General features: G+C 49.7%; 4 protein-coding genes across 4 annotated transcripts; 1 reads left to right on the top strand and 3 right to left on the bottom strand.

The window, feature by feature from the left end:
- Positions 1-1593: 1593 nt before the first annotated feature.
- Positions 1594-75910, top strand: LOC119962411 (flagellum-associated coiled-coil domain-containing protein 1-like). The gene is made up of 15 exons (XM_038790370.1): positions 1594-1749; positions 4912-4964; positions 10546-10615; positions 13226-13347; positions 15029-15049; positions 17850-17943; positions 30162-30223; positions 30881-30978; positions 34200-34252; positions 52859-52958; positions 60971-61074; positions 66532-66603; positions 68134-68223; positions 70531-70640; positions 75522-75910. The coding sequence occupies exons 2-15, from the start codon at positions 4921-4923 to the stop codon at positions 75727-75729; spliced, it is 1248 nt and encodes a 415-aa protein (XP_038646298.1). The 5' UTR covers positions 1594-1749; positions 4912-4920; the 3' UTR covers positions 75730-75910.
- A 20852-nt stretch (positions 75911-96762) lies between these two features.
- Positions 96763-412858, bottom strand: LOC119959010. Its single transcript, XM_038787558.1, has 40 exons — positions 412439-412858; positions 411462-411545; positions 409326-409377; positions 408190-408341; positions 407987-408109; positions 405494-405538; positions 401413-401481; positions 401082-401173; positions 391637-391801; positions 380226-380355; positions 378070-378172; positions 375624-375667; positions 352985-353080; positions 349489-349599; positions 346427-346594; positions 343903-344004; positions 333844-333981; positions 326911-326997; positions 325305-325415; positions 323456-323596; positions 318296-318418; positions 317318-317470; positions 308754-308987; positions 306155-306394; positions 303445-303684; positions 280806-281000; positions 279115-279345; positions 268369-268482; positions 262529-262648; positions 258032-258157; positions 239990-240118; positions 231935-232063; positions 230607-230795; positions 224202-224306; positions 210551-210634; positions 184500-184610; positions 172256-172387; positions 150327-150434; positions 103970-104071; positions 96763-97759 (listed from the first exon to the last, which is right to left on the bottom strand). Exons 1-40 carry the CDS (start codon positions 412712-412714, stop codon positions 97625-97627), a joined length of 5289 nt encoding a protein of 1762 aa, XP_038643486.1. The 5' UTR covers positions 412715-412858; the 3' UTR covers positions 96763-97624.
- Positions 412859-431264: 18406 nt separating this feature from the next.
- LOC119959018 (putative methyltransferase DDB_G0268948) lies at positions 431265-478614 on the bottom strand. Its single transcript, XM_038787568.1, has 6 exons — positions 478389-478614; positions 461437-461597; positions 450018-450231; positions 440108-440208; positions 433300-433437; positions 431265-432344 (listed from the first exon to the last, which is right to left on the bottom strand). Exons 1-6 carry the CDS (start codon positions 478497-478499, stop codon positions 432257-432259), a joined length of 813 nt encoding a protein of 270 aa, XP_038643496.1. The 5' UTR covers positions 478500-478614; the 3' UTR covers positions 431265-432256.
- Positions 478615-502407: 23793 nt separating this feature from the next.
- LOC119959029 (carboxypeptidase O-like) lies at positions 502408-545992 on the bottom strand. Its single transcript, XM_038787575.1, has 11 exons — positions 545859-545992; positions 544466-544541; positions 532819-532943; positions 531384-531495; positions 531198-531299; positions 529088-529192; positions 522321-522431; positions 522092-522182; positions 515537-515739; positions 514106-514190; positions 502408-502760 (listed from the first exon to the last, which is right to left on the bottom strand). The coding sequence occupies exons 1-11, from the start codon at positions 545945-545947 to the stop codon at positions 502489-502491; spliced, it is 1371 nt and encodes a 456-aa protein (XP_038643503.1). The 5' UTR covers positions 545948-545992; the 3' UTR covers positions 502408-502488.
- Positions 545993-554079: the final 8087 nt, after the last annotated feature.

Genomic DNA, 554079 nt, shown 5'->3' on the forward strand with positions numbered 1-554079 from the left:
TGGAAGCTTTTCTTAACAAGGGATAATCTGTCTACTTGACATCACCTTCAGTCCAAAGTGACCGTGTGTGAAAATGGCATTTCTTGGAGATCCAGCTTCTGAGTTGGTATTGAGTCTGGAAATGATGGACCCAGCTCAAATTGGGAACCCATACCCAAAAACCGATGGCAATCCCTCATAATTGGACAAAGGTTCTTCCAGATAGAGTGGAGGGCAGATGGAAATTGGCAATGCTTTTTCCTCATGGTTCTTGACATCGATAATAAGACCAGCGCTTGTTGGCCATCCATAATTACACTCAGAGATGGGGCTGAGCTGCTTTCTTACACCGCTGCAGTCCAAAGTGGTGTATGTACACCTACTGTGCTGATAGGGAGCGGGTTTCAGGATTTTGACCCACCAACACTGAAGGAATGGCGATATATTTCCAAGTCAGAAGGGTGAGCGACTTGGAGGGGAACTTCCAGTTGGTGGTGTTCCCAGGTATCTGCTGTCCTTGTCTTTCTAGTTGGTAGAAGACGTGGGTTCGAAAAGTGCTGTTGAAGGAACCTTGGTGTGTTCCTGCAGTGCATCTTGCAGGTGGTGTACACTGTTGCACTGTGTGTCGGTGGTGGAGTGAGTGAAAATTTAAGGTGTTGGATGGGGTGTCAATCAAGCGGGCTGCTTTGTCCTGGATGGTCTCAAGCTTCTTGAGTGTTGTTGGAGCTGCACCCATCCAGGCAAGTAGAGAATATTTCATTACATTCCTGACTTGTGCCTGTAGATTGTGGACAGGCTTGGGGAGAAGCCTTTGACTCTTCTATTGTTACTGATTCAGAGTGACCTGAGCCCTAGTAGTTGATTGGGGGAGGGGATTCCAGCAGTGGTGGTGGGATGTGGGTGTTGGGGGGCATCTAAATGACTCAGAACAATATAGCTTGAATAAACCAGGGCAGCATGGTAGCATAGTGGGCAGCAAGGTAGCATAGTGGTTAGCACAGTTGCTTCAAATCCAGGGTCAGAGGTTCGATTCGCGGCTTGAGTCACTGTCTGTGCAGAGTCTGCACATTCTCCCTGTATGCGCCTGGGTTTCCTCCGGGTGCTCCGGTTTCCTCCCACAGTCCAAAGATGTGCAGGTTAGGTGGATTTGCCTTGCTAAATTGCCCTCAGTGTCCAAAATTGCCCTTAGTATTGGGTGGGGTGACTGGGTTATGGGGATAGGGTGGAGGTGTGGGCCTGGGTAGGGTGCTCTTTCCAAGAGCCGGTGCAGATTCAATGGGCCGAATGGCCTCCTTCTATACTATAAATTCTATGATTCTATGTTGAACTGTAAATAATGTCCAGGGATTTGAGCTCTCTCTTGTAATGTGACCTACCTGTCTTTCAATGTCCCTCAATTCTGCTCTCTCTTCCCCGCCCCCCCCCCCCCCCCCCCCCACCCTTCTCTCTCTTGCTCCTTCCCTCTCTCTCTTTTCCTCAGAACAGGTACACTCCATTGTGACTCATGTGAGAACAGTCAACACCTTAATGACCTTCGGTCAAAGTTCTACCTATTTGTTTCACGGTCACTGGTTACGAAGAATGGGGAACATTCTGCCATTGCCATGGTGACCGTTTGCTTTTAAGTTGCTGGCTCCAGTCTGTTTTTTCCTTCTAGCCACAGTCGAGTTGAGAATCAGCCTCTGACTAGATGGGACTATGGTGTTGGGCAGAGAATCCACACATTCCCAGTCCCTGTGAAACCTCAGCAAATCACGAGCATCTGTGAAGGTCAGTATTGTCTTCCATACAAACTTTAATCATAGTTTAAATCCCGAAGATAGAGGATTCACAATAAAACCCTGAGACACAGCTCACAGTGGAATCAAATTGTTTTGAGGCGTTTGGAGTTCATATACGAATAATGACGGACAAGTAAATAAACCCGAGGTCTTTCAATCCTCAAACAGGACCAGTTCATTCTTAAGGAATCTTTTTAGCCATACCAGCATAGACATGATAGATCAAATGGCCTTCTGCGTGGTACATTTACTGTTTCTATGCCACCACCATTAGTGGTGGCTTGTCCCAAAAATAAAAACAAAAAATGCCAGAAGTACTCAGAGGGTCAGGTAGCTTCTGGGGAGGGAGAAACAGAGTTAATGTTTCAGGTAAGTTTTTAAAAGTATCGGTTCTTTCAGTAAGTGGATTGGTGATTGGTGTACAGGTCAGTGAATAGGCAGTCAGGTTGTGGGTATTGTCAAGTGGTCAAGGAGGTAGTTTGGTTGGTTGGAAGTTGTCGGGTGGTCAGGGTGGGTAATTGGCTTGGGTGGGAGTTGAGTTTTGTGTGGGGTTAGTTAGGTTTGGTTGGGAAGTATTGGGATCAGGTCAGAGGGTATTCGACCTAAGTCGGGGGGGGGGGGGGGGGGGGGGGGGGGGGCTGATTAGGGGGATATCTGTTGTGGAGTCCAGTTCAGTTACGTGGCTAGTCTCTGAGTTAGACCCAGTATGAACCAGCGTAGCATATCCGGGGTAGGCACCCAGGTAAGTTCCACATATCTATCTGGCCCAAGATTCTAACATGGATCTCAGTATCAGTGTTGTGTATGTGTGTTCACAAGTGCATGCGTGGGATGGGGCAGAATCCTGATTGGAGGGATTCGAAAATGGAGTTCCAGGAAAAATGAGAATGAATTTGGGAGGTGATAACATCTTTACGTTGGGAGGTTGGAGGCGGGACAGTGTTCTCAAGCACAGAGGAGTCAGAGACTTTTTTTTGAAGAGGGGGCGATGATGCCAACGTGAAGGAGAGAGCGACAGGAGCTGAAGAGAAGGAATTGTTTACAATGTGAACTCAAATGGGAGCTAGGAAGGAGTTGGGGAATTTGGTCAGTCATTTGGTCAAATAGGATTAAGGGAGCTAGAGGTCAGTCTCATGGACAACAGTACCTCAGAGAGGCTTTGAAGAGAGATAAGAGACAAACTAGAGAAAGATGAAAGTGCAGGGCTGAGGATGGGGAGGGGGGGAGGGGGGGGACCTTGGTGGAAATTCAACCGAGTGAATCCACCTGAGGAAGGAGCAGTGCTCCGAAAGCTCGTGTTTGAAACAAACCTGTTGGACTTTAACCTGGTGTTGTAAGACTTCTTACTGTGCTCACCCCAGTCCAACGCCGGCATCTTCGCATCAAGCAATAACTGGTATAGCACTTGGAGGGAGTTGGACAGGTGGCAGGAACGGGGGGTGGGAGGGTGCTGCGGTTGTCGGGAACCAGGATTTTAATGAGAGGTGAGGGAATGGAAATGGTGAGGTTCTCAAAGGAGGAAATGGTACCAGAGGAGTATGGGACAGGCCAAATTTGATTTGCAGAGCCTCACTGCCCGTTCCAGTCAATGTGAACCAGGTCAGTTTTCCTTCAAGGCCATGATGTTGATTAAATTATCAAAACAGGCTCATGATTGGAAAGGTCCTTAAGAAATAGGAACAGAAGTAGGCCATTTGGCCCATTGAGCTTCCTCTGGCATTCAACTGGATCATGGCTAATCCAACTCAACATCCTTTTCCCGCACTATCCCCATATCCCTCAATGTCTCAAGAAATTTAGCATTCTCTGTCTTGAATATACTCATTGACCGAGCTCCTAGAGGACTCTAAATTGGGGAATTCCAGAGATTCACTACCCTCTGAGTGAAGAGATTCCTCCTCATCTCAGTCCTAAATGGCCTACCCCTTATTATGATAATGTGGTCCCTAATTCTGAACCACCGACAGGCAGGGGAAACATCCTTCCTACATCTACCCAGTCAGACCCTGTAAGAATTTCAATAGATCCCCTCTCATTCTTCTGAACTCTGGAGAATACAGACCCTCAATCAGGATCACAAGTGAATGGACATTCTGGAGGAAGATACGGAGAGTGGCCAGGATGGAAGGGTCCACATGACCAGCCATGGAAAGTTTGAGCTGGGACACGGAGGAATCTGGCAGGATCAGGCCTCCCCAAACTGGCTGGGAATGCCAGTGGGAGAGTGGAATTGGGAATTTGGTGCCGCTGCAATGTCGAGTGACTTGATAGGTCATTTGTCAGTTGCCAAGAGAGGCACAGTGGGAAGCTGTAGACCTTTCCAAGTTGGAGTCAAGCGTGAGGTGAAGAGCAGGAAGGTCGAGGAGTACTGAAGGATTGGAGTAGAGATTTGGGAAGATAGAGGATCTGGGAGGGAAAAATGAAAGGAGGCAAATTGACAGGGGGAGGGAGACAAGAAGCATGAAGGGGGAAAAATAATAAAGTCAAAATGAGACTGATGGGCTTAAATCTGAAGTCCCTGCCAAAGTGCGAACATGAATGAACACGGGGAAAATTTAAGTTACGTGGACTAATTGCGTAGCAATGGCAAACATACTAATAAGCAGGAGTAGGCCTTTTAGCCCTTCATGTCCGTTCCACTATTCAATAAGATCAAGGCTGATATGATTGGAGGGTCAGCTCCACATTCCCACCTACCCCCAATAACATCTCACCATCTCCTACGACTGAATGGGGAATAGAGAGAGTCTAATAGGAGAATTAAGAGTTAGTCATACTTGCCATAGTGAGTTCAACCTTCCTGCAATATGCTGTATGCTAAACCAGGGAATGGTGATCCTGCTTCCTGCCTCCCCTCCCTCACCACACATGGACTGTAAAGTAAGTAAAGTAACCATAGTCCCAGACGACCATAGACTGACAGTCCCAGATCATCTCACCTCAGGCAAGAGGCAAGGTTGGATTATCTTAGCTGATATGGGCATTGAACTCACTCTTGTTAGCCATCCTCTGCAGCACAACCAGCTGTCTAGCCAACTATGCTAACCGGCCCCCACACATGGACAACAGAGAAGATAAATACCTTACAAAAGACAGGTGTTCTAATATAAAGGATGTGTTTCTAAATGCTTTATCTTCATTAATTTTTCAGAGTATCTGGATGCAAATTATGAACTTGTCTTATCCTCCATCGTCTCAGGCTGGGTAAGATGGGAAGATCTGGTCGAGAACTGTATGGAAATATTTTTTAATGGTTGTGTTGTATTGTTTGGAGGGTCCTTGTCAAAGGCAAACTCAGAATGGTGTATGACTGGTGAATGGTGATTTAGGACTGAGATGAGGAAGAATTTTCTTCATTCAAAAGCATTTGAATTCTCTATTCCAATGAATAGTGAGTGCTCAGTCATTGAGTATATTCAGTCTGAGATCGATAGGTTTTTGGATACTAAGGATGTTACAACTGAACCCCAGGTGAGGTTCCCTAATTTGTTAACCTTGGACAAGATCCCGCACTTTATAAAATTCTGAATTGGATATCCCCAAATTGTTATGCCATTAGGTGAGGAGGGATGAACTGGCTCCCTTTCTTTATTCAACCCCCACGTTTGATCTCAATAAGATGACTTCAAAAATGATCTTTCCCTTGCAGATACTTTTTCCCAATCCCAATCAATTAGTGTTTAAAAAGGAGCCAATTTTTATTAGCTACTAATCCCACATATATAATAAAACACACGGACATACATTCACACAGGTTAGAAATTAGAACTGATTCCAAAAATAAGTAAAAGAAAGATATTCAAATCAGCCATTTGAGAATCGTGATTCCAGTGGTGCTGACATCTGCAGTTGAGTAGTTGGTTTTGAATTCCAAGATCCTAGAATCATAGAATAGAATTTACAGTGCAGAAGGAGCCCATTCAGCCCGTCAAGTCTACACCAGCCGCTGAAAGAGCACCCTACCTAAGCCTACACATCTGCCCTATCCCTGTAACCCAGCAACCCCACCTAACCTTTGGACACTACGGGGCAATTTAGCATGACCAACCCACCTAACCTGCAGATCTTTGGACTGTGGGATGAAACCGGAGCACCCAGAGGAAACCCACGCAGACATGGGGAGAAAGTGCAGACTCCTCACAGACAGTGACCCAAGCCAGGAATCGGACCCGGGTCCCTGGCTCTGTGAAGCAACAGTGCTAACCACTGTGCTACCATGCCACCCTGCAATTGTGTCTCTCCTATATATGCTGTGATTGTGAACCTGCCTCCACTTCACCTGATGAAGGAGCAGCGCTCCAAAAGCTTATGATTTCACATAAGCCTGTTGGACTTTAACCTGGTGTTGTTAGACTTCTTACTGTGCCCAACCAAGTCCAGCGGCGGCATTTCCACATCAAAGATTCTGGTGTTACTGAACTGTAGGTAATAATTGAGATCAAAAGCTTTTAGTAACTGGCAGAGAGATTTTTAAATGTAGAATCATTGTACTACAATAAAGAAACTTGTAATTTGTCCCTTTTTATTTTAATGCTGTCCTTCCTGTGTGCTTTACAAAAGATTAATTAGATGTAGTAAGCGTATGTTATGGAAAATAACCCCTCAAGTGATTTTCAGAAGATATAATTGGTAAGGATAAATTACATTTCACCGCGTGGTGTTGTGCTTATTCCACTTTTTGTTGTGTGGCTTTTTGCGTTACTATAACTATCATTAATTTTATAGTTTAAGATGTTTTAATACAATTGTGGTTTCTGATTATCTTCAATTAGTGTGTATGTAACGAGCATTTTATTGCCTGAAACATGTTGTAGATGCCATCAATAATTGCTTTCGAGCTCAGTCACAAGACTGAAAAGTTCTGGGCACCATTGATCAATAAGAGGTCTTACAACACCAGGTTAAAGTCCAACAGGTTTGTTACGAATCACTAGCTTTCGGAGCGCAGCTCCTTCCTCAGGTGAATGAAGAGGTGTGTTCCGGAAACATATATATAGACAAAGTCAAAGATGCAAGACAATGCTTTGAATGCGAGCATTTGCAGGTAATTAAGACTTTACAGATCCAGAGATAGGAATATCCCCAGGTTAAAGAGGTGTGAATTGTCTCAAGCCAGGACAGTTGGTAGGATTTCGCAAGCCCAGACCAGATGGTGGGGGGTGAATGTAATGCGACATGAATCCAAGGTCCCGGTTGAGGCCGTACTCATGTGTGCGGAACTTGGCTATCAGTTTCCACTTGGCGATTTTGCGTTGTCGCACGTCCTGAAGGCCGCCTTGGAGAACGCTTACCCGGAGATCAGAGGCTGAATGCCCTTGACTGCTGAAGTGTTCCATGACTGGAAGGGAACATTCCTGCCTGGCGATTGTTGCGCAATGTCCGTTCATCCGTTGTCACAGGGTCTGCAAGGTCTCGCCAAGGTACCACGCTTCGGGACATCCTTTCCTGCAGCGTATGAGGTGGACAACATTGACTGAGTCACGTACCTGGTGGGTGGTATTCTCACGTGTAATGGTGGTACCCATGTCGATGATCTGGCACTTCTTGCAGAGATTGCCATGGTACGGTTGTGCGGTGTCGTGGTCGCTGTGTAGTTTGCTGCAAACAATGGTTTGTTTGAGGTTGTGCAGTAGTTTGAAGGCAAGTAGTAGTGGTGTGGGGATGACCTTGGCAAGATGTTCATTTTCATCAATGACGTGTTGAAGGCTGCGAAGAAGATGTCGTAGTTTCTCCGCTCAGGTAAAGTAGTGGACGACGAAGGGTACTCTGTTGGTTGTGTCCCATGTTTGTCTTCTGAGGAGGTCGGTGCATTTTTTTGCCAGGTCGCGTTGGAACTGTCGATCGATGAGTCGAGCGCCATATCCCGTTCGTACGAGGGCATCTTTCAGCGTCTGTAGATGTCTGTTACGCTCCTCCTCGTCTGAGCAGATCCTGTGTATACGGAGGGCTTGTCCATAGGGGATGGCTTCTTTAATGTGTTTAGGGTGGAAGCTGGAGAAGTGGAGCATTGTAAGGTTATCCGTGGGCTTGCGGTAAAGCAAAGTGCTGAGGTGAATGTCCTTGATGGAGATGAGTGTGTCCAAGAATGCAACCAATTTCGGAGAGTAGTCCATGGTGAGTCTGATGGTGGGATGGAACTTATTGATGTCACCATGTCATCGTTTCAGTTATTCTTTGCCGTGGTTCCAAAGGAAAAAAATGTCATCGATGTATCTGGTGTATAATGTCGGTTGAAGGTCCTGTACAGTGAGGAGGTCTTGTTCAAACTTGTGCATGAAGATGTTGGCATATTGAGGTGCGAACTTGGTCCCCATGGCTGTTCCATGCGTCTGGATGAAGAACTTGTTGTCGAAGGTGAAGACGTTGTGATCCAGAATGAAGCGAATGAATTGCAGTATTGCGACTGGAGATTGGCAGTTGTCGGTGTTGAGTACTGAGGCTGTTGCAGCAATGCTGTCGTCATGGGGGATGCTGGTGTAGAGTGCCGAGACATCCATTGTGACGAGGAATGTTCCTGGTTCAATTGGTCCATGTGTGCTGAGTTTCTGTAGGAAGTACGTCGTGTCGCGACAGAAGCTGGGCGTTCCTTGTACAATGGGGTTCAAGATGCCCTCGATGTAGCCAGAGAGCTTCTCACACAGGGTCACATTGCCTGATATGATAGGACGGCCTGGTGTGTTGGCCTTGTGTATTTTCGGGAGGCAATAGAGATCTCCAACGCAGGGGGTACATGGGATGAGAGCACGTAGGGTGCTCTGAAGGTCTGGATCCAAGGTCTTGATCAGTCTGTTGAGTTGGTGGGTGTGTCCCTTTGTCGGATCTGCGGGTAACTGTCTGTAGTCTTCTGGTTGTTGAGTTGTCGGTACACTTCTTTGCAGTAATCCGTACTGTTCTGTATTACAGTGGCCCCTCGTTTGTCTGCTGGTTTGATGACAATGTTGCGGTTGGTCTTGAGAGTGTGGATGGCGTTGCGTTGTGCTTGGGTGACGTTCGGGGCTGTCTTGTGAATGCGACTGATGAATCTGGCATTGACGCGACTCCTGGTGGGCCTGAGCATACATGTCGAGTCGAGTCTAGGGCAGCGGCCTTCCGAAGGTATCCAATTTGACTCTTTCCTCAGTCCAACACTGGCACCTCCACATCATGGCTACCTGCCGCAAACTGCCGGCTCAAAGTGGAGAGGATCTCCAAGAAGATCGCGCATATAGACACTGACATTAAGTTTCTACAAAGATGACAATTCATACCTCTTTAACCTGGGGTTACCCCTATTTCTGTATCTGTAAAGACTTAATTACCTGCAAAAGCTCGCATTCAAAGCATTGTCTTGCATCTTTGACTTTGTCTATGTATATGTTTCTGGATCTTATCTCTTCATTCACCTGAGGAAGGAGCTGTGCTCCAAAAGCTAGTGATTTGAAACAAACCTGTTGGACTTTAACCTGGTGTTGAAAGACTTCTTACTGTGCCTACCCCAGTCCAACGCCGGCATCTCCACATCATGGTTACCATTGATCAGGAAAGAGGTTCAGGTGATGGAGAGGGTACAGAAGGGATTTTCCCGAGTTGTACCAAGGATGAGGGATTACAGTTATGTGGAGAGAACTGGGGCTGCTCTCCTGAAGCAGACAGAGAAGACCAATAGGAGATTTAACAGAGTTGTTTCAAATTGTTTCGATAGAGTAAATAGACTGTTTGTTTCTAGTGGCAGAAGGGTCACTAACCAGAGGACACAAATTTAACGTGATTGGTAAAAGGAAACAAAGGCAACATAAATAACTTTTTTTTCTCTATTTGTTCATGGGACATGGGAATTGCAGGCTATGCCAGCATTTATTACCCATCCCTAAATGCCCTTGAGGGGGCAGTTAAGAGTCAACCACATTGCTGTGGGTCTGGAGTCACAAATAGGCCAGACCAGGTAAGGATGGCAGATTTCCCTAAAGGACATGAGTGAACCAAATGTTATTTTTTTTAAGGACAATTGACAATGGTATCATGGTCATCATAAGAGTTTTAATCCCTGGTTTTTATTGAACTCATATTTCACCATCTCCTGTAGTGGGATTTGAACCTGGGACCCCGGAGTACTCTGGGTCTCTCGATTACTCATTCAGTGACAATACCACTTTGCCACTGCCTTCCCCTTCTTCCAAAGTGGTTCAGAAATAATTGATTTTTAAAAGTTTTTTACAAAGCATTTTCAGATGCAGTGACATAATAATAATAATCGCTTATTGTCACAAGTAGGCTTCAATGAAGTTACTGTGAAAAGCCCCTAGTCGCCACAATCTGGCGCCTGTTCAGGGAGGCCAGTACGGGAATTGAACCCACGCTGCTGGCCTTGTTCTGCATTACACACCAGCTGTTTAGCCCACTGTGCCGAGAGCTTTGACCTGTTAGATATTGCAAGTTCCACAGATGAGATCCATAAACCAATTGTCAATCTACTTTGTTTAAAAAGCAAATGGTAACCCCTGGTTTACATACCAAATCCTTTGTTTTGGTTTAAAGAGTTTATGAGCTAATGAGTTTGACATGTCTGGATGAATGAAAGTGGAGATTGTGTTCAGATCAAAATATCCGGATGGGGGCTACCTAATGTGGTGCCACAGGGGGTGCGATCTTCTGTACATTGGACTGCAAAACTGCGGAGAGTCCACAAAGCCCTCTCTTCCTGAAATCAGCATTTATTGTTCCTGGTGCTTTACGGTCCCAGTGTTGCTTCGGGTAGAGAAAGGCAATTTTATATCACAGCCTCTCTTCTTTCATGCTTCCCCTCCAGCACAGCCGAAACAGCCTCGGAGATGTGTAGAAAATGTGGGAGAGGGTCGACTTTCCCAGAACTTTACAAGGTAAGAGATTAGTTACACGAGCCAACCTACGATACTGTAATGTGGCCCACGTGTCAATGGTGACAATTAAATCAAGCAACCCTTATAAATTGGTTATAGACAGGGGTGAATCCTTATCATTTGAATCAGAAATGCAAGCCAGGAAATATACAAGGCAATCGGCTTCTGCAAGAGAAATATAGGATAATATTTTGTGTAGGAACTTCCATTTGAACAGTTTCTTTGAACAGAAATGTTGCAATAATGTCACTCCACCGTGACACTGCTGCCTCACAGCGCCAGGGACACGGGTTCAATTCTGGCCTTGGGTGGGTGTCTGGGTGGAGTTTGCACAGAATCTCCCCGTGTCTGCTCCGGTTTCCTCCCACAGTCCAAAGATGTGAAGGTTAGGTGGATTGGCCATGCTAGGTTGCCTCTGAGTGTCCAAAAGGATAGAAGGGGTAACTAGGTTATGGGGATATGGCAGAGGAGTAGGCCTGGATAGGATTTGCTTTCAGGGAGTTGGTGCAGACTCGATGGTCCAAATGGCCTCCTTCTGCACTGCAGGGATTCTATGATCAGTCTGCACATGTGGGCATGAAGACAAACCCATGATCCTCTTTTTTTAATTTTCCAAATTCCATAGTCACCTCTCTATCCCGAGATTCCTTTTATTTAAGTTCTCAGCCTTGTGTTCCTCACATATCAGCCTTGTGTCTCTTTCCCAGGACCTTAAATCTGTTTCCAGGAGGCAAATTTACTTTCTGAATGCTTGCTTCCACAGTAACTCTGATGTTTGTAATGGGGCCAGGAGGATGGGGGGGAGGGGGAAGAGCAGACAGAATGAGAACATGTTTGTCATGATATGCACTCATGCACATCATGATATACAGACAGGCAGTGACAGGCACCCAGTACAGCCAATCAACACACAGGACAGAACACAACCAATCACCAGGCAGAACACCAGAAGGGGGTTTCCCACTATAAAACACACGAGGCATCAATACTCTGCCTCTTTCCACTGGTGACAACTGTAGTGACAGTCAGGGTGTATATATCAGTTAGCACCTTCTACACGTGGCTCAGAGCTAGTCTGGTCTAGTTAGTTATAGTAAGCACGCTTAGATTAGTAGAGTGTCAAACCCACAGCGAACTGTGTGCACTTCTTAACAAGTTCAATAAAACGTATTGAACTAACATCTAAGTTTGGAGTCTACTTTCAAGTACAACTGCATCCGGTTGCAGTCCGTGTTACCCCAGGGTGATTAACACGACAATGTTTTGTTTCAATGCACCCCTTCCCCACAAAAAAATACATCTAAGACATGTTTCAGCGGTCAAAAGTTAAAGTCTTTTGGGTGCATTTGGCGGGTTTCTTGGTGGCTGCAGCGCCGTGATTCACTCTGCTATTCACCAGCACTTTGCCTTTTTTTGGGCCTTGGAGAGTTTCTCCCTGCCAAGGTGACACTTTAGTTGACGGCTCCTTACAGATCAGGGTGCCATTTTGAGCGCCAACCGTGATCTCTACATGCTTCACCCCCCCCCCCCCCCCACCCCCCACCCCCCCCACCGGACATGAGCCCTCCCCGCCATCAACTTTCTAGATGCCCTCCTTCATCTCCCCACCTTCCAATTGGCAAGGCCCTCCGGGCCCAACACCAGCAGTGCCAAATTGTCACTTGGAAACCTTGGCAGTGCCCTGGCACATTGAGAGTGCCATCCTGGCACCTTGGTAGTGCCTGGGTAGCAGTTTCAGGTGCCCAGGTGGAACTGCCAGGGTGCCTGGCTGGAAGTGCAAGGTGCCCAGCTGCCAAGGGTAGTGCCAGCGTATCACCTTGCCCGATCCCCGATCACCCGGGGGGGGGGGGGGGGGGGGGGGGGGGGGGGTTCTAATGACCTGTGAGACCCCCCGAGGTACCATTATGTCTGATCCACATTTGTGGAAACTATGTTAAACAGCGCCCTTCTGAGGTGTTCGAGATACAGCCATTGACTTCCGGATGCTGGATGAATATGGCTTCCGGGTATTTAAATGAATCTAATGGCCCATTTAAATATGCAGATCAGTATCACACCCAGTGAAGGCGAGTTCCAGATCGAGCAGCGCAGAGTGAGTCAGGTGACTTGCGATCGGCCTGGTGCGGAAACAATTTGGGGTTCTAGCACAATTCATCCATTAAGCCCAGGTCTGTGCAGGGCACAATGCGGCCGCTGAATTGCGTCCATAATTATTCAGTCCCAGTTGTTTTGAAAAGTGTTATTGAGACCGGGACTAAATGAAACTTCACTGATACAAGCTCAGGCTCTAGCTTTCTATTTTTAAAAATTCTTTCATGGTATCTGAGCAGCACTGACAAGGCCAGCATTTGTTACCCATGACTAGCAAATTGAAGGGCTGGCTTGGCTATTTCAGAGGGCAGTTAGGAGTCGGCTATATTGCTGTAAGTTAGGTGTCACATATCTGCCAGACCAGGTACGGACTTGAACCCATGTCCCAGGAGCATAAACCTGTGCCTCTGAATTACTATCCCCAGTGACATTACCACCACAATACCATCTCAGGATGATGGAGCAGTTTGAGCTGCTGCTTTAAGAAGGCAGATAAATAATGATATTTGTTTTGAACAGAAAGGGGAATCAGTCGTCATCGCACCAGGATATGAGTTATCAAGGACCAAAAGTAATATTGCAGTCTCCTTATGTGATGAGTTTTTCAATCGAATTCCACCTCCCAAACCATTTGTTTCCAGGTAACTTTACTCTAATAAACATTAGAATTAGGTATTGGGAAAAGGGTAAAAGAGACTGGGTAAGCTACTGGAGTTTGATCTGTAATTTGCACTGAGAAAGTATATGAACTAATGTGGTTGTGATTGGCGTAACCTAACCATTCACCTCCAGAAGCTGCATCTCTACCTATACAGTTCAACTGTGTAGCTTGTGTATATCTGTCACAGCTTTTGTACAGAACATTTTGTGATATCTCTCCCTGTCTCCCTGTACAGTACAGTTTGCTATATATTCTGCTGTCTTCCTGTACTGTACAGTTTGTTACAACATCCCCTGTACCCCTGTATTGTACAGTTTGTTATACCTTCCCCTGTCTCCCGGTACTGTACAGTTTGTTATACCTTCCCCTGTCTCCCGGTACTGTACAGTTTGTTATACCTTCCCCTGTCTCCCGGTACTGTACAGTTTGTTATACCATCCCCTGTCTCCCTGTACTGTACAGTTTGTTATACCTTCCCCTGTCTCTCTGTACTGTACAGTTTGTTATCCCTTCCCCTGTCTCCCTGTACTGTACAGTGTGATACCTTCCCCGTCTCCCAGTACTGTACAGTTTGTTATACCTTCCCCTGTCTCCCTGTATTGTACAGTTTGTTATCCCTTCCCCTGTCTCCCGGTACTGTACAGTTTGTTATACCTTCCCCTGTCTCCCGGTACTGTACAGTTTGTTATACCATCCCCTGTCTCCCTGTACTGTACAGTTTGTTATACCTTCCCCTGTCTCTCTGTACTGTACAGTTTGTTATCCCTTCCCCTGTCTCCCGGTACTGTACAGTTTGTTATACCTTCCCCTGTCTCCCTGTATTGTACAGTTTGTTATACCTTCCCCTGTCTCCCTGTATTATACAGTTTGTTATACCTTCCCCTGTCTCCCTGTACTGTACAGTTTGTTATACCTTCCCCTGTCTCCCTGTATTATACAGTTTGTTATACCTTCCCCTGTCTCCCTGTATTGTACAGTTTGTTATACCTTCCCCTGTCTCCCTGTATTATACAGTTTGTTATACCTTCCCCTGTCTCCCTGTACTGTACAGTTTGCTGTAGCTTCCTCTGTCTCGCTGTACAGTACAGTTTGCTATTCTTCCACTGTATCCCTGTACTGTACGGTTTGCTTTATCTTCCCCTGTCTCCCTGTACTGTACAGTTTGCTGTTGCTTCCTCTGTCTCGCTGTACAGTACAGTTTGCTATTCTTCTACTGTATCCCTGTACTGTACAGTTTACTTTATCTTCCCGTCTCCCTATATTGCACAATTTGCTATATATTTCCCAGTCTCTCTGTACCGTTCAGTTTTATTTTTCTTCCCCTGTCTCCTGTATTGTAAGGGTTGCTTTATCTTCCCCTACCTCCCTGTACTGTACAGTTTGTTACAACTTCCCCTTTCTCCTGGTACAGTGGAGTTTTTATGTTTCCCTGTCTCTCTGTACTGGACATTTTTTATATCTTCCCCAATCTCTCTGTACTGAGCTCGATTTAGAAATTGTACCATTTTGGGAAAAAATAAATTTTAATTAAGAGAACTGAATGTTGGGTAATCTGAGGAATTAGATTGAACTGCGTATGCGTTTGTGTGCAGCTTGTTGCAATTCACGATGATCTGGATTTACCTTCTCTCCTTAATTCAGATTTTATCTATTTTTTTCAGACCAACTTCAGAGAATCAAACGTGAGTTCTTATATCTAAAACAAGTCATAATTCATGAGGCGACAGAATGCCAATGTAAACTCTGAACTAATTATTGGTACAAGTTCAATGAACTCATTTCTTTAATCACTCTTAATACTTGATGTGGAAAATAGTTTAAAAAGACTTTAGCAGTTTGACTATAAAATTGGACACGGGGCAGAGGACTGAGAATAGCGACGAATAGTTATTTCTCTGGTGCGCAGCATACAGCTATCCCCGGGACTGGGTATTCAGATCATTGCTTTCCTTATTTTAAATATATAAATGACCTGGACTTGAATATAGGGAGTAATATTCAAAGACTGCGGTCTTTACAAAAGTTGACAACATAGCAAATAGTGAATGTGACAGTAGCAGAGTTCCGGAGGATACGGACAGACTAATGTGGTGATATGATCTGCATACCTGTCTGCCATTGGGCCAGAACGTCGGCTTACCATTGGCCCTGGTCGGTCATGTGCCTCTCGACCGATTGGCCAAGAGGCTGAGTTAACCACACCTCTATTAACGAGGTATAAATGGTCAGACGCCTGACGATCGTCCTTTCCATTGTAGACGATCGCAGAGCTGTGTTCTAGTCAATTAAAGCCAGACTTTGGTAAATCACTCGCCTCGCGTACAATTGATGGTACATCAATTTAATTGACTACGACTTTGAAGATGGAGTTCCGCATCAAGCCCGAATGCCTCCGCATCAGCCCGCAAACTCCGAATTCTGCAGAACTTTTCCAACTCTGGCTGACTTGCCTTGAAGGGTTCCTAGCATCTACAACCACCCCCCCCCCCCCTCCCCCCACCGGGGCACAGAAGCTGCACGTCCTCCACTCCAGCGTGGGTATCACATCAACTAATAAAGTGGACAGCCAGATGACAGGTGTAATCCTATGTAGAAAAGTGTAATGTAACAGGAGCAGCAACATGGAGGGACGGTATAATGGAACTGTTCCTCTTTTTAGGGAAGTGTAAGATAGAGGGACCCCTGGGGCTGAGTATTCACAAAATCCTTAAAGGTGGAAAGGCAAATTGATAAAGCAAGCGAGTTTAAAATAGGGTCAACAAATATAAGAACAAGCAAGTCATGCTAAACCTGCCTAGGTCCCGGGTTAAAGCTCAGCTCCGTCCAGTTTCTGGTCCCAGCACTTTGGAATTTAACAGGATGACAACACGGATGAAGAAGCTCAGTTATGAAGATGACTGGAGAAGTCGCCATTATTCTGAGGAGGTAGGTGGGGAAATCTAGTCGGGCTATTCAAAATGATGAGAGGTTTCAATGGAACAACGATAGGGAAAATTATTTTCTTTGACAAGCGGATCAGAATGTTCAGATTTAAAATAACTTACAAAATAAACAGAGGGAAAACGGGGAGAAATTCTGTAGAGCATTATTAAGATCTACCTGAAAGGATGGTGGTAGAACTTTTAAAAGCCAATTAGATAACAACCTGAAGAGGACTAATTTTGTCCTGTAGGTTTGGGTGGGGGGGGGGGGGGGGGGGGGGGGGGGGGATAGGGGGTAAGCTGGAGTGTGGAACTTAATTGGACAGCTCTTTCAAAGTTCAGCCTATGATGAGTCGAGACCTCCCTGTGAGCTGAAGGATTCAACGATTCTTTCTCGTTCCAAAAGGGATTGACTATTTCCTCAACTGAAGGCAGCTAGTTATACCTCTGTTGGCCTCTGCCCTGCCTCTGTGTTGTCAGACTCATTGTCTGAAGTCCAGTCCTGGCTGACCATACAGCTGACTGCCCCGTGTCTCCTTCTTTAAGACACTCTTTAAATCCTACCCGTTTGACCTAACTGTCCAACTATCTCCTTTTACTGCTTGGTGTCAATTTTCTGTCCAATTATGCATATCTGAAGCACATCATTGGGATATTTTTATGACATCAAATTAAGTTATATAAATGCAAGTTGTTGTTCCCAATAGATTAAGAATGGGAATTCTGGCCCAACCTTGCTCCCTCCAATGCAACAACTCAAGGCCTATTTTGGCTTTGACTGGAATCAGCTTCCTCAGCATCCATGAGGGATTGAGCCAGTCTCCTTGTTGGATTGTGTGACTTGTCTTGTTATGCTCTTGGCGTAGCATAAGCTGCTTCCTTGATGTTAACTTTGACAAAGGAAGGTTCAGATGTGGAGATAGCTTCAACACGTTTATTGACCTATTAACAATTCCCCTACTTGGATTCGACTCTCCTGTTAATCCTTCTATAGCTACTCAGACTGACGAACCATTCTGCTACAATCCACGTGGTGGGTGTGATGCTCAATCAACCTTGTGTCTGTACTCACTGAGTGTCTCCACTGGAAAGAGGAAGATCATGTGTGCTGTGTCCTTTTTATATGGGTTGGTGTAATGCCCTCCTGTGGTGGTGTTACCTCTGTGTATATCGTGAATGCCCATTGGTCGTGTCCTATCTTACTGACCTATTGGTTGAATGTCTGTGTGTCATGTCTCTGGTGCTCCCTCTAGTGTCTCTCTAGTCTACATGTATTTACATTAACCCCTTGTGTATCTACAGTGATGCATATCACCACATGACTCAACTTCCCATTCACTTAATACTCTGAGCCTCTGGCCTCTACTCTTTAATTATCCCCATATTACCTTGGTGTGGTCAAGGTGAAATCCATCTGCATGGTGGTGCAGCCTGCTGGCACAGTTCGAGGGGCTGATTGGCATCCACTCCATTGTCTTTTGGGCATACAATTTCTGATCCAAACCGTGCACAGCCCTGGTTGAAATGTTCTCAGTAAATGTTTGAATCGTGTGCTTTTCAGAGAGCAGCTGGTGACAGACCTACAAAAGCAGATCACTCAGCTGGTGCAGTTACTGGAGAAGGAGAGCCTCAAGCAAATGAGTATTGAAAATAAGGTGAGTCAAGGAGTCATCTGCCTGTAGGTGAACACCCGGACAACACTCCTATGTGTCCCAGTTTTTGCACGTCAGAGTTGGTGCTGGAGAGTGGAATATTCTATACGTTGTACCTGACGTCCAGTCCCATATGGGGGTTGGAATGACTCATTTAATCTTTTCAAAGTTTTCCATCTGTTGGTAAAAGGAGCAGTCACTGTGCATTATCCACAGGAAGAGATATCAACCAGGCCCATATAAGAACAGGTGAATGAGTGTTTGGCGAATTGAGCCACCTCCCAGTCAAAAAGTGCAGAGATCAAACTCTGAGTCCCAGGCAGTCCTGGCAAGTAGAGAGTGGACCTCCACCTTTGAATGCTTGGTTGACATGCAGTGAGATACTCGCATCTGATGGCTGGAGGTGACCCACCCCTTATTATATGGGTTATGGATTTCAGTCGATGTAGGACAAATTACTCTTTCTGTCTGCTTGGTAATGTTAGCCTCATTACACAAAGGATCATAAATACCTCTCTCCATTAGAAAGAGAGACAGGCAATTAGTTATGTTGTTTGAGGGGCAGCATGGGGCCAAGTGAGGAGGCAAGCCTCCATGAACAACCACAGCTGGTACAGGGATTGGCATCATTTGGCCCCACATATTAGCAATCTAGCCAACTGAGTTAACTGACCCATGAATGGGGCATTCACTTAATTAACCTGTCAGACTGTTAATCAACCCGAGATTTCTTCCATTTCTTCATGCTGCTCTACAAGATTGTGACAATATGCAAACAGAGAAGTACAACGGCATCCCCTCTATCCCAAAGCCTATGGAGAACACACTGAACAAGAATAAAAAGTATTATCTGGTACCCAGTTGCTATTTGGCACCCTGAATAAATTGGCATAAAAATCTGGGGAGAAGTGTAGTGGTTTGAATGTGGAATCTTGAGGTGAATAGCATCAGTACCTTTAAGGGGAAGCTGGATATACACACAAGGGAGAAAGGAAGACACTGTAACCTCTCCAGTCTGGAAACCTATTGCTCAGAAGCACCAGTCACATGGACATTTTCTGAGCAAACATTTTGTTCCACTACCTTTCCAACTACTGGTGACGTCACCTAGTGTATGGAATCATCTGTTTCCTCAACGTCACTGGCATCATTTTAGTCCTGTACATTTGGAGTAGAAACATTGACAACTGTAAAATTGTTTACTACTGTTTTATAAATTTTCATAGAAGTTACAGTGCAGAAGGAGGCCGTTCAGCCCATCGAGTCTGCACCGGCTCCTGGAAAGAGCACCCTACCCAAGCCCACATCTCCACCCTATCCCCATAACCCAGTAACCCCACCCAACACTAAGGGCAATTTTGGACACTAAGGGCAATTTAGCATGGCCAATCCACCTAACCTGCGCATCTTTGGACTGTGGGAGAAAACTGGAGCACCCGGAAGAAACCCACGCAGACACGCGGAGAACGTGCAGACTCCGCACAGACAGTGACCCAGCGGGGAATCGAACCTGGAACCCTGGAGCTGTGAAGCAATTGTGCTAACCATTATGCTATCGTGCTGCCCAAAGTTTTATCATGGTTTTACATTTCTGGTAAATATTTTTATCAACAGTGTTTTCTGGTTCTCAAGTTTGTGGTTAAGCATTCTGAACTGGAGAGGTTACAATGGATCAGGATATTCTGATGGTGTGTGGTGAAGTTGGGTTGGAGGGACATACCTGGATTCTAAATATTGGCATAGATCAGTTGGGCTGAATAGTCTGTTTTTGTCTGGAAGTTAAAGATAATGAAAGACAACAAAGATGTTATGTTGGGTTGGTATTGAGCCACATAAGTTTCTAGTTCATCACAATACAGAGAGCCATGTCATCATTCACAGCACAATGTATATCAAAACCCATCTGTAGGATTAGGTGATTTCAATTGGGTGATTCAATTGGCTTTTACTCTCCAGAGTTAGCGGGCAGTGGATCATAGAATTGTTATGGTACAGAACGAGAACATTTGGCCCATTATGTCTGCACCAGCTCTCCAAATTAGCATTATCACTGAGTGATATCACTTCGGGTGGCATGGTAGCACAGTGGTTAGCCCTGCTGCCTCACAGCACCAGGGACCAGCTGTGGGTAACTGTCTGTGTGGAGTTTGCACTTTCTCCCCCTGTCTGTGTGGGTTTCCTCCGGGTGCTCGGATTTCCTCCCACAGTCCAAAGATATGCAGGTTAGGTGAATTGGCCATGCAAAATTGCCCCTTAATGTCCAAAACATGTGCAGGTTGGATGGGGTTATGTGGATAGGGCAGGGGAGTGGGCACAGGCAAGGTGCTCTTTCGATTGGTGGGTGCAGACTCAATGGGCCGAATGGTCTCTTTCTGCAGTGTAGGGATTCTATGAAGTGACAGATTATTATTCTCCTGCCTTTCCCCTGTAACCCTGCACATTGTTCCTCGGCAACCAATTATCTAATGCCTTCCTGAATGCCTTGATTGAACCTGCCTCCACCATACTTCCAGGCAATGCATTCCAGACCCCAACCACTCGCTATGTGAAGGAATTTATTCTCATATTGCAATAGATTCTTTTGCCAGTCACTTGAAATCTGTGTCCTCTCGTTCTCAATCATTTTACGAGCGGGAACAGTTTCTCCTCCCTGGTTTTGAACATCTCTATCATAACTCCCCTTAGCCTTCTTCTCTCCAAGGATAACAGCCCCAAACTCTCTAATCAGGGATGAGGTTTCTCATCCCTGGGACCATTCTTATAAACCTCCTCTGCACTCTTCAATGCATTCATATTCTTGCTAAAGTGGGGCACCCAGAACTGTACACAATATTTCAGCTGATGTCAAACTCGTGTCTTATATCTGACCCTTATTTACTGGAAGTGAGTGTGTGCAGATTCTTAGTAACGACAAGACTGAACACAGTTGTTTGAAGCCCAGCCATTTGAGAAAGTTAAGGAAGAGCAACCAGGAACTGTGTCACAATTGATGGGTTTTAACTGTCAGGAAAGGAAAACAGCCTTGACTTTACTATCGAAGGTTAACCGAGCAGAGGTCTTCAGGATTAGGGTAGAGCGGGAGATGTTTCCACTCGTGGAATTTAAGACGGTCACAAATAGATCCAATAAATAATTTCAAAGGAAGGAATTTCTCGACCCAGAGGGTGGTTTGAATGTGGAACCCACAAGGAGTAGTTGACATGAATCGCAAATATCTCTTTAAGGGAAAACCCATATAGGAGATACAAATGAAGAATATACTAAAAGGCTGGGATGAAGTAAGTATAAGTTGAAGTTTATGAGAAGCAGGAACATCTGGGCTGAAGGGCTTGCTTCTGTGCTTTAAATTCTACATGATCCTCAATCTGTAGTTGCCCAGAAACTCAATTTGTCCCGAAGCAGATGATCAATCAGATTTATTTTAAAAGGCATCAATCAAAAGCTGATACTAATTCATTCTGAGAGTTAACAACACTACTAAACTTTGCGGCAATAGAAACCACAGGTGGGATTCTCCATTTTAGAGACTAAAGGCGGGTTTCTTAGTCAGCTAATGCTGGAATCGGAAAATGCGATTGGGTGGAGAATCAGTTCCGATGCCAAAATCATGGAGGGCACCGATTTCACGCCAAATCGCAATTCTCTGTCGCTTCGATAGTGGCGTCAATGCGGTCCGGAGCGACAGTAAACACCATTTGCATGTCATTAACGGGCCACACCTGGTATTCTCCGGGGCCACCGTGATTCTCCGCTTCCAATGTGCCAAATTCCTGACGGCGCGGTTTCTTGTGCTTTTAAAAATCGTGAAACGGGCGTCGTGGCTGATGAGGAAGAGAGGGGGGGTATGACACAGAGAGGCACGACCGTGGGCTGCTGGGCTGGACACTCGCCGAGCTGACTGGGGTGGGGGGGCCCTGTCAGGGCCAGGGGGAGGGGGTGACGGAGAACAGGTCGAAGGGCTGGGGTTACCTCCATGGGTCTGGGACGGTGTCCAGGCACGGACTCCCATTGATGGGCCTGCAAGGCAGCCATCTTACTGCGCATCCCACTGATCACTTACGTTGGCCCCTGGTTCTGCAGAGTGACCCTGGCTGCCAACCTACACCCCACTCTCTGCTATACCACCGCCTCCCCCGCTGCCACCTGCCGGCAGGGCATCACGCGCCCACCCAAGGGCAAAGCCCCTATGAGGACACCAGACGGGGGCTGTGGAGTGTGCCGCTGGAAAGAGCAGCACCAGCCGACAGTACCCCTGGCAGTAGTGACTGGTGCTAGCGCCAGAGGCCCCCATAGTGCCGGGCACCAAAGGGGTGCAGGGATTGAGCGAGACGACATAAGGGGGGCAGAACCCACAGTGCCAACCAGGGCCATCGTGTAGCCTGGTAGACCTGGTTGGGCACGGGGGTACGCACCACGCTGACATAATCCCCTGCAGACAATGGGTATTGGAATTCAACCAGCAATGTTTCCTTCCTGCTGGTCACAGCAGCCCTAGGGGATACAGCCCTGCGGCTGTACGAGCAGGAGCTGCTCGAGGAGGAGGAAGCTGCAGAAACGGAGTTTGCAGCAGTGAAGCTTGCCCCGGAGGAAGAGGAGGCAGTCACCTAGGATGGAGAGCCGACCGCCCAACAGGCAGAGGAGGAGGAGGTGCCAAGAAGGGGCCGCATGAGGCCTCATGTGTACCGGCACCGCCTGCCATTTGAGGACCTGCTGGACCGGGCATGCCGTCGATAACTCCAGCTGGATATCTGCCGGATCATGGCACACCTGGCACTGTGAGGGAATGGGGGAGGACATCCTCTCCCGGTGGCCGTCAAGGTGATGGCGGCCGGCTGGGGCAGCACAGTGGCGCAGCGGTTAGCATTGCTGCCTCACGGCGCGAGGTCCCAGGTTCGATCCCGGATCTTGGTTACTGTCGTGTGGAGTTTGCACATTCTACCCGTGTTTACGTGGGTTTCGCCCCCAGAACCCAAAGATGTGCTGGCTAGGTGGATTGGCCATGCTAAATTGCCTCTTAATTGGAATAAATGAATTTCGTAATCTAAATTTATGAAAAAATGATTAAATAAAAAGAAACAAAAAAAAAAGTTGATGCCGGCCAGTATGGTTGCAGCATAATAATAATATAATAATAATCGCTTATTGTCACAAGTAGGCTTCAATGAAGTTACTGTGAAATGCCCCTAGTCGCTACATTCTGGCGCCTGCTCGGGGAGGCTGGTACGGGAATTGAACCTGCGCTGCTGGCCTTGTTCTGCGTTACAAGCCAGCTGTTTAGCTCACTGTGCTAAATGGGTGCAAGGTCGGCGTTCCGACACCCTCTGGGCGGGGGTGGGGGGTGGGGGGAATGGGGTTACGGGTGTGTGGAACAGGGGTTGGTTCGTGCTGGGGCACAGTGCTGCCTACTCACCCTGGCTGTCCTGAGGAGGTTGTGTAGTTTTTTGCAGCACTGTTGGCTGGTCCAGAAAACCCACTGACCATCTCTGCCACCTGCGTCCAGGCACGACGAATGGCGGTGGCTGGCAGCCTCCTTCCCGGGCCGGGGTACAGGGTCATCTGCCTCTCCTCAACTGTGTCCGGGAGGATCTCCAGCTCGGGATCCATGAAGCATGGTGCCGCTCTCCTCACTGTCATCTTGTTGCCTGGGATGGTGTGTATGGGGAGTGAAGTGTGTAAATGTGGCTGCAACTTGTCAGCCTCCTGAGTTTCAATCGTCAATCCGGCAAATCCTGCACCCTTTCTCCTTAGAATCGATTGTGTTCCAGGTGGTGCCTGTGCTAGCTCCTCAACAGTTGCTGAATCGGTCCAGGTTCCACGCCAGTTTTGCCGATGTGGAACTTCATGAATACTGCCTCAGAGTCACCACTAAGTCTCAGGAGTGGAGAATCCAGCTGTAAGTGTTGACGCCAGGACAGAATCGGTGGAATTCCACGACAGCAAAATTGCCACCGCTCCCGGACCAATTCATCAACTTTCAAGGGGCTATCATCAGAGCCATGTGGAACATGATTGATTCCAATGGAAAACTATGTTGAATTTTCCAGGGTCGGGATTGACACTCGAAAGGTTGACAAGCTGCAGCTGCATATCAGCACTCCACTCCCCACACACACTCATCCCAGCCAACAAGATGGCAGCACGGAGAGCGGCATCCCGGATCACGGACACTGAGCTTGAGACCTGCTGAACACTGTGGAGGAGGAGGCTGGCCACCCTGTACCCCAGGGTGGGAAGGAGGTTGCCACCCATTGCCACACACCGGGTCTGTGTGCAGGTTGCAGAGGCCGTGAGGTCTGTGGGCCAGGACCGGCCAGCAGTACCGGAGAAAACTGCATGACCTCCTCAGGGTGGCTAAGGTGAGTAGGCAGCACTGTGACCCTGGTACCAACCCCCGTCCCCCCAACCGGAGGGCAACTGAACTCCCATCCTGCACCACATGCCAGCACCCATACCGGTTGACATGGCCGGGTGCCCTGGCCACAAAGTGCCACCAGCTACCTAAGTGCTGCATGCATCCGACTGTCTAACACTGTGCGTTTCTGTCTCCTCCCCACCCAAGAGAAGGTGACCCACATGCACCAGGAGAGGGAAAAGACTGGAGGAGCACTGCCGGACTTGTGGCTCCTCACCACAGCAGAACAGCCGCCACACCACAGCCCCTCCCCACAGCCCCTCCACCACCACCTGGTCCCCCTCCAATACCACCACCCCCACAACCCCTTTCCACCATCACCCCACCATCATCCCCACACCACCCCTCCATTACCACCACCTCCACACCCCTCTCCACCACCACCTACCCACCCCAATCTGCCATCCAATCATGCGTCACATCTTGTATCTTTCAAGACCTCCTGGTGATGAGGAAGGTCCTTCTGCTGTCCCCCGACCCCAACCCCAAATGGATAGCAGCCAGGATGTGGACACGGACAGCGATGGGAGCTGAGATCCGCAGCCCAAGACATCCCAGAGCATCAATCCTGGGAGGACACTGACGTCCCGACACAGCTGTCTCCAACACCGTCCACCATCCCAGAGACACTCACCTCGGTTAGACATTATAGTGAAGAGGCTTCTGGGAACTATCTGGTGCACCACACATGTGCTCTGGTACAGCAGGTGGCAGCAGGAACCCCAAAGGGGGCAGATGGCCAGAGGGTGAACCTACCCCAGGGAATAGCTGCCATCCAGACAGGTTTCGGGCTTCTGGAAAGAGCGGTCCCATCAATAGTGGGGATGCAGGCACAGATCAGGGACTGCATGAGCGGGTGTCAGCAACCATCCAGCACCTGCAGATGCAGTTGGAGGAGTGCAACTGCCTGCAGCAGCAGGAAATGGTGCCAATTATGTATGCCACCCTGACCAACACCGCCCAAAAACCGTGGCGTCCACGGTGGTGGTCATGGCGGTGAAGGTATCGGCCATGGGTCAAGATGTCCCAGGCCTGGGGCATTCAGTGCGGGTGGTGGCCGAGGCCCAGGACAGGGCTGCCCTGTCACAGCAGCCATGTACCAGGGCCAACTGAACATTGCAGCAGTGCTCCAGAGCATGGCCCAGTCACAGCAGATCATGGCTGAGGGAGTCGCCGGTATTGCCCAGGTACTGGATGACGTGGCATAGACACAGAGGGAGGTGGTCCACTCCTAGTGCTCCATGGCTGCAAATATTGAGAATCTGGTCAGGGCGGATGTGGGCCTCTAGGACTGGCAGAAATCTTTGGATGCTCACTGTCTTCAGGTGATGTCCCGGAGGACTGGAGAATAGCCAATGTTGTTCCTTTGTTTAAGAAGGGTAGCAAGGTTAATCCAGGGAACTACAGGCCGGTGAGCCTTACGTCAGTGGTAGGGAAATTACTGGAGAGAATTCTTCGAGACAGGATCTACTCCCATTTGGAAGCAAATGGACGTATTAGCGAGAGGCAGCATGGTTTTGTGAAGGGGAGGTCGTGTCTCACTAACTTGATAGAGGTTTTTTGAAGAGGTCACAGAGATGATTGATGCAGGTGGGGCAGTGGATGTTGTATATATGGACTTCAGTAAGGCCTTTGACAAGGTCCCTCATGGTAGACTGGTACAAAAGATGAAGTCACACTGGATCAGGGGTGAGCTGGCAAGGTGGATACAGAACTGGCTAGGTCATAGAAGGCAGAGAGTAGCAATTGAAGGGTGCTTTTCTGATTGGAGGGCTGTGACTAATGGTGTTCCACAGGGATCAGTGCTGGAACCTTTGCTGTTCGTAGTATATATAAATGATTTGGAGGAAAATGTAACTGGTCTGATTAATAAGTTTGCAAACGACACAAAGGTTGGTGGAATTGCGGATAGCGATGAGGACTGTCAGAGGATACAGCAGGATTTAGATCATTTGGAGACTTGGGCGGAGAGATGGCAGATGGAGTTTAATCCAGACAAATGTGAGGTAATGTATTTTGGAAGGTCTAATGCAGGTAGGGAATATACAGTGAATGGTAGAACCCTCAAGAGTATTGACAGTCAGAGAGATCTAGGTGTACAGGTCCACAGGTCACTGAAAGGGGCAACACAGGTGGAGAAGGTAGTCAAGAAGGCATACGGCATAAGACCATAAGAGACCATAAGACATAGGAGTGGAAGTAAGGCCATTTGGCCCATCGAGTCCACTCCACCATTCAATCATGGTTGATTTCAACTCCATTTACCCGCTCTCTCCCCATGTCATGCTTGCCTTCATTGGCCGGGGCATTGAATATAAGAATTGGCAAGTCATGTTGCAGCTGTATAGAACCTTCGTTAGGCCACACTTGGAGTATAGTGTTCAATTCTGGTTGCCACACTACCAGAAGGGTGTGGAGACTTTAGAGAGGGTGCAGAAGAGATTTACCAGGATGTTGCCTGGTATGGAGGGCATTAGCTATGAGGAGAGGTTGAATAAACTTGGTTTGTTCTCACTGGAGCGACAGAGGTTGAGGGGCGACCTGATAGAGGTCTACAAAATTATGAAGGGCATAGACAGAGTGGATAGTCAGAGGCTTTTGCCCAGGGTAGAAGGGTAAATTACTAGGGGGCATAGGTTTAAGGTGCGAGGGGCATGATTTAGAGGAGATGTACAAGGCAAGTTTTTTACACAGAGGGTTATGGGTGCCTGGAACTCGCTGCCGGAGGAGGTGGTGGAAGCAGGGACGATAGTGACATTTAAGGGGCATCTTGACATGAATAGGATGGGAATGGAGGGTTATGGACCCAGGAAGTGTAGAAGATTTTAGTGTAGATGGGCAGCATGGTTGGCACAGGCTTGGAGGGCCGAAGGGCCTGTTCCTGTGCTGTACTTTTCTTTGTTCTTTGTGGCAGTGCCAGGTTGTGGTGGAGCCTCAGGGGTCAGCTCCACTCGCACTCCCGGCTCTGAGGAGTAGCCCTGGGGCTTTCGGGCACCCTGAGGGAGGTAGAGGTGATGGGGCCCGTACCGATGACTCCCGCAGGGGAGATGCCTGAAAACCGCAGCACCTCGGACTCCCCCCTCTTGTCCCTGGTCCCCCTGATGGGCAGTGGGCAGAACAGGGTGACTGCATGCCACCTGGGACACCTGAGCAGGAGCCGGACCCATCCAGCCTAGAAGTCGGCTGCCAAGGGGACCCAGTTCACAAGGCAGGATTCACAGAAGGCCTCCTCCACTCCTGCTGTACCGTCTGGGGATCCACCTAGACATAGCGTTAGGGCCCATGAGGCCAGAAAGGTAGACACCAGAGACACAAATCTGTATATAAATGTTCACTGGTGTAAAATAAACACCTGTTCAGAATGTTTAAACCTGCCTCGGTGCTCTGTCAGAAGGTTGTGAAGTATGGGCAGGCTTTTGGGTAGGCATAGCCATGGACTCCAGTTCAGCCAGCATTCACCGCTTTGGTGCCCCAGCCCCCTGACTCCTCCCCCCATCACCGATCCTCCCCGCCAAGCTCCACCATCCCCACCTCCGCCACCCCAAGGGCTCGGTGGGAGTGTGTGGTGGAATGGCCAGCTCACATGCAGGGACCACTCAGTTAGATGGTAGAAAGGGCGACCGTGGGCAGGAGTCAGATTATGTCAAACGGTGCGAAGCACCAGAGCTCATCCCAGAGTGGATCGTCAGCATCGTCCATCCCATGGACCAGACCCACTATTACTGCCAACCTAGAGCATGCACCCTGTAGTGAGGCAGGTAGGAATCACAGAGGGAGTTTCAAAGGGGGGGAGGGTGGTGCAGGATGGTGCTCATGGGAGGGGGTGGCCGGCTGGGTGGAGGGGGTGGGGGGTGGGGGTGGGATGGGATGTCCGTGTCAAAGGCCAACCCTCTATTCGGTAAACCTGGAAGCGATTAGAGTATCCTGTGTGTGCCGGCCCAGGTGCAGACGTGGCCTCCGAATGGGCATCACCGGCCGCAGCTGCAGTGGATAACCCCTGACACCCAGGAGCCAGCCCCTCAGCCTTGAAGAGGTCAGGAACTGTCAAATGTGCCAGTATGAAGGCGTCATGCACACTGCCCGGGTATTGGTCGCAGACATGCATGATGTGCATCTCATGGTCACACACCAACTGCACTTTCATTCGATTGGTTTCTGAAGAGCGCCCTGTCATGGGCGGGTTCTCACAGAGGGACATACAGCCCGTCAATCCCTCCTGGACTGGGGGCATCTCTGAGATTATGGCGTATCCCACTGCCCAGGTATCCTGGTGGGCTTGGTCTACATTGAAGTGGATGCATTGTGCCGACCGGCCATATAAGGCCATCGTGAGGGCACAGATGCACCTCTGCACCAAGCTCTGTGTGATTCCAGACAGATCCCCACTTGGCGCCTGGAAAGACCTCTTGGCATAAAGGTTCAGGGTGACTGTCACCTTGACAGCCACTGGGAGTGAGTGTCTTCCCCCAGTCTCCCACAAATATGCTGCAGTGTCCCCTTGCTCAGCCGGAGTCTTCCGGGGCACGCTCAGCCGGCAGGTCCTCGAATGATAGGCACTGCCGGAATATACAAGGCCTGATGCGGTGTCTCCTTCCCACATCCTCCTCGGTCAGTTGGGCGACCAGCACTCCATCCTCACCGGCTGCCTCCTTTTCCTTTGGGACAGGCTCTGCTGCTGCATGGTCCTCCTCGAACAGCTCCAGCTCGTACAGCCTAAGTGCATCCCCCAGGGCTGCGGCGACTAGGATGAAGGTTATCATTCCTGGTTGGATTCCAAAGTCCATTATCTATTGGGGGTGAAAGACGGACATGTTAGCATGGTGCATACCCCCGTGCCCAACCAGGTCCAACAGGCCACATTGTGGCCTTGGTCTGCACTGCAGACCCTGCCCCCGCATCTTCCCCTCCCTCCCCCAGTCCCACACCTACACCTGGCCATTCCCCCTGGCACCCTGGCCCCATGGGGGCCACTGGCTCTGGTGCCCATCCCTGCTGCTAGGACTACCAGTCAGCTCTCCCCCAGGTGACTTCCGCTATCCATTCCAGGGCAGCACGGTAGCACAGTGGGTAGCACTGTTGCTTCACAGTGCCAGGGTCCCAGGTTCGATTCCCGGCTTGGGTCACTGTCTGTCTGTCTGCATGTTCTCCCTGTGACTGCGTGGGGGTTTCCTCCGGGTGCTCCACAAGGGACCCACAAGTCCTGAAAGACGTGTTGTTAGGTGAATTGGACATTCTGAATTCTCCCTCTGTGTACCCGAACAGACACCAGAATGTGGCGACTAGGGGCTTTTCACAGTAACTTCATTGCAATGTTAATGTAAGCCTACTTGTGACAATAAAGATTATGATTATTATAGTTGGACTGGCAGCTCATGGTCGCGCCTCTGCATGTCCTCTCTCCCTCATTGACTAAAGCACCTGTTAACCGATTTTTAAAATTGCAGTGAAACACGCCATCGGTAATTCCTCCCGGTGGAGGCGGAGCATTGCCAAGTCCACGGAGAATACCGGGTCAGGCCCGTTAATGATATGTGAACAGTGATTACTGTATGTGTGGAGTAGAATGCATTGACGCCTCTGTCGAGGCAGTCCGAGCATGGCATTCTGGTAGGCACCCAGCGCTGGCCACGATTTTGGCTTCTCGACCAATTCTCCACTCAATCGCCTTTCCCAATTTCAGCGTTGGCCAACAGAGAATATGGCCTACTTTGTTGAAATTGTGCTACCAACGCTGCTGGAACATAAAATATTTGGAAATTAACTGCGGATTCAGTGAATAGCATCTCACCCTGAATGTTGTTGGTTCCAGTTTCAGAATGAAGGCAAGGAGACGAGCCTGAAGTTGCAGAGACTACATGAGGAGGAGCTGAGGTAGGACAGTAAATAACTGTGTGAGGTTAGAGCAAAGGTTTCTTGAGCTCAGTTGGCTACGCAGCTGGTTTGTGATGCAGTGTGAAGCCTGCACACGGGTTCAATTATTGTACTGGCTGAGGTTATTCGTGAAGGCCCCGTCTTCTCAACCTTGCCTCTCGCCTGAGGTGTGGTGATCCTCAGCTTAAATCACCACCAGTCAGCTCTCCCCCTCAAAGGGGAAAGCAGCCACTGGTCATCTGGGACTATGGCAACTTTACCTTTACCTAGTTATTCTAATTTCAAACAATACAATAATGATCTATTGTTGGGTGTGTGGATGGTATGTGGGAGGTTATCTGCTATGCCTAACCTGGAAGTAGTGACTGGCAACTGGAATAGGAAGGTGCCTTGCCTTGTCCAGTCTTCAATCTGACCTGCGTCATACCTACCATGGCAATATGCTAGCAAGTCAACTCCAATGCTTTCTTTCTTGAAGACTGGGACTGATTCTCACAGCAGCTGCAATTGCCTTTCAGAGCTGGAGGGTGACTTACCTTGGTGAGTTAGCCATCCTGTCAAGGGAAACATGTCAATGTTGCTGATTGGTGTGATGGCGGAAGGTGGAAAAGGGCTAAAGGGATCAGTTCTTTCTCACCTGAATTTACTTTATTTCAGAAAAATTGCGGAGATGCATTCAATTGAAATCGGGGAACTGCAGAACACCTTTGCAGAGTTAATGGAGGAAGAGAGGGTGAAAGCAGAAAAAATATACTGTAGGTCCAATTCGCGCTGCTCTACAAAACAGAAGTGGGTTCATTCAGCATTGTTTCATTTCTGGTCTTTAAATCTCTTTAAAAAGTAACAACAGACATACTGACCAATTAGCTTTGTATCTTAAAACATAGAAGATAGGAACAGGAGTAGACCATTCGGCCCTTTAATTCTGCTCTGCCATTCAACGTGATCATGGCTGATCTTCTATCTCAACACCATACTCCCGTGCTCTCCCCATATCCCTCAATGCCTTAGAGTCTAGGAATCTAGCGATTTCCTTCTTAAGTATATTCAGTGATTTGCCCTCCACAGCTTTCTGTGGTGGAGAATTCCACAGGTTCACCACCCTCTGAGTGAAGAGGTTTCTCCTCATCTCAGTCCCAAATGGCCGACCCAGTATCCTGAGACTGTGACCCCCCTTGTTCTAGACCCCTCCCTCCAGCCGGAGGAAACAGCATTTCTGCATGCAGTCTGTCCAGCCCTGCCAGGATTTAATGGGCACAATCCAATGGCCACGCTGCACCTGAAAATAAAAGCCTCGAGATGTTGCAATGTAAAGGCTGGGATCACTTTTTGGCAAATCTATATATTAAAGCGAGACAGCTAGTCTCATTATATCTAATGTGCAGATTCTCGAGGTACTTGAGTCTTTGGGATTCATCCCCTTTGCCTTGGAAACCTGGCAAGCACTGTTCAGCACTGGTCCCCACAAACTGGGGATCGGAGGCCCCCAGGTCCATGGTTTTTGGGCAGGGTGGTACCCTGGCACTGCTGGTGCCATCTGGCACCCTGGCAGTGCCCTCTGGGTGCCAGCCTGGCACTGTCAAGGTGCCCAGGTGGCACTGCCAGCTGGCATGGGTACTGCTGGGGTTCCAGGTTGGCACTGCCAAGGTGTCAAGCTGGTATTTGTTTGCACGCAAGCAATCAGGCTGGGGGTACCCTGCATGGGTGTTGGGGGAGGTGTGGCGATGGGGGCCTGGGGGGCCACACTTGGAAAATAGTGACTAAATCTGGTCGCCACACTATCAAAAGGATGGAGGCTTTGGAGAGGGTGCAGAAGAGATTTACCAGGATGGTGCCTGGTATGGAGGGCATTAGCTATGGGAAGAGGTTGGATAAACTCAGTTTGTTCTCATTGGAACAACGAAGGTTGAGGGGCGACCTGATAGAGGTCTACAAAATTATGAGGGTCATGAACAGAGTGTATTGTCAGAAGCTTTCTCCCAGGATGGAAGAGTCAATTACTAGGGGACATAGGTTTAAGGTGCGAGGGGCAAAGTTTAGAGGAGATGTGCGGGAAAGTTTTTTACACAGAGAGTAGTTGGTGCCTGGAACTCACTGCTGGAGGAGGTGGTGGAAGCAGGGACGATAGTGACATTTAAGGGACACCTTGCCAAATACATGAATAGGATGGGAATGGATGGCTATGAACACTGGAAGTGTAGACTGTTTTAGGTTAGATGGGCAGCATGGTTGGTGCAGGCTTGGACTGCCAAAGGGCCTGTTCCTGTGCTGTACTTTTCTTTGTTCTCTGTATACTAATTTCCTTCAATTCCTCCTGTCTTCCTCCATGAAGACAGAACTAAAGTAATTGTTTAATTGCTCTGCCATTTCCTTGTCCTCTGTTATAAATTCCCCTGATTTGGACTTTAGGTGACCTTCATTTGCCTTCACTAATCTTTTTCTTTTATATACTTATAGAAGCTTTTATGTTACTGGCAGGTTTACTCTCAAACTCTATTTTTCCCATCTTAATCAATATCTTGGTCCTCTTTTGCTGAATACTAAATTTCTCCCAATCCTTAGGCTTGTTAATTTTTCTTGTAACTTTATATGACTTCTCTTTGCTTCTAATACTAACTCTTAATTTCATTTGTAAGCCATGTTTGGGCCGCTTTCCTTGTTGTGTTTTGCACCAGAAAAGAATGCCTGTATGCTGTTAATTAAAGGACAAATTGGTTGTTTCAAACAGTAACTTTCGGAGCACTGCCCCTTCCTCAGGTGAATGAAGAGGTATGTTCCAGAAACTTATAAAGCGAAGTGCTGAGGTGACCGTCCTTGATGGAGATGAGTGTGTCCAAGAATGCAACCAATTTCGGAGATTAGTCCATGGTGAGTCTGATGGTGGGATGGAACTTATTGATGTCATCGTGTAGTCGTTCAGTGATTCTTCGCCGTGGGTCCAAAGGAAAAAAATGTCATCGATGTATCTGGTGTATAACGTCGGTTGAAGGTCCTGTGCGGTGAGGAGGTCTTGTTCAAACTTGTGCATGAAGATGTTGGCATATTGAGGTGCGAATTTGGTCCCTGTGGCTGTTCCGTATGTCTGGATGAAGAACTTGTTGTCGAAGGTGAAGACGGTGTGATCCAGAATGAAGTGGATGAGTTGCAGAATTGCGTCTGGAGATTAGCAGTTGTCGGTGTTGAGTACACCTGGGGTTACCCCTATCTCTGAATCTGTAAAGATTCAATTACCTGCAAATTCTTGCATTCGAAGCATTGTCTTGCATCTTTGAATTTGTCTGTATATATGTTTCTGGAACATACCTCTTCATTCACCTGAGGAAGGAGCAGTGCTCCAAAAGCTAGTGTTTGAAACAAACATGTTGGACTTTAACCTGGTGTTGTAAGACTTCTTACTGTGCTCACCCCAGTCCAACGCCGGCATCTCCACATCATGGTTAATTAAAGGAGCAACTGATCGTTATTTGAAGGCACTTCTTCAGCTGTTAGTTTATTTAATTATTGCCGGTGTCCTGAGTTGGTTCAGTGTCCAGTCAGAATGAGATGTGCCCTTACTTGAGTAATTGGGGTTGCCATGACACTTTCTGGGTAAGATTTGAGAACTCTTTGCACCTGTGCGGATCAAGACTCATTGCTGCCTGTTCCACACTGATAATTACTGCCAGTACGTCTGCCTCCCAACTAATATGTTACAGTATATGTTGACGCCAGGAATCGTCTGTACATAACAGCCCTCATGCATTGATTTTCATCCACACTGCTGTGGGATGTTTCCACGGATAAGGTCATGATGTTAAAATAATTAATATTTGCAGTGGAACTAATGGATTGATTCAGTTACTCGCTGCCTCATACTTGTGCTTTCTGTACCCAGACCAGCCTGTTTAAGGTCTTAGATATGCTTCATTTGGCGCCGTGACTGATTTAACTCTGCGATCCTGAGTGAAAATAAATCCTTTCTCCTTTTACACCTTAGCTGATTTGAAGATTCAGTATCAAACTTTACAGGCATCGTTTATATCTTTTAAGGTAAGGCAATCGTTAACTTGGTGGTTTTGAAGATTCATTTCCGGGATGTGGGCGTCGCTGGTTAGGCCAGCATTTATTGCCCACCCTCTAGCTGCCCCTCAGAAGATGGTGGTGAGCTGCCGGCTCAAACCGCTGCAGTCCCTGAGGAGTAGGTACACCCACTGTGCTGTTGGGGAGGGAAAACAGGTTAACAGATTATAACAATAATGAGCAATATTTGAACTTAGTAGCACCTTGCCATATTGAAGTGTCTCGGCTGAAGGCAACAAATTACTTTTGAGGTACAGGAGAAGAACTCAAAGCAGGAGTAGACCATTGGGTCTGTTGGTAAATACGGTATATCTGCCAACGCGTCATTTCTCAGCCAAATTCAGCCTCACTTGCGACCTCTCAAGACGGCTCTTAAATCTCGGAATTTTTCTGCTGTTGCTACTTGGCAGTGGGCAGACGGGAGTCGTGTGCGGTGGGGTGGCTGACTCTACTGATTCGTTCCCTAGTTACGGAGGCAAGGCCCTGAGCTGTGTGTTTTTCATGTTGCCTTCAGTCCCCCCAACAGCTTCCTAAAATACAATGCCCATCACTTTTTAAGAAGGGAAAGGCTGGAGATAGGTCACAGGCAGGAATTCTAGTGCAGACTCTCTCTCTCTCTCTCTCTCCCTTAGCTAAATTTCTACATAAACCCCAGGGAATTGACTTAAATCTTGGCTTCATTTTTAAACTCCTGCATGCTCCCTGACACTCCACCAAGTTTCATCACTTCATTCCACTGTCATCATAGATATCATAGAATTTACAGTGCAGAAGGAGGCCATTCGGCCCATCGAGTCTGCACCAGCTCTTGGAAAGAGCACCCTACCCAAGGTCAACACGTCCCCCTATCCCAATAACCCAGTAACCCCACGCAACACTAAGGGCAATTTTGGACACTAAGGGCAATTTATCATGGCCAATCCACCTAACCTGCACATCTTTGGACTGTGGGAGGAAACCGGAGCACCCGGAGGAAACCCACGCACACACGGGGAGGATGTGCAGACTCCGCACAGACAGTGACCCAAGCTGTCGAATCGAACCTGGGACCCTGGAGCTGTGAAGCCATTGTGCTATCCACAATGCTACCGTGCTGCCCCATGTCATGTGAGAGTACCTTTAAGAAATAGGTATTTATAAATGGGTGTGTATATAAATATCTGTAGTGAGAGTACCTTTAAGAAATGTGTGTTTACTACTGCAGTGGTGTCAGTGTGGGTGGAGCTGGGCTGTCTGTCAGCTTTTTACTTTTGTTTTTGAGCAGGCTGCAGGGTGTGTTTTAGTTTTGTTTTCAGTGTTGGAGCTGAAGCCAGACAGAGCAGGTGTACTGCTGTTCTCTCTGCCATCAAAAGACTATCTCTTGATCATTTGGTGAATTCAGAATTATAAATGGTCTCAGTAGTGAATGTAAACCTAATGTGCTTCCATTAAAAGGTATTTTGTTTTAAGTCTTCTGGATGTTAAAAGGACAGCTTACGGATTACTTAGTGTTGTATTCTTTGGGGGTTGTATTTGAATTAATTGTTGCTAAGATGTTCACTATGTTTTAAAAAGGTTAACTTGAGTTCATAGAATAAACATTGTTTTGCTTTAAAAAATACTTTTCCATTTCTTCTCTACCAGACCTATAGAGTGGGCCGTGTGCTCCCCATACCACAATCTATTAAAAGTTGTGGGTCAGGTGAACTCCATGATACACTTTGGGGTTCTCTAAACCCTGGCTATAACACCACCTTGATGGTCCCTCAGTCCTCTCCATTCAGTTCTCTGCAACCCCTCTGCTTTTAAATACCTTTCCTTTAGTGTGCCTTTAATTTCTCAACTAGCTATTCATCTTCAAATGTTTCCCTCTTACTTGGCCCCTACTCTTTTGCACACTTCAATGTAAAGCACTTAGCGATGAGACACTGCATTAGGAGTGAGATAGAATTGCAAATTGTCCTGTTTGCTATGTATCTGTTATTCTGCACGACCATTTGTTATCTTCAATTATTTCATGATATTATAAATGAAAGTAATGATTGATATTAATGTTTGAGATCTTTTCATTTTATGGGTAGGGAGTATATATATATCTTGAGACGCAAGCGCCACAATTGTCTGGTGTAGGCTGCATGGATCAGAGGCTCTTTATTTTTTTCCACTTGCAGGATGTGGGTGTTGTTGGTTAGGTCAGCATTTATTGCCCATCCCTCGTTGCCCTTCAGAAGGTGGTGATGAGTTGTATTCTTCAACCGCTGCACTCCCTGAGGCGTAGGTACACCCACAGTGCAGTTAGGGAGGGTGTTCTAGGACTTTGACCCAGCAACATTGAAGGAATGGCAATATATTTCCAAGTAAGGATGATGAGTGACTTGGAGGGGAACCAACAAGGTGGCAGTGTTCCCAGGTATCTGGGATATAAAAACATAGAAAGTAAATTGAAAAGTAGGATCTCAAAGGTAATGATCGCAAGATTATTACCAGTGCAATCTGCTAGTCAGAGCAGAAACAGCAGGATATATTGGATGAACAGGTGACTGGAAAGATGGGATAAAGGGGAAGGATTCAGTGTAAGGAAAAGTTAGAATGATTAAAAATAGCAAAAAGGCAAGTCTAAAGGCTTTGTATCTTAATGCATGAAGCATTCAGAATCAGTAGACAAACTGATGCCGCAAATCGAGGTAAATGGATATAATCTCATAGCCATTATGGGAACCTGGTTACAAGGAGATCAAAGCTGGGAACTTCATACTCAGGGATATTTGACCTTTTGGAAGGACAGTTGGGGAAGGAAAAGACAGTGGACTTGCGGTGGCAGCCACGGAGTGAGTGATCGCAGTCTTCGTGGCTCCCCCTCGAGGTGGAGTTTTGCTGGTGAGGTGCATGAGCACTGTAGTGCACTCCATCGGTGGGATGATTTATGGCTTACCAGACGAGGGGTGTAACAAGTAAGAGGCAGCAGCTTGAGCTAAAGTTTATTTGAGGTGCAACACAGGAAAAGCTGGCGGAGGGTGCCGGGCTGGCGTTGCCCACCCAGTGGTCTACTGAACAGCTTGTGGACTTTTTGATGCAAAGTTCCAGCAGCAGAGGCAGGAAATGAAATGAAATGAAAATCGCTTATTGTCACGAGTAGGCTTCAAATGAAGTCACTGTGAAAAGCCCCTAGTCGCCACATTCCGGCACCTGTTTGGGGAGGCTGGTACGGGCCTCAGAAGACCTGTCAAAGGTGGTAGAGCCACTTGGGTGTGGCTATCGAGAGAGTGGAGCAGAGACTGGAGGTGTAAGGTCTGGCACTCCAGAAGGTGGAGCAGTGGGTGGACGAGCATGAGGACCAGCTGGCCTCACTGGAGGTGGAGATGGTGCTCGTGGCGGAGAGCCATAACAGGATGAGGAATAGGTGGAGGACCTCAAGAACCGTTGCAGGAGGCAGAATCTCTAGATCATGGGGCTGCCTGAGGGGATCGAGTAAATGCAGGCTACAAAGTATATAGCGAGCATGTTTGAGCTGGTGGGGGAGGAAGTCATTAACCGTCCCCCCCAAGGTGGATCTGGCGGACAGAGTGATGAGAAGGAGGCCAAAGACGGGGGAACCGCCAAGGGTGATGGTGGTGCAGCTGCATTGTTTTTTCACGAAGGAGAAGATACCGAGGTGGGCGAAGCAAACAAAAAAGGTGCACCTGGGAAGGAAACGTGCTGAGGATTTACCAGGACCTGGATGAGGAGTTGGCCAAGTGGTGGGCTGGTTATAATCGGATCAAAGTTGCGCTTTACAAGGAACGGGTGAAGTTTGGGGTGTTGTATCCTCCTCTTCTGTGGGTCACACACCAGAATCCAGAGTTTTATTTTGATATACCGGAGGAGGCGAGTGAATTTATGAGAGACCATGGACTGGGCGGCACGTGAGGATATTGAACTTTTAAGATGCTAAAGTGGGGAATGTGGGTTTACACAGCGGGCAGATTGTTGTATTAACTGAATATGGATGCTGAGTGGGTGAATGTGTTTATGTTTTTGATTGGTTTGGGGGATTTGCAAGTGAAGGGTGGTTGGGGGGAAGGGGGTGGACGCAGACCTTGTTTGGGGGCAACCATTCTAGCTGGCTGGCCAGTTAACGGGCGTGAAGTGGGGCTTCGACCTGTAGACAGAATGGGAGAGGGGCAAGGATGGTTGGGCTTTCTTTGTCTTTGTTTATAGGGGGAAGCGAGAGTGACAGGAGGGATGCTGATGAGGGTGGAGTTGGTGTGACACAGTTGGTTAAGAGGAGATGGCGATGGACATCTTGGGGAGGGCCCGAGGATGAGTGAGGTGTGGAGCTGGGAGAGCTGGCTAAAGAGGGGTTATGGCTAATTGATGAGTCTCCCCCCACCCCACCCAGTTGATTACATGGAACATTTGGGGTTTAAATGTCCGGTCAAAAGGTGGTTGATTTTTGCATATTTAAGGAGTATGAAGGCACATGTTGTGTGTCTTTAGGAGACACACCTGAAGCTGGGGGACCAAATGAGTCTGAGGAAGGGCTAGGTGGGGCAGGTGTTCCCCGAGGGGTTGGCTATGAAGATGAAGGGGGTGACGTTGCTGATCAATAAGAGGGTGGCCTTACTGCGGTCGACAGTGTGATGTTCTTTGCTTTATGGATGAGGATGGCTTTGAAGTGTAGTGTCGCTCAAAGAATATCAAACTATGCTTTTAACAAAGCTTATTTATTAACACTACGATTAAATAGATTTGAATTGCTAATTAAAATTTATAAGTCTACAGCTAAACTGAACTATAATTCTATCTACAGAGCTTCTGAAAACACAAGTAATCTCTAACCCGCCTAATCACCTACTCCCCAAATAAAGATTATCACGTGATTCATGTGTATGCTCTTGATCACCCTCTGGTGGTTGGATGCATTCGCATTAAATTGTTAACCCTTCATTTACCATACAACATACATATTGTCACAGACAGTATTGTAATTGATCATGTGGTAGGTTTGTGATGGTTAGCTGAGGCTCAAGGGATGCCTGCGGTGCTAGTGAATGTATATGCCCCAAATTGGGATGATATGGATTTTTTGAGGTGGGTTTTAGCAAAGATTCTGACCTGGACCCGCACCGGCTGATTATGGGAGGAGATTTTAATACGGTTCTGGATCTTAGGTTGGACCTATCGTGCCCTAGGTGCCTGAAAGTTTTGGCTGTGGCAAAAGAGTTGATGCAGTTCATGGAACGTATTGGGGAGGGGGAGGGGAGCAGACGTGGCGATTTGAGAGGCCAAGGGCGAAGGAGTTTTCACACTTCTCGCACGTGCACCGGGTGTACTCCCAAATTGATTTCTTTGTTTTAGACGAGGTGTTGGCCGGGTGGTTGGATCGGTGTATTCAGCGATCATGGTTGTCTCTGACCGCGCGCAGCATTGGGTGGTGCAGGGGGAGGCTCAGTGGTCGCAGTGGACGTTGAATCTGGGGTTATTGCAGTCAAGGGGGTTTGCAAGAGGGTGAGGATGGCCAGCTGAGGTTATGTGAAGTTGAATTATACGAGGGAGGTTTCGGCCTCCACACTGTGGGAGGCACTGAAAGGGGTGGTAAGGGGAAGGAGGTTATACACAGTAGCACAGTCGTTAGTGCTGTTACTTCACAGTGCCAGGGTCTGAAGTGTGATTCCTGGCTTGTGTCACTGTCTGTGTGGAGTCTGCACGTTCTCTCTGTGTTAGCGTGGGGTTCCTCTGGGTGCTCCGGTTTCCTCCCACAAGTCCTGAAAGACGTGCTGTTAGGTAATTTGGACATTCTGAGTTCTCCCTCCGTGTACCCGAACAGGCGCCAGAATGCGGCGACTGGGGGATTTTCACAGTAACTTCACTGCAGTGTTAATGTAAGCCTACTTGTGACAATAAAGATTATTATTATTAACTCCTTGCCACAGAGAGCTGTGGGGGGGGGGGGGGGGGGGGGGGGGAGAGAGTCCTTGTGTAAATATAAGGCTGATATCAATAGATTCGTGATCAGTAAGGCAATCAAGGATCAAGGGGAAAGAGCAGGAAAGTGGACGTGAGGAATGTCAGACAGCCATGATCCTATTGAATGGCAGAGCAAGCTCGAGGGGCCGAACAGCCTACTCTTGTTCCTATTTCTTATGAATTTATGGACTTATCTGCTGCTCTTGTCCTTCTAGATGGTAGTGGTCATAGACTTGGAAGATTTTGCTTCAGGAACTTTGACGAGATTCTGCAGTGCATCTTGTAGATGGTACACACGACTGCCACTTCATCGGTGGTGGAGGGATTGTACATTTGAGAAAGGAAAAGCAATCAAGAAGGCTGTTTTGTCCTGGATGGTGTTGAGCTTCTTCAGTGATGCTGGAGCTGTACTCAATCCGGCATGTGGACAGTTTTCCATGACAATCCTGACTTGTGCCTCGTAGATAGTGGACCGGATTTGGGAAGTCAGGGGGTGAGTTACTCGCTGTAGGATTCCTAGCCTCTGACCTGCCCTGGTAGCCACAGTATTTGCATGGCTGGTCCAGTTCAGTTTTGGGGAAATGGTAACCTCCAGGATATTGATAATGGGGGATTCAGTGATGGTAATGACAAGGATGATGTTTAGATCCTCTCTTGTAAATGATGGTCATTGCCTGACACTTGTGTGGGGTGAAAGTCTGGATATTGTCAAGGTCTTGTTGCATTTGGACGTGAACTGCTTCAGTATCTGAGGAGTCATGAATGGTGTTGAACATTATGCAGTCATCTGTGAACATCCCCACTTCTTATGATGGAAGGGAGGTCATTGATGACGCAGCTGAAGATGGTTGGGCCTAGGACACTACCCTGAGGGACTCCTGCAGTCATGTCCTGGTTTGGGGGGGAGGGGGGGGAGTAGATTTTAACAAGATCTGGCCACGGTAGACTGGAAAGAGTTACTTGTGGGGAAACCTACAGAAGAGTAGTGGGGGAGGGGACATTTAAAGGTGAAAGGGGGAGGGTACATGCCCAATATGTTCCCCTACAGTAAATGTGAGGTTATCCATTTTGGTAGGAATAACAGCAAACGGGATTATTATTTAAACAATAAAATATTAAAGCATGCTGCTGTGCAGAGAGACCTGGGTGTGCTAGTGCATGAGTCACAGAAAGTTGGTTTACAGGTGCAACAGGTGATTAAGAAGGCAAATGGAATTTTGTCCTTCATTGCTAGAGGGATGGAGTTTAAGACTAGGGAGGTTATGCTGCAATTGTATAAGGTGTTAGTGAGGCCACACCTGGAGTATTGTGTTCAGTTTTGGTCTCCTTACTTGAGAAAGGACGTACTGGCACTGGAGGGTGTGCAGAGGAGATTCACGAGGTTAATCCCAGAGCTGAAGGGGTTGGATTATGAGGAGAGGTTGAGTAGACTGGGACTGTACTCGTTGGAATTTAGAAGGATGAGGGGGGATCTTATAGAAACATTTAAAATTATGAAGGGAACAGATAGGATAGATGCGGGCAGGTTGTTTCCACTGGCGGGTGAAAGCAGAACTAGGGGGCATAGCCTCAAAATAAGGGGAAGTAGATTTAGGACTGAGTTTAGGAGGAACTTCTTCACCCAAGGGGTTGTGTATCTATGGAATTCCTTGCCCAGTGAAGCAGTTGAGGCTCCTTCATTACATGTTTTTAAGGTAAAGATAGATAGTTTTTTGAAGAATAAAGGGATTAAGGGTTATGGTGTTTGGGCCGGAAAGTGGAGCTGAGTCCACAAAAGATCAGCCATGATCTCATTGAATGGCGGAGCAGGCTCGAGGGGCCAGATCGCCTACTCCTGCTCCTCATTCTTATGTTCTTATGTAACAAACCCAGAGACATTCAGGATACGATGAGGAGGAAAAGAGAGGCTTTTAAGAAGTCTAAGGGGAGTAAGTCTGCAGAGGCATTAATGGAGAAAGTGGAGGATGAAGTTAAGAAACCAATTAGGAGAGCAAAGAGGGGATATGAGAAAGCTCGGGCTGCTAAAAGTAGGGGAAATCCCAAGATATTCTCTAAGTATACCAATGGAAGAGGATAACCAGGGAAAGAGTTGGGCCCATTCAGGACCAAGGGGATAATCTGTGGGTGGAGCCAGAGGACATTGGTAGGGTGTTGAATGAATACTTCATGTCTGTCTTCACCCAAGAGAATGAGGAGGTAGATGTAGAAGTCGGGGAGAGAGAATGAGGTACTTGAGCAAATTGTCACAGGGAGTGACAAGGTATTAGAGGTGTTGGCGGGCTTAAAAGTGGTCAAGTCTCCAGGTCCGGATGAATTGTGTCCCAGGCTGCTGTGGGAGGTGAGGGTGGAGACTGCCGGAGCTCTGACCCAAATCTTTAATTCCCCTCAGGCCACGGGGGAGGTGCCAGAGGACTGGAGAACAGCTAATGTGGTCCCACTATTTAAGAAAGGTTGTGGAGACAAGCCAAGGAACTACAGACCAACGAGTCTCAAGTCAGTGATTGGGAAACCACTGGAGAAGATTCTGAAGGAGAGAATCTATCTCCACTTGGCAAGGCAAGGTTTGATCAGGGATATTCAGCATGGCTTTGTCAGAGGGAGGTCATGCCTAACAAATTGGATTAATTTTTTGAGCATGTAACCAAGGGCGAAATTCTCCGACCCCACGCAGGGTCGGAGAATAGGCGGGAAGCGGCGTTATTTCCGCTCCCGCAGGTTTTTGAATTCTCCCGCCGGTCATAAACCGGCGTTGTGCAAATCCCGCCGGCAGCCTGTGAAAACAGCTGGCGCCGGCGGGATTTCATTTTTTAAAAACTTACCTCAAATCTCCGGCCCGGATGGGCCGAAGTCCCGCCACTGGGAGGCCTTCTCCCGCCGCCGAGGTTTAAACCACCTCTGGAACGGCGGGCTCAGCGGCGCGAGCAGGCCCCCGGGGTCCTGGGGGGCGGGGGGCAATCGGACCCGGGGGGGTGCCCCCACGGAGGCCTGGCCCGCGATCGGGGCCCCCGCTCACTTCGCGGGGCAGTGCCGTGGGGGCACTCTTTCTCCTTCCGCGCCGCCATGGCGGATGCGGAGGAGAACCCCGCATCGCGCATGCGCCGGCAGTGACGTCAGCGGCCAGCTGCCGCTGACGTCACTGCCGGCGCATGCGCCGACCGCAGAAAGCCTTTCGGCCAGCCCCGCTTCCGACTGCGCCGGGTGTTTGCGCCAGTCTTCTGGTGCAAACTGCTCCTGCGCGGGGCTGGCCCCCAAAGGTGGGGAGAATTCCCCACCTTTGGGGAGGCGCGACCCCTGAGTGGTTGGCGCCACTCCCCTACGCCGGCACCCTCCGTCACGCCGGGTAGGGGAGAATCCAGCCCCAAGTGTGTGAATGAGGGTACAGCAGTTGATGTAGTTTACATGGATTTCAGCAAAGCCTTTGACAAGGTCCCACATGGGAGACTTATTAAGAACACAAATGCACATAGGATACAGGGTGATCTGATAAGGTGGATTCAAAATTGGCTTAGTGGGAGGAGTCAGAAGGTGATGATTGATGGCTGCTTTAGTGTCTGGAAGCCAATGACCAGTGGCTTACCACAGGGATCCATGATGGGCCCCCTATTGTTTGTCATTTATATAAATAACAGAAATGGCTATGTGAGGGATAGGATCAGTAAGTTTGCAGATGACACAAAGATTGGCCGGGTGATTAACAGTGATGTTGAGTGTCTTGAGTTACAAGAAGATATAGATGGGGTGGTCAAATAGGCGGATAAGCAGCAGGTGGAATTTAACCCTGAAAAGTGTGAGGTGATAGAATACTTCCTTGTCAAGTTACTCTATGAAAAGTCTGACACTGGAAAATTCTGAAGAACAAAGGGACCTTGGCATGTCTGTCCATAGATCTCTGATGGCAGAAGGGCAGGTTAATAGGGTGGTGAAATAGGCATATGGGCGATCGGTTTTATCTATCGGCGCATAGATTACAAAAGCAGGGAGCTAATGATGGAGCTGTAGATAACATTGGTGAGGCCACAGCTGGAGCACTGTACAATTCTGGTCACCACATTATGGGAAGGATGTAATTGCAGTGGAGGAGGTGCAGAGGAGATTCACCAGAATGTTGCCTGGGATGGAACATTTAAGTTATAAAGATAGGTTGGATAGGCTTGAGTTGTTTTCTCTGGAGCAGAGAAGACTGAGGGGTGACCTGATTGAGGGGCATGGACAGGGTGGATAGGAAGCAACTAACGCAACCCCCACAACTCAAAAGATGTGCAGGGTAGGTGGATTGGCCATGCTAAATTGCCCCTTAAATGGAAAATGAATAATTGGGTACACTAAATAATAAAAAAAGATATATTCTGTATGAATATAATTGAAAGTGTAGATGATGGTACACAGGAAATTTCAGAAGCTGAAAAAACAAACCCAATCACAATTGTTCCTAATCTAGCCGAATGGACAATTCCAGTGATGCTGCATGCCACATTAATCAAATGCAAGCTTGTCACTGGAACAAGTAAAAATTTCCTTAGCGTCTCTGATTTGAACCGCTTGAGTGTTCAACCGACAGTTTCTGACTGACCGAAACGGCTGATCGACTACAGTGGGAATGCGATTGAAACTTTAGGGGCATGTGACCTAGAAGCATGGGTGCAAAATCAAAGTCATATCGTGCAATTCACCGTTATGCACACAAAATGAGAGTCCATATTGGGAGCGAAAGCGTGCATTGCCCTGAACCTTGTTAAATGACTACATGTTCCAGACAACAGGACAGAGGATCATGGAAACTGCCCACAAGAAATGGTACTGCAACCATCCAATGAGGACAGTACTCTGATGAATGAACAACGAGAAGAAGAAGATAATGAAGGTCTATCTAGTTTATTTGTGAATAGTGACAAAGTGATCACAAGTAACATACAAGCTGTGCAGGACCAAAGCAAAACTGACAGATCTTAGCTGGACTGTACACAGGCTGAAAATGAAAGTGCAACAATGAACAGATCAATTGACGGCACTGCAAGAAAATGACATCTTGCAGAAGTTGACTCCAGATGAGAAGCACCCAGAGATCACAGATACATCAGATCATCCAACAGGAACTAATATATCACAAAGCCTGACGAGACATCAGATAATCCTAAAGACACGGATGATAAACAAGTTAAAATTGAATCAACCAAGCAACAAGGAACTGATCCTGAGCGCACCAAGAATAGTTCTGAATACTACAGAATTTACACAAAGGTATGGCTGTGAAACCAATGGACAACTAAACAGCACAGCCCAATGCAATGAGAAGAAAGTGTTTGTGTTTGCAGTCACGCTTGACAGACCACACAGTATGGAAAGCAATCCAGATGGCAAGAGAGCAAGGGACTGCAGGGCAGTGTGTGAAACACAACCACAGGTCCAGGTAACAAGGACAAATGCCTGTGTAGACAATACAAAATTTACACATAATGACACCAATATCAGGAAGAACAGGACATTGTTTATACAAAAGAAGTCATGCCATCGAATTTAATGAGTTGGTATTTGCTCAACGGCCAGAAACCAAACAGGCTTTGAAGGCAAAGGAAACACGAAAGCAACATCACAAACACAGGAAGAGACCACGTCAGATAACGAACATGGTTCAACCATTCGAACATTTGATGGCTTGGACTGATGGCTATATTGGTACTGTAACACACTACCACACTGCAGACTGTGTGCATTCTCAAATTTGTGGACTGTAAAAAGAAAGTTTGAACAGTTGAAACAATTATTAACTAGTACTCAATTGCTTGTGATTAACAGACAATGATTTTGATGTTTGTAGCAATCTCCAATTATCTTTCACACAAGAAACAGGAACAAGGGGATAGTATGAAATGTATAGTCATTCGTAATGAAGCAGTATTTATGATTAATACTACATGACATAAGAGTGAAAGAAAAATGTCTTGAACAAAGTGTGATAATTTTTCTTTAGAAAGGGGGATGTGGTATTATCATAAATAAAGGTACTGACAGTACTCAGGAGGCCTCATGCAATACCTATACTGCCTGTCGGGCATCCAGCTCTCCATCCTCACCACGTGCCTTCTGTTCATCTGGGGCAGGCACCACTACTGCAGGGTCTTGCCCGGGCAGCTCCAGCTCCTACAGCCTCAGTGCATTCCCCAGGGCTGCGGTGACCAGAATGTAGGCCACCATTCCTGGTTGACTTCCGAAGTCGATTGTCTGCAGGGGGTGCAAGTCAGACATGTTAGCATGGTGCATACCCCCGTGCCTAACCAGGTCTAAAGGCTGCACGGTGGCCCCGGTCTGCACAGTAGCTCCTGTCCCCACATGTTCCCCTTCACCCATCCCCGGTCGTAACCCCTGGCAATCTTCCCTCCACACCCCTGGCCCCGGCACTGCTGGGACCTTGGGCCCTGGCTCCCAACCCTGCTGCCAGGGGTACTGGTGGCTGGCCCTACCTATGCCAGAGGTAAACTCCGTGGCACACATCTCGTGCGCACCTATAGGGGCTACTATGAACGTTGCCCTTGGATTGGCCACATAATGTCCCGCCGGCGGTTGGTGGCCGGTTGGGGGGCGTGGAGAGTTGGGGTGGAGGGTGGGGGCTGGGGTGTGTGGGTGGTGGGGTGGGGGCACCCATACGGCCATTGTCACTCTGCATAACCAAGTGGCCATAGTGGACTGTCAGTGAGGTGTGCAGTAAGATGGCTGCCTTGCAGGCCGCGGCAATGGCGGTACATGTTTGGATGCCCCGGGTCCGGGGTGTGTGTCACCCCAACCTCGCGGCCCATCTCCTGGTCACATGGAACCCCTCGCCCCCTCCCGCTGTCACCCCCTGGTCTGGTCACGCCTCTGCATGTCTTTCTCTCTCTCTCTTTCGCTCTCTGTTTCTCTCCTTTCTCCTTATCTCCTTTCTCTCCGTTCTGTTTCTCTCCTTCCTCTTTCTTTCTCTCTTTTGCTCTCTCTTTCTCTCTCTCTTTTGTTCTCTCTCTCTTTATTTCTTTCTCTCTCTTTCTCTCGCTCTCTTTCTGTTTCTCTCTCTTTTTCTCTTTCTTTTTCTTTCTTTTTCTCTTTTTCTCTTTTCCCTCTCTCTTTCTCTTTTTCTCTCTTTTCTTTTTCTCTCTCTCACACAGCAACCACAACACCTGTTACACAATTTTTAAAACCACAAGTGAAACACGCCATCGGTAATTCCACCCGGCGAAGGCGGAAACCCCGGAGAATAACGGGTCAGGTGCGCTAATGATATGCCAACGAGGTTGATTGTACGTATGGACCAGAATGCATTGACACGCCGTTGAGGCACCAGAGCATGGCATTCTGACGTGCGCTATGTGTCCGCCACAATTTTGGCATCATGACCTATTCTCCACTCAATCCCGTTTCATGATTCTGGTGTTGGCGACAGAGAATCCCGCCCCTTATCTCCCTGTAAAATAAGATCAGAAATGGAGATGTCTGCTGATGATCACATGCTGTCCCATTCTATTCACAATTCATCAGATACTAAAGCAAACCGTGCCCCCATGTCGCCCCCATGCAGCAAGACCTGGACAATATCCAGGGCGGCACAGTGGTTAGCACTGTTGCCTCACAGCACCAGGGACCCGGGTTCAATTCCGGCCTTGGGTGACACTGTGCGGAGTCTGCATGTTCTCCCCATGTCCGTGTGGGTTTCCTCCAGGTGCTCCGGTTTCCTCCCACAGTCCAAAGATATGCAGGTTAGGTGGATTGGCCATGCTAAATTGCCCCTGGTTTGATTTGATTTATTGTCAATGTACAGAAGTACAGTGAAAAGTATATTTCTGTGGCCAAGGGAACGTACACAGTACGTACATAGTAGACAAAAAAAAGAATAATCAACAGAATACATTGACAAATGGTACATCGGCAAACAGTGATTGGTTACAGTGCGGAACAAGGAACCAAAGCAAATACATGAGCAAGAGCAGCATAGGGCGTTGTGAATAGTGTTCCTACAGGGAAAAGATCAGCCCGAGGAAGAGTTGTTGAGTCATGGGATGAATAGAGGATTGGCTGACTGGCAGAAGACAGAGAGTGGGGATAAGGAGTCTTTTTCAGGATGGCAGCCGGTGACTAATGATGTGCCTCAGTGGTCTGTGCTGGGACCACGGCTTTTCACAATATACATTAATGATCTGGAAGAAGGAACTGAAGGCACTGTTGCTAAGTTTGCAGATGATACAAAGATCTGTAGAGGGATAGGTAGTATTGAGGAAGCAAGGGGGCTGCAGAAGGATTTGGACAGGCTAGAAGAGTGGGCAATGAAGTGACAGATGAAATACAGTGTGAAAATGTGTGAGGTTATGCACTTTGGAAGGAGGAATTTAGGTGTAGACTATTTTCTAAATAGGGAAATGCTTAGGAAATAAGAAGCACAAAGGGGCTTGGGAGTCCTTGTTCACGATTCTCTTAAGGTTAACATGCAGATTCAGTCAGCAGTTAGGAAGGCAAATGCAATGTTAGCATTCATGTCAAGTGCGCTAGATTTCAAGACCAGGGATGTACTTCTAAGGCTGTATAAGGCTGTGGTCAGACTCCATGAGCAGAGCAGTTTTGGACCCTGTATCTAAGGAAAGATGTGCTGGCCTTGGAAAGGGTTCAGAGGAGGTTCCCAAAATTATCCCTGGAATGAACAGCTTGTCATATGAGGAATGGTTGAGGACTCTGGTTCTGTACTCGTTGGAGTTTAGAAGGATGAGGGGTTGTCGTGATCTCTGTATGTGTTAATACAGATTTAGTTAATGTGAAGTAAGTACAGGCAGATGATCACTAGATGGCAACACTAACAGGAGTTATATAAGGAGTTCCCCCATCTTTCTTTAGTTAGTGCGTGTGTGGAAGATAGCCACAGTGAAGATGTGAGAAGATCAGAGTGTTATTATGATTGTTAGTTTAATCTAATCTTACTTATTTGTTTTACGAGTCAAAGTATTAAAATGAAAGAATTCAAAGTATATTATTATATTACTTCATAAATAATTTGTCATCATCTGGAAGACTTCGACAATTTATTATCAGAACTCAATACAACTCAGCAAGACAAAAGAGTAATATTTATATTACAATTCAGTAATATAACTGGGGGATCTTATTGAAACTTACAGGATACTGCGAGGCCTGGATAGAGTGGACGTGGAGAAGATGTTTCCACTTGTAGGAATAACTAGAAGCAGAGGACACAATCTTAGACTAAAGGGACGATCTTTTAAAACAGAGATGAGGAGGAATTTCTTCAGCCAGAGGGTGGGGAATCTGTGGAACTCTTTGCCGCAGAAGGCTGTGGAGGCCAAATCACTTGAGCCTCTTTAAGACAGAGATAGATAGGTTCTTGATTAATAAGGGGATCAGGGGTTATGGGGAGAAGGCAGGAGAATGGGGATGAGAAAAATATCAGCCATGATTGAGCAGACTTGATGGGCTGAGTGGCCTAATTCTGCTTCTATGTCTTATGGTCTTATATTCTAGTAGCTGTGGGGAAGAAGCTGTTCCTATGTCTGGATGTGCGGGCCTTCAGACTTCTGTATCTTCTGCCTGATGGAAGGGTCTGGAAGAAGGCAAAGCCTGGGAGGGACGGGTCTCTCATAATGCTGTCTGCCTTTCTGAGGGCAGCGGGGGGTATATACAGAATCAATGTGAGGGTGCCAATCTTGTGTGATGCGTTGTGCTGAGTTCACCACACTGCAGTTTCTTGCGATCTTAGGCCGAGTAGTTGCCATACCAAACTGTGATGCAGCCAGAAAGGATGCTCTCTATGGCACATCTGTAGTTTGTGAGCGTTGATGCAGACATACTAAATTTGTTTAGCTTCTGTAGGAAGTAGAGACGTTGTTGGGCCTTCTTGACTGTGAGTGGACCAGGACAGACTGTTGGTGATGGTGACTCCCAGGAACTTAAAGCTATCGACCATCTCCACTTCGGAGCTATTGATACAGATGGGAGTGTGTGTCATGCAACACTTCCTGAAGTTGATGATCAGTTGTTTTGTCTTTCCGACATTTAGAGAGAGGTTGTTTTCGGTACACCATGTAACCAAGTGATCTATTTCCCTTCTGTAGTCTGACTCGTAGTTGTTTGAGATATGACCCACCACAGTCATATCATCTGCAAACTCATAGATTAAATTGGAGTTGAATCTTGCCACACAGTCGTGTGAGTATAGTACAGTGGAGGACTGAGCACACATCCTTGCGGGGCCCCGGTGTTGAGGACTATCGTGGAGGAGGGGCTGTTCCCTATCCTGACAGATTGCGGTCTGTTGGTGAGGAAGTCAAGGATCCAGCTGCACAGGGAGGGGTCAAGTCCAACATTGCAGAGTTTGGTTATAAGTCATGTTAGGATAATGGTGTTGAAGGCGGAGCTGTAGTCTATGAACAGCAGTCTCATGTAGGTGGCCTTGTTGTCGAGGTGTTCGAGTGTTGATTGTAGAGCCAGGGAGATGGCATCTGCTGTGGACCGGTTGCGGCGATAGGCGAACTGCAGTGGTTCAAAACTATCTGGGAGGCTGGCATTGATCCATCTCATGACTAGCCGCTCGAAGCATCTCATAACAGATGTCAGGGCTACCGGTCGGTAGTCGTTGAGGCAGGCTACCTTTTTCTTCTTTGGTACTATATTATGGTGGCCTTCTTGAAGGAGGTGGGGACCTCAGAGCGGAGGAGTGAGGCGTTGAAGATGGCTGCGAATACACTCGCCAGCTGGTCTGCGCAGGCGCTGAGTGCTCGCCCAGGGACTCTGTCGCTTTCTGCCGGTTCACTTTCAAGAAGGCAACTCTTACCTCTGAGGCTGGACTAGTGGGTATGGGTGTATCCAGGGCTGTTGAGACGGGTGGCACTGATGTATTGGCTGACTGCTTAAAGCGGGCATAGAGTTGTTCAGTTCATCGGGGAGGGATGCTCCGGCCCCAGATATTCTGCCTGGTCTTAGCCTGTGATCTTGTGTAAACCCTGCCATAGATGTCATGGGTTTGTGTGGTAGGTCTGGGACTCTAGTTAGATGCGGTATTGTCTTTTAGCGTCCCTGATGGCTTTCTGTACATCGTACCCGGTGTCCAAAAGATGTACAGTTTATGTGAGGTTGTGGAGATAGGGGAGTGGGCCCAGGTAGAATGTCGGTGCAGACTCGAGGGTGTGAATGGCCTCCTGTGCTGTAGGGATTCTATGTATTCTTAGGGTGATAATTAGCAGGAAATGGTCATCTGCCACAAGACAATCAGTGGCATAAACATCATGGAATTTCTGCACTATCAACATCCTTGAGGTACATAAATACTATGGCTATATGAGCAGGTCAAAGGTTGGCTATTCTATGGCGAGTATCCCACCTGACTCCCCAAAGCCTGTCCACATTTCCAAGGAACAAGTCACAAGTGCAAGTCACATTTACCTGGATGAGTGCAGTTCCAACAACAGCAAAGAAACAACATCTTCCAGGACAGAGAAATCCAAATGATTGGCACTCCCTTCACCCTTGGTGCACCATGGCTAGAGGGTGTGCCATCTACAAAATACTCTGAACCAATCTTTGTTAAATAGAAACTTCTGAACCCATGACCTCTACCAATTAGAAGGATAAGGGAAGAAGGTGAATGGGAGCCCCATCATCTGCAATTTTTCCTTCCAAGTCACACAACTTCCAGATTCAGACAAATATAATCTTTCCTTCATTATCAACCATGTCAAGCTCTTGGAGCTCCCTATTTACCTGCAGTGTGGGTGTACCTTTGCATTGTGGATTCCAGTAGTTCGAAATCACAACTTTACATCATCTCTTAGGGTGGCACACTAGTTAGCACTGCTGCCTCACAATGCTAGGGACCTGGGTTCAATGAAGTTCTGCGCATTCTCCCCGTGTCTGCGTGGGTTTCCTCCGGGTGCTCCGGTTTCCTCCCACAGTCCAAAGATGTGCAGGTAGGTGGATTGGCCATGCTAAATTGCCCCTTAGTGTAAAGGGAGCTGCGGGTTAGGTGGAGTTATGGGATTGCACTGTAGAGATTCTATGATTTCTTTGGTTTCTGAGGGCAATGAAAGCCAAACTTCCCCATGTCTTTGTCATGATATGCAAACAAGCAGCTAATGAACACATAGAATAGGACATGACCAATGAGCAGTCAGGACACTCAGGGGTGGTATCTCACTATAAAAGGGATGAGGCACTCACACCCCACCTCTTTCCACAGACCAACATCTACAGAGTGAGACATGGTGTATCCTCAGCATCACACCCCAGTACGTGGCTTAGAGCAAGGCTGGTTCAGTTAGACTGAGTTACTACATTTAGATTAGCAGACAGTCAAACTCATTGAGAACTGTGCTAATAGTTCAATAAAACACATTGAACTCACTTCAAAGTCTGGAGCATCTTTTACTCAAAACTGCATCAAGTGGCAGCTTGTGTTATTCCAAATTACACAACACAACACTCCTGGGAATGAAAACCTTTTTGGAAAGCCCGTTATGCTCCTCAAGCCTGTTCCACTATTCGGTAAGATTAGATGGTCCTGAATCATTTGTTTTACAAATGGAAACTAATTAAACGATACTCGGTGCCATTTCACATTTGGTGACTTGCAAATTTCTCGTAACAGTATTGATGTTTAAGTAACTAACATTTGTTTTTAATTAAACTCAGGAATCCATCACTGAGGAACTGAATGCAAGGTGGAGGCAGAAAGAAATTGAACTCATAGAAAAGCATGAAAGTGAAATGAGAAGGGAACTGACTTTACAGAGTAAGTGATGGCTTCAGGAGAGAATTGTTGAGATTTGAACTCTAGAATGGGGGATGATTGTGCCTGTACAGAACGGAGAAAGATATTCAAATAAACACAGAAAATGCTGGAAACAGTCTGTGGAGCAGGAAACATCATAATGCTGTCATTTACGGCCCCTCGGATTCATCTTACATTGTTTTTCCCAATCCCATTCCCTTTGGCTCTGTACCACCAACTCCTTTGTCGTTTAATGTCTCCCAGATTTCCGCCCTATCTTAGACCTTCACTTTTGTCCTTTTTCCAATATCTTCCCCCATTTCACCAATCTAATAATTGCTGTTTTTCGAACATTTCCCGTTCTAATGAAAGGTCATGGCCTGAAACATTGGGCAGGATTCCCAGTCCCGCCCACGACCGGACTGTAAAGTTCCTCCCCAAGTCAATGGACCTTTTGCCACTCTATCAAATTTGCCTGTCCCGCCCACGATGATTTCTGCTGCGACGGGACTGAAAAATCACACACATCGACTCTCTTCCTCTCGCCACAGATGCTGCCTGGCCTACTGCGCCTTTCCAGAATGTTCTGCGTTTACCTCAGGTTTTCAGCGTCTGCAACATTTTCCTTTTGTAGATGAAGTTTACTTTGTCCTGAGATTCATAATCCTGAAAGTTGGATATCCAGAACAAAAGATTCTTCCGTTGTTCACAAAACCGTCCTGAAGAATGAATGGTGACTTTGTAAAAGCGCAGTCTTGTTGTGTGATGTTGTAGGGTCATTGGATTACAAGATGCTGTGCGCGGGGTTGAACAGAGGTTCATCTTCAAGATTTGTTAAGCTGAGGCCCTGCCTGCTCTTCCGGGTGGATGTTTGAAGCAGGGCAGGAAAGGAGAGGTCTCCCCAGTGTCCTGGCAATAGTTACCCCTCAACCAACACCAGTAAGACCATAAGACCATAAGACATAGGAGCGGAAGTAAGGCCATTCGGCCCATCGAGTCCACTCCACCATTCAATCATGGTTGATTTCAACTCCATTTACCCGCTCTCTCCCCGTAGCCCTTAATTCCTCGAGAAATCAAGAATTTATCAATTTCTGTCTTAAAGACACTCAACGTCCCGGCCTCCACCGCCCTCTGTGGCAATGAATTCCACAGACCTACCACTCTCTGGCTGAAGAAATTTCTCCTCATCTCTGTTCTAAAGTGACTCCCTTTTATTCTAAGGCTGTGCCCCCGCGTCCTAGTCTCCCCTGCTAATGGAAACAACTTCCCTACGTCCATCCTATCCAAGCCATTCATTATCTTGTAAGTTTCTATTAGATCTCCCCTCAACCTCCTAAACTCCAATGAATATAATCCCACGATCCTCAGACGTTCATCGTATGTTAGGCCTACCATTCCTGGGATCATCCGTGTGGACCCGCTCCAGTGCCAGTATGTCCTTCCTGAGGTGTGGGGCCCAAAATTGCTCACAGTATTCTAAATGGGGCCTAACTAGTGCTTTATAAAGCCTCAGAAGTACATCCCTGCTTTTATATTCCAAGCCTCTTGAGATAAATGACAACATTACATTTGCTTTCTTAATTACGGACTCAACCTGCAAGTTTACCTTTAGAGAATCCTGGACTAGGACTCCCAAGTCCCTTTGCACTTTAGCATTATGAATTTTGTCACCGTTTAGAAAATAGTCCATGCCTCTATTCTTTTTTCCAAAGTGCAAGACCTCGCACTTGCCCACGTTGAATTTCATCAGCCACTTCTTGGACCATTCTCCTAAACTGTCTAAATCTTTCTGCAGCCTCCCCACCTCCTCAATACTACCTGCCCCTCCACCTATCTTTGTATCATCGGCAAACTTGGCCAGAATGCCCCCAGTTCCGTCATCTAGATCGTTAATATATAAAGAGAACAGCTGTGGCCCCAACACTGAACCCTGCGGGACACCACTTGTCACCGGTTGCCATTCCGAAAAAGAACCTTTTATCCCAACTCTCTGCCTTCTGTCTGACAGCCAATCGTCAATCCATGTTAGTACCTTGCCTCGAATACCATGGGCCCTTATTTTACTCAGCAGTCTCCCGTGAGGCACCTTGTCAAAGGCCTTTTGGAAGTCAAGATAGATAACATCCATTGGCTCTCCTTGGTCTAACCTATTTGTTATCTCTTCAAAGAACTCTAACAGGTTTGTCAGGCACGACCTCCCCTTACTAAATCCATGCTGACTTGTCCTAATCCGACCCTGCACTTCCAAGAATTTAGAAATCTCATCCTTAACGATGGATTCTAGAATTTTGCCAACAACCGAGGTTAGGCTAATTGGCCTATAATTTTCCATCTTTTTTCTTGTTCCCTTCTTGAACAGGGGGGTTACAACAGCGATTTTCCAATCCTCTGGGACTTTGCCTGATTCCAGTGAATTTTGAAAGATCATAACTAACGCCTCCACTATTTCTTCAGCTATCTCCTTTAGAACTCTAGGATGTAGCCCATCTGGGCCCGGAGATTTATCAATTTTCAGACCTTTTAGTTTCTCTAGCACCTTCTCCTTTGTGATGGCAACCATATTCAACTCTGCCCCCTGACTTTCCTGAATTGTTGGGATATTACTCATGTCTTCTACTGTGAAGACGGACGCAAAGTACTTATTAAGTTCCTCAGCTATTTCCTTGTCTCCCATCACTAGATTACCAGCGTCATTTTGGAGCGGCCCAATGTCTACTTTTGCCTCCCGTTTGTTTTTAATGTATTTAAAGAAACTTTTACTATCATTCCTAATGTTACTGGCTAGCCTACCTTCATATTTGATCCTCTCCTTCCTTATTTCTCTCTTTGTTATCCTCTGTTTGTTTTTGTAGCCTTCCCAATCTTCTGACTTCCCACTACTCTTTGCCACATTATAGGCTCTCTCTTTTGCCTTGATGCATTCCCTGACTTCCTTTGTCAGCCATGGCTGCCTAATCCTCCCTCTGATAACCTTTCTTTTCTTTGGGATGAACCTCTGCACTGTGTCCTCAATTACCCTCAGAAACTCCTGCCATTGCTGTTCTACTGTCTTTCCCACTAGGCTCTGCTTCCAGTCGATTTTCGTCAGTTCCTCCCTCATGCGCCTGTAATTACCTTTATTTAACTGTAAAACCTTTACATCTGATTCTACCTTCCTTCTTTCAAATTGCAGACTGAATTCTACCATATTATGATCACTGCTTCCTAAGTGTTCCCTTACTTTAAGATCTTTTATCAATTCTGGCTCATTACATAACACTAAGTCCAGAATAGCCTGTTCCCTCGTGGGCTCCATCACAAGCTGTTCCAAAAAGCCATCCTGTAAACATTCAATGAATTCCCTTTCTTTGGGTCCACTGGCAACATTATTTACCCAGTCCACCTGCATATTGAAGTCCCCCATGATCACTGTGACCTTGCCTTTCTGACATGCCCTTTCTATTTCGTGGTGCATTTTGTGCCCCTGGTCCTGACCACTGTCAGGAGGCCTGTACATAACTCCCATTATGGTTTTTTTGCCTTTGTGGTTCCTCAACTCTACCCACACAGACTCCACATCGTCTGACCCTATGTCGTTTAGTGCTATTGATTTAATTTCATTTCTAATTAACAAGGCAACCCCGCCCCCTCTACCCACCTCTCTGTCTTTTCGATAGGTTGTAAATCCCTGGATGTTTAACTGCCAGTCCTGAACCCCCTGCAACCATGTCTCTGTGATGCCTACCACATCATACCTGCCAGTCACAATCTGGGCCACAAGCTCATCTACCTTGTTCCGTACACTGCGGGCATTTAAATATAGCACCTTTAATTCCCTATTGACTGTCCCTTTTTGTTTTCTTAGTGTGGTGGACCTTGGTTTACTGAGCCTTTCCATACACTGTGTCATATTTTGTGAGATGGGGACTATCGTAACCTCTCCTGAGCTCTGTCTTTTTGTGATTTTTTGTAATCCTAAGCAGCTACGCTTCCCACTGATTCCTTCACCTCTTGGTTCCCTGACTTTCCCTTCCCCCCCCAATCTCTAGTTTAAAGTCCTATTGACCACCCTATTTACTCTTTTCGCCAGAACACTGGTCCCAGCTCGGTTCAGGTGGAGACCATCCCAACGGTATAGGTCCCCCCTGTCCCAAAACTGATGCCAGTGTCCCATGAAAAGGAACCCCTCTTTCCCACACCACTCTTTCAGCCACGTGTTAACTTCCCTTATTCTTGCCTCCCTATGCCAATTTGCACGTGGCTCGGGCAGTAATCCGGAGATTATGACCCTTGAGGACCTGTTTTTTAATTTGAATCCTAACTCTTCATAATCTCTAAACAGGTCCTCTTTCCTAGACTTGCCTAAGTTGTTGGTACCGACATGGACCACAACAACTGGATCCTCCCCCTCCCTCTCCAATATCCTTTCAAGCCGGTCAGAGATGTCCCGCACCCTAGCACCGGGCAGGCAACATACCATGCGGGACCCTCTATCCTGCTCACAAAGGATACTATCTATCCCTCTGATAATAGAATCCCCTACAACTACAACCAGCCTATTTACTTCCTCCCCTTGAATGGCCTGCTGAACCATGGTGCCTTGGTCAGCTGACTCATCCTTCCTGCAGTCCTGTTCGCCATCCACACAGGGAGCAAGTGCCTCGTACCTGTTGGACAGGGTCAAGGGCTGAGGCTCCTGAGTTCCTGACTGCTGGTTCCCTTTACCTGCCTGACTTGCAGTCACACCCTGCTGTCCCTGGCCACTGGCAGGATTTAAACTATTTACTCTGACAGGTGTGACTGCCTCCTGAAACAAAGTGTCCAGGTAAGCCTCCCCCTCCCGGATGTGCCTCAGTGTGTGAAGCTCAGACTCCAGCTCATCAACTCTGAGCCGGAGTTCTTCGAGCAGCCAACACTTACTGCAGATGTGGTCGCTGCAGCTCGCAATGGGATCTGCCAGCTCCCACATCAAGCAGCTTAAGCACGTCACCTGACCAGCCATCTCTAATTAATTAATTTGTTTAATTTAAGTTTACGAGTTTTAAATTTGGGGCAGATTGGTTATCAACCAATCAGATCACAGCTTCCCTCTGATGTCACTTTTGAAAAAAAAGTGGAAAACAGGAAGTTACCGGTAGGTCTGAAAACTCACCCAGAGATTGCTCCTCCTCCTCTGAACGGCTCCCGAAACTAGGCCTCGATCCCCGGGTTAAAGTGAGTTTTTATACTCACCCAGAGACTGCTCCTCCTCCTCTGAACGGCTCCCGAAACTAGGCCTCGATCCCCGGGTTAAAGTGAGTTTTTATACTCACTCAGAGACTGCTCCTCCTCCTCTGAACGGCTCCCGAAACTAGGCCTCGATCTCCGGGTTAAAGTGAGTTTTTATACTCACCCAGAGATTGCTCCTCCTCCTCTGAACGGCTGAAACTAGGCCAACGGACAGAACTTTTTTTTTGGTTAGAGGAGGAGGATGGGTGGGAGACACTACGTAAGTAGTGTTTCGGGTAAAGCTGTCACTCGAGAACAGCCCCTTCACAAACCATCTTCAACTTACGCTGACCGCACTGCACGTATGGAAATGTCCCCGGAACAGCCAATCAGAAGCTCTGCTCTGCTGCCCTCTGCTGGATGCTTGACTTCCGTCGAACTCCTCGGGTCACTGATGCAGGTGCTCCTTCAACTTACGCTGACCGCACTGCACGTATGCAAATGTCCCCGGAACAGCCAATCAGAAGCTCTGCTCTGCTGCCCTCTGCTGGATGCTTGACTTCCGTCGAACTCCTCGGGTCACTGATGCAGGTGCTCCTTCAACTTACGCTGACCGCACTGCACGTATGCAAATGTCCCCGGAACAGCCAATCAGAAGCTCTGCTCTGCTGCCCTCTGCTGGATCACAGGTTTTCTAGCCATTGCATTTTGTGGGAGTTTTCTCTGCACAAATTGGCTGCCACATTCCTTACATTACAACAGTGACTACATTGCAAAACCACTTCACTGAGTTTCCTGAAGTGCTAGGCCAGGTTATTGAAGCTTTTCTTCCCGTTTATACATTGTGCTGCACCCCTGCTAACAATATATGGATGAAACTGTACTTGCTGCTGAGTTTGTCAATGTTTTTTATTCACCCTTGGGATGTCGGCCTTGCTGGCAAGGCCAGCAATTTATTCCCCACTCCAATTGCTCTTGTGAATTATGCTAATACCAGCTAGTATTATGGCCAGAAACTAGTGAGAGCTTGAACATCAATGTGGATTCATATTGAAGTTGTTTTGCTGCCAAATGAGACAATGATATGATAATGCTCCAATCTATCCTGCTGAGATGGCAAAGCTATGGGGCCAGTTCTTGCTGCGACAGGACACCTCATGGGCTCTACAATTACTTAAACTTACCCTTGCATAGTTCATTTAATAAACTATTGGCATGATAAACTGCCAAAAGTGCAATCTGATATAAAGTCGCAGCGAGGGTAGCTGGCATCTGTGACCCTGAGTGTACAGGCCACGTCTCCCAGGGGATCAGAGGCTCAGTGGCTACTTTCTGGCAGGGTAGCACTGCTGGTGCTAGCCTGGTACTGCCAAGGTGCCCAGTGGCACTGCCAAGGTGCCCAGTGGCACTGCCAGCTGGCAGTATCACTGCCATGCTGGAATTTTTCCCATGCTGGGGATTGGGCCCAGGATGCCCTGCCCATGTAATGTGAGGTGTGAGTGTGTGTGTGTGTGTGTGTGGGGAGGGGGGGGGGGGGGGCTGAGTACCCCCATATGGGTGAGTTGGGGCTCTGGGAGGTTCAGCAGTTGTGTCTGGGGGTTGAGAAAGCAATTTTAAAATGGCACTCAACCTCGTGGCGGCAAGTAGAGCTCCTCAGTGCAGGAAACAGGACTAAGTCCGGCCTCAGCAGGGCATTGCCTGCTTGGGCCCCAGATTGCAACAAAGTCCCGATAGATAGCGTGGTGTTTCTCGACGCTATGACTACCGGTAAACACCTGGCTAAACGCGCTTGTCAAGGGACTTTGTTACAATTTGGTTAGATCGCACCCAAGATAACGCATCAGGAATACAAGTAGGAAGGTTAGGAATGCAGTTATACAACATCTTCCATGTTTCGGGATGTCTCCAGGTACTCCATGACAGTTAAGCATTTTTGACTCGTAGTCATTGGGAATACTTGACACATGGACAGTTTCACAAATAGAATCTATTAGCAGTTAGTGTTAGTGTTGGTTAAAGGATGAATGTTGGCCAAGACACCAAGAGGAAAGGGCAGCACGGTGATGCAGTGGTTAGCACTTCTGCCTCACGGCGCCATGGACACGGGTTCGATCCCGACCCCGGGTCACTGTCCATGCGGAGTTTGCACATTCTGCCCATATCAGTGTGGGTCTCACCCCTACAACCCAAAGATGTGCAGGTTAGCTGGATTGGCCACACTAAAGTGCCCCTTAATTGGAAAAAAAATAAATGGGTACTCTGAGATACTTGTCTGGATTGTATATTCAATTCTCCCCAGTAGGTTTTGGACCAATGCTCCCTGTAAGCTATGTCTGTAAGTGCTCCGTAAGTCCTCCTGTAGGTCCTGCATAAGTTGGCCCATTTAAGTTAATGCATCAGTGTAACTGGACAAAAAACTGCCATGTGTCAACATGGCAAGCTGGGCACCACACCCACCCGCTGCTCTGCCCACTGTCTGCCCACCTATGAAGCAAACTGCAGGACGCGCGCTGGATTCCTCAGTCAGCTGAGAACTCATTTTTATTGAGGAGGCAAGACATCCTCGACTCAGAGGGATTGCCGAAGAAGAAGAAAAAACTGTAACGGGGCCCTCTGTTTTTAAAATAAATCACCCACACACTCCAGAGCAAAGTACAAATTAGGAGGTGTGTTGATTTGGACTCACAATCTTCTGATCCAGCGGAAGGTAGACCACCATAGGCTGACAGTGTCAGCATCTCAAAGCACAACAGTGGGAAAAGTCCTCAGACACAGAGCTGTCATTAAGCACTGTAGTATTCAGCATGACAGTCTTGGAATGAATGATCTATTGTGTCTAACAGAGAACTCGCTGCAACGTAAATGTGATGAAGAAAAACAGTTGATAATAGACAATTATGAGGAACAGGTGTCTTCCATTATCAATAAACACAATGAAGAGATGGAAGTGAGTAAAATCTTTTTAATATTGTACCAGCCAGGGTCAGTGAAGTGTCACATTTCATGACATTTTGGTCATTTCTTCATAGAAAAGATATGAAAACATTAATTACGTTATATGACATATAGGAATATGATGTACCTATATGGGACTGACTGGATGGACCATTGGGCCCTTTCCTAACTATCGGTACAACATTCACATGTTGCATTTCTATAGCGTCGTTAATATTATATATTCCAAGGTAATTCACTGTAAATGCTATCAAACAAATTTGGACCAAAACACATAAGGAAATATTGGGAGAAGCGGCCAAAAGTTTGGTCAAATAACGAAGCTGTAAGGGGCTTAAACAAGTAGAGATAGAGAGAACGAGACGTTTCGGGACTAAACTCCTGAGTTTGAAGCCGAGTTAGCTGAAGGCACAACCGCCAATTGTGGTTTGACAAACCAGGGATGCTGAAGAATTGCAGGAGGCGCACAGATATCCCAGAGAGCTGTGAGGTTGGAGGAGGTTACAAAGATAGGGAGGTGTGGTCTATGAAGAACTCGAAGATAAGGATGGGAAGTTTTAAATCCAGGTTTGGCCAGATTGGGATACCAGTGTATGCCAGTGAGCAGGGGGGAAGGGAGGGGGGCTGCGATGGGTGAACATGATCACATGTCAGTCAGTTTATGGGCAGAACACATTTGGTCAAGCTCAATTTTACACACAGTAGGAAATGGAGAGCCTGGTCAGGTTTGTGTTGTCTTATGGGCCAGGGTTTAAAAACTCCAAAGTATGTTATGGCGTTCACCTGACCTATAATTTTTAGTTGTATTTGTCTAGGATTAGCACAAGAGCCTTCACTTGAGGTATGATTCAACAGTCTTCCCAGACACTTTAAACAAACAAGCTTTATTCTCAGAACATTTATATATTAACAGCAAGATGTTTTATCAATTACAAACAGAAAGACACACCACAGCTACAGTAATCTATGTACAATACTTAATGAATTCCCCTTAACTGTTCCAATTCGAAAGCAAAATCCCGCAAATCAAAAAATCCTTTTCAAGGGCGTGGCCCAGCACTCTGCATTCTCACTTGAATAAGACTGGCTTTTCCTGAGATTCTGACACCGTCTCACCAGCAGGTTTCAATCCTTCCGGAAAGCAAACTATATCTTTGAAGTTACCAAAGTAGGTAGCTATAATCATGTTTTTTTTAACTGGAACAGATATTTAAAATGAAAATAGAAAGAGACAGGCCAAAACACTTCTCTTCTCTGTCCACAGCAGCCAAATGTGAAAGCGAAGCCAAAAACAACTCACAGAGCCACAGCCCAGCTCCACCCACACAATGACATCACTGAAGCCATGTGATAAGACAAAAACATTTCTTAAAGGGATACTCACATGACAGCTGGAAAACTTGAGTCTGAAATCCCACCAAAGTGAGAGCTCATCTTATTGCTGTTTATTGGATTTTTCTGAGGGCAAACTGACCTCACCTCAAAAATAATCCATTGGTTTCCAAGCCCCGTAGAGCAACCTGAGGCTCTCTATAAATGCAAACTCAACATTAATTCTGCAGGAATGCAGCCCACCCACTCAGCATGAACTATTTTTGTGTGGGAAAGCCCAGGAGGCAAAACAGAACTTGGTTCATATGTAAGTTGCGGGTGGAGGAGAGATTGGAGGGAGAAACTCTTTTGGTGGGGGAGGAAAGGAAGGGATTGACTCCAATGTGCTGACCTCTTTCCCTGGTACTCAAGGGAAGCCCAATAAGGTCACACAACTAGGGCCATCTTTGAGCCAGGGGTTTTAACTGAAAAATATTAGAAACAGTAGTGGTTACTCTCCCAGTTACTATTTACTTTGTATGTTAACTGAAGTAAACTTTATGTCAGGCCACACTTAGTAGCTTTATTTCCATTGTGCATTCACTTAACGCCCGACTAATATACTTGCCTTAAATTCTTGTCTGCATTATTTTATTGTAGTATTAATCTATTTATTTTAAATATGTTAATATACCTAACAGAAATCAAGCACCTTAACCAGTGCACTAAAGATATTGCACAGAGAAAATTAAAACCCTTGGAGTTCAATTCTGATCATCAACTTCAACAGGGACACTGATATGTTGGAGGGGTTCAGAGAAGATAGATGAGAATGTAAAGGGGTTGGGCAGGACTTGCTACTTGATCAGAGGTGTTTATGTTTTGCGGTCCAGGGAGATGGGGAATTTCACTGAGGGACATGAAGTATTGGGCATGTTGAATCGTGAGTATTTAGGATAAAGCAGATCGGAAGGACAAGGGGCGTGAATTTAAATTGGTCAGAAGTACATTTTAAACATTTACAATACAAGTCAACTTACCTATTATAGATTCCCACGCCCACGTTTAGAATTTTGTCAGACTGTAATTACAGCTCTGCCCAATGGAGGAGTTGGAAGATATGTGGAAATGTAAAATGGGATTAGGCTGAACAGCTCTTTCTTGGGTGACACAGGCATGATGGGTTGAATGGCTTTTTGTGCATCATAAATGTCCATGATTCAATGAAGCTGGGTCAGATTCTATTATCCCCTGCCTCTGAACCCTCCAAATAAAGGCTACACTTTGGTTTTGATTCCCCCAGGAGCAACACCAAGGGAGAATGACAAAGCATTAGCAAGCATCCCCTTACAGGAAAGCAGTGTCATGCATCATCTAATGTGATAGGGATCTTACAGCCTTTAGAGTTGTTCAACACACTGTTGTATATTCAATGGGTGGCTGCACTCCTATAGCATTATTGTCATGTTAATACTGAAGCTTCGGGCCCATCAAGAGTTTCATTAAAATTATTTATCTTAAAATAATTTTTCCCTGATGCAAATTGCCTCTACCTTTAATCTTTTACAAATTAGAGACGCCTATGACTTTAATGTTACTTTTCCTGAACGGATTACATTATCCCTTAAACATACCCTCAATTGCCATCTTTATTCCCACTTAAAAAACAGGAAAAGAAACATCTCAGCTCTTAATCCAACCTAAATACCAATGGCACAGAAGAATACTTGCTTGACAGAGATACTCTTTGAGAAAGAGAGATCACTTGACACTGCTTTACAGGAAAGATCTGGGGCTGGATTCTCCCCTACCTGGCGGGATGGAATGGTGTGAACCACTCCGGCGTCGGGCCACCCCAAAGTTGCGGAAGTCTCCGCACGCTTAGGGGCCAAGCCTTAACATTTAGGGGCTAGGCCCGCGCCAGAGTGGTTGGCGCCCCGCCGGCCAGCGGGAAAGGCCTTTGGCGCCACGCCAGCCGGGGCCGAAGGGACTTCGCCGGCCGGCAGAAGTCCGCGCATGCGCCGGAGCGTCAGCGGCTGCTGACGTCATCCTCGCGCATGCGCAGGGGAGGGGGTCACTTCCGCCTCCGCCATCGTGAAGACTATGGCGAAGGCGGAACAAAAGGAGTGCCCCCACAGCACAGGCCCGCCCGCCTGTGGGCCCCGATCGCGGGCCATGGGGACACCCCCTAGGGCCAAATCGGCACACGCCCCCCCAGGACCCCGGAGCCCGCCCGCGCCGCCTGGTCCCGCCGGTAAGGTAGGTGGTTTGATTCATGCCGGCGGTACCAGCATGACAGCGGCGGGACTTCGTCCCATTGCGGACCGGAGAATTGCCGGGGGGGGGGGGGGGGGGGGGGGGGGGGCGCCGACAGGCGAGGCGCAATCCCCGCCCCCACCGAATCTCTGGTGCCGAGACTTTGGGAGAAGGTGGGGGTGGGATTTGCGCCGGCCCCCGGCAATTCTCCGACCGAGCGGGGGGATCGGAGAATCCCGCCGCTGATTCCTGTCAGACCCATGCAGAAACTCTGGCTGTATGTTTTCAAAAGCTGTTCTAGTTGGCTTGTTTCAGCTCCCATTGAACCATGGAATTCCTAATCACAGAAAGAGACCATTTGGTCCATCGATTCTGCACTGACCGTCTGAAAGAGCACCCTGCACAGGCCCACTCCTCTACCCTATCCCTGTAACCCCACTTAATCGACATATCATTGGACGCCAAGGGGCAATTTAGCATGGCCAATCCACCTAACCTGCACGTTTTTGGCTGTAAGAGGAAACCGGGACACTCGGAGGAAACCCACACAGACATGGGAAAAAAATACAATCTTCACACAGACAGTCACTCAAGGCCAGAATTGAACCTGGGTCCCTGGCGTGGGTCTGTGCTGCCTCTTGTTCTTAGTCAAGTCTGCACTGCTTTGAATACAGTTAATCTCTTTTAACTAACCTACAGTGAGCGCAGATCTGCCTCACCTGCACACACAATGTCATTCAGCTCAGAACTGTGCTGAAAATGCCTCCTCAAAAATTGTCTGATGCCTTAGCTCCACCCAACAATGACATCAACTCACCTAGCTGTAAACTAATTAACTTCCTAGGGAGGTTAATAGGGGCGTTCCTCAGGTCCCAGGTTCGATTCCCGGCTTGGGTCACTGTCTGTATGGAGTCTGCACATTCTCCCCGTGGGTGCATGGGTTTCCTCCGGGTGCTCCGGTTTCCTCCCACAGTCCAAAGATGCGCAGGTAAGGCGGATTGGCCATTCTAAATACCCTTAGTGTCCAAAAAGGTTAGGTGGGGTTACAGGGTTATGGAGATAGGGTGGAGGCGGGGGGCTTAAGTGCAAGGGTCAGTGCAGACTCGATGGGTTGAATGGCCTCCTTCTGCACTGTAAATTCTATGAACTCTATGAGTCCCCGTAATCAAACAAAACTGCATTAACCCAAGCTTTTACGATGCTTGATTGCAACCCTGGGTCCTAAAACCTTCATTGTCTTGCAAACTAAGATTCTTTTAAAAATGACTGCAGCAGTCATGCACTATCCCAGGCTTTTAACCCGTACGTCATCAAATACTTATAATACAATACATCTGAAATTCCCACATGCATCACAACATGCACTTTCTACCAGGGATCATTTGCTGGACAATCAAAAGCAGGAGCTCGAGTGAGTCTCTCCCAGTTACATCCCACCAACACCACCTTCAATTCCCTAACACAGGGGTGCTGAGGCCAATTATATGGCCTCATTCCTGTCTTTGCCACCCCAACCCAGGTCACCTGACTCAGCACAGATTAGTGGTTTTCCTGTTTTAGACGAAGCAATAATGTGCCATAAATTATATTCACACTTATTGACATTTATTTGATTGTAACCAAAGGTTTTAGAAAAAGCAATTGCAACTGAATGTGAACTTTTAATTTAATCCCTGCCTCCAATAACCCCAACCAGTTCTTTGTGTTCTTCAAATAAAGATATTGACAGCAATATATAAAATAACAGATGTTTTTGACATCTTCCCATAAAGTTAGCTGAAGTCTGGACTCGGATTTGCCAGTTTGCAAGATACAGAAACAACAGCTTTAGTATTTAGCAGATGGCCTGCAATTGAATCTAACACCGTCTCTGTTTTCTCAGGAGGCTGCTAAGCAATATAATTCCACTATGGATACAATTTTGGAGTTGAAGAATGCAAAGCAAGAGATCAAGGTAGAAATATGTTCTCCAACACGAGACGGTCTAATTATCTGTTCTAATCTCCAACAGCATCACAATCTCTGGATCTTGTGGGGTTGGGGTGGGATGGGGTGGGGAGCAAGAAACCTGACATTCCACAAATATAAAATAGATTTGCAGGGCCAGAGATGGTGCTCTGCAGTAATTATGACTTAGTTTGCAGTTAAAACCCCAATTCTACCTTATTCGATAAGGTATAACTTTCTCAGAAGTTTTTGCAGAAAGATTAATAGCATAATAAATGCCTCAATTCAATAATATCTGCGTTTTCCATCTGTGATGCTTTCAATAGTGCCCTCCAATGGACGAGTGGGGAATCTCTGTCAGCAACTTTTGGATTTCTGCATTAAACTGCACATGTGGGAGCCAGAAGCTGCTGTCAGTCTCACTGGCTAATAACAGTGAGCACTGACAGGTTCATTGTCATGACAACTTCAAAATCCTGGCCGATGTTGCTCGAGATTTATAAAAGACTCTCTTGGTTTCAGTGTACTGAAGGTTTTATATTATAAATGATAATATAACTGAGTTAGGTGGTTAAAAGACAATTGGCACCCTATTCTCTATCCATTCCCAGCTGAAACTAATAAACATACCATTCTCAACCTTCTCATTCCATCTGAGCATTATACTTCACAGGTAGCCATGTACAAGTGCAAGAACCTCAATGGCTCATAATTAGAGGAATCCTAATTCTCAACGGCTGCTAATACATTTTTATGTATGCGATCAATCGCTGCTATCTCAAATACATTTAAGAGGAGACAGTAATTTAAGAAATAAGTTGTGTGTTAGTATGTGATTGATTCTTCACTGCCGTCAAGTGAAGTTAGGGATGGGTACAAATGCTGGTCTTGCTCGTGACATTCATTTCCCATGAACAATTTTTTCAAAAGCTAGCAAATTCGAACAAGGTGAATTTAGGAATATGTCCCTAAACCACCAATGAACAGCGACAGCCGTGTGTACCATCTATCAGATGCATTGCAATAACTCACCAAGGTTCCTTAGGCAGCAACTTCCAAACCCACGACCACAACCATCTAGAAGGACAAGAGCAGCAGATACCCGGGAACCCCATCACCTGGAGGTTCCCCTCCAAGTCACCCACCACCGTGACGTGGAAATTTATCGCCATTCCTTCACAGTCGCTGGGGCAACATCTTGGAACTCCCTCCCTAACAGCACAGTGGGTGCATCTACACCTGAAGGACGTCAGCGGTCCAAGAAGGCAACTCACCACCACCTTCTGGAGGGCAACTAGGGATGGGCAATAAATGCTGGCCTAACCAGCCATGCCCACATCCCATAAATTAATTTTTAAAAAACTGTATTCTTCACAATTTAATAACATTTTAAGAGCAGTATTCTTGTGGGGCTGTGAGTTACAAATCCTCAGACAGCAAGCAGCATATAGCAGGGGAAAATTAAATAATTGGGGGATAATTTGCACTGCTAAACATAGTAGCTGGAAGTAACATTAATCCTGTTATTGTTTTATAGCATCTGCAGGAACAGCTGGAACAGAAGATTGGAGAATTAAAGAATCAGGCTCAATATTTAAGCTTTATTGAATCACAGCTAACATCTGATGTAATTTGACATTCTATCACCTTCTGGTAACAGATTCTAGCTCTGGGCTTATGACAAAAGAATTTCCAAAATATGTTTGTTAAAAGCTGGTCAGGAAAACAATAGTAGGTTCCAATTTAAGAGTAAACACGCCAGCTTAGTTCACTTGTTAACATGCTGAACTCTGAATCAAAATGGCATTTGTGCGAGTGCTGTACAGACAAACTAACTGATCCCCTTTTGCAATACTGAGAGCTGGCTGCATTATTAGATGTTCCTTCTTCAAGACGAGGCTCTGTGTCTGCTTGATCACGGGTGTTGAAGACCATATTTGAAAAGCAGCGGGTTCGCCGGTGTCCTGGTCAATATTCCTTGTTCAACCAACTACTGGGGAAAATGAACTGATCATTTGTGGGATCTTGCAGTGAGCACACAATTTGCCACGTTTGCCAGCATAACTGTCATTGTCCTATAAGTACTCAGAAATGTGATTGAAAAAACACTTCTTGGTAACTTGATGGGCAGCACGGTAGCATTGTGGTTAGCACAATTGCTTCACAGCTCCAGGGTCCCAGGTTCGATTCCAGCTTGGGTCACTGTCTGTGCCGAGTCTGCACATCCTCCCCGTGTGTGTGTGGTTTTCCTCTGGGTGCTCCGGTTTCCTCCCACAGTCCAAAGATGTGCAGGTTAGGTGAATTGGCTATGCTAAATTGCCCCTTAGTGTCCAAAATTGCCCTTAGTGTTGGATGGGGTTACTGGGTTATGGGGATAGGGTGGAGGTGTTGACCTTGGGCAGGGTGCTCTTTCCAGGAGCCGGTGCAGACTCGATGGGCCTAATAGCCTCCTTCTGCCCTGTAAATTCTATGATAACTCTGTGCTGCTGGCCAACAGATAAACGTTTTGACAGTCTCTGAAGGCTCATCACTGTAGTCAAATCCATTACCTTCTGAAATAGGGAAGGATGAATCAGATAACTATTGGTGGCCTGATCCTCCTCTTCCAATGCCCAAAAGGGTGTTGGTAACCATGGACCTGTCCATGAGCACACTTGGTGTGGTTTGCCATTGCCTTTTGCAGCATGGCTAATCAGGAAACTCTCCCTCTTACCGCCTACAATCAGATGGATTGGAAAGTTTAGCCACATTGTGAACGCACCTCCCATAGCCATCAAGTCCTGGAGTAGGAATTGAACCCAGAGCCTCTGGTGCAGAGGTTGGGAAGCTACCCACTGTGCCACAAGACCTCTGCCATAGGTGGTTTAGCTTCTGAAGAGTTCAAGTTCCCACTTTGCCGTACATGTAGGAATGTATGAGTTCATCAAGAGCAGGCGGCATGAATTTGTTGACAGCTAGTCATGTTTGACAAGCTAGTAAAATCATGGGAAAAAGTAACCAATTAAACAGGTAGAGAGAATGAAGTTTGTGTGGTACTTATAGATTTTGCAGGGTGTCTTTAATATGGCCTCTAATAGAAGACTTATAGCAAAAATTCAGATATATGGTGCATGCGGAAAGGTGGTTTTAAACTTGGTTGAACAGAGAAAACAGTGTAAATTTTTCCTGGGATTGGAGAAAGGCCAGAGAAAATGTGGTGGAAAATTAAAAGATTGGGGGGATGAGATGGAAGGGAGGAGAGAAGGACAGGAAACATGATTATCCTGCTCGGGATACAGTTCCACACACACCACATGCTTCACAGAACAAATAATAATAATCTTTATTATTGTCACAAATAGACTTGCGTTAACCCTGCAATGAAGTTACTGCGAAAATACCCTAGTTGCCACATTCCGGCGCCTGTTCGGGTACACTCTGGGAGAATTCAGAATGTTCAATTTACTTAACAGCACATCTTTCAGGACTTGTGGGAGGAAACTGGAGCACCCGGAGGAAAACCACGCAGACACGGTGAGAACGTGGAAACTCCGCACAGACAGTGACCCAAGCGGGATTGGATCCTGGGACCCTGCGCTGTGAAGCAACAGTGCTAACCGCTGTGTGCTACCGTGCTGCCTACCAGAAAAGGACATAATTTTGTTGGCTACAGCTGATCAAGCCGACATTTCCACATCAGCTTCAGTATGGCCCCCAATTCTTCCTCTGCACTGCTGCCAGGGTACACTGGAAGACAATGGTGGTTCTACTCAGCACCTCTCCGTTAGGTACAGCTTCAGTACGGAACTGGATAGAATAAGACAGACCTACATCCACCCTATCCCTTTGGCCAATCATCAAATCCACGACCTATTTTAAATATGATCTCTGCATTATGTTGATGAAACATGTCTCACGATTGGTTTATTTTCAAATCACATGATTTTTATTTCAGAGAGCTAAGCTGGCTGAAATCGAAGGAACTTATAAGACAAATGTAGGTGTGATGAAGAGGCAATTTGTGGTCTCCATAAAAGCTTTAGAGGATCAAAACCTCGATCTAAAGTAAGATTCAACCCCATGTTCTGCATCTCTGCTTAGAAAACACTAACAACTGATTTCAACAAAAGAATTCAATAATCTTAACATTCACTCTGAATATTGTACTTTTTTGCAAGTTTGTTTTGCCTGTTATATTTTTTTGTTAGTGTGGGGAGTATGAGTATGCTCGAGGGGGACCCTGCAGCGGTGGAGCCTGCCCCAGAGGAACGGGAGGCAGCCGGTGAGGATGGAGAGCCGGCCACCCAACAGGAAGTGGAGGAGGTGGGAAGGAGGCATCACATGAGGCCTTTTGTGTACCGTCAGCACCTGTCATTCGAAGACCTGCCAGCAGAGATGCGATGTGCTAGAGGAGGACAATGAACGGCAGGCCTCATTCGAGGAGGAGGATACGGGGGATAGCGAAAGGGGCCATGTGGGTGGAGGGAATGGCCACAGAGAGGACGTGGGGGGGGGGGGGGGGAGATTAGCAGACTTTGAGCGTGGGCTTGGGCCAGGGTCCTCAGCACAGCCACTGCTCACCACCCCAGAACCCTGCCCCACCCCATCCCTCTCCCCCTCTCAACCGCCACTCCGTGGGATCAGTGGGACCGTGTAATGCAATGGCCAGCTCCCCTGCAGGATCACCCAAGTGGACAGTGGAAAATGCTACTGTTGGCAGGGGTCAGATGTCAAACCAGGCGGAGCACCAGAGCTCATCACAGAACGGGTTGTAATCATCCTCCATCCCATGTACCTCACCCGCTGTTAATGCCAACCCTTGACCCGCACCGCGTAGTGAGGCATGTAGGAAACACTGAGGAAGTTGCAAGTGGGGGGGAGGTGAGTTGGGGGGGAGGCGGTAATGGGAGGGGATGGTCGGCTGGGGCGCTGTGGGGGTGGGCCAGTGTCCGTGCTGCTGGCCAGGCCCCCTTATGAATCTGAACGTGATTAGAGCGCCCTATGTCCTGCTCACTTTCGCTATCCCCCGTATCCTCCTCCTCGGATGAGGCCTGCCGTTCATTGTCCTCCTCTAGCACATCGCATCTCTGCTGGCAGGTCTTCGAATGACAGGTGCTGACGGTACACAAAAGGCCTCATGCGATGCCTCCTTCCCACCTCCTCCACTTCCTGTTGGGTGGCCGGCTCTCCATCCTCACCGGCTGCCTCCCGTTCCTCTGGGGCAGGCTCCACCGCTGCAGGGTCCCCCTCGAGCAGCTCCCACTTGTACAGCCTCACTGCATCTCCCAGGGCTTCAGCAGCCAGGATGAAGACCACCATTCCTGTTTGGATTCCGATAGCCATTGTATGCAAGGGGTGAATGACAGACATGTTAGCATGGTGCGTATCCCCGTGCCTGACCAGGCCAATGGGCTACATGGTGGCCTGGACCTGCACTGCAGCCCCTGTCCCCGCATGTCCCCCTCCCTCATCTCCCATCCCGACAGCCACAACCGGCAGCTCCCCCGACACTCTGCCCTCCGCACTGCACCCCTGGCCCTGTGGAGGCCTCTGTCCTTGGCATCCGGTCCTGCTGACAGAGAGCTGACGGAGGTTGGAGCTACAATGCCAGCTCTGCGGCCTCCGTCCGGCGTGCTCCTGCAGGAGCTGCTGTGGCTGTTATCCTTATGTGGGCCGTGTGCTGCACCACCAGCAGGTGGCGCCCGATTGGGGAGTGGGTTAGTGGAGGAGGGAGTGCGGAGATGGTGGAGTGGAATGTGGGGGGGTGGAGGGTGGGGTTGTGTGTGGGGTTCAGGGAGGGGATGTGTCGGTTGTAGGGTGGGGCAGCGATATGGCTGGTGTCACTCTGCGCAACCACGGGCAAAGATGGGCAGTGAGCAACAAGATGGCTGCCTTACAGGCCATGGCAATGGTAGCCGTGCCTTGCCACCCCAGTCCTGGTGGGGTCACCTGCCCCCGCCCCCCACCTGGCAATGACAGACGCCCTCACCCCATGCCACCCCAGCCAGTGGCAGGACCGGCAGCCCATGCTCGTGCCTCTGGGAATATGTCCTACCTCCTCCCTCTCTCTCTCACCTCGTTCCCAATTTTTAAAACAATGTGAAACTCGCCGTCGGTAATTCCTCCTGGCGGAGGTGGAACATAGCGGTCAGGCCCGCTAATGATATGCCAACGCCGTTTACTGTGCCTGCGGAGTAGAATGCATCGACAGTGCAGTAGAAGCACTGAACATGGTATTCTGTTGGAGTCCGGCACCAGCCTCACGTACGATTCTCTGCCCAATCGCATTTCGCGATTCCCGTGACTACACTTGGGTACGCGCACCATGCCAGACAATGATTATTGCATCGCATTTCAATCAAACTTTGAAGCCTGAACACTTCACTCAGAATCACCTCCCTTCAAGGTTACGTGACTTTGAAGTGGTCATCTAGAAATTGACGCCACTTAACTGTTTGAAGTGGTCCAGGAACTGTCAATCAAAGCTTGATGTTTATAAACATTGTGCTTAGACCACTTCAAAGTTACTCAACCATGAAGGAAGATGAATGGAACAATGCTGACAGCCTGGGGTGTATGGAGGCTGTCAATCACAGCATAGTAAAGTCAATATCAAAGAGAAAAGAATGAATTACTTGCAGATCAAAGATCTGGGGGGGTTTTAAACCCAGCTAACTTGTTTTCTCTATTCTTGAATTGACAGGTGCTGCATGCTCTCTCTGAGCCAGCAGGTTTATCACACAGATGACTGTTAAAGCAGTGATGTGTTTTCACTACCCCCTGTCTGGACTGCTTTCAAGCTTCCCGACAGGAGTCTCTCTCCTGCGGGTTTCCTGATGGGGGGTCTGTCTCCTGGGAGGGGGTTTCCTGATGGGGTCGCTCTTCTGCAGAGTCTGTTGGGGGGGGGGGGGGGGGGTCTTATTTAGGGGTCCCTGTAGGGATCTCTTTATTCAGGGGATCTCTGAGGATCTCTTTATTTGGAGGGCATCTATGGGTAGTGTCTCTTTAATTAGGGGAATGCTGTTAGGGAGGCGGGTCAGGTCTCCCCCATGCTGAGGGGAGGGGGGGGGGGGAACCCAGCAAATCGGGGTGGGGGGGGCGCTGAATTGCGCTGCTGGTGTGTGGGGGCTGAATTGTGCAGCCGGGGAGGGGGTGGGGGAGGTGCTGAATTGTGCTGCTGGGGCGGGAGGGGGAGGTGCTGAATTGCATTGCTGGTGGGGGTGGGGGAGGTGCTGAATTGCATTGCTGGTGGGGATGGGGGAGGTGCTGAATTGCATTGCTGGTGGGGATGGGGGAGGTGCTGAATTGCATCGCTGGTGGGGATGGGGGAGGTGCTGAATTGCATCGCTGGTGGGGATGGGGGAGGTGCTGAATTGCATCGCTGGTGGGGATGGGGGAGGTGCTGAATTGCATCGCTGGTGGGGATGGGGGAAGTGCTGAATTGCATCGCTGGTGGGGTGGGGGAGGTGCTGAATTGCATTGCTGGTGGGGATGGGGGAGGTGCTGAATTGCATTGCTGGTGGGGATGGGGGAGGTGCTGAATTGCATCGCTGGTGGGGATGGGGGAGGTGCTGAATTGCATTGCTGGTGGGATAGGGGAGGTGCTGAATTGCATCGCTGGTGGGGATGGGGGAGGTGCTGAATTGCATCGCTGGTGGGGATGGGGGAGGTGCTGAATTGCATTGCTGGTGGGATGGGGAGGTGCTGAATTGCATCGCTGGTGGGGATGGGGGAGGTACTGAATTGCATCGCTGGTGGGATGGGGAGGTGCTGAATTGCATCGCTGGTGTGAGGGGCTGTATTGCGCTGCTGGGGGGTGGGGGGAGGGATTGCTGAATTGCGCTGTGGCTGGGAGGGTGGCTAGCCATGAGACCTCACTATTGGGCCACCTGCTCTAAAGGGCAGCCTGATAGCAGGATTGCCTCGCGAATCCTTAGTAATCCTCGCCATGTAAAAACCTGCATGGCGAAGGGTTAAGAACCGCTTCCTGATTGGGGAGTGCAAAATCAGGTGCAATTCAGCTCCTGGCAGAGAACATAGGGCTGGATTCCCCAGTCACCGACACCAAAATGGCGTTCGGTGAACTGCCGGAGAATCCAAGATCACTATAGAATCGGGGACGGCACCGCTTTCGAGATGTGCTGCCCCCTCCAAAGCGGCCTACTCCTCGCGCCACGTATCCACGGCCTCAGGACATAGCCTGAGGCCTGCCCCACCGGTGCTCCGCCCCCAACCGGCCAAGTTCCCGATGGCGTGGGTCTCTCATGGTCTCATCCATCGGGAACTCAGCATGGCGGCTGCAGACTCGGTCCAGCGCCTCCACAGTCAGAGGAGGGTTGATCCGCGGGCAGGGGGAACATTATTCGGGGTTGGGGGCATTGTGGGGAGTGGGTGTGGTTCGGGATGTGTGAGCCGGCTAAAGGGGGGGGCACTATTTTGTGGGCTGGGTCCGTGGGTTGCGTCCGCTATGCAGCACGACGTGGCTGCTGCAGGTTGCCGCCATTTGCATGCGCGGCCATGGACCCGGCTATTCTCTGGAGCATATCGACAGCTAGAGCCAGGTGCTCTATGCTGCCCTCATGCTAGTCCCCAGCAAAATAGGGAATCCGTGGCCGTCTAAAACAGCGCCGTTCCCACAATAGAGTGGGGACATAGCTCCAGAATCGGAGAATCCAGCCCATAGTCTGCGAAATGCAGGATCCTGCCCAATGTTTTCTTTTGATTCTAGAGCTAAGTGGAATGATGAAAAAGCTTTGATGTCAGTTTCGTGGTTTTGATGTGAAGATGAAGAATTTCTGTACAAATGACATAAAAATCCCTCGCACTGAGATACTATAGGGCAAAGTCAACCTGAATTACTAATCTGGATGTTGAAATTCCACAGAAAGTGCAGACATAGTACTTAGTTAAAAAATAACCATGATTTATTGCCCCCTCTTTCTTCAGGCAACTGTTTGCAATAAAGGCGGAAGAGCTTTGTGCCCTGAAGGCAGCAATCGAACAGAGAGAGAGACAGGACAAAATCGAAATGAGGATGAGTCTCAATCAAGAACATGGCAGGGCCTTTGAAATGATTAGTCCAGGCATATCTGACATATTGCAAACACAAACCCCTACACCTTCTCAAGAAGAGGTTAACAATCCAGATGACTAGAACGTGTTCATGTGTATCCTGCAGAGAGGAGCTGGGGTTGGGTACAAAACCACAGCTGTGGAGCAGGAAGCAGTAAGGATCCTCTTTGACATTTAAAAAAAAACAATAAATGGGCTCAAATGTACAAATGCTCGTTGGCATTCTGTTTGGCCAACGGAATAAATTTGGACTTTGAAGCTTGTCACTCGTAATGTGTCCATTTGCAAAACATCTGCTGGTCTCTAGATGTGTCCATTCTTCAGAATCAAATGTTGACAGAGTCTATTGTTCTGACAATAGGGGATATAATATACTGGTAAACAATGTTACGGACAGGAGGGTGGGGGGGGGGGGGGGGGAGAGGAGGGGAAGGGGAGGTGGTTAATCTAATGTGCACTAATTTTTTCTTTCAGCATTCCACTTAGGGGGCAGCACAGTAGCACAGTGGTTAGCACAATTGCTTCACAGCTCCAGGGTCCCAGGTTCGATTCCCGGCTTGGGTCACTGTCTGTGTGGAGTCTGCACGTCCTCCCTGCGTGTGTGTGGGTTTCCTCCGGGTGCTCCGGTTTCTCCCACAGTCCAAAGATGTGCAGGTTAGGTGGATTGGCCATGCTAACTTGCCCTTAGTGTCCAAAATTGCTCTTAGTGTTGGGTGGGGTTGCTGGGTTATGGGGATGGTGTGGAGGTGTGGGCTTGGGTAGGGTGCTCGTTCCAGGGGCCGGTGCAAACTCGATGGGCTGAATGGCCTCCTTCTGCACTGTAAATTCTATGATTCTAAGCAGAAATGTGTTTTGATTTGCTTCCCCCTTTATTAGCAGTAGTACATTTCCCAACTCCTTTAGCTCTACCCCACCTCAACCCATTTGTTTTCATCCTATTTCATTTTAACTGTCTTTTACCATTTCTCTCTCTCTTGTCTTTCTTTATATTTACCCCCCCCCCCACATCTTATCCACTTTTCCTTACTTTTTCTCCCCTTTGCTTCCCCCTTCCCCCCCTCCCCTATTTTTACATCTGATGTTAGTTTCTCAGCAGTTTGGCCTTTCACACCTTTTGTTCTCTCGGGGGACTGCCATTAGCACTCTTTCCCCTTGCTCTCTGTGGCTATTAGCACCCCGTTTACCTGGGTTTCTGCAGCTATGACTCTTCTTTCATTCTCACTCCACAGTATAAATATTTCCCACTTTCTCTGTCTTTAGCTTTGGCAAAGAGTCATCGAACTCGAAACGTTCGCTCCTTTCTCTCCCTACAGACGCTGCCAGACCTGCTGAGATTTTCCAGCATTTTCTTTTTTGTCCCAACTACTTTGTTTTCATTTGATTCAATTTCTATTAATAACCTAGTAAGAAGTCTTACAACACCAACCTCAGGTGAGGAAGGAGCAGTGCTCTGAAAGCTAGTGTTTGAAACAAACATGTTGGACTTTAACCTGGTGTTGTAAGACTTCTTACTGTGCTCACCCCAGTCCAACACCGGCATCTCCACATCATTATTAATAACCTCACAGCAAACTCTCAAAGGGTTAATTTATTTGCACCCACACAAAGCATGGGAATGGGGTCAGACCCTTCGCATTCATACAGTAAAAGAGGGATAAAGAAAAAAAAGATGTCGAGTGCAGATACCACAGAGAAAAGAACTATTGTTTCACCTGAGTTTCAAAGTCCAATGAGGTATTCCTTTATGAGGATGGCAGGTTGAAAACGGATGCTGTATATTCCCCTTTTCCGGTGGAGTTAACTTCACATAATGTGATAGGTATGGAGAGGTGAATCAGTCTTGTAGGAAATGGCACAGAAGTTCCAGCAGAAACAGTGTAGATGTGGCCATGTATTCAATCAGGGCAGAGATCCTTTTCAGTTAGATGATAGAATGGCAGGCTGAGACTTTGCAACAGCAAGGTAACATTACTGCTCACACAAGCTAAAGGTCCATGTCAAATGATGCCTACCTTCTTTACAGTGTCTTCGATGCAGGATTTTTATCTCTCATCTAGTTCCCCGAGATGGTTAAATCCCTCAACCATTGGGAATTGAAAGAAAGGGAGTGGGGCCCTTTGTCCCAGCAGATGTTGAGACTCCATTTGGCGAAAGTGTCATTCGTGTCTATTCAGAGACAACAAGGATTAAGATTCCTCAAAACTGCCAGGTAGCCCCTTTAATTCAGTCTTCACAAACAGACATAAATTCAGCCATTTTGAAAGGCATTTTTCCAGTTTTTAAAACTTTAGATAAATCCATGAGGATATCTTTATATTCTTTATTTGCAAAGGACTTCCGGGTGTAACCATGGAGTGAGTGGTCACACACAGGGCAGCTCCGGCTTAAAGTCACAGAAAAGAGCTCTTTTTACCCAATGCTGGGTGGAATTTTGAAGAAAAGGCGCAGGTGGATGCTGGAGGAGTACTTTCCCCCGGGAGTGGTATGTCTGCTGGTTACCTGACCTGGCAGAAAACAGTGAGAGATTAGGCTGAAAAGTTGGAACAAGCTTGTACTGCAGCAGTCTCAGTAAACATGCAGGTGGGGGAATGGCAGATGCAAGCTGGAAGGCCCCAGATGGACGAGCTGATGGCTTTTATCAAGGCGGAATTAAGGAGCATAAACTGGGGGAGAACTGAGTGGACAATGCTTGGGAACCGGGGTGCTAGCACTATGTAATGGTCGGGAGCATGTTTGAAGTGGGTGTACAGATTAGGGGATTTACGCCTTTTTTGTGGGGGGGTGGTTTCTGTTCAATGTTAAGGTTGTAAGGAGTTGTAGGGGTGAAATGTTTATGTGGGGATGGATGTTCCCATCCCCCCTCCTGTTTTATGGGACTGTTTGTGTTTGGCATTTGTTTGTTTGCTCTTGGAGAAGACTGCCTGGAGATCAGAAGTCCTTGTTTGGGTGGGGGAGGGTAAGAGCAGCAGGAGGCCTTCTTCTTTGAGCTGAGGACTCGGGGCGAGGGAGGGCAAAATCATTGGGAGGTGCCTTTGGGCTGCATTAGCAGGTTTTCCTGGTGAACGGAACTGAGGCGGTAGGGGAGGAGATCAAGAGGGGGGGGACGGGGGGATGGGGGAAAGGGGAAGTGGGCGGGGGGGGTGAGGAGGGGAAGGGGGAAAGGGGGTGTTTGCTGCGACATGGCAGGGGGTGAGAAATGACATGGTCAGGGACGGAGAAAGGGGCCATTTGGGATGGGCTAGGTATAGGGGGAAATTAAATGGGTAGGAGTTAAGTGGGGAAGATGATGGATGGTAGAGGGGATTGGAGGCATAAACCTCCTGTAAGGTTGGTAACGTGGAACGTCCAGGGACTGAATGGGCCGGTTAAAAGTTCACGGGTGTTCGTGCACCTCAGCAGCCTGAAAGCGGGGGTGGTCTTTCTGCAGGAGACGCATCTCCATGTGAAGGACCAGGTTAGGTTAAGGAAGGGGTGGGTTGGGCAGATTTTTCACTCGGGGTTTGATTCGAAATTGAGGAGAGTGGTGATTTAATGAGCACAAAAATGAGATTTGTGAGTGCGAAGGAGGTGAGGGATCCGAGTGGGAGATATGTGATTGTGAGTGGGGTATTGGAAGGGGCACCGGTAGTGTTGGTAAATGTGTATGCCCCAAATTGGGATGATGTGGGTTTTATGAAGGGGTTGTTGGCGGCAATCCCGGATTTGGCCACGCACCAGTTGATCACGAGGCGATTTTAACTATGTCCTGGAACCGAGGGTGGATAGGTTGAGGCCCAGGTCGATGAATAGGGTACGAATGGCAAGGGAGCTGTGGGGGTCGATGGAGGAGGGGTATGGTGGATCCATGGCATTTTCAGAACCCAGGAGGGAGTATTCCTTCTTTTCACACGTCCATAAGGTGTATTCGAGGATTGACAACTTTGTAGTGAGTCGGGAGATTTTGGTTGGGGTGGAGGGGGCAGAGTATGCGGGGATACTCGGACCATGCACCCCACTGGCTGGATATTCGGTTCAGTATGGGATGAGAGCAGAGGCCGGGGTGGAGGTTTGACTCGGGGTTGTTGGCGACTGGAGGTTTATGTGATTAGGTGCGGGCGGCGATTAAGGAGTATGTGGAGTTGAATCAGAATGTGGAGGTGTTGGCGACCTTTATTTGGGAAGCACTGAAGGCAGTAGTCCGGGGGAAATTATTTTGTTTACGGCTTGTAAAGGAGGGTGGAACATGACTGTTTAGTGAGCGAGATAGTGGAGGTGGACAGAGAATATTCGAGGGTGCCACCGTGGAGGGAATGGCGAGGAGGAAAAAGTTGCTGGGGCAGTTTGACAGGCTGAAAATGGGGAGGGCGGTAGGGCAACTGCGTCGGGCAAGAGGGGTGCAATGCGAGTATGGGGAGAAGGTGAGCCACATGCTGACGCACCAGCTGCAGAGGCAGGCTGCGTCCAGGGAAATATTGAAGGTACGGACTGCGGCTGGGGATGTGGTGTCAGAGCCAGGGAAGATAAACGAGGCATTTAGGGAATACTGCCAGGGACTTTACAAGGCGGACCTGGGGGGAGAGAAGGGTCGATGGGGCGGTTTCTGGATGAACTGAAATTTCCCGAGGTGGAGGAAGCAAAGAGGCAGGCGGAGCAGCTCCTAGGGCTGAGGGAGGTGCTGGATAGTATCAGGGGTATGAAGTCGGGGAAAGCCCCTGGGCCGGATGGGTACCAGGTGGAATTGTATAAGGAATGCACGACAGACCTGGTACCACATCTGTTGGGGGCGTTTAATGAAGCACTGGAGAGGGGGGAGTTGCCGAAGACGATGGCGCAGGCAGTAATCACACCAATCCCCAAAAAATGGGAAGGATCTGGTGGAATGTAGGTCGTATAGGCCCATATCACCATTGAACACAGATGTGAAAGTATTGGCTAAGTTGTTGGCGGGAAGGATGGAGGACTGTGTCCCGGGGTGGTTGCAGAAGATCAGACAGGCTTCCTGAAGGGCAGGCAGCATCCGTTGGGGACTCTGGTACCAGAGGTAGTGGTGTCCATGGACGCGGAGAAGGCATTTGACCGGGTTGAGTGGCAGTACTTGTTCGAGGTTTTCGGAAGGTTTGGGTTTGGCCTGAGATTTGTGGCATTGGTGCGGTTGCTGTATGTGGCACCAAGGGCGAGGGTGAGGATGAATGATATGAGCTCACAAAGCTTTGGCTTAGACACGGGTACGAGACAGGGGTGTCCACTGTCGCCATTGCTGTTTGTGCTGGTCATAGAGCCATTGGCGATGGCCCTCAGGGGGTCGGCGGAGTGGCGGGGGATTATGAGGGACAGAGGGAATATCGGGTGTCGCTCTATGCTGTGACCTCTTGCCGTATGTTTCGGATCCGTTGGAGAGTATGGGAAGAATTATGGGCTGCTGGGGAGGTTTGGACGGTTCTCGGGATACAAGCTGAATGTAGGGAAAAGCAAGGTATTCCCGGTGAATGAGCTGGCACAGCGGGCTCATTTATGGGCGATGCCATTTACGGTAGCGAGGGATTGGTTTAGGTACTTGGGGATTCAGGTTGCGAGGGAATGGAAGGGGCTCTAGAAGTGGAACTTAACGAAGCTGGTGGAGGAGGCCAGGGAGGATCTTAAGAGGTGGGATAAACTGCACTTAACGTTGGCTAGGTTGGTACAAATGGTGAGAATGAATATTCTGCCAAGGTTCTTGTTTATCTTTCAGGCTCTCCCGATCTTTATACCAAAGGTCTTTTTTAAGAAAGTGGACACAATCATCTCTGACTTTGTATGGGAAGGTGCCGAGGGTGGGGAGGACCCTGCTACAGAGGCAAAGGCAGCAGGGGGGGTTGGCATTGCCAAACTTGCTTCATTATTAATGGGCGAATATGGACAAGGTGCGGCGATGGTGGGAAGGAGAAGAGGTAGAGTGGGTTAGGATGGAGGAGGAATCTTGTAAGGGGTCAGGTTTGAGGGCTATGTTGACAGCAGCATTGCCAATGGCTCCGAGTAGGTATTCAGGGAGCCCAATGGTGCAGTCCACGGTGAAGATATGGAATCAGCTGAGGAGGCATTTTAGGGTGAAAGAGATGTCGGTGCTAACGCCGCTGTGCAAGAATCATGGGTTTGAGCCGGGGGGATGGATCGTGTATACAGGAGGTGAAGAGAAGTGGGGCTGGTCAAGGTGAGGGATTTGTATTTGGAGGAAGGGTTCGCCAGTCTGGAGGAGCTAAGGGAGAGGGTAGATCTATAGAGGGGGAGTGTGTTCTGGTATCTTGCAGTTTAGGGACTTTGCACAAAAGGTCTGGCGGAGGTTCCCAAGGTTGCCGGGATACACCCTGCTGGAGCGACTGCTGTTTCCAGATGTGGAAGGGGAGGGAAGAATTGGGGATATATATAAGTGACTGGGGGAGCAGGGAGGCGAGCGGGTGGTGAAGATCAAGGAGAAATGGGAAGCGGAGTTGGGAGGGGAGATCAATTGGGAACTATGGAGTGAGGCACTGCAAAGGATAAACTGGACTTCCTCTTGTGCAAGGATGAGCCTGATACAGTTTAAGGTGGTGCACAGGGTGCATATGACTCGAGCGAGAATGAGAGGTTCTTTCAGGGGGTAGCAGATGAGTGTGAGAGGTATGGGCGGGGGCCAGCGAATCACATGAACATGTTTTGGAGTTGCAAAAAATTGGGAAGATTCTGGGCTGGAGTGTTCGCGGTCTTAGCCAGGATAGTGGAGGAGGAGGTGGACCCGGACCCTTTGGTGGTGATATTTGGGGTTTCAGAGAAGCCAGAGCTCATGGGGAGGAGGAAGGCCGATGTCATAGTCTTCGCCTCTCTGATTGCACGGCGACAAATTTGCTGGAGTGGCGGTCGGCATCGCCACCGGGGGTAGCAGCATGGTTGGGTGACCTGCACAACTTCCTGCGGTTAGAGAAGATAAAGTATGAGTTAAGGGGCTCAGCGGGGGGGGGGTTGAGAAAAGGTGGGGGATGTTTGTGACCGTGTTTGAGGAGCTGTTTGTCGCAGGGCGAGGAGGGGGGAAGGAGGATGAAAAAGGGGAAAGAACTGTGCAGACTGTATAGTTGATTGTTGGGAAGTATATTTCCCAGGGTGTTTATTTGCTGTAACCTGCTTTGATACATGTTTGTAATAAAATACATTTAAAAAATAAAAAATATTTTATTTGAAAAAATATACAGGGTAAAGTTTTCTCCTCACAATAATCTGAGATATGCAGTTGGCAGATACAGAGGAAAATATACAAAGACTCCTAGACAGTTTTAACAGAAATGGGTTTACATTAAATTACAGCAAATCAATATGTATGATAACATCAAAGAAAAGGACTACACCTAGATGTAAAGTAAATGTCAGTCAGCCCTTGATTATCAGTGATAAAATTCACATGTTGAAGCTTTTCACCTTGGACTCATCAGGACATTCGCAAGAATACCAAATGTAAAAGGAACAACCATTTATATTTCATCAGACCGAAGACAGTGTTGATTGCTTGAAAATGGACTCCGATTTCTCGAGGTGTTGCCATGGAGAATGCATCAATTAACTGATGAATGGCAGATAGCTGCCAAACCTTACACATTCACACACACACACACACACACACATTCACATCCACATATTCGAGTTCTGTACCATAAAACAATTAAATATCAGACCTCTTTAGATATAAGAACATCTCAATGGAAGTTGGGATGAGATTTCTAAAATGCTACATCTGGTCAATGTTGCCAAATGGATACAAATGGTGGACTAAAAGCAAGACAATGAAGTTCAATTAGAACATAGAACAGTACAGCACAGAACAGGCCCTTCGGCCCTCGATGTTGTGCCGAGCAATGATCATCCTACTCAACCCCACGTATCCACCCTATACCCGTAACCCAACAACCCCCCCCCCCCCTTAACCTTGCTTTTAAGGACACGACGGGCAATTTAGCGTGGCCAATCCACCTAACCCTCACATCTTTGGACTGTGGGAGGAAACCGGAGCACCCGGAGGAAACCCATGCACACACGGGGAGGACGTGCAGACTCCGCACAGACAGTGACCCAGCCGGGAACCGAGCCTGGGACCCTGGAGCTGTGAAGCATTTATGCTAACCACCATGCTACCGTGCTGCCCCAAATTAAAGGGAACACAGATTGCAAACAGGATTTTCTGTACCCATCCCCGCCGCATATTTTTCCAGTCCAGCTGCTGTCAATGGAATTTCTTGCTGTTCACTCCCTTTGCGGCCAGGGAACCCGCTGCAGGGAGCCGCTGGCGGGAATGGGCAGAAAAATCCTGCTTCGCACTTTTTAGATAATACGTGGGAGGGATTTGGACATTGGAGAAGTGTGTGTGAGAGAGAACGGACGTTCAGGTCTGGGAGAGGCATGTGTTAGAGGGTGAGGGAAGGTGAGTGTCTGCTTGAGAGAGAGGAGGTTGTGTGTGTGAGAGGGGGTGAGTATATGGAGTATATGTGTGGGAGGGGGGGTCCGTGTGCGTGCGAGAGGGGTGAGTGCGTAGAATTGTCATGTGAGTGTCCCTTTAAGAAAGGTTTTTGGCTTATCACATGGCTTCAGTGATGTCATTTTGTGGGTGGAGCTGGGCTGTGGCTGTGAGGTGTTTGAGTTTCAGTTTCATTTTGGACTGTTTTGAACTGCAGAAGATGAAATAACTGTTTTTTTCCCTGTCTTTCTCTATTTTCATTTTAAAAGCTAAGAAAGAAGTAAGAAGTAAGAAGCCCATTGGTTGTGGCTAACTGCTTTGGTAACTTAAAAGATATAGGGCGGGATTCTCCGACCCCCCCCCCCCCCCCCCACCGGGCCGGGTTGGAGAATCACCGGGGGGTGGTGTGAAACCCGCTCCTGCCGGCTGCCGAATTCGCCGGCGCCGGAGATTTGCCGGGGGCGGGAATCACACCACGCCGGTCGGCATGCTCCCCCCGGCGATTTTCCGGCCCACAATGGGCCGAAGTCATCGCCACACAAACATTAGAAAAGGATAGTCGACGCACCGAACACTAACAGCTACAAATGCCCTTCATGTCACATGTTACCCTTATTGCTGGGTCAAAATCCTGGAACTCCCTTCCTAACAGCACTTTTGGTGTTCCTGCACCACATGGACTGTAGCGTTTCAGAGACAGATAATAAATGCTGATTTTGGCAGCAACACATAGATCCATTCAACAAATTAAACAACAATCATATCTTTTTATTTCCCAATACAGAAATATTGAGCAAGTCAACCAAGTATGGCAGCATTTGAGTCCCCAGGGTGCAGAGCAAGATGAAAGTACAGGAACCTGTTCAATCAAGAATTCTGTGGCTGTGGAGACCAAGTCACTGTATATATTCAAGAAAGAGACAGAATTGTTTTTAGATTGTATTGACATTGGCGAGGGGGGGGGGGGGGGATGGGAATATGGCATTGAGGTAGAGGGTCCTTTTGATTGATGGAACATACTCGAAGGGCCGAATGGGGGACTCCTGCTTCTGGTTTCTATGTTTCTATCACAAACTTTGGATCAAAGTATGTTGGGGATGGGTGTCATAAATAGCAAAAGAAGCATTTGAATTAAAATATCATAAATACTCTCATGTTTCACAATGGCTGCAGACTTAATTGCAAAGGTACAGTTTGATCTGATGACCATGTGTTTTAATGAGTATACATGACATGTTAACACATTAAAAATAGGTTTCCGCTGCTTGCCAGAATCATGATTGGCATTTAATCCACCGGCAATTTATTCCCCAACTTCATCCCACTTGACACTTTGCCTCCCACACAATTAATTGCTGTCACCCACCTAGTTTCTCACTCACAAGGAGCTTCACTAGGTTCCACCCAATAGTTTCAAATGCAGCCAGATTTCCGAATAACTTAGCAATTTTTACTTCATCCTTTACTTCACTACCTCTGTTTTCACTGAGAATTTGATCTTGTTCCTTATTAAAGATAGATGCAAACAGTAATTTCGAATCTCAGTCATGAAGCCTGCATCCATGCATAAATCCCCTTTTTGGTCCCGATTCAGCTACCCTTTTACTATTTGTATGCTTATGGAAGACTTCAGATTCCCTTTAATGTCAGCTGCCAGTCTCTTCTCATACTCTCTTTGCTTCTCTTATTTTCTTCCCACTTCCTTTCTGAACTTTCTACATTTAGCTTGGTTCTCACTTACATTGTCAACGTTACATCTGTCAGAGGCAATGTTCTTTCAGCTTCACTTATATTACATTAGTTTGAACCAATCTGCTTCACTTATACTCTGTTGAATTTTGATTCCAATTTAGCCCGGGCCAAATTTGTTCTCATCCACTGGAATTGCCCGCCCTACCCAAAAGGGTCTGGTTTAGCTCACTGGGCTAAATCACTGGCTTTTAAAGCAAACCAAGCAGGCCAGCAGTACGGTTCGATTCCCGTACCAGCCTCCCTGGACAGGCGCCGGAATGTGGCGACTAGGGGCTTTTCACAGTAAATTCATTGAAGCCTACTCGTGACAATAAGCGATTTTCATTTTTTTTCATTTCATTTTCAATTATTTTTATTCCAGATTGTCCTTTTCCATAACTAACCTAATAGTTATAATACGATGATCACTGTCCCCCAATTGTTTCCCTTTTGACACTTGATTCAATTGTTCAACCTCATTTCCTAGAACCATATCCAGCAATACATCCTCCTTGTTTTGACTGGAAACATACTGGTAGAGAACATTTTCCTGAACATACTTTAGAAACTCTTCCCCCTCTATCCTTGACACTGTTACTATCCCCGCCTACATTAGAGCAATAAAAGCCCTTTATAACTACTGGTTTTCAACCTCACTGTAATGTCCTTTCACGTTTGTTCCTCTACACCTTTCTCACGAGTTGGTCACCTGCAGCGTACATCTAGTGGTGTGAAGGTACCTCTACTGTTTAATCCCAACCAAATAGATTCTGTCCTTTACCAGTATAGGACATTCTCTTTCCCCAGTTTTGTAATATTAACCTTAATCAACATTTCACCCCTTCTACTTTCTTTCCAGAACACCATTGTATCCAGGCATATTTCATACACAGTTCTGTTCTTTTTTGAGCCAGGTCCCTGTTATTGCCCAAACATCCTATCCCCCATGAGGTTACATATGTCTGCAGTATGTCTAAACCCCACCAACCTATTGCCACATGCTTTGTATTCAGACATGCACTGAAAACCTATTTTTCATCATATTTCAATCCTTCTTACTCTGACCTCACCTAAAACCTGACACTTTCTTCCTTTAATGCTCTGTCACTCCCAATTTTTGGGCACTTTGTTTTTTCACCCTAATGTTCCCTCTTAATTCCCATGACCTTGCTCAATGAGTTAATCCAAAGGAAATCGCCACACAAACAAAGTTTGTGATAGAAACATAGAAACCAGAAGCAGGAGTCCCCCATTCGGCCCTTCGAGTATGTTCCATCAATCAAAAGGACCCTCTACCTCAATGCCATATTCCCATTCCCCCCCCCCTCGCCAATGTCAATACAATCTAAAAACAATTCTGTCTCTTTCTTGAATATATACAGTGACTTGGTCTCCACAGCCACAGAATTCTTGATTGAACAGGTTCCTGTACTTTCATCTTGCTCTGCACCCTGGGGACTCAAATGCTGCCATACTTGGTTGACTTGCTCAATATTTCTGTATTGGGAAATAAAAAGATATGATTGTTGTTTAATTTGTTGAGTGGATCTATGTGTTGCTGCCAAAATCAGCATTTATTATCTGTCTCTGAAACGCTACAGTCCATGTGGTGCAGGAACACCAAAAGTGCTGTTAGGAAGGGAGTTCCAGGATTTTGACCCAGCAATAAGGGTAACATGTGACATGAAGGGCATTTGTAGCTGTTAGTGTTCGGTGCGTCGACTATCCTTTTCTAGCTGTTAGAGGTCATGAGTTTGGAAGGTGCTGTCAAAGGCACCTTGATGAGCTGCAGTGGACCATCTAGATGGTACACACTGCTGTCACTCAACTCCAGTGGTGGAGCGAGTGAATGCAAATCAAGCAGTGTCGAGTTTCATGAGTGTTGTTGGATCTTCACTGGTCCAGGTAAGTGGGGAGTACTCCAACACACTCATAACTTGTGCCTTGTAGATGGGGAGCAAGCTTTGGACAGTCAGGAGGTGAGTGACTCGCCACAGAATTCTCAAACTTCAACCTGCATTTGTAGCCACATTTTTTATATGGCTGATGTTTGTAGTAACTCTTGGGATATCGAAGTTGAGGGATTTAGCGATGGAAATGTAGTTGAATGTCAAAGGGAAATGGTTAGATTTTCTCTTGGTGAAGATGGTCTGGTGTTTGTGTGGGTGCAAATGCTACCAGCCGCTTAGCAGCCTCAACCTGTATGTTGTCCAGATCTATCTACGTATAGACGTAGACTGCTTCCATACTTGGGAAATTGCAAATAGAATCGAACAGTGGTCAGGGAACATCTCTACTTCAACCTTCTTCTACAAGGATGTCCTTCCATGAAGCAGCTGAAGATGGTTCCATCAAAGGAACTGTCCTGAGGAACTCTTGAAGTGATTCGCTGTGGCAGGAGTACTGATCTGTTGATTATGATATCGTTAAAATCCGTCAGTAGCATGCTGCTACTGTTGTTTATCCGGCATTGTAGCTTCATCAGTTTGGCACCTCATTTTTGGGTACACATGATGCTGCTCCTCTCCCTGAGCTTGATGTTAATGCTAAACTGAGGGATATGCTGGGCCATGAGGTTACAGATTGTAGTGGAATATAATTCGGCTGCAGCTAATATCCCACAGCATCCCATGGATGCACAGTTTTGAGCTGTTTGATCTGTTCTGAACCTATCACATTCAGCACATTGGTAGTGCCACACAACATGATGGAGGATATCGTCAGTGTACAGTGAGAACTTTTTCTTCAGGAGGGCTGGCAAATGGTAACTCCCCCCAATACTATCATGAACATATAAATCTGAGAATATGAATGGGTGTTGTTTCTTTTGTCACCTGATATACGCTACTTCAGCAATCAGGCAGCTCAGTCAGTAGAGGTGTGACTGAGTATTCTTGGTGATGGACATTGTCCCTCATCCAGAGTACATGATGTGTCATCAATACCTCAGTACCCCCTCCAAGTGCTGTTCAACATGGGGGAATATGGATTTAGCATTTGAGAGATAAGTGATAATCTGCAGGAGAATTCTGTGCCCATGTTTAACCTGATGTCCAGAGCTCCTTGGGAACTGGAGTCAATGCTGAGTCCTCCCAGGGTCAGTACCTCCCAACCGTGTACTACTGTGTGGATTTATGCTGCTGGTGGGACAGAGTTGGGTATGGAGGAGTCTGGGACATAATAATTGTAATAATCTTTATTGTTACAAGAAGGCTTACATTAATACTGTAATGAAGTTACTGTGAAAAGCCCCTAGTCGCCACATTCCGGCGCCTGTTCAGGTACACAGAGGGAAAATTCAGAATGTCCAATCCCCCAACAGCACATCTTTCGGGACTCCTGGGAGGAAACTGGAGCACCTGGAGGAAACTCACGCAGACACAGGGAGAACGTGCAGACTCCACACAGACAGTGACCCAAGCATGGAATTGAACCCGGGACCCTGGCGCAGCGAAGCAACAATGCTAACAATTGTGTTGCCGTGCCATCTACATTGGCTGTTCGATGGGATCCTGGGAGTGACTATGTCAAGTCTTGCTGGACTAGAATGCTGGAAGACCAAACTTTGCAGTCTGCTGTCTCTAATCATTGTTGACAATGTCAGGTCAATAATGTTTGATGAACCAAGATTGAAACATCCTGAATGAATCAACCTTGACAAAATGAGATAAAACTCCATTTTTAATGTGTATGTACAAAATCACCAAACATCAGGCCTGACCCTTCAACATTTAACATACATGGGTCACTGACCTCTTCCTGTGAATCACTCTCTTCATGGTTGACTGCATCAGCTGTCAGGCCAGCTTAGGGAAGGTTAGGAATTACCTGAGAGGCTGCGCCCAACTTGGAATATTTAGTGTACTGATGCATTGCAAAATAGGAATCCGAGATTACTACTGAACCAGGTGAATTTCATGACTGTCAGCATTTGGGATTCTGGGCTATTTACTGGGCATTGTTCAGAAGTACAGCAGAGGAACAGGCCCTTCGGCCCTCCAAGCCTGCACCAACTGTGCTGTCTATCTAACCTAAAAGCTTCTACACTTCCAGGTCCGTATCCCTCTATTCCCATCGTATTCATATATTTGTCATGATGCCCCTTAAACATCATTGTAGATGTTTAAATGTTTAAAAATGCCTGTGGACAATATTGTATATGGTTGGTGGTGCGACCTCCAACCAGCACCTGATGGGCCACGGGCTGCGCTGGACCACGCCAATCCCACAGGATGGGATGGCTGGGGTCTGTGGGCTCCTAGGGGGTGTGGCCTGAGGGACCTTTTGGGGGGGGGGGTGGGGGGGGGGGGGGGCACCATGCGCTGGTGATGCACTGCACATCTACGGGCCGCAGTGGGCAGTCTGTGGGTGTGTAGCCAGATGGTTGCCATGGATGTCACAGCAATGACGGTCCGTGCCCCGACCGCCTAGTTCCAGGAGTACACCCCTACCCCACTGCCCATCTCCTGGTCGGCCCCGCTGCTACCATGGCCCGGGAAGATGCACCCTCAGCTAGCCCACCGTTGCACTTTTGGGGACATTACCTACTTCCTCTCTCTCCCTCAGCAGCCATGGTGATCGTTTCCCGATTTTAAATACCACATGTGAACCGCAAGTTTGTCACTTCCACCTGGTGCACGCTGGGCATCGCAGAAGGCCGGAGAATACTGGATCATGTCCGTTAATGAGATGTTAATGCATGCTATTGTACATTTTGCATGCCCACGCCAGTGTACGACGTGGACCGCATTCATGCCATTATAGAGGTGTTGGAGCATGGCGTTCCGTTGGGTGCCTGGCACCGGCCTTGATTTCCAACGGAGAATCCCACCCCTGACGTTTCTGCAAGTGAATTACTTGCAGGTCAGAGACCAGACAAGGTTGAGTAAGGGTGGGTGGGACAAGGTTTCCATTTGGGCTTTGATGGTAGGGCCTGGGCTGTGGTAATTCTAATCAATAAAAGGGTTCAATTTACTGCCACTAAATTCGTGGCTGACCCCAATGGTAGGCACGTTATTGTCTGTGGCTCTTTGGCAGATACCTCGTTGGTCCTAGTTAATGTCTATGCTCCTAACTGGGAAGCTACGGATTTTACTAAAGTTGCTGCCTCCATGGATTCGCACCAGCTTATTATGGGTATGGACTTAAATTGTGTCCTGGATCCCAGTCTGGATCGGTCTAAGCTGAAATCTCTGACACCATCAGGGTTGGCCAGAGTTTTGATGTTTTTCATGGAACTGATTGTGGGGGCAGATCCATGGCACTTTTTCTCCCATCTCCTCCAGGTATAATCACGTATTGACTTTTATGTGTGTTATACCTCAATTCACTGTGAGACCGTGAGAACGAGTGAACATTAGGATTTATTATCCATGAACCCGCCTGCCAGTGTCTGCTGCACAAATGAGTGCCATCCACAGGTGGCCGGTCTATATATGGCTCTGGTGAGGGCGGAGCCAGAGGCAGAACCCACCGGGTTCCAGTACAGTATCTGGAAGCACCCCGTATCATCACTTCCAGGTCATGGGTCACATCATTATACAGACAGACATGCATTAGGTGAAATACATTCACCACAATGTGGTGGCGAGGTCTCTCCTCCCTTTGGTGGCAGTGGCAATCAGTGATTGTGATTTTGGACCATTCTCCACACTTTGTTGATTTGGCACGAGAGTCAGGTCCCTCCCAGTGTCCGCCATGGAGGTTGGATTACGGCATTATTAGCAGATAATTGACTTTGGGCGTGATTCTCTTGTTGCGAGAGCGAGAGCACAACGCGGTCGGAGAATCAAGGGAGAGCCCTCCACACATCGCAAGTTCACCCAAGTCCTGTGAGACGTCAGACTTGGAACTCCGCCCAAAAGCAGCGGGACGAAATGACGCTTGCTGAAGTAGGTCTTAAACCTACTTAAGACCTACTCACCCGGGATCCATGGGAATCCCTCGATTCTCTGGCCTCCCAGGGAGGTTGTAGCCGGGCGATGTTCAGTTCTGGTCCACGCAAAAGTGGACCAAGCGGAACAGCACTCAGGGGGTCTCCCGGGCCATCGGAGACCCCTGGGTGGTCAGTGTCAGTGGAGGGTGGCACCCTGGCCCTCCCCCTGGAATGTCGGCACCTTGGCACTGCCCAGCTGGCACATTAGCACTGCCACCCTCTACTACCAAGCAGACAGGAGCACTGCTTGGTTGCCAGGGTGGCAGTGCAAGGGTGCCTGAGTGTCAGGGTGATACTGGCAAGGGTCAGGAGGCAAGGTGGGCCATGCCCATGAGAGGGGGTGGGTTTGAAGGGTGGGGATGTGCAGGGTAGGTAGGTAGGGGCCTCCAGGAGGTTTGGGAGGGTGACATGTGGAGATCCTGGAAGAGAGGGGGTGCTGTAAGGTGGCTTGGGGGGACCTGAAGTGGGGAGGCCCCAGACTCCCCATAGTGGGGTGTCCTCACTTGGGGGGTGTGAGGTAGTGCACATGGGTGGAGGGTATGGGGGACCCACAAGTTCACTTCGAGATCGGGACACCCTTTCAAAATAACGGCCCGGCCTCGGAGTTCCGTTCCTCAAATTCTAAGGGCGTGATTCTCCGAAAACATTTCCAAGCGTGGTAGTGAGTGGGAATTGCCGCGAGCTTCCCGGCACATGACCCAGCGAAATCAATAATGCAATTCAACGTTAATTGGCTCACTTAATGTGGCCTCATGGCTTCCCGCGCGCCTTGCCAGCTGATTCGCCGGGACTGTGCTCGCCAGCCCCCTGCTAACAAGGTCGAGCAGCACTTAAACAGCACTTTCTCAGCCAACCCCAGCCAGCTCACAACAATCGCACCGAGGAGACCGGCCCCAAGACTCGGGGACACTGACCTGGGAAAGCTCCTGGACGCTGTGGAGACCAGGAGGGATGTCCTGTTTCCCGGGCGTCCTGGAGGGTGAGGCACAGGGCAGCCAGTGAGGTGGCAGCAGCCATTAGTTCCAACAGTATGATCAAGTGGACTGGCCAGCAGTGCAGGAAGGTCAATGACCTACACCAGGCAGCACGAGGAGTAGACACAAACAGGTGAGGAACCACTGGGCTCCACCCAGGGGACCTATTAATGTGAGTAGTGATTGCCTTACTGACTGACCCATCCCTCCCACTGACCACATGCCCATTCTCCCACAGGCCCTCCAGCTAACGGAGCAGGCCCATCCTCTCCTGACTCCGAGTGACAGGTATCATCATGATTGTGAAAAAAGTTATTTAATGTGCTGTACAGTACCCCACTCCCCCTGCCCTCAACCCACCTCTCCTCACCCCCTATCTATCGCACACCCCTTCTCCCCTAACTCAATGCCCTCAGTGATCGACAACGTGCCTGGCCTTCCTAGCTCTACCACTACGTATTGGTGTTTCGCCAAGATGCACATCAGAGGTGGAGGCAGGCAGCTGCTACTGTGGCCTTCGATGCCCCTGGCAGGCATCCTCTGGGGGCTCTGGATGCCTCACTCCGAGGAGAACACCCCGGAGGAGAGCTCCGAGGATGCCACCTTGACTGTGGCACAGCTGTCATCCCCACCCTCCACCAGTGCAGATACACACACCTCGGTGGGACATGTTAGTGGACAGGGTTCTGGAGCACAATCTGGTGAGCACCACACAGCTGCTGATGTACATCAGGTGGAGGCAGGAACCCCCAGGCGAGACAGCAGTCGGAGGAATGCTGGATCCCAGGACCCAGCTGGGTCTCAGCCTGATGCTGAGCCCCTGGAACAGAGGTACCCAGATCTGACGGAGACGATAGGGAGCAGCGGGACATTCGGAGGAAGATGTCAGCTTCACTCCATCATATCCTTAGCCACTTTGAGGAGTCCCAGAGGCAACGGGCGTAGGAGATGGCACCGGCAATGAGTGTCACCGAGGCCAACATTGCTGGGTGGCGACCGCAGTGGAGAGCCTGGTGCACGAGCCTGGTCGGCATCATGAGTGAAGGTGTCCAAGACATCGCGCAGTCGGTGACGGCCATGGCCGAGGGCCTTGGCAGAATGTCCGACTCACTGGAGAATGTCACCCAGTACCAGGCTGACTTTGATGAGGCTCTGCGAGACATGTCCCACTCTCAAATGGGAATGGTAAAGGTTCTGCAGAGCATATTCCAGTCACTGAGGAGCATCGCCGAGGGCATCAACACCATGGTGCAGATCATGGGGAACTGCCAGGGCTGGCAGAGCCAGATGATGGAGGGGCAGCCAGGGTTTGAACCAGCTGTCCCTCCATGCCAAATTGAACCCCAGAGCCCTGTGGGCACCCATCGGAAGGAGGGGGCACTGGGTGCCAGGCCGGGCCCATCCCATGGTGTGGCGACGGTGGCCGGCAGCTCCCCCGAGCTCCACCCCTCTGATGAGGCCGCGTCTCGCAGTCAGCACACGGGACAGGGCGGCACGGCTGTGCATGTGTCGCCAACAAGTGAGCCAGGGCCCTCTGGTCCCAGAGCCCCCAGAGAACGCCTGCCAGGGGCATTGAAGGCCACAGTACATGGGAAGCAGCTGGCTGCCTCCACCTCTGATGTGCATCTTGGCGAAACACCAACACATAGCAGTAGAGCTAGGAGGGCCAGGCACGTTGTCGATCACTGAGGGCATCGGGGTAGGGGAGAGGAGGTGGGCGGTAGGGAGGGGTGAGGAGAAGGGGTTTGAGGGCAGGGGGGGTTGCACCATCGGGAGTGGGGTACTGTACAGCACGTTAAATAACTTTTTTCACAACCATGATGATGCCTGTCACTTTCTTCCACAATGCGGACCATTTGCCCATCTCTCCAGGCACACCCGCCCCATTCCTCTGTGGCGCTCACCAAGCCTCCGGCCATGGATATGTCCCCGGAGCTGTGTCCCATCTCCTGGGTGTTCGAATGTTGGCTGCTGCGTATGTGATGTTGCCTCCCGCAGTGTTTGGGCACAGTGTCCAGGCATCAAGGTGTGATTGGGAAGGTAGGCAATGACTCCCACATGCTACATGGCCCACCCACCCACGGGGATCCACTTGGCATGTGTCAAGTGCTCACTTAACCATTATTGCCAATTCCCTATTATCAATAGCCTTCAGCCAGACGGCCAGAGGCCTCAACAGTCGGTGGGGTTATGTGTGATTGATGGGGCAGGTGGGCAGGGACATGGGGTTGTCCCCGGAATGGGGTTGGGATCCAGGGGTTGGCATGGTGGTGCTATGAGCGATTGCCCTCCTGCTGCCCTCTAGCACCACCCCCTCCACCGCCCCCCCCCCCCCCCCCCCCACCCCCCATGGCAGCCCACCCCTGCGGAGGATTTCCACACACCTGTCAAGCACTGGGGTGGAAATCCCAACACTCCTGGGCTCTTTGCCTGTGAGCAAAGATGGCTATTCTACTCCTCGGTTCCCACAGAAGCCTTTCCTTCGGGCTCACATTTCCAAAAGGAGTACTAATCGGCGTCAGGGTGAATACTTGCTGGGGAGGCCGATGGATGACAGGCGGCCGTTGAATATGGGATGGCTCTCGTTAATTGTATGGAAATTGGGCTTAAGTACTAATTGCCTCGTTTGTAAAATATTTGGCTCAAACGTAAACTCCAGAGTGAAGCTCATCAGCTATCTATGCTCTGAACATTTGACGTTCACATCCTGTAGATTCTTCAATATGGGCTCATCATGCTCCTGTATCCTACCACTGAGCCTTCTTGAAGACTGTTGGCCAGAATCCTGGAATTCCCTTTGGCTCTTCCAGCATCTCATTGGATTTGTCGTTTTATGCCAGGACTTTTGCTTGTTTCAGATCCAGTGAGTGTATAAGTATATCTCGTTTAGAGTCGCAGTAACCGTGTGGCCACTCGCTGTCTGGACCAAACAGCCGCTCACGACTATTCAGAAGGATTTCTTCACTGGTTTTGGTCGGACTACTCTGGTCCTTGTCTGAAATAAGATCAATGAAGAACTGCTCTTCTAGGGGCATCTCCTCCACTGCATTACTCTGATTTGGTCCACTGAAGGACGCAAAAAATATTGTTTCAAAAAGTGATTTGTTCGACCACACCTGGAGCATACTTTGCCATATGCTGGACATTGCCGTGGGTCATGTCGGTTGCCACATTTCTGGCAGAAGATGGTGGACCCTGTCGGTCGCTTAAAATGGCCGCCAGCACTGAGACCACGTTTCTTATTGACCTGTGTCACAGTGCTAATGGCGCTGCCGTCTTCTTCCATGTTGGTGCCAAAATGCTTCGAGCTGAGTGTACTGATTTGCTATGCAGCGACTCACTCGCATGGCAAATCTTAATTGCTTTTTCCAATACTAAATCTTCCCCCGCAGCAATCTCTCGCGGAGCTTGTCATTTGATATGCCAAATACTATTTGGTCGTGGATCGTTTAGATTACTGAAGGTGCAGGACTGAACCTTCAGCCTCAAGTCAGTGACAAAACTGTCCAAAGGTTTGCCTGGTTTCTGGGTAGGCGTACAAAAAATATATCTTCCACATGTCTTATTCTTTTTGGGAGAGCAATGCTAAACAAAATACTTTATCACTTGATCGTAATTCTTGCTTTCCTCTTTGCTACCAAAAGTGAAGGTAATGTAGATTTTGACAGAGGAGTGGGCCAGTTACAATGCGCAATTAATACCGGTGCCTCGGTCATGACTGAGTTTCGGATAGATTATCCATCCCAGCTGTGGAGGGGGCGAGGCGTGAGGAGTTGGAATCCCCATTGGGCCAGAGAATCGTATGAAATTTATTGGATTGGTGCAGACTGGTAAAGCTCCTGGCCCTGAAGACTTCCCTATTGATTTTTATAAGAAATTTGTGGCACAATTGGTAGCTCTGATATGTTTAATGATTCATTATCCTGGGTTTCGTTGCCCTCTACCCTTGTGCTGGCCTCCATTTCCTTGATCGAGGAAGAAAATGAATGTTCAATATATACAGTACTAAAGCACAATTTTTGGAAGAAAAAAGCTCACAAGAAATTCATTGCTAATATATTTATTAGCATGTAGAAGACTAGGCACAAATTACATGTGTGCATTAAAAGAACCTAAACACAGCTAATGGTCAAGCATAGGAGAATTCTTTAAATTTGGTACAGGTGTTAATGGATCTGTGCCAGGCCATTCAGTCCATGCTCCAATCTCCTACACCTCACAAGTTTACGCACAGGACAGAGAAACTTGCAACTGTAACTATTGCAGTTAATAAGTTAAATTACCACTCAAAATCTCACTCGAAAGACAATTCTGGGAAGCCTGCTTCCATCAACTTAGAAGTAAGAAAAGAACGGGTGCAATGGATCTTACATGAATGCTGAGGGTTGATTTTGAGATTACAATATGCTAAGTCTTAAATATCCTAATAGCATCATAAAGGAAGTGCCAGACTGATATTTTGAAGGAAAGCCTGCTTGTTTCTGAACTTGGCAGACATCCTACATTCCCCCACACACCTTGCGACATTTAATGATCAATAGTTCGGGACAATTTCACCTTGACCTTTGCTCGCGAGAGTTCTGCTCAAAATGTGATAAAGTTTTGCACTGGATACTCTCAATGGAGGGTGCCTCTGGAGTCAAGGAGTAGGTTTAGATTTAGGGATTGAGGGTAATGCGTTGAATTGGGGATGGCCCGAGAAGAGGCACTTGCAAACTCTGTTTCCAGGATGGCCATTCAAAAACGGAAGACGAACATTGCTGCCGTGAAGCAGTCAAATCTGAGAAGAGTTGTTTGCAATGGACCCCTCAGTCATTCCAGTCTAGTATTCGAAAAATCGATGCAGAGTAAAAATCAAGTGGGGGGGTATAGGTGCGGAACAGAGCTTGGGTTGTATCTGGCAGCACTAAACCCCCGCATGTTCATCCATGGAGGTTCCTGCAGTTTTATCTTTCTCTACGTCATTCTGAGGATTCATAAATGCTTCTATTGATGGGCTAACCTTTAGCAATTCGGAACTTGGCTGTCTTGATATATATTTCTGTATTGATAAATAGAAAGATAAGAATTATTTCAAATTACTCATGGGATTATCATAGATAGAGTTTACAGTGCAGAAGGAGGCCATTCGGCCCATCGAGTCTGCACCGGCTCTTGGAAAGAGCACCCTACCCAAGGTCAACTATCCCCATAACCCAGTAACCCCACCCAACACTAAGGACAATTTTGGAAACTAAGGGCAATTTATCATGGCCAATCCACCTAACCTGCATATCTTTGGACTGTGGGAGGAAACCGGAGCACCCGGAGGAAACCCACGCACACACGGGGAGGACGTGCAGACTCCGCACAGACAGTGACCCAAGTCGGAATCGAACCCGGGACCCTGGAGCTGTGAAGCAATTGTGCTATCCACAATGCTACCGTGCTGCCCTTTATCTGAGTGCTTTTCCCAAAAGTCAAGATTAATTGCCCAACATTGATTACCCTTGGGAAGGTGGTGGTAAACTGCCTTCCTGAAATACTGCAGTCCATGTGGTGTGGGGCAGCTGCAGTACTATAACAAAGAGAACTCCAGAACTTTGAACCAGCAACAGTGAAGCAACAAGTGATATGGTTGTTGTGTGGCTTGGAGGAGTTTGGGGTGTTTCCATTTAGCTGTAACCCTGGGTGGGGTTCTCTTATCCTGAGGCTAAGTGTTGACACCATCGTAAACGCCATCACGTTTCATGACGGCGTCAATATGCCCTCATGAGCAGCGATTCTGACCCCTACAGGGGGCCAGCACGGCACTGGAGCAACGTCCGCTGCTCCAGTTGCCGATACCGGCGTCAAATGGGCGCTGCGGGTCTGCGCATCTGCACTGCGACAGGTGCCAATGCATGCATGCGCAGTGACTCACTTCTCCGTGCCGGCCCCGATGCAACATGGCGCAGGGCTACAGGGGCCGGCGCGGAACAAAAGAGGCCCCCAGCCCGAGAGTCCGACCCGCCGATCGGTAGGTCCCAATCGAGGGCCAGGCAACAGCGGAAGCTCCCTCGGTGTTGGACCCCCCTCCTCCCCCACCAGGCCACCCGAGGTCCCACCGGGTAAGACCACATGTGGACGGTGTGGGCAAGACTCGGATTCCCATCCCGGGCAGAGAATCGCCGGGGGCAGGCCACGTAGAGTGGCTCCCGACCGGCGTCGTGTCGACTGCGCCGATGCCAATGGCACTGATTCTCCGCTCTCCAAAGAATCAGCGGACCGGTGTCAAGGCAGCGTCGCGCAATTCGTGCCTGGCCCGGCGATTCTCCAGCCTGGCCTGGGCTGAGAGAACCCCGCCCCCTATCTTTCTCGGTAGTAGAAGTTGTGGCTTTACAAGGTGCTGTTGAAGAAGCCTTGGCGAGTTGCTGCTATGCAGTTTGTACATGGTACACAGTGCTGCCTCAATGGTAGAGGGAGTAATTGTTTAGAATGGCTTGTCAATCAAGTGGGCTGTTTTGTTCTTGTTGGCGATGAGCTTCAAGAGTCTTGTTGGATTTGCCCTCATCCAGGCAAGGGGGGGCATTTCGTCACAACCCTGATTTGTGCCTTGTATATGGTGGACAGGCTTTGGGCAGTCAGGAGATGAGTTACTCAACAAAGAATTCCCAAACGTTCACCTGCTCTTGTAGGGAGTCTTTTTATATGTCTGGTGTCGGTAAGTTTTTGGTCAATAGTAACCCCTGGTATGTTGGGGCATTTAACAATGGAAATGTAATTAAATGTCAAAGGGACAGGGTCTCTCTTGTTGGGAATGCCATGAGCTCAGTCTGGCAGTTATGTATTCAGGAATCAACCAGTTCAGTCAGTTGTGGTGTGACCAAGGACACTTGGTGATAAACACTTGCCTCATCCAGGGACATTCTGTGCCCGTGCTACCCTCAGTACCTCCTCCAAGTGCTGGTCAACATGGAGAACGGATTTGTAGTATAAAGGGTTAATGTTGAATATGTAAATATATTGTTTACATCAGTGATGTAAAATAACATAAGAGAGCATGAAGTAAGATGGTTCTATCTGGATCAATGTGTGAGACTAACTTGTAATTAGTTAGCTTGTTACATAGAACATAGAACATAGAACATTACAGCGCAGTACAGGCCCTTCGGCCCACGATGTTGCGCCGTCCTGTGAAACCCCTCTAAAGTCCCTCTACACTATTCCCTTATCGTCCATATGCCTATCCAATGACCATTTGAATGCGTTTAGTGTTGGCGAGTCCACTACTGTTGCAGGCAGGGCATTCCATGTCCTTACTACTCTCTGAGTAAAGAACCTACCTCTGACATCTGTCCTATATCTATCTCCCCTCCATTTAAAGCTATGTCCACTCGTGCTGGACATCACCATCCAAGGAAAAAGGCTCTCACTGTCCACCCTATCTAATCCTCTGATCATCTTGTATGCCTCAATTAAGTCACCTCTTAACCTTCTTCTCTCTAACGAAAACAGCCTCAAGTCCTTCAGCCTTTCCTCATTTGATCTTCCCTCCATACCAGGCAACATTCTTGTAAATCTCCTCTGTACCCTTTCCAATGCTTCCACATCCTTCCTATAATGTGGTGACCAGAACTGCACACAATACTCCAAATGCGGCCGCACCAGAGTTTTGTACAACTGCAACATGACCTCATGGCTCCGAAACTCAATTCCTCTACCAATAAAAGCTAACACACCGTACGCCTTCTTAACAACCCTCTCAACCTGGGTGGCAACTTTCAGGGATCTATGGACATGGACATCGAGATCTCTCTGCTCGTCCACACTACCAAGAATCTTACCATTAGCCCAGTACTCTGCCTTTCTGTTATTCCTTCCAAAATGAATCACCTCACACTTTTCTGCTTTTAAAGCTGACCAAGGCAGGCCAGCAGCACGGTTCAATTCCCGTACCAACCTCTCCAAACAGGCGCCAGAATGTGGCGACTAGGGGCTTTTCACAGTAACTTCATTTCAAGCCTACTTGTGACAATAAGCAATTTTCATTTCATGCCGGAAGGAGTAGATGTGCCTGACGAGGGCATCTTTCAGGCCGAGTGGGAGCAATGCCATCTCGGAATGCACATCCCTTAGTAAAAGCACCAGTAATGGTGGCCTTCCTCCTAGTCACAGCAGCCCTGGGGTATGCACTGCAGCTGTACGAGCTGGAGCTGCTCGAGGAGGTGGAAGCTGTAGCAGTGGAGTGTCCAGCAGTGGAGCCTGCCCCAGAGGAACAGGAGGCAGCCACTGAGGATGGAAAGCCAGCTGCCCAACAAGCCGAGGAGGAGGAGGTGCAAAGGAGATGCCGCATGAGGCCTTGCATGTACTAGCAGCACATGTAATTCGAGGACCTGCAGGACCGGGCATGCTGTCAAAGACTCTGACTGAACAGAGGTACACTGTGACATATCTGCCAGATCTTGGCACACTTGCACCTTGGGGTATGAGGGAGGACACCCGCTATGGTGTCCATGGGTGGTCCCAGACTCCTTTTTCTTTTTCTCCTTTGTTTTTTGTTTCCACCGTGGGAGGGTTTGTTTAATTGGATGCATATATTGACAGGTGGGCCTTTGTTTGGGGTGGTGGGAGGATGGGATCGTTGTTATTGTTAAGGGGATTGATTTTGTCTCTGTTACCGTTTACTGTTTGTGGGTGGGGTGTAAATTTTGAAGGAAAATGTGAAAATGGAGAATAAAAACATTTATCAAAAAAAAAGTGTCCCAGGTGGCATGGTGCCACCCTGCTCTGCCCGCTGATGATGCGCCAGGGACAGGGGGGATGGGCGAAGTCCGAGGTGCTCCGCTGTTCCGGCACCTCCCCTGCGGGAGTCACCAGCATGGGTCCCATCACCTTCTCCTCACTCGGGGTGCCCGATGGGTCCCGGGGTATTCCTTGGGTGTGCAAGTGGAGCCATCACCGGAGGCCCCCCCGCTACCTGGCACTGCCAGTCCTGGAGGTCCGCTCTGGTCTTAATCAGGGTCTGCACGCTCGTGGCCTTGGAGCACAGGGACTGGACCATCTCCATCTGCGACTGTGCCACCACCTTCTGGGTCTGCTGCACATCAGCCAGTGACTGTGCCATCTCCCTCTGGGACTGGGCCACCTGTCTCTGTATCTGTGCCACGTCGGCCAGCACCCGGGCAATGCTGCTGGCGCTCTCAGCCATAGCCCGCTGTGTATGGGCCACGCTCTGCAGCACCACTGCAATGTCCAGGTGGCCTGCCACATGTCTGCCTGTGAGGCGGCAGCGCTGTCCTGGGCCTCAGCTACCACCTGTACAGTTTACCCCAGGCCTAAGACATGTTGATCCTTGCACAAAACCATCGCCCCCAAAGCCTCCACTGTGGATGCCACCCGTGCGGAGTTGGCCTGGGTGGCATGCATGGCCGGTACCACCTCCGGCTCCTGCACCCGGTTGGACTCCTCCACCTGTAGGTGCTGGATGCTCACCGACAACCTCTCATGTAGTTACCTGACTCTGCGACTGCATCTCCACAGTCAATGGGACCGTCTGTTCCAGAAGCCCAAAACCCAACTGGACAGCACCTAGTCCTCTCGGGTCAATCGATCCGTCCTCTAACCGTGGTGCACACCAGATAGTGCCTCAGTAGCCTCTACACTAACATTCCCAAACGGGGTGCGTGTCTCTGGGATGGTGGAGTGTGTTGGAGGCAGCTGTGATGGGAATCGTGTATCACCCTCGGACTCGAGCTCTGGGGTGGACTGGAATTTGGGTCAATGAGTCCCACCCGTGTCAGTATCGTCCTCATTGCTGGTCAGCACCTGGGTTCTGGCTGTGGCTGTGGTAGGGGACGGGGGCACCAGAGGGACCTGCAAGACACAAGACAAGATGCATGATTAGACCGTGTCCAGGGGGTTTGGGGATGGCGTGGGTGTGTTGGGAGAGGGGTGTGTGTTTCTGATGGGGGAGTAGGGGTGGGGGTGGAGTGGGGATGGGGGAGTGGTATGGATGTGGGGGTGGTGTTGGGGGGTGACATTCATGTCATGCGGACTCACAACTTAGCGGGGTCTCATTTCCTCATCCGAAGACGACCTCCACACCGACAACTGCTCTTTGCTCGAGCCTGCCAACCATGTCAGCTCTGGTGTGGTGAGGGGCTGCAAGTCCGGCGGTCCCCCTCCAGTTTTCTCCTGCTCCTGACGGTTATGGGCGGCCTTTTCCGGGGAGGGGGGGGAACAGAAAACATACAGTGTTAGACAGTTCGATGCATGTAGCCCAGCAGTGTGTAGCTGGTGATTTCAGTGGCCAGGGCACCCGGCCATGGCGGCCGGTATGGGTGCTGGCATATGGTGCAGGGTGGGGGTTCGGCCCCCCTTTTGGGTAGGGGGTGAGAGGGGATTGGTGAAAGGGGCACAGTGCTGCCTACTCACCCTGGCCACCCTGAGGAGGTTGTGCAGTTTCTTCCTGCACTGCAGGCCGGTCCGGATAGTGTTGCACATGGCACTGACCACCTCTGTCACCTGCATCGAGGAAGGGTGAACGGCTGGCAGCCTCCTTCCCAGCCCGGGGTACAGAGTTGCCCGCCTCTCCTCCATGGGAGGCCTCTAGCATGGTCTCAAGCTCAGTGTCTGTGAAACATGGGGCCACTCTCCTCGCTGCCACCTTGTTGGCTGGGATGGTGTGTGTGGGGAGTGGAGTGTGCGTATGCGGCTGCAGCTTGTCAGCCTCCTGAGTGTCAATCACGAACCCAATTAATCCGGCACCGTTGCTCATGGGAATCGATTGTGACCACGTGGTGCCGGTGCTAACCCTTTGACAGCCGGTTAATCGGTCCAGGTGCGGCACCAGTTTTGCTGTCGTGGAACTCCACAAATCCTGCCCCGGCGTCATCTCAGGAATGGAGAATCTGGCTTGAGACCTTTCTGTCTGCTGTCTCTAATCATTGTTAACAATGTCAAGCCAATAATGTTTGATGAACCAAGATTGAAACATCCTGAATGAATCAACCTTGACAAAATGAGATAAAACTCTGAAATTACACCTGTGGAAAAATAAACTCCATTTTTAATGTGTATGTACAAAATCGCCACACATCTGGCCTGACCCTTTTTTACACCTGTGGAAAAATAAACTCCATTTTTTATGTGTATGTACAAAATCACCAAACATCAGGCCTGACCCTTCAACATTTAACATACATGGGTCACTGACCTCTTCCTGTCAATCACTCTCTTCATGGTTGACTGCATCAGCTGTCAGGACAGCTTAGGGAAGGTTAGGAATTACCTGAGAGGCTGCGCCCAGCTTGGAATATTTAGAAGTTGCATCTCGTTCTCCACCATCCTCTGAACTTGATGATCCTGAAGGTTGTTTCAGTTTTGATGATCTCTGAACAGAAAGATATTATTTTTTTTTACAATTCTGCAAATAGTTTCCTTTTACTATGCACTGCCTCGTACACTGACCATGGGATGTAGGGTGTACTGATGCATTGAAAAATAGGAATCCAAGAGCCAGGTGAATTTCATGACTGTCAGCATTTGGTATTCTGGGCTATTTACTGGGCAAGGAATGTTCATCATAAACATATGAACCTTTTATAAATCCCTTCATTAAATTTCTTGTGAACACTGAGAGGGGGTTTGTCTAACTGATAAAATGACCTGCCTATTGACGCTGGATTCCATCCGTCATACAGGGGTTTGGATAACTATAAAATCATCAACTTTATGATTATCTGTATATTCTTACTGGTGAAAACCATAAAAATATGATTCAAGTAGCTGGGGAAATGAATTCACATAATAAGCTGGTAATACTAACCAGCAGAATATATAAACTCAAGTTAGTTTAACTCATTTTACAGACTAAACATTTTGTTGGAGAACATGTAAAAAGAACAGAATGAACTCCAGCGTGGTTTCTGTTCCACACCCTTAGGTTCTACCAACCGCCTTTCATCTTCCATGTTCCTGGGCCACTGCCTGATCCCCACTTTGCCAGATTTCCCTGCTGTGTTGTTACGGGAGCTAATTGCTTGGTGCGTATTAGACAGATTGGCCTTCAAGCTCCGACTGAAGTACTGGGACAAGATGGAGCTGGGCTCTTTCATGTTTTCGACATAGGATAGAATGCCTACAGTCAGTGGCGGACTGGGTCTAAAAATATTGGTTGCCAGGAGACAAAGGGGGCCCACCCACAACTACAATGCTATCATTTAATTTTCATAACGAATAAATAAAATTTTCAAAAAATACATATGGAAAAAAGGGTACAATTAAAACTTTTGTGGAAAAAATGTGTATTTCTTAGTAATTACAGTGTACATGTACTGTACATATTACTGGCAGTAGATACCAAATGTAAATACAGAATGTTATAATTGAATTTTTTATTTATTTTTTTAATTTTAAGTAATTGGTTGATATTTTTAAATAGTTTACTGCACAATTTACACATTAACAGATAGTTCAAAAGCACAATAGAGCATTGCATGCAGTCCACTATATTAAGAGCAATCGTTTGTGTTCGCCAGATGATTGTGCGAATCTGCCAATAATTGCTTCTGCATCCAATTCATCTAACAATTCCTTTTCAATGGATAGCAACATGTATGATTCCAAATTCTCCTCAGACAGCGAATTTCTTAACCTTGTCTTTATGATCTTTAGCTTTGAAAATGTCCTCTCACATTGGACTTGAGTAACTGATAGTGTGCAGATGACTTTATAAAGTTCATAAAGGTTATCATATGCCTTGTCATGAAGTCTGTTGGATGCCAGAATTTTTAGTACACACGATGGGCAAGTGCTGCAAATTTTACAATTGTTGCAACTGGAATCCATATTCTCACCATCATTAAGCAATAGCTTTAATACATCAAAGTTTGAAGCAAAAGAAAACAATTCCAATATTACTTGATCTTTGCTGATTTGTGGAAACAGCTTAATATAACCTTCCAATGCTTCATCTTCAAGGCCCTTCTCTGCAATAGTTTTAAACTTTGCTGGGTCCAAGCAGGACAAACCTTTATACAACTGTTTGTGTTGTACAAAGCGTGATTCTAGTGACTGGACAATGCGATCCATTATTAGGTTAAACACATTTACTCGAAAATCAGCTAGAGAATCTGAGGAATTTATTTCATCATCAATAAGCTCATCTGCCATTCTTTTCTTCTTCCTCTGCCTCTTAACTGGCAATGCTGTTTCCAACACATCAATTTCCAATGTTTGATTTTCATCCACATTCATCTGTGAAATCCTGTCATTATATTTATTTACAAATTCCAAAGCCTTGCTGTGAACGTTATCAAATGTTCTTGTCTGTTCCTTCAACTTTGTTGTAGCTGAATCTACCAAACTCCATGCAGTAAACATATCTAAACCACTTGTCTGTAGATAACTTGATAACGGGGTTGTAGTTTCAAATATATACAAGTAAGTAAATGCTGTCAATATGGTTTCAAACTTTAGAAGACTTTGAAGTAAAACATTTGCTTCATGTTTTGTTTTTGCATCAAACTTTTCTGAATCTTGTATCATTGATAAGCATGTCAATAGATTTACGAAAGTACTGCCAGCGGCATCATCAAAACGTCCAAATATAGTTGTTGCTGCATTGGATTTTCCTGACCATCTGGTCTCACCAATTAGCTTTAATCGTTTCATTTTTTCTTGTCCTAGATGTTTTCCAACAACTTCTATACATACAGCCATTCTCTTGTATGATGCTTTCACAAAAGTTGCTATATTCTGGAGCAAATTGAAAAAAGAAACTGCAGGCACAACATTTTGTTGTTTCAGTTATCAGCAAATTCAAGACATGGGCATAGCACCATATATGAACATGTTGATCAGCCACATCAGCAATTTTACTTTGTAAACCATTATATTGGCCATGGTAGCTTGCAGCGCCATCTGTGCTATCAGATAAACATTTTTGGGGGTCAATTTTAAGATGCTGTAATGTTTCAATCAATAGATCAAAAAGTCCCTGTCCTGTACCATCATTACTTGGCACAACTGAAAGTAGTCGCTCACAGATAATACCTTTAAGCACATACTGAATAATAATGCTAAACTGATCGATGGATGAATTATCTTGTGTTGAATCAACCTGAATAGAATAAAATTTTGTTTGAGAAACTTCATGACTAATTCTTTCTTGTATCATATTCTTCATAATTTTGATTAACATGTTTATAGTTGTTTTATGTAACAGGCCCACCACGGCCTTTACTTTGAGCCTTTCCTTGTTGCTCTAATCATTTGATTCTTTGTTTAGACTTGTTTTGCACTGCAGAAACATGAGCTGCCATAATGGGGTCATATTTTGCCATCAACTGCACTGTAGCTAAAAAATTGCCATGATTCAGAAGCTCATTATCTAGAGTGTAGGCCGATTTATTTCTGTGACCTCGAAAAGGAAGTGCTTGCTTGCCTAACATCTTTATGATGTCTATAATCCTCATGACAATACTTCTCTGCTTCAATACTTCTTCTTTCCTTTTAATTAGTGATGCTGCAAAAAAATTATCTAAGGTGCCATCATTAACCACACTGATATATTGCTGAGCAGTTCTGACATGTGTTGTTGTCGATTCATGTAAAGTCAAGCTCTGGCTAATACGCCTGTAGTCACTAAAGCCACTTACAAAGGGTGATGGATTACAAGTGTTGGGAAACTCAAAGCAATATGAACAATATAAGCATCTATTTTCTTTGTTATATGTTAGCCATTTTCTTGGGACTGAGTCATTCATAATTTTCCTCTCATACAAATGGCAGATCATCAAGTGGCTGAAGTGGATGTTCAGCAAAAAACTGTTTTAGCTTTGCTCGTGATGGATATTGGAAGATTCCAGTAATTGATCTTTCATTTTCTTGTGTAGGTTCATTTACAGGATGTGCTTCAGAAACCAAGTCATTTATGCTTGAAGGAATATCTGATTCCCTGTCACTAGTTGAAGCTATGTGTTCAGATGTTGCAACTACAGGCAGTACAGATACCGGAACAAGGAAGCCAGAAGAAATATTGGGCCTGGGTTGATTAGTAAGGGATGCACTTGTATTTGTCTCTACATTCAAAGTAGCTCTTCTCTGTTCTTGTAACTCGCATGTCATTGCATCATCATCATGAGCATTGTTTCTTGCTTCTTGATTATTTGTTGCAGAACTGGATATTGATGTGGATTGTGCTTGTGTTATTATAAACTCTGTATGTAATAGGCCTGCATCGCTTGGCTGATTCCTTCCTTTCTGCTTCTTTTTGTTCTTTGCATTTTAGTGACCCAGATTTATGCTTTTTCTTTTCCATGCTGGTAGGGGTAATATTCCTGAAATAAAAACTTAATTAAAAATAGCCCACATTGGGAAAAATGAATATTGATGATGCAAGAATAACTTGAAGGAACGCCAGATAAACCCCTACTTGATAAAAAATATAAAATAACTTACTTACACTTCAATAGGCTATGTTCATTAGTCAATACTACTGTGGCCTATGCAGCTTCAGAAGAGGAGACAATTCACTGTCCAGTGTTCACACCAGCAAGCAACTGAGACAGCTGTTGAAACTTAGAAGTTTGGTCCGACTATAGTAAGAATGGTCCCACAACCAAGGTTAATATGTCCAGTTTGATACCAGTGTAGTTTTACAAATCGCAACCCTTTGAGTTTACCGATCATGGCTTATCACTTCAATATCTTTGACCTCATGATTCAAGGTCAAAGGTACCGCTTCTCATTTTCGGTGACCTCATGACCCTATGTACTGCTTGATATCCTTTCAAGTTGCCGACCATCTCAAATCACGAACTGTAACTTTATCTTTAAATTCACACAAGTCCTGAACAGACTCCCGCATGTGGCGACCAGGGGATTTTCAGAGTAACTTCATTGCAGTGTTAATGTAAACCTTCTTGTGACAATAATAAACATTATTTATTTATTTATTTATAAGCTCACTGACAGGTGCACCTAGCATTTCCTGGTTGATCAGCCTTCTTTGGAATCCTCAGCCCCCAAGTTCAGTCGCCTGCAGCAGAAGTTGCATGAGGGAAGGAGGTGGCAGAGCATTACTGTCACTGGACGAGTCATCCAGAGACTCAGGATAATGCTCTGGGGACCCAGGTTCAAATCCCAGCACAGCAAATAGTGGAATTTGAGTTCAATAAAAATCTGGAATTAAAAGTTTAATGATTCCCATGAATTCATTGTTGATTGTTGCAAAAAGCCACCGGATAATGTTCTTTACGGGAGGAGTCTGCCGTCCTTACCTGGTGTGGCCTACATGTGTCTCCAGACGCACAGCAATGTGGTTGACTCTTAACTGCCCCTCTGAAATGGTACTCAGGTCAAGGGCATTTAGGGACGGGCAATAACCCAGCCAGCAACACCCACATCCCATGAATGAATTTTTAAAAATTAACTGCGCCCTCTGGTGAATCTGGCAGGGATGTCAAGGGATATACAGCATTGGATAAGGAAAAAAAGGGAGGCTTCTGGCAGGGAATCCAACTTGGTGCTGCGAAGCAACAGTGCTAACCACTATGCTACCATCTCCAACAAAACAATGGATGCCCGAGAGGAGTATAGAAACCGCAAGGTGGTACTTAAAAAAAATTAGGAGAGCAAAGAGGGGGCATGAGAAAACACTGGCAGACAAAATAAAGGAAAATCCAAAGGTGTTTTATAACTATATTAAGAGCAACAGGGGAACCAGGGAAGAGTAGGTCCCAATAGGGACCAAAGTGACAACCTGTGTGTGGAGTTGAAAGATGGAGGTGAGGTGTTCACTGTGGAGAAGGATAACATAGATATAAAAAGAACGGAGGGGAACGGTCATAAAACTGAACAGATTACCATTGAGAGAGGAGGTTAGTGATTTTAGAGAGTTTGCAAGTGAATAAATTCCCAGGCCCAGATGTGATACATAGTAGGCTGCAATGTGATACAAGGGAGGAGACTGCAGGGGAGACTCTTACGCTAATTTTCAAATCCTCTCTGACCATAGAAGAGGTGTCAGACTGGAGAATACTGTGGTACCATTATTCAAGAAGGGAAGCAGGGAAAAAAACAAATAATTATGCGCCAGTGAGTCCAACATAAGTGGTAGGGAAACAACTGAAAAAAAATGAAGGGCACAATTAATCTCCATTTGGAGAGGCAAGTTTTAATCAAGGGTATTTAGGATGACTTTGTCAGGAAGAGATCATGTCCAATAAATTTAATTGAATTTTTGAGAAGGTGACTAGTTGTGTAAATGAGGGAGTGCAGTTGATGAAGTCTACATGGACTTCAGTAAGGCTTTTGACAAGGTTCTGCACAGGAAACTGTTCAAGAAGGTAAGAGCCCATGGGTTCCAGGGCAACTTGGCAAATTAGATCCAAAATTGTTTTTGTGGTAGGAGGCAGTGGGTGATTTGACCAGAAGAGTCTGTCAAGTGGTGTACCATAGGGATTAGTGCTGTGTCCCTTGCTAGTTAATAATAATAATAATAATAATCTTTATTGTCACAAGTCGGCTTACATTAACACTACAATGAAGTTACTGTGAAAAGCCCCTAGTCGCCACATTCCAGTGCCTGTTCGAGTACACAGAGGGAGAATTCAGAATATCCAAAATATCTAACAGCACGTCTTTTGGGACTTGTGGGAGGAAATCGTAGCACCGGGAGGAAACCCACGCAGACATGGGGAGATTGTGCTGACTCCGCACAGACAGACAGTGACCCAAGCCGGGAATCCAACTTGGGACCTTGGCGCTGTGAAGCAACAGTGCTAACCACTATGCTACCATCTCCAACAAAAGAGAATTTAAGCATCACTGAATCCCCCACTATCAACATTCTGGGGGTTACTATTGACCAGAAACTGAACTGGACTAGTGATGCACTATCAATTGACCACATAAGTGAAGTTGTAGTCCGAAACTGAAGGCTTTAATAGACAAGATGTTTCCCCAGCAGCTCAGGTACAGAAAGGAAGCTGTGGGGAACACACAGGCTCTTATACCCCGCCTTACACGGCGGAGCTACATTACAGCTCTAACCAATGGGTGACTAGTGTTACATACCATTGGGCCAATGAGCAGCGAGCCTTCTCCACCAATGGTGTCTTGGCATTGCTAGTTACCGTAATACCTCTAGTCATACTACCACATTCACTCCCTGTTGAAAAAGAATCCGGTGGGGGGGGGGGGGGGGGGGGGGGGGGGGTGGGGGAGGGGTGGGGAAGGGTGGCGACTTGGTGGCCCGGCCATAACTGGTGGTCCGCCCGGGTTGAATAGCATACTGGTAGTATGACTATTGAGGTACTGTGCTACTTTCGTACTGCGTCTGACCACTGGCCAATAACTATTTACAAAGCCGTAATACAGTTTTGCATTTACACAATTGGCCATGTACACGTCACATTAAAAGGTCTATATACAGTTCATAGCGACACAATCAGACGGTCGGGGGCCTTGGTTGTCCTTTGCGATCGGCGGAGCATCGGCGGAGACATCGGTGGAGGTGCAGGCGTCTGTGACTCTGGGAGCGTGGATCCAATCCCCGTAGCGGCTTCAACACCCCTAGGTGGCGCTGGTGAGGGTGGCTGACCCGGGGAGGGGGCATCCAGATCTCTAGATGGAGCTGGTGGGGAGGTTGACTGGCCAGTGAAGGGAGCGTCTGTTGAGTGCTGCGGTGGGCGGGGGGGGGGGGGGGTCCAGGCAGGGCCAGTGGGAAAAACGGTTGTCCAGGGCAGGGGGCGGCAATGAGGTGCGCCGGTGGGGGGTGGGTGGGGCTGATTGCGAGGGCGAGGGTGGGGATCCGGCGGGTGCCAGGTCCTGTAGAGAGACCATGTCTTGTCGGCCGACAGGGTACTCCACGTACACGTACTGCGGGTTAGCGTGGAGTAAATGGACCCTCTCGACCAACGGGTCCGACTTGTGGGCCCGCACATGTTTCCGGAGCAGGATGGGCCCGGGGGCTGCCAGCCAGGTCGGGAGAAAGGTCCCTGAGGAGGACTTCCTAGGGAAGACAAGGAGACATTCATCAGCGTTTGGTTAGTTGCAGGGCAGAGCGATGGAGTGGAGGGCTTCTGGGAGGACCTTCTGCCAGCGGGGGACTGGGAGATTCCTGGACCATAGGGTCAGCAGGACGGTCTTCCAGACCGTTCCGTTCTCTCTCTCGTTACCCCGGGGGTTGTAACTGGTCGTCCTGCTCGAGGCAATGCCCTTGCTAAGCAGGAATTGACGCAGTTCGTCACTCATAAAGTGGATCCCCCTATCACTGTGTACGTAGGCGGGGAATCCGAACAGGGACAAAATGCTGTGGAGTACTTTGATGATGGTGGTTGTGGTCATGTCGGGGCAGGGGATGGTAAACGGGAAGCGGGAGTACTCGTCAATCACATTGAGGAAGTACGTGTTGTGGTTGGTAGAGGGGAGGGGAAGTCCATGCTGAGGCGTTCAAAGGGATGGGAAGCCTTTATCAGATGCGGTTTCTCCGGACGGTAGAAGTGCGGCTTGCACTCAGCGCAGATGTGGCAGTTCCTAGTGACTGTCCTGATCTCCTCGATGGAGTAGGGCAGGTTGCGGGTCTTTACGAAATGGAAGAAATGAGTGACCCCCAGGTGGCAGAGGTCCTCGTGAAGGGCTAGCTTCCGAAATCCGCCACTCCTCGGTCGAGAAGGAAGCACAGGCCATAGTAGAAGCTGTGCGACATTGGAGGCATTACCTGGCCAGCAGGAGGTTTAGCCTCCTCACGGACCAACGGTCGGTAGCCTTCATGTTCGACAATGCCCAGCGGGACAAGATAAAGAACGATAAGATCTTGCGGTGGAGGACCGCATCGTGGCCTTTGCAATGTCTGCTTTGATGCGGCTGAAGGCCTGGCGGGCCTCCGTCGACAGGGGGAAAGTAGTTGTTTGGATGAGAGGACGGGCTTTGTCGGCGTAGTTGGGGACCCACTGAGCGTAATAAGAGAAGAACCTGAGGCAGCGTTTCAGGGCCTTGGAGCAGTGAGGGAGGGGGAACTCCATAAGGGGGCGCATGTTCCGGGTGGGGGCCTATCACTCCATTTCGCACTACGTAGCCGAGGATGGCTAGGCGATTGGTGCGAAACACGCATTTATCCTTGTTATACGTAAGATTAAGGATTTTCGCGGTCTGGAGGAATTTTTGGAGGTTGGTGTCGTGGTCCTACTGGTCATGGCCACAGATGGTGACATTATCAAGATATGGCAATGTTGCCTGTAAACCGTAGTGGTCAACCATTCGGTCCATCTCTCGATGGAAGACCGAGACCCCATTAGTGACACCGAAAGGAACCCTTAAAAAGTGGTAGAGCCACCCATCTGCCTCGAAGGCTTGCGGTCACTCGTGCGGATGGGGAGCTGGTGGTAGGCGGACTTAAGGTCCACCGTGGAGAAGACCTTGTACTGCGCGATACTGTTTACTAGGTTGGATATGCGGGGGAGAGGGTACGCGTCCAGCTACGTAAATCTGTTGATGGTCTGACTGTAGTCCATGACCATCCTATTCTTCTCCCTGGTCTTTACCACCACTACTTGAGCTCTCCAGGGACTTTTGCTAGCCTCGATGACCCCTTCCCTCAGGAGCCGCTGGACCTCGGACCTGATGAACGTCTGATCCTGGGCACTGTACTGTCTGCCCCTAGTGGCGATGGTTTGCAATCCGGGATGAGGTTTGCAAACAGGGAAGGGGGGATTGGCCTTGAGGGTCGCGAGGCTGCAGACAGTGAGGGGGGTATAGGGCCACCGAATTTGAAAGTTAGACTTTGGAGGTTACACTGGAAGTCTAACCCAAGGAGAATGGCTGCGCAGAGGTGGGGGAGGACGTAGAACCTGTAATTCCTGAACTCCCTCCCTTGGACTGTGAGGTTCGCTACACTATACCCTTTTATTGCAACAGAATGGGAGCCAGAGGCCGGGCGATTTTTTGATTGACGGGGTGGACAGGAAGAGAACAGCGCCTTACCGTTTCAGGATGTATAAACTCTCCGTGCTCCCAGAGTCGAGCAGACAGGACGTCTAGTGCCCGTTGATCAATACCGTCATCGTTGCTATGGAAAGGGTGCGGGATCGAGACTGGTCCAAGGTCACCAATGCCAATCGTGGCAGGAGTTCAGAATTTCGGGAGGCCACGTCCAGTGAATCAGCGAGGGCCCGTGCCTCCTTGAGGCCCAGAGTGTCTTTCTCAAGCAGTCTCTGGCGGATTTGCGGGGACTGCATACCCGCAACAAAAGCATCCGGATCAAAAGTTCAGTAGGTTCGTTAGCCGAAACTTGTGGGCAGCTGCAGTTTCTCCCTAGCACGAGGAGCGCACAATAGAACTCGTCTAGTGACTCACCAGGGCTCTGCCGTCTCGTTACCAGTAGGTGCCGGGCGTAGACTTGGTTTACTGGGTGGATATAATGTCCTTTGAGTAGTTCCATTGCGGAATCGTAGTCCATAGCATCCTCGATGAGCGTGTAGATGTCCGGGCCCACTCTCGAGTGCAAGATCTGTAGTTTCTGCTCCCTCGTAGGTGTGCTTTCTGCCGTGCCGAGGTAGCCGTTGAAACATGCTAACCAGTGCTTAAAGGTTGCTGCTGCGTTAGCCGCGTGGGGGCTGAACTGTAGACACTCTGGCTTGATGCAGAGCTCCATCCTTTAAAACTTGTCTATTAAATTGACGCACTATCAATTGACCACGGAAGCGAAGTTGTAGTCCGAAACTGAAGGCTTTAATAGACAAGATGTTTCTCCAGCAGCTCAGGTACAGAAAGGAAGTTGTGGGGAACACACGGGCTCATATACCCCGCCTTACAGGGCGGAGCTACATTACAGCTCTAACCAATGGGTGACTAGTGTTACATACCATTGGGCCAATGAGCAGCGAGTCTTCTCCACCAATGGTGTCTCGGCATTGCTAGTTACCGTAATACCTCTAGTCATACTACCACAACTAGCCATATTAATACTGTGGCTAAGAAAGCAAGTGAGAGGCTATGAATCCTGTGGCGAGTAACTCATCTCACGTCTTGACTCCCCAAAGCCTGTCCACCATCTATAATGGACAAGTGAGGAGTGCGATGGAATATTCTCCACTTGCCTGGATGAGGGCATGCGATAATTCCAGGAGGCACGGAGTGAAACACTGAACTGGTTTATTTTAAACTGAAAATAAAGCCGCGGCACACAAAACAAACGTCATAGTGCAGGACTATCGGGAATCGCCGGTCCGGATCTGGGAGCTACATAGGACCCACTACCAAGCACCAGCTCCCCCACTCACCTCAGGGACTTGTATTCTATGAAGTCCACGGGGAAATCAATCCATGGCCCCCCATGGTCCTCATGATGGTTATCACATCCCTCCTGTCTCAAGTCCGAATCATCCCCTCACTCTACTGGTAATGTGGCCTCTTTTGCCGCATGACAAGTCCTCGAGTCGCCGATAGGTGGAGCCAAAAGCGGACATGGGATCATTGCTTCCTTGTTGAAACATGAAGGGCCACAGACCGAGGCTCGTCTTTGGTGCTGACCTCTGTTGGAGGATCAATATCTTCAGTCTCCATTACAAACTCCAAATCTTCACTGGCGAAGTGAACAACTCTCAGGTCCCTCATAGGCTGATTCCCCTAGCCGGTGGTAGTCACAACGGGTGTCTAGGATGTCATATCTGCTAAAATCATCTCCGCTGGAGTGGGTTCCCTGATTCTCAGGTCTTTTTTCACAGCCTTCTCTTGGACTTTGGCTTGGTAAGAAACTGAGCCAGTCTTTTCCTGCACAACCCCTGGGATCCATTGGGAGAAGTCTCCAATGTACTGCACATCGAGGCATCTCCTATTCTAAAGGTCCCTTTGGCTCTTCTGGTGTTGCAGTTTCTTTTTTGGGTCTCTTGCCTTGACTCCACCCCCCCCCCCCCCCCCCCCCCAGTTGGGAAACAGCAGGTTGAGCCTGGTGCGCAGCAATCGTCCCATTAACAATTCTGCTGGTGTGATTCCTGTCGTCCTGTGTGGCATGGTTACATAATCAAAGAGGAACTGGGAAAATTCTGGTTTTGAATGTTTGAACTGCCCATTCGACAATGGATGATACAGTGCCGTTCGGCTGTGTTTAATGCCATTCGACTTCATGAATGCCTGAAATTTTCCAGTAAAAGGGGTACAATTGGTGGATGCGAAGACCCCCGGTTTGCCTTGGGTACAGAAACTTTACCAGAGTTTTCTATTGTTGCATGAGAAGTCATGGAGGACAAATGTACTTTTGACCATTTAGAGTTGTCGTCGACCACAATAAAGAACATTGATCTCCCAAACTGGCCAGCAAAGTTTACCTGCACCCGTACCCATGATCTTCCTGGCCATTCCCATGAGGGGGAGCTTCTGGTTCTCCTAGGGAGCGCTGCTTCACCAGATTCTCACTGTCTGTATCGAGCTCGGGCCACCAGACATAGCTCAATACAAGCATTTTCTCTTGGATTCCCAGGGGTGTCCATTGTGATTGAGCGCTGACCTAGATGGGAGGGATGGTTACTCTGGTTCCCTACAGGATGATGCCATCTTTTACACTCAGCTCTTGGCATTTAGTAAGGAAGGACTCCAGCCATCCATGGGACATCCTCGGATTCCGCCACTGATGATCTTGGGCGCAATTCTCCGCACTCACGACGGTGCGGAGAATAGCGTGGCTTGTAAAATTTTACGGCCACGCTAGTCCGACGCCCTCCCGCTATTCTCCCCCCCCCCCCCCCCCACGCCCGACTCCCGATACGAATCGCTGCCGCTGTTTTTTTACGGCCAGCAGCGATTCTCAGCTGTCCGATGGGCCGCGTTCCCAGCCCTTTACGGCTGTTTTTATGAACGGCAAATACACCTGGTCTGGCCGTTTGTAAAAACGGCCGTAAAGTCCCGATTTTTAAAACCATGGCACCGATTGGCACGGCAGTACCACGGCCATGCCAAGGGTGCCATGGGCCCGCGATCGGTGCCCACCGATCGCGGGCAGCGGGTCCGATACCCGCGCACTCTTTGTCCTTCCGCCGCCCCGCTGTATCACTTCGTGGGGTGGCTGAGGGGCATCCCGGCCCGCGCATGCGCGGGTTTCGCGCAAATGCGCGATGACGTCATCCGCGCATGCGCGGGTTGGAGTCTTCCAATCCGCGCATACGCGGCTGACATCATATGACGCGTCAGCCGGCGCAAACTCTGGCAAGTGGGCTTAACGAAATTCGTTAAGCCCGCGATGCCGGAGTTTACGGCGGCGGCATGCTAGCCCCGACCAGGGACCAGAATCGGTTCCCGGTCGGGGAGGGGGGGGCTGCCGTCAAACCGGCCCGGATTTGACGCCAGCCTTACGATTTCTCCCCCTCTGGGAGAATCGCGCCCCATATGGTGCTAATGGCAAGGTGGCGTAGAAGTTAGCACTGCTGCCTCACGGCGCCGAGGACCCAGGTTCGATCCCAGCCCTGGGTCACTGTCTGTGTGGAGTTTGCACATTCTCCCCATGTCTGCCAGGGTCTCAACCCCACAACTCAAAGATGTGCAGGGTAGGTGCATTGGCCACACTAAATTGCCCCTTAATTGGAAAAAAAAAGAATTGGGTACTTGGATTTTTTTGTAAAAAGAGGATCATATGGTGCAGTTTTGCCCGTGTGGAATTCTTCTTGGTCCACGCTCATTTGCTTCGCGGATATCCATGACATTCAAGGTCATGATGACTTCCTCCAATGCTAGCAGAGAGGCCAAGCTTGCAGGCAGTGGGAGTGACTCTGAGCATCCACGTTGGCAATGTGTGTTCCTGCGCACCTCTTGAGAGAGTATTCATAGGCCGCTAAACAGCAATGCCCAACATTGTATCCGCGACGATGTGGAATTTGCTTTGTCCTTTTTGAAAAGGCAGGTCTGTTTATGGTCTGTTACAATTGTGAAATATCGGCTGTAGACATATGGGAGGAATTTCTTCACCCCAATAATAACAGCCAATCCTTCTTTTTGATCTGAGGATAGTGTCGTTCCACGTCTGCCAAGGTTCTGGATGCATAGCTATAGGTCTCTGAGCCATTGTCGCTTTGATGGGAAAGGACTGTCACTGCTCCATATGGAGAGGCATCACATGTTAATTCCAGTTCTCTCTCATAGATTCATAATTAGCCAAGATGTTTGATGATAGTAACCGCTATTTCATCTTTGCAAAGGCTTCCACCTATGGCACCTGTCACAAACACTTCTGTTGTTCGTTTAACAGTGTGTGCAGGGGTGACAATAAAGTGGCCAAGTTTGGGATAAATTTCCCAGTAGTTTACGAGGCCAGGGAAAGATTTTAATTCTGTCATGTTTCACAAAGTTGGTGCCTCTTTGATGGCCTTAATTTTATTCTCAACGGTGTGTAGACATTTAAAAAATATATATTTTTAAATACATTTAGAGTGCCTAATTTTATGTCCAATTAAGGGGCAATTTATCATGGCCAATCCACCTACTCTGCACATCTTTGGGTTGTGGGGGTGAAACCCACGCAAACACGAGGAGAACGTGCAAACTCCACACGGACAGTGACCCGGAGCCGGGATCGAACCTGGGACCTCAGCGCCATGAGGCAGCAGTGCTAACCCCTGCGCCACCGTGCTGCCCTTAAAAAAATACTTTTATTGGAATTTTGCATTTAATATCGCAACTTTGCACTTCTGGTGATGTGGATATGCTGAGAAATCGCAGATCAAGTGGCTCTCCTCCTACAAACCTGTAGAATTGGCACTTTTTGCTTGAAAAACGGCCGCGAGAAACACGTATCATCCCCACACCACTAACACAGCACAGAAGGAGGAAAAGATGCCAAACAACAGCCAGTCCAGAAGATGAGTGGAGACCAAGAGTATAAAAAGCCTGGACAAAGAGCAAATGACTGAACTGGCAACACACGAGGCAGTGAAACTCGGACTTTGCCAGAGCGAGAGGAATCGACCCGCCATACAAGAAGCTCCCCCTGATCAGGGGATGGATGGAGGATGTTCCTTTCAAGAGAGTTGAGGGAACACAGAGATTAAACAAAATCGACATAGAAGCTGCGGTGAAAGGTGCGGTGGCCGAAGCTCTGGCAACCATGCAGGTGGCCCTGGACAAAGCTGAAAAACAACTGGAGGCCCAGGAGGCAACGATTAAGGATCTGGAAAGGTCTGCAATGGACCAGAGTGACCGGATCATCGCCCGAGAAAAGAAGGTGACAAGGCACAAGAGAACCTGAGGACAAAAGTCGAGGACCAGCAGAACCGGTCAAGACGGCAAAACCTATGAATTGTGGGCCTACCGGAGGGGACCAAAGGTAGGGACCCCACAGACTATGTGGCCCAAATGCTGAGTAACCTGGTGGGAAAGGACAGCTTCCCCAAGCCACCAAAAATTGACAGTTGCTCCAACCAAATCCCAAAACCAAAGAACAGCCGAGAGCGATAATTGCAAAATGCATCGGTACCAGGATCGGGAAAGAATCCTGGGCCAGGCAGTTCAAAACCTGCATCTGGGAACATCACTAGATCCGGATTTATCAGGACATTGGGGCTGACCCTAGCCAAGCGCTGGGCCGAATTTAACAAAACAAAGGCCCCGCTGTGCAGAAACGGCGTGAGAATCGGAATGCTGTACCCAGCCAAGCTCTGGGTCACATATCAAGACAGGAACACTTTTTCACGGTCCCTGCGGATGCTGACACGTTCTTCGCAGAGAACGGCTGGAGAAGCGGCAGCAGGGGCAGCGATGAAGAGCCTGCAGAATGAGACTCTTATAGTAGTGTTAAAAATAGGTTTTCCCCTTTAAATTCTGTACAGTCAACAGTAAACCATCGCCACAGTGACCACTTTATGCGGGAGAACATTGCCTCATTCTGGGGACGGGAGCGGTGAGAGAAGGAAGGAAGAGCGAGTTCAGCAAAGCACAGGGACAGCTGAGGGGAATGGTGGACAGGGAGCCCAGAGATCGGGTAACAGGAGGATCCGCACCAAGGCCTGTGAGGGGCCACCACACCAGCGAGGTAGCCAGCACCGGGATTCACGCAGGAGAGAGAGGCCGCAAGGGGTGGGGGGCAGACATTGGATATGGAGAGGAGCAACTAGGGGACACAGCAGAAGGAAAGGGGAAGTGGGTGGAGAGAAGATATCACAAGGGAGAAATAGGTGAAGAAGGATGGAAGGCATTAGGCTGGCTACAACAGGCCACATGTGGTGATTTGGAACAAAAATGGCACTGCAAGCAACCACTTTGGTGGATAAAGGGAAACCCCAGAGTGCAGGGCCTCACCCACATGGTGTACTCACAGTTGGCGGCTATGTTGGGCACCCCTTGGACAAAGGGAAACCCTGGAGTGCAGGGGCCTGACAGCACGGGGAGAACAGTGACCGCGGCCAACTTGGACAGCCCCCTAACAAAGGGAAACTCCGGAGTGCGGGGTTACATCCAACAGGTAAGTATGGTAGACCCCGCAGGTCGGGGTGACAAAACCCCCCCCCCATCAGGATAGTCACCTGGAATGTCAAGAGACTTAACGGCCAGGTGACAAAATCCAGAGTCTTCGCCCAACTGAAAAGTATGAAAGCTGACATAGTCTTCCTCCAAGAGGTGCACCTGAGGGAGAAGGACCGACTGGGGTAAGGAAGGGCTGGGTGAGACAAACCTACCATTCCTGCTATGGGATTAGGGCCAGGGATAAATAAGAGGACAATGTTCATGGTGACAAAGACGATTACGGACCCAGGGGAACGGTATGTCATGGTCAGTGGTGTCCTAGACGGGACACCGGTAGTCCTTGTTAATTTGGATGATACAAAATTCTTAAGAAGACCATGGCAGAAATCCCCGACATAGATACACACCGACTGGTAATCTAGAACACAATGTCTATTCATGGATCGACTTCGTTGAGTGGGAAACTTGGTGCTTCCAGGGCTGGTAAGAATGGAACATTCTGCGGTTGTAATCTCTGATCATGCTCCACATGATAAGGATGTGAGATTGGAGATGGGCCATGCCCAACCCCCCACATGGAGGTTGGACATGGCCCTCCTGGTCAATATGGCTTTCTGCGAGAAAATATCATAAGGCCACTAAAGCCACTGACGAGTATATTACGACTAACCAGAACAGGGAGGACTTACCCTCCACGTTCTGGGAAGCACTGAAGGCTGCCAGCAGAGGTGAAATTATAACCTACAAAGCATGGAGAGAGAGGGAAGAGAGAGTGACTAGGCAAGAGCTAGTCAACTCCATACTGGAGGTAGACCAGAGATATTCTGAGGACCCGACCATTGCGCTCCTGGTGGAGAGGAAAAAGCTACAGATTGAGTTTAACCTGCTCTCCACAAGGGAAGCAGAGCATCAGCTCCGCCAGGCACGGGGGACCCTGTACGAACACGGAGACAAGGCTACTGGCTCGCCAGCTGAAAAGCAGGCAGCCACGAGGGAAATAGCCCAGATTAGAAATAGCAAATGGTAGCACAAGTGGATACCACAGCGCCAGGGTCCCAGGTTCGATTCCCCGCTGGGTCACTGTCTGTGCAGAGTCTGCACGGTGCTCTTGTTTCCTCCCACAGTCCAAAGATTTGCAGGTTAGGTGGATTGGCCATGATAAATTGCCCTTAATGACCAAAAAAAATGGTTAGGAGTGGTTATTGGGTTACGGGGATAGGGTGGAAGTGAGGGGTTGAGTGGGTCTTTGCAGACTCGATGAGCCGAATGGCCTCCTTCTGCACTGTATGTTCTATGTTCAAACGCAAATTAGTAGCAGAACCGGAGAAGGTGAACAAGGCATTTAAGACCTTCTACCAGGGGCTGTACACCTCGGAGTCCCCAGCAGGGGACTCAGGAATGAACCAGTTCCTTGATGGACTGGACAAGCAAGTTGTGGGAGAGGGCAGGAGTCGTAGCCTAGAAACACCACCAGAACTGGTAGAGGGCATGAAGAGTATTAGCTCCAAGCAGGAGGGAAGGGTTTGGGACCGGACGGTTTCCCAGCGGACTTCTACAAAAGATTTGCAACTGTACTGTACTGTCCCCACATCTGCGGGAATGCCGGTCCTACAGACCCATCTCTCTGATAAATGTAGACGCAAAAATACTGGCCAAGATCCTAGCTAAAAGGCTGGAGGACTGCGAACCAGAGGTTTTAGGCAGCTGACATCAAACATCAGGCACCTCATGAACGTGATCATGACCCCATCAGAGTTGCATGGAAGTATCTCACAGATTTAATTTAATTTAATCATCTTTATTGTCACAAGTATGCTTACATTAACACTGCAATAAAGTTACTGTGCAAAGCTCCTAGTCTCCACATTCCTCCATTCGGGTTCACAGAGTGAGAATTCAGAATGTCCAAATTACCTAACAGCATGTCTTTTGGGACTTGTGGGAGGAAACCGGAGCACCCGGAGGAAACTCACGCAGACACGGGGAGAACGTGCAGATTCTGCACAGACTGTGACCCAAACCAGGAATCGAACCTGGGACCCTGGCGCTGTGAAGCAACAGTGCTAACCACTGTGCTACCGTGCTGCCCGGTACTGAAGCTCCTGGAAGCATCATTTTCCCTTCGACTAAGAGGTCTATACGTGAGTAGACCTAGTACACTTGGGAGAAGAAGCAGAATTATTTTTCTCTTGGGTGATTGAACCTCCACGGGTCTACCCCCCATCATCTGCTCCTTAAAGGCCTTCAATTCTAGTGCCATACCTGGCATGGTTCCTGTTCTGGGGTTGGATCTGTCCATTGTCGGGTCCTGTACGCAGTTAAAGTCCTCCCCCATGATAAGTCGGCTGCTGTATAAGTCTGGTATTTCGGCCATCGTTTGTTTGACGAATTCAGCGTCATCCCAGTTTACCAAGATTATCGGGGCTCTTTCCAGGGTCCCACTGACCATCACATATCGCCCACCCCCCACAATCCATCACTGTGCTTGTCACCATAAATGAAACAGTCCCATTGATTAGTATGGTCACAACCCCCCTTGTCCTGGTGTCAAAACATGAAATCTTTGTCCCACTCAGACCTTCCTTACGCGCAGTTAGTCCTTCTCTCTCAGGTGTGTCTCCTGTACGAAGGCTACATCCATCCTCAGACTCTTGAGGTGGATGAGGATTCCGGGTCTCTTCACCAGCCTGCTAATGCCCCACATGTTCCATGTTACTGTCTGAAAGGGAGTGGGTTGCCCACCCCCGCCCTGTGAGGCCAACCTTGCCCTTGCTCACGGGCCATTCAAGATGTCCGCTAACTACTTCCTCATTTTTGCCACCTCCACGTGTTGTCTGCTGCAGTCAGCGCTCTACCCTCCCCCTACATCCCCTCTGTTTCTCTCTCCCTCTACCCTTGTGCGCCCCACTTCTAGTCCCTCCCTCTCCCCTTGGCTTAATCCCGTTCTCTATGTCCTGCGACCCTCCCCTTTTCACCCTCTGTTTCTCCTGAAGTTCTGTATTTCCCTTTCCATCTGCCAGGGACTCCCTCCTTCACAGGAGGCGCGGCCTCTTCCTTCGATATACATCCGTACACCAGCCTGCTTGTGGGGTAGTGGCTGCCCTAACAGTCAGATTCTGATATTTAACCCTTGCCAACTCTCTCCCCTCTTACCCCCCTCTCTCAGCATCTCTGCCTGTGGTCGCCCCTGCCCCTCGCGAATTCCTGCAGTCCACGTTCTGGCAATTACCCTCTATCTGGACCAACTTGTTGGCCTCCTCCAGGTCATTGAAGTAGTGTTCTTCACCCTGGTACGTGACCCATAGCTTGGTATGGTAGAGCATGCTAGATTACACCCCACCTTTGTACAGCGCAGATTTAGCACTGTTAAAATCTGCCCGGCATATGGCCAGGTCCTGCGCTAATGTCCTGGTGCAAACGGATGGAATGTTCTTCTCACTTGCACTCTCTCACTCTCTTTGCCCACCTCAGAATCTGCTCTTTGTCTTGGTACCTGTGGAGCTTCACGATAATCGTCCGCAGTGGTTCCTCAGCCCTGGACGCTTCCGAAGCAACTTGTGGACGCAATCTAACTCCAGGGACTTGGCGAAGCCCCTTGCCGACTAGCTTCCCAAGCATTGCTGCTCCCTATTCCATGGGGTTTCTCCCTCCGCTCCTTCCGACAGCCCCATGATTCTCAGATTCTGCCAGTGAGATCGTTCTCTGGTCGTTGGCTTTATCTTTCAACCCCTTCTGGGTCATGACCAGCTCGCTATCTCGGCCTTGAGTGCCGTGCTCTGGTTCCCTTGGTCCATGGCGGCTTTTTCAAGGTTCCTTGTCGTCATCTCCTGGGCCTCTAGCCTCTGCTCCATATTGTCCATTGCTTCCCTCATGGGGGCCAGTGCGGCCGACTTCCGGTCCAGGCGGCAAGCGTTGCATTGAATCTGGCAGTCTTATCTGGATTGTGTCCTTTGGCCACATTTGCAGCAGCCTTACGGCTGATTGTGTATCAGTGTAGATGCAATACAACTGAGCAAGCACTTGAGGGAGCACGGGAGAGCCATAAATACACAGGGACAGGAAGTGAGGACACACTTCACGGAAGGGAGACCTGGTAGCAAGACACGGACACACAGTTAAGCTCTGAAGACAGAACAAATTCACAATAAAGCATCTTCTCCACCTTTGAGACTACGAGCTTTATTAAAACAAAAGGAACAACACATGGTACCAGCAGTGGCTTCAGACGCTTACTACAAGACAACTCAGCTGCAGACACAGAAAGACCAAAATGGCAAGAAGAACTCCTACTGGACATTCGACTTGGGAAGACCTCGCTCATTCGAGGATGTGGGTTGGACGCCCACCCCAGCTGAACATGACCGGCAATGTAAGAAATGTCTGGAAAACATTTAAACAAATGTTCGATTTTTATATCATAGCTAATGATTTAGCAGCAGCCTCAGACGAAATGAAAATAGTACCGCTCATCGCAGGACATGAAAAGTATATACTGGATTTAAATACTCAAAAGCTGAAGACAGCAACAACTTACAAATAATACTAAAAAAATTTGAAGAGTACTGTATGGAATTTGAACAGCACTGTATGCTCAGAGGCCAAACTGCACAGAGACTGAGTGATGCAAAACTCAAACAATCACCATCAGAACAGAAAGGGTTCAGTCAAGAAATCGCGAGCGAAAAGTACAGATCAAAAGGAAGAATTAATTTTTCACAGAGACAAAACGCTGAGGTCCAGTTCACATCAAAAGGAAAAAGTAACATGAACTTTTCACATAGACAAAACGCTGAAATCCAGTTGAGATCAAAAGAAAAAAGTAACCAGAATTCTTCACAAAACCAAAACGCTGAAATCCAGTACATAGCGAAAGGAAAAGGTAACACAAAGAACAAAAGTCTGCGTCTGCGCACGCGCAGGAAACAGAAGCCCCGCATGCGCAGTTACAATCACCCGTTTTGCGTTCTTCGCATGCGCAAGCCGTGCATGCGCAGTTTAAAAAAGTTCTTGTTGCTGATCGTTATGCGCATGCGCTAGCCGCACATCCGATGTCTCAAAACGTTTTGGTCGCGGATCGTTATGCGCATGCGCAAACCCGCATGCGCAGTGGAGACAAAACTGCACAGTACAGAAAGGCCAATTTGCGCATGCACGATTGATTCCTACGCATGACGTCACGAGCGTCATGACGTCTGAGGATCCGGACCACGCCCACTTAAAAGGGAAATGCCCGAATATTGAAAACAAGATATTTAAAGCTGTAAAACCAAATTTTCTTGCCTCACAAGACAGAGTTCTTGCTGCTGATCGTTATGAGCATGCCCAAGCCGCGCAGTCTCAAAACATTTTGGTCGTGGATCGTTATGCGCAAGCCGCGCATGCGCAGTGGACACAAAACCGCACAGTAAAGGAAGGCCGATTTGCGCATGCGCAATTGAGTCCTACGCATGACGTCACGAGAGTCATGATGTCTGAGCATCCGGACCACGCCTACTTAAAAGGGAAATGCCCGAAAATTGAAAACAAGATACTTAAAGCTGTAAAACCAAATTTTCTTGCCTCAGAACACAGAAAAACGCCTGAACTTAAACCAGCAGTTGAAAATAACTCTCACAACACCCTGGAAAAAGCAGTCTGCACCACCCAAAGTGAAGAGAACAAAAAAAAAATCCGAAACAAAAAAAGATAATTTGTTTTTCGAACAATACTACTCAGATATGGCTGAGTTATTCGGATATGCAAATAATGATGAAGACAATGATACCAAATCCAAAGTAAAAAAAGATGATTTGGTTTTCGAACAATACTACTCAGACATGGCTGAGTTATTCGGATATGCTGAGACAGCATCAGCGACATGGTCGCAAAGCTCAACACGAATCTACTCGTGGTAGATGAATCCAACACAATGGTGCCATGGCAGATCGTCGATACATTGGATGATGGCAATACCCAAGACGAAGACGACGCCACACAGAGAGCACAGAAAGACTCCACAGAGAGAGCGATGAAAGACTCCAAAAGTGAAGCAAGCAAACACTCCCTGGCGAACACCATGCATGAACAAAACCATGAAGGTCAACCCGCCTTATCTGAGCAACCACAAGCAGACTATGAAAATCTACCAAGCTCACATAATCAAGAAGAAGACAATGTACATCTACCCACTGCATGCAAAAACAGTGACAAGGTGATCACACTCGACATACAGGAGGTACAGGATCACAGCGAGACTGACAGTTCTCAGCTTGTCTTTACAGAAGCACAGAGTCGGGCCACCCAAGAGTCCAGAGAGACCACGCCAATAGAAACCATGAAGATTTTGACTCCGGAAGAGGAGCACCAAGAGTCCAGTGAGACCACGCCAATAGAAACCATGAAGATTTTGACTCCGGAAGAGGAGCACCAAGAGTCCAGAGAGACCGCGTCAAATGAAATCGTGAAGAATTTGACTCCAGAAGAGGAGCACCAAGAAAGGAAAGACGACAAATCAAATCCACCACAAATGACTGATGTCACCAGCATCAATGCAACATCAGATCATTCTCACCATTCTTGAGACGAAACGTTCAATGTAACAGATTCCACAAAGGACACTTGCACCAATAACTGTGACAATGACTCAAATTAGCCACACGGGACACTCATTGAGCATAACAAGAAAAACAAAAGCCACAAGAAGCACAGCAGAAACGAGAACAACAACAGCAATGAAACAACGACTTGTACAAAATGGTACAACTCTGCACATAAAGGACAATGCCACAGCACACTGCAAAGCAATGACAAGACTACAAACATGCCATGGGATGACAACAAATCGCACAAACTCACATCTGCTCCAGAACAAGCAAGCACACCAGCTTTCAAAGCAGGTGACATACTAAATCGATACCACAAGCACAGAAAAAAGTCCATGTCAGTCAATATCAGTGGTTTGACCATGCAAACACCATGGGATGACCTATTGGTTACTTAAAATAACAAGAACACCGACAACATTCACAACGGAGTTGCAATATCAATATCACCATGTCAACAACAAAAAAAGAAAAAACTCAGTGAACAAATTCATCAAGTTTGGACTCATAAATGTTTTTATTAAGATTGGACTCATAAATATAAATTGGCTTTGTAAAATATGCAATAGCACCATCAGTTGTATAGATACACATATCATAAGTAACTGTTTTGTACAATTTTTTTTAACGATGTACAGAATATATGTAAAGAAAAAGGGGGATGTGGTGATTGTGTATCAGTGTAGATGCAATACAACTGAGCAAGCACTAGAGGGAGTGCGGGATAGCTATAAATACACAGGGACAGGAAGTGAGGTCACACTTCACAGAAGGGAGAACTGGTAGCAAGACAAAGACACACAGGCAGGCAGCATTTGAGGTAGCTGTAAGTTAAGCTCTGAAGACAGAACAAATTCACAATAAAGCATCTTCTCCACCTTTGAGACTACGAGCTTTATTAATACACAAAGAACAACACACTTGAAGTCTTCTGGGAAGGCTTCCCTGGTACTTCCAGGGCTATTTGGCCATTTTTTGAGGTGACAGAATGTTCTGGCTGAATGGTGTTGGTGAGGCACGAGACAGCCGTCGCTGAGAATCATGTATTTTCTGTACGAGGATCTTCACCCACCCCCTCCCCACCAGCCTGAGAACATTACTGTCCATCATCCCTTGGACTTCTTGGGCCCCTTACTCAGCATTTCCCAAGGATAGTGCTAATTCTATAGCCCTTTTGAGATTTAGGGTGGGCCCTACCAACAATATTTTTTGTATCGCGACATTATTGATCCCACACTCCAGGTGGTTCCATCGCATCTCGGTCAATGATGGATCAAATTTCCAGTTTACAGCCAGCTTCGTTAACCTGGCTAGGAATTCTGTCATGGTTCCCTCGGGGTTCTCCCAGCTGTGTTGAGTTGGTAACGCTGTAATGATTACGGAAGGCTTTGAGTCATCACGGTTCTTTACTAGATCCACAAACTCGAACATTTTAGTGTCTGCGCGGCAGGATACATTAAACTCTTAATAATGCTGAACGTCAGATTACTTGATGTCTGTCATCCCCTTCTATACCGTTGGCGTGGAAGTAGCAGCACACGTGTTTGGCATACTGGGGCATTCCCATCCCCACCCAAAAAACACTCCAGCAGCCCGATGGTGACAGCCACTCTCCAGTCCTGGAACCAACTACGGCAGCAATTTGGCCTGACCAAAATGTCGGACAAAGCTCCCATCTGCAACAACCATAGGTTCACACCAGCACTGACTGGCGCCACCTTTAAAAAGTGGGGATAGGACGGAGCGACACTGATAGTCAGGAACCTATACACCGACGTCAGGGTCACAACAATGGACGAATTGACAGAGAAACTCCAGTTAGCCGGGGGAACGAGCTAAGGTACCTGCAACTCAAAAACGTCCTACGAAAGGAGACAAGGACGTATCCACAACCTACATGACAGACATTACTGGAAGAGTTACTGGACGCAAGCATCCTAGAGAAAGGGAACTGTAGCGACATGTATGACCGACTGGTAGAAAGGGCCGACACCTTACCGGACGCAACAAGAAAGAAATAGGAGGAGGACTTGGGGACTGAAATAGGGTGGGGACTCTGGAGCGAAGCACTGCATAGGGTCAACTCCACCTCCACTTGTGCAAGGCTCAGCCTGACGCAACTAAAAGTGGTACATAGAACCCACTTAACAAGAACTCGTATGAGTAGGTTCTTCCCGGAGGTGGAGGATAGATGTGAACGGTGCCAAGGAGGCCCGGCCAACCACGCCCACATGTTCTGGTCTTGCCCCAGACTTGCGGGGTACTGGACTGCATTCTTCTGGGCAATGTCCAAAGTGGTGGGGATGAGGGTGGAGCCATGCCCAAAAGTGGTGGTCTTTGGGGTATCAGACGAGCCAGATCTATTCCTGGGGAGGAGGGCGGACGCCCTTGCCTTTGCCTCCCTGATCGCCCGCCGTAGAATCCTGTTCGGCTGGCGGTCAGCAGCACCACCCAAAGCTGCAGACTGGCTGTCCGACCTCTCAGAATCTCTCCAAATGGGGAAAATCAAATTCGCCATCCAAGGGTCAGACGACTTCTACCACAGAACGTGGGAGCCATTTACCCAATTGTTCCGGGACCTGTTTGTGGCCAACGAACAAGCAGAAGAATAGCCAGGTAGCCAAGAATCAGGGGAAGTAGCCGAGGCGGGGGAGGGAGGGATAGGCTAGGGGGGGATAGCAGCTAAACATAAGAGAAAAGAAAGGCGAACCACAGGAGAAGGTGGGAGGAGGGGGTGGAAGAGGGAGGAGACAGGGAAAAATAGGGGGGAACCAGTGAGGTCGGGGGGTAGGCAAGGGAATGACAGCCGGAAGGAGGGCACGGGAAATGATAACAAACTTGGCATCTACAGGAGCAGAGAACAAGGAAAAAGACGGGACGAACGGCTGAAGCGGAGGTGATCGCGAGACGACAAGGGCAGCGAAAACCATCCGGGAGAAGCAAGCGATAACACCAACACCAGATCCATTCGCGTATTGCCCTCTGTAATTGTTCTGTATTTGTTTCCCCAGTGCTCAAATGTATATGTACCCACACCCAGTTTCGCTCCCCCCCACAACCAGAAGCCTACTTATGTGCTCAAAACAACACTGTCAATTGTACAGAGCTGCTGTTGTTGAGCTAGCACATAATACCCTACCAGTTATTTTATTCTAATGTTTTATGTTGTTGTTGTTTGTTTTATTTTTTGTGCGTGTTCCCTTCTCTTCTATGTATGTCTATATGTATTCTATTTTGTGTAAATATACTTTATTCAAAAACCCAATAAAAAACATTTATTTAAAAAAAAGTCCGGCTAACGAGCCCCAGCTGGGCGGGCATCTGCCCACTCACCACAGGAACTCGTATTCTACACAGCCCATGGGGAGATCAATCAGTGATTTCCCCCATGGTCCTTGTGAGGGTTATCACAGTGCAGCTCCAAAACATCACTCAAAAAGCTCAACACGATCCAGGGCAAAGCAACTTGCTTGATTGGTATCCCTTCCACATTTATTCACTCTTTCCCACCACCAATGCAGTGTCAGCAACGTGTACCATCAACAAACATACCACAGGAACTCACCAAGGCACCTTAAATAATACATTCTGTGGTGATATGCATCACTGTAAATACACAAGGGATTAAAGTAAATACACATAGACTAGATAGACACTAGAGGGAGCACCAGAGACATGACACACAGACATTCAACCAATAGGTCCGTAAGATAGGACACGACAAATGGGCATTCACGATACACACAGAGGTGACACTACCACAGGAGGGCATTACACCAACCCATATAAAAGGACACAGCGCACATGATCTTCCTCTTTCCAGTGGAGACTCTTAGTGAGTGCATACAGGGTTGATTGAAATACATCACACCCACCACCTGGATTGTAGCAGACTGGTACGTCAGTCTGAGTAGCTATAGAAGGATTAACAGGAGAGTCGAATCCAAGTAGGAGAGTTGTTAACAGTTTAATAAATGTGTTAAAGCTATCTCCAAGTCTGAACCTTCCTTTGTCAGAGTGCACATAAAGGAAGCAGCTTATGCTATGTCAAGAGCATAACAAAATACGTTTCAATCGAACACCGCTACCATCTAGAAGGACAAGCATAGCAAACACACGGCAACAACATTACCTGAATTTTCCCCTCCAAATCACTCAACATTCTGACTCTATAAATATATATATATACATCCTGGAACTCAGCCCCCTAACAGCACAGTGTATCTACACCACATGGACTGCAGCGGTTCAAAAAGGCAGCTCATCACCACCTTCTCAACGGCAATTTGGGGTGGGAGTAAGTGCTGGCCTAGCCAGCAATGCCCTCATGCCATGAATGATTTAAACAAATGCATATATGAAGTAGCTTGATATGGACATAAGGGAGACAGGAATATGCTGACAGGGTTAAATGTAAATGGAAGTGGCAGCATAAACACCGGAATGCACCAATTAGGACAAAAGTGCTGAGTCATAATTAGTGAGGCGTCAACTGGTAATTATGAGCAGAATTTGAGAAACTGGTGTTTTTACTATAACGTTTCCTGTCAGATCATTGAACTTCTCAATGCATTGCAACCAGGCCTGGGAACTCGGTTCCTACCATTCACATATCCTGAAGTTTCTGATTACTGATAGTGTTGTGGAGATCTTCTACTCAGCCCCAGACAGGAGAAGGGGATCTCCCCCACTGTCATCCACTGTCTGCCTCACTGGCACCAAAAGAACATATCAGCGCTATCTCGGTGTATCCATCAGTCATATTTCTGCGCTTGGAAGTGCTTTTTAGCAGCATTTAACCGGAATGCACCTCCGCTTTTAGAGGTGATTGCTGATCTTAAGCGGCCTCATAAGTACACAAAGCCACATCACCTGACTAACGTACATGTAGATACTGAACAGTGCTGAGCATTCAAGCCTCATGCGCCATTCGTTGTATGATTACTTCCTGTCTGAGTGAAATACAGCAGCTGTGTACAGACCACACTTCACCCCTGTCTGTCCTTTTCAAGGTGAGATCAGATATCCACACCATTCAGTCTACTGTCTTTAATTATATTCAACAATAATAAAGCTGCTTAATGGTCTGGACAAGTAGATCAAGACACCGTCAAGAGTACTGACAGCATTGTGCTGTAGCGCTTTTCAAGGAGACACATACTGAGTGAGACACATCGAGAGTGGGATTGCAACTTGGTAATTTGGTGCAGTGAGGTAATTCGGTGCAGAGTGAGAGAAGGTGCTTTTTTGGAGGTGCTTTTTAACCCTGGTGAGTGACTGGTAAGTAATTTTTCTTTTCATTGTCTAATTTATTTATTTTTATTTTGAAATTGTTGTTGTATAAGTTTACCTAAGGTTTAAGACATGGCAGGAGATCCCAGACCCGTGTCATGCTCCTCGTGTGCGATGTGGGAGCTCAGGGACACGTCCACTGTCCCTGGCTCCTTCACGTGCAAGAAGTGTGTTCAGTTGCAGCTCCTGTTAGACCGCTTGACAGCTCTGGAGCTGCGGATGGACTCACTTTGGAGCATCCGCGATGCTGAGGAGGTCGTGGATAGCACGTTTAGTGAGTTTGTAACACCGCAGGTGAAAATTAATGAGGGAGATAGAAAATGGGTGACCAAAAGAAAGAGCAAGAGTAGGAAGGCAGTGCAGGTGTCCCCTGCGGTCATCTCCCTGCAAAACAGATATACCGCTTTGGATACTGTTGAGGGAGATGGCTCACCAGGGGAAGGCAGCAGCAGCAAGGTTCATGGCACCGTGGCTGGCTCTGCTGCGCAGCACGGCAGGAAGAAAAATGGCAGGGCTATAGTGATAGGGGACTCGATCGTAAGGGGAATAGACAGGCGGTTCTGTGGACGCAATCGAGACTCCAGGATGGTCAATTGCCTCCCTGGTGCAAGGGTCAAGGATGTCTCGGAGCGGCTGCAGGACATTCTGGGGGGGGAGGGTGAACAGCCGGCTGTCGTGGTGCACATAGGCACCAACGATATAGGTAAAAAACGGGATGAGGTCCTACAAGCGGAATTCAGGGAGTTAGGAGTTAAACTAAAAAGTAGGACCTCAAACGTAGTAATCTCAGGATTGCTACCAGTGCCACGAGCTCGTCAGAGTAGGAATGTCAGGATAGATAGGATGAATGTGTGGCTCGAGAGATGGTGCAAGAGGGAGGGATTCAAATTCCTGGGGCATTTGGACCGATGCTGGGGGAGGTGGGACCAGTACAAACCGGATGGTCTGCACCTGGGCAGGACTGGAACCGATGTCCTGGGGGGGGGGTTTTCTAGAGCTGTTGGGGAGGGTTTAAACTAATGTGGCAGGGGGATGGGAACCGATGCAGGAAGTTGGAAGGTAGTAAAACAGGGACAGAAGCAAAAGGAAGTAAGGGGAAAAGTGCAAGGCAGATAAGACATAGTCAAAAATCTAAAAGGGCGACAGTACAAGGTACAGTGACTGAAGGGAGCTCAGTGAATAGGCCCAGTAATAACAAAAGGAATAAAACTGGAGATGTTAAGATTCAAAACAGAGGTAAAAAAACCAACATAAGTGTACTTTACCTGAATGCTTGTAGTATTCGGAATAAAGTAAATGAGTTGATGGCGCAAATCATCGTGAATGACTATGATTTAGTGGCCATTACTGAAACATGGTTAAAGAATGGTCACGACTGGGAGTTAAATATCCGAGGGTATCAAACAATTCGGAAGGACAGAGTGGATGGTAAGGAAGGTGGTGTAGCTCTGTTATTTAAGGATGACATCCGGGCAATAGTAAGGGATGACATCGGTGCTATGGAGGGTAAGGTTGAATCCATTTGGGTGGAAATCAGGAATAGTAAGGCGAAAAAGTCACTGATAGGAGTAGTCTATTGGCCACCAAATAGTAACGTTATGGTGGGACAGGCAATAAACAAAGAAATAACTGATGCATGTAGAAATGGTACAGCAGTTATCATGGGGGATTTTAATCTACATGTCGATTGGTTTAACCAGGTCAGTCAAGGCAACCTTGAGGAGGAGTTTATAGAATGTATCCGCGATAGTTTCCTAGAACAGTATGTAATGGACCCTATGAGGGAACAAGCGGTCTAGATCTTGTCCTGTGTAATGAGACAGGATTGATTCATGATCTCATAGTTAGGGATCCTCTCGGAAGGAGTGATCACAATATGGTGGAATTTAAAATACAGATGGAGGGTGAGAAAGTAAAATCAAATACTAGTGTTTTGTGTTTAAACAAAGGAGATTACAAGGGGATGAGAGAAAAACTAGCTAAGGTAGACTGGGAGCAAAGACTTTATGGTGGAACAGTTGAGTAACAGTGGAGAACCTTCCAAGCGATTTTTCACAGTGCTTAGCAAAGGTTTATACCAACAAAAAGGAAGGATGGTAGAAAGAGGGAAAATCGACCGTGGATATCTAAGGAAATAAGGGAGAGTATCAAATTGAAGGAAAAAGCATATAAAGTGGCAAAGATTGCTGGGAGATTAGAGGACTGGGAAATCTTTAGGGGGCAACAGAAAGCTACTAAAAAAGCTATAAAGAAGAGTAAGATAGAGTATGGGAGTAAACTTGCTCAGAATATAAAAACAGACAGTAAAAGTTTTTACAAATATATAAAAAAAAGAGTGGCTAAGGTAAATATTGGTCCTTTAGAGGATGAGAAGGGAGTTTTAATAATGGGAAATGAGGAAATGGCTGAGGAACTGAACAGGTTTTTTGGGTCGGTCTTCACAGTGGAAGACACAAATAACATGCCAGCGACTGATAGAAATGAGGCTATGACAGGTGAGGACCTTGAGAGGATTGTTATCACTAAGGAGGTAGTGATGGGCAAGCTAATGGGGCTAAAGGTAGACAAGTCTCCTGGCCCTGATGGAATGCATCCCAGAGTGCTAAAAGAGATGGCTAGGGAAATTGCAGATGCACTAGTGATAATTTACCAAAATTCACTAGACTCTGGGGTGGTCCCGGTGGGTTGGAAATTAGCAAACGTGACACCACTGTTTAAAAAAGGAGGTAGGCAGAAAGCAGGAAATTATAGGCCAGTGAGCTTAACTTCGGAGTAGGGAAGATGCTGGAATCTATCATCAAGGAAGAAATAGCGAGGCATCTGGATAGAAATTGTCCCATTGGGCAGACGTAGCATGGGTTCATAAAGGGCAGGTCATGCCTAACTAATTTCGTGGAATTTTTTGAGGACATTACCAGTGCAGTAGATAACGGGGAGCCGATGGTTGTGGTATATCTGGATTTCCAGAAAGCCTTTGACAAGGTGCCACACAAAAGGTTGCTGCATAAGATAAAGATGCATGGCATTAAGGGTAAAGTAGTAGCATGAATAGAGGATTGGTTAATTAATAGAAAGCAAAGAGTGGGGATTAATGGGTGTTTCTCTGGTTGGCAATCAGTAGCTAGTGGTGTCCCTCAGGGATCCGTGTTGGGCCCACAATTGTTCACAATTTACATAGATGATTTGGAGTTGGGGACCAAGGGCAATGTGTCCAATAATGACACTAAGATGAGTGGTAAAGCGAAAAGTGCAGAGGATACTGGAAGTCTGCAGAGGGATTTGGATAGGTTAAGTGAATGGGCTAGGGTCTGGCAGATGGAATACAATGTTGACAAATGTGAGGTTATCCATTTTGGTAGGAATAACAGCAAACGGGATTATTATTTAAACGATAAAATATTAAAGCATGCCGCTGTGCAGAGAGACTTGGGTGTGCTAGTGCATGAGTCACAGAAGGTTGGTTTACAGGTGCAACAGGTGATTAAGAAGGCAAATGGAATTTTGTCCTTCATTGCTAGAGGGATGGAGTTTAAGACTAGGGAGGTTATGTTGCAATTGTATAAGGTGTTAGTGAGGCCACACCTGGAGTATTGTGTTCAGTTTTGGTCTCCTTACTTGAGAAAGGATGTACTGGCACTGGAGGGTTTGCAGAGGAGATTCACTAGGTTAATCCCAGAGCTGAAGGGGTTGGATTATGAGGAGAGGTTGAGTAGACTGGGACTGTACTCGTTGGAATTTAGAAGGATGAGGGGGGATCTTATAGAAACATTTAAAATTATGAAGGGAATATATAGGATAGATGCGGGCAGGTTGTTTCCACTGGCGGGTGACAGCAGAACTAGGGGACATAGCCTCAAAATAAGGGGAAGTAGATTTAGGACTGAGTTTAGGAGGAACTTCTTCACCCAAAGGGTTGTGAATCTATGGAATTCCTTGCCCAGTGAAGCAGTTGAGGCTCCTTCATTACATGTTTTTAAGGTAAAGATAGATAGTTTTTTGAAGAATAAAGGGATTAAGGGTTATGGTGTTCGGGCCGGAAAGTGGAGCTGAGTCCACAAAAGATCAGCAATGATCTCATTGAATGGCGGAGCAGGCTCGAGGGGCCAGATGGCCTACTCCTGCTCCTAGTTCTTATGTTCTAATGTTCTTATGTAAAAAATCACTAGACACCTATCCTGATCCTTTCAAGTTTGAACACCATCACTGACCCCTTCCCGCTGGTCTCTTTCTTCCCTATTGGTTTATTAAAGTCAGATCCCAGTTTAAGATCGTTGATAATGACTTGCTCAGCTGTAGTTTTATTCTCCTCTGCTTCACCCTGTAAACTGACAAATGTCGGGTCATCGTTTGACGAATCAGTACTATGCCGTCTTGCTAACGATCTCTGTATTGTTAATTTGAAAGATATGATTGTTTCAACTTGGTCATGGGTCCAATCGTGGGTCTTGATTCAGGCTAAGGGAGACACGGAGGAAAGAGGAGAGCCAAAAATTGATAGAGGAGCTGCTGCAGGTGGATAGGAGGTACGCGGGGGACCCAGGTCCAGTCCTTTTGACCAGGTGGAAGGAGCTTCAGGCAAAGTTTGACCGGTTGTCCACAGGGAAAGTTGAGAAGGGTGAGGGGGCAGTCTATGAACATGGGGAGACGTTAGTTGGCTGGCCAGCTCCAGAGGGAGGCGGCAGCGAAGACGATAGTCCTGGTGCGGCATAAGATGGGGATGATAGGAGAGGAGCGAGAGATGAGGGCGTTCCTGCACAGGTTGGAGTACCTGAGGTTTGAGAAAGAGGACAGGGCAGGGCTGGAGGGGCCGGTGGAGGAGCAGGTGACAAAGGAGGCAATTGAGAGGATGCAGTCAGGGAAGGCGGTGGGACTGGATGGGTTCCCAGTGGAATATTATACGAAGGACAGGTTGGCGCTGCTGATGATGGGAATGTTTGAGGAGGCAATAGGCTTGCCACAGACGTTGGGGCAGGCTTCGATTTCCCTGCTGTTAAAGAAGAATAAGGACCCGGTGGAGTGTGGGTTGAATAGATAGATAGAGATAGAGAAAGATAGAGAAATGCAACACAGAACAGGCCCTTCGGCCCACGATGTTGCACCAAACTTTTGTCCTAGGTTAATCAAAGAACTTTGGACAATTTTTCATGGCCAATCCACCCAACCTGCACATCTTTGGACTGTGGGAGGAAACCGGAGTACCCGGAGGAAACCCATGCAGTCACGGGGAGGATGTGCAGACTCTACACAGACAGTGACCCAAGTCGAAATTGAACTTGGGACCCTGGAGCTGTGAAGCAATTGTGCTATCCACAATGCTACCGTGCTGCCCTTAAGAAGTTAACCTACACTCCATTATTCTACCCTAATCCATGTACCTATCCAATAGCCGCTTGAAGGTCCCTAACGTTTCCGACTCAACTACTTCCACAGGCAGTGCATTCCATGTCCCCACTACTCTCTGGGTAAAGAACCTACCTCTGACATCCCCTCTATATCTTCCACCATTTATCTTAAATTTATGTCCCCTTGTAATGGTGTGTTCCACCCGGAGGAAAATCTCTGACTGTCTACTCTATCTATTCCCCTAATCATCTTATAAACCTCTATCAAGTCGCCCCTCATCCTTCTCCGTTCTAATGAGTAAAGTCCTAGTACCCTCAACCTTTCCTTGTATGACCTACTCTTCATTCCAGGCAACATCCTGGTAAATCTCCTTTGCACCTTTTCCAAAGCTTCCACATCCTTCCTAAAATGAGGCGACCAGAACTGCACACAGTACTCCAAATGTGGCCTGACTAAAGTTTTGTACAGCTGCATATCACCTCACGGCTCTTAAATTCAATCCCTCTGCTAATGAACGCTAGCACACCATAGGCCTTCTTCACAGCTCTATCCACTTGAGTGGCAACTTTCAAAGATCTATGAACATAGACCCCAAGATCTCTTTGCTCCTCCACATTGCCAAGAACCCTACCGTTAACCCTGTATTCCGCATTCATATTTGTCCTTCCAAAATGGACAACCTCACACTTGTCAGGGTTAAACTCCATCTGCCACTTCTCAGCCCAGCTCTGCATTCTATCTATGTCTCTTTGAAGCCGACAACAGCCCTCCTCACTATCCACAACTCCACCAATCTTTGTATCATCTGCAAATTTACTGACCCACCCTTCAACTCCCTCATCCAAGTCGTTAATGAAAATCACAAACAGCAGAGGACCCAGAACTGATCCCTGCGGTACACCACTGATAACTGGGCTCCAGGCTGAATATTTGCCATCCACCACCACTCTCTGTCTTCTATCGGTTAGCCAGTTTGTTATCCAACTGGCCAAATTTCCCACTATCCCATGCCTCCTTACTTTCTGCACAAGCCTACAATGGGGAACCTTATCAAATGCCTTACTAAAATCCATGTGCACTACATCCACTGCTTTACCTTCATCCACATGCTTGGTCACCTCCTCAAAGAAGTCAATAAGACTTGTAAGGCAAGACCTACCCCTCACAAATCCGTGCTGACTATCCCTAATCAAGCAGTTCCTTTCCAGATGCTCAGAAATCCTATCCCTCAGTACCCTTTCCTACCACCGAAGTAAGACTAACTGGCCTGTAATTCCCAGGGTTATCCCTATTCCCTTTTTTGAACAGGGGCACGACATTCGCCACTCTCCAATCCTCTGGTACCACCCCTGTTGACAGCGAGGATGAAAAGATCATTGCCAACGGCTCTGCAATTTCATTTCTTGCTTCCCATAGAATGCTTGGATATATCCCGTCAGGCCCGGGGGACTTGTCTATCCTCAAGTTTTTCAAAATGCGCAACACATCTTCCTTCCTGGCAAGTATCTCCTCGAGCTTATCAGTCTGTTTCACACTGTCCTCTCCAACAATATGGCCCCTCTCGTTTGTAAATACTGAAGAAAAATACTTGTTCAAGACCTCTCCTATCTCTTCAGACTCAATACACAATCTCCCGCTACTGTCCTTGATCGGAACTACCCTCGCTCTAGTCGTTCTCATATTTCTCACATATGTGTAAAAGGCCTTGGGGTTTTCCTTGATCCTACCTGCCAAAGATTTTTCATGCCCTCTCTTAGCTCTCCTAATCCCTTTCTTCAGTTCCCTCCTGGCTATCTTGTATCCCTCCAGCGCCCTGTCTGAACCTTGTTTCTTCAGCCTCACATAAGCCTCCTTCTTCCTCTTAACAAGACATTCAACCTCTCTTGTCACCCATGGTTCCCTCACTCGACCATCTCTTCCCTGCCTGACAGGGACATACATATCAAAGACACGCAGTACCTGTTCCTTGAACAAGTTCCACATTTCACTTGTGTCCTTCCCTGACAGCCTATGTTCCCAACTTCTACACTTCAATTCTTGTCTGACAGCATTGTATTTACCCTTCCCCCAATTATAAACCTTGCCCTGTTGCACGCACCTATCCCTCTCCATAACTAAAGTGAAAGTCACAGAATTGTGGTCACTACCTCCAAAATGCTTCCCCACTAACAAATCTATCACCTGCCCTGGTTCATTACCAAGTACTAAATCCAATATGGCCTCCCCTCTGGTCGGACAATCTACAAACTGTGTTAGAAAAGCTTCCTGGACACACTGCACAAACACTACCCCATCCAAACTATTTGATCTAAAGAGTTTCCACTCAATGTTTGGGAAGTTGAAGTCACCCATGACTACTACCCTGTGACTTCTGCACCTTTCCAAAATCTGTTTCCCAATCTGTTCCTCCACATCTCTGCTGCTATTGGGGGGCCTATAGAAAACTCCCAACAAGGTGTCTGCTCCTTTCCTATTTCTGACTTCAACCCATATTACCTCAGTAGGCAGATCCCCTTCGAACTGCCTTTCTGCAGCTGTTATACTATCTCTAATTAACAATGCCCCCCCCCCCCCCACCTCTTTTACCATCCTCCCTAATCTTGTTGAAACATCTATAACCAGGGACCTCCAACAACCATTTCTTCCCCTCTTCTATCCAAGTTTCCGTGATGGCCACCACATGGTAGTCCCAAGTACCGATCCATGCCTTAAGTTCACCCACCTTATTCCTGATGCTTCTTGCATTAAAGTATACACACTTCAACCCATCTCCTTGCCTGCAAGTACTCTCCTTTGTCAGTGTTATCTTCCCCACTGCATCACTACGTGCTTTGGCGTCCTGAATATCGGCTTCCTTAGTTGCTGGACTACAGATCCGGTTCCCATTCCCCTGCCAAATTAGTTTAAACCCTCCCGAAGAGTACTAGAAAACCTCCCCCCCAGGATATTGGTGCCCCTCTGGTTCAGATGCAACCCGTCCTGCTTGTACAGGTCCCACCTTCCCCAGAATGCGCTCCAATTATCCAAATACCTGAAGCCCTCCCTCCTACACCATTCCTGCAGCCACGTGTTCAACTGAACTCTCTCCCTATTCCTAGCCTCGCTATCACGTGGCACCGGCAACAAACCAGAGATGACAACTCTGTCTGTCCTGGCCTTTAACTTCCAGCCTAACTCCCTAAACTTGTTTATTGCCTCCACACCCTTTTTCCTCCCTACGTCGTTGGTACCAATGTGCACCACGACTTCTGGCTGCTCACCCTCCCCCTTCAGGATCCTGAAGACACAATCCGAGACATCCCTGGCCCTGGCACCCGGGAGGCAACATACCTTTCGGGAGTCTCGCTCGCGACCACAGAATCTCCTATCTATTCCCCTAACCATTGAATCTCCTATTACTATTGCTTTTCTATACTCCCCCCTTCCCTTCTGAGCCCCAGAGCCAGACTCAGTGCCAGAGACCTGGCCGCTGGGGCCTTCCCCCGGTAGGTCATCCCCCCCAACAGCATCCAAAACCATATACTTGTTTTGAAGGGGAACGGCCACGAGGGATCCCTGCACTGTCTGCCTGTTAGTTTTCTTTCCCCTGACTGTAACCCAGCTACTCTTGTCCAGTACCTTTGGTGTGGCTACCTCCCTGTAACTCTTCTCAATAACCCCCTCTGCCTCCCGGATGATCCGAAGTTCATCCAGCTCCAGCTCCAGTACCTTAACACGGTCTCTGAGGAGCTGGAGTTGGGTGCACTTCCCACAGGTATAGTCAGCGGGGACACCAGTGGTTTCCCTCACCACCCACATCCTACAGGAGGAGCATGCAACTGCCCTAGCCTCCATCCCCTCTTACTTTACAGAATTAGCTGCCCTGTAGACCAACTGGACCTCTGCCCTCTGACTCTGCTTCCAGTCAGCTGTACTCTAAACTCCTGGCTCCCTTCACGCTCTTTGATAAATATAGGAAATGAAATGTAAGGAGCACCTTACTCCCTCCTCACCTAACTCCCTCAGTCACCAAACTCTCACTGTAGCACTCAAATGCCACAAGCTCAGCATTCCCTCAGTCACCAAACTCTCACTGTAGCACTCAAATGCCACAAGTTCAGCACTCTAGTGCAAACAAAGGCCCATATCCCTACCGAATGTAGATGCCACGATATTGGCAAGGTTGGAAGGGTGTCTCACAAAGGCAACAGGAGAGGATCAGACGGGGGTCATGAAGGGAACGCAGCTGTTCCCTAAAGTGAGATCATGTTGACGGCAGAGGGAAAGGAGAAAACGGTGCTGGTGGCACTGGATGCAGAAAAGGTGCTTGATCGGGTAGAGTGGGGTTATTTGAAGGCGGTCTTAGATTTGAAATTGGACCGAGGTTTGCAGCGTAGGTAGGGCTGCTGCTTCGGGAGCTGATGGCGAGTGTTCGCACTAATAATATGAATTTGGGGTATTTTGCTCTGCGCCGGGCTACAAGGCAGTGTTGTCCTATCACCCCCCCTTGTTGTTTGCATTGGCTACAGAGCCTTTGGTCATCATGCATGCTAAGAAGTTCGGGGTTGTGGAAGGGAATAGTGAGGGGGTGGAGCATAGAGTAGCCTTATATGCTGATGATCTGCTACTGCATGTTTCGGAGCTGAGCATGTCGCTGGGGAATATAATGGGTCTGTTCCAAAGATTTGGGTCATTTGCGGGGTATCAAACTGAACATACGCAAGAGCCAGTACTTTATGGTCTCCAGCCAGGACTAGTGGTGGGGGGGCGCTGCCATTTTGTCTGGCAGCAACCCACTTTAAGTACTTGGGGGTGCAGGTAGCGCGGGATTGGGGTGAGCGCCAAAATATAATTTTACTAGTTTGGTGGGGAGGGTGAAGGCCGATTTGTCAAAGTAGGACAACCTCCCTCTGTGTTTGATGGACTGGGTGCAGGCAGTTAAAACAATTGTGTTACCATGATTTCTGTTCCTATTTCAGTGCCTGCTGGTCTTCCTACTGAAATCATTCTTTAAGGAGGGGGACAAATTGATCACCTCATTTATTTGGGTGGGGGGGGGAAGGGGAGGGGGTGTGGCCAGGGTTAGGAGGGTGATTTTGCAGAGAGGGCGACAGGCGGGGGGGGGGGGGGGGGGGGGGGGGGGGGAGGGGGGGCTGTGCCTGCAAACTTACTGTACTGGGAGGCGAATGTGGAGAAGGTGCGGGGCTGGGTTAAGGAGGGGGAAGGTCTGATGGGTTAAGATGGAGGAGGGTTCGTGTCGGGTGTGGGGGTTGTGAGCGCTGGCAATGGCGCCGCTCACAATGACAACGGGTAAGGAGTCGGTGAGTCTGGCAGTGGTGGCTAGTTTAAAGATCTGGAGGCAGATTTTGCAAGGAAGGTCTTCCCAACCTTCCCAATAGCGCCAGCTTTCTTGCTGTTGGTGGCGGTACTGTCAGTAGGGAGGGGTGTGGCAGCGATCTACGAGAGGATCCTGGGTGGGGGGTGATAGGGTAGCCACAGAGGGGGTTAAGCTGAAGTGGGAAGAAGAGCTGGGGGGGGGGGGGCGATGAAAGAGGGGACTGTGATGTGAGGTGCTGTGAAGGGTGAACACCTCAACCTCGTGTGCGAGGCTGGGGCTGATACAATTGAAGGGTGTACAGGCCGTACCTCACAAAATCAAAGATGGGTCGGTTGTTTGATGCGGTGGATGATGTTTGTGAGCGATGTGGCGGAGCCCCAAAAACCATGTTCAAATGTTTTGGTCCTGCCCGGAGCTGGAAAGGTATTGGCGGGTGATATTTAGCACTATCTTGGGGGGTTTACATATGGATGTGGAACTTGGACCCCTAGAAGCCATTTTCGGGGTATCGGACCGACACGAACTGCAGGCGGGTGCGGGGCAGACGTTTTAGCCTTCGCCTCGCTGATCGCTCGTGGGCAGGTCTTGTTGGGGTGGAGGTCACCCTGTGCCTCGGCTTGGCGGGGGGACCTGCTGGAGTTTATGACCCCTGAGAAGGTGAAGTTTGCGTTGAAGGGGGTGAAGGAGGGGTTTGTTTATTATGCTCTTTCAGAGTTGGTTGTCGTTGAATTCTAAGGGTGGGGCAGCGGGGGCGATTTGGTTGTTTGTTTATGTTTCTAATTTATGAGCCTAGGTCTTAGATTTTATATTGTTGGGGGTTGTTCTGTTGTTTTCTATTATTTGTATGGTGAAAATGATGGAAATATGGCGAATAAAAATACTTTAAAAGAAAGTAGAGTGGAAGCTTTGCCGCACGTTCGGCAGCTCCCGCTAAAAACGGACTTTGGGGCTCTTTTCAGGGCCCCCAACGGAACTTCGTCGGCAAATCCCGACGTGGGAAGAGGACTGGAGTTGACCCCTACGGTCCTATGGTCCGGACCAGGAGTGGGGTAAGAAGAAAAACGGTGGAAGCACCCCTGGAAAAGCGGGAGAAGAAAAACAAAATGGCGGCCGGCGGAGGCCCGGAGGAGTGGAGGCAGTGGGCGCAGGAGCAGCAGGAGACTCTGCTGCGCTGCTTCCAGGAGCTTAAGTTGGAGCTGCTGGAGTCGCTGAAGGTAACCAACAGGGAGCTGATGGAGACCCAGACAGCCCAGGGGGCTGCGATCCGGGAACTGCAGCAGCAGGCCTCCGAAAGGGAGGATGAGGCCGTGGCTGTCGCGGGGAAGGTGGAGATGGACGAGGCGCTCCATAAAAGATGGCAGGAGCGGTTCGAGGAGCTGGACAACTGGTCGAGGAGGAAGAATTTGCGGATCCTGGGCCTCACTGAGGGGCTGCAGGGGTCGGACCTGGCGGCCTATGTGGTCGTTATGTTGAACTCACTGATGGGGGCTGGGTCCTTCCAGGGGCCCCTGGAGTTACAGAGGGCCCACAGAATTCTGGCTAGGAGGCCCAAGCCGAATGAGCCGCCGCGGGTGGTGTTGGTGCGGTTTCACCGGTTTGTTGATCGAGAGTGCGTGCTCCGGTGGGCCAAGAAGGGGCGGAGCAGCAAGTGGGAGAACACGGAGGTGCGGATCTTCCAGGACTGGAGTGCGGAGGTGGCGCGGCGGAGGGCCGGGTTTAACCGGACGACGGCGGTGCTCCACAGACGGAGCGTGAAGTTTGGCATGTTGCAGCCGGCGCGTCGGTGGGTCACCTATAAGGATCGGCACCATTATTTGCGAGGCCAAGGGCCAGGGAGTACTCGTTTTTCTCCCACGTGCATAAGGCCTATTCGAGGATTGATTTTTTTGTCCTGAGCAGGGGGCTGGTTTCGAGGGTGGAGGATGTTGAATACTCTGCCATTGCCATTTCAGATCATGCCCTGCACTGGGTGGACCTCGGGCTGGGGTAGGAGAGGGACCAGCGTCCGCTCTGGCGCTTGGAGGTGGGGCTGCTGGCAGATGAGGAGGTGGCCGAGAGGGTTCGGGGGTGTATCAAGAGATACCTTGAGGCCAACGACAACGGGGAGGTCCGAGTGGGAATGGTCTGGGAGGCATTGAAGGCGGTGACTAGAGGGGAGTTGATTTCCATCCGAACCCATAGGGAGAGGGGGGAGCAGAGGGAGAGGGAGAGACTGATAGGGGAGATGGTGAGGGTGGATAGGAGATATGCGGAGGCTCCGGAGGAGGGATTGCTGGGGGAGAGGCGTAGCCTTCAGGCCAGGTTCGACCTATTGACTACCAGAAAGGCGGAAGCTCAATGGAGGAAAGCACAGGGGGCGGTGTATGAATATGGGGAGAAGGCGAGCAGGATGCTGGCACACCAGCTCCGGAAGCGGGATGCGGCCAGGGAGATTGGGGGAGTGACGGATAGAGCTGGGAAGGTGGTGTGGAGGGAGTAGATGTTAATGGGGTCTTCAGGGACTTCTATGGGGAACTGTACCGGTCTGAACCCCCGGTGGAGGGGGGTGGAATGGGGCGCTTCTTGGACAAGCTGCGATTTCCGCGGGTGGAGGAGAGGCAGGTGGAAGGACTGGGGGCGCCGATCGAGCTGGAGGAATTGGTTAAAGGGATAGGGAGCATGCAGTCGGGGAAGGAGCCGGGGCCGGACGGGTTTCCGGCCGAATTTTATAAAAGGTATGCGGACCTGTTGGGCCCTCTGTTGGTCCGGGCCTTTAGCGAGGCAAGGGAGGGGGGGGCTTTGCACCCAACTATGTCACGGGCGCTGATTTCCTTGATCCTGAAGTGGGACAAGGACCCTCTGCAGTGTGGATCATATAGGCCGATCTCGCTGCTAAATGCAGACGCCAAGCTGCTGGCAAAGATCCTGGCCACAAGAATAGAGGACTGAGTGCCGGGGGTTATTCATGAGGACCAGACGGGGTTTGTGAAGGGTAGGCAGTTGAATACAAACGTACGAAGGCTCCTCAACATTATTATTATGCCGGCTATGGAAGGGGAGTCGGAGATAGTGGTGGCATTAGATGCGGAGAAGGCCTTTGATCGGGTTGAGTGGGAGTATCTGTGGGAGGTGTTGGAAAGGTTTGGGTTTGGGGAGGGGTTTATCCGTTGGGTGAGGTTGCTCTATGAGGCCTCGATGCCGAGTGTAGCCACGAATAGGAGGAGGTCGGAGTACTTTCGGCTGTACCGGGGGACGAGACAGGGGTGCCCCCTGTCCCCTTTGCTCTTTGCGTTGGCGATTGAGCCCCTGGCCATGGCATTGAGGGAGTCAGGGAACTGAAGGGGCCTGGTGCGGGGTGGGGAGGAGCATCGAGTGTCGCTTTATGCGGACGACCTGTTGCTGTATGTGGCGGACCCGGTGGGGGGGATGCTGGAGGTGATGAGGATTCTTAGTGATTTTGGGGGCTTCTCTGGGTATAAGCTGAACCTGGGCAAGAGCGAGTTGTTCGTGGTGCACCCAGGGGATCAGGAGGAGGGGATTGGTAGGCTCCCACTGAAGTAGGCAGGGAAGAGTTTCAGGTACCTAGGAGTCCAGGTGGCTGGGAGCTGGGGGGCCCTGCACAAGCTCAACCTCACAAGGTTGGTGGAGCAGATGGAGGAGGAGTTCAAAAGGTGGGATATGTTACCGCTGTCACTGGCGGGGAGGGTGCAGTCCGTTAAGATGACGGTGCTCCCAAGGTTTTTGTTCCTGTTCCAGTGCCTCCCCATCCTTATACCGAAGGCCTTTTTTAGGAGGGTCAACAGGAGTATTACGGGATTTGTGTGGGCGCATGGGACTCCGAGGGTGAGAAGCGTGTTCCTGGAACGGGGCAGGGATAGGGGGGGCTGGCGTTGCCCAACCTCTGTGGGTACAATTGGGCTGCCAACGCAGCGATGGTGTGGAAGTGGGTAATGGACGAGGAAGGGGCAGCATGGAAGAGGATGGAGGTGGCATCCTGTGTGGGCACGAGCCTGGCGGCGCTGGTAACGGTGCCGTTGCTGCTCCCTCCAACGAGGTATACCACGAGCCCGGTGGTGGAGCTACCCTCAAAATTTGGGGGCAATGGAGACGGCATAGGGGAGAAGTGGTAGAGGGAGGTAGACGAGGCCTCGGTGGAGGAACTGAAGGGGAAATGGGAAGAGGAGCTGGGTGAGGGGATTGAGGAGGGGACGTGGGCGGATGCCCTGGAGAGAGTGAATTCCTCCTCTTCCTGTGCGGTTTGGTTCGGTGGGAGGGAGAACTGTGTACATGGGTTTGTGGGATGTGGTGGGTGTTATCTCTTTCCCTTTTGTTGTTTGGGTGTTTTTTTTATTTTTCTTTTGTTTGCAGTTGCTTTTGAAGTTGGGTGGGTATTGTTCTTGGGTTTTTACCGCGGTTGTTCTGTTAATATTGTTGTGATGTTTATATTTTGTAAAAATCTTAATAAAAATTACTTTTTAAAAAAAGTTTCATGAGTGTTGTTCAAGTTGCCCTCATCCAGGGAAGTGGAGAGTATTGCATCACAATCCTAACTTATGTCTTGCAGATGGTGGACAAGCTTTGTACAGTCAGGAGGTGAGTTACTCACCACAGAATTCTCGGTCTCTGACCTGCTCTCGTTGGGACTCTTTTTATATGTCTGGTGTCGGTAAGTTTTTGGCCAATAGTAATCCCTGAGATGTAGATGCTGGGGGATTCTCTGATGGAAATGCAGTCGAATGTTAAGGGGAGAGTTAGATTCTCTCATATGGGCAGCACGGTAGCACAGTAGGTAGTACTGTTGCTTCACAGCGCCAGGGTCCCAGGTTCGATTCCCAGCTTGGGTCTCCGGTTTCCTACCAAAAGTCCCGATAGACGTGTTTGCTCGGTGAATTGGACATTCTGAATTCTCCCTTTGTACCCGAACAGGCACCGGAATGTGGCGACTAGGGAATTTTCACAGTAACTTCATTGCAGTGTTCATGTAAGCCTACTTGTGACAATAATAAAGATTATTATTATTGTTGGGAATGCATGAGCTCAGTCTGGCAATTCTGTATTCAGGAATCAGCCAGCTAGGTCAGTTGGGGTGGGATTCTCCAGTCTCCACCGCCAAAATCGGGGGGGGGGGGGGGAGGCGCCGCTTTTGCAATACTCTACCCCCGATAGGCCGGGTTCCCGACATTGTGGGTCTCTCATGGTATTTTCTGTCCAGAATTCGGCGTGGCGGTTGCGGCTGCCTCAGTCAGGTAAGAGCTGATCCTCGGGCAGCGGGGTTTTGGCAGTGGCTGCAGGCATTGGTGGGGGGTGGTCCGGGGGTGGCGAGACTGACCAAAAGGGGGGCACTATTTGGCAGGCTGGGACCGCCTGCGGCCAGCGCCTTGTTGCACGGCGTGGCCGCTGCAGGCCGCCGTCGTGCTTATGCTTGGACCTGGCTAGCCCCCCCCATTAGACGGGGGATCGGTGGCCGTTTTGCGCCGATTTTTTGGTGGTAAAAGGCCACCGTTCCCACGCCGGAGTCAGGACATAGTCTCCAGTCCGGAGAATGCAGCCCACTGTCCCTCATCAAGGTACATCCTGTGCCTGTGCTACCCTCAGTATCTCCTCCAAGTGCTGGTCAACATGGAGGAGAACGGATTTGTAGTACAAAGGGTTAATGTTGAATATGTTAATATATTGTTTACATCATCAGTGATGTAAAATAACGTAAGAGAGCATGAAGTACGATGGTTCTATATTGGGCATCATGTTGATTACTCTGTGATTAGTCAGCATAATGTTAAATAAAAGATAGATTTTTCTGAGTGTCACCTCTAACCTTATGAGTAATTCCAGGACCACGATTACCATATACCAGGCCACAATCAAAAATGACAGATGATTCAGCAGTTGAGGGAAGATGTAAGTGATAATCAGCAGAAGGTGTCTTTGCTTATGGTTGACCCGGTGCCGAGAGGCTTTCTGGAGTCTGGTGTCAATGCTGAGCCCTCCCAGGGCCACTTCCTCCCAACCGTATACAGTACCACCATGTCACACCTCTGGGGGATATATGCAGCAGTGGAACAGGGGTGTTGATGGAGGAATCTGGCATATTAGCTGTGAGACAGAATTCTGGGAGTAACCATGGGCAAAATGTTACGCTCCCCACCAATGTGGGTTCGGAGGCAGGCGATTGCAGGCTTGGGTGGCCAGGGCCTTGGGTTGGGATAACCACCCTTTTACTTATTAAGGCCCTTGAGTAGCTGCTTAATGGCTACATCAGGGACGTCTCCTCAATTTTTAGGTTGGTGGAAGCAGGTATGGATATGGTGGGAAACTGATAAAAAAAGCTTTTTTCTATCTTGGGTGAGACCCCGTTCCCTTCCCCCAATTTACACCCCAATTCCATGATTGCATGTCTCCCAAAGCCCCAGGGTATCCCCTACCCTCCTGTCCCTGGGACCTACCTTTCCAACGGTCTGCAGACTTAGTCGCAGGCAGAGCATTGTTGTACTGCTTCTGTACCTGTGCCTGGCTGAAATGACTGTTAAATGGCGGTGGGATTTCGAACGAGCGTTAGCGATAGCGTTGATGCGACCATCAATTCACTCGAGACAAGAGTAGAAGTAAACCGTGGCTTTAATCAACTTAGAACAGTGCCTGCCTGCGACTGATCCAATACTGGGAACTGCCTACAGGTCGACTGCTCTTTATACCTCCCTTCAAGGGGAGGAGCCCATACAGGCCTCAACATGTTCCCCTATGGATAATGTCGTACAATGGCCCATAGGAGAAGCCCACAAGGGCAACAGCATAGCACAGATACAAATACAAGGGTAACAGCACAGATACAAATACAATGGTGGATTATTGGCATAATACATTCACCACAAGCCTGTTCCGAGTTGACTCTCGAGATAACGAGCGCTGATCACTCACCATCTTTAAAATCTTACCCTATGTTAAGTCTTACTGGAAGAGCAGACCATTTTGTCTGCTGTCTCTGATCATTGAGAACAATGTCAGACCAATGTTATTTGGTGACCCATGTCGGTAGATTGAGACATCCCGAATAAATTAACCTTGACCAAAAGAGGAAAATCTCTGAAATCACACCCAGAGGGAAATAAATTCCATTGCACTGTTTAAGTTAAGGGGTGGCATGGTAGTACAGTGGTTAGCACTGTTGCTTCACCGTGCCAGGGTCCCAGGTTCGATTCCTGGCTGGATCACTGTCCGTGCAGAGTCTGCATATTCTCCCCGTACCTGAGTGGGTTTCCTCCGGGCGCTCCGGTTTCCTCCCACGAGTCCCGAAAGACATGCTTGTTAGGTCATTTGGACATTCTAAATTCTCCCTCTGTGTACCCGAACAGGCCCCAGAATGTGGGGACTAGGGGATTTTCACAGTAACCACATTGCAGTGTTAATGTAAGCCTACTTGTGACAATAAAGATTATTATTATTATTATGCATCAGCCACTTCAGATTAAACACGTCTCAAGTAGAGACAAGGTGAGACAAGTTAAAGTTGGTGCAAGGGAAATTTGTAAACAGCACAAGTCTTCACACACAGGAGTGAACAACACGTGGACAATAATAAAGATTATTATTATTATAAAATCACTACACATCCGGCCTGATCTTCACATGGATCAATGACCTCTTCCTGCCAATCACGCACATAGCTGTCAGGCCAATTGAGAAATTACCTGAGAAACTGGTCCCAGCTTGGAAATCTTCTTCGCTGGATCGTGCTTTGTTTCAGCCTCTGAAGTTGCACCTGATGACAATCGACTTCCTTTCATCTGTGAAAATCTCTGAATAGAAAGATTTTAGCAACGTTACATATGTTTTTCTATTTTCTATTTTTAACGGGCACTGCCTTCTACACTGTCCAGTGTTACAAATAACTTTGACGGTAACGCTGATCAAGCCAGATTTCAGCTTAAAATCTGCCACGGCAGATCCTAATTCTTTTTCTGTATTGTAGAAACAAGGAGGGAAAGGTACTGAACGTCAGGACTCCTGTGAAAACTTTTAAAACTTGAGGAATTAAATCAATTCTTAAAATAAATAATAGAATAGATAAAAATTAAACATGCAAAATGAAAGATACCCAATATAAAGAAATCTTAAAAAAATAACGACCAAAATGCTCTATCAAATGAACACAACAAAACTGTGGGTGCGATTTAACAGAAAAGTTTTGAAGTGTGGCAGCGAGTGGGAACTGCCGGGAGCTTCCCGACGGCCGACCCGGCGAGGCCTTCACCAGAATCAAACATTAATCAGTCCTCTTAATCATAGAATCATAGAATTTACAGTGCAGAAGGAAGCCATTTGGCCCATCGAGTCTTCACCAGCCCTTGGAAAGTGCACCTTACCCAAGCCTATACCATTACTCTATCCCCGTGATGCGCGATCAATAACTACTGAAACGAGGATGTAGTCCGAATTGGAGGCTTTAATCAACAAGATGTTTCCCCAGCAGCTCGAGTACAGAAAGAGGCCGGCTGCTGGGAAACACAGGTTCTTATACCCCTCCTCACTGGGCGGAGCTACCTTACGTTCCGACCAATGAAATGCAAACACTTGGGCCAATGAGCAGCGAGCCTTCTCCACCAATGGTAGCTCACACTCCCAGGTACCGTAGTACCTCTAGTCATACTACCACATTCACCCCTTGTTGGAAAAAGAACCGGTGGGGGGAGGGGGAGGAAGACTGCTCGGGCGTCCAGCCATGACTGGTAGTCCAGTGCGGGTGGGATAATTTACTGGTAGTATGACTAGTGATATGGGACTATACCTCTCTCGAACGGCGGCTGGCCAATGGCCCGTAACTATGTACAGAGTCAGGAATTGTGTTATCAACATGGCGCACTGGCCCGTAACTATTTACAGAGACAGAAAAAAAAATCCATTAAGAGTTCACATCGACTCGATCAGACGATCGGGGGCCTTGGATGTCCTCTGCGACCGACTGAGCTTCGGCGGAGATATTGCTGGAGATGCGGGCGTCCATGACTCCGGGAGCGATGATCCGGTCCTTGTGGAGGTTTCAACACCCCGAGATGGCGCTGGTGAGGGCCGGGTCGGGGGGGGGCGTCTAGTCCTCCAGGCGGTGCAGGTGAGGGGGTTGGCGGGCCGGGGGCAGCGCCTGCAGGGTGCAGTTGCAGTTGGGGGGGTCCCGCCATAGCCTGTGGGGGGGTGGATGGGGCTGGTGACGAAGGGGATGGTGGGGATCCGGCGGGCGCCAGGTCCCGTAGAGAGCATGTGTCTTGTCGGCCGTCGGGGTACTCCACATACGCATATTGCGGGTTAGCGTGGAGCACCTGGACCCTCTCGACCAACGAATCCGATTTGTGCGCCTGCACGTGCATCTGGAGCAGGATGGGCCCGGGGACTGCCAGCCAGGTCGGGAGCGAGGTCCCTGAGGAAGACTTTCTGGGGAAGACAAGAAGGTGTTCGTGGGGAGTTTGATTAGTAGAAGTGCAGAGTAGAGACCAGATGGAGTGGAGGGCGACTGGGAGGACCTCCTGCCAGCAGGAAACTGGGAGATTTCTGGACCGTAGGGCCAGTAGAACGGTTTTCCAGACCGTACCGTTCTCCCTCTCGACCTGTCCGTTACCCCGAGGGTTGCAACTGGTCATCCTGCTTGAAGCAATGCCCCTGCTGAGCAGGAATTGACGCAGTTCATCACTCATAAAGGAGGACCCCCTATCACTGTGTATGTAGGCGGGGAATCCGAACAGGGAGAAAATGGTGTGTAGGGCTTTAATGATGGTGGGTGTGGTCATGTCGGGGCAGGGAAGTGGAAGTACTCGTCAATCACGTTGAGGAAGTACGTATTGCGGTTGGTAGAGGGGAGGGGACCTTTGAAGTCCATGCTGAGGCGTTCAAAGGGACGGAAAACCTTTATCAGATGCGCTTGCTCGGGGCGGTAGAAGTGCGGCTTGCACTCCGCACTTCTACAGTCACTTTCTGGTGACTGTCCTGACCTCCTCGATGGAGTAGGGCAGGTTGTGGGTCTTCACGAAATGGAAGAAGCGGGTGACCCCCGGGTGGCAGAGGTCCTCGTGGAGGGCTTGGAGGCGGTCCACTTGTGCGTTGGCATAGGTGTCGCGGGACAGGGCATTGGGAGGCATGTTTAGCTTCCCAGGACGATACAAGATGTCGTAGTTGTAGGTGGATAACTCGATCCTCCACCGCAAGATCTTGTTTTTTATCTTGCCCCGCTGTGCATTGTCGAACATGAAGGCCACCGACCGTTGGTCTGTGAAGAAGGTAAACCTCCTTCCGGCCAGGTAATGCCTGCAGCTTCTACTATGGCCTGTGCTTCCTTCTCGACCGAGGAGTGGCGGATTTCGGAAGCATGGAGGGTGCGCGAGGGATTTCGGAAGCATGGAGGGCCTGCCCGCTTGGTTGAGGGTGGCTGCCAGAGCTACGTCAGATGCATCGCTCTCGACCTGAAAGGGGAGGGACCCGTCGATGGCGTGCATCATGGCCTTTGCGATATCCGCTTTGATGCGGCTGAAGGCCTGGCGGGCCTCCGTCGACAGGGGGAAAGTAGTTGTTTGGATGAGAGGACGGGCTTTGCCAGCGTAGTTGGGGACCCACTGAGCGTAATAAGAGAAAAACCCGAGGCAGCGCTTCAGGGCCTTGGAGCAGTGAGGGAAGGGGAGCTTCATCAGGGGGCGCATGCGTTCCGGGACGGGGCCTATCACTCCATTTCACACTACGTAGCCGAGGATGGCTAGGTGGTCAGTGCTGAACACGCATTTTTCTTTGTTATAAGTCAAATTGAGGAGTTTTACGGTTTGGAGGAATTTGCAGAGGTTGGTGTCGTGGTCCTGCCGATCGTGGCCGCAGATGGTGACATTATCGAGATACGGGAAAGTTGCCCGTCAACCGTATCGGTCGACCATTCAGTCCATCTCTCATTGGAAGACCGAGACCCCGTTTGTGACACCGAAGGAAACCCTTAAAAAGTGGTAAAGCTGTCCGTCCGCCTCGAACGCAGTGTACTTGCGATAGCTCGCGCAGATGGAGAGCTGGTGGCAGGCCGACTTCAGGTCTACCGTGGAGAAGACCTTGTACTGCGCGATCCTGTTGACCAGTTCGGATATACGGGGAAGAGGGTACGCGTCCAGCTGCGTAAACCTGTTGATGGTCTGACTGGTATGACCATCCTATTCTATTCCCCGGTCTTTACCACCAGAATGTGTGCTCGCTGGGGCCTGTTACTAGCCTCGATGACCCCTTCCTTTAGAAGCCGCTGGACCTCGGACCTCATGAAGACCCGGTCCTGGGCATTGTATCGTCTGCTCCTGGTGGCGACAGGTTTGCAATCCGGGGTGAGGTTTGCAAACAAGGACGGGGGATCGACTTTGAGGGTGGCGAGGCTGCAGACAGTGAGGGGAGGTATAGGGCCGCCGAATTTAAATGTTAGGCTCTGGAGGTTACACTGGAAGTCTAATCCCAGGAGCGCAGCCGCGCAGAGGTGGGGGAGGATGTAGAGCCTGTTATTTTTAAACTCCCTCCCCTGGATCGTGAGGTTCGCTAAACAATACCTCTTGATCTCAACCCAATGGGAGCCAGAGGCCAGGGAGATTTTTTGCTTTACGGGATGGACAGAAAGAGAGCGCAGCGTCTTACTGTGGTAGGTGATGGAATCATCAATTCACTGGACACGTGCTTCAAGATATGAACAGTGGTTTTAATCTACTTACTACAGAGCCAGTCTGTTACCCGTTGAACTCTCGATGAACTGGCAGGCTGGCTCTGGACAAGGGTATTTATACAGCAGTCCAGGGGGAGGATTCGTGGGCGGAACCAAGGGTGGAGCCCTGTACAAACTCCTGAGCATTTCCTGAGGTACTCCCCCTAGTGGTCGGATAACGCTACTGCGCTTACAATGGTATTGGTAAATACAGTGTGAATTACTAAGTTACATTCACCGCATTCATCCCCTGCAAAAAAAATCAAGTCCTGCGGGGGTGGTGGTCTACAAAGTAAGTCTGTCTGGTGGTCGAACTGTCCGCTGTGATCTGCGGAGCACCGGGGTTGCAGCCTCTTGCGGTGGCTGGATGGGTGTTGTGTGCTGGGGTACGATGGCAGACTCCAGGGTGGGGTTGTGTCCGAGCTTCATACTCTTCTGGTTCAACCGGGGACTGGGGGCGCTGGGGGCTGGCCGGCGCGGGTGCACGGAACTGGTGGAGCGAGCTCATGGGCTCGGGAGCGCGAGGGGGCGGCAGCATGGGGTGTAGGGTGAGGGGTCCTTCTGTGGGGGTAGAGGGGGCGCTGGATCTGGCGGGTGCCAGATCCCGGAGGGATACTGTGTCCTGACTGCCGTCAGGGAACTCGGCGAAGGCGTACTGGGGGTTTGAGTGGAGCAGGCGCACCTTCTCAACAAGGGGGTCGGTTTTGTGTGCCCTGACGTGTTCCCTCAGGAGTACCGGGCCCGGTGTCCTCAGCCATGCCGGAAGTAAGACCCCCGTGGTAGTGCCCCTGGAAAAAATGAAGAGCCTCTCGTGAGGGGTCTGATTGGTTGCTGTGCATAAGAGGGACCTAATAGCGTGGAGCGCGTCTGGGAGGATTTCCTGCCACTGGGACACTTGGAGCTTTCTAGACCGGAGGGTCAGTAGGACGGTCTTCCTGACCGTCGCGTTCTCCCTCTCCACCTGCCCGTTCCCCCTGGGGTTGTAGCTGGTAGTCCTGCTCGAAACAATGCCGTTGTCGAGCAGGTACTGACGCAGCTCGTCGCTCATGAAGGACGAACCCCGGTCGCTGTGCACGTAGCTGGGGAAACCAAACAGGGTGAAGATGCTATGCAGGGCCCTAATGACTGTGTGGGAGGTCATGTCGGGGCACGGGATAGCGAATGGGAAACGGGAGAACTCATCTACGACGTTTAGAAAGTAAACGTTCTTGTTAGTTGAGGGGAGTGGCCCTTTGAAATCAATCGCGAGGTGTTCAAAGGGCCTAGAAGCTTTGACCAGGTGGGCCCTGTCTGGTCTATAGAAGTGCGGTTTGCACTCCGCACAGATCGGGCAGTCCCTGGTGACCGCTTTTACCTCCTCGTTGGAGAAAGTCAGGTTTCGGGCTCTGATGTAGTGGGCGAGCCGGGTGACCCCCGGATGGCAGAGGTCGTTGTGGATGACTTTCAGTCGGTCAATCTGCGTGCTGGCGCATGTCCCGCGGGATAGGGCATCCGAAGGCTCATTGAGCTTCCCGGGACGATACTTAATATCGTAGCTATAGGTGGAAAGTTCGATCCTCCACCGAAGAATTTTATCATTTTTTATTTTGTTCCTTTGCGAGTTATCAAACATTAAGGCAACCGATCTTTGGTGGGTGATGAGGGTGAACCTCCTACCTGCGAGGTAGTGCCTCCAGTAACGAATAGCCTCCACAATGGCTTGTGCTTCTTTCTCGACTGAGGAGTGTCGGAGTTATAAAGCGGAGAGGGTACGGGAGAAAAATGCGACTGGTCTCCCTGCCTGATTTAGTGTGGCTGCTAGAGCTACCACTGAGGCGTCGCTCTCAACCTGGAATGGAGTGGATTAATCCACCACCCGCATGGCCGCTTTGGCGATGCCCTCCATGATACAGTTGAAGGCCTGGTGTGCCTCAGCTGACAGGGGAAATCGTGTGGCCTTAAAGAGTGGGCGGGCTTTGTCCGCATATTGAGGGCCCCACTGGGCGTAGTAGGAGAAGAAGCCCAAGCACCATTTGAGGGCCTTGGGGCAATGGGGGAGGGGGAGTTCTAAGAGGGGGCGCATACGGTCCGGGTCTGGGCCCAGGACTCCGTTTTCCACGACGTAGCCGAGGATGGCCAGTCTGTTTGTACGGAAAACGCATTTCTCTTTGTTGTAGGTGAGGTTTAATTTCTGTGCCGTCTGGAGAAAACGGTGGAGGTTGGCGTCGTGGTCCTGCTGGTCCTAGCCGCATATTGTGACATTGTCCAGATACGGAAACGTGGCCCGCAGCCCGTACTGGTCCACCATTCGGTCCATTGCTCGTTGAAACACCGAGACCCCATTAGTGACGCCGAAGGGGACCCGGAGGAAATGGAAGAGGCGGCCATCGGCCTCGAATGCCGTGTAGTGGCGGTCCTCCGGGCGGATTGGGAGCTGGTGGTATGCAGACTTCAGATCCACCGTGGAAAAGAGCCGATACTGGGCGATCTGATTTACCATGTCTGCAATCCTGGGGAGGGGATACGCGTCGAGGAGCGTAAATCTATTTATGGTCTGACTATAGTCAACAACCATGCGGAATTTTTCCCCGGTCTTAACGACCACCACCTGAGCTCTCCAGGGACTATTGCTGGCCTCTATAATCCCCTCACTGAGAAGCCTTCGGACCTCTGATCTGATAAATACCCTATCCTGCAGGCTGTATCGCCTGCTACGAGTGGCTATGGGTTTACAGTCCTTTGTGAGATTGGCGAAGAGAGGAGGGGGGGAGATTCGTAGCGTAGCGAGGCTGCAGATAGTGAGTGGGGGCAGGGGCCCGCCGAAGCTGAGGGTGAGGCTCTTACATTGGGTTACATTGAAAATCTAGGCCTAATAAGAGTGGCGTGCAGAGGTCGGGCAAAACGTAGAGTTGAAATTTTGAGTAGCTAGCGCCTCGGATTGTGAGTGTCGCGGCGGTGCGCCCCTGGATCTGGGCAGAATGGGAGTCTGAAGCGAGCGAGATAGTTTGCCGCACGGGGAAAACGGGGAGCGAACAGCGTCTTACCAGGTCTGGGTGTATGAAGCTCTCAGTGCTCCCGGAGTCGAAAAGGCATGGCATGTTGTACCCGTTGATTTGGACCTCTGCCATCGAATATCGCAGATTGATCCAGGGTGACTGTGCCGAGTTGCGGGCCCGGGGAGGTCGTACTCTTCCGATGAGTTGTCCGAGCGTGGAGATGCAGGTCGGGCCCGTGGATCGCACGTGGCGGACGGCGAGGAAGATGGCATCCAAGATGGCGGCCCCCATGAGTCCCACGTGGCCGGCCGCATGGTGGTGGTTTGCCAAGATGGCGGCCCCCATGGATCGCATGTGGCGGGAGGGGGCGGGGTTGGGGCAAGGCCGCAGCGTTTCGGGCCCCGCGGGCCTGCGGGTGTGGGGAGCGATTACTTCATTCCGCTGGGGAGTTGGAAGCTGGGGCCCTTTTTGCGAGGCACACTCTCGCGTAGTGGCCTTTCCGCCCGCAGCTGCTGCAGGTCGCGTTGCGGGCCGGGCAGTGCTGCCGCTGGTGCTGATTCTGGCCGCAGAAATGGCAGGCTGGAGCAGCATAGTGGCTGGCTGGAGCCGCATAGTGGCTGGCTGGGGCAGCATGGTGGCTGGGCGGCCGCGTGGCACAGGCCTGGGGGAGTTGCTGGTCGGGGGCCCATGATTGGGTCGCGGGGTCCGCGGGGAACAAGGTGAGGCTGCGGAAGGATACCTCCATCGTGGTAGCAATTTCCGCAGTTGTTTCTAAGTCTTAGGCCCCCTTTTCCAGCAGCCGTTGGCGCACATAATTAGACCTGAGGCCCGCTACAAAAACATCGCGTACAGCAAGTTCTCTATGTTCAGCCGCGGTAACCGCTTGATAGTTACAGTCATTTGATAGATTATTGAGCTCTCTTAAAAATTCGGCGAGTGATGCTGTCAGCCACTGGCGGCGAGTCGTGAACACATGGTGTGCTTACACTTCGTTAATGGGCCTTACATACATCTTATCGAGTATCGCTAGCGCTGCAGTATATGAACCGGCCGAGTTTAGTTGTGTAGAGATTCTGGGGCTCACCCTCGCGTGCAGTAGACTTAACTTCTGTTCCTCTGTTGTTTCGGCTGTGCTCGCTTCTGCCAGGTAGGCCGTAAAGCAGCGCAGCCAGTGGGAGAAGATTTATTTTGCCTCTGCATCCTGTGGGTCGAGTTCCAGGCGTCCAGGCTCGAGGTCTGATTCCATGATCGATCCTGACTGTTCTTAAGTAGATTAAATTGATGGAACCATCAATTCACTAGACATGTGCTTTAAGATATGAACAGTGGTTTTAATCTACTTACTACAGAGCCAGCCTGTTACCCGTTGAACTCTCGGTGAAATGGCAGGCTGGCTCTGGACAAAGATATTTATACAGCAGTCCAGGGGGAGGAGTCGTGGGCGGAGCCAAGGGTGGAGCCCTGTACAAACTCCTGAGCATTCCCAGAGCTACTCCCCCTAGTGGTCGGATAACGCTACTGCGCTTACAATGGTATTGCTAAATAGAACAGTACAGCACAGAACAGGCCCTTCGGCCCTCGATGTTGTGCCGAGCAATGATCACCCTACTCAAACCCACATACCACCCTATACCCGTAACCCAACAACCCCCCCTCCTTGACCTTACCTTTTAGGACACTGCGGGCAATTTAGCACGGGCAATTTATCATGGCCAATCCACCTAACCCGCACATCTTTGGACTCTGGGTGGAAACCGGAGCACCCGGAGGAAACCCACGCACACACGGGGAGGACGTGCAGACTCCGCACAGACAGTGACCCAGCCAAGAACTGAACCTGGGACCCTGGAGCTGTGAAGCAATTGTGCTATCCATGTGCTATCCACTGAGTGCTGAGCTTGTGGCATTTGAGTGCTACAGTGAGAGTTTGGTGACTGAGGGAGTATAAGGGTTATTTAAAGTCTAGTATTTCTTTTATTTAGTTAATTAACTTAAAAGTTGCTGTTTGGTCTATAAGAAGGTGAATTTTGAATCAGCTTTAAACAAGGTTCTACTTGGACTTACTTGCAGCTGGAGCTTGTTAATTAGTTAATTGTATTAGGCCAGTTTTTAGAAGCTAGAGTCACAGTATAAATAGGGGCTAGATACAGTGCAGACTTTGTTTGCACTGAGTGCTGAGCTTGTGGCATTTGAGTGCTACAGTGAGAGTTTGGTGACTGAGGGAGTATAAGGGTTATTTAAAGTCTAGTATTTCTTTTATTTAGTTAATTAACTTAAAAGTTGCTGTTTGGTCTATAAGAAGGTGAATTTTGAATCAGCTTTAAACAAGGTTCTACTTGGACTTACTTGCAGCTGGAGCTTGTTAATTAGTTAATTGTATTAGGCCAGTTTTTAGAAGCTAGAGTCACAGTATAAATAGGGGCTAGATACAGTGCAGACTTTGTTTGCACTGAGTGCTGAGCTTGTGGCATTTGAGTGCTACAGTGAGAGTTTGGTGACTGAGGGAGTATAAGGGTTATTTAAAGTCTAGTATTTCTTTTATTTAGTTAATTAACTTAAAAGTTGCTGTTTGGTCTATAAGAAGGTGAATTTTGAATCAGCTTTAAACAAGGTTCTACTTGGACTTACTTGCAGCTGGAGCTTGTTAATTAGTTAATTGTATTAGGCCAGTTTTTAGAAGCTAGAGTCACAGTATAAATAGGGGCTAGATACAGTGCAGACTTTGTTTGCACTGAGTGCTGAGCTTGTGGCATTTGAGTGCTACAGTGAGAGTTTGGTGACTGAGGGAGTATAAGGGTTATTTAAAGTCTAGTATTTCTTTTATTTAGTTAATTAACTTAAAAGTTGCTGTTTGGTCTATAAGAAGGTGAATTTTGAATCAGCTTTAAACAAGGTTCTACGTGGACTTACTTGCAGCTGGAGCTTGTTAATTAGTTAATTGTATTAGGCCAGTTTTTAGAAGCTAGAGTCACAGTATAAATAGGGGCTAGATACAGTGCAGACTTTGTTTGCACTGAGTGCTGAGCTTGTGGCATTTGAGTGCTACAGTGAGAGTTTGGTGCCTGAGGGAGTATAAGGGTTATTTAAAGTCTAGTATTTCTTTTATTTAGTTAATTAACTTAAAAGTTGCTGTTTGGTCTATAAGAAGGTGAATTTTGAATCAGCTTTAAACAAGGTTCTACTTGGACTTACTTGCAGCTGGAGCTTGTTAATTAGTTAATTGTATTAGGCCAGTTTTTAGAAGCTAGAGTCACAGTATAAATAGGGGCTAGATACAGTGCAGACTTTGTTTGCACTGAGTGCTGAGCTTGTGGCATTTGAGTGCTACAGTGAGAGTTTGGTGACTGAGGGAGTTAGGTGAGGAGGGAGTAAGGTACTCCTTTCATTTAATTTCCTATATTTATCAAAGAGCGTGAAGGGAACCAGGAGTTTAGAGTACAGCTGACTGGGAGCAGAGTCGGAGGGCGGAGGTCCAGTTGGTCCACAGGGCAGCTAATTCTGTAAAGTAAGAGGGGATGGAGGCTAGGGCAGTTGCATGCTCCTCCTGTAGGATGTGGGTGGTGAGGGATACCACTGGTGTCCCCGCTGACTATACCTGCGGGAAGTGCACCCAACTCCAGCTCCTCAGAGACCGTGTTAAGGTACTGGAGCTGGAGCTGGATGAACTTCGGATCATCCGGGAGGCAGAGGGGGTCATAGAGAAGAGTTACAGGGAGGTAGCCACACCAAAGGTACTGGACAAGAGTAGCTGGGTTACAGTCAGGGGAAAGAAAACTAACAGGCAGACAGTGCAGGGATCCCTCGTGGCCATTCCCCTTCAAAACAAGTATACCGTTTTGGATGCTGTTGGGGGGGATGACCTACCGGGGGAAGGCCCCAGCGGCCAGGTCTCTGGCACTGAGTCTGGCTCTGGGGCTCAGAAGGGAAGGGGGGAGCATAGAAAAGCAATAGTAATAGGAGATTCAATGGTTAGGGGAATAGATAGGAGATTCTGTGGTCGCGAGCGAGACTCCCGAAAGGTATGTTGCCTCCCGGGTGCCAGGGCCAGGGATGTCTCTGATCGTGTCTTCAGGATCCTGAAGGGGGAGGGTGAGCAGCCAGAAGTCGTGGTGCACATTGGTACCAACGATGTAGGTAGGAAAAAGGGTGTGGAGGTAATAAACAAGTTTAGGGAGTTAGGCTGGAAGTTAAGGGCCAGGACAGACAGAGTTGTCATCTCTGGTTTGTTGCCGGTGCCACGTGATAGCGAGGCTAGGAATAGGGAGAGAGTGCAGTTGAACACGTGGCTGCAGGAATGGTGTAGGAGGGAGGGCTTCAGGTATTTGGATAATTGGAGCGCATTCTGGGGAAGGTGGGACCTGTACAAGCAGGACGGGTTGCATCTGAACCAGAGGGGCACCAATATCCTGGGGGGGAGGTTTTCTAGTACTCTTCGGGAGGGTTTAAACTAATTTGGCAGGGGAATGGGAACCGGATCTGTAGTCCAGCAACTAAGGTAGACGATAGTCAGGATGCCAAAGCACGTAGTGATGCAGTGGGGAAGGTAACAATGACAAAGGAGAGTACTTGCAGGCAAGGAGATGGGTTGAAGTGTGTATACTTTAATGCAAGAAGCATCAGGAATAAGGTGGGTGAACTTAATGCATGGATCGGTACTTGGGACTACGATGTGGTGGCCATCACGGAAACTTGGATAGAAGAGGGGCAGAAATGGTTGTTGGAGGTCCCTGGTTATAGATGTTTCAACAAGATTAGGGAGGATGGTAAAAGAGGTGGGGGGGTGGCATTGTTAATTAGAGATAGTATAACAGCTGCAGAAAGGCAGTTCGAGGGGGATCTGCCTACTGAGGTAATATGGGTTGAAGTTAGAAATAGGAAAGGAGCAGTCACCTTGTTGGGAGTGTTCTATAGGCCCCCCAATAGCAGCAGAGATGTGGAGGAACAGATTGGGAAACAGATTCTGGAAAGGTGCAGAAGTCACAGGGTAGTAGTCATGGGCGACTTCAACTTCCCAAACATTGAGTGGAAACTCTTTAGATCAAATAGTTTGGATGGGGTAGTGTTTGTGCAGTGTGTCCAGGAAGCTTTTCTAACACAGTATGTAGATTGTCCGACCAGAGGGGAGGCCATATTGGATTTAGTACTTGGTAATGAACCAGGGCAGGTGATAGATTTGTTAGTGGGGGAGCATTTTGGAGGTAGTGACCACAATTCTGTGACTTTCACTTTAGTAATGGAGAGGGATAGGTGCGAGCAACAGGGCAAGGTTTATAATTGGGGGAAGGGTAAATACAATGCTGTCAGACAAGAATTGAAGTGCAGAAGTTGGGAACATAGGCTGTCAGGGAAGGACACAAGTGAAATGTGGAACTTGTTCAAGGATCAGGTACTGCGTGTCTTTGATATGTATGTCCCTGTCAGGCAGGGAAGAGATGGTCGAGTGAGGGAACCATGGTTGACAAGAGAGGTTGAATGTCTTGTTAAGAGGAAGAAGGAGACTTGTGTAAGGCTGAAGAAACAAGGTTCAGACAGGGCGCTGGAGGGATACAAGATAGCCAGGAGGGAACTGAAGAAAGGGATTAGGAGAGCTAAGAGAGGGCATGAAAAATCTTTGGCGGGTAGGATCAAGGAAAACCCCAAGGCCTTTTACACATACGTGAGAAATATGAGAATGACTAGAGTGAGAGTAGGTCCGATTAAGGACAGTAGCGGGAGATTGTGTATTGAGTCTGAAGAGATAGGAGAGGTCTTGAACAAGTATTTTTCTTCAGTATTTACAAATGAGAGGGGCCATATTGTTGGAGAGGACAGCGTGAAGCAGACTGATAAGCTTGAGGAGATACTTGTCAGGAAGGAAGATGTGTTGCGCGTTTTGAAAAACTTGAGGATAGACAAGTCCCCCGGGCCTGACGGGATATATCCAAGGATTCTCTGGGAAGCAAGAAATGAAATTGCAGAGCCGTTGGCAATGATCTTTTCGTCCTCGCTGTCAACAGGGGTGGTACCAGAGGATTGGAGAGTGGCGAATGTCGTGCCCCTGTTCAAAAAAGGGAATAGGGATAACCCTGGGAATTACAGGCCAGTTAGTCTTACTTCGGTGGTAGGCAAAGTAATGGAAAGGGTACTGAGGGATAGGATTTCTGAGCATCTGGAAAGGCATTGCTTGATTAGGGATAGTCAGCACGGATTTGTGAGGGGTAGGTCTTGCCTTACAAGTCTTATTGAATTCTTTGAGGAGGTGACCAAGCATGTGGATGAAGGTAAAGCAGTGGATGTAGTGTACATGGATTTTAGTAAGGCATTTGATAAGGTTCCCCATGGTAGGCTTATGCAGAAAGTAAGGAGGCATGGGATAGTGGGAAATTTGGCCAGTTGGATAACAAACTGGCTAACCGATAGAAGACAGAGAGTTGTGGTGGATGGCAAATATTCAGCCTGGAGCCCAGTTATCAGTGGCGTACCGCAGGGATCAGTTCTGGGTCCTCTGCTGTTTGTGATTTTCATTAACGACTTGGATGAGGGAGTTGAAGGGTGGGTCAGTAAATTTGCAGATGATACGAAGATTGGTGGAGTTGTGGATAGTGAGGAGGGCTGTTGTCGGCTTCAAAGAGACATAGATAGAATGCAGAGCTGGGCTGAGAAGTGGCAGATGGAGTTTAACCCTGACAAGTGTGAGGTTGTCCATTTTGGAAGGACAAATCTGAATGCGGAATACAGGGTTAATGGTAGGGTTCTTGGCAATGTGGAGGAGCAGAGAGATCTTGGGGTCTATGTTCATTGTTCTTTGAAAGTTGCCACTCAAGTGGATAGAGCTGTGAAGAAGGCCTATGGTGTGCTAGCGTTCATTAGCAGAGGGATTGAATTTAAGAGCAGTGAGGTGATGATGCAGCTGTACAAAACCTTGGTCAGGCCACATTTGGAGTACTGTGTGCAGTTCTGGTCACCTCATTTTAGGAAGGATGTGGAAGCTTTGGAAAGGTGCAAAGGAGATTTACCAGGATGTTGCCTGGAATGGAGAGTAGGTCATACGAGGAAAGATTGAGGGTGTTAGGCCTTTTCTCATTAGAACGGAGAAGGATGAGGGGCGACTTGATAGAGGTTTATAAGATGATCAGGGGAATAGATAGAGTAGACAGTCAGAGACTTTTTCCCCGGGTGGAACACACCATTACAAGGGGACATAAATTTAAGATAAATGGTGGAAGATATAGAGGGGATGTCAGAGGTAGGTTCTTTACCCAGAGAGTAGTGGGGGCATGGAATGCACTGCCTGTGGTAGTAGTTGAGTCGGAAAATTTATGGACCTTCAAGCGGCTATTGGATAGGTACTTGGATTAGGGTAGAATAAGGGAGTGTAGGTTAACTTCTTAAGGGCAGCACGGTAGCATTGTGGATAGCACAATTGCTTCACAGCTCCAGGGTCCCAAGTTCGATTTCGACTTGGGTCACTGTCTGTGTGGAGTCTGCACATCCTCCCCGTGACTGCGTGGGTTTCCTCCGGGTACTCCGGTTTCCTCCCACAGTCCAAAGATGTGCAGGTTGGGTGGATTGGCCATGACAAATTGTCCAAAATTCTATGATTAACCTAGGACAAAAGTTCGGCGCAACATCGTGGGCCGAAGGGCCTGTTCTGTGCTGTATTTCTCTATCTATAATGCTACCGCACGTGGCGTTGGGGGATGGGGACGGGGAAGTTCGCAGGCCGCACTAGGTTCTCGGAGAGAGATGGGGCGGTGTCCTGCAGTCGCTGCCCGGGGTCGCAGCGACCGCCTTGGCCTGGCAAACCGACAGAAAATGGCCCTTCTTACCGCAGCCCTTTGCCGATCGAACTGGGCAATGCTGTCGGGGGTGTTTTGCCTGTCCACAAAAATGGCAACGGGGCCCAGCGGGGTTTACAGGGCATCTTGCAGAACAGGCCTGAAGCGATTCAGAGTCTGTAGGGGAAGGAGGAAGCTGAATTCCACGCTGCCCAGGGGGCCGCCGCGCGGTCGGGTGCGTATGAACGGGCCTTTCTGTATGCAACATCTAGAGAGTTCGCGAGGGCCCGTGCCTCCGTGAGGCTCAAAGTTTCCTTCTCTAACAGTCTCTGGTGGATTTGTGGGGACTGCATACCCACAACAAAGGCGTCTCGGATTAACAGTTCGGTGTGCTCATTAGCAGAAACTTGCGGGCAGCCGCAGTTCCTCTCCAGTACAAGGAGCGCACGGTAAAAATCGGCTAACGACTCACCAGGGGTCTGCTGCCTCATAGCCAGCAAGTGCTGAGTGTAGACTTGATTCACCGGTCAGATGAAGTGTCCTTTAAGCAGTTCCATGGCGGAGTCGTAGTCGGACGTGTCCTCGATGAGCGTGTAGATGGCGGGTCCAACGCACGAGTGAAGGATGTGCAGCTTCTCCTCCCTCGTAGGTACATTTTCTGCCGTGCTGAGGTAGCTATTGAAAGAAGCTAGCCAGTGCTTGAATGTAGCTGCTGCGTTAGCTGCTTGGGGGCTAAGTCGTAGACACTCCGGCTTGATGTGGAGCTCCATCCTTTAAAATCTTGTCGATTAAATTGATGCGTGATCAATAACTACTGAAACGAGGATGTAGTCTGAATTGAAGGCTTTAATCAACAAGGTGTTTCCCCAGCAGCTCGAGTACAGAAAGAGGCCGGCTGCTGGGAAACACGGGTTCTTATAACCCGCCTCACTGGGCAGAGCTACCTTACGTTCCATCCTGTGCCAATGAGCAGCGAGCCTTCTCCACCAATGGTAGCTCACACTCCCAGGTACCGTAGTACCGCTAGTCATACTATCACACCCCGTAACCCAGTAACCCCACCCAACCTTTCTTGGACACTAAGGGCAATTTAGCATAGCCGATCCACCTAACGTGCACAAGGCCCTTTGAGCTTCACAACACAAATGGTTGTCCTGCCGGCTGACTCACCCAGACTGCGCCCACCAGCACCCTGCTAACAAGAGGGAGCAGCACTTAAACTGATCCCACAGAGCAAAACTCACACGGCACGCATGCCACCGAGTAGACCAGCCCCACGATTTGAGTCTGCCAAACTGGCCAAACATTTGGATGTAGTTGAGTCCAGATGGGATGCCCTGTTCCCCTGAGGGGCTCGGCAGGCCAGCCACAGAGCAGCCAGTATTGCCTGGGAGGAAGTGGCAGGGCATGCCAGATTAGGGAGTGTGACCAGGAGGACCTACACCAAATGCCGCACGAAGATCAACGGCCTCCACTGGGCTGCATGGGTGAGTTGGCACCAGCCCCGTGGTACCAGTCCTGCCTGCCACTGCGGAACCCCCTCCAACGAGCATGTGTCTGGCACAGTCCCGCCCAGCACCGTACAGTGCCCTGGCTTACCCATGCCCAGCAGAGCTGGCCCCCATGCCCAGCAGAGCTACCTACTCATCCACCGCCTCCCCCCAAACCCCCAATCAGCCCATCTCCCCCAACCCCCTGCCCCGCCCATGATGCATGGCGCATGCAGTTTACGATACCCTCTGTGTCCCCGCAGTAAAAGTTACCACACAACAGATGAGAGAGGGCCCAGAGGGGCAGTGGGGTACTGGGCATTGGAGTCCTCAACCCCTACTAGGAATGGGCCCTGTAGGAAGCGGTGGGGGCAGAGAACAGATCGGTCACCAATGTAGAGGTTGGCATACAGCTCAGAGGTGAGGGTCGCAGACCCCCATCCAGATTACCTGTCACACGTGAGTTATTAATGCCAGCATGGTGCTCCTTCCCTTCCACTGACCCATGACCATTTCCCCGCAGGATCTCTGATGGTGCCAGCCCATCGAGGCGTTCCCCCCCACCGCTGCCACCCAAGAGAACTCCATGAAGGGAGCTCCTCGGAGACCATCATAGATGCGTCACAGCTGTCAACCACAGCCTCAAACAGCACAGAGACACACACCGTGGTGGGTCAATGTAGTGGTCAGGTTTCTGGGGCATAATCTGATAAGCACCATACAGTTGCTGATGCACATCAAATGGAGGCAGGAACATCCAGCCGGGGCAGCAGTCAGATGCTGATCCTATGGAACAGGTTTACCCGGAACTGATGCAGTTAGAACATAGAACAGTACGGGGGGGGGGGGGGAAGTGGGGTAGCACCATCGGGGATTCGGGCAGTTGGGATTACAAATGTACATTGTTAAAACACGTTATACCCGAGACATATGACACCTCTGGCACATTATTCCACAATGCGAACTCCTAGCTCCAGCTCAAACCCCCTGGGCGGTCCTGGAATTCTGCCCTCCCCCTCCCGCTGACATACACCACGTGCAGGTGATGGGTGTGAGTGAGCACTCAGCAGACACGGAAAACAACCGACAGAGTACCCTTTGTCGTCCAGTACTCCCCCGGAGTGGAGAAACTACGACATCTTCTTCGCAGCCTTAAACACGTCATCGAAGAAGACCAACGTCTTGCCAAGGCCATCCCCACATCCCCACTACTTGCCTTCAAACAACCACACAACCTCAAACAGACCATTGTTTGCAGCAAACTACCCAGCCTTCAGGAGAACAGCAACCACAACACCACACAACCCTGCCATGGCCTCTGCAAGACGTGCCAGATAATCAACATTGGTACCATGGGTGAGAACACCACCCACCAGGTACACGGTACATACTCGTGCAACTCGGCCAATGGCCATACGCTGCAGGAAAGGTCGTCCCGAGGCGTGGTACATTGACGAGACCATACAGAAGCTGCAACAACAGATGAACAGACATCGCATGACAATCGTCAGGCAGGAACGTTCCCTTCCAGTCGGGGAACACTTCAGCAGTCAAGAGCATTCCGCCTCTGATCTCCTGGTAAGCGTTCTCCAAGGCGGCATTCAGGACGCACGACAACGCAGAATCGCCGAGCAGAAACTTATCGCCAAGTTCCGCACACATGAGTGCGACCTCAACCGGGACCTTGGATTCATGTCGCATTACATTCATCCCCCACCATCTGGCCTGGACTTGCAAAATCCTACCAGCTGTCCAGGCTTGAGATGATTCACACCTCTTTAACCTGTGATTAACCCTCTCTCCAGTTGCACTGTCTGGACCTGTAAAGATTTAATTACCTTCAAAGACTTGCATTCAAAGTATCATATTGCATCTTTGAACTTGTCTATATATGTGGTTGTGGAACCCACCTCTTCATTCACTTGAGAAAGGAGCTGCTCCGAAAGCTAGTAATTTGAAACACTTCCTGTTGGACTTATACCTGGTGTTGTAAGACTTCTTACTGTACTCAGCAGATAGGCAGAAGTCAGATTATTTAGATTGAGGAGCGCTCAGTTTACAGCGTGTTATCATCCATGCCCTCGACTGTGATCTGACACAGTCGCATCACCATGGAGTAATGTACCACAGAACTGGGGACAGTGGAACAAGGTTGTTGAGGGGGAGAAATGGATGGGGGTGGAGGGGGGATTGATGGTGGGGGAATGGATGAAGGGACCTGACATGGGCCAGGTGGGGAATGGGGGAATGGGTGTGGTGGGTAGGAAGGGGTGGGTGGGGGATGGGTTAGATGATGGATGAAGCCATGTCCTATGAGAAACGGGTGAGGATGAGGGCCTCTCTGGCCCTCCTGGCATGCGAGATCCTCGTTGCTGCCGCATATCCTCCATCCTATGGCTGGTCCTGCAAGTCCTCTCCAGGCTATTCCTCCTCGGACTTGGCTGTATGTTCCTCCCCCTCCACCTCCAATGAATCACTCCACAGCTGTGCTAGGTTTTGGGGGACACAGCAGGCAATAAAGCTGGCAACTGCAGTGCACTGCATTTTGAGCAGCCTGTTGCACCACTCAATGTCAGCCCGGGTGGCCGTTTGGGCCTCGTTATATCTGGTCTCCATATCAGTCACCGGCCTCCATACTGGTGTCATTAAGCAGGGCCTAAGCGGACATCCCTTATCTGCGAAGGACCAACCGGCCTTCCTGGGGTGGTCCTCAAAGAAGCCGGGGAATTCCGACTGTCGCAGGATGCAGTTGTCATGCACAATCCCTGTGAAGTGTGCACACACATGCATGATCTGGCATGATCTGGAGGTGAGTTAAACATGAGTTAAACGTTCAGGGAATGGAAACCGTTTCTCTTAATGTCGGGCACTTAATGTCGGTGCGCACACAGCGACAAGCGTGCCAACTATTACCCCCTGGACCTGGGGCTTCCTGGTGATGGCAGAGAATCCTGCTGCCCAGGCACCTTATTGGAAACGGAGTAGACATATCAATTATAGTCAAAAGATATTGATTCCCACTTTTTGTTTTAGGAAGTGGTCCTACGCAATCAATTGGGACCCTTGTAAAAGGTTCCTCAAATTCTGGAATGGGTATTAAGGGTACTGGTTTTATCATTGCTTGAGGTTTCCCTATCACTTGACATGTGTGACATGATTGACAAAATGTAACTACATCTTTATGTAGTCCAGGTCAACTTCAGCTTGAGTTTTCCTTATTCCCAAATGACCTCCCACTGGTACCTCATGTGCAACTAGCAACACCTCCTTTCTATACCCTACCAGCAATACTACTTGATGAACTTCTGCCCACTTTTCATCTGCCTGCATATGTAAAGGTCTCCATTTTCTCATCAAGATATCACTTTTACGGAAATAACACTCTGGCATATACACAGATTCCTCTTCTGTGTAGGCTTTCTGATATATCCGGTTTATTTCTACATCTTTCTGTTGTAACTCCGCCAATTTTCCTGAACTAAAAATATCCGCCTCATCCTCCACCTGTTCTTGTTCTTTTTCAACCATCTGATCAAACATCGTTTCTTCAACTTCATCTTCACTCTTTGATTTCTCCTCTTGTCTTAACCTGTGACTTTGTGACCTTGTTACTACACAATCTGGAAAAATCCCAGGATATTCATCCTTTAGCACTTCAGTTAGGGGCTGTTTAGCACACTGGGCTAAATCGCTGGCTTTGAAAGCAGACCAAGCAGGCCAGCAGCACGGTTTGATTCCCGTAACAGCCTCCCCGAACAGGCGCCGGAATGTGGCGACTAGGGGCTTTTCACAGTAACTTCATTGAAGCCTACTCGTGACAATAAGCGATTTTCATTTCATTTCATTTCAGTTGTCTGATTTTACACTGGCTTAGCAACCACAGTAAGCATCACTCCCACCTGTGATCCAGCTATATCATTATCCAAGATAAACTATTCCTGGACAAGGTAGTTTCTCTATTACTCCTACTACCACTTCATCACTCTTCACTGGACTTTCCAAACTTACCTTATATAATGGAACACTACTCCTCTCACCCGGAATTCCACATATTACCACCTTTTCTGGCAACATTCTACCACATCAGCCTTCCTAGTGCTTTTCTTCAACCACCAACACTGTGACTTTACATGGCCTAGTTTATTACAGTGAAAACATTTTAAACTTTTCATTTCTCTTCCACCCTCTTCGATTTCTTTTTTCATCTGAGGTACACTCTCATTATTATCTCCCATCAGAACTCCTTTACCTCTACCATTTGAGTATCTCTCTTTTCCCCAGTTTCTAGCCCTCACTAGCTGAAACTGATGTAAGAAACTAAGCTTTGATTTACCCACATGTCCTGTGGCCATTTCATTTGTTTATCCACCTTCTCAAATGAAATTAAAAAGGCTTTACCTCCTTCTCATCAAACCTTGGCAATGCTTGGATATATTTAAATAGATCCCCACCAAGCCTTTGACTATGACGCTCTTTCTCATGATCCTCAACACTATCATCCAACTGTATGTTTCCCTTTACATCTGCCAATTTTAACTGACTGTCATGTTTCATGGCCATTTTCTGAAGTTCAAAATCTCTCTCTTTATCTTTTTCCCTGAACTGTATCTCCCTTTCTCTTTCTTTTTGTTCTGCTTGGGCTAGTTTTTCTTTTCTCCTTTCTTTTCTTTTTCCTCTCTATCTCTTTCTCTTTCTTTTTCCGGAAAAGTATTTTTAAAAACAAAACAATGTTTATTCTATGAACTCAAGTTAACCTTTTTAAAACGCAGTGAACATCTTAGCAACCATTAATTCAAACACAAGCTCCAAAGAATACAACACTAAGTAATCCTTAAGCTGTCCTTTTAACATCCATAAGACTTTTAAAAAACCTTTAAACAGAAGCACATCAGGTTAAAGTCACTACTGAAAGCAGTTATTAGTTTTAAATCACCAAAGGATCGATATACAGTTTTTAGATTACATAGAGAGAGAGAGACTCATACCCCTTCTGGCTGTGACTGCAGCTATCCAGCTCTGAAAACGAAACTAAAACACATCCTGCAGCAAACAGCCTAAAACGAAAGTAAAAAGCTGCCAGATAGCCCAGCTCCACCCCCTCTCTGACATCACTGCAATAATAAACACCCATTTCTTAAAGGTACTCTCACATGACCAAGCAAAAACCCATTTTTCACAAATATCTATTCACGTGTTTCATCTTAGTTCCCCACCAGCATGCCGCACTTTGAAAAACCTTGGTGTACAAAGTACACCTACCCCTGTGCTATCTTTTCCAGGTGTGATCAGATGTTCACACCGTTCAATCTGTTGTCTCTAATTATATTAGGTGATAGGTATTAGGGATAGGGTGCAGGTGTGGGCTTAAGTAGGGTGCTCTTTCCAAGAGCCGATGCAGAATCGATGGACCAAATGGCCTCCTTCTGCACTGTAAATGCTATGATTCTGTGATATTTGATAATGAAATGCTGCTTAATGGTCTGAGCCAGGAGATTGAGGCATCCTGGTTAAAACAGATTACACCAGAAGAGAAAAAAAACTCTGAAATCACAACAGGGAACATGTAAAGTGCAATGCACTGTGTATGCACAAAGTCACATCACACCTGTCCCAACCTTTCAACTTTGAACACTCATCACTGACCCCTCCCTGCTGGTCCCTCACTTCCCCATTGGTTTCAGGCCATGGATAAATTACCTTTCGAGCTGACAGGAGTGTGAGGATTCCTGCAAATGTATCTTGCTCTGTATCATTCTGCGGACTCATAAATGATTGCATTGATGGGCTGACTTTTGACAAATTCACTTCATGACGTCTTCCAGAATATTTCTATATTAATAAATAGAAAGATATGAATATTTTCTTATTTTGCATAGGATTTATTCATCATTGAGCATTTGTTACCCATCCCTGGTTGCCCTTGAGATGATAGAAACATAAAAACGTGGAAAATAGGAGCAGGAGGAGGCCATTCGGCCCTTCGAGCCTGCTCCGCCATTCATTTTTTTTTAATTTAATTTTTATTGGAATTTTTTACAGAAAATATAAAACGTAACGACAAACAATGAAATGCAACAAAATAACCCATAATAACTGTATCTCCCCCAGACCGTATCGACGCATGTATCCCATCCCCCACCCCCCCAACCCCAATGAACAACAGAAGAACTTAAAAATAAATTTAAATTAAATAAACAAATATAGTCATTGTCCGCCCCCCCCCCCCCCCCCCACACTTTTCTCTCCCCCTTCCCCCCCACCCCCCCGGGTTGCTGCTGCTACTGTCCCCGTACCCTATCGTTGAGCCAGAAAGTCGAGAAAAGGTTGCCACCGCCTAAAGAACCCTTGTACCGACCCTCTCAGGGCGAATTTGACCTTCTCTAGCTTAATGAAACCCGCCATGTCATTGATCCAGGTCTCCACGCTTGGGGGCCTCGCATCCTTCCATTGCAGCAAAATCCTTCGCCGGGCTACTAGGGACGCAAAGGCCAGCACACCGGCCTCTTTCGCCTCCTGCACTCCCGGCTCCACCCCAACCCCAAAAATCGCGAGTCCCCATCCTGGCTTGACCCTGGATCCCACCACCCTCGACACCGTCCTCGTCACCCCCTTCCAGAACTCCTCCAGTGCCGGGCATGCCCAGAACATATGGGCATGGTTCGCTGGACTCCCCGAGCACCTGACACACCTGTCTTCACCCCCAAAGAACCTACTCATCCTCGTCCCAGTCATGTGGGCCCGGTGCAGCACCTTGAATTGGATGAGGCTAAGCCGCGCACACGAGGAGGAAGAATGAACCCTCTCCAGGGCATCAGCCCATGTCCCGTCTTCGATCTGTTCCCCCAGTTCCCCCTCCCACTTAGCTTTCAGCTTCTCTACTGACGCCTCCTCCGCCTCCTGCATAACCTTGTAGATGTCAGATATCTTCCCCTCTCCGACCCAGACCCCCGAAAGCACCCTGTCGCTCACCCCCCTCGCGGGAAGCGAAGGGAATCCCTCCACCTGCCGCCTAGCAAATGCCTTTACCTGCAGATACCTGAACATGTTCCCCGGGGGGAGCCCAAATTTCTCCTCCAACTCCCCCAGGCTCGCAAACCTCCCATCAATAAACAGGTCCCTCAGCTGTCTGATGCCCGCTCTGTACCATCCCTGAAATCCCCCATCCATGTTCGCCGGGACGAACCTATGGTTCCCCCTTAACGGAGCCTCCATCGAGCCCCCCACTTCTCCCCTATGTCGCCTCCACTGCCCCCAAATCTTGAGGGTAGCCGCCACCACTGGACTCGTGGTATACCTCATAGGAGGGAGCGGCCACGGCGCCGTTACCAGGGCCCCCAGGCTTGTATCTCCACAGGACGCCCTTTCCATCCGTTTCCATGCTGCCCCCTCCCCCTCCATTACCCACTTGCGCACCATCGACACATTGGCCGCCCAATAATACCCCGAGAGATTGGGTAACGCCAGCCCCCCCCCCCCATCTCTACCCCGCTCCAAGAAGACCCTCTTCACCCTCGGGGTCCCGTGCGCCCAAACAAAGCTCATGATGCTGCTAGTCACCCTTCTAAAAAAGGCCCTAGGGATAAAGATGGGCAAACACTGAAAAAGGAAGAAGAACCTCGGGAGAACTGTCATTTTGACGGACTGCACTCTACCCGCCAACGATAGCGGCACCATGTCCCACCTTTTAAATTCCTCCTCCATCTGTTCCACCAGCCTGGTAAAATTAAGCTTATGGAGAGTCCCCCAACTCCTGCTCCGCCTTTCATTATGATCATGTCTGATCATCCAACTCAATAGCCTAATCCCACGTTCCCCCAAATCCTTTGATCCCCTTCACCCAAAGGGCTAATTCTAACTGCTTCTTGAAAATATATGTTTTGGACTCAACGACTTCCTGTGGTAATGAATTCCACAGGCTCATCACCTACTGGGTGAAGAAATTTCTCCTCATTTGTGTCTTAAATGGTCTATCCCGTATCCTCAATGCCCCTGGTTCTGGACACATTGACCTACAGGAACATCCTTCCTGCATCTGCCCTGTCCAGTCCTGATGGAATTTTATGGTTTTCTATAAGAGCCCCCTCATTCTTCTGAACTCCAGCGAATACAATCCTAACCAACTCAATCTCTCAACATACGTCAGTCCCTCCATCCCAGGGATTAGTCTGGCAAACCTTCGCGGCAACTCAAAACTGATGAAGCTTTGGAGGAATATCGGGAAAGTAGGACGAATCTCAAACGCGCAATAAAGAGGGCTAAAAGGGGTCATGAAATATCTTTGGCTAACAGGGTTAAGGAAAATCCCAAAGCCTTTTATTCGTATGTAAGGAGCAAGAGGGTAACTAGAGAAAGGATTGGCTCACTCAAAGACAAAAGAGGGAATTTATGCGTGGACTCAAAGGAAATGGGTGAGATTCTTAATGATTACTTTGCATCGGTATTCACAAAGGAGAGGGACAAGATGGATGTTGAGGCTAGGGATGGATGTTTAAATACTCTAGGTCAAGTTGTCACATGGAAGGGGGAAGTTTTGGGAATTCTAAAAGACATTAAGGTGGACAAGTCCCCAGGACCGGATGGGATCTATCCCAGGTTACTGAGGGAAGCGAGGGTCGAAATAGCTGGGGCTGTAACAGATATCTGCAGCATCCTTGAGCACGGGTGAGGTCCCGGAGGACTGGAGAATTTCTAATGTTGTCCCTTTGTTTAAGAAGGGTAGCAGAGATAATCCAGGGAATTATAGACCTGTGAGCTTGACGTCAGTGGTAGGCAAACTGTTGGAGAAGATACTGAGGGATAGGATCTATTCACATCTGGAAGAAAATAGACTTATCAGTGATAGGCAGCATGGTTTTGTGCAGGGAAGGTCATGTCTTACAAACCTAATAGAATTATTTGAGGAAGTGACAAAGTTAATTGATGAGGGAAGGGCTGTAGATGTCATATACATGGACTTTAGTAAGGCGTTTGATAAGGTTTCCCATGGCAGGTTGATGGAAAAAGTGAAGTCGTATGGGATTCAGGGTGTACTAGCTAGATGGATAAAGAACTGGCTGGGCAACAGGAGACAGAGAGTAGTGGTGGAAGGGAGTGTCTCAAAATGGAGAAGGGTGACTAGTGGTGTTCCACAGGGATCGTGCTCGGACCACTGTTGTTTGTGATCTACATAAATGACCTGGAGGAAGGTATAGATGGTCTGATTAGCAAGTTTGCAGATGATACTAAGATTGGTGGAGTTGCAGATAGCGAGGAGGACTGTCAGAGAATACAACAAAATATGGATAGATTGGAGAGTTGGGCAGAGAAATGTCAGATGGAGTTCAATCCAGGCAAATGCGAGGTGATGCATTTTGGAAGTTCAAATTCAAGAGCGGACTATATGGTCAATGGAAGGTTCGTGGAGAAAATTGATGTACAGAGAGATCTGGGAGTTCAGGTCCATTGTACCCTGAAGGTGGCAACACAGGTGGATAGAGTGGTCAAGAAGGCATACAGCATGCTTACCTTCATCAGACGGGGTAATGAGTACAAGAGTCGGCCGGTCATGTTACAGTTGTATAGGACTTTGGTTAAGCCACATTTGGAATACTGCGTGCAGTTCTGGCCGCCACATTACCAGAAGGATGTGGATGCTTTGGAGAGGGTGCAAAGGAGGTTCACCAGGATGTTGCCTGGTATGGAGGGTGCTAGCTATGAAGAAAGGTTGAGTAGATTAGGATTGTTTTCGTTGGAAAGACGGAGGTTGAGGGGGGACCTGATTGAGGTCTACAAAATTATGAGAGGTATGGACAGGGTGGATAGCAACAAGCATTTCCCAAGAGTGGGGTTGTCAGTTACAAGGGGTCATGATTTCAAGGTGAGAGGGGGAAAGTGTAAGGGAGATGTGCGTGGAAAGGTTTTTACGCAGAGGGTGGTGGGTGCCTGGAACGCTTTACCAGCGGAGGTGGTAGAGGCGGGCACGATAGCATCATTTAAGATGCATCTACACAGGTATATGAATGGGCGGGAACAGAGGGAAGTAGACCTTGGAAAACTGGAGACAGGTTTAGATAAAAGATCTGGATCGGCGCAGGCTGGGAGGGCCGAAGGGCCTGTTCCTATGCTGTAATTTTCGTTGTTCTTTGTTCGCTGCATTTCCTCTACAGTGAATATCCTTCCTTCGATAAGGAGACCAAAACTGCACACAATGTTCGTGGTGAGGTCTCACCAAGGCCTGTATAATTGCAGCAACACATCCCTACTCCTGTACTCGAATCCTCTCGCAATGAAGGCCAGCATACCATTTGCTTTCTTTACCGCCTACTGTACCTGCATGCTTACTGTTAGATCCGAGGTAAGCAGCCATGCATAAGAAGTAGGTTAGAGCACAAAGAGGTTTATTATTACTTACAGTCAAATCACCACCACTCCCCAGAGGGTCCCCTTTCCCCAACCTGCACCCAGGTTGGCGTTTTTATACTAGAGGGGCTACACCTGTTAAGGGGAAACGCCACCCCTTTACTGGGGAAGTTCCTATTCCCCGGAGGGCATGGGAACCTCATGGTTCTGAACCTGTGACCTCTGCTGGGGTTATTTATAATACGCCTCTCTCCCCCCCCCCCCCACACCACTCCCCCTCATCCCACCGAAGTCCGGAGTCATGTCCATGTCTGTCGGAACCAGTCCTGGACTTCTGGTCCATTTAGATCGGGGTTGACGGTCTGGCGTGGTCTGTGTCGGCCCAGGGTGTGTACCAAATTGGAGAATGGCTCTTGCATTACAACCGCTGGGTGGAGGCAGTGTCGTCAGCACGGCTGCTGCTGCAGGTGCCTCGGGCGGGGGCAGTGTGTCCATTTCGGTCTCTGAGTCAGAGCTGAATAGATCCTCGTCTGCATCTCGCCATCCTCAATTCGGGGGCTTTTATCTGCAGCCAGAACCAGGCCCAGTACCGGTGGTGACGGCAGTAGGGGCGGTAGGGCCTGCAGCAAGCCTGATCTTGTAGTGTACCGATCTGGTGACATGAAGATGATACCTGGGACCCAAATAGCCCCATTGCCGAATTTTCAGATGTGCATGGCGTCGCCAGGGGTGAATGTGTGGGCTTGCGGACAGTGGCCAGCATTGATCTCAGACTGGTCATCGTTCTGGCAGACACTCCCAACTAGATCTGGGATGACTGGGCGGGCGCGGAGGTGACGACTCATCAGGAGCCCCACAGGTGCGAAGCTTGTTATGGTATGTGGTGGTGTGCGATAGAGGAAAAGAAAACGCGCTAGGCGAGTGTCCCAGGATCCAGCTGTCACCTTCTTTATGCCCAGCTTAAATGTTTGGACCGCTCTTTCAGCCAATTTGTTCTCAGCCGGGTAGTCAGAAGCAGTCCTCACGCGTTGAATCCCGTTGGCGGAGGCGAACACCGTACTTGTGAAAACCATGCTGCTACCGACACCAGTACCTCGGGGATTCGATGCAAACTGAAAATCTGGTTTAATTTTTCCGCGGTGGCCCGGGCGGTGGTTGTCTGCATCCACACCACTTCCAGCCGCTCAGAGTGAGCATCTACCAAGAGGAGAACATTCCCCCCTGGAATGGGCCCGCAAAGTCGATATGAACCTGGACCCATTGCCTTCTGGGCCATTCCCAAAGGTGGAGCAGGGCTGCGAGGGGTAATCGTTGGTGCCCCTGACAGTGGGGGCATCACTGGGATACTCATTCAAAGTCCACGTTGATGTCTGGCCACCAGACATAGCTCCAGGCGAGCATATTCCTTTTATACACTCCCAGGTGTCCTTTATAGAAGCCTAGTAAGAGTGCCACACGTCCATGCTTGCCGATTATCATGTGGGTGTCCCATAAGAACACACCATCTTCGATGCTCAGTTATTGCATCTTCCTCATGCTGCACCATGTACCTGAGAGCTGTGGGTCAGTTTGGATCCAGCCGTGGATGTGAGATGCATGACCGGTAGTGAGTCCATGAAATGAAGGGCAGCTATTACTTCATCAGCTGTGGTGGGAGTAGGTGGCTTAGTGGGTAGCGATAGGGGGCTCAAAGTATCCGCGTGGGGTATGTGGGCCCTGGGCAGTTTCCAATAAGTAGTCACACTCTGCCCGGAATCGTGCCCAGTGCTGGACATGGACGAAAGCTATGAGACGAATCGCACGGTCCTCCTTGAAGAGCTCCAGAAGGGGCTTGTGGTCTGTCAGGACGGGGAAGTGGTGTATGTAGACGTACAGGTGGAATTATTTTACACCGAATACCATGGCCAGTCCTTCGTTCTCCACTTTCTCCATGTCAGGTAATGTCCTAGGTGCAAATGTGATATGTCACTCAGAACCATGTCCCATTATGTGGGCTAACATGTCCCCGATGCCATAGGGGAATGTGTCACAGGTCAGTAAGAGTGGCCTGGAAGGGTCAAAATGAGTAAGCAGTCTTGTTGCACTGCACCCCATACTGAGAGTTGTCCTTTTTTAGTAGTTTATGAAGGAGAGCCAATGTTGTGGTTAATCCCGGGAGGAACTTTCCATAATAATTGACCAGCCCAAGGAAAGCCTGAAGTTCCGTGGGCCCTGCCCAACACCGAGGCAGATGATCTGGACCTTTCCCCCCCCCCATGGCATCCAGATCCTGGCGGTCCACGTAATACCCGAGGTACACCATCTCGGCTGCGTTGAAAACGCCATTCCCTTGGTGGAGGCGGACACCAGCCACCTCAAAGCATTGTACCACTTCCGCCAAGTTGGGGAGGTGCTCCTGGTCGGACAAACCACTTATCAATACAGCATCTAAATTTTCCTTCAAAAAGGTTAATAGGCCAATCCTGAGTTTTGTGTGCACGGGGAGGGGTCCCCGTATTAAGAAAACTTATTTGGAGAGGGATAGGCTTTCTCTCACATTCAGAATTACTACTGGGCTGCCAATATCATCAAATATTGTCATGATCCAGGAATGGACCAAGGGTTGGTGTGGTGCAGGGTGGAGGAGGCCTCATGTAGAGTGCCCGCCTTAAGGGCACTGGCTTCAGCTCCTCTGGCGTTCTCACTGAACAGGCACTCATCAAATCCAGTGATAATTTCAATCCTAAAGGTGTGGATGCAGCCCCATCTACATTTTGGCTTGGAGGGCATGTATAGAAAGGCCCCGATCTGTGGTAACCATAGATTTGCGAGATTGAATGCCAGGTTTAGGACCATTTGGGGATCAAATGCTTTGAGGGCCACATACTGGGTGGGACATTTGCAGACCTGACTGAGTTGATGGAGGCTTACCAATTGCCCAATGTTAATGGGTTCAGATACCTCTAAATCAGGGCCATTTTGAGAAAGGAGGTGGATTTGTTCCCAATGTTGCCAGCCACAGGTTTACAGGATAGAGTCCTTTCGGAGCATTCGGCAAACCCTCTGCCAGTCTAAGCGGATGTGCTGGAGCCAGTCATGCCCAACAGGCTTGGGCCGCTCCCATGTACAATAAATTTGCTGACTGGCTGTCATATTCAAAGGGGACGGTGGTCGTGCCCGCAATCACGAGAGGCTCCCCTTGTAGGTTCCTAACCTTGCACTGGTATCATGGAGCGTCAGTGACGAGTTCCGGACCATATGCGGTTGAAGGTGCGTCTACTAATTACAGACACGACTGCCTCCGTATCGAGTTCCATACGGGTCGTGTGGCCATTCACCAGGAGTGAGATTTGGATAGGCGCAATTGTTGGTGCCGTCACACAATGTATTTGTTGGTAGTGGTTCTCAATGTCCTATAGAGTGCCCTGTCATGGGTGGGGCTATCACAGCTGGCACCACGGAGGGTGGGGCCTTCTGTGCCATGGATCCCTGCATCCTACTACTACTACTGCTGCAGGTTGGTAATTACATTCTTGGTCATCCTGGTCAGGAGAAAATGTTCGGAGATGCTCCCAGGGTCTATTCCGGCGTCTGCAGCGGCCGCGCCGTGCTTCATGGTGGTCTCAGCCCGTGGACCCGTACCGCAAAAATAGTCCCCCCCCCCTTCGGCCACTTGTGTGCCCCGGACCGCCCCCCCCCCCCCCCCCCCCCCCGCAGTGCCCCAGCCCCGAATGAACCCCCCCGCCCGCAGATCGGCCCTCCCCTGACACGCTATGTTCACGACAGGTGAGACAATGAGAGCCCCATGCCATCGGGAACTTGACCAGTCGGGGACGGAGCATCGCAGGGCGGGCCTCAGGCAATGCCTGACGCTGTGGATACAGCGTGTGGCATCCTCTAGATCGGAAAATCCAGCCCCACGTGTTTGGAAGGTGTGTTGAAGGAGCCTTGATGAGTTCCTGCAGTACATCTCGCCGATGAAGTGCAAGCTGCCCCTGTGTAATGGTGGAAGGTGTCAATGTTGTAGATCATGAATGGGATGTCAACTAAGTGGGAGGGTTTGTCCTGGATGATGTCAAGCTCCTTGAGGGTTGTTGGAATTGTATGCATCCAGGTGTGTTGAGAGTCATACCCCTGACTCATACTTGGAGGATGATAGACAGGCCGTGGGGAGTCAAGAGGTGTGTTATCCACTGCAGAATTCCCAGCCTATGAATCGCTCCCGCAGCCAAGATATTTATAATGCTGGCTTAGTCAGGTTTCTGGTCAATGGTAACCCACAGGCTGCTGCTGGTGAGTTGTTTAGCGATGGTAATGCCATTGAAAGTGCAGGGAAGATGGTTAGGTTCTCCCTTGTTGGAGCTGGCCATTGGCTTTCACCTGGATGATTATCACTTGGAAAGTCTAAGGCAAGCACAGGATGTCGAAAACCATGAAAAGGAATCCGGGGGAAAAGGGGGCGAGCGAAAGTCTGTTGGCGAGTTTGGTGGGGAGTTAGGCAAGAGGAAGGATAGCGGGAGCAGGCTCACCCTGTGGGGCCATACCAATTACGTGGATAAGCTGGCCAAGGTGATGGCAGCGGAGTTTGAGCAGCTGTTTGCTAAGCACTTTGACAAGCATCGCCAGCAGGTGGCGGCACAGGATGCAGAAAAGTCGTTTGACCAAGTGGAGTGGAGCTATTTGTTTGTGGTGTTGGAGAGGTTTGGAATTGGACCCAGATTTGTGGCGTGGGTGAAATTGCTGTTTAAGGAATAGATGGCTTGTGTGCACACAAATGAGATGAATTCAGGGTATTTTCAGTTGCATTGGGGAACAAGGCAGGGACGCCCATGTCCCCTCCCCTGCTGTTTGCGCTGGCAATAGAGCCCTTGGCCATAGCACTGAGTGCTCGGATAAACAGATGGGGACAGTGAGGGGGAGGAGCATAGAGCGTCCTATATGCTGATAGCCTGCTGCATGTACAACTCCAAACCGTGATCTTCAGTGGGGGATGTAATGGGACTGCTTAGGAGATTTGGGGCCTTTTCAGGATACAAGTTAAATTTGGGAAAAAGTGAGTGTTTTGTTGTGTCTTCTCCAGGGATGGGAGTCGGGATGGGGTGGGGGGTTATCTTTTTGAGTGGCAACAACCCACTTTAGGTATCTGGGAGTGCAGGTGGCTCAGTATTGGGCTTGGCTCCGTAAGTCGAACTTCATGAGTCTGGTGGGCAGAGTCAAGGTGGAATTATTGAGGTGGGACAGCCTTCCCCCATCGTTGGCAGGCCAGGTACAGCCGGTTAAGATGAATATCTTGCCGCAGTTTTTATTTTTATTTTAGTGCTTACCGATCTTTTTTCTGCAATCATTTTTTATCGTCATTTCCGTGGGCAGGTGAGGTGGCAAGGATTCGGAAGACGGTGCCTGAGAGGGGGCAGCAATCAGGGGGCTGGCCCTTCCAAAACTGATGTAGTATTATTGAGTGATGAACATGGAAATGGTGCAGGGTTGGAGTAGGGAGCTGGAGATATTGTGGGTGAAGATGGAGGTTGGCTCTTGTAAGGGGTCAGGGTTGCGGGCGCTGGCAATGGTGCCGTTTCAGTTTGCCCAAGAGTCTGATGGTGGTGGCCAATCACTTACAGATGTTTTGGTCCTGCCCAAAGTTGGAGAAATTTTGGAGGTCATTCTTCAGCACCATGTCAGCGATCCTGCACATGGATTTAGAGCCCAGTCCCTGGGATGGTGGGGTGGGTGTATATGTAAATGGGATGACGGACTTGCTGAAGCTGCAGATAGGAATGGGGCAGATGTTTTAGCCTTTGCCTCGTTGATCATTTGCTGATGATTCTTGTTGGGGTGGAGGTCAGTTTCTCCGTCTTGTGCCTCGGTGTGGCTGGGGGATATAATCGAGTTGGAAGAGGTGAAATTTGCTTTGGGTGTGGTGGAGCAGTGAGCGCGGGGTTCCACAAGAGCTGGGGCTTGTTAATGCTACATTTCAAGGAGCTGGTTATGTCGGCTCCCAGGGGGGAGATGAGGGGGTAAGAGGGGGAGGGGGGGGGGGGGGGGGGGGGGGGGGTGGGTTAGGATGTTGAGGGGGGGGGGGTTTGGAGTTTTGCATTGGTTTTATTTTGTAATGTTAGGTGAAAATGTTAAAAACTTGAATAAAAATACTGTCAAAAATTAATGACACTGAATATTGTATAATCGGCAACAAATATCCCCACTTCTAACCTTACAGTGGAGGGAAGCAGCAGGAGATGGTTGGATTTTGGACACCACCTTGAAGAACTCTTGCACTGACTGGCTTCCATTAAGCAGAACTATTTTTCTCAGTATGACTCCAGTTAGTGGAGAATTTGACCCCATTTTCGTAGACTTTCAATTTTGCCAGGGTTCCTTGATGCCACACTCGCTCAATTGTTGTCTTGATGCCAAGGACAGCCACTCTTACCACATCTCTGGAACTCTTTCGCCTGTGTTTGGGCCAAGGCTTTACGGAGTTCTGGAACCTTTACTTAGGTTCCTGATGGAATTTAAACTGAGCATCAGTGAGAAGGTTATTGCTGAGTAAGCGTCGCTTGACACCACTGCTGACAAAACAAGCCATCACTGCTGATGATTGAGAGTAAACTGATGGGATGCTAATTGGATAGATGTGGGTTGGTCATGCTTTTAGTGGACAGAACCTGCCTGGAAAATGTTCCTCATTGTAAGCTGGTTGCCAGAGTTATATAACTGTAATGGAATAACATGGCTGGGAATGTGGCTAGTTCTGGAGTACAAGACTGTTGTCAGGGCTGGTAGCCTTTGCTGCCTTCAGTGCTTTCAGCCATTTCTTGCTATTGAATTAACTGAAGACTGGTATCTGGGACCTCAGGAATAGAGGGAGGATGGGTCATTCACTTGGCACTTCTGGTTGCAGAGATTTCAGCCTTGTCTTTTGCTGCCTGCCTCATATCCTGATTGCTGAGTCTTCCCTCGTACAGGAGCCTCCTGAGTTCTCGAGCTATGTCAAGGAAATTCCACCTCTGGCTGTACACCCTGTGTCACAGGTAGTGTGTTTCTTGCGAGCGGCGCCTTATGTGGTGCTATCCTCCATTCAGTGCAGCTGCAAGTCTCCGACCAGAATCTATTGCTAATGCTGCTGCTCACGTCGCTCCTGTTCTGCGGTAACATCTCCTGATGTGCAGAAACCAACCTCTAAAGTGTCGCTCAAATCTCCAAGGCACTCACTATCCTGACTTGGAACCATATTATCGTTCATTCACTGTATCTGGGTCACAATCCTGGAACATCCCTCCCTAACAAAACTGTGGGGATACCTACACCACCTGGATGGCAGTGATTCAATAAGCAGCTCACCACCACTTTCTAAAGGGCAATTAGAGATGGGAAACAACAACAAAGAAAAAAATGTAAAACCTAAAACAAAATTTCCCCTTTCAGATAACAAGAGTGAACATTCCCGCAAGAAAAATTAAAAGTATGATGCATTAAATTAAATAGGTCTGTGCAACAAGGAAAATTTTGAGATATCATTGTCAGTGCTTCAACATTTAAAACTTAGAGATCATTGACTCCTTCCTGCCTGTTGATCTCTTCATGACTGACTTCATCAGGTGTGACTCCACTTTAGGGAAGTAATTACCTTGTGACCCAAGGTCTGTTTGTTTTCTGCAGCATCCATTTCAGTTTGAAGTGTTGAGCGTGAATCTGATACATATAACGTTTCCACACTGTGACGTCTCACTTCATTTCTCTGTATTGAAACAAGGAAAGATGTTTAGCAATGCTGCATTAATTTTTCTTTTTTTTTAAAAAATATTTGATCCAGACATTTTCATGAAAACAAACTGAAGCATAAGCAAAATTATACAACATTATAACTAACCAGCACCCACTCCCCCCCACCCCTACTCCCCACTCTCACCCCCTCCTCCCGTCATGCCTTCCCCATTTTAACCCCCTTACTCCCCCTCTTCCCCCCCCCTCCCCTTTTGTTGATTCCTCAATCCTCCACAAAGAAATCAATGAACGGTTTCCACCTCGAGTGAACCCATTAACTGACCCCCTCAGGATGAAAATGAAATGAAAATTAAATGAAATGAAAATCGCTTCTTGTCACGAGTAGGCTTCAATGAAGTTACTGTGAAAAGCCCCTAGTCACCACATTCCAGAGCCTGTTTGGGGAGGCTGGTACGGGAATCGAACTGTGCTGCTGGCCTGCTTGGTCTGCTTTAAAAGCCAGCGATTTAGCCCAGTGAGCTAAACCAGCCCCATGGATGAACTTGACCTTCTCCAGCCTCAGGAATTCTGCCAGTCGCTCACCCGCACGCCCTCTTTTGGTGAATCCGAGTCACTCCATCCAAGTAATATCTGTCTCCGGGCTATCGGGGAGGCAATGGCCAAGATGTCGGCCTCTCTAGCCCCCTGGACTCCCTATCTTCCGATACCCCGAATATCGCTACCTCTGGACTCAGGGCCACCTTTACCCCTAACATTTCAGACATTACATCTGCAAACCCCTGCCAGAACTCCTTTAGCTTCGGACATGCCAGAACATGCGGATGTGATTCTGGGCTTCCCCGCACACTGTCCACATCTGTCCTCCACCCCTCCAAAAAACTTGCTCATGCTTCCTGCTTCATATGTGCACTATGAATTACTTTAAACTGAATGAGGCTTAGCCTCACACATGACAACGCATTCACCCTCTGGAGGGCCTCAGCCCATGTCCCAGCCTCCACCGCCCCTCCCAGCTCCTCCTCCCACTTCTGCTTTATATCCCCCACTGGTACCCCCTCCCAATCCATCAGCTCTTAATAGACCTCGGACGCCTTCCCCTCCCCTATCTCCTCCTTTGACAGCACCTTGTCTTGTAGCCGCAAGGGTGGTAACCCAGGAAAGGATGGTACCTCTCTCTTCACAGAATCCCGAATATGAAAGTACTCTTCCTCCAGGTCCTCCAATTTCATAAAACTGCCCCCGACAAACAGGTCACCGAATCGCTCAACCCCCAGAATCTTGCAACCAGCCCCACAGGTGCAAATTTATAATTTTCACAGATTGGAGCCCACACCGAGGCACCCTCCAGTCCCGAATGCTGCCTCCACAGCTCCCGCATCCTCAAGGCCAATGCCACCACTGGGATCACAGAGTGCCTGGTGGCAGGAACGGCAGAGGTGCTGTGAAGAATGCCCTTAAGCTTGTTCCTCTCGAAGAAGCTCCCTCCATCCACCCCCATGCCATTTCCTAACCATGGTGATGTTCGCTGCCCAGTAGTAGTTCATTATATTCGGCAACTCAAGTCTCCCCCTTCCTCGCCCCCGCTTCAAAAAAGCCCTCTTGGCCTGCGGGGGCCCACACAAACCCAGAGATCAGCCGTTAACCTTTTCAAAGAACGACTTCATGACAAAGATTGTGAGGTTCTGAAATAGGAACAGGAACCTTGGCAGCACCGTCATCTTCACTGTCTGCACTCGCCTTGCCAGCATATCCCACCTCTTGAAGTCATCTTCATCTGCTCCACCAGCCGAGTCAAACTTAACTTGTGCAACTGCGTCCAACCCAGCGTCACCTGAATGCCCAAGTATCTAAAACTTGTCCCCACTATCTTGAACAGTAACTCCCCTAAACTCCGCTCCTGCCCTCTGGCCTTGATCGGGAACACCTCGCTCTTTCCAATGTTCAACTTGTACCTGGAGAATCAGCCAAAGTCCTCCAAAATCCCCATAATGCCCCAATGGGTCTGAAATATATAACAACAGGTGGTCCACGTACAGCGACACCCTGTGCTAGACGCCCCACCACACATTCGCTTTCCAACCCCTCGACGCTGTCAGCGCTATTGCCAGTGGCTCTATAGCCAAGGGAAAGAGCAATGAGAGAGTGGGCACCCCTGCCTCAGCCTGCGATGCAAACCGAAATATCCCAAACTCACCCGCTTCGTCCGCACACTTGTGATCGGTGCTTTGTACAACAGCTGAACCCAGTCCACAAACCCCTGCCTAAACCCGAACCACCCCAGTACCTCCCACAAATATTCCCACTCCCAGTTGAAAGCCTTCTCTGCATCCATCGCCACTGCTCCCTCCACTTCCTGCCCCGCCGGAGGCATCATAATTACATTAAAGCAGCCTCGTCACATTTGCTGACAACTGTCTCCCTTTCACAAATCCCGCTTGGTCCTCACCTATCACTCCCAGGATGCAGCCATCAATTCACGGAGCCAACACCTTTGCCAGCAACTTGCCATCAATATTCAATAGCAATATCGGACGGTATGATCAACACAGCTCCGGATCCTTCTCCTTTTTCAGTATCAGGGAGATGGATGCCTGTGATAGTGCAGGGGGAGTTCCCCATCTCCTCAGCGCTAATATATGCCCTCACCAGCAGTGGCCCCAGTTCCCCCCCAAACTTTTATAAAACTCCACTGAAACCCATCTGGGCCGGAGGCCTTCCCTGCCTGCATCATCCCCATACTCTCCATCACCTCTCACGACTCAATCGGGGCTCCCAACCTCCGCACCAACTCCTCGTCCACCCTCATCCATCCAGGAACCGCGGCATTCCCTCCCCCCGCAAGCCAGGGGCTCCGACTCATACAATCTCCTGTAAAAATTCTCAAACACCCAATTCATCCCCACCCTTCCCGGCTCATCCTTTACTCTGCCAGTTTCCCTTGCCGCCTCCTGCTTCCTCAGCTGGTGGGCTAGCATCCTACTCTCCAACCCAGGCAGCGTTTGAGGGATTTGAGGGTATTGGGGAGAGGGAGTTCCATCAGGGGGCGCATGCGTTCGGGATCGGGGCCTATCACTCCGTTACACACTACGTAGCCGAGGATGGCTAGACGGTCGGTGCTAAACACGCACTTATCCTTATTGTAAGTTAGGTTAAGGAGTTTTGCGGTTTGGAGAAATTTCCGGAGGTTGGTGTCATGGTCCTGCTGGTCGTGGCCGCAGACGGTGACATTATCAAGGTACAGGAAGGTAGCCCGTAATCCGTACTGGTCGACCATTCGGTCCATCTCCCGTTGGAAGACCGAGACCCCATTTGTGACACCGAATGGAACCCTAAGGAAGTGGTAGAGGCGACCATCTGCCTCGAACACGGTGTACTTGTGGTCACTCGCGCGGATGGGGAGCTGGTGATAGGTGGACTTGAGGTCCACAGTGGAGAAGACTTTGTACTTCGCGATATCGTTTACCATGGCAGAAATACGGGGAAGAGGATACCCAGTTGCGTAAACCGGTTGATGGTCTGGCTATAGTCGATGACCATCCGGTTTTTCTCCCCCGTCCGGACCACCAGCACATGGGCTTGCCAGGGACTGTTGCTGGCCTCGATGACCCCTTCCTTCAGCAACCTCTGGACCTCGGACCCGATGAAGGTCCGGTCCTGGGCGCTGTACCGTCTGCTCCGTGTTGCGACGGGTTTGCAATCGGGGGTGAGATTAGCAAACAAGGAGGGGGGATCCACTTTGAGGGACACGAGGCTGCAGACAGTGAGGGGGGGTATAGGGCCGCCGAATTGGAAGGTCAATCTCTGCAGGTTGCACTGGAAGTCCAGTCCTAGGAGTGCCGGTGCGCAAAGGTCAGGGAGGACAAGGAATTTATAATTTTTAAAAACCTTCCCTTGGAACGTGAGGTCCGCGATGCAGCACCCGGTGATGCGGACGGAGTGCGAACCTGAGGCTAACCCGATTTTGTGTTTTACAGGATGGACAGGGAGCGCGCAGCGTCTTACCGTGGCAGGGTGAACAAAGCTTTCCGTGCTCCCGGAGTCCAGCAGGCAGCCCGTCTCATGGCCGTTGAGGTGGATCAACGTTGTCGTTTTGGCGAGCGTGCGTGGCCGTGACTGGTCGAGTTGAATGGCCGCGAGCCGTGGAGAAGAAACATCGTCGTAGTCGTCGGCGGCCGAGTAGGTGCTGGCAGAACCTTGCGTGCCAGTCCAGGATGGTGGTGCCCAGGATCCGCACGTGGAGTCGGGGCCCCAAGGTGGCGGCGCCCAGGACCCGCACATGGAGTCGGCGCCCCAAGATGGTGGCGCCCAGGACCCGCACATGGCGTCCGGGGCCCAAGATGGCGGCGCCCGCAGGGCCCTCGTGGTCGCTGGGGGCAGGGTTAGCGGTGCCGGCGGGCCGAACGGAGCGGCTGAGAGCGGGGGCAGAGAGGCGCGCAGGCCGGGCGCAGGGGCCCGGTTGGGTGGGGGGTGGGGTGGGGGGGGGGGGGGGGGGGGGGGGGGGGGGGGGGGGGGGGGGGGGGGGGGGTGGGGGGGAAGAGAGATTGGCGCAGTGTGCTGGAAGGGCCCGGAAGGGCCCGGAGGGGGGGGATCCCCAGTCGCTGCGCGGTACAGCAGCGACCGATTTGGCCTGGCAGACCGTCGAAAAGTGGCCCTTCTTCCGCAGCTCTTACAGAGGGCGGGGCGAGCCGGACAGCGCGGGCGAGGGTGTTTAGCGAACCCACAGAAATAGCAGCGGGGCCCCGCGGACTTGTCGGGGCGTCCCACGGCGCAGGCCTGAGGAGGGTCGGGAGCGGCGGATGGTGGTGGGGAAGCGTGCCAGGAGGCCCAGGGTGCTGCAGCGCGGCTGGGGACATAGGCGCGGGCGTTTAAATCGGCGATCTCCAGGAAGGTGGAGAGAGTCCGTGCCTCAGTTAGGCTGAGGTCGTCTTTCTCCAGCATCCACTGGCGGATAGCGGCAGACTGCATCCTAGCCACGTAAGCATCTCTAATCAGAAGTTCCATGTGCTCCGTGGCTGAAACTTGGAGGCAGGTGCAATTCTTCCCCAGGACAGCGAGGGCCTGGTAAAAATCGTCTAATGACTCACCGGGGAGCTGTTGTCTGGTAGCCAGCAAATGTCGGGCGAATACTCTGTTTATCGGTTTAAGAAACTGTCCTTTCAGCTTATCCATGGCCGCATCGTAATCTTTTTACTCCGCAATCATCGCGTAGGCCGCCATGCCCACGCTGGAGTGGAGGATATGAAGCTTCTGTGCCATGGTGGGGGGGCTGTTTGCGGACGCCAGGTAACCATCGAAACATGCCAGCCAATGTTTAAAGATTTCTGAAGCGTTCTGAGTTTGTGGGCTGATGCGGAGGCATTCAGGCTTGATCCGGAGCTCCATCTTCAAAATTCTAGCTTATTAAATTGATGAACCATCAATCGAACGCGAGACGAGTTGCTGTACAAAAGTTAGGCTTTAATAAGCTAGATGTTAGCCCTGCGGTCGACTACAGTAAATGGACGACCGCCGGGCATGCTGGGTAATTATACTTCGCCCTGGAGGCGGGTCTAACTCAGCTTCTCGACCAATCGGGGAGCCGTCACATGACGGGTCTCAACCAATCGGTCGAGAGGCACACGACCGACCAGGGCCAATGGTAAGCCGGTGTTCTGCACCAATGGTAGGCAGCTATGTTAATCATACCACCACAGCCTTCTCACCATACTCATGTACTACCCGTCTGGCCCTCCGTAGCTGCCCATGGACACTATCCTGAACTCCATCTGGAACCCCTGCCCCTCCTCAACACCCAGTCTTCGAGGCTTCTGAATACCTCCCGTCTACCCTCAGGATCTCCTCTACAACCCTTGCCATCTTTTCCCGTTTCGCCTTCTCCCTTTGCGCTCAAAAATAAACTGCCCCAAAACACTGCCTTGAGTGTGGTGGCCATGACCTCCCATACCCCCCGGATGGCGGCCCTCACCCGCTTGCACACCACCTCATCCACCAACAACCCCATAATACAGCCTCCACTGCAGGCGCTGCCCCCCCCCCCCCCTCCCCTAGTCCACTCGCAAATTCACCCAGAGACCACGATCGCTGAATCGATCACCCCCGCCAACAGTATGTGGGGCGGGGGTAGAGTATGTGGGGCGGGGGTACAGTATGTGGGGCGTGGGTAGAGTGTGTGGGGTGGGGGTAGACTGTGTGGGGCGGGGGTAGAGTATGTGGGGCGGGGGTAGAGTATGTGGGGTGGGGGTAGAGTGTGTGGGGCGGGGGTAGAGTATGTGGGGCGGGGGTAGAGTGTGTGGGGCGGGGGTAGAGTGTGTGGGGCGGGGGTAGTGTGTGGGGCGGGGGTACAGTATGTGGGGCGGGGGTACAGTATGTGGGGCGGGGGTACAGTATGTGGGGCGGGGGTAGAGTATGTGGGGCGGTGTAGAGTGTGTGATGCGGGGTAGAGTATGTGGGGCGGGGGTACAGTATGTGGGGCGGGGGATACAGTATGTGGGGCGGGGGTAGAGTGTGTGGGTCGGGGGTACAGTATGTGGGGCGGGGGTACAGTGTGTGGGGCGGGGGTGGAGTATGTGGGGCGGGTGTAGAGTATGTGGGGCGGGGTAGAGTATGTGGGGCGGGTGTAGAGTATGTGGGGCGGGGGTACAGTGTGTGGGGCGGGGGTACTGGGGCGGGGGGTACAGTGTGTGGGGCGGGTGTAGAGTATGTGGGGCGGGGTAGAGTATGTGGGGCGGGGGTACAGTATGTGGGGCGGGGGTAGAGTATGTGGGGCGGGGGTAGAGTATGTGGGGCGGGGGTACAGTATGTGGGGCGGGGGTAGAGTATGTGGGGCGGGGGTACAGTATGTGGGGCAGGGGTACAGTATGTGGGGCGGGGGTACAGTATGTGGGATGGGGGTAGAGTACATACTCTACCCCCGCCCCACACACTCTTCCCCCACATCACACACTCTACCCCTGCCCCACATACTCTACCCCCGCCCCACATACGTTACCCCCGCCCCACATACTGTACCCCCGCCCCACATACTGTACCCCCGCCCCACACACTACCCCCGCCCCACATACTCTACCCCCCGCCCCACATACTCTACCCCCGCCCCACATACTCTACCCCCGCCCCACATACTGTACCCCCGCCCACACACTACCCCCGCCCCACACACTCCCCCCCTGCCCCACATACTGTACCCCCGCCCCACATACTGGGTGATGGAACTGGGAACGGGTGTTCTCCCCCATTCCCCCGCAGTGTCAGGTGTCCAATGGTCTGGCAGATATGTTGCACTGTCTCCCTGCTCAGCCGGAGTCTTCGGCATGCCCGGCCCATCAGGTCCATGAATGATGGGCGCTGCCGGTAAACGAAGCCTCATGCAGTGCCTTCTTTCCACATCTCCTCCTTCTCTTCCTCCTTGGCCTGATAGGTGTTGGCCCTCCATCCTCAGTGGCTGCATCCTGTCCCTCTGGAGCATGCTCCACTGCTACAGCTTCATCCTCCTCAAGCAACTCCAACTTGTGCAGCCGCCGAGCATCCCACAGAGCTGCGGCAACATCGAGGAAGGCCACCATTGCTGCTTGTATTCCAATATGCATTGTCTGCAGGGGGATGAAAGATCGACACATTTGCATGGTATGTACCACCGTCCGGGAAACATGGTGGCCCTGGTTGGCACTGTGGGTTCTGCCCCTGCATGCCCCCCTCTGCTTCTATGGCTGCAACCATGGTCCCTTTGGTGCCTGGGACCACGGGTGCTTCTGGCACTGGTGCCTGCCCCAGCTGCCCACCCCTGCTACTAGGCGCGCCGTCAGTTGGTGAGGCCCTTGGAATAGGGTGGGGCCCGTGCGTGGGGGGGGGGTCGGCGCCTGGGTGGTGGGGTGGGAACTGGGATGCGGGGGTGGGAACACCCATACTGCCGGTGTCATTCTGGACAACCGGAGGCCAAGGTGGGTGATGAGTGGGGTGCGCAGTGGTAATGGCGGTTCGTGCCTGGGCACCGTCCCAGTCCTAGGGGGTGTTACCCCAGCCCCACGGCCCTTCCCCGGGTGGCTCTGCCAGCTGATGGTGCACTGCCATTGTGCCAGGCTGGCACTGGCAAGGTGGCAAGCTCGAATTTTCTGCATGGTGGTGATCGGGCTGGGGGTGCTCTGTGAGGATATATGGGAGGGGGCATTGTGGGGGGATTGTGGGGCCGAGCAGTTTGATCGTCTGCTTCTCGGTGCTGCGAGCACTGGGAAACATGTTGCTCAATGCGCTCGCTACGGGACTTTGTTCCCATTTAGTTCAACAACGGCCAAGGACTTTTCTTGGTCTCACTGGATTGGTGTTTCAGATTTTGCACCTCCTCTCAGCACAGAACTGGTCTCTTTATCACAGCCACCATAATTCAGCTCAATATCTTTCTTTAATATCTTTTTCCCGTTTCATCTCTGATCCCATTGCCCTCAGCACCACTTTGAATTCAGCATTTCCAAAATATAAAAATCTTTCATGTTTTCCAATTGCCTCCACAAAACGTAACCTTCACTTGTTTACGAGTGTATGTTGTAAAAGCCCCTTAAACTCTCCTTTGATATTTGACAGCTGAAAAAACAGGTCCCTATCTATCTCCCAACATAAATTCTTAAAACCCAACATTTTTACTTGTTAATCTACTTCATCATAGCCTCTGACTATGAAAGCGAGCACCGAAAACCTTTATCCCTTTAATCTGTCACCTCTCACAGACAAACTGGATGCGATTGAACCAAAAAGTGTAGTCGTGAGCGGAAACTGCTGCGAACATCCCGAAGTTCTGCCCGGTGAGGCCGTCGCCGCTATTAAAGCGTTAATTGGTCGGCTTAGCGAGGCCGCATGGGCTTCCCGCCGCAAATGTTGGTCCGCCGTCTGATTCGCTGGGACCGTACTCACCAGGCCCCTGCTAACAAGGGAGACCAGCACTTCAACCGCTCCTGCAGAGCCCAACCCCACTCAGCTCACAGCCATGCTGCCGAGATGATCAGCCTCATGATTCGGCGATGCTGACATGGGCAGACTACTGGAAGCGGTAGAGGCCAGTCGGATGCCCTGTTCCCCTGAGAGTCACGGAGCGGCAGCCACAGAGCAGCCACTGTCGCCTGGAAGGAAGTGGCCGTGTCCATCCGCTCGTCGAGTGTGACCAGGACGACTGGCACCCAGTACCGCAAGGTCAATGACCTCCACCCGGCCACTCGGTTGAGTTTGCACCGGACACCTAAGACTCCCTTCCACATGTGGTGAGATAACCACTGTAGTTATGTGTACTGCAGTAGGGGGATGTATGCCTGTACCTGTAATACAGGTTCCTCCGGTCAGCCCCTGCCGGCTAGCTCCGCCCACAGGGAGCTTATGTATAAATGTATGAGAGCTGCTCAGACCCTTAGTCTACTGTTGCAGATGGAGGGACAACATCGTACAGCAATAAAGCCTCTATTGTACTAGTCTCTCGGTGTGGAGATGCCTCCACACTGCATCTCTCCTTAATCTCACGTACAACAAGGAGAAATGCGTGTTCCGCACAGACCGCTTAGCCATCCTTGGCTACGTAGTGCAAAACGGACTACTGGGGCCCGATCCCGACCGCATGCGCCCCCTCATGGAGCTCCCAATTCCCCACTGTCCCAATGCCCTCAAACGCTGCCTTGGGTTTTTCTCTTATTACGCCCAGTGGGTCCCGCATTACGCAGACAAGGCCCGGCCACTTATCCAGTCCACACATTTTCCCCTCTCGGCCGAGGCACAACAAGCCTTCGCCTGCATTCGATCTGACATAGCCAGGGCGGGGATGTACGCCGTAGACGAGACTCTGCCTTTCCAAGTAGAGAGCGACGCTTCAGATGTCGCCCTTGCCGCCACGCTGAATCAGGCAGGCAGACCCGTGGCATTCTTTTCACGCACCCTCCACGCCTCCGAAATTCGGCATTCCTCTGTCGAAAAGGAAGCCCAGGCAATCGTTGAAGCGGTGCGGCACTGGTGGCATTACCTGGCCGGCAGGAGATTCACTCTCCTCACTGACCAACGGTCGGTAGCCTTCATGTTCAACAACACGCAGCGGGGCAAGATCAAGAATGACAAAATCTTGCGGTGGAGAATCGGGCTCTCCACCTTTAACTACGAGATCTTGTATCGCCCCGGCAAGCTCAACGAGCCCCCAGACGCCCTCTCCCGAGGTACATGTGCCAGTGCACAAGTGAACCAGCTCCGTGGCTTGCACGACAGCCTTTGCCATCCTGGGGTCACTCGCTTGTACCATCTGATCAAAGCCCGCAATCTGGCCTACTCCGTCGAGGAAGTACGGACAGTCACCAGAGACTGCCAGATCTGTGCGGAGTGCAAGCCGCACTTCTACCGGCCAGATCGCGCGCGCCTGGTGAAAGCATCCCGCCCCTTTGAACGCCTCAGCGTGGACTTCAAAGGGCCCCTTCCCTCCACCGACCGCAACACCTACATCCTTAGTGTGGTCGATGAATTTTCTAGGTTCCCCTTTGCCATCCCATGCCCAGATATGACGTCTGCCACCGTCATCAAGGCCCTGGATTCTATTTTTGCCCTGTTCGGTTTCCCCGACTATATCCACAGTGACAGGGGATCCTCATTCATGAGCGATGAGCTGCGTCAGTTCCTGCTCAGCAGGGGTATCGCCTCCAGCAGGACGACCAGCTACAACCCCCGGGGAAACGGGCAGGTAGAGAGGGAGAACGGGACGGTATGGAGGGCCGTCCAGCTGGCCCTACGGTCCAGGAACCTCCCAGCCGCTCGCTGGCAGCAGGTCCTCCCTGACGCGCTCCATTCCATTCGGTCGCTACTGTGCACCGCAACTAACAGTACACCCCATGAACGTGTTTTTGCCTTCCCTAGGAAGTCCACATCCGGAGTGTCGCTCCCGATTTGGCTAACGACTCCGGGCCCAATCCTTCTCCGTAGGCATGTACGGCACCACAAGGCGGAACCCCTGGTGGACAAAGAACGCCTTCTCCACGCCAACCCTCAGTATGCCTACGTGGAGTTCCCCGACGGCCGCCAGGACACAGTCTCGCTCCGGGACCTGGCTCCCTCAGGTGCCGATCCCATGCCCACATCCCTTCCTGCGCCAACCCCAGCGCCCCCCTATTCGTCCCCATCAGGTCCATCCCTCATCCCCCTGCCCACCCTGGAGGACACGGAAGATTTCGGCTTGCTCTCGGAGTCATCCCGCCAGCAGCCAGCACCAACACCGCCAGAACCTGCACCATCGGGGCCATCACCGCCTGTGCCGACGTCACCACCACAGCTACGCCGATCACAGCGGAACGTCCGACCACCGATTCAGCTCAACCTGTAACCTGCTAACCGGATGGACTCTTGATTTTCCTTGTTGGACCCTCTTGTAAATAGCATCCTTTGTATTAGAGTTACATGTCACCCCCGCCGGACTCATTTTTTACAGGGGGTGAATGTGGTGAGATAACCACTGTAGTTATGTGTACTGCAGTAGGGGGATGTATGCCTGTACCTGTAATACAGGTTCCTCCGGTCAGCCCCTGCCGGCTAGCTCCGCCCACAGGGAGCTTATGTATAAATGTATGAGAGCTGCTCAGACCCTTAGTCTACTGTTGCAGATGGAGGGACAACACGTACAGCAATAAAGCCTCTATTGTACTAGTCTCTCGGCTTTGAGTATAATTGTTAGTGCCACACCACAAACTCTGCCCCCCCCGCCCCACATACTGTACCCCCCCACATGCTCTACCCCCCACATGCTCTACCCCCACATGCTCTACCCCCCACATGCTCTACACACCCCCACATACTCTACCCCCCCCCCCACATGCTCTACCCACCCCCACTTACTGTACCCCCCACATACAGTACCACCCACATACTCTACCCCCGCCTCCACACACTCTACCCCGCCTCACATACTCTACCCCGCCCCCACATACTCTACCCCCTCACACTCTACCCCCCCACACACTCTACCTCCACCCCACATACTCTACCACCCCACACACTCTACCCCCGCCCCACATACTCTACCCCCCACACACTCTACCCCTGCCGCACATACTCTACCCCGCCCCCACATACTCTACACCCCACACACTCTACCCTCACCCCACATACTCTACCCCCCGCCCCACATACTGTACCCCCGCCCCACACACTCTACCCCCCGCCCCGCATACTCTAACCCCACCCCACACACTCTACCCCCACCCCGCTTACTCTACCCCCGCCCCGCATACTCTACCCCGCCCCGCATACTCTACCCCCGCCCCACATACTGTACCCCCGCCCCACACACACTACCCCCCGCCCCACATACTGTACCCCCGCCCCACATACTGTACCCCCGCCCCACATACTGTACCCCCGCCCCACATACTCTACCCCGCCCCACACACTCTACCCCCTGCCCCACACACTCTAACCCCGCCCCACATACTGTACCCCCACCCCACACACTCTACCCCCGCCCCACATACTGTACCCCCGCCACACATACTGTACCCCCGCCCACATACTCTACCCCCGCCCCACATACTGTACCCCCGCCCCACATACTGTACCCCCACCCCACATACTCTACCCCCGCCCCACATACTGTACCCCCACCCCACATACTCTACCCCCGCCCCACATACTGTACACCCCGCCCCACACACTCTACCCCCGCCCCACATACTGTACCCCCGCTTCACATACTGTACCCCCACCCCACATACTCTACCCCCCGCCCCACATACTGTACCCCCGCCCCACACACTCTACCCCGCCCCGCATACTCTAACCCCACCCCACACACTCTACCCCACCCCACATACTCTACCCCCGCCCCACATACTGTACCCCCGCCCCACACACTCTACGCCCGCCCCACATACTGTACCCCCGCCCCACATACGGGGGTAGAGTATGTGGGGCGGGGGTAGAGTATGTAGGGCGGAGGTACAGTGTGTAGGGCGGGGGTACAGTATGTCGGGCGGGGTAGAGTATGTGGGGCGGGGGTACAGTATGTGGGGCGGGGGTAGAGTGTGTGGGGCGGGGGTAGAGTGTGTGGGGCGGGGGTAGAGTGTGTGGGACGGGGGTACAGTATGTGGGGTGGGGGTAGAGTATGTGGGGTGGGGGTACAGTATGTGGAGCGGGGGTACAGTATGTGGGGCGGGGGTACAGTATGTGGGGCGGGGTAGAGTGTGTGGGCGGGGGGTACAGTATGTGGGGCGGGGGTACAGTCTGTGGGGCGGGGGTACAGTATGTGGGGCGGGGGTACAGTATGTGGGTTGGGGGTACAGTAAGTGGGGCGGGGGGTAGAGTATGTGGGGCGGGGGTAGAGTGTGTGGGGCGGGGGTTGAGTATGTGGGGCGGGGGTAGAGTGTGTGGGGCGGGGGTTGAGTATGTGGGGTGGGGCTACAGTAAGTGGGGCGGGGGTACAGTATGTGGGGCGGGGGTACAGTATGTGGGGCGGGGGGTAGAGTATGTGGGGCGGGGGTAGAGTGTGTGGGGCGGGGGTACAGCATGTGGGGCGGGGGTAGAGTGTGTGGGGCGGGGGTACAGTATGTGGGGCGGGGGTAGAGTATGTGGGCGGGGGTACAGTATGTGGGGCGGGGGTACAGTATGTGGGTCGGGGGTAGAGTGTGTGGGGTGGGGGTACAGTATGTGGGGCGGGGTTAGAGTGTGTGGGGCAGGGTGTAGAGTGTGTGGGGCGGGGTAGAGTATGTGGGGCGGGGGTACAGTATGTGGGGCGGGCGGTACAGTATGTGGGGTGGGGGTACAGTATGTGGGGCGCGGGTAGTGTGTGTGGGGCGGGGGTACAGTATGTGGGGCGGGGGTAGAGTATGCGGGGCGGGGGGTAGAGTATGCGGGGCGGGGGTAGAGTAAGCGGGGTGGGGGTAGAGTGTGTGGGGCGGGGGTACAGTATGTGGGGCGTGGGTAGATTGTGTGGGGTGGGGGTACAGTATGTGGGGCGGGGTTAGAGTGTGTGGGGCAGGGTGTAGAGTGTGTGGGGCGGGGTAGAGTATGTGGGGCGGGGTTAGAGTGTGTGGGGCAGGGGGTAGAGTGTGTGGGGCGGGGTAGAGTATGTGGGGCGGGGGTACAGTATGTGGGGCGGGGGTACAGTATGTGGGGCGGGGGGTACAGTAGGTGGGGCGGGGGTAGAGTGTGTGGGGCGGGGGGTAGAGTATGCGGGGTGGGGGTAGAGTGTGTGGGGTGGGGGTAGAGTGTGTGGGATGCGGTTAGAGTATGCGGGGCGGGCGGTAGAGTGTGTGGGGCGGGGGTACAGTATGTGGGGCGGGGGGTAGAGTATGTGGGGTGAGGGTAGAGTGTGTGGGGTGTAGAGTATGTGGGGGCGGGGTAGAGTATGTGCGGGGCGGGGGTAGAGTATGTGGGGTGAGGGTAGAGTGTGTGGAGCGGGGGGAGTGTGTGGGGCGGGGGGTAGAGTGTGTGGGCGGGGGTACAGTATGTGGGGCGGGGGGTAGAGTATGTGGGGTGAGGGTAGAGTGTGTGGGGTGTAGAGTATGTGGGGGCGGGGTAGAGTATGTGCGGCGGGGGTAGTGTGTGTGGGGGGTAGAGTATGTGGGGCGGGGGTAGAGTGTGTGGGGTGGTAGAGTATGTGGGGTGGAGGTAGAGTGTGTGGGGGGGTAGAGTGTGTGGGGGTAGAGTATGTGGGGGTGGGGTAGAGTATGTGAGGCGGGGTAGAGTGTGTGGGGGCGGGGGTAGAGTATGTGGGTGGTACTGTATGTGGGGGGTACAGTAAGTGGGGGTGGGTAGAGCATGTGGGGGGGGTAGAGTATGTGGGGGTGTGTAGAGCATGTGGGGGTAGAGCATGTGGGGGGTAGAGCATGTGGGGGTAGAGCATGTGAGGGGGTAGAGCATGTGGGGTGTAGAGCATGTGGGGGGTACAGTATGTGGGGCAGGGGGGGGGGGGGCAGAGTATGTGGAAGGGAGTCTTAGGTGTCCGGTGCAAACTCAACCGAGTGGCCGGGTGGAATTCGTTGACCTTGCGGTACTGGGTGCCAGTCGTCCTGGTCACACTCGACGAGCGGATGGACACGGCCACTTCCTTCCAGGCGACAGTGGCTGCTCTGTGGCTGCCGCTCCGTGACTCTCAGGGGAACAGGGCATCCGACTGGCCTCTACCGCTTCCAGTAGTCTGCCCATGTCAGCATCGCCGAATCATGAGGCTGATCATCTCGGCAGCATGGCTGTGAGCTGAGTGGGGTTGGGCTCTGCAGGAGCGGTTGAAGTGCTGGTCTCCCTTGTTAGCAGGGGCCTGGTGAGTACGGTCCCAGCGAATCAGACGGCGGACCAACATTTGCGGCGGGAAGCCCATGCGGCCTCGCTAAGCCGACCAATTAACGCTTTAATAGCGGCGACGGCCTCACCGGGCAGAACTTCGGGATGTTCGCAGCAGTTTCCGCTCACGACTACACTTTTTGGTTCAATCGCATCCAGTTTGTCTGTGAGAGGTGACAGATTAAAGGGATAAAGGTTTTCGGTGCTCGCTTTCATAGTCAGAGGCTATGATGAAGTAGATTAACAAGTAAAAAATGTTGGGTTTTAAGAATTTATGTTGGGAGATAGATAGGGACCTGTTTTTTCAGCTGTCAAATATCAAAGGAGAGTTTAAGGGGCTTTTACAACATACACTCGTAAACAAGTGAAGGTTACGTTTTGTGGAGGCAATTGGAAAACATGAAAGATTTTTATATTTTGGAAATGCTGAATTCAAAGTGGTGCTGAGGGCAATGGGATCAGAGATGAAACGGGAAAAAGATATTAAAGAAAGATATTGAGCTGAATTATGGTGGCTGTGATAAAGAGACCAGTTCTGTGCTGAGAGGAGGTGCAAAATCTGAAACACCAATCCAGTGAGACCAAGAAAAGTCCTTGGCCGTTGTTTAACTAAATGGGAACAAAGTCCCGTAGCGAGCGCATTGAGCAACATGTTTCCCAGTGCTCGCAGCACCGAGAAGCAGACGATCAAACTGCTCGGCCCCACAATCCCCCCACAATGCCCCCTCCCCTATATCCTCACAGAACACCCCCAGCCCGATCACCACCATGCAGAAAATTCGAGCTTGCCACCTTGCCAGTGCCAGCCTGGCACAATGGCAGTGCACCATCAGCTGGCAGAGCCACCCGGGGAAGGGCCGTGGGGCCGGGGTAACACCCCCTAGGACTGGGACGGTGCCCAGGCACGAACCGCCATTACCACTGCGCACCCCACTCATCACCCACCTTGGCCTCCGGTTGTCCAGAATGACACCGGCAGTATGGGTGTTCCCACCCCCGCATCCCAGTTCCCACCCCACCACCCAGGCGCCGACCCCCCCCCCCCACGCACGGGCCCCACCCTATTCCAAGGGCCTCACCAACTGACGGCACGCCTAGTAGCAGGGGTGGGCAGCTGGGGCAGGCACCAGTGCCAGAAGCACCCGTGGTCCCAGGCACCAAAGGGACCATGGTTGCAGCCATAGAAGCAGAGGGGGGCATGCAGGGGCAGAACCCACAGTGCCAACCAGGGCCACCATGTTTCCCGGACGGTGGTACATACCATGCAAATGTGTCGATCTTTCATTCCCCTGCAGACAATGCATATTGGAATACAAGCAGCAATGGTGGCCTTCCTCGATGTTGCCGCAGTTCTGGGGGATGCTCGGCGGCTGCACAAGTTGGAGTTGCTTGAGGAGGATGAAGCTGTAGCAGTGGAGCATGCTCCAGAGGGACAGGATGCAGCCACTGAGGTTGGAGGGCCAACACCTATCAGGCCAAGGAGGAAGAGAAGGAGGAGATGTGGAAAGAAGGCACTGCATGAGGCTTCGTTTACCGGCAGCGCCCATCATTCATGGACCTGATGGGCCGGGCATGCCGAAGACTCCGGCTGAACAGGGAGGCAGTGCAACATATCTGCCAGACCATTGGACACCTGACACTGCGGGGGAATGGGGGAGAACACCCGTTCCCAGTTCCATCAAGGTGACAGTTGCCCTGAAAGTCTATGTAAGAAGTCTTCCAACACCAGTTTAAAGTTCAACAGGTTTGTTTGGAATGCAAACAAACCGGTTGGACTTTAACCTGATGTTGTATGACTTATTCGATGAAAGGGAAAATGCTGGAAAATTTCAGCAAGTCTGGCAGCATCTGTAGGGAGAGAAAAGAGCTAACGTTTCGAGTCCGATGAGTCAAAGCTTTGACAAAAAGTCATTGGTATATGACCATCAAAAGCGCATAGTGTAATCAAGGGATACACCCCCTACTGAAGGCCAGGTCTGAGGCGTTCAAGGTAGACGACCTTGACCTATACAAGAAATCCAGGTACGACCTCCGCAAAGTCATCAGGCATGCCAAGAGAAAATACCAGACTAAGCTAGATTCACAGACCAACGGACTCTTGTCGGTTATGGCAAGGTGTAAGCACTATGACGGGCTACAAAGTAAAGCTGAGTAGAATTTCCGACAGCAGCATACCCCTCCTCGATGTACTCAGTGCATTCTGTGCTCAGTTCGAGCAGAAAACCATCAAACTGTTGTCAGCTCCCCCAGCAGCCTCGGACACACCCATACCTATCGTCACAGCTTCCAAAGTCAGATCAGCCTTCTTGAAAGTGAACCCTCCGAAAACGAGGGATCCTGACGAGGTCCTTGGGTGTGTTCTCAGATCCTGCACGGACCCAGCTGGCGGATATGTTCGCGGACATCTTTAACCTCTCCCTACTCCGTTCCGAAGTTCCCAGTTGCTGCAAGAAGACCATCATCATACCGGCACCAAAGAAGAACCAAGCAACGTGCTTCAATGACTACCGGTGGCCTTGACATCGATTATTATGAAGTGCTTCGGGAGGATTGGATAGATTGGAGATTGGAGAATAGATTGGAGAGTTGGGCAGAGAAATGGCAGATGGAGTTCAATCCAGGCAAATGAGAGGTGATGCATTTTGGAAGATCAAATTCAAGAGCGGACTATATGGTCAATGGAAGGGTCTTGGGGAAAATTGATGTGCAGAGAGATCTGGGAGTTCAGGTCCATTGTACCCTGAAGGTGGCAACGCAGGTTGATAGAGTGGTCAAGAAGGCATACAGCATGCTTGCCTTCATCGGACGGGGTATTGAGTACAAGAGTTGGCAGGTCATGTTATAGTTGTATAGGATTTTGGTTCGGCCACATTTGGAATACTGCGTGCAGTTCTGGTCGCCACATTACCAGAAGGATGTGGATGCCTTGGAGAGGGTGCAGAGGAGGTTCACCAGGATGTTGCCTGGTATGGAGGGTGCTAGCTATGAAGAAAGGTTGAGTAGATTAGGATTGTTTTCGTTGGAAAGACAGAGGTTGAGGGGGGATCTGATTGAGGTCTACAAAATTATGAGAGGTATGGACAGGGTGGATAGCAACAAGCTTTTCCCAAGAGTTACAAGGGGGTCACGATTTCAAAGTGAGAGGGGGAAAGTTTAAGGGAGATGTGCGAGGAAAGTTTTTTACGCAGAGGGTGGTGGGTGCCTGGAACGCTTTACCAGCGGAGGTGGTAGAGGTGGGCACGATAGCATCATTTAAGAAGCATCTAGACAGGTATATGAATGGGCGGGAACAGAGGGAAGTAGACCTTGGAAAATAGGAGACAGGTTTAGATAAAGGATCTGGATCGGTGCAGGCTGGGAGGGCTGAAGGGCCTGTTCCTGTGCTGTAATTTTCTTTGTTCTTTGTTCTTTGTTGGTCATGGACACTTCAACTCCATACTCCCAGAATGCCTTGATCCACAGCAATTGGCATACCGCCACAACCGGTCCATAGCAGACACCATTCTCTGGCCCTACACTCATCCCTGGATCATCCCAATAAAAAGGACTCCTATTTAAGACTCCTATACATTGACAGCTCTGCCTTCAACACCATAATCCCAGCCAAGATCATATCAAAGTTCCAAAACCTAGGACTTGGCTCTTCCCACCTCAACTGGATCCTCAACTTCCTGACCCATAGGCCACAATCAGTAAGGATAAACAACAACACCTCCTCCATGATAGTCCTCAATACTGGGGCCTCTCAAGGCTGCGTACTTAGCCCCCTACTATATTCCCAATACACACAAACTGTGTGGCAAAATTTGGCTCCAACTCCATCTACAGGTTTGCTGATGACACGACCGTTGTAAGTTGGGTCTCGAACAACGATGAGTCAGAGCACAGGAGGGAGATAAATAACTTAGTGGAGTGGTGTAACGACAACAGTCTCTCCCTCAATATCAGCAAAACTAAAGAGCTGGTCTTTGACTTCAGGAAGCAAAGCACTGTACACACTCCTGTCTGCATCAATGGTGCTGAGGTAGAGATGGTTGACTGCTTTAAATTCAGCGGCGTGCACATCACCAACAATCTGACCTGGTCCACCCATGCCTACGCTACAACCAAGAAAGCACAACTGCGCATATATTTTCTCAGGAAACTAAGGAAGTTCGGCATGTCCACATTGACTTTTACCAACTTTTATAGGTGCACCATAGAAAGCATCCTATCTGGCTGCATCACAGCCTGGTACAGTAGTCCCCCTTTATAACGCGGGTGTTGGGGTCCAAGACAGCCACCCGCGTTGCAACCGAGCCGCGGATATCCACGATGGGGGTTTTAAATTTATTTAAAAATCTATGCTAGCGCTTCCCCTTGTGAGTCTACGGGGGGCGGGGGGAAGAGGTCAGACCCCCGTAGACTCACAATGGGAAGCGCTAGCATAGCTTTTTAAATAAATTTAAAACCCCCATCGTGGATCTAATTAAAACAGTGTCAATTTCAGCGGCCGGCTCACTTTGATCCGGAGAGGGAAGCTGCTCTCTCACTGAAACAATCAGCCGGCCGCTGAAATTGACACTGCCGGCTGCTCTCTCCCTCCAATCAGAAACATTAAAACTTAAAAGTTGGATTGGAGGGAGAGAGCAGCCGGCAGTGTCAATTTCAGCGGCCGGCTGGTCTCACATGGTCTCACATCGCCCCTCCCCTCTGTAGCTGGGGTTCAGGCTGTGGCTGCTGGGGTACAGGCTGTGGCTCCTGGGGTACAGGCCGTGGCTGCTGGGCTTCAGGCTGTGGCTGCTGGGGTACTGTGGCTGCTGGGGTACTGTGGCTGCTGGGGTTCAGGCTGTGGCTGCTGGGGTACAGGCCGTGGCTGCTGGGGTACAGGCCGTGGCTGCTGGGGTACAGGCCGTGGCTGCTGAGGTACAGGCTGTGGCTGCTGGGGTACTGATCGGAGGGAGAGAGCAGCGGGCAGTGTCAATTTCAGCGGCCGGCTGATTGTTTCAGTGAGAGAGCAGCTTCCCTCTCCGGATCAAAGTGAGCCGGCCGCTGAAATTGACACAACTGACAGTTGGGGTCCATAAGCCCCCCCGCGGTATATCGCGAACCGCGGTATTGCGGAGCGCGGTATAACGGGGGACTACTGTATGGCAACTGCTCAACCCAAGACCGGAACAAACTACAGAGAGTCCATCAAACTACCACCGCCCAGTCCATCACACAAACCAGCCTCCCATCCATTGACTCTGTCTACATCTCCCGCTGCCTTGGGAAAGCAGGCAACATAAACAAAGACCAGACCCACCCGGGGTATTCACTCTTCTAACTTCCCCCATCAGGCAGGAGATACAAACGTCTGAGAACATGCACCAACAGGTTCAAAAACAGCTTCTTCCCCACTGTTACCAGGCTCCTGAATGACCCTCTTATGGACTGATCTGATCTCTTCACACATTTTTTCTACTGAGTATATGACACTCCTTTATTCTTCAACCTGTGTCTGTGTATTCACTGTTATTCACTGTGTCTGTGTATTCACTGTTATGGGCCAGGGTTTAAAAAATCCAAAGTGTATTATGGCGTTCACCTGACCTCCAACTTTTTGTTGAATTAGGCTAGGATGAGCACAAGAGCCTTCACTTGAGGTGTGATTCAATTGTCTTCTGAGACATTTTAAATCAAAATAAACTTTATTCTAAGAACTTAGTTAACATTTATATAAATACACAGCAAGAATTTTTATCAATCACAAACATAGAGATACCCCACAGCTACAGTAATCTGTGTACAACACTTAATGAATTCCCCCTTAACTGTTCCAATTCAGAAACAAATCCCATAAACCAAAAAACCCTTTTCAAGGGCTTGGCCCAGTACTCTCCATTCTCACATGAATAAGACTGGCTTTCTGACCCTGTCTCATGAGCAGGTTTAAATCCTTCCAGAAAGCAAAATATGGACTGGATTCTACGTTTCAGGGACTGTATCCCCACGCTGTCGGAAAAACTGTTGTCTTTCACACCAGAAAAACTACAGGGGGCTAGCAGGGACCCCTCGGGAAGCCCGCAGCTTTAGCTGCAGATACGGGCCCCCGCACGTCCGGGTCAGAGGCTGCGCTCCATTGCGGATTCAGACCGCGGAGCTGGACCTCCTGAATAGTGCCCCCGATCTGCTGTGCGCCTGACCAGGTCCGGCGCCCAAAAATAACCCGATCCCAGATGAGGCACCTCCATCCCCGGCCATGGAGGCCACAGACTGAGTCCGCAGCCGCCACACGAGTATCCTGACCGGCAGGACCACATTAGATCCACACCATCGGGACTTCAGCCAGTCGGTGGTGGAGAATAGCGGGGCGGGCCTCCAGCAATGGCCGTATGTAGGGGATACGCAGCGCAGCGTACTTCCAGGATACGCCGCTTTTCGGGGGCCGGAGAATCGTGGAACCGGTGCCAGTCCGGATTCCATGTGAAAAAATAGATTCTCCGGCCTGGTGCTGGATGTGATTTCGGCGTTGGGGTGCGGAAAATTCAGCCCTATCTTTTAAGTTACCAAAACAGCACGTAGCTATGATCAATGGGTTTTTTACCGGAACAGATATTTGAAATGAAAATAGAGAGGCAGGAAAAAATACTTCTGTTCTCTGTCTGAGTCCACAGCAGCCAAATGTGAAAGCGAAGCCAAAAATCAGCTCACAGAGCCACAGCCCAGCTCCACCCACACAATGACATCAATGAAGCCATGTGATAAGACAAAAACCTTTCTTAAAGAGGCACTCACATGACATCACACACCCGGCCATCCCCACACCTGCAACCCATTCCGTGATACATACTTCCCTGCCGCACTACTGGGTACGGGCCCTGGGCTGGCATTGACAGCGGGTCTGGTCCATGGGATGGACGATGATGACAACCCGCTCTGGAATGAGATCTGATGCCCCACATTGTCTGACAACGTCTGACTCCTGTCTTTCTACTGTCCACCTGGGTGATCCCTGCATGCGAGCTGGCTATTCCATCACATGGTCTCATCGATTCCCTGGGGTGCCGGAGGTGGGGGCGGTTGGCGAGGGGGGTTGGGATGGAGTTGGGAGACGCGAGCGGTGAGCACTTTGCTGAACTGCAGTTCCTGAGCCAAGCTCACCCCAAATGTCGGCCCATCCCTTGTCCCAAAGCACCCTCCAGACCAGCACATTACTCACACCCTTCTGACAGAGCACTAAGGCCGGTTGTAACAGTGTGCACAAGCGTTTAATATGGAAATTTATGTATAGATACGTGCCCTAGCCCTCATCACTAAACTGTGCCCTGCACCCGTGCCAACTTAACTGGTGTCTACTTTTCTGGCCTTACGGGCCCTAACACTATGCGTAGGTGGATTCCCAGGCAGTACATGAGCGAGATGGCTGTGGTGAACCACGTATTGCTACTATGTATATATTTACCGTTATTCGTTATTCGTCCTACTGTTATCCACCACTGTATATATGTTCACTGTTGTTCTTATTCACTGTTGCTTACTGTAGTTGTGTTGATGCTTCTGTTGGCTCCGCCTGCGGCTCCGCCCCTCAGGGGAGGTATATAATTGGCAGACCTGTGGCCAGCTCTCAGTGTGGGAGCAACAGCAGGCTGGCATACTTCTTAGCTTATTAAAACCACTGTTCTCTTCTACAACTCGACTTTTGTGAATTGATGGTCCATCTGTGGCCTCGTGTGATTCCTGCCCTGTGACCTTGGTCCCATTTGGCCGCCGTCTTCTGGGGCCACGGGGACTGGATGGGCGCGGCTCCTACTCGGGTGTTCTAGGTGGCGTGGTGCTGCCCCATTTTTCCCGCTGCTCACCAGATGCACCAGGGACAAGGGAGCACGGAGTCCAAGGTCCTGCTATGTTCGGGCACCTCCCCTGTGGGAATCACTTGCATGGGCCCCATTACCTCCTCCTTCATCGAGGTGCACCTGGGCTATGCCACGGGATGGGGGTGTGAGCGGAGTGATCATCTGAGGCTCCCACACTAACTGGCCAGTCTTGGAGGCCGGCTGCTGTCTCGAATAGGTTCCGCAAGCTCGTTGTCATGGAGCGCAGGGAGTGGGCCACTTCCACCTGGGATTGCACCACATGACACTGTAACGGTGCCACCACCTTCAGGTCAGTGCCACACCAGCCAGTGACTGCACCATCTCCCTCAGGGACTGGGCCACCACCCTCAGTGTCTGCACCATTTTGGCCAGCGCCTGGGTAATGCCGCCGACGCTCTCAGCCACGGCCCACTGTGACTGGGCCATGCTCAGGAGCACCACTGCAATGTCTAACTGGCTCTGGCACATGGCTGCCTGTGATTGGGCAGCACTGGCAAGTGCCTTGGCCATTGCCTACACAGAATGCCCCAGGCCTTGGACATGCTGATCCATCGCCGCAGTCCTCGCCTCCCACGTCTCCACTGCGGACGCCACCCATGCGGTGTTGGCCTTGATGGCACACATGTTTGGAACCACCTCCTGCACGCGTTTGGACTCCTCCACCTCCACCTGCTGGATACCTCGGGACACCTTGGGCCTCACGGTAGCATGGCGGTTAGCATCAATGCTTCACAGCTCCAGGGTCCCAGGTTCGATTCCCCGCTGGGTCACTGTCTGTGTGGAGTCTGCACGTCCTCCCCGTGTGTGCGTGGGTTTCCTCCGGGTGCTCCGGTTTCCTCCCACAGTCCAAAGATTTGCGGGTTAGGTGGATTGGCCAGGCTAAATTGCCCGTAGTGTAAGGTTAATGGGGGGGATTGTTGGGTTACGGGTATACGGGTTACGTGGGTTTAAGTAGGGTGATCATTGCTCGGCACAACATCGAGGGCCGAAGGGCCTGTTCTGTGCTGTACTGTTCTATGTTCTATGATACTCGCTGACAATCCCTCATGTAGTCCCTGGCTCTGTGACTTGCACCTCCACAATCGATAGGACTGTCCGCTTTAGAAGCCTGAAGTCCATCTGGATGGCAGCGCGTTCCTGCAGTCGGCCTGCCCTCCTACCGTCTGCTCTCTCGGAAGTTCCTACCTCCGAGTGCTGTACTGAAGCGTGTGGGTAGCGTGCAGCAGACAGTGTCCCATAAGCTAACCAAGGTGAGTGTCTCTGGGATAGTGGAGAGTGTTGGAGATAGCTGTGATGGGATGTCCACGTCATCATCGGACTCGAGCACCAGGGTGTCCTGGGTCTCGGATCTATGGCTCGCGTCCGTGTCGGTGTCCTCATCGCTGCTCGGCACCGGGGTCTCTGGCTGAGGGCGGGGGACACTAGAGATGCCATCCGTTCACCAGCAGCTTCGGCAAGACACAAAACAGGATGCATGATTCGACCGCGGGCCAGGAATGGGGTGTTGAGTTGAACGGCTGTGTGAGTAGTGTGGGGGTGAGGGTGGTGTGGGGGTGAGGGTGGTATGGAGGTAGTGTGGGGCTGAGGGTGGTGTAGAGGTGGTGTGGGTGTAAGGGTGGTGCGGGGGTAAGGGTGGTGTGGGGGTGAGGGTGGTGTGGGGGTGAGGGTGGTGTAGGGGTGAGGGTAGTGTGGAGGTGGTGTGGGGGTGAGGGTGGTGTGGGGGTGAGCATGGTGTGGAGGTGGTGTGGGAGTGAGGGTGGTGTGGGGGTGAGTGGGAGATTGAGGGTGGTGTGAGGGTGCTGTGGGGGTGCTGTGGGGATGAGGGTGCTGTGGAGGTGAGTGGGGATGAGGGTGATGTGGGGGTGAGTGGGAGATTGAGGATGGTGTGAGGGTGCTGTGGGGGTGCTGTGGGGATGAGGGTGCTGTGGGGGTGAGGGTGCCTACTCACCCTGAGGATGTCATGCAGTTTTTTCCGGCAATGCTGGCTGCTCCAGATGGTGTTGGTAACTGTGCCTACAATCTCAGACACTAGCGCCCAGACATGGCGAATGGCAGTGGCTGGCAGCCTCCTTCCCGGGCCGGGATACAGGGTCACCCAACTCTCCTCCACGGCGTCCAGCAGGGTCTCGAGCTCCGTATTTGATAAAACGGGGTGCCAATCTATTAGCTGTTATCTTGTTGGCTGGGATGTGTGTGTGGGGAGTGAAGTGTGTATATGTGGCTGCAGCTTATCAGCCTCCTGAGTGTCAATCGCCAATATGGCAGATCCCACACAGTTTCCCATTGGAATTGATGGTGTTCCACGTGGCACTGGTGCCAGCCCCTTTACTAGTCTTTGAATCGGTCTAGGTACGGTGCCAGTTTTGCTGTCGTAGACTGCCCCGACGACTCAGAAACGGAGAATCCCGCCAACAATTTTTTGAGCCATTTCTTGAATGTTCCCATCCAGTAGTAACACCAACTCGAGAAAGACAGAAAGCTATCAGAGCTGCTAGGCTAAGCAAGATTGCTATCGCTTTCAGAGTCCAGAGCTACTGATGTTGAAGCTGCAAACAGTAAGTACTATACTTCAAGTTCAACTCCTGTGAACACTGTTCACGCATCAGGAAATCACCTGCAAAGCAGCAACAACTACAGTTCTCATGAAGAGAATTGCAACTTGTCCAAACAATGTTTCAGTGCACAGATATCCTGACACCTTCAACTACAAATACCCATAAGGCGCTGACTACTTCCCACTAGTGACTCTCTCCATGGTCGTCTTCATGAGGAATGGCTCCACATTTGGGCTGTTCTATGATTATCTGATAAATTGAGAACGGCGAGGGGTACTTACTTTTTCTTCATCTTGTTTCACCTCTAATGTGTGCAATGAAACACTAATTGGCCAAGCCGTCGTTAGACTTCGTCCTCTCGGTTTCTACATTGAAATACAGAATGATATGATTAATTTTAGCAGATATTCATCTAAAACTTTGCACCACACCACTTGTGTCATTGAAAATGGCAGAAGAGTGAGACTCAGGCCATATTAATGCAAGAAGGAAGGAAAGGCGACTCTGAATCTGAGTTCCACAACCTTCAAAGTGGATTTGCTTTTCATTGGGCAAGAAATGTTAACTGTGAAAAGCCTTTTATACATCCATTCATTCAATGATTATTGGGAGCAGCTTTGTCTAATGGATAGAATTGCCTCACAATTGACACTGGACCCTTCATAATTTTGGAGATTTATCTCGAGTATTAATTGGGATTAATAAGGATTAATTGACTTGGGACATAGGTAACTACCTCCTTCAGGTTCCTGTTACATTATTATAAGTGATTCGGATTCTATCTGTCATTCAGAAATACTGAGGTTCACCAGAATAATATGTTCAGCTTTGAAATGACCTGGTTATTGATGCCAGGGGGAGCAATGGAATACTGCTGATCTCTTTCTAAAATTGCGTCCACCAATTCTTGCTGTTTCGAGTTTCTTTGTTTGATTGCATATGCATTATGGGAGATCATAGATGGGATTCTCCGACCTCCCGCCGGGCCGGAAAATCGCCGGGGGGGGGGGGGGGGGGGGGCGTGAATCTGGCGTCGGGGGCGGAAATCGCGTTGCGCCGGTTGGGGACCGTTGGCAGTGGCCCCAACCGGCGATTCTCCGCTCCGCGATGGGCTGAGTGGCCGCCCGTTTTCAGCCAGTCCCGCCGGCGTAAATCAAACAAGGTTCCTACCGGCGGGACCTGGCTCTGCGGGCGGCCTGCGGAGTCCTCGGCGGGACGCATCTGGCCCTGGGGCGGGGGCACGGTGGCCTGGCCCGCTTCGGGGCCCACCAATCCGCTGGTGGGTCTGTGCTGTGGGGGCACTCTTTCCCTCCGCGCCTGCTGCTGTAACGGTCCGCCATGGCCGGCACGGAGAAGAAACCCAGAACACGCTGGCGCTCCCAGCATGCGGCAACTCGCGCCAGCCGGTGGAGGCCCTTCAGCGCCGGTTGGCGTGGCGCCAACCCCGCCGGCACCGGCCTAGCCCCTGAAGGTGTGGAGGATTCCGCACCTTCTGGGCGGCCCGATGCCGGAGTGGTTCACGCCACTCCTCTGTGCCAGCATGGCCAGTCCCGCCGTTAGGGGAGAATCCCGGCCTATGTTTCCAGGAAGGACCCTCTTAAGGACTCATTTGCTTTAATTAAGTTGTCTGTGCTGATGGACATAGACTTTCAAAATTTCCTGTCAGATAATAGGGCCACATCGAACCTCCACGGAGGTCCGTTAGCCTTGGGCATAAGAGCAAAGCCCAGGGAATGAAGCACATGGTCTGACATACTATGGTCAAATATTCAGAGGCTCTTACTGTGGGGAGAAGAGCTTTGTCTCAGAAAAAATTGATGACGCGTGTGTAAGCATGGAGGACATGAGTAAAATAGGGGAAGTCGTTCGTGCTGGGATGTAGGAAATGTCAAGAGTCCATGCATCCCACTTGAGTCATGAAGGAAGAAAGAGCTTTGGAAATGCCGGGAAAGGGAAGAGTCTTAGGATTTGAGTCATCAAATGTTGGGTCAAGACACAGTTCACGTCCCCTCCAAAGATAAGTTGATGGGTATCTAAGCTGGGCAGGGAGGATAGGAGTGAAGTGACACACATCTTGTCATCCCTGTTGGGGGCATAGAAATTTAGCAAGACTCCCGGAAGTTGAAGAAGCGTGTCTCTAACTATTGTGTACCATCCATCAGGATCTGACATTACATTTGAAGGGGCGGACTGGACCCTCTTGTTTATCAGAATCGCTGTTCCATTGACCTTACCGTTAAAGCTAGAGTGAAAAACATGGCCAACCCACACTTTGTGTAATCTGGTGTGATTTTGAATACAAAGATGTGTTTTGTGAAGGAATGGCATTTCCGTGTTTAGGCTCTTAAAATGTGCAAACCCTGAGCCATTTAACCCCCTAACATTCCATGTAACTACTCTATTCAGGGGTCCCGAACCGCCCTGAGCTAGTCATGACTAAGGGGGATTTTACAAGAGCATCAACAAGTGGAGATGTTAAGGTATCAAAATCATGGCATCGTGAGAATGGTCAAATGTAGAGAAAATACTGATTACTGTCAAAATATCACACTTCAGAACTGCTGGAACAAAACATCAACAGTGCAATTATAAATTTATCACTAAAACAAACCATCATTCAATCCTAAACCCATCAACAAAAAAACAGGACGAGCAGCAGGCCTTATACAACATCTGTTAACTAACCAACCTTGTTATTAGGGTATTCCCCCGACAAAGAAGGAGAAAAGAAAAAACAGCACTGCTTAATATACCATTAGACAGAAGCTTATTCGTAACTGTGTGCCGGGTACAACGTTATAAAACAATCAGCTGAGCAGGCCCTTAATTCGAGTAGATTAAATGGACAATACAGATGTTAAAAAAAAGACACATATGAGAAACAATATGATACCCAGAAACAGACAAACAATTGAACAAGCTTATTAAGAGCCCAGCATGCCACTGTAGAAAAGAGCCTGCCTCGTTTGGTGCATTGAAGAAGTGGTCTTTTCCATTGAAAGTGATTCAAAGATGGACATGGTTGATCACCCCAAGCCAATTCCTTTTTGTACAGCCTGGATTTAATGCTGTTGAATGTAGTTCACCGCTTAGCGCTCATGTCTCAATATATCCTGATAGAGTAGCCCTGGTAGCTGAGGTTGTGGTGTTCTCTTGCCCATCGAAAGACCAGGAGCAGGATCCTCCTTTAGCCAATGATGAAATTGGGAAATGTGGGGCGCAATTCTCCAAACGGGAGACAAAGTGCCGACGCCGGAGTGAAAACCGGAGTGTTTCACTCCGGCGTCGGAGGCCGCTCCTCACCCCCTATTCTCCCACCCCCAGGGGGCTAGGAGCGGCGGCGCATCAATTTTGCATAAATGATGCGGCCGGCGGCACTTAAATGACGTCACCCGCGCCATGCGCGGTTGCCATCCTCCCCGCGGGCGCCCCGCAAAACATGGAGGATTGACCTTGCGGGGCGGCGGAGGAAAAAGAGTGCGGCCTTTAGAGATGCCGGCCCCCCGATCGGCGGGCACCGATCGCGGGCCAGACCGCTCCTGAGCACCCCCCGGTGCTCGATCCTCCCTCCCCCCCTCCCAACAGGCCGCACACGCAGCGTTCGCGCGCTGTTCACGCCATCAGCGACCAGGTGTGGTTGGCGCCGGCGTGAACCAGTCGGATTGGGTAGGCCGCTCGGCCCATCCGGGCCGGAGAATCGCCGCTCGACCGTTAGAAACGGCGAGCGCCGATTCTCCGAGCGGCCTGTCGTAAAACCCGGCACACCGTTTTGGTGGGGTGGGAGAATCGTGTGCGGGTGCCAGGGTGGCGTGGCAGGAATCGCCCGGCACTCCCGCGATTCTCCCACCTGGCGTGGGGTCAGAGAATCGCGCCCGTGATTGGCAGAGAATAGTCTCCGACGCCAGACTTGTGCAGGCGCCGATTTGACTCTAAATCGCGATTCTCCATCACCTGGAAAACGTCATCAATATGTTCTGGAATGCATGTACAGCAGACACCATTTGCATATAAATAGCGGGCCCAAACCTGGTATTCTCCAGGGCCTCCACGATTCTCCCTCTCTGGTGGACTGAGTCCCCGACGGCGTGGTTCATCTGTGCTTCTAAAAATCGTGAAACCAGCATGGCGGTGCTGAGGGAGATAGAGGGGGTACGGAAAGCGTCCAACATCGCCATAGTTTGCTGACAGTTGTGTCGCTGGCCAGGAGGCTTCTGCCAAGTCCGGGGGGGGGGAGATAGTGGTGTGGGCTGTGGCGTAAGGGTGGACGGGCATGGAACACCATTGCCATAGCCGGCAAGGCAGCCATAGAGCTGCCACACCGCTAACAGCCCACTTTAAACCTAGTACCTTGGCTGGAAAGGTGTCCCCCCAGGACATCCCGCTGGCCCCAACTGTATGGGCACGCTCCAGCACAACCAGTGCCACCTTTTTAAGTGTGTGTTGGGAGTTTAATGTATATGTGCAGCTGCAGCTTGTCAGCCTTCCGAAAGTTGTTCATGGACCCAGCGAATCCTGCACCGTTTTTCATTGGAATTGATTGTGTTCCACGCGGCACCGATGCTAGGCCCTCAACAGTAACGGAATCAGTCCAGGTGCGGTGCCGGTTTTTCTGTCGTAAAATTCCACTGCGTTGGCGCCAACACTTAGTCTCAGAAACGGAGAACCCCACCCATTCTCTGTGACTTTGTCGCTGTGGAACCAGGTTATGGTGGCTCGTGGGGAGTCACCAGGGCGAGGCTTCGGCCGAAGGGCACGGTGGGCCTGCTCCAACCCCAGAGCTTCGGGATATGTGCCTTTGGCCATCAAATTATTTTAAAGTTTGGTGTAAACTGAGTAGAGCTGTCGCCTTCAGACCCTCTGGTAACTCTCTGGTCGTCTGGACCGGTTCTCCAACCATCTACTCTACCCCACAGGGCCACGTTCTCTTTGCTCACCGCAGCCAACTCAGACTCTAGTGGACTGATCCTCTTGCAGTTTTCAAAGTGGGCCATCTCCATATCGGTGATTGTGCTGGTGTGGGAGTCCACGGTTAGGCTAGTGGAGTCAGGAGAGGATTGGATAGGGGCCACCACCTTCTGCAGTGAATTTGTCAGCTCCAGAGCCACACTCCATCAAGATTTGTCCAGCTTGGCAAATTGGATTTTGCTAAGAATGCCAAATGTTAGAAGCGTGGGAGAGGCAGCTGCCAACTAGGTTGTGTCTGGACCGGCAGAGGCATCTATTCCAGTTGACCTTTTCTTGCTAAAATACTTAACTTCTTTTGGCATCCTTAGCAGGGGTTTGTTGCTTACTCATTTATGACTGTTTTCGAGGTCTCAATATATGATTCGTGGCTCCATGAAAGAGAGACAAAGCGAGAACGTTGGGCGGAGATACCGCGTGTGCGTGCTTCACCTACATCACACAACTGGAAGTTATCGCACATTAACAGAGAAATTACTGTTTTCATTAAGCATGCAAAGTGCAAAGTATGTCCTCAAGTTTAGCTTAATTTACAGCCAAGTTGCTAAGGGAGCAATTTTCCCCAGATACTTGAGCTATTCAAGGAATTCCGAGGTAGCTAAGATGGGTTATTGGAGCTGAAAGACCAGTTTAGCCCATCAGTAGCTTCCTGTCCCCCCAGAGAGGTAAGAGGATTTCCCTTCCACAACCAATCATTATCCCACTGGTGGGATGAGAGGGAGTTGTAACTTTACAGTTTGATTGACAGCTTCAAGAGGCTATTAGAAGATAAGCTGTCTTTGATGTGACATTGGGCACGATTCAGTGGCCTCGTTGCGCTCGTGTGAGAGCGTGACAAGGCCAGTGAATAGCAGGAGAGGCCAAAAACAAGAGCCGCGCCTGGTGCCAAACCATTCACGATGTAATCCGCTCGTTCCCGTAGGCGAAATCGAGATCCTGCCGCAGCATGGTGAGAAACCAATACTAAGCACTTAAGCACTATTTCCATACAATTAACGGGAGCCACCCCATATCCAATTGTCTCCCCAGCAAGTGGTCATGCGGGCGCCGATTAGTACCCCTTTTTAAAAGCGTGGACCTGGCGGAAGGGCTGCTGCGGGGACCCGAGGAGGTGAGTAGCCATCTTTGTTCTCAGGCAAAGAGACTGGGGGCACTGGGCTTGACAGCCACTGCCACTTCCTCCCAGGCGGCACTGACTGCCGTGGCTGACCCTCCGGGACCCTCATGGGAACAGGACATCCCTCCTGGCCTCAACTGTCTCTCGGAGCCTCCCTGGGTCTGCATCCCCGAATCATGGGGCAGTTTGTCTCAGGGCCATGTCTGCCAGCTGACTGGGTTTGGCTGTGCAAATGCTGTTTGTGCTGCTCTACCTTGTTAGCAGGGGACTGCTGAGCGCGGTCCCGGCAAATCGGTTAGCCAGCCATGATTTGCAGCATGAAGCCCATGGAGCCTCCTTCAGTGTATCAATTAACGTTGGATTGTTGTGACGGTCTGGCCAGGCCAAGTGCCAGAAAGCTCGCTACCACACTTAGGGGGCGGTTCTCCAGCTCTTGCTCAAGAAAAACGAGGCCATTGAATAGCAAGAGAGGCCACAAACGAAAACCGCGCTAGGAGCCAAACAGTTTGCGATGCAACCAGCCCTCTCCCATTAGCAAAACTGCGTTCTCATGTGGCGTGGCAAGAAACCAATTATCACCAAGTACGCCCTATTTCATACAATTAACAGGAGCCACCCCATATCCAGCAACCTCCTGCTATTCATCGGCCTCCCCAGCACGTGCTCACGCTGGCACCAATTAGTCCTCCTTTTTAAAAACATGAACATGGCGGAAGGGCTTCTGTGGGGAGCTGAAGAGGTGAGTAGCCATCTTTGCTCACGGCAAAGAGCCCTGGGGCACTGGGCTTGCCACCCCAGTGCCCACTGAGGGTGCGGGACACTCAGCTGCGGATGGGGGACCTTCCGCAGGGGTGTGTCTGCATGGCAGGGTGGGTGAGTTGGATGAGCAAACAGGGAGCAACCACACGCAGCACCACCATGTCAACCCTTGGACCATGTGTACCTGTTTTGGGGGAATTCTTTGTCCCTGCACGTCTTCCCCACCGACCACCCATAACTCACATTGACTGCCGAAGCATCTGGCCGTGCGGCTGAAGGTTATTGCTAATCGGGAATTGGCAATTATGGTTAAGTGAACATTTCCCACAATCCAATTGGATTCCCATGGGTGGGTGGCCCATGTAGCATGTGGGAGTCATTGTCTAGCATCCCAATCAAACGGTGATGCCTGGACACTGTGCCTGAACACTGCAGGGGGCAACACCACACACGTAGCAGCCAATATCCGATCACCCAGTGGATGGGAAACAGCTCCGTGGTCATTCCCACGGCCGAAGGGTGGGTGAGCTGCCTGGAGAGATGGTTCAATGATTCGGAGGTCGGTCCGCATTGAGGAAGAAAGTGACAGAGAGTGGTTGTGCACAAGGGTGTTTAACATGTGTAACAATTCCACACTCTCCCGATGGTGCTGCTCCCCCTACCCCCCCACCCCACCTCAACCCCTATCTGCCCCCACCACTCTATCCCTCCTCCCCCAGTGCCCTCAGTATCCTCGATTGGCCCTCCTAGCTCTACCACTAAGTCTTGGTGTTTCCCCTGGATGCACATAAGAGATGGAGGCAGCCAGCTGCTTAACTTGTCCCGTGGCCTTCGATGCCCCTGGCAGGCATCCTCTGGGGGCTCTGGGGCCGGAGGGCCCCAGCTCACTTGTCGGCAGCACATGCACAGCCGTACTGCCCTGTCCCATGTGCTGGCTGCAAGATGCAGCCTCATCTCAGGGGTGGAATTTGGGGAACCGGTGGCCACCGTCGCCACTCCATAGGATGGATCTGGGTTGGCACTCAGCGCCCCGTATTCCCGATCGGTGCCAATAGGGCCAAAGGGTTCACCTTGGGATGCAGGGTCAGCTGGTGTTACGAAATTGGTTAAGAGACATTCCAATTAGTTGTCTCATTTATGTTAAGTATCCAATAATTGACACTGTTATGTAAAGGGGCTTCAGGTGGCCTTTGTGTCGGGTGATGTGATGTTAGAGTTTTGTGCAGAGTCTGTTGAAGTAAATTAAAGGTGTTTGTGGAACCTTTGGCTCTTTATACAATAGCAGCTAAACGTCTAACAAATGGTAGCAGAGGATGGTTGCTGTGCAAATGTGAAAGGTTGAAAGATACAACTTTTCAAGACCAAACCAAGGAGTGAGTGAGAAAAAAATCAAAGATATATGGCTGAACCTAGGATAAAGATGGCTGGGTATGACTACCCCCCCTTATTTTCTGAAAGGGGATCATACGACCAATGGAGAAGTGCAGCAGTTATGTGGACTAAGGTAACTGCATTGGGAAAGAGAAAACAAGGTTATGGCATTGGCTCTTTCTCTACCTTATGACAGTAAAATCCAGAGCAAAGTGTTTTCTGAGCTGGAATTGGAAGAGTTAGAATCAGAAGGAGGTCTGCAGACTCATTACGTTATATGGATAAGATTTATCAGAAGGATGGCTTGTTAAGTGCGTATGAAGCATGGTCGGATTTTGATAGGTTCCGGAAAATAGAGGATTTCTCCATGGAATTTGGCAGACTATATAAAAGGCTGCAGAAACACAACCTGGAATTTCCACATGGATAGGCTCCTGGTTTTGACAGGAGTTCAGTTTGCTGATAAGGATACCTTATTCGATCAGATGACAGAAGCTTTAAAAAAGTTTCTGGGGAAACATTCAATTCCGATGGCTCTGATGATCCCAATAGGTCAGTCTGCAATAAAGCAGAATATACACTACTAACAGGATGGCGAAATCGCACGGCTACAAACTGGTTCCAAGACTAGAGAATGAGATCGGGACCCGGAAATTATGAAGACAGAAACCCAGTTAGAACCTACAATAAGAACCTACAATAAGAAGAAGAACCCCATAAATGCCCGGGGTATGATAAATCGACGTTTTCAATGTGACTCTCAATACCATTATGCTTTCAACTACCCAACATGCTGTAATAAGAGTGTTTGAAGCGACACATGACATGGAAGAATCAGAAGAAGGAAGATAGTGACCAGAAAGAAGGCATTGTCCTATTAACAAGCAGTTTTACACTGCTAATTAGGGTGTTGGTTGCAGAATCCTTCAATTGTGCTGTATTGGACAGTGGCTGCACATCAACTGTGTGTGGGATTGCCTGGTTAAAATGTTACCTGGACTCCTTGAATGCTGAAAATTGTAACAAGGTTAAAGAATTTGAAAGTTCCACAAGTTTCAGGTTTGGGGATGATAATACTCTGACGTCGCTGACAAGAGGGGTGATCCCTTGCAATATTGTTGGAGTGAATCATTTCATTAGCACGGATGTTATATCAAGTGAGATACCTTTGCTTCTGAGCAGACCGTCGATGAAGAAAGCACACATGAAACTGGATATGGAACAGGATAAGGCAACTGTTTTTGGAAAGACTGTGGACTTACAATTTACACAGTTGGGAATACTATTGTATTCCATTACTAACAAATAATATTTCAAGTACAGTTGTTAATGATGTGTTAATGGCAGTTGAAAATGGGACTTTAGCTGATAAAAAGCTTGTTGTATTAAAACTGCATAGGCAATTTGTGCATCCGTCTCCTCGGAGGCTGAAAAATTTATTAAAAGATGCAGGGGTAAGGAATGAAGACTATACTAAGCTAATAGAACAGGTTACTGATCGCCGTGAAGTTTGTAGGAAGTACAGAAGGACACCAACACGATCAATAATAACCCTACCTTTGGCCAGGGATTCTAACAATATTGTGGCCATGGACCTTAAGATCTGGGATAAAGCCAATAATATATTTATTTTGCATTTTGTAGATTTAGCAACCAGATTTAGTCAATCAATGATTGTACCAAATAAAGAAAAGAGTGTAATTCTGGATCAAATTGTGAAAAAATGGATAGGGACAGGAATGGGCCCATCGGCAAAATTCCTGACGGACAATGGGGGAGAATTTGCTAATGATGAGTTTAGGGATATGTGTGAAAACGTGAATATCACAGTTCTGAATACGGCTGCAGAAAGCCCATTTAGTGATGGGTGTGTGTGAAAGAAATCATGCGGTAATAAATGACATGCTCTAAAACATTTTGGCAGATAGACCAAACTACAAGCTAAATTCAGCTTTAGCATGGGCAGTACATGCAAAGAATTAATTGCAGATGGTTGGGGGTCCCTATCAATTAGTGTTTGGTAGAAATCCTAAAATTCCGTCCATTTTGGATGACCAGCCTCCAGTTTGGGAAGGGACTACAATTAGCTCGACCTTTGCTGAGCATTTAAATGCATTACATAGCAGTAGAAAAGCTTGTTTGGAAGCAGAAGTCTCTGGAAGAATTCGCAGAGCTTTGAGGCATAATGTACGGCCATCAGATACCGTCGTTCAGCAAGGAGACATAGTATACTATAAGAGAGACAATTTTAATGAATGGAAAGGCCCAGGGAAGATCATAGGCAGAGATAGAAAAACAATTATTTTGCAACATGGCAATCAAACTGTTAGGGTACATTCATCAATGATAATGGGTACAGAATACAAATTTTCAAATTTAGACAGAGCAGAAAGACATGACGAGGATCCAGGGTCATCTGGTACGCACATCTTACAGAACTATGAGGACCAGTTAACTGATATAGACAGGGTTTCTGTTGAGGAACACAACACTTCTGATGATTTAGAACAGGCCATTTTTCCGAAAGGACAACTGCCAGAAGTTGGTACAAAAGTGATATACTTTCCTGAAGGGCCTAGTCAATGGCAGGATGCAACTGTTATTAGTAGAGCAGGGAAGGCCACTGGAAAGTATAAACAGTGGTTGAATGTACAGCATACAGGGGAGGGAGTCAAGACAATGGATTGGGAACACAAAGTTCAAAAATGGAGGGCACAGAAATGCAGTGCCAGTTCAGATAGTACATTGGATAGTGAACATGTCCACAGGAAAAGGTCAAGAACTATTGAAAGGACATCCCACAGCAGAAGGGAAAGATCAAACAGTAGCAGTACAGAAAGAGATACCAGGCGGGAGAGGGAACGTAGTTTATCAAGGTCTCGGAACATGAGTTAAGACTACAAATCGGGGCAGCACAGTAGCATGGTGGTTAGCATAAATGCTTCACAGCTCCAGGGTCCCAGGTTCGATTCCCGGCTGGGTCACTGTCTGTGCGGAGTCTGCACGTCCTCCCCGTGTGTGCGTGGGTTTCCTCCGGGTGCTCCGGATTTCTCCCACAGTCCAAAGATGTGCGGGTTAGGTGGATTGGCTATGCTAAATTGCCCTTAGTGTCCTAATAAAATAAGGTTAATGGGGGGGGGGGGGGGGGAATTTGCACGGAAAAGGTTCTTCCAGATGGAACTTATAAGGCAAAGGCCAGGCTTGTGGCGCAGGGATTTGAAGAAAACTTAGAAAATCAGGATTTAAGGATAGATTCACCTATGCTCTATTCGCCACAAAGGCATGGGAATGCAAATCTATAGATATAAAAGCTGAATTCTTGCAGGGGCATCAGCTCCAGAGAGATATTTTTCTCTGTCCTCCATAAGAGGCAACTAACACAGAAGGGTACTCTGGACGTTAAACAAATGTGTATATGGATTAAATGATGCGTCTAGAGTCTGGTATTTTTCGGTAAGGTCAGTTTTGTTAAAGTTAGGCTGTTGCCAGTTGAAAGCAGATCCGGCAATGTTTTACTGGCACTATAAAGGAAATCTTTCTGGCATCTTTATGATGCATGTCAATGAGTTTTGTGGGGTGGGACCAGTGATTTTGAGCTATTGTAATCTCTGGTTTGAGGAACGAATTCAGGGTTGGAAGTCAGGCTTCCGGTGCATTTAAATATATTGGACTGGAAATCAGACAGAATAAGTTAGGGGCAACTTTATGTCAGCAATCTTATTTGGAAAGCATCGGCCCAATAGCAATTAGTCGTGGCCGGGTTTCACAAAAAGAGAGAATGGTTTCAAAGATGGAAAAAGAGCAACTGCAAAGTTTAATTGGGCAACTGAATTGGTTAGGTAGACAGACTAGACCGGACGTGAGTTTTGATGTCTTAGAGTTGAGTACAAAAATGAATGATCATGTCCCGCAGAACCTCATCAAGGTCAGCCTGGTACTGGGTCGGGTCCCCCATCGAGTCTGCCGAGAGCCTCAACCATGGCCGCCACCTACAACGCGCCTTGGATACCTTCACTCATCCTGCCAATGTTATGCACCAGGCTCTCCAGTGTGGTCACCACCCTAGCAGTGTTGGCCTTGGTGCCACGCATTGCTGACAACATCGCCTGTGTCCTTAGCCTCTGGGACTCCTCCAATCGGCTATAATCCTGCTAGAGTGTCATTGACATCTCCTGCTGAATGTCGGGTCACTCCCTCACGTCTCCATTAACTCCAGGTAACCATGTTCCACAAGCTCAGCATCAGGCTGGGACCCAGTTGGGTTCTGGGATCCAGCAACCCTCCGACTGCTGTCTTTCCTGAGGGTCCTGCCTCCACTTGATGTACATGAGCAACAGTGTGGTGTTTACAAGATTGTGCGCCAGAAGCCTGACCACTAACATTTCCCACAGAGGTGTGTGTATCTGCGCTGTGGAGGGTGGGGATGAGAGGTGATGCCTCGACTGTATCTGCCTCGGAGCTCTCCTCTGAAAGCTGTTTTCAGATGCCGCGTGGCTGTTCGATCGCGCCCTGTGTGTTCTTAGATACTTAGAATTTAATTTGATTTAATCAGAGCACGGCTCCTGAGGCTTGTTCATGATGAATACTGGGAAAGTTGGAATGGAAGGTGAAAGGGTGAGGGGTGAAGGGCCATAAATTGTATGTTGGCATAGGGGCAATAAAGGTCCATGAGGCCGTGTAAGGTTTTTGGTTGGCATGGAGGGTATGGGAGCCATTGGGACTGGATGACATGAGTTGACATGGAAAGTGGGTGGAGGGGTGAGGTGGTGTGAGGGGTGAGGGCTAGAGTGCTTGACAACGAATAAAATAATAGGCACAAAGTCCCAGAGAACTGAGATGGGCTTTTTAACCCACCTCTGTTCTGGGTCCGGGCAGCGGGCCACATCCACCCCTCGAAACCAAAATCACAGCATTCAGGGCACCTTTTACCCGAGGTGGATATGCTGAGCTGCAAAATTTCCCGACTTGAGATTCAGCCCAGTATTTCCTCAGACAGTGAGAAAAACACCGAGACCAAGGATTGATAAAATAACACATACTCTCCTCTCTGACCGTCTCCAGTCAATACCAGTCCAGGACATCACAAGTTACTTCTCAAGTTACCTTCTGTATGATATGACCGCTGTCCATGTTTAGAATTGGTTCAGCATCCTCTTGTAGGTATAGAGAGAGTGAGCATCTGGCACTCCAGCTGGTATGCATTCATGAGCCTGGCCATGCTCTGGGACTATTCCTACTTTTACACAGTTTAAGCCACCCCTCAAGTGGTGCTGGCTGTCTTTAGATGGCAACATCACTGCCCAAAATTCCGTCTCCTCCAAAAGGCCTGCAGCCAATGAACGCCTCATTTGTGAAATTTGTGCTGCCTGAGTTAATTGCAAGCAGCCTGGATGGTTGTCTGCCTCCCTCTCTGCTGCCCACTTCTGGCTGGGATCAGATATTCAGACAGCAGTCAGCCATGTCTTGTTGTCCGTGGCGACACCAACATTGCCTGATAACCTGAGGCTGCACATTTAGACATCTTGAATAAATCAAACGTCACCAAAAGAGGAATCTCATGCAGGAAAAAAAAAACTCCATTCTACTGTGTTACTAGCAAATCATTACACACCTGACCCTTCAACTTTGAATAGATATGGATAACAGACCTTTTGCTGCCAATTACTCTCTTCACTGTTGTCTTCATTGGCTGTGGTCCCAGTTTAGGGCAGTTCACTAATTACCTGATACCCCATGAAGGATGAGGATGTTGTCCCTTTCACTTCATGCTCGGAGTCACTCTCTGATTTTGAAGGTGATGACTCAGATATTTTTATTGCTGAATAATGCTGAAAAGAAAAGTACAATTATTTTTTTAGCAACACTGTATATTTTTCTATTACTCTGCACAACCTCTTCCACTGAACAAACCAGACCAGAGTTTGAGGGTATGTTTATACTTGGCAAAATAGCAAGCAAAGGTTATATTATTAATTAATTATTTTTATTGTCACAGGTAGGCTTACATTAATACAGTAATGAAGTAACTGTGAAAATCTCCTAGTCGCCACATTCCAGCACCTGTTCGGGTACACGGAGGGAGAATTCCGAATGTCCAAATTACCTAACAGCATGTCTTTCAGGACTTGTGGGAGGAAAGCGGAGCACCCGGAGGAAACCCATGCAGATACGGGGAGAACGTGCAGACTCCACACAGACAGTGACCCAAGCAGGGACCCAAGCTACCGTGTCTAAGCCATGTGATTTTCATGCCTGCCAGTGTGAGTGATTCACCATTTACTGGGCAAGGAATGTTTATTGTGAACACATGAACATTTGTTCATATGTAAAATGCGTTTTCCAAATTCCTTCATTAAATTTATTGAGAATGGTGAGAGGAGGTTTATCGAATGGATAGAATGACTTGGATTGTTGATGATTTTGGAGTTTTACTGAGTGAATAAATCAAACTAGCTTCACCAAAAGAGAAAAAAACTCCAACAGTACGCTCAGGGTCGAAAAAAAACGTGTCTGGCACTCTGTATGTACAGTGGTTAGCACTACTGTATGTATGCACAGTGGTTAGCACTACTGCCTCACAGCACCAGGGACTGGGGTTCAAGTTTGGCCTTGGGTAACTGTCTGCTTCGGGTTTTCACTTTCTCCCCTGCCTATGTGGGTTTCTTCCGGGTTCTCCGGTTTCCTCCCACAGTCTAAAGATGTGCAGGTTAGGTGGATTGACCATAATAAAATTGCCCCTTAGTGTCGAGGGATATGCAAGATAGAACATAGAACATAGAACATAGAACGATACAGCGCAGTACAGGCCCTTCGGCCCATGATGTTGCACCGACATGGGAAGTCAAAAACTAAAGGCCACCTAACCTACACTATGCCATTATCATCCATATGCTTATCCAATAAACTTTTAAATGCCCTCAATGTTGGCAAGTTCACTACTGTTGCAGGTAGGGCATTCCACGGCCTCACCACTCTTTGCGTAAAAAACCTACCTCTGACGTCTGTCCTATATCTATTACCCCTCAATTTAAGGCTATGTCCCCTCGTGCTAGCCACCTCCATCTGCGGGAGAAGGCTCTCACTGTCCACCCTATCTAACCCTCTGATCATTTTGTATGCCTCTATTAAGTCACCTCTTAACCTTCTTCTCTCTAACGAGAACAACCTCAAGTCCATCAGCCTTTCCTCATAAGAGTTTCCCTCCATACCAGGCAACATCCTGGTAAATCTCCTCTGCACCCGTTCCAAAGCTTCCACGTCCTTCCTATAATGAGGCGACCAGAACTGTACGCAATACTCCAAATGCGGCCGTACCAGAGTTTTGTACAACTGCAACATGACCTCATGGCTCCGGAACTCAATCCCTCTACCAATAAAGGCCATCACACCATAGGCCTTCTTCACAACCCTACCAACCTAGGTGGCAACATTCAGGGATCTATGTACATGGACACCGAGATCCCTCTGCTCATCCACACTGCCAAGAATTTTACCATTAGCCAAATATTCCGCATTCCTGTTTTTTTTTCCAAAGTGAATCACCTCACACTTCTCTACATTAAACTCCATTTGCCACCTCTCAGCCCAGCTCTGCAGCTTATCTATGTCCCTCTGTAACCTGCAACATCTTTCCACACTGTCTACAACTCCACCGACTTTAGTGTCGTCTGCAAATTTACTCACCCAACCTTCTGTGCCCTCCTCTAGGTCATTTATAAAAATGACAAACAGCAACGGCCCCAGAACAGATCCTTGTGGTACGCCACTCGTAACTGAACTCCATTCTGAACATTTGCCATCAACGACCACCCTCTGTCTTCTTTCAACTAGCCAATTTCTGATCCACATCTCTAAATCACCCTCAATCCCCAGCCTCCGTATTTTCTGCAATAGCCGACCGTGGGGAACCTTATCAAACGCTTTAATGAAATCCATATACACCACATCAACCGCTCTACCCTCGTCTACCTGTTCAGTCACCTTCTCAAAGAACTCGATAAGGTTTGTGAGGCATGATCTACCCTTCACAAAACCATGCTGACTATCCCTAATCATATTATTCCTATCTAGATGATTATAAATCGTATCTCTTATAATCCTCTCCAAGACTTTACCCACAACAGACGTGAGGCTCACCGGCCTATAGTTACCGGGGTTATCTCTACTCCCCTTCTTGAACAAAGGGACCACATTTGCTACCCTCCAGTCCTCTGGCACTATTCCTGAAGCCAATGATGACATAAAAATTAAAACCAAAGGCTCAGCAATCTCTTCCCTGGCTTCCCAGAGAATCCTAGGATAAATCTCATCAGGCCCCGGGGACTTATCTATTTTCACCTTGTCCAGAATTGCCAACACTTCTTCCCTCCGCACCTCAATGCCATCTATTCTAATAGCCTGGGTCTCAGCATTCTCCTCCACAACATTATCTTTTTCCTGAGTGAATACTGACGAAAAGTATTCATTTAGTATTTCGCTTATCTCCTCAGCCTCCACACACAACTTCCCACCACTGTCCTTGACTGGCCCTACTCTTACCCTAGCCATTCTTTTATTCCTGACATACCTATATAAACTTTTGGGTTTTCCTTGATCCTACCTGCCAAAGACTTCTCATGTCCCCTCCTTGCTCGTCTTAGCTCTCTCTTTAGATCCTTCCTCGCTTCCTTGTAACTATCAAGCGCCCCAACTGAAACTTCATGCCTCATCTTCACATAGGCCTCCTTCTTCCTCTTAACAAGAGATTCCACTTCTTTGGTAAACCACGGTTCCCTCACTCTACCCCTTCCTCCCTGCCTGACTGGTACGTACTTATCAAGAACACGCAATAGCTGTTCCTTGAACAAGCTCCACATATCCAGTGTGCCCAACCCTTGCAGCCTACTTCTCCAACCTACACATCCTAAGTCATGTCTAATGGCATCATAATTGCCCTTCACCCAGCTATAACTCTTGCCCTGCCGGGTATACCTATCCCTTTCCATCACTAAGGTAAAGGTCACCGAATTGTGGTCACTGTTTCCAAAGTGTTCACCTACCTCCAGTTCTAACACCTGGCCTGGTTCATTACCCAAAACCAAATCCAATGTGGCCTCGCCTCTTGTTGGCCTGTCAACATATTGTGTCAGGAAACCCTCCTGCACACATTGTACAAAGAATGACCCATCTAATGTACTCGAACTATATCTTTTCCAGTCAATATTTGGAAAGTTAAAGTCTCCCATAACAACTACTCTGTTACTTTCGCTCTTTTCCAGAATCATCTTCGCCATCCTTTCCTCTACATCCCTAGAACTATTAGGTGGCCTATAGAAAACTCCCAACAGGGTGACCTCTCCTTTCCTGTTTCTAACCTCAGCCCATACTACCTCGGAAGAAGAGTCTCCATCTAGCATCCTTTCCGCCACCGTAATACTGTCCTTGACTAGCAGCGCCACACCTCCCCCTCTTTTGCTCCCTTCTCTGAGCTTACTAAAACACCTAAACCCCGGAACATGCAACAACCATTCCTGTCCCTGCTCTATCCATGTCTCTGAAATGGCCACAACATCGAAGTCCCAGGTACCAACCCATGCTGCCAGTTCCCCTACCTTATTTCGTATACTCCTGGCATTGAAGTAGACACACTTCAAACTACCTACCTGAACACTGGCACCCTCCTGCGAAGTCAAATCTGTGCTCCTGACCTCTATACTCTCAATCTCCCGTACCCCAAAACTACAATCCAGGTTCCCATGCCCCTGCTGAATTAGTTTAAACCCCCCCAAAGAGAACTAACAAATCTCCCCCCCAGGATATTGGTGCCCCTCAGGTTCAGATGTAGACCATCCTGTCTATAGAGGTCCCACCTGCCCCAGAAAGAGCCCCAGTTATCCAGAAATCTGAATCCCTCCCGCCTGCACCATCCCTGTAGCCACGTGTTTAATTGCTCTCTCTCCCTATTCCTCGTCTCACTATCACGTGGCACGGGCAACAACCCAGAGATAACAACTCTGTTTGTTCTCGCTCTGAGCTTCCATCCTAGCTCCCTAAAGGCCTGCCTGACATCCTTGTCCCCTTTCCTACCTATGTCGTTAGTGCCAATGTGGACTACGACTTGGGGCTGCTCCCCCTCCCCCTTAAGGACCCGGAAAACACGATCCGAGACATCACGTACCCTTGCACCTGGGAGGCAACATACCAAACGTGAGTCTCTCTCGCTCCCACAAAATCTCCTATCTGTGCCCCTGACTATTGAGTCCCCAATTACTAATGTTCTACTCCTTTCTCCCCTTCCCTTCTGAGCAACAGGGACAGACTCCGTGCCAGAGGCCCGTACCCCATGGCTTACCCCTGGTAAGTCCCCCCCCCCCACAAGTATCCAAAACGGTATACTTGTTACTCAGGGGAACAACCGCAGGGGGTCCCTGCACTGACTGCTTCTTCCCAGTCCCTCTTACAGTTACCCATCTATCTCCAGTCTTTGGTGTAACTACTTCCCTGAAGCTCCTATCTATGACCCCCTCTGCCAACCGAATGATCCGAAGTTCATCCAGCTCAAGCTCCAGGTCCCTAACACGGTTTTTGAGGAGCTGGAGTTGGGTGCACTTCCCACAGATGAAATCAGCAGGGACACTGACGGCGTCCCTCACCTCAAACATTCTGCAGGAGGAGCATTGTACTGCCTTCCCTGACATCACCTCTCGATTTAAAAAAAACAAGTAAAATAAAAGAAAAAGAAAGGAAGAGCTTACCTGATATTCCCTCAAACCCTGCTCCCGCTGAAAGGTAAGCAAATTTAAAGGCACTCACTCACCTTCACGACAAGCCCCTCCACAAACCACTTTTCAACAGCCCCTCCACAAACCACCTTCAAATTAGGCTGAACGCACTGCACGTATGCAAATTTCCCCAGAACAGCTGATCAGTAGCTCTGCTCTGCTGCCCTCTGCTGAATCAACAGAACAACAAAGAACAAAGAAAATTACAGCACAGGGACAGGCCCTTCGGCCCTCCCAGCCTGCACTGATCCAGATCCTTTATCTAAACCTGTCTCCTATTTTCCAAGGTCTACTTCCCTCTGTTCCCGCCCGTTCATATACCTGTCTAGATGCATCTTAAATTATGCTATCGTGCCCGCCTCTACCACCTCCGCTGGTAAAGCGTTCCAGGCACCCACCAACCTCTGCGTAAAAAACTTTCCATGCACATCTCCCTTAAACTTTCCCCCTCTCACCTTGAAATCGTGACCCCTTGTAACTGACACCCCCACTCTTGGGAAAAGCTTGTTGCTATCCACCCTGTCCATACCTCTCATAATTTTGTAGACCTCAATCAGGTCCCCCCTCAACCTCCTTCTTTCCAACAAAAACAATCCTAATCTACTCAACCTTTCTTCATAGCTAGCACCCTCCATACCAGGCAACATCCTGGTGAACCTCCTCTGCACCCTCTCCAAGGCATCCACATCCTTCTGGTAATGTGGCAACCAGAACTGCACGCAGTATTCCAAATGTGGCCAAACCAAAGTCCTATACAACTGTAACATGTCCTGCCAACTCTTGTACTCAATACCCCTTCCAATGAAGGCAAGCATGCTGTATGCCTTCTTGACCACTCTATCCACCTGCGTTGCCACCTTCAGGGTACAATGGACCTGAACTCCCAGATCTCTCTGTACATCAATTTTCCCCAAGACCCTTCCATTGACCATATCGTCCGCTCTTGAATTTGATCTTCCAAAATGCATCACCTCGCATTTGCCTGGATTTAACTCCATCTGCCATTTCTCTGCCCAACTCTCGAATCTATCAATATTTTGTTGTATTCTCTGACAGTCCTCCTCGCTATCTGCAACTCCACCAATCTTAGTATCATCTGCAAACTTGGTAATCAGACCACCTACACCTTCCTCCAGGTCATTTATGTAGATCACAAACAACAGTGGTCCGAGCACGGATCCCTGTGGAACACCACTAGTCACCCTTGCTGGGATAGGTAGGGGAATGGGCCTAGATAGGATGCTGGATTAAGAGCGTCGATGCATACTCAATAGGCCAAATGTCCTCCTTCTGCACTGTACAGATTCTATGATTCTATGTAATAAATCACCACATACTTGTCCTCAACGCTCAATACACATCACTGACCTCTTCCAGCTGGTCACTGTCTTCATTTGTGTCCATGAATAGAGAAATTTCTGGAGGAAGCAATTCACCCGTAAAAGGAATTGAGATGTCTGTGGCTTCATCAGACAGTAGATCACTCTTTGAGCTTGAATATATTTCATCTTCTTCTGTTTTTAATTGCGGTTTGCGATCAGCTGCTGTTAATAATTTCTGCATTCGTAAACAGAACGATTTCAGTAATGATCAGGCAGTAGTAGTTTTAGGGGATTCTGATTGGGGCAGGGCCTGGCCTTGTTGGCTCTTTAATGTTGGTCTTCGAAGACAAGGAACAAGAGCACAACTAGATTTAACTGTCTGTTTTGAAACCAAAGTAATTGGCGGGAGGAGGAGTTACAATGAGTGAGTTAAAGAAACTTTCAAAATAAACTGGGCAGGGTAGGTGGATTGGCCATGCTAAATTGCCCCTAAATTAGGGAAAAATTAATTGGCTACTCTCGATAAGTTATGTTGTGGGTTAGACAAAATTGATGGGCACAATTTCAGTTCAATGGCCAAAAGGATTTCCAAAGGAACTGAGTCAGACCAGGAGGAGGGATCTAACCTTGTTAACAGTGACTCCTGATAATGCAAATGTAGCATGAATATTGCCTGCTGCCTGAGTCAATTACAACAGATGTGTGCAGTCTGCACATCATCCCGTTAGCTTGTTTCCAGTTGCGAGATTCTCTGGCCTCCCCGTGGTGTGTTTCCTGGAGGCTGGAGACGGCCCGCCATTGCCGGCGGTAGGATCGTCTGGTCCTGCCGCAGTTAATGGGATTTCCCATGGAATCTACCCACACTGCCGGGGAACCCGCAGTGGTTGGGGTGCGTGTGACCATCCACCTGCCCTCCCTCAGCTGCCAGCCACGTTCTCCATGGTTAACTTCACTGTCTTTTCTTTTCATTTATTCAGGAGTTGTGAGCATCGTTTGCAAAGCCAGAGCTTCTTGCCCACTCCTATGCAATTGAGCAGTGAGCTCGGCCATTTAGATGACAGTCAACCCTATTGCTGCTGGTTTGAGATCACATGGAAGCCAGACTGAGTAAGGATGGGAGATTCCTTCTCTGATTGGCATTCGTGAATCAGATGCACTTTTTACAATCTGCTCACTGCACGGTTGCAATTTGTCATAGTAGTTTTTTATTCCAGTTGTATTTAGTAACTGAATTTAATTTCCACAATGGCTGTGGAGGAATTTAATTTTGTATATTCAATCATTGGTCCAAACCTCCCAATTAATAGCCCAGTAACGTAACGATAAGGTTATCATACCCGGATGCACCCTGGCTTTGGGTAGTTCTGTAGATACCTGAGAATCTGAGGCATCTATGTGGTTTTCTGCAGTTATATCTTTATCGGAGTCACTCGATAAACTTAAAAATGATGCAATTGAAGAGCTTTGTTTTGAATACGAACTTTGATGCCTTCCTGCATATTTCTGTATTGAAAGTAGAAAGATGTGTTTTTTTAGCAAGCTGCAAATCATTTTCTAGTCCTCTGCACTTCCTCTTGTCCTAAAGAAGGTTGCTGATTGAGATCGCAAAATATTTATGCATGGTAACTTAGGAAACCAAGGTAACTATTGGCACATTTAATTTTCACGATTGCCTACACAAGTGAGTTACCATTCACTGGACAACGAATGCTAAATGCAAACAAGTGAACCTTTTGATCAATTGTTTCATTAAATTTCTTGAGAATGGTGAAAGCAGGTATGTTAATGGAAAAAATGACATGTTGATATGAGAAACCTCTAGCACTGCTGCCTCACGGCGCCGAGGACCCGGGCTCAGTGCCGGCTCTGGGTCACTGACCGTGTGGAATTTACACATTCTCCACGTGTCTGGGTGGGTCTCACCCCACTACCCAAAAATATGCAGGATAGATGGACTGGCCATGCTAAATTGCCCCTTAATTGGAAAAAAATGATTTGGGTACTTTAAATTTATAAAATAAAACATGGGAAAGCTCAGAATTTTGGAGATTGGGTGACTATCTACTTCCCCCAGGTTACTCAGAGATGCCTCATACAAGAAATGATTTATTAGTCAGACAGAAATATAAGGGTCAAATGACTAATGGGGTCAGTTTTGAGATCACTTGTATACTGATGCCAATGAGGACTGGGACAAAATATAGAATCTTTTTGTTAAATTCTGTCATGGGATGTGGGCATCCACATGGCCAGCAAGCAAGGCCAGCATTTGATGCCCATCCCAAGTTGCCTGCCACTCCATTTCAGAAAGGCAGTCAAGAGTCAACCATATTGCTGTGGGTCTGGAGTCCCCAGTGGGCCAGATCATTAAGGACGGCAGATTTCCTTTCCTGAAGGGACAATAGTGAAACAGATGGGCTTTTACAACAACAAGGGTTTCGTGGTCACCATTACTGAGATGAAACATTCATTCCCGATTTATTAATGACATTTATTTTGTACCAGCTCCGATGCCACTAGAGGATTCAGCCTGCGCGTTCCGATCACTAGTTCAGTGACATCACTACAGTGCCACCATCTTTTCTCTAAATGATAAAGAAGCATTACTTTCAATTGAAACTAATGCATTAACTAATTAATATTATACCTCCAAGTGGTAATGTATCTCTAGTGTCATGTGACCATGCCTTTAAGAAATGGGTGTTTATAAATGGGTGTGTATATAAATATCTGTAGTAAGAGTACATTTAAGAAATGGGTATTTATTACTGCAGTGATGTCAGAGAGTGGGTGGAGCTGGGCTGTCCGTCAGCTTTTTACTTTCGTTTTCGGCTGTTTGCTGCAGGGTGTGTTTTAGTTTTGTTTTTAGTGTTGGAGCTGAAGCCGGACAGAGCGGTTGTACTGTTGATCCCTGCCATGAAAAGACTATCTCTTGATCATTTGGTGAATTCAGAATTATAAATGTTTTCAGTAGTGAATGTAAACATAATGTGCTTCTGTTAAAAGGTGTTTCTTCTGTCTTCTGGATGTTTTCATGGAAGTTATTAAGGATTACTTAGTGTTGTATTCTTTGGGGGTTGTATTTGAATTAATGGTTGCTAATATGTTCACTGTTTGTTTTTAAAAGGTTAACTTGAGTTCATAGAATAAACATTGTTTTGCTTTAAAAAATACTTTTCCATTTCTGCTGTACCACTCCTGTAGAGTGGGCCATGTGCTCCCCATACCACAATCTAGTAAAAGTTGTGGGTCAGGTGAACTCCATGATACACTTTAGGGTTCTCTAAACCCTGGCCCATAACACTAGAAAAATATTATTGCTTGCAATTAATGAAAAAAAGGCCTGGATTTTCCAACCAGAAGATTCAGTTGATAGACATGGGGCTGCATTGCCTCCCTGGTGCCAGGGTCCAGGATGTCTCTGAATGAACACAGAAGTCCTGAAGGGTGAGGTCATAGGACACATAGGTACTAACGAGATAGGCAGGAAGAGTGAGGAAGTCCTGGAGAAGGAGTTCAGGGAGTTAGGCAGTGGGCTAAAAAACAGGACCTCTAGGGTTGTAATCTCAGGATTACTCCCTGTGCCAGGTGCCAGTGAGGCTATAAATAGGAGGATAGTGCAGCTGAACATGTGGCTAAATTGGTGGTGTAGGAGGGAGGGTTTCAGATATCTGGACCATTGGGATCTATTCTGGGGCAGGTGGGAGCTGTACAAGAAGGACGGGTTACATCTAAACTGGAGGGACACTAATATCCTGGCTGGGAGGTTTGCTAGAGTCACTCAGGAGGATTTAAACGAATATGGCGGGGGGATGGGAACCAGAATGTTAGCTTAGAAGGTGTAATAACTGAAGAGGAAATATGTGAGAACATCACCACCCTCAGGCAGAGCAAAAAAGATGACAAGTGTGAGAAGGGAGGTGGTCAATGCAGGACTGAGAGCGTTGTACCTAAATGCGTGCAGTATACGGAACAAGGTAAATGAGCTTGTTGCGCACATAGAAATCACTGAGACGTGGCTGCAAGGGGATCGGGGCTGGGATCTAAATATACAAGGGTATGTGTCCTATCGAAAGGATAGGCAGATGGAAAAAGGGGACGGGGTTGCATTGTGAGTAAGGAATTAAGTTAAATCAATAGCAAGGACCAATATAGGATCAGAAGGCATAGAATCTCTGTGGGTAGAGTTGAGGAATAGCAAAGGTGAAAAGACCCTGATGGGAGTAATAGTCAGGCCTCCAGGCAGTAGTCAGGATGTGGGGCAGAAGGAGATAGAAAAGGCATGTAAAAAAGGCAATATTACAATAATCATGGGGGACTTCAATATGCAGGTGGACTGGGAAAATCAGGTTGGTAGTGGATCCCACAAAAATAAATTTGTGGAATGTCGAAGAAATGTTTTCTTGGAGCAGCTTGTGGCAGAGCCCACTAGGGAACAGGCAATTCTGGATTTGGTGATGTGTAATGAGGCAGACTTGATGGGAACATAAGGTGAAGGAACCCTGAGAGAGCATTAACCACAATATGATAGAATTTACCCTGCAGTTTGAGAGGGAGAAGCTGCAATCAGATGTAACGGTAATACAATTAAATAAGGGTAACTACAAAGACATGAGGGAGGAGTTGGCCAGAGTTGATTGGGAAAGGAGCTGAACGGGTAGACAGTGGAACAGCAATGACAGGAGTTTTTGGGGGTTATTCGGGAGACCCAACAGAAATTCATCCCAAGGCGAAGGAAACATGCTAAGGGGAGGACAAGGTATCCATGGGTGACGAGGGAAGTCAAGAACAGCATAAAAGCAAAAGAAAAAGCATACAAAGTGGTGAGGATCAGTGGGAGCCAGAGAATTGGGAAGCCTTTAAAAGCGAGCAGAGGACAACTAAAAAAGCAATAAGTGGGGATAAGATGAAATATGAATACAAGCTAGCTAGTAATATAAAGGAAGATAGGAAGAGTTTTTTTCAATATATAGAAGGTGTTATGGGCCAGGGTTTAGAGAACCCTAAAGTGTATCATGGAGTTCATCTGACCCACAACTTTTACTAGATTGTGGTATGGGGAGCACATGGCCCACTCTACAGGTCTGGTACAGCAGAAATGGAAAAGTATTTTTTAAAGCAAAACAATGTTTCTTCTATGAACTCAAGTTAACCTTTTGAAAACATACAGTGAAGATCTTAGCAACCATCAATTCAAATACAACCCCCAAAGAATACAACACCAAGTAATCCTTAATAACTTCCAAAACAACATCCAGAAGACAAAAAAAATACCTTTTAACAGAAGCACATTAGGTTTACATTCACTACTGAGAACATTTATAATTCTGAATTCACCAAATGATCAAGAGATAGTCTTTTAGGCAGAGAGATCAGCAGTACACCTGCTCTGTCTGGCTTCAGCTCCAACACTGAAAACAAAACTAAAACACACCCTGCAGCAAATAGCCTAAAACAAAAGTAAAAAGCTGACAGACAGCTCAGCTCTACCCACACTCTGACATCACTGATAAACATCCATTTCTTAAAGGTACATTTCTTAAATACCCATTTCTTAAAGGTACTCTCACTTGACAACAGTAAGAGAGAGGTAAAAATAGACATTGGACCACTGGAAAATGTGGCTGGAGGAGTAATAATAGGCAACAAAGAAACGGCAGAGAAACTGAATAGTTACTTTGCATCAGTCTTCATGGTGGAAGACACCACTGATATGCCAGAGCTCCAGGAGAATCAGGGGGCAGAGTGAATGCAGTAACAATCACTAAGGAGAAGGTTCTGGGGAAACTGAAAGGTCTGAAGGTGGATAAGTCACCTGGACCGTATGGACTACACCCCAGGGTTCTAAAAGAGGGAGCTGAGGTGGTGATCTTTCAGGTTTCACTGGAGGCAGGAACGGTCCCAGAGGACTGGAAAGTGACTAATGTAACACCGTTGTTTAAGAATGGAGGGAGGCAGAAGACGGGAAATTATAGACCGGTTAGCCTGACTTTGGTCATTGGTAGGATTTTAGAGTCCATTATTAAAGATGTGATCTCGAAGTACTTGGAAGTGCTGATAAAATAAAACTGAGTCAGCACGGCTTCATCAAGGGGCAGCCATGTCTGACAAATATGTTATCGAGTTCTTTGAGGAAGTAACAAGGAAGTTAGACAAAGGAGAACCAGTGGACATGATTTATTTAGATTTCCAGAAGGCCTTTGACAAGGTGCCGAATAGGAGACTGTTAAATAAGTTCAGAGCCCATGGTGTGAAGGATAAGATCCGGACATGGATAGAGGATTGGCTGACTGCAGAAGGCAGAGAGTGGGAATCATAGAATAAAGAGGTATTTTTCAGGATGGCAGCCGGTGACTAGTGGTGTGCCTCAGCGGTTGGTTCTGGGACCACAACGTTTCACAACATATATTAATGATCTGGAAGAAGGAACTGAAGGCACTGTTGCCAAGTATGCAGATGACACAAAGATCTGTAGAGGGGCAGGTGGTATTGAGGATGCAGGCAGGCTGCAGAAGGACTAGGAGAGTGGGCAAAGAAGTGTCAGATGGAATACAATGTGGAAAAGTGTGAGGTTATGAACTTTGGAAGGAGAAATGGAGGCATAGACAATTTTCTAAATGGGGAGATGCTTCGGAAATCAGAAGTACAAAGGGATTTGGGAGTCCTTGTTCACGATTCTCTTAAGGTTAACGTGCAGGTTCAGTTGGCAGTTAGGAAGGAAAATGCAATGCTAGCATTCATGCCGAGAGGGATATACATCTGAGGCTGTATAAGGCTCTGGTCAGACCCCATTTGGAATATTGTGAGCAGTTTTGGGCCCATATCTAAGGAAAGCTGTGCTGGCCTTGGAAAGGGTCCAGAGGAAGTTCACAAGAATGATCGCTGGAATGAAGAGGTATGAGGAAAGGTTGTGGACTCTGGTCTGTACTCGTTGGAGTTTAGAAGGATGAGGGTGGATCTTCAAGAAACTTATAGGATACTGCGAGGCCTGGATAGAGTAGACGTGGAGAGGATGTTTCCACTCATAGAAAAAACTAGAACCAGAGGGCACAATCTCTGACTAAATGGCTGATCCTTTAAAACAGAGATGAGGAGGAATTTCTTCAGCCAGAGGTTGGTGAATCTGTGGAACTCTTTGCCATGAAGGCTGTGGGGGCCAAATCACTGGAGAGAGGGATAAATACAGGTTAAAGAGGTGTGAGTTGTCTTAAGCCAGGACAGTTGGTAGGAGTTCACAAACTCAGGCCGGATTTTGGGGGGGGGGGGGGGGGGGGGGGGGGGGGTTGAATGCAATGCAACATGAATCCAAGGTTCCAGTTGAGGCCGTACTCATGTGTGCGGAACTTGGCTATAAGTGTCTGCTCGGTGATTCTGCATTGTCACGCGTCCTGAAGGCCTGTGTTTATCCCTCTCTGCAGTTGCTCCATCTGGACCTATAAAGTCTCAATTACCTGCAAAGACTCACATTCAAAGTATCATCTTACATCATTAACTTTGTCTATATACATGTTTCTGGAACCCGCCTCTTCATTCACCTGCGGAAGGAACTGTGCTCCGAAAGCTAGTGATTCTAAACAAGCCAGTTGGACTTTAACCTGGAGTTGTACGACTTCTTACTGTACCCACCCTAGTCCAATGCCGGCATCTCCACATCATGGCCGAGTTCCTGACAGCGTGGGTCTCTCATGGTCTCTTGCCATTGGGAACTCGGCATGGTGGCTGTGGACTTAGTCCATCACCGCCACAGTCTTGGAGACTCTATCAGGAACTGGGGGCACTGTACGGGGGTGGTTCAGGGCACACGAGGTGGCCAAAGGGGGGCACCATTTTTCAGGCGCTCCTGTTTACTCCTTGAGTCCAAAGATGTCCAGATTAGGTGGATTGGCTATGCTAAAAAGAAATTGCTCCTTAAGTGTCCAAAAATATGCAGGTTAGTTAACATTACAGGGATAGGGTGGAGGAGTGTGGCCTAGGGAGTGTGTTTTTTGGGAGGGTGGGTGCAGACTTGGATGGGCCGAATGGTCTTCTTCTGCATTATCCGGGTTCTATGGAACCACTGCGGTACATGTGGCGCATACATTCCCACAGTACTGTTCGGGAAAGAGCTCCAGGATTTTGACCCAGTGACAGTGAAGGAACGTTGATATATTTCTAAGTCTGGATGGTGAGTGGCTTGGAGGAGAACATGCAGGTGGTGGTGTTCCCATGTATCTGCTATGCTCATCCCTCTAGAAGTTGCAGGTTTGTAATGTACTGCAGCACATCTTGTAGATGGTACACACAACTGCTACTCTACTTCGAAGTTGGATATTGTGGGCAAAATGCCGAAGCAAGTGGGCTGCTTTGTTCTGTATGGTTTACATATTATTGTTCGAAGTATTCCATCTCATTCCTGACTTGTGCCTTATTGGTGGTGGACAGACTTTGTGGAGCCAGGAGGTGAATTACTCACTGCAGAATTCCTGCCTCTAACTTACGCTTGTAGTCATAGTATTTATATTGCTGGTCCACTTCAGTTTCTGGTCAATGGTGATCCCCAGGATATTGACAGTGGAGTATTAAACAATGGTAATACCAATGGATATCAAAGGGAGATGGTTGATCTCTCTTGTTGGAGATGGCCATAGCCTGGCACTTGCATGGCACAAATGTTACTTGCCACTTGTCAGGCCAAGCCTGAATATTGCCCAGGTCTTGATACATATGGGCATATTGCCATGGCTGCGTCAAATGTTGCTGCCTTGGGTCACTCCAGCTCGGGGTCACTGAAGTTGAGTGTGAACTAGAGAAACTCTACATCTGAGGGAGGTGGTTTAGGAAGACCAGAAGGATGATTGTGTGTCCGAGAGATAGGTTTAGGAAAGAGGGGATCCATTTCATGAGTCCGTGGCACCTAAACTGGGGCAGGAAGGAGATGCATCAGTGGATCTGAACAGAAAGGATAAATAGCATTGTGAATAAGACTTCAAAATAGTAAAGAAAGCGGAGATCTGCTGAAAATAATATAATTCTAAAGTTAAAATAAATGGGAGAATGCAGTAAAGGTCAAACCACAGTAAAAAATTAGAGCGACATAAATGATCAGATATAGTGGTGGAACATAAATATTCATTGACACCTGCAAGCCACGCTAACCCCTTCCCCAGCAATCTCTACCCAACTTGCTCCTGGCCTGTTGACCCCATCCAGTGTTTTTCTGGAGGGTGGGGAAAGGATTTTGGACTGAAAGAGGACCTCCATCCTCATGTCCAAGAAAAGCTCCAAAACAAAACACCCAGGATCCGAAGAAACTCTATTGCACTGTGCATGTACAAAATCACAAAGGCACACAAATCCCCACCCTTCAACATCACTGAGTTCTTGTCATTCATTCATTTCAATTGTTTGCTTCATTAAGTATGCCCCAGATTTGGGCAGTTCAATAATAACCTGATAAGATGCCAGTGACATGATGAATTCTCTTTCTGTTGTTAGCTCTGTGTCAGACAGCGCATTTTGCCTTGAAGTTGCAGGTTCATCCTGTTGAAGACTCACATCTGCCTGGTTTTTTTTCTCTTGCTGTATTGAACAATAAATAGACCGCCATCATTGTTAATAATGCTGTACATATTATTTCAATAATTCAAAATGCTTTCTACACTGAGCGAGGTGAAACAATAAAACCCAGGACACCGTTGCTCTCTACTCCTCCTCCAAATCCCCAGCCACTCTGCTGACCACCTAAGGACCATCGCCAAGGGCCCTATCACTGGCGCAAACAGCAGTGGTGACAACGGACACCCCTGCATCACTCCCCTATGCAACCTGAAACTCTGTGAGCTCACCTAATTGGTCCGTACACTCGCCACTGGGGTACCAGCCTCCCCGGACAGGCACCGGAATGTGGCGACTAGGGGCTTTTCACAGTAACTTCATTGAAGCCTACTCGTGACAATAAGCGATTTTCATTTCACTTACAACATACGCACTCATGCCACATACTTGATAATGACCTCGAACAGGTACCGCCACTCCACCCGATCAAAGGCCTTCTCTCCGTCTTTGGACACCACTACCTCCCTGCGGCAGGGTCATGATCACATTCAATAACAGTCTAATATTACTCAAACATTGCCTGCCCTTCATGGAGCTAATTTGATCCTCTACAAACAACCACGGAACACATCTTACCATCCTACCCGCCACTAACTTAAGCCAGCACTTTCATGTCCGTATTCAACAGCGATACAGGACTGAACGACCCACATTCTAATGGATCCTTCCCTTTCTTTGGTGTTAGCATAATCGCTCTGTGTCATCATCTCCAGCAGCTCCCCCTTCTCCAGCGCCTCGCTAAATACCCCCAGTAGGTGTTGTGACATTTACGCTGCAAATTCCTCATAAAATTCTGCCTGGTAACCGTCCGACCTTGAGACCATCTCTGACTTCATCCCCCTTATGCTTTCCATGAACTCCCTTAGACCTAGAAGCTCCTCTGGCGCCTGCCTCCTCTCCTCATCCAACCGTAGAAATTCCAGCCCATCCAAGAACTGCCCAATTTCCCCATCTTCACCCCACTTAATCAGCCCTGTACAATTCCTCATAATATTCCACTCTCTTTTTTTATTTTTCCCTGACCTGTACCTCCCTTTCTCATGTGCTGGCATGTCGCACAGCCAGTGTTAATCAAATGTTAAATGGCAAATGTTAATCGCATCTTCTAACTGAAGCTCATTCTCCCATACGAGACGCACCTGATCATCATTTACTCCAAAGTCAATTTTATCCTAAATCATTGTGGATTTTAAAGTCACAAAATTACATGTTTGTGCTTTTAACTTGAGATCAGTAAGGTAGCTATCAAAGGACTCACCCATCTTCTGGGTGCACATTCTAAACATATATCGCTCAAAAGTTTCAATCTTTTTCAGCGAGCAATGCTCATCAAATTTTTTTAGGACAACTTTGAGCTTTAACTATCACCCTCTTGTTCAACTAAGGTGCTCTCAATCTCAATCGCCTGAAGGCTTGCTACCATAAGCAACAACGCTATCTTTCTTTCATCTGCTGCGCCTGAAATCCGCGAGCTGCTACATACAGTGTAAACTGTTGTTTAAATGCACGCCATTGCCATCAACATTACCAGTTTCTGGAAGTTGTTTTGGAGTTTTTGAACTATCCATCTTCTGTTTGCACTGGTGTTGCATTTTCAGAGATTTTTTTTCCTGGTCAAGAAGATTGCCATTAACTTCGATGTTCCATGTTTTCTTTGTAGCACTGTATCACCAAATTTGAAGACTGTGCCCTTCAAATATTTACACTTGTGATCTTTTAGTTTTTGACCACTCCTGGTATCATGTTTTGTTCTTGTACAAAGACAATTGCTGACTCGGCGTACAGAAGGACATTTAGTTCAGAACTAGTTAATTTTATTATTGTATAATGAACTGCGGGTGGGAAAGTAATGCTATAAAACTGGAATTAATATAAACCCGACTGACCAAAATGGTTTCTCCTCCAGACTCCCCGGGCTACAGTGTCACATGCTACTACTTGCCTGACGCCTACTGGTAGGAGGCTATACATATTTACACATACACTTGTTAGAACATAGAACAGTACAGCACAGAACAGGCCCTTCGGCCCTCGATGTTGTGTCGAGCAATGATCACCCTACTCAAACCCACGTATCCACCCTATACCAGTAACCCAACAACCCCCCCCTTAACCTTACTTTTTTTAGGACACTACGGGCAATTTAGCATGGCCAATCCACCTAACCCGCACATCTTTGGACTGTGGGAGGAAACCGGAGCACCCGGAGAAAACCCACGCACACACGGGGAGGACGTGCAGACTCCGCACAGACAGTGACCCAGCCGGGAATCGAACCTGGGATTCTGGAGCTGTGAAGCATTTATGCTAACCACCATGCTACCATGCTGCATATCACTACATCCTTTTCATATCACTACATCCTTTTCATATCACTACATCCTTTTCCTTGAAATTTTGAAGAAAACATATGGGGGGCGATTCTCAGCACCCGCGGAAAATCGCAAAATTGTCGTAAAAAACGGGTGAATACGTCGGGAAGGGTCCATTTCCCGACGTATTCACTTTCGGGAAATGGGCTAGTAACGCGGCCGCGTCAATCACGTGCACGATGACGACGGAACACGGTGACGACACAATCATGCCCACGTGACGCCGCCCGACGCCGTAAAAAGGCGCGGGCGAGCAAAGAATCTGTAGGCCATGATGTCGGAGCCCAGGAGAGCTGCACCTCGTTTTGTGGAGGCCGATGTGGATACGCTGCTCGATGCTGTCGAGCAGAGGAGGGGCATCATCTGCCCGCGTAGAGGGCACCGCCAACCTGCCAGCGCGGTACGCCAGGCCTGGCGTGAGGTGGCTGCTGCCGTCAGTGCTGTGGGGCAGACCCATCACTCTGCAGAGCAGTGCCGAAAAAAGCTTCACGACCTCACCAGGGCTGCCAGGGTAAGTGCCAAGAAGGTGCCCCCTGGTCACAACCATCCCTCCCCCCCCTTTACTTAATCACCCACCCCCCCTGGCATGGGGGGTGGAGGGGAATTGGGGCAGAGTTATTTGAGGGTGGTTCACAAAGTTGTCACAGACCCAGCGCTCTGGCCCCGTGGAGAGATGCAATCGTCTTATGACAACTTGACCCCCAAACTGTGCCAGTATCTGAACGGACTGCTGATACCTGCCGTATTGTAATGATCTACCTATGTACCCTCCCCCAACAGGACAAGTCCGCTCACAACACCCGTGAACGGCACAGGACTGGAGGGGGTTCACCCAACCTGCACCCCCTCACCACCTTTGAGCAGAGGGCACTGGACATTGTTGGGGGGTCTGCCACCCGGGATTTCGCGCTATGCGAGGTTGGCGGGGCTACAACAAGTGAGACAACCCTCCTTGACAAACACCCACCCCTCCCCCATCCTCTGTCCCTTCACACACCCTGCCCACTTGGACACCTCCCCCATCCTCTGTCCCTTCACACACCAGCACCTGGGTCGTGTCTGCGTGCTGTGCCTGCCACTCCGCCAGCCTCCTCCTCCTCCTCCTCCTCCTCCTCCTCCTCCTCCTCCTCTTTCTCTGTGCTGACACCACTGCCACTGGCTTCTCCCTCCGCCTCCTGCAGCAGGTCATTTCCCCTCTGCATCGCGATGTTGTGCAGCGCACAGCAGACCACAACAATGAGAGATGGAGGGGGGGAGTGGGGGAGATGGAGGGGGTGGAGTGGGGGAGATGGAGAGGGCAGTGGGGGAGACGGAGGGGGGGAGTGGGGGAGACGGAGAGGGCAGTGGGGGAGACGGAGGGGGGGAGTGGGGGAGATGGAGGGGGCAGTGGGGGAGACTGAGGGGGGAGTGGGGGAGACTGAGGGGGGAGTGGGGGAGACTGAGGGGGGAGTGGGGGAGACTGAGGGGGGAGTGGGGGAGTGGGAGTGGGGGGGGTAGGGAGAGAGTGAGCGAGTGAGCCGTCCAACCCCGTAACAAAATGTCTGCCAGCATGCCATGGTGTGCCGGTCACAAGGACAAGGCCGCTGGTTCCCCTGTGGCTTACGGACACAGGCCACTGACACACCCGTGAGGAGGACATAGTTTACTGGCCGTTGGATGCAGAAAGTGACCAGGGGTTAGGCTGACCGCGTGTCAGCAGCGCGACCAGGCCACCGGGACACACAGGTATCCCGTGGCTGGCGGCTGCCGAGTTGTCGACTAACCTCCGTCTAACATGTCCCGTTTCTCTGCCTCCTACCACCCTTCTGTAGGTTAGCACAATGTCTGCGAGCAGAACGGCTATGTTCTGCGCAGTGGTTGGGGCCGCTGTACTGCATTTGGCGATGCAGCAGCATCCACAGCCACAACCCGCAGTGGATGCAGGGCCAGCTGCAGCAGCAGAGGGAAGGGCCGAGGAGTTGCCAGTCGTCGAGCAGCATGGGGAGGAGGAGGAGGAGGAAGAGGAAGAGGAGAGAGTGAGGATGCAGCCACGGCGCCAGAGGCGACGACCAAGGCCGAGGGTGTACTGTGTCCGGGTCTCTTTCCTAACAATGACGGACATCACCTGCAGGAGGAGACTCCGGCTGAGTAGGCAGACGGTGATACATATCTGTCACCTCGTGGCGCACCTCGCCCCACGTGGAACGGGGGGAGGACACGCGATCCCGGTTGCCATCAAGGTGACGGTCGCTCTTAACTTCTATGCTACCGGCTCCTTCCAGTTTCCGAGCGGGGACCTCTCCGGGATCTCCCAGTCATCGGTGCACAGGTGCATCCGGGATGTGACCGACGCCCTCCATGCCATCGCGGACCGCTACATCACCTTTCCCGAGGACCAAGCAAGTCAAGACTCATGAGCTCGTGGATTTGCCAGAGTGGCCGGGATACCGAGGGTGCAGGGGCAATCGATTGTGTTCACGTCCCCATGCGCCCGCCTGCAGGGGACAGGGACGTGTTCACAAACAGAAGGGGGACATACTCCATGAATATCCAGGTGGTATGCGACCCCCCACATGAGGATCATGAATGTCTCTGCAAGGTTCCCAGGGAGTGTGCATGACTCCTACATACTGGCGCAGCCGTTCATCCCTGCGATGTTTGAGGGACGTCCCCCCTGGCTGAGGGGCTGGTTGCTAGGCGACAGGGGTTATCCGCTGAGGTCTTGGCTGATGATGCCTATACGGAGGCCTCAGACCAATGCGGAAACACGATACAACGAGGCCCATGCAGCAACCAGGGGTGTGGTGGAGCGCTGCCTTGGCCTCCTGAAGATGAGATTCAGGTGCCTGGACCGCTCCGGAGGGGCCCTGCAGTACCAGGCCGACAGGGTCGCTCGCATTGTTGTGGTCTGCTGTGCGCTGCACAACATCGCGATGCAGAGGGGAGATGACCTGCTGCAGGAGGCGGAGGGAGAAGCCAGTGGCAGTGGTGCCAGCACAGAGGAAGAGGAGGAGGAGGAGGAGGAGGAGGAGGAGGAGGCTGGCGGAGTGGCAGGCACAGCACGCAGACACGACCCAGGTGCTGGTGATGTCCAGGAGGCGGCACGACAGACCTGGCGAGGACGGCGGGCACGCGACGCTTTGGTGGCAGCACGGTTCACGCATCGCATGTGACCTCCCCGCTGAACACCAAACCACCACCTGCATCGCTAGTCGTGCAGAGGGTCAACACACAACTTCCACCACCACAACCCCCCCCCCTCCCAACCCCCTTTCAGTGTACACTGCTCCACTTCGACATCACCCTTACCACTGGGTCCAGACGGTATGGCACAACATTGATGGCTGTGTCAGCGGGTGTGATCAGTGTCATGTGGAATGATGACAGCTCGCTCTGCGAAGAGCTGTGAGCTCAGAATCGTTAGAGAGAGTCTGATCCATGGCAATAGCTGAACCATCCACCTTGGTGGCCGCTGAGATCGTCACTGACATTCACGTGCCCGCGTGGGCTAGCTGTGGGAGGGGGTGGGGGGAGGGGCAGGGACTGCACACCCGGCACCGAAGTTTCACAGCTCGTCAACCCCAGCGACACTCGGTCACCATCACGATTCCTGTGGCTGTGGAACAATCACACGGTATTACAAGTAAGGTGGAACAGTGCGTTTAATGTTAACAATTATTTACAGGTGCCCTAGCCCCTACAAATAAACTGTGTCCTTCACCCGTGCCAACTCACTCAGTGTCTATCTTAGTTGCTTTACGGGCCCTAACACTACATCTACGTGACTCCCCAGATGATACAGCAGGAGTGGAGGAGGATTGCTGCGAATCGCCCCGCCCGACTCGTTTCTCCTTGGCCAAGCGTTTCCTGGGGCGACCCGGCCTTGATGGGCCAGGCTGCTCTGCGGGCGTCTCGGGTGACATTGTGCCACCCTGCTCTGCCTGCTGCCCACCCGATGCACCAGGGATGGGACGGGGGGAGGCCGAGAATTCCGGGACGTCCCGTGATGGCCTTAATGGGACGGACCCCGAAACCTCCTCCTCCCTCGGGGAGCCCGGTGGCCCCCGGGCCTCACTTTGGGACAGAGGTGCGAGCGGGGAGGTGCCCCGTCGCACCACCGACACCTGGCGCTGCCAGTCCTGGAGGCCTGCAACGGTATCCAACAGGATCCGAAGGTTTGCAGACACGGAGTCCAGGGAGTTAGACATTCCCGCCAGAGACTGTGCGACCTCAACCTGTGTGTGCACGACGCCATCCAGCACATGTGTTGATGCTCTCGGCGACTGACTGCTGCGACTGGCCAATGACCTGGCGAGACTGGGCCAAGGCCTGCAGGGCGCCGGCAATGTCGTTTTGCCTCTGGCACATTGCTGCCCGTGAGAGGGCAACCCTGTCCAGGGCCGAGGATGACGCGTGCACATTAACCCCAACGCCTTGCATCACCTGACCCATTGCCTCCACCGCGGATGCCATCCGTGCGGTGTCGGACTGGGTCACTGCCAAGAGCGGCACCACTCCCTGCTCGTGGATGCAGTTCGACTCCTTTAAAAGCGTCTGCAGAGTCTGGAAGACAGCCCTCATCCCGTCATTGTTTCCCTGGGTTTTTTGAGGCATCGGCTGTGCGGGTGGGTTGAAAAACCCCAGGAACTCCAAAAACGTCTGGGAGCCAGCTGCATCCTGGGCCTGGTCTGGCCTCCGCGAGTCCGGGCCCTCGGTTGCTCCGACCTCCACCTGCTGTACCTGCTCAGCTGTGATGTGCGAACCAGACTGTGACCCAGGAGACTCAACACTAAATAGGCCCGCCGGGGTGAGTGTCTCTGGGATGATGGATGTTGTGGGAGATAGCAGTGCCGCAAGCCCGATGTTGTCGCAATTTAGCGCCTCCTCTATGGTGTCGGGCCGCTCAGAGTCCGGAGGGTTATCGCTGGCCATTTCCGTGGCTTGTAGTCTCGCCACCCTCTGGGCGTCCTGATCCGCAGATTGGGTTGGAGAGGATGGGGCTCCCCGCTGATCAGGCACCCTCTGTCGTGCAGCCCCGGGTGAGGTGGCGGCAGATGCCTGTGTCCATCTGCAGCCAGACGGCCCTGGTCATTCGGCATCACGTCCTAGGGAAGAGAATGAGACGGGTTATTTAGATTTGCTCGGCAGGCCGCTGGACGGTCCCAGTGGGCAGCGTGTGAAGGGACAGAGGATGGGGGAGGTATCCCAGTGGGCAGGGTGTGTGAAGGGACAGAGGATGGGGGAGGTATCCCAGTGGGCAGGGTGTGTGAAGGGACAGAGGATGGGGGAGGTATCCCAGTGGGCAGGGTGTGTGAAGGGACAGAGGATGGGGGAGGGGTGGGTGTTTGTCAAGGAGGGTTGTCTCACTTGTTGCAGCTCCGCCAACCTCGCATAGCGCGACATCCCGGGTGGCAGACCCCCCAACAAGGTCCAGTGCCCTCTGCTCAAAGGTGGTGAGGGGGTGCAGGTTGGGCGAACCCCCTCCAGTCCTGTGCCGTTCACGGGTGCTGTGAGCGGACTTGGCCTGTTGGGGGAGGGTACATAGGTAGATCATTACAATACGGCAGGTATCAGCAGTCCGTTCAGATACTGGCACAGTTTGGGGGTCAAGTTGTAATAAGACCATTGCATCTCTCCACGGGGCCAGAGCGCTGGGTCTGTGACAACTTTGTGGACCACCCTCAAATAACTCTGCCCCAATCCCCCTCCACCCCCCGTGCCAGGGGGGGAGGTGTGTGATTAAGTAAAGGGGGGGAGGGATGGTTGTGACCAGGGGGCACCTTCTTGGCACTTACCCTGGCAGCCCTGGTGAGGTCGTGAAGCTTTTTTCGGCACTGCTCTGCAGAGCGAGGGGTCTGCCCCACAGCACTGACGGCAGCAGCCACCTCACGCCAGGCCTGGCGTACCGCGCTGGCAGGGTGGCGATGCCCTCTCCGCGGGCGGATGATGCCCCTCCTCTGCTCGACAGCATCGAGCAGCGTATCCACATCGGCCTCCACAAAACGAGGTGCAGCTCTCCTGGGCTCCGACATCATGGCCTACAGATTCTGTGCTCGCCCGCGCCTTTTTACGGCGTCGGGCGGCGTCACGTGGGCATGATCATGTCGTCGCCGCGTTCCGTTGTCATCGCGCACGTGATTGACGCGGCCGCGTTACTAGCCCATTTCCCGGAAGTGAATACGTCGGGAAATGGACCCTTCCCGACCGTCGTAAAATGCGCCCGTTTTTTACAACAATTTTGCGATATTTCACGGGTGCGGAGAATCGCCCCCATTGTACCTGACGTTACATGCTTAAAATCATATTGCTGTGAAAATTCCTGCCATTCTGTACTGTTGAAATATAATCCATTATCACCCATTACTACCTTTGGCATTCCATGTCATGCAAATGTTGCTTTTGTATGCATGATTACACAATTTACTGATGTGCGAGATAATTGTGCTATCTCTGGATAATTTGAGTAATAATCTACCACTACCAAATATTCTTTACCATCAAGGTACAATAAGCCTATTCCAACCTTTTGTCAAGGAATTGACAGAATTTCACCTATTTTCATCGGTTCCTTTGCTTGTCGATATTGATATAGTTGACAAGTGGTACACTTTTGCAACATCTTCTGCATGTCTTTGTTTATTCCCGGCCAATATACAGTATCTCACGCTCTTCCCTTGCATTTCTCGATTCCAAGGTGACCCTCGTGGATCTTTTGTAGCAACTCCTTGTGCAGAAACTGTGGAATTACGATTCTCTCTTGCCTCAGTAACAAACCATTTGCTACACTTAGCTCTGATCGTATGTGATGATATTTAGAACATGAATCTTTCGGCTACCCATTGTTGAGATTGTGTATTCATCCTTCTCTGTTTCTTCAACAATCAGTGTTGACTTTGCATCCGACACTGGTACTGTTTCAGTAATCATATCTACATGAACCTGCAGATCCTCGCCAGTGGAGCCGTCATCATGTGCTGTTGTAACTCTAAACAATGTATCTGCTACCACAATGTGCTTACCAGGTGCATAGATTAATTCAAAGTCTTATCTCTGAAGTTTCACCATCAGACGTTAAATACGAGGGAACATCTCCTTGAGATTCTTCTTGATTATTGCAATCAACGGTCCATGATCTGTCTCGACAATGAACGTAGGTAGTGGAGTGATCTGCATATCTGTGTATATATACAAGGGGTCAACGTAAATGCAGTACAACTAAGCAATCACTAGAGGGTGCTCAGGAGATGTATAAATACAGACAGACAGGTAGTCAGAAGCACTCTTCACAGGAACGGCAGCTGAGCAGGACACAGTCAGGCAGCTCAGATGTAACATAGTATAAGAGCTGGAGAGAGAATGAACTCATACAAATAAAGCACCCACTTCAACTGTAAGACTACGAGCTTTATTCAGACACAATGAATAACACATGGTGCCAGAAGACTTCAGAACGCTGACTATAAGATTACACAAGATGCAGACACAGAAAGATTGAAGCGACAAGAAAACTCGTACTGGACATTCGATGTGGGGAGATTTCACTGATTCGATGAAACTCGTTGGAACTCCACCACAGCTGAAAACAACCGGTAATTTAAGTCATAGATGGAAAAGTTTTAAACAAATGCTCGAAATATATATCATATGTAATGATTTGAGAACAGCCTTAGAAGAAAAGAAAATAGCACTGCTCCTAGCAGCACATGAAGCTAGAGAAATCTATAACGGCTTTAAATACTTGAAAGGTTAAGACAACACCAAATTAGAAGTAATACTAAAAAAATGTGAAGATCACTGTAACACCAGTAACAATGCTGCCTTAAGACATTCAATGCATGGAGACCAAATTGCACAGGGAATGAGTGATGTGAAACTCAAACAATCATTACCAGAACAGAAAGGGTTAATGCTGGAAATTGCCAGTGAAAGTGCAGATCGCAAGAAAAAAATAACTTTTTAACAAGTAAAAATGCCAATAATGTTCTCCACGGATCTGAAGAAGTTAAAATGGCGTCTGAGCACATTTTAAACTGCCCGGGGAACAAAAGACGCAAATCTGGGTCTGCGCATGCGCAGTCAGCATAAGATCGAGCACCGTTCGTCGATAAATCTGCACATGCGCAGTTGAACGAAATGACCGTACAGTTCGACAACGGATCTGTGCATGCGCAAATCGCACATGCGCAGTTGGTCAAAAAGAGCGCACGGTCCAAAGATAGATTTGCACATGCGCAAGCGCAGTTCACAAGAAAGCGCACGGTAAAGGAACATCGATTTGCGCATGCGCAATCGATTCCTACGGTTTACGTCATGAGTGTCATGATGTCTAATGACTCAGACCACGCCCACTTAAAGAAGAAATGCCCGAAAATCACAAACAAGACTCTTAAAGGCACAAAACCAACAAATTCAACCTCAAAAGGCACAACATTTCCTGAACTTCTACCAGCAGTTGAAAATCTTTCAGAACACCCTGGAACAAGCAGTCTGCACCACCCAAAGTGAAGAGCACAATGACAAATCCAAAACCAAAGAAGAGAACAATTACAAATCCGAGAACAAAAAAAGATGATTTGTTTATCGAAAAATACTACTCGGACAAGGCCGAGTTATTCAGAAATGCAAATCATAGCATCAGCAACATTGCAAAGGTTACAAAGCTCAACACGACTCTACTCATGGTCGATGAATCCAATACCATGATGCAATGGCAGGTCGTCGATACATTGGATGATGGCAACCTGCCAAATACCCAAGAAGAACACGATGCCACACAATGAGTACTGACCGACTCTGTTGAGAGAGCACAGATCGACTCCACAGAGAGTACACTGCATGACTCCACACAGAGAGCGATGAAAGATTCCACAGAGAGAGCGATGCAAGCCTCCACAGAGAGCTAGTTGACAGACTCCAAAATGGAAGCAATTAAAGACTCCATAGTGAACGCCATGCATGATCAAGACCATGAAGGTCTACCCACCGTATCTGAGCAACCAGAAGCAGACTATGAAAGTCTACCAAGCATACATAATCAACAAGAAGACAATGTAAGTCTACCCACTGCATGGAGACAAGTGACAATGCAATCACAATCGACATACAGGATATGCAGGAACACAGCGAGGCTGACAGATCTCAGCTCATCTGTACAGAAGCACTCAACAATCAGAGCAGAGCTACTCATGAGTCCAGTGAGACTACGTCAATTGAAACCTTATCCACTCTAAACTACTCACAAGAAAATTAAATCTTGAAGATTTTGACTCCAGAAGAGAAGCACCAAGGAAGGAAAGAAGAGGAATCAAATCCATCACAAATGACTGATGTCACCAATATCAATGCCACATCAGATCATTCTCACAATCCTCAAGGAGAAACGCTCAATGAAACAGCAGGCACTGACACCAATAACTTGGAGAATGACTCAAATTATCCACACGTAACAGTCATTGAGCGCAACAAGAACAACAAAAACCACATGAAGCACAGCAGAAATAAGAACAACAGCAGCAACAACAAGAAGTACAACAAGAACAACAACAAAAACTTCAAGCAGAACAACAAAAACTACAAGAACAACAAAAACAACACCAAATAGCATAACCAAGACAACAACAGTAACAACAAGCACAACAAAACAACAAGAACAACAAAGAAAACAACACAAAACAGAAACAATAAGCATGACAAAAACAACAAGAACAGCAACAAAAACAACAAAGACAGAAACAACAGAAACAACAACAATGAAACACCGACCTGTACAACATGGCACAACTCTGCACATGAAGGACAATGCAACAGCACACACCAAAACAATGACAAGAATACAAACATACTATGGCATGACAACAAATCTCACTAATTCACATTTGCTCTAGAACAAACAAGCACACCAGCTTTCAACACACTAAATCTATACCACAAGTACAGAAACAAGTTCACGTCAGTCAACATCAGTGGTTCAATCATTCAAACACCTCATGATGACTTGTTGGTTACTTAAAACACAAGAACACTGATGAAATTCACAACAAAGTTACAATATCAATATCACCACGTCAACAACAGAAAAAAAACTCAACCAAACAAATTCATTAAGTTTGGACTCATAAATGTTTTATGAAGATTGGACTCATAAATATTAATTGGCTTTGCATAATAACCAATATCATCACCACTTGTACAGATATGCATATCATAAGTAATCCAGTTGTTTTGTACAATTTTTTTAACACTGTACAGAAAATATGTAAAAGAAAAAAGGGGGGATGTAGTGATCTGCATATCTGTGTATATATACAATGGGTCAACGTAACTGCAATACAACTAAGCAATCACTAGAGGGAGCACGGGAGATGTACATGAAGTCAGAGGCACTCTTCACAGGAACGGCAGCTAGTGAGCAGAGCACAGATGGCAACTCAGATGTAACAGCGTATAAGCGCTGGAGAGAGAATTAACTCATACAAATAAAGCATCTACTTCAACTGTAAGACTATGAGCTTTATTCAGACACAAGGATTAACACAGGTAGATGATACATGTAGCTCTGGATTTTCTCCAAACCATTCACTAGCCCTTTACACTCTTTCCATTTCTGCATAACATCATTCAGTTTCCGTCATAGATCTTGAAGCATATGATACTGGTTTCCAATTACTACCATTTCTTTGTTGCAGCAATACTGCACCTAGACCATCCTTTGATGCACCTGTTTAAATCTTGGTATTTTCTGTTGGATCGAGAAATGTTAATACCAGGCTACTGTGTCACGTGCTTCTACTTTCCTGACACCTATTGGTCGGAGGCTATACATATTTGCACATGCACTTGTTAATGCATATCACTCCAGAGTATACCTTATACACGTGGGAAGAAGGAGTACTCCCTCTCCCCGGGGTTCTTAAATCTCCACGGGTCCACCATACCCATCCTTTCCAAAGACCCTCGCAGCTCCTTCGCCATCAAGAGCCTTCTGATTGACCTGGGGCTTGATCCATCCACCCTCGGCTCCAGCACACAATTAAAGTCCCCTCCCATAATCAACTGATGTGTGGCCAAGTCCGGAATCGCTCGCAGCAACCCCCTCACAAACCCCACATCATCCCAATTTGGTATGTATATATTCACTAGCACCTCTGGCATCCCCTCCAGCACCCTGCCCACTGTCACGTATCTCCCACCCGGGTCCCGCATTTCCTTCGCACCTACAAACCCCGTTTTTGTACTCAGCAAAATGGCCACCCACCGCGACTTCGAGTCAAACCACGAGTGAAATACCTGATCCACACATCCCTTTCTCCGCCTAACCTGATCCCTCACCCAGAGGTGCAACTCCTGCAGGAAGACTACCCCTGCCTTCAAACTTCTTAGGTGCGCAAAGATCCGAGATCGCTTCACCAGCCCTTTTAGCCCCCACACTTTCCATGTTATGAGCCTGATCGGAGGCTTGTGCCTCCATTCCCCTCTACTGTCCGCCATCCTCTACTACCAATTCTGTCCCCATTAATTTCACCCTCAACCGGACCCATCCAAGATGGCCCCCTTCTCTGCCCATGACCACGCATCTCCTCCACATCACATCTCCCTCCCTCCCCCCCACACCTCCCCTATCCCTCCTCCCTTGGCTATCCACCCCACCTCATTTCCGTTCACCAGCATTATCTGCCCACGTGGCAGCTCCTGCCCGACGACTCCTCCTATCTACCCTTCCATCCCTCCCCCACCCCTTCCTCCTTGATCTGTGCAAGTGGACCTCCCACTCCCCCACCCAAACAAAGGAACATCCGTACACTGTGGTGTTTGGTCCCTTGTACTTTAAGATTAACTCACCAAACACTTTGATCTGTTCAACCAAGATCCTTTTATTGGGTTTTGCGCAGTTAGGTGGCAATCTGATTCAGAGCACGTTATCATGGAGTCGTTCTACTCCTCTGGAACATACAATTTCCCTGACCTGTTACATGTATGTCTTATAACCCTCTACCTTGTGGTCTTCTGGAGATGGCCTGATAAGCCTCACTTTATATACAGGTTCCCAGGTCAACATGACCTTGGTCCATACCGCCACCTGCTGGTTGGAGGTCTCACACCATCCAACTGTGATATGGCCCATAGGCATATCACCACATCCACCTTCCTCACAAAACATCAATATAAAGTTCTTGTTACAGGCAACATTACATGTTATATTATATGCTGTTATGGCATATCACTGATACAGTGAGAGGGTTTTACAAAAAGTGTCCATTTGTAGTCTGTGCAGAAATCAGTTTCCATCTGGTGTCTGCTTCTGCACAGTCTGGCTCACTTGCCTGTTACTTGTCTTGTGCTTTGCCCTGTGCCATTGAAAGGCTTTGGTTAAAAAGCCCCCTCCACCCTCCAACCCACACACTATCCATCTCCTCCAAACTACGCAGTGCCAACTCCTCCGTCATCCATCAAAGTTCAGTTCTCCCCCATTTTATGCTCTTTAATAAAGTCATTGGTCTCCTCTGAGGTTTCAAAATAATACTCCCAGTCTTCGAAAGTCACCCACAGTTTCGCTGGATGCTGCACCCCAAATTTGATCTGTCTTCGATATAGAGCCACCTTGGCCCTGTTAAACACAACACGCCTGTTCACCAGCTCTGCTCCAATGTCCTGGGATATTCGGACCTTGTTCCTTGCCATTCACAGTTCTGTTTCTCCCTGGTCCACTGCAGGATCTTTTCCTTCTCCGCAAATATATGGAGCCTCACAATCACCGCCCGTGAATCCCCCGCTCTCGGCTTCTGCCTCAGGAACCTGTGCGCTCTATCGACCTCTGAGACCTTGTCCACCACCAGCCCCGCCAGTATCCTTGGGACGTTTCTCGTAGCAAGGGGGCACCGGTAGTACTGGTAAATGTGTACACGTCCAACTGTGACGACACGGGTTTTATAAAGAAGACCATGGTGGAAATTCATCACATTGGACATTGACATACACCGTTGATCATGGGCAGTGTGGGGGGGGGGGACACTTTAACTGCGTACAGGACCCACTGATGGACCAATGAAACCCAAAAAGGGAGAAAAGGCAGGCATGGCTCGGGAACTGGGAATATTTATGGAGTAGAAGGGGACAGTGGATCCATACGGTTCCTACACCCAGGTGAGAAGGAATTCTCGTTCTTCTCACCGGTACATAAGGTATACACCTGTATCAACTTCTTTGCAGTGGGGAAATAGGTGCTTCCAGAAATAGTGAGAGTGGAATACTCTTCGATAGTCATCTCCGATCACACTCCACATGGATGTGAGTTTGGAGTCAGGCTGCGTCCAATGGCCCACATGGACCTCCTGGCCAACAAGGGCTTCTGCCAGAAAACATCGCGGACCATAAGCGAGTATATCACTAACAACCAGAATGGGTAAGTCTCACCTTCCACGTTCTGGGAGGCACTGGAGGCTGTGATTAGGGCAGAAATTATAGCCGACAGAGTTCGTAGAGACAGAGAAGAGAGGTGGGCTAAGCAACAACTCGGCTCCATCCTGGAAGTTGACAGAAAGTACTCCGAGGCCCCGTCTGTAGAGCTTCTGGTGGAGAAGAAAAAGCTACAAATGGACTTTAACTTACTATCCACCAGGAAGGCAGTGCACCAACTCTGCCACACACAGGGGACCTTTAATGAGCACTGAAAGAAGACTAGCTGCCTGTTGGCTCACCAGCTGAGAAAACAGGCAGCCATGAGGGACATAGCCTAGGTAAAAAACAATAGAGGCGGACTGGTAGCTGAGCCAAATAGGTCAAGCAGGCATTTGAGGTCTTCCGCCAGGGACTGTACACCTCCCAGACCCCGATGAGGACTCAGGGATGAAATGGTTCCTCAATGGACTGGACATGCCAGTCATGGGGCACGATAGACAGAGGGAGCTGTAAACACCAATAAGACTGGGAGATGTCATGGAGAGCATCAACTCCATGCAAGCAGGGAAGGCGCCCGGAACTGATGGGTTCCCAGCAGACTTCTATAAACAATTTGAACCAGCTCTGGCCCCGCACCTACGGGACATGCTCGCACTCACTCACGAGGGGCACTGTGACTCCTACTCAAACACAGACCACCATTCTTCTAAATTCCAATAAGTGTGGTCCAAGTATACTTAATATCTCCCCATAAGCCAATCTTCTCAACTCCAGAATCAACCTAGTGAATGAGCTCTGCACCCTTTCCAGTGCCAATACACCCTTTCTCAAGTAAGGAGAACATAACTGTACACAGTACTCCAGGTGTGGCCTCACCAGAACCCTTTCCAGCTGCAACATAATCTCCATGCGTTTAAACTCCGTCCCTCTCGCAATGAAGGACAAAGTTCCATTTGACTTCTTAATTATCTGCTGCACCTGCTAACCAACATTTTACGATTCATGCACGAGGACACCCAGGTCCCTCTGCACAGCAGCATGCTGCAATTTTTTACCCTTTAAGTAATAGTCCATTTTGCTGTTATTCCTACCAAAATGGATGACCTCACATTTACCAACATTGCAGTCCATCTGCCAGGCCCTTTCCCACTCACTTAAACTACCTATATCCTCTGCAGACATTGTGTGCTCTGCTCATTTTACTCTACCACTCACCTTAGTGTCATCTGCGAACTTTGACACAATACTCCAACTCCAAATCATCTATGTAAATTGTAAACAATTGCGGTCCCAAAACTGATCCCTGAGGCACACTGCTAGCCACTGATCGCCAACCAGAAAAATACACATTTATCCCCACTCTTTACTTCCCATTAGTTAACCAATCCTCTGTTCATGCTAATATGTTATCCGTAATGCCATGCACCTTTATCTTATGCAGTCGCCTTTTGTGCGGCACCTTGTCGAATGCCTTCTGGAAATCCAATTACTCCACATCTACCGGTTTCCCATTGTCCACCGCACTCGTAATGTCCTCAAAGGAGGAAACCAGAGCACCTGTAGGAGACCCACGCAGACACGGGAGAATATGTAAACTCCACACAGACAATCACCCAAGGCCGAATCAAACCTGAGCCCCAGCACTGTTAGGTAGCCATGCTAACAACTGTGTTACCATGCAATCCTGTGGTGGATGGGGAACATTTTATAAATCCTTTCATTAGATTTCTTGAGGGGGGTTTATCTGGTGGCCAAAATGACCTGTTGGAGTTACATCTCTTGAGTGTTGAAAGCAGTTGATTGGTTCGGGACATTTCAACAGCAAGTCTTACTATTGATGATTGGCCAACATGCTCTGTCACTGAACCACTCAAAGGCCACTTTATGTATTCCTCGATCTAGCACCCACCATTCCTCATAGAGCTTAAGAATGTTCTCCTGTCCACATTTGATGGACAATACAGCTTTCTTGCTCTTCCCCCTGTCTTTTTCTCAGTCGTTATTTGGTTAACTGAAGTCCTCGAACACTATAGTTCCCTTATTATTCCATTTCTCTGAATTTTGCAGAGACTTGTTCCTCGATCAATTACTCATTACTCAGGGGTCTATTGTAAATGCTGTTCTGTACTACCTGAATAGCTGCGACTGGTGGGTGGTCTGAAGTTTCATCTACGTCTGATTCACTGTCTGTGAATATCTGTGATACTATTGAATGTCTGTCTTTTGGGCGACTCCCTCTCGACTGTCCTGCATTTCTCTGTGTTGAAAAATTCAAAAGGGGTAGGTTTTTCATTAATGTGCATTGATTTTTTGCTGCTCTGTACCAACTCCAACAGTGAACATGATGGATCATTCAGATCTGGAACATATTTATGCTTTACAAATTAGGATGCAAAGGTAAATACGGAACCATTTGATTTGTTACAACACTCTCGGCTAGGGCGCTAGTCAATTACAACCCCCTTTAAGCTCTGGATTTGCAACATAGTTAAATTAACCAATAATTCTTAGAAAAAATACCCAAAGTCTTTGGCCCATGGCTGCCCAATAATTACAGTCACCAGGTTGTAAAGTTAAACACAATTGTGTTTATTAATAACAGTGACCATAATGAAATATGCAGCAAATACAACAGGTTAACTATTATCTAATTTCTAAAACCCTATTTTAGCTTGCCCACCCGCACCCTCCAAACAAATGCCCACACAAGACAAACAAACATAGAAGGAAAGAGAGGGGTATAAAATAATAAGGACGAAAGTAAAAAGATAAAGGGTTGGATTCTCCATTTCTGTGCCTAAGTGCCGGTGCTGGCATGGGATTGTGACGCCCAAATCGGTGCCGAACCCTCACTGATAAAACTCCGGGCTCCGGCGCCAAAAACAGCTGAAGAATGGCCGGGTCCGTAACCGCACATGCGCACCGGCCTTGCGCGGATCCAACCTACCAAATACGACACCACAAGACAACCCCTGGCCACCCCCCACCAGTCCCCCCAGCCTTCACCGAAGCCCGCCAGCCAGCAGCATGGCTCCTGGCCTTCTATAGCGGCGCTGGAGACAGTCCACAGCTGCCACGCCGGTTTCCCGGGACCACATGTCAACCGTACGGTCGGGAACTCGGCCCATCAGGGGCAGAGCATCGGGGGAAGGCGTTCAGATGATGCGCCAACATTGTTCCAGCGGCATGCGGCGCGCAACATGATGACGTCATTTCAGACAGGGAGGAGAATCAAAAACTGCACCAAACCAGCGCCGCCCCCGATTTGGCCGTCGGAAGGCATTCTGATTATGATGTCGGCATTGGTCATCGGTGAATCCTGCCAAGAGTCTTTGTTTCAGTTGGCTGTTTCTAGCACCTTTCCTCTCTTCAGACTCTGCATTCATTTTGAGGTTTTCACTGTCGATTCATTCAGGTTTCTGCAGTTTCAGAAATACAGCAGCTTTTCTGAAGAGAACATGAGGGGGAGGAGAGCCGGTCCTTTCTTTTGAGCATCCAGGATTCAAACTCTGCATTTCCAGGGTCTCTGGAAATCATCCCATTCAAGCAGGATCTAATCACCAACTGTTACCGGGCAGAATATGGCCTTTCGGTCAATTCAGTGGCCACCAGCTAACCAATTAAACTGAGTCCCATCCTATCTCTCGGTTGCCACAAAGCCTGAGTTTGGCTGCTCAAACACCATATATTAAGTGGCAACTTTATGAATACCTCGTTCTCTCTGCTGCTTGACTTAAAGATGGATGTCCATTAACCATCCATGGATCAAAATGATAATAGCAAAAATAAAGGAAAGGGGGATAAGGGAATCAGCTGGATGGCCCCTTACAGATTTTCAAACTGTTCACTGCTCCCTGGTGCATTCTCCATGGCAATGCCTGCATGAACAATTGTAAACACATGGGGCTGGATTCTCCAAAAATGGGGCTCTGTCCCCATGGCAGCATTTTTACGCTGGCGTTTCACTCTGGACTTTCTTTAAGAAAGTTCTGAGTGATTCTCCCACCTGAAGGGGGCGGACAGGGCCCCGGAGCACTTCTCGCAGCTTTGGCTGTGGATACGGGGCCCCGCACTTCTGGTCGGGGGTCCGTGCATGCGCAAGGCGCAGCCTGCGGCGGCTGCCCTGTGCCACATGGAGGACTCAGCCGACAGACCTGGACCAGGAAAGAAGGTCCGAATGCTCGGACCACGCCACTCCATATTACCCGGCTGATCCACCTCCCCCGGCCGCCCATACGGCACCCCTCCAGTACCTGATTCCCCTGCCCCCCACCAGGGAGGCCGCGGACTGAGTCCGCAGCCACCACCTTAGGTTCCCGACAGACGTTAACCACGCCGTTGGAAACTCGGCCAGTTGCACGAGGAGTATCGTGGGGGAGGGGGAGCCTCTGTCAATGGCCCGCTACCCGCACCGTGTAAATCGCCCATGCACATTCCCAAGCGATTTCCCGGGGACCGGAAAATCACTTCAGCAGCGCCGGGCACGATTTCTGTGCGAACGCCCATTCTCCGCCTCCGCCCCCCGTGCCGAACGCGACTTCGGTGCGGAAGCTCGGAGAATCCAGCCCATGAACTATTTACAAATCACCGCCTGTATTATAGAACCTGAATATTGCTGAAAGGAGAGGCATGCTGTTGAAACTTTTTGTTTTGCACTCAGACAGATTAATAAGAATAATCTCGGCAGTTAACTCCTGCTGCATTCTCTATGGCAAAGCTTCTTCTAATCAGAGTCCACTTGCCAGCCAATTAGCACCCTCTTCTCTTCCAGTGGAAGTTATTGTTCCCTTTGAGATTTGGTATTCTTGTGAATCTGTCCTGATGAGTGTAAGACAAAGACAACAACTGCATGTCTCAATTTTTCAGCAATATTTATAAATTATTTAATTAGTTTTATTGAGAATGGTGAGGAGAGGTTTGTCTAATGGACAGAAAATGGCTCTGGCTGTCAATTAATAAACTAAGTGAGAAGTAATTTAGCATTAACTTCAATTATTTCTACTTCTGTGAAGATAACTGCAGAATCGCTTTTGGTATTTCGTTCAGGCCATGCATCCCACAAGACGATTTTGTCTCTTGTCCTTCATTGACTCCAGCAGTCCTTTACTATTTGATTTACATTTTTAGATGTTCATAAAATAATTTTGAGCTCCCTTTACATAACCCACTAATCTTTTCTCTGGTCATTGTATATCATCTTTCAAATGCCCTTTACACGCTCTGTATTCAACCTGGTTTTTAGTTATATTCTATAGCCAGTGTTTGCCAAAAACTTCCTTTTCCCTGTTCCATTAACCTCCATTTCCTTTTTCATCTGGGAAGCGCGAGATTGGATGCCCCAACTTTACCCCTTTTAGGATTAAGTTTCTTTTGTACTTGAACTTTCTCTGCCTCGTCATTGCTCTTTTACCATATTCCTGATTATTCATGGTAGATCTTTTATAATGAACCCTGGAATCAATAGAGTGCAGAAGTAGGCGATTCAGCCCCTCTAATCTGTACCAAACCTCTAAAAGAGCACTTTACCTAGTCCCACTCCCCTGCCCCATCCCTATAATCCCATACCCCATCTAATCTGCACATCTTTGGACACTAAGGAATAATTTTAGTGTGGCCAATCCACCTAACCTGCACAATTTTGGACTGCCGCCTCAGTCATTAAGGTTGTCTCTCCTCCAGTTCAGTGGTTTGTTAAATGCAGTGCACGGTTTGCCCATCGCCCACCCACCTGCTCCAACCAGTCTCACATTTTCATGGCGGGGGTCGGAGGGAGGGATTGAGGCATCAAGCGGCCTGCCTACCCTTGGGCTTATTGAGACTATTAAATTGGCCACGAAAGTACCTCATCCCACTCCCGCCACTATTTTACCCGAGCAGAATGAACCCCACATTGGGGCAAGCAGATGTCAGACAAGGGGGGGGGGGAATCCTTTTTGGGGGTTCCCTGCCCCTTTGGAAGGATTCCCCATAATTTTATCTCCCCAGTTAACCTTCCTCCCAGCCTCTCAGACCCTCTTAATGGCCAGGCCCTACCAATATCCTAGATGTACTTGAAGTGCAGCCCCAATTAGCCCTTCTTCGGGGGCTCCCTGTATTCCAGCAGCGGAGACTGCTCAAATCTGGCCAATCCGAATGGCCAACAGCTCTCTAAGGCGAGGTTTCCTCCAGAAATCTCACCTTTAACCAATTAATGCTCTGCTGAGAGTAAATGGCTGTTGTACAGCCGGTATTGACAAGACTGTATTCGCCATCAATCTTTGGTGACGAGGTGGGAAACCCCATCATCCAAAACATCTGGTCCTGTGTTCCTTTCCATTACCTATTTAAGTGAAATGATATTATTATCACTATTATGCAGATGATCTCTCACTGCAATTCACTCTATAATTGCCTTATTTAATTCTTAGAACTAGATGCTCTATTCCTTGTTAGGCGGACTGATCATTTTTTCAGGGTCTCTTCATCTTCTTTGGCCTTTACATTTTCCACACTCTATTTTAGGATAATTGAAGTTTCCCACTATTACTATTCTATTATTTTAAAATTTCTCTGAAATTTTCCAAGGGATTTTCCCTTCAATCTCCTTCTCAATATTTTGGGTTTACAATAAGCAATGTTCTGTTATTACCTTATAACCTGAGAATGCCTTCATATTGTCCATGTCTGAGTCACTTTCTGAACTAAGCAGTGTTGTGACTGAAGATGTGGCTGTTGTGGAAGCTGGTTTCTGATCACTTTCTGCTCGTTTCTATATTGAAAAACCAAAGGATATGATTATTTCTTACAACGCTACATGTACGTTTCAATTAATTTGCTCTGCCACCTCCACTGAATATGGCAGAAGAATGAGATCCTGGCCATATTCATGTATCATGATTATGAAGCCAAGATAGCTACTGATCAAGGGCAAAGTAGTGTGGATGCTGTAGAAAGAAATAGACTTAAAGTTTTAGGCCGGTGATCCTTTAACACTGCTTGATGACCCAAGGCAGTAGATCGAGACATCCTGAATAAATTAATCTTCACCAGAAGAGGAAGAACTCAAAAACCACACCAGAGTACAAATAAACTGCAATGAACTGAGTACGTACAAAATCATTACACTCTGTCCCGACCTGCAACTTTTAACACACGCCAGTTCGTCTCTTTGCAATTGATTTCATCAGTCGTTTGTAATGAAATGCATAAGCAATTCTGTTAATATGTTAATATGTTAGATCTCCAACCAGCGGGTGACAGTAGAACTACACCACGTGACTGCAACCTCAAGGACTCTGGGTGAGGAGTCATCGTGGATAGTCGTGTTTTGTATTAGATCTCGTATTCTAGTTGTTAGCAGTTTGCAGTTTGTTAGTAGTATTCATATTGTTTTCTACCCATGTTAAACACCTAAACTCTTCATGTAACTGGTAACATAGATACAAATTGGCATGCTTTTAAGCAGTAGTTTGCCTTGCACATAGCGGCTCTACGTTTACAGCCTGATGAGTGGAAAATAGCGTTGCTGCTCACTGTAGCAGGTCCACAGCCGATTAAAATCTTTAACACATGTGTATTTAAGCGAGAGGAAGATAGTGAGAACTTTGATGCCATTGTTAGAAAGTTCGATGAGCATTATACCCAAAGAAGAACAAAACTTTTGAAAGATTAATTTTTGACCGGTCATGCAGCAGACAGGCAAGTCATTCAACAGTTAAATTTGCCACATTAAAATCATCAATGATCAGCGAACAAATTGTATTTGGCATTTAAAAAACGATAAAATGCGTGAACATCTTTTGAGGGCAAATGAGCTACAGGTCGAAGATACAGTAAAAATATGCCATGCCAGCAAGTTAGATGCTCAGTAAATCAACACGTTAAACATGAGAAGTTTAGGCATGAAAATCGGGGATGAAGCCAATGGCAGAGACATTGTGATGTACCCAAAAAGAAAATGTGGTATCCACATTAGAGGCCATTTTAAGCAATTGCCAGCCACCACCATTTTGTGTAAGCGGTGTGGAAATAGGCACTTACAGAGGCAATGTCCCGCTTTTGGGAAAATATGTGCAAACTACAAAGGCAAAAACCACTTTTCCAAGCAGTGTTTTTCCAACAAAAAAGTCGACTCACAAAAATCTATAAACACTATTGAAGAAATTAATTTAGAGGTTACATTTTTCATTGATGCCGTTACTAATGAAGACAGGGCCAACGTAACCAAGCAAAAAGAAATGCCTTTGACGAACATAAGAAGTAGCAATAATGAATTATGTACTGAAAATAAAGATAACTGGATAGTTTCATTACTCAAATATCAAACGTTTATAAATGTCAAACTCGATACAGGAGCGAGAGTGAATCTCATCAGTATCACGGATATTGATGCGATGAGACTCAAGCCCAAGATTTTGAACAGATCAGTATTTTTAAAAGATTACATTGGTCAAAGGATTAATTCTTTAGGCCCATGCAAGCTTGAAGCTCAAGTCAAAGCTAGAATGCATGAAGTGAAATTCCAATTGTAGCCACAGTTTGTGAATCGTTGCTAGGTGTGGAAGCTTGTGAAATACTTCAGTTAGTTAAAAAGTATATAGTGCTGACTATGTTTTGAATGTGCATAGTGGATTAGCTCAAGCATTTCTAGAGATTTTTGAAGGTTTCGGTGTCTTGCCATTTACTTACCAAATTCAACTAAAGGATAACACCCAACCCGTAATACATGCTCCGAGGAGAATACCAGCACCATTAAGGGATCGGTTGAAAGCTGAACTTGATAGAATGATGAATCTGGGGGTCATTAAGAAAATCGAAGAACCAATAGATTGGGTAAATTCAATAGTGTGTGTTAAGAAACGCAATAATGATTTAAGAATATGCACGGATCCTAAAGACTCAATGCCAACATCAAGCGAGAACACTATCCAATAACAAAACATGAAGAAGTTAGAAGCAAAATGTTAGGTGTAACGTGCTTCAGTAAATTGAATGCATCGCAGGGTTTGTGACAACTCAAATTGGATGAAGAGAGTACAAAGTATTGTCCGTTTAGCACTCCATTTGGGCACTTCTGTTTTCTTCTAATGCCTTTTGGGATAATATCCGCATCTGAAATCTTTCACAGGGCAATGGAGCAAATTGTGGAGGTACTCAAGGAGTTTGTGTGTATGTTGACAATATAATAGTTTGGGGTTCTACGAAGGAAGAACACAATGACCTACTCAGCAACGTTCTACAGAGTGTGAAGAAGTATGGGTTAAAGTTGAACAAAGCCAAGTGTCAAGTTGGCATTAAATAAATCGTATTTCTGGCGGGACAAGTTGCAAATGAAAATACAGGCAATAATGAATATGCCACGACCATCAGACAAAAAAGGAGTTCTGAGGATATTAGGAATGATCAACTTTATAGGCAAATTTATTCCGAATTCAGCCAAGACAACGTGTCAGAGAAGTTATCAAGAAGATGAATACTTTTGAATGGACAGATAAGCATGAGAAGGAATGGCTTACTCTGAAGACAGCTTTGACAACAACTCCAGTGCTAACATTTTTCTACCTGACCAAGAAAATGAAAATTTCGACTGGTGCATCAAAGTATGGGCTAGGTGGAGTTTTATTACAGCAGTAAGGTGGAGAGGATTGGAAGCCAGTTGCCTATGCGTCTAGGTCCATGACTGACTCTGAGTGTCAATAGGCTCGAATTGAGAAGTCTTGGACTAATTAATGGCTTGGAAAAGTTTCATAGCTATGTGTAGCCTACCAGCTTTTCTGATAGAAACGGATCACAAACCATTGGTAGCCATCGTCCAAAAACCTAAGTGAGATCTCACCAAACATCCAGAAAATGATGATGAAGATCCAGCGGTACGATTTTGATCCAATTTACACCCAAGGCAAGCGCATTGTAGTTGCAGATGCACTATCAAGAGCCACAGCACTGCTGGAAGACAATCATATTGGAGAAGATGTGCAAGTGAATGTCAATATGATAACAGAGACATTGCCAGTGTCTGATGAAAAATTGAAACTAATAGTGGCAGAAATCAAAAAGGACGAAGTTCTGTAGATGGTAATGAAGAACCTCAACAAGGGATGGCCAAAAGGGTCATGTTCAAAGTGCCACAGCATCAGACTAGAAATAAGTGTGGACAATGGATTCTTACTAAAGCAATAAAGCATATTAATACATAGGGCGGTATTCTCTGCCGGCTCCAAAAATCGCGGAGGCCGTCGTGAACTCGGCCGAGGTTCACGACGGCCTCGGGGCCCGCTCCCCACACCTAATTCACCCCCACCCGGGGGGCTAGGAGTGGGCCCCCATCGTTCCTGGCCGCGACCTCGGCCGCCGGAAATGACGCCCGAACGGCGCTTTGCGTATGACATCAGCGTGCATGCGCGGTGCCGTCTTTCTCCACCGCCGCCCGGCAAGACATGGCAGCTTGATCTAGCCGGGCGGCGGAGGGGAAAGAGTGCGTCCATTTTGGACGCAGGCCCGACGATCGGTGGGCACCGATCGCGGGCCTGTCCCCTCTGGAGCACAGTCGCGGTGCTCCCGTCCCAATCGGGCCCCTGGATGCCCCAAATGGGCATCCGGCGCCTGTTTCACGAATGCAGTGACCAGGTGTGGTTGCTGCCGTGGTGAAACGGGCGTGAAGGGCCGGTTGCTCGGCCTATCGGGCTCGGAGAATCGCCGTTCGCCGTGAAAAACGATTTCACGGCGAACGGCGATTCTCCAAGCCCGATCGTGAGCGGCGATTTTTCCGAGAGGGGGGAGAATCGCGGGGGCGCCAGGGGGGCGTAAAAAATGTTGGGAGTCCCTCCCACGATTCTCCCACGCCACGTGGGGAGCGGAGAATTCCGCCCATAGTCTTTGCAAGCCAAAATTTTATAGAAAGTTCATGAGGGCCATCTTGGAATTGAAAAGTGTAAAAAGAAAGCACAGGACATGGTATATTGGTCAGGGATCAACAAGGATCTTCAAAGGATGGTAGAAGAATGTGCAACATGTCAAAAAATTCCAACATAGTCCAACAAAAGAACCAAAGCAGATGGGTGGCATAGTGAGACTTCCTTGGCAGAATGTAGGGATTGATTTGTTTTTTCTCAAAGGGAAAGATTATTTACTGGTTGTGGATTACTTTCCCAATTTTCCTGAAGTGGCACTGTTATCCAGCTCGTCAGCCAGCTGTGCCATCATGCATACTAAAGCTATTTTTGCTCGTCATGGCATTCCACAGGTTGTCATGAGTGACCATGGTCCACGTCTCAGTTGTCAGGAATCGAGGGAATTTGCACAGAAGTACGACTTCAAGCATGTCACATCCAGTCCCAGTCCTTTATATCCACAGTCAAATGGAAATGCAGAGAAAGGTGTACAAATAGTAAAACAATTACTTTAAAAATCGATGGACAGCCAGGATGATCGTATCTGGCGTTGCTCAATTATCGAGCAGCACCTTTGAGCAATGGTTTATCACCATCACAATTACTGATGAATAGGAAGACAAGAACAATGTTGCCATATCTTTCAAATCAACAAGCAAATCACAAAATAAAACATCGACCTCAGTCTCAAAAGAGAAAACAGAAGAGGTACTATGATAGGTCAACCAGGATTCCACAATCTTTAGAACATAAGGATATCATAAGGGTGGAGGAACCCTGATGGCTGGTCCAAGTGTGCAAAAGTAATACAGAAGATAGGTCCGAGATCCTACACAGTCATCACAGAGCAAGGATAGGTACTCAGGAGAAACAGACGAACTTTGTTAAAAATTCATCAACCTGCTACTTCACTGTCAGCAGATGATGTGTGTGAAAACTTCTGTCTACCGAACCAATGCAACCTGAACAAGAGTCAAGTGTACAACCTGAAGGTGTGCAGAGTAATGCAGTTCCAACATAGACACCTTCAGAACCACGAGAATGTCAAGAAGATTCGGCGGATCAACAGAGTTAAGAAGGTCAACGAAACATCGAAAGAAGCCTGACAGACTGAATCTGTCGTGGACACTGTAATGATAAATAATCTGAATTGTTATGCTATGCATATTATGTGTATGATAATTGGTTGAAATAATATACAGTATATTTTTGTTAAAATCTAAAAGAAAGGAGATGTAATGATATGAATAAGCAATTCTGTATGTTAATATGTTAGACCGCCAACCAGCAGGTGGAACCAGTAGAACTGCACCACGTGACTGTAACTTCGAGGAGTCTGGGTGAGGCGACGTCGTGGATAGCCGTGTTTTGTGTTAGCTCTCGTATTCTAGTTGTTAAAAGTTTACAGTTCGTTAGTAGCATTAGTATTGTTTTCTACCCACGCTATTGTCATTTACTAAATCTTAATTTGTCATGAACTAGACATTCTTTGGTGCACTGACTCAACCATTGCAACGCACTAGAATGTAACAGTGTTACCTGGATTATACACCTGACAACAGTGTTATGCATTATGGCAACAGTGTTACCTTGTATTTACCTGCAAAGTAAAGAATGTTGTGGCGGGTTCTACATTTTCATCTTGCTCATCCTCACTCTCATCGAAAGGTACTGGTGATGTTAAATCTTGACTGGTCCAACTGTCTGAAAATCTCTACGTTGGAAAATAGAAAGATTGAGCATTTTTAGCTGCAGATATTGGGCATGAACTACCCGACTGGGGACAGAGTCTCATAACGTGCATGATTAGCTGGGTGTTTCCCGGCATTCGGAGCGCCGAAATACACCCTGCTATGTAATGCCCATCTGGGTAGATCGGAGGCCTCAGCGGAGAACTCCCTGACGAGGCTGTACTTAGCCCATTTTTTGCACTGAGAAGCTCTCCCCGCCAGAACTCCTCAGTGCAGTAAGAGAGTGGGACGGCATTTTTAGCATGTGTATGTACGCAAGTGACAGAGGAGAGGGGTCTGTGTACATGCATGAAAGAAGTGTTTGTGTGTGAGAGAGGGGTGTATGTGTGAGAGAGGAGTATTTATGTGTGTGTGAGGGGAGAGAGAGATGTGTGTGTGAGAGAGAAGTGTTTACGTGTGTGTGTGTGAAAGGGGAGAGAGAGGTGAGTGTGTCCGATATGAGAATCATCTTTCCAGATTCACTCCAACCAATAAAAATGACAAAACATAAGACTTATTGAGCATGATCTTACAGCCATGTGCACTGGAAAAGCATCTCGTCACAGCGTCGCGTGGTTGGTGAAAGCCAGGAGACCCCACTCCCGGGATCTACCCGCTTCACAATGCCTCGAGGTTCAATGCAATCTCGTGAGACGTTGCAAGCGGAAACCCGCCCACAATGGGCAGGATCAGTTTTTAGCAAATCTGCATATTGGACCGAGGCAGTAAACTTTATTCTAATGTGCAGATTCCCAAGGTAGCTGAGACTTTGGGATTTAATCCCTTTGCCTCGGAGACCTCGCGCAAGTGCCATTTGGTACTGGTCCCCACAAACAGGGACCAGACAGAATAGCACTCGTGGGGGTCTCCAAGGGGATCGGAAGCCCCCAGCTGAAAGCCCTTTGGGCAGGTGGTGCCCTGGCACTGCTGGTGCCACCTGGGCACCCTGTTACTGCCAGCCTGGCACAGCCAGGCAGTGTAACCTGGGTGCCAGTCTGGAATTGACAAGGAGGCTCTGCCAGCTGGCAGGGGCACTTCCAGGTTGACACTGCCAAGGTGTCAAGCTGGCACTTTTGCACACACGTGATTGGGCCTGAGTTGCCTGCCGTGGGTGTTGGGGGATGCATTAGGGTGCCGGGGGACCTTGTTGCGTTCAGGCTGGAGGGAGGTCGAGGGAGGTTTTGTGGACCTCGGAAATTAGGATGCCATTTAAAAATAGCTAGAAAAGACCTGTTTACATTTGATTTCTTTGTTTGCATCTGTTTTGCAGCAAAATAAGGGTTGCCAACATTATGTGAATGGTGGGTTCTTGCTCTTCAGAGGTTATTAGGGGTTCCGCAATGCGAAAGGTTTGTGATACCCAGAGCCATGAAAACAAATCTGTGTTGGCACTCCCTCTGAGCAGAAGTAGGCCAATGGGCTCTTGAACCTGCTCTACTATTCAATAAGATCTTCTTGCCTCAACTGCACTTTCCTGTCTGCCCCATAATCCATGGCTCCTCCTTGTTGATCAAAAACCTAAATCCACCTGGAGCATACTAATGACCCACCCTCCACTGCTTTTCTGGGGAAGAGAAAATCACAGACTAACAAACTTCTGAGAGAAAGAAAATCTCTTTATTTCAGTCTTGAATGGAAGACTGCTTATTTTTTCGTTCTAGGACTGGATTCTCCGTCCCACCACGTCACATTTCCGTTTCACCCCCGTTGGCGGGATGCTCCATTATGCCGGCCGGTCAATGGGGTTTCCCAGTGTGGGGCAGCCCCCCCGGCAAAACGGAGCATCCCGCCGGCAGAGAATCCAGCTCCTAGTCTCTGCCACGAAGGGAAGCATCCTTTCGGAAGTCCCATAAGATTTTGGCCACAATTCAGCAACCCCGATGAGCCTAACGCAGACCTGGGCATTGCATCAGGTCGATCGTGAGTCACCTGACTCACTCCGCCCGCACAATCTACATCTCGCACTCGCTGGACGAGATCTAGCTCTGAATGTTTAAACATGCCTAACGGCTCATTTAAATATCCGGATTCTCCGGCATGCCTGGGAGATCTCGCCAGGGGACCGTGTAGTACTGGTCCACACAAACGTGGACCAGTCATGACGGCACCTGGGGGGGCGCTCTCTCAGGCCATTGGAGATACCTGGGTGGTTGGGGACAGGACAGGGTGGCGCCCTAGCTCTCCAATTGGCACCTGGGTACCTTGAAACTGCCAGAGTGCCTGAGTGGCACTGCAAGGATAAGGGTGCCATGGAGGCAGTGCCAAGGTGCCCAGATGCCAGATTCACACTACCAAGAGTGGGCCGGGGGGTCTTTCCAGGTTGAGGGGCGGTGAGTGGGGTTTCCGGGGGCCTCCCCAAGGTTGGGAGGGTGAAGGGGTGGGTCAAAAGAGCAGGGGGAGCCTGAAAGAGGGGGGAAAGATCAGGGCTGCTGGACAAAATGGAGCCTCGATCTATGAGGAGCCTTTTGTTCGCCAGCAGGACATCCCTCTAAGTACAGCCTTAGCTGGGAGAAACCCACCCAAAAGCCAGAAGAAATGGGAGAGTGCCATTGGATAGCCGGATGTTTCTCGGCTGTGCAGCCTCTGAGATACACGGGCTGTTCAGCAGACTTTAACTTGAGTCCGCTGAATCGCACCCCTTATATTTCAATAAAATCACCTCTGTTTCTTCTAAATTCAAATGGGTATAGGCCCAACCTGCTCAACCTTTCCCCAAGTTAACCCTTTCATCCATGAATCAGTCGAGTGAACTTCTCTGAACTGCTTCAATACAATTGTATCCTTTCTCAAGTAAGGGGACAAAACAGTGCTGCAGATGTGGGGCAGGATTCTCCTTCAGCGGACATCGAAATTCGGAAGGCGACTGGGCAGAGAATTAGTCGTGAGGCCAAAATCACCCGGTGCATGTCGCCTTATGAGCACCGCACATGATGGGCCAATCTGCACAAATTGAAAGGGGTTTCCATTTGATGAACGTGCAGCCAGTGTGTGATCATGCGATGCGCATCATGCACCTCGGCGCTTGATACCCGGGCAGTGTGCACATCTCCTTCATCCTAGCACCCTAGCACACCTCTTCAAAATGCACCTTTGGCAAAGGGGTTGGATCCTGGGTGACTGGGGTTATCCATTGCAATCATAGCTGATGATGCCTATCCTGATGCCACAGACCGACGCAGAGACCTGCCACAACAATCCCCATACTGTGACCAAGGCATGATTGAGCAATGCGTCAGCATCCCGAAGATGTGGTTCAGGTGTCTAGACTGCTCTGGAGGGGCCCACCAGTATAGCGCTAGAATGGTCTCCCACATTGTGATGGCCTGCTGCATCCTCCACAACATCGCACAGCAGAGGGGCAATGTGCTGCAAGAGGAGGATGAATGACAGGCCTCGTCCAATGAGGAGAACAGGGGGAGGGCAAGGCTGGGCAGGACATGAGGTCTGGGCAGGCATAGGAGGCCGCACATCGTGTGCGGCTGATCCGGCACACATGGGACACACTAATCACCTTCAGGTTCACTGACCAGAGGGATTGGACAGCGGCACAGATATCCCACCCCATCCCTTCCCATGGCCAGCCTCACTGCACCAACCCAACCCCCCCCCCCCCCCCCCCCCTCCCCCACCTGCAACTCCCTCCATGATTCTGGCATGGAAGTGTCCCTTTACAAAATGTTTTTGTCTTATCACAAGGCTGTATAAGGTTCTGGTCAGACCCAATTTGGAGTATTGTGAGCAGTTTTGGGCCCCTGGAATGAAGAGCTTGGTGTATGAGGAACGGTTGAGGACTCTGAGTCTGTACTTGTTGGAGTTTAGAAGGATGAGGGGAGGATCTTACTGAAACTTACAGGATACTGTGAGGCCTGGATAGAGTGGATGTGGAGAGGATGTTTCCACTTGTAGGTAAAACTAGAAGCAGAGGACACAATCTCAAACTAAAGGGATGATCCTTTAAAACAGAGATAAGAAGGAATTTCTTCAGCCAGAGGGTGGTGAATCTGTGGAAAACTTGCTGCAGAAGGCTGTGGAGGCCAAATCACTGAGTGTCTTTAAGACAGCGATAGATAGGTTCTTGATCAATAAGGGGATCAGAGGTTATGGGGAGAAGGCAGGAGAATGGGGATGAGAAAATATCAGCCAGGATTGAATAGCGGAGCAGACTCGATGGACCGAGTGGCCTAATTCTGCTCCTATGTCTTCTGGTCTTATGGCTTCAGTGATGTCATTCTGTGAGTAGAGCTGGGCTGTGGCTCTGTGAGCTTTTACTTTTGTTTTCAATTTTGGCCGCTGTAGACTCAGACAGAGAAGTATTTTGGCCTGTCTCTCTATTTTCAATTTTAAACAATTATTCCAAGGAAGAAACCCAATGGTTATCGTTACCGACTGTTTTGTTAGAAAGGGTTTTTTTGGTTTACGGGAACTTGTTATTAAATTGGAACAGTTAAGAGGGAATTCATTAAGGATTATACATAGATTACTGTAGCTGCATGGGATCTTTATGTTTTTAGTTGATAATAATTCTCATTCTGTGTGTTTATACAAATGTTAACAAAATTTTTCGAATAAAGCTTGCTTTTTGATTAAAAGCGGCTAAGAACTCTATTGAATAACCCCTGAAAGGCAGTCTCTTGTGTTCATCCTAACCAAATTCAATATAAAGTTGGAGATCAAGTGAACTTCATGATATACTTTGGAGTTTTCTAAACCCTGGCCCATAACAATTCCTATCTGTCTTGCTATGGTGTGCGGGCCCTGGGTTGGCAGTAACAGTGGGTATGGTCCATGTGATGGAGGATGGTGACAACCCCCCCCCCCCCCCCCTGTGATGAGCTCTGGTGCTCCACATCGTTTGACAATTCTGACCTCTGCTCACAGTAGAACTTTCCACATCCACCTGGGTATCCCAGCATTCGAACTGGCCATCCCATTACACAGTCTCGCCAAATCCTTGGGCTGGCTGAGATGGTGATGAGGTGTAGGGGGGTGTTGGGGTGGAGCAGGATGGAGGTAGAGCCAGGTTCCTGGGCGGTGAGCGGTGGCTGACCTGGGGGCCCTGGACCGTGCCCACCTCCAATGGCCCTACACCGCTCCCCTCCTCCCAGTGCCCCCTCTGCAGCCTGCACAGCCCATCCCTCACACCCTTCTGACAGAGCAGCGAGGCAGGTTGAAATGTTGTGAACAGGTGTTAATTGTGAAATGATGAACATATCTGAACAGGTTTATACCCTAACCCCTAACACTATATTGCATGCTGCACATCTGCCAACGTAATTGGTGTTTACCTTTCTGGCCTTACGGCCCTAACGATACATCTAGGTGGATCCCCAGGCAGTACATCTGGGGCGAATTTCTCCGACCCCCTGCAGGGTCGCAGAATCGCCCGGGACCGGCGGAAATCCCGCCCCCACCGTGGCTGGAATTCTCTGCCACCCAGGAATTGGCGGGAGCAGGAATCGCGCCGCCCCGATCGGCGAGCACCCTGCGGCGATTCTCCGGCCTGTGATGGGCCGAAGCCCCGCCGCTGAGAGGCCTCTCCCGCCGCCATGGTTTCAACCACCTCTGGTGGCGGCGGGATTGGCGGCGCGAGCGGGCCCCCGGGGTCCTGGGGGGGGGGGGGCGATCGGACCCCGGGGGTGCCCCCACGGTAGCCAGGCCCGCGATCAGGGCCCACCGATCGGCGGGCGGGCCAGTGCCGTGGGGGCACTCTTTTTCTTCCGCTGACGCCACAGCCTCCACCATGGCGGATGCGGAAGAGAACCCCCCTACCGCGCATGCGCCGGTGGTGATGTCAGCGGCAGCTGACGCACCGGCGCATGCGCGAACCGGCGAAGGCCTTTCGGCCAGCCCCGACACGGGCCGGCGGGCGTCAAAGGCCATTGGCGCCGGTTTTGGCGGCAGTCGGCGTGGCGCCAACCACTCCAGCGTGGGCCTTGCCCCTCAATGTGAGGGCTTGGCCCCTAAAGGTGCGGAGAATTCCGCACCTTTGGGGAGGCCCGACGCCGGAGTGGTTGGCGTCACTCCGCTACGCCGGGACCCCCCACCCCGCCGGGTAGGGGAGAATCCCGCCCCAGGAGTGGGGGTGGCCTGCTCCAGTTCACTCCATGCAACCTGGCAGCCATCTTCTGGGCGACCGCGCCGTGGGCTTACAAAGGTGCTATACGTTTGTAGCAACACTTCCCTACTTTTACAGTCTATTCCCCTTGCAATAAACACCAACATTCCATTTGTCTTCCTAATAACTGCAAGTTATTGTTTTGTGATTCATGTACCTGAACACCCAGATCCCTCTGTACCACTGAGCTGTGCAATCATCATCATTTGAATAATATACTATCATTTTATTTTTCCTGACAAACTGGACAAGTTCACATTTTCCTACATTATATTCCATCTTCCAAATTTCTGTTCACTCACTTAACATATTTAAACCCCTTTGTAGAATCCTTATGTCCATTTAATAACTTACTTTCCTCCCTATCTGTATCATCAGTAAATTTAGCAACAATGCATTTGGTGGATAGAAAACTGGTTGTCAGTGTGGAAACAAAGAGGAGTGATTAATGGGTCCTTTTCAAATTGGCAGGTAGTAACTAATGGGGTCCCACAGGGATCATTGCCGGGACTCCAGCTATTCACAATATATATTAATGATTTGGATGAGGAATTAAAATGTAAAATCTCAAAGTTTGCAGACGGTACCAAGTTGGGTGGGAGGGTGAACTGTGACGAGGATGCAGGGATCCTACAGCATGATCTGGACAGGTTGGGCGATTGGGCAAATCAATGGCAGATGCAGTATAATTTGGATAAGTGTGAAGTTATTCACGTTGGAAGCAAAAACAGGAAGGCAGATTACTACCTGAATGGTTGTAAATTGGGAGAGGGGAGTGTGCAATGGGACCTGGGTGTCCTTGTGCACCAGTCACTGAAGGTAAGCATGCAGCTGCAGCAGGCGGGCAGGAGGTAAAGAAGGCTGATGGTATGTTGGCCTTCATTGCGAGAGGTTTCAAGTACACAAGCAGGGATGTGTTGCTGCAATTATTCAGGGCCTTGGTGAGGCCACACCGGGAGTATTGTGTGCAGTTTTGGTCTCCTCTGAGGAAGGATGTTCTTGCTCTCAAGGGAGTTCAGCGAGGGTTTACCAGACTGATTCCAGGGATGGCCGGACTGTCATACAAGGAGAGATTGACTAGGTTAGGATTGTTCTCGCTGCAGTTCAGAAGAATGAGGGGGTATCTCATAGAAACTTATAAAATTTCAACAGGACTAGACAGGGTAGATGCAGGGAAGATGTTACCAATGATGGGTGTGTCCAGAACCAGAGGTCACAGTCTGAGGATTTAGGGTAAACCCTTTTGGACAGAGGTGAGGAGGCATTTCTTCACTCAGAGTGGTGAGCCTGTGGAATTCATTACCACAGGAAGTAGTTGATGCTAAAACATTGAATATATTCAAGAGGCGGCTGGATATAGCACCGGGGGAGAATGGGATCAAAGGCTATGGGGAGAAAGCAGGATTAGGCGATTGAGTTGGATGATCAGCCATGATCGTGATGAATGGCGGAGCAGGCTCGAAGGGCCAAAAGGCCTTCTACGGCTCCTATTTTCCATGTTTCTATGTACCTTCATCCAAGTCATTGATATTGAATGCAAATAGTTGAGACCCCAGCACCAATCTCTGTTGCACTCCACAATTACAGCTCGCCAACCCAAAAGTGACCCATTTTTCCTTACTCTCTGCTCCTGTTTGATCAGCTCATACTTGTCTAAGGAATTTTGAAAGAATATAACCAATGCCTCTACTCCCTCTCAAGCCACTTGTTTTAAGACCCTAGGATGCAGGACATCAAATCCAGTTGAATTGTCAGCCTTTCGATTTGTTGGTTTCGCAGCATCTTTTCCCTGGTGATGGTGACTGATTTAAGATTCCCCCCCCCCACCCCCTCTTTTGCCTCTTGCTCTTCAAATATCTTTAGGAAGTTTGCTAAGCCTTCTGCAGTGAAGACAGTTACAAAATACCTTAACATCTCCGCCATTCAATTATTTTTCATGATTAATTCTTCAGACTTACTCTCTAGAGAGCCAACAACTAGAATGGTACAATACCTATTGGAGTTCAGAAGAATGAGAGGTAATCTTATTGAAACATATGATCCTGAGGGGACTTGATAGTATGGATACCGGGTGGATGTTTCCTCCTGTGGAGGTGGTCAAAAACAAGGAATACAGTTTACAATAGTGGGTGTGATTCAGCGGCCTCGTCACGCATGACTTGGTGTTGGGATGAGGCTGCTGAATCTCACGAGAGTCACAATCTGGATCTCAACCTCATTTAAATATGCATTCTCAGGATTCTCCCAGTGTCCCGGACCTAACGGCCGTGCCTGGGAGATAGAACATAGAACATAGAACATAGAACAGTACAGCACAGAACAGGCCCTTCGGCCCTCAATGTTGTGCCGAGCAATGATCACCCCACTCAAACCCACGTATCCACCCTATACCCGTAACCCAACATCCCCCCTTAACCTTATTTTTTAGGACACTACGGGCAATTTAGCATAGCCAATCCACCTAACCCGCACATCTTTGGACTGTGGGAGGAAACCGGAGCACCCGGAGGAAACCCACGCACACACGGGGAGGACGTGCAGACTCCGCACAGACAGTGACCCAGCTGGGAATCGAACCTGGGACCCTGGAGCTGTGAAGCATTTATGCTAACCACCATGCTACCGTGCTGCCCTTAATCTTGCCAGGCCACCGTTTAGTACTGCTCCACACGGACATAGCCCCTCGGGAGGGGGGGATGGGTTCTCCCAGGCCAACTGGGGGTGCATCGCCCAGGCCCCCAGGTGGTCAGGGACAGGACAGGGTGGAGGTCCCTCTGACGCCCAGGCACCCTGGTCAGCCTAGCGCCCTGGTAATGCCACCCTGGCACTGCCAGGGCTGGAAGGGGCTCTGGTACGTACCCCAGGTGCCCAGTTAGTACTGCCAAGGATTGGGCCCAGCGAGGGGGAGCCTCGCCAAATGGAGGGCGGGTGAGGGGGTGTTCCTGGGGGCTCCCCCAAGGTTAGGGGGGAGGGGGTCGAAAATGGGGGAGGGTGCCTGGCCTGAAAGTGGGGTGGGGGGGCGATCTGGGTGGTCTTACGAAAGGTGCCCCTATCTCCGAGGAGCATTTCCTGCTGGTTCGCCAGCTGGAAATGACTCAAGTGCCTCGGTGGAGAGAAACTCCCCGAGGCCAAAAAAAACAGCAATGCCATTGCATTGTGGGAAAGACCCTGCGAAACGCTCCCAAAACCGGTTGAATCGCACCCAGGAGGTCTCGCAGAAAAAGAAAGATTTTATTTTTCTCTCTGAGGGTTGTTAGCCTGTAAAATTCTGGTCCGCAGGAAGCAGTGGAGAATTTATAACGACGAGGGAGTTGAGGGTTTTGGTGGCAAACAGGAAGTGGAGTTGAGACCACATTAGATGTTCAATGACCTTACTGAATTGTGGAGCATGCTCAGTGGGCTGAATGGGCTACTCCTGCACCTATGTGCTGTGTTTCTATGTAACCCAAGGGCTTTGTCACACAGCCCGAGGATATTATCCAATAATTTCCCATGACTGATCTCAACTATGCGAGTCTATAGTTTTCTTCTAAGACTCTCTTCCTCCCGAAATGATGGATTGACATTTGCAACTCAGGAAAAATTTAATTCTTCCAGTGTTACTAGCTTGGACCAATCTGCCCATGAAAAGAGAGACAGCATTAAAAACCTTCAAAGTATAACTGTATTCGTCTCTGTTACATTCAGGTTACCAGAGGGTTAGTTCCAATGATTCAAAAGGTCTTTTCTTACCTCAACATTTCTCAAGTCCTTATGTTGCAATATCCTAAAGCATCCTTAACAATATTGACGGCATGTGCATAGCAAAAACTTCAGCATTGCACAAGAAAACCTGTCAGTAGGACTGATTTATTGAACTGAACTCGCACACCAAGAAGGTCTTCAGTTTGATGCCAGCCATATTTTAATTTGAAGAATCTGATTTGGAGTTTCCTGAGCTAGCCAGCCTCATTTGGAGTGGTTCAGCCTCTTATCAGATGACGTGGGTTACAGAGAGGGGTGATGTACCATCAATTGTACGCGAGGCGAGTGATTTACCAAAGTCTGGCTTTAATTGACTAGAACACAGCTCTGCGATCGTCTACAATGGAAAGGACGATCGTCAGGCGTCTGACCATTTATACCTCGTTAATAGAGGCGTGGTTAACTCAGCCTCTCGGCCAATCAGTCGAGAGGCACATGACCGACCAGGGCCAATGGTAAGCCGACGTTCTGGCCCAATGGCAGACAGGTATGCAGATCATATCACCACAAGAGGTAGAGAATATCAGTCTGACTAACCCTCCTGGTCACCATCCAGTGGTGCTTGCTAAGAACATGAATGTAGACAGTGGCAGGGACTGAGTGACCTGTTGACACTCACAGCAAAAGCTCACTCATGAACAATTATAACCAGGGGTGAAAAATAAAAGCGGGATGATACCCCACAAACATTGATGCCATCTGGGAAAAGGGGGATAACGACAAAAAAAGGAAGATGGAAATAAATTAACTTTTGCACCTGAGTAACTGGTATGTTTTGTTGGTCAGGTGGAAAACTTTCTATTTCCACTAGGTCCTTCCCGTTTTGTATTTCTAGTGGTTTGGTCCATGTCTCTGGGAAGTCTGTGTCTATAAGATACAATGGTGTTTTCCTTGGTTTCTCTGAGTCTCTGTCTCTGTCCCAGCTTGTAATAGGTGCAGGGACAGGTGTTTCCGGATCCAGCATTTTCTCAATGTTATCAGAATCCTCCTGTATTGAAAAACAGAGCGAGAAAGAGAGTTTAGCTGTAGTAATATTTTTCTGGAATTTCCACTCCCCAAGGTGCAGATTAAACCTTGCACAGATGTCTGCATGGGACAGAGTAGGCAACTGAGGTCCAATTCATATTTTGCATCAGAGATTAGAATCATAAATTACAGAAAGAAACAATTTGGCCTCAGACAGAGCTAGCTAATTTGTCTAAGTTGCCTGCTCCTTCTCTGCAACACCGCATTTTTTTCCTTTTCCAGTACTGATGCAATTCAATCGGAACTTTCTGTGAGCAAAATGGCTGCTCCATTACCTACATTACAACAGTGACTACATTTCACAGAGTTCCAAATGAAAGATCGCGACCTGAAACTTTAGCTATATTTGTCTCTCCACAGATACTGCCAGAGCATTTCTGGAATTGTCTGATGTTATATTTGTGGTTTTGGGATTGATTGAGAGATAAGCATTGGCAGGGATACCAGGGATAACTCCCCGCTCCTCTTGGAAGTAATGCTATAGGGTCTGTTGTACCTCACCAAGAGAAACTAAACAGTGCCTGAGTTTAACTTCTCACCCAAAAGATCCCTAACAGTGTGGCATGGCTCAGTACTGCACTGGAGTTCCAAACTGTAGTTTTCTGTATCGGTGGGATTCTCCCAAATCCCCTGATGGCCCAACGCCGGCGTAAAAAACTGGTGTGAACCACTCCGGTGTCGGGCCAACCGGAAGTTGCAGAATCCTCCACACTTCCAGGGGCTAGGCTGGCAGCGGAGGGGCTGGCGCTGCGCCAACCGGAGTCGAAGGGCCGGCGCGAGTTAGCACATGCGCAGAACCGCCGGCGTGGTTCCGCACATGCACAGACTGGCCAGTGTATTCTTGCGCTTGCGCAGGGGGGTATCTTCTCTGCGCTGACCATGGCGGAGCGCTACAGAGACTGGCGCAGAAGGAAGGAGTGCCCCCACGGCACTGGCCCTCCCTCAGATCGGTGGGCCCCGATCGCGGGCCAGGCCACCGTGGGGCCCCCCACGGGGCCGGATCCCCCCCACGCCCCCCGGAGGACCGCACGAGCCAGCCTACCAGCCAGGTCCCACCGTATTGGGACCATGTCCATTTCACGCTTGCGGGACTGGCCAGAAACCGATGGCTGCTTGGCCCATCGAGGCCTGGAGAATTGCCGGGGGGGGGGGGGGGGGGGCGCGCTGCCAACGACCCACGACCTAAGTGGCATGGTCCCCGCCCCCGCCCGAAAACTGGTGCCGGAGAATACGGTAATCTGCGTCGGAGCGGCGGGGCAAGATTCACACAGCCCCCCCTATGGATTCTCTGACCCGACGGGGGTGGTCGGAGAATCCCGAGTTGGACTTGAAACCAAATCTTTTAACTCTGAGGCAAGAATGTATCAGCCGAGTCACAGCTGACACTATGAAGATTGTTGAAGAAAGTAAATAGCATTGTACCTGTCCAGATTCTTCGGCTTTTACGTCAGGAACCATCGCTGATTGCATCTCTAGTGGTCTGTTCCAAGACTCAGGAATTTCTGTATCTACTACATAAACAGGGACTGTAGCTGCTCTGAGACTCTCCTCGCCTGTCACGTCTGCCATGGGAAGTCTTTCTGAATCCAGCTCATAATCAGGTCCAGCAAAGTATTTCTGTGTTCAAAAACAAAGTAGGCAGCTGAGTTGTGCTCTTATTTTTCAGAAATTTCCATCACCCGAGATGGACCAATAAAAACTGCAACAGATGAAGCTAGGCCACAATCAGTTTATTCCTCAGAAACAAGGGGCGAAATTCTCCGACCCCCTCGACGGGTCGGAGAATAGTGGGAGGGCCTTCCCGACATTTTTCCCGCCCTCCCGCTATTCTCCCCCCCCCCCCCCCCCCCCCCCCCCAACCCCCGACACGAATCGCTGCCGCCGTTTTTTTACGGCCGGCAGCGATTCACAGCTGTTCGATGGGCCGAAGTCCCAGCCCTTTACGCTGTTTTTACGAACGGCAAACAGACCTGGTCTGGCCATTCGTAAAAACGTCGGGAACAACTCGCTTTTTATAACCATGGCACCGATTGGCACGGCAGTACCACGGCCGTGCCAAGGGTGCCATGGGCCGGCGATCGGTGGGCACCGATCGCGGGCAGCGGGCCCGATGCCCGCGCACTATTTGTCCTTCCGCCGCCCCGCAGTATCCATTCGCGGGGCGGCTGAGGGGCATCCCGGCCCGCGCATGCGCGGGTTTCGCGCAAATACGCGATGACGTCATCCGCGCATCAGCCGGCGCTAACTCCGGCAAGCGGGCTTAACGAAATTCGTTAAGCCCGTGATGCCGGAGCTTGCGGCGTCGGGCCGCTAGCCCCGACCGGGGACCAGAATCGGTTCCCGGTCGGGAAGGGGCGCGCTGGCGTCAAACCCACCCGGGTTTGACGCCAGCCTTACGATTTCTCCCGTTTTGGGAGAATCGCGCCCTAGGAGACTGAGCAGAATGCTGTGGCCACATGCCTGAGGCTGAGAAGGATCTGAGTGTCCTTGTGCATGAGTCACAGAAAACGAGCATGCAGTTGCAGCAGGTAATAAGGAAGGCAAATGGAATGTTGGCATTTATAGCTAAAGAAATAGAGTTTCATAGAGTCATAGGATTTATAGTGCAGAAGGAGGCCATTCGGCCCATCAAGTCTGCTGCACCAGCCCTTGGAAAGAACACCTACACAAGCCTACACCTCCACCCTATCCCCGCAACCCAGTAACCCCACCTAACCTTTTTTGGGGACACGAAGGGCAATTTATCATGGCCAATCCACCAAACCTGCACGTTTTTGGACCTGGGAGGAAACCAGAGCACCCGGAGGAAACCCACGCAGACACAGGGAGAACGTTCAGACTCCGCACAGACAGTGACCCAGCGGGGAATCAAACCTGGGACCCTGGCGCCATGAAGCCACAATGCTATCCACTTGTGCTACCGTGCTGCCCTGTCACTTTGTGGATGTTTGGGCTCGGGAGGCTAAATTGCCTCCTCCTGCTCCTAGGTCATGTGTTCTCAGGAGGAGATGCTCTGGCTGATATTGCAATCCAACTCTTAGGTCTATAGCATTGTAGGTAACAGATAAGGAACCATGATAGAATGGTGGAGCAGATTCAATGGGCCGAATACCCTAATTCTGCTCCTATATCTTACAAACTGAAAACCTTCAGGGCGATTCTCGGAGCCGCGCCGGGCCGGAGAGTCGCCGCAACCGTGCCATGATGCCCCAATGCCGGTGCGTGATTCTCTGAGGTGCGGAGAATAGGCGCCATTTGCGCCGGTGCAGTTGGCGCGGCGCCGGCAGCGGTCCGCTGGAACCGGCGGGGCTGCCGATTCTCCGGCCCGGATGGACTGAGTGGCCGCGTGGATACAAGAGTCCCGCCGGCGCCGTTTACCCCTGGTTGCTGCCTGCGGGAACTTTGCGCGAACGGTTGGGGAGTGGCCTGTGGGGGGGGGGAGGGAGGCTTCGTTCCGGGGGGGCGGGCGATGGGGTCTGGCTCACGATCGGGGCTCACCCATCGGCGAGCCGGCATCTCCCACCCCGGGCCTACTTTCCTGCGCGGCCGGCCCCTGAACACCGACTCCATGTTGAGTCAGGGCCGGCGTGCTGAAGAAGTCCCCCGCGCATGCGCAGGTTGGCACGGCGCCCATTTGGCACCGGGAAGGGAGGCTGGAGCGGCGTGAACTGCTCTAGTGCCACCGCAGACTCTCCAGCTCATCCCGGGCCCATTGACGCCTCAGCGCGGCTACTGGGTCCGGCGTCGTTTTGCCACGGGTCAGCAAGGGGGGACGCGGTGATGCACGTGCCCCCAGGCCGGCGCGGAAGACGGCAACGTCTCGAACCCGGGGGCAGAGGTTTCTTCGACACAGGCCACCCCGTGCAAGCAGCACCACTCCTTAGAGGGGGGAGGGAGAAATATCATGACCCCTCCTGGTGCAGAGAGGGTGGTGCACCGACCCCTGTCCCTTCGATATTACACCGCTTCCCTGGAAGAGATTAGACAAAGTCCATCACCTTTCGATCCCAAGCTGTCGCAGCCTCCTCAGCAGGACGCCTCAGGGCGGGTGCGAGCAAGACCCCCGAGAGCTCGTTCAGCCCGGTGCTACTTTGCACCCCAGAGGCATTCCAGATCGCAATGCCAGAGGGCATTGGCGGCTCCCTGACCTCAGGCTCATTGGGCGGTGGTGGCGAGGAGGTTCCCCCTTCTTCATCCCAGCCTCCGACGACAGGAGTCCCAATCTCCATCCCGGAGCATTTTCCGGAACTGTCCCCGCGTCTAACCGATGGCCCGGCGTCGCAAGAGGAGGGGGGATCTGAGCCGCCACCTCCCTCTGGCCTGATACCCCGAGAGGAGCCTGCGAGGAACCCATCTGTCGACGATCCGGGGGGTGGGATCGAAGCAGGCCCAGGGCTGGTTGGTGAGACCTTGAGTGTGGCGGAGGACTCGGTCCCAGACGGCAACTGCCCGGACGAGGATGGCTGCTCGGAGGAGTGGGCACCGGGGATGGTTTTGGGTCCATCTGCAGGGGGGCGGTGGATTCCCTCGAGGGGAACTCCAGTATTTTCTGCGTACAAACCGCAGTCGCCGAAACCAAGGGCAGCTAACCCTTAACCGATGGTCGGACATCGCGCTGCTCATCCGGTCTTCCTGTGCCTACGTTAGAGGCGGCAGACACGGACGCCTCTGAGCAGCGCTGGCAGAAATCTTTCCTCGCTGGACTCCTGAGGGAGCCGAGCGGCCCGTGCTTCTCTGCTCCTTCTGAGCACTGAAAAGGTGAAGGTAGCACTTTACTGCTGACATGGAGGTGACCATAGCCAGCCTCAACATTAACGGCAGGAGGGAGATACAGAGCTTCCCGGAGGAACCGGCCTCCATATTGCTGGAAGAGGTGCTGACGACAGGGGGACTGGAGAAGAGGGTAGTGTCCGTGGTTTACGGAACTATTTTGGAAGAGGAGAAGGCACCACTGGAAGGGATCATAGCAAAGTGGGACCAAGAGTTGGGAGAGGATATGGAGGAGCTGAAGGTGGTATACAGAGCACATCTCACGAGGGCGAGGATGAGCCGGCTCTTTGAGGGGGTAGAAGATGTGTGTGAACGTTGCGGGATGGGGGGGGGGGGGGGGGGGGGGAGGTATAAACCTCGTTCATATGTTTTGGTCCTGTCCAAAGCTAGAGGATTACTGGAAGGAGGTTTTTAGGATAATTTCTAAAATGGTGCACGTGAAACTGGAGCCGGGCCCTCAGGAGGCCATATTCGGGGTGTCGGACCAGCCAGGGTTGGAAAGCTGGAGGCAGATGTTGTAGCCTTCGCCTCGTTGATCGCCCGAAGACGGATCCTGATGGGTTGGAGAGCAACCTCTCCACCCTGTGCCCTGGCGTGGCGGGGGGACCCGTTGGAATTCTTGACTCTTGAGAAGGTTAAGTTTGGGGACTTCCGGTGGCGGCGATGACGTAGGAAGCCACACATTTGGGAGCTCCCGTTTCAAACGGACTTTTCGGCTCTTTGTAGAGCCCAAAACGGAAATTTTTCGACGTCTCCCGGTGGGAGAAGGTGTGCTGATCGACTTTCCCAGCAGTTCATGACTCGAACTCGGAGTGGAAAGGGGGAAAAAACGGCAGCAGCTCCCCAGAAAAAACGGGGAAAGGAATCCAAGATGGCGGCCGGCGGAGCTCCAGAGGAGTGGAAGCAGTGGGCCCTGGAGCAACAAGCTGCTCTCCTGTGCTGTTTTGCCAATTTCAAGGCTGAGATACTGAGCTCTCTGCAGGAAACGAACAAAAACCTCTCGGAGATTCAGACGACCCAGGGTGCTGCCATCAAGGAGTTGCAGACGCAGGCCACTGAACGAGAGGAGGAGGCCGGGATCCGTGTGAGTAAGGTGGAGGGACACGAGGCACTCCACAAGAAGTGGCAGGACCGCTTCGAGGAGCTTCATCACCGCATGAGGCGGAAAAATCTGCGGATCTTGGGCCTTGCGGAGGGGCTGGAGGGGTCGGACCTGACAGCCTACGTGGCTACAATGCTGAACTCGCTAGTGGGGGCCGGGTCTTTCCATCTGCCCTTGGAGCTGGAGGGAGCACACAGAGTACTGGCCAGGAGGCCTAAGGAGAATGAACCCCCGCGTGCGGTACTGGTGAGGTTCCACCGGTTCAGTGATCGGGAGTGTGTGCTGCGCTGGGCCAAGAAGGTGAAGAGCAGCAACTGGGAGAATGGGGTAGTACGGATCTACCAGGATTGGAGTGCGGAGGTGGCTAAGCGGTGGTCCGGGTTTAATCGGACGAAAGAGGTGATTTACAAGAAGAAGACAAAGTTCAGAATGTTGCAGCCTGAGCGCCTGTGGGTAACTTATTCGGACCGGCATTATTATTTCGATTCCCCGGAGGAGGCGTGGGCCTTCGTGCGGACGGAGAAACTGGACTTGAACTAGGGGTTGGGGGTTGCGGGGTCGGTTGTAATACTTTATTGCTGGTTTCTGCTGTTGCTGTGTTCTCTTTTTCTGTACTTTTGCAATTTTGATATGGTTATTTATGGGGGTGTTGTTCTGTTCTGTTTTTTGCTGTGGAGCATTAGAACATAGAACATAGAACATAGAACAGTACAGCACAGAACAGGCCCTTCGGCCCTCGATGTTGTGCCGAACAATGATCACCCTACTTAAACCCACGTAACCCGTATACCCATAACCCAACAATCCCCCCATTAACCTTACACTACGGGCAATTTAGCATGGCCAATCCACCTAACCCGCACATCTTTGGACTGTGGGAGGAAACCGGAGCACCCGGAGGAAACCCACGCACACACGGGGAGGACGTGCAGACTCCACACAGACAGTGACCCAGCCGAGAATCGAACCTGGGACCCTGGAGCTGTGAAGCATTGATGCTAACCACCATGCTACCGTGAGACCGTGAGCATTGTTTGAGTTCTGTATCTTGCGGGGAGGGTTGGGGGGGTTTGTTATATTCTATGTCGGGTTGGGAGTATGGAGTGGGGCTGGTATTTGGTAGCTGTGTCAGAAGGGTGTGGTGGGGCAGTTCGAAAGCGCGGGCTTTCCTCTGGTTTCCCGCGCTGCGGGGCTGGGGGGTGGAGACGATGACGGGGGGAGGCGGGGCCTTAACTGGTTCTTCCCCGCGCTGGAGCGGTGCCTGGAGGAGGAATAGGATGGGGGATGATCCCACTTTGGGAGGGGTCGGGTTATTGGCGGGAGTTTCCGGGGTCAGCAGAAGTTAGCTAACCCATGGAAGTACAATGGAGGGCGGTTCGCGGCTAGGAGGGTTCCTAGCCTGGGGGGGGAGTGAGGAGGGGAAAGGGGAATACCGGGTTGCTGCTGGCAGGGTCAGGAAGGAGCTGGTGGGGGGCTGGGGGGACAGAGGTGAGGTGTTGTCGCTGTGGGGACTGGATCGGGCAGGGGGTGCTGGCCTGGGGCGGGCAGTCCCCACAGCGATTCCAGTTGGTCACCTGGAATGCGAGAGGATTGAATGGGCAGGTGAAGCGGTCGAGGGTACTTGCTCATCTGAAGGGGCTAAAGGCAGATGTGGCAATGCTTCAGGAGACCCACCTGAAGGTGGCGGACCAGGTCCGTCTGAGGAAGGGATGGGTGGGGCAGGTTTTCCACTCTGGGTTGGATGCGAAGAACCGGGGAGTGGCGATTCTGGTGGGGAAAAGTGTGTCGTTTGAGGCATCGGAGGTGGTGGTGGATAAGGGGGGTAGGTATGTTATGGTTAGGGGCAGGCTACAAGGAGAGAAGGTGGTACTGGCTAGTGTGTATGCCCCAAATTGGGATGATGCGGGCTTTATGAGGCGTATGTTGGGACGGGTCCTGGATCCAGAGGCGGGAGATCTGATCATGGGGGGGGGACTTCAATACGGTGTTGGATCCTTCACTGGATCGGTCCAGCTCTAGGACGGGTAGGAGGCCGGCGGCGGCCAAGGTACTGAGAGGGTTTATGGACCAGATGGGTGGGGTGGATCCCTGGAGGTTTGTGAGGCCGAGGGCACGGGAGTACTCTTTCTTCTCCCACGTACATAGGGTTTACTCTCGGATAGACTTCTTCGTGGTGAGTAAGGGACTGATTCCGAGAGTGGAGGATGCCGAGTATTCGGCCATTGCAATCTCCGACCACGCTCCGCATTGGATAGAGTTGGAGATGGGGGAGATGCGGGACCAGCGCCTGTTGTGGCGGTTGGATATGGGGTTGTTGGCGGAGGAGGAGGTGTGTAGGAGGGTCCGGGCAAGTATTGAGGGATACCTCGAGGTGAATGATACAGGGAGGTTCAGGTGGGGGTGGTCTGGGAAGCCCTGAAAACAGTGATTCGTGGGGAGCTGATATCCATCCGAAAACACAGGGAGAGGAGCGAGAGGAGTGAGAGGGATAGACTGGTGGGAAGGATGCTGGAGGTAGACAGGAGGTACGCAGAGGCACCAGAGGAGGGACCGAGGTGAATGAGGTCTTCAAGGACTTTTACGGGGAACTGTACCGGTCGGAGCCAATGGGGGAGAGGAGGGGAATGAAGAGGTTCCTCGACGGGCTTTCTTTCCTGAAGGTGCAGGGGGAGCAGGTGGAAGGGTTGGGTGCGCCGATCGAGCTGGAGGAGCTAGTTAAGCGGATCGGGCAGATGCAGTCAGGGAAGGCACCGGGGCCGGATGGGTTACCGGTGGAATTTTATAAAAAGTTTGTGGACCTAGTGGGCCCCGTGCTGGTGCGGACACTTAATGAAGCGTGGGAAGGGGGGACTTTGGCCCCGACGATGTCACGGGCACTGATCTCGTTAATCTTAAAGAGGGACAAGGACCCCCAGCAGTATTGTTCATACAGGCCCATATCTCTCCTCAACGTAGATGCCAAGGTGCTGGCATAAATCTTGGCAACCAGGATAGAGGACTGTGTGCCAGGGGTTGTACACGAGGACCAGACAAGGTTTGTGAAGGGAAGGCAGCTGAACACGAATGTGCGGAGATTGTTGAATGTCATCATGATACCGGCGATTGAGGGGGAGGCAGAGATAGTGGTGGCGCTGGATGCGGAGAAGGCCTTCGATAGAGTGGAGTGGGGGTACTTATGGGAGGTGTTGGGGAGGTTTCGATTTGGTGAAGGGTTTATTAGATGGGTGAGGCTGCTATATGAGGCCCCGATGGTGTGCGTGGCCACGAATGGGAGGAGGTCGGAGTACTTCCGGCTTTACCGAGGGACCAGGCAGGGTTGCCCCCTGTCCCCCTTGTTGTTTGCAGTAGCAATCGAGCCGCTGGCGATGGCGTTGAGAAATTCAGAGAGGTGGAGAGGTTTGGTGCGAGGTGGGGAGGAACATAGGGTGTCGTTGTATGCCGATGACCTGTTACTGTATGTGGCAGACCCGGTGGGAGGGATGCCGGGGATGATGGAGCTGCTAGCTGAGTTTGGGACCTTTTCAGGTTATAAACTAAATTTAACAAGAGTGAGGTGTTTGTGGTGCACCCTGGAGACCAGGAGGAAGGAATTGGTAGGCTCCCGCTTAGGCGGGCAGGGAGAGCTTTAGGTACCTGGGGGTGCAGGTGGCCAGGGACTGGGGGACTCTTCACAAACATAATTTCACCAGACTTGTAGATCAGATGGAGGAGGAGTTCAGGAGATGGGACATGCTGCCATTGTCGTTGGCGGGGAGGGTACAGTCCGTCAAAATGACGGTGCTTCCAAGGTTCTTGTTCCTCTTTCAGTGCCTGCCCATCTTTATCCCCAGGGCCTTCTTTAGGAGGGTGACTAGCAGTATTTTGAGCTTTGTGTGGGCACATAGGACTCCGAGAGTGAAGAGGATTTTCCTGGAGCGAGGGAGGGATAGAGGCGGGCTGGCGCTGCCCAACCTCTGGGGTACTATTGGGCGGCCAATGTGTCAATGGTACGTAAATGGGTGATGGAGGGGGGAGGGGCGGCGTGGAAAAGAATGGAGATGGCGTCATGTAGAGGTACGAGCCTGGGTGCCATGGTAACGGCACCGTTGCCGCTCTCCCCTAAGAGGTTTACCCTGAGCCCGGTGGTGGCGGCGACCCTAAGAATCTGGGGACAGTGGAGACGGCATAGGGGGGAAACAGGGGGCTCGATGGAGGCTCCATAGGGTTGCAATCATCGGTTCATCCCGGGGAACAAGGATGGGGGATTTAGGGGGTGGCAAAGGGTGGGCATCAGTAAATTGAGGGACCTGTTTATTGGCGGGAGGTTTGCGGGCCTGGGGGAACTGGAAGATAAATTTGGGCTTCCCCAAGGGAACATGTTCAGATACTTGCAGGTAAAGGCGTTTGCTAGGCGACAGGTAGAGGGATTCCCTTTGCTGCCCTCGCGGGGGACAATGGACAGAGTGCTTTCGGGGGTGTGGGTCGGAAAGGGGAAGGTGTCTGACATTTATAAGGTAATGCAGGAGGTGGAGGAGTCGTCAGTGGAGGAGCTGAAGGCTAAATGGGAGGGGGAACTTGGGGAGCAGATAGAGGACGGGATTTGGGCGGATGCCTTGGAGAGTCAACTCTTCCTCCTCATGTGCGAGGCTTAGTCTCATCCAATTTAAGGTGCTGCACCGGGCCGACACATCCGGGACTAGGATGAGTAGGTTCTTTGGGGGTGAGGACAGGTGCACCAGATGTTCGGGGAGTCCAGCGAACCACGCCCATATGTTCTGGGCATGCCCAGCACTGGAAGAATTCTGGAAGGGGGTGGCGGGGACGGTGTCGAGGGTGGTGGGATCCAGGGTCAAACCAGGCTGGGGACTCGCGATTTTGGGAGTTGCGGTGGAGCCGGGAGTGCAGGAGGCGAAAGAGGCCGGTGTCCTGGCCTTTGCGTCCCTAGTAGCCCGGCGGAGGATCTTGCTGCAGTGGAAGGATGCGAGACCCCCAAGCGTGGAGACCTGGATCAGTGACATGGCGGGATTTATAAAATTGGAGAGGGTCAAATTTGCCCTGAGAGGATCAGTACAAGGGTTCTATAAACGGTGGCAGCCTTTTCTGGACTTCCTGGCTCAAAGATAGGTAACTTGGTCAATAGCAGCAGCAACCCGGGGGTCGGGGTGGGGGGGGGTTCCTTATTATAGTTTCTATATTTTTTCGCTACGGTTATGTAACTTAACATTGTGTTAACTTAAGTTGTTGTTAATATGGTGCTGGTTTAGCTCACTCAGCTAAATCGCTGGCTTTTAAAGCAGACCAAGCAGGCCAGCAGCACGATTCGATTCCCGTACCAGCCTCCCCGAACAGGCGCCGGAATGTGGCGACTAGGAGCTTTTCACAGTAACTTCATTGAAGCCTACTCGTGACAATAAGCAATTTTCATTTTTGATTTCATTTCATGTTGGGTTGTTCATTGAGGAGGGGCGAAGGTTCATGATTGTTGTCATTACTGTTATCGTTGGTATTTTAGTATGGTTTGATGTTGTTGTATAAATTCAAAATTTTTCAATAAAAATTATTTTTTTTTAAAAAGAGAAGGTTAAGTTTGAACTGAGGGGAAGGATGGAGGGGTTCTACAATTCATGGGAGTCATTCATTATACACTTTCAAGAACTGGATAACATCAAACATTAGTTGGGGGGGGTGGGTGGGAGGGTTGGGAGGAGGGGGGCTGTGTGTGTTAATGGTGACTATGGGTAATCCCTGATTCCTTTTTGTCGTTTGTTTATGTAAACATGCAGGATAATGTTTGGGGTTTGGTAGGAGGATGGGATCGTTGTTATTGATATGGGGATTGACATATTTGTTACTGATTATTGTTTATTGTTGGTGGGTGTAAATTTGGGAGAAAATGTGAAAAAGGAGAATAAAAAATATTTTTTAAAAAATTAATGGCAGGAGGGATGCACTCCGCAGGTTCCAGAACTTCTCGGCCCTCCAGGACAGGAAGTATGCGGGGTGCGCTTCCTGCAAAGAAACCGCATGGCTCCTGGAGCGGCGAGGGGGGGGTCTACATGAGCCACCTAACTTCACGTTTAGGCCGGGTGGCTATCTTGTTGGCCCCACGTTTTCAGCCGGAGATCTTGGGGGTCAAGGTCCCAGAGCCAGGCAGATTGCTGAACCTGACGGTCCACGAGGGGGTCGAAGTACTTCACTCTGTGAATGTTTACGCTCCCCAGACTTCGAACAAGTGTCCACTCATCTTGGCACCATAGCCGCAGGTGAGTGCATTGTCCTGGGGGGGGATTTTAATTGCACCCTCGAGACAAAGGACCACCTTGGTACCCAGTGCCGCTCTCGTGCGGTGGTGAACTTCAGGAACCTGGTCGGATTCTTTGACTTGGTGAACGTCTAGCTGACTCTCCATCCTGACTCCAGTGTCTTCACTTTTGTGAGGCCTGGGGTTGGAGCATCCAGAATTAACCGCCTCTACATTTCAAGGGCGTACCTGCCCCGTGTCCCGACGGCCTCTGTGCACCAGGTGCCGTGCTCGGACCACCATCGCGTGTGGGCGGGGCTCGCCCTGTCTCGCGCTCAGTCGCGGTCCGCGTACTGGCATTTTAACAACCTGCTGCTGGAGGACGAGCGGTTCCTGGGCTTGTTTCATCACTTCTAGACCGGCTGGAGAAGGAATTGGGGAGGCTTCCCCTCCTTGAGGCTTAGGTGGGACGTGGGCAAGACCCACGTGCGTACCTTCTGTCAGGAGTGCGAGGGGGTCGACAAAGAGGCGGAAATCCAGGGTCGAGGAGTTTGGGAAGGAGGCACTCGACCTGGAGTCACACCTTGGTCATCCCGATGAGGACCCGGCCCGGCGGCTGGTGTACAGAGAGAAGAAGAGTGCGCTGCGGGACCTGCAACTTGTCATGTCCCGGGACGCACATTGGGAGGGCGTGTATTGTGAGCTCCTTACGCTGCTGACCAATGATAGGTCCCTCGGTTCGGGCCCAAATTCACAGCTTCTACAGCGCCCTCTTCTCTCCGGATCCATCCAGCGAGGATGCTTGCAGAGTTTTGTGGGAGGACCTGCCAAAGGTCAGCCCGGAGGGCGCCGGAAGGCTTGATACCCCGATACGCCGGGCGGCACCCCTTCGCTTTGGGAGAAGAGTGCGTCAGGGCTGACCTTTGGCCAAATTTATTCCATTTGCATGGAGCCTTTCCTGCACTTCATGTTGTGGAGGTTGTCGGGACTGCTTCTGTGCGGGCCGGGCATTGGGGTGATCCTTTCGGTTTACGCTGATGACGCTCCTCATGTTCACTGACCCTGCTGACCTGTGGAGGATGTGAGAGTGCCAGGCTGTGTACTCCGCCGCGTCCTCTGCCAGGATCAACTAGGCCAAGCATTCCAGTCTCCTCGGCGGTCCGTGGCAAATCCACCCCTTCGCATAGGAACTCAAGCCTTTCACCTGGAGCAGGACCAGCCCCCTCTACTTGGGAGTCCACCTTTCCCTGGCTGACGAATCCTGGCCGGCGAACTGGCAGGAGCTGGTGACCAAGGTCACCGCTCGCTTGGGATGCTGGACAGGACTGCTCTACGTGCTGTCTTACAGGGGTCGATTTGTCATCTAAAACCATCTGACAGCCTCCATGTTGCGGTACCGGTTGGTCACTTTGACCCCTCCTCCTGACTTTGTGAAGAAGATCCATAGAATGCTTGTAGAGTTCTTCTGGGACAAGAGACTGCACTGGGTCGCTGGGTCGCTGGGTCGCTGGGTCGCTGTGACGCTGGGTCGCAGGGTCGCAGGGTCGCAGGGTCGCTGGGTCGCTGGGTCGCTGGGTCGCTGGGACGCTGGGTCGCTGGGTCGCAGGGTCGCTGGGTCGCTGGGTCGCTGGGTCGCTGGGTCGCTGGGTCGCTGGGTCGCTGGGTCGCTGGGTCGCTGGGTCGCTGGGTCGCTGGGTCGCTGGGTCGCTGGGTCGCTGGGTCGCTGGGTCGCTGGGACGCTGGGTGGCTGGGTGGCTGGGTCGCTGGGTCGCTGGGTCGCTGGGTCGCTGGGTCGCTGGGTCGCTGGGACGCTGGGTCGCAGGGTCACTGGGTCGCTGGATCGCAGGGTCGCTGGGTCGCTAGGTCGCAGGGTCGCAGGGTCGCTGGGTCGCTGGGTCGCTGGGTCGCTGGGTCGCTGGGTCACTGGGTCGCTGGGTCGCAGGGTCGCAGGGTCGCTGGGTCACAGGGTCGCTGGGTCGCAGGGTCGCAGGGTCGCTGGGTCGCTGGGTCACAGGGTCGCTGGGTCGCTGGGTCGCTGGGTCGCTGGGTCGCAGGGTCGCAGGGTCGCAGGGTCGCAGGGTCGCAGGGTCGCTGGGTCGCTGGGTTGCAGGGTCGCTGGGTCGCTGGGTCGCTGGGTCGCTGGGTCGCTGGGTCGCTGGGTCGCTGGGTCGCTGGGTCGCAGGGTCGCTGGGTCGCAGGGTCGCTGGGTCGCTGGGTCGCTGGGTCACTGGGTCGCAGGGTCGCTGGGTCGCTGGGTCGCTGGGTCGCTGGGTCGCTGGGTCGCAGGGTCGCTGGGTCGCTGGGTCGCAGGGTCGCTGGGTCGCAGGGTCGCAGGGTCGCTGGGTGGCTGGGACGCTGGGTCGCAGGGTCACTGGGTCGCTGGGTCGCTGGGTCGCTGGGACGCTGGGTCGCTGGGTCGCTGGGTCGCTGGGTCGCTGGGACGCTGGGTCGCTGGGTCGCTGGGTCGCTGGGTCGCAGGGTCACTGGGTCACTGGGTCGCTGGGTCGCTGGGTCGCAGGGTCACTGGGTCACTGGGACGCTGGGTCGCTGGGTCGCAGGGTCACTGGGTCACTGGGTCGCTGGGTCGCAGTGTCGCAGGGTCGCTGGGTCGCAGGGTCGCTGGGTCGCAGGGTCGCTGGGTCGCTGGGTCGCTGGGTCGCTGGGTCGGTGGGTCGCTGGGTCGCAGGGTCGCTGGGTCGCTGGGTCGCTGGGTCACTGGGTCGGTGGGTCGCTGGGTCGCTGGGTCACTGGGTCGCTGGGTCGCTGGGTCACTGGGTCGGTGGGTCGCTGGGTCGCTGGGTCACCGGGTCGCTGGGTCGCTGGGTCGCTGGGTCGCTGGGTCGCTGGGTCGCAGTGTCGCAGGGTCACTGGGTCGCTGGGTCACTGGGTCGCTGGGTCACTGGGTCACTGGGTCACTGGGTCACTGGGTCGCTGGGTCACTGGGTCGCTGGGTCACTGGGTCGCTGGGTCACTGGGTCACTGGGTCACTGGATCGCTGGGTCGCAGGGTCACTGGATCGCTGGGTCGCTGGGTCACTGGGTCGCTGGGTCACTGGGTCGCTGGGTCACTGGGTCACTGGGTCACTGGATCGCTGGGTCGCAGGGTCACTGGATCGCTGGGTCGCAGGGTCACTGGGTCGCTGGGTCGCTGGGTCCCAGTGTCGCTGGGTCGCTGGGTCGCTGGGTCGCTGGGTCGCAGGGTCACTGGGTCACTGGGTCTCAGGGTCGCAGGGTCGCTGGGTCGCTGGGTCGCTGGGTCGCTGGGTCGCTGGGTCGCTGGGTCGCTGGGTCACTGGGTCGCTGGTTCGCTGCTGAGGTTCTGAGTCTCCCGCTTAGGGAGGGCGGCCAGGCGCTGGTGTGCCTTTGCACCCAGGTGGTGACCTTCCGCCTTCAGACCCTGCAGCAATTCCTTTATGTTGAGCCCCCACCACAATGGTGTGCCCGGGTGACGCATTTCTTCCACCAGCTGCACGCCTGAATTATGACGTGCAGCTCCTGTTCCTAGATCTGCAGGTCTTTGTTACCCTCTGCAAGCCCTGCCCGTCTTTTACTAGGACCTGCTGAAAGTCTGGAACATCGTCGGCTCGCACCGCAGCTCCCCCCTGTCAGGACTGGTGACGGTCGTAAGGGAGACGCTGTTCAGGAATCCGCACCTCCACCAATATCATTTTGAGTGGCTGGGGGAGGAGCAAGCTGTGGTTGCCGGGGTGACCAGGATCGGGGACGTGCTGGGTGGCGGAGGAGTGGGCTGGCTGACACCCCATGAGTTAGCACAACGTGTGGCGGTGGATGGTCGGCTCGCGGCCAATGCCATCCGAGACATCAAAACGGTCGTGCAGGGGTTGGGGTGCTTTATTGATCCCTTTAATTACACTCTTATTTGATGTTTTTAAGTTTAGCTTGATTTTTGTTATGCCCCTAACAGGAGTGGCCCTTTTTTGCTTTGTCCCTCAGTTTGTTTCCTTTCTTCTGTTTTGTTCGTGGACCTGAAAAGAGTGACCAATCCACCTTGCGTGGCTGCAGCTGCTCTCTCTGTCTATGTTGCTGCTGCTGATTCCAGTGCTGGTTGCTGCTGAATTGCCTGGATGAAGGAGAGGGGAGAGAGGGAAGATGACATTTGCTGCTGCCTATTTTATCTGTGTGGTAGTCAACACTGTTGTATTGTGAATACTGAATACGAGGGTATTACGGTAAGGTCCCTGTACTACAGGTACGGGGGTAGATCCCTGCCTGTTGGCTCCGCCCAGTAGGCGGAGTATAAATGTGTGGGCTCTCCGAGCTGCAGCCATTTCAGCAGCAGCTGCGGGAAGCTACACATCTCTGTGTAATAAAGCCTCGATTACTCTCTACTCTCGTATCGTCATAATTGATAGTGCATCAATTTATTACACAGAGATTTTACAACGATGGATCTCCACATCAAGCCTGATCGCCTGCAGCTGCACCCTCAAGCAGACAAAGCCAAGTTGGCCTTCACACATTGGCTAGTTTGCTTTGAAGCCTACATCGGATCTGGGACTGAACCACCCTCAGAGGCACAGATGGTCCAGGTCCTGTATACGCGGCTGAGCTCCGATATCTTTCCCCTCATCCGGGACGCGCCGACCTACGCTGAGGCCATGCTGCTACTGAAGGGGAACTATACTCAGCAGACCAACAAAATCTACGCCAGGCATCTCCTCTCCACGTGGCATCAACTCCCCGGTGAGTCTGTGGAAGATTTCTGGCATGCCTGCACGTCCTGGTGAGAGACTGTTATTGCCAGGCCGTTTCGGCATTTGAACATTCTGAACTTCTAATTAGGGACGCGTTTGTTACAGGCACAGGGTCGGCCTACATCCGCCAGCGACTCTTAGAAGGGGCAACCCTCCACCTCGCGGCGACCAAGAAACTAGCGCTCTCACTCACAGTCGCCTCACGCAATATACAGGCGTATGCCCCCGACTGCACGGCCCACCCCTCCTGGACATCGTGGACCCCACCAGCGAACACCCCACCGTGGACCCCACCAGCGACCTCCCCCAGCCAACCCCAGGCCTGCGCCGCGCAGCAGCCAACCAACCCCGGGGGACCCAAGTGCTACTTCTGCGGACAGTCAAAATACCCCCAACAGCGCTGCCCAGCACGGAGAATGCTCTGCAAGGCCTGCGGAAAGAAAGGACAGCTGCTTTGTGCCAGGCCTGCTATGTCACCGGTATTGTCCCGGCACCCCTCATGTGGGACCCGCGGGCGCCGCCATCTTCCTCGCCTCAGACCACGTGCGGCCCGTGGGCGCCGCCATCTTGCTCGCCATCTTGCTCGCCTCACAACACGTGCAGCCTATGGGTGCCACCATCTTGCCTGCCTCAGGACATGTGCGGCCCGTGGGTGCCGCCATCTTGCCCGTCTCAGGACCCCTGCTCGTCGGGCACCTCATCGGGCTGCTCATCGCCTGCAACCGCCACCGACCAGCCACGTCTGGCCTCCATCACGATCGACCAGTCCCGACCGCACAACCTCGACGACAGTGAAGGTCGACGGGCAAAAGAAATACTGCCTTCTGGACTCCGGGAGCTCTGAGAGTTTCATCCACCCTGATACGGTAAGGCGCTGCTCCCTCATGGTACACCCCATCAACCAGAGAATCTCCCTGTCCTCCGGATCCCACTCCGTGGCGATCCGGGGATACTGCACCGTCACCCTCACCATCCAGGGGGTAGAGTTCAGCTGCGTCTGGCTCTACGTCCTCTCTGACCTCTGCACTGCTACTCGGCCTGGACTTCCAATGCAACCTCCAGAGCCTAACCCTAAAATTTGGCGGCCCCCTATCACCCCTTATTGTATGCGGCCTCAACCCACCTTCCCTGTTTGCGAACCTCACCCCGGATTGCAAACCCGTCGCCACCAGGAGCAGATGGTACAGTGCCCAGGACAGGACCTTCATCAGGCCTGAAGTCCAGCGGCTGCTGCGGGAAGGTATTATCGAGGCCAGCAACAGCCCCTGGAGAGCCCAAGTGGTAGTGGTGAAAACTGGGGAAAAAAACAGGATGGTCGTTGACTACAGTCAGACCATCAATTGGTACACTCAGCTCGACGCGTACCCCCTCCCTCACATATCTGATATGGTCAATCAGATTGCACAGTACCGGGTCTTCTCGACAGTGGACCTGAAATCTGCCTACCACCAGCTCCACATTCACAAGGCGGACCGCCAGTACACCGCGTTTGAGGCAGACGTCCGCCTTGTGCATTCTCTGGGAAGCTAGGGAGGAGATTGCTGAGCCTTTGGCTTTAATCTTTAAGTCATCTTTGTCTACAGGAATAGTGCCAGAGGACTGGAAGATAGCAAATGTTGTCCCCTTGTACAAGAAGGGGAGTAGAGATAACCCCGGTAACTATAGGCCAGTTAGCCTTACTTCTGTTGTGGGAAAAGTCTTGGAAAGGTTTATAAGAGATAGGATGTATAATCATCTGCAAAGGAATAATTTGATTAGAGTCAACATGGTTTTGTGAAGGGTAGGTCATGCCTCACAAACCTCATTGAGTTCTTCGAGAAGGTGACCAAACAGGTGGATGAGGGTAAAGCATGTGGTGTATATGGATTTCAGTAAAGCGTTTGATAAGGTTCCCCACGGTAGGCTATTGCAGAAAATACAGAGGCATGGGATTCAGGGTGATTTAGTGGTTTGGATCAGAAATTGGCTAGCTGATAGAAGACAAAGAGTGGTGGTTGATGGGAAATGCTCTGACTGGTGTCCAGTTACTAGTGGTGTGCCACAAGGATCTGTTTGAGGGCCGTTGCTGTTTGTCATTTTTATAAATGACCTGGAGGAGGGCGTAGAAGGATGGGTGAATAAATTTGAAGATGACACTAAAGTCGGTGGAGTTGTGGACAGTGCAGAAGGATGTTACAAGTTACAGAGGGACATAGATAAGCTGCAGAGCTGGGCTGACAGGTGGCAAATGGAGTTTAATGCAGAAAAGTGTGAGGTGATTCATTTTGGAAGGAATAACAGAAAGGCAGAGTACTGGGCTAATGGTAAGATTCTTGGTAGTGTGGATGAGCAGAGAGATCTCGGTGTCCATGTCCATAGATCCCTGAAAGTTGCCACCCAGGTTGAGAGGGTTGTTAAGAAGGCGTACGGTGTGTTAGCTTTTATTGGTAGAGGAATTGAGTTTCGGAGCCATGAAGTCATGTTGCAGTTGTACAAAACTCTGGTGCGGCCGCATTTGGAGTATTGTGTGCAGTTCTGGTCGCCACATTATAGGAAGGATGTGGAAGCATTGGAAAGTGTACAGAGGAGACTTACAAAAATGTTGCCTGGTATGGAGGGAAGATCATATGAGGAAAGGCTGAAGGTCTTGAGGCTGTTTTCATTAGAGAGAAGAAGGTTAAGAGGTGACTTAATTGAGGCATACAAGATGATCAGAGGATTAGATAGGGTGGACAGTGAGAGCCTTTTTCCTCGGATGGTGATGTCCAGCACGAGGGGACATAGCTTTAAATTGAGGGGAGATAGATATAGGACAGATGTCAGAGGTAGGTTCTTTACTCAGAGAGTAGTAAGGGCATGGAATGCCCTGCCTGCAACAGTAGTGGACTCGCCAACACTAAACACATTCAAATGGTCATTGGATAGGCAAATGGACGATAAGGGAATAGTGTAGAGGGACTTTAGAGGGGTTTCACAGGACGGCCCAACATCGTGGGCCGAAGGGCCTGTACTGCGCTGTAATGTTCTATGTTCTATGTTTACCACTTCCTTAGGGTTCCCTTCGGCATCATTAACGGGAGCTCAGTCTTCCAACGGGAGATGGACCGAATGGTTGACCAGTGTGGTAGTATGACTAGAGTATTACGGTACCTGGGAGTGTGAGCTGCCATTGGTACAGAGGGCTCGCTGCCCATTGGCCCAAGTATCGTGTTCTCCGTATTCCTATTGGCTAAGAGGAAGGTAGCTCCGCCAACGAGGCGGGGTATAAGAATCCGTGTTCCCCAGCAGCCATGCCATTTCTGTACGTCTGCTGCCGGTCTCACTTTACGTCTGCTGATTAAAGCCTTTCGTTTTGGACTTCACCTACGTTTCGTGTCCATTGATTGCGCATCAACCGGTACGGACTGCGGGCCACTTTCCTGTACCTGGATAATGTCACCATCTGCGGTCACGACCAGCAGGACCACGACGCTAACCTTTCCAAATTCCTCCACACTGTCAAACTCCTCAACCTAACCTACAACAAGGAGAAGTGTGTGTTCAGCACAAACCAATTAGCCATCCTCAGCTATGTCGTTCAGGACGAAGTTCTCGGGCCCAAACCCAATCGCATGCGCCCCCCTCATGGAACGCCCCAAGGCCCTTAAACAATGCCTGGGGTTCTCGGGGTACGCTACGTAGACATACTGCGGGTTCGCATGGAGTAGCTGTACCCTCTCAACCAACGGGTCCGCCTTGTGGAGCCACATGTGCTTGCGGAGGAGAACGGGACCTCGGGATGCCAGCCATATTGGGAGCGAAACCCCAGAGGTGGACTTCCTGGGGAAGTCCACAGGATCCCCTCTCCCGACCTGGTTGGCCACTCCCGGGCCCATCTTGCTCCGGAAGCATGTGCAGGTGCACAAGTCCGACCCGTTGGTTGAACGAGTCCAGTTACTCCACGCCAACCCGCAGTGTGCGTATGTGGAGTATCCCGACGGTCGGCAGGATACGGTCTCGCTTCGGGACCTGACACACGCCGGCGTGCGGCCTCCCCCCCTACATCAACACCTCCCCCCCAACACCAATTCCCCCCAGCGCCCCCCGCGCTGCCACGACCCACGCACATGCCCCCTCTTCCCCGATTACAGCGTCTCCACCACCGGCCCGGGGTACAGAGACACATCTACGACCAACGCTCCCGGAGGCAAGGACGACCATCGGCCCGACGTCACCGGCTCCACTGCGATGGTCCACCAGAACACCACGGGCACCCGACAGGCTGATCGTGTCCATCTGATGCGACTTTGTTGTTCTTCTGTTGCACCTTAAGTTAGTAGTAGTATTGTTTTTTTGCCACGAGCCAGTGGGCAGCCCACCTTTCTCGATTTTCGCTGCTCATACCACCAGTCCTCTCTCTTCCACTTACACCACCCCCCCGCCTTCTTTCTCCACAAGGGGTGAATGTGGTGGTACGAATGTGAGCACTGCCATTGGTGCAGAGCATTGGTTCCCCATTGGCTCTGGCTGGTCATGTGCCTCTCGTCCGATTGTCTGGTACTAGTCATGTGACTGCTCACCAATTGGTCGAGAGGCAAGTAGACCCCACCTCAGAGGCGGGGTATAAGAACCCAGGTTTCCCGGCGGTCAGCCTTTCTCTGTAGTCGACCACCGGGCTAACAACTAGCTGATTAAAGCCACAGTTTGGATCTTCATCGTGTCTCGAGTCCAATTGATGGTACATCAGGGATAAAACCTACCATGTCTTCTGGTCCCCGGCAGACGTGCGGTGCCATGCCTGCAAGAAGGTGGGGCATATTAGAAAAAATTGCTGCCCTTTAAGGCTGCCATTGATGGTGCCATCGCCCCCTCTACTTCCACTGGCCTTGCAACTAACCCTTCATTGGCAGCAGCCATGCCAGCGCCCACTGACACCCCAACAGCTGGAGGTAAGGGAGCGCCCGCATGGCCGGAAGACTGAGGAGAAGACCAACAGGGCTATTCGCCAGTGGTTAGGTTTAGATCCTTCTGACCCTCTGACTGTGACTGACCCAGTGCCCCTGGCTACTGACTCGGGTGCAGCCATTACGCCTCACCGCACCATCACCGAGCAACACCCTCAGCCCGGTGACATTACGCCATTGGATGCCGGGCCCGGCAACAGTTCTGCGCAGCCCCTGTGGGTGGCGATAGTGAGATGCGCGACCTCGAACCAGAGGGTGCTCTGTCCCAGCCACAAATTCTGGAGAGAAGCATTGAGGGACAAGGAGTCAGCCTGGAGGGGCCTCCAAAGATAGAGGCCTCCCCGGTGTGTGACCCACTGCCCCGCAAACGGCCAATCCAGGTCATTCACCCAGTCCCCGAAAGAAAAGAGGCAGGGGGATAGTGAGGAAATCCCAGCGGCAGCCGCTGTCCCCCGAGCAGGGTGCTTCAGGGTTAGACGGGACCCTAGGGGGCCCGTTCCACCCTGTATAATTAACACCCTGGACCTTTTGAATTTCTCAAGGGAGGGGGTCAGCGATAACCCCCTGCTACTTGCATTCTTAGAAGTTTATACTTGGAAGCCCCTCCGTCCCAATGGCTGTCTTCAGGCACCTTTGCCACCATCCCGGACCTGTTTCTGGAGTTATTTTCGGGGCCTTCTGGTGACCAGGCAGCGGAGGCGGAGCAGGCATCTGAATCACCGCCTTCCACAGGCCCGGGACCCCGGGAGGAGCCTGAGGAGATCCCGCCTGGCGATGATCCTGGTGGCGGGATTAAGGCAGGCCCTGGGTTAGTTGGTGAGCCCGCGTCGCCCACCGCACTCAGTGTGGTGGAGGATTCAGTCCGGAGTGCGACTTTCCAAAGGCTGTCAGCCGCCCAGTGTCGAGAGCACAGGGTGCACATGAGGCTCTCTGCAGTGGGGTGCAGGGCTCACTCATGCCTGACACTGTGTCGCCCCTCACCCCCTCTGGGGGACTCCCGGAATCTGGTACATCATAACTGAAGGTTCTTTTGTTTCTCTGCCTCCGTAGATAGTTCAGGCAGTGTCCTATTGGGCCCCCTCCACCAACACCCCGACTCCCTCCCTCCCCATTACCCTTCTTTCCCTTCTCTCCTCCCTCCCCGCCCTGGTACAGAGGCGAGGGTATCTGGTCTCTCCAGCGCAAAGTTAAGTGCTTGTACCATTTGTTCTTTTGTACAACTGTGTTGTGAACTGTTTTGATAATCAGAGTATCCTACTCCCCCCCCCCCCCCCCCCCACCCCCCCGTACGTTGGTACTGAGGGGAAGGCATCCTGTTTCTCCAATGCAAAATTAGTGTTTGTACCGTTTGGCCTTGTATAAATATTTTACTGTTTCAATAAAAAGATATGGCCAAACCACCTAACCTAGGGAGAAAGTGCAAACTCTATACAGTCACCCAAGGCTGGAATTGAACCCGGATCCCTGAAGCTGTGAGACGGCACAGTGCATTCTGAAACACAGATATTAAGGGCGGGATTCTCCGGGAATTGGCGGGGCAGGCAGAAATGTCGCAGTGGAGTGGCGGGAACTACTCCGGCGTCAGGCCACCCCAAAGGTGCGGAATCCTCTGCTTCTTCAGGGGCTAGGACGGCGCTGGAGTGGTTTGTAATCCGCCGACCGGTGTGGAAGGCCTTTGGCGCCGCGCAAGCCGGGGCTGAAGGGACTCCGCCGGCCAGCACGGGTCGCGCATGTGCGGGAGCATCAGCAGCTGCTGATGTCATCTCCGTGCATGCGCAGTGGGGTTCACCTTCACGCCGGCCATTGCGGAGGCTTACACGGCCGGTGTGTAGGAATAGAGTGCCCTCACAGCACAGGCCCGCCCGCGGATCGGTGAGCCCCGACTGCGGGCCAGGCCTCCGTGGGGGCACCCCCCCAGGGCCAGATCGCTCCATGCCGCCCCCCAGGACCTCGGAGGCCGCACACGGAGCTGTGTTCCGCCGGTAGGGACCTACCTTGATTTACGCCGGCGGGACCCGGCAAAAACAGGCGGGAACTCGGCCCATCGCAGGCCGGAGAATTCGGGCAGGCCCGGGACCCATTGAGTCGCGCAGGTCCCTGCCATTCTCCGAGGCGGGCGGCGCGATTCACGCCGAGGCGACTTTTGGGGGGTGGGAGAATCCGGAGGCTGGTGGGGGCGAGATTCACACCGACCCCCGGCGATTCTCCAACCCGCCGGGGGGTCGGAAAATCCTGCCCTAAATCCTTCATCACTCATAAATATTAAAGCAGAGCAGACTGCTCAATATACAAATAACCTCCTATTTGTTGTAATGTAAAATGGAAGTCCATACCGGTAAGGATGCTTTATGTTTGAAGAAATGTTTCTGGAAGTCTGATTCTTGTGCCTGATCCTCCTCAAGTTCACGTTTACGAGAGTTAGTCATATTATTGTCAAATTCTGTATCTGCGAGGTAATCCAATTGAAATGTCGATGCGTCTGATATCATAGACGTCGTATCTATGCCTGGACCACGCATATGAATTCGATCATCTTCTGAAACGCTTGCGAAAACAGATGTTCGTCGACTTCTCTATATTTGAAGAGAGAGTGAGAAGGTCTGTGATGCCCAGCAACCCGACCCAGAGAGGCCCGTCCGGAGACCCGACTGAGAGATTCCCGCCCAGCGCCCCGACCCGGAGTGGCCCGTCCAGCGACCCGACCCAGAGAGGCCCGCCCAGCAACCCGACCCAGAGAGGCCCGTCCGGAGACCCGACTGAGAGATTCCCGCCCATCGACCCGACCCGGAGAGGCCCGTCCGGAGACCCGACTGAGAGATTCCCGCCCAGCGACCCGACCCAGAGAGGCCCGTCCGGAGACCCGACTGAGAGATTCCCGCCCAGCGACCCGACCCGGAGAGGCCCGTCCGGAGACACGACCCAGAGAGGCCCGCCCAGCGACCTGACCCGGAGCAGCCCGCCCAGCGACCCGACCTACCTGGAAATGGAGGAAAGAAAAGTCCAAGTGGAGGCCCGACCGGGCCTACTCCAAGACCTGACCCCAGGAGCGCCCAAGGAGGGAACAGAACACGGGACCCAGCCCAACCTACCTCAAAAAGCCCCTGCCCGTGACCCAGGACCCGCAAAACAGTATAGACCTCGCACGAGGACCCGAATGCACCGCAAGGTATTCCCATGCTTACAGAACGGCAGGACCCGTCCAGATCGTAAATATGCCTCCCAGCAAGCCCACTACCGCAACCAGCGCCCGGGACCCTGCCAGACGCGACCCCAGAAACGTAGCCAGCACCCTGGTCGCTGCAGCATCCATACCTCTGTCAATTTTTCAGGTTTGTACATGGAGTCCAATTCCTGAAGCTCCTGAAGGTTCCCATCATGCCAATAAGGCATATACTTGGGTATTTCTGAATGTGTCAGGCTGCCCAAATGTGTTGTGGATCCACAGGCCCGGGACCCCGGGAGGAGCCTGAGGAGATCCCGCCTGGCGATGATCCTGGTGGCGGGATTAAGGCAGGCCCTGGGTTAGTTGGTGAGCCCGCGTCGCCCACCGCACTCAGTGTGGTGGAGGATTCAGTCCGGAGTGCGACTGTCTGAAGGCTGTCAGCCGCCGAGTGTCGAGAGCACAGGGTGCACATGAGGCTCTCTGCAGTGGGGTGCAGTGCTCACTCATGCCTGACACTGTGTCGCCCCTCACCCCCTCTGGGGGACTCCCGGAATCTGGTACATCATAACTGAAGGTTCTTTTGTTTCTCTGCCTCCGTAGATAGTTCAGGCAGTGTCCTATTGGGCCCCCTCCACCAACACCCCGACTCCCTCCCTCCCCATTACCCTTCTTTCCCTTCTCTCCTCCCTCCCCGCCCTGGTACAGAGGCGAGGGTATCTGGTCTCTCCAGCGCAAAGTTAAGTGCTTGTACCATTTGTTCTTTTGTACAACTGTGTTGTGAACTGTTTTGATAATCAGAGTATCCTACTGCGCCCCCCCCCCCCCCCCCCCTCGTACGTTGGTACTGAGGGGAAGGCATCCTGTTTCTCCAATGCAAAATTAGTGTTTGTACCGTTTGGCCTTGTATAAATATTTTACTGTTTCAATAAAAAGATATGGCCAAACCACCTAACCTAGGGAGAAAGTGCAAACTCTATACAGTCACCCAAGGCTGGAATTGAACCCGGATCCCTGAAGCTGTGAGACGGCACAGTGCATTCTGAAACACAGATATTAAGGGCGGGATTCTCCGGGAATTGGCGGGGCAGGCAGAAATGTCGCAGTGGAGTGGCGGGAACTACTCCGGCGTCAGGCCACCCCAAAGGTGCGGAATCCTCTGCTTCTTCAGGGGCTAGGACGGCGCTGGAGTGGTTTGTAATCCGCCGACCGGTGTGGAAGGCCTTTGGCGCCGCGCAAGCCGGGGCTGAAGGGACTCCGCCGGCCAGCACGGGTCGCGCATGTGCGGGAGCATCAGCAGCTGCTGATGTCATCTCCGTGCATGCGCAGTGGGGTTCACCTTCACGCCGGCCATTGCGGAGGCTTACACGGCCGGTGTGTAGGAATAGAGTGCCCTCACAGCACAGGCCCGCCCGCGGATCGGTGAGCCCCGACTGCGGGCCAGGCCTCCGTGGGGGCACCCCCCCAGGGCCAGATCGCTCCATGCCGCCCCCCAGGACCTCGGAGGCCGCACACGGAGCTGTGTTCCGCCGGTAGGGACCTACCTTGATTTACGCCGGCGGGACCCGGCAAAAACAGGCGGGAACTCGGCCCATCGCAGGCCGGAGAATTCGGGCAGGCCCGGGACCCATTGAGTCGCGCAGGTCCCTGCCATTCTCCGAGGCGGGCGGCGCGATTCACGCCGAGGCGACTTTTGGGGGGTGGGAGAATCCGGAGGCTGGTGGGGGCAAGATTCACGCCGACCCCCGGCGATTCTCCAACCCGCCGGGGGATCGGAAAATCCTGCCCTAAATCCTTCATCACTCATAAATATTAAAGCAGAGCAGACTGCTCAATATACAAATAACCTCCTATTTGTTGTAATGTAAAATGGAAGTCCATACCGGTAAGGATGCTTTATGTTTGAAGAAATGTTTCTGGAAGTCTGATTCTTGTGCCTGATCCTCCTCAAGTTCACGTTTACGAGAGTTAGTCATATTATTGTCAAATTCTGTATCTGCGAGGTAATCCAATGGAAATGTCAATGCGTCTGATATCATAGACATCGTATCTTTGCCTGGACCACGCATATGAATTCGATCATCTTCTGAAACGCTTGCGAAAAGAGATGTTCGTCGACTTCTCTATATTTGAAGAGAGAGTGAGAAGGTCTGTGATGCCCAGCAACCCGACCCAGAGAGGCCCGTCCGGAGACCCGACTGAGAGATTCCCGCCCAGCGACCCGACCCGGAGAGGCCCGTCCGGAGACCCGACCCAGAGAGGCCCGCCCAGCAACCCGACCCAGAGAAGCCCGTCCGGAGACCCGACTGAGAGAATCCCGCCCAGCGCCCCGACCCGGAGTGGCCCGTCCAGCGACCCGACCCAGAGAGGCCCGTCCGGAGACCCGACTGAGAGATTCCCGCCCAGCGACCCGACCCAGAGAGGCCCGCCCAGCAACCCGACCCAGAGAGGCCCGTCCGGAGACCCGACTGAGAGATTCCCGCCCAGCGCCCCGACCCGGAGAGGCCCGTCCGGAGACCCGACCCAGAGAGGCCCGCCCAGCAACCCGACCCAGAGAGGCCCGCCCAGCAACCCGACCCAGAGAGGGCCGTCCGGAGACCCGACTGAGAGATTCCCGCCCAGCGACCCGACCCGGAGTGGCCCGCCCAGCGACCTGACCCGGAGAGGCCCGCCCAGCAACCCGACCCAGAGAGGCCCGTCCGGAGCCCCGACCCGGAGAGGCCCGTCCGGAGACCCGACTGAGAGATTCCCGCCCAGCGCCCCGACCCGGAGTGGCCCGTCCAGCGACCCGACCCAGAGAGGCCCGTCCGGAGACCCGACTGAGAGATTCCCGCCCAGCGACCCGACCCAGAGAGGCCCGCCCAGCAACCCGACCCAGAGAGGCCCGTCCGGAGACCCGACTGAGAGATTCCCGCCCAGCGCCCCGACCCGGAGAGGCCCGTCCGGAGACCCGACCCAGAGAGGCCCGTCCAGCAACCCGACCCAGAGAGGCCCGCCCAGCAACCCGACCCAGAGAGGCCCGTCCGGAGACCCGACTGAGAGATTCCCGCCCAGCGACCCGACCCGGAGTGGCCCGCCCAGCGACCTGACCCGGAGAGGCCCGCCCAGCAACCCGACCCAGAGAGGCCCGTCCGGAGACCCGACCCGGAGAGGCCCGTCCGGAGACCCGACTGAGAGATTCCCGCCCAGCGACCCAACCCGGAGAGGCCCGTCCGGAGACCCGACTGAGAGATTCCCGCCCAGCGACCCGACACAGAGAGGCCCGTCCGGGGACCCGACTGAGAGATTCCCACCCAGCGACCTGACCCGGAGAGGCCCGTCCGGAGACCCGACTGAGAGATTCCCGCCCAGCGACCCGACCCGGAGAGGCCCGTCCGGGGACCCGACTGAGAGATTCCCACCCAGCGACCTGACCCGGAGAGGCCCGTCCGGAGACCCGACTGAGAGACTCCCGTCCAGCGACCCGACCCGGAGAGGCCCGCCCAGCGACCCGACTGAGAGATTCCCGCCCAGCGACCTGACCCGGAGAGGCCCGCCCAGCAACCCGACCCGGAGAGGCCCGTCCGGAGACCCGACTGAGAGATTCCCGCCCAGCGACCCGACCCGGAGAGGCCCGTCCAGCAACCTGACCCGGAGAGGCCCGTCCGGAGACCCGACTGAGAGACTCCCGTCCAGCGACCCGACCCGGAGAGGCCCGTCCGGAGACCCGACTGAGAGATTCCCGCCCAGCGACCTGACCCGGAGAGGCCCGCCCAGCGACCTGACCCAGAGAGGCCCGTCCGGAGACCCGACTGAGAGATTCCCGCCCAGCGACCCGACCCGGAGAGGCCCGCCCAGCGACCCGACCCAGAGAGGCCCGTCCGGAGACCCGACTGAGAGATTCCCGCCCAGCGACCCGACCCGGAGAGGCCCGTCCGGAGACCCGACTGAGAGATTCCCGCCCAGCGACCCGACCCGGAGAGGCCCGTCCGGAGACCCGACTGAGAGATTCCCGCCCAGCAACCCGAACCAGAGAGGCCCGTCCGGAGACCCGACTGAGAGATTCCCACCCAGCGACCCGACCCGGAGAGGCCCGTCCGGAGACCCGACCCAGAGAGGCCCGCCCAGCGACCTGACCCGGAGCAGCCCGCCCAGCGACCCGACCTACCTGGAAATGGAGGAAAGAAAAGTCCAAGTGGAGGCCCGACCGGGCCTACTCCAAGACCTGACCCCAGGAGCGCCCAAGGAGGGAACAGAACACGGGACCCAGCCCAACCTACCTCAAAAAGCCCCTGCCCGTGACCCAGGACCCGCAAAACAGTATAGACCTCGCACGAGGACCCGAATGCACCGCAAGGTATTCCCATGCTTACAGAACGCCAGGACCCGTCCAGATCGTAAATATGCCTCCCAGCAAGCCCACTACCGCAACCAGCGCCCGGGACCCTGCCAGACGCGACCCCAGAAACGTAGCCAGCACCCTGGTCGCCGCAGCATCCATACCTCTGTCAATTTTTCAGGTTTGTACATGGAGTCCAATTCCTGAAGCTGCTGAAGGTTCCCATCATGCCAATAAGGCATATACTTGGGTATTTCTGAATGTGTCAGGCTGCCCAAATGTGTTGTGGATAATTTTGGTGTTTCAATGAATTCCACATCACTGTCTTGACCAGGACTTGTTTTAAGAAGTCTATCTCCTTCCAAATTGTTTGACCACATAGTTTCTGACCGTCTTTCCTATATTAAAAGAGAGAAGGAGAGGGTTCAGTGATAATAATGCAGGAAAATTATCAGAGATTTTACTCTGGTAGATACTGAGCTTCCAATCCCCGCTCCACCTCACACGATGAGTAAAGCAAACAAGTGCGATCTAGCATACGTTGTGTGTCAGCGATTACGACTTTCTATCTTCAGCATAGGAATGTGAAGATGTTGGCACAAAAATGACAGTAAGAACGGAAAGAAAGGTTTGCAGTTCTAAGTTGTCTCAGGACTCCTCTATATGCTTCTTAGCAATCCAAATAATTCTGATCTGTAGTCATTGTATAATGGTGGAGACACTGTGCACAGCAAGCTCCCAGACACAGCATTGTGATACTGAATATAAAAGGGTGCTTCCTGATTTTGGAGGAGGGATTAATATTGTCCAAGGCTGCAGGAAAGCTACCCTGCTCCTATTGCGGATAGCAGCATAGGATTATTTATGTTCACCTCATAGGGCAGATAGTTGCAAAGTTTAACATCACATTAACATTGCCTCTGGCAATGCAGTACTCCAGCTGGTACTGCATACAAGTGTCAGCCTGGATATAGTGTTCAAGCCCCTGGAACTTAAATCCAGTCTTTTGACTCTGAGACAACTGAGTCATCGCTGACACCTTTTGAAACATCTGGGGCGGGATCACGGTCGGCACGGGGGCGGAGAATGGGCGTCAAACCTGAGATCGGGTCCGACACCGCTCCTGCGACCAGAGAATCGCCGCCAATCGGGCGCACACGTCGACACGGCGCCGGTGGCGGACCATTGAAAGAGGCCCCATGGCGATTCTCCAGGTGGAACTGGCCGAGTTCCTGCCGGCATGGTTCACTCATGGTTCCACCCAGCGGGCTCTCGGCGTGGTGGCTGTGGACTGAGTCTGCGGCCACCCTGGTGAGGGGGCGGGGGGAATCATTTACGGGGGCCACCGATCCATGGGTGCTATCTCGGTGGGGCCTATCTACTTGGTGCCAGTCCGCGGTGTCGGTCGGCCATGTCGCGTGGCGAGGCCAACACAGGCCGCCTCAGTGCTCATGCGCGGACCACCAACCGGAACTGCAGGGCCCTGTGTCAGCAGCCGGAGCTGCGAGAACTACTCCATGGCCTTGCTAGCCCCCTCCCAGTAGGAGAATCATTCTAGACTTTCTCCAGGTAAGTCCAGAGTGATTCGTGCGCGTTTTTCCGCTGGCATAGGGACATAGCCCAATTATTGGAGAATACTGCCCCCGATTTTCCAGTCAGTGGGATAGAGTCACCATTTACTGCACAAGGAACACTAATTAGATAAATTATAACCATTTCATATATTACTTCATTTTCTCAGACTGTGCGACAGAGATGACCTAGTTTATAAACCTGCCCACTTGTCTCTGTTGGACTGTGCATGATTTGAGAGTTTGGTCAGTTTTCAATGCTGAAAAACAACATTTTGTATTTCGAGACCAAATGCCTAATGGATGGTCAACCGTGAAAAGAGTAAAAATAATCTGGGCGAAATGCATGATTACATGTCGCTGTGTTTTTAGAATGTGAATATTGTTGTGGGGAGCACAAAGATGTCGAGCTTTGTGTAAATAGGTCAGAGCAGGATGTAAGGATCTTTGATTTTAACACAGTAAAACTGTAAGAGGAAAGCATATTTACAATATAGAAGAAACTAAATCTGATAATTCAGGGGAAGGTGACCTCAGTGTCACGAGTAGAGAGTCATGTGATGTTGTAATGGAGAGAGAGACTGGGGAAGGGAGAGGAAACATTGGATCATTTTCTGCATAATGTTAAGGAATGTGCAAAAGATATTCTTGTCTTGGATGGTCTTTGATCTTAAGTGCTAAATTAGAGGTTAGGACATTGACAACAGTATGGGATATGGAAATCGCTGGAAAGATTAACATTTGTTACCCCACCTTAATTGCCCTTGAACTGACCATTTCAGAGAGCAGTTAACAGTCAACCAATTGGCTCTGGAGTCAGGTGTTGACCAAACCAGACACAGATAGCAGAGTTCCTTCCCTAAAGGACATTTGTGAACTTGGTGAGTTTTTACATGATGATAGCTGCCATGGCCACCCTGACAGATTTGTTTTCAATTCCAGATTTATTAACTGAATTCAAACTAGGGCAGCACGGTGGCCTAGTGGTTAGCACAACCGCCTCACGGCGCTGAGGTCCCAGGTTCGATCCCGGCTCTAGGTCACTGTCCGTGTGGAGTCTGCACATTCTCCCCGTGTCTGCGTGGGTTTCGCCCCCACAACCCAAAAATGTGCAGAGTAGGTGGATTGGCCACGCTAAATTGCCCCTTAATTGGAAAAAATAATTGGGTAATCTAAATTTAAAAAGAAAAACTGAATTCAAACTCCACCAGTTGCCCTGGTAGGATTTGAACTCGTGTTCCCAGACCATTAGCCTGGGACTCTGGAATACTAATCCTAGGACATTGCCACTACTCCACCATCTCCCTCTAATTTGAGTTTGATTTGGAATAATTATAAACATAAATCATATCATGGGCGGATGATGAGAAAACTTTCCCCTGGCTAGGGAATAACCAACATGAGGTCATAGACTCAGCACAAGTCGCAGGTCATTTAGGATTGAGATGAGAAGAAATTTCTTCACTCAAAGGGTTGAAAAGCTTCACAATTTCCGACCCCAGAACGCTGGGGGTGCTCAATTGCTGAGTATATTCAAGATAGGAGTAGATAGAGTTTGGGTAGGAAGGGGATGATTGATATTCGGATTGAGCAGGAAAGTGGAGCTGAGGTAGAAGATCAGCTATGGTGTTGTTGAATGGCGGGACAGGCTCATAGAGCTGAATTGCCAACTCCTGTATCTATTTCTTACAGTAACCTGCTTAGGAGAATATAATGTCGCAGCAGATAAAAACATTTCCAGATGTTCGGGTCAGTTTTCCAGCCCTGCCCCCACCACACGGCAGATTTTCTGGTGGGGGAGGCAGAATGCCATTGGCCATCTGCCGGATCTTCTACTCCCGCAGAAGTCGATGGTAGTTGGCATGGTTGGTCCGACCTGCCGTTGGAAAACCCACGGTGGGGGTCAACTTGAGTGAGACTGGAAGATCCCACCGGTGGGAAGGGCTGGGAGATCTCGCTGTAAGTGTGGTGGCGGACAGAAAAATTGTCATGATTCCAGCTCGACAGCTTAGCGCTTTCTCGCACCTGATCATTTGCTTTCCAGTTCATTGTTTTTCTTTTTTTAAAATAAATTTAGAGTACCCAATTCTTTTTTTCCAAAAAGAGGCAATTTAGCCTGGCCAATTCATCTACTCTGCACATCTTTTTGGGTTGTCGGATTGAGACGCAAGCAGACACAAGGAGAATATGCAAACTCCACACGGACAGTGATCGAACCCGGGTCCTCAGCGCCATGAGGCAGCAGTGCTAACCTGCTCCACATGCCACCCTTTCAGTTCACTGTTTACACATCATCGAGGAGCTCCTCAAATCTCATGGTAAGGTGGGTTGGGATTTGTCCATCCCACCATAACCTCATGAGGTTGAAGGTGTGGACACCACATTAAAGGACACTCACACAATCACTCTCTGCAGACAAGGGTTTGTGGTGGCGAATGATGGTCCCGAGAAGAAACAAGCCCTTTCCCCTCAGATTTAGTGACAGCCCTCTGGTGACACTCCTCCAGGCAGTCCAGGACCAGAGGGAGGTCGTCTACCCCAGAGATGGCAGCAGGAGGTCCATCAACGTCACCATGTAAGCTTGGAGGCCACCATGGATGGGCCCCTCAGAAGAGGACAGCTGTGCAATAGGGCAATGTTCTCATCTGCTCTTTCTGGGCTAGTCAACCTTCTCTTTACCCCCAACTCATACTCTCATAAGGTTTTTTTTTCGTCTATGGGATGTGGGCGTCGCAGGCTGTTCTAGCATTTATTGCCCATCCCTAAACTGCCCTTGAGGAGGCAGTTCAGAGTTAATCACAGTTCTGTGGGTCTGGAGTCACGTGTAGGATTCTATCTTCGCACTGCTTGTCAATGAGATTTCCCATTGTAACTACCCAACGCCGGCAGGAACTCCATTGGCGTGGGTACGCAGCGGATGGGAAAAATGGATTGCAACGAGCGGAGAATTCTGGCCGTTGTGAACTGTGAGGATAGTGTAGAACTTCAAAGGGACATAGGTTGGTGGAATGGGTGGACAAATGAAGCTCAATGTAGAGAAATGCAAAGTGATTCATTTTGTGAGGTAGAGCATGGAGAAACATGATAAAATAAAGGATACAATTATAAAAAGGGCGCAGGAGCATTGGGAACTGGGTGTTTATGTGCATAAGTCATAAGTGTATGTGTTTATGGGCGGCCCGGTAGTGCAGTGGTTAGCACTGTTGCTTCACAGCTCCAGGTTCCCAGGTTCGATTCCCAGCTTGAGTCACTGTCGATATGGAGTCTGCATATTCTCCCCGTGTCTGCGTGGGTTTCCTCCGCGTGCTCCGGTTTCCTCCCACAAGTCCCGAAAGAGTGCTGTTAGGTAAATTGGGCATTCTGAATTCTCCCTCTGTGTACCCGAACAGGTGCCGGAATGTGGTGACTCGGGAATTTTCACAGTAACTTCATTGCAGTGTTAATGTAAGCCTATTTGTGACATTAAAGGTTATTATTATTAAGTCATTGAAGGGGGAGGGAGTGGTTAATAAAACATACAGTATTCTAGATTTTATGAACAGACGCATAGAGTACAAGATAAAGAAGGTAATATTGAACTTGTATAAGACAATAGATTGGCCACAGCTAGAGAGTTGTGTCCAGTCCTGGGCATTGCCCTTTAGGAAGACTGTGAAGGTATTGGGGAGAGAGCAGAGATTTTCACGAGAACAGTTCAAGGGTGAGGAACATAGATATGAAGACAGATTGGAAAGGTTGTGATTGTTGTCCCAGGTGGGAGGAGATATGGCGGCATTCAAGATCATGAAGGGTCTGGATTGAGAGAAACTGTTCCCACTCATGAAAGCTTCAAGAATGAGAGGGCATGAATTTCAAACAATTGGAAAAAGAAGCAAAAATGATATGAGAGAAAGCTTTTCATGCAGGGAGTGACGAGGGTCTGAAACGCACTGCCTGAGAATGTGGTGGAAGCACGTTCAATCACTACAATCAAACAGAAATTAGAGTGTTATCTAAAAAGGAAAGAAATGCAGGATTACAGGGAGAAGGCAGGAGAATGGCACTAAGTGAATTGCTCATTCAGAGAGCTGGAGTAGACACGATGGGCTCAATGGGCTCTTTCTGCTTTGTACCAATTCTGTGAATTCTTTGATTCTGTGAAGTGAAGTAAAAGTTTATTTTTTACAGAGTGGGGAACATCAGGGAACTCGGGCTGGGAAGAGAATTCAGGTGGAGAAAGGAAATGGCCAGTGGCTGAGTTCACAGTGCGGAGGGACCATGAGCGATGAAGAGGCCACTTTATAGAGGCAGTGGCAAAGGCAAAAGCAGACAGACGACAAGCACTAATTGTAATATGTTATGATTGAATTCATAATTGTGGATTAGAATGTGTATTCTCAGTTGGTTTATAGTTTTTTTCAGAAAGAGAACAATGTGATAGTCAATGGCAGAGGGAAGGTAAGGAAGATGGGGTTATTGATGAATGGGGAGGTGTGCTTGGGGTGATTGGTATTATTCATTAATTTATATCATCACATAGACCCTGGGCAGGAAAGGCTTGTCTGCGTTGTAGTCTCCCTTCCTTTTCCTGATCCTCGACTCCCTGTTACACCTCCTCCTTTCTATTTCCTTGTGTTCCCGCTCCTCATAATAGCCAGCTTGTGCAGCATTCAACATACTACCACAAATTGAGATGTGATAAACTTAGTAATTTAGAGTTCCTCCAGAGAATTCTGAGCAATGGGCGTGTTGCTTCAGGAAGATAAAAAGAACAAAGAAAATTACAGCACAGGAACAGGCCCTTCGGCCCTCCCAGCCTGCGCCGATCCAGATCCTTTATCTAAACCTGTCCCCTATTTTCCAATTATCTACTTCCCTCTGTTCCCCGCCCGCCTCTGTCTAGATGCATCTTAAATGATGTTATCCTGCCCACCTCTACCACCTCCACTGGCAAAGCGTTCCAGGCACCCACCACCCTCTGTGTAAAAACCTTTCCACGCTCATCTCCCTTAAACTTTCCCCCTCTCACCTTGAAATCATGACACCTTGTAATTGACACCCCCACTCTTGGAAAAAGCTTGTTGCTATCCATCCTGTCCATACCTCTCAATTTTGTAGACCTCAATCAGGTCCCCCCTCAACCTCCGTCTTTCCAACGAAAACAATTCTAATCTACTCAACCTTTCTCCATAGCTAGCACCCTCCATACCAGGCAACATCCTGGTGAACCTCCTTTGCACCCTCTCCAAGGCATCCACATCCTTCTGGTAATGTGGCGACCAGAACTGCACGCAGTATTCCAAATGTGGCTTAACCAAAGTCCTATACAACTGTAACATGACCTGCTGACTCTTGTACTCAATACCCCGTCCGATGAAGGCAAGCATGCTGTATGCCTTCTTGACCACTCTATCATCCTGCGTTGCCACCTTCAGGGTACAATGGACCTGAACTCCCAGATCTCTCTGTACATCAATTTTCCCCCAGGACTCTTCCATTGACCATATAGTCCGCTCTTGAATTAGATCTTCCAAAATGCATCACCTCGCATTTACCTGGATTGAACTCCATCTGCCATTTCTCTGCCCAGCTCTCCAATATTTTGCTGTATTCTCTGACAGTCCTTCTCGCTATCTGCAACTCCACCAATCTTAGTATCATCTGCAAACTTGCTAATCAGACCACTTATACCTTCCTCCAGATCATTTATGTATATCACAAACACCAGTGGTCCGAGCACGGATCCCTGTGGAACACCACTAGTCACCATTCTCCATTTTGAGACACTCCCTTCCTCCACTATTCTCTGTCTTCTGTTGCCCAGCCAGTTCTTTATCCATCTAGCTAGTACACCCTGAACCCCAGACGACTTCACTTTTTCCATCAACCTGCCATGAGAAACTTTATCAAACGCCTTACTGAAGCCCATGTATATGACATCTACAGCCCTTCCCTCATCAATTAACTTTGTCACTTCCTCAAAGAATTCTATTAGGTTTGTAAGACATGACCTTCCCTGCACAAAACCATGCTGCCTATCACTGATAAGTCTATTTTCTTTCAAATGTGAATAGATCCTATCCCTCAGTATCTTCTCCAACAGTTTGCCTACCACTGACGTCAAGCTCACAGGTCTATAATTCCCTGGATTATCCCTGCTACCCTTCGTAAACAAAGGGACAACATTAGCAATTCTCCAGTCCTCCGGGACCTCACCTGTGCTCAAGGATACTGCAAAGATATTTGTTAAGGTCCCAGCTATTTCGTCCCTCGCTTCCCTCAGTAACCTGGGATAGATCCCATCTGGTCCTGGGGACTTGTCCACCTTAATGTCTTTTAGAATACCCAAAACTTCCCCCTTCCTTATGACGACTTGACCTAGAGTATTTAAACATCTATCCCTAGCCTCAACATCCGTCATGTCCCTCTCCTTGGTGAATACCGATGCAAAGTACTCATTAAGAATCTCACCATTTCCTCTGACTCCACGCATAAATACCCTCTTTTGTCTTTGAGTGGGCCGATCCTTTCTCTAGTTACCCTCTTGCTTCTTATATATGAATAAAAGGCTTTGGGATTTTCCTTAACCCTGTTAGCCAAAGATATTTCATGACCCCTTTTAGCCCTCTTTATTGCGTGTTTGAGATTCGTCCTACTTTCCCAATATTCCTCCAAAGCTTCATCAGTTTTGAGTTGCCTCGGTCTTACGTATGCTTCCTTTTTCATCTTAGCTAGTCTCACAATTCCACTCGTCATCCATGGTTCCCTAATCTTGCCATTTCTATCTTTAATTTTCACAGGAACATGTCTGTCCTGCACTCTAATCAGCCTTTCCTTAAAAGACTCCCACATTTCAAATGTGGATTTACCCTTAAACAGATGGTGATGTTCTCTGTAATACAATTTTCCTTGTGGCAGCAGGGTTCTCATTGTCTGCTGTGCAGAGACTACAAAAGCAAGAAAACAAACGATTCTACCTCTAACAGTTACAATCATGCACAGTCTGAAAATGTGGTAAAGGAAATGTTAATCACAGCTTGAAAAGGTAAGTGGATTAGCAATTGAAGGGAAGACGTTGCAGGGCTATGGGAAACGAGTGAGGAAGAGGATTGTTAAATTCCTCTGACAGAAAGGCAGCATGGATTTGACAGTTCTCCAGTGTGTAGCTCCGGACTTACTTTGTCTATGAGGCTGGTTGTTAGAGAGCTCATGTATAATTCCAGTGACTCTGCACTGTCTGGAACCCCCTTCTGCTGTCCATCTTCCTGACTTGTGGTCTTGGGAAGCTGTGAACCTATTTCAGATGATTTAACTTTGATAGGTTGAGGAGTCTGCAATGTAAAGAATTAAATTGTGAGGCTCAAATTCTTAAAAAAACATCATGCACATGTACACACACTGTAATGATGCATTTTCCGACACTTCATCAGTGAACAATAAAGGATTTATTTACAAGGATCTACAAGATGTCTGCAACTAGTTCTGAAATGCCTCTACCAAAGACGGGATTGGGGTGATTCCCCACTCTGAGCCCCAATTGGTCTACTCTGCTGTGTTGCCCTGAAAGGAACAATCACCACACATGTACAAATGATCATACACTACACCACCTTTCCCAATATGTTTAGGACTTTCAATCACACAGCTATTATGTCCACTAGGAATCAAACACAAGAGGTAATCATCACTTGCCAAACCAGAATTTCTTGATGAACTATCAGATGAGAAATTTATACCTGCCATTATCCTTAATCCCCTTACTTCAAGTCTTTCTGCCTTTCTTGTAACCACACAGTGATATGTATTAACACTCCATCTTTTAATTGTCATTTTGGATCATTTATTGTTACTCAACTGATATGGACCAAAACCAACTGTCTGTTTTCTGCCTTGGAGTACATTACTCGAGTGTGGCCTCATCAATGGTCTATTCACATTTAACACAATTTTTACAACTACCGATGTTAAACTAACTGATTGTTTCCTGGGCTGGTTCCACATACATCACTATATAAACCAGTATGGATTAAATTTATCCAGACCAACGATTTTATCCTCCCTAGGGTTAGCTGGTTCATTAGTTATTTCCATCCCTTTCTGTCTTTTATCTTGGCCATCTCTACTGTTCACTAGTTTCCCATAGGCTTCAGACTTACTGTGTCTTCAAACTCCATCGATGGTTCATGTCTTCGAGCTTCATCGTCTCCTGAAACTTCCTGCTTCCCAATCTCAGGAAAGCCTAAGCTTTTTTCGGATGCACCAAAATCGACAGTATGAAGCTGCAACGTAATGAATACAAGGAACCAACTTGAGAAAAGCTTTATGTGCACCCAATCACACACTTACATCTCTCCGAATGTCCCCGGGACTCTCAATCGCATGGTGTTATTTAACCTTCGCGGCAGAAATCAAACATATAGGTAACTATGACATGCCAAGGGAGGAAGAGTGGTGCAAGGAAGTAGAGGCAGGTTTGTGGGAGCATGCTCTTAGTAGAGTTAACACGTCCTCATTGTGCGCCAGGCTCAGCCTGGTACAATTTTAGATGGTTCAGCGGGCACACATGACTGTGGCCTGGTTGAGCAGGTTCTTTGAAGCGGTGAAGGACAGGTGTGTGAGGTGTGCGGGAGGGCCCACGAATCATGTCCACATGTTTTGGGCATGTCCGAAGCTTGGGGGATTTTGGCAAGGATTTACCGATGTCATGTCCCATGGTACTAAAGACAAGGGTGGCGCCAAGTCCAGAGGTGGCGATTTTTGGAGTGTCGGAAAACTCGGGAGTCCAGGAGGCGAGAGAGGCTGATGTTTCGGCCTTTAGCTTCTAGGTAGCCCGGAGATGGATCTTATTGGCGTGGAGGAACTCGGAGCCCCAAAATCAGGAGTATGGGTTAGTAACATAGCTGGGCTTCTCAGGCTTGAGAGTATCAAGTTTGCCCTGAGAGGATCAACGTTAGAGTTTGCCCGGAGGTGGCAGCCGTTTATCGAAGGGGAAGGGAATGCGTCTGCCAATAAGAACCACCTTCTTGAAGGCGGACCAGAGGAACTCAGTGATCGAATCCATAACCCTACCATTCCATCTTTGCAGGGTGTATAAAGTGATCTTGAGTATCTCATGTTCTGGGCGTGTCCGAAGCTGAGGGGATTTTGGCAGCGATTTTCAGATGTCATGTCAGAGGTCTTGGAAGGGGGGGTGACTCCAAGTCCAGAGGTGGCGATATTCAGAGCATCGGAGGATCTGGGAGCCCAGGAGGGGGGAGAGGCCGACGTTTTGGCCTTTGCCTGCCCGGTTGCCCTGAGACGGATTTTGCTGGGGTGAAGGGACTCGGAGCCTCCAAAGTCGGGAGTTTGGGTCAGTGACATGGCAGGGTTCCTTAGGCAAGAGAAAATTAAGTCCACCTTAAGGGGTTCACTACAGGGGTTCGCTCGGAGGTGGCAGCCATTTATCGACTTTTCCAAGGAGAATCAACTGTCAGCAGGTGGGAAGGCATGGAAGTGACGAATAAGGGCAGGGAATCTAATGTATGGGTAGTTCGGGTCTAGTGCTCGGGCGAGTTGGGTGGGTTATTGTGGGGTTTTGTGTGTGTTGGATTTCTTTGTTGTTTAAAATGCTAAAATTATAAAATGTTAAAATTAAAATGATAAATGCCTCAATAAAATTTTTGTAAAAAATAGATGAGATTGCGGAAATGCATGTTGAAATAGGACTGAGTTAGTATGGCTTCATCAACTGATCTATTTAGATTTCCAGAAGGCCTTTGACAAGGTGCCGTATTGTAGGCTGTTAAATAAGTTAAGAGCCCATGGTGTTATGGGTAAGATATTAGCATGGATAACGGGTTGGCTGACTGACAAAGAGTGAGGAAAAAGGGGCCTTTTTCAAAATGGCAGCCAGTGGCTAGTGGTGTGCCTCAGGGGTCGGTGCTGGGACCACAACTTTCCCTGATATACATTAAGGATCTGGAAGAAGCAACTGAGGGCATTGTTGCTAAGTTTGCAGTTGATACAAAGAAATGCAGATGGACAGGCAGTATTGAGGAAGCAGAGGGGCTGCAGAAGGACTTGAATAGGTTAGGGGAGTGGACAAAGACGTGGTAGATGGAATACAATGTGGAATACTGTGAGGTTATGCACTTTGGTAGGAAAAAAATGGAGGCATTGACTATTTTCTAAATGGGAAAAAGCTGAGGAATCAGAAGCACAAAGGGAATAAGGAGTTCTAGTTCAAAATTCTCTTAAGGTTAACATGCAGGTTCAGTCGGCAGTAAGGAAGGCAAATGCAATGTTAGCATTTATGTTGAGAGAGCTAGAATACAAGAGCAGGGAAGTACTTTTGAGGCTGTTTAGGGCTCCGGTCAGACCTCATTTGGAGTTTTGTCAGCAGTTTTGTGTCCCATATCTAAGGAAGGGTTTGCTGGCCTTGAAAAGACCCAGGGGTTAACAAGAATGATCCCTGGAATTAAGAGTTTGTCATATGTGCAGTGGTTGAGGTCTCTGGTTCTGTACTCATTGGAGTTTGAAAGGTTGAGGGGGGATCTTATTGAAACATACAGGATACTGGGAGGCCTAGAGAGAGTAGCTGTGGAGAGGATGTTTCCACTAGTAGGAAAAAGTAGAACCCGAGACCACAGCCTCAGCCTGAAGGGCCGATCCTTTAAAACTGGGATGATGAGGAATTTCTCCAACCAGAGTGTCGTGAATCTGTTGAACTCTTTCCCACAGAAGGCTGTGGAGGCCAAATCACTGAGTGTTTTTAAGACAGAGATAGATACGGTCTTGATTAATAAGGGGAACAGGGGTTATGGGGATATAAATTTTGGGATTTCTTGCAGCAAATTCTCTCTTGTCTGTTGTAAACTTATACAAGCACACAATATACTTAAGAACCTTGTATATTCAAAAAGTCCCTTGTACATGTCAATGCATATTTCCTGGAGTGCTTGTCCAGTTCAAGTTGTAAATAAGCATGCTGTTTTATTATATGTGAGCCCCCCACCACCACCACCAACTTTGCATAGAGGTCTTCTGTTTGAAGGATTGGATACTTGTTGAGTTGGGCCACTTGGTTTATGGTAAGTGTGTAATCAACATAGATTCTGACAGAGAGTTCAAGTTTTAAGGCAGGAATGATAGGGGTCGCCCATTCAGAGAACTGAACCAGTTTTATCATCCCTGATTCTTCTAAGCGTGTCAACCCAGTCTCGACTTTCTGATGTTGAGCACATGCGATGGGCCTAGCTCTGAAGAATTTTGGGGTAGATTTGCGGTTCATGTAAATTTTGGCCGTTAGCCCTTGTATTTGGTCAAGCTTGTTAAGAAACACATCTTTGCACTTGCACAGGACTTCTTAAAAAATGCATCTGGTATCCTGTAAAGTTTATCTGATGTAACCAATCTCGCCCCATGAGGTTTGGCCCTTGTCCTTCCACAACAATCATGGGTAATTGAGCAGATTGTTGTTGATACAACACCATAGTCGTTGTGGGACCTAAAACCTTTAATGCTTCCCCTGTATCCATCGCCAATTTAGTAGCCACGCTGCTCAGGCTCGGGGTTGGACTCGTGTAATACTCGTCAAAAGTATTAATCATCAAAATTCCTAGGCTAACAGCCTGAATTTCTTCCTTGCCTGGCTCTGTCCATGATCTGGGATCTCTGTTCAGCAGCCTCCTCTATGCCTGTCACTCAGGGTGCTCACTTTCCAGGCATCCCAGTCCATAGTTGATTTACTTTGCCTTCCTGCATGCACTGAAGCTCTGAAAGACCCTTCTTGGCACATTCAGTGGCAGGAACTGTCTATTGCTTTCACCAGGGTAATTTTCATTTCAACAACAATTTCCTTTGTACACAAATCAGGCAATGGCGCAGCATGTAGCCCAACGACAAGCCAAATTTGCAGTGTTCAGCGATTTGATGAAGTCTGACGACAAATGCCAAAACTGCCTCCCCTGGGCCCTAACGGCCGAATTAAATTTACAGCCATGCAGTATAATGGAGGGTTTGATTTATTGTCACGTACCGAACTACAGTGAAAAGTATTTTTCTGCGGCTGAGGGAACGTACACAGTACGTACATAGTAGACAAAGAGAATAATCAACAGAGAACATTAACAAATGGTACATTGACAAACAGTGATTGGTTACAGTGCGAAACAAGGGGTCAAACAAAGCAAATAAATGAGCAAGAGTCTGGGGTTGAAGTGCCCTTTCAATTGGTCAAATAATTTTGGGACTAATTCAGCAAATCAAAGAAACTTTGGGAGTCGAGAGAGGGTCCGGAAAACAGGGGGTCCTGAAAGAGGGAGGGGTGTAGAGATCGAGAAAGTCATTCAAAATAGCATCCCGACTGTGAGGAGCTGGTCCAGCTGGCGAGCTTAGCTCCTCAGTGCATGATGTCTTCCGAAGTGTGGCCTCGACAGGGAGAAACTACCTGATGCCCAGAAAATTGGTTAAATGCCGTTGAATAGTAGTGTCAATTTTGGCACTGTAACCGCTGAGAAACACCCCGCCCAACGCGGCCAAAACTGGACTTGGAAATGTTTTGGGTGATTCGCACCCTTTGTGTCTGGTGTCGTCTGGGTAAGTTAAATTCGTAATGAGGTAGTGGCTCTGGGGCCTACATACCGTCAGCAAAATTACCTTTGGTCTGTCTTCCCCTGTGATGTCATTAGCCGTAAAGAAATACCAAAACCTCTCGATATATTGGTCCCAGTCTTCACCCCCCGCCCCTGGTCAAACAAATCGAGTTTAACTGTCTTTGGCACGGTTTCTCATTCATTGTTTTTTCTTGCCAACCTCGACTTTTCCACTGCTTGGAAATTCCCGATACAATCCCTTCCACGACGAATTTCAAAAATTGTGATCATTGTCCAATTTACTCGTGTAGCAAATGTAATAACATGAGGTATCACAGAGCAGGCTTCTTATATAACAAAGATGTTTAATGGGAGCAACAATGAGGTTCAACCTTATGCTACTGGGGTATATCATACAGGTCTTTACTCCTTGACTCCCGGATCTGCACTGCCCAGGCCCCTTCACCCAGGGCCTATTGCTTTCCTCCCATTGGTTGGGGTACGCTCGCTCCAGCACAATAGACCCTGAGCGGACCACATGGCCCACAAAAGATCACCCCTTACAGCGGCCGCGCGACCACAAAATTAAAGAAAAATAGTCAATTACTGTACTAACGTTTGTTTTCATTAATGAGCAAGAAAAACAGATGTGGAAATTTGTCAGGATTCTGGCAGCTCCTTTCTCTCGTAAATTATTTAACCATAACTATTTTCTTTTAGTTTAACAGTAGAATACAGACTTACAGGAACTGGGTGACTGGCTGTTAGAAAGCTGGTGGTCGCTTCCTCAGCCTCAGTGCTTCGGAGAAATGCGTTTTCTTCCCTCCTCAAGGTCGAGGGCAAGTTTGGACTTGTCTTGGACGATTCAAATATAGGATAAGAATGCTGCAACATATGAAGAACCAAATCATGAGTCTCACATTCAGATAAATCTGTACGCACACACATCTCCCAATGTCTCCAGAGCTCCCCATCAGCACGGTATCACAGTGGGTAGCACTGTTGCTTCACAGCTCCAGGGTCCCAGTTTCGATTCCCGGTTTGGGTCACTGTCTGTGCAGAGTCTCATGTTCTCTCTGTGTCTGCGTGGGTTTCCTCCGTGTGTTCCAGTTTACTCCCACAGTCTCGAAAGACGTGCTTGTCAGGTGAATTGGGCATTCTAAATTCTCCCTCTGTGTACTCGAACATGCGCCGAAATGTGACGACTAGGGGCTTTTCGCAGGAACTTCATTGCAGTGTTAATGTAAGTCTACTTGTGACAATAAAGATTATTATTATCAGTGTCATCCGACTGGTAGGAAACCAACACAGAGATAACTCCCACTTGCCAAACCACGGTTGCCAGGGCAACTATTAGATGGTAAATCTATACCCAATGTCATCTTGATACCTTTTCTCCAGGTCTTTTTGTGATCCCAAAAAACACAAGTTTCACTTGGTGAGACTCCATCCTTCTGCAATTACCTCAGATTGTTCGCTATTATTTCACCGATATGGACCAGGAATAGCTGACTGTGTACCAGAGAGAATACTGACTGCCAGGAAGAACTGTCAAACTCAGCACTTTGCAAACCTTCCAGCTCACTGCACTCAATGGATTTTTTATTAAATTATTTTTTACATAATGTGGGCATTTGTTGCCTACCTAATTGCCCTAGAGAAGGTGGCACTGACCTGCCTTCTTGAACTGCTGCAGTCCACATGTTGTAGGTATACCCACAGTGCTGTTAGTGAAGGATTTTGAACGAGCGACGGTGAAGGAACAGCATTCCACATGTTTCCAAGTTAGGATAGTGAGTAACTTGGAGGGGAACCTCCAGGTGGTGGTGTTCCCAGGTATCTATTGCCCCTGTCCTTCTAGATGATAGTGGTTGTGGGTTTAGAAGGTGCTGCCTAAGGAGCCTTGGTGAGTTCCTTCTAGCCAGTGTCCGTGGGAGGCGCATCAATTTATATTGGGATCTGCACCTTGTAAAGTTTAAACACTCTGTACATTCCACTAAACTATAGCCCTTCACATGACCTGCGCTCATTACAACACCTTCAATCTCTTTTTAATTTTGGAAGAGATTGTTTTTCACAGAATTGCCATGAGGTAATAATGGATAAGGAGAGTTCCTGGTTTAACTTAGAGTTAAGATTTTGTGAAGGGTTGTTCTAAAGTCTAGTAGCCTATGATTATTTGCTCCATTGCTTTCTCTCTTTTTGAAGAATGGTACTACGTTAGCTATCCTCTGGTCTTCTGGCACCACATCTGGGACTCTGGAGCTGAAAAGCAACTGTGCTCACCACTGTGCTACCGTGCCACCCAAATACTCCATTACTACCAACTTTGGACAAACCGTTGTGTTCAGGATACTTTTAGCAAAGTTAACCCTGTAGTTACCGGGGGCATTGAAAGACTTCAAGCAAATGGATCCTCTTGTTAATATAGTGTGAAACAGATATATCTCTGTGTGACATTGCAAATTTTCCCAGTGAGATGTTGTTAGTGTGAATATTCACATTCATCTTTCCTATAGAAATTCAGCAAATTAAACTTAAGTTCTCCACCATCACTACAGATGCGCAGTTTACAAATTGGCTTCACACTTACCATACTTGGCATGCTTTGGGTGATATTTTCTGTGTGCAATTCTTCTGCCCTTCTGTTTTGTTTCAGGTTGTCCTGTTCCGAATCCGGCGATGTTGTGTCTGGAGAAGAAAACTGCAATAAGAAGAATCAAATAATGAGGCTCAAACGCAGGTACAAATCTTCACCCATACCTTTAGTACTGTCCCTGGAACTACCTGGTGTTATCTTTTTGGTAGAAATCAAACAGAGGGAGTTCTCACTTGCAACATCTGGCATGCTGGGGTACCCATTACCCACTGCTCCTACCCTAATACCATTTCTCTGTTTTTCTGTGGTGCCAGTAAGCATGGGGTTAATTTGGTGAGACTGCATTCTTCTACAATTTTCTCAGACTGTTCATTGTCATCCCTGTTGCCAGTGTGTGAGGTGGAGCACTCAGACTCCACACTTTATGAACCTTTCAGCTCACTTCATGCAATAGATTCTGCTCAAGCGTCACTAAAAGGTACCCCAAGAATTAGGCTGGAATTAAGTCAGGGTGGCAAGTTTGCCAATGGTGGGCCTGACAGTCAGGAGCAAGTTTGCCTCAGCCATTGGTGGTGGTCACTGCTGGGACTGCACCAGCTGAGAGACCCAGCGATGGACATTGTCCTTGCAATGAGAGGAGGGGGATCTGGGGCTGTCAGGGTCAGTCAGGAAGGCCCCAGCCTGAGGGGGTGTTGGTAAGGATGGGATCCATGTGGCTGCCATTACCTTTGGGGGAGGGAGGACTCTTCTGCGATCTATAGAATGTCTGATTAGGAGGTTCCTCACTCTACTGAAACCACAGGGAAGCTTCGAGGATTCACCAGCTGGTCTCCGGACACAGTGGAGGGCCCGCATGCAGATGGTAAAATGCCATGGGAACCGGAATGCTGCCACCCACCCCCGCTCCGGCTTCTGCCTCACCTATGCAGAGAGCTGGTAAAATCCAGCCCTTGGAGAGTTTAAGTGCACCCTGTACATTCCACCCTCATTATAACACTTTACATGCTGTGCTGGGGATACTGGATAACAGACCTGTGTTCATTATAGGACTTTCAATCTATTTTTAATTCTGATCGAGAGAGTTTTACACTGAACTACAAATGGGTAATAATGGGGAAGGAGTTCTTGGTTTAACTCACAGTGAAGGATTGTTCCTGAGTTTTCATTTCTGGAATTTTCTCTCACTTTAGGGAATTAATCATTCAAGATATTCCGTCTGGTTCCTCAGCAATCCAAGGAAAGCAGGAATAATTTTCATTTGTATTGAATCTTTCAGAACCTCTGGATGTCCCAAAGTGCTTCCCAGTTGGAGAAAGTTTATGAAATGTAACCTCGGCTGCAATGGAGTAAACACAGCAGCCGATTTCTACACAGTAACGTTCCACAAATGGCAATGTGATAGAGGACCAGTGATTATAGTTAAGGGATAAAGGCACCAAGGAAAACTAAACACATTCATGTTTTTAATTGCAGATCAGCAATAACTATCCAACCATCAGTACTTGAATTTCAGTTTCTAAAGGATAATTCAGTTCTCCATTTAAGAGTTAGCTCCACACTTACAGAGATGGCAGTGCTCATATTAGAGGGTGACACTCACTTCTAGTGGCGGTACAGCTTCTGGAAGTTTGCTCTGCATGTCAGTGTCCGTTCTCGAGGTGTCTTGAAGTGTTACAGGTGTTTGAAGCTGGCCAATGTGAGAAAGATCAGAATAATAACAACAGGAAGAATCAAATCAGTCAGAAACACATGTAAACACAGATAAATCTTTAAAAGCACCCAGGCACTCTAGCATTGGCTCGGAGACTCTTCCTTTCACACTTTGATATCGCTTCCCTTCAAATGAACCATGGAGTCTCCCCCACCATGGTGGCAAGGCCCGTGATCATGTCTGTTCCAGTTCCACACTGCTGCAATCATTCTTCTTCCACCCAGAAACAAAATACAGTTTTGTCTTGTTATTTACTCTTTCATGGGATGAGGTGGTACCTGACAAGGTCAGCATTTGTTGTCTACCCCTAATTATCCTTGAACCAAGTGGCTTTCCTGGGCCATTTCAGAGGGCAGTTAAGAGTCAACCACATTGCTGTGTCAGGATTAACTAGCAGCACCAGTTTGGTGTCCCCATATTTCCATTTTACATGGGGGGGGAAGGTAGTTCAAAAACCCGGGGGGGGGGGGGGGGGGGGGGAGAGAGAATGAGCCTTTCCTGCTTTCCATCTCACCAGTAGGAAATCCCTCTGAGTGCGGCCTCAGTCCAGAGAGGCCAAAGAAAACTAGTAAAGTGCTGTTGAATAGTGAGATGTTTTCCTGCACTCCGGCCGCTGTGAAACACCCCGCTGAGTCCGCCCGAAACCAGAACTGAAATCTCTCAGGTGACATGTGTCCTATCGGTCAGTTCGTGGAACACTGGTGGGAGCAACAATGTTACAATGTTTATTTAAGGTGTAATAGAACAGGTAGAAACTGAGAATTTAAGAGCAAGGTTAGCACTGATTTCAAAAGGTTTTAAATTTGACCAACCCAGAACTGAGACTATGACAGGTGAGGACCTTGAGATGATTGTTATCACTAAGGAGATAGTAATGGGCAAGCTAATGGGGCTAAAGGTAGACAAGTCTCCTGGCCCTGATGGAATGCATCCCAGAGTGCTAAAAGAGATGGCTAGGGAAATTGCAGATGCACTAGTGATGATTTACCAAAATTCACTAGACTCTGGGGTGGTCCCGGTGGATTGGAAATTAGCAAACGTGACACCACTGTTTAAAAAAGGAGGTAGGCAGAGAGCAGGAAATTATAGGCCAGTGAGCTTAACTTTCTTAGTAGCAAAGATGCTGGAATAGAACATAGAACATAGAACATTACAGCACAGAACAGGCCCTTCGGCCCTCGATGTTGTGCCGAGCAATGATCACCCTACTCAAACCCACGTATCCACCCTATACCCGTAACCCAACAACCCCCCCCCACCCTTAAACCTTACTTTTTAGGACACTACGGGCAATTTAGCATGGCCAATCCACCTAACCAGCACATCTTTGTGGGAGGAAACCGGAGCACCCGGAGGAAACCCACGCACACACGGGGAGGACGTGCAGACTCCGCACAGACAGTGACCCAGCCGGGAACCGAACCTGGGACCCTGGAGCTGTGAAGCATTTATGCTAACCACCATGCTACCGGGCTGCCCTCTATCATCAAGGAAGAAATAACGAGGCATCTGGATAGAAATTGTCCCATTGGGCAGACGCAGCATGGGTTCATAAAGGGCAGGTCGTGCCTAACTAATTTAGTGGAATTTTTTGAGGACATTACCAGTGCAGTAGATAACGGGGAGCCAATGGATGTGGTATATCTGGATTTCCAGAAAGCCTCTGACAAGGTGCCACACAAAAGGTTACTGCATAAGATAAAGATGCATGGCATTAAGGGTAATGTAGTAGCATGGATAGAGGATTGGTTAATTAATAGAAAGCAAAGAGTGAGGATTAATGGGTGTTTCTCTGGTTGGCAATCAGTAGCTAGTGGTGTCCCTCAGGGATCTGTGTTGGGCCCACAATTGTTCACAATTTACATTGATGATTTGGAGTTGGGGACCAAGGGCAATGTGTCCAAGTTTGCAGTTGACACTAAGATGAGTGGTAAAGCAAAAAGTGCAGAGGATACTGGAAGTCTGCAGAGGGATTTGGATAGGTTAAGTGAATGGGCTAGGGGCTCGCAGATGGAATACAATGTTGACAAATGTGAGGTTATCCATTTTGGTAGGAATAACAGTAAACGGGATTATTATTTAAATGATAAACTATTAAAGCATGCTGCTGTGCAGAGAGACCTGGGTGTGCTAGTGCATGAGTCACAGAAAGTTGGTTTACAGGTGCAACAGGTGATTAAGAAGGCAAATGGAATTTTGTCCTTCATTGCTAGAGGGATGGAGTTTAAGACTAGGGAGGTTATGCTGCAATTGTATAAGGTGTTAGTGAGGCCACACCTGGAGTTTTGGTCTCCTTACTTGAGAAAGGACGTACTGGCACTGGAGGGTGTGCAGAGGAGATTCACTAGGTTAATCCCAGAGCTGAAGGAGTTGGATTATGAGGAGAGGTTGAGTAGACTGTGACTGTACTTGTTGGAATTTAGAAGGATGAGGGGGGATCTTATAGAAACATTTAAAATTATGAAGAGAATAGATCGGATAGATGTGGGAAGGTTGTTTCCACTGGTGGGTGAAAGCAGAACTATGGGGCATAGCCTCAAAATAAGGGGAAGTAGATTTAGGACTGAGTTTAGGAGGAACTTCTTCACCCAAAGGGTTGTGAATCTATGGAATTCCTTGCCCAGTGAAGCAGTTGAGGCTCCTTCATTAAATGTTTTTACGGTAAAGATAGATAGTTTTTTTGAAGAATAAAGGGATTAAGGGTTATGGTGTTCGGGCCGGAAAGTGGAGCTGAATCCACAAAAGATCAGCCGTGATCTCATTGAATGGTGGAGCAGGCTCGAGGGGCCAGATGGCCTACTCCTGCTCCTAGTTCTTATGTTCTTATGTTCTTATGTTCAAAAGGACAGACAAGTTGGTGGAGTGGGCGGACTGGTGGCAGATGAAGTTCAATGCAGAGAAATGTGAAATGATTCATTCTGGTAGGAAGAACATAGCGTCACAATATGAAATAAGGAGTACAATTCTAAAGGCTGCAGGAGTCAAGGGATATATTTGTATATTTGCATAATTCATTGAAGGTGGCAGGATAGCTTGACAGAAGGTACATATGACAGAAGCATATGTAAGATGTAGCAAATCCATAATTTGGATGAACTTCATAGGCTACACGGACATTATATGAGACCTGGCACAACACGGCCAATTACAAGTGGAAAAACGGACATTTTAAAGACAGTATTATTTTAAAGGTTGCATTCAAGCAAAATGGTGCAAGCCAGACGTCGGAATATACAACACCATCAGATCATCCAAGAAGTGAACAAAGGGGCCATGAGTCATGGGCCATCAGGGGGGTTTTGACAGCCCTGACCAATTACAGAGAGACAATTGAAATTCCTAGGGGTACACATCACCAATAATCTGCCCTGGTCCACCCACGTCGACACTACCACCAATAAAGCACAACAGCACCTATACTTCCTCAGGAAACTTAGGAAATTCTGCATATCCACACTGACTCTTACCAATGTTTACAGATGCACCATAGAAAGCATCTCATCTGGCTGCAACTGCTTGGCCCAAGACCGCAAGAAACTTCAGAGTCGTGAACACAGCCCAGTCCAACACACAAACCTGCCTCCCATCCATTGACTCTATCTACACCTCCCGCTGCCTGGGGAAAGCGGGCAGCATAATCAAAGACCCCTCCCATCCGGCTTACTCACTCTTCCAACATCTTCCATCGGGCAGGAGATACAAAAGTCTGAGAACACGTACGAACAGACTCAAAAACAGCTTCTTTCCCGCTATTACCAGACTCCTAAACAACCCTCTTATGGACTGACCCGATCAATACTAAACTCCTGTATGCTTCACCCAATGTCGGTGTGTATGTATTTACATTGTGTACCTTGCATTGGCCTATTATGTATTTTATTTTAATTTTATTTCATTTTCACGTACTAAATGATCTGTTTGAGCTGCTCGCAGATAAATACTTTTCACTGTACCTCAGTACACATGACAATAAACAAATCCAATGGAAATGGTAACGGGTTTTACCTCAGCTATGTAGAATAACGGCTCCACTAACGGGAAAATGTTTAGAATCCCATAAACCACCTTGAGACACTTTGCAACACATACCTCCCAAAACATTTTGGGCTCTTTGTCATTGAAACTGATCCAGATCAGTTTCATACTGTCAGCACTTTGTTCTGAAACTGACCGATGGGAGGAGCCAGCCAATTTGATTTGGGTAAACCGCCTTTAAAATATCAAACTCAAGCCAAGGGGAAGAGTGGGTTTTCAGCAGTTAATTCTGAGGCAGTCTATTGAAAAGTTCTGTGAAGTGAAGAGCAGTGTAGGAGTGGCGTGTGAGTCAATTTCAAGCTAATTCCAGAGCAGTGAAATCGGAGAGCAGTTAATTCAGCAGTTAACTCAGAAAGGAGTTCTGTGAGGAGTTCAATTCGGTGCAGGAGAGGTGTGTGAAGTTGGAAAGCAGTGAATTCAGGTGTCCAACCAGACAACTTGTGGTAAACTACGTTATTATATTGAAATGGAAATCGCTTATTGTCACAAGTAGGCTTCAAATGAAGTTACTGTGAAAAGCCCCTAGTCGCCATATTCCGGCGCCTGTTCGGGGAGGCTGTTACGGGAATCGAACCGTACTGCTCGCCTGCCTTGGTCTGCTTTCAAAGCCAGCGATTTAGCCCTGTGCTAAACCGCCTGGGCTTGTCCAGGCTGGCTCCGCTTGTGGCTCCTTCCCTCAGGCTTCTGTATAAAAGTGGCAAGTTCAGGTCCAGAGGCAGGAGGCTTGCTGTTTAGTGTATCAAAGCCTCAGTTACGTTTATCGCTCATCGTCTGTTATTGAAGGTGTATCACAACTACTTGGTCGACAGAGGAAGAAACAAGCAGCAAAACTAAGAGGCAGCAACAAGCATTCAGATCGACTATTATCCTCAGCAGCAGCAGAAAATACTTTTGTTTTTAAAACAATCCGAGGACTGGTGAGTATATTCGCTCAGCCTTCAGAAATTCCCAATTAGGTAGAGGTTGAGGAGGGATCTAGGATTTGTCTTTGTAAATTGTGTAATGCTAGGAGTTTCTGTTGTGCCATTATAGTTTCCTTTCCACAGCATAGTATTGTGGTGTCTGTGTTTTATTTACTGAGTTTGGTTGTACTTATTCTCGAATAAACTATTTTAAAATTAACTTTGACTAGTCTTTCTCTCCCTCATTGTCCGCCCTGGTGAGTCACTAAAAAGTCAGAACATAATTCCGGGGTACAGAACCGTAAAGGGTCCGAGCACTTTGAAAACTCTCACTCAAGGGGGTCTACTAGTCAGGAATAAACAGTGGTCCCTCTCTCTCTCTCTCTCTCTTTTGTGAAGCTGTCCCAGTGTGCCACTTCCGGGTTGTATTTCACTACCTGCAAGAGAGAGGCACACACATCCTGGCAGCCAGGATAACTCATGTGGCATAAGGGCGAGCTCACTGATCAGGAATAAACAGTGAGTCTTTCTCCCTCTCTCTTGTGAAGCTGACCCAGTGCGACACTTCTGGGTTGTGGTTTCAACACCTGCAGGAGAGAGACGCCCACAGTTATCAGGGGCACCTAAGACCAGTCTGTGTGGAGTAAACGAACCTTCACATATACAATATTCTAGACTTTATTAACAGTGGCACAGAGTACAAGAGCAAGGAAGTTATGTTAAACGAACTAGTTTGGCCTCAGCTGGAGCGTTGCATTCAGTTCCAGGCACCCCACTAAGATACTGGAGAGAGTGAAAAAAGAATTCACGAGAATGGTTCCAGGTATGAGGGAATTCAGTTATGATGATGCACTGGGGAAATTAGGACTGTTTTCCTTGGAGGAAAGGAGGCTGAGGGAATTTGATCGAGATGTTCAAAGTCATGAGATGTCTAGAAAGAGCAGAAAGGGAGAAACTGTACCCGCTCAGTAAACGATCGAGACCGAGAGGAGCACAGATTTAAAACAATTGATAAAAGAAGTGACAATGACATGAGGAAAATCTTTTTCACACGGTGAGTAGGAGGCACTGGCTGAGAGTGTGATGGAGTCAGGTTCAACTGAAACTTTCAAAAGGGAATTCAAACTTCTCTGAAAAGAACGAATGTGCAGAGTTATGGAGAGAAGGGAACAAAGTGAATTGCTAGTTGGGGGAGACTGACATGAGGGGCTGAATGGCACTGTAGCAATTCCGTGATTCTGAGACTCTTTTTAAATTCTTTGAAGTGGTGACAGAGTAGACAAGAATAATGCAGTGGATGGACTTTCGACAGGTAACACATGGGGCACTCAAGGCTATGTTCAGAACATGTTCATTCAAGAGGCAAGTAGCAATGTGAAGTAAACTGGCAGCAGAATGGAAAGCACAGCAGAATCAAAGGTAGTTAACACAGAGTAGCAAAAGGCGGAAGATGTCCCACACGTTGGAGCTTGGAACCTCTGCTGTCCAGCATTTTTAGAAATGAGGCTCCTGGTGACCCCAGGCTTGGTCCCTGGCATTGCCAACCTGGCAAACTGGCAGTGCCACCCAGGAACGCTGGTGGTTCCACCCTGACACTGCCAGGGTGCCCAGGTGGTATTGCTGGGGTGCCAGGCTGGCAGTACTAAGGTGCCTGGATGTCAGGGGAGTGCCACCCTCCCCTGCCCCGACCATCTGGGGGCCTTGAATGGACCCCCCCCCCCCTTCACCCCACAGCTGCCGTTACGTCTGGTGCATCCCTTTTTAGATGGAGGAATTCAGACACAAGGGTTCAATCCTATCAGTCAAATACTTTATTATTTCCGCCCTTCCATCTTAAATTATTTAACATTATTAATGTTCTTTGGTTGAACAGGACAGTACTTACAGGAACTGGGTGGCTGCTTGTTAGGAAGCTGATGTTTAATTCCTGAACATTGCTGTCATGTGGAAACTTGCCATCTTTCCTCAGTATTGAGGACAAGTCAGAACCATTTTTGGATGGGTCAATTGTAGGATAAGAATACTGCAAAATGAAGAATCAAATGATGAGTCTCACATTCGGATAACTCTGTACGCACACACATCTCCCAATGTCTCCATGGGCATCCTACTGTCAGAAAACCAACGCAGGGATAACTTTCACTTGCTAAACTAGGGTTGCCAGGGCAACTATTAAATGGAAAATCTTTACCGGATGTAACCTGATGTCTTTTCTCCAAATATTTTAGCCAACCCAGCAAACACAGTGTTTGTTTGGTGAGACTCCATCCTTTTACAATTACCTCAGATTGTTCGCTATTATTTCACCGATAGGGAGCAGAAACAGCTGACTGTGTACCAAGGACAACATTGAGTGCCAGGAAGAACTGTCAAACTCAGCACTTTGCAAACCTTCCAGTTCGCTGCACTCAATGGATTCTGATAGCCAATGTCCCTGGGAAGTGCCTCAATTTACACTGAGCCAGACTTTTATGTCCCCATCTGGGAGGGGTCAGGAGGGTGTCATTTAAAATTAATTGAGATGATGGTGAATGATATGCCTGTCACCTACTTGCCTCCGGTAGTGTTGAGGTCCCATTGGTTCATTAATGGCTACTTACTAACCACCTCTCGCTGTCGCTGGTATTTGTGGGCTCAGACAGCATATCGTGATGCACTTCCTCATCAGGCCCTGTGGAGAGTCCCACCCGGGACAGGCCCGCATAGTAGAACCCACTCGATCCCCTTGCCTGAGCCTATCTCACAGGCCTGGCAAGCCCAACCTACTCACCTCCCTACTGGTCCTCCAACAATGCTCCCAGTGGTGTTAATTGGTTGGCAATTCTTGGGGATGGGACATCCTGCGGGACAGAAGTCATGATCTCAGGACAGCTAATCACCTGAGCCAGCTAAAATCAATGTTGTGGCTTCAGTGGCCCACTCCTGACATTCAAGACAGTCAATAAGACCATCCACATTGAATCCCGACTTTGGAATGCAGAGAATTTAAACACACTCTGCACATTCACCCTTGTGTGGTAAACCACTGTTACACCTGTATTAGGTGATGTAAGGTAGGACCTGTACTACAGGTTCGCCGGTAGCCCCTGTCTGCTGGCTCCGCCCAGTAGGAGCCAGCAGCAGCCATTTCGCCAGCTGCTGTGGGAGGCCACACATCTTACTGCAATAAAGCCACAGTTATATCCAACCTTAGTCTTTGTACAATTGATCGTGCATCAATTTATTGAAGTAAGATTTTCTAAAAGATGGACCTTCGAATACAACCACATTGCCTGCAGCTGGATCCGCAATCAAGCGACTCCAAAAAGGACTTTAATCACTGGCTAGTTTGCTTCGAGGCCTATATCAACTCAGCGACCACCCCTCCGACGGAGGCTCAGAAGATACAGATCCTGTACTCAAGGTTGAGCTCCAACGTGTTTCCGCTGATCCAGGATTCCTCGAACTACGCAGACGCCATGGCGCTCCTCAAAGAAAACTACGCACATAAAATGAACACACTCTTCGCCAGGCACGTACTCGCCACTCGCTCTCAACTCCCTGGTGAGTCCATAGAAGACTTCTGGCTGGTCCTAATCCCACTCGTCCGGGACTGTGACTGTCAGGCCGTTATGGCCACTGAACATTCCAACCTTCTTACGCGCGATGCGTTTGTAACAAAGATTGGGTCGGACCTCATACGCCAAAGACTGCTAGAAGGGGCCACTCTCGACCTAGCTGAGACTAAAAAGCCAGCACTCTCCATGACGGCCGCCTCACGTAATGCTCAGGCCTACCCCTCCGGCCACACGGCCCACCCCTCCTATCCCTCGTCGACCCCACTGACGGTCGCCCCAGCCGGGTCTTTACCCAGCCAGTACGCCCGAGCCACACGCTAACCCGCGCACACCGGGGGTTCTTAATGTTACTTCTGCGGCCAGCAGAAGCACCCCCGCCAACGCTGCCCGGCCCGCACTGCCATTTCCAAGGCTTGCGGCAAAAAGGGGCACTTCGCCACGGTGTGCCGGGCCCGCGCAGTCGCCGCTATCACCCCCCTCCCCCCTGACCTACACACAATGGGTGCCGCCATCTTCGTCCCGGACCACATGTGGCCAGTGGGCGCCACCATCTTCACCTCCCGGGGCTGCGAGCGGTCAGTGGGCGCCGCCATCTTCACCTCCCGGGGCTACGAGCGGTCAGTGGGCGCCGCCATCTTCACCTCCCAGGGCCGCGAGCAACCAGTGGGCGCCGCCATCTTCCGCCCCTCAGTCCACGTGTGGCCCATGTGCGCCGCCATCTTGTCCAGCCCCCGCAACGTGCAGCCCATGGACGCTGCCATTTTGTCCCCCGCAGGATCTTCAGGCGCCGCCATCTTGTCTTCCCCACGGGGCATGGACACCAACAGCATTCCACGACCTGGGCCCCCCACGCTCTCCATCTTCTGACGCCAGCGACGACCGACCGCAGCTCGCCTCAGTGACGATCGACCCGCCTCGTCCGCTCAACCTGGCCACCGCTTCGACCAGTGTGAGAATCAATGGTCATGTGACCTCTTGCCTGCTGGACTCCAGGAGCACCGAAAGCTTCATACACCCGGATATGGTAAGTCGCTGCTCCCTCGCGGTCCACCCCGCCAATCAAAGAATCTCCCTGGCCTCTGGATCCCATTCCTTCACGATCTGGGGGTTCTGCATGGTCACTCTCATGGTCCAGGGCATAGAATTCAGCGGCTTCCGCCTCTACGTCCTTCCTAATCTCTGCGGTGCACTACTACTAGGCCTGGACTTCCAGTGCAATCTCCAGAGCCTTACCCTCAAATTCAGCGGGCCCCTACCACCCCTCACTGTGTGCGGCCTTGCGATCCTAAAGGTCGACCCACCCTCCCTCTTTGCCAATCTAACTCCGGATTGCAAACCCGTTGCCACCAGGAACAGACGGTACAGCACCCAGGACAAGACCTTCATCAAGTCCGAGGTCCAGCGGTTGCTTTGGGAAGGCATCATCGAGGCCAGCAACAGCCCCTGGAGAGCCCAAGTGGTAGTCGTTAAAACTGGGGAGAAATACAGAATGGTCGTGGACTACAGCCAGACCATCAATCGGTACACGCAGCTCGACGCGTACCCTCTCCCACGCATATCTAATATGGTCAATCAGATTGTGCAGTACCGGGTCTTCTCAATGATAGACCTCAAATCCGCCTACCACCAGCTCCCCATACGTAAATCGGACCGTCCATACACTGCCTTCGAGGCGGACAGTCGTCTCTATCAATTCCTCAGGGTTCCCTTCGGCATCACTAACATGTCTCGGTCTTCCAAAGGGAGATGGATCGAATCGTCGACCGGTACGGTTTGCGGGCCACCTTCCCGTACCTAGACAACATCACCATCTGCGGCCATGATCAGCAGGACCACGACGCCAACCTTGCCAAATTCCTCCACACCGCAACACTCCTCAACCTCACCTACAACAAAGAGAAGTGTGTGTTCAGCACAACCCGCTTAGCCATCCTCGGCTATGTGGTCCAGAACAGAGTTCTGGGGCCCGATCCCGACCGCATGCGCCCCCTCATGGAGCTTCCCCTGCCTCACTGCCCCAAGGTCCTCAAATGCTGCCTAGGGTTCTTCGCCTACTACGCCCAGTGGGTCCCAAACTATGTGGACAAGGAAGTGGATGGACTCATTCAAGTCCATCCACTTTCCCCTTATGGCCGAGGCAAAACAGGCCTTCGCCCGTATCAGAGCTGATATAGCCAAGGCCGGGATGCACACAGTAGACGAGACACTGCCCTTCCAAGTAGAAAGCGGCGCATCAGACGTTGCACTTGCCGCCACCCTCAATCAGGCAGGTAGACCCGTGGCATTCTTTTCCCGCACCCTTCATGCCTCAGAAATTCGGCACTCGTCCGTCGAAAAAGAGGCCCAAGCTATCGTTGAGGCTGTGCGGCATTGGAGGCATTACCTGGCCGGCAGGAGATTCACTCTCCTCACTGACTAACGGTCCGTAGCCTTCATGTTTAACAACACGCAGTGGGGCATGATCAAAAACGATAAGATCTTGCGGTGGAGAATCGAGCTCTCCACCTATAATTATGAGATTTTGTATCGCCCCGGCAAACTCAACGAGCCCCCAGACGCCCTATCCCAAGGTACATGTGCCAATGCACAAGTAGACCGACTCTGGGCCCTACACGACAGCCTTTGTCACCCGCGGGGCACACGATTGTACCATCTTGTCAAGGCTCGCAATCTGCCCTACTCCGTCGAGGAAGTACGGACAGTCACCAGGGACTGACAGGTCTGTGCGGAGTGCAAGCCGCACTTCTACCGGCCGGACCATGCGTGCCTGGTGAAGGCCTCCCGCCCCTTTGAATGCCTCAGCGTGGATTTCAAAGGGCCCCTCCCCTCCACTGACCGAAACACGTATATTCTCAGTGTGGTCAATGAGTACTCCATATTCCCCTTCACCATCCCATGCCCCGATATGACGTCTGCCACTGTCATCAAAGCCCCAAACACAATCTTCGCTCTGTTTGGTTTCCCCGCCTACATCCTCAGTGACAGGGGATCCTCATTCATGAGTGATGAGCTGCATCAGTTCCTGCTCAGCAGGGGTATCGCCTCCAGCAGGACGACCATCTATAATCCCCGGGGAAACTGGCAGGTAGAGAGGGAGAACGGGGCGGTATGGAGGGCCGTCCAACTGGCCCTACGGTCCAGGAACCTCCCAGCCTCTCGCTGGCAGGAGGTCCTCCCTGATGCACTACACTTCATCCGGTCACTACTGTGCACCGCTACGAATAACACACCCCATGAATGCCTTTTTGCCTTCCCCAGGAAGTCCACATCCAGGGTGTCGCTCCCCAATTGGCTCGCAGCTCCAGGACCGGTCCTGCTCCGTAGGCACGTCCGACTCCACAAGGTGGACCCGTTGGTGGATAGGGTGCACTTGCTCCATGCCAACCCCCAGTATGCCTATGTGGTGTACCCCGACGGCCGCCAAGATACTGTCTCCCTCAGGGACCTGGCACCAGCAGGTTCCACCCATACACACTTCCCCGGCCCGGTTCCACCCTCCCCTCCCCTCCCCCGGCGCTCCCAACATTAACCCCACCAGGACCATCCCTCCTTCCCCTGCCCAAGCCAGAGGATGAAGAGGATTTCGGCACACCCCCGGAGTTATCCAACATCAGGCCAGCATCGACATCGCCGCCACTGCGAGAAAATATCACAGGCCATAGATGAGAATATTACTAATACCCGGAGTGGGGAGGTCTCTCCCTCCACATTCTGGGAGGCGCTGAAAGATGTGATCAGGGGTGAAATTATTGATTACAAAGACCTTAGAGATGGGGAAGAGAGGGTGGCTAGGAAACAGCCATACTGGACCGGAGATACTCCGAGGCCCTGATCGTAGAGCACCTGGCAGAGAGGGAGAAGCTACAAAGGGACTTTGACCTGCTCTCCACGAGTAAAGCAGTGCACCCACTCCGCCAGGCATGGGGGACCCTGTATGAACAAGGATACAAGGCCAGTCGCCTGTTGGCTCACCAGCTGAGAAAGCTGGCAGCTGTAAGGGAAATTAAATGAAAATTGCTTATTGTCACGAGTAGGCTTCAATGAAGTTACTGTGAAAAGCCCCTGGTCGCCACATTCCGGCATCTGTCCGGGGAGGCTGGTATGGGAATTGAACCGTGCTGCTGGCCTGCTTAGTCTGCTTTAAAAGCCAGCGATTTAGCCTAGTGAGCTAAACCAGCCCCTAACACAGATTAGAGACAATAGAGCCAACTTAGTAGCGGAGCCGGACCAGGTTAACAAGGCATTCAAGGCCTTCTACTGGGGGCTGTACACCTCAGAGCCATCCCCACCCCCCACCCCGAGACTTGGGGATGAAATGGATCCTCAATGGAATGGACATATCAGTTATAGGGAAGGATAGGAGACAGGGGCTGGAAGCAGCACTAGAACTGGGAGAAGTCATGAAGAGCATCAACTCCATGCAGGCGGGGAAGGTGCCAGGACCAGACAGATTCCTGACGGATGTCTATGAAAGATATAAGACAGCACTGGGCCCGCACTTGCGTGAGATGCTGACAAGACTTGCTGGCAAGGGGAACCCTGCCACCTACGCTAGCACAAGCCTCAATCTTGCTGATACCCAAGAAAGACAAAGACCCAACAGAATGCGGGTCTTACAGATCCATCTTTCTGCTAAATGTAGATGCAAAAATGCTGGCCAAGATCCAAGCCAAGCAATTGGAAGACATGCTTCCAGAAGTGGTGGCAGAGTTCCAAACAGACTTCGTTAAATATAGACAGCTAACATCGAATATCAGAGGCGGGATTCTTTGCGATCGGCGCGATGGCGTCATAAATGGCACGAACTACTCCGACGTCGGGTCGACCGGAAGTTGCGGAATTCTCCGCACTCCGGAGGCTAGGCCAGCGGGGGAGAGGTTGGCGCCACGCCAGCCGGCGCCGAAGGGACTGCGCGAGTTAGCTCATGCGCAGAACCGCCGCCGTATTCTGGCGCATGCGCAAGGGGGGGGTGTCTTCTCTGCGGCGGCCATGGCGGAGCCCTATTGGGGCCGGCATAGAAGGAAGAAGTGCCTCCTCGGCACAGGCCCGGCCGCAGATCGGTGGGCCCTGATCACAGGCCAGGCCACCGTGTGGGCCCCCCCCCAATGACCGCACTAGCCAACTTACCTGAGTACCTGAGAATACGGCAGCCGGCACCGGAGCGGTGGGGTGGGATTCACACCCCCCCCCCCCCCCCCCCCGGGGATTCTCTGAATCCTGCCCCAGGTGGCTGCTGAACGTGATAATGACCCCACTCCGGGAGAGAACATCAGAGGTGATCATCTCCCTGGACACAAAAAAGGCCTTCGACAGAGTCGAATGGGAGTGGTACTCAAGCGGTTCGGGCTTGGAGTGGGATTCACTGCCGGGGTGAAACTCCTGTACAGCGTTCCCACAGTGATGTATGGACAAATATAACCAGCTCTAAGTACTCCCGGCTGCACAGAGGGAAAAGGCAGGGATGCCTGCTGCCCCCGCAATCTGTTTACTCCAGCAATCCAACTATCAGCGAATGCGCTCAGGGCGGCAAAGAATTGGAAGGGGATCCAGTGAGGAGGCAGAGAGCACAGAGTCTCGCTCAATGCTCAATGCGGATGTCTTACTCTTCTACATCTCGGACCCACAAAGCAGCATGAAAGCTCTTGAAATAGTTTGGAACCTTCTCAGGCTACAAACTCAACCTGGGCAAAAGTGAATGTCTTCCCGGTGATCTCACAAGAGGGAGGTGCAGAGCTGGAGGGAATGACATTTAAACAAGCACAACACAAATTCTGCTACCTGGAGATCCAAATCGCTCATGACTGGATAGGGATCCACAAATGGAACCTGACCAACATGATGGCGGAAATAAAAAAGGACCTGCAGAGGTGGGACATAACTCCCACTTTCCCTGGCGGGGAAAGTGCAGACAATCCAGATGAACGTACTGCCCAGGTTCCTCTTCCTGTTCAGATCCATTATGATCTACATCCCAAGGCCACTTTCAAAAGGTAGAGACAGGACAGGGAAACACTGACAGTTAGGGACTTCTACACAGTCAACAGACTGACAACACTGGAGGAGCTGACAGAGAAGTTCCAACTGACTATGGGAAATGAGTTAAGATATATGCGGGTCAAAAACATCTTACGTAGGGAAACAAAAACATACCCACAACAATTGCTATTAGAGGGCCTACTGGACGCAGATACCCGAGGGAGGGGAATCTGCGACGACTACTGGGAAAGGCACGCACACCATTGGACGAGGCAAGGGAGAAATGGAAGGAAGACCTAGGGTTTGAAATAGGGTGGAGACTTTGTCGTGAAGCACTGCACAGGGTCAACTCAACCTCCACATGCGCAAGGCTAAGCCTAATGCAGCTGAAAGTGGTACACAGAGCGCACTTAACCAGGACCCAAATGAGCAGGTTCTCTCCGGAGGTGGAGGACAGGTGTGAATGATGCGAAGGAGTCCCAGCCAACCATACCCACATGATCTGGACATGCCCTCGACTTGTCGGGTTCTGTACACCCTTCTCCGGGGCAATGTCCAAGGTGGTGGGAATGAGGGTGGAGCTGTGCCCGAGAGTGGCATCTTCAGGGGGAACAGAACATCCAGATCTACTTATGGGGGGAGGGCCAATGCTTTTGCGTCTGCAGAAGAATCCTGCTTGGCTGGCAATCAGCAACACCACCTAAAGCTGCGGGCTGGCTGTCCGACCTGTAGGAATTTCTGCAAATGCAGAAAATTAAATTTGCCATCCGAGGGGGGACGGAAAAGAACAAAGAACAAAGAAAAGTACAGCACAGGAACTTTGGCCCTCCAAGTCTGCGCCGATCATGCTGTCCGTCTAAACTAAAATCTTCTACACTTCCTGGGTCCGTAGCCCCAAAACATGGGAGACATTCACCAATTTGTTCCAAGACCTGTTTCTATCCAATAAGCCAGAGGGAGGGAAGAGGGAGCCACAGAAGAATCACAGACACAAAAGAAAAGAAACGGAGGGGGGAGGAGGAGGTGGGGGGGGAGTATGAGGGAAAAAAGAGGCATAGAACCCAACCATTCCCAACACATAGCAACATACACCATGCCACCCCAACAGGAATAGGTTGGAAGACCGACAAATGAAGAAAGCACGCCAGATGACAAGAAGGGTTGGGCATCAGGATGATTGAGCTAAAACAAAGCACCTGCTGAAAAACAAGAAATTATAACCGATGTACATAATGAACGATAAAAGATGTATATATTTTCGGTGTATGTTCACACTCATATTTGCTCTTTATAAAAAGAAAGACCCTTAATAAAAACATTTTTAAAAGTGTGGTGAATATTACATTCTTGAAACCACAGAAAATATGACTCAATTGATCCACAGGAACGTCATCATGGGCTATAGACAAAAATGAGGGATGGGATTCTCCATCGGCGGGATCCTCTACTTCACCAGCAGTGCACTCACACTGCAGATTTCCCAGCGGTGTGGGGGTGGCCACAATGGGATACACCATTGCCTGGATATCGGGACGGAGGATCCCGCTGTCAGCGGAGGTCGCCGCGCCAGAAAATCCCGCCCAAGTTTTTACTTTTTCTCCAGAGAGACTGAGTGTTTATCTCTCAAACCACAGGTACCACAGGAAAAGCCTTGAACTGAAGGCCGGGATTGAAGCAAAGGTACTAAGGCACATACCATGGGAAGCAAAGATTCTTATCCTTTGACATTTATCCTTACTATTTATCACCCTTTTTCTTCCCTTCTGTGTTTCTCTGTCTTGTGTGTGTGGCTGGAGAGTACGTCAGTTAAGAGGGGTCAGGTGCTAAAGGACATTTAGCCAACTGTATTCACTGCATATTTCATATCTGCTCCAGTTATAAATAAACAGTAATTGTGCTTCAACTTACACACCTAGTGACTGTAATTATTGAACAGCCAAGGGCAGCACAGTGGAGCAGTGGGTTAGCACTGCTGACTCAGGGCTCCGAGGTCCCAGGTTCGATCCCGGCTCTGGGTCACTGTCTGTGTGGAGTTTGCACATTCTCCCTGTGTTTGCCCCCACAACCCAAAGATGTGCAGGATAGGTGATTGGCCACACTAAATTGCCCCTTAATTGGAAAAAAAAAGTATTGGGTACTCTAAGTTAAAAAAATATATATTGAACGGCCAAAGGTGTGAGATATTTTTATAAGAATTGTTGGTTAATTCACTTGATGTAACTCTGGGACAGTGGGGCTGGAATTGATCGCACACTTGCCCAGGGTGTTGTAACAATTATGAGGCGTTGTACAGGTGAATATTCACATTGATCATTTCTATAGAAATTTAGCAATTCAACCATCAGAACCTGAACCAAACTTTCTTCACGATCACTACAGTTGCTCAGTTTACAAGTTGGTTTCAGACTTACCATACTTGGCATACTTCTGGAGGCACTTTCTCCATCCAATTGCTTTAATGCCAGCATGTCCTGTTTTTCAGATTCCGGCTTTGTTGTCTCTGGAGAAGGAAGCTGCAATGGGAAGCAAGAAATGATGAGGCTCAAATTCAGGTAAAAATCTTTGCACATACTTCGAGTGCTGATTCTGGAAATCTCACTCACTGTTGTCTCCTGAAATTGTGCTTTCTTGGTCAAAATTAAACAGGAGGAACTGTCACTCTCTGGTTGCTGGGTCACCAACTAGCCACCATTACCCTAATACCCTACCCTAATACTCTTTCTACGAGTCTTTCTGCGATATCAATAGCCATAGAGTTAATTTGGTGCGACCCAATCCTTTTAAAGTTATCTCAGACTGTTCATTGTTATACCACCTACTGTGGGTGAATAGTTATCAGTGTCCCTGGTTGTTTAAATATATTTTCTTCATTCTACGGAGGAGATAGTGTGGTGGAATGGGTAGCATCCCTGCCTCTGAACCATGAAGCTCTGGGTTTGGGTTTCACTCCAGGATTTGATATCCAAAGAAGGTGCATTCATAGAATGGTCAAAGAGTTTGATTATCAACCTAAAAATCCTTCTAAAACTATAGCAGATGATAAGGATGGGAAAGGCTTCTGGCCAGCCATGTTTGATGGGGAACGGTGTCTCTCAACCTACAGCCCCCTGGCTTCAGGCAAACAACCTGCTCCAGGATTAACAAACCATGGCAAATATACATATCCATGTGTTTCACATGTCTCATGTGTCGCTTGACACAGGGAGCCTTCTAAATCTCATCACATTCCTGCCTTGTCATAACTCTGTTTCTCCACACTTTCTGTACATCCTAGCCTGATGATCATTGAATAATCGATCGCAATTCGTTGCAAGACTTATTTCCAATTCCATAGGAAACAATATTTACACAGAAACAGCGAGTAATTATGGATTAAGAAGACTTTTAGATTTAGGAAAGTTCAGGGGCTAGATTCTCCGATCCCCAACGCCAAAATCGCGATGGGGCGAAGAATCCCCAATGACCCTGAAATCGGGGACGCGCCGCTTTCGCGATGCTCCGCCCCCTGAAAAATACGCTGTGCGCCGTATCCATAGCCTCCGTACATTGGCTGAGGCCCACCTCGCAATGCACCGTCCCCGACCGGCCGAGTTCTCGACGGTGTGTGTCACGTGTGGTCTCACCCGTCGGAAACTCAGCATGGCAGCTGTGGAATCAGTCCAGCACCACCCCAGTCAGGGGAGGACCGCTTCCCGGGTAGGGGGGATATTATTCGGGACTGGGGGCACTGTGGTGGGGCGGTCCAGGGCTGCAGGCCACCACCGTGCGCATGCAGGACCAGGAACCCAGCACTTCCCCAGGCCACATTGGCAGCTAGAGCCGGATGCTCTCCGCTGCCTCCCTGCTAGCCCCGAGCAAAACGGAGAATCGGTGGCCATTTTGCACCAGTTTTCCTAGTGTAAAACGCCACCGTTTTCAAGGCGGCATGGGGGACATAGGGCGCGATTCTCCGAAATGGAGACAAACAGCCGATGCAGGAGTGAAACCCGGAGCACCTCGCCCCCTATTTCTCCCCCCCCCCCGGGGTCTAGGATGGCGGCACGTGAATCTCGGGCGCCGGACCTTGACGCTTACGTCAAAGCGGCACACCGAGAATCACGCGGCCGGCAGCACCTAAGTGACATCAACCGCGCATGCACGGTTGCCGTCTTCCCCTCCGCTGCCCTGCAAGACATGGCGGCTTGATCTTGCGGGGCGGCGGAGGGAAAAGAGTGCATCTTTTAGAGTCGCCGGCCCGACGATCGGTGGGCACCGATCGCGAGCCAGACATCTCATGAGCACGCCCGTGGTGCCCGATCCTCCCTCCGCACCCAACAGGCCCCACACTTACCGGTCGCGCGCTGTTGACGCCGGCAGCGACCAGGTATGGTTGGCGCCGGCGTGAACCGGTCGGGTTCGGCAGGCCGCTCGGCCCATCCGGGCCGGAGAGTCGCCGGTCGCTGTGAGAAGCAGTGAGCGGCGATTCTCCGATTCTCCGCAAAACGCGACACGCCATTTTGGGTGGGTGGGTGCCAGGGCAGCGTGTCGTGATTCGCCCGGCCCTCCCGCGAATCTCCCCCCCAGTGTGGGGTGCGGAGAATCACACCCTACCAAATCGGTGAATCCATCCCCAGATCTATGAAACTACCTCTGAGCTGGGAGAACCAGCAGTGTTCCACCATTTCCTAAATAATCCACAGAAGGGCATTCATATTTTAGAATGATGTTGTGGGATAAGGTGCCCTGATTAGCTTTAACCATGGCAAGCAGATAGTGAGGCCTTGGTGACTCTAAGAGTGGTACTGATGCATAGCTATGTGAGTTCAGGGATGCATCATTAGAGAGGGAATACACACCTCCACCATTCTTATGTAATAGTTCAGCAATAACCACACAATCATTTAGACTCAAATTGCTTCACTTTCACTATAGATTTCCAGTTGGCCGTGGACTTACATCACTTTCAGGGCTTGGTGCAGCGAGTGTGGTTTCCAGGTCTTGTTCTTGGCGCTCTTCAGATGCGTCAGGTGTACCAGGCACGGACTCCAGGTTGGCGGTATCATCGACTACTTGTGGTTCCTCAGCCACCCCAAGCACTTTATTGGAAAATCTATGTATCAAATTCTAAAGAAAAGCAAGAATTGTGAAAAATAATGCTGGTGCAGATTTACAAATCAATATAAATGACACCAGCCGCAGAGGACGATAGGCCTCCTCTTTGAGAGATGTCTGGTGGTAATTTAACCTGAAGGTCACCACACCTCAGATACATGACAAGGCTGAGAAGGCAGGGCCTTCATGGATAACCTCAGCCAGTACAGGAACTCAACCCGCGCTGTTGGCATCGCTCTGCATCACGAACCAGCCTCCCGGCCAACTGAGCTAACCAATCCCACATTTACAAATTCAAAAGCTGACGCCGAGATCGCGTTCAGCGATCAGCTGGAGAATCCATTTTTACGCCAGAATCGGGGACGGTGCTGTTTTGCCAATGTTCCACCCCCTTAAAAAGAGCGTTCTCGAGGAGCACGCCGCATGCCGTCAGGACGTCACCTGAAGCCTCCCACAATGCTCTGCCCCCAATGGGCTGACTTCCCTACTGCGTCAGTCATGTGCCCTCTCAATTTTCATAAACCTGGCGCGGCGGCTGCGGACTGTGTCCAGCGCCGGGAGTGGCTCTGGTCAGAGGATGACACTGACTTCCTGTCACACCCTCCAACATCCCTGAGACTATCACTGCGGTTGGGCACATTAGTGAAGAGGTTCCTGGGACACTATCTGGTGCGGAAAAACATCTCATCCGGTTCAGCAGGTGGAGGTAGGAGCACCCGAGGGGGTGGACAGTCGGAGGGCAGGCCAGCCCTGGGAACCAACCTCCGTCCAAACGGGTCCCGGGCTTCTGGAACATCAGTGCAGGTGCAGTCAGAGAGCTGGGACCTGGACTACAAGAGGTGATGACAGCAAGCAACCAGCACCTGCAGGGGCAGGTGGACGTGTCGATCTACATGCAGGAGCAGGGTGTGGTGCTGGCCATGTTTGCCGCCCAGGTTAACACCGCATTGGGGGCGACGGTTTCAGCCATGGATCAGCATGTCCATGGCTTGAGGCATTCTGTGCAGGCAGTGGCCGAGGCCCAGGACATGGTTACCGCCTCACAGGCAGCCAAATGCCAGAGCCACCTGGACATGGCAGCGGCGCTCCTGAGTGTGGCCCAGTTGCAGTAGGCCATGGCTGGGAATTTCGGCAGCATTGTCCAGGCGTTGGCCGATGTGGCGCAGACACAGAGGGAGATGGCGCAGTCACTGGGTTATGTGGCACAAACCCAGCAGGTGGTGCCACAGTTGCAGCATGAAGTGGCACAATCCCAGATGGAGGTGTCCACTCCCTTTGCTCCATGACCGCGAGTGTGCGGACCCTGTTTGAGACAAGAGTGGGCCTCCAGGACTGGCAGCGGCAGGTGGTGTGGGATAGCTCCGCTCGCACCCCTGTGCCCTCTAGTAGCCCGGTCATCAGTCTCCACAAACAGGGACCAGTGTACCGGCACTTGGGGGTGGGCTCCCCCAGGCGATCGGATACACCTGGGTGCTTGACCCTTGGGCAGGGATGCCCAAAGCCACCTGGGAGCCTGGAAGTGCTACCTGAGCATCCTGGCACTGCCGGTCTGGCATACTGGCGCTGCATGTCACTCTGGCACTGCCAGGGTACCAAGGTGGCACTGCCAGTGTGTCAGGATGGCATTGCCAAGTGCCCAGGTGGTATTTTGCCCACATCAGGAATTGGGCCTGGGAGTGTCCTGCCCTTATGAGGTGGGGTGATGGTTACTCCAGGACCCGCTTATAGGTTGGTGGGTTCGGAGGGGTCTAGCAAGCCTGACAAACAGGAAACGGGACTAAGTGCAGCCTTGACAAGGCCCCAAAATGATACTGAGTCCCATTCAATAGCGCAGTCTTTGTCGGCCATGCAAGCACCCGCAAACACCCAACTAAACGCTGTCGAGATGGGACTCTGTTTCATTTCTGTTAAATCGCGCCCTATATTTCCAAGATGGCTGATGCCTCAAAATCAGGTCGTATAGTAAATAGTGTGGATGGGAATAGAAAGATGCAAAGGAACATCGATAGCTTAAGTGATTGAGCAAGACTATGGTAGAAAGCTCCACTTCGGACCGAGGAAAGATAGATCACAACACTTCAACGCTTTCTAAAGTGAGATAAGCTGGGTACTGTGAGCAAAGAGACTTAGGGTTCCAAGTGCAAAAAGAGTAAAGAAGGTGAATGAAGTGTGACCATTTATCTCCAATGAGGTGGAAGTTACAAAACATGTGCAGAGCTTTTGTTAGATGCAAACTGGAGCATTGCAATCAGCTCTGGGCAGTGCAACTCAGAAAGGATATTCAGAGATTTTAGCTCGAGTCACCTGAATGATACTGAGTTAAACAGATGAATCATGAGGTCAGGTTGCGTAGACCAGGTTTGCATTCCGCTGAACAATGAAGATTAAGAGGTGATCTAATTGAGGTGTTCCAGATGATTGAAGGATCTGATGGGGTAGATAGGGAGAAATGATTTCCACTGGTGGGAGTGTCGAGAACAAGGAAGCAGAACCTTAACATTAGGGCTATGCCATTTGAGGGTGATGTCAGGAGCAATTACTCACATACAGGTTGTGGGAATCTGGAACTCTCTCAACCCTCCCCCTTCCTACCCCAAAGAAAGCTGTTGAGATTGGGAGCCAATTGAACTGCTGGACATCCTGCAAAGCCCACATCCAATGAATAAATGACAAAAAAAGGAACATTTAAAAACTGAGTTCAATAAATTATTGTGCAATTGGATATTGTGGGAAATATGCAAAGCAAAACCACTTACCCACATCCTGAGAACTTGGGTCTAAATTGGCAACAGCCAAAAAACAGGCACTTCAATTAGTTGAGTGTTACCTGGACAATCATTTAACGGCACCCTTCCAATCTATCAGCACTGTTCTGTTTCACTGCACACCAACAGAAGGCTACGTACCAGGAATTTAGCAAAGGGCTTGTGTAAAGAAACAACTGATGCAATATTTATTGGGCTGAAGTAAGAGGCTTCCTCTTCAATTGAATCAGGCTTGCTAGTGAAGGGTGAGATCTGGAAGAGCAAAAATCATAGTTACAGATTTAGATTAACAGTCATATCTACCCATCCTCATGTGCACCTTCATCTGCTGAGGGAGCTCAATTCCAGACTTTACCATCATTTTAAACTCTGTACCACACTGCCCTCTGATCTAGAAAGTAATGTTGGTGCAAATAACTGCATACTTCCCCTACTCCCATGTTTTATACTTAATAATGGCTCATGAATAAAAATCGACTGAAAATTCAACATATTTTCATCTGTTAATGGATGATAATGCACAATTGCTCAAGAGAAAAAAAATCCCAAACAGGAGAATTTAACTCAGGAGTTGTAGCTAAGGTTATTACTTGGGATTGTAATGCAATCATGTACTACTGGTACGACCTGGCTTACTGTCGTCATCTGACCTCTGCCATGAGGCACAGGTTGGGGGACAGTCATATTAAATTCAGTTGCAATAAAGATATTGTGCTGTTGTCTTTGAGCTCATTGCAGTTAGCAACTGTAAGGAACAGGAATTACATAGAATTTACAGTGCAGAAGGAGGCCATTCGGCCCATCGAGTCTGCACTGGCTCTTGGAAAGAGCACCCTACCCCCTATCCAAGGTCAACACCTCCACCCTATCCCCATTACCCAGTAACCCCACCCAACACTAAGGGCAATTTTGGACACTAAGGACACTTTATCATGGCCAATCCACCTAACCAGCACATCTTTGGACTGTGGGAGGAAACCGGAGCACCCGGAGGAAACCCACGCACACACGGGGAGGATGTGCAGACTCCGCACAGACAGTGACCCAAGCCGGAATCGAACCTGGGACCCTGGAGCTGTGAAGCGATTGTGCTATCCACAAGGCTACCGTGCTGCAATGTATGGGGTTTCTGTGTTACCAAAGTTTATGTTGCATCTTCTTCAGGTCACTTTCCCATTCTGTGTGAGTTACTGAACCACAGCTTATGCCATGATTTTACTACAGGGCAGGGTGAAGACGCAGGTCCCAAGTCTAACTCAGCATGAACTGGGATTGAACTCTGCACCATTGGTATTAATCTGAACCACACATTAGCCATCTAGCTAAATGGGTTAACAGGCCACAACACCCCCCCCCCCCCCCAACCCTCCACCACTGATGTTCCAGTCCTAGATGTTTGCTACTTCAATTCATCTGCTATGCTGAAACTGCAGGAGTTATTCCCCTATATCAAAACAGATACTTCTATATCAAAACTACTATAGAATCAATACAGTGCAGGAGGAGGCCATTTTGTCTATCGAGCCTGCACCGGCCATTGGAAAGAACACTCATAAGTATTTACTAATGTATAACAAGACTCATCCACATTAAACTAATTCTGCAACACTTCTCACAGGTCACATATAGGAGACGTTTAAGGGTTGGTGTTAAACAAACATTACTTTAATTGTGGAATAGGATGAGAAACCAAAAGGATCAGGTAGTCTGGAGGTGGGATGGGGGATACAAAGACTGAATAAAATTAGCTGTGATACTTTATGGAAAGGGTTAACAAATTGATAGCCCCAGTTTCTCAGAGAGAACAATGGACAAAAGATGGATGGTTTGCAAATACATAGAAGGTAAAGCATAGGAGCACCAATTGATATGGTGACATAGTAAGTTAACCCACACATGTATTAACTAGATGGTGGGAGAACATGTTGGCGCAATGGTATGGCATGGTATTAGCATGATGGGAACCACTTGGGGACTTATTTAGGCTGGTGTGAACAGTCAGGATAACAGGCTTGTGGCACTCGATGCATGTGTACTATTTGCATAATCAAGGTCATGGAACTAAAGGTAATCTGCTGTAACAATGATTTGGGAAGGAATATTTAACATAATCTCAGTACTGCCTGGTCTTCAAACTTGTTTTATGGGTAAACATGGACGATGATTCTATAAATCCAGAACCTTTAGTTAAAGTCATCTTTACTGCAGATGGGCAGCACGGTGGCCTAGTGGTTAGCACAACCGCCTCACGGCGCTGACGTCCCAGGTTCGATCCCTGCTCCGGGTCTCTGTCCGTGTGGAGTTTGCACGTTCTCCCCGTGTCTGCGTGGGTTTCGCCCCCACAACCCAAAAATGTGCAGAGTAGGTGGATTGGCCACCCTAAATTGCCCCTTAATTGGAAAAAATAATTGGCTAATCTAAATTTATAAAAAAAAAAAAATCTTTACTGCAGATGACAGAGGTTTTATTCTGATTAGTGCTGAAAATCATTTATATTGAAAACCTTTTATTGACAACATTATTAGAATGTGCAAACTGTTTACCTCTTGCAATTTTACATCAAAAATAAAACCCATTAATATTAAATTGATCAACAGCAAAACATCGCTGGCCGTCCCAGCTGATAAAAAATATATTTCTAGATATACATTGATGTGTTAGGCAGGTTGGTTCGACGTTGACTGCAACTGGATGCAGCGAAACTAGAAACAGACGTCTGACACAGGAGATGATCCAACACTGTTTCATTTAACTAGTGGACTGCTGTACATGTTCAGCTGTGGGTTGTCACTCTACTAATCTAACTGATGATGTCTTACTGGCTTGACCAGATTTACTATCTACCGCATGGTGATAGTGCTCACTAGCTTGTGCACTCTGACTGTCTCAGTAGCTGGGTCCTGAGAGAGGGAGAATCTTAATGCCCTGTGGGCTTTATAGTGGTGGTGTCCTGTCTGGTGATTGGTTGTTCTGTGTTGTGTGTTCATTGGTCATCCTGTGTGTCAATCACTGCCTGTCTGCATCTACATGAGTGGATATTATGACATACATTATGTATATATGTGTGTGTGTATATATGGCTTTAGGCTGCTTTTTGATCTTTGGAGGTAGAGAGTTTGTCCATTTAACATTTCCGGGAGAGAAGGATATGTTTGATACGCTTCAGTTGATGAGTTGGCAATGAGCCTGACCACAAACACATTGTGCTTTTCTTTCTAACTTCACCTAAAATAAAAATTGTTCTCATCCATTTCACGCAACACATTGCTCACTTCACATCTGTGGTGTCAAACCATAGACCAGTTTACAGATTGTTGCAGATGGGGAGGCCATTCAGCCCCACTTAATTTGTCTTTCCAGGATCTCATTGTAGCATCTTGAATGATTCTAGAGTTTTTATCTTATTGCTCCATCTGAGAATCCACCCCAAGCTGCCTGTAGAAGTTGCCGATTATTAATGCGAATTTTGATGTAAATCCTGGTCCTGCCTAAATCCAGAAAGGTTTAACGTACCCCAGGTCATCATTAAATTGTGGTCATTGCAGTTTATATTTAGTTGATTTACGATCTCTACATCTTTTCTATTTGGCTACACATGGAGAATTGTCTGTGAACTTACAATTGGCAATACACTTACTGGGTTTCTGCGAGAGGTAGACCTGGACAATGCAGCTAACCTCTGGTCTGTGGTGCCTTTCACCGATGGCATGTCAGCAAGGTGGTCAACTAAATCCTAGTAGGGCAAGAGCCAAGATGTGGGTCAAAAATACAGAGGAATCATTCTGCATGCATTACAACAAACCTCAGATTTCTTTCAGAGAGTAAATTCACACAATATTAGTATTCCGTTTTGTGTGTGAAAATTCTCAGCCGACAGGCAGCTCTTTGCTGGACACTTTCTCCCGCATCTCTCACAAAAGAGGCATTTTAGAATCATCTTACTTTGCACATGAGTAAGGGGTACCCCATGTGGCCTTCATTTGTTCAGTATTTGATTGTGTGTGTCTGAGATCAGTATTCTGTGTGTGATTAGTTAATCCTGGGCGTAGTTACGTTGAAAGAGAAACTGAACTGTAAGTAAGCTGCAGGAAGGAAGATATTTTCAAACATTCAATAAAACTTTTCCTTCACCCGGAGTGTATCATCTCTGCATATCTCTGAGGCATGAAACATAGCAACATACAATAGATCTCTGATTATATCATGATTTTCACTTGGAAACAGGACACTGAATCAGTGATAAGGGATGCAGAGACAAAATAAGTTATTTGTTGTTCGGGAGCAGCTGTATTTCGAGATTCTGAATTATGAAATGCCTCTAAGTTTTCAAAATTGGGGAATGTTTTCCCAAGTGTGGAGAAGTGAATTAATGGGAGGATTTGGAAATGAGGATCTCACACGAGGGTTTGGTATGAAGAGATGTTTTATTGAACCAAACAGGAAATCTGAATCATTGGTTAACACTGGGGTGTCATTTGCTTTGTGCACAAATTAAAATAATGAGTTACATTTATCTAAAACCTTTCACAACTTCAGAATGTCTCAAATGTCTTTATAGTCAATTAAGCCATTTTGAAGAGTCGTCACTGCAGCAACAAAATGTTCAACAGCAAAATCCCACAAACATCAATGTAAAAAAGACTAGGCAATCAGTTTGAATGATGTTGGTAGAATGATAAATATTGCCCCAGACACTGGGGAGAACTCCCCGCTCTTCTTCAATACAATGCTGTGGGATCTTTTCTGTCCACCTGAGAGGACAGATGGTTCTTTGTTTTAACATCTTTTCTGGGACCTCTGACAGTAAAGCATGTTACGTTCTGGTGCTTGGCTCATTGGAATAAATGTACTGAAGGATGTCTAGTTCTTAGACTAGTTAAAGTTTTATTATTTAACAATTGCATAATTAAGATAACGAGAGGAATATTATCAAAAAACTACTTACTATTAGAAATTAACTATGAGCTGCTAAAAATTATGACTACCCACTAAGAAGACTCTCCATTAACTGCCTAAGATAACAGTATCACGTGGTTGTACTCTATTGCCATCTGCTGGTCGGAGGTCTTGTCTCTCACTATATACATGACCGGTGATGCATATCATCAGATCCCCTTTCCTTTGGAAATGTAATGTTTGCATACATTGTCTCAATTTGATATGCAATATACATGATATGCATAATGTGTCCATTATTTACATATTGACAGTTCATCACAAGTTCAATCTGTCCGGTTATCTTCTGTGTCTTGTCGACCTTCCGAGTATTAGTTGAACCTGTGAGTTTGCTTGATTGCCATTTGTTGTCGAAGATGATTCTTGCTGTTTTTCTTGACGTTTTGTACATCTTTGACTTGTTCTGGTTCTGTATGCTGAGGTTTCTCTTGTTCTGTTGTCCTTGAACAGCTTACAATATTATCTTGCGGTTCCATAGCAAAAGATTGCTGAACTTTCAGCAAGGCTCTCCTTTTACGTTTTAAAACTTGCCCGTCTTCAGTAATGATGGATATGATTGAGGACCTAATGATTGTAGTACCTTAGCACACTTCAACCACCTGTTTCCATTAGGTTCTTCCACCTTCACTGTGTCATTGTATTTTAGTGGCTGTAGCCTCCTTGTCATTTTGTCATAATACCTCTCCTGCCTCCTTTTTTGAAACATGAGTTTCCTTACAGGTTTTCGATTTGTGTGATCCAACGGAATGTACGGTAAGGTTGTTCGAAGTTGTCTGTTCATCAACAACTGCGAAGGAGATAAACCATTTATTAATGATGCTGTCCTACAACTCAACAGTGCAAGATATGGATCGCCCCAGCTGTCCATGCAGCTACTTAGCAGCTACTTTACAACATGAACACCTTTCTCCGCCTTCCTGTTTGATGGGGGATACAGAGGACTAGAAGTTGTATGCTGGAAATCATATGCCTGTGTGAACTCTGTCCATTCATGACTGCTGAAACATGGGCCATTCTCATGACAATTTGAGGTATTCCATGGCGAACAAAAATGTCTTTATATGCTCGATAAGACACCTAGCCAATGAGTTTGCTAGTTGCACTACTTCTGTATAGTTGGATAAGTAGTCAATTATCAACAGGTAGTCCTTTCCTGCCAAATAAAACAAATCCATTTCGAATTTTTTCCAGGGACTCGTGCAAATGTGCACATTTCGCACATTTGCACTGGTTCTTTTTGCTGTTTGCACTGAAATTTTTGACAACAAATTTTTGATGCTACAAATCATGACTATTCAATCCACTACGAAGACTCTCCATCAACTCACTGAGGTAAACAGTGTCACGTGGTTGTTCTCTACTGCCACCTGCTGGTCGGAGGTCTTGTATGTCATATATACATAACTGGTTATGCATATCATCACACAGCACTCCCTCAGCATTGCACAGGAATGTCAGCTGAGATTTTTCACTCTGGAATGGGGCTTGAACAAATTCGGCAGCAATAGTGTTGCCACTGAGCCACTGGACATAAACGCACACCCACACATTAGCTGATAGAAGTCTTCGCTTATTTGTTGCCATTCTTAGCACCAGAATGAGAGAATTCCAGGATTCCCACATCCTCTCTCTTCCCGATATCAAAATCAACATAGACCAAAATCAACATAGTAATAATCTTTATTAGTGTCACAAGTGGGCAGCATGGTAGCATGGTGGTTAGCATCAATGCTTCACAGCTCCAGGGTCCCAGGTTCGATTCCCGGCTGGGTCACTGTCTGTGCAGAGTCTTCACGTCCACCCCGTGTGTGCGTGGGTTTCCTCCCGGTGCTCCGGTTTCCTCCCACAGTCCAAAGATGTGCGGGTTAGGTGGATTGGCCAGGCTAAATTGCCCTTAGTGTCCTAAAAAATCATGTTAATGGGGGTTGTTGGGTTACTGGTATAGGGTGGATACGTGTGATCATTACTCGGCTCAACATTGAGGGCCGAAGGGCCTGTTCTGTGCTGTACTGTTCTAAAAAAAAAGTAGGCTTACATTAATACTGCAATGAAGTTAATGTGAAAAACCCCCAGTCGCCACACTCCAGCACCTGTTCAGTGCCTTAGTTACAAAGATCAAAGCTTCCATTCCATTTCTTGCGTGTACTATGACAGCCAAACTCTAGTCAGAATGAGAAGAGAGGAAATGCTTGCACCTATGGTTCATGTGGTAGCGTGGCACCTTTAAGAGGGCAGGCTCCATGGACCATGTGACTGGTTTGGGACCAATCAAACAGGAGCACAAGAACCCCAGACAATGGGGAATTGGCGCAGAGCGCTGGGAGCAGGACCCCAGGCAGTATAGACCATTGATGTGACCATCAATTCACATGAAACAGAGAGTAGATATAAACTGTGGCTTTAATTGACGAGAACAGTGCCTGCCTGCGACTGCTCTGCTACTGAGAGCCGCCTACAGGGCTACTGCTCTTTATACCTCCCCTCAAGGGGAGGGACCAGGGGCGGAGCCCACAAGGGCGCCAACCTGATACATTCCATGTAATATCGTACAATGGTCCATAGGTGGAGCCCACATGGGCAGCAGCATGATACAGTAACATGCATGGTGAATGGTTAATACAATACGTTCACCACACTCACCCCTTTTTTTAAAATTGAAGTCCGGCAGGGGTGAAGGGTTCAGTCTGTCCGGCACCCGTATTGTGCGTTGTTATTGCCGAAGCTCTGGTATCGCAGTTGGCCCGGGTGTCGAACTCATCCGTGCAGGCATGGGTGGTGAAGCCGCCGATGCGGGGACAGACGTGGATTCCGGGAGCGTCTCTTTTGGAGCTTCGTTCCTGTGAAGGGTGAAGGGGGGAGAGGGCGGCAGGAGGAGGTGCAGGTGCCACGTAGGGGCGGGGGGCGCTGGTCAGTGTAGGTTGGGCGGGGTAATTTGGGGTGGCGGTGGTAGTGGAACCTGTGGGTGCCCGGTGCTGGAGGGAAACCGTATCCTGTCGGCCGTCGGGTGTTCTATGTATGCATACTGGGGGTTTGTGTGAAGGAGGGTCAGACCTATGGCTCCTGGCATGTTTGCGGAGTAGGATGGGCCCCGGTGTCTTCAGCCAGGACGGAAGCGAGACCCTGGAGGTGGATTTCCTGGGGAAAACAAACAGGCGGTCATGAGGGGTCTCGTTTGTGGCCGTGCAAAGGAGGGACCTAATGGAATGGAGCGGGTCGGGGAGGACCTCCTGCCAGTGGGAAACTGGGAGATTCCTGGACCGTAGGGCCAGGAGGACGGTCTTCCAGACCGTTGCATTCTCCCTCTCCACCTGCCCGTTTCCCTGGGGGTTATAACTGGTAGTCCTGCTCGAGACGATGCCTTTACCGAGCAGGTACTGACGCAGTTCATCGCTCATGAACAACGAGCCCCGGTCACTGTGGACGTATGTGGGGAAACCGAACAGGGTGAAGACACTATGCAGGGCCCTAATGACGGTGGCCACGGTCATGTCGGGGCAGGGGATTGCAAAGGGGAAGCGGGAGCACTCATCAACGACGTTGAGGAAATACGTGTTGCGGTTGGTAGAGTGGAGGGGCCCTTTGAAATCGATACTGAGGCGCTCAAATGGCCGGGATGCCTTTACCAGGTGGGCCTTATCCGGTCGATAGAAGTGCGGCTTACACTCCGCGCAGATTTGGCAGTCCCTGGTCATGGCCCTGACCTCCTCGGTGGAGTAGGGCAGGTTGCGGGCCTTGATGTAGTGGAGAAGCCAGGTGACCCCCGAGTGGCAGAGCTCATCGTGGATAGCCCGGAGTCAGTCATCTTGCGCACTGGCGCACGTGCCGCAGGACAGGGCATCTGGGGACTCGTTGAGCTTCCCAGGACGATATACTATATCGTAATTATAAGTGGAGAGTTCGAGCTTCCACCTCAAGATCTTATCATTCTTGATCTTGCCCCGCTGCGTATTATCGAACATGAAGGCTACCGTAGGTCGGTGACGAGGGTAAACCTCCTACCAGCGAGGTAGTGCCTCCAGTGCCGCACAGCTTCCGCGATGGCTTGGACTTCTTTTTCGACCAAGGAGTGTCGAATTTCGGAGGCGTTGAGGGTACGTGAAAAAACGCTACTGGCCTGCCTGCCTGATTGAGGGTAGCGGCGAGGGCGACCTCTGACACGTCGCTCTCCACCTGGAAGGGGACGGACTCGTCCACCGCGCACATCGCGGCTTTGGCGATATCTGCCTTGATGCGGCTGAAGGCCTGGCGGGCCTCGGCCGCCAGTTGGAAGGTGGTGGCCTTGATTAGTAGGCGGGCTTTGTCCGCATAGTTGGGGACCCACTGGGCGTAATAGGAAAAGAACCTGCGGCACCTTTTCAGGGCCTTGGGGCAGTGGGGAAAGGGGGGTTGCAGGAGGGGGTACATATGGTCGGGGTTGGGTCCTAGAACTTCGTTTTCCACGACGTAGCCGAGGATGGCTAGTCTGGTTGTGCGGAAAACGCATTTCTCCTTGATATAAGTGAGGTTAAGGGTTTGGGCGGTTTAAGGGCAGCACGGTGGCGCAGTGGGTAGCACTGCGGCCTCACGGCGCCGAGATCCCAGGTTCAATCCCGGCTCTGGGTCACTGTCCGTGTGGAGTTTTCACATTCTCCCCGTGTTTGCGTGGGTTTCGCCCCCACAACCCAAAGATGTGCAGGATAGGTGCATTGGCTACGCTAGATTGCCCCTTAATTGGAAAAAATGAATTGGGTACTCTAAATTTATTTTTTTTAAAAGGGTTTGGGCGGTTTGGAGAAATCTCTGGAGGTTGTCGTCATGGTCCTGCTGGTTGTGGCCGCAGATGGTGACGTTGTCCAAGTACGGAAATATGGCCCGCAGCTGAAGGGGACCCGGAGGAAGTGGAAGAGGCGGCCGTCTGCCTCAAAGGCCATGTAGTGGCGGTCCTCCGAGCGGATTGGGAGCTGGTTGTATGCAGACTTCAGATCTACTGTGGAGAAGACCCGGTAGTGTGCGATCTAGTTAACCATGTCTGCAATCCGGGTTAGGGGGTACGCATCGAGGTGCATGTACCAGTTTATGGTCTGGCTGAAGTCTACAACCATCCGGTTCTTTTCCCCGGTCCTGACGACCACCACCTGAGCTCTCCAGGGGCTATTGCTGGCCTCAATGATCCCCTCCCGCAAGAGTAGCTGGACTTCGGGCCTGATGAAAGTCCTGTCCTGTATGCTGTACCGCCTGCTTCTGGTGGCGACTGGCTTAGAGTCGGCGGTGAGATTTGCAAAAAGCGGGGGAGGGTCGACCTTCAGGGTTGCGAGGCTATATACGGTGAGTGGGGTCGGGGCCCGCCGAACTTCAGAGTTAGGCTCTGGAGGTTGCACTGGAAGTCCAGTCCCAACAAGAGAGGAGCGCAGAGGTCGGGAATACATATAACTTAAAATCGGCGTATTCGGCGCCCTGTATTGCAAGGCGCCCTGTATTGCAAGGTAGTGCAGCCCCGGATCTGCACCGAGTGTGACCCAGAAGCGAGGGAGATGGTTTGATGTGCAGGGAAGATTGGGAGCGAGCAGCGCCTTACCATGTCTGGATGAATGAAGCTCTCCATGCTCCCGGAGTCGAACAGGCAACGCGTTTCGTGTCTATTGACCCGGATGGTCATTATGGAGCTCCGGAGGTGTTTGGGTCACGACTGGTCAAGGGTGACCGCACTGAGTTGTGTGTAGCCGGCGTGGTCGAAGGTGCTGCTGGGGTGGTCCCAAGATGGCTGCCCCCATTGGTCGCACGTGTCGGGCGGCGCTGCAGACGGCGGCCAAGATGGCGGCCCCCGTCGGTCGCACATGTCGGGCGGCGAGGAAGATGCCGTCCAAGATGGCGGCCCCCACGAGTCGCGCGTAGCGGGCCACTTGGGCGATGATGGCCAAGATGGCGGCCCCCGTGAGTCGCACATGTTGTGTGGGCTTGAAGATGGCTGCCCACACAACAACACGAGGCCGATGACGCGTCCAGGGTGGGCGGAGCCAGCAGGCACGCAGCCACATTGCGGGGTCTGCGGGCCTGTCAGTCTGAGAGTTGGGCATGTGATTTGGAGGATTTGGACCTGCCCAGGCAAACTTTAGCGAAATATCCCTTTTTACCGCAGTTGCTGCAATTCGTGTTCCGAGTCAGGCAGCGCTGCCTGGGGTGCTGACGGTGGCTGCAGAAATAGCAGGGTAACCCCGGTGTTGGGCGAGCAGCCACGCAGCACAGGCCTGGGGCACTCTCTGGTCGGGGGTCCACGAGGGGGTCACGTGATCAGACGGGAACACTCTGAGGCTTTGGAACACTACTTCTAGGGAGGAGACTAGCTTTACCGTCTCTTCCAGCTCGAGGGCACCTTTCTCGAGTAGGCGCTGTCTCACGTAGTTGGACCTGACTCCAGCCACGTAGGCGTCTCGGACGGCGAGGTCCATATGTTGAGTGGCAGTATAGACCATTGATGCGACCATCAATTCACGCGAAACAGAGAGTAGATGTAAACTGTGGCTTTAATCGACTAGAACAGTGCCTGCCTGCGACTCCTCTGCTAGTGAGAGCCACCTCCAGGGCTACTGCTCTTTATACCTCCCCTCAAGGGGCGGAGCCAGGGGCGGAGCCCACAAGGGCACCAACCTGATACATTCCATGTAATATCGTACAACGGTCCATAGGTGGAGCCCACAATGGCAACAGTGTGATACAGTAACATACATGGTGAATGGTTAATACAATACGTTCACCACAACCATAGAGCTGAAGTGTCAAAATCTGTTGTTTGTAGTCCTATACCTGTTATCTAACTGACTTTGCCTTTCAATAATAAACCCTTTTGTTGATATTATAACATCAGGAATAATAATCTTTATTAATGTAGCAAGTAGGCTTACATTTACATTGCAATGAAGTTACTGTGAAATCTTCCAGTCACCACACTCCGGTGCATGTTCGGGTACACTGAGGGATAATTCAGAATTCACAATTCCAACAAGCATGTCTTTCGGGACTTGTGGGAGGAAACCAGAGCACCTGGAGGATACCCACGCAGACACGGGGAGAACGTGCAGACTCCACACAGACAGTGACCCAAGGTGGCAATTGAACCTGGGACCCTGGCGCTGTGAAGCCACAGTGCTAACCACTATGCTGCCGTGCGCAGGTTTATCCTCCAAAATGGAAGATAGTTCGGAACACCCTATCGCCTTTGCCTCGAGGACCCTTTCTGAACAGAATGAAACTACGCCCAGATTGAGAAGGAGGGATTAGCAGTTATATTTGTTGCAAAGAAATACCACCAGTATATGTACGGTCAGCGGCTCAACATAGTGACTGACTACAAGCCATTACTGGGCCTGTTAATGAAGAAAAGCCCATACTGCCTTAGTAAAGGAGCAACATTGGGCCCTGTTGTTGACGGCTTACAACTATGCTTTTGAGCACCGGTCTGCGATGAAAATTGCTAACGCGGACGCATTAAGTTGCCTGCTCCTACCCAAGAGTATTCTGCCACCATTGGTACCCCAGGAGATCATTCTAGCCCTAAACGTCGGAGAAACCCTGCCATTGCCCATGAGGCACATACACAGCGGGATCCAAAGAGAATCTATTCTTTCAATGGTCAAACGAATGTTAGCACTGCTGCTTCACGACACTGAGGATCCGGGTTTTATCTGAGCTTCGGGTCACTGTCCATGTGGAGTTTGCACATTCTCCCTGTGTCTGTGTGAGTTTCACCCTCACAACCCAAAAAGATGCACATGGTAGGTGGATTGGCCACGCTAAATTGCCCCTTAATTGGGAAAAAAAGAATTGGGTACTTTGAATTTTTTTTTTAATTTAAAAAGGTCAAATGAATAACACAGTCTGACTGCCGTTACGAGAATTCTGAACAACTGCGACCCAATGTCACTCTTCAGATTGAGTTGATGTGAAGACAGCATGATTCTGTGATCCCAGGTGGTCGTCCTGCCTCAGGCCAGGAGGCCCCTACTTCAAACGCAACAATGTGCCTACCAAGGGCAGACAAAGATGAAAATATTGGCACACTGTTAGGTCTGGTGGCCAGGCACCAGGCCAGGTGGTGGCCAGGCACAGACAAAGCCATTGAAGAACTAGTACAACAGTGATAGCCTTGCCAAATGCAGCATTCTTTGCCACCTTCCACTACCTTTCACCCCTGGAATGGCCAGGGCCCACATTGATTATGCAGGCCAGTTCCTGGGCAAGATGTGTTTGGTGCTGGTAGATGCCCACAAGATGTGGCTATCAGTTCAAGAGATGGGGACCACGACATCGGTAACCACAGTAGGTGCCTTGCGCCAAGCGTTTGCCATTCATGGGCTTCCAAGTCAATTGTTTCGGATAATGGCACCCCTTTCACCAGTGATGGTTACCAATGTTTTGTGAGAGCAAATAGCATATTACACACGAGGACAGTCCCCTACCACCCAATAGTGAACGGTCTGGCTGAAAGGGCCGTTCAAATTTTCAACAATGCCATGAACATGCAATCCAATAAACCACTTTGCCAGAGGTTGGCTAATGTTTTTTTGGCGTAAAACTCAACCCCTCATTCAAGCCCGGGGGTCACACCAGCTGAGCCGCTCATGGACCTTTGGTTGAGAACCCAATTCAATCTTGTATTTCCCAATTTGGCGGGGAGGGTTGTGGCACATCAGGCCTCGCAGAAGATTCAGCAATCAAAGCAGGAGTTGACAGGTCGTTCCGGGTGGGAGACCAGATTTTGGTCCGAAATTTCCCTACCGGTACATCTTTGGGCGGGTTGTGGCCAAGTCAGGGCCGTTACCTTTTGTGATCAATGTTAACAAGAGGACCACCAAAACACTTCCAGTGGCGGCATTAGAGTGAGTTGTCACACATTTGGCGGCTCTCGCTCGAGGCAGATTTTCCGGACCTTTGCCTCGCTTGTTGGGTGGATATTTCAGTGAAAAAAGTGTAGGGGTGACTGGAGAAAGTTAAACTCCACTGGTGGGGCTGGTGGATGAATCCATGGACCAGAAGTGGGACGAGAAGAAGGGAGCAGTCAGAGCAAGGGAACCTTTGTGCGCCACAGGTCAAGCTGGCAGAAGGTAAAGGGCCTGCCTTGCCTGCCCGGTGGTCGACGGAGCAACTGATGGACTTCTTAAATGAGAAGTTCAGCCAGCAGAGGAGGGAAGGCCAGGAGGACTTGGCCAAGGCAGTGGAACCATTAGAAGTGGGACTTGACCGTGTGGAACAGTGGCTGCAGTCCCAGGGTCAGATTATTCGGAGATGGTGGGGTTCACAAGAAGCAGCTAAGATCGTTGGCGACCGAAATAGGAATGATGCGGAAGAACCAGTTGTGGTTAAAGGAGAAGGTGGAGGACCACGAGAATCTCTCCAGGAGACAAAATCTAAGAATGCAAGATGCTGGAGAAGCTGATGGGGGAGGGGACTGCTGACCGGTCCCGGGAGGTGGATAGTGTAGTAGAAGGACCTGGGATAGTTTCTTTGTTCAGGGGTGTGGGCTGCTGACAAAGGCGTGGTTGTTGTGGTACGCCAAGAAAAGAAATGGTGATGGTGGGCATCCGAGGGTGGGCCTGGAGGGTCACATTACACGGGCCCGGGGCTCCCCAAGAAAGGATATGGTTGATCGTCAGGGTAGGGGGGTGCGGGGTGCCCCCCGACCAGGTTGGTCACATGGAATCTGAGAGGGCTGAATGGGCCAGTCAAGAATCTGAGGAGCTTGAAGGCAAAAGTGGCCTTTTTGCAAGAAACATACTTGAAGATTGTGGATGAGACCAGGCTAAGGAAAGGGTGGGCAGGACAAGTCTTTCATTCAGGATTAGGCATGAAGACGTGGGTACAGGTGCTGGTAAATAAACAGGTGCCGTTTGAGGTGGGGAACAAGGTGGCCGATTCGGGATGAAAGGTTGTAATGGTGAACGGGAAGTTGGAGGGGATGCCAGTGGTTTTGATTAATGTTTATGCCCCAAACTGGAACAATGTGAAGTTCATGAGGCAGGTGCTGGGGAAGATCCCGGACCTGGACTTCCACTGGTTGATTATGCGAGGGGACTTTAGCACGGTCATTGAACCAAGTTTAGACTGGTCAAGCCTGAGGCCAGGGAGGGTGTCGACGGTGGCGAATGAGCTGAAGGGGTTCATGGAGCCCATGGGGTGAGGGGGTGGGGGGGTGAATCCATGGAGGTTTGGGAGGTAGAGGGCGAAAGATTGATTTTTTCATAGTGGGCAAGATGCTGCTGGCGGGGGTTGTCGACTCAGGGTATTCGGCGATCGTGGTTTCAGACTACGTGCCGCACTGGTTGGGCTTGCAAGTAGATGGGGGGGGGGGGGGGGGGGGGGGGGGGGTTGGCCAGGGCCCGGTGCTCCGGTTTCCTCCCACAGTCCAATGATGTGCAAGTTAGGCGGATTGGCCATTTTAAATTGCCCCTTAGTGTCCAAAAGATTAGGTGGGTTACTGGGTCACGGGAATAGGGTGGAAGTGTGGGCGTAAGGAGGGTGCTCTTTCCAACGGCTGGTGCAAACGCGATGGGCTGAATAGTCTCCTTCTGCACTGTATGTTCTCTGGTCTATAATTAAACGTTGCAGGTGAGGTCTTGTCCGCCAAGCTTTGGGAGGTCCTCAAGGCAGTGGTTAGGGGGGAGTTCATATCGATCCAGGCGCATAGGGAAAAGTAGGAGCGAGCAGAGGTGGCAAGGTTGGTGGACGAGATTCTGCGGGTATTCCAAAGTCCCGAAGGCTGGGTTGTTGAAGGAGAAACAGGAGGTCCAGCTGGAGTTCGGGTTGGCGTCCACCGGGGAAGGCAGAAGGACAGTTGTGGAGGGCCAGAGGGGCAGTGTACGAGTATGGGGAGAAGGCGAGTCGGATGCAGGCCCACCAACTTAGGTGGTGAGAGATATTTCAAGAGTGAAGGATGGGAGGGGAAGAATGGTGCTGGACCCAGTGGGGTGAATGGGGTATTAGAGGAGTTCCACAGGAGGCTTTATGAATCGGAGCCCCCGATCGGGTGGGGGGAGGGAATGCAGCGGTCCTGGATAGGTTGGAGTTCGCCAAGGTGGGGAAGGAACTGGTGGAGGGGCTGGGGGCTCCGATTGGACTGGTAGCGGTGTTGGAGCGCATGGGGGCGATGCAGTTAGGGAAAGCCTGGGGTCCGGATAGGCTTCCTGTGCAATTTTATAAGAAGTTTGGGGAGGACCTGGGTCCTCTGCTGGTGAGGGCATACAATGAGGCAAGGGAAAAGGGGAACTCCCCTCTCCATTATCGCAGGCTTCCATATCACTAATACTGAAGACGGATAAAGATCCGGAGCAGTGTGGGTCCAACCGCCCCATATCGCTATTAAATGTGGACGCCCAGTTGTTGGGAAAGATCCTGGCCTCTCAAATTGAGGACTGTGTGCTGGGGGTGATAGGGGAAGATCAGATGGAGTTTATGAAGGGAAGGAAATTGTCGGCGAATGTTAAGAAATTACTAAATGTGATAATGATGCCCCAGGAGGGATAGGACGGAGAGGTGGCAATGGACGCAGAGAAGACTTTTGATCGAGTGGAGTGGGAGCATCTGTGGGAAGTGTTAGGACGGTTTGGGTTCGAAAACGGGTTTGTGGACTGGGTCCAATTGTTTTATAGGGTGCTGGTAGTGAGCTTGCGGATGAAACGGGTGAGCTTGGGGTACTTCGGGCTACACTGTCGGAAAGGCAGGGGTGCCCACTTGTGGTGATATGCATATGCATAGCAATGTATATAGTTGGACGTACAAGCATCGACCAGCAGATGAGGACAGTGATCTACAGATCGGGGGAGTTGGTAGTAAGTCGTACTATGCGCCAGGCTCCCAGGTTCAATTCCCACTTGGCTCACTGTCTCTGCTGAATCTGCACATTCTCCCCTTGTCCCCATGGGTTTCCTCCGGATTCTCCGGTTTCCTCCCACAAGTCCTGAAAGAGGTGCTGGTTGGGTGAATTGGACATTCTGAATTCTCCCTCTGTATACCCGAGCAGGCGCCAGAGTGTGGTGACTAGGGTATTTTCACAATGGCTTCATTGCATTTTAATGTAAGACTACTTGTGACAATAATAAAGAGTAATATTATTATTATACTGGAGGACAATCGCATTAGAAGTAGCTCCAGGAGAATTCACTTATTCGTTAGCATTTGTATTATAGTTTGTTTATTGTCTTTCCATGTGTTCAATTGTTAATAAATAGCTTACTAGTCAAAGAACTAGATATTCCGTGTGCATCTTTACCACAGCTACGACACAGAAAATAACATGGTACCAAGAGTGTAGAACAATTGAAGATAACTACAGAGAAGACAGGACGAAGACTGAAGAAAGAAAAAATAAAATTCTTTCACCTACCTGGTAAACTACTGGCACCTAGAACTCAACGCATGGAAAGTTAGAGATGGAAGGTCTGAAGGCACCTCACCAGCTTCAACCGGAAATGTAGATGAGAATTGGCGTATTTTTAAGCAGAAATTCAAATTCTAAGTTGCAGCATTTGGCTTGCAGGCGCAGCCTGATGAGAGGTGTATTGCATTGCTGCTTACTGTAGCAGGTTCTCAAGCCATCAAAATTTATACCTTCACATTCAACAGTGAAGCAGAAAGCAAAACCTTCGATGAAGTAATGAATCATTTTTAATCGGCATTGCTCCCGAAAAGAAATGAAATGTTCGAGCGTTATATGTTTTGAAAGCGTACTCAGAAGGCAGGTGAATATTTCACTAGTTTTCTAACTGACATGCGGTTGAAGGCGCAGTCGTGCAACTTCAGTATGCTAAAGTGGTCGATGATCCGCGATCAGATAGTGTTCAGGATATTGAATGATAAGGTACATGAGAAGCTATTGAAGGAAGAAGAGCTTCAATTAGAAAACGCAATGAAGATTTGTCATGCAAGTGAGCTAGCTGCATGCTCAACCTGGAACATTTTGGCGCCAATATGGAAGAAGACCCCAGCGCCATAAGCTTAGTGACGCATTCTACCAAGAAACGTGGTCCCAGTGCAGATGGTTATTTTAAAGGCCGACTGGATCCGTCATTTTATGCCAGCAATGCGGCACTAGATATGGGCCATGACAATGTCCAGCATTTGGGAAGTTGTGTCCCAAGTGTGGCAGAATAAATCATTTTGCGAGGCAGTGTTTTTCACAACCAACTGGGTATCAAACAGGATCAGTTAGTGTGGTTAATGAGATGTGCATCGCAGACCTGTTTTTTGTGGATATGATTTTGATGGAGGACATGATGAATCCGACCATGCACAGTGAAGAAGTCTCACTTATCGGTTGCAGCAGTAGTGACAGTGATCTTGACTCCATGGAAGACAGATGGACGATTCCATTGATGATCAATGGTGCAAAATGGGGGATCCAGTTGGCCTTTAAAATGGCTGCCTGCATTTGGGACCATGTTTCTTTAATTAGATGCAAGCTCGACGCGGGAACAAGTGCCAACCTTATCAGTTTGTCAGACCTGAAGAGGCTGAGAGTCAAACCGACAGTCGTCAATTAAACAAGACTGCTGAAATATTACAATGGGTAGGAGATTGCGATGTTAGACGAATGTGAACTTGAAGCTTGGGTAAAGAAGTCACACCATAACATTTTCCATGGTGGACATGGCACAGGGGTCCATCATAGCAGCAGAAGCATGTGAGGCACTGAACCTAGTTGAGCGGCTGTACATTCCAGACAGCACTACAACAGAGGATGATTGCAAATGGCAACGAGATAAAGTGGCGCAGTTATCCAATGAGACAAAAGCAAAAGTCAAGGTGGAGGAATATAAACCAGATGAAGAGATGGCTGAGCCAATAGGGATTCCAGAATTCTAGTTAACAATCCTCAAGAATGTGGATTTGCTCAATGACCTGATACAGAAGCACTTTGCGCAGTGTTAATGCAGAGTTGATGTACGCCTACTTGTGACAATAAAGATTATTATTATTAAAATGAGTTCATCCAAAAGCATTTACAAGACTGAGAGGTGGAATTTTCAGGTCCAGGGCAACCAATGAGTTTTACTCGGGAATTAATGTTTGAACCAATTGAGTTTTTCACAAATGAAGCACTGACAAAAACATACAAGGTGGAGTCACTGCCTGATGAGTCAGATTTTTTCTTCTTTAGGATGCACAGGATGCCAGATCGACTGGAAGGAAGGTAAAATGTCACAATGAAGACCAGTAAAACAACGCAGAAGCATAAGGGTTGGCACACTGATAGAATAGTTACACAAACTGTACAAATTGACTCTTTCTTCAATTTGTTTAGTCCTCCTCCAGCAGTTCCAGAGGATGGGGAACTGGATGATGGTTCTGTGGCAAGACTTTCTGCTGATTTTGAAATTGGCCACTTCTTGCAGGAAGACATATTCCACGAGTAATGGTACACATCACAGGAAGAGCTATTGCAGACGATGAAGATTACGATGATGGTGATTACAATGGTGTTGATTATGATGAAGATGATTACGAAGAATCAGATTATGAGCCAGAAGAGGAAGACCATGAAGGTTTATTTAGTTTATTTTGCATCAGTGCCGAGGTTAAAAGCGAGATTGCAACAGCAGACAAATTGGCTGAGAGCAAATCAACTGCGAACAGCCAACTGGTAACTGAAGAAATAATCCCCACTTTGGAGAAATTGGCTCCAGAGAAGCATGATGATTTAACCTATGCCCACGGAATAGTTGCTGCAGCAAATTCCCAAGTACTCTGGGCCAGTCCATCAAAAAACAGATGGATACATTTTCATGCAGTTCTACAACAACAGACGAAGCATGTATCATTATATCAGATGAGGATGAGCCACTCATTGAGACTAAAACATAAGACCAGAAGATCAGAAGACATGGGAGCATAATTAGGCCACTTGGCCCATCGAGTCTGCTCCACCATTCAATCATAGTTGATATTTTTCTCATCCCCATTCTCCTGCCTTCTCCCCATAACCCCTAATTCCATTCTTAATCAAGAACCTATCTATCTCTGTCTTAAAGACACTCAGTGATTTGGCCTCCACAGCCTTCTGTGGCAAAGAGTTCCACAGATTCACCATCCTCTGGCTGAAGAAATTCCTCCTCATCTCAGTTTTAAAGGATCATCCCTTCAGTCTGAGATGGTGTCCTCTGGTTCTAGTTTTTCCTACAAGTGGAAACATCCTCTCCGCATCCACTCTATCCAGGCCTCGCAGTTTCCTGTAAGTTTCAATAAGATCCCCCCTCATTCTTCTGAACTCCAACGAGTACAGACCCAGAGTCCTCAACCGTTCCTCATGCGTCAAGTTCTTCATTCCAAGGATCATTCTTGTGAACTTCCTCGGGACCCTTTCCAAGGCCTGCACATCCTTCCTTAGATACGGGGCCCAAACCTGCTAACAGTACTCCAAATGGGGTGTGACCAGAGCCTTATACAACCTCGGAAGTACATCCCTGGACTTGTATTCTAGCCCTCTTGACATGAATGGTAACATTGCATTTGCCTTCTTAACTGCCGACTGAACCTGCACATTAACCTCAAGAGAATTGTGAACATGGACTCCCAAATCCCTCTGTGCTTCTGATTTCCTAAGCATTTTCCCATTTAGAAAATAGTCTATTCCTAAATTCCTCCTTCCAAAGTGCATAACCTCATACTTTTCCACATTGTATTCCATCTGCCATTTCTTTGCCCATTCTCCTAGCCTGTCCAAGTCCTTCTGCAGCCCCCTTGCTTCCTCAATACTATCTGTCCCTCTGCATATCTTTGTATCATCTGAAAACTTAGCAACAGTGCCTTCAGTTCCTTCTTCCAGATCATTTTTGTACATTGAAAAGTTGTGCTCCCAGCACAGACCCTTGAGGCACAGCACTAGTCACCAGCTGCCATCCTGAAAAAGACCCCTTTATCCCTACTCTCTGCCTTCAGTCAGCCAATCCTCTATCCATAGATCATAGAATTTCATAGAATTTACAGTGCAGAAGGAGGCCATTCGGCCCATCGAGTCTGCACTGGCTCTTGGAAAGAGCACCCTACCCAAGGTCAACACCTCCACCCTATCCCGGTAACCCAGTAACCCCACTCAAAACTAAGGGCAATTTGGGCACTAAGGGAAATTTATCATGGCCAATCCACCTAACCTGCACATCTTTGGACTGTGGGAGGAAACCGGAGCACCCGGAGGAAACCCACACACACACGGGGAGGATGTGCAGACTCCGCACAGACAGTGACCCAAGCCGGAATCGAACCTGGGACCCTGGAGCTGTGAAGCCATTGTGTTGTCCACAATGCTACCGTGCCGCCCCTTGAGACCTTTCAGTTTCCCCAGAACTTTCTCTTTGGTGATGGCCACTACACTCAACTCTGTTCCCTGGTACTTCTGGAGCTCTGGCATCCCACTAGTGTCTTTCTCAGTGAAGACTGATGCAAAGTAACTATGCAGTTCATCTGCCATTTCTTTGTTTCCTATTATTACTTCTCCAGCCACATTTTCCAGTGGTCCAATGTCTATTTTTGCCTCTCTCTTACCTTTTATATATTGAAAACACTCTTCCTATCTTCCTTTATATTACTAGCTACCTGGCCCTCATACTTCATCTTCTCCCCCCTTATTGCTTTTTTAGTTGTCCTCTGCTCGCTTTCAAACGCTTCCCAATCCTCCAGCTTCCCACTAACCATGCCACATGAAGTGAAGAAGTAATGCCTAATGCTGAGGACATTGATCTAGCCAAGATACAGCAATACGAGGGTTTGCAGTTCATTCCTGAAGTCACAAATTTGCCTGCAACTGTGAAAGCATCCAAAAGTATGCTGATTTTGGATTCCTCACCAGTTGATGGGCATGTACAGCGTTCAAGCACAAGCACCATGTATCACCAAAAGTCTTCAATCCAGCAAAGGCTCCAAAATCAGCTATTGTGGCAGAAGAGCCACAAACAACTTTCACAACAGACGATCCAGAAACAGCTACTCTAGCAGCAGATCCACAAACAGCTACTACAGCAACAGATCCAGAAACAGCTACTCCAGCAGCAGATCCAGAAACAGCTACTCCAGCAGCAGATCCAGAAACAGCTACGACAGCAGCAGATCCAGAAACAGCTACTCCGGCAGCAGATACATAAACAGCTACTACAGCAGCAGATCCAGAAACAGCTACTACAGCAGCAGATCCATAAACAGCTACTCCGGCAGCAGATCCAGAAACAGCTACTCCAGCAGCAGATCCATAAACAGCTACTACAGCAGCAGATCCAGAAACAGCTACTCCAGCAGCAGATCCAGAAACAGCTACTACAGCAGCAGATCCAGAAACAGCTACTACAGCAGCAGATCCAGAAACAGCTATTACAGCAGCAGATACATAAACAGCTACTACAGCAACAGATCCAGAAACAGCTACTACAGCAGCAGATCCAGAAACAGCTATTACAGCAGCAGATCCAGAAACAGCTACTCCGGCAGCAGATCCAGAAGCAGCTACGACAGCAGCAGATCCAGAAACAGCTACTCTAGCAGCAGATCCACAAACAGCTACTGCAGCAGCAGATCCAGAAACAGCTACTCCAGCAGCAGATCCATAAACAGCTACTCCGGCAGCAGATCCAGAAAAAGCTACTCCGGCAGCAGATCCAGAAGCAGCTACAACAGCAGCAGATCCAGAAACAGCTACTACAGCAGCAGATACATAAACAGCTACTCCGGCAGCAGATACATCAACAGCTACTCCAGCAGCAGGTCCAGAAACAGCTACTACAGCAGCAGATCCAGAAACAGCTACTACAGCAGCAGATCCAGAAACATCTATGACAACAGCAGATCCAGAAACATCTATTACAGCAGCAGATCCAGAAACAGCTACTCCGGCAGCAGATACATCAACAGCTACTCCAGCAGCAGGTCCAGAAACAGCTACGACAGCAGCAGATCCAGAAACATCTATGACAGCAGCAGATCCAGAAACAGCTACTCCGGCAGCAGATCCAGAAACAGCTACTACAGCAGCAGATCCAGAAACAGCTATTACAGCAGCAGATCCAGAAACAGCTACTCCGGCAGCAGATCCAGAAACAGCTACTACAGCAGCAGATCCAAAAACAGCTACTACAGCAGCAGATCTAGAAACAGCTACTCCAGCAGCAGATCCAGAAACTGCAACGACAGCAGCAGATCCAGAAACAGCTACTCCAGCAGCAGATCCAGAAACAGCTACTACAGCAGCAGATCCAGAAACAGCTACTACAGCAGCAGATCCAGAAACATCTACGACAGCAGCAGATCCAGAAACAGCTACGATAGCAGCAGATCCAGAAACAGCTACTGCAGCAGCAGATCTAGAAGCAGCTATTACAGTAGCAGATCCAGAAACAGCTACGACAGCAGCAGATCTAGAAACATCTACGACAGCTGCAGATCCAGAAACAGCTACTACAGCAGCAGATCCAGAAACAGCTACGACAGCAGCAGATCTAGAAACAGCTATTACAGTAGCAGGTCCAGAAACTGCAACGACAGCAGCAGATCCAGAAACATCTACGACAGCAGCAGATCCAGAAACAGCTACTCCGGCAGCAGATCCAAAAACAGCTACTCCAGCAGCAGATCCAAAAACAGCTACGACAGCAGCAGATCCAAAAACAGCTACGACAGCAGCAGATCCAGAAACAGCTACTCCAGCAGCAGATCCAAAAACAGCTACGACAGCAGCAGATCCAAAAACATCTATGACAACAGCAGATCCAGAAACAGCTACTCCAGCAGCAGATCCAGAAACAGCTACGACAGCAGCAGATCCAGAGGCAGCTACGACAGCAGCAGTTCCTGAAATAGATAATCCCTTGGTCGAGACTAGTAGCAAGAATAATGCTCTAAGTGCACAGGCAGGTATGCACAATGATGATGCCACTAAAGCTAAGAAGAAAAGGAGAAGAAAAGAGATGATTTAAAAAAAGAGAAAGCAGGGGAAGAGAAGAGTCGAGGATACAGTGGGTCGACCGGGTAGCAGCAGATGCAATTAAGACACAAACATCGGGCAATGTACAAGAATAAACACGGAATAGGAAGCATTGCTTCAAAAGGCTGGAAGAGTTGGTGACTCCAAGACCAGGCAGAAAACCAGTCTTTCAAAACAAGATCACGTATTCAGTCAAGGTTGAGGAGACCGACAAGAAGATGTCTTAACCTGAAAGACTGAACGTGTAATGAACTGTGTATAAGGGTCATTGTTGTAATTACTGTGCATGTCATGCTTTGTAAAGCGCAGTTAGATTTGTATATATGACATATTTGAACTTGTTATGCATATCATGGTTTGTAAAACAGTTATATTTGTTAAACATTCACATTTCCAAAAGAAGGAGGTGTGGTGATATGCATATGCATAGCAATTATATAGTTGAATGTATGACCTCCGACCAGCAGGTGGAGATGGTGATCCACCATGTAATGCCAGAGATCGGGGGAGTTGGTCGTAAGTCGTACTAGAGGACAGTCGTATTTGAAGTAGCTGCAGGAGAATTCACTTATTTGTTCCCGTTTGTATTATAGTTTGTTAGTTATCATTCCATGTGTTCACATTGTTAATAAACTATCTTAATTGTCAAATAACTAAATGTTCTGTGTGCATCTTTACCACGGCCACAACACAGAACATAACACCACTCTCTCCATTGCTTTTTGCCTTGGCAGTAGAGCGACTGACAATGGCTCTTCGGGCATCGAGGCTGAGGAGGGATTGTGGTGGGGGATGGGTGGCGTTGAGCACATTTGTTGTACACGGATAAAATGCTGCTGTATATTGCGGACCGACTGAGAGGTATTGGAGTAATCATGAGTATTCTGGAGGAGTTTGGACACAAGCTAGACATGGAGATGAGTGAGGTGTTTCCGAACAACGCCAGGGGACAGGAGAGGAGGTTGGGCGATCTGCTGTTGAAGGTGGTGGGGGTGAGCTTCAGATATTTAGGTATCCATGTGGCACAGGGATGGGAGCAGCTGCACAAATTGAACTTGGTGGAACAGATGAGGGGGGATTTTAAGAGGTTGGATGTGCTGCCGCTCTCGCTGGCGGGTGGGAGCAGACAGTGAAAACGATGGTGCTGCTGAGGCTCTTATTTGTCTTTCAGAACCTCCCAATCTTCAACCCAAAATCATTCTTTAAGAAAGATATTACTTTGATCTTGGGGTTAAGAAGGTGCTGTTGGAGCGGTGACGAGGTGGAAGCGTGTTGGCATTGCCAAACATAATGAATTAATATTGGGCAACAAACATTGTTTTTTTTTTATAAATTTAGATTACCCAATTATTTTTTCCAATTAAGGGGCAATTTAGTGTGGCCAATCCACCTACTCTGCACATTTTTGGGTTGTGGGGGCGAAACCCACGCAGACACGGGGAGAATGTGCAAACTCCACACGGACAGTGATCCAGAGCAGGGATCGAACCTGGAACCTCAGCGCCGTGAGGCGGTTGTGCTAACCACTAGGCCACCGTGCTGCCCTGGCAACAAACATTGTTGTGGTGATGAAGTGGGGAGTGGGGGAGGGGTTGGCGTGGGAGCGGATGGAAGTGGAATCATGCAGAGGAATGAGCTTAGGGGTATTGCTGAGGGTGCCTCTGCCGTTCTCGCCGGCCAGGTACTCCACAAGCTCAATGGTGGTGGCGGCCCGTGGGTGTGGGGACAGTGGCAGCAGCATCTGAGATTAGAAGGTGCCTTTGTGGGGGCACTAATTTGCGACAACCACAGGTTTGCACCGGGCAGGGGTTAGACATGAGGTTTCGGGGGTGGCAACAAGCAGGGATCAAGCGGTTTGGAACCTGTTTGTGGGGGGGGGGGGGGGGGGGGCAGCTTTGTGAATTTAGAGGAGTGGGAGAAGAAATATGAGCTGCCGAGTGGGAATGGGTTCAGATACTTACAGGTTCAAGACTTTGTGAGGATGCAGGTAGCGTCCTTTCCTGATTTTCTGCCCTCGAGATTGCAGGGTCAGGTGTTATCGAGGGAAGGAGAGGGTGAGGGTAGGGTGTCCGAGATTTATAAGGAGCTGATGGACTGGGAGGGGGCCCTGATGAGGGAAGTTAAACGGAAATGGAGGAGGAACTGGGGGAGGAACTGGAGGCCGGGTTATGGGAGGAGGCCCTGAGGACGATGAATGTGTCCTCGTCGCGTGCGAGGCTCAGACTTATCCAGTTTATGGTAGTACATAGGGCGCACATGATGGCGGTTAGGATGAGTAGGTTCTTCGAGGGAGTAGAGGACAGGTGCCGGGGGGGGAATTTGTTCAACCTGCCGATTTTTGGCAGTCTATTTCAAAGTGAAGTATTTGAGTGTGACTTGTGATCAATACCTGTAATTCTGAAGTATGTTCTTTGTCACCATTGGAATCAACATCTGTGGGAAAGAACAGAGCAATAATAGGTAACGGGAAGAATGATGTTCATTTGTCCTCACATTGTCTACTCAGAGACAACATGAATTGTGTCTACAATGATCAGCAGCTCATCACTAGTTTCTAATTGGAAAACAATATGAGAAATCGGTCTGTCAATCACTCGCTATGTCTTTCCCCTCCCCTTATTTTTGAAGTTCTCCCCCTTTAAATTTGAAAATATCAGTAGTTAGTGATATAAATTGGAAGATTAAAGGTTTCGGTTGAATATTGTAATTCTGTGTACTTTGCGGGAAGTGAATTGGTGGGGGGAGGTTCAGAAGATGAGGTGAAGGTGGGTGTGTTGACAAACTGACCACATATTTCTAAGCCCCAATTTTGAGATTAATTCATACTTGAGAAAATGGTGCCTCAACTGTCACTTTATCTGAACAGTTCCCCAGCTAAACAAGCTTGGGCAGTATCAATTCAGTGTCAATCCATTCTCTATTCAATGTCAATCTGTTCTAATTCAGCATCAATCCATTTTCAATTCAGTGTCAATCTGTTCTCAATTCAGTGTCAATCCGTTCTCAATTCAGTGTCAATCTATTCTCAATTCAGTGTCAATCCATTCTCAATTCAGTGTCAATCTATTCTCAATTCAGTGTCAATCGATTCTCAATGCAGTGTCAATCTGTTCTCAATCCAGTGTCAATCTGTTCTCAATTCAGTGTCAATCTGTTCTCAATTCAGTGTCAATCAATTCTCAATTCAGTGTCAATCTGTTCTCAATCCAGTGTCAATCTATTCTCAATTCAGTGTCAATCTGTTCTCAATCCAGTGTCAATCCGTTCTCAATTCAGTGTTAATCAATTCTCAATCCAGTGTCAATCTGTTCTCAATTCAGTGTCAATCCATTCTCAATTCAGTGTCAATCTATTCTCAATTCAGTGTCAATCGATTCTCAATGCAGTGTCAATCTGTTCTCAATCCAGTGTCAATCTGTTCTCAATTCAGTGTCAATCTGTTCTCAATTCAGTGTCAATCAATTCTCAATTCAGTGTCAATCTGTTCTCAATCCAGTGTCAATCTGTTCTCAATTCAGTGTCAATCAATTCTCAATTCAGTGTCAATCTGTTCTCAATCCAGTGTCAATCTGTTCTCAATTCAGTGTCAATCTATTCTCAATTCAGTGTCAATCTATTCTCAATTCAGTGTCAATCCATTCTCAATGCAGTGTCAATCTGTTCTCAATCCAGTGTCAATCTGTTCTCAATTCGGTGTCAATCTGTTCTCAATTCAGTTTCAATCTGTTCTCAATCCAGTGTCAATCCGTTCTCAATTCAGTGTCAATCAATTCTCAATCCAGTGTCAATCTGTTCTCAATTCAGTGTCAATCCATTCTCAATTCAGTGTCAATCAATTCTCAATTCAGTGTCAATCCATTCTCAATGCAGTGTCAATCTGTTCTCAATCCAGTGTCAATCTGTTCTCACTTCGGTGTCAATCTGTTCTCTATTCAGTGTCAATCTGTTCTCAATTCAGTGTCAATCAATTCTTAATTCAGTGTCAATCTGTTCCCAATTCAGTGTCAATCAATTCTCAATTCAGTGTCAATCCGTTCTCAATTCAGTGTCAATCAATTCTCAATTCAGGGTCAATCTGTTCTCAATTCAGTGTCAATACATTTTCAATTCAATGTCAATTCATTCTCAATTCAATGTCAATCTGTCCTCAATTCAGTGTCAATCTGTTCTCAATCCAGTGTCAATCTGTTCTCAATTCAGTGTCAATCCGGTCTCCCCAGTTTCAATCCGTTCTCCGTCCATTCTTAATCAAGTCTCAATCTGGTCTTCATCCAGTTCCAAACAGCAACAAGCCTCAGCAGAGAAAAATAATTTAGCTTTTTAAAAATATGTCAGCAATTGAATGTGTGTCTGAGCGACTGTGTTGGAAGGAGAGGGAGAGGGGAAAGGGTGGGGGGGGGGGGGGAGAGAACGGGAGAGAAAGGAAGAGGAAAGGAGCAAGAGGAAGAGAGGAAAGAAGATGGGGAGGAGAGAAAGGTATGGAGAGTGAGGAAGAGGAAGGTTTGAAGGTGGAGAGGGGGTCAAGAAAGAGGAGAAGAAGGAGGGACAAAGGAAGAGGGCAAGGGAGGAAAAGGACAAAGAGAGAAATGGGGTGAAATGAGCAGGTGATGAGAAGGAATACAAAGAACAAAGAACAAAGAGAATGGAGATGAAAGAGGAGCCAACAGTTTTCTACTGAAAATGTTATCAGTAGGTAAGAGATGCTGATTGAAATGCGAACTGACCTCTGAATCCTACATTAAGCTTTCAGTTTACATTGCTTAGTATCTGCCAAATGCTTCCAATCTTTTCTATATTACAATGGTCACATGTCAAGAGGGCTGCTCATACTGTACCAATGACTTCTATTTCAGGATGAATCATTCCATAGTTGTTTGTAGATTCTAGCGGTGTCTTGGGGGATGAGCTTCTTTCCCCTGGACCAGCCCAGACAGCTCCCTGTGAAATTAAGGACAGTTGTTAAGAGTCTCAAGGACACATGATTTCACAGTTCTACTGAAGAAAATTGGAACCTGATGACTGATCTCACTTGTGTTTTTTTTTGTCCTGTTATATTCTGGACTTCAGTCGAATCTTCCAGTTTGCCTAAGGAGTGTTCTCTCTCCATTCTCAGCTTCATTCACACAGCTGTAGACTGCCATGAATGTTTCAACCCCTACCTCGTTCCGACAGAATTTGGCCAGTTCAGATCTGCAAATCCCCTTTCCCCATCTGCAGAGCTCACTGTTGTACTGCTAAGACTTTACAGCTCTTAGCTACAATGTCTTTGTGGTTAAAATGGGAAGCCAACACCCCACATTTATGCCTGATCCCTGCTGATCATGGTGAAGAACTGTTTCACCGTTACAGCCAACATGCCTCTTGGCAGTGAGGGCCAATGGGGCACCAGCTAAATTTGAGGCCAGCGGGAGGGGTGATGAGTTGTGGCCAACAGGCATCACCCACCCCCACAAAGCCCTAACTGTTATCATCTCTGGATCCCATTCCACTGGAACATGGGGGCACCTGTCAACGTCTGGTGTCAGAGAGCACCACCTCACAGCCAATCAAACATTGAACAGACCCCTGATGACCCAAAAGGATGTCTTCACTCTCAATCTAACAATCTTTTCTCCCCATCTCCAATATTCTGATAACTACAATAGTGACTTGCATATATATATAGCACCGTAGGGAAACATCCTGAGGTGTTCCCCATGAATGCAGTCAAACAAAAATTTGAACCAAACCAGACATGTCATTAAATAATTTGGTGAGTTTTCTTCAGTTGCTGGCAGCAGTATCTTCAACATTAATCTTTAATTCCCAGAGGCTGGGTGGCATGGTGGCCCAGTGGTTAGCACTGCTGCCTCACGGCGCTGAGGACCCATGTTCGATCCCAGCCCTGGGTCATTGTCTGTGTGGAGTTTGCACATTCTCCCTGTGTCTGCGTGGGTCTCACCCCACAACCCAACGATGTGCAGCGTAGGTTGATTGGCCACGTTAAATTGCCCCTTAATTGGAAAAAAATAATTGGGTGCTCTAAATTTTTTTTTAAAGAAAGGAATTCCCAGAGACTCCAAGAATTATAGAGTCACTACAATGCAGAAGGAGGCCATTGGGCCCATCGGGTCCGCACCGGCACTCTGAAAGAGCACCCTGCCTAGCATTATTCATAAATCCACTCCTCTGCCCTATTCGGGTAACTCCATAAACCCACCTAACATTTGGACACTAACGGGTAATTGTGCATGGTCAGTCCACCTAACCCGGGGCAGCACGGTAGCATTGTGGATAGCACAATCACTTCACAGCTCCAGGGTCCCAGGTTCGATTCTGGCTTGGGTCACTGTCTGTGTGGAGTCTGCACATCCTCCCCGTGTGTGCGTGGGTTTCCTCCGGGTGCTCTGGTTTCCTCCCACAGTCCAAAGATGTGCAGGTTAGGTGGATTGGCCATGATAAATTGCCCTTAGTGTCCAAAATTGCCCTTAGTGTTGGGTGGGGTTACTGGGTTATGGGGATAGGGTGGAGGTGTGGGCTTGGGTAGGGTGCTCTTTCCAAGAGCCGGTGCAGACTCGATGGGCCGAATGGCCTCCTTCTGCTCTGTAAATTCTATGATATAACCTGCACATCTCAGTGGGAGGAAACGGGAATCCCCGCAGGAAACCCACGCAGACACGGGAAGAAAGTGTAAACTCCATGCAGACAGTCACCCGAGGCCGGAATTGAAGCTGGGTCCCTGGCGCTGTGAGGCAGCAGTGCTAACCACTGTGCCACCGTTCTGCCCCTCCTCCATGACATCTCTATTTTGCTGACAGAACCAACGTAATTTCGGACCACCCTGCATCCCTCGCTAGCCTGAAATGGTTAAAATCGGGTTTTATGCATAACAAACAAATAAGGATCACCTTATCACTCCAATGTGATTGTTGAGGCATTTGATCGCCCTTATGAACAGCCTTTGAGTTAACAGACTCTATTTCTCCCAAATCCCTGTGAATGTGCATCTCACCTTCATCTTCCTTTCTGACCTCAGCATTTTTCTAGATTTCCCCACTTTCTTTAGAATCAGCTGTTCCAAGAATTCGATTCGCTGTTCTTCCGTCTTCTTCTCGTTATACTCAAACCTCAGTTGATCCAATCTGAAAATGGATGATTGGACAGGCTCACACTCTCACACTGATTAGCATCTCAGGATTGGGAGGTCACTTTGATAAGGCACAGAAAGCAAGTTACTTTGTTCTTGTATCTGAGCCGTAGCCTGAGCTTTAGCCAGCCCCTCCCCCTGATAAGACAACATGAATACCAAAGTTTTGTCAATGGATAGCAATGAGGGGCTGGTTTAGCTCACAAGGCTAAATCGCTGGCTTTTAAAGCAGACCAAGCGGGTCAGCAGCAGTTCGATTCCCGTACCAGCCTCCCCGGACAGGCGCCGGAATGTGGCGACTAGGGGCTTTTCACAGTAACTTAATTGAAGCCTACTCGTGACAATAAGCGATTTTCATTTTTTTTTTTCATTTCATGAGAACGGGCCAATGTGGGATGTTTCTGCATTGTAGCCAAGAATCCGAGAGCAATCAGCAATTCAGCTGCAAATTGTGTTCATTTAGAGAAGTGTAAAGTTGCTAAGTTATATGGAAATGATTACAAAGGACTAAAACTGAAATGGTTTATTTAGGGTTCTTTAGCAGCTCTTACATGCTGAGTGTGTGTGCAGTCATCACACTTGTGGTGGCTCCCATCACACCACACATGCGCAGGTCCCATCATGCCACACATGCACAGGTCCCATCACGCCACACATGCACAGGTCCCATCACTCCACACATGCGTAGGTCCCATCATGCCACACATGCGTAGGTCCAATCATGCCACACATGCGTAGGTCCCATCATGCCACACATGCACAGGTCCCATCATGCCACACATGCACAGGTCCCATCATGCCACACATGCACAGGTCCCATCACGCCACACATGCACAGGTCCCATCACGCCACACATGCACAGGTCCCATCATGCCACACATGCACAGGTCCCATCACTCCACACATGCGCAGGTCCCATCACGCCACACATGCGCAGGTCCCATCATGCCACACATGCACAGGTCCCATCACGCCACACATGCGCAGGTCCCATCATGCCACACATGCGCAGGTCTCATCACGCCACACATGCGCAGGTCCCATCACTCCACACATGCGCAGGTCTCATCACACCACACATGCGCAGGTCCCATTACAGCACACATGCACAGGTCCCATCACGCCACACATGCGCAAGTCTCATCACGCCACACATGCACAGGTCCCATCAAGCCACACATGCGCAGGTCTCATCACACCACACATGCGCAGGTCCCATTACAGCACACATGCACAGGTCCCATTACAGCACACATGCGCAGGTCCCATTACAGCACACATGCACAGGTCCCATCACGCCACACATGCGCAAGTCTCATCACGCCACACATGCACAGGTCCCATCAAGCCACACATGCACAGGTCCCATCATGCCACACATGCACAGGTCCCATCAAGCCACACATGCGCAGGTCCCAACATGCCACACATCCGCAGTTCCCATCACACCACACATGCGCAGGTCCCAACATGCCACACATCCGCAGTTCCCAGCGCGCCGCAGTTGCTCATTATATTCCAAAATCCAAAAAATTCCAAAATCAGATACACATTCAGCCCAAAGGATTTATGATAAGGGATGCTCACCTGTATGTGCAATCAAAAGGTTAAGAAACACCAGGGGATTGGTGAAGGTGTTGGCTTTGCGAATTGAGGTCTGTGTCCCAGGGCTGATAGATGAGGACCAAATGGGGTTTGTGAAAGGGAGACAGTTGTCGGCAAATGTGAGGAGGCTGCCTAATATGATTCTGGTGGCGATGGATTCCGAAAAGGCTTTAATCAGATGGAGTAGGAATATCTGTGGAAAATGCTGGGACAGTTTGGGTTGGGGCAGGAGTTTGTGGACTGGGCCAGTTGCTTTACAAGGCACTGGTTGCAAGTAAACCGGGTGAGCTTGGGATATTTTGGGATGGCACAAGGCAGAGGTGCCCGCTCTCCTCGTTGCTTTTTACCATTGGCAATGGCGCATCGAGTACCGAGGAACTGGTGCGGGATTGCACGGGGGGTCGAGCACAGGGTTTCGTTTTACACGGACAACCTGTTATTATATATTTCGGACCCATCGGGTGGCATTGACAACATTATGAGGATTTTGAAAGATTTTGGTCGATTCTCCGGGTATAAGTTGAGCGAGGAGTTCCTGATTCAGACCAGAAGCCAGGAGAGGAGGTTGGGAGAGTTTGGGTTTAAGGTGGTGGGGGCGAGCTTTAGATACTTGGACATCCAGGTGACGCCGGGTTGGGCGCAGCTAAATAAGTTAAATTTGACTCTGCTGGAGCAGATGAAGAGGGATTTTAAGAGGTGGGATCTGCTGCCACTGTCATTGGCGGGATGGGTACAGTCAGTGAAGCTGACGGTGCTGCCAAAGTTCCTTTTCATATCACAGAACTTTCCGATCTTTGTCCTGAAGTCATCCTTTAAGAAGGTTAAAGCGTTGATTTCGGTTATGTATGGGCGGGGAATACCCAGTAAGTCAAGAGGGCTCAGTTTGAGCCCTGATCTGTGCTAATCATAGGTTTGCACCCAGGGGATTGGATGTAAGGTTCCGGGGGGTGCCCACAGGCAGGGATTGAGAGATTCGGGGACCTGATCGTAGACCTTTGCAAAATTAGAAGACTTGGAGGAAGAATATGAGCTGCCCAGGAGGAATGGATTTTGTGAGGAGGGAAGTGCCTTCCTTTTCCGGGTTGCCACCCTTGGGGCTCAAGATAAGGTATTGTCGAGGAAAGGGATAGGGGAGAGGCAGGTGTCCGAGGTCTACAAGGATCTGATGGACTTGAGGGGGACCCCGATGGTGCTTCACCCGATGTATGCTTCACCCAATGTCGGTGTCTATGTATTTAAATTGGGTATTTTATGTTTTCCCAATGTATTCTTTTCATGTAAGGATTGATCTGTCCGAACTCTACGCAGAACAGTACTTTTCACTGTACCTCGGTACACATGACAATAAACAAATCCAGAACCAAGAGACATAAACAGAAGTGGGGGGGGTGGGTTGGAGGGCGGGAGATGGGAGGAGGCTCTGCAGAGGGTGAATGCATCCTCGTTGTGTGCAAGGCTCAGTCTCATTCAGTTTAAAGTAATCCAGAGGGCGCATATGACGGTGGCAAGGATGAGTAGGTTCTTTGAGGAAGTAGGGGGAGGCCCATGAATCATGTCCACATGTTTTGGCCGTGTCCGAAGCTAAAGGATTTCTGGCAGGGGTTCGCAGACGGAATATCCGAGGTACTGGGAGTGAAGGTGACCCCGAGTCCAGGGGTAGCAATATTTAGGGTGTTGGAAGACCCGGACGTCCGGGGGTGAGAGAGGCAGATATGTTGGCCTTTGCCTCCCTGATAGCTCGGAGACGGAGTTTGCTTTGGTGGAGCGGCTTTGAGCCACCGAGAGCGGGGGTGTCCGTGAGTGACCTGGCGGAGTTCCTGAGGTTGGAGAGGATCACGTTCGCCCTGTGCCGGGTCAGTCCATGAGTTCGTTTAGATGTGGAGGCGGTTCATTGACTTCTTTATTTCGAAATATTTTTATTGGTATTTTCAATTTATACACAGTAACACTTTACATTTAATATATACAGTAACTGTGATTGACATTGACTGTCTTGGTGTGTCTTCCATCCCCCTCCCTTCTCACCATGTGCCCCCCCCCCCCCCCCCCCCACAACCCCTCCTTGATATCGTCGTAAAAAACGGCGAGCGGCGATTCGTGGCGTGGGTCGGGCGTGGGGGCAGAGAATAGCGGGAGGGCATGAAAATTGTCGGGAGGCCCTCCCGCTATTCTCCCACCTGGCGTGGGGGGTGGAGAATCGCGCCCATGGAGTTTGAAAGGATCAAACAGAGTAATTTTGATAGGTGGATAAGGGCTTTGAAAATAGACCAAACGTATGAAGCTCTCAGAGAAATTTACTTCTGAAGGAGTTTAAAAATTCAATTCCTGATGTAGTGAGAACTCATGTGGAAGAGCAGAGGGTTAAAACTGCGAGTTTAGCAGCAAAAATGGTTGTGATTATGAATTAGTTCATAAATCAAAGCTTGGTTTCTGACATCAGTTTCAGCCTGTGAGGGATAGAAAGTGGAGACATGAGAAATACTCAAGTGGTAGAGGTAAACGGGTTTGGATGGGAGATAATAATGAGCGTGTACCTCAGATTAATAAAGAATTCGAAGAAGGTGGTAAAGAAATGAAAAGTTTCAAATGTTTTCACTGTAATAAACTAGACCATGTCAAGTCACAGTGTTGGTGGTTGAAGAAAAGCACTGGGAAGGCTGATGTGATAAAACAGGATAAGTCAATGGGGTTTGTTGAAGTGGGAAAGGAAAGCCCAAGTGAAGCGAAGGAGGTTGGATTGGATTGGATTTGTTTATTGTCACGTGTACCGAGGTACAGTGAAAAGTATTTTCCTGCAAGCAGCTCAACAGATCATTCAGTACATGGGGAGAAAAGGGAATTAAACAAAATTCAAGAAAATACATGAGAATACATAATAGGGCAACACAAGATATACAATGTAACTACATAAGCATTGGCATCGGTTGAAGCATACAGGGTGTAGTGTTAATGAGGTCAGTCAATAAGAGGGTAATTTAGGAGTCTGGTGACAGTGGGGAAGAAGCTGTTTTTGGGTCATTTCGTGCGTGTTCTCAGACTTCTGAATCTCCTGCCCGATGGAAGAAGTTGAAAGAGTGAGTAATCCGGGTGGGAGGGATCCTTGATTATGCTGCCCGCTTTCCCCAGGCAGTGGGAGGTGTAGATGGAGTCCATAGATGGGAGGCAGGTTCGTGTGATGGACTGGGCGGTATTCACGACTCTCTGAAGTTCCTTGCGGTCCTGGGCCGAGCAGTTGCCATACCAGGCTGTGATGCAGCCCGATAGGATGCTTTCTATAGTGCATCTGTAAAAGTTGGTACGGGTTAATGTGGACATGCCGAATTTCCTTAGTTTCCTGAGGAAGTATAGGTGCTGTTGTGCTTTCTTGGTGATAGCGTCGACGTGAGTGGACCAGGATAGATTTTTGCTGATGTGCATCCCTAGGAATTTGAAACTGCTAACCATCTCCACCTCGGCCCCGTTGATGCTGACAGGGGTGTGCACAGTATTTTGTTTCCTGAATTCAATGAGCAGCTCTTTAGTTTTGCTGACATTGAGGGAGGAATTGTTGTCGCTACACCACTCCACTAGGTTCTCTATCTCCCTCCTGTATTCTGACTCATCATTATTCAAGATCCGGCCCACGCAGTCGTGTGTGTACAGGGAGTAGAGTAGGGGGCTAAGTACGCAGCCTTGCGGGGCACCGGTATTGAGGACTATTGTGGAGGAGCTGTTGGTGTTCATTCTTACTGATTGTGGTCTGTTGGTCAGAAAGTCAAGGATCCAGGTGCAGAGTGGAGAGCCAAGCCCTAGGTTTTGGAGCTTTGATATGAGCTTGGCTGGGATTATGGTGCTGAAGGCGGAGCTGTAGTCAATAAATAGGAGTCTGGTGTAGGAGTCCTTGTTTTCGAGATGCTCTAGGGATGTGTTTAGGGCCAGGGAAATGGCGTCTGATGTGGACCGGTTGCGACGGTATGCGAATTGAAGTGGGTCAAGGCGTTCCGGGAGTATGGAGGTGATGCGCTTCATGATCAGCCTCTCGAAGCACTTCATTACAACTGATGTCAGGGCCACCGGGCGGTAGTCATTGAGGCATGTTGCCTGGTTCTTCTTTGGTACCGGTATGATGGTGGTCTTCTTGAAGCAGGTGGGGACCTCGGAGTGGAGTAGGGCTAGGTTAAAGATGTCTGTGAATACCTCTGCCAGCTGGTATGCGCAGGCTCTGAGTGCACGACCAGGGATCCCGTCCGGGCCCATCGCCTTCCGTGGGTTCACTTTCAGGAAGGCCGATCTGACATCGGAAACTGTGATGGTGGGTATGGGTGAATTATGGGATGCTGGGGCACTCGACAGTGGATTGTTGGTTACCTGCTCAAACCGAGCATAGAATGCATTAAGTTCATCGGGAAGGGGTGCGCTGCTGCCAGAGATACTGCTCGGCTTCGCTTTGTAGCCCGTTATGTTGTTTAGTCCTTGCCACAACCGCCGAGAGTCTGTCTGTGACTCTAGTTTAGTTTGATATTCTCTCTTGGCATCTCGGATGGCTTTGCGGAGGTCGTACCTGGATTTCTTGTATAGGTCAGAGTCGTCTGCCTTGAACGCCTCAGATCTGTCCTTCAGTAGGGAGTCAATCCCGCGGTTGAGCCATGGTTTCCGGTTGGGGAACGTACGTACTGCTTTCTTTGGCACGCAGTCATCCACACATTTGCTGATGACGTCTGTGACAGTGGTGGCATACTCATTTAAGTTAATCGCTGAGTTCTTAAATATCCACTGTCTCTAAGCAGCTCTTCTGTCTTCTCGGACCAGCACTGCACAACCTTCTTAGCTGGATTCCCCCAAGTGCAAAAGATTGTACAGCCTGATCAAGAGGTGATTGATAAGAAGGTACCAGATCTCTTTAAAGAATTTACTTGTGTGGGTAAAGTTTACTCATGTGTACCAGGAGGAGCAGGTAAAGAAGTCACAATTTTAAGAGATACGGGACCTAGTCAATCTTTAATGGTAAGAGATGAGGAGTTATGTAGTTTGGGAGGAATATTGCCAGAAAAGGTGGTAATATGTGGAATTCAGGGTGAGAGGAGTAGTGTTCCATTATATAAGGTAAGGTTGGAAAGTCCAGTGAAGAATGGTGAAGTGGTAATAGGAGTAATAGAGAAACTATCTTGTCCAGGAATACAGTTTATCTTGGGTAAAGATATAGCTGGATCACAGGTAGGAGTGATGCCTACTGTGGTTGATAAGCCAGTTGAAAATCAGACAATTGAAGTGTTGAAGGACAAATATCCTAGGATTTTTCCGGATTATTTAGTAACAGCATTGGGCAGCATGGTAGCATAGTGGTTAGCATAAATGCGTCATAGCTCCAGGGTCCCAGGTTCGATTCCCGGCTGGGTCACTGTCTGTGCGGAGTCTGCACGTCCTCCCCATGTGTGCGTGGGTTTCCTCCGGGTGCTCCGGTTTCCTCCCACAGTCCAAAGATGTGCGGGTTAGGTGGATTGGCCATGCTAAATTGCCCGTAGTGTCCTAAAAAGTAAGGTTAAGGGGGGGGGGGGGGGGGGGGGGGGGGGGGGGGTTGTTGGGTTACGGGTATAGGGTGGATACGTGGGTTTGAGTAGGGTGATCATTGCTCGGCACAACATTGAGGGCCGAAGGGCCTGTTCTGTGCTGTACTGTTCTAAGGAAAACAAGGTCGCAAAGTCACAGGGTAAGACAACAGGAGAAATCAAAGAGTGAAGATGAAGTTGAAGTTCAATTACCAGAAACGATTTTTGATGAGATGGTTGAAAGATCGGCGATGGCGGGAATCTCGATTTCCGAAGTCCCACCGCTGACAGGCCTGTCCCGCCGGTGTGGTTTAAACCACCTCTTGTGCTGGCGGGAGCAGGCGGCGCGAGCTGGCCCCAGGGTCCGGGGGGAGGGGGCGCGAGGCGATCTCACCCCGGAGGGTTACCCCCACGGTGGCCTGGCCCGCAATCGGGGCCCACCGATCGGCGGGCAGGCCTGTGCCATGGGGGCACTCTTACGCGGAAGAGACCCCCTCCACCACGCATGTGCCGGGGTGATGTCAGCGGCCGCTGTCGCTCCGGCGCATGCGCGGACTCACGCCGACCGGCGAAGGCCTTTCGGCCAGCCGTGGCGCAGGTCGGCGGGGCGCCAACCACTCCGGCGCGGGCCTAGCCCCTAAAGGTGCGGAGGATTCCGCACCTCTGGGGAGGCCCGACGCCGGAGTGTTTCTCGCCACTCCGGTACGCTGGGACCCCCCGCCTGGCCGGGTAGGGGAAATCCCGGCCAAGAACAGGTGGCGGATGAGCCGGATATTTTTAGTTCAGGAAAACTGGCGGTGTTACAACAGAAAGATATAGAAATAAAACGGATGTATCAGAAAGCATACATGGAAGAGGAAGGTGCTGGTGCTCAGGTTGGAGGAGTGCCTCCTGAAGGTGATTGGGGAGGATCAGACAGGGCAGACAGTTGTCATCAAATGTGCAGTGTCTGTTGAATATGGTGCTTTCCCCGGCAGAAGGAAGGGAGTTGGAGGTGGTGCTGGATGAGGGAGAGGTGTTCGATTGTGTGGAGGGGAGTTATTTGTTTGTGGTATTGGAGAGGTTTCGGATTGGGCCTAAGTTTGTGGCATCGGTGAAATTGCTATCTAAGGATCCGATGGCGTGTGTGCACACAAATGAGATGAATACAGGATATTTTCAGTTGCGTTGGTGACAAGGCAGGGATGCCCCATGTCCCCGCTTCCGTTTGTGCTGGCAATGGAACCCTTGGCCTTGGCGCTGAGGTACTCGGATAAGTAGAGGGTCTGGTAAGGTGAAGGGGTGGGGAGCATAGGGCGTCCCCATATGCTGATGGCCTGCTACTGTACAACCTGCGCTCTTCAGTGGGGGATATAATGGGACTGCTTCGGAGATTTGGGGCTTTTTCAGGCTAAAAGTTAAATTTGGGAAAAAGTGAGTGTTTTGTGGTGCCTTCTCCAGGGATGGGAGTCGGGATGGGGGAGTTACCATTTCGGGTGGCAGGTATCTGGGAATGCAGATGGCTTGGGACTGGTCAAGGTGGATTTACTGAGGTGCAATAAGTTGGCAGGCCGGGTACAGATGTTTAAGATGGATATCTTGCCACGGGTTTTATTTTTATTTCAGCGCCTACCGGTCTTTTTAGAACATAGAACATAGAACAGTACAGCACAGAACAGGCCCTTCGGCCCTCAATGTTGTGCCGAGCCATGATCACCCTACTCAAACCCACGTATCCACCCTATACCCGTAACCCAACAACCCCCCCTTAACCTTACTTTTATTAGGACACTACGGGCAATTTAGCATGGCCAATCCACCTAACCCGCACATCTTTGGACTGTGGGAGGAAACCGGAGCACCCAGAGGAAACCCACGCACACAGGGGGAGGACGTGCAGACTCCACACAGACAGTGACCCAGCCAGGAATCGAACCTGGGACCCTGGAGCTGTGAAGCATTTATGCTAACCACCATGCTACCCTGCTGCCTTTTGCCAAACTAATTTTTTATGGGGGCGGAATGGTTGATTTTTTCATTTATGTGGGCAGGGAAGGCGGCAAGTATTAGGAGGACGGTGCTTCAGGGATGGCCTGGTCCTTCCAAACCTGTTATACTATTATACTATTATTGGCGCCGAACTCTGAGAAGGTGGGGCGCTGGAGCAGGGAGACAGGGCTCTGTGGGTGAGCATTGAGGCAGGCTCTTGTAAGGGGTCGGGGTTGCAGGCATTGGCAACGGCGTTGCTCCCGTTTGCTCCAGGGAAGTACCTGGGGAGTCTGGTGGTGGTGGCCACGCTGAACATATGGAGGCAATTTCAGCAGCACTTTAGGTTGAGGGCCGGATCGAAGTTGATTCTGATCCTGGGGGCCATGGGTTGATCCAGCGTGGATGGATGCTGTGTTTCGGGGATGGGAGGAGCGTGGGGTGATGGAAATTCAGGACTTATTTTTAAAAGGGCGGTTTACAAGTTTGGAGGAGTTTGGGAACCCGTGAGGGGAGGTGTTCAGGTATTTGCAGATGCTGAATTTTGCAAAAAAGATTTTCTGGACATTTCCGGTGGTTCCGTTCACCTCGTTGCTGGAGGTGTTGTCGGTGATGTGGGGGGCGGGGGGGGGGGGGTCATCTCGGCAATCTGTGGGAAGATTTTGGAGAAGGAAAGGGCGTCTTTGCAGGGGTTAAGACCAAGTGAGAGGAGGAGCTGAGAATGGCACCAGAGGAGGGGCTGTGGTGTGAGAGGTGCTGCGGAGGGTGAATGCCTCAACCTTGTGCTTGACGCTGGGGCTGAAGCAGCTAAAGGTAGTATACGAGCACACTTGATGAAGTCGAGGATGAGCCGGTTGTTTGAGGGGGTGGAGGATATTTATGAGCGGTGTGGGAGGGGCCCAGCCGATCATGTTCACATGCTCTGGTCCTGCCCGAAGTTGGGGAAATTTTGGAGATTGTTCTTCAGCACCATGTCAGCGAAATTGCATGTTGATTTAGAGCCCAGTCCCCTGGGAGCCATATTCGGGGTGTCGGGCTTGTCGGAGTTGCAGAAAGGAGCGGGGGCAGATGTTTTAGCCTTCGCCTCGTTGATTAGTTCGTAGGCGTATCCTGTTGGGGTGGAGGTCAGTTTCTCCGCCCTGTGCCTCGGTGTGGCTGGGCGATCAAATGGAATTGAAAAAGGTGAAACTTGCCCTGAGGAGTCGAGTGAATAGTTCCATAAGGAGATGGGGTTTCTTGTCAACTACTAGGGGGGAGGGGAGGGGGGATGGTGAGTTAGAGTGTTGGGGTGCAGATTTGGGGTTTTGGGTTGGTTTTATTTTGTAATGTTAGGTGTTTGAATGTTAAAATGTTACTAATGTGAATAAAATAATAGGCGTGAATCTCCGCCCCCCCGCTGGCGCTGGGGTTTTGGTGGGGGCAGGAATCGCGCTGCGCCGGTCGGTGGCTGCCCCCGCCGATTCTCCCGCCCGCAATGGGCCGAGTGGCTGCCCGTTTTCGGCGGGTCCCGCTGGCATAAATCACAACAGGTCCTTCCTGGCGGGACCTGGCTCCATGGGCGGCCTGCAGAGTCTTCGGGGGGGGGGGGATCTGGCCCCTGGGGGGTGCCCACACGGTGGCCTGGCCTGCTAACGGGGCCACCAGATCTGCGGACGGGCCTGTGCCGTGGGGGCACTGTTTCCCTCCGCACCAGCCGCTGTCAACCTCCGCCATGGCAGGTGTGGAGAAGAACCCCCTTGCGCATGCACTGGGATGACACCAGCACACGCTGGCGATCCCACGCATGCGCCAACTCCAACCGGCCGGTGGAGGCCCTTCTGCACCGGCTGGCGTGGCGCCAAACACTCCGGCACCGGCCTAGCCCCTGAAGGTGCAGCGAATTCTGCACCTTCAGGGCGGCCCGCGCCGCAGTGGTTCATGCCATTCTCAGCGCCAGAGTGGCCCGCCCTGCCGGTTCGCAGAGAATCCCGCCCAATGTTCTTTAAGGAAGGACATGTGCCGCCCTTACCCAGTCTGGGCCGACATGTGACCCCTACACACCCATAGCAATGTGGTTGATTCTTCACTGCCCTCTGTTCAGGGGCAATTAAGGATGTGCAACAAATCCTGGCCTTGCCAGTGACCCCCATGTCCCATGAAAGAATGAAGTAAAAGATTAAAAATAAAAGAAGGCGACTTGCCTTTTTCTTGACTTCATGAGCTGCAGGACTTTTCTGGGCACTTTTTTCAGTTCCTCTGATGTCTCGGTTAACACGGACTCTCTCTCCCTGTCCCTGCCAACAGTCACTTGAAGGTCATCAGGCAGGAATGCCGGGTATGGCATGGGCTGGTAGGTAATCACGTTGCTGTAAAAAAAGGCAAGGCAATAATGACCAAAGCCACAACTTGGTCAACTAAACTCCCTCCTTTTGATGGCCAGTGTATAACCCACGTTGGTGTGAAGGAGTCCCGTACCTACAGTCCTCTCACTCACCTAAAGTCCAGAGAATTTAGGCCCCATTTACTCAGCCTCTCATCATCGTACTCCCCTCTCATCAATTTCTATTCAGAAGTCACTCAGTTGCCTTCATTCAGCTCGGGTTACGCAATCCATGAGGCTGTAATCATCTCTCAGGAAGATGATAGAAATCAGAGTCAGGAGGGATATAATTCCCAGCTAAGAAGGATCTAATGTGAGAGAAGCAAAGGTGTGCCACCCAGGAATTGTGTGATGTGCTCACCAGCTGAATCCTGCACAGGACCGTCTTTAACTAAAATTTTGTTTTTGGAATATGGATGTCGCGGGCAATGCCAGCGCTCATGTCCCATCATTAACTGTCCCTAGAAAAGCAAGGGAGGGAGGTTAGCGGTTGGGGGTGGGGCGTCGGGGGTGTGGGTGTGGGGATGGGTATGGGTGCGGTGTGTTGGTGTGGGTGGGGGGGGTGTGGGTGTGGGTGCGGGGTGTGGGTGTGGGTGGGGGGGGTGTGGGTGTGGGTGCGGGGTGTGGGTGGAGGGGTGGTGTGGCTGTGGGTGTGGGTGGAGGGGGTGGTGTGGGTGGGGGGTGTCGGTAAAGGGGTGGTGTGGCTGTGGGTGTGGGTGGGAGGGGGTGGTGTGGGTGTGGGTGTGGGTATGGGTGGGCTGTGTGGGTGGGGGCTGTGGGTGGGGGGGGTGGTGTGGATGTGGGTGTGGGTGTGGCTGTGGGTGTGGGTGTGGGTGCGGGGTGTGGGTGGGGGGGTGGCTGTGGGTGTGGGTGGGGGGTGGTGTGGGTGTGGGTGTGGGTGGGGGGGTGTGGGTGTGGGTGTGGGGTGTGGGTGGGGGGTGTGGCTGTGGGTGTGGGTGGGGAGGTGGTGTGGGTGTTGGTGTGGGTGGGGGGGGGTGGGTGGGTGTGGGTGTGGGGTGTGGGTGGGGGGTGTGGTTGTGGGTGTGGGTGGGGAGGTGGTGTGGGTGTTGGTGTGGGTGGGGGGGTGGGGGGGTGGGTGTGGTGTGGGTATGGGTGGGCTGTGTGGGTGGGGGGTGTGGGTGGGGGGGGTGTGGGTGGGGGTGGTGTGGCTGTGGGTGTGGGTGTGGGTGGGGGTGTGGGGTGGGGTGTGGGTGTGTGTGGGTGGGGGGGGTGTGGTGTGGGTGTGGTGGGGGGGTGGGGGTGTGTGGGTGTGGGTGGGTGGGGTGGGGGGGTGGGGGTGGGGTGTGGGTTGGGGGGGGGGTGTGGTGTGGGTGGGGGTGGGGAGGTGGTGTGGGTGTTGGTGTGGGTGGGGGGGGGGGGGTGGGGGGGGGGGGGTGTGGGTGGGGGGTGTGGGTGGGGTGTGTGGGTGGGGGGTGTGGATGTGGGTGTGGGTGAGGGGTGTGGGGGAGGGGTGTGGGTGGGGGGGTGGTGTGAGTGGGTGTGTGGGTGGGTGGGGGTGTGGGGGGGGGTGGGATGTGGTGTGGGGGGGGGGTGGTGGGGTGGGGGGGGTGGGTGTGGGTGGGGGGTGTGGGTGGGGTGGTGTGGTTGTGGGTGGGGTGTGTGGATGTGGGTGGTGGGTGGGGAGAAGGGTAGGTGTGGTGCTGGGGTGTGGGGGGGGCTGGGTGGTATGGTGTGGGTGTGGGTGCGGGGTGTGGGTTGGAGGGGTGTCGGTGTGGGGGAGGGGGTGGGTGTGGGGGGGGGGGGTGGGTGGGTGTGTGGGTGTGTGGGGGGGGGTGTGGATGTTGGTGTGTGTGGGTGTGGGTGGGGGGGTGGGTGTGGTGGGGGGTATGTGGGTGGGGTGTGTGGGTGTGGGTGGGTGGTTGGATGTGGGGTGTGGGTGGGGAGGTGGTGTGGGGTGTTGGTGTGGGTGGGGGGGGTGGGGGGGTGGGTGGGGTGGGTGGGGGGTGGAGTGGGGGGATGTGGTTATGGGGGGGGTGGTGTGGGTGTGGGTGGGGGGTGGTGTGGGTGTGGGTGGGGGGGGGTGGGTGGGGGGGTGGGGGGTGGGTGGGGGGTGTGGGTGGGGGGTGTGGGTGGGGGGTGTGGATGTGGGGTGGGTGCGGGGTGTGGGTGGAGGGGTGTGGGTGGGGGTGTGGGTGTAGGTGGGGGGTGTGGGTGGGGTGTGTGGGTGTGGGTGGGGGGTGTGGATGTGGGTGTGGGTGCGGGGTGTGGGTGGAGGGGTGTGGGTGGGGGGGGTGGGTGTGGGTGGGGGGTGTGGATGTGGGTGCGGGGTGTGGGTGGGGGGTGAGTGGGGGTGTGGCTGTGGGTGTGGGTGGGGGGTGGTGTGGGTGTGGGTATGGGGGGGTGGTGTGGGCGTGGGTGGGGGGTGGCGTGGGTGTGGGTGGGGGGTGTGGGTGGGGGGGTGTGGCTGTGGGTGGGGGTGTGGGTGGGGGTTTGGGTGTGGGGTGGGGGGGTGTGGGTGTGGGTGGGGGGGTGTGGGTGTGGGTGGGGGGTGCGGGTGGGTGCGGGTGGGGGGTGGTGTGGGTGTGGGTGTGGGTGTGGGTGGGGGGTGGTGTGGGTGTGGGTGGGGGGTATGGGTGGAGGGTGTTGCTGTGGGTGTGGGTGTGGGTGGGGGGTGGTGTGGGTGTGGGTGTGGGTGGGCTGTGTGGGTGTGGGTGGTGTGGGTGTGGGTATGGTTGGGCTGCGTGGGTGTGGGTGGGGGTGGTGGTGTGGGTGTGGGTGTGGCTACGGGGTGTGGGTGGGGGGTGTGGGTGGGGGGTGGTGTGGGTGTGGGTATGGGTGGGCTGTGTGGGTGGGGGTTGTGGGTGGGGGGGGTGGGTGTGGATGTGGGTGTGGGTGGGGGGTGTGGGTGTGGGTGTGGGTGTGGGCTGTGGGTGGGGGGTGTGGGTGGGGGAGTGGTGTGGGTTTGGGTGTGGGTGGGGGGGGTGGGTGTGGGTGTGGGGGGTGTGGGTGGGGGGTGTGGGTGTGGGTATGGGTGGGCTGTGTGGGTGGGGGGTGTGGGTGTGGGTGTGGGGGGTGAATGGGGATGTGGCTGTGGGTGTGGGTGGGGGGTGGTGTGGGTGTGGGTATGGGGGGGTGCTGTGGGTGTGGGCGTGGGTGGGGGGTGGTGTGGGTGTGGGTGGGGGGTGTGGCTGTGGGTGTGGGTGGGGGTTTGGGTGTGGGGGGGGGTGTGGGTGTGGGTGGGGGGGTGTGGGTGTGGGTGGGGGTTGCGGGTGGTTGTGGGTGGGGGGTGGTGTGGGTGTGGGTGTGGGTGGGGGGTGGTGTGGGTGTGGGTGGGGGGTATGGGTGGAGGGTGTGGCTGTGAGTGTGGGTGTGGGTGGGGGGTGGTGTGGGTGTGGGTATGGGTGGGCTGTGTGGGTGTGGGTGGTGTGGGTGTGGGTATGGGTGGGCTGTGTGGGTGTGGGTGCGGGGGTGGTGTGGGTGTGGGTGTGGGTATGGGTGAGCTGTGTGGGTGGGGGTGTGGGTGGGGGGGGTGGTGTGAATGTAGGTGTGGGTGGGGGGTGTGGCTGTGGGTGTGGGTGTGGGTGTGGGGTGTGGGTGGGGGGTGTGGGTGGGGGGGGGTGGTGTGGGTGTGGGTGTGGGTGGGGGGGTGGGTGTGGGTGGGGGGGTGTGGGTGTGGGTGTGGGTGTGGGTGGGCGTGGGGGGTGTTGGTGGGGGGTGTGGCTGTGGGTCTAGGTGGGGAGTGGTGTAGGTGTGAGTGTGGGTATGGGTGGGCTGTATGGGTGTGGGTGTGGGTGGGGGGATGTGGATGTGGGTGTGGGTGTGGGTGTGGGTGTGGGTGGGGGTGGGGGGTGCGGGTGGGGGGTGTGGCTGTGGGTCTGGGTGGGGGGTGGTGTGGGTGTGAGTGTGGGTATGGGTGGGCTGTATCGGTGTGGGTGAGGGGGTTGTGTGGGTGTGGGTGGGGGGTGGTGTGGGTACGGGTGCGGGGGTGGTGTGGGTGTGGGGTGTGGGTACGGGTGGGGGGGTGGTGTGGGTGTGGGTGTGGGTGGGGGGGTGGTGTGGGTGTGTGTGTTGGTACGGGTGGGGGGTGGTGTGGGTGTGGGGTGGGGGGTGGTGTGTGTGTGGGTGTGGGTACGGGTGGGCTGTGTGGGTGTGGTGGGGGGGGTGGTGTTTGTGTGGGTGGGGGGGTGGTGTGTGTGTGGGTGGGGGTGGGGGGGTGGTGTGGGTGTGGGTACGGGGGGCCGTGAGGGTGTGGGTGGGGGATGGTGTGGGTGCGGGTGTGGGTACAGGTGTGGGGGTGGTGTGTGTGTGGGTTGGGGTGGGGGGTGGTGTGTGTGTGGGTGTGGGTGGGGGGTGGTGTGGGTGCGGGGTGTGGGTGCGGGTGGGCTGTGTGTGTGTGGGTGGGGGGTGGTGGGGTGTGGGTGGGTGGGCTGTGTGGGTGTGGGTGTTGGTGTGGGGGTGGTGTGTGTGTGGTTGGGGGATGGTGGGGGTGGGTGTGGGTACGGGTGGGGGTGGTGTGGTGTGGGGTGTGGGTGGGGGGTGGTGTAGGTGCGGGGTGTGGGTGGGGGGTGCTGTGGGTGTGGGTACGGGTGGGCTGTGTGGGTGTGGGTGTGGGTGTGGGTGGGGGGTGGTGTGTGTGTGGGTGGGGGGGTGGTGTATGTGGGGGGTGGTTGTGTGTGTGGGTTTGGCTGGGGGGTGATGTGTGTGTGGTGTGGGTGTGGGTGGGGGATCGTTTTGTGGGTGTGGGTGTGGGTGGGGGGGTGGTGTGGGTGTGGAGGGTGTGGGGTGGGTGGGGGGTTGGTGTGTGTGTGTGTGTGGGTACGGGTGGGGGGTGGTGTGGGTGTGGGTGGGGGGGTGGTGTGTGTGTGTCTGTGGGTACGGGTGGGGGGTGGTGTGGGTGTGTGTGTGGGTGTGGGTGGGGGTGTGGTGTGTGTGTGTGGGTACGGGTGGGGGGTGGTGTGGGTGTGGGTGGGCGGGGTGTGGGTGTGGGTGTGGGTGGGAGGGTGGTGTGTGTGTGGGTGGGGGGGGTGGTGTGGGTGTGGGTGTGGGGGTGGGAGGGTGGTGTGTGTGTGGGTGGGAGGGGTGGTGTGGGTGTGGGGTGTGGGTATGGGTATGGGTGGGGGGCTGGTGTGCGTGTGGGTGTGGGTGGGGGGATGGTGCAGGTGTGGGTGTGGGTGTGGGTGGGGTGGTGGTGTGGGTGTGGGTGGGGGTGGTGTGGGTGTGGGTGTGGGTGGGGGGTGGTGTGGGTGGGGGGGTGGTGTGGGTATGGGTGGGGTGTGGTGTATGTGAGGGGTGGTGTGTGTGTGGGTGTGTGTATGGGTGGGCTGCTGTGTGGGTGTGGGTGGGGGGTGGTGTGGGTGCGGGGTGTGGGTACGGGTGGGCTGTGTGGGTGTGGGTGTGGGTGGGCTGTGTGGCGGGTGGTGTGGGTGTTTGTGGGGGGTGGTGTGGGTGCGGGGTGTGGGTACGGGTGGGCTGTGGGTGTGGGTGGGGGATGGTGTGGGTGCGGGGTGTGGGTATGGGTGGGCTGTGTGGGTGTGGGTGTGGGTGGGCTGTGTGGGGGGTGGTGTGGGTGTGGGTATGGGTGGGCTGTGTGGGTGTGGGTGGGGGATGGTGTGAGTGCGGGGTGTGGGTACGGGTGGGCTGTGGGTGTGGGTGGGGGATGGTGTGGGTGCGGGGTGTGGGTATGGGTGGGCTGTGTGGGTGTGGGTGTGGGTGGGCTGTGTGGGGGGTGGTGTGGGTGTGGGTATGGGTGGGCTGTGTGGGTGTGGGTGGGGGATGGTGTGGGTGCGGGGTGTGGGTATGGGTGGGCTGTGTGGGTGTGGGTGGGGGATGGTGTGGGTGCGGGGTGTGGGTACGGGTGGGCTGTGTGGGTGTGGGTGGGGGATGGTGTGGGTGCGGGGTGTGGGTACGGGTGGGCTGTGTGGGTGTGGGTGGGGGGTGGTGTGGGTGCGGGGTGTGGGTACGGGTGGGCTGTGTGGGTGTGGGTGGGGGATGGTGTGGGTGCGGGGTGTGGGTACGGGTGGGCTGTGTGGGTGTGGGTGGGGGATGGTGTGGGTGCGGGGTGTGGGTATGGGTGGGCTGTGTGGGTGTGGGTGGACCTTCCCATTGACTCACTGGGCTGGATTCTCCGGTTCCCCAGCCGCGTGTCCCTTGGCGACGCATCGTTCACTGGTGGCGGGATTCTATCATTGTAACCACCCACATTGCAGGGTCACCGCAGGCGGGGGTGCGTTGCCGGCGGGAAAAGTGAATCGAACAGCCGGAGAATTCCGGCTGCTGTGGTCATTGTGGTGAAAGTGCTCCCACTGTACTGTTGAGTAAAGGAACCCCCCCCCCCATGACTGAGTGGGTTTCCTCCGGGTGTTCCGGTTTCCGGTGTATATGCAGCTGCCCCACACACACCAGTACAGCCAATCAGATGGCAGAGAGAAAAGCAGACCCAAGGTTCGCAGACACAGAGCTTGGGACCCTCCTGGACACTCTGGAGCAGAAGCAGGCGATGCTGTACACCAGTCTGGGAGGCGGCTGCCAGCCACCATACCTGGGCGAAGGTGGCAGAGGTTGTAAGCGCCACGAGCAACATCATCAGGACCGGCCAGCAGTGCCATAGAAAGCCGCATGACCTCCTCAGGGCGGCCAGAGTGAATAGGCAAACCACCCTCACACCCCCAAACCACCCTCACCCCCTTACCACCCTCACACCACACCCACACTTCACATTGCCCCCCCCCCCCCAATCCCCCTCCACGGCCCACGGTCTAACCATATTTCTTATCTTGGGTCTAGCAGGAGCTGCTGATCCCCCGCCCCCAACAACAGGCACAGCCAGAGACCCAGGTGCCGAGCAGCAACAAAGACACTGACACGGACGCGAGTCAACGGCCCGAGACTCAGGCACCCCGGAGCTCTAGTCCGAGGATAACACTGATTTCCCATCGCAGCTGACGCCAATACCCTCCACCATGCTAGAAACACTCACCTCGGTTTGGCACTTTAGTGAAGAGGCTCCTGGGACACTATCTGGTGCGCACCACACACATGTTCTGGTACAGCAGGTGGAGGTCGGAACTCCCAAGGGGGTGGATGGTTGGAGGGTGGGCCAACACATGAGACTAACTGCTGTCCAGGCAGTTTTCGGCCTTTTGGATTGGACAGTCTCATCGTCATGGAGATGCAGTCGCAGAGCCATGGACTGCATGAGGGGTTGTCGGTGAGCATCCAGCAGGCACAGGTGGTGGTGGAGCCCAACCGCGTGCAGGATTGAGAGGTAGTGCCAGCCATGCTTGCCACCGAGACCAATACCGGAAGGGTGGCGTCAGGGTGGAGGCCTTGGTGGCAAGGGTTTTGGCTATGGATCAGCATGTCCAAAGCCTGGAGCAATCGGCAGTGGCCGAGGCCTTGGGCAGGCTCCCTCTCACAGGTATCCATGTGCCAGAGCCAACTGGGCATTGCAGTGGCACTTTTGAGTGTGGCCCAGCCACGGCGGGACATGGCTGATGGCGTCAGCGGCATTACCCAGATGCTGGCCAAGATGGCACAGACACAGAGGGAGGTGGCGCAGTCCCAGAGGGAGGTGGCCCACTCCCTGTGCTCCATGGCTGCCAGCATGCAGACCCTGGTTGAGACGAGAGCGTGCCTCCAGGACTGGCAGTGGCAGATGGCGGGGAGCCTCAGAGATTAGCTCCACTCGCACCCTCCAACAATGGAGTAGCCCGGGGGTCATCAGGCACCCCGAAGGAGGAAGAGGCATTGGGGACTGTGCCGGTGACTCCCACAGGAGAGGTGCTGGAACACCGCAGCACCTTGGATTCCCCCCCCCCCCCCTCGCCCCCACCCCTCCTGTCCCTGGCGCATCTAGTGGGTAGAACAGGGTGGCACCATGCCACCTGGGACACCTGAGCAGCAGCCAGGCCCATCCAGGCCCCGGCTGCCCCAGAAGACACCCGCCAACAGGGACCCAGGTTGCAGGGTGGGAATCACACCAGCCGCCTCCTCTCCTGCCGTACCATCTGGAGATCCACCTAGACGTAGCGTGAGGGGTCGTAAGGCCAAAAATTTTGACACTAGTTAAGTTGACAAGGGTGCAAGGTCACAGTTTAGTGATGGGGCTGGGGCATGTATTGTATATACGTTTTCACATTAAACACCGGTGTACAATGTCACAACCTGCCTCGGTGCTCTGTCAGAAGGCCGTGAGGGGTGGGCTGGTCTGGTGGGGCTGCAGAGGAGCCGTGGGTGGGGGGGGGGGGGGGGGGGGGGGGGGAAATGGGTGGAATTGGGGGTGGGCTTGGCTGAGGGGCAGCGTTCACTGCTCCAGTGTCCGAATCCCAATCCCCCACCACCACCCCTCCATCCACCCCCCATCACCATCCCCACCTCCGCCATGCTAGGGAATCGATGGGACCGTGTGATGGAATGGCCAGCTTGCATACAGCGATCACCCAGGTAGACGGTGGAAAGTGCTAACATGGGCAGGAGTCAGACGCTGTCGAATGATGTGCAGCACCAGAGCTCATCGCTGAATGGGTCATCTTCACCCTCCATCCCATACACGAGACACGGTGTTACTGCCAACCCAGGGCCCATACCCCGTAGTGCAGCGGGTATGTATCACGGAGGGGGTTGCAGGCGGGGGGGAGGGGGGGAGGATGGTGGGAGTGGTTGGCTAGGGGAAGGAGGATGAGAATTGCGATTTGCCATGAAACTGTCGCCCGCCACGATTTCGGCATCAAAAGATTCTCTGCCCAGCTAGCTGTGGAAATTTGAGATAGTGGTGTTCCCATGAAGCTGCTAACATTTGTACTTCTGGGTAGTGGGGAGTCACCATTTTCTGAGGCTTTGTTTTATAAATTTAGGGTACCCAATTATTTTTTCCAATTAAGGGGCAATTTAGCGTGACCAATCCACCTACCCTGCACATCTTTAGGTTGTGGGGGCGAAACCCACGCAGTCACAGGGAGAATGAGCAAACTCTACACAGACAATGGTCTGGAGTCAGGATTGAACCCGGGTCCTCAGCGCCGTAGGCAGCAGTGCTAACCATTGTGCCACCATGCCATCCATCGTTTTCTGAGGTGATGGTGAGGAAACATTGGGGGAATGTGGAGGGAGCCTCATGCTGCACCTATCAATGTTTCACATTAATGGTCAGTGCTTGAAGTGGCAATGGGTGCGAATGGCCATCACCGTGAGACACTAAAACAACTCACTTTCCTCTTTCCTCTGCAATGCACAACAATCACAACCTCACTGAGCAATCTAAGATTGGGATCTTCCCATGCAATGGAACTGAGGAAATCTCTACTTACTGCACGTTGTCCTTCCTGTTCTCCAGTGGCGGAATTCGGAGAAAGAGTGATTTCTCCTGGATTTTCTGTTTTTCATTTTCTGGTTGCTTCAGCTGGTGTGAAAGTTCACAAAATCCAAAAAACAGAAGAGGGAAAAGGTGGAAAATGATAAAAATAAGTTGAAAAGGAACCTTTCCCTGATTAAACATAAAGAGAATCTGCTGAACAATGCCATGGATTTAGCAATAGGAAATATTTAAATAGGAAACGCAAAGGGCACAAAACAAGATTAGCCACATACATATCAATACAGAACAGTCTGTGGTATAGACTCAATGTAAAGTGAGCTTACCTGATTAGAGAACCCATATCCAAAGTAGCCATAGGCAAAGTCTATCGACATATCAAGATTGCAAACATGCTGCAAAATTTAACAACACATAATTATTCAAAGCAATTTCACAGAAAATCAAGTTAAAGGAAGAAATACTAGGATGTATATCCATATTGTAACTGTCACACGTTCCGGACATCGTAAGGTGTTTCCCAGCCGCTCAATTACTCCTGAGGTGTGGGGCTGGTTTCTCCGGTCGCTGACTCCAAAATCGTGTTTGCCGATCAGCCGGAGAATCAGGGATTCCGACCAAATCGAGGCCAGCGCCGCTTTCACGATGTTCCACTCCCTTCAAAGCAGCGTACTCTAGGAGTACACCGCGCCACGTATCGACGGCCTCAGGACATTGCCTGAGGCCTATTCCCCCGAGGCTCCATCCCCAGCCGGCCGAATTCCCAATGGCGTTGGTCGCGTATGGTCTCATCCGTCGGGAACGCGCCGTGGCGACTGCGGACTCAGTCCAGCACCGCCACAGTCGGGGGAGGGTCTATCCGCGGGCAGGGGGGGACTTTATTAGTGGCTGGGGGCACTGTGGGGGGGGGGGGGTCCAGGGCCCGCGAGCCGGTCAAAGGGGGAGCACTATTTCACTGACCTGGTCCATGAGTGGCCTCTGCCATGCGGCATGGCGTGGTCGCTGAATGCCGCCACCGTGATCATGCGCGGCCATGGACCCGGCAATTCTCCGTGCCGTACCTGTAGCTAGAGCCAGGTGCTCTAAGTTGCCAGAATGCTAGCCCCCAGCAAAACAGGGAATCGGTGGCCGTTTTGTGCCATTTTGCTGGCGTAAAACGCCACTGTCCCCACGCCGCCGTGGGGACATAGCCCCAGAATCGGAGAATCCAGCTCATGGTCTCTTGACATATAGGGAAACATAGAAGAAGCTAATGTGTACACAGCAAGATCCCACAAACAACAATGAGATAAACAGCAAGATAATCTCTTTCTGGTGATGTCGGTCGAGTGTTAATCAAGAGGGCCCCCCTGTTCCTCTTCAGCATATTGCCACAGAATCCTTTACACCCTCCAGTGAGAGCAGGTGTGGCGTAAGATTAATGTCATCTCTGAAGAAAGCATCTGTGACAGTGCAGCACCCTCTCACCAATGTAATCCCAGGTTACAACCTCACGGCTGTCCCGTGGGGCCTGAACCTATGACCACCTGACTCAGAGGCAAGAGATCAACTCGAGAGCCACAGCTGTCATCCAATCAAAATGACCCCAGTGTGAAAGATGAATGAGGTCACCACAAACTGACAACTGCCCTGAGGGAATGAGGAGGGGTTTCGAAAGAGTAAGGGAGGTCCTAAAAAATCAGTCTTCCAAGTGTTTTATAAATTTTACCTGATATCAGAGTATCTCCTTTAGCTTGGGCCTAAGTAATTGGGTAAATAAATCTCAATTAACCCATCATCAGGTGATTGTAGCATGGCCCCACTAGTTTTATCACTATCAGACTGAACCATTCAAATGTGATGAGAAGCTCAACAGCAAATTGTGCTGTCACCTTGGGAGCTTCGTTCCTCCCCAACATGATGGGGATGAGACTCTCACTCCCTCTCATTTGTTTTTTCCTTCTTGACCCATCTCTCTCTCTCTTGCCCACTCTCTCTGTTGCTGCATCTTTCTCTCTCCCTTGCCTCAAATTTATCTTTCTCCCGTTCTCTCTATTGTCCCATCTCTTTCCCACTTGCTCTCTCTGTCCTCCTCCCCCCCCCCCCCCCCCCCCCCCCCCCCCCCCCCCCCCCCCCCCTCTCTTTCCCTGTCACACTCTTTCTCCTGCCTTGTCTCTCTCTGTCTCTCTGCTGATGATTATGAATCCTCTGTAACCTGAGACCTCATTCCATTTCTGGGCTTCTAGAGCAGCCTAGGATTGCCAACAACTTATCACACAACCTCCGATCTGTGGCCATCCTGTCCCCCCCCCCCCCCCACACTCCTGCATCCCCCCTCCCCCCGCACACGCGCACACACGCCGCCATTGATCCAGCCTCATAAGAACATAAAGACTAGGAGCAGGAGTAGGCAACCTGGCTCCTCGAGCCTGCTCCGCCATTCAATGAGATCATGGCTGACCTCTTTGTGGACTCAGCTCCACTTACCCGCCCACTCACCATGACCCTTAAATCCTTCGCTGTTCAAAAATATATCTATCTTTGCCTTAAAAACATCCAGCGAGGTAACCTCAACTGCTTCTCTGGACAGGGAATTCCACAGATTCACAACGCTTTGGGTGAAGAAATTCCTCCTCAGCTCAGTCCTAAATCTGCTCCCCCTTATTTTGAGGCTATGTCCCCTAATTCTAGTTTTACCCACCAGTGGAAACAAGTTCCCTGCTCTATCTTCTCGTTTCCCTTCAGAATTTTTTATGTTTCTATAAGATCCCCTGAGATACCCTCAATTACGACACAGGAGAGAAGATTGGTAATTCAAAGGCTTTAATTACCAGAGAACCGGACAGCTGCCGAGAAGTGTGCTCACAGCATGCTGCCCAGTAAGCATCATCTTATATACCATTTCCTGGGGGCAGAGGTGGAGTCCCCCAGGGTTCCAAGCCCGGTCTTAAAGGGCCAATGTATTAAAGGCAAGGTACAGTTACAGCAGTTATACCGATACCATTCATCACATCCCCCTCATTCTTCTCCTGTCCTTTCACACCCTTTGGGATAAGACTCTTTGTTCCTGGATTGGCTGATCTTTGACTCTCCATCAAACAGTCTTTCGTTCACCCATCTCCGAATGATTTATAATTAAGAAGCAAAAGAAAATGGGGGAAAAATACACAACTTGTTTTGGGTGCCCCGTTGAGTTTTCTCCTCGGTGTCTCACAGCACTATCCTGAGATTCATGTCCAATTCCCAGAGACTCCAGGGAAGTCCTGGAGAGTTGGCAACCCAGAGTACAGGCAGCCAATGTGAAACTCACTCTGTGTGGTAGCTACACACCATCTTTCTCAGGCACACACAGTGTTGTTTCCTCTGTTAAATGAAGAAAAATCAGCCCGAGTATGAAGCAGGATTCCCTCTTTTAAACTCCCGCAACATTACAGCGAGGAGGGGAAATTTAGTCCTCAGTCTGTGACCGACTTTGGGCGCGATCTATCGGCCGTGCCATGCCCGACTCAGACCGCAACGAGGTCGGCAAATCTCACAAGAGGCCTCTTAGCTCACTCAGCTAAATCGCTGGCTTTTAAAGCAGACCAAGCAGGCCAGCAGCACGGTTCGATTCCCGTACCAGCCTCCCCGGGCAGGCGCCGGAATGTGGCGACTAGGGGCTTTTCACAGTAACTTCATTGAAGCCTACTCGTGACAATAAGCAATTTTCATTTTTCACGAGATTTACTGGCCTCGTCACGCCTCACGAGATCTAATGAGGCATCATAATCTGAATCCCGCCCATTGAGGTCAGAACCCAGATTTGCATAATCAAGTGAGCAGTTAGTCTCACTAGAATATGTCTACACCAGATCTATCCAGCGCCTGGAACCTAACAGACTCACCTCGGAGAACCCGAACTGCCGCCATTTAGCACTGGTTCCACAAACATGGACCAAGTCTTTGGGCACCAGGGTGGCCTCCCAGGTGATCTTGGCCCCCTCGGTGGTCGAGCTCTGGGTAGGGTAGTACCCTGGCACCTCAATGCCACCCGGACACCTTGGCAGGCAGTGCCATAGTGGCATCGTGCCTCGGGGGCTGAATGACACTCTTCTAAGTGAGTTGGGGCGTTGGGGATGCCCCGAGGCTGTGTATGGTGTCTAGAGATTGGGGTGGGTGCGATCTTTTCCTGCATTGGCGTGCGGAGCTCGTTAGTGCAGGTAATGGGACCAAGTGCGGCCTCGGCGGGCGTTCCTTGTCAAAGCCCCGAAGTGAAGTCCCATTTAAAAGCGGGATCATTCTTGGTGCTCCAGCGCTGGGAAACGCCCAGCTAAATGCGCTCAACAAGGGACTCTGTTTCATTTCTGTTAAACTGCGCCCTTTCTTTCCACATTCCCCAGCCTCTCTCTTCAGCCTCTCTCATTCCAGCCGCCTTGTCTTAACACTTACCAGATTCTTGATCCCCAGTTCAAACGAGTCTGTGACTGAAACATGCTGAAAGACAAACAGATCCATGAGTGAGTGCTCCTCGCCACAACAACTTGTACTAATACAGCACTTTCTACAGAGAAAAACACACTTCCAAAGCATTTTGCAAAGACTGTCTTGGGCAAAAAACAAATCAACGCATGTTCAGCCGGAAGAGCAAATATCAGGACAGGTGAATACATTCTTGGTAAATGAAGTAGGTTTTAAAGAGGGTCTCAATTGAGGAGATAGATGTGAAGAGGCAAAATGTTTTTAGATGCCAATTTAAGAACAGGGGAGCCCAGACAGGTGAGGGCAGAGCCATCAATGATGGAGTAAAAGAGGGGAAGACAATTGCAAGCAGACCCCAAGTATAAAGAGCCTAAATAATAATGGCCATTCACATGTCCCAGAGTATAATAATAATCTTTATTGTCACAAGAAACACTGCAATGAAGTTACTGTGAAAAGCCCGTAGTCCACACATTCCGGCGCCTGTTCGGGTACACAGAGGGAGAATTCAGAATGTCCAATTCATCTAGCAGCACGTCTTTCGGGACGTGTGGGAGGAAACCGGAACACCCAGAGGAAATATTGTTGCCACGGAGATACTTTCACGTGGTTCATTGTGATTAGCTTGTTGAGATGGAGCACTGAGTATGAACATAGGATCAGAAGGAGGCCATTCAGCCCCTTGAGCCTATCCCATTACCATTCAATGAGATCTTTGCTAATCTGCAACATAATTCTATACACTGCCTTTGCCCCACATCCCTTCACAAAAAAATATTAATAGCAGATTTAAAATGAATAATTTATCTAGCGTCAATTGTCCTTTGCAGGTGCGAGTTGCTTCTTGTGGTCTTTCCGAATTTCATTTCTGAAAGGACCGGTTCTGAGTTCAGACAATGTCCCCTCATCCTAGACACCTCAACCTAGCGTTTAATTTCTCTTCACTCACCCTCTCTTTTTCCATTAGCATCTTGAAAACGTTGATCAAATGAGTTCTTAATCTTCTCAATGCAGGAAATACAACACAAGTCTGTGTAACCGCTGTGGAACCAGCAAGTCCAGCTGTCATTAGGCTAGATTGGCACTGAACTCTCTCCAAGGCCAATACATCCTTTCTAAAATGTGTTGTCCAGAACTGAACATTCCAAATTTAACTAGGGTTGGATGAGAATTAATGCTTGGCATGACATGAAGCCAGAGAGTGTTGGAGGATTCTGTATACTGTGGCCTGGAATGCCCCACACTTAGCACTTATGGGAGGACATATGTCTGGACACATAAAGAAGGAACACAAATTAAAGGAGAGTCCCCCCTCCCTCACATGTTTCTGATTAGACACAGATTGTGAGGGGTGTGTGTACACCCCTGATACCAATGGCTTCATACAACTAGGTGTCCTTTGCTTCACTCCCCTGTTCCGCCCCAGACGTCTCAGTGAGAACCAGACCATTGCCAGATTGGGACTGGTGACCACAGACAAGACAAGGGAACCATCAAATGCACCTTCTCCTCACCAGATTGCTCCCTGTCTCCCTCTGCTTGATAACACTAGCTCTCTGATTTGGTAATGGTTCCAAGAGTAATTGGGACCTTTGGTGATCTTGTCCAAACACCCATTACCTACGTTTGAGCCTTGATGGACAGTGTCTTTGTCCACACACCAGCATTTTGAGAAGGATGGCAACCCAAAACCAAAACTCGAGTCTGCATTGGCAACCCCAACCTCGCCACCAATCCCAGCTGTTTTGTTGGCACCTATACGGCCTCAAACTCACTTGGCAAACGCAACGTTATTCAGAAATCAGAACGGACCTTCCCACTTTGTGCAGCTCAGCTACCTGTGTGAGCTACCTGTTGAAAGATCAAGGAGCCTTGTGCAACAACAAATTGCATTTAAATAGCACCTTTAATGCCCAAAGGTGCTTTGCAAGAGCCTTATCCAGCAAATTTGTCACTGTCACACCAAAGGAGATATTAGGTCAGTGGTTGGCCCTTGAGAGAGATTTTAAGGAGCATCTTAATGGGGATAGGAGCAGAGAGGTGCAGAGAGGTTGAGGGAGGGAATTCTTGAGCTTCAAACCCCAACAGCTGAATATGGATGTCAATGGGTGAGGGGGGGGGGGGGGGGGGGGGGGGGGGGGGGGGAGGGAGGAATGAAATAAGAGACACTTATGAGACCAGAATTGTCAGAATGCAGAGCTCTTGGAGGACTTTAGGCTGGAGGAGTTTCCTTGGGAAAATTTGAGAATGAGAATGATAATTTTAGATTTGAGGTGTTGATGGACTGGGTGGCAGTGGAATGAGAGATATACAGGAATTGGTGCGAGTCAGGCTTCGCTACACAAATCACATACAGCAGTTAGACAGCGGGTTAGTTGCAAAGACCAACTGCAAGATGCTGCCTCAGCAGATTCCTTTCCTCTTCAGATCGTGTTTTGATGCTAATTATGTGAATGGACTTACCTGAACAATGTCAAACAGATGTAGATAGGTTCGCCCCAGGAGCCTCTGAGATTCACTGAGTCTCTCAAGCCCCAATAGTTCGATAGAGATCTTGTTCCTGTCATCATTCTTCCCTCTGGGAACCTAGCAGAAAGTGAGAGTTATTGAGGCTAAACAAAATGTTTACTTAATTTCCCTTCCAATCAGGCAGTTCCTTACTTTACCTGAACACAAAAGTATTTGACCTCTTCAAAGGGAATAAGGATTTTTGACTTTTTTATCTTCAGGAGCTCTCTGATGTGGTGTGGTGCAGTGCACTTCATGATATTGCCCACGTTTATCCGGATAACCAGTTGCATTCTCTTTTTCAGAACCACTAGAGGTTGAAGCACTTAAGGAAAACCATTTCAATCAAGCTTCTAAAACAGAGCAGTCGTCACTCAGCCAGCTACCCAAAACTATTCATGGGACCAGTTGTGCATTCCTCCCACCTGCGGTTGATGCAATTAGTTGTGCTCTGACTGATCACGCCTGCAGTTGACGTCACTTAACTCAATTGGACGGCACGGTGGCACAATGGTTAGCACTGCTGCCTCACAGCACCAGGGACCCAGGTTCAGTTCTGACCGTGGATGGTTGTGTCGAGTTTGCACATTCTCCTAGTCTCTGCATGGGCTTTCTCTGGGTGTTCCGCTTTCCTCCAATGGTCCACAAAGGCAGGTTAGGTGGATTGGCCATGATAAAATTGCCCCTCAGTGTGCAGGTTAGGTGAAATTATGGGGATGGACTGGGGGAGTGGGCCTATGAAGGGTGCTCCTTCAGAGGTTCGGTACAGACTCAATGGGCGGAATGGTCTCCTTCTGCCCTATATGGATTCTATGATTCTATGTTTATGGCCTCAACTGCCTCGTGTTTCACTGACATTTTTAGTGGCGCAAGATCCCATGTGTTTTGATAACCACTCTCTCAATATCTCCTACCGTCTTCAAAGATCTATGTACATAACCCCCAGATGCCCCTGCCCCTGCACACACTGCAAGGTCTGGAGATCAATTCACACCCAGAAGGCTCATCTCACCAAACCTTCCAGAATGATCTCTACCATCGCCATTGCTCCATCTAGCTGGACCTTGGATTCGTACCATTTCTGGATCTCAGCCACTCTTGCTGGCAACATACTGGAATTACTGGGCACAAAGACCTTCTCCTGCATGTCATGGATTTAAACAAAGGTTGGCATCGGCTAATGTTCCACCTTTCTGGACCATCGTCAGAGAGAAAAGAGCATCAAAACCAGGTCTTTCAAATACTTGGAGAACAAAATGAGCACTGTGCAGCCTCCAGTTGGGGAAAAGGATACAGGTATTGGAAAAGTCCTTACAGTGTTTAATATGGAATGCCACACAGCCAACCTGTATAAAAAAAGGAAAGTTATTAAGGTGACGTTGGGTAAAGACAGGAACAGTTTATATTTTACATCCATTTCGAGATTAACTATTGACCAGGTGTATCAGAAACCGTTACACATTTCCTTTCAGTAAATGTCTTAGGTTAGAAACTACAGCTCAGGTAAATCCTGGAACACTAGAAAATGGATGCAACACTGACAAGAATCGGATGTCAACATGCCTCCTCTCTTACATCTGACCAAACCACAGAGCTACCAGATAAAGGATACGTGGCTGAATTTAACGGCCATGGTGATGATCTCGTCCATCTGTCAGAGAGCCAGTGGCAACTCCGTCGTGTCATTTCCAGGGGCGGGACACTTGATGGTATACTGCCCTGTCGGGCTGTTGTGGTTCCTGCGCCTTTAAAGCAGAAGATCTCACCTCCAAGAGCTGCCAACCATTCGCAGTGCCCGTCATGTAGGCCCAGCAGTGAGGTTGCTGTTGAGAATGGGGATGCGGATGGCACATCTGCAAGGAAACATCCAGCTTTTTCTGAAGTTTTTTCCACAAAACCACCCTATTACTCATGGTTCTCAATCGGCCTGGAGGCAAAAAGACCAACCTCAACTTTCCCTCTCCCTGACTTAATTGAGGAGGACAGCTTTTTGGGGGTAGGGGTGGAGGGGGTGGGCAGGGTGAGTCAGGAAGGTGACGGGATCTCCACTCCAGGCCTTCCAACCTGATTGTACATACCACCTCTCTCCCAAACCATTACTGGAGAAGGAGGAATCATTAACTCTGAGCAAGTACGTGGGATTTGAATGGGTTAAAGTTGGGCCCATACAATCGGCCAGCTCACTACAATGCACATTGGGCTGCCAAGGTCTGCTCCGGAACTACCCTGTACTAGTTCTCTGAAATGAAAAGAAGAAAGGCTTTGCACTCAAGGAAAGGATATGTTACAGAAAGGAAATGTATCATGTGATCCAGTCTTTGTTTCACTTTTGCTTTCAGCGGAGCACATACACACACACACACACAAACACACACACACACACACACAGATCTGTACTGAAAACAGTGTCACTTTCATTTTAGTTCCACTTCAGCCGATCTTTGGGTACCCACTGCAGTGGAGAATGAGGAGTACCTCCTCATGGGCCTGCTCCTGGGCTAAGCCAAGCTGGCTAATAATAGGCCCAGGCAGTCATCAGTCCTGATTGTCTGCCCCTCTTCAACAGCTATGTTTGCTGCCGGGTGTCACTGGAAAAGGAGCATGTGGTGTCAGCCAGGATCATTGAGGCTTTCCGTACCCGGTGGGCACCACGGCAACTGGAGTAAATTATCGACCCTTTTAATAACATTTTGTTTTGATGTTTTAAGTTTTTTTCAAGATTCTGTTTACTTAGATGCAGCACCCCTGAAAGAAACTGCATTTTTAATTTATCCCAATTTGCTGATTTTGTTTATTTAGTTCAGAAAACGTACAGCTCTGATGTCTTGAAGTTTGATTCCTATGTATAATTGTTTTCATGTCCCTAGTCTTAATAAAGAACCCACAATGTGTTTACGAATCTCTAATGAGCAATTGGTGTCTTGTGTCTTTATCTGTAAATTAGTCGAAGGTATTGTATTATTACAATAACATGACAATTAGTTCCCTCATGGACCAAGACTTCTGACTGTTTCTCATCCTCCAGCTCCTCAGAATGTTGTGCACTCTCTCAGTGAATCTCTTCATTCTGGCCTCAGGGAGACAACTCAGCGCGTGGGTCTCACGCAATGGTTGCTGAATCACCTGTCTATAGATACCCCAATGAACACTGCATGTCTCCATTTTGCTATGCGCCACCCCCTTTATCCTCCCCCTCAATGCGGTCATCCACCCACAGTGTGGTGAATGTGCTCTGCAACTCGCCACGATATTGTGAACACCGATATTCAGCTCTGGAGCCAATTCTGTGCCATTGTCCCAGAGGATTCCCGTTCTGCTTGCCTCCTTTTACCCTGTCAGATGACCACCAAACTCTCCCCATCCCCAAACTCCAACTGGAACATACTGCCTATAGTGGAAAAGGTCATTAATAATGTAGTCAATAACTCACTGGCTCATCCACCGCTGTTAGGTGGGCTTGAGAAGCATCTGTTGCACTTTCTTCTGCAATGTCTTTAGGAACTCCCATGAAACGCTGCAAGAAGATAATGTCAGTGTGAAGTCCTTGTGCCATGTGCAATTGTAAATCTTTAACCAGTAACTACAACTCAATGAAGAAAATGGCTCAGTGCTTCCCAGAAAGGAGGAGGTTGCCTGTGAGAATAAAGATGGGCAGTGAGGGAAATTGGGAACAATTTCAATCCATTCCCTCTTCCAGGTCATGGGCAGATTTCCTGATTATCGTAAATCATTGTCCAATGAAAACAGAACATTCTGGAACATTTCTGTGGAGAGAGAAAGGTTGATTACCTTTCCGCTTAACAAGAAGACATTAGGGAGGACACTTTTTCAGTAATTTGGTTTGTGGTTAATTCTCTGACAATATTGCAGGTGACCAAAATCCTGGTCAGAGAGGGAGGTCTCAACAAATGTTTTAACGGAGGTGAAAGGTTGAAAGGCAGGGACATTCAGGGAGGGAAGCCCAGGGTTTTGAGTCTGGGTAGCTGAAGGTGCATCCACCAGAGGTGAGGGATGGATGGGAGGTCAGTGCAATTGAGGGATAAGTGCAAGGCCAGATTGGAGGAATGTAAAGATCCTGGACGGTTCTGTGCTGGAGGAGGTTACACTGAGAGAGAAGGGGTGAGACTATGGAAAGTGAACAAGGCTGAAAATTCTAAAGTTGTGGTGCCGCCAGACCGGGAGTGTGAAATCAACATGTTGGGTGTACGAGATTGACTGATGTTGCAAGGGTGGAGAAAATATAACAAACTTTCCTGGTGATATTGATGCCCTCTGTACAAGAGGTCCATTTTGATAAGAACGTGCTAAATTTCCTTGGCAGGGCCTCAATTGAAAATTAAATAGGATACTTTTCCTCTACCCACACTGGGACCATTCCGTACAACTGCTGGAGAGCTGACAAGTTACCTTAAGGAGTCCAGCCTGCTTCGCACCATGAGCTGGGGTTTTGGATGGTTGCCCAGGTGTACTGACATATCTGCTACCACTGGTCGTGGCTCGCCTGCTACTTGCACCAGTTAGGATTAAGCTGTGAAATGACCTTTCCGGTATTCTCATCTGGGATGCACTGACATCCAGGATTTCAGAAGATGCATTGCTTGGCTTGTTTGTAAATGATGAAGATCGTGAAAGAATGGTGCTACGAGAACGGTTCCTTGCATATGGTAAGAGCAACTTATCCATGATTAAACTCTTGGGAGAGGTGGTCCTGAGAGCTTGGGATTCTCAAATGGCTCACATCTCTTTTACAGATATTGACATTGATCCTCCACACACACTGACCAAACCAACTGGCCCCATCCTTCTGATCTCAAATCTTCTCCAGCTGGTGCGAATTGGTTTTCTTTTGAAACAGGTAACCATAGCACCACAGAATGTTGTGTCCTTTACATCATAATATTCATTCCAAATCTGTTCTTTGATCTAAGCAACCGCTGAGTTCATCTGTTAAGCTATTAATGCTTACAATTAACAGCAGTCCCAGGGTGTTTTGTACACTCTCTAGTTTTCAAAATATTTCAGCTCACTCTCTCTCAATACAGTCGCCATGTTTCTAATAGCTCTGAAAGGTTTATGCCGCTGTCATTCTTTTACTTACAACACTAGGTTAAAGTCCAACAGGTTTGTTTTAAATCACTAGCTTTCAGAGCACTGCTCCTGCCTCAGGTGAATCACCTGAAAAAGGAGCAATGCTCTGAAAGCTAGTGATTTGAAACAAACCTGTTGGACTTTAACCTGGTGTTATAAGACTTCTTACTGTGCTCACCCCAGTCCAACGCCGGCATCTCCACATCATTCTTTTACTTGACATCAAATTTACAGCAGACACAGACCATTCAGCCCAACTGCTCTATGCCAGTCTGTACCCTCCACATGTACCCCATGCCATCTCTATCAGAATAACATTTCTCTCTCTTATGTTCAAACTTCCCCTGAGATCTATCGACTCTTCACCTCACCTACTCTAATGTGGAAGCGAGTTCCACATTCTCGCCACTCGCTGGGTAAGAAGGTTTCTCTTGATTTAATTCAAACTATATGTATGTGCACGTTTATCCGTGTAGCTAATGGACAGCACGGAGAGCTGCTGCACACAGCAATTATTAAAAATGCATGCAGCATAATTTTAACATGTGGTCAGCATCACAATAAACAGGTGCAGGTTAAATTGTACAGGGAATCCCAAGACCATCATTGGGGTTAGTCAATTCACCCCCCCCCCCCCCCCCCCCCCACTCCCCTATAAGTCTTTCCCAGTGACTGAGTTGATGAAAGGATAGAACTTGTATCTATATAGCACCTTTCACAACCTCAAAATGTCCCAAAGCAAAAGGGGGCCGGCACTCGGGAGCAATGTGATGTAAAGATTGTTATATTATCACGACTTGTAATATCTTGTATTCTTTGTCTTTTCCTCCAGAATGCCCTGATGTAGTGTTGACAAAGAATATACCAATCAAAAGATTGAAACAAAACTAATTTATTATTACACTGCTAATTAAATGAAGTTTGCACACTCCACTGAGTTAAAGATGATAACAAATGATATTGAATCTATACTACAGTATTCAATATTCTATCGAACTACCATGACTTGACCTTGTGCTATATATCTCTCATCAACTTTCACTCTGCTCTCTCCATGTTCTCTTCAGCTCCTCCCAGAATTCCTTGAGAGATTGTCTCAAGAACTGTGAGTTAGTAAGGTCCTCTAGTGTTTGATTTACACATTGATGAATCATTAACCCTTTAGTAACCTGACTATATGAAGATCATTGCATCCCATAGAACATAGAACATTACAGCGCAGTACGGGCCCTTCGGCCCTCGATGTTGCGCCGACCCGTGAAACCATCTGAAGCCTATCTGACCTACACTATTCCATTTTCATCCATATGTCTACCCAGTGACCACTTAAATGCCCTTAAATTTGGTGAGTCTACTACTGTTGCAGGCAGGGCGTTCCACACCCCTACTACTCTCTGAGTAAAGAAACTGCCTCTGACATCTGTCCTATATCTACCACCCCTTATTAAAGCTATGTCCCCTCGTGTTGGCCATCACCATCCGAGGAAAAAGACTCTCACTGTTCACCCTATCTAATCCTCTGACTATCTTATATTTCTCTATTAAGTCACCTCTCAGCCTTCTCCTCTCTAACGAAAACAACCTCAAGTCCCTGAGCCTTTCCTCATAAGACATTCCCTCCATACCAGGCAACATCCTAGTAAATCTCCTCTGAACCCATTCCAAAGCTTCCACATCCTTCCTATAATGTGGTGACCAGGACTGCACGCAGTACTCCAGATGCGGCCGCACCAGAGTTTTGTACAGCTGCAGCATGACCTCGTGGCTCCGAAACTCAATCCCCCTACTGATAAAGGCTAGCACACCATATGCCTTCTTAACAGCCCTATTAACCTGGGTGGCAACTTTCAGGGATTTATGTACCTGGATGCCGAGATCTCTCTGTTCATCTACACTACCAAGAATCTTGCCATTAGCCCAGTACTCTGCATTCCTGTTACTCCTTCCAAAGTGAACCACCTCACACTTTTCCGCATTAAACTCCATCTGCCACCTCTCAGCCCAGCTCTGCAGCTTATCTATGTCCCTCTGTAACCTATAACATCCTTCAGCACTATCCACAACTCCACCGACCTTCGTGTCATCTGCAAATTTACTAACCCATCCTTCTACACCCTCTTCCAGGTCATTTATAAAAATGACAAACAGCAGTGGCCCCAAAACAGATCCTTGCGGTACACCACTAGTAACTGAACTCCAGGATGAACATTTGCCATCAACCACCACCCTTTGTCTTCTATCAGCTAGCCAATTACTGATCCAAACCGCTAAATCACCTTCAATCCCATACTTCCGTATTTTCTGCAATAGCCTATCATGGGGAACCTTATCAAACACCTTACTGAAATCCATATACGCCACATAAACCGCTTCACCCTCATCCACCTGTTTGGCCACCTTCTCAAAAAACTCAATAAGGTTTGTGAGGTATGACCTACCCTTCACAAAACCGTGTTGACTATCGCTAATCAACTTGTTCTTTTCAAGATGATTAGAAACCCTATCTCTTATAACCTTTTCCAACATTTTACCCACAACCGAAGTAAGGCTCACAGGTCTATAATTACCAGGGTTGTCTCTACTCCCCTTCTTGAACAAGGGGACAACATTTGCTATCCTCCAGTCTTCCGGCACTATTTCTGTCGACAAAGACAACATAAAGATCAAGGACAAAGGCTCTGCAATCTCCTCCCTGGCTTCCCAGAGAATCCTAGGATAAATCCCATCTGGCCCAGGGGACTTATCTATTTTTACACTTTCCAAAATTGCTAACACCTCCTCCTTGTGAACCTCAATCCCATCTAGCCTGGTCGACTGTACCTGAGTATTCTCCTCGACAACATTGTCTTTCTCCAGTGTAAACACTGACGAAAAATATCCATTTAATGCTTCCCCTATCTCCCCTGATTCCACACACAACTTTCCACAACTATCCTTGATTGGCCCTAATCTTACTCTAGTCATTCTTTTGTTCCTGATATACCTATAGAAAGCCTTAGGGTTTTCCTTGATCCTATCCGTCAACGGCTTTTCGTGTCCTCGCCTCGCTCTTCTTAACTCTCCCTTTAGGTCCTTCCTGGCTAACTTGTAACTCTCAAGTGCCCTAACTGAGCCTTCATGTCTCATCCTAACATAAGCCTTCTTCTTCCTCTTGACAAGTGCTTCAACTTCCTTAGTAAACCACGGTTCCCTTGCTCGACAACTTCCTCCCAGCCTGACAGGTACATACTTATCAAGGACACGCAGGAGCTGTTCCTTGAAAAAGCTCCACATTTCGATTGTACCCATCCCCTGCAGTTTCCTTCCCCATCCTATACATCCTAAATCTTGCCGAATAGCATCATAATTGCCTTTCCCCCAGCTATAATTCTTGCCTTGCGGTATATACCTATCCCTGCCCATCGCTAAAGTAAACATAACCGAATTGTGATCACTATCACCAAAGTGCTCACCTACATCTAAATCTAACACCTGGCCGGGTTCATTACCCAGTACCAAATCCAATGTGGCCTTGCCCCTTGTTGGCCTGTCTACATACTGTGTCAGAAAACCCTCCTGCACACACTGCACAAAAACTGACCCATCTATAGTACTCTAACTATAGTATTTCCAGTCAATATTTTGAAAGTTAAAGTCCCCCTTAACAACTACCCTGTTACTCTCGCTCCTGTCGAGAATCATCTTTGCAATCCTCTCCTCTACATCTCTGGAACTATTCGGAGGTCTATAGATAACTCCCAACAGGGTGAGCACAGTAAGAAGTCTTACAACACCAGGTTAAAGTCCAACAGGTTTGTTTCAAACACGAGCTTTCGGAGCACGGCTCCTTCTTCAGGTGAAGGATTCACCTGAAGAAGGAGCCGTGCTCCGAAAGCTCGTGTTTGAAACAAACCTGTTGGACTTTAACCTGGTGTTGTAAGACTTCTTACTGTGCTCACCCCAGTCCAACGCCGGCATCTCCACATCATCCCAACAGGGTGACCTCTCCTCTCCTGTTCCTGACCTCGGCCCATACTACCTCAGTAGATGAGTCCTCAAATGTCCTTTCTGCCGCCGTAATACTTTCCTTGATTAACAATGCCACACACCCCCCCCCCCCCCCCCCCTCCCCCCCCTCTTTTACCATCTTCTCTGTTCTTACAGAAACATCTAAATCCTGGAACCTGCAACAACCATTCCTGTCCCTGCTCTACCCATGTCTCCAAAATCGCCAAAACATCGAGATCCCAGGTACCAACCCATGCTGCAAGCTCACCCACCTTATTCCGGATACTCCTGGTGTTGAAGTAGACACACTTCAAACCAGCATCTTGCTTGCCGGTGCCCTCTTTCGAACAATTAACCCTATCCCTGACCTCACTACTCTCAACATCCTGTACACTGGGACTACAATTTAGGTTCCCATACCCCTGCTGAATTAGTTTAAACCCCCCCCCTTTTTAAAAAACATTTCTTTTCTATTATTAAAAGGAAAAAGTGTATAGTATTGGTACATAATACATGATATGCATATGAAATTAACATGTGAGGTAAAATATAATAATAATCAAACAGTCCAATTGTGATGATTCACAAATTGAGTTGGTCCGGCTTCCTTCTAATCCTGGATGATCTTCTCAAACCAAGAAGAGGAGTATCAGAAGTTTTTAACATTTTCTGTGAATCTTCAATAATCTTGGAGGATGTCAAAGTGATTTTCATGCATTTGAATATCAGGGAAAATCTTGTTAGATGATTGAATTTTCAAAAGTGCTTGTCGATTTCGTCGAACAATTGAACCTTAATTTGTTTGAAATGATATAGGAGCATGATATTGCTTGCCGAATTACTTTAGCCATAGTAGATCATTCTCCATCAGGTATGCAAATCCTGACCTGATCATCTGGATTCAGTGGTTCCAGTGTTGTCGCATGTTGATTGTAGTATTTCTCTTGAATGCTTTGTTGACGGTGCATCTTTTTAATGACAGGCTGATGATCTGGATCAGGAAGTCTAATGCATGGATGAGTTGTTCTTAGCTCTCTGTTCATCAACAGTTGAGCAGGAGATAAACCCGTTGCAAGAGGAGTTGCTCTGTAGTTGAGTAAAGCTAGGTTCATATCAGCATGAGAATGAAAGGATTTATGTAAAGGTTGCTTCACTATGTGAACCCCTTTCTCAACTTTTCCATTCAATTGTAGATAGTGAGGATTTGAAGTTATGTGAGCAAAATTATTTGCTAATGCAAATTCTGTCCATTCATAACTGTCAAAATGCAGTCCATCATCTGTCATGACTGTGCACGGTATACCATGTCGAGCAAAAATTTATTTTGTAGCCTTGATGACAGATTTAGCAGTCAAGTCAGACAACTTGATAATTCAGGATAATTTGAAAAGTAGTCTATGATTAACACATAATCACGACCACAGAAACGAAACAAGTCGATTCCTACTTTTGACCATGGAGTTTTCTCCAATTCATGCTGTAGAAGTTTTTCTTTGCATAGAGCAGGTTGGTGTTTTTGACATGTTTCACACTCAAGATTAAGGTTTGTGATGTCCTTGTTGAGACCTGGCCAATATATTGCCTGTCTCGCTCTTCTTTTGCATTTCTCTATGCCGAGATGACCTTCATGTATCTGCCGTAGAATTATGGATCGAAGTGACATAGGAATCACTATGTGATCGAGACGGAGTATTAATCCATCAACAACTGTGAGCTCAATTTGTATGTTTCTGTACTTGGAACTGTGTCCTTTAGGCCAACCGTTGTTTAAATGGTCTATGACTCATTGCAACATCGGATCTTTGGTGGTCTCATCACAGATAAGTTTCAGTTTGTCGTCTGAGGCACGTAAGATTTCAGCTCGAAGCTGCACCTGAGCTTCTATATGCTGAATAAATTCTGGTGATCATTCTTCTGAGTTGACAGAACGAGATAACGCATCAGCAACTATCAATTTCTTGCCGAGAGTATAGATAAGTTGAAAGTCATATCGCCGTAACTTCATAAGGATACGCTGTGATCTTGGTGTCATATCATTCAAATCCTTATGAATGTTGTGAACAAGTGGTCGGTGATCAGTCTCGACTGTGAATGTAGGTAGGCCATATACATAGTCGTGAAACTTGAGAATTCCAATTAGTAAGCCTAAACATTTATTTTCTATCTGGGCATACCTTTGTTCAGTAGGTGTCATTGCTCTTGAAGCATAAGCAACTGGTGTCCACAAAGAATTGTCATCTCTTTGTAGAAGAACTGTTGCAATTCCACTTTGACTTGTATCCGTTGAGATTTTTGTTTCTCTGTCGGGGTCAAAGAAGGAACGAACAGGTGCAATAGTCAATTGTGACTTCAGATCCATCCATTCAGTTTGATGAGCATCAGTCAATGAAAATGTAGTAGACGTTTTGATGAGATGTCGCGAAGCTGTAGTTCTGGAAGAGAGGTTTGGAATGAACTTTCCAAAAACGTTTACAACTCCTAGGAATCTCAATACTGCTTTCTTGTCCTCTGGGACTGTATTTTTCTGTATGGCAGCAATCTTGTCATCGTCAGGTCACATACTATGTTCCGAAATTTGATGCCCCAGGATCTTTAAAGTTGAGATACCAAAATGCATTTGGCTCTGTTCAGTTTTAAACCAAATTTGTGTATCCATTGGAAGACTTGCAATAGCCTTGCATTAAGCTCTTCACGTGTAGATGACCAGACAATGATATGATATCATCCACGTAAGTTGTACTCCATCAATACCTTCAGTCATTTGTTGCATCACACGATGAAATATTGCCGAAGCTGAAATAATACCAGGTGGCATTCTGTTGAAACAGTACTGACCAAACGGTGTGTTGAATGTACACAATTTCTTGCTTGTGTCATCTAAATGCATTTGTCAAAATCCTCTGGAGGCATCCAGTTTGGAAAACAATTTTGCGTTCGCCATCTCACTGGTGATTTCGTCACTCTTGAGTATTAGATAGCGTTCACGCTTTATATTTTTATTGAGATCTTTTAGATCTATGCAAATCCTTAATTCCCCAGGTGGTTTTTTTACACATACCATTGAACTGACCCAGTCAGTCAGTGCTTTTATCTTGGATATTATGCCAAGTTTTTGCATATGTGCAAGTTCTTGCTTTAATTTTTCACAAAGCAGGGCAGGAACCCTTCTAGGAGGGTGCACCACTGGTTTGGCATCTGGCTTCAATTGAATTTTGTATTGATAGGGAAGAATACAAATGCCTTCAAAGACGTGATGAAAGCGATCAAGAATTCCTTGTATATCTTCCTGAACAGGTGGAAGAGGTGAACTTGTGCTATAAATTCCTTGAACTAAGTGAAGATCCTGACAAGCTTGTGCGCCTAAGAGAGAAGATCTGTTTGATTCAACAATCTCAAATCTTAGTGATATTTCAGTCATGATTTGTCACCAATAAATAGCATGACCCCAACGAGGTGACTGCATTGTCATTATAATCACGCAATTGACAATCTGTTTTCTTGATTTTAGGAGGTTGCCTTAGTTGCAAAAGGTCATTCTTGTTGATCAAGTTCACGGAAGCTCCTGTATTAAGTTAGAAAATGATTTCAGAACAATTTACTTGAAGCATTGTGTTCCATACAGATTCTGAGTGAAAAGATTGTACTCTTTGAGGAGGAGATGAAACATCTGTAGTCGCATCACATTTTTCAATAGTGCCTGCAAAGTAGGAATCTTCTAAGCAGTAAGCATCAAGATCATTGGCAAAATTATTCTGAAAAGTTTCTTCTGTTGTGACTGCACTTCTTACATTCATATGTGCCTTAGGTAGATTTGCATATTTTAATTGCGTTGCTTTAAGTAAAGTACTGCATTGCACAGTAAAGTGGTTGAGTTTGCCACGTTGTGAGCAAGTTTTTCCCTGTGCAGGACATTTTTTGTGTAGATGGGTGTGTCCAAAGCGTCCACACGTCGTCACATTCATGTCGTCACGCGTACAGTGCCTTCGCGCATGCGCATGTCGGTCTTTTCTGTTGTGCGTCTTTTTGCGAAGTGCGCATGTGTAGGTCAGGAATGCGCATGCGCAACATGGCTGCTGTCCAAAATGCGCATTTTTCTAAACTGCACCACAGCTCCAACGCATTTGGTCTCAAAGCTCGTTTTCGCGCCCTTTTCTTTTTGCAGAATCTCAGAATACTGAATGAGACAATTCAAGCATTCGACACATTTCAATAGCGTTTTCAAGCTGGAGATCTTTCTGTCTCAGCAAACGTTCCCTGACCTTATCATCTACAATTCCAAATACAATTTGGTCTCTGATCACGGAATCAGATAGGATGGAGAAATTACATGTTTGATCTTTGAGTTTCAAATCAGTCACAAAGCAATCAATCGACTCCCTTTTTTTGCATCCTTTTCTTAAAGACAACCCTTTCATATATTTCATTAATTTGTATCATGCAGTGCAGATCAAAATTTTCTATGGCCCCATATTTAGTTTTATCTTTGTCCGTTGCAAATTGAAATGGGTTATATAGGTCTATAGTAGTGGGCAGCATGGTGGCGCAGCGGTAGCACTGCAGTCTCATGGTGCCGAGGTCCCAGGTTCGATCCCGGCTCTGGGTCACTGTCATTGCACATTCTCCCCGTGTTTGCGTGGGTTTTGCCCTCACAACCCAAAGATGTGTAGGGTAGGTGGATTGAATACGCTAAATTGGCGCTTAATTGGAAAAAATTAATTGGGTACTCTAAATTTTTTTTTTTTTAAATATCGGCCTATGGCTTGTGGCCCAGCCATCGTTAAGAATAATACTAGTTTCCGATGATTACTTGCATTTTTTAATCATATACAGACAGATATAGCTGAATGTTGTTTGAACACCCACCAGTTAACATCTAGTTCACCAGGTATCCTGAGCTGTCGTAGAGATCGAACCTTCTCCATGAGTCCGGGATTTTTCAGTGTTTCACAGGAACAGGACTGTAAGCAGTCTGTTTTTTGAAGTTTGAGCCGTGTGCTAGGTTTTCTGTTAGTTAGATTCTAACTAATCTATCTAAATAACTTCAGCAGAAACCTGGTACCATGTTATATTACTGAGGAATGGAACAAACAAAAGTGATATAAAATAGGATTATTAGTTAGAATAATGTAGATGTGAGCCAGTCTGATGTTAGTGAGCTCACAGACAAAGAACAAAGGAATTCAGCAAAGCATGGCTGGGGGGGGGAGGGGGAGAAGAGAGCCTCGCGCAGGGTGGTGAAAAGGATGCTGGGTAACAAGAGGCTCAGGGTTGAGGAATGCGAAGTGAGCCAATCAGGATACAGGATATATGGCCAGGTCAGGAGGTGTATAGGATGACCTATGGGAATCTTGTATGTGAAACTTGATGCCATTTGAATGATATGTGCAGAGTTCTCTTTGTCTCCGACTTCACTCGTTCCTGGGGCTTCAGAGGACTGCATGGGTTCTGAATCTCTATAGAGTGGGTCAGCCTTGCAAGTTGTTTAAAAATAAATAATACTATACCAACAGATCCGTCTCGAGTTTTATTGAGGCCAGACTGATGGGTAAAGAACTTAATTTGTCATTACCATGACTGGTAATATGTTGTATTCTTTGTCTTTTCCTCCAGAATGACCTGATGTAGTGTTGACAAAGAATATACCAATCAAAAGATTGAAACAAAACTAATTTTTTATTACACTACTAATTAAATTAAGTTTGCACATACTACTGAGAAATAGATGATAACAAATGATATTGAATCTGTCCTACAGTATTCAATATTCTATCTAACTACTATGACTTGACCTTGTACTATATATCTCTAATCAACTTTCACTCTGCTCTCTCCATGTTCTCTTCAGCTTCTCCCAGAATTCCTTGAGAGGCTGTCTTAAATACAGTGAATTAGTAACGTCCTCTCATGTTTGATTTACACATAGAGGCAATTATTAACCCTTCACCAACCTGACTATGTACATGTCATTACAAAGATGACTTTTTACCAAGTTCACATCTAGAGAAACTTTATATGTGTTTTGAAGAACAAAAGTTGACATTACCCCTGCCAATTTAACTTATTTAGTGCCCAAGTTCAACACAGCTGCCGCTGTTATCTCTTTGTTTTCCCACTGGTTTCATTCTATTTTTGTCATTTCAACTGCCATTTTTCCAATGTGGGACCACGAGGCACAAAGAAGTAAAACACCGATGCGGCCTGCCAAGCCTCAGCCTTGCCTTTGCCCGACCATCCGATGGAAGAACCCTCAAATGCAGAAAATGCAATTCTCGATGAGAGACCCTTGCCTGTCTCGAGCACTCCATCGGGTAACTGGACACAGTGGTGCAGCGAGAGAAGAAACGTGTCTCACACTTATCTCAAGGCGACACATTGATGGCTAAAACCAAAGGCCCTTGAAGCAAGATCAAGAATATCCAATTTGAGGATTGTTGGGGTATGGGACTGAATTTGTAGCACTGCTGCTGAAAGACCTGCCTGAGCTGCTCTGTCTAGCAGGCAGAGCACACTGCAGCCTACAGTCCAAACCAAAAGCTGTGCAGAAGCTGAGGACCTCCGCCATTACATTCCATTTCTATTACATCAGTGAGGAGATTCTGCAACTGGCTAAACAGAAATAAAAAGAGAAAATACTGGGTAAACGCAGGTCTGCCAACATCTGTGGAGAGAGAAACACAGTTAATGATTCGGGTCCATATGACCCTTCTTAGACGAAAAGTTAGGGTGAGGGTCGAACGCTGGTTTCAGCATTCAACACATAGAATCATAGAATTTACAGTGCAGAAGGAGACCATTTCGCCCATCGAGTCTCCACCGGCCCTTAGGGAAGAGCACCCCATTTAAGTCCACACATCCACCCTATCCCCGTAACCCAGCAATCCCACCTAACTTTTTTGGACACTAAGGGCAAATTATCATCGTCAATCGACCTAACCTGCACATCTTTGAACTGTGAGAGGAAACCGGAGCACCTGGAGGAAACCCACACACACGGGGAGAATGTGCAGACTCCACACAGACAGTGACCCAGGCCGCGAATCAAACCTGGAACCCTGGAGCTGTGAAGCAATTGAGCTAACCACTATGCTACTGTGCTGCTGCTATGGAGATGACGAAAAAGAGGAAGCAGTCGGTGGTCGTCTTGAATGGCCTGCGAATAAGAGCAGGCCCAGTTGAACAGGGCTAGACACACAGGGTAAGTATGGGTGACCCTACAGGAGAGCGGGTTCAGGCCCCTCCCCCTCCCCCACATTTGGAACGTGAGGGGCCTCAACTGGCCGATGAAAAGATCTAGAGTCCTTGCCCATCTCAAGAGTCTTAGGGTGGACATAGTCTTTCTGCAGGAGACACATCTAAGAGAGAGAGACTGACTGCAGGTAATGAAATGCTAAGTGGAACAAACATTTCATTCCTGTTTCGACATCAGGACAAAGGGGCTGGCCATACCAATTAGCAGGACAGTTGTATTTAAAGAACAAAGAACAATACAACACAGGAACTGGCCCTTCGGCCCTCCAAGCCTACGTCAACCATGGTACCTGCCCAAACTAAACCCGTCTGCACTTACAGAGTCCGTATCCTTCCATTCCCACCCTATTCATATATTTGTCTACATAGAACATAGAACAGTACAGCACAGAACAGGCCCTTCGGCCCTTGATGTTGTGCCGAGCAATGATCACCCTACTCAAACCCACGTATCCACCCTATACCCGTAACCCAACAACCCCCCCCTTAACCTTACTTTTTAGGACACTACGGGCAATTTAGCATGGCCAATCCACCTAACCCGCACATCTTTGGACTGTGGGAGGAAACCGGAGCACCCGGAGGAAACCCACGCACACACGGGGAGGACGTGCAGACTCCGCACAGACAGTGACCCAGCCGGGAATCGAACCTGGGACCCTGAAGCTGTGAAGCATTTATGCTAACCACCATGCTACCGTGCCGCCCACATGATGTCCAGATGTCCCTTAAATGTCACTATCGTATCTGCTCTCACCACCTCCCCAGGCAGCGCGTTCCATATATTTACCACCTCTCCTTACAGCTAATGCCCTCCATTCCAGGCAACATCCTAGTAAACTGCTTCTGTAGCCTCTCCAAATCATCCATATCCTTCTGGTGGTGTGGCAACCAGAACTGTACACTATATTCAAATTGAGGCCTAACTAAGTTCCTGTACAGCTGCAACGTGACTTGCCAATTTTTATATTCAATGTCCCAACCAATGAAGTCCAGCATGCCATAAAACTTCTTGACCACCTTATCTACATGCGTTGCCACTTTCAGTGATCGGTGGACATGCACACCCAGATCTCTCTGCCTGTCAGTACTTGCAAGAGTTCTACCATTTATTGTGTAATTCCTGCATGCATTGGATCTTCCAAAGTGCATTACCTCACACTTGTCTGGATTAAACACCATCTGCCATTCCTCCGCCCAAGACTCCAAACAGTTTATATATTGCTGTATCTTCTGGCAATCCTCTTCACTATCTGCAACTCCACAAATTTTTGTGTTGTCTGCGAACTTACTAATCAGACCAGCTACATTTTCTTTCAACTGTTACACCACAAATAACAAAGGCCCCAGAATTGATCCCCGTGGAACATTGCTAGTCACAGCCTTCCATTCAGGAAAGCACCCTTCTACTGCCACCCTCTGTATTTTGTGCCCAAGCCAGTTCTGTACCCAACTTGCCAGCTCTCCTCTGATCCCATGTGACTTCACCATTTGTACCAGTCTACCATGAGGCACCATTCATGGTGACAAGCACAATGAAAATGAAATGAAAATCGCTTATTGTCACGAGTAGGCTTCAAATGAAGTTACTGTGAAAAGCCCCTAGTCGCCACTGGTAGGCTGGTACGGGAATTGAACCGTGCTGCTGGCCTGCTTGGTCTGCTTTAAAAGCCAGCGAATTAGCCCAGTGAGCTAAATCAGCCACCAGACCTGGCGGGGGGTGGGGGGAGATACGTGATGATCTGTGGGACCCTGGAAGGAGTCCTGGTAGTCTTGGTAAATATATGCACCCTGGACTGGGATGATGCTGAATTCGTTAAAAAGAACTATGGCAAAAATCGCTGACCTAGGCACCCACTGACTTATCATGATAGCCATGATGTGGAGATGCCGGCGCTGGACTGGGGTGAGCACAGTAAGAAGTCTTACAACACCAGGTTAAAGTCCAACAGGTTTGATTCAAACACGAGCTTTCGGAGCACAGCTCCTTCCTCAGGTGAATGGAGAGGTGGGTTCCAGAAACATTTATATAGACAAAGTCAGAGATGCCAGACAATGCTTGGAATGCGAGCATTTGCAGGTAATCAAATCATTACAGATCCAGAGAGAGGGATAATCACAGGTTACAGAGGTGTAAATTGTCTCAAGCCCGAACAGTTGGTAGGATTTTGCAAGTCCAGGCCTGATGGTGGGGGGTGGATGTAGTGCGACATAAATCCAAGATCCCTGTTGAGGCCGCACTCATGCGTGCGGAACTTAGCTATACGTTTTTGCTCGGCAATTCTGCGTTGTCGCGTGTCCTGAAGACCGCCTTGGAGAACGCTTACCCGGAGATCAGAGGCTGAATGCCCTTGACTGCTGAAGTGTTCCCCGACTGGAAGGGAACATTCCTGCCTGGTGATTGTTGCACGATGCCCGTTCATTCGTTGTCGCAGTGTCTGCATGGTCTCGCCAATGTACCACGCTTCGGGACATCCTTTCCTGCAGCGTATGAGGTAGACTACATTGGTTGAGTCGCACGAGTATGTGCCGCGTACCTGGTGGCTGGTGTTACCACGTGTAATGGTGGTATCTGAGTCGATGATCTGGCATGTCTTGCAGAGATTGCCCTGGCAGGGTTGTGTGGTGTTGTGGTCGCTGTTCTGAAGGCTGGGTAATTTGCTGCAAACAATGGTTCGTTTGAGGTTGCGCGGTTGTTTGAAGGCCAGTAGTGGGGGTGTGGGGATGACCTTGGCAAGATGTTCATCTTCATTGATGATGTGTTGAAGGCTGCGAAGAAGATGTCGTAGTTTCTCCGCCCCAGGAAAGTACTGGACGACGAAGGGTATTCTGTCAGTGGTGTCCCGTGTGTGTCTTCTGAGGAGGTTGGTGCGGTTTTTTGCTGTGGCGCGTTGGAACTGTCAGGCATAGGGGGCCTTCTATGAACATGGAGACAAGGACAGCGGATGGAGGCAGCCTCTTGTAAGGACAGTAGTTTAGGGGCACTGTTGATGGCGTCTCTGCTGTTCTCGCCGGCCAGGTACTCGACGAGCCCAGTGGTGGTGGCGACCCTGAGGGTGTGGGGACAGTGGCGGCAGCACCTGAGGTTGGAGGGTGCCTTGGTTTGGGCGCCGATTTGTGGGAATCATAGATTTGCACCGGGGGGTGTACGCGGGTTTCCAGGGATGGCGGGGATCGAATGGTTTGGGGACCTATTTGTGGGAGGCAGCTTCTCGAGCCTTGAGGAACATAAGAACTAGGAGCAGGAGTAGGCCATCTGGCCCCTTGAGCCTGCTCCGCCATTCAATGAGATCATGGCTGATCTTTTGTGGACTCAGCTCCACTTTCCGGCCCGAACACCATAACCCTTAATCCCTTTGTTCTTCAAAAAACTATCTATCTTTACCTTAAAACATGTAATGAAGGAGCCTCAACTGCTTCACTGGGCAAGGAATTCCATAGATTCACAACCCTTTGGGTGAAGAAGTTCCTCCTAAACTCAGTCCTAAATCTACTTCCCCTTATATTGAGGCTATGTCCCCTAGTTCTGCTTTCACCCGCCAGTGGAAACAACCTGCCCGCATCAATCCTATCTATTCCCTTCATAATTTTAAATGTTTCTATAAGATCCCCCCTCATCCTTCTAAATTCCAACGAGTACAGTCCCAGTCTGCTCAACCTCTCCTCATAATCCAACCCCTTCAGATCTGGGATTAACCTAGTGAATCTCCTCTGCACACCCTCCAGTGCCAGTACGTCCTTTCTCAAGTAAGGAGACCAAAACTGAACACAATACTCCAGGTGTGGCCTCACTAACACCTTATACAATTGCAACATAACCTCCCTAGTCTTATACTCCATCCCTCTAGCAATGAAGGACAAAATTCCATTTGCCTTCTTAATCACCTGTTGCACCTGTAAACCAACCTTCTGTGACTCATGCACTAGCACACCCAAGTCTCTCTGCACAGCGGCATGCTTTAATATTTTATCGTTTAAACAATAATCCCGTTTGCTGTTATTCCTACCAAAATGGATAACCTCACATTTGTCAACATTGTATTCCATCTGCCAGACCCTAGCCCATTCACTTAACCTATCCAAATCCCTCTGCAGACTTCCAGTATTTAGAATTTAGAACAGTACAGCACAGAACAGGCCCTTCGGCCTTCGATGTTGTGCCGAGCAATGATCACCCTACTCAAATCCACGTATCCACCCTATACCCGTAACCCAACAACTCCCCCCCCCCTTAACCTTACTATTAGGACACTACAGGCAATTTAGCATGGCCAATCCACCTAACCCGCACATCTTTGGACTGTGGGAGGAAACCGGAGCACCCGGAGGAAACCCACGCACACACGGGGAGGACGTGCAGACTCCACACAGACAGTGACCCAGCCGGGAATCGAACCTGGGACCCTGGAGCTGTGAAGCATTGATGCTAACCACCATGCTACCCTGCTGCCCTAAAGTATCCTCTGCACTTTTCGCTTTACCACTCATCTTAGTGTCATCTGCAAACTTGAACACATTGCCCTTGGTCCCCAACTCCAAATCATCTATGTAAATTGTGAACAATTGTGGGCCCAACACGGATCCCTGAGGGACACCACTAGCTACTGATTGCCAACCAGAGAACCACCCAGGAACTGGAAGAGGAGTATGAGCTGCCCAGCGGAAATTAGTTTCGGTACTTACAGGTACGGGATTATGTGAGGAAGCAGGTGTTTCCTTTTCCCGACCTGCCGCCCTGGGGCTGCAGGAGAAGGTGGTGTCGAAAACAGGAGTTGGCGAGGATATGGTGTCGGGAGTTGTTAAGGAATTAATGGATTGGGAGGGAGGGGGAAGAGTTGGGGGAAGGAGGTGCTGGCTGGGTTATGGGAGGAGGCTCTGAGGAGAGTGAATGCATCCTCTTTGTGTGTTAGGATTAGCCTTATTCAATTCAGTGTAGTCCACAGGGTGTTTATGCCGGTGGCCAGAATGAGAAGGTTCTTTGAGGGGACAGAGGACAGGTGTGGGCACTGCGCATGGGGGCCCACAAGCCATGTCCACATGTTTTGGGCTTTGTCCGAAGCTGGAGGGATTCTGGCGGGGAGGGTCACTAACGTTATCTCCAAGGCATTGAAGGTGAAAGTTACGTTGAGTCCAGAAGTGACGATTTTCGGAGTGTCAGAAGACCCGGGAGTCCAGAGGGCGAGAGAGGTCGACGTCTTGGCCTTTGCCTCCCTGGTAGCCCGGAGACGGATTTTGCTGGAGTGCAGGGACCGGCAAAGCCGGGTCTGTGGGTGAGTGACCTCCTGAAATTTCTTCAGCTAGAAAAAAATCAAGTTCGCCTTGAGAGGGTGTGTGTGTGGGGGGGGGGGGGGTTGCGTGCAGATGGAAACCGTTTATTGACTTATTCAAGGATAGTTAATGTGTCAGCAGTGAGGGATGGGGAGTTATAGGGGGTAATAATGGGGGAGGCAGGGTGAGTGGAGGGGAATGGCAGAGATGGTGGGGCACTGGGGTGTTATTCATTTGTTATGAGACTTCCTGCTTGTTCTCTTTTTTGGTTTTGGTTGTGTTTCAAGTATATAAATGCCTTAATATTTTTTTTAAATTCTAAAAACAGGAGCCTGGCCAACCACACTCATGTTCTGGTCCTGCCCCAGGCTCAGGGAGTTCAGAACGGCCTTTTCCAAGGTTATGCCCAAGGTGGTGGGGGTCGAGATGGAGTTGTGCCCGTCTGTGGTGGCCTTCGGGGTGCCAGAGCATCCAGAGCTCTGGACAGGGAAAGGGGCCGACGCCCTGGCCTTTGCCTCACTGATCGCCAGGTTGAGACCTCTGTTAGGTTGGAAGTCAGCAGCACAGCCTAGAGCATTCGAATGGCTTGCTATCTGGCTGAGTTCCTGAAAAGGTGGGTTACGAAATGAGGGGGTAGAAAAGTGTGGGTAGTGAACGCCGCCTAGGTGAAAGGAGCTTGCAAACGGCAAGAAGGGGGAGGAGGGTCGCTTTACAGGAGGGGACACAAGCCCGTCCCACACAGGCCAAACCAGGAAGATGGACATGGCCTGACCTCTCTCAAAAACTTAAGGGGGGAACAGGACTCCCGACCCACTCCCCCACCAGCAAAACAAAGACAATCTGTAAACGAGGTTAAGGGTCCTGACAATGACTGTAAATATGTGGGTAAAGCTGGGTGTAACTCTTGCCACTAAGCTCTAAGAGTCCCAGTAAGACCGCTTCAAAAAATTGCATAATACACATGAACAGCAACATAAAAAATGTAGGATAGAACTGGGACCCCTGTCACACACGGCAATAGCTTGGAGTTCATGTGTGGTCGTTACTATTGTATTGATTATGACCGTTGATGTTCCTGTATTTTTGTTCTTTTTTCTGTAAAGTACTGACACACACACACACATATTCACTCACGTAGTCACTCACACACACAAATTCAGACATACACACATTCTCACCATCTCACACTCACTGACCCACACACACATACACACAAACATGGAGAATGGGGAGGACGGTAGTGGAATGGGACAGGGTATTGCATGGGATAGAGACGAGGGGGGGAGATGTGAGAGGAAAAGTGGATGATCTGGCTCTTCAAACACGAGTCAAAATGGCGTCGCCCGGGTTCTCATCATACCCACCGTCAACACAATCAACACCCAACTCAGAAATAAGGTATTAATGGGCTGCCTACGTTAAAACTGACAGACAGGCTGAGATTAACTCCGATCTGTCTAGTATTCCAGAACTTCCTGTTCCCAACATGCCTCTGAATTAGTCCCAGTGGGGAAATTCCTTTTCTCTGTCCCATTTTAGAGGCTTATTAAACAGATCTGTCACATCTCTCACCTGCATCACTTCACAGAACATAACAACACCACAGAAAATGATGTTTGCAGTCAAATTTAAAACTAAAACATTTAAAGGAATGAGTTCAGTGTGCTGTATTTGTAAAAGATGTTTGGAACAGAATGGCTAAAGCTGCAAACAATCAAGATTTAATATAAGTTTGCATGAATTAACTATGATTTACCTGTGAATAATAGTAAGCTGGACAGTCCCTGAAAGGATGGGGATGGGTGGGTTTGGGTAGTTGATTGATTTAGTTAAGGGCTTGTTCTTAGGCAGTTCCTCCAGATTGAGAATGACTTGCTACCACTCTGGTTCAATGGGCTGAGATGGCTGATAAGCCCAATGCTTGATCTGCAAACTCTGCCACACTCAGGGCAGGTGGTGCTTGAAGGACCGGCTCGTGGGTTGTTGGGAGATTTCTGCATTCCCTCCAAAGTCTTGACCTCATCCCTGAACTTCCCCATTGAAGTCTCTCAACGTGCTTGGTTCCTTCCTGAATGAACCCTCTGCAGTTTGGTCGGCCCCCATGCGGGGACTCCCGGGAGTCGGCTGGGATGTCCTCTCAGCATCCCGGAAATGATAAGCCTTCCGCCTGGGAATCTCCAGCTGTGACAGAGATCAGAGTGGAACGGTGGCATCAGGAATCTGGCCTCAGGTACAAGGGTCAGTTGAAGCCGGTGTTGGGGAATAGGGAGGCAGACCAGCACTCCAGCCAGGTTCAGAGACACTCCTTGCCTGCTTGGCAAAAGCTGCATGTCACCCAGGGGAGAGGTTCCACTTGGGGAGTGGGCCAGGCTTCATACTAGAGCAGTCATTCAAGGCTGCTGGCAGGAAGCAATTCCTCATACAACAATGGTCCAAACCATATACTGTCCCTCTGAAGATTAACTCCCCCCTCCCCCCACCACCAACCCCCATCCAATTGTGCATCTTGCTTGTGTTCAATCACCAAAGGTTCATTGAGAAAAACAGATTTGACATCCCACTTAAGGGACTGGAGAAAGCTTCTTGATGCGACTGGCTTGGGAGACATGGTCGCTCGGTGTCCGTAGGCCTCATTCAAGGTTTGCTTGCCAGTAAGCAGAAAGCAGTCCACTTCGCTTCCAACACAGTTTCGTTGGAAGTCGCTCCCATAGCCTGCTGAATACTGAAAAGAAACAAAAATGGAATGACTGGAACTGTCGTTAACCCACATCTTCTTATTAAGGGGCAATTTAGCGTGGCCAATCCACCTACACTGCACACCTTTGGGTTGTGAGGCCCACGCAGACACGGGTAGAATGTGCAAACTCCACATGGACAACGACCCAGGGCCGGGATCAAACCCGGGTCCTCAGCGCCGTGAGGCAGCAGTGCTAACCACTGAGCCCTGTCTCCTCCTTCAAGTGGATTTAAAAGATTTTTTTTGAAGGAGAGCTTCAGAATTCTCTCCAGTGCCCTGGCCACTCTTGATCTCTCTGCTAACATCAGCAGAGCAGATTATCTATTCGTTGTCTTACTGACATTCATTGGCATCTTGTAGATTGGCTCTCATGTTTCCGACATTCCAACAAACTTTACACCTCAAAGGTACCATGTTGTCTGGAAATGCTGTGGGATGTCCTGGGTTCGTGATCGGTGCTATCAAAATGCTTATTTCTTCCTTTCTCTGTTCCTGCCATCTCCGGTTTTAACACCCATCTCCTAAGCCTCAGACTGCTGATGGGGGGAGAGCCTCAGTCAACCCCTCAACACACATGAACCCACCCTCCCCAAGTTACAATTGAGCCTTTCCCTAATCGGCGACTTGATAAACTCTCATTTTAGTCAATAATTACTTATTGCCCTGACAACCATATTCTGAGGCGTGAGATTGGCTTTTCCACTGAATCCCGCCTGTATGTTCTTTCCAGATTTTGGGTGCAGTGAACGGTGGGTCGTAATGCTCACCTCATAAACTATTCACTTAAAATGACTGTCAAAGAATAATGCCACCCACGCTTGTCCAGAAGTCTGACCCCTCCAAGGCCCATTCAACAATTATGTTCAACTCGTCTTCCATTGAAGCCCTTAGTGGTGGTGAGCTGATCAAGGTAAATTCCTACTATCATTATCACTCTTACTTTTGCTCCATTCTTTCAATGGAGGCCTTCGCACGTTCTGGATCTTTCTTCCGAAACGTCTGGTAGTAAGATAAGGATTCGAAGAATCCTTTGATCCAAGAGATTGACACATGTTGCTTGAATGAAATATCATCAACTCTGGCGAGTGAAAGAAAGAGAAACCGTTTATCAATGAAAAAGTACAAAATGCTGGAAACACTCTGCCAGTCAGGCAGTATCTGTGAAGAGGGATAGAGACTTCTCCTGGGATTTTCAACACCCCCACCTCTTTACCAAAGAAAACTGGTAAAGAGAAAGGGGGGAGTATATACTATTTTCTCTCTTATTACACTCGCTCCCAGCAAAAGTAAGCCCATCGGAGAGGAGTTGCATAAAAGCGGGGAGGAGGAGAGAAAATAATTAAGAAATAAATAAATAAAATAAAGGGGTAAAGGAAAGAAGGGGGGGGGAAAATAAATTTTAAAAAAAATAATAATAAATAAAATAAAAATAGGGTGCGGAAAAGGGGGGAAAAGAAAAACAAGGGGAGAAGAAAAGATGAAAGGGAAGGGGGAGAAAAAAATGCCAGAAGGCAGCCAAGAGAAAGGGGGCACCGGAAGTAAACGGGGCAAAGGGCAAGCCAGCTCGGGCGAACGAATCAGCACACGAAGCGGCGGGAAGGATGTATCGCCGCATCAAAAAGAGCTGGACAGACAAGTACCCTCTCCCCTGGGGTTAGAGGGGGGCGTGAATTGGAAGGCAGCCTTTGCCGAGGTGGTGAGGGAGCAGCTGCAGGCAATAAAGGCAGAGTTGAAAGCAGACGCAGAGGCCGCAGTACAGGCAGCAGTGACCAGGGCCATGTCAGGGGTGCAGCAGGCTCTGACCAGATTGGAGGAGAAAGTGGATGCCCAAGGGGAGAAACTGGAAGCCCATGAGGCAACCATTAAAGAGCTGGAGAAAGCAGCGACCGACATGAGCGACCGGGTCACGGCCCTGGAGAGGGAAGTGGCGAGACTGGGTGCAACACAGGGGAGCCTGAAGGGCAGGGTAGACGACCAGGAGAACAGCTCGAGAAGGGAAAATGTTAGGATAGTGGGCCTGCCAGAGGGGATCGAGGGCAGAAATCCCACAACATTCGTGGCTGCGATGCTGGGCTCCTTAGTGGGGGGGGGGGACACTTTTCCCACCCCACCAGAAATGGACAGAGCTCATCGGTCACTGCGCCCGAAGCCCAAGACAGGGGAACAACCGAGAGCAGTCATAGCCAAACTACACCGGTACCGGGATAGGGAGACAAACCTGCGCTGGGCCAAGGAAAATAGAGCCTGCAAATGGAACGGGCACGCCATCCGAGTCTACGAGGATCTTGGAGCGGACATAGCTAAGAGACGGGCTGAGTTCAACAGAGCGAAAGCAGCTCTCTACAAGAACAAAGTGCGTTTTGGTATGCTGTACCCAGCAAAACTCTGGGTCACATACCAAAACAAGGAATATTTCTTTACAGCCCCTGCTGAGGCGAATAGGTTCGTCGAGGAGCATGGGCTGGAAAAACGCCATGGGAGGTAGGGACGAGGGGCCCATGGCAAGGAGAAACGACATGCCGACGGGGGGGTGGGGAGGGGCAAGGCAAAGCCAGCCCCCTCCCCCCCGGCAGGAACACCCAGAACAAAAAACAACCCACTGCCCAAGGGACCGCTCCAGGTGGAAGGCCAGGCCCCAGCACGAGGGAACGGGAGTATTGGAGAAGGGAGAGGAGAAGCGAGACAGCAACCTCCGAGAGGGGAGCCACTGTGCTAGCAGGAAAGCTAACGATGGGGGCACGCAACAAAGCAGGGCCACAGCGCACCCCCAACAGGGGGGAAGGCGCCAGGCAGGGGAGGGGGAGGATCACCCATCAAAGTCGGGAGAGCAAATGGGAACAGGAATAGGGGATAGAGGGGCAAAGGAGGGGTACACAGGGGAGGGGGGAAAAGGGAGAGAGCGGGGGGGGGGGGGGGGGGGGGGGGGGGACACCCGGGGTGCGAGAGACCAGGGAAGGGAAATGCAGGGACAAAGGGACAAAAGAGGCCAGAAAAGGAACAGGGCCACAAAGTGCCACAAACAAGGGCTCGAAACAGGGAACCGCTGCAAGCACCCACCCAGTACGGTCTGTGGGCGAAGGGGCCTCCCGGAGTGCAGGGGACTACCCGCGTGGCGGACACACAGTGGACGGCCATGGCGGGTGCCCCCGGGACAAGGGGAAACCCCGGAGCGCAGAGACCCGACCGCATGGGGAGAGCAGTGATAGTGGCCATCCTGGACGGCCCCCTAACAAAGGGAAACCCCAGAGGGCAGGGGCGCGTCCACCGGTCAAATATGGTTAATCCCACAGGAGCGAGGGGGCAGAAGCCCCCCACCAGGATAGTCACCTGGAACGTAAGGGGACTTAATGGCCCAGTGAAGAGATCTAGAGTCCTCACCCACCTCAGAAACATGAGGGCCGACATAGTCTTCCTCCAAGAGACACACCTGAGGGAGCAGGACCAACTGCGGGTAAGAAAGGGCTGGGTGGGACAAACCTATCATTCCTGTTATGGGACAAGGGCCAGGGGGGTGGCGATCCTGATTGGCAAGAGGACAATGTTTAGGGCGACAAAGACGATTACAGACCCAGGGGGGGCGGTATGTCATGGTCAGCGGGGCCCTGGATGGGGCGCCGGTAGTTCTAGTCAACGTGTACGCGCCCAACTGGGACGACACGAGCTTCATCCAAAAGACCATGGCAGAAATCCCGGACATAGCGACGCACCGACTAATCATGGGGGGGACTTCAACTGTGTACAGGACCCAAAGACGGACAGATCAAACCCCAGAACGGGGAAAACCTCAAACATGGCATGGGAACTCAGTCACTATATGGAGCAGATGGGAGCAGTAGACCCCTGGAGATTCGCCCACCCGGGGGAGAAAGAATTCTCTTTCTTCTCCCCAGTACACAACGTGTACACCAGAATTGACTTCTTTATGGTGGGGAAAACGGTGCTTCCAGGGATAGACAAGGTGGAATACTCCGCAATTGTGATATCAGACCACGCTCCACACTACATGGACGTGCGGCTGGAGACGGGAAGGGCCCAGCGCCCCACATGGAGGTTGGACGGTGCCTTACTAGCTGACAAGGCCTTCAGCGAAAGGATAGCGCGGGCCATAGCGGAGTACACGGAGAACAACCAAAACAGGGAGGTCTCACCCTCCACGTTCTGGGAAGCGCTTAAGGCCGTACTAAGAGGGGAAATCATTGCCTACAAAGCGCAAAGAGATAGGGAGGAAAGGGTGGCTAGGCAGAAGCTGGTCGACTCCATACTGGAGGTAGACCGTAAATACTCCGAGGCCCCGACCGTAGAGCTCCTGGCGGAGAGAAAAGAATTACAAAGGAACTTTGACCTGCTCTCCACCAGGAAAGCAGTACACCAACTCCGCCAGGCACGCGGGGCCCTGTACGAACACGGAGACAAAGCCAGCCACCTGTTGGCACACCAGCTGAGAAAGCAGGCAGCCAGCAGAGAAATTGCGCAAATCAGAGGTACCAGAGGCACGTGGGAAACAGAACCAGAGAGGATCAACAAAACCTTCAAGGCCTTCTACCAAGAGCTGTACACCTCAGAGCCCCCAACGGGGAAGGCTGGGATGAACCGGTTTCTTGATGGACTGGACATACCAGTCGTGGGAGAGGGCAGAAAAAGGGATCTGGAAGCACCACTAGCACTGGGAGAGATCATGGAGAGCATTAGCTCCATGCAGACGGGGAAGGCGCCGGGACCGGACGGATTCCCGGGGGACTTCTACAAAAAATTCGCGACAGCGCTGGCCCCGCACCTGCGGGAGATGTTCACAGACTCGCTAGCTAGGGGCACACTGCCACCCACGTTAGCACAGGCCTCAATCTCGCTGATACCTAAGAAAGACAAAGACCCAACGGAATGTGGGTCATACAGACCCATATCTCTGCTGAACGCAGACGCCAAAATACTGGCCAAAATCCTAGCCAAAAGGCTAGAAGACTGTGTACCTGAGGTGGTCACAGAGGACCAGACGGGCTTCGTCAAAGGTAGACAGCTTACCGCGAACATCAGGCGCCTGCTGAACGTGATAATGACCCCCTCCGGGGAGAGAACACAAGAGGTGATCGTCTCCCTGGACGCAGAAAAGGCCTTCGACAGAGTCGAATGGAAATACCTCATAGAGGTACTGGAGCGGTTCGGGCTTGGAACAGGGTTCACCGCTTGGGTAAAGCTCCTATATAACGCCCCCATGGCGAGTGTACGGACCAACAACACCAACTCCCAATACTTCCAGCTGCACAGGGGCACCAGACAAGGATGCCCACTGTCCCCGCTGCTGTTCGCACTAGCAATCGAACCGCTAGCAATCGCGCTCAGGGCAGCAAAAAATTGGAGGGGGATCCGAAGGGGAGGTAGAGAGCACAGAGTCTCACTCTATGCGGATGATCTGCTCCTCTATATCTCGGACCCACAAAGCAGCATGGACGGAATCATCGCGCTCCTGAAAGAGTTTGGAGCCTTCTCGGGCTACAACTCAACATGAGCAAAAGTGAGATCTTCCCAGTACACCCGCAAGAGGGGGGGGGGGGGGGGGGGGGGGGGGGGGCCAGCACTAAAGGGGCTGCCGTTCAAACAAGCCCGACATAAATTCCGCTACCTGGGGATCCAAATAGCCCATGACTGGAAAGGGATCCACAAATGGAACCTCACCAGCCTGGCGGAGGAAGTTAAAAAGGACCTGCAAAGATGGAACACACTCCCGCTCTCCCTCGCGGGGAGAGTCCAGACGATCAAAATGAACGTACTGCCCAGGTTCCTCTTCCTGTTTAGATCCATTCCGATCTACATCCCCAAGGCCTTTTTCAAAGTGCTGGACAAGCTTATCATGGCGTTCGTATGGGGGGGTAAAAATGTTAGGATCCCAAAGAAGGTCCTACAAAAAACAAAATCCAGGGGGGGGCTAGCCCTCCCGAATCTACAATTCTACCACTGGGCGGCAACAGCCGAGCGAGTAAGGGGATGGATCCAGGAGCCAGAAGCCGAGTGGGTACGGGCGGAGGAGGCCTCCTGCATGGGAACCTCCCTCCGGGCCCTCGCCACGGCAGAACTCCCATCCCCACCCAAAAAACACTCCAGCAGCCCAGTGGTGACAGCCACCCTCCAATCCTGGAACCAACTGCGGCAGCAATTTGGCCTGTACAAAATGTCGGACAAGGCTCCCATCTGCAACAACCATAGGTTCAAACCAGCACTGACTGACGCCACCTTCAAAAGGTGGAGACAGGACGGGGGTACACTGACAGTCAGGGACCTATACACGGACGACAGGATCGCAACACTGGACGAACTGACAGAGAAATTTCAGCTAGCTGGGGGGAACGAGCTACGGTACCTGCAGCTCAAAAACTTCCTACGAAAGGAGACAAGGACGTACCCACAACCGCCACGACAGACACTACTGGAAGACCTACTGGACGCAAGTATCCTAGAGAAAGGGAACTGTAGTGACATGTATGGCCGACTGGTAGATAGGGACGACACCGTACTGGACGCAACAAGAAGGAAATGGGAGGATGACCTGGGGATGGAGATAGGGTGGGGACTCTGGAGCGAAGCACTGCATAGGGTCAAATCCACCTCCACGTGCGCAAGGCTCAGCCTGACGCAACTAAAAGTGGTACATAGAGCCCACTTAACGAGAAACCGTATGAGTAGGTTCTTCCCGGAGGTGGAGGACAGATGTGAGCGGTGCCAAAGAGGCCCGGCCAACCACACCCACATGTTCTGGTCTTGCCCCAGACTTGTGGAGTACTGGACAGCCTTCTTCGAGGCTATGTCCAAAGTGGTGGGGGTGAGGGTGGAGCCATGCCCGATAGTGGCGGTCTTCGGGGTTTCAGACCAGCCAGATCTATTCCTGGGGAGGAGGGCGGACGCCCTTGCCTTTGCCTCCCTGATCGGCCCGCCATAGAATCCTGTTTGGCTGGCGGTCAGCAGCACCGCCCAGAGCTGCAGACTGGCTGTCCGACCTCTCGGAATCTCTCCAAATGGAGAAAATCAAATTCGCCATCCGAGGGTCGGACGACGGCTTCCACAGAACGTGGGAGCCATTCATGCAACTGTTCCGGGACCTGTTTGTGGCCAACGTACAAGAGGAAGAATAGTCGGGTGGCCAAGAATCGGGAAAATGGACGGGAATCGGGGGAAGGTAGCCGGGGGGGGGGGGGGTTACGGGCTCGTTATGGGGGTTTGATGACAAGCCAAGGCCCAAAACCAAACTATAAATGAATGCCTATAAACATGTGCCTCGGCCATACTGGGGAATAAAAAATATGTATGCTGGCTAAAGGGGGCGGCCACAATTGTTGTTATGAAGATGCTTACCTGTAAATATTCATGTTAAATTTTTGTGTTTTCTTTTTTTTTTCCTCTCTAATAATTTGTAATCTGTCATATATAAAATATGAAAACTCAATAAAAAACATTTTTTTTAAAATGAAGTAATGTGACTTCCGATATATGTGAACAGACACACCCTGAGAGCCATACCTCAGTGTACTAACTGGGAACCCAACGAATGTTACAGATTGATAATCCAAGCAGATTGCGAGGTCAATTGAGATGTTTAATGTAGATAAAGACAAGCTATTTCCTCTGGTGAGGGGAGTCCAGAACAAGGGGGCAGACGTTATTAAAACTCAGTCATTAAGAGGCGATAATCACCAAGCACCTCTTCACCAATTTATTGAATCTTAGCTGAAAGTTTATCAATTATATTTATCTGGTCTCACCTTTCCTTATCAGGAAATGTTATGGCATGATATATTTCCTTATATTCATTCTGAACGATATGACATTTTTCACTCTGGTAGGGTCCAAGGGTTTTAAACATCTGTAAGCAAGAAATATAAGAGCAAACTGGTCATCATAATGATCGCCAAAAAATGATACGAATATGAGCTACAAGGAGAGTGTCCCCCACCCCCACTATCCCCCACCTCATGACAGAAAAATGACTGAAGAACTGTGGTGACCCAGCCAATCCTGACCTCCTGCCCAATCCTGACCTCCAGCCCAATCCTGACCTCCTGCCCAATCCTGACCTCCGCCCGATCCTGACCTCCCGCCCGATCCTGACCTCCCGCCCGATCCTGACCTCCCGCCCGATCCTGACCTCCTGCCCGATCCTGACCTCCACCCCAATCCTGACCTCCTCCCCAATCCTGACCTCCTCCCCAATCCTGACCTCCTCCCCAATCCTGACCTCCTCCCCAATCCTGACCTCCTCCCCAATCCTGACCTCTGCCCAATCCTGACCTCTGCCCAATCCTGACCTCCTCCCCAATCCTGACCTCTTACCCATTCTTGACCTCCCGTCCTATCCTGACATCCAGCCCAATCCTGACCTCCTGCCCAATCCTGACCTCCAGCCCAATCCTGACCACCTGCCCAATCCTGACCTCCACCCCAATCCTGACCTCCTCCCCAATCCTGACCTCCTGCCCAATCCTGACCTCCTGCCCAATCCTGACCTCTGCTCAATCCTGACCTCCCGCCCAATCCTGACCTCCTCCCCAATCCTGACCTCCTCCCCATTCCTGACCTCTGCCCAATCCTGACCTCTCACCCAATCCTGACCTCTCACCCAACCTTGACCTCCCACCCTATCCTGACCTCCAGCCCAGTCCTGACCTCCAGCCCAATCCTGACCTCTGCCCAAACCTGACCTCCTCCCCAATCCTGACCTCTCACCCATTCTTGACCTCCCGTCCTATCCTGACATCCAGCCCAATCCTGACCTCCTGCCCAATCCTGACCTCCAGCCCAATCCTGACCACATGCCCAATCCTGACCACATGCCCAATCCTGACCACATGCCCAATCCTGACCTCCGCCCAATCCTGACCACCTGCCCAATCCTGACCTCCTACCCAATCCTGACCTCCCACCCGATCCTGACCGCTGCCCAATCCTGACCTCCTGCCCAATCCTGACCTCCAGCCCAATCCTGACCACATTCCCAATCCTGACCTCTGCCCAATCCTGACCTCCTCCCCAATCTTGACCTCCCGTCCTATCCTGACCTCCTACCCGATCCTGACCGCTGCCCAATCCTGACTTCCTCCCCAAACCTGACCTCTCACCCAATCCTGACCTCCTCCCCAATCTTGACCTCTGCTCAATCCTGACCTCCACCCAATCCTGACCTCCTCCCCAAACCTGACCTCTCTCCCAATCCTGACCTCCTCCCCAATCTTGATCTCCCATCCTAGCCTGACCTCCAGTCCAATCCTGACCCCCTGCCCAATCCTGACCTCCCGTCCTCTCCTGACCACCTGCCAATCCTTTTTTTAAAAATAAATTTAGATTACCCAATTATTTTTTCCAATTAAGGGCCAATTTAGCGTGGCCAATCCACCTACTCTGCACATTTTTGGGTTGTGGGGGCGAAACCCACGCAGACACGGGGAGAATGTGCAAACTCCACACGGACAGTGACCCAGAGCCGGGATCGAACCTGGGACCTCAGCGCCGTGAGGCGGTTGTGCTAACCACTAGGCCACCGTGCTGCCCCCCACCTGCCAAACCTGACCACCTCCCTAATCCTGACCTCCTCCCCAGTCCTGACCTCTCACCCAACCCTGACCTCCTCCCCAATCTTGACCTCCCGTCCTATCCTGACCTCCAGCCCAACCCTGACCTCTGCCCAATCCTGGCCTCCTTCCCAATCCTGACCTCCTCCCCAATCCTGGCCTCCAGTCCAATCCTGACCTCCACCCCAATCCTGACCTCCCGTCCTATCCTGACCTCCAGCCCAATCCTGGCCTCCTCCCCAATCCTGACCTCCTCCCAATCCTGACCACCTGCCCAATCCTGACCTCCTCCCAATCCTGACCTCCGCCCAATCCTGACCTCCTCCCCACTCCTGACCACCAGCCCAATCCTGACCTCCAGCCCATTCCTGACCTCCTGCCCAATCCCGACCTCCTGCCCAATCCTGACCCCCTCCCCAATCCTGACCTCCTGCCCAATCCTGACCTCCGCCCAATCCTGACCACCTGCCCAATCCTGACCTCCTCCCAATCCTGACCACCTGCCCAATCCTGACCTCCTCCCAATCCTGACCTCCGCCCAATCCTGACCTCCTCCCCAATCCTGACCTCCTGCCCGATCCTGACCTCCTCCCCATTCCTGACCTCCACCCAATCCTGACCTCCGCCCCAATCCTGACCTCCGCCCAATCCTGACCTCCTCCCAATCCTGACCACCTGCCCAATCCTGACCTCCTCACAATTCTGACCTCCGCCCAATCCTGACCTCCGCCCAATCCTGACCTCCTCCCAATCCTGACCACCTGCCCAATCCTGACCTCTGCCCAATCCTGACCTCCCCCCCAATCCTGACCTCCCGCCCGATCCTGACCTCCCGCCCGATCCTGACCTCCCGCCCGATCCTGACCTCCCGCCCGATCCTGACCTCCAGCCCAATCCTGACCTCCCGTCCTATTCTGACCTCCTGCCCAATCCTGACCTCTCACCCAATCTTGACCACCCGTCCTATCCTGACATCCACCTCAATTCTGACCTCCAGCCCAATCCTGACCTCCTGCCCAATCCTGACCTCCTGCCCAATCCTGACCTCCTCCCCAATCCTGACATCCTGCCCAATCCTGACCTCCTGCCCAATCCTGACCTCCTGCCCAATCCTGACCTCCACCCAATCCTGACCTCCAGCCCAATCCTGACCTCCAGCCCAATCCTGGCCTCCTACCCAATCCTGACCTCCTGCCCAATCCTAACCTCTCACCAAATCTTGACCTCCCGCCCTATCGTGACCTTCGCCCAATCCTGACCTCCCGCCCTATCCTGACCTCCATCCAATCCTGACCTCCACCCAATCCTGACCTCCGACCCGATCCTTACCTCTGTTCAATTCTGACCTCCACCCAATCCTGACCTCCCGCCCAATCCTGACCTCTCACCCAATATTAACCTCCCGCCCTATCAAGACCTCCGCCCAATCCTGACATCCCACCCTATCCTGACCTCCACCCAATCCTGACCTCCCACCCGATCCTGCCCTCTGCCCAATCCTGACCTCCCGCCCAATCCTGACCACCCGTCTAATCCTGACCTTCCGTCCAATCCTGACCTCCCTGCCAGTCCTGACCATCCGTCCAATTCTGACCACCCACCCAATCCTGACCTCCCGTCCAATCCTGACCTCCCGTCCAATCCTGACCTCCCGTCCAATCCTGACCTCCCGGCCGATCCTGACCTCCCGCCCAATCCTGACCACCCGTCTAATCCTGACCTTCCGTCCAATCCTGACCTCCCTGCCAATCCTGACCTCCCGTCCAATTCTGACCACCCACCCGATCCTGACCTCCCACCCGATCCTGACCTCCCACCCGATCCTGACCTCCCATCCAATTGATTGCATTCACGCTGCTGGCAGAGAGGAAAAAGGTACAATTGGAATTTAGTGGGAAGCAGAGGATTGGGAAGCCTTTAAAAGCGAGCAGAGGACAACGAAAAAAACCAGAAGTGGGGAGAAGATGAAATATGAGTGTAAGCTAGCTAGTTATATAAAAGAAGATATCAAGAGTTTTTAAAAGGTAAGAGAGAGGCAAGAGTACATAATGGACCACTGGAAAATGAGGCTGGAGAAGTAATAATAGGAAACAAAGAAATGGCAGGGGCACTGAATAGTTAATTTGCATCAGTCTTTATGATGGAAGACACCAGTGGAAAACAGAACTTTCGGAGAATTGGGGGGCAGAGGCGAGTGCAGTGGCCATCACCACGGAGAAGATTCTGGGGTAACTGAAAGGCTTGAAGTGAATAAATCACTGAACCAGATGGACTACACCCCAGAGTTCTAAAAGAGATACCTGAGGAGATTATGGAGCAATTGGTGGTGATCTTTCAGGAATAACTGGAGGCAGGGAGAGTCCCAGAGGACTGTAAAATGGTGAATGTAACACCCTTGTTTAAGAAGGAAGAAGGCAGAAGATGGGAAATTGTAGGCCGGTTAACCTGAATGTGGCCATTGGTAAGATTTTACAGTCCATTATTAAAGCGGAGTTCTTAGAGTAAAATAGGCTTTGTCAAGGGGAGGTCACGTCTGTCAAATCTGTTAGAATTCTTTGAGGAGGTAAGAAGGAAGTTGGACAAAGGAGAACCATTGGATGTGATCTATTTAGATTTCCAGAAGGCCTTTGACAAGAGAAAAGATTGACTTAATACAGGGTAGGTCCATTCAAAAGTCTGATGGCAACAGGGAAGAAGCTGTTCTTGAGTCGGTTGGTAAGTGACCTCAAACTTTGTATCTTTTTCCTGACGGAAGAGGTGGAAGAGAGTATGTCCAGGGTGCGTGGGGTCTTTAGTTATGCTGCTTGTGTTTCCGAGGCAGCGGGAATTATAGACAGAGTCAACGGATGGGAGGCTGGCTTGAATGATGGACTGGGCTACATTCATGACTTTTTGTCGCTTCCTGCGGTCTTGGGCAGAGCAGGAACCATACCAAGCTAATAGTCAGTCTTCTTGTTTTTGCTACCAAATTGGATAACCTTACATTTCTCCAAATTATAGTGCATCTGCCATTCATTTGTTCACTCACTCAACTTGCCTAAATCACACTGAATGATCTCTGCATCCTCTTTTCAGCTCACCCTCCCACCCAACTTGCTGTCATCTGCAAATTTGGAGATATGACATTTTGCTCCCTCCTCTAAATCAGTAATATATATTGTGAATAGCTGAGATCCTAGCACCAATCCCTGCAGTACCCCACTAGTTACTGCATGCCAACGTGAAAAAGAGCCATTAATTCCTACTCTTTGTTTCCTGTCTGTCAACCAGTTTTCTATCCATCACAATACAGTACCCCCAATCGCATGCGCTGTAATTTTACACAATAATCTTTTATGCGGGACTTTGTCAAAAGCCTTCTGAAAGTCCAAATAAACCACATTCACTTGCTCCCCTTCATCAATTCTACTTGTTACACCCTCGAAGAATTCCAATATATTTGTCAAGCATGATTTCCCCTTCATAAATCCATGCTGACTCTGTTCAATCCTGCTACTGTTTTCTAAGTGCTCTTCTACAAGACCTTTGATAATGGATTCTAGAATAGTGCGCGGGGGGAGGGTGGGGGGGCATATGGAACATAGACTGTCTTTGTCGGCGGATGATTTATTATTGTATGTGCCAGAGCCGAGTGCTCCGATGGGGCGTATACTGGAGCTGCTCCGAAAATTTGGGTCCTTTTTGGGGTATGAATTAAATTTAGACAAAAGTGAATATTTTGTGGTGCCCCGGGGCCAGGGGTAGGGGGAGGGACTGCCATTTCGTAGGGCGGTGAACCACTTTAGATATCTGAGGGTGCAGGTGGCGCGGGACTGGGGGGCGGGGCTCCGTAGGTATTATCTTACTAGCTTGACTGGGAATGGCCTTCCTCTGTTGCTGGCAGGTCAGGTGCAGGCGATTAAAATGAATATGTTACCATGGTTTTTGTATCTATCAGTGCCTGATGATCTTTTTACCAAATGCGCTTTTCAAGGAGATGGAGAAGTTGATTACCTGTTTATTTGGGGCGAGGGGGAAAGGTAGCCATGGTTAGGAAGGTAGTTCTGCAGAGAGGACACTCTGGCATTTGAGCCACTAGCCATCACTCTCAGATCAGCCAATGGGTGGAGAGGCATCCAAAGGGCAGACAAGGAACACAGGGTCTCTCTCCATGTGGATTACCTGCTCCTTGAAGTCTCGAACTCCCTAGCTGGCATGGGTAAGATAATGGAACTCCTGAAGGAGTTTAGAGCCTTCATGAGGTACAAAAATAACCTTTTTTTTTAACAAACAATTTTATTGAGGTATTTTAGGCATATAGAAAAAGTGACATTGTACAGTACAAAAACAGACGAAGTCAAGACACAAATTAAACACAGTGCAAACCACGGCTCTGTTCACGCACGGACCTGCTTCAATATCCCCCGACTCTACTCTACTATACCCTAGCCCCCCCCCCGCCCACCGCTGACGCTTACTCCTCTTCGAAGAAGTCAATAAATGGCTGCCACCTTCGGGCGAACCCTGGTAGCAAACCCCTCAAGGCAAACTTGACTTTCTCCAGGCCAAGAAAGCTCGCCATGTCCGATAGCCATACCTCAGCCCTTGCGGACACCCTCGTCGCGGCTGCCTCACCTGCACTCTCTGTGCCCTGTCGATCACCGGCGGGCGTGGGAACACCTTGTTCCCCAGCAACTTCTGAAACAAAGCCTCCACATACACGGCAGCGCCCAGCCCCTTTGCCCCCTCCGGGAGGCCGACGATTCTCACATTCTGCCGACGAGATCTGTTGTCCAAGGTCCTCCAGCCTTTCTAGAAGCACATTTTGCTGGTCCCTCAACCTCCGAATCTCCACATCTGCCATCGCCTGAAAGTCAGCCTGCTCCTCCACTGACTTCTCCAACTGCTGGAGCTTCTCAGCCTGATCATCCAGCCTTTTTTCCATCCGGTCAATCGACTTCTGAAGTGGCTCCAAGTTGTCACGCTTCAGAGCCAAAAAGCCCTCCTGCAGAGTCTGCAGCACCTGCTCCATTTGGGCTGGGCTGTCGGCTCCTTGCTCTGAACACCAGCCATGCTGGTCCCTCTCACAGCCTCCACTGTGCCCTTACTCGGCCACTTCTTCTGCTGTTTGCAGTCCCTCCGGCTTCTTAGGTCCATACAATTTTGTATGGGTCCTGTGCCTGAGTATTATTGCTTTCCAGTTCCGCGCTCAAAAGCGCAAAAATGTCGGGGGGAAGGTCCAAAAGTCCAACCGAGACAGGAACCACCAAATGTGCGACCTACTCCCTCATAGCCGCCACCGGAAGTGGGTACAAACGTAACCTGAGTATGAGCGGAATCTTCCCAGTGAAGCCCCGCGGATGGGTGGGGGAAGCAGAGCTGGGAGCACTGCCTTTCAAACTGGCTCAAACTAAGTTCCGATACCGAGGGATCAAGGTAGCCTGGGCCTAGACGACTGGGCACGGCTGCATAAATGGAACCTGTCTAGCCCAGTAGATGAGGTGAAGAGGGACCTAGAGGTGGGACTCGCTCCCGGTCTCTTTGGCGGGAAGAGTGCAGACAATAAAAATGAACCTGCTGCCAAGGTTCCACTTCATATTCAGAGCTCTTCGATCTTCATCCCTAAATCCTTCTTCATCATGACGGATAAGCTTTCGTGTGGGCTGGAAAGAACCCCAGGATCCGCAAAACCATCCGACAAAGAGTGTGGCACATGGGAAGCGTGGCCCTTCCGAATCTCCTATTCTGCCACTGGACAGCAAAGGCAGAAAGGATTCTGGGGTGGCTGGGAGAGCCGGATGCAGAAGAGGTGTGAATGGAGAAGACCTCCTGCATTGGAACGTTCCTTCGGGCACTGGCCACCGCCCTACTCCCATTCCCCCTGAGCAAGTACTCAAGGAGCCTGGTGATAGTAGCCACACAAAGGACCTGGAACCAGCTCAGGCACCACCACAAACTTAGTGACATGTCTCTTGTGGCCCCATCTGCAGAAGCCATAGATGGGGCTGGCACGGTAGCACAGTGGTTAGCAATGTTGCTTCACAGTACCAGGGTCCCAGGTTCGATTCCTGGCTTGGGTCACTGTTTGTGCAGAGTCTGCACGTTCTCCCCATGTCTGCGTGGGTTTCCTCCGGGTGCTCCCACAGTCCAAAGATGTGCAGGTTAGGTGGACTGGCCATGCTAAATTTCCCTTAGTGTCCAAAAAATAGGTTAGGTGGGGTTAGTGAGTTACGGGGTTGGGGTAAAGGTGTGGGCTTTCCAACGGCCAGTGCAGACTTGATGGGCAGAATGGCTTCCTTCTGCACTGTAAATTCTATGATTCTATGAATTCTGTGGTTCATCCCAGCGAAAATAGATGCCACCTACAAAACGTGGTGAAAGGATGAAAGGGTACTGACAGCAAGGGACCTGTACAAAGATGGTAGAATAGCGACCCTGGGGAACTAACAGAAAAGCTTCAGCTTTCGAAAGGGATTGAGCCCTGGTACTTGCAGCTATGAAACTTCCTCCGCAAGGAAGGCGCAGTATTCCCTCAGCAATGCAGACACACCTTACTGGACAGACCGTTAGCGCCAGATGAATTAGAGGACAGTAAATGTGGTGATATATATGGATGGCTGTTAGAAGAGGTAAGGACCCCACTGGACGAGACACGAGAAAGATGGGAGGAAGAACTAGGCACAGAGATAGGGGGAGGACTTTGTAGCGAAGCACTGTATAGGGTAAACTCCACCTCATGCACAGGGCTAAACCTAACGCAGCTAATGATGGTGCACAGGGTGCACGTGACCAGGACATGCATGAGCGGTTTCTTTCCAGAGGTGGAGGACAAATAAGTGTGCTGTCAGCGGGACCCGGCCAACCACACCAACATGTTCTGATCCTGCCCCAAACTGATCAGGTTCTGGACTGCCTTCTTTGAGACCATGTCCAAGGTCACGGGGGGGTGAAGGTGGAGCCATGCCCTTTAGTGGCAGCTGTCGGACTCTGAGCACCCAGAGCTCTTCATGGGGCGAGGGGCCGACACCCTGGCCTTCGCCTCCCCGATACCCCTCCGGAGACTCCTGCTTGGGTGAAGGTTGGCAGCGCCACCCAAGGCCACAGACTGGCTGACCGACCTAGAGGAATTCCTGAAACTAGAAACAATTAAATTTACCATCCAGGGGTCAGAGGAAGGATCCCATTACACGTTGACAGTAAGAAGCCTGACAACACCAGGTTAAAGTCCAACAGGTTTGTTTTAAATCACTAGCTTTCGGAGCAGTGCTTCTTCCTCAGGTGAATCTTCCTCATTCACCTGAGGAAGGAGAGTGCTCCGAAAGCTAGTGATTCAAAACAGACCTGTTGGACTTTGACCTGATGTTGTAAGACTTCCTACTGTGCTCACCCCAGTCCAACGCCGGCATCTCCACATCATGACTACACGTGGAAACAGTTTATCCTTGAGGACCAGCAAATGTGTGTGAGCGAGTGGGGTGGAGAGGGCGAGCAGGGTGGGGGAAGGGAGGAGGGAGAACTACAAAGGGACAGGGAGAGAGGGAGCAGAGAGGGTGTTGGGGGGGAAGGGAGGAAGGAGAACTAGAAATGAGGGACTGGGAAGAAGAGAGCGTGGGCGGGAGGGGAGGAAGGAGCACCCATAACAAAGGTAAAACAACAGGTGTACGATATAATGGGGGCGTAGGATCCACAAGCAGCTCTACAGCAACATGCCCCAAGCGAAGGACAAGGTCCCCAGACCAGGCCTTTGATTGGCCTCACCCTGAGGTGCTGTCTGCTGGGGCTATCATGACAGGGGAGTGGGGGGTTCTCCTTCTTTTCTGTTAATCTACAGTATCTGTCACAATCAGTAAATATTAGCCACTCTAGCAAGATGCGTACCACAAGTGTACAGTTTAATCGCATAATGTCTGGGTTGAATTCAAAATGTATATTTCTTCCTGTTATTTATATAGAAAACGACTGTATAGTCGTACCATGTATGTAATACGTTTGTTATACGATGATATTTTTTTTCTTTAATCCATTGCATTTACAGTTTGGAAATCTCTACAATTACACCGAGAAGAATCCTTTTCTGTTGCAGTTGAAATGACTAAACATTCCCAGTTAGTCCCAATTACCAACTCACGTCTTGGACAATCTGGGTCAGCTGCTCGGTGCAGTCATTGCAATGTAATTCAAAGGGAAGTCGGTAGCAATACAGAGCCACACAGCCTTTGGGTTTTAGAATCCGCTCAACCTCCTTCATAAACTTCTCCATATCAAACCAATGAGCTGCTGCTCCTGATGTTACCAGGTCGACGGACGCGTCCTCAAACTCCAGCTCCTCGGCAAAGCCCCGTCTGTCGAGTGAATCAACAAACACAGCATTACACTAGCTTTAAGACCGCGGCAAATTTTAAATGGGTGCCCCAGAGGCACACAGGATGCCAGAGAGGAAGAAATCTTCACTGATTAAGAACACATTGAGTTTCTGACTGGGATAACAAATTGGAAACACAGCAGGTCAAGGGTCGAGGTTCAATTGGGGTAGGCAGGGCCTGGCTCAAGGAGGCTGTTGACACCCGCTCTGTGACCCAGCCTGCCCATCTCGTCCAGTTCCTTTCCTCGTTGCAGAATTGTGCGAATTTGAGTTTGCTTCTTTGACATTGGTGGAAAAGGCCTTTCAATCAGGGAAATAACTTTACTCATGCCCACTGCGAAACATTCTGTGCTCATTCACAAGTCTCAGGAACTTCCAAGGCTTTGGTGGGGGTATGGAGGGGGCGGTGCCTAATGGGGTGAGAGCAGAATGTCAGAACTGAAGGAGGGAGATGAAGATGAATCTCTTGCACCGAGGTCTTATTTATGGGTGTGTCAATTTGTGGGAGGGCCGGGGTTAGGTATTGCAATGCTGTGTCTGGGGGTTCACATGCGGTCCAACCACTTGTTGCGAAGTAGGTTTTTGTTCAGACCCCGTCGCCTTAAACATCGTTCCCCAGCAACCTTAACAACCCTTTGAAATGGCCTCATGAAGTGAACCGAAAGAACTTAACGGTTTCAACTCAATTCAGAATGAAATTCTCTCCTTTTTCGTCATTTTGATAAACAGTCCTGATTATCTGGACTTCCAGTGACGGCATGTAGGGAGAGGTTGGGCATTAGGTAGCTCCCACCAGGGCACTTGTTTTTTGGCCCTTTTTTCCCAGCTCCCGGGGTATTTTCATAGAATTTCATAGAATTTACAGTGCAGAAGGAGGCCATTCGGCCCATCGAGTCTGCACCGGCTCTTGGAAAGAGCACCCTACCTCCACCCTATCCCCATAACCCAGTAACCCCACCTAACACTAAGGGCAATTTGGACCCTAAGGGCAATTTATCATGGCCAATCCACCTAACCTGCACATCTTTGGGCTGTGGGAGGAAACCGGAGCACCCGGAGGAAACCTACGCACACACGGGGAGGATGTGCAGACTCCGCACAGAAAGTTTCCCAAGCCGGGAATTGAACCTGGGACCCTGGAGCTGTGAAGCACTTGTGCTAACCACTATGCTACCGTGCTGTCCATTTTGGTGGATAAACTCTACCCATCTGAAGATATAAGGAGCCTATTTGTGAAAAATGTCAAAAAGGTCTGGAGGTAAGAAACCTGCAGATGGAAATTCATCAACGGGCTCAGTGGCTTCATGTAGCTCCGTAGGAGAGACGATGACAGTGGCGGCTCCAGCCGCTCTGATCATGGCAGACATTTTGACTGGGACTGACCCTTTTAGAAATGTTTTGTCTTATCACACGGCTTCAGTGATGTCATTGTGTGGGTGGAGCTGGGCTTTGGCTCTGGGTTTTACTTTTGCTTTGAGTTTGGACTGGTTTTGAACTGCACAGGTTGAAATAAGTGTTTCTTTATCTTCATTTTAAAAGCTGTTTCCAGACTACATTTTTGCTATTGAATTGGAACAGTTGAGAGGGAATTAATTAAGGGTTATACATAGATTACTGTAGCGCTGTGGGGTCTTCATGGTTGTAGTTGCTAAAAGTTCTTACTGTATGTGTTTTTAAATATGTTAAGTAAATTCTTAGAATAAAGCTTGTTTTTTTGATTAAAAGCGTCTCAGAAGTCTGTTGAATAACATCTGAAAGGCAGGCTCATGTGCTCATCGTAACCAAAAGCAATAAATAGTTATGTGTCAGGTGAACTCGATAATATACTTTGGAGTTTTCTAAACCCTGGCCATAACAAATTGGGGGCTCGTGGTATAAAAGTCTATCTTCTTTGATTGGGTTGGCGTCGCCTTAGTGAACTTAAAGACAGTGAGGTGTGACCAAATTTGTGTTTGCTTTTCAAGCATTGTATTTGAGTTTAAATGGGGAGTGTGTTGAGGACAATGGCTCTTTCAAAGGCTCAGAGGTTTTTGGGGATGGAGAAGGTCACACGCAGCACCTTACAAACAGAGACTAAAAAAGGGCAAAATACGAAAGGAAAAGGTAATTGCGGCGGTAGCTGGGCATTTACAATTGCCTGAGACACAGTCAGAATCACTGGAAATGACAAGAATTCAATTACAGATCAAGCAGCTTGAACATGGAAAAGAATTAAAGCAGCTTGAATATGAAATGAGGGAAAAAGAAAGAATAGCCCTAGCAGAACAAAAAGAAAGAGAAAGGGAGGTATACATCAGGGGAAAAGAAAACGAGAAGAAAGGGAAAAGAACGAATAGCCTCAGCAGAACAAAAAGCGAGAGAAAGGGAGGTACAGACCGGTGGAAAAAAAAAAGAGAGAGACGAAAAAGGAAAAGAGAGAGACTTTGAACTTCAGAAACTGGCCATGAAACGTGAAAGTCAGTCAAAATTGGCGGAGGTAAAGAGAAATGTACAGTCTGAGGATAATGATGAAGATAGAGAGCAAAAGCTTCACAGTCGAAGGCTTGGTGGGGATCTATTTAAATATATTCAAGCATTGCCAATGTTTGATGAGAAGAATGTAGAAGCCTTTTAAATGTAATTTGAGAAGGTAGCTAAACAAAGGAAATGGCAACAGGACATCTGGGTATTACTGATTAAAACAAAGTTGGTAGGTAGGGCTAGTGAAGTGTTTGCATCACGATCAGAGGAGGTATCGGGGACATATGAGGAGGTACAAAAATCCATCTTAGGTGCATATGAACTAGTGCCTGAAGCCTACAGACAAAGGTTTAGAAATTTATGGAAAGAACCTGGTCAAACATACATGGGGGGCGATTCTCCGCACTCACGGCGGTGCGGAGAATAGCGGGGGTCGTAAATTTTTACGGCCACGCTGGTCTGACGTCCTCCCGCTATTCTCCCCCCCCCCCCACGCCCGCCTCCCGACACGAATCGCTGCCCGCCGTCTTTTTACGGCGAGCAGCGATTCTCAGCTGGCCGATGGGCCGAAGTCCAAGCCCTTTACGACCGTTTTTAGGAACGTCAAACACACCTGGTCTGACCGTTCGTAAAAACGACCGTAAAGTTGCGATCTTGGGAACCATGGCACCGATTGGCACGGCAGTACCACGGCCGTGCCAAGGGTGCCATGGGCCCGCGATCGGTGGGCACCGATCGCGGGCAGCAGGTACTTACCCTGCGCACTCTTTGTCCTTCCGCCGCCCCGCTGTATCCATTCGCGGTGACGTCATCAGCGCATGCGCGGGTTGGAGTCTTCCAATCCGCGCATGCGCGGCTGACGTCATGTGACGCGTCAGCCGTCGCAAACTCTGGCAAGCGGGCTTAACGAAATTCGTTAAGCCCGCGATGCCGGAGTTCACGGCCGCGGCATGCTAGCCCCGACCGGGGACCAGAATCGGTCCCGGTCGGGGGGGCGGAGGCTGGCGTCAAACCTGCCCGTTTTTGACGCCAGCCTCACGATTTCTCCAGGTTTCGGAGAATCACGCCCATGGAGTCTGAAAGGATCAAACAGAGTCATTTTGATAGGTGGATAAGGGCTTTGAAAATAGACCAAACGGATGAAGTTCTTCGAGAAATTATAATTTTGGAGGAGTTTAAAAATTCAATTCCTAATGTAGTGAGAACTTATGTGGAACATTAGAGGGTTAAAACTGCGAGATTAGCAAACAAAATGGCAGATGATTATGAATTAGTTCATAAATCAAAGTTTAGTTTCCGACATCAGTTTCAACTTGTGAGGGATAGAAACTGGGGAAAATAGAAATACTCAGGTGGTAAAGGTGAAGGAGATCTGATGGGAGATAATAAGGAGAGTGTACCTCAGATTTTAAAAAAAATCCAGGAGGGTGAAAGAAAAGTGAAAAGTTTCAGACATTTTTACTGTAATAAACTAGGCCATGTAAAGTCACAGTGTTGGTGGTTGAAGAAAAGCACTGGGAAGGCTGATGTGGTAAAACAGGAGAAGCCAGTGGGGTTTGTTAAAGTGGTAAAGGAATGCCCAATTGAAGCGAAGGAGGTGCAAAAGAAAGTACAGCCTCATCAAGAGGTGATCGATAAGAAGGTGCCAGATCTCTTTGAAGAATTTACTTATGTAGGTAAAGTTTACTCGTGAATACCATGAGGAGTAGGTAAAGAAGTCAGAATTTTAAGATTTACGAGAGCTAGTCAATCATTGATGGTAAGAGATGAGGAATTATGTAGTTTGGGAGGAATATTGCCAGAAAAGCTGGTAACATGTGGAATTCAGGGTGAGAAGAGTCGTGTTCCATTGTTTAAGGTGAGGTTGGAAAGTCCAGTGAAGAGTGGTGAAGTGATAGCAGGAGTAATACAGAAACTATCTTGCCCGGAATACAGTTTATTTTGGGTAATGATATAGCTGGATCACAGGAGAGAGTGAGGCCTACCGAGGTTGATAAGCTAATGCAAAATCAAACAATTGAATTGTTGAAGGATGTATATCCTGGGATTTTTCCTGACTGTGTAGTAAGGAGGTTGCAAAGTCATAGGTTAAGACAAGAGCAGAAATCAAAGAGTGAAGTTGAAGTTGAATCAGAAATGATTTTTGATCAGATGGTTGGAAGAGAACAAGAACAGGTGGAGGATGAGGCGGATATTTTCAGTTCCGGAAAGTTGGAAAATTTACAACAGAAAGATGTAGAAATAAAATGGATGTATCAGAAAGCCTACACGGAAGAGGAATCGGAGTGTATACCAGAATGTTATTACCTTAAAAATTATGTCTTAATGAGAAAATGGAGACCTTTACAGATGCAGGCGGATGAAAAGTGGGTAGAGGTTCATCAAGTAGTATTGCCGGTAGGGTATAGAAAGTAGGTGTTGCTTAGTGCACATGAGGTACCAGTGGGAGGTCATTTGGAGTGAGGAAAACTCAAGCTAAAATACAAAAACATTTTTATTGGCCTGGAACACATAAAGATGTAGTTAAATTTTGTTGATCATGTCATATATGTCAAGTGATAGGGAAACCACAAGCAGTGATAAAACAAGCACCCTTAATACCCATTCCAGCATTTGAGGAACCTTTTACAAGGGTCTTAATTGATTGCGTAGGACCACTTCCTGAAACAAAAAGTGCAAATCAATATCTTTTGACTATAATGGATGTGTCTACTAGGTTTCCAGGGGCCATTCCAATACGTAATATTACAGCTAAAAGGATTGTGGAGGAGTTACTTAAATTCTTTACTAGATATGGACTACCCACAGAAATAAAATCGGATGAAGGATCAAATTTTACCTCAAGGTTTTTCAAGGAGGTTATGGATAGCTTTGGAGTAAAACAATTTAAATCAACTGTGTACCATCCAGAATCACAGGGAGCGTTAGAACGGTGGCATCAGACATTAAACACAATGCTAAAGGGCTAATTGTCAAGATTATCCAGAGGATTGGGATGAAGGAATTCCATTCGCACTGTTTGCAATTAGGGATGCAGCTAATGAGTCAACCAAATTCAGTCATTTTGAACTAATGTTTGGTCATGAGGTAAGAGGACCACATAAAATTGATTAAGGAGAAATTGGTGAATGAGCAGTCTGAAATTTTATTATTGGATTAAGCGTCAAATTTTCGGGAATGATTAAATAGAGCAGGTGAATTGGCTAGACAACATTTAAAAGTTACACAGCATGTAACAAGCATGTAACACAGCAAGAAAGCAAAAGGTCTTAGGTTTGCCAGTGGAGATAAAGCTTCAGTAATGTTACCAGTGGCAGATGAACCTTTAAAAGCGAGGTTTTGTGGACCTTATCAGATTGAACGAAAATTGAGTGAGGTGAATTATTTGGTAAGAATGCCAGATAGAAGGAAAACTCACCGAGTGTGTCATGTGAATATGCTTAAAAGGTATTTTGAAAGGGAAGGGGAGCAAAAGGAGGAGGGGCTTTAGTGATTCTAACTCAAAATGAAGATGCAAATCCAGATGACTCTGAATTTGACATTCCACAAATTAAATTGGATAACGAAGATGTTCTTTAAAATTGGGATAAAGTATTGAGTTACTTCCAGAAGAAAAACAAACTGACCTGAAAGAGTTATTAATATCTTATTAATACATGGGCAATTTTGTGGAAATAAGTAGGGAAGTACTAAAATGGTTATACATGATGTAGATGAGGGAAATGCTGTTCCAATTAAACATCCATATAGACCTTAACGCTCTTTGCACAAGTTGAAAAATAAATTGAAAGCATGCTTAAAAATGGCATAATTGAAGTGGCTTGCAAGCCAATGGAGCTCACCCATAATGATGGTATCGAAACTGAACGGTACCCAACGATTGTGTGTGGACTATAGAAAGGTTAAGCAATTAAAGAACAGACTCTTATCATATCCCATGGTTGGACGACTGCATTAAGAAGGTGGGACAATCAGCTTTTATCTCCAAACTGGATTTACTTAAAGGTTACTGGCAGGTACCTTTATCCTAAAGGACGAAGGATATTTCAGCTTTTGTGACTCCAAATGGTATTTACCAATTCAAAGTTATGCCATTTGGCATGAAAAATGACCCAGCCACATTTCAATGGTTAACTAACAAAGTCACTTCAAGATTACCCCATTGTGCGGTATTCATAGACGATCTGGTGATTTTTAGTCAGTCATGGAAAGAACATTTGAAGCATCTGATGGAGTTATTCGATCTACTTCAGGAGGTGGGTGTGGTAGTAAATCTAGCCAAAAGTAAGTTTGGAAAAGCCCAAGTCACATTCCTTGACCATACAATTGGACATGGACAAATCCCACGGGATGTGAAAACAAAAGTTATTGGGGATTTTCCAATACCCTCGACACGAAGGGAAATAATGCGATTTCTTGGCATGAGTGGTTTTTTCCGTAAATTTGCGCCGAATTTTAGCAGCGTGGTTGCTCCACTGACGGACTTGCCGAAGAAGCTTAGCAAATTTCAGTGCACAGCAGAATGTCAACATTCATTTGAAGGCCTGAAGGCTGTGTTAATCACTGCTCCTATGTTGGGAAATTACAAGAGGCTTTGTGATCAGATTGAACGAAAGAAGCTGACCTTCAAGAAAGATGCAGATGTCGTCGAGAAATGAATGGATCGTGCAGAGACCTTCTTTACCAACGAGACTGTCAATCAAGAGGGATTCCAGTTGCAGGAAGACAAAGAACTGAAATGGACTAATTCATTGAAAATATTTGCCTGTTTTGTTTTTGTTTAAAAAATGTCTGTTTAATTGTCAATTGTTATTAACGAGCAAGTGAAAAGGTGAAAAGTGAAACCATCTTTGAAGTTGATGTTTTATTTTTCTTGTGGGGAGGTGTCATGTGAGTGTCCCTTTAAGAATTTTTTTTGTCTCATCACATGGCTTTAGTGATGTCGTTGTGTGGGTGGAGCTGAGCTGTAGCTCTGGATTTTACTTTTGATTTGAGTTTGGACTGGTTTTGAACTGCACAGGTTGAACAGTTAAGGGAGAATTAATTAAAAGTTATACATAGATTAATGTAGCTGTGTGGGGTCTTCATGGTTACAGTTGATAAAAATTCTTATAGTGTGTGTTTAAACAAATGTTAAATAAATTCTTAGAATAAAGCTTGTTTTTTTATTAAAGACAGGTTCTTGTGCTCATTATAACCAAAGGCAATAAATACTTGTGGGTCAGGTAAACTCCATAATATACTTTGGAGTTTCTAAACCCTGGCCCATAACACCTTATATGCTGACGATCTGCTGCTTATGTTACAGATCCTGTCCCCACTATGAGCAAAATAATGAAGCGACTGAGGAGCTTGGGCTTCTTTTCAGGTTACAAGTTGAATCTGGAAAAGAGCAAGTATTTTCTGGTTAATTCCACGGGGAGGGGGGCCAACTTGAGATGCTGCCTTTTCATTTTTCCAGATCGAGCTTCCGGTATCTGGGTGTCCGGGTGACCCACGATTGGGCCCAGATCCATAAATTGAACAACCCGAGTTTGATGAGTAAGGTTAAGAACATAAGAACATAAGAACTAGGAGCAGGAGTAGGCGATCTGGCCCCTCGAGCCTGCTCCGCCATTCAATGAGGTCATGGCTGATCTTTGGTGGACTCAGCTCCACTTTCCGGCCCGAACACCATAACCCTTAATCCCTTTTTTCTTCAAAAAACTATCTATCTTTACCTTAAAAACATGTAATGAAGGAGCCTCAACTGCTTCACTGGGCAAGGAATTCCATAGATTCACAACCCTTTGGGTGAAGAAGTTCCTCCTAAACTCAGTCCTAAATCTACTTCCCCTTATTTTGAGGCTGATTTGCAAAAGTGGGGCCAGCTTCCCCTATCCTTGGTGGGTAGAGTCCAGTCTATTAAAATGAATATCCTCACAAGGTTTTTGTTTATTTTTCAATGCCTTCATGATTTTCTCCCTATATCATTTTTGTAAGAGTATCATCCTTCATATGGGTGGGCAAGGCTCCGAGAATCTGCAGGAAAGTTCTTTAAAGGGATAGACATCAGGGGGCCTAGCATTGCCCAGTTTGCTTTTTAGTACTTGGTGGTCAATGTTGAGAAGGTGGTGGGGTGGTACATTGATCCGGGGTCCACATGGGAATGGATGGAAGTGCGGTCATGCAGGGTATCTAGTTTGGAGGCGCTGGTGACGGCCTCACTTATATTCTCTCCGGCACAATACTCTTCAAACCAGGTGGTTGTATCCACTCGAAGGATATGGAGACAATTCAGGCAACACTTAGCTTGGATCCATATCGAAGTTGTCCCCTATTTGTGCTAACCATCTATTTGAGCCATCGAGATTGGACGCCATGTTTGGAGTGTGGGGAGCGAAAGGGATTGAGAGATTTGGGGATTTTTTTGTGGAGGGGTGGTTTGCCAACGGAGAGGAAAAGACGGTGAAGTTTGGACTTCCGGGATCAAACTCGTTCAGGCACCTCCAGATCCGCAATTTTGTGTGAAGGGCCTTCCCAAATGTTGCCGTTGCGCCACCACTGTCTCTGACGAAGAGGATTCTTTCTTTTGCATAATCATCTGGCATCTATGGGCGGATTCTGGAGGTGGAGTCAGTTCCAGTGGACGAGAGCGAAGTGGGAGGCGGAGTTGGGAATTATACTGAATAATGAAGCGGGGAGTGAGGCCCTTCGTAGCGTGAACTCTACGTCTTCAAGTGCACAGCTTGGCCTGAAGCAGCCGAAGGCAGTGCATAGGGCCCACCTGACCAAGGCTAAGATAAGCAGTTTCTTTCAAGTTTCTATTTGAGATGGCAGCCATTCATCGCCTACTTTAAGGAATTAGTCACCGTCAGTTGCCGGGGGGTGGGGAGGTGGGATTTATTTTTCCTCTGTTTTCTGGGTGAGGTGTTTCTGGTTGGTTGTATTTTTGCTATATTTGTGGTGTTGGCTTCGTAAAATTTACTGTACATGGAAAATCTTTAATAAAAATATAAACTTTCTAATTTAAAAATGATTGCACCTGGAATCCCTACAATGCAGGAGGCCATTCGGCCCATCAAGTTTGCACCGACCCTTTCACGATCACATTAGGTCCAATCCCCCATCCTAATCCTGTAACCCTACCCTAAGGGGCAATTTAACATGTCCAATTCTCTGAACCCTGCCATCCCTCAGCTTTCAGGGGCAACTCTCAGCTCGAAGGACCATCTATGCAAACTGATTAATGATCGTGGACCCCACCAAACTAAATCATAATACAAAATGATATTCATCAGGTGAAAGTGGAGCATTTAAAATATTTTAATAATGTTTTTAAGAAGACAGGTTTATACTTACAGCTAAAAGCTGTGTTTCTACTCCTCATTGCTGGGCAGTCTATTTGGGCAAGCTTTCCTTGTGGGTGAGATAGTGTGGCCACTCTTCACTGCACCTGTGCCAGTCGTACTGCCCGCTCCTCCCCTCCCTCTGGCTTCACATTATTTTGTCTGTACAGAGCGTTCAAACCCCAGCCTTCCAGAAGTGACTATCAGCTGCTCACTATGTGGAGAAAGGCAGGGTGAGACACAACTGGAAATGGATGGGGAGTTGGTTTGGGAAGGATTTGAGATAGGGGCATGAAAGGAAAGGATTTATAGATCATAGAATTTACAGTGCATAAGAAGACCATTCGGCCCATCACGTCTGCACCAGCTCTTGGAAAGAGCACCTTACTTAAGTCCACGCATCCATCCTATCCCCGTAATGTAGCAACCCCACCCAAACTTTTTTGGACATGAAGGGCAATTTAGCATGGCCAATGCACTTAAACTGCACATCTTTGGACTGTGGGAAGAAACTGGAGCACCCGTAGAAAACCCACACAGACACGGGGAGAACGTACAGACTCCACACAGACAGTGACCCAAGCCGGGAATCAAATGTGGGACCCTGGATCTGTGAAGCAACTATGCTAGCCCCTGTGTTACCATGCTGCACACATGATGAGGGTGGGGGATTTGGGGCAGCTGGTTTTAAGAGAGAGGGAGATAAGCGGTGAATGTCTATGAGTGATTTATCAATAAGGTTTGGGGAGAGGGATCGGAGAATCAGTGAGAGCAAGAGTGACAGAGGGGAATTATTTAGTGCATTATTAGTGCGGCAAATTGGAATTTGTCACAGAGTTTTACAGCACAGAAAGAGGCCCTTCAGCCCATCGTGTCTGTGCCAATCATCGAACACCTATCTATTCTAATCCCACTCTCCAGCACTTAGCCTTGCATCCTGTAGCATTTCAAGTGCTCATCATCTAAATGCTTCTTAAATGTTGTGAGGGTTTCCACCTCTACCATTCTTGCAGGCAGTGAGTTCCAGATTCCCATCACCCTCTGGGTGGAAAGGTTTCTCCTCAAATCACCTGTAAATGTCCTACCTTAAATTTTCCTCCCCTGGCTATTGACCCTCTACAGTGGAGACTGAAGGCCAGTGGGAACATTTTTGGAGCAAAGCTCCCTGGAGGTGATGACAGCTGATGCGTGAGAGTCTTACTGTGAAAGTGCGAAGGTTAAGAGTGGAGCTGGTTAACACTGTGGGAACGTGTGCAAGAGGATTTATATATGGCAAAGAGAGTACGAGGTCTAAAACCAATGGTTCATGGTGCCCAGCGTTGGGGAGGGGGAGGGGGCACGGGGGGGCACCACGAACACAGGTGAATGGGGAGAACACGTATGTGTACATTAGTTACCGGTAAGAGACGTTGTCCGGTCCATCCACTTTCTTGGCCTCTTCAATCTGAGCTCCACTCACGTCAATTCCGACCACTTGTTCAAAGTAAGAAGCCAGTCCCCTGGTGCTCTGACCAGGCCCACATCCAATGTCCACTGCGAGGGTGAACGGCTTCCCCTTCTGAAAGGAGAATCACATTTCTGAGTCAGAAACACATCTCTACAACCCCTCTCAATCCGGCCCACCTCCCCCGGAAATACAGTAAAGTCCCACATTTGGGGGGTCTTTTTTGTTCACGTTTACACATACCCGTGTTTTGTAAACCATGTGAATAATGTTCGCTTATCCATATCTTCTTTCTCTGCAGAGAAGTCTCTGGAAGGGGATTCCTCCCATTGGACCTTGACGCCGACATTTAATGCTCTTTTTTTAAGCACCTTTCTGACAGGAGTGGGAAGCGGTGCTTGGAATGGTTGCAACTTCAGTGCAGCCGAGTGGAGAGATTAACTCAGAAATGGCCGAATCTCCCGGTCCAGCAATGCAATATAGAACATAGAACATAGAACAGTACAGCACAGAACAGGCCCTTCGGCCCTCAATGTTGTGCCGAGCCATGATCACCCTACTCAAACCCACGTATCCACCCTATACCCGTAACCCAACAACCCCCCCCCCCCCTTAACCTTACTTTTTTATTAGGACACTACGGGCAATTTAGCATGGCCAATCCACCTAACCCGCACATCTTTGGACTGTGGGAGGAAACCGGAGCACCCGGAGGAAACCCACGCACACAGGGGGAGGACGTGCAGACTCCACACAGATAGTAACCCAGCCGGGAATCGAACCTGGGACCCTGGAGCTGTGAAGCATTTATGCTAACCACCATGCTACCCTGCTGCAATATGTAGCGCTAACAATTATACTCAAAGCCGAGAGACTAGTACAATAGAGGCTTTATTGTTGTACGATGCTGTCCCTCCATCTGCAACTGTAGACTAAAGATCTGAGTGACTCACACGCATATTTATACACAAGCTCCCTGTGGGCGGAGCTAGCCGGCAGGGGCTTACCGGAGGAACCTGTATTACAGGTACAGGCATACATCCCCCTACTGCAAGTACGCATAACTACAGTGATTATGGCGCCACACAATAACAGTCCTGTTCAATTTCAAAATGCTCACTGATTTTTGTCTGCCAGTTTTTCGGTTATTCATTTTTTTCTTCAACGAGGATCGGCTCGTTTTTATTAAACTTCCAACACCTGCCTTGCCTTGCTCAGAGGCTCCCCCTACCTGTCGCATGCAGGTACCGCAAAGTGCCTTACACCAGATATTTTGTTTATTAAAGATATATTAGAATTTACATATCATAGAATTTACAGTGCAGAAGGAGGCCATTCGGCCCATCAAGTCTACACCGGCTCTTGGAAAGAGCACCCTACCCAAGGTCAACACCTCCACCCTGTTCCCATAACCCAGTAACCCCACCCAACACTAAGGGCAACTTTGGACACTAAGGGCAATTTAGCATGGCCAATCCACCTAACCTGCACATCTTTGGACTGTGGGAGGAAACCGGAGCACCCGGAGGAAACCCACACAGACATGGGGAGGATGTGCAGGCTCTGCACAGACAGTGACCCAAGCCAGAATTGAACCTGGGACCCTGGAGCTGTGAAGCAATTGTGCTATCCACAATGCTACCGTGCTGCCCTCACGGTCCATACGGTCATAGAAAAGATAGAAAGGATAAAACCAAACAGCCTACAACACAATAATCATTGATCAACAGAAATAAAAGAAGTGCCATGCCAGACACAAATTAACAAAAAATACAATTTGTACATCCAATTGCTCAGTTGGGCGAAATTGCCGATAATGTCACGCCCCCTGCAGTTTGTGCCCTATACTAACTGCACAAACCAGTGTTGCCCTCGCATTGCTAAACCTATCACATTCACTCCCATTGAAAAGCATGTCCATCGTTCGCGATTTTGCCGTTTGCTCGGTAATTCTGTGTCTAATTATAGTGACAGAATAATCAACTGCACATTCAATAACAACTTGCATTTATATAGCACCTTTTGTGCAAGACTTCCAGAGGCACTTGCACAGGAATGCAAGGAAATAAAGTTTTACACCGAGAGAATGAGCAGAGATTAGGATGAAAGACAAAACCTTGGTCAAGCGGTATGTTTTAACCAGCCTCCCATAAGAGAGAGCTGTGCTGAGGTTTTTATTGGATTTATTTGGATTTGTTTATTGTCACATGTACCAAGGTACAGTGAAAAGTATTTTTCTGCCAGCAGCTCAACAGATCATTAAGTTCATGAAAAGAAAAGGTAATAAAAGAAAATACATAATCGGGCAACATAAGGTACACAATGTAACTAGATAACACCGGCATCGGATGAAGCATACAGGGTGTAGTGTTAATGAGGTCAGTCCATAAGAGGGTCGTTTAGGAGTCTGGTAATAGTGGTGAAGAAGCTGTTTTTGAGTCTGTTCGTGCGTGTTCTCAGACTTTTGTATCTCCTGCCTGATGGAACAGGGTGGGAGGGGTCTTTGATTATACTGCCCGCTTTCCCCAGGCAGCAGGAGGTGTAGATGGAGTCAATGGATGGGAGGCAGGTTTGTGTGATGGACTGGGCAGTGTTCACGACTCTCTGAAGTATTTTGCGGTCCTGTGCCGAGCAGTTGCCATACTAGGCTGTGATGCAGCCTGATAGGATGCTTCCTATGGTGCATCTGTAAACGTTGGTAAGAGTTAATGTGGACATGCCGAATTTCCTTAGTTTCCTGAGGAAATATAAGCGCTGTTGTGCTTTCTTGGTGGTAGCATCGACATGGGTGTACCAGGACAGATTTTTGGAGATGTGTACCCCGAGAAATTAGAAACTGCTAACCATCTCCACCTTGGGCCCGTTGATGCTGACAGTTGACTTTCTGAAGCCAATGACCAGATCTATAGTTTTGTTGGCATTGAGAGATAGATTGTTGTCGCTGCACCACTCCACTAGGTTCTCAATCTCCCTCCTGTATTCTGACTCGTCGTTATTCGAGATCTGGCCCACTATGGTCGTATCGTCAGCATTAGGGAGGGTAGGGAGGGAGTTCCAGAGACGAGGGTCCAGGAAACTGAAATGGAGGGATTAAAATTAGTGATGTTCGGCGGGCCAAAATTGCAGATATCTTAGAAGGCTTGGGGCTGAAAGAGGTTGCAGAGATAGAGAGGGACCATGGAGAAATTTAAAAAACAGATAAAAGTTTTTTAAACTGCAGGGGCGGCACAGTGGTTAGCACTGCTGCCTCATGGTGTCAAGGGTTCGATTCCGGCCCGGGGTCACTGTTCATGTGGAGTTTGCACATTATTCCCATGTCTGCATGGGTCTCACCCCCACAACCCAAAGATGTGCAGGGTAGGTGAATTGGCCACGCGAAATTGCCCCTTAATTGGCAAAAAAAAATTGAGTACTCTAAATTTATTTTTTTTAAAGTGCCATACCAGAAGAAAATACAGGTCAGCATGCACTGGGGCTGAGGGGTGACAGGAATCATTCAGAATGATTCTCGAAGCACACTATCACCTAAACTGGCCGAACTGAGTGGTGAACTACAGTACATGAAGTTTAAAATAACTTACCGTAAAGCAACTGCGTGATAAGATAACCAGGATAAATAAACTAACAAACAATGCTAAACAACCCTTGTGGAACTGCTGCAAATATGTCTATCTCCCAGCACGATCAACTCCCAACTCCCCAGCAATTCAAAATCGTACTGCTGCAACTTCACGAACAGTCGTTGTAGTCTCGTTGTAAATCTCACTAAGATTTCTTTTTATGATGGCAACAAGTGGCCTGTGGTCAGTCTCCACAATGAAGGTTGGAAGCCAGGCACATAACCATGGAACTTTGTTCCCCCATTAATAAGTCCAAGACAATCATTTTAAATTTGTGTGTATTGTCGTTCGGTGTCAGACATCGCCCTGGCCCCATACGCCACTGGCATCCAGTCTTCTTCCAGCTCCGCCCCCTAAGCCACCCTGTGATGCATAGGTTGAGATTTGTGTGCCCTTGGTTGGTCTCCCTCAGATGTGTTGCTTTGGCAGCCAAGTTGGGGATGAAATTGCCCACAAAATGTATCATGCCAAGCAATCTTAAAATGCTTTTTTTATCCGTAGGGCGTGGCATCTGTGGAATCACCCTTGTCTTGTTCGGGCTGAACCCCTTGTGCGGACAGCTTGTCTCCCAGGAAGGTGATACGATGCACCCCAAATTAACATTTTGGCCTGTTTAATTTCAGACTGTTTTTTCTGATACTCTTTAGGACCCTCAGCACAGTGTTTTTCAAACATGTTTTCCAGGGACCCATTTTTACCAACCAACCAACTTTCGGGACCCAACTGGGCCAACCTTCGCGACCCACAGGGGCTGACCTTTGCGACTCACGGGGGCCGACCTTTGCGACCCACGGCGGCTGACCTGCGCGGCCCATCCGGCTGACCTTCGTCACCGACCATTTTCTCTTACCTTGTTTGCTGCTGACAAAATGGAGGAAATGGTTTTGGGTCCCTTTGGCTCTCATACACGTTCCTTCTATGGAACCTATTGGATGAAGGTGAAGCCTTCCGGTGTCGGAAAGTATTGAGTCTCCATCTGTCCAAAGTTAAGGTCCACAGCACAATTTTGGCACAGAACATGAGGAAATAAGGCTCTATCAGCGAGACTGTCTTTCCCAATCTTAAATGCGACAACCAGATCCTGACCATTCTTGGAGTAAGAGATTTCCACTTCATCAGCATCAAAGTTCAGAAAGCAACCAATCACATAATTCTCCCCGAACTCTTTGCAGTGGCTTTTCACAATGTCGGCTGTGAGCAGCCTTCAAAAAGACTGCGACCATACAATGAAAAATGCAGCCACACTGCGCATATGCGCACAACTCTGAAATATTTTCAATTTAATTTAATCTGCTACCAGTTTCATCACATGTTGTGCAATTTTTAAGTGCTGTCCAGCCAATTCACCTGCTCTATTTAATCGTTCCCTAACATTTGACACATAATCCAATAATGTAAGTTCCGATTTCTCACTCATCAATTTTTCCATAATCAATTTAAGTGGTCCTCTTACCTCCTGACCAAAAATTAATTCACAGGGACTGAATTTGGTTGACTCATTAGGTACATCCCTAATTGCAAACAGCACGAATGGAATTCCTTTATCCCAATCCTCTGGATAATCTTGACAATAAGCCCTCAATAGTCTTTAGTGTCTGATGCCACCTTTCTAATGCTCCCTGCTATTCTGGATGTCATGCAATTGATTTAAATTGTTTTATTCCTTAGCTATCCATAACTTCTTTGAATAATCTTGAGGTAAAATTTGATCCTTGATCCGCTTGTACTTCTGTGGGTAGTTCATATCTAGTAAAGAATTTAAGTAACTCCTACATACTCTTTTTAGCGGTAATATTGAGAACTGGAATGGCCTCTGGAAACCTAGTACATCCACTATAGTCAAAAGATATTGATTCCCACCTTTTGTTTTAGGAAGCGGTTCTACGCAATCAATTAAGACCCTCGTAAAAGGTTCTTCAAATGCTAGAATGGGTATTAAGGGTGCTGGTTTTATCACTGCTTGAGGTTTCCCTATCACTTGACATGTGTGGTATGATCGACTAAATTTTACAACATCTGTATGTAGTCTAGGCCAATAAAAATATTTTTATATTTAACTTGAGTTTTCCTGACTCCCAAATGACCTCCCACCACGCTCATGTGCTACTCGCAACACCTCCTTTCTATACCCTACCGGCGATACTACTTGATGAACTTCTGCCTACTTTTCACCTGCCTGCATATGTAAAGGTCTCCATTTTCTCATCAAGACATCAGTTTTACGTAAGAACATTCTGGTATACACTCAGATTCCTCTTCCGTGTATGCTTTCTGATACATCCGTTTTATTTCTATATCTTTCTGATGTAACTCTGCCAATTTTCCTGAACTAAAAATATCCGCCTCATCCTCCACCTGTTCTTGTTCTTTTCCAACCATCTGATCAAAAATCATTTTTGATAATGGCACTTCAACTTTATCTTCACTCTCTGATTTCTCCTCTTGTCTTAACCTGTAACTTTGCGACCTTCTTACTTCACAATCTGGAAAACTCCCAGCATATTCGTCCTCCAAAACTTCAGTTGTCTGATTTTCCACTGGCTTATCAACCACAGTAAGCATCACTCCCACCTGTGATCCAGCTATATCATTACCCAAGATAACCTGTATTCCTGGACAAGATAGTTTCTCTATTACTCCTACTACCACTTCACCACTCTTCACTAGAATTCCACATATTACCGCCTTTTCTGGCAAAATTCGTCCCAAACTACAGAACTCCTCATCTCTTACCATTAAAGATTGACTAGCTCCCATAGCTCTTAAAATTGTGACTTCTTTACGTGCTCCTTCTGGTACACATGAGTAAACGTTACCCACATAAGTAAATTCTTCAAAGAGATCTGGCACCTTCTTATCAATCACCTCTTGATCAGGCTGTATAATCTTTTGCACCTCCTTCGCTTCACTTGGGCTTTCCTTTACCACTTTAACAAACCCCACTGGCTTATCCTGTTTTCCCACATCAGCCTTCCCAGTGCTTTTCTTCAACCACCAACATTGTGACTTTACATGGCTTAGTTTATTACAGTGAAAACATTTGAAATGTTTCATTTCTCTTCCACCCTCCTGGATTTCTTTTTTAATCTGAGGTACACTCTCATTATCTCCCATCAGATCTCCTTTATTTTTACCACTTGAGTATTTCTCTTTTCCCCACTTCCTATCCCTCACAGGCTGAAACTGATGTCGGAAACCAAGCTTTGTGTATGAACTAATTCATAAACATCTGCCATTTCTGCTGCTAATCTCACAGTTTTAACTCTCTGCTCTTCCACATGAGTTCTCACTACATCAGGAATTGAACTTTTAAACTCCTCCAAAAGAGTAATTTCTCTGAGAGCTTCATACGTTTTGTCTATTTTCAAAGCCTTTATCCATCTCTCACAGTTACTCTGTTTGATCCTTTCAATCTCCATGGATGTTTGACCAGGTTCTTTCCTTAAATTTTTAAACCTTTGCCTGTAGGCTTCAGGCACTAGTTCATATGCACCTAAGATGGATTTTTTTTCACCTCCTCATATGTCCCAGATACCTCCTTTGGTAGTGATGCAAACACTTCACCAGCCATACCTACCAGCTTTGTTTGCAACAGTAATACCCACATGTCCGGTGGCCATTTCCTTTGTTTAGCCATCTCCTTAAATGAAATGAAAACGGTTTCTACCTCCTTCTCATCAAACCTTGGCAATGCTTAGACATATTTAAATAGATCCACACCAAGCCTTTGACTATGATGCTCTTTCTCTTTATCCTCATCACTATCCTCCAACTGTACGTTCCCTTTACATCCGCCAATTTTAACCGACTCATGTTTCATGGCCATTTTCTGAAGTTAAAGCTCTCCCTCTTTTTCCCATTCCTCCCTTTCTATTTCTTTGTTTCTTTCTTCGCTCTCCTTTTCTTTTTCCCTGATCTGTATCTCCCTTTCTGTCTCTTTTTCTCTATGTTCTGCCAAGGCTATTCTTTCTTTGTTTCTTTTTTCTCTCTCCTGTTCTTTGTCCCTCATTGAGTATTCAAGCTGCTTTAATTCTTTCTCATGTTCCAGTTGTTTAATCTGCAACTGAATTTTGCCACTTCTAATGAGTCAGACTGTATCTCAGGCAATTTTAAATACTCAGCTAGCGCTGTAAGTACCTCTTCTTTTCGTATTCTGTCAGGTAATGTTAACTGCAATGTTTTTGTCAAATCTAAAAGCCTGTTTTAGTCTCTGTTCGCAAGGTACTGCATGTGACCATCTCCACCCTCAAAAACTTCAGAGCCTCTGAAAGAGCCATTGTCCACAACACATTCCCTACTTAACTGAAATACCACACCTGAAAAGCAAGCACAATATGCTCACCCCTCACTGTCTTTAAGTTCACAAAGCCAACCCAATAGATAGAGTTTAAATGCCCTCGAGCCCCCAATTTGTTATGGGCCGCTGCGGCTGTTGCACGCAAATTTACGTAATCGGGAGCACCACGATGGATGGCTTCGCGACCCTCCTGACACCCACCTGTGACCCATCTGCAGGTCTCGCCCCCAATTTTGAAAATGCCTGCCTTAGCAGACACTTATCATGTTCTTCCTGAATCAACCCCCAATAATGTCATCCAAAATACTGTTCTGGGCCAGGGTTTAGAGAACCCAAAAGTCTATAATGGAATTCACCTGATCCACAATTTTTAATAGATTGTAGTTATGGGGAGCATAAGGGCCCACTTTACAGGTGTTATGCAACAGAGATCTAAAGTACTTTCAAAGCAAAACCATGTTTATTTATGAATTCAGTTAACTCTTTATAAACCCACAGCAAACATCTTAACAACTATCAACACCAATAATCCCCACAGACACAATATTCTATAAGTAACCCTTTATATCTTTCCTAACAGCATCCATATGTTAAACCCTTTTTACAGAAAGACAGCAGGTTTAATTTCTCTACAGAAACAGGTATTACGTTAAAATCCTCAAATCATCTGAAGACAGTCTGCAGCTTGTAGAGAGAGGTCATTAAACAGCTCCTTGCTTTGCCTGCCACTATCCAGCTCTGAAAAGGGAAACTAAAACACACCTGCTCAAAACCGAAAGTAAAGCAGACAGACAGCCCAGCTCCATCCACACTCTGACATCACTGCAGCTATTTGATAAACACCCATTTCTTAAAGGTACTGTCACATGGCAATATACACCAACCTCCTCCCTTCCATTATATGCTCCATGGCATGGTGAAATATCTCTGAAACCGAGATGATGCCACATGGCTTTCATAAAAAAACAATACCTCCCAAAGGGTGTATTGAATGTGCACATTTTTGTGCTTTCTTTATCTCGCTTCAATTGCCAGACACCTTGCAACGCGTCCAATTTGCTGAAGCAGATTGCTCCTGCCATTTCACATGTTATCGCGTCCCTTTTTAATATAGGGTCATGTTCCCTTTTAATACTGAGATTCAAATCCTTCGGATCCATGCAGGTTCTTAGGTCCCCATTATGCTTCCTTACACAGACCATGGAATTAACCTAGTTGGCAGGAGCTTCAATACGTTTAATGAAACCCAGGCAGTCATTCTCTCTAACTCTGCCTTTAGTTTATCCCTTAATGGTGCCGGCACACGTCTCGCCGCATGAATCACAGGCTTTGCATTTTCCTTCAATTGAATCTTGTACGTGTCTGGTAACGTACCAAAACCTTGGAAAATTTCAGGGAAACCATTCATTATGGAGTCTCCTGAGGGATGAGGGCCTGTTGCAGTATTGTCTGCACTATAGACTCGCCGGATGAGCTGTAGCTCCACACACGCCTCAACTCCAATTAAGGACTCGCGGTCTGCCACCACCACAGAAAGTTGCAGCTTATACCTTTCGGTTTTGACTTTGACATCAAGCTCACATGCTCCTAACGATGCGATTTAGTCAAAGTTCTGACCGCCAGGAATTAGAGTCACCCAGTGCGGCGGCTGGACGGTGAAGTGGTATTCAACGAATCAGTTAGTCAGACCGAGTGAGTAAGAGACACAATTTAAAATTTGTCCATCTTGCTATTAAAGGTGTTGTGATCGGAAGCTGCTCGAGGACTCATACTGAGCCTGAATTAAGAGGGCAATTGAGCCCCACATGACGGCCAGAGTTAGTTGGGAATCCGAGACGCATAGAGTGCCATATGTTAACGGCCACGGTGTAATCACCATAACGACATAGTTACAAGTCAGGACCCCAGCTCTATAGGTGGACGAGAGGTCAGGCCTCTGAGAACAAGTCGCCTGAGTAGAACCGGATTTGTGGCGAGCAGGTGATATTAGTTAACAAGTCATGAAAGCGAGTGGTAGAGGACCACCGTTCCCCCCCCCCCCCCCCCCCCCCCCCCCCCCCCCCGGGGTCCCTGAGTCTAGCTTTCGGAAATGGACGGAAAGTTAGTGAAGAAAATGTGTAAATAACAGAGAAAATGGTGGGAGGACAAAAACTGAACAAAAACGGGACAAAAAAAACGAGACACGACCAAAAAGGCAGGGGTCATCTGAGTACATCAACTAGTAGAACTCATAAACTCATCCCAGAAAGGAAACCCGCCACCCTATGCCTACGCCCCACCAAAACAGGATGGGGAAGAAGTAGCAGAAGTCAAGTGTGCACCCGTTCAGCGATATGCTAATGTCGCAAACAATAGATGCAAAGCCTTCACTCCGCTTGAAAAGCAGGCTATTTTGAAGGATTTGGGAACCCTTGCCATTTACCAAAGAATATCGATATATAAATGGATTGGGGTGTTCAAAGACCCGAGCGTACAAGAGCAAAACATTAGGCATTGCCAACCGACTTATACTGGTCCAGATTTTTGTATGCCCTAATAATGAGGGCTGTGTCCTGGGAATGGACCTACCAAAAGAAATGAATGTACTGATAGATGCAGCAAACCACAAGGTTCACTGACCACAAAATGATGGGACCAAGGTCCAGTTCAACCAACATTGCCACCACATGGCCAAAGTGGGGAGTGCAAGTATTCTAAAACGAGATTGGGACGAGGAGCCGGGGCCTTTCGGCATTGTGTGTAGATTGATGGATGGGGTATGGGCCAAAACTAAACAGGAGACAAGGGAGGTACCTATGGAACCCATCATCGACCAAGGACCTGAACATAAACCACATAAGCAATATCCCATTAAGCCCGAGGCACTGTTCGAGATAAGCACCAAAATAGTAGCAAGAAGGACGGTGACCCTGCAAAACCGAATGACCTAGATTACCTCCTGGAAAGTGAGGGTGAGTCTTATACCATGATCGGCTCCAAGTGTTGTACCTATATCCCTGACAGCTCCGAGAACATCACTAACCTTGCGGATTATATCCGCCGGGAGGTTAAGAAGTTACATGAATCATCGGGTAGTGGATGGTTAGATTGGTTACTTGGAGGATCCTGGGAACCATACATGGCACATGGGCTAGTCATAATCCTTGTCATGCTTGTAATATATTGTTTAGTTATTGGATGTTTTAATACTTGCTGTAAAGTCATGATGGATCAGATGAAGCCAGTTGCTAGTACAGTTACCAGATGATGAGACCAGCACATTGAACCCTTTGATACGTGCACCTGGCAACGACAAAGACGATGGAAATGTCGAGTGATATGCAGAGGACTTCAAGTGAAGGGTGGTCAATGAGCTACAGGCAAGGTGTACATATGAGCATCTGGAAAGCCGGACGCCCCAAAGGCCGTGTAATACACACCCTGTCACCTTTGAATGTGGTCATCTGGATTCCGTGAACATCCTCCAGGACCAAAAGGGGGAACTGTTGGAGTGTATTTTTGGACTTGGCTGTGCATGCCAGGATATTTGACTATTGTACGAATACTGAATTGTGCTGAACATGAACTTTGGGGAAAACAAGTGGCCCCTGACCAGGTGCATCCTGTGTATGTGACTGACCCTTGCAGCAGGAGCAGGTGACCAAACTGTCAAAATAGTAACCAAAAGAGGAAGAGGCCCTAGACCCTGTGAGTCTCTCTCTGAGATGCCGTGACCAATATGTAATTACAAATGTAAAGAGCTGATTGGAACAATGTAACCTAATGTGTAAGGAATTGATTGGAGAAATGTGATCTAAATGTCTTGATCAGGGAATTGATTGGCGACATGTAAATGAGTACACAAACTAATTCCACCTTTTGAAACTGTATATTAAACCAGCCTAAGCCCTGGCTCGAATGAGAAGATGTTCCCACAGATCGCAGGGTCCAAGACTCTTCTCCCAGAGCTCGGTAACAATAAATTGCTTCTCTTGGTTACCAGGAAGGTCTATTCGTGAATATTTTCACCCAACAGTTACCATTATAATCTCTTAATTGTATAATTCCGGTAACTATTTTTGGCTGAATTCGCAGCTTTTTCATATCAGAACGGTTGATGAGGTTGGCCCCTGCACCAGTGTCAAGGTTGACCGATACCACTGTGCCACTCATTTTCAATGGCACTGTCCATTTATCTGTATAATTATCTGCCTTCAATTCACTATTGCTGCAGATTGGTACAATATACTTCTGATACATATGGCATGAGTCTCCAAGTTTTCGTTCGAGATCATATCGACAAAGAATGTGTTCTCTAGACACATCTCATTAATGGCACTGACACTCTTTGTTTGTTCAGGCCTTTTTCTTATATAACATTGGGCTGAAAAATGATTCCTGCCACTGCAGATGGCACATGTTTTTCCACATCGCAGACACAAAAAGGATCGGGTCGGCTGCTCAAAATGGCCACCCACACTGGGAGCATGTTTCTTATTCAGCTGTGTCACCCCACTGATGGCGTCTGCAGCCTCTTCTGCCATCGCGCCAAAACTACTGAGATGTAACGTGCCGAGCTGCTTCATAGCAAGCTCACTAGCATGATATATTTGAATGACACTTTGAAATTTCAGTTCGGTTTCCCGTAGTAGCCATTCGCGCACTTCATTATTGGAGATTCCAAAACTAATCTGGTCTCATTTCATTGACGGTTGGAGTGTGCTGAAGTTGCACAACTGCGCTTTCAATCGCAAGTCAATGAGGAAACTTTCAAATGCCTCTCCTGCATTCTGGGTGCGCATACGGAATTTATAGCACTCAAAGGTTTCAATGCTGATCAAATTGTTTAAGCACTTCTTCGAAGCTTTTGCCATCAACTTTGTCTTCAAATGCAAAAGTATTGAAGATGTCAATTCCTTGGGGACCTGCTCCAGTGAGCAGTAACGCGTTACACCTCTCACCATGCTGTGCCTGCAGAAGAAGGGCTACAACATAAAGTTTAAACTGTTGCTTGAGCACCCTCCAATTTTTGTCTATTTACCGGTAAACTAAAGCTGCTGAGGTATCTTGATACCTTCCATTTCAGGATTCGAAGTTGAGCACAAGATGCCAGTAGCTTGCAACGTTAGTTGCAAAGATTTTGTTTCCGTTCTTATGCTGCAGATGTATCTTCAGTGGTTTGAATTTTCTTTTGCAGAATCTTCAAGTTCTGGTTAAATCATTAAACCTGGTACCATGGCATGCTCTGCAGACTGGCTGGAGTGAATGATGACTGCAGAACATGTAATTTAAAATAATTCATTGCAAAGCAACTGTGTGGTAAGATAACTCGGCTAAATAAACTAACGAACAACCAACACAAAACAACTCTTGTGGAACAGCTGCAAATATGTCTATTTCCCAGCACGATCAACTCCCAACTCCCCAGAAGACAGTGTGGACAAGGCCTGACATGGAGAACCAATAGTTGTCAGTCTCCAGAGGAGAGTCCAAAAGCAGAGAGGTACTGCATGGTAAAATTACTATAATTCTATAGATTTAAAAATCTATGACTGTTACGAAGCAGAAAAGGAAAGGGTAGTTTGGGGTGTAGTTTAAGCAGTTTTTGGAACTGTTTTAAAGTACTGATAATTGTGCATAATCATTTTTGTGTTTACGTGTAATTTTATTTTCTTTATTTTTTAATAAACGCTTATTACAATATAAAATCATCACAACTGGTCAGAGACGTCATTTCCTGATTTCAGTAAACCTCCACCTCATATATCAATTGCAAAACAAAAAGGTTTTGACAGCTGTTTCCAGTTTGCCTTTTGGATTTGAGCAGCTCAGTATTTACCAGAAGCCTTGTCTTAACACTGAACTCTCTCTCCTATCACAATCAAAGCCCTGGTATCTGGTGCTAATTACCCATTGCGTTGACCTCTCTAAGGCAGACCAGTTGCCCCTTTCTGTCTATTATGGGGGTCGATAGGTAATTGGTCAGTGCGATGTAACTGAAACCCAGGAGTTAAAACGGTGATGGTCCCAAACTGGCGATACAGGTGGGATGGATTCTCAACCCTTGTGCCATCTGCTCAGAGGACCATAGAATGGTAGAGGACAGGAGTGGCATGGTGGTACAGTGGTTGGCACTGCTGCCTCACGGCGCTGAGGACCCGGGTTCGATCTCAGCCTCGGGTCATGATCTGTGGGGAGTTTGCACATTCTCCCTGATTCTGCGTGGGTCTCACCCCCATAAAACCCCTCAAAAAATATGTGCAGGCTAGGTGGATTGGCCAGGCTAAATTGCCCCTTAATTGGAATAAAAGAATTGGGTACTCTAAATTGATTTCAATAAGAATGGTTCGAGGCTAGTTCCACGGGCCATTGCATCGCTGCTAGTCCCAGTCCCCTGCCTCACAATTAAATTCCTGTTGCCACCCAGCCCCCTGCCTGCCAGCCTCCTTGTCAAAATGTTGATGGTTGAATCATAACATTTGATAATTCTTTGTAAGAAAGCCATCAATGGTTTGGCTGCTCATACTGGGGACATTCCACGCTCAGGTCTAACTGCCTCATTTATGGCTAGTTACCCATAAAGCCTGGTCGCTCATTACAATCAAGGTGGTAGTGACTGGGGGAGGTGGTGATGCAGTGGTAATATCATTGGACCAGTAATCCAGAGACTCAGGGTAATACGCCTAGGATCCGGTATCATGGCAGATGGTGAAATTTATAAAGTCAATATGAAAAGTCTAATGATGACCATGAAACCATTGTCGTAAAGACCAATCCAGCTCACTAATGTCCTTTAGGGAAGGAAACCCACCCACTGTACCTGGTCTAGCCTACATGTGACTCCAGACCCACAGCAATGTGGCTGACTCTTAATGCCCTCTGAAATGGCCTAGCAAGCCACCCAGTTGTATCCTACTGCCAGAAATGGAATAAAAAGGAATGAAACCAGACGGTCATTGATCTCCGACATTGACCGAGGCACCAGAAACGACAACGGCAAACACAGTCCTGACGATCCTGCAAGGTCCTCCTTACTAACATCCAGGGGCTTGTGCCAGTGGGGAGTATTCCATCCATCGCACTCCTTACGTATGCTTTGTAGATGCTTGCCATGATGTGGAGATGCCGGCGTTGGACTGGGGTGGGCACAGTAATAAGTCTTACAGCACCAGGTTAAAGTCCAGCAGATTTGTTTCAACCTCACCTGACCATTGTTTTCAGAAAACTACCCATCTTTCAGGAGAACAGCGCCCACGACACCACAACCCTGCCATGGCAACCTGTGCAAGATGTGCCAGATCATCGACATAGGTACCACCATTACATGTGAGAACACCAACCACCAGGTATCATCTTGCATCATTGAATTTGTATATGTACATGTTTGTGGAACCCACCTCTTCATTCACCTCAGGAAGGAGCTGCGCTCCGAAAACTAGTGATTCAAAACAAATCTGCTGGACTTTAACCTGGTGTTGTAAAACTTCATACTGTGTCCACCCAGTCCAACGTCGGCATCTCCACATGATGTGAACCATCTACAAGGCACACATATGGAGCGGCATTCTCCCCTACCTGGCGGGGCGGGGGGTCCCGGCGTAGGGGAGTGGCGCCAACCACTCCGGCGTCGGGCCTCCCCAAAGGTGCGGAATTCTCCGCACCTTTGGAGGCTAGGCCCGCGCCGGAGCGGTTGGCACCACGTCGACTGGCGCGAAAACCGGCACCAGCAGCCTTTCAGGCCCGCCGCCCGGCGCCGGGGCTGGCCGAAAGGCCTTCGCCGGTTCGCGCATGCGCCGGTGGTGACGTCAGTGGCAGCTGCCCCTGACGTCACCACCGGCACATGCGCGCTGGGGGATTCTCCATGACGGCGGCGGAAGAGAAAGATGCCCCCACGGCACTGGTGGGCCCCGATCGCGGGCCTGGCCACTGTGGGGGCAACCCCCGGGGTCCGATCGCCCCGCGCCCCCCCCCAGGACCCCGGGGGCCCGCTCCCGCCGCCGATCCCGCCACCACCAGAGGTGGTTCAAACCTCGGCGGCGGGAGAGGCCTCCCAGCGGCGGGGCTTCGGCCCATCGCGGGCCGGAGAATCGCTGCAGGGGGCTCGTCGCTTGACGTGGCGCGATTCCCGCCCCCGCCAATTGCCGGGTGGCGGAGAATTTCTGCCACGGCAGGGGCGGGATTTTCGGCGGCCCCGGGCGATTCTACGATCCTGCGTGGGGTCGGAGAATTTCGCCCCAGGAGTGTGATGGATGGAATACTCTCCACTTGCCTGGATGAGTGCAGCTTCAACAACACTCAAGAAGCTTGAAACTATTCAGTACGGAGCAGGCCGTTTGATTGGCATCCCTTCCACATTCACTCCCTCCACCACAGACAAACAGTAGCAGTCGTGTGTGACATCTACAAGATGCACTGCAGGAACTCACCAAGGCTCCTTCGGCAGCACCTTGCAAACCCACGATCTAGAAGGGCAATGGCAGCAGATACATGGAACACCACCATCTGGAAGTTCCCCTCCAAGTCACTCACCATCCTGACTTGGAAATATACCGCTGTTCCTTCACTGTCAGTGGGTCAAAATCCCGGAACTCCCTCCCTAACAGCACTGTGGGTGTACCTACACCACATGGACTGCAGCAGTTCAAGAAGGCAGCTCACCACCACCTTCTCAAAGGAAACTAGGGATGGGGAACAAATGCTGACCTCGCCAGAGAAGCCCACATCCTGTAAATGAATTTCTGAAAGCCACAGGTCAAAGGGCAGCTCATGGATTTACGTGATCTTCAGGGGGAAATGTTAAAAGTTCTCAGTCACCCGTCAGTTATTTCCAACATTAATGTGTGGAAACTCATCTCAGCTCAGATCGCCTCGAGGAACTCGCTGAAAATTAGGACAGGGTCAGCCAACAAACCCACCCGGACTCTGATTGCATTACAAGCAAAAAGGCTTTTGTTGTTCCAGTCGGTATCTGACTTGATCGCTCCCCGACCGCTCTCTCCACACTCTCACCTTTCTCTTCAGGTAGCTGAGGACCAGGTTGCGGATCTGGGAGGGTGAGGGGAACCGGTATTTCTGGTACAGGACAGCGTGATCCTGCTCCTCAAACAATCGCCACGCCATCTTGGTGCAGTCTGCAGCCAGTAACCGTCCCCGAAAATAGATCACCGAGTCTGTTAATAAACAAGATTAGAAGCCGCAAGTATAATCAATCTCTCTCTTTCCAGCCAGCTCTGTCCTGGACGTACACATTCCAAATATGTGACTGACAGTGTTGTATGAGGTAACTATTTAATCAATGCAGAAATCTGAACACTAACCCTGAGCGTACGTAAATGATCAACTCTCGCCCCTCGAGTTTGATGAAAGGTTACTTCCACTGAGAGAAGCCTTGTAAGACTATGTATTATTTACTTTTTCATGTACAATCATTTTTTAACTGCATAACTGTTTCATTTTGGAACAACAGAAGCCTTTCTTTTTAATTTTAAAAGATATATATTTTATTACAAACATGTATGAAAACAGGTTACAACACATAAAACCCCTGGAAACATATTTCCTAATCAGCTATGTGGTCTGTACAAATTTTCCCCCTTTCTTCCCCCCCCCCTCCCCCCACAACAAACAGCTCCTCAAACACGGTCACAAACACCCCCCCACCTTTTCTCAAACCCCTCTGCAGAGCCCCTTAATTTATAGTTTATCTTCTCCAACCACAGGAAGTCGTACAGGTCACCCAACAAAGTCGCTATCTGACGACCGCCCCTCCAGTAAAATTCACTGCCCTGCAATCAGAGAGGCGAAGGTCACAACATCGGCCTGCCTCCTCTCCATGAGCTTCGGCTTCTCTGAAACCCCAAATATCGGCACCAAAGGGTTCGGGTCCACCTCCCCCTCCGCTATCCTTGGTAAGTCCGGGAACACTCTTGCCCAAAATCTTTCCAACTTTTTGCAACCCCAAAACATGTGCGTGTGGTCCGCTGGAGCCGCACACACCTCTCACATTAATCTGCTATCCCCTGAAAGAACCAACTCATTATCACCCGAGTCATATGCACCCTGTGCACCACCTTAAACTATACAGACTCATCCTTGCACAAGAAGCTCCTCCAGACTGGCAAAACCTTCCTCCAAACACAGACCCCTCACCTTGGCCAGACCCACTTCCCACTAACTTCTGTATACTCTATCTATTCCCCCTCCAGCTCAAACTCATGATTCTCACACAGCGGCGTTAGTACCGACATCCCTTCCACCCTAAAATGCCTCCTCAACTGATTCCATATCTTCACCGTGGACTGTACCACCAAGCTCCCTGAATACCTACTCGGAGTCATTGGCAACGCTGCCATCACCATAGCCCTCAAACTAGACCCCTCATAAGGTTCCTCCTCCATCCTAACACACTCTACCCCTTCTCCTTCCCACCACCGCTGCATCTTGTCCACATTCACCACCCAATAATAATGAAGCAAGTTCGGCAACACCAACCCCCCCCCCCCTACCGCTGCCACTGCCTCTGTAGCAGGATCGTCACAACCCTCGGCACCTTAACTGCCCGTACAAAGTCCAAAATGATTGTGTCCCTTTTCTGAAAAAAGGCATTTGGTATAAAAATCGGAGAGCCTTGAAAAACAAATAAGAGCCTTGGCAGAATATTCAATTTCATGACTTGGACCCTCCCCGCCACTGTCAACTGCAGTGTATCCCACCTCTTAAGATCTTCCCTGGCTGGGCAGCACGGTGGCACTGTGGTTAGTGCTGCTGCCTAACCGAGGTCCCAGGTTCGATCCCGGCTCTGGGTCACTGTCCGTGTGGAGTTTGCATATTCTCCCAGTGTTTGCGTGGGTTTCACCCCCACAACCCAAAGATGTGCTGGGTAGGTGGATTGGCCACGCTAAATTACCCCTTAATTGGAAAAAATGAATCGGTACTCGAAATTTATATTTAAAAAAAAGATCACCCCTGGCTTCCTCTACCAGCTTGGTTAGGTTCCACTGATGGAGCCCTGTACATTCCCTCACTACCTAAATCCCCAAATACCAAAACCTATCCCTCGCATCCTCCATGAAATATGCCCGCCGTCTCAGTTCATTTACCGGGAAAATCTCACTTTGCCCTACATTCATTTTATACCCTGAGAACCCTCCAAATCTCCCCAGCAGGCCCATAATCATTCCCACACTCTCCAGTGGATCCGAAACATACAGCAAGAGGTCATTGGCATAGAGCGATACCCGATGCTCCCTCTGTCCCCTCATTATCCCCTGCCACTCCGCCAGCCCCCTGAGAGCCATCTCCAATGGCTCTATGGCCAGCGCAAATAATAACGGAGACAGCGGACACCCCTGCCTCGTACCCCTGTGTAAGTCAAAGCTCTGCGAACTCATCATTCGTCCTCACACTCGCCCTTGATGCCACATACAGCAACCGCACCCAAGCCACAAATCTCGGCCCAAACCCAAACCTTCCCAAAACCTCGAACAAGTACCACCACTCAACCTGAACAAATGCCTTCTCCGCATCCATGGACACCACCACCTCCGGTACCAAAGCCCCTGACGGATTCATCACTACATTCAACAGCCGTCTTATATTACTCGCGAGCTGCCTGCCCTTTACAAAGCCAGTTTGATCTTCTGCAACCACCCCTTGGACACAATCTTCCAACCACCTCGCCAACAACGTAGCCAATACTTTCACAGCCGTGTTCAATAGTGATATTGATTTATACGGCCCACATTCCCCCGGGTCCTACCCCTTGTTTGGGATTAGCGTGATTACTGCCTGCTTCATCATCTCTGGCAACTTCCCCCTTCTCCAGTGCTTCATTAGCACTGGTAGCACAGTGCAGCACGGTAGCATTGTAGGGCAGCACGGTAGCATTGTAGGGCAGCTCGGTAGCATTGTAGGGCAGCACGGTAGCATTGTGGATAGCATAATTGCTTCACAGCACCAGGGTCCCAGGTTCGATTCTGGTATGGGTCACTGTCTGTGCGGAGTCTGCACATCCTCCCCGTGTGTGCGTGGGTTTCCTCCGGGTGCTCCGGTTTCCTCCCACAGTCCAAAGATGTGCAGGTTAGGTGCATTGGCCATGATAAATTGCCCTTAGTGTCCAAAATTGCCCTTAGTGTTAGGTGGGGTTACTGGGTTATGGGGATAGGGTGGAGGTGTTGACCTTGGGTAGGGTGCTCTTTCCAAGAGCCGGTGCAGACTCGATGGGCCGAATGGCCTCCTTCTGCACTGCAAATTCTATGTAATTAAATGCACACAACAGATGTGGTGCCAGGTTCGTCACAAATTCCTTATAAAATTCCGCTGTGTACCCATCTGGCCCTGGGGTCTTCCCCGACTTCACACTCCTGATACTATCCAACACCTCCCTGAGACGCAGGGGCTCCTCGAACACCTGCCTCGTTGCTTCCTCCACCTGGGAAAATTCCAGCTCGTCCAGAAACCGCCCCACGTTCCCCCCCTCTCCCCCCAGGTCAGCCTTGCATATTCCCTGGTAGTATTCCCTAAATGCCTCATTTATCTTCCCTGGCTCCAACACCACATCCCCAGTCCAAGTCCAGAGGCTGGTTTAGCACGGGGCTAAAGAGCTGGCTTTTAAAGCAGACCAAGGCATGCCAGCAGCACGGTTCAATTCCTGTACCAGCCTCCCCGAACAGGCGCCTGAATGTGGCGACTAGGGGCTTTTCACAGTAACTTCATTTGAAGCTTACTCGTGACAATAAGCGGTTTTCATTTCAGTCCGTACCTTCAATATTTCCCTGGATGTGGCCTGCCTCTGCAGCTGTTGCTCCAGCATGCGGCTCACCTTCTCCCCATACTCATATTGCACCCCCCTTTCCCTAAGCAATTGCCTTACCGTCCTCCCCGTTGTCAGTCTATCAAACTGCCCCTGCAACTCTTTCCTCCTCGCCAATCCCTCCACAGTGGGCACCCTGGAATACTCCCTGTCCACCTCCACTATCTCGCTCACTAGACGGTCACGTTCCTCCCTCCTTTCCCTATCCGCATGAACCTTAAACAATATAATTTCCCCCGGACCACTGCCTTCAGTGCTTTCCAAATAAAGGTCGCCGACACCTCCCCATTCTGATTCAACTCCACATAATCCCTAATCGCCACCCGCACCTTATCACAAAAACCTCCATCCGCCAACAACCCCGAGTCAAACCTCTACCCTGGCCTCTGCTCTCGTACCATACTGAACCAAATATCCAGCCAGTGGGGTGCATGGTCCGAGATAATTATCCCCGCATAGTCTGCCCCCTCCACCAAAATCTCCCAACTCACGACAATGTAATCAATCCTCGAATACACCTTATAGACTTGTGAAAAGAAGGAATGCTCCCTTCTCCCTGGAGTCTGAAAGATTCTGAAAGAGCCATTCATCCACCATACCCCTCCTTTCCATAAACCCCCAGCTCCCTTGCCATTCATACCCGACTCATTGACCTGGGGCTCGATCTATCCACCCTTGACCTTGGACACATTTAAAATCTCCTCCCATGATCAACTGGTTCGTGGCCAAATCCGGGATCGCTGCCAGCAACCCCCTCATAAAACCCACATCATCCCAATTTGGGTCATACACATTTACCAACCCTACTTTGCGTACCCTCCATTACCCCACTCACAATCACACATCTCCCACCCGGATCCCTCATCTCCTTTGTACTCACAAATTCCATTTTATTGCTCATTAAAATTGCCACACCCCTTGATTTTGCAGCAAACCCCGAGTGAAAAACCCGCCTGACCCACCCCTTCCTTAACCTAACCTAATCCTTCACTAGGAGATATGTCTCCTGCAGAAAGACCACCCTCACTTTCAATTTCCTGAGGTGCGCGAACACCAGCGATGTTTTATCCGGCCCATTCAGTCCCCGGACGTTCCACATTACCAGCCTTACTGGAGGCTTATGCCTCCAATCCCCTCTACCGTCCGTCATCTTCCCCACCTAACCCCTGCCCCTTAATTCCACCCTTTGCCTAGCCCAAGTCAGATGGCCCCCTTCTCCGCCCTTGACCATGTCACCTCTTATCCCTGCCACGTCCCTCTCCCTCTCCCCCACCCCCACCCCCCGGCGACCCCTCTCAGCCTTCTTCCCCACCATCTGACTTCCGTTCACCAGCATTATCAGCTAGCGTGACAGCTCCTTCCCATAGGCACCCCTCCCTCCACTCCTCAGCTGAATGAAGAAGACTCACCGCTGACCTTACCCTCCCCCACCCAAACAAACACTTCTTCTGAAACCCAGGCTGCCTGCCCCAAAAGCAAACAAACAAATGGCAAACACAAACAGTCCCATAAAACAGGAGGGGGGATGGGAACATCCATCCGACATAAACCTTTCACCCCTATCACCCTTTACAATCCCAACAAACCCAAAAAAGGACCCCCTCCAAACCGGAAGGGACGAAAAAAAACCCAATCCCTACTCCCACTTCAAACATGTTTCCGACCATTACAAAGTGCCAGCACCCCGGTTCCCAAGCATTGTCCACTCAGTTCTCTCCCGGTTTATACTTCTTAATGAAGTCTTCATCTGCTTCTGGGGTCTCGGAAAAATACTCCCGGCCTCCGAATGTCACCCACAATTTCACCGAGTAGAGCACCCCAAACCTGATCTGCCGCCGGTACAGCACCACCTTGGCCTTGCTGAACCCAGCCCGCTGCTTTGTCAACTCGGCTCCGATGTCCTGATAAATTCGTTCCTTGCTCCCTTCCCAGTCGCAGGTACTCTTCTCCCTGGCCCAATGCAAAATCTTCTCTTTCTCCACAAATGTGTCGAGTCTCCGCCTGTAGTGATATGCATCACTGTATATACACAAGGGTTAATACACTACAACTCAGTAACCACAAGTGGGAGTACCAGAGATGTATATATAAATCGACAAACAGGAAGTCAAGAGACTCTTCACAGGAACGGCAGCTGGTGAGCAGGACACAGACAGGCAGCTCAGATGTAACATATTATAAGAGCTGGAGAGAGAACAAACTCATAGAAATAAAGCATCTACTTCAACTGTAAGACTACAAGCTTTATTCAGACACAAGGAATAATATATGAATAATACATGACTTCAGAACGCTTACTAGAAAAGTTACACAAGATGCAGACAAAGCAAGATCGAAAAGAGAAGAGGGGGAGACTTCGTTGAGTCGGTGAAACTCGTTGGAACTCCACCGTAGCTGAAAACAACCGGTAATTTAAGTCATAGATGGAAAATTTTTAAACAAACGTTCAAACTATATATTGTAGCTAATGAGTTGAGCACGGCCTCAGAAGAAATGAAAATTGCACTTCTACGAGCAGGACATGAAGCTAGAGAAATCTATAACTGCTTTAATTACTTGAAAGGTGAAGACAACACCAAATTAGAAGAAATACTTTTAAAAATTGAAGTTTACTGTAACACCAGTAACAATGCGGCTTTGAGATATTAAATGCTGAGAGACCAAATTGCAGAGGGAATGAGCGTTGCAAAACTCAAACAATCATCAGAACAGAAAGGTTTAATGCTGGAAATCGTGATTGACAAGTGCAGATCGCAAGAAAAAAATAACTTTAAATTCTTAACATGAAAAAACGACGAAAAAAGTTCTTTTCCACTGGTCTGAAGAAGTTAAAATGATGTCTGAGCACATTTTAAACTGCCCGGGGAACAAAAGACGCAGATCTGGGTCTGCGCATACGTAGGAAACCGCAGCCGCGGATGCGCAATTGAAAAAAGAAGTTTTGGGCGCAGAGGCTTGCACATGCGCAGTTAATCAAAAAGATCGCACAGCTTGAAGAGGGATCTGCGCATGCGCAAGGCACACATACGCAGTTTACGAAAAAGCGCATAGTAAAGGAAAATCGATTTACGCATGAGCAATCGATTCCTACGCTTTATGTCACGAGCCTCATGACATCAGAAGACTCAGACCACGCCCACTTAAAGGGGAAATGCCCGAAAATCACAAACAAGGCTGTTAAAGGCACAAAACCAACAAATTCAACCTCAAAAGGCACAACATTTCCTGAACTTCTACCAGCAGTTGAAAATCTTTCACAACACCCTGGAACAAGCAGTCTGCACCACCCAAAGTGAAGAGCACAATGACAAATCCTAAACCAAAGAATATGATTTGTTCATTGAACGTGAAGAGGATAATAACACATCTGAAACAAAAACAGATGATTTATTTATCGAAAAATACTACTCAGACATGGCTGAGTTATTTGGATATGATGATCATAAAAGCATCAGCGCCACGGTTGAAAAGCTCAACACGACTCTACTCACGGTCGATGAATCTGATACCATAATGCAATGGCAAATCGTCGATACATTGGATGACAGCAACCTGTCAAATAACCAAGAAGAAAACAATGCCACACAGCGAGTACGGAACGACTCCGTTGAGAGAGCACAGATCGACTCCACAGAGAGAACACTGCATGACTCCACACAGAGAGCGATGAAAGACTCCACAGAGAGAGCAACACAAGCCTCCACAGAGAGCGTGTTGACAGACTCCAGATTGGAAGCAATTAAAGACTCCAGAGCGACAACCATGCATGAAGAAGACTATGAAGGTCTATCCACCTTATCTGAGCAACCAGCAGCAGACTATGAAAGTTTACCAAGCTCATGTGAGCAAAAAGACCATGAAATTCTACCCAGCTTATTTGAGTCACCAGAAGAAGACTATGAAAGTCTACCTAACTCATTTAACCAACAAGAAGACACTGAATGTCTACCCACTGTATGTGAGAATAGTGACAATATGATCGCGATCAACATACGTGAATCGATCCATGAGTGTACATTGTGTAGATAGATAGAACAGTACAGCACAGAACAGGCCCTTCGGCCCTCGATGTTGTGCCGAGCAATTACTGGTGAACAAAAGAAGAACTCCCTGTCCCCTGGGTGTAAACACTATTGCGGATCTGCCCCCCCCCCCCCCCCCCCCCCCCCCCCCGCCCCACCCCATCTCCCTCATGAATGCTGCCAACCTTTGCTGCCCCCGAAGGGGTCAGCAACTTCGGATTGTACTTGCCAGGGGCAGGGGCACAGCCAGCATCTTTGCAATGCCGCCGACGTTCGCAGCCATGTGAGTGGGTCACGCTCAGAAGCACCGTTGCAATGTCCAAGTGACAAAGGGCAGCCCTGTCTTGGGCCATGGCCAACGCTTGAACGGAAGCCCTCTGTCTTGGACATGCTAATCCATGGCCAAAACCCTCGCCCCCAATCCCTCCACCGCGGATGCCACCCGTGCGGTGTTGGCCTGGGTGCCACGCATGGTCGGCACTACCTCCTGCTGCTGCACGCGGTTGCACTCCTTCAACTATGCCTGTAGGTACTGGATGCTCACCGGCAACCCCTCATGTAGCCCCTGACATTGCGGCTGCATCTCCGCGATTGATGGGACTGTCTTTTCCAGAAGCCCGAAACACGTTTGGACAGAAGTTAGTCCCTCGGGTTGGCCCGCCTTCCGACCGTCCGCCCCCTCGGGTGTTCCTACCTCCAGCTCACACATCGGATCAGTTGTGTGGTGAACACCAGAGGGTGTCCCAGGAGCCTCTTCACCAAAGTACCAAACCGAGGTGAGTGTCTCTGGGATGGTGGAGAGTGTTGGAGACAGCTGTGACGGTGAATCTGTGTGATCCCCGAACTCGAGCTCTGTTCTGTCCTGGGTCTCAGATCGAGAGCTCCCATCTGTGCTGGCGTCCTTGTCTCTGGTCGACACATAGGGGGCTTTGGCTGGGGGCGGGGTGACCAAAATGGGCAGTGTAGACTGCCCGACACATGCAGCCTAGGGGGTGAGTAGCTGGTTGACTCAGTGGCCAGGGCACGTGCCACGGCGGCCGGTATGGTTACCACCATGTGGTGCAGGATGGGGGTTCTGCGTGTCCTCCTTAACAGTCGCCGAACAGTCCAGGTGCAGTGCCAATTTTGCTGTCATGGAAGGTCATGAGTCCTGCCCCGGCGTCAACACTTATTCTCAGGAACGGAGAATCCAGCCGAGAATGTGTTGCAGCAATATCCCCGAACAAACACATCCCAACAACAAAGTCCCTGTTTCACTTCTCTAAGTTCAGCCCAAATCCTTGAGCTTTCACCAACGTCTCCACCGTTTCGAGGAAGTGATCTTTGGAGTTATGTGTAACCCTCACCATGCCGGGTACACCACAACAAAATGCACTCCACTCTTGTATGGCACTGACTTTGCCCTGTTGAAGGAAACTCGCCTCTTTTCCAGCTCTGCCATGACATCTTGGAATATATAAATACCCCTACCTTCCCACCTCACTTCCCGATTCTCCTTGGCCTATATTCTAGAATCATAGAATTTACAGTGCAGAATGAGGCCATTCAGCCCATTGAGTGCACTGGCCCTTACAAAGAGCACCCTACTCAAGCCCACGTCTCTACCCTAGCCCCTAACCCAGTAACCCCCACTTAACCTTTTCTGTTTTTGGACATGAAGGGGCAATTTAGCACGGCCAATCCACCTAACCCACACATCTCTGGACTGTGGGAGGAAATCGGAGCACCCGGAGGAAACCCACGCACATACAGGGAGAACGTGCAGACTCTGCACATATAGTGACCCAAGCCGAGAATCGAACCTGGGACCCTGGAGCTGTGAAGCAACTGTGCTACCACTCTGCTACCGTGCTGCCCACCCTTCATCCAATAGCGGTGAAAACAGACTATTACTGCTCTTGGTGGCTCATTCACCTGTGGTTTCACCCAAAACAACTGGTGTGTCCTGTCCAACCCAAGAGGTTGGGGGGGGGGGGGGGGGATGTGCTCTTCCTCCCCCAACTACTTTGCAAACATTGTCACAAAATACTCCATTGGCCTCAGACCCTACAACCCCACAGGTAACCCCACAATTCTGAGGTTCTGCCTCCACGACCTATTCTCCAGGAACTTGATCGTAGACCTCAGGCCCGATCCTCCACCTTCAGCAGCTCTGTTTCCAATGAGGCCAGCTGTTCACTGTGCCGCGACAGTGCCTATTCCACCCTCTTCACCCACACCATGCTCCCGCGCTACCTCCGTATTTCCAAGAACCTCCTTTATCGGGACCAGTGTGTCCTCCAGCATCTCCCTCCCTTGCCGTTCAAAGTGTTTATTGAAATGCCGTTCATATTCATCTGCCATCACCTCTGCAGCTTATCCACCACAATAGGGGTGACCCCAACTGATGAGCCAGCTTCCACCACTTTCCCTACCAATGATCTCTGCACCTTGCTCGACTCTGAAGGAGGACTAACGTTCACATCTTTCTTCCCAAGATTCCAAGGTTTTGACGTCCTTCGACAAACACCTCTCAACTGAGGCGAGCCTGTCCACAAATTATCTCAGAAACCAGGTAAAAAGGGCCAGAAACCGAGGACTCTAGCGTGAGCTACCTTGCGTGCGACCTCTTCCTTTGTGTCGCCATCGGGTGTTCCCTGCATCCCTATTGATGGAGCCCAGAGTACCTTATGCTGTATTAACTGTGCTCTCAACCTGTTCTTCCACCTTCGCCAATCGATGCACATTTACACCCATTGCTCTTGCACCCCATTTAGAATTGTGCCCTTTATTTTATATTGTCTCTGCACTCTTTGAACCAAAATTAACCAATTCAATCTTGTTTACATTAAATGTCATCTGTTGTTTGTCCGCCCATACCACCAACCTGTCCTTCTGAAGTTCTACGCTGTTCTCCTCACAGTTCACAATTCCAAGTTTCATATCATCTGCAAATTTATAAATTTTCAGGTTTTGCAAGTATGATTTGGCTGAGTATGGCTAATACTCTGCTTATTACAAAAAAAACAAAGGAACGTGTTGTTTGGTTCACAGTACCTCCAGATATTCGTATCATCCGTAGGTTTTGAAGTTGCATCTGGTCCATTAACATATATCAGGAAGGGCAGAGTCGTAATACTGACCCCTGGGAAACTGCTACAGTCTGAAAGCTGACTGTTCACCACGAGTCTTTGTTTTCTGTCACTCTGCCAATTCTGTATCTGTGCTGCTATTGTCCCTTTTATTCCATTGTAAGAAAAATGTGGATGAGATGTACAATCTACTTTTTTTAATAAAAAGAACTGTTGATCGACAAACAGTGACAAACATAGGTGTTTAAAATCCAGTCAAACTAAATCGAAGAGAAATAGCATCTTTCAGGGTGTCCCAATGTGTTTTACAGGAAAATAAAGAACTTTTGAAACATAGTCGCTGTTATAATGTAGAAAATGCAGGAACCCATTTGCAAGGTCCGACAAACGGCACTGTGATAACGTGATAACGATAATCGTTAGCGGCTCAACATACAAATTCCAATGTCTCATACAAGTTAACTGTCATGACCAATAAAGCCAATATCTGGTTGAGAAGGGAGCATAAGGATTGACATGTATACCAAAGGACCTGTTTCTGTCCTGTACGTTCTATGTCTTGTGCCATGATGTCCTGATTGTGAGGAATTGGCACAATATACGTATATTTCCCACCACTTATAGTCATCATGCTGGTGTCAACTCGATTTGCCCGCTAGACACAGTGAACATGGCAACCTAGGAATTAATGGCAATGTGGGTAACTCACAAGCCACACAGTTCAAGGGCAATTAGGGATGGGCAACAAATTCTGGCAATGATATTGATTGTAATGTTGGTGCCATACTCAGTTCTGTACCCAACCTTTATTGTTGACTGGGTGGATACAAGGGTCAAGGGTTGAAATGCTCTGGTCACCATGCCAGACATTCTTTTCCGACCCCAAAAGGATGGAACACTCAGGAAAGTAGGGGAGGTATAAAATCTACTTACTGCAAGGTTTACTGAGAATTTCCTTCAAAAATTCAAGCAACTTTCTTTTATTTGTTTAAAATATAGAATACCCATTTTTTTTTCCCAATTAAGGGGCAATTTAGCATGGCCAATCCACCTACCAGACACATATTTGGTTTTGGGGAGTGATACCCACGCAGTCACGGACAGATTCAAGCGACTTGGTGGAATGAATAATTTTAATATGCTCACAGAACATGAAGCAAATTAGAACTGAGATTGAGAAAAAGTCTACATTTGTAAAATTCAACAGAGAAAGCAACCGTCATGGTGGGAACTATGAATGCTGGGTGTTCACCTCAAATCTCACTGGTGTTGCCAAAAGAAGAGACATGCAGTTGAAGCTTTTATGCTTGACCTCATCAGGTCAGATTCATAACATAAATTTATACTGCAGGAGAAGAGAGTGCTGATTGGTTGGCAAGCCAACTCTGGTAGAGGCGTTGCCATACAAATGCACCAAGGAGCAGTTGACTGCCAAGCTTTTATTTAAGTTCAAACCGACAGGTTGACTCTGATTGCCATGGGGAATGAACAAGGAAATAGCTGCACACCGAGCTTCTGACAAAAGGCTCAATCTGTGGACATGCCCCTTCTGTTTGCAAAGAATAGAGCCCTGTGTGTCAATATAGGTCGTTGACTTGAATGTAAACAAAAGCTTGGAAGTTAACTGTTCCCTGCTACATGTGTCACTTTTTCAGCAAAACTGAAGTTCTTTACCATCCAATAACTACCTTGTTAGTATTTTATTTGCATCTATTATTTACATAAAAATGCCACCTTCCCTCCATTTCCTTGGTGGAATAATGATTGAGAAAATGGAGACATTTGGATTAGAATTTGGGAGCTGTTCCTTCTCCTCCTTTGTCTATGTTTTGGGACCATTTTTCAGTACCTGAGCTATATGTCCTTAACCCCATGCATCCCTTCCCCAAATCCCTCCCACCCACAACAGCCCCTAGATAATAAACACAGAAATGCTGGAAAAGCTCAGCAAGTCTGGCATCATTGGCGGAGAGAGAAACATCGGGGTGAATTTTCCACCTCCCCAGCCCGTGTTTCTCAGCGGCGCGCCATCGCTGGCAGCGGGGTTCTCCATTCCCGCCGCTGCCCAATAGGATTTCCCATTGTAGCCACGACACCGGGAAACTGGCGGGTGAGTGTACAAGCTGGTGGAATGGAGAATCCCGCCAGCGGAGAATTCACCCCAGCGTTAACACTTTGAGACCAATGTGGCTAAAGGGGAAGAAGCATTGGACTCATATTGGTCATGTTGGACACGAAATGTTAACTCTGTTTCTCTCTCCACAGATGCTGCCTGAGCTGCTGAATTTTTCTAGTTTTTATTTCAGGTTTTAAGCATCTGCAAGATTTTGCTTTTAATGCCACAAGATGTCTGCTGATACGTTTTGGCTGCGATACTTGTCCTTCATGGCTGTAGCCCACCTCCACCTCCATCACCCACATAGTTCTGACTATTTAATCAAAATACTGAGTATCCTTTACCCAATACCCTGGGGGCCAATTGAGCTTCAGTAATCGGATACTCTCAGATTTTGGATGTGATATTGCCTACTGTACTACATTTTCTGTGGTAAAGATTGAGACTGGTCAGTTCAGGTCACTGATTTCCCGTGCTAAAGATTGGACCCAGTCAGCTCGGACACTGATTTCTCATGCTAAAGATTCAGTCTGGTCAGTTCAGGTCACTGATTTCTCACGCTAAAAACGTTTGGTTTTGGATATGTTCGGATTTGAAATGTATGGATAAAGGGTTTCTGCTCTATAGAAACCTCCTGCCACCTGACATCATCCAATTGGTGGGATGCAACGTAGGTTTACAAAAATGGTACCTGATTACCAGGGTTGAGTTACGAGGAGAGATTACTCAAATTACACCTGTTTTCACTAGAATTCAGAAGTATTCATGATATTAACAGTGAAAGACAGGGGGCGGAATTCTACGCTCCCGGGAAAAATCGGGAGGGCCGTCATGAACTCGGCTGAGTTTCACGACGGCCTCGGAGGCCGCCCCTTGCCCCCTATTCTCCCCTCCCGGTGGGGCTAGGAGCGGCGCTCCGTAAATCTCGGCCACGGGGACGTTGCGCCGAGAATGATGCGGCCGGCGCGCCTAATGACGTCAGCCGCGCGTGCGCAGGTTGGCCGGCTCCAACCCGTGCATGCGCGGCTGACGTCATGACGCTGATGGCATGAACCCGCGCATGCGCGGTGGCCGTCTTTCCCCTCAGCTACCCCGCAAGACGTGGCGGCTTGATCTTGCGGGGCGGCGGAGGGGAAATAGTGCGTCCGATTTGGACGCCGGCCCGACGATCGGTGGGTACCGAACGCGGGCCTGTCCCCTCCCGAGCACAGTCGTGGTGCTCTTTCCTTTCTAGGCCACCTACAAGCCCCAAACGGGCTTCTCACTCCCGTTTCAGGTGTGTTTGCCGCCATCGTGAAACGGCCGCAAACGGCAGGCCGTTCGGCCCATCCGGGTCGGAGAATCGCCGTCTGCCGTGAAAAACGGCGAGGAGTGGCGATTCTTCCGGGGGGAGGGGGGAAGGGGGGGGGGGGAGGGGCGCGAGGGGGGGCGTGAATTTTGTCGGGGGGCCCTCCCGCGATTCTCCGCTCCCCACGGAGAATCACGCTGGTGGATAAAGATAAACAATTTCTAAAACTAGGTGGCATAATTAAAAAAAGTTGGCTAGACCATTCAGGAGAGATGTTGGGAAGAATGTCTTCACTCAAAGGGTGGTGGAGGTTTGGAACTCTCTCCCACAAACAGCAGTTGATGCTGGAACAGTTGTTCATTTTAAATATGAGATAGATAGGAATTTGTTGAGCAAAGATATGAAGGCAAATGGGCCGGCCAAAAGCTCCAGAGCAACCATGGTCTCATTGAGTGGCAGGACAGGATTGAGGAGCTGAATGGCCTACTCCTGTTCCTATGTTCCTAAATCTATCCTTCTCCCTCCTGTACTTTCTCCCTCATGGTCACCTCAATCACTCAATGGCCAGGATTTTCAGCCCACCAGCCACGTGTCTCACACTGCAGCATTGAAATTGCTGTTTACGACTTCCGGTTGCGACCATGGAGTGAATTATCACATTCAGGGCAGCTCCTGCTTAAATCACAGAAAAGAGCTCTTTTTACCCAAAACTGGGTGGAACTTTGATGAAAGGAAGTAGGTGAATGTTAGAGGAATAGTTTCCTCCAGGAGTGGTATGTCTGCTGGTTACCAGACCCGACAGAAAACAGTGAGAGATTTGGCTGAAAAGTTGGAACAAGCTTGTACTGCAGCAACAGCCACTTCAGACATGGAGGAGGTGGAAGGGCTGATGCAAGCTGGAAGGCCCGGATACAGGAGCTGATGGCTTTTAACAAGGAGGAATTCCATCAACAGAGGATAGAAATGCGTAAAGATCGCGCAAAAGCCATTGAAGCATCTGTGGCACCCCTGCAGAGTTCTCTGGAACGGGTGGAGAGGTGTTTGCAGGTGCAGGGGTCACAGATTTGGGAGATCGCAGGAGTGATCTCGGATCACAGCGATCATGTGGTGGCTCTGGAGGCGGAGGTGGGGCTCCCAGGTGACCTTTGTAAAACGCTGAGGGCACAGGTTGAGGAGCAGGAGAATACTTCGAGAAGACAGAACCTGCGAATAGTGGGCCTGCCTGAAGGAGTGGAAGGTGTGAGTGCCACGAGGTACGTCTCGTGGATACCGGCGGGGCTGGTGGTAGAAGGGGTGCTGGATAAGGCCACTGAAGTGGACTGAGCGCATAGGCCCCTGAAGCAGAAGCCGAGAGCTGGGGATCCGCCACGGGCAGTGATCGTGAGACTCCACAATTTGTGGAGAAAGAGATGATTCTGCGATAGGTCAGGGAGAAGCGTACCTGCGACTGGGAGGGGAAAAACATCCAAATTTATCAGGATATCGGAGCCGAGTGGGCAAAACGGCGGGCAGATTTCAACAAGGTCAAGGTGGTGCTGTACCGGCGGCAGATCAGGTTTAGGGTGCTCTCCCGGCGAAATTCTGGGTGACATTTGGAGGCCGGGAGTATTATTTTGAGACCCCAGAGGTGACCAAAGACTTCATGAAGGAGCATAAACTGGGGGAGAACTGAGTGGACAATGCTTGGGAACCGGGGTGCTTGCACTATGTAATGGTCGGGAGCATGTTTGAAGTGGGTGTAGGGATTGGGATTTTTCGCCTTTTTTTGTGGTTGGGGGGGGGGGGGGTCTGTTCAATGTTGAGATTGTAAGGAGTTGTCGTGGTGAAAAGTTTATGTGGGGGTGGGTGTTCCCACCCCTCCTGTTTTATGGGACTGTTTGTGTTTAACATCTGTTTGTTTGCTTTTGGAGAAGGCTACCTGGTGTTCAGGAGAAGTCCTTGTTTGAGTGGGGGAGGTTAAGGCCAGCAGGGAGCCTTCTTCTTTGAGCTGAGGAGTGGTGGGGGGTGGGAGGGGGACGTCATTGGGAGGTGCCTTTGGGCAGGGGCACCTCCCAATGACTGATGAACGGAAGTGAGGTGGTGGGGGAAAAGGCCGAGAGGGGTGACCGTGGGAGGGGGGGGAGGTGGGGTGGGGGGGGGGGGGTGAGGAGGGAAAGGGGAGGGGAAGGTTGTTGAGATGTGATGGGGGTGAGAGATGACATGGTCAAGGGTGAAGAAAGAGGCCATCTGCGATGGGCTCGCTATAGGGGGGAATTAAGGGGGCAGGTGTTAAGTGGGGAAGATGACGGATGATAGAGGGGTTTGGAGGCATAAGCCTCCGATAAGGCTGGTAACTGGAACATCCGGGGACCGAATGGGTCGGTTAAAAGGTTGCGGGTGTTTGTGCACCTCAGGAACTTGAAAGCAGGGGTGGACCGTCTGCAGGAGATGCACCTCTGTGTGAAGGACCAGGTTAGATTAAGGAAGGGGCGGGTCAGGCAGGTTTTTCACTCGGGGTTTGATTGAAATGAAGGGAAGTGGCAATTTTAATGAGCAACAAAATGGGATTTGTGAGTGCGAAGGAGGTGAGGGATCCGAGTGGGAGATATGTGATTGTGAGTAGGGTATTGGAAGGGGCACCGGTAGTGTTGGTAATGTATATGTCCCAGATTGGGATGATGTGGGGTTTATTTTAAAAAGTATTTCGATTCAGGTTTTGCAGAATTTTTCATAACAAAACAGTAGTAACAATAATAACAAACCAAACTAGAGTGAACATTAACATAGTGTAAAAAGAGAATATACAGTAACAATTAAATAGACATTACCCACGCAACCCAGTCTTCCCACACCATCCCAATGAAGGATTCACCCCCTCCCCCCGCCTCCGGATTGCTGCTGCTGCTGACATTTTAATTTTCCTCGAGAAAGTCGACGAACGGCTGCCACCTCCAAGAGAACCCTAGCGTAGACCTTCTTAAGGCAAACTTTATTTTCTCGAGGCTGAGAAACCCAGCCATGTAGTTAACCCAAGTCTCTACACTCGGGGGCTTCGAGTCCCTCCACATTAATAAAATCCATCTCCGGAATCTAGGGAGGCAAAGACCAAGACTTTTGCCCCCTGAACTCCAGGGTCTTCTGACACTTCAAATCGCTATCTCTGGACTCGGCACCATGCATGTGTTAAGCACCTTGGACTTTGCCCTCGCGAACCCTTGCCAGAACTCTCTCAGCTCCCGGCATGCCCAAAACATGTGGACATGGTTTGCAGGGCTGGCCTTGCACCTCATACAACTGTCTTCTACCCCAAAAAGCTTGCTCATTCTCGCTGCCGTCATGTCTGCCCGGTGGACCACCTTAAATTGAATTAGACTGAGCCTGGCACATGATGAGGAGGAATTAACCCTGCCCAGGACTTCTGCCCACAGGCCCGCTTCCAACACCTCACCTAGCTCTTCCTCCCACTTGCTCTTGAGCGCCTCCACCGAGGTTTCCTCCACCTCCTGTAGTTCCTGGTAGATATCTGACACCTTCAGCGGCTTCCGGCTCTACGTCCTCCCCAAACTCTGCGCTGCCTTGCTACTCGGCCTAGACTTCCAATGCAACCTCCAGAACCTAACCCTGAAATTTGGCGGGCCCCTGCCACCCCTTCCTGTCTGCGGTCTCATGACCCTTAAGGTCGATCCACCTTCCCTGTTTGCGAACCTCACCCCGGATCCCAAACCTGTTGCCACCAGGAGCAGATGGTGCAGTGCCCAGGCTAGGACCTTCATCAGGTCTGAGGTCCAGCGGCTGCTACGGGAAGGTATTATCGAGGCCAGCAACAGCCCCTGGAGAGCCCAAGTGGTAGTTGTGAAAGCTGGGGAGAAAAACAGGATGGTCGTCGACTACAGTCAGGCCATCAATCAGTACACACAGCTCGACGTGTACCCCCTCCCACGCATATCTGATATGGCCGATCAGATTGTACAGGAACGGGTCTTCTCAACAGTGGACCTGAAATCTGCCTACCACCAGCTCCCCATCCGCAAGGCGGACCGCCCCGACACCACATTTGAAGCAGACGGCCGCCTTTACCATTTCCTTAGCGTTCCCTTCGGCGTCACTAACGGGGTCTCGGTCTTCCAACAGAAGATGGACCGAATGGTTGACTGGTACAGACTGCGGGCCACTTTCCCGCAGCTGGATAACATCACCATCTGCGGCCACGACCAGCAGGACCACGACGCTAACCTTTCCAAATTCCTCCAAACCGCCAAACTCCTCAACCTAACCTACAACAAGGAGAAGTGTGTGTTCAGCACAAACCGATTAGCCATCCTCAGCTATGTGGTTCAAAACGGAGTCTTAATGCCCGACCCCGATCGCATGCGCCCCCTCATGGAACTCCCACTCTCCCACTGCCCCAAGGCCCACAAACGCTGCCTGGGCTTCTTCTCGTACTACGCCCAGCGGGTCCCTAACTATGCGGACAAGGCCCACCCACTCATCCACTCCACCGTTTTCCCACTGATGGCCGAGGCTCGCCAGGCCTTCGACCCAGGTGAGAGCGGGAAAGTTTAAGGGAGATGTGCGTGGAAAGTTTTTTACGCAGAGGGTGGTGGGTGCCTGGAACGCTTTGCCAGCAGAGGTGGTAGAGGCGGGTACGATAGCATAATTTAAGAGGCATCTAGACAGGTAAATGAACAGGCGGGAACAGAGGGAAGTAGACCTTGGAAAATAGGAGACAGGTTTAGATAAAGGATCTGGATCAGCGCAGGCTGGGAGGGCTGAAGGGCCTGTTCCTGTGCTGTAATTTTCTTTGTTCTTTGTTCCTTGTATCGAGACTGACATCGCCAAGGCCGCGATGCATGCGGTCGACGAGACCCTCCCCTTTCAAGTCGAGAGCAATGCATCAGACGTCGCTCTGGCCGCCACCCTCAAACAGGCAGGCAGACCCATGGCATTCTTCTCCCGCACCCTCCGTACCTCCGAAATCCGGCACTCCTCCATCGAGAAGGAGGCCCAGGCCATAGTAGAAGCTGTGCAGCATTGGAGGCATTACTTGGCCGGCAGAAGATTCACTCTCCTCACTGACCAATGGTCGGTTGCCTTCAGTAACACACAGTGGGGTAAGATCAAAAACGATAAAATCTTGAGGTGGAGGTTCGAGCTCTCCACCTATAATTACGAGATTTGTATCGCCCCGGTAAGCTCAACAAGCCCCCCGATGCCTTATCCCGAGGGACATGTGCCAGCGCACAAGTGGACCAACTCCGGACCCTGCACGATGATCTCTGTCACCCATGGGTCACCTGTTTTTATCATTTCATCAAGGCCTGCAATATGCCCTACTCCATCGAGAAGTCAAAGCTATCACCAGAGACTGCCAGGTCTGTGCGGAGTGCAAACCGCACTTCCACCGGCCAGATTGAACGCACCTGGTGAACGCCTCCCGCCCCTTTGAACGCCTCAACGTGGATTTCAAAGAGCCCATCCGCTCCACCAATCGTAATACGTACTTTCTTAACGTGATCGACGAATATTCCAGATTCCCCTTCGCCGTCCCATGCCCCGACATGACGTCTGCCACCGTCATCAAAGCCCTCAACACCATCTTCGCTCTGTCGGTTTCCCCGTCTACATCCACAGCGACCGAGGATCCTCATTTATGAGCGATGAGCTGCACCAGTACCTGCTCAGCAGGGGCATCACCTCGAGCAGGGCGACCAGCTACAACCCCCGGGGAAACGGGCAAGTGGAGCGGGAGAATGGGACAGTCTGGAAGGCCGTCCAGCTGGCCCTACGGTCCAGAAATCTCCCGGCCTCCCGCTGGCAGGAGGTCCTCCCGACGCCCTTCACTCCATTCGGTCGCTTCTGTGCACCGCGACTAACGAATCTCCCCATGAACCTCTCTTTGCCTTCCCCAGGAAGTCCACCTCCGGGGTTTCACTCCCAACGTGGCTGGCAGCTCCAGGACCCGTTCTCCTCGGCAAGCACGTGCGGCTCCACAAGGCAGACCCGTTGGTCGAGAGGGTACAGCTACTTCACGCAAACCCACAGTATGCCTACGTAGCGTACCCCGACGGCCGCCAAAACACATTCTCCCTCAGGGACCTGGCACCAGCTGGGTCCCAACATACCCCCCTCCTGCCCCGGCGCCACCTACCCTCCCCCCAGTGCACCCCACCACAGCCCCCGCTCCAGGACGATCCGTCCTCCCCTTGGTCCCACCCGGGGATGAAGGTGAGGTCGACACGCTCCCGGAGCGACCGAACCAACGCCTGAATCACCAGCGAGACTGCGGTGCTCTCAACAACAGATCAAGGCGCCCGATCATCTGAATTTATGAACTGTTCCTAAAATTTTAAACGCCTACATGTAAATAGCATTCCATCACCCCCACCGGACTCCTTTTTAACAGGGGGTGAATGAGGTAGTCACCACTGTTGTATTGTATTGTATTGTGTACCGAATATGAGGCGTATTACGGTAAGGCCCTGTAGTAAAGGTACGAGGGTAGATCCCTGCCTGCTGGCTCCGCCCAGTAGGCAGAGTATAAATGTGTGGGCTCTCCGAGCTGCAGCCATTTCAGCAGCAGCTGCGGGAGGCTACACATCTCTGTGTAATAAAGCTTCGATTACACTCTACTCTCGTCTTGCCGTAATTGATAGTGCATCAGCAATAAAGCCTCGATTACACTCTACTCTCGTCGTAATTGATAGTGCATAAAGGGGGCAGAGTATGCGGGTATAATTATCTTTGACCATGCACCCCACTGGCTGAAGACTTGGTTCAGATCGGGACGAGAGCAGAGGCAGGGTGGAGATTTGACTGGGGGTTGGTGGCAGATGGAGGTTTTTGTGATAAGGTGCGGACAGCGAGTAAGGAGTATGTGGAGTTGAATCAGAATGTGAGGTGCCTATGGCCATTTTCTGGGAAGCACTGAAGGCAGTGGTCCGGGAGGAAATTATTTTGATTACGGCTGGTGCGGATAAGTAAAGAAGGGCAGAACGTGACCGTCTAGTGAGCGAGGTATTGGAGGTGGACAGAGAATATTCGAGGGTGCCCACCGTGGAGGGAATGGCGAGGAGGAAAAAGTTGCTGGGGCAGTTTGACAGGCTGACAATGGGGAAGGCGGTAGGGCAACTGCATAGGGCAAGAGGGGTGCAATATGAGTATGGGGAGAAGGTGAGCCGCATGCTGGCGCACCACCTGCAGAGGTAGGCCGCGTCCAGGGAAATATTGAAGATACGACTGGGACTGGGAATGTGGTGTCGGAGCCAGGGGAGATAAATAAGGCATTTAGAAAGTACTATCAGGGACTTTATGAGGCAGACCCAGGAGAAGAGCAGGGGGACATGGGGCGGTTTCTGGATGAGCTGGAATTTCCCCAGGTGGAGGAAGCACAGAGGCAGGTGTTGGAAGAGCTCCTGGGGCTAAAGGAGGTACTGAATAGTATCAGGGGTATGAACTCAGGGAAGGCCCCTGGACCGGATGGGTCCCTGACGGATTTAATGAGGAATTTGTGAAAATATTGGCTAAGCTGTTGGCGGGGAGGATGGAGGATTGTGCCCCGGGGGTGGTTGCAGAAGATCAAACAGGCTTTGTGAAGGGCAGGCAGCTCGCGAGTAATATAAGATGGCTGTTGAATGTGGTGATGAATCCGTCGGGGACTCTGGTACCGGAGATGGTCGTGTCCATGGATGCGGAGAAGTCATTTGATCGGGTGGAGGGTGCAGTACTTGTTCGAGGTTTTGGGAAAGCTTGGGTTTGGGCCGAGATTTGTGGCATGGGTGCAGTTGCTGTATGTGGCACCAAGGGCAAGGGCAAATGATATGAGCTCACGAAGCTTTGATTTACTCAGGGGTACGAAGCAGGGGTGCCCACTGTCGCCGCTGCTGTTTGCGCTGGCCATAGAGCCATTGGCGATGGCTCTCAGGGGGTCGGCAGAGTGGCAGGGGATTATGAGATAATCAGATAGCGAGGGAATGGACGGGGCTCCATAAGTGGAACTTGACGAAGCTGGTGGAGGAGGCTTGGGAGGATCGTAAGAGATGGGATACACTGCACTTAACGCTGACAGGGAGGGTCCAAGTGGTGAAAATGAATATTCTGCCGAGGTTCTTGTTTATCTTTCAGGCTCTCCCGATCTTTATACCAAAGGCCTTTTTTTGGAAAGTGGACACGATCATCTCTGACTTTGTATGGGAAGGTGCCGAGGGTGGGGAGAACCCTGCTACAGAGGCAGAGGCAGCAGGGGGGGGTTGTCGTTTCCAAACTTGTTTCATTATTATTGGGCGGCAAATGTGGACAAGGTGCAGCGGTGGTGGGAAGGAGAAGGGGTAGAGTGGGTTAGGATGGAGGAGGAATATTGTAAGGGGTCTAGTTTGAGGACTATGGTGACGGCAGCATTGCCAATGGCTCCGAGTAGGTATTTAGGGAGCCTAGTGGTGCAGTACACGGTGAAGATATGGAATCAGCTGAGGAGGCATTTTAGGGTGGAAGGGATGTCGGTGCTAACGCCGCTGTGCAAGAATCATGGGTTTGAGCTGGGAGGGATGGATAGTGTATACAGGAGGTGGAGGGAAGTGGGGCTGGTCAAGGTGAGGGATTTGTATTTGGAGGAAGGGTTCACCAGTCTGGAGGAGCTAAGGGGGAGGGTAGAACTGCCGAGGGGGAGTTCAGGTGTCTACAGGTTAGGGACTTTGTGCGAAAGGTCTGGAGTGGGTTCACTAGGTTGTTGGGATACAGCCTGCTTGAGCGACTGCTACTTCCAGATGTGGAAGGGGAGGGAAGAATTGGGGATATATACAAGTGGCTGGGGGAGCAGGGAGGTGAGCGGGTGCTGGAGATCAAGGAGAAATGGGAAGCGGAGTTGGGAAGGAGATCAATTGGGGAGTGGAGTGAGGCACTGTGTAGGGTAAATGGGACCTCCTCTTGTGCAAGGATGAGCCTGATACAGTTTAAGGTGGTGCACAGGGTGCATATGACTCGGGCGAGAATGAGTGGGTTCTTTCAGGGGGTAGCAGATGAGTGTGAGAGGTGTGGGCGGGGGCCAGCGAATCACGCAAAAAAGTTTTGGGGTTGTGAAAAATTGGGAAGATTCTGGGTGGGAGTGTTCACTATGTTTAGCCAGGATAGTGGAGGAGGAGGTGGACCCGGCCCTTTGGTCGCGATATTTGGGATTTCAGAGAAGCCAGAGCTCATGGAGAGGAGGAAGGCCGATATCATGGCCTTAGCCCCTCTTATTGCACGGCAGCGAATTTTGCTGGAGTGGCGATCGGCATCGGCATGGTTGGGTGACCTGTACGACTTCCTGCGGTTGGAGAAGATAAAGTATGAGTTATGGGGAGTTTGAGAAAAGGTGGGGGATGTTTGTCACCGTGTTTGAGGAGCTGTTCGTCGCTGAGGGGTGGATGGTGGGGGGAGAGGGGAGGGTGAAAAGGGGGAAAAATCTGTACAGACTATAATTGATTGTTGGGAAGTCTGTTTTGCGCGGTGTTTATTGGCTGCAACCTGCATTGATACATGTTTGCAGTAAAATACATTTTTTTTAAAATTACCGTTTACTTCGAGGAGACCGTATTATCCCACTGGGCGGCAGGGCAGTAAATTCCTGGCCCATGTTGAACATTCTCTGTGTGAAGAATTTTCTCCTGAGCACATCGTTGGATTTAATAGTGACTGTCTTACATTTTTATGGCCATTAATTTTGGTCTCATCCCCCCCCCCCCCCCCCCCCCCATCTCCCACTCCAGGGGTAGGGTCATCTTTTCTGCATCATTACATCGCTTCCTCATTTCAAGATCTCTGTCAGGTTATGTATCAGCCACCTCTTCCCTACAATAAATTCACAAAGTACATGCTCAAGAAGCAGGACGTCAGCACACCCCACCACAGAGCTACAACAGCCGGAGCGGCGTTCGGGAAATGTTTATCATAGATGTGCTCGATAATGGTGGTCACAGCAGCCATGGTCTCCTCACAGGTAGGCTGGATCTGATTCTCCGGGAGGATGAAATGATAGGTCCCGTTGTCTCGGAGCTCGATCATGTAGTTAAAGTCAATCTGTAGATCACCTGCCCAATCCTGGGAAGAGCCAGACAAATAATCTGAAAGGGGGAACATTTCCATGGTTAGCTGACTCGATGCACTATTCTCTTGCTGTTAAACACCAACTTATGTTGATATAGCTCCTCTGAGGTAGAACAACTTTACAACAGTACATCCTCCTTTTGAGCAACCCCTGCCTTCATTGGCAGCTGTGCCTTAAGCTCGAGAATTCCTCCCTCCAACACTCTACATCTCCCAACAACTCTCTTTCCTCCTTTACAGTAGCTGTTTTTGATTTTAAAAGATATATTTTATTGCTTTTGCATTTATTGATAACAGCATTGCAAGGGCTTTCCCACAACAATGAAGGGAAATCTACAAAAGATGCGCAAAAGAAAAAAGAAACAGATAGGCATACAAAAGTAACATATATTCAGATGTGGGGCCCTAACTTTGGACCCCCAGTGATCGGTTGGCGCAACTGTGTTGTTTTAGTTTTATACATGTTGCCTCCTGGTATTAAAACATACCAGGGGCGTGTTTGGTGCCAACCGGGTGAACCTTGGTGTTGTAGTTGTGATCACACCCATGAGTTTTCTTGCCCTTTGTCCCTTCTGCTTCCTCTCTTTGTTTTCTGATTCGTCTCTGCCCCCTCCCCTCAACCTATCGCCTTCCCATCCTCAACCCCTCCTTTCTCCCCTCCCACTTTCTGTTCTCCTTCCGTAATCCATTTTGATCTCTCCCCTCCACCGGCCCTCCCCCTGCCAGTCACAAACAGGTCTTGGAACAGGCTGGTGAATAGCTTCTACATGTTGTGGAATCCTTCCTCCCATCCTCGAATGATGTATTTTATCTTTTCTAATTCTGTGGCCTTGGGTGGCGGTGCTGATTTCCAGCCGAGCAGGAGTCTCCGCCGGGCGATAGGGAGGCAAAGGCATCTGCCCCTTTCCCTGTAAAGAGTTCAGGAGGGAATCTCCTGGTAGCTGGGGGGATGTCGCTGACTCCTTGCAGAACAAGCTGGAGCTTGTTCATCAGTTCCCACAGGGCCCCTACTCTGCAGTTCGCGTATAGGTCCCCTACCGTCAGTACCTCTTCACGCTGTCTCAACCTGTTGAAAGAGGCATCTATTGTCGCTGGGATATATTTATGGTTCTTGCAGATTTGGGCCATGGTGGACATTGCAACCAGACTAAAGTGGTGCCTGAGTTGATTCCCCGTCCTCAGCGTGGCCACTATCACTGGGCTTCTTGAGGAGCTGGCTGGAGGTAATGGGAGTGGGGCCGTGGCCAGTGCTCAGTGGGATGCTGTCCCCTGTTCTTACCCATTCCACCTCCAGCTCCGTGACCCATCCCCATACTCTTTCTGCGGTAGCTGCCCACTGGTCGAATCGGAGGTTCGGAAGGGCCATGCCCCCCCCTGTATTCCTCCTTCTCTGTAATACGCTTTTGTACTCAGCAGGTCCCTTTTTACCTCCTCCACCAGGCTTGATAAATTCTATTTATGGATCCGTGCCGAGTCGCGGGCGATTTGGATCTCCAGGTATTGGAATTTGGTTTGGGCCAGCTTGAACGGTGATTTGCCCAGCTCTGATTTGCCCTCTCGCGGGCTAACAGGGAGGATTTTATTCTTACTCAGGCTAAGTTTGTAACCTGAGAAGGCTCTGAACTCTCTGAGGAGTTCCATTATTCCTCCCATGCTGGCTGTGGGGATTCAAGACGTGGAAGAGCAGGTCATCCACATAGAGTGAGACTCTATGCTCCATACCAACCCTCTATATGTCTCTCCACCCCTTCACTGATCTGAACACGATGGCCAATGGCTCAATTGCCAGGGTCAATGGCAGCGGGGATAATAAGCATCTGTACCAGCGTGGGCAGCAGGGTCCCTCTCGACAGTGAGTCACTGAACATCTCCCGCAGGTACGGGGCCAGTGCTGCCGCAAATTCTTTATAGAATTGCACCGGGAACTGGCCTGGACCCAGTGCCTTCCCCGACTGTATGGAAGTAATGCTTTCCATGGCTTTCCCCAGTTCGAGTAGTGCTTCCAGTCCCTGTCTCTTTTCCTTTCCCACAGCTGCAATGTCCAGCTGGTTGAGAAACCCTTTAATCCTTGAGTCCCCTTCTGGGGCTCGTAGGTGTTCATCTCCCAGTAGAAAGTCACAAACGCCTCACTGATCTGACCTGATGCTGTGACTAGTTTACTGTTCCTGTCCTTCACCCGCGTTATCTCACTTGTGGCTGCTGCTTTGTCAGCTGGTGAGCCAGTAGGCGGCTGGCCTTGTCCTCAAATTCATTAAAGGGCCCCGTGTCTGGGAGTTGGTGCATTGCTTTCTTGGTGGACAGCAGATCAGAGTACAACTGAAGCTTTTTCCTCTCCGTCAGCAGTTCCACGGTAGGTGCTGTTGAGTACCGCCGGTCTACATCCTGCCTAGGCACTCTTTTCTTTCTGTCCCTGAGTGTCGTGTACACTATTATTGCCCCCCTTGTCACCACCTTCAACGTCTCCTAGAATGGGGAGGGTCAGATACCCACCTAGTCGATGGCTTGTGACATTCACTTGCAGAACGCCTTGTCAGCAAGGAAGGCTGTCTCCAGTCTCCACCGGAGCGCAGGGCCCAGCCCGTCTCCAACTTCACATCCACGTAATGTGGAGCGTGGTCCGAGATTACTGCTGCAGAGTATTCAGCTCCCACTACCCCTGGAATCACTGATTTGCCCTCTACAAAGAGCTTGATGCAGGAGTATATTTTGAACTTTGGAGAAGGAGAACTCCTCCTCCCTTGGGTGTGTGAACTCACATGGGTCTAGCCTCCCCATCTGCTCCACAAAGGCGTTTAGTTCCTTTGCCATAGCCAATTGTTTCCCTGATTTGCGGCTGGATTTGTCCGCCGTTGGGTCCTGTACATAGTTAAAGGACGGGATTCTCCCCTACCCGCGGGACAGGGGGTCCCGGCGTGTTGGAGTGACGTGAACCACTCCAGCGTCGGGCCGCCCCAAAGGTGCGGAATTCTCCGCACATTTAGGGGCCAAGCCCTCACATTGAGGGGCTAGGCCCACGCCGGAGTGGTTCCCACTCTGCCGGCTGGCGTAAACGGCCTTTGGCGCCATGCCAGCTGGGGCTGATAGAACTTAGCCGGCCGGCGTAAGTGCGTGCATGCGCCGGAGCGTCAGTGGCCGCTGACATCATACCGGCACCTGCGCAGGGGAGGAGGTCTCTTCCGCCTCCGCCATGGTGAAGACCATGGTGAAGGCAGGAGAAAAAGAGTGCCCCCACGGCACAGGCCCGCCCTCCGATCGGTGGGCCCCGATCGCGGGCCAGGCCACCGTGGGAGCAGCCCCCGGGGTCAGATCGCCCCGCGTCTTCCCCCCAGGACCCCGGAGGCCGCCCCGCTGCCAATCCCGCCGGTCAGGTAGGTGGTTTAATCCACGCCGGCGGGAGAGGCCTGTCAGCGGTGGGACTTCGGCCCATCGCAGGTCGGCGAATTGCCACGGGGCACCCGCCGACCGGTGCGGGGGGACCAGAGCGCCGTGGTTCCCGCCCCTGCCGAATCTCGGGGGGCGGAGAATTCGGGACACGGCGAGGGCGGGATTGACGCCGGCCCCGGGCAATTCTCTGAAGTGCTTCCCTTCCCCCACCCCGGTTAAACATATCCTGAGCGACAAGCAGCACGCCACCACCTGAGAGACATCCTCGCACGGGAGATCGTGACCTCATTCGAGAGTATGAGAGCAGTAGAAAAGGGAAAGCAGAGTGGCAAATGAGAGGAGTGCAGGGCAAGACAGGGACTGGAACTACCGAGAGCAGGCGAGGGAAAAAAAGAATGCTAGGATCCCAAAGAACGTCCTACAGAAAACAAAGTCCAAGGGAGAGCTAGCCCTCCCAAACCTACAGTACTACCACTGGGCAGCGGCAGCAGAGAGAGCAATGGGATGGATTAAGGAGTCAGAAGCCGAGTGGGGATGTGCGGAGGAGGCCTCCTGCAGGTGGATCTCGCTCCAGGCCCTCGCCATGACGGGCACTCCCACCCAAAAAACACTCCAGGAGCCAAGTGGTAATAGCCATCTTCCAGCCCTGGAATCAACTATGGCAACAAGTCGGCCTGACTGAAATGTCCGTCAAAGCTCCCATCTACAATAACCAGCACTCACGTGCACCACCTTTAAAAGGTGGAGACAGAACAGGGGGACACTGACAGTCAGGGACCTATACACCGATGGCAGGGTCACAACACTGGATTCCAGCTAGCTAATGGCAACAAATGCAGATACTTGCAGCTTAAAAACTTCCTGCGGAAGGAGACAAGGACGTACCCACGATCTCCACAATGGACGCTACTGGAAGATATACTGGACGCAGATAATCGAGGTAGAGGAAACTGTAGCAACATGTACTGATAGAGAGGGCCGACACTGTACTGGGCGCGACGAGGAGGAAATGGGAGGAAAGCTTGGGGCTCGAAATAGGGTGGGGACTCTGGAGCGAAGCACTACATAGGGTCAACTCCACCTCCACGTGCGCAAGTCTCAACTTAACACAACTAAAAGTAGTTCGCAGAGCCCACTTATCAAGAACCCGAATGAGTATAGATATATAGGAGGATAGATGTGAACAGTACCAAGGAGGCCCGGCCAACCAAGCCCACATGTTTTTGTCTTGCCCCAGACTTACTGAGTACTGGATAGCCTTCTTCGAGGCAATGTCCAAAATGGTGGGGGTGAGGGTGGAGCCATGCCTGAAAGTGGCGGTCTTTGGGGTATCAGACCAGCCAGATCTATTCCTGGGGAGGAGGGCGGACGCCCTTGTCTTTGCCTCCCTGATCGCCCGCCGTAGAATCCTGATTGGCTGGCAGTCAGTAGCACCACCCAAAGCTGCAGACTGGCTGTCCAACCTCTCAGAATCTCTCCAAATGGAGAAAATCAAATTCGCCATCTGAGGGTCGGAAGAGGGCTTCCTCAAAACATAGGAACCATTCACCCAACTGTTTGTGGCCAAAAAACAAATAAACTAGTAGCCAAGAGCCTGGGGAAAGTAGCCAAGACACGATAGAAGAAAGGGAAGGGAGGGAGGACTGGGGAGGGAGAGGCGGCAGAGCGAGGGGGGACTGGCCAAACACAGCAGAAAAGAAAGGGGAGTATCAGAGAAGAAGGGGGCGGGAGGGAGGGGGAGAAGGGGGGTAGGGACGGGGGGAGGGGTGGGGACAGGGAGGGAGGAAGGACAAGGGAAGGAGAGCAGTAGAGGGGAGCCAGGAAGGGAGTAAAGAGGAGGGAACACAAACTAGGGGGAGAGTACAGGAAACGACAATAACAAGCACAGCAAGGCGAAAGAGAGAAAGAAAAAAAAGACTAGTTTTTAGGCTTTTTTATTTCTTTTTGGTTTCTCAGTATGTACGTTTGTAAGTATACCATGTATAAAACCCAATAATAATAAGTGTGGCAGTGAGTGGGAACTGCCCCGAGCTTACCGGCACCCAGCCCATCAAGGCCGGCAACATTATTCAATGTTAATTGGTCCAGTTAACGAGCCCCCATGGGCTTCTCATCGCAAACAAAGGCTCACCAGCCAATTCGCCGGCAACGCGCTTGCCAAACCCCTGTTAACGAAGTCACACAGCACTTACACAGCCAACCCCAGTCAGCTTGCAAAAATGGCACCCAGGAGACCAGCCCCAAGATTCGGGGATGCAGATCTGAGAGGGCTCCTCGGAGCAGTGGAGGCCAGGAGAAATGTCCTATTCCCCCGAGGGTCCCGGAGCATCACTCACATGGCAGCCAATGCTGCCTGGGACAAGATGGAGGTGGCTGTGAGCACCGGGAGAGTGACCAGGAGGACTGGCCTCCAGTGTCGGAAAAAGATCAACGACCTACACTGGGAAGCACAAGTGAGTAGACACCATGCACCCCCCCCCCCCCCCATGATCATTCTACCCCCCTCGTGAGCATGCACCTCTCCCCCAACTCTCCATGCGACCCCTGACCCTCCCTCCACCCCCTTCTCCCTTTAACCCCCCTTTCCTTCACACCCCTCTCTCACCACTGTGAACCATGCTTGTGTCTAATGATGCTCTCTCTGTGTCTCCTCAGGAAGAGGTCTCCCACAATCGCCTTGAGAGGGTCCAGGCTGGCGGTGGGCTGCTGGACTTAAGAATCCTCACCTCCTTCGAGGAGGTGACTGGGGTGGCTGAGGACAGAGCGATCACCAATGCAGAGACTCGCTGAGCCACAGGGCTCCATCCAGAGGACCTGTCAAACATGAGTTATTATTACCTTACTGACTGACCCATCCCTCCCACTGACCACATGTCTATTCTCCCGCAGGCCCTCCAGCCGATGGCACCAGCTCATCCCGCGTGGCCCCCTCTCCAGCCTGCCACGTGACCACCGCAGAAGGGAGCTCCGAGGATGCCACGATCGATGTGTTACAAGTGTCATCCCCACCCTCCACCAGTGCAGATACACGCACCTCGGTGGGAGATGTTAGTGGTCAGGCTTCAGGGGCACAATCTGCTGAGCACCGCACAGCTGCTGATGTACATCAGGTGGAGGCAGGAACCCCCAGGCAAGACAGCAATCGGAGGGCTGCTGGTTCACAGGACACACCTGGGTCCCAGATTGATGCTGAGCCTATGGAAGAGATACTCCCAGTATCTAATGGTGACAATACAGAGCAGTCAGCACATTCAGATGGAGATGTTAGCGACACTCCAGCAGATCCATAGCCAATTGGTGGAGTCCCAGAGGCTACAGGCGCAGGAGATGTTGCTGGAAATGCGTGACACCGAAGCCAACACTGCTAGGGTGTTGACTGCAGAGCAGAGCCTGTTGCAAGATATCAGCATCATTAGTGAAGGTGAGGGCAGCACGGTGGCCTCACGGCGCTGAGGTCCCAGGTTCGATCCCGGCTCTGGGTCACTGTCCGTGTGGAGTTTGCACATTCTCCCCGTGTCTGCGTGGGTTTCACCCCCACAACCCAAAAATGTGCAGTGTAGGTGGATTGGCCACGCTAAATTGCCCCTTAATTGGAAAAAAAAATTGGATACTCTAAATTTATTTTTTTTTAAATTAGTGAAGGTGACCAAGGCGTCGCGCAGTCGGTGATGCCCATGGCTGAGGGTCTCGACAGATTGTCCGCCTTACTGGGGGATGTCACCCAGTACGAGGCTGGCCTTGATGGGTTTCTGCGGGACATGTCCTGTTCTCAGGTGGGAATGGCCGAGCCACTGCAGAGGATGTCCCAATCACTGAGGAGCATCACCGAGGGCGTCGACACAATGGTGCAGACCATGTGGAACCACCAGGATTGGCAGAGCCAAATGATGCAGGGCCAGCTGTGACTCGAACCGGCTGCAGCTCTGTCCCAAGGTGAATCCCAGGGCCTTATGGGCACTGACCGGGAGGAGGGGGCACTGGGTGCCAACCCGGACCCATTCCATGGAGTGGCGACGGTGGCCACCTTTTCCCCCGAATTCCAGGCCTCTGATGAGGCCGCGACTCACATTCAGCACGGGACAGGGCAGTCGAGCTGTGCATGTGCCGCCGACAAGTGGGCCCGGGCCCTCCGGCCCACAGGATGCCAGCCAGGGGTGCCAGCCAGCAGCTGCTTACCTTCACCTCAGATGTGTACCCTGGGGACACACGCAAACCTAGCGGAAGAGCTAGGAAGGCAAAGTGCGTTAAGGTTCACTGAGGGCACCTGGGGAGGGGGCGGGGTGGGTTAGATATGGGTTGAGGGGGTGTGGGTGGAAGGGAGGGGCGACACCATCTGGAGAGTCGGGAATTGTAAAACACAATAAACACCCTTGTGCTCAACCAGGATGACGCCTCTGTCACTTTCTTCCGCAATGCAGGCCGACCTCTGAACCCTTGACCCATCTCTCCAGGAATCCCCCCTCCCCAGCCACACTGCGTGCAGGTGATGGTGTGAGCGAGCACTCAGCAGACAGGCAGGGGTCAGACTATGGCAGAGATTGAGGAGCACCAGCACTCAGCTCTCTGCGGGTTATCATCAACCCCCCCTGCCCTCGATAGTGACCCGCTGACGGTGCCAACACAGTTCCAAAAACCTGGAGTAATACAACACACACCCTGGGAGGGTGGGAAATGGGGTGGGGAAGGTAGCGATTACGGATCAGGCCATGTCCTCAGTGAATTGGGCGAGTATGTGGGCCTCCCTGGCGTTTCGTGCTTGCTGGACCCTCGCCGCTGCCGTCTGTCCTGCAGCCTCCGGCTGGTCCTCCGGTTCCTCCCGGGATCATCCTCCAGCCTCCGACTGGTCCTCCGGTTCCTCCCGGGATTGTCCTTCAGCCTCTGCTGGTCCGACGCCACCTCATCATCCTCTTCCTCCTCCTCCTTGGAAGTGGGCATATGTTCCTCATCACCAACCTCCAGCGCGGCGCCCCGCTGCTGTGCCAGGTTGTGGGGCACACAGCAGACCACCACAAAGCAGGCGACCCTCCAGGCTGTGTACTGGAGCCCATCACCAGAGCGGTCGATGCATCGGAACAGCATCTTGAGGAGTCCAGTGCACCGCTCAATCACATGGCTGCAAGGGCCACATTGCACCGGCTCTCCGCTCCAGTCTCCGGCCTCCCTGCTGGTGTCATTAGCCAAGTCCTCAGCGGGTAACCCTTATCCGCCAAGAGGCCAGAGATGACTGACTGCCCCAGGATGTAGCTGTAATTGAAGCTCCCAAGAAACTTGCACACTCGCATGATCTTCATCTGGTGGTCGCTCATGAGCTGCATTTTGAGTGAGTGGAGCCCCTTTCTGTTAATCGAGGACACTCCCAGATGGCCCATTGAGCACAGGGCAATGTGCATGCCATCTATTGCCCTTCTGCACCTGAGGCATCTCGGCAATGGCAGAGAAACCTGCTGCCCGGGCATCTTGTTGGGTTTGATACATGTCACATTTGATGTAGTTTTCTCCCCAGGCAAACAGGATATCCGTGACCTGTCAGATACGCCTGTGGGCTGGAGGCTGCGAGCTGCCACAGAGGTTCCCACTCAAGCCCTGGAATGATCCCGAGGGCTGCATGACCTTGACGGCGACCAGGAGCGGGTATCCTCCTCCTCCATGTGGTGACAAGTCCACGAGCAAATGGCACCAATGCCGCACCATTTCCTCGTTGAGGCGGAGGCTCCTGTGGCACGTGTTGTCGGCCATCTGTTCAACTGACCAGCGACACCTGTACACCCAGGGCCGTCACAGGACTCCCCCTCTGGCCTGATGGACAGCCGGTTCCTCTGCGTACGAGGTGGGATCCAACACATGGTCCGCCGTCTCAAGCATCTTCAGACGCTGCTGCTGCCGCTGTCTCATGAGTCTGGCTGCCCGAGCTACTAGCAGCACCACTGGGGTGGCTCCATAATCCCTGCAGTAGCGTTCAATATCTGTAAGGCATTGGGAGAGGGTGTTAGACTGACAAACAGCGGTGGCTCCCACCCCGGGACCCCAAACTGGAAAACCCTCTCCCACACTCCCGGCCGCAGCGGGCTCCCCTCCACGGACTCCAGACCCTGTACCCTGGCCACCCACTCATAATGTCACCTGGACCAGGCGCTGGTCCCCACCCAGTTGCACTCACCCACCCTCCGGCCATAGACATGTCCCCGGAGTTGTGTCCCATCCCATGGATATTTGGATGTTGGCTGCTGCATGTGTGGTGTTGTCTCGCACAGTGTTCAGGCATCACGGTCTGATTAGGATGCTGGGAAATGACTCCCACATGCTACATGGCCGCCCGCCCAAGGGAATCCACTTGGGCTGTCTGAAGTGCTCACTTAACCATGACTGCCAATTTTCTATTAGCAATAGCCTTCAGTCACACGGCCAGTAGCCTCGGCAGTCAGTGGGGGTTAGTGGTCGGTGGGGAAGGCGGGAAGGGAGAAGGGTTGCCCCCAGAATGGATACACACAATTGAGGGGTTAGTATGGTGGTACCGTGCACGGTTGCCCCCCCCCCCCCCCCCCCGGTTGCCCCCCACAGCACTTATCCCCCACCTTCCAATGGTGGTCCACCGCTGCGGAGGGTCCGCCACCGTCCCACTGAGCATTGGGGTGGCAAGTCCAGTGCTCCGGGCTCTTTGCCTGTTAGTAAAGATGGCTACTCGCCTCCTCGGCTCCCCACAAAAGCCCTTGCACCAAGTTCAGGTTTTTAAAAAGGAGTACTAATCGGTGCCAGAGTAACCACATGCTGGGGAGGCCGATGAATGATGGGAGGCCGTTGGATATGGGGTGGCTCACGTTCATTGTATGGAAATGTGGTGATAATTGGTTTCGCGCCACACTATAGCGAGACCCCGATTTAGCCTACGGAACTGGCCGGTTGCATTGCAAACTGGCGTCTGTTGCGGTTCTCGTTTTCAGCCTCTCCCGCTATTCACTGGCCTCGTTTTGTTTGAGCGAGAGTGCAGCGAGGCTGGAGAATTGCACCCAAAGTCCCGTCGGGTACAGCATTCTGAACTGCATCTTGTTTTTGAATAAAGCCACTTTTGGCCCCATTAAACATCGCCCGGTGCTTGGGGCGCCACCTACAGGAACGCGTGCTTCTCGCCCAGTTCAGGATCCACTCTTTATTCGGGAATTTATGGAGCTTTGCTATGATCTCCCGTGGCGGTTCTGCTGGTTTGGGCCATTGCCAGAGTGACCTGTGGGCCTTGTCTACCTCAAGGGGCTTGGGGAAGCTTTCCACACCCGATCAGATTTCCAAGCGCCCGTGTGACGTGCTCCATCGGGTTTCTGTCCTCTGTGTGCTCAGGTAACCTGACAATCCTTAAATTCTGACAGCGGGATCTGTTCTCCTGATCCTCCACCTTCTTGAGAACATCTGCATTGTTACCAACCATGCCACTTCTGCCTCGAATGAGGTGATTCATTCGTTTTGGTTGGTGGACACACTCTCCAGGTCCCATATCATCGCCTACTGGGTCCCCAGTCTCCATTCCGTCCTTTCCAGTGCCTCTTTCAAGCGGGCCAAGGTGATGATCAACCTCATGGCCAAAATTCTATGATTAATCTAGGACAAATGTTCGGCGCAACATCGTGGGCCAAAGGGCCTGTTCTGTGCTGTATTTCTCTATATCTTATCGCATTTTGAACCCGCACTTTAATATTTGGTCTGCATTGGCCTCCTAAACTTTGTTGGTGTATTCAAGTTCCTCATTGTGGAATTTGATGGTTTGCAATCTGTGACTTTCCTTCAAGAAGGGATCACTCTTATTCTCCTCAGTGGCATTGACCATTGTAATGTAACACATCACCTTCCTTTGTAATATTAAAAAGAAGCACTGCTTTGTAGTCAGACTTCAGAGAAGTTTACATTGGGAGGGTCTCTAGATCTGAGCTGATCAAATTGAGACTGCACAGGAATGAAGAGACAGGTCAATAGCACAAACAGTGAAACCTACAGAGGATCAACGAAGAAGGCCCGACTTTGAACTTTGTCCCATGCTTCTGCTCCAAGGCATCGGCCGCTTTCTTTCCGACTCTCATCTGCAAAATAACCAGACAGCAGTGCTCAAACAAGCAGAAAAGAACTCTGGAATTCAAGAACAAGCTGGGTGTAACACTGAGCTGACTGTGCATACATTTATTCTTTCATGGCATGTGTCAAGGCCTGCATTTGTTGTTCATCCCTAATTGCCCTTAAACTGAGTGTTTCACTCGGCCATTTCAGAGGGCGGTTCAGAGTCAACCATTTTGCTGTGGGTCTGGAGTCACATGTAGGCCAGGCCGGGTAAGGACGGCAGATTTCCTTCCCGAAAGGGACATTAATTAACCAGGTGGGTTTGTATGACAATCAATGACAGTTATCACGGTTACCGTTACTGAGACTAGCTTTGATTCCAGATTTTTAAAAATTAATTGAATTGAAATAAATGGTGGGGTTTGAACCCATGTCCACAATATCTGTCTGAGTGTCCAGATTGCTAGTCCAGTGACATCACCACTATGCCACCATCTTCTCCCCTCGGGGAGAGTTATTTATAACAATAATTAAATAATGAAAACTTTTAACCACAGCTTTTACCTCCATAGGTCTCCTGTTTTTGGACACAAACCTTAATGCAGACAATTCCTCTCCTACAGAAGGCCCACAGGGAGGCCCCATGACTAATTGAATTAAGCCAATCATGATATAAAAGGATCTTTGTAGAGATGGTCCTGCTCTGTGAGTGGGGTATGTAAGTAAGTTCTGAGCATGGCAGCGCAAATTCGGACAGGAATCGGGAATTGTCTCTGCTAGTCAGGTTATTGGTGAGGGGGTGGATTTGAAAGTGGTCAGAAATGGGAGAGTCTGGGACTTAGGGACGTCCAAAATTGCCTCGTGGGACCCCGTACTCAATCCTACCCTCCCTGGCTCACAAAGAACCCTATTGAAACTGTCAGTGATAACCCACTTGTCTGGGTCCTCTTTACCCCATGACCCAATGGATTGGGCCCTTAAGCTGTGACAGGAGCCTGGTTTGTATATTTAAAGGGATGCCCCCACCAGCTCAGGTCAGTGGCCTCACTGTACCTGCATTTTGAAATCACAGATTTGGGCTGAAATTATGAGATGGATGTGTTGCCCCTCATTTCATTTTGACTGGCAGCCCACCTCCACCCACTACCCAACCGCCTGTCTATCGCCTGATCCATAATTGTCCTTAAACTGAGTGGCTTGTTCAGCCATTTCAGAGCCACATGTAAGCCAGACTGGGTAAGGGTGGCAGATTTCCTTCCCGAAAGAGACATTAGTGAACCCAGATGGGTTTTTACAACAATCGATGATAGTTTCATGGTCACTGTGATTGAGACCTGTTTTCAATTCCAGAAAGCTGACGATGGCACCTCACCATTTCCTCGTGGTTGCTGGCTGTTGTGTTTGTATACCCGTAAGGGATGAGAATCAGCTGCCCGTACGAGTGAATGGTCAGGTAGCATAAAATATCAGGCAGACTCTTACGGATAAAACCAGCAACGGCAATGGTCTCCGGCTCAGACTCTGGTGCTGAACCGCAGTGGATGGTTGAACAGCAGTTTCTCGAAGCACCAATACCTGTAACAACAAATAAAAATAAAACACACGGTTTCAAAACAAAGCAACAACAAATAGCTGCATCGATCCCTCCATCCCTCCAATTGTGGCCACTTGTGTATACATAGAACATAGAACAGTACAGCACAGAACAGGCCCTTCGGCCCTCGATGTTGTGCCGAGCAATGATAACCCTACTCAAACCCACATATCCACCCGATACCCGTAACCCAACACCTCCCCCTTAACCTTACTTTTAAGGACACTACGGGCAATTTAGCATGGCCAATCTACCTAACCCGCACATCTTCATCGAGATCCATTTTCCTTCAGCTGCCTGGGTCCTAAACTCTGGAATTTTCTCCATAAACATCTCCATCACTCTCTCCATCTTGACTACATCCCATAAAAATAGCTTCTCTGAGCAAACTTTTAGTTATCTGCTCCGATATTTCCTGATGTATCAAATACCATTTGGCAATCATTCCTGTGAAGAATCTCGGGATGTTATACTGGACTGAAGATGCTTTAAGAATCCAGGTTGTTGTTGTATGATTCTTCACTGCAGATATAAAGGGTCGTTGCTTATCTTTCAAAAACTGCACAGGGGCATGCTGGGAGGCCCATCGATTCCAATCTGACATCAATCGGCCTTTGAAAATCCTGCTTTTCCAGCAGTGATAGGCAACCTGCGACCCCGGAGCCACATGTAGCCAATCTGAGCTCTGAGTGCGACCACGAGACATTTTGTTGACTGTTGCCCACTCGCAGAGTTGCCACATTCCGCTGGTTTCCATTTGTGTGGTTTTTGTTCCTCCCGGTGTGACTGAAGTGAGACACACATAAAGCTAGGGCAAGTGAAGTGAGGTGTGTGCTGGTTGTTCACAACATTGACTGTGAGAGCCGTGCATTCAATTAAGAAATGTTTGGCTGCTCATATTACTGCAGTGATGTCAGAGTGTGGGTGGAGCTGGGCTGTCTGTCAGCTTTTTACTTTTGTTTTTGAGCAGGCTGCAGGGTGTGTTTTGGTTTTGTTTTCAGAGTTGGATAGCTGCAGTCACAGCCAGAAGGTGTATGAATCTCGCTCTGTAATCTAAAGACTGTAAATCGATCCTGGTGATTTAAACTCATAACAGTAGTGACTTTAACCTGATGTGTTTCTGTTTCAAGGTTTGTTAAGTCTTCTGGGTGTTAAAAGGACAGCTTACAGATTACTTAGTGTTGTATTCTTTGGTGGGTGTATTTGATTTACTTGTTGATAAGATGTTCACTGTATGTTTTAAAAGGGTTAACTTGAGTTCATAGAATAAACATTGTTTTGCTGTTTTAAAAAATACTTGTCCATTTTGGAAGTACCCTCTTGTATAGTGGGCCCTGTGCTCCCCATACCACAATCTATTAAAAGTTGTGGGTCAGGTGAACTCCATGATACACTTTGGGGTTCTCTAAACCCTGGCCCATAACAATTGGGGGCTCAAGGGGGATAAAAGTCTATCTATTGGACTGGCTTAGTGATAAAATCCCTTTGGCTTCAGCGGCTTGTGGGTCGAGTTCCAGTCGATCAGGTTTGAGCAGATCAGGTCAATCTGCTTCCATCGCGATGTTGTAGCTGATTAAATTGATGCGACCATCAATTCACACGAGACGGAGAGTTGAAGTGAACAGTGACTTTAATCAGCTAGAACTGTGCTTGCCTGCGACTGCTCTGTACTGAGAGCCACCTGCAGGGCAGCAGATTTACATACCTCCTCCAAGGGGGGGCGGAGCCGGGGGCAGAGCCCACAAGGGCACCAACATGATACAGTGCGATGTAATGTAATACAATGGTCCATAGATGGAGCCCACAAGGGCAACAACATAGTACAATGCAATACAGTGGTGAATGGTTGCCGTTATACATTCATCACATTCCCCAAGGCACTAGACAAACTAATCATGGCATTTGTATGAAGGGGGAAGAATGCTAGGCTCCCAAAGAGGGTTCTACAAAAAACAAAATCCGGGGGTGGGACTAGCCCTTCCAAACCTTCAATTCTACCAATGGACAGCGACGGCCGAGCTAATAAATGGATGGATCAAGGAGCCAGAAGCCGAGTGGGTGCACATGGAAGAGGCCTCCTGCATGCGGACCTCCCTCCGGGCCCTCGCCACGGTGGCACTCCCATCCCCACCCAAAAAACACTCCAGCAGCCCGGTGGTGATAGCCACCCTCCAGTCCTGGAACGAACTACGGCAGCAATTTGGCCTGAACAAAACGTCGGACACAGCTCCAATCTGCAACAACCATAGGTTCACACCAGCACTGACTGACACCACCTTCAAAAGGTGGGGGCAGGGCGGAGGGACACTGACAGTCAGGAACCTATACACGAACAGCAGGATCGCAACACTGGATGAACTGACAGAGAAATTTCAGCTAGCCAGGGAGAACAAGCTAAGGTATCTGCAACTCAAAATCTTCCTACGAAAAGAGACAAGGACATACCCACAACTGCCACGACAGACATTACTGGAAGAGTTACTGGATGCAAGCAACCTAGATAAAGGGAACTGTAGCGACATGTATGACCGACTGGTAGAAAGGGCCAACACCGTACTGGATGCAACAAGAAAGAAATGGGAGGATGACCTGGGGATTGAGATAGGATGAGGACTCTGGAGCGAAGCACTGCATAGGATCAACTCCACCTCCACGTGCGCAAGGCTCAGCCTGACGCAACTAAAAGTGGTACATAGAGCTCACTTAACAAGGACACGTATGAGTACGTTCTTCCCGGAGGTGGAGGATAGATGTGAACGGTGCCAAGGAGGCCCAGCCAACCACTTCCCCATGTTCTGGTCTTGCCCCAGACTTGTGGAGTACTGGACAGCCTTCTTCAAGGCAATGTCCAAAGTGGTGGGGATGAGGGTGGAGCCATGCCCGATAGTGGCGGTCTCCGGGGTATCAGACCAGCCAGATCTATTCCTGGAGAAGAGGGCGGACGCCCTTGCATTTGCCTCTCTGATCGCCTGCTGTAGAATCCTGTTCGGCTAGCAGTCAGCAGAACTAGCCAAAGCTGTCCGACCTCTGGGAATCTCTCCAAATGGAGAAAATCAAATTCGCCATCCGAGGGGCAGACGGCGGCTTCCACAGAGCATGGGAGCCATTCACCCAATGGTTCCGGGACCTGTTTGTGGCCAATGAACAAGCAGAAGGATAGCCAGGTAGCCAGGAATCAGGGGAAAGTAGCCAAGGTGTGAGAGGGAGGGACAGACCGGGGGAGGGGGGACAGCTAAACCTAAGAGGGAAGAAAGGCGAACCACAGGAGGGGGGAGGGGGCAGAAGCGAAGAGGATGGGGGGAAGAGTGACGAGACAGGGAACAATAGAGAACCAGGGAGGTGGGGGGAGGTAGGGGAATGATAGCCGGAAGGAGGGCATGGGAAACAATAACAAACTTGGCATCGACAGGAACAGAGAACGGTGTCCTTCTTGTCTATCTATATATATATATATCTTATTCTGTGTACATAACGGTAAATATACTTTGTTCAAAAACCCAATAAAAACATTTATTAAAAAAAAGTGAGCACTTCACACAACCCAAGTGGTTCCCCTGGGTGGGTGGGAAATGGGGATGGTGGGTAAGGTTGTGAGATGAACCAGGCCACATCCTAGGTGAAGCAGGCGAGTATGAGGCTCACTGGGCTTGCCAGACCCTCACTGTTGCCGCCTGTCATGCAGCCTCCAGCTGAGCCTCAGATTCTTCCCCACTGATCCAGCTCCTCCTCAACATCCTCGTGTTCCTCCTGTCCTCCTCCTCCTCGGTGGCCACATGTTCCTCGTCACCAATCCCCAGGTTGTGGAGGATGCAGCAGATCACCACAAAGCGGGCGACCCTCCGGAGCGGTTGAGGCATCGGAACTGCATCTTGAGGAGTCCGATGCACAGCTCAATGATAGCCCACATGGCCGCATGGGCCTCAGAGAGAGTCTCCGCTTCGGTCTCCGGCCTCCGTACTGATGTCATGAGCCAGGTCCTCAGTGGGTATCCTTTATCCCCCAAGAGCCAACTGACTATCATGGGGTGCTCCTCGAAGAGGCCGGGGATGACCGACTGCCCCAGGATGTAGTTGTCATGCACAGTTCCCGGGAAGCGTACACACACGTACATTATCTTCATCTGGTGGTCGCAGACAAGTTATATGTTGAGAGAATGGAACCCTTTTCAGTTAACATGGGGCACCCCCAGATGGCAGGGTGAGCGCAGGGCAAAATGCGTGGCATCTATGACTCCCTGGACCTGGTGCATCCCGGCGATGGTGGAGAAACCTGCTGCCTGGGCCTCCTGTTGGGCCTGGTCCATAATCAAAGTGGATGTAGTCTTCCGCCCAGGCCTACAAGGCATTCGTGAACTGCCGGATGCCACCTGTGGCCTGTGAGATGTCACAGAGGTGCCCACTCGAGTCCTGGAATTATCCCGTGGCATAAAGGTTCAGGGCTGCAGTGAACATAACGGAGACTGGGAGCGGGTGTTCTCCTCCTCCATATGGTGTCAAGTCTGTAAGGATATGACGCAGGTGCCGCACTGTCGCCTTGTTGAGGCGGAGCCTCGTGCGGCACATGCTCTCCATCATCTGTTCAAGCTGCCAGCGATGCCTGTACACCCTGGACCGTCGCGGGACTCCCTGTCTGGGTCCCTCCCTAGCCTGATGGGTGACCGAGTCCTCAGGGTGTGGGGCGGGATCTGGTACATGTGCCGCTACCTCGAGCATCTGCAGACGCTGCTGCTGCCGCCGTCTCTGATGTCTGGCCGCATCACGTAGCACCAGCAACACAAGGGCAATGTCTGCGTCCAACATCCCTGCCATAGCATTCAATATCTGTAAGGCATTGGGAGAGGATGTTAGACTGACAAACAGTGGTGAATCTCACGCCGGACCCTCCATTCTCCCACTGATCCCACCCCACCTCACTCCTATCCAGAACACCAAACTCATGCACACCCGGACACAGCGGGCACCCGTCACCGGGCCCCAGCCCTGTATCCCAGACACCCGCACACAACATCAACTAAAGCAGGCGCTGGCCCCCTCCCTGTGGCACTCATCTACCCTCCGACTGCAGGCATGTCCACCAGAGCTGTGTCCCATCCCCTGGGTGCTTGGATGTTGGCTGCTACTTGTGTGGTGTTGCTTCCCGCAGTGTTCAGGCATTGCGGTCTGATTGGGATGCTCGGCAATGATTCCCACATGCGACATGGCCCGTCCATCCACAGGAATCCACTTGGGTTGTGTGAACTGCTCACTTAACCACGAATGGCAATTCCCGAAAGGCTCCAGCCTTCATCCACACAGCCAGAGGCCTCAGCAGTTGGTGTGAGTTATGGGTGGTCGGCAAAGCAGACGGGCAGGGACAAGGTTTGCCCCCGGAGCGGGTACACGTGATCCAGGGGTTGGCATGGTCGTGCAGTGAGCAGTTGCCCCCTCCCCCCCACCCCGATTACCCCCCCAGCATGCCCACCACCCTCCCATTGCAGGCTACCGCTGCAGAGCAGCCCCCCACCCCCGGCCGAGGATCCCCCAATGCCCACCGAGCACAGGGGCAGCAAGCCCAACGCCCCCGGATTCTTTGCCTGTGAGCAAAGATGGCTACTCACCTCCTCGGCTAAAAGCCCCTCCACTATGATCACATTTTTCAAAAGGAGTATTAATTGGCAGCAGTGTGAGCACTTACTGGGGAGGCTGCTGAATGACGGGAGGGCCGTTGGACAACGGGTGGCTCTCATTAATTATATAGAAATGGGGCTTAAGTGATGATAATTGGTTTTTCACCACACTACAGCGGGAACCCGATTTCGCCTATGGGGAGCAGGCCGGTTACATCGCAAACTGTTTGCCGCCTGGCACGGTTCCCGTTTCTGGCCCCACCCGCTGTTCACCGGCTTCGTTAGGCTTAAGCACGAATGTAACGAGGTCAAAAGATCACGCCCTTAGTCTCTGAAATGGAGAATCTCTCCTAATCAATTTGTCGGTATTTAAAACGCTTTGATTGTGGTTAAAGTTATCTTTGTACATTTAATTTATTAATAAAACTCGATTAAGTTTGAATTCACGGTTTATCAGATCCCTGAATGGTGGCCACCTACACCAACACCTCACACCTCACATTTTATACACGGCATATTAGTCAACTCCCGTTTTGGGAAGGACGTGTCAAGGCCTCAAAGGTCAACTTAAATGCTACGATCGACAGTGGGTACAGCAGATAGACAGACAGAGTTGAAGTAATTGCAGGGACCAGAGAGACAAAAGGTTGATTCAGAAATCGAGACAGATGTAAGATATGTGGATCGAGCTGTGGAAGAGATAGGGAAACTGTGAGAACTCCACTTACTGCACCATTTTGCATCATAATTCCTGTTGAGGTCAGTTCCGAAACAGGTGCTGTTGGCACATGGAGACCTGGATTTCCTCCATAGTCGGTCCTAGAGATAGAGAAAGGCGTTCAATCCCAAAATGGGTACAGACATGGTCAGGTCCACGGAGATAAATTTCACAGATTAGCTGTTGGAGTATTTTGGCTCAGCGACACTATATCATACGTTGTCTGGGATTGTACTTACTTTCAACCAAGAGTAAACATAACCATCGATGTTCAGAACCGGCAGAATGTAAAAGTCAATGTGTTCAAGGAAGCGATCAGTGTTAGGGTCTGCAGTGTAGGTCTCTAATACCTATACACGTACAAATGTACACAGAAAGTGAGATTAAATAGAGACAATTCAATTTTTATTCAGTGAGCCTCATCATGATTGTAACCAGTGCTGCAGATGACCTGGGACTGTTATAATTCACTGCCCATTCACTGAGGAATCTGGAGCCAGTCTTACCTTCACACAGGTCTATTCACAAAGTTCTGGGAGCAGAGGTACAGACGCCCTTTTCTTCCCCCCCCCCCCCCCCCCCCCCCCCCCCCACACAGGTTGAAATCAGTTCTTATCTGCACTTCAGACTAATACCCTAACCTTTCCCCAGGTCATAACAGCTGTTCTCAATTCCAACTAGAGAACGGACCTCACTGTGACAGGATTGCAACAGCGACTACCTGGTGTCAATATTGGGTTTCTCCAGTGAGTAGCCAATCACATGAAAGGATTTCCATAGACAGCAAACCAGCAAATGAAAAACACTAATAACAAATCCACTTAAAAACAATACAGGAAGTGTAATAAAGATTAGAGACATAGACCTGGTTATGGTAGAAGCTTAAAATATGAACAAATATTTTTTTCAAAGATTATTTAGAAAATCTAGCTTTAAAATCTAGTGATTAACCATAATGGAGAAATGTAACTCAAATTCTGCTGTTTTTCCGGGCTAAATCTGTCCCATTCCTCAATACTGACATTGCTCATCATTATAGGCAAATAATTCACTTAAAAAAAGGATAGCTTCTTTCAGTTTTGTTATTCTTTCAATTTTGTTTATCCTTCAGCCCTATCCCCATTCATTGTGATGGGCAATGGTTTCTGATGGCGAAGAATTTATCCCTGAAATTACGCTGTCTCTTAATACGCAGTCAGTGGTGAAGTAATGATGCCTTCCACTCTCTTTGAAGAACACTGCACTGAGAGATGTAACAACCTCTCGGTGAGAATTTTACCTCTCTCAGTGTGCAACTGAATGTAGCGTTGCTGAATGGAGATTCCTGGCATTAAGCTGCATATCGGCATTAAAAACCTGGGGCTGGATTCTCCACACCGCCACGTATATTTGTGCCCCGACCAGCTGGCGGGATGACCCCGTCAATGGGGTCTCCCATTGCGAGGCAGCCCCACGCCGTCGGAAATCCCTCGGCCTCCGGCAAACCAGAAAATCCCACCCCATGTTGCACTGCGCTGATCAAGGCACTTTTTATGGAGCATTGAATATCAAGTATACAGCAGAAAAAGGTAGGTTGTTGCCGGATCAATTATTTATATTGATTTCTTGATAGGCAGGGGGGAGGTACTTCAGGGCGTGTTTGGAACACTGACAGTACTGTCATCAAAAATCCAACACATCCAGTTTCCTAATAAACACATAAAATGCTGGATAAACTCAGAAGGTCTGGTAGCATCCATGGAGAGAGAAACAGAGTTTAACATTACGAGTCCACATGCCTCTTCAGATTCTGTGGTTGGGTCAAATTGAACTCAAAACATTAACTCTAACTTCCGGTGGTAGCCATGGAGTAAGAGGTCGCTTATTTGGTAGCTCCTGCTCGTGGTGGATTTTTGGGACCTTTCCCCCCGATTTATGGGGAATTTGACCGGTGAAGTTGGAGACTGGTCAGGCAGAGGAATCCCCAACCAATTTATGGGAGTTGTGGACCGGAAGTGGTCTGCAAAGAAGAGATTATTGGGCAAAGACGAGAGTGGAGCCTGCAGCTCCACAGGAAAACATGACGGAGGCTCAGGGACTGGGATTGCTGCCCAGTCGTCAACGGGGCAGCTGGTGAAATTCCTCTAGGAGAGTTTCGCCAAGCAAAGACAGGGGTACCTGGACCCGATTAAGATGGGGATCGGGTGGAGCAAAGGTTGGAAGCCCAGGGACTGGCGATCCGGAAGGTGGAAGAGAAGGTGGCTGAGCACGAGGGCCAGCTACAAGCGATGGCAATGGAGATGGATCTTATGAGGGACCATCAGAAAAGGCTGCAGGAGAAGGTGGAGATTTGGAGAACAGGGCGCGCAGGCAGAACTTGAGGATCGTTGGCCTCCTGGAGGGCATTGAGGGATCGGACGCAGGGGCATACGTGGTGCGTATGTTTGAGAAGCTGCTTGGAGAAGGTGCGTTTGCTCGAGCCCTGGAAGTGGACAAGGCGTACAGAGCGCTTGCAAGGAAGCCACGGGTGAATGAGCTGCCTAGGGCGATGGTGGTGCCAATGCACCGGTTCCTGGTTAAGGAAACGATCTAGAGATGGGCCAGCAGACTAGGAGCTGCAAATGGGAAGACAGCGCATTTACCAGGACTTGGGTGCAGAACTGGCCTAAAGAAGAGTGAGCTTTAACAAGGTTAAATCGGCCCTCTTCAAGAAGGGGGTGAAGTTCGGCATGCTGTACCCAGCTTGTTTGTGGGTCACTTACGAGGGCCAAGAACATTATTTTGGATCACCGGATGAGGCGATGAACTTTGTCAGGGACAGGAGACTGGCAGGTGATTGAGGACATTGAACTTGGGAGCGAGTAATTCTGTGCCTGTGCTGCTAAAGTTATTTTCTTTTTGAGCTGTGTATGTCGTGTGTTTTGCCAATTTTTTGGGAAGATGCCCAGTTTTGTGTGCGGTTTAACTTTAACTTTGTCCTTGTGGGGGGACCGGTGGGTGGAATTTTCTTTGTGTTTGTTGTGGATTGTTACATTTTGCATAAGGATGCTCAAGCGGGGCGGGGGGAGAAAATTAGGGGGTAGGATCTTGGCCCCACGGCTACTAGGCAAGCTGGGCGGGCTAGCTCACAGAAGCGCAGAGAGGGGCGAGCAGGTGACTAGTTTGATATGGGGGTTTGGGATTGTTGTTATGTTACTGGGGGGAGGGGGTTGGCGGGGGTGGGGGAATTGTTCTGCTGACAGGGGAGGGACTAGCGTTGGGAGACAAATTGGAGGTCGAGGACGGTGGGAGCCCGAGTGCGGGCCTGAGGAGGCGCGGGATGCGGGTTGGAGGCTGGAGGCTGGCCTAAGGAGGCTGATGATTGATCGGCGGGGAGGGGGAGGGGGGGGGGGGGGGGGGGGGGCCTCACGACCAGGCTGATCACTTGGAATGTGAGAGGGCTGAGAGGGCTGAATGGGCCGAATAAGCGGGTGTCATTTGAGGTAGGGAATATAGTGGCGGACTCAGGGGGTAGGTGAGTGGAGGGCTGGAGGCGATGCCGGTGCTATTAGTGAATATTTATCCACCAAATTGGGATGATGCTAGGGAACATCCCGGACCTGGATGGGGGGTGACTTCAATACGGTCATTGATCTGAGGTTGGACTGGTCGAGTTCAAGGACAGGGAGGGTGCCAGCCGTGGCGAAAGAGCTAAATGGGTTTATGGAACAGATAGGGGGTGCGGACCAGTGGAGATTCAGACGGCCAAGAACGAGGGCGTTTTCTTTTTTTTTCCCATGTGCACAAAGTGTACTCTCGATTGATTTTTATTTGGAGATAAATGATACGGGAGAGGTTTTGGCAGCAATGGCATGGGAAGCACTAAAGGCAGCGATGAGCAGGCCGTGCAGTCGGGCAAGGCCCCGGTATTGGACGGCTACCCAGTGGAATTCTACAAGAAGTTCTCTGGGACACTGGGCCCCCTATGCTGAGGGCATTTAATGAGGCTCGAGGTGTCCTTCCCCTAACAATGCCACAGGCTTCAATATCATTGATCCTGAAGCGGGAGAAGGACCCAGAGCATTGTGGGTCATACAGACCAATCTCCCTGCTGAATGTCGATGCCAAATTGCTGGCCAAAATTTTGGCCTCAAGGATAGAGGACTATGTTCCAGAGATGATAGGGGAAGACCAGACAGGGTTTGTAAAAGACAAGCAGCTAACTGCCAACATTGGAAGGCTCCTAAATGTGATCATGATGCCCTCCGAGGGGAGGGGGGGGCAGAGGTAGTGGTCACTATGGACACGGAAAAGGCCTTCGACCGGGTGGAATGTAATTATATGTGGGAGGTCCTGGGACGGTTTGGGTTTGGGCAGGGCTTTATTGACTGGGTTCGGTTGCTATACCAGGCACCGGTGGTGAGTGTGCGGACTAATCGGATGAGTTCGGACTACTTTAAATTGTACCGATGGACAAGGCAAGGATGTCCACTCTCCCCACTGTAATTTGCCTTGGCCACGGAGCCATTGGCAATGGCGCTGAGAGCATCAAAGGACTGGAAGGGGCTAGTCCGGGGGGATGGAACACAGGGTCTCATTATATGCGTACATTCTGACACGTTAGGGGGGATGGAAGAGATTATGAGGATCTTAGGGGAATTTGTCCGGTTCTTGGGGTACAAATGGAAAGGGAAAAAGTGAGGTTTTTGTGATCCAGATGAGGGGGAAGGAGAGGAGACTGGGGGAGTTGCTGTTTAAAGTGGTGGGAGGGAGCTTCCGGTATTTGGGAATTAAGGTGGCACGAGGATGGGAGCAGTTACGTGAATTAAATTTGCCCCGGTTAGTTGAGCAAATGAAGGGTGACATTCGGAGGTGGGACATGCTCCCGTTGTCACTGGCGGGGAGGGTACAATTCGTAAAAATGACGGTCATCCCGAGGTTTCTGTTTGTTTTCCAGTGCCTCCCTATTTTCATACCAAAGACCTTTTTTAAGCGGGCGAATAGGGTGATCTCTGGTTTTGTGTGGGCGGGTAAAACTCCACGAGTAAAGAAAGTGCTGCTGGAGCGAAGCCGAGGTGTGGGTGGGCTAGCGCTGCCGAACTTCAGTAAATATTAAGGGGTGGCAACTATAGCCATGATCAGGAAGTGGGGTGGGGGCTCCTCTGCCGTTCTCCCCGGCCTGGTACTCTACAAGCCCGGTGGTGGTGGCGGCTCTGAGAGTTTGGGGACAGTGGCGGAAGCATATGGGAGTGGAGGGAGCATCGGTGTGGGCTCCAATTTGTGGTAATCACCGGTTTGTCCCAGGGAGGATGGATGGGGGGTTTTGGAGGTGACAGAGAGCAGGAATTGAAAGACTGGGGGATCTATTTATTTATGGGAGCTTTCCATGTTTAGAGGATTTGGAAGAGGAGTTTGAATTGCCGGGAGGGAACGGGTTTCGATATCTGCAGATAAGGGAATTTGTGCGAAGGCAGGTTGCGACCTTTCCACCTCTACCGCCACAGGGGATACAGAACAAGGTAGTTTCTAAAATGGGGGTGAGGGAGGAGAAGGTTACAGATATTTATAAAGAACTCATGCAGTGGGAGGAAACTCAGATAGGTGAGCTAAATGGTCAATGGGAAGGTGAGCTGGGAGGGGAGGTAGAGGCGGGTCTCTGGGAGGATGCTCTGAGCAGTCAACACGTCTTCATCATGTGCCAGGCTCAGCCTGGTACAATTCAAGGTGGTTCACCAGGCACACATGACGTGGGCCCGGATGAGGACGTTTTTTGGGATAGAGGACAAGTGTGTGAGGTTTGCAGGAGGGTCAGCAAACCAAGTCCATATGTTTTGGGCATGCCCGAAGCTGAGGGGATACTGGCAGGGATTTGTGGATGTCATGTCTATGATATTAAAAATAAGGGTGGCGTCGAGTCCAGAGGTGGCGATTTTCGGAATATGTGCAGGGCATGTGAATTGGTTGGGTTTTGGAGTCCAGAGGAGAGAGGCTGACATTGTGACCTTTGCCTCCTTGGTAGCCCAGAGACGGATCTTATTAGCATGGAGGGACTCGAAGCCCCAAAATCAGGGGTATGGGTTAGTGACATGGCCGGGTTTCTCAGACTTGAGAAAATTAAGTTAGCCCAGAGAGGATCAACGTTAGGATTCGTCCGGAGGTGGCAGCCGTTTATCGACTTCTTCGGATATGTTAGCAGATTTGATAAAATGGGAGGGGGGGGGTGGGGGGGCTGTGGTGAGAGGGTAGAGGGGAGTTAGACTATTTTGTGTTTAGGGTAGGTGGGATAAAGGGCAGCTGGAGTGATGTGTTACTGAACTATGTGGACATTCGTATTTGCATTGTTTATTGTTATAATATCATAAATGCCTTAAGAAAATGTATTTTTTTTAAATGCTCTGGTCTTTCGCTGACAGCGGAATTCTCTGGTCCTGGCAGCAGTGCATCCCTGCTTTGCTGGTAGCATGGTGTGGTTTCAATGGGATTTCCCATTGACAGCGGCAGTAGCAGAGAATCCCACCCTCTGTTTCTCTCTCCACAGATGCTGCCAGACCTGCTGAGTTAATCCAGCGTTTTCTGTTTTTGTTTCAGAATTCCAGCATCCGCAGTATTTTGCTTTTACATTCAGTTCCCTGTTTTCTGACTTCCTATCAATTGCCCTCAACTAACTTTCCTCATTATGATAAGTTAGTTATTGACCGGATTGTACTTGTTGTTGCCAAGACCTGCATGGATTATCTTGCATATCGCAGTGTTTATCTCACATGCTATCTACCTTGAGGCCTCTGCTCACTGCCTTTCCATAGGGAGCAAACGGCTTCCTCTGCATGATCTGATGTTACCTGTCTCAAACATTCTGTTTGCAAAACTCCAAGCTAACAACTGCCATAAAAAGAATTGACAGCATCAATCTGCGCTATCTGGAAACCATTATCTGTGGTTCGATTATGCCATGTTGCTCAAGGCCACCGGGGCCCTCCAATATTGAAGCTGGTGAAAGGATTATGACTCAGATGGCCCCGTTGTGGATCCACAGTAAGGAGACACTCACCTCCCTCACAAACCACTGGCAGAAAGCAGGAGCAATCCACTCCCTGGCATGAATTCCACAATCCATCCAGATAATCTTCTTGGGCCTGTCGGACTTTCTGCTGATCTACGGGCAGAACAAATGGGAAATGAAGGAGACACTGGTTCTCTCGTTGGTTTGTGTGGGCGTGACTGGGGTCACGGCAACTCGTGTAGACAATAGTGTGATGTGCAGCAATGGCTCTGATGCCAATTACAGAGAAATGCAGAAATGTGGCAAATTGAAATTTCTGGCACGTACAGAGACAACTATCTGAGGTGGAGGGACCATTGCACGCGGCATGAATGATGAGGTTATGGGTTCAGGTTTGTTGCCACCTGCTGGATTTCTTTTCCCTTCTTCATATTTTAAAATGGATATGAAGGAAATCTGGCCCTTCCTGTAACAAAGAGGATCAAAGGCATTTTAGGAAGAAAATTCTAGGGAAAAATAAATTAGGAAGATCAAGGAGCTCCACTGGTGAATCAATGATATCCTGAAGGCTAGTCCTCACTCCACAGCACTAACTGCAAAGCACATCCCTTCCACAGGCCAATCATTCCCCATTCCAGAGACCTGGATTCTCTGAGATTTTGCGCCGAAATAGCGCTCGGCGTGGGTGTGGAGAATGGGGACCCAGACCCGCGATCGGCTTCAAAGCTGGTACGCAAACCTCTGCTGACCGGAGAATCAGTGCCAGTCACGCGGTCGACGCGGCGTGGGTCGGGGGCCGTTGAAAGGCCCCAGCGGCGATTCTCCGTGGTCGACCGACCGAATTCCTGCCGAGTTATGCCGTTCCCGTATGGTTCCACCCAGCGTGAGCTGAGTGTCGTGCCTGCGCTGGACGTCCTTGTGGGGGCGGGGGATCAGTCTCCAGGGGGAGGTTCCACGACAACCAGGCCCACAATCGGGGGCCACCGATCGGTGGGCGTGCCACTCTGGGGGGGCTACTTCCTTCTGCGCCGGCCAACTGAGTGGCTACTCCAGGTTGCGCGGCCCCTGCACCGCAGCCGGAAGTGCAGGGCCGCGTATCGGCAGCAGGTGCTGCGGCAGCAGGAGATTCCGGGGTCCTGCTATCTCTCTTAAAACCGGAGAATCACTCCGGACGTTTTGAGAAAGTCTGGTGTGATTCGCGCCCGTTTTCTGGAGGGCGTGGGTACATAGCCCCGTCATTGGAGAATCCCGGCCCTGATTTTAACCTTCCAGTGACTTAGGATAAAGTGAATCCCAGATTCAAGACATGAAGGTTTCCCTTCCTGACTGATGTGAGTGGGGGGGACGGTGAACCTTCGCTTTTTGTTTATAAATTTAGAATACCCAATTCTTTTTATCTAATTAAGGGGTAATTTAGCGTGGCCAATTCACCTACCCAGCACATCTTTGGGTTGTAAGATCCATGCAGACATGGGGAGAATGTGCAAACTCCAGACGGACAGTGACACGGGGCGGGATCAAACACAGGTCCTAAGCGGCGTGAGACAGCAGTGCTAACCACTGCGCCACATGCCGCCCCAAAACTTTACTTTTTAACCTCTTGTGATTTGAGTTCAAATCCAGTTATGATCAAGAGGAATAAAGGTGTAAGAAGCAGTTCGATGAGCATTTGAAATGCTAGAGCATACGAGGCTATGGACCAAGTGCTGGAAAATGGGATGAGAATCGACAGGTGTTTGATGGCCAACACAGACATGATGGGCCAGAGGGCCTCTTTTCAGACAGTAAAACTCTGGCTAGTTTCTGTGGCGGATCCTGCAACACAAATTGTCCAGAAGTCCCAGCCTTTCAGCTCCGGTCATTAACTGAGCCCAGACGGACAATGATGGAGGATTTCTCTCACGCAATTCCAACTGATCATCTCAACTACTCGACACTGCTCTCAGGGCCCAAGTAGCCTGGTACTGGCGAAGCTGACAGAAGCTGTCCAAGGATAGAAAGTAAGGAGTGGAATTGTCACACGGATGTAACAGGGTCAGGGGGCTGTGGAGTGATGAATTTCATTGCTGGGCCAATGTTGGTAGAGAGGGGGTTATGGCTGAAGCTTTAATGAGGTAAAAAGGAGGGAGTGCACTTGTGTGTAACACTCTCGGAATACCTTAAGATAATACATCGGCCGTTTCTCATAGGTCACTCCCAGCAGATGCTGTGTCACCAACTCCTTATAGTTTTCCTTCATTTGTTCCATCCAGTGATAGATCTGAGTGTTTGAGAGAGAAACAGTGATTTTTTTTAGTTACAAAATGGGAAAGGAGACAATTCTTCCCTCTTGTATAAATCTTACCTCCTCCATTGGGTGATACTTGGTATACTCATGTGCTCTGGAATTGAAACGTTGTTTATCCTCACTCTGTATCTGCCTGTCCAGGAGATCCTGAATATTTTGTGTTAAAATACTGTTGATTCAGAGAAGACAGATTGATGCAGCATTTAATGGGCAAAGATGGTTTCATAACACAGGTTAGAACCGCGTGTGAAGAGACTGACGGCTGCAGTGGTGGTTCAGATAGAACTGATCTGGCAGATAAATTCTCGTCTTGCAGAGCAGTGGGTAATGTCCCTACCTCTGAGTCAGAAACACTGGGTTCAATACTGTTGGTCACATTAAGGAGTATTAATGACCCGACCAAACAGTTTGGCAATGAACCTGGAAATGAATCCTTCCCAAACTTCCATGCAGATAACAGTGGGAGGGATCTTGGTTCAGCCATGCTTGTTGCAAAGTGATGCCCCTCAAGCCGTATACAGTTGTCTCTCTCTGAACAGTCTCTTGGGAATTATGGTGAATGACAGACAGAGCTGGCATTTATCACATGGTTGGGTCTATGGGCCGGATTTTCCACGCAGTGCACAGAGTGCTGACTGAGGTGGGAAAACTGCTCTCCAGGTGCACGGGTTTTCTCTCCGGATAATCTGACACTCCGTGCACTGAACATCCGGTGAAATGGCCCTCGCCATCATGGTGGCAGGGTGGGACTGATAGAGCCGGCAATGCCGGCTCCACAGAGATTGGGGCTGTGTCAGGGTAAGTGCCATGGTCATGCCCAGACATGTCCCCCCACCCCCACCCCACCCCCATCCCCTCGTGCCTGTATTTACCTGTGCGCCCCGATAGATTAATTTTGACTACTTAATGTTTTTAAAGAGAAGTTGTAGACAACACCAAAGTGAAACATACATAGAAAATAGAAGCAGAAGGAGGCCATTTGGCCCATTGAGCCTGCTCCGCCATTCATTATGATCATGGCTGATTATCAAATTCAATACCCTGATCCTGCCTTTCCCCTCATATCCCTTCATTCCTTTAACGCCAAGAGCGATATCTAATTCCTTCTTGAAACCACACAACGTGACTTTAACTATTTTCTGTGGTAGTGAATTCCACAGATTCACCACTCTCTGGGTGAAGACATTTCCCCTCGCCTCATTACTAAATAGTTTACCCCTTATCCTCAAACTATGACCCCTGATTCTGGACTCCCCCATCGTGGGGAACATTCTTTCTAAATCTACCCTGTCTAATCCTGTGTGGATTTTATAAGTTTCTATGAGATCCCCTCTCGCTCTTCTAAACTCCAATGAATGGTTGGATATTGGGCCTAGCGAGGGAGATGCAGCAAAACTCTGCTTACAGCCTGACGATGTGTAAAACAGCTGCCCGAGCACAACGGAGGGAAGGGAAAACCTACAATTGTTTGATCATTCGCAGCCATACCTACCTGTATTGAAGGGCCCTTTCCTTCAATTCACCTTTCACTGTGTCGAGTGATGAGGCTGGGATCCGGGCATGGACCTCACCCTGAGGTTGAATACCCTCTGGGAACTGAGGCTTCCATAAATCAATCTGCACAAAATATAAAACATAAACCCTCAGGAATCGTAAACACAGTGATAATGGGATCACTCCATAAAACCCTTATCTGCAAATACTTAACAACCAATTTCAACATCAACACCTGGAGGCCAAGACATTGTCCTGTTTAAAATCTTGCCTGGGAAACCTGATTTATGAAATAAATTTAAAAATGCAAGGAAGCTCCATTGATATGAAGAAAAATGAAACTTGTCCTTTTTTTCAGAATAACACAGGGCCATAATAATAATAATCTTGATTATTGTCACAAGTAGGCTTACATGAACACTGCAATGAAGTTACTGTGAAAAGTTCCTCGTCACCACTCCGGCGCCTGTTGAGGTACACGGAGGGAGAATTGAGAATGTACAAATTACCGAACAGCACGGGCGCGATTCTCCGCAAATGCCTTCACGCCCGTTCCCGGGACCCTTCCCCCCCCCCCCCCAATCGGGGCTAGGAGCGGGACCCCGGGAATCACGGCATCGCGGCCTTAACGATCATCGTTAAGGCCGTGCGCCAAGATGACGCACGGCTGCCGTCTGTATGACGTCAGCCGCGCATGAGCAGGTTGGAGCCGGCTCCAACCCGCGCATGCGCGGGTAACGTCATCATGCCATTGACGGAACCCGCGCATGCGCGGTTCCGCATTTCTCCACCGCTGCCCGACAAGATGTGGAGGCTTGATCTTGTCAGGCGGCGGAGGGGAAAGAGTGCGTCCCTTTTGGACGCAGGCCCGACGATTGGTGGGCACCGATCGCGGTCCTGTCCCCTGCCGAGCACAACGGTGGTGCTCCCACCCCAAACAGGCCTCTGGATGCCCATAACGGGCATCCAGCGCCCGTTTTTATGATGGCAGCAAGCAGGTGTCTTTGCTGCCGTGAAAAAATGGGCGTAAAGGCCCGGCCGCTCGGCCCATCGGCCGCGGAGAATCGGTGCTCGCCGTAAAAAATGGCGATTCGTGACGTGGGTCGGGCGAGTGAGGGAGAATAGCGGGACGGCGCAAAAAATGTTGGGAGGCCCTCCCGCTATTCTCCCAACCGGCGTGGGCAGCAGAGAATCGCGCCCCACATCTTTCGGGGCTTGTGGGAAGAAATCGGAGCACCCAGAGGAAACACACAGGCACGGGGAGAATGTGCAGACTCCACACAGATAGTGACCCAAGCCAGGAATCGAACCTGGGACCCTGGCACTGTGAAGTAACAGTGCTAACCACTGTGCAATAGGACGAATTTGAGAACCCATTGGAGAAGCCAACACAAACACGATGGGCTGAACGGCCATCTTCTGTTTTCTAGATTCAATGGCCGGATTCATTTTCACATTGTATTAATTTTCTTTGCAAATAAACTGAATGAAAAGTGAAAATTAAATTTGAAAAATGAAAGAAGTGAAAATGACATTATTCTCACAGTGTCACTGATTTAACAAACTGGCCCATCCCCAGTTGAGCTTCAATATCCGTTGCAACTGCAAACATGTTACTGGCCACAGTTAACTGTTGGAGGATCTGATTAATGCAATGCAAGTGGTAGATGTGGTGAATGTATTATGGCAGCCATTCACTACTGTATTGCATTGTACTATGTTGTTGCCCTGGTGGGCTCCACCTATGGACCATTGTATTGTACTACACCACATTGTATCATGTTGGTGCCCTTGTGGGGCTCCGCCCTCCTTGGGGGAGGTATATAGAGCTGCTGCCCTGCAGGTGGCTCTCAGTGCAGAGCAGTCACAGGCAGGCACAGTTCTAGCTGATTAAAGCCACAGTTCACTTCAACTCTCCGTCTCGTGTGAATTGATGGTCGCATCAGTAGGACTCTGTCTCTTTTATTATGCCTCCAATTTTCTGACTGTGCTGCTGCTGCTGAACCCGTATCTTCAAACCTTGAACACCATTCAAATATGAAAGGGCAAAGTCCAAAGTCTCTCAAGTTAGCACTGTTATCTATGGCCTGGTTTATGTCCCTTTCCCAAGCTGAAAGATAATGGGCTTAAAGTTTACACATGAGACTTGAATACAAAATCCCGACTGACACTTTAATGCAGTATCTAGGGAGTGTTTCATTGTCGAAGAGACTTTAAACTGAGGCCCTGTCTGCAGTGTCCCCTTATCTCAGGAATGATGTACTGGCATTGGAGGCAGTCCACAGAAGGTTCACGAGGTTGATTGTGGGTATGGAGGGATTTTTCAATGAGGAGAGTTTGAGTAGATTTGGCCAGTTGTCAGTGGAGTTTGAAGAATAAGAGGCAACCTCATTGTGTCATGTAGGATTTTCAGGGAGCTCGACAGGGTAGATGCTGAGAGGATGTTTCCCCTTGTGGGAGAGTCGAGGACTCGAGGACATAATCTCAGAGTCATCCATTTAAGACAGAGGTGGGGAGGACTTTTTTCTGTTAGAGGGCAGTGAATCTGTGGAATTCTTTACCACAGAGAGCTGTAGAGGCTACGTTGTTAAGTATGTTCAATATTGAGATAGATTTTTAATCAGTCAGGGAATCAAGGGTTATGGATATGAGGTGGTAAACTGGAGTTGAGAATTATCACATCGCAGCAGTCATGATCTTATTGAATAGCGGAGCAGACTTGAAGGGCCAAATGGCCCACTTCTGCTCCTATGTCTTAAGGCCTTATTATTGTCTATCAGGTGGACATGATAAGGTCCCATGGTAACATTTTAAGAAGAGCATGGGAGTTCTTTGGGTGTTCTGGGCAACATTTATCCATTGACCAGTAACACTAACGCAGATGATCTGAGAGTGGTAAATGTATGTGTGTCATGTGGTAGTCACCACTGTTGTATATATATCACATATGAGGTATATTACGGTAAGGCTCCTGGACTACAGGTACGGGGGTAGATCCCTGCTGACTGGCTCCGCCCAGTAGGCGGAGTATAAATGTGTGGGCTCTCCGAGCTGCAGCCATTTTGGCAGCAGCTGCGGGAGGCTACACATCTCTGCATAATAAAGCCTCGATTACACTCTACTCTCATCATAATTGATAGTGCATCAATTTATTATGCAGAGATTTTAAACGATGGATCTCCGCATCAAGCCAGATCGCCTGCAGCTGCACCCTCAAGCAGACAACGCCAAGTTGGCCTTCACACATTGGCTAGCTTGCTTTGAAGCATACATCGGATCTGCGACAGAACCACCCTCAGAGGCACAGAAGCTCCAGGTCCTGTATACGCAGCTGAGCTCCGATATCTTTCCCCTCATCCAGGATGCACGTACCTACGCTGAGGCCATGGCGCTACTGAAGGAGAACTATACTCAGCAGACCAACAAAATCTTCGCTAGGCACCTCCTGTCCATGCGGCATCAACTCCCCGGTGAGTCTGTGAAAGATTTCTGGCATGCCTGCACGTCCTTGCAGGCCCTGGCGAGGGACTGCGATTGCCAGGCCGTTTCAGCGGTTGAACATTCTGAACTTCTAATTAAGGATGCTTCCGTTACGGGCGGAGGGTCGGCCAGCACCTCTTTGTAGGGGCTACCCTCGACCTCGCGGTGACCAAGAAACTTGCAAACTCACTCACAGTCGCCTCAGGACCCCTGCTCGTCGGGCACCTCATTGGGCCGCTCATCGCCTGCAACTGCCGCCGACCACCCAGGGGCCTTCCAACACCAGCCGCCTCTCGCCTCCATCACGATCGACCAGTCACGACCGCACAACCTTGCGACCGCGTCAACGACAGTGAAGGTCGATGGGCACGAGACATCATTTCTTCTGGGCTCCAGGAGCACTGAGAGCTTCATCCACCCCGATATGGTAAGGCGCTGCTCCCTCACGGTATACCCCATTAACCAGAAAATCTCCCTGGCCTCCGGATCCCACTCCGTGACGATCCGGGGGTACTGTACCACCACCCTCACCATCCAGGGCGTAGAGTTCAGCGGCTTCCGGCTCTACGTCCTCCCCAACCTCTGCGCTGCCTTGCTACACGGCCTAGACTTCCAATGCAACCTCCAGAGCCTAACCCTGAAATTTGGCGGGCCCCTGCCACCCCTTCCTGTCTGCGATCTCATGACCCTTAAGCTCGACCCGCCTTCCCTGTTTGCGAACCTCACCCCAGATTGCAAACCCGTCGCCACCAGGAGCAGACGGTACAGCGCCCAGGAAAAGACCTTCATCAGGTCCGAGATCCAGCGGCTGCTTCGGGAAGGCATTATCGAGGCCAGCAACAGCCCCTGGAGAGCCCAAGTGGTAGTTGTGAAAACTGGGGAGAAAAACAGGATGGTCGTTGACTACAGTCAAACCATCAATCGGTACACGCAGCTCGACGCGTACCCCCTCCCACACATATCTGATATGGTCAATCAGATTGCACAGTACCGGGTCTTCTCGACAGTGGACCTGAAATCTGCCTACCACCAGCTCCCCATTGGCAAGGTGGACCGCCCGTACACCGCATTTGAAGCGGTACGGCCGCCTTTACCACTTCTTTAGGGTTCCCTTCGGCGTCACTAACGAGGTCTCGGTCTTCCAACATGAGATGGACCAAATGGTTGACTGGTACGGACTACGGGCCACCTTCCCGTACCTGGATAACGTCACCATCTGTGCCCACGACCAGCAGGACCACGACGCTAACCTTTCCAAATTCCTTAACACCGACAAACTCCTCAACCTATCATACAACAAGGAAATGTGCGTGTTCAGCAATAACCGATTAGCCATCCTTGGCTATGTGGTTCAAAATGGAGTTTCAGGGCCCTACCCCGATCGCATGTGCCCCCTCATGGAACTCTCCCTTCCCCACTGCCCCAAGGCCCTCAAACGATGCCTGGGGTTCTTCTCGTACTACGCCCAGTGGGTCCCTAACTATGTGGACAAGGTCACCCACTCATTCACTCCACCATTTTCCCACTGACAGCCAAGGCTCACCAGGCCTTCAACCGTATCAAGGCCGACATCGGCAAGGCCACGATTCACACAGTCGACGAGATACTCCCCTTCCAAGTCGAGAGCGATGCATCAGACGTCACTCTGGCCGCCACCCTCAACCAGGCAGGCAGGCCTGTGGCATTCTTTTCACGCACCCTCCATGCCTCCGAAATTCGGCACTCCTAAGTCGAGAAGGAGGTCCAAGCCATCGTAGAAGCTGTGCGACATTGGAGGCATTACCTGGCCGGCAGGAGATTCACTCTCCTCACTGACCAATGGTCGGTTGCCTTCATGTTCAACAACACACAGCGGGGCAAGATCAAAAATGATAAGATCTTGACGTGGAGGATCAAGCTGTCCGCCTACAATTACGAGATTTTGTATTGCCCCGGTAAGCTAAACGAGCCCCCCGATGCCCTATCCGACGTACATGTGCCAGCGCACGAGTGGACCGATTCCGGACCCCACACGATGATCTCTGTCACCCAGGGGTCACCCGGTTTTTTCACTTCATAAAGGCCCGCAATCTGGCCTACTCCATTGAGGTCAGGGCTATCACCACAGACTGCCAGGTCTGCGCAGAGTATAAACCGCACTTCTACCGGCCAGACCGAGCGCATCTAGTGAAGGCCTCCCAACCCTTTGAACGCCTCAGCGTGGATTTCATAGGGCCCCTCCCCTCCACCGACCGAAACACGTACTTTCTTAACGTGGTCAACGACTATTCCATATTCCCCTTCATCGTCCCATGCCCCAATATGACGTCTGCCATGTCATCAAGGCCCTCATCACCATCTTCGCTCTGTTCAGTTTCCCTGCCTACGTCCACAGCGACTGGTGATCCTCATTTATGAGCAATGAGCTGCGCAAGTACCTGCTCAGCAAGGGCATCGCCTCAAGCAGGACGACCAGCTACAACCCCCGGGAAAACGGGCAGGTGGAGCGGGAGAATGGGGCGGTCTGGAAGACCGTCCAGCTGGCCCTATGGTCCAGGAACCCCCCGGCCTCCCGCTGACAAGAGGTCCTCCCCGACGCCTTCACTCCATTCAGTCGCTCCTTTGCACTGCGACTAATGAAACCCCCCGTGAACGTCTCTTTGCCTTCCTCAGGAAGTCCACCTCCGGGGTTTCGCTCCCAACATAGCTGGCAGCTCCAGGGCCCGTTCTCCTCCGCAAGCACGGTAGCATGGTGGTTAGCGTAAATGCTTCACAGCTCCAGGGTCCCAGGTTCGGTTCCCGGCTGGGTCTCTGTCTGTGCGGAGTCTGCACGTCCTCCCCGTGTGTGCGTGGGTTTCCTCCGGGTGCTCCGGTTTCCTCCCATAGTCCAAAGATGTGCGGGTTAGGTGGATTGGCCATGCTAAATTGCCCGTAGTGTCCTAAAAAAGTAAGGTTGGGGGGGTGGAGTTGTTGGATTACGGGTATAGGGTGGATACGTGGGTTTGAGTAGGGTGATCATTGCTCGGCACAACATCGAGGGCCGAAGGGCCTGTTCTGTGCTGTACTGTTCTATGTAAGCACGTGCGGCTCCACAAGGCGGACCCATAGGTTGCGAGGGTACAGCTACTCCATGCGAACCCACAGTATGCCTACGTGGCGTACTCCGATGGCCGCCAAGACACAGTCTCCCTCAGGGACCTGGCGCTAACGGGGTCCCCACAGGCCCCCCTCCCTGCCCCGGCCCCACCTTTCTCCCCCAGCGTACCCCACCACAGCCCCCACTCCAGGATGATCCGTCCACCCCTTGGTCCCACCCGGGGATGAAGATGAGGTCGACACTCTCCCGGAGGCACTGGCGACCGAACCGACGCCTCCATCGCCACCGGGACTGCGGTGCTCACAATGAAGGATCAAGGCACCCAATCAGCTGAATTTGTAAACTTTTCCTAAAATGTTAACCTATGCCTGTAACTAGTCTTCCACCACCCCCGCTGGACTCTTTTTTAACAGGGGGTGAATGTGGTAGTCACCACTGTTGTATATGTATCATATATGAGGGGCGCGATTTTCCACTCCCCACGCCGGGTGGGCGAATCGCGGGAGGGCCGGGCGACTCATGCCACGCCGCCCCGGCACCCCCCGCGATTCCCGCCCCCCCCCACCACCACCACCCCCCCGCCCCCACTCGCAGAATCGCTGCTCGCCGTTTTTCCCGGCAACCGGCGATTTTCTGGCCCGGATGGGCCGAGCAGCCTGACGTTCCCGACCAGTTCACGCTGGCGGCAACCAAACTTGGTTGCTGCCATCGTGAGCATGGCGCCAAATGCTCGTTTGTGGCTTGTGGGGGGTGAAGAGGGGAGTGAGCACCACGGCTGTGCTCGGGAGGGGACTGGCCCGCGATCGGTACCCACTGATCGTCGGGCCGGCGTCTCTAAGACACGCACTCTTTCCCCTCCATCGCCCCGCATGATCAAGCCGCCACGTCTTGCGGGGCAGCGGAGGGGAAGACGGCAACCGCGCATGCGCGGCTGACGTCACTTAGGCGCCGCCATCGCGTCATTCTCGGCGTGCCGCTTTGACGCAAGCGCAAGGCCTGGCGGCGGGGATTTACTGAATGCCGCTCCTAGCCCACGGGGGGGGGGGGGGGGGTGAATAGGGTGCTAGGAGCGGCCTCCGAGGCCATCGTGAAATTCGGACGAGTTCACAACAGCCTTCCCGATGCCGCGCAGGAGCGGAGAATTCCGCCCGAGGTGTATTACAGTAAGGCTCCTGTACTACAGGTACGGGGGTAGATCCCTGCCTGCTGGCTCTGCCCAGTAGGCGGAGTATAAATGTGTGGGCTCTCCAAACTGCAGCCATTTCGCCTCCGCTGCCCCGCAAGACATGGCGGCTTGATCTTGCGGGGCGGCGGAGGGGATAGAATGCGTCTCTTGGAGACGCCGGCCCGACGATCGGTGGGCACCGATCGCAGGCCAGTCCCCTCCCGAGCACGGCCGTGGTGCTCACTCCCCTCTCCGCCCCCCCTAAAAGCCACAAACGGAACTTTGGCGCCCATGTTCACGACGGCAGCAACCAGGTGTGGTTGCCGCCGTCGTGAACCGGTCGGGAACGGCAGGCCGCTCGGCCCATCCGGGCCGGAGAATCGCCAGTCGCCGGGAAAAACGGCGAGCGGCGATTCATCCGAGCGGGGGGTGGGAGAATCACAGGGGGTGCCAGGGCGGCGTGCCATGAGTCGCCCGGCCCCACCCAGCGTGGGGAGCAGAGAATTGCGCCCCACATCTCTGGGTTATAAAGCCTCGATTACACTCTACTCTCGTCTCGTCATAATTGATAGTGCATCATGTCACAAACAAAGACAGGACACAGAGTGAGGGGATGGTAAGATTCACTGCACCAAGTTTTAACAAGAATAAAGGTCAGGGCAATATTATGGGCAGAGTATTCTGACATTGCCCGAAGCCTACTGGGAATGGACAATGAGCCTGCTGATACCTGAGTGAATCCTTCACAATCACTGAATCGTTCCAGTGCAGAAGGAGCCTATTTGGCCCATTGGGTTTCACTGGCTCGCTGACAGAGGATTCTACCTAATACCACTCTCCTGATGAATCCCTGTAACCTTGCACATTCTTTCTTTTCCGAGAGCAATGTAATTCCCTTTTGAATCCCTCGATTGAACCTGCCTCCACCACCCCCTCAGGAAGGTCATTCTAGACTCCAAACATCCTCTGGGTGAAATCCCCCCCCCCCCCCCACCCCATTGCCCATTATTTTGAATCTGTGTCCTCTAGCTCCTGATGCACTCTTGTGTGGAAACAGTTTCTCACTATTTGCCCTGTCCATAACCCTCAGGATCTTGAATATCTCAATCCTATTCTCCTCTCCGCCATCTTTTCTCCAAGGAAAACAGACCCAACCCACTGATCTATCTATCCTCATAACTACAGTTCTTTATTCTAAGAATCAGTCTAGTGAATTTTCTCTGTTAGTCTCTCCAATGCCATCACATCCTCCCTCAAGTATGGTGCCCAGAACTGGGTGCAGACCCCAGTGTGATGATATTTGTGTGGATAGTTTATACATAGTAACAGCAGCTGCCAACCAGCTGGTGGCATCAGACATCGGTCACATGGCGTGAGATACCCACCAGTTGGTAGTAATACATACAGGAACCCAGAGTGCAAGGCTTTGCAGCTCACTATTGAAGGTGCAGACTTGACCATAACCGCACAGTCCCTCAGAAGTATACCAACATGGGACATCTCAGCAGACGATCCACAAGCAACCACTCCCATGGTGCAGGCCTGCGGCAGGATGGGTGCTACCAAAGTCAAGCAGAAAAAGAGTCATAGTCACAAAATTGCTCTCAAGAAAGAGAAGAGGAAGATAAGTAGAGTGGCGAATGCCGTGAGTCCCACCTATGATACTAAACAAGGAGATATCGGCAATTTGGTTGATAGCTGTGATACTAAACAAGAAGACATCGGCAATGTGCCATAAAGTACACGATGACGCAGCAAAAAGCATTGCATTAAAAAACTAAAGAAGCTGGAGACGCAGGCATGGTCGGCAAGAATACCGGTCTTGAGGATGCATCGCATCAAAAGGCGAAGACAAAAAAGACCTGCACAGAAACCGGTCTTCCAAAAGCAAGAGCAACGTCAGGAAGCTAATAATAGCCCAGTAGATCAATGAGGTGATCCTGTCAGAGATGCACATCTCCAACAGGACACATTCAGCAGGCATATGTTGATTGAGGCACAGGTGCAACTGTATATGTATAATAGGCGTGAAAGGATAATACAAATCATGTTTTTGTATATAAATGGTAGCATTTCCAAAGAAAGGGGGACCTCCCTGTGAATAGTTTATACATAGTTTTTTTTTTTTAAATAATTTTTATTGAAATTTTTCGATACAAACATTTACCCCTATTACATTTTAAATTATAACACCACAAATCCCCCCTGGAAAAACCTCCCCACGCCCTCCCCCGCGCGCACCCCCCCACCCTCCCTCCCCCCCCCCTCCGCGCTCTCAGTCTAGCAACCAAACCGTTTTTCCCTTTCTGCCGATGGCCTCGGGCAGTCCTTGCCCGCGACCCCCCGCTGACGTGCTCCCTTCGTTGCTATCCCCCCCCCCCCCCTCCCTTCCCCCCCCCTTTTCTCCCCGGGTTGCTGCTGTTTCGGCCTCCGGTTCCTATCTCTGATCCAAAAAGTCAAGGAAGGGCTGCCACCGCCGGAAGAACCCCTGTACCGACCCTCTCAGGGCGAATTTGATTCTTTCCAATTGGATGAAGCTTGCCATGTCGTTTAACCAGGTGTTAACGCTTGGTGGCCTTGTGTCCCTCCACTGAATCAAGATCCTTCTCCGAGCTACCAAGGACGCAAAGGCCAATATTCCGGCCTCCCTTGCCTCCTGTACTCCTGGCTCCACCCCAACCCCAAAAATCGCTAGCCCCCACCCTGGTTTGACCCTGGTTCCCACCACTCTCGATACCGTCCCCGCCACCCCCTCCCAGAACTCTTCCAGTGCCGGACACATCCAAAACATATGTACATGGTTCGCAGGGCTTCCCGAACACCTAACACACCTGTCCTCCCCCCCGAAGAACCGACTCATCCTAGTCCCCGTCATATGGGCTCTGTGCAGCACCTTAAATTGGATGAGGCCCAACCTTGCGCACGACGACGACGAATTGACCCTCTCTAGGGCATCCGCCCATGTCCCATCTTCTATCTGCTCTCCCAGCTCCGCTTCCCACTTGTCTTTCAGCTCCTCTATCGGTACCTCCTCCACCTCCTGCATTATTTTGTAGATGTCCGAGACCTTCCCTTCTCCGACCCAGGCCCCTGACAGCACCCTATCACTCGCCCCTCCATCGGGAAGCAAGGGGAATCCTTCCACCTGTCGTCTGGCAAATGCCTTCACCTGCAGGTATCTAAACGTGTTCCCCGGGGGGAGCTCAAATTTCTCCACCAGCTCTCCCAGGCTCGCAAACCTCCCCTCTATGAACATGTCCCTCAGTTGCCTGATGCCCGCCCTGTGCCAGCTCTGGAATCCCCCGCCAGTGTTCCCCGGGACAAATCTGTGGTTCCCTCTCAGTGGCGCCGCCATCAGACCCCCCACTTCCCCCCTGTGTCGCCTCCACTGCCCCCAGATTTTAAGGGTGGCCGCCACTACCGGACTCGTGGTATACCTTGTGGGGGGGAGCGGCCATGGTGCCGTTACTAGCGCCCCCAGGCTTGTATTGCCGCAGGACGCCCTCTCCATACGTTAGTTTATACATAGTTAATAATGCAACCTCCAAACAGCTGCTGGCATCAGACATCGGTCACGTGACGTGAGATACCCGCCAGTTAGTCGTAAGACGTACAAAAGGACAGTCGCACATGGAGTATCACCAGGAGAGTTCACTGAACACATTTAGTAACTTTGTCTATATCTTTGTTATCTTTCCATCTGTTCATTGACAAATTATCATTCTAGTTAAACAACTAGATGTCCTGTGTATGTCCTTACAACGGCAAGATCACAGAACACAACATCCAGATGAGGCCTGACTCGACAGGAAGGTCCAGTTGCCTACCTTTAGTCTCTTTGTTCAAGAAATGAAACCAACACCAGAATGCCGATGCCACGTGATTACAGCTAACCAAGATGCACATACTCATTCCAGAACCTACCCACTCATTCTCCACCAGCTGCCGCAGAAACTCCACCTGCTCGGAATCCGCCGGGATGAATTGAAGCACCTGGTCCCTGAAACGAGAAAATAAATTGCTTTTTATAACTCCAATTTCTCCTCGTACATGATCACTTACTGAACAAACACTGACCTAGATACGGCACCTTTGGTGGAACATCAGATAGAATCAAACCTGGGTCGCTGGTGCTCTGAGGCAGCAGTGCTAACCACTGTGCTGGCCCCTTTGCCCCAAGAGCTATATCTCACTCCTACTTGAAAACATACAGCGCTGGATTCTCCGCTGTCAGGTTTCCCCGTTGTACCGGCAGCCCGGGGATTTCCAGATGGAGTGGGGCTTCCCACAATGGGAAACCCCGTTGACCAGCAGGCGAGATGTAGAATCCCGGGCGCACATGGGACGGAGAATCCCGCCCACAATGTTTTGATCTCACCTGCTTTCTGTGGTAGCGAATTCCACAGGCTCACCACTCTGGGTAAAGAAATTTCTTCACATTTTAGTCCTAAATGGTTTATCCCGTATCCTGGTTCTGGAATCCCCCCACCATTGGGAACATCCATTCTGCGTTTACCCTGTCCAGTCCTGTTCGAATTTTATCGGTTCCAATCCCACCATGGCAGATGCTAAAATTTGAATTCAATGAAAATCTGGAAGTCTAGAGATGACTATGAAACCATTGTCGATTGTCATAAAAACCCATCTGGTTCACTAATGTTCACTTACCTGATCTGGCCTACATGTGACTCCAGACCCACAGCAATGTGGTTAACTTTTAAATGCCCTAGCAAGGGTGATTAATGATTGGCAACAAATGCTGGCCCACAAATTTTTTTTTTTTAAATGACCTTGACAGGGTGAATGACTCCTTCTGTGCAGAGGCATTTAACAGGAATGTTATACTGAGCCACATAAGTAGCTATTCAGACAAGTGACCAAACTCTTGGTAAAAAGAGATGATTAGAATAGCTAGATCCATCTCAACTGGAGGGAGAGGTTGAGAGGGGAAGGTGCTTAAGGAGGCAATTCCAAAGCCCTGATGGCAAGTCTGCCAATGAGAAGTGATTAAAGATCGGAGATGAACAAGACACAGGAGAAATGTTGACCAGGACACAAGGATAGTCCCATAAAATTTTTTGTATCTGCCCCAATGAATGGAGAACACTTTGGTTTAATTTTTTTGCTGGAGTTCCCTCAGCTTGCACTGCGGTATCAGCTCAGATTACAAACTCAAACAAACTCAGATGTGATGGATCATTGTCATGGCTGATAATCTCCACAGAGCCCACAGAATTATTGTCACATTTTATTAGTATTAGGCAGTTACTAATAGTCTTCCTCACTGATAAGACAGCAGTAATATTTGATGACTTACCCATTGTATTGTGCCTGGAAGCTGTATGCGATCAGAGGAAATATCCCCAGTGTAGAGACACATATTATCCACCACTGCATGGTGAACATATCCCACTGCCACCTTCTCAAACTGTCACAAATGGACTTGGGAGCTAAGAGCTGGTCAGAGTACAGGCTCAAACAACACTGTATCCAATTATCACAGTTCCACGCCCACAATCTTAACCCATGAATAACCTGGTTTCAGCCTCTTAACATTGGAAATGAAGTTAATGAAAGGCTAGATTAACTTCATCCATGTGCAGAAACTAGAGAAGCTTTCCCACTTTTGCTTAAAGGGGAGAAGGTTAAGGGGAGATTTAATAGATGTATTCTAGATTGCAGGCGGAATTGTCCACTCGCGTCAGTGGCGGCAATTGTGGCGGGTGGGGCGCTAAATTTGGCAAAATGGGACAAGGCAATTTCCCACCGGCAGGAAACAAGTTTCGAATTTTGTTCTCCCGACTTTTTTGCCGGGTTAAAGGCAGGTCAAGTTTCCTGCTAATTTGTCTCAGGAACCTCATTTGCTTTTCTTTGCATCTCTTTAATGATCATTAAAAGGCCAACTTGCCAGAATCACGATCGCCCTCCAAATTAAGTGGCCTGCTTGCAGATAATTAGAACGGTCTGTTTCTCGACTGTACATAGAGAGAAGAGGAGTGTGGTCAAAGAACAGAGGGGAAGAGTGAAAGACTGTCCTGGGGAAAGAGCTATAAGATTATTCAGGGAAAAGTTTTGTTTTGTTTAAATAATTTTTATTGAAAAATTTTGAATTTATGCAACATCAAACCATTCTAAAATACCAACGGTAACAGTAATGACAACAATCATGAACCTTCGCCCCTCCTCAATGAACAACCCAACATATTAACAACAACTTAAGTTAGCACAATGTTAAGTTACATAACCGTAGCGAAAAAATATAGAAACTATAATAAGGAACCCCCCCTCCTCTCCCCCCCTCCCCCCACACCCCCCCCCCCCCTCCCCCCCACCGGCCCGGGTTGCTGCTGCTATTGTCCAAGATACCTATCTTTGAGCCAGGAAGTCCAGAAAAGGCTGCCACCGTTTATAGAACCCTTGTACTGATCCTCTCAGGGCAAATATGACCCTCTCCAATTTTATAAATCCCGCCATGTCACTGATCCAGGTCTCCACGCTTGGGGGCCTCGCATCCTTCCACTGCAGCAAGATCCTCCGCCGGGCTACTAGGGACGCAAAGGCCAGGACACCGGCCTCTTTCGCCTCCTGCACTCCCGGCTCCACCGCAACTCCGAAAACCGCGAGTCCCCACCCTGGTTTGACTCTGGATCCAACCACCCTCGACACCGTCCCCGCCACCCCCTTCCAGAATTCTTCCAGTGCCGGGCATGCCCAGAACATATGGGCATGATTCGCTGGACTCCCCGAACACCTGGTGCACCTGTCCTCACCCCCAAAGAACCTACTCATCCCAGTCCCGGACATGTGGGCCCGGTGCAGCACCTTAAATTGGATGAGACTAAGCCTCACACAGGAAGAGGAAGAGTTGATTCTCTCCAAGGCATCCGCCCAAGTCCTGTCCTCTATCTGCTCCCCAAGTTTCCCCTCCCATTTAGCCTTCAGCTCCTCCACTGACGACTCCTCCACCTCCTGCATTACCTTATAAATGTCAGACACCTTCCCCTCTCCGACCCACACCCCCAAAAGCACTCTGTCCATCGTCCCCCGCGAGGGCAGCAAAGGGAATCCCTCTACCTGTCGCCTAGCAAACGCCTTTACCTGCAAATATCTGAACATGTTCCCTTGGGGGAGCCCAAATTTATCTTCCAGTTCCCCCACGCCCGCAAACCTCCCGCCAATAAACAGGTCCCTCAATTTACTGATTCCCACCCTTTGCCACCCCCTAAATCCCCCATCCTTGTTCCCCGGGATGAACCGATGATTACCACCCAATGGAGCTTCCATCGAGCCCCCTGTTTCCCCCCTATGTCGTCTCCACTGTCCCCAGATTCTTAGGGTCGCCGCCACCACCGGGCTCGTGGTAAACCTCTTAGGGGAGAGCGGCAATGGCGCCGTTACCATGGCACCCAGGCTCGTACCTCTACATGACGGCATCTCCATTCTTTTCCGCGCTGCCCCTCCCCCCTCCATCACCCATTTACGCACCATTGACACATTGGCCGCCCAATAGTACCCCAAAACGTTGGGCAGCACCAGCCCGCCTCTATCCCTCCCTCACTCCAGGAAAACCCTCTTCACTCTCGGAGTCCCATGTGCCCACACAAGCTCAAGATACTGCGGTACCATCACGGTAGCATGGTGGTTAGCATCAATGCTTCACAGCTCCAGGGTCCCAGGTTCGGTTCCCGGCTGGGTCACTGTCTGTGTGGAGTCTGCACGTCCTCCCCGTGTGTGCGTGGGTTTCCTCCGGGTGCTCCGGTTTCCTCCCACAGTCCAAAGATGTGCGGGTTAGGTGGATTGGCCATGCTAAATTGCCCGTAGTGTAAGGTTAATGGGGGGATTGTTGGGTTAGGGGTATACGGGTTACGTGGGTTTAAGTAGGGTGATCATTGCTCGGCACAACATCGAGGGCCGAAGGGCCTGTTCTGTGCTGTACTGTTCTATGTAGTCACTCTCCTAAAAAAAGGCCCTGGGGATAAAGATGGGCAGGCACTGAAAGAGGAACAAGAACCTCGGAAGCACCGTCATTTTGACGGACTGCACCCTCCCTCCCTGACAATGGCAGCATGTCCCACCTCTTGAACTCCTCCTCCATCTGATCTACAAGTCTGGTGAAATTATGTTTGTGAAGAGTCCCCCAGTCCCTGGCCACATGCACACCCACGTACCTAAAACTCTCCCCTTCCCGCCTAAGCGGGAGCCTACCAATTCCTTCCTCCTGGTCTCCAGGGTGCACTACAAACACCTCACGCTTGCCTAAATTCAGTTTATAACCTGAAAAGGTCCCAAACTCAGCTAGCAGCTCCATCATCCCCGGCATCCCTCCCACCGGGTCCGCCACATACAGTAACAGGTCATCGGCATACAACAACACCCTATGTTCCTCCCCACCCCTCACCAAACCCCTCCACCTCTCTGAATCCCTCAACGCCATTGCCAGTGGCTCGATTGCCAATGCAAACAACAAGGGGAACAGGGGGCAACCCTGCCTGGTCCCTCGGTAAAGCCGGAAGTACTCTGACCTCCTCCCATTCATGGCCACGCACGCCATCGGGGCCTCACATAGCAGCCTCACCCATCTAATAAACCCTTCACCAAATCCAAACCTCCCTAACACCTCCCATAAGTACCCCCACTCCACTCTATCGAAGGCCTTCTCCGCATCCAGCGCCACCACTATCTCAGCCTCCCCCTCAATCGCCAGCATCATGATGACATTCAACAATCTCCGCACATTCGTGTTCAGCTGCCTTCCCTTCACAAACCCTGTCTGGTCCTCGTGTACAACCCCTGGCACACAGTCCTCTATCCTGGTGGCCAGGATTTTTGCCAGCATCTTGGCATCTACGTTGAGGAGAGATATGGGCCTGTATGAACCACACTTCTGGGGGTCCTTGTCCCTCTTTAAGATTAACGAGATCAGCGCCCGCAACATCGTCGGGTGCAAAGTCCCCCCTTCCGCACCAGCAAGGGGCCCACTAGGTCCACAAACTTTTTATAAAATTCCATCGGGAACCCATCCCCCCCCGGTGCCTTCCTTGACTGCATCTGCCCGATCCCCTTAACTAGCTCCTCCAGCTCAATCGGCGCCCCCAACCCCTCCACCTGCTCCTCCTGCACCTTCGGGAAAGAAAGCCCGTCGAGGAACCTCTTCATTCCCCTCCACTCCCCCGTTGGCTCCGACCGGTACAGTTCCCCGTAAAAGTCCTTGAAGACCTCATTCACCTCTACCCCCTTCTGCACCACATTCCCACTCTTGTCTCTCACTCCAGCAATTTCCTTTGCCGCATCCCGCTTGCGGAGCTGATGAGCCAGCATCCTACTCGCCTTTTCACCATGTTCGTACTCTGCCCCTTGTGCCTTCCTCCACTGTGCCTCCGCCTTTCTAGTGGTCAGCAAATCAAATTTAGCCTGCAGGCTGCGCCTCTCCCCCAACAGTCCCTCCTCTGGTGCCTCTGCGTACCTCCTGTCTACCTCCAGCATCCTTCCCACCAGTCTATCCCTCTCACTCCTCTCGCTCCTCTCCCCGTGTGCCCGGATGGATATCAGCTCCCCACGAATCACTGCCTTCAGGGCTTCCCAGACCACCCCCACCTGAACCTCCCCCATATCATTCACCTTGAGGTACCCCTCAATACTTGCCCGGACCCTCCTACACACCTCCTCCTCCGCCAACAACCCCACATCCAACCGCCACAACGGGCGCTGGTCCCACATCCCCCCCATCTCCAACTCTATCCACTGCGGAGAGTGGTCGGAGATTGTAATGGCCGAATACTCGGCCTCCTCCACTCTCGGAATCAGTCCTCTACTCACCACGAAGAAGTCTATCCAAGAGTAGACCCTGTGTACGTGGGAGAAGAAAGAGTACTCCCATGCCCTCGGCCTCACAAACCTCCATGGATCCACCCCACCCATCCGGTCCATAAACCCTCTCAGTACCTTGGCCGCCGCCGGCCTCCTACCCGTCCTAGAGCTGGGCCGATCCAGTGAAGGATCCAACACCGTATTGAAGTCCCCCTCACTTCTGTCCCCCCGGCTCCCCCCCCCCCCCCCCCCCCCCAGCTCCTTCCTGACCCTGACAGCAGCAACCCGGTATTCCCCTTCCCCCCCCCCCCCTCCCCCCCTAGGCTAGGAACCCTCCTCATCACGAACCGTCCTCCATTGTACTTCCGTGGGTTAGCTAACTTCTGCTGACCCCGGAAACTCCCGCCAATAACCCGACCCCTCCCAAAGTGGGATCATCCCCCATGCTATCCCTCCTCCAGGCACCGCTCCAGCGTGGGGAAGAACCAGTTAAGGCCCCGCCTCCCCCTGTCATCGTCTCCACCCCCCAGCCCCGCAGCGCGGGAAACCAGAGAAAGCACACTGCCCCACCACACCCTTCTGACGCAGCTCCCAAATACCAGCCCCACTCCATACCCCCAACCCAACATAGAATACAACAAATCCCCCCAACACCCCCTGCAAGATACAGAACTCAAACAATGCCCCACCGCAAAACACATACCAGAACAACACCCCCATAAATAACCATATCAAAATTGCAAAAGTACAGAAAAAGAGAACACAGCAATAGCAGAATCCAGCAATAAAGTATTACAACCGACCCCGCAACCCCCAACCCCTAGTTCAAGTCCAGTGTCTCCGTCCGCACGAAGGCCCACGCCTCCTCCAGGGAATCGAAATAATAATGCCGGTCCGAATAAGTTACCCACAGGCGCGCAGGCTGCAACATTCCGAACTTTACCTTCTTCTTGTAAAGCACCTCTTTCGTCCAATTAAACCCGGACCGCCGCTTAGCCACCTCCGCACTCCAATCCTGGTAGATCCGTACTACCCCATTCTCCTAGTTGCTGCTCTTCACCTTCTTGGCCCAGCACAGCACACACTCCCGATCACTGAACCGGTGGAACCTTTGTTCTCCTTAGGCCTCCTGGCCAGTACTCTGTGTGCTCCCTCCAGCTCCAAGTGCAGATGGAAAGACCCGGCCCCCACTAGCGAGTTCAGCATCGTAGCCACGTAGGTTGTCAGGTCCGACCCCTCCAGCCCCTCCGCAAGGCCCAAGATCCGCAGATTTTTCCGCCTCATGCGGTGATCAAGCTCCTCGAAGCGGTCCTGCCACTTCTTGTGGAGTGCCTCGTGTCCCTCCACCTTACTCACGAGGACCACGGCCTCCTCCTCTCGTTCAGTGGCCTGCGTCTGCAACGCCTTGATGGCAGCACCCTGGGTCGTCTGAATCTCCGAGAGCCTTTTGTTCGTTTCCTGCAGAGAGCTCAGTACCTCAGCCTTGAAATCTGCAAAACAGCGCAGGAGAGAGCAGCTTGCTGCTCCTGGGCCTACAGCTGCCACTCCTCTGGAGCTCCGCCGGCCACCATCTTGGATTCCTTCCCCCGTTTTTTCTGGGAAACTGCTGCCATTTTTTCCCTCTTTCCACTCTGAGTTCGAGTCATGAACTGCTGGGAAAGTCGATCAGCACACCTTCTCCCACCGGGAGACGTCGAAAAATTTCTGTTTTGGGCTCTAAAAAGAGCCGAAAAGTCCTTTGAAACGGGAGCTCCCAAATGTGCGGCTTCCTACGTCATCGCCGCCACCGGAAGTTCTATTCAGGGAAAAGTTAGAGACTGTCCTGGGACTGAGGCAGCACTGTCAGGGGCAGATTGAGCAAGCTGTCTTGGGTCTGTGCAGGTCATGTTTTCATCCACTGAAATTTGCTACGCTTCTTCGGCAAGTCCATCAGTGGCGCAACCATGTTGCTAAAATTCGGCACAAATTTAAGATAAAATCCATTCATGCCACGGAATCGCATTATTTCACTTTGTGTCGAGGGTATTGAAAACTCCCCAATAACTATTGTTTTCACATCCCGTGGGACCATTTGTCCATGCCCAATTGTATGACTTGGGCTTTTCCAAACTCATTTTTGGCTAGGTTTACCACCAAACCCGCCTCCTGAAGTCGAGCGAATAACTCCATCAGATGCTTCAAATGTTCTTTCCATGTCTGACTAAAACTCACCAGATCTTCAATGTATACCACACAATTGGGTGTGTGACTTTAATAGTCAACTGTTGAAATGTGGCTGGAGCATTTCTCATGCCAAATGGCATAACTTTGAATTGGAATATACCATTTGGAGTCACAAAAACTGAAATCTCCTTCGCCCTTTCGGATAAAGGTACCTGTCAGTAAACTTTAAGTAATTCCAGTTTGGAGAAAAAAGCTGATTGTCCCACTTTCTCAATGCAGTTCTCCAACTATGGGATAGGACAAGAGTCTGTTCTTGTAAATGCATTACCCTTTCTATAGTTGACACAAAATCGTTGGGTCCCGTCCGGTTTCGATACCATCACTATGGGTCAGCTCCATTGGCTGCAACTTTTAAACATACTTTCAATTTTTTTTTGAACCTGTGCCAATTTTATAGGGTTAAGTCCATATGGATATTTAATTGGAACAGTATTTCCCACATCTACATCATGTATAGCCATTTTAGTACTTCCCAATTTATATCCACAAAATCTGTCCATGTGATATTAATAGCTCTTCAGGTCAGTTTGTTTTTCCTCTGGAAGGTAACTCAATAATTAATCCCAATTTTTAAGACCATCCTTGTTATTAAATTTAATTTGAGGAATCATCTGGATTTGGTTCTTCACTTTGAGTTAGAATCACTAAAACCTCCTCCTTTTGCTCTCCTTCCCTTTCAAAGTACCTTTCAAGCATATTCACATGACACACTCGTGTGTTTTCCTTCCATCTGGCGTTCTTAGCAAATAATTCACCTCACTCAATTTCCTTTCAATCTGATAAAGTCCACAAAACATTGCTGTCCACTTACCACTGGTAACAATACTAAAACTTCCCTTGCCTTTGCCTCCCTAATCACCCGCCAGAGAATCCTGCTTGGCTGGCGGTCAGCAGCACCACCCAAAACTGCAGACTGGCTGTCCGACCTCTCGGAATCTCTCCAAATTGAGAAAATCAAATTTGACATCCGAGTGTCAGATGACGGCGTCCACAGAACGTGGGTGCCATTCACCCAATTGTTCAGGGAACTGTTTGTGGCCAACGAGCAAGCAGAAGAATAGCCAGGTAGCCAAGAATCAGGAGAAAATAGCCAAAGCATGAGAGGGAGAGATAGACCGGGAGAGGGGGGGGGGGGGGGGCAGCTAAACCAAAGAGGAAGGAAAGGTGAACCACAGGAGGGGGGAGGGGGCAGAAGAGGGGGGAGGGGGGGAGGAGGGAAGAAACAGCGAACAATAGAGAAGAACCAGGAAGGTTGGGGGAGGCAGGGAAACGATAACAAACTTGGCATCCACAGGAACAGAGAAAAAGGAGAATACAGGCGGATGATGGGAGGAACGGCTGAAGTGGAGGTGAGCACGAGACAACAACAGCAGCGAAAACTGTCCAGGGGAAGCAAGTGACAACACCAACACCAGCCCCATTCAAGTATTGCCCTCTGTAATTTTTCTCCGGCACCCAATTGCATATCTACCCCCCTCCCACAAACAATTGTTAAGTAAATAACATTC

Source organism: Scyliorhinus canicula, chromosome 2 (genome assembly GCF_902713615.1).
Source record: "Scyliorhinus canicula chromosome 2, sScyCan1.1, whole genome shotgun sequence".
Lineage (NCBI taxonomy): Eukaryota > Metazoa > Chordata > Chondrichthyes > Carcharhiniformes > Scyliorhinidae > Scyliorhinus > Scyliorhinus canicula.

Coding starts and splice junctions, on each gene's coding strand:
- LOC119962411 (XM_038790370.1), top strand. CDS start 4,921: ATGCAAATTATGAACTTGTCTTATCCTCCATCGTCTCAGGCTGG. Junction 30,224..30,880: donor CTACATGAGGAGGAGCTGAG/GTAGGACAGTAA, acceptor ACTTTATTTCAG/AAAAATTGCGGAGATGCATT. Junction 66,604..68,133: donor ATGCAAAGCAAGAGATCAAG/GTAGAAATATGT, acceptor ATTGTTTTATAG/CATCTGCAGGAACAGCTGGA.
- LOC119959010 (XM_038787558.1), bottom strand. CDS start 412,714: ATGGATAAGTTGCTCTTACCATATGCAAGGAACCGTTCTCGTAGCACC. Junction 405,539..407,986: donor ATCTGTTTGACATTGTTCAG/GTAAGTCCATTC, acceptor TTTGTCTTTCAG/CATGTTTCAGTCACAGACTC. Junction 325,416..326,910: donor AAGCTGTACCGCCACTAGAA/GTGAGTGTCACC, acceptor TTCTTATTGCAG/TTTTCTTCTCCAGACACAAC.
- LOC119959018 (XM_038787568.1), bottom strand. CDS start 478,499: ATGGCGTGGCGATTGTTTGAGGAGCAGGATCACGCTGTCCTGTACCAG. Junction 440,209..450,017: donor TGACCCAGATTGTCCAAGAC/GTGAGTTGGTAA, acceptor TCTTGCTTACAG/ATGTTTAAAACCCTTGGACC. Junction 432,345..433,299: donor ATTGAAAGAATGGAGCAAAA/GTAAGAGTGATA, acceptor GTTTCTTTTCAG/TATTCAGCAGGCTATGGGAG.
- LOC119959029 (XM_038787575.1), bottom strand. CDS start 545,947: ATGTTCACCATGCAGTGGTGGATAATATGTGTCTCTACACTGGGGATA. Junction 544,542..545,858: donor TTCCAGGCACAATACAATGG/GTAAGTCATCAA, acceptor TTCTCGTTTCAG/GGACCAGGTGCTTCAATTCA. Junction 532,944..544,465: donor AGCTGGTGGAGAATGAGTGG/GTAGGTTCTGGA, acceptor TATTTTGTGCAG/ATTGATTTATGGAAGCCTCA.